The following is a 466,747-nucleotide window of genomic DNA, read 5'->3' on the forward strand; positions in this document are numbered from 1 at the left end:
GTCATATATGCAAATTTCAAATTCATGGCAAACCAGATAAAAAAAAAATAAGAACACTGCAAAAGACACCGAACTGGAAATATAAATATCGATTAGTTAATATCAAACAAGCTGACAGGATGACAAGGACCTTAAGGCGGCATTGAACTTGTCTAGCCATAAAGGAAGTGGGAAGGGGAACTTCCGGTCCTGCCTCACTAGAACACACACACTAACACGGCTGCAATAACCTTTGCATGATTTAATTATTTGTAGCATACTTTTGTGCGCCGACCAAAAACTTCACACCTCAATGCACACAAGAGTGCGGGGTGCTGTGCGAGTGGGTGAGGGGCTGAGTTGTTCAGTGGTTCTCTGGCTGAGTGGTGCAAAAACTTTTGCCACTTCTGCATTCAGTGCGGTGCAGAGCCGTAAAGTTGCCGCCGTGGAAGGACCGACCTCTGCGGTTTTCGAAGGCAGAGTCCTGAGAATCCGGCTTTCTATGCGAACTCTGAATGTCTCAATTCATTTTACGCCACACTGCGCCTCAAGTGGAGCGCGCCATGCAAAAAAGGGCTGCCAATGCGGGTTTTGGGCAATGGGTTTGTGTCCTTTTACCCATTCTTAGGAAGATATAAAGTTGTACTGACATGGGAAGTGTCTAAAGAATTTATAGACTATTTTCTAGGTAAGAAAAAATATATTTGAAGCCTTAAGCCGCAGTATTTTTACACAGAAATTATAAGTTAAGAACTATTTTACTTTCCGAGGTAATCCGAAGTCTAAACATAATCACTGTCTCCATGTTTTCAGCTTGGGTTTTGGGTCGGCCATTTGGGATAAAAAATAAAACAAAACAACAATTTTTTATTGGGTAATGTGGGGGCGGCGGGTGGCCAAAAGTGCAAGCAGCGCAGAAAAGGGCTTTGGCATCATTACAATTTGTTGATTTGCTTCGTTAAACAGCAAACAACAGAAGCGAAAAAACCTCAAGGTTCAGAACGAAAGACGCGAACTGAAATTGAAACAACGGCGACAGTTGAATGAATCAAGCCAACATAAAGACCCAAGAAATGAACGCTAAGTCAGCCCAGGGCGCAATCCTCTCATCTCGCCAGAACCGCAGTCAGGACACCAGCGTCCTTTTGCTTATTTTTGCTATTCAAATGACGGCTGCATTGTTGCTTTCGCTTTTGCTTATTTGCTAAAAAAAAAGAAACACAAGCGCAAAAAATGAGCAAAATAAGAAAATGTGAAAATGCGAAAACACCAACGCTGGCAAATAAACACTGTGGCTGCGAGAATATGAAAGCCGACGGGGAAAGCTGGCAAGGCGATGAAGCCTTCAAAGGCGCCTCTCCTGGGCGCCAAAATTGTATCTCATCTTCAAAAAGCAGTAGGAGTTTGAATAGCCGCTGGCCCCACGACTTTTTTCTTTAATATTTGTTTATTTTTCAACAAGACTTTGGGGGCACATGAGATGTGGAAGGGGCAGACAACCTTGAAGCAGTTGAAAGGTGGATACAATCTGACGAAATTAAGTCTATTTGCCATGCATAGTCTCTAAAAAATTTGTAAGCATGTGGTAAGGTCTTTTAAAATGAAATTGAATTAAACTAAGCTTGTAAAAAAGTGTATACAATGGAAAAGCAACATTGAAAAATTTTTGTTAAAAAGGCTCCCTAAATTTCCATTCCAAATATATCTGCTTTTCTACGTCCCATATTCTCCATTTATGAATTTTTCCACAATTTTCTGAGAAAATCTGGTATCCCCTAGCAAATTTAAGAAAATATCTAAAAAATATTTTGTTCTCAGTTGTTGATGCATAATTATGGAGAATCGTTCTACAAATCGTTTAAGCTATTCCGCTCAAGAATTGGATGCAAATTGTCCAAGATATACTAATCGATGGAGCCATATCGGCCCTCCAGCTTTTTTAATGGGTATCCCCCATGAAATTTAAGAAAAAATCTAAAAAATATTGTGTTCTCAGATTTTGATGCAGAATCATGGAGAATCGGTCTACAAATCGTTTGAGGTATTCCGCTGGAAATTAGGATGGAAATTGGCAAAGTTATGTAGCTTTGTATGTTCTTCTTCTACAAATAGTTTTTATTTTTTCAGCTGGTATTAAAAGGTAATTAAGTGAAACCTGCCACTACAAGAGTTAACTCAAACATATTTGCACAGCTTTTGTTGACTTACCATGCATAATGCAAAAAAGCTAAGAGTCGTTGCAACATTTATTATTTCTTATTGTTTATGACCATAACTTTTTTAGCCAGTTTGTAAACTTTTTTCGTTCTTTGTTTTTTTCAGACAGTTTTCTGGTGTTGGTCGTTTCTCTTTATGCTGTTAGCCCCCGTTCTTTAATTGGCCTTATCACTTCTGATTCTGACCCTCTTCACACAATTACATTTATTTGCAAATTATAAGTTGAGCTGCAGGGCGAGCGGCTGCCATCGTAATTTTATTTTTATGAGCCACCGCCACAGTTTATGCCATAAAACCGCTTCAGCTTGACAGTTCGCATTTGAGCCATAATTTATTGCATAATTTTTGGGTTGAATAATTAGCATTTAATTTAGATGGAAACCGAAAAATGCGAAGAAAGACCAGATAGCAAAACCCCAGCCCCAAAAAAAGGTTCATTGGACCTCTCATTAAATTAGTGAACGGATGTGCCTTAGATTTACATTTTTTGATATTCCATCGCCGGAGGCCTCGTCTCCGATTTAAAGTCCGCACGGTATAATAATGTTTCTAATGAGTTTTAATTTGAATATCAAATTATATGGAAGCTCATATATTACTAGTTGGGGTTTTCCGTTTTTGATATTAAAATAATCGCATTTAATTTTTAAAAAAATTTTTTATCTCCTGGGGGGAGTGAAAATTAATTCTTGATTGATGCGTCATTCGAAACTACAATGAATGATAGTCTCTGTGGGAGTATTTGCTATTCTAGGCATACTAAATTATCCAACGGTTGGACGTATTAATTGGCTTCTCCTGCGGCATCCATAAGTTCTGAGTTTTCCGATAAACGGATGGCATTACTTTGTACAAATTGGCTTTTAGCGTGAGTGCTATTGAGTGGGCTATGAAAATTGGGTGGGTCAGGAAGACCGGAAGACAGGATTGTAATTTTCGCAATTGCACAGTGGTTTGAAAAGGGACTATCCTCTTTCTATATTCTATTACTTTTCTACGTCTGGATTTTACTATATTTTATTTTAATAAAGTATAGTTAAAATAATAATAGGCGTCCAGATTCCAGATTATGGGTCATTTGTTTTATAACTTTATTTAACAAACTGCTTTGATGACAATTTACAATTTTGTTTACCATCGTCTTGAGGGGACAAGCCCACCTGTCTGTTTGTCACTCCAGTTGGCCAAAGCAAACGCTTTTGATCGGCAAATAGCCGTGCAACTTCCGCAATAGCCAAGTGGCATGAAAAACTTTTCCCCTCAGAAAAAGCCAAAGCAAAAGCGGGGCTTGAAATCGACAAATGACGATTAGCACATCGGGCCAGCTATTGTTGTTGCTGGCAGCCGTTGCTACTGCTGCTGTTTTGGCCAACACTAATACAAAAACGATGAAAAAAAAGGCAACACGTATAGAGGTGTAGAGGTGCCATATAGCCCGTGGTCTGAGATGGGCGCATTCATGTTCGTGATCAGCATGGGCAGCGCAATATTTTGAGTTTCATTTTCAGTTGTTGAACGGAGCGCGAGCGGGCTAGACACACGCGGCAAGAAATATCACAAAAAATTTGCCAAAAGTGAAAAAAATAGTCAAGAGAGAAAATTAAGAGGCAGGTGAAATTAAAAGAGTGCGAGTGTACAAACAAAAATAAAAAAATAGTACGAAAACCTGCTAAATAAAAGTGCAAAAATTAAACACAAAATATTCAAGCAATCGTTGTGCAACGCCTTCTTTTTTATTGTCTATTGATTCCCCGCCTTTAGTAGTCGGAACTTTGACATCGTTCGTGATCGTTTGTCCCTTTGGCATTATACATTTTGTGTTTACCCATAAAATATATGCACAATCTATCAGTTGTAGTGCAAACTTTTCACTTACTGATGCCCCACGCCAAGCAATCAAAATAAATTAAAGACAAGCTGATATTCATGTGAATTTAATTGAAATGCAACGAGACTATTCAATAAATGTGCAATGTCAATGTAACGGGGGGAAATCGAGTGACAAAGTTGGCGGTCAAGGTTTCAGGGATTAAAGTTAATAGGAAATGATTTTAGCTAAGTGGATAGGAAGAAGATTCAGGCCATAAATATAGCTAGATTCAATATCAAAATAATTTAAAAAAAAAGGGAAATGCCAATGAATTTGTATTGAAAAAAAGTCAAGGTAGGCTACAACCAAAAATAGATAGACTTCCAAACAAGGCTTAATATATAAAAATCTTCAAGATCCAAACTCCTGATATCATTCATTGTTATATGAGCAAAATAAATCTAAAAAAACCCACTTTTTCGCAAGCATGACTCTCCATAACTTAATGTTTACCAAAAGTCTGAACAATTACAAATATTTAATGTTTCCGTCACTTAAACTATCCAAGCCAAGCGACATGTTCATTAAGATCAGATAGTAAATTAACTCAACTCGATTGACTTTTGAACCCGAAGTATGTAAGCACTTCAGTCAACAGGTTCTGCGTATTTACAAAATTTTTGTGCTGCAATTAATATCAACTCGAAAATATGCGATAATTGAGCGATGAAATAAATGCTGCTTGTACAAAATAATTAAACTTTTATCTAGATAGGTGTCAGTTCTAGACTCTGTGCTTTGTTTTTCTGTCTTGACACATTGTCAAATGAATTGCTATCTCAAGGAAGTAAAGACAGGAAAATTCTTTGAATTAAGAACTTAATTTGCAAAATTTCTACTTGCTTGAACCACAGACTACAAATTGCATGTTGCGGTTCGAGTTCTGATTTTGATTATATCCCATGAAATGGACTTGATTTCTTGGTTTTTATTTCATTTTATTATGGTTTGGCAAGCATTTTCCGCTTTGTTCAATTTGTTAGAATTGCGTAAGGTCGGGTCTTTGCCATTTTGTAGTCTGCCGTTTAGTATCTTGTCGAGATACATATTTGAATTTGTCTTTGAATTTTGCGAACCGCAAAAGCTCGGAAATAACTTGGCAGACGCATTTCGTTTGAAGAGTCAGGGTCGGCCATACGATGACGAGGCAACTGGTCTTGTCAGTGACACAGTCGGCTAAAAGTTTTAACCAAAAATATATGAATGGAAGAAAACTGAATGTAAATCCTGCATTTAATGCGGTTTGCACACCAACAGCATAAATGCAAAAACCTTGTACACTTTTTTCTTTGGTGAATGTTTACATTTCATTTCAACAAGTTTCTGTAGAAATTTCAGTTGCCAGAAGGTAGTTTATTTTTTGAAAACATTGTATATCTTGTGAAAGAAGATGTTGAAAAATTGTTAACGATAAATGCTATTTATTTCGCAAGTTATAAGCGTTTTTCTTCCTGAAAATGTTGCGCTTTTAATAGCGTGTTCAACCCATTTGCAAACTGTTAAAAAATCTCTAACAAAACATATATATTTAGGCTTTATGACGCTTATTTTCGCGGTTTGTTTTACGCACCTTAGAATGTGCTAAACATAAAATGAATTCGCAAATTTTGTGCTAATTGCCGAAAGCTAAAATGATTTATGTCCGAAAATTGGGAATTAATTGTTCGATTTTTACGCCGGCTGATGAAATTGAATCACCAGATGGATGATGGAGTTGTGATCTCTGACTTTGAGGTGATAAGACATGCTTCCGATTCGGTTTCAGTTCCAATTCTCCGGAATACGTTCAAGACTGAGACTTTAATTGAGGTCACTCGACTTCGGGGACTTTGACACGTTTCCAGAGCACCGAGATGGGGCGCCTCCGAAGGTCGTTGTGGAATCATGTTTATAGTACGTTTACAGGTACTTTCAACACACATCATTACTGTGCAAAAAGACAAAAAAACACTAAAGAAATATAGCCATTGTAAAACCAGTTTGGAAATTGACAATAACAAAGAGGTTACATAATGCGGCGCAATGAGGCAAGCTAAAAAATGATTTTAGTATGCCCGGTCTGTTACCTCTCGGGGCTTTCGAAAACCAGTTTTTCAATTTCGGCGCCCAAATCGAAAGAAAAAATATACAAATCTGGCGGAACTCTCTTATTAATTTGACTTTGGTCACGTGATTCGCCATCTGAGCTATTTCGAGTTTTGGTTTTGGTAACCGATTTTGTTACACTCTTTAAAGATTTCAGTCAACTGGGTAGGCGTTGGGAAATTGTTAACACATTAATTATAATTTGTGGCACAAATGGTGTGCCTAAAAAGGAGGCTTCGTGATGTGTGAGCTAAAAAAAGTCATAAATTAGTGGGTTAAGTAATTGGTGGTAATAATGGAGTGCAAAAAACATACAACATATTTTAGCTAACTTGGAGCAAAGAGAGCATTAAAATGTCACTGTGCTTTTTCTGTCAATTTCTTGACTATTCAAAGTGTATTTTAAAGAATTAATCGCCAAAACCTGGTGACTGGTGCGTTTTTCAAAGATTCTTGCTTATATCAGAGGGTCTATGAATTTTTGATGATTTTCTTCGCTACACCCTCACGTGATATAAGCAATTAGTATTCTGATATTCATATAAAAACCAAGCGAGATGTTGGGTGACTTTTCATTGAGCTTACCTGGGTCTTATTAAAGTACCATTAACTTGACCTGGGTCTTCTAAAAGGATACTCTTTGTCTCCAAGTGCTGCTTTTTTTAATTAAGTCCCCTTAATCAGATCGTGTTGAGGACATTAACACTTGGTCTAGACATTTGTTTAGCATCTATTAGGTATTAAATTTTTTTCATTACTTTTGCCGCATTTCTTTGAGATAGTAAAGTGCAATGCCCCAGATATGTCTTTTAAAGTTGCCAAAAAAATATAAAACTAAACACTTCTCACACTTTTACCCAATTCGGTAAATAACTCCCCCTTTCTTATTTCAACAGCAACTACTTGAAGTAAACTATACGAGTGCTAATAAAGTGTGAAGTCGCCCTAAAAATGATAAAGATGTGAAGTAATGCCTGAGAGCCAGTGAACGCCAGGAAGTATTGCACCATCTTGCCCCAGTTTTGGTTATTTAATTAAGGTATAAATAAATCCCCACAATGAATGCAAGTGAGGATAATCAATTGATGGAGCCTTCAGAGCTCTCATCACAGGATTCCAATTCGGAGAACAATCTCACAATAAGCCTACGAGCTATTCCCTCGGTGGCCGAGTATTATGAAAGTAAGTAGTCATCGTCTATGTCTAATTATAATTATTTTATTAATTCCATCATCAGACATGACTGCCTTTGTCAGCTTGGCCATTTTTGTGGCCAGTTTGCTGACCATCCTGAACATCTGCATCTTCTCCACCACCGTCTCGAGGATGTGCCGCCACTTGAGCAAACCTCTCCTGCAGCCCTCGATCATGATGGTCGCCCTGTATCCCATTATCTCGGTGGCAGCCCTGGTGACCATCCTGGTGCCCTACTCCTGGTTCATGTGCCACACGGTGATGCATTTGATGTTCATGGTCGGCGGACCCGTGTTCCGTACACTCCTCTTCCGCTACGTGGTCTCCGAGCAGAATTACGTTAAGGAGACGGGCGGAGAGGCGGTCCAGCTGAACACGCCCCCTTGTTGCTGCTGCTGCTTCTGTCTGCCGATGGTAGTGCCCACGAAGGCGAAGCTTTGCATCTCCCGATACATGGTCTGGCAGATGCCCTTCTGGCAGGGCTCCATTATGCTGGTGATGAACATCCTCTACTACCGGGACATCAATTTGTACCACCAGGTGATGTACTTCTTCATACCCTTCATCGTCTGTTCGATTGTGATGGGGGCGTGGTCGCTTCAAATCACGGTTCGGATGATCACCAAGCTCAGGGGAGACTACCAGCTGCGGAAGAAGATGTTCTGCCTCCAGTTGGTGGTGATGCTGTGCAAGCTGCAGTACTTGCTCCTTTATGATCAGTTGGATGGAATCCCCATGGGCGGGGAGTATCCCATCAACCACACAGTCTACAAACAGAGTGAGTGTTCATCTAAAAGTCTTATATGATTTAACTTAAATGCCAACTATTTTTTAGCCATCATTAATATCCTTATTTTGGTGGAAATGGTATTGGTGTCCATGATGGTCCAAAGCGCCTACCGCACACCCATTCAGGTCCAGGTCGACGAGGTCAACAAGGAGAAGGAGATAACTCGTATCTGAGTTGATTTTTTGGCTATTGGATTGTTAGTAGCAAAGAAATGTGATAAATTTAATAAAGAAATGTTAGTTCAATTTATGTGAAAAACTTTAAAGTGTTGAAGGTAAGAGAGTCCACATTAAGTCACCCATTAGTATGTAAATCAAACTAGGAGGTTAAAGAATATCACGCCCGCTGTTGCAACAAAAGTGGCCACAAATCAAGTCCTTCCACCACAACTTGGTCAGTACTGTTCTGGGAAACCCCCCCCCAGTTCCATCTCCCTTTGGGAAATGCGTGTCGCGTTTAGCTCATAATTCTCCCAGAGGCATTCAGAGGGTCGGGATCCGTTTTACATTTTTTTTTTTTTTGAGAAAAGGAACAAACAAAACGCTGTGCGGCTTAGGCCAAATGCCCAAGTGCCCAAGTGCCATAATATAATACAATAAATATAATATGAAATATCTATACGCTTATATATCTTCTTTTCTGTTTGGATAGCCTTTTCTGGATAACTCAATTGCTGTCGCAAAGCGGCCATAGGCCAAGCTGGCTGGAAATTTTTGCGAAAAAAACAGGAAATTGTAGGAAGCGGCCTGGAATTAAAGGGCGTGAGTGGGGGAGTTGCTGAAAAAAATCTGACAAAATCAACAACAACAACATAGATGGCTCAGTGCAAGGCAGTGCGTTGAAATTTATGATTTATTTGAAAAGAAAGTACATTGTGCTTTGCCAAAATAAATCACACTAAAGATGCTGGCAGGCAGCTCAGAAACCAAACGAAGCAGGAGGAGCCATGGTCGGAGGGCTCAAGGGGGGCCCAGAGGAAGTGGCAGCAGGGGCGTAGCCAGTCGCTTTGTTGGTGGGAGTCAGACCAAGGCCATGGGGCAATGAAAATCAAATAAAATGCCAAAACAAAGGCTGGTTACTTGGGTATACCCTTGATAATTGTTTTTTGTTTTATTTAAATAATAATTTGTTAATTTATTTAGTTAGTTGAGAAATTAAAATAAATTAATTTTAAACAATTTTTTAATAATTCTAAATATATAAACGTACTTGTAAGTAAGTCATTACAAGTGAAGACTACCAGGCTTTAAATCAAACACGTTTTTCTACAGTTAACCTTCTGAAAAGATATTTTTCAAAAACTTAATCCTATTGTATAGTTTTAAAATGTGTCACCCTGAAAATAATGATATAATTTCCTAAGAATGGATCCTTGAAATAGTTTCAAACTCTTCTACACACCACAAATAAAATAGTCCACCAAATATCCGGAAAATGTCTCGTAACAAAGACCCCGACGATAGAGTATTCTCCGGTTGTTTTAGGATGGCAAGGAGATTTAGGGAGAACCAGAACACAGAACCTAGGATCCAGGACTTGGAGCAGTCAAGTGCCACGGACCGACGTCGGCGGCGGCGGCGGGCATGGTTATCTTATCGCTCTTTTATGATGTACACAACGCCGCAGAGCGCCAGCTATGAGTAGCCTGTGGCAGCCAAGGTCCTGCCAGCATTTCGAGTTCTGCACCCATGCCCCTACATCGTCTCTGCTTTGGCTCCTCCTCCATCTCTTTTTGGCCTGGTGGAGATGTCGCTTTTTATGAAGACGCTTGTTTGCTCGGTTTGCCGGGGAGTCGTTGGCCAGACTTGGAGCTTGTGACTCGACGGAGGCAAGTAAATCAGATTAAGCATCCGCTGCTCATTTTGATGAGTTGTGGAGACGAACAGCTCGCCAACCAGCCAGCCAACCATGACGCCATTCCGTGCGGGCTCTTGAATCCAAATGATGTCCTCTTGTCGTGCATATGAGAAGTGAAAATCAGCAATTAAAATTTAAAGGGAAAATAAACCCAGAAACCATTTCGCTTTCCATATGAGGAGGAGTTTCTTGTCTATGAAGCTTGAAGGATATAAATTATTAGATTAAGATGTTTCAAGATTTATGAGTGAAGAGCTAAGGATATATTTCAAGTAAATTAAATAAAATTCACTAGATCTCTTAAATATTAATATTTCTTTAAATCTATTAAGCGAATGAATATTCCAACTCTATTTTCACTTTAAAGATATATCCCAAGATCGTAAAATCCGAAAACTCTTAAAAAAGTTTGTTGTCTTCATCAAGGATAGTTTACTCAAGGATAACACTTAAAAATGTTCCCCCATAACTCATAATATTTTAGTATCAATTTAGCTTTCTACAATCTGATGGAAAATCAATTCCTTATAAAGCTTTAGCCTAGAGGTCGGCAATAATTTTGAATCATCTGCTAACTTTCATACCTAGACTTGGCCGGGGAGAGATTTGTGTTGTAAACTTCTCGGCTTTATATAAAATTCATAAGGCTTTTCGGCGGGGAAATATCGGCGTGGCTTGGTGTTGTTACCAAATTAAAGAAACCGTTTTCATGTTTGCCACCCACTTGACGTCGCTTTGTGCCAGCCATTGTCTACGCTTCTTGGCCATGTCCAAACACGTTAGGCCATCAACTCGGGGCCCTGCGAACAGGGATTGGGCTGAAAGCTGTCTGAGCCAGGCTGTCACTGTCTGTGTCTTATGTCACTGTCCATTAGACGCCATCCGAAGTCTTTAAGTGTTGCGCCTTTAAAGTGTGTCGCAAAGCCAGTGAACAGAATGAATTTCATGGGCATTATGTTGCGACAAACACTTAGATAAATTAGATATTGCGCATACGCAATGTGGTGCGGCTGCTTAATTTTCTTAATAGGAATTATAACACAATATTTGTCATTCACAGGCAATTTAACAAATTCCTAATACCATCTCATCGCCCGGCATCTAATTTCTCTTCCATTTCTCTATACGTATTATTCCTCTTGCCATTTCTTTTTGGTCAGGAATTTTATGATTATTGACAGCACCATTCGCGTTGACTTGACTTTGCTTTTGGCCGGGTCTCTTGTTTTGGCCCGGCCCGGTCTCAGTCTTTTTATGCAGCACTCTCTCTCTCTCTTTATATCCGCCTTTTGTTTAAGAAAGTTCTGACTTCTGCGAGGACCATTTGGCTGGTGCTAAGTAAATAAGTTTTATGACATTTTCTTTCCTTATTTCTGCTTTTTTGTCGTTGTCGTTTCTGATGCCGTTGCTGCCTCGTAAAATCGCAAACGTCTGCGCCTTATACTTGATTGATTTCAATGGCTGGGAGTTGACGCCTGATTTACGCCACTCACTGATGGAGGACATAAGGATCAAGGACATACGGAATAATTCATAGGCTGGCTGGCGATAATCCTTAACTCTTACGAGGTTTTACTAGCCATCAAGTTCAGGCATCTGGATTATGAAGAAGGTGAACCATTTTCGATTCCTGTACGTTTTCCGCTAAGTGCCCCTCGTCATATCTGATTCTTATAAAATTAGGCAAATATACTTTGTATAATTTAATTAAAAACTTTGGCGGAACGTTGACTTTTCCGGTGCCCAAGTCATCAGGCCAAATACACACACTCACTTGAGAATAACTCCCTGAACCAAGAATTAATTAATGTTAAGCAGCCATAAGGAAAATATTTGCGCATGTTCTGGCATAATTAAAAGGGTTGGCCAACTGTTCTGTTTGGCTTTGTCAGTATTTTTTTGAGGTCCAAAAGGATCCACAAGAAAAAGGAAAAGAAATATGCCCAAGCACTTTTGGCCGAATTTTGATTTTTTTTTATTGTGTTTTGTGTCAAATTAGAAATTGTTCGATAAAGATTGATCGACTAGGAGGATTCTCCTTAAATAATAGTAAAAAATAATGGTATACACTTGAAGGAATAGTAGCTTTAAAGCTTATATATTAGAGCTGCAAGCCACACTAATTATTTGACATTTTTTGGAAGGATATAAAATATTCATTACATCCATATCCATAATCTTTTCAGTCACCTGCCTTTAAACAAACATCCCCAAAGGCCCCAAAAAAAGGAAGGGATCCATCTGGAAATCAGCAAGGACCTGCTCAACTACAATGGTATCCTGCTGGTCCTGCGCCCATCTGGGATTCACAGCCTTATGCTGAGCACTCGGTTTAACAATGGCAAACAAGTAGAACGCTGCGAAATCCGCTTAAAGAGCATTTGTATGTAATGGCCAGAACAGAGGCAACAAAAAATGAAGCAACGAGTAAAAAAGCAACAGCATCCAGGCTGCAATGCTATGCTGCCTTTCTTCCTTCGTCCTTTTTTTTCTTTTTGTTGTTTTTCTTACACCTCGGCATGCCTCCATTAGGGGATTTTGCATAAGTGACAAGGCTCTGGCAGAGGTGGCCGACTCTCCAGTCTCCTCCTCCCGGATACTCTTAGCAGGATATGTGCCTCTGCATGTGTGAGTCTGTGTGTGTGTGAGTGGCTTGAATAAAGCCTGGCTAATGCAGCACACAAAGACAGACATAAGGCGCTGCTAACACGACACGCTTGTCAAATGCTCCCCAGTCGAGGTCGATGGACACATGGTCAGTTCAACGGATGCACTGAGAGAATTAATTAAGTGGTTTCCTAATGGTTTGTGTGGAGGTTTCAAGAATAGAATTCAACTTAGAATTTATAAGACAAGCAATATTAAATAGTAAACAATTTGGTTCTTATATTTGTTTTAATTGCCCTAAAGAATCCTTTTATTATCCATTTAGTTTGTAATGATTTTTTTAAGTGTAGAAATTCATGGACTTAGCTCCAACGACGCTTAGTTGCATTAAGACTCTGATCAAAGTCGCAGCATCAGCAAAAACTACTTTAATTGAAAGGGGACGACTTTGGGGCAAATCAACTGCTTTCCCAGCAACAATGACTTGGAGTGCGGACTGTGATTGGATATGCGATTAAGTAGTTTGCAATTAGGACGGAAGGAAACTTTTCTGCTTGCTGTGGTTAATAAGTTTCCCGATTTTATCGTCTAGCTAGAGGAAGTGGCTGTAACATTTGTTTGCTTTTTTACAGCCTCGCCAATAAAAATATTTCTTTTTGCTGGCTTGATAAATAATTGTATTGAGATGATGTTCGACCACAGTTTCCTTAATCACCAAGGGTGCTATAGCTTTCCGCTTATGTGATTACTTTTGCTATTAGCGAAATGAGACCACGGAACAGAACCTGGACTGGCAGGACAATCCATTGGGGGCCGTAGGGAGAGGACGAGTATAATAAACCATCAGTCAACGGCCGAGAGAGGCGACCGAGCAAACATGGGAATGAATAAATAGATTGGCGGCCGAGCTCGAGGCCAGTGGCACTCTTGAGGTGTTGGCCGATTCCTCCCACTTGTCCTTGTTTTAGTTTATTTTTTGCCCCATCGGTGTCCTGGAGCGCAGCTGATCAGAGCTAATCAATTAAGTTCCACAAAAGCAATTTATTACAAATACCATAGTGAGCGAGAAGGAGGCGCTGTAATCGATGGAAGAGGTTGTTGGCCAACCAAACATATGGTCAGAATAGGATCTAGTCTAGGATAGCAAGTAGTCCTTTAAAATAAGTTATCCTCTCTGGAAATATACACAAACTTGAATTGTTTTCTTTACTTTTCAGCCATTATATATTTGAAACTAAACAACCCAACCAGTAACCATTATAAGCTTAACTTTCTTCCAGAGATTTTATGTAAAAGCTGGCCAATTTGGCCAGCTCCTAACCCTTTTGGCCGTAAAAACCATTCCAGCTAGCCGCAGTCTGATGGAGACTATTGAATTTCATGTGACCACAGGACAGGACGAGACACAATTGCCAGTTGAAGTGCGCAACATGGCCATAAAAATTTAAAACTACACAGAGAAGGAGAGGATGCTTCGGGTTTGTGGCCAGGAGGAGGAGGCTATACCATTAAAGCAGTCGAGAATTTGGCGCGTGTGCTCCGAGATCAGCATCATTAACACTATTTTCCCTAGGCGGTGCTTCAAAATGACAACACCAAGTAGGGGCTGAAATGGCTGGGACGATGGAGCAGGAGAAGGAGCAAAGGAGTTGGTCGCCTGGAGCCTGAAGGAGGAATCAAGCGAATGATGACACTGACAACTGACTCGCAGTCAAGTCGAGTTTAGTTTAGTTTAGCTCGCCACAATCATTACGAACACTTAAGCACCCGCCCCAGGACGTTCCTGACACAGCTCCTGTTCCTGACACGGACATGGTGGGATTTTGGTGACTGGGGTAGATGGGAAGGGGGTCTTGTGCCTCAGGGCAGACACTCCAAAAAATAGAAAAGCGAATCCACAGTGGCATACACTATGTGTCACCACACTTTAACGCACTTCCATACACTTGCCAGTGGGGAGTGGCTGTGCAAGTGCCTGGAAAGTGGTTGAGTGTTCGCCCAGAGAGGCAAACATCAAGTTAGTTGACTCTACCAAATAGAAACCCATTTAATTTTCAAATAGTGAAATGTTTGCCCACGCACACGCATCCATCCGAATGCCCTGAATGTCCTTTCCACCTCGTACCGCTATAACCCCCATGTACCATTCAAACCGCATTCCCGGCACTAATGTTAAATTCAACACTTGCCCCTTATTAATGCAAAGGTGAGCTGTGCCGTCGCTCCTTTGTCCCATTGTTCGCATTGTTTTCCGGACATAACTTGCATTCCCCAGGTGTTCCTGGTAACCCAAACCCAAAATGATGGTAGGTGGGTGGTTTTAAGAGGCGGTTTTAGGAGGAAGAGGTTGGAGGTAAATCATTGTATTCGGTTTTCTGTGAGATAAATAAAAGAGACCTGGAAAAATAGGTGGGTTTGTCAGAGATTCATATCGAAAATTTTTTTATATAGTTTTAAAAATAAAAGGATAGGTTTTTCATTCATAGCTAAGCCCTTTTTATTTTAACTTTAAAAACACGAAATAAAGTTCATGATTGACATTTTTGATTGACGTTTCAGTTTTTGCATGCTATTTTATTAAAATTGAAACATTTTTCCCAAAATCCACCTAAATTTTACTAAAATTTAATTGTTAAATCTTTAAAACTTTAAGAAGCCAGTAAGTCCCTCTGCTAATCGATTTCCATATCTTGCTCATTAATTATGGGCGTTAATTCGAATAGGAAACCCCATTGAGGCAATGCCTGTTGGCCAACATCCAATTGCATTATAGACAAGCCTATCCAGGCTAAGAGAAAGAGAGACAGTAGAGGGTGAGATAGGAAAACAAGGAGAAGATTCACTCACACATTTGCGGTCAGAACTCAGTAGTTCAGATAGTTTGTTTATGCGTCGATGTCTGTGTTTGTGCGTGTATTGATGTGCTTATTTTGCATAATTGACTGTAAATGTGGGATCCCCAGGGGGCGACCCAAGGGGGGTTGCGTTGCGGTCGTATAATTTCCATACGGCATATCAGGGCGGCCACACGGCATATGCGTAATGTTTTCGGGGTACGAGGTTTAAACATCGCTAATTGCACAGCGAAATGGGAAAAGCAATGAACGCAAATGGGACGACGGAGATGGGGCGAAGAAGTGACTTTTTAAGGGCCTGTCATATCCACACAATACCGATCCCATTTGCCAACCACTTTGGTATAAAGTACACAACAGCAACAACAACAAAATGGATGCATAAAAATTGTATTAATGGCCTCAGAGAAAAAGGCGTCAGGCACCAAATTCTATGATGCACTGAACATCTTGGCATGGAGTTTTGATATTCAAGGGGATTGGAAATGACTTAATCTTATATGTAAAAGTCTTGTCTTAATTTTATGTTTATTTTTTATTTTTGAAAGTATTACTGACGGAAATATATATACCGTAATTAGTACAGCATTACCCTCTTTATTCCTTAACACTATTTCTTGGGCATTATTATCTTAATAAATTACCCCTTTTAGATAATAGAAAGGTTAGAGGTTTAGTTTATAGATTTTTGTTCATCTAAAATCCACATTAATTCAAGCAATTTAGATTTCATTTCTATTCTGATTTGAAGTTCAATCGAAAGCATATCTGCTGTCCAGTGTAATGGACGCTTGCCAAAATAAACACAAACACATGACAAATGGAATGGTGTGCTTGTATGCCTAACAATTTCAGTTTCTCGCACTCCCACTCACAATCACACACACACGCACTCGTAAACACCCAGGACACGCCCCTCTTGACACCCCCTTCCACGCCCACCATCTTAGTCCGAAAGGTCAGTGTGTTGGGTGTTGTTGGTCTTGGCCCGTCGCTGGGTTTTTTGGTTTTAGTGGCATTTGCTGTTGGCCGTTTCTTTGCGGGTGTCAATGTCGAACAGGACATGGATGGTGGGTGGTGTGTGGTGGGCGATGGGTGATGGGTGGTGGGCGTGGCACGTAGCACATACGTGTCAGTCTGATTGCACATAAATTTTTGGGATATATGTGTGTATATGCTTTGTGTGTGTTGAGTTCCCCTTCGATTTGGCGAGTGGGTGTAAGGATGGAGTTTCCGTTAATACAACGCATTTTGTTTACAACTTTTCACTTTCTGATTTCAGCTTTCAGCTTTCTGTTTTTATTTGCCTTTCAGCTTGACGCCCAACATTCCTTTGGCCAAGAAAATCTTCTATTTTACGTTTGTTTGTTTGTTTATTTGTTTCTTTATTTGCAGTTGCTGGAATTTATTTGTTAAGCTGTTTGGTTATTCATTTGACATTTTCCGTCAATGGATATTTCTTTTATTTTTTCGTCAAGTGCCAACTGAGTCCCAAAAAAGGGCAACTGATGAAATGGTGGTAATGTAACATTATTGGTTTATATAAAAAGCATACTACAAAAATTTTCGTATTTAATAGGGAGTAATTTTTAATTTAAAGTTCAAAACCTTATCCTTTTTTCCATCATAATCCTTGCGATGAAATCAATCTTAAATGCCAGCCATTAATGTCAGGGAAATTGCCATTCGCACTTTCACACACAGCCCATATATATACAAGCCCATACCCACTCTCAGATAGTCAGCCATCAGTTTCATTTACTATTGCAGAATTTTAATTACGTGGCAACGAGGCCTTAATATGTCGCATACATCAAGTGGGCACCGTATTGCAATTAATTTATGCCAAACGGCAGCCCAAGTAATTGCACCAAATTGACACGACCACAAAATCGGTAAGGAGTGTCCCGAAGGCTGGTATATACTAAGGCGTATAGTATCCAGCTGGGCGACAGGGATCGAGAGGCATTATGCATGACTTCAGGTGGTCGCATGCTAAGCGTACTGCCTGGCAAGGCATCAATATTGAAACAGACCCAGCTGTGGCACAGAGAGCCATTAGGCAACTGCGGCACGACAAGCTTGCCACTCCGTTGCACGTGCTGGCCAACAGCAAGTAGGATTGCAGGACTGCTAAAGGATGCCAGAGGGATGCCTGGGATGGGGCATGCAACACTCAGATGCCAAGTGCAAGGCTGCCACTCACACATCAATGTCCCGGCCGAGTTGAATTACAAATGAGCCTCTGTCGAGACTCTGCCAATGTGCTCTTCACATCACGACTGAGGGCTCCTGAGGTTTATCATTGTTTGGCTATTGCCATGAACCGAGACATAGCACTGCAAGAAAAATTATATAGAATTGGTTATTAGAATATTATTGAAAGACAATATTGTAAGCAGATGCTCAATGTCTCCGAAAGAAATTTCGGAAATAAGAACTATTTAAACTTTTATCTTATAATTGTCCACAATAGTTAGTAGTCTTCGTTTTCCTGTGTACAACATCCAAAGTTTCCAAAGCGACTTATTTGAAATATCTTCTTGATGGCAAAGATCTCGACACTGACAGGGCAACATAAATATCAAGTATACGTAGCACTAGCAGTCGAAGGCTGAAGTTCGAAAGTCTTTCTGAGCTTTACTCAGAACTCAGAGCTCAGAGACAGCGACTTTTGAACTGCATTCTTGTTTGTCTTTTTATCTCGAACGGAACAGACACTGGAATTCCCATTTTCTCCCCCGTGTTGCCTGCATAATTAATATTTCGCTGAAATTTTAATCGCTGGCTGGGGAGACCTTCGTCTCCCTTGAATGCAATTCTTTTGTTGCGAAAATATGTCCTTTGTTGCGCCGTGGAAGTTGCAGCAATCAGTGAAAGTGCTCACTCAGCATATGATTAATATGCTTCTCGTATTTTAAATTCCTTAATTGTTTTAAAAGTTTTTTTTTCTTCGGAAGCCTCCGGAAAAGAACTTTCCTTATTCCTTGAAATGACCTTCATATTTTCCCAGAAATGAACAAAAAGTTTCCCCCAATTTAAATGCAATAAATAAAGTCTAAAAGGTAAGCTACCACAAAATCGATTTCAAGCAATTTGCTTTTAAAATATTTCCAGAAAATGGAGGGAGCTCCATATGGGGAGCATTTATGTAACCATTTTCCAATAAATAAAACTCTTCAAAAAACAGGATGAAGCAAATTTGCATATTTATTTGACTTGTTTTTGTTGCCATTCATCGCCGTTTTGGCCGCGTAACTCAAGACGGAAAAACCAAATTAAAAAGTAATTTGAAAACCTTTAAACGCAAACGAAAGTAAATTATGCAAACATTATGGTTGAGGGTTCTCTTGAGGTAACAAAAACAAAAGTCCAAGGAAGAAAAAATACCAAAAAAAAAAAAGATCACGTCCAGGAAGGACAGCTGAGACCCAGGGGGCAAATGCCTCGGAGAAAAGATGGGCGCCAAACAGGGAGAACTTAGCCAAGGTCACATGCGACATGGTTGCCATGGTTCATTTTCTCCAGCAATTTTCCTCCCTTGGCCTAAATGCCATTTTATGAGAAATTCTGAATTTTCATTTCACTTTCGGTTTTTTCCAGGGGGGTGCTTGTTCGCCAGCTACAAATGACACTAATAATTTCCATTTAAATGAAGTCATGAATAAAAATCAAGTGCAAGTATTTGTTTTTCTTTTGCTGGCTCCACTTGTAAAGAATGAAAAATGATTATTATATTGGGTTCTTTGAAGGGTGAATATAGAAGAATATGGAAAATAAGTGGAAGTTATAAAGTAGTCTTTGAGAGGAAAATTCATTAGCAATTGTAGAAATACTAAAAAGAAAATTAGGCACTTCTGATAAAGTTCAATCAATACCATTTGAAGTGAGACATCTAGTATTACTAAGTACCATACTCAAAGCCACTTTAAAAATAACAAAATAGTAAACAGTGGCCAACATAATAGCCAACAAAGTGAACATCACTTTCTAGAATATACACCACATTTATGACCAAGAGGAGCTATACACCTGACTCCTTCCAAATCACCAACTGAACGCTTCGGGCGAGAAAAGAAATTAGAAATGCAAATGAAATGCATATTAAAAGGCGTCTCCGACGATAACTAACATTTCCCACAAGGCATTTTCTCAACCTGCTGCTCTAAATGAAAGCAAAGCATACGCTGCCGATTTTCCACCTAAATCCTTGCAGGATACACCTACATATGCATATGTATGCGTGCGTATACCTATGCAATCAAGAGAAACAGGAGCAGTTAGTAAACCGTAGGAAGAAGTGTCCTGGGAAAAGCCAAGGCGTCCGACCTGTGCGGCAAGATACATCAAGAACCACAGTTTCGAAGGCAAGGCAGCCCAAAATGTGTCAACATGCAGGTGGCACAGCAAACGTCCCCCATTGCGGCATGTGGCAAGATGCTGTCATTGGGGAGCATGTACCGGAGGCTAAATCTCAGATCTAAATTTAAATATGCAACTAAATATTTCGGCAAAGTTGTCAACGTTGGAAATCTATTAACACGTCTTGACACTTGCAGCCAGAAATTGCCTCGGTAAATTCTGTTGAAAGCCAGGACGATGGTATGTGCATGTAGGTACACTGTACATCGACAACTAAATGTCAATTTATTTTACATCAAGCCAGAGACAGAGGACACAACATCCTAGGCGAGCGGCAGGAGACACATCCTTCTCGCCCAGCATCCTTGCCAACTTTACGTACAAGTTTTGGCTTTCAATTTTGCAAATGAGGTGACAGGAGACATGTGCAAAAGTTTTTTGGTGATAACAACACCGAGCCAAGACTTCCAGGTGGCAGTGAGTGTGTGTCGCTCTGTGTGTTGTTTACAAGTTAACTGATTTACGTTTGGTTGTGGCAAACTTTTCATTTTACACGTATCTGGCCAAAACAAAGAGAGACTTAAGCCAACTTTGTTTTGGCCCGAACAATGAGCTATTTGAAGAGGAGATTCTTAACTCAAATAGTGCAAAAACAAATTGTGGCTTTCTGCGTGGCTTTTCAAAGGCATTAGGCCAATTTTGGCTTTTCAGTTTCAATTCAGATTCAAAAAGATTAAATATTGAGAAGATTTTGGTAATCTGGTTGCGGTTTGAAAAGACAAGTCTGTATTATCCTGATTGACAGTTATTTGTGGCAGCTCTTTTAAACTTTATTATTTTTGTGGTGAATTCCAGTCCTTATCATTTTATCATAAATATTTTGTTTAAAATTAGATTGAATTCCCTTGCTCCCATTCCATACTTAAATTGTTGAAATAGTTTCTACGTTATATAAAATAAACTTGGCAACAATTCTGTAAACTAATCTCTCTGGCATTCTCGTAAATTAATATTTCCTTCATCGTCGTTAACGAGTTTCTATTCATGAGCTTAACTAGCTTTTGCTCAATTTCCCACATGACGTCCGTGGCCCGGATTATTTCAGGTCCTTGCCGCCTTAGAAATCCGCTTGATTACTCGTCCTGCTTGCCGACCCGGCTCACAGGTTAATCCAATTAAGGCGAATCCAATTAGCATCGCAGACAGCTTGCATCCTGCGTCCCTCATATTCGAGAGAGTGTTTTCCAATTCCATTATGCCAGTGAAGGGAAAAAGTGCAATCTGTTTTGGTAACAACAACCCACAGGGTTTTTGTTTCCAGGTGGGCGAGAACACCTGCCCGGACTCAAGGAGGCCAACTACTTTGGCCTAATAACCATCAACGGCCTAATGTGCAGGTGCTTAGCATAAAAAGCAAAGGCGAAGCAAAGGCGGAGCATTGGCATTCCTGGCATCAAAGTGTTACTGGCGCACTTAGCATAATGGACAAAGTTGAAATCGAGACTTCACTGGCAACAACCAAAAAATGGTCGAAAACAAGGCTCTCTCTTTGGGCCAACAAAGGGAGCGGGCAAAGAGAAAAAGCTCTGTCTCCGGGTCTCTTTCGGTTTTTTGTTTTTGTGCCTCCATGTGCAACAGGCCGTCGTTGACAAATGTGTTTTGATTTGGGCCAAAAGGGAAAACTTGGCCAAGTTCTAATTCTGAAATAGTGGCAAGCAGGCAAGCAAGGAAACAAAAGAACAACTGAAATTAACTTTAATGCGACAACAATTCAGAACAAAAATTTACGATAATTGCGGCAATTACATTTCACAAATGATGCTGCAAACACAGCCCCGATTCCTGGCTAACATTCCCCTAACAACAGGGACAACAACAAGGACACTTTGTCCTGTCCCTGGTAAATAGTTTATTCCCTTGGTACACGCCTCGTAAAAGCAAATTGAAGCCATTGAGAGTTGAGAAAATCTCACAAAGTCCCTGCCAGCGACTTGCCGCCATTTTATAAATTTCAATTTCTCAAATGCTTAGCATACTTCTGGGGGCTGGCAAGCGCATAGTTCACACAGCCCAGGAACGCGATAATTCCGACACAGTAATCGCAATCATTGACATTACCTTGGCTGCGATATATTCCAGGAATTGCTGGGGCGTTTGGTGTTGGTTCCTGGGTGGGAATTGTAGCGAAAGATGAGCAACTTAATAAGATTGAAGTGGGTGGGTCTCCTTTTCGCTAATTAGATGCAGGGTAGTTGGGAGTATAAGGCGATAAAAGACGGATTAGAGATAAAGATAGAATTATTAATTTAGTTTAGATTTTTTAAGCTTAAAAATACATTAAATAAATAATTAACTATACACTTTGAAGAAGCATTCTTTAATGTAAACAATTGCTTCATAGTTACACAATACATAGCTTCTATATTTTTGGCAACCAAACTCTTCTTATCTGCTAACTCTAGAGCCATTAATATTTTTGCATAATTCATTTTTGCAGATTTGTCATTTGCAGGATATTTATGGCTTTCATTTAACTTTTGTCAATAGTCTCCCATTTAGACAAGACTTCGTGCCCATCATAATCAACATTAAATGCTGGCAAATTCAATTAACATTTTCAACTGCCTATCTCTTTTGGCATAATTTGTATTGTATGGATATCTCCTCTATATTGTATATTTCTCCTTGCCGCACCCACTGACGGATTATAATTCAGCTCGTGCGTGACATTTTTATTGCTCATACGCCGTGTTGTGCATGCAGATATTTTCACCAGTATGAATATTCAATTTGGCACATTGACTTACGCTAATTGCTTAGAATGGGCGGCGGGTAGCGGGCGGCAAGGAGTGAGCTGGCCACGCCCCTTTTTAGTGGCTCATAATACATTCAGCATCATTTTTATCTGTCGATCAATTATAATTGATGTTATGTGTTTGGAATTACGTATACGTCACGTGGAACCGCCAATTACCAAAATTGGAAATGGCATTCATTTGTCTCGACTGGAAATCAAAAACAAAAATTAATTTAAATAAAATAATAAACTGTTTACAGTCGCAGGGTGGATTCCTATAATTTCATTTCGTTTTGAAAAACAAATAAAGCTGTCAAAGCATTTTCTACCTCTTGTTTATTTTATTTTTCTGTTCCCAGGGATTTTATTTCCTTTTTTGCCAATTTTTTTCCATTGCGGTTTGCCTGTGCAAATTGTCAAACCACAGCAATTTATCAGCAATCCCGACAATTGCATTATTATTGGCAGGCGCTTAGAGACCACACATGCTGTGGACATCGGTCTACCTTCCACCTTCCACCTAGGACCTCCGGCAGCCCTGCGTATCCTTCGGGTCCTTCGTGTTTTCAGTGTGTAGTTTGGTGCTTTAGGGGCTTAGCAGTTGGTCTCCCCTTTCCTCGTCCAGCGTCCAACCATCAATGGGGTCCAGTCCAACGCCACAACAATAAACCAATTTAAAGAAACCTTATGTAAACAGTTTTATAATGGATTATATATGTATACGTGTGAGTCTGCTTACTGAGTGTGTGTGATGGCGTACTCAGGGGTGCTTGGCCTTCAGCAGGACAGGAAGCAAATGAAACAGTGGGAGCTACTTTTATTCGAGGATTCGACCATCGGCCAAAGTCATCTTTTGATAACAATCGGACACGGGAATGAAAGCCATCTATATTTCCTTTATATTTTTGTAATATTTATTATTTGTTGAATATGCACTTTTAAATAGGTGACAAATACTATTATATCAATCAAAACCTCTTCTACCTCATCCTGTTGCCAGTTATTAACTCTGTCATGACGAATTGTAATTAAATTTTGCTTGCTTTGAAGCTGCAAGCTAGGAATGGCTTACCACTTTCTATGCTATTCATACATCCTTTCTCAATCTCTAATTTAGCCATACATCGTCTATAAGCCCCTTACAATTCCAGCTTATTTAAAAGTGGCTGGCATTGAGTTTTCGGTTGCAAGACTTTGTGGCCAAAACATTTTATTAACCACAAAATCTAATCTGCTACCATGGTAGGTAATATCAGGATGTGGCTAAAGCAACGGAGTGGGGGATGGGACTTTTCGAGGAGCAAACGTTAGATGTGCGACATGGGAAAATGTTTGCAATGCCATTTGTTTGTCATGCACAATGGCAGCAGAAATGAGCTGGGCTCCACTGAACTGAACCACATCGCATTGCACCGTACTGAAGTGAGGGCGAGATTTCGTGAGGGGGCCAGAATCAAACACATCATCCTGCAAATGGAACCACACACACACATGCATTCGACCCGCATATAGTAGCCTGCATACAGAATCCTCCATCCTGCATTCAGTATCCTCCGTGCCTCATCCAGTTTTCAGCATCAAGATGCTACTTGGGCATCTCCGATGGAATAAACTGCAGCACAATTTGCTCTGTGGTCAGTGGCAGGCACAAGCGAGCCGTTGCACACAGTTTTGTGTCCTGCCAAAAGGTACTTGGAGAAAAAATATATTTTTTATTCAAAATATAAACCAAGACTCGGAATCTCAGACATTCTTTATATGTTTGCCCTACTTTCAAGTTTTAAAACTTCTTTTTTTAAAGAAAATAAATCAATTTTAATCATTAATTTATATATTTTCTGCAAGTGTAGAAACTGCAATTGGCTGGCATTGTCAACGAGACGCCACAGACCACAGTAACTCCCATTCACATACAGGACCTCTTTAGGAGAAGCCGGCGTGGCTCGGGATTTTCATGCGCCGAGAATGCTGAAGGATGCATAAGGATTAAGTTTGCAACGAGACAAATGGCCAGGTACTAGTTAGACTTTGTTTCGGTGCCACATAAATACGATCTCAAATAAATTAATACCCATGCCACCCCCTCTCCAGATTGTGCAACTTGCCGTAGCAAGCACTGCAGTCACTGTCTGGAGAATTGCAGCACTTAAGTTGCTGCAGAAAAGTATCCCCATTCTATTTGGAATTGTTATTTCAATTTAAAAGATTTCCCCCAAGTGGCCAATGCGGACCAGCAATTTTCATAGATGAGTTTTGAGTTTAAACTTTAAAACATATGAAAACTTTTGAATTTGTTTATCTAGTTATTTGCATTAAATATGCAACGAAATTGTTATTTATTTACAGATCTTTTGACAATAATGAAATGGAATAATAATGGGAAATAAAATAAATTTAATATGGTACAACTGTTGAACTTATATAGCTGGTTTAATATTAAAATTATGTCTAGCATTGGCAAGGACATTGACTGTCAGGATCACGCGTTCGAGCGAATTCAAATCAGGCATCCGCCGCGTGTGCATTCCATATTAGGGGAGCTGTCAACGCGCTGTCATTCCCGTCTATCTTATTCAAGCCCGTTGTGTTTTTTTTTGCGTCTGTATTTCTTGGAATACTCACATAATTATGCAGTCGCTGCAGGCAAATCAATTAAGAGCAATGCCACGGGCTCTCGTGAAAATTGATGACAAATTGGATAAAAAACAGTCATCCCCTTTCCATTTTCCATTTTTTAAATTCATTGACTGATAAGTCGCCTAGAGGCATCTATTTTTACACGCACTCTTTGTTTGTATACTCTGCCTTTTGTGGAATGGCTTAGTTCTTGTTAAAGAAATCTATTTTTTTGTTTGTAGCATATGCATTGTGTAGCGCCACAATGCCTTCACTGTCAGGTAGCAACTGCTGCAGCCATTTCCAGTGATTTCCGCTCCCAAATCCGTCGCATGTGGCGCTTTTCCACATACCAATGAGGCTGAAGGCGCCAGATTGTGTTCCGAATTGTTTGGCTGCTCACTAGGCCAGTGGGTTCTGGATACTGGGTCCTGGGTGGGTCCTGTCACTTCGACTTTCACGCAATGCGCATTTTAAGCAGATTTCCTGGGAAGGAACACAAGACTGCTGCTGCGTAGCGTAAAAAAGATTATGAAAAGCCGCTGAGTGGTTGTCAGGAGAAAGTAGAGGGGAGTGTCTCATTGGTTTTAAATAAAATGTGTATGGTTTTAAAAGTGCCTTACTTTAAGCACAAATTCCTTTAACGATAACTCACAAGGCTAATTGTTTTTAAATCCACTATAAAATACCCCTTAGACTTACATTATTTGCACAATTACAGAAATAAGGCTTACATTTGTTCTTTCAAGTTGATATGTGGCCAGGACACATCCGACCGCTTTTCCGACCCTTTGCCCAGCCATCCAGTTAACCAAGCAGCCGACATAATGCCAAGAAACCGGCAAAGGCAGGCACAGATTTCCACCGAAAGAGGAAAGCAACAATTTTCCAATGCTGATGCTGCCGCTCGACTTTGCCTCAATTAATTTGCGCTTTATGTTTTATATATATGTGGGTAACTTTTTGCCTTTTTCGCTGGCGGCCCTTTTAAATTTCCATAAAATTTCTTACCCCCTTCCCCATCCCACTGGCATAAAGGACAGGCTCATGTGTGTGTGTGGGGGTATATCCTTGGCATAAGCAATAAATCATGACTGGAAGCAAAAACGTGGCAAGATGGCTAAGATGGTGATCAGAGAAGAAGACAGGGATAGAGGCCCGGTGCGACATACAATATTTTCACTAATGAAGTCATTTCACAGTTCAATGCCATGGAAGGATGATGGCCGGCAATGTATTTTGTATCTTCATCTTTGCTGGCCACGCGCTCCATCTTTTCTTGGCTTCGTGTCTTATTGGCAAATCTGATTTAGTCACGTTTCCGATGCCTTTATCGTGATTACTTTTTGCCCTCTTCTTGGAACCTCCTTCCACCTATCTCTTCATCCCTTTTCCGGCAAATATTTTTCTATTTGAGGGTTCAGTTCTAGTGGGGATGTATCCACCGAGCTCCCAGCCCGGACCTCTCCTTTATTAATTAAAGCCAGTCAGTTGCAGTTCTGTAGACCAGGTGTGTAACCCAGGGCGTATGCGTAATGTAGACTGAATTTTTGCAACATTCTCCGCAGACACCCACAAAACTCTTTATGCATAGAGGAGGTATAATCGTAAAACGTGAATGAAAATTGTATAAAAGAAAAAAATGCTGACAACCATTTTTTTACCCCCTCTTTTTTTTGGGGTGGATGGGTGCTGAAAAGGTGCTCGGGGGATAGGGATTTTTTTTATGCACATGCAGATGATGAGCACATGATGCTATCACCCACACATCTGGGGACAGATGACGATGCTGTGGCATATTTTAGTTGCCTTGTTGGCTGAACTGGAAGAACCAGGCCCGCATCCCCGGCACCCTCTTGCCACTGTGCCCTCTGGATGAACCATAAAAGCATGGAGCATATTTTTATAGCACATAAAATGATACATGTCATCATGGCATGCGGTATTTCCGTTCTCCTTTCTCCTCCATTGTAGGATTTTTTTTCGTTTACATATATTTTTTATTCGTACCGCATTGCCGCTCAACACTTTCTTTGTTGTAGAATTTGTCGGGGATCAAATGAAATATTTACAATATATTAATGAAATAGATGGACAATAAAAATAGGAATTGGATTAGAAATAATAAAATGAAACAAGAGTCCCCGTAGAGCTATGATTTTTATGAAATTTTTCCCAGACAAACACCAACTATTTTTCACGCATTATTTAACAAGTTTTAACAGTAAATATTAACAAGAAAGGAAAGCTTACTTCGGGCGGAGCCGAAGTTGATATACCCTTGCAGTTCAGTCGCAGTCCGCTAGGTGGCGCCACGCATCTTATATTATTAGATATATAGCGGATCGTATATAGTCAGCCGATCCTTATGAAATTTGGCATATCGAATTATTTTGCCAAAAGAATAATCTGTACCAAATCCCATCTTTCTAACTTAAAAAACACCAAAGTTATGCCAATTTCGATCGTTCTATGACAGCTATAGGATATAGTCGGCCGATCCTTATGAAATTTTGCACACAAGATATTTTGGTCAAATATAACATGTGTGGAAAGTCCCAACCCTCTAACTTAAAAAACACCAAAGTTATGGCATTTCCGATCAATCAGTTATATGGCAGCTATAGGATATAGTCGACCGATCCCGGCCGTTCCGACTTATATACTGCCTGCAAAGGAAAGAAGGGTGTGTGCAAAGTTTCAACTCGATAGCTTTAAAACTGAGAGACTAGTTTGCGTAGAAACGGACAGACGGACAGACGGACAGACGGACATGCTCATATCGACTCAGGAGGTGATCCTGATCAAGAATATATTTACTTTATAGGGTCGGAGATGTCTCCTTCACTGCGTTGCACACTTTTGACCAAAATTATAATACCCTCTGCAAGGGTATAATGAGAAAAAACTGCAGAAAGTTGAACCATTTTAGCAGTCATTTGCAACTCCAACCGACCACTAGTTTTCAATAAACTTTGTTACCCCAACTTTAATGAACCCCACTAATGAAAAAGTGAAAAAAGTGAGAAATATGTGAGTCTGGTCAGGGGCAGGAAGGGTGAGTGCAATGGGCGCATGAAAATCGAAACCTAATCAAGCAAATTGGCCATAAAAATAAATCGCATTAGCCGGAGGATATGTGCGGGCATGTGTGTGTTTGGCACACCTCTCTAAGCCTTTAAGTTTCCAACTCATGTGTGCTTTAGCCTCCCAGGAGCACACACAAACGCACACACCCACACACACGTGTTTCCGGTTGTTCGAAGGCACTGGAAAAAATAAATATCACAAGTGTCATGTATCTTACAAGTTGAGTTACGCTTTCTTATATTAAAGTATCTCAATTTCTCTCAGTATACGAGCATATGCGGAAAAATGCAAGAGGTTTAAGTCCGTGGGGAGGTCATTGGGAGTATAGGGAACGCACATGCTTGGTTCTCTTGATAAAATGGCATTTAACTTTGTTTGCCTAGTGTAGCGTAGTGTGTAGTGGGCGTGGTCGAGGGTCAGTGAAGTGCATATCAAAGCGAACTAATGAATAAATTCATTGAATCCATAGTTCGGTTCAATGTTTGCAAAGCATTCGAAACGAATTCCGGCTTTGGAGTTCGCTTATTTAAGCTAAAAGTCCGAGGAAGGGGGGCATTGCTGGCAAAATTCGGTCGAAGAATTTCAGACCTTCAAGGATATGGACAGCTGTTTGTAAAAAGGATCTGGCGGCTCAAAATTTATGCACCTGCTCTGCCAACCAGCCAGTCAGCCAGCCAGCCAACTCTCGACCCTTTGGCTTATTTATGGGCATTACTCAGGCATAACATGAAAGTGAAAGTGTTTTTAATGCTCTTAACCTGCTCCCAGAACGAGCTGCTAATTTGAGAAAGGTTCCATAAAATAAGAAACCAGGGGAGTATAAAAGCCAGAGGCAGGGGCATGTGACTTGGAAAGGGTTTGCCGCACCTGTGGCTGCCATTAAAACGTTCTTCATTTGTCAATTAATCAAGTCCCGCTCGAGTTCAATTAAAATTTTATATGGCAATAGGCTTTGGGGCACGGCCAACTGCCAGGAGCCTATCAAATTTTAATTGGTTTCAGGTATACTAAAGGGTAACAGGTAACAGGTGATTTGAAGAACAAACAAAAATTAAATATGCATGAAACCAATATCTTTAACTTTTCTTGACTTTTTAAAATCTCAGCGGCTTTATCGGGAGTCAAGTGACTTCTAATGACACCCCAAGGAGTAAAGATATTTAAATACATATCAGGCTGACCCATATCACGTTGTAAATACGAGTAGCATATTCCTTGGAACATATTTTGGAACATAAATCTTTTCTATTTGATTACATTAACCCTTTATGGTTGTCCGCCGACCCGTCTTTTAGTGCCAAATACCCAAATCAAAAGTGCTAAACAAAAAGTAACAAACAAGTCAAATTCAATTTGGTAAAAAGTCCGTTTTTATTTTGTTGAGGAAGGCTATTGGAGTGATTTTTCTTGACTAGAAAGAGAAGGCTTTGGGAAGAAAAATCTGGTTTCGATTTGGTAACAAAAACTTTTCAAATAAATGAATTCATACATATGTAGTTTGTTTTTAACCACGGCTTGATGTTAGTTAGCCATGATATTGACTGTGGATGTGCTCGTGAATTTTAATTATTTTTACCTTTCTATTTCCCTAGAATTTTGTAAGGTTTTTTCTTATATCTTTTTTACCAAGATATTCCTAAAATTCCTTATTAATCAAGACGTCAATAAAATACTTTTTTTGTCTTCTAAAATAAATGCATATAATCCTATATTTGTTGTTATTTATAATAATATAAATATTGAGGAGTCTATTGGATAGATCCTCTTAGATAGTATAATCATGTAACCTAAGGTAAGAGTATAAAAATATCCACTTGAACAGAAGCTAACATTCCTTTGTATTTTCCTATTGCCTCCCATTTTTTCTATTTTGCATTTGTTTTGACTTCAACGAGAATTTTCATGGTGCATTGCTGCTGGCCTTGTCTCACTTTAGCTGGCAATTTGTTCTGTTGGCTTTTTTTGTTTTGGCTTGTTTTTTGTTGCAAGGATTGCGTGGACCACAGGGCACTGACTCTTTATGGGCAGGTCCTTCGCCCTCACTTCTGGCAGAATCTCGTTGATTGTTTTCGCTGGCGTTGACGCTGCCCATCATCGCTCCGCTCTGCCGCATTTTTTTGTGGCACCACGTCCAAGAGGTTGCATAGATTGGCGACGTTCTTCATGCCCCGAGGGACGGATAGAGTCCAGTAAAAAGTTGAATATTTCGTTATGGTATTACTTTTCCGTTCGCTTTTCCATGCTGCTCGTTTCATTTATTAAATCACCCTCGTCAATCAAGTTCGTTGACATGGTTCTTTCAGTTTCAGCTTTGCTTATTTTTCGGGGTTATATTTTTTGCTACTTTCCTCTTCTATATATTTTTTTTTCTCTACTGACATGAGATTATTGTGTTTAATAAAAAATTAAGTGCCGGGTTCAAAGTTGAAACATGCACCATAAGCTTTAAGTGAAAGCGAGGCAACATAAAATCACTCATACGCAGCGTTGTCCCCCGGCCATTTGCCAATGCGTGTCACGTTTCAATTGTTTCAATAGGGTGTGTGTGTGGGTATGTGGGCGTAGGTGTGTATGTGTGTGCCTGCCTCTTGTATTTCATGTCGCGTGTGTGCAAGCAAACATGTAGAAAAATAAATATTAAGATATACACATGGCAAAAAGACAGCAATATATATTCTTACATAGATAGATCTCTACAAGTATCTGTGTATCGAGAATGGATTAGAGGGCGTTCCAAGCCATCGAGGGTCCAGAGCTCGACGGTCACGGCAAGGACAAATGCCAACAAGTGTGCGGACATAAATGTCGTTATCATTATGTTCGCAAACACAGGCAAGGGCAAAGGGCGGCAAGCTCAAAGTGGGGCAAGATCTGCATTGAGTAATTAAAGGTTAAACCCTTCAGAGTTGCTATTTAAGAGACAGAATGTTCAGGAACATAAAACTGTATTTAAATCCATATTCTTTTAAAGGAAAAATTCTAAAACCAGCAGGCACTTAACATCTACTTACAACATGAGGAGCTGCCATGAAGCTGGCGAATAAAAACCCATGGCTGATCCATCTATCAAATGGGGAGCAGATACAACTTACCGCCCCCTCGAAGTGAACTTACAACTACTCATGGCGGCAACAAAAAATGAGTAACTTTCAAGAGCAAAGTTGAGGTAGCACACGAAAAAGTTCAAGTGTTAAGCAAATAGAAAAACATGCTGGGCTGGCCAGGCAGCCAGTAAAATGAATAATGTTTTCCAGCTTCCCCAACGTGGGAGCTGGCCAGGAGCCATTCTCCCTATTCTGCAGTATCAGGTTTCAAATTATTAAAACCCACAAATTTACAAAGTTGAGGCCCCCAAGAACCAAGAAGGAATAAAGTTTTATGCCTGCCGTCAACTTAATTATTGAATGCCCGTCGCCTTGCCTTTTTTCATTTTTTTGTGTTGCCTTTTTACCCGCATCGGTGGGATCTGGGAACAGGTGTGCCGAGCATTTTGTATATTAAATATCAGGGACTAAGTCGGCAAATGTTTGAGAAATTTTAAATTGAAAAACTTTTGACCAGCACACAAATTAAAAAATAAACCGAGTATAAACTTCTTTGCCAGCCAGCAGGAAATGAACACGCAGTGGATGGTTGTGGGCCGAGTGGCATGCCGAGAAATCATTAAAAAATAAATCCCTCCATCGGGTTTAAGAGGCTTGAAGTTCAATTGGCAATATCTATGGCCTGCCACATGCAGCTGCCACAAGAGCATCGTTGCAAGTCCAGAAGTCACGTGCTGCACAAATTGATTGCACAGCAAATGCAATCCGTGAAATAAAAAAAAACGGAATAAACGGAAACAAAAAATACGAAATGAAAACAAATATTTATGAATTACTTTGTCCAGTTGCGCATTTCAATTGTGGTCCATTATTCACTCATGGTCAGGGCCTGACTTATCACGACTCCCCCAACCTCCAATTAAAGGTAGTTGCTGTAAAATTAAGCTGATTGTAAATCGCTTGACATATATGCAAATTAATTTTAATTTATGCCACTCGATGAAAGGCAAACAAATGAGCTGAATTAATTGGCGGTAAATGTGTCTACTGAACGGATTTCACAACAAATTGAAGAAAAATAATTAAAACTACATATTTGTAATGCGAGGAATTCTATTGTTAAATTTTTTTCTCCTTGGGTAATATTTCATTAAATTTTGATATGAAGGTCATAGTCCTACCTTTTAAACTATTTAGCCCAACCCAATTTTAGGCAAACCATTTTGTTGCTTGTTTAGGATGTCAAAAAATTACCATTTTTGCTGTACAAGCCAAGCCAAAAAATTCAATTTGGCAACCAAAAATTTAAGCTCCTTAAAGTCGAGGTCGAGACTTTAAGGACGCATTTTCGTTTGCGGTTTTTCCAGGAATTGGATATGCCACATGTGCCTTCGGGTTACCAAAGGGTTCCACCAGACATCAATTCACAATCCTTAGCCTTGCAATTCCCACCACTTTATTGCTTCTCCTGGTCTTTACTACAGATCTGACAGATATTCAAGTTTTTAAAGCCGATTGAACGAGATACATTTCCTAAATATAAATAGGGATAATTGCAACAACCTTTTAGAATTTTTCTAGGCCCAAAATCGAAGCTTTCGATATAGCTTTTTTTAATATCTTTACTAATTCACATCCGATCGAAAAACTGAATACCATTCATGAGTCATAAAAATTTTCCTCTCCAATCTGCATCAAAAGATTGGAAAAACCAAACAAAAAAATTGGACCCATTTTTTGGCCGAAATCATGATGGTACCCCCTAGAAAAATTTCGAAAATTAGGTCAAATTTTAGTTTGCGAGGTCTTGATCAAAAATGATGCTACTAGAAGTTCTATACTCGGGAATATATAACAGTTCTGGATCTGCCAAGTGTTAGCCGAGTTATGCACATTTTTTATTTTAGAAACTGAAAAAGTTGAAAAATCGGTTATGATTAATTTTTTATGTTATGGTTTAAGTTGAAAATTACGCCATTTGAAGTACTAAGATCAGAAAGATAAAATATTTCTGGATGTGCCAAGTACTAGCCAAGCTTACACATTTTTCCAATCCAAAAACAGAAACGGAAGCAATTTTTTTTTAATTTCTAAGAAACCTGAGATAAAGATAGGCTAGATAATGTAGTTAGACACTAAAGTTTCAGAGAACTCCTTGATTCCTTTGGCTCGTTCAGTCACTTAGTTTGATGTCCGGTGCTTGTCCATTTTACTGCCCGGCATCCACCTGTCTGCTCGGTTTTATGGACTCCGAATAAAATTTTCATGGCTACAACTCAATTTGGTGTTTAACAAGGGAAAGTGTGAAGCACTTAATGGTAGGCAACATTGATGCAATCAAGTAGCTGAACCCGAGCCCACGACACTAGTATTCCGGTCTGGTAGCGGTCCTTTACGTATTATGCTAAATTTGGAGCCTGAAATCGTTTTAGCGGTCGGTGCATACAAATTCGTTTTACTTTTCTGCGGAGAGCACTCGAAAAAATGAGTATTCTCGACCAGAAAAAGAGAATATTACAAACCACTAAAATTATCCCTAAGGGAAACGTTAGCCCTTAACATTATCATTGGAAAATGCGCATACATTTTCTTCAAGTGCAGGCAGACAACTTCATCCTCATCATCGCAGTCGCGTCTGGAATAAGGCCAAGTTTATGGCGCCCGGCTTTCGGCGTGCACTCTTCGTTTTTGGCCAAAAGTATTAAAAAGTTTTATTCTTCGTTTTCTTTTATTTCTGGCTGCCTTTGATCAGAGAAGCGGCCCACAAGCTGTAAACTGCAAAGGGATATAGAGAGGGACTCGAGCTTATGGCAATGCAATGGCTTCAGTTTTTCATTCCCATTTTCCATTTTCCGACACCCTATCTACCCTCACACTCCACAGTCTCACTCACTTTTGCTTAACTGGCGCGAAAATGGTGGATTTCAGTTGTATTAATTTTTAAATAGTCTTGTGGCATGGCAATCCACATTGAACATGGACACAAGTGGCCAGAACCGCCGGCATGTCCGTGCAGCATGTGGCGTACTAGTGTGTGCTGTGTGGCATGTGGCAGTTGGCCCCTGCCCTCGGCTTACGCTTTGGGCGAAACTCGCACAAATTAAAAGCTTTTTGCAAGTGCATCTCCCCGTTGAAATAACAGCAGTCAACGGTCTGAAGGATAGTTGGAAAGCTACACAGATGAGAAAACAGTCTGATGCCTCTTAAATTAAAGTTTTAGGATAAACAGTAACTAAACGAAAAACTAAAATCATATCTTTAAAGTAATGCCAAATAAAGAGCATGCACTCGTTATTTCCTGTGCAGGAAATTACCTCAAGTTGCTGCAACTTCTGATGCAGGCTTTCAGGCATCAAAGTTGTCCCTCCACCGAATCGGTATTAGCATAAATCATTCAACCGATCGGCCATACTTCATGCCGTCTAAGCCCCATCCAGCAATTTATGATTCCCGCTGGGAAGCAGAAACGGCCCACAAGCTAAGCCGACAACTTGTTGGGCCCTTAGGCTCCTTGGTCCTCCCAGGACTCCACTTTGATTTGTGGCCAAAAGCGGGCATTATTAAAGCCTTAAGGTTGGATTGGACAAGCACGGCGTGGTTGAGATGGTTGGGACGTTGGCAAAATCCTTGGGGCTGCTCCTGTCGATTTCGAGACCCATTTGTATGCAAGCTCACGAAGCGCGAGAACGAAAAACTTATAACCCAAAACCGTGTTGTAAGTTTAGTTTAATAGTTGCTCGTCCGCGAGTTTTGGCAACTCCGGTCGCGTCGCGTTTTAATGCAAATTAAAACGTTGCCGGCGCCGAAAAAGTTGTCCGTGCTCCATCATTTTGGGGCGTCAAAGATTAAATTGAGCCAACACCAGACGCCAGGGACCAGTGCCAAGAACCCTCTCGAAAAAACCATAAAGGCCCAGAGCCCTTTTCTATTGCTGCATTAAGTCACAGTTGGACAAATGGCTGTTTGCAATTTAAGAAGCTTACTAGTTACTGGATGTTCTGCCAATTTTGTCACATGCTTTCGTGTACTTTGTAGTCAAAAAAGAGTCAAAGTTTAAGCCATAAACTCGGGCCAAGTCATTAAAGCAGGATTAATAGGAAGTCTTTAAAATAAAGGTTATTTTATGCTTTGATTTACCTCTAGTTTAAATCTATATTTTTTTGTCTCATTTAAATCAATTACTTATCTCGGCTTTTAAGTCCACTAATTAATTCAATATAAACAATAATAAACTATTCCAATCCTTATTGAAATGACATTAATTATCATCACTTTTTTGTTTAATGCAAATGTCTGTCTAAATAGGCTTCCATTTTTTGTTTACCTTTTTTATGCATTATTTCCTAGTACAAAGTTTATTTATTTTATGTTTTTTTCTCATGCAATTGCAATCAACTTGTGATTTACATGCAATAACACGCTGTACAAATTCAATTTCCTATTCAATTTCCTTTTGCATTTTTAACTCAAATCACATGTAATTTTATCCATCAATGTGTTTGAATTGTTGGAAATATTTTATCGTTAAGAGGATGTTGATGAAATTACCAGAGAAATTGGATTTTTGCAGATTAAATTGTGTTCAAATGTGCTTTGTTATTTGGTTTTACTTCGTAGCCAGCTATAATGGTATTTAAAAAACATAGTTTGCCTTTAACATCCTCTCATCAAACACTCAAAAAAAAACTTCGGCTTTGTCAATTCCAATTTGGCTTTCTGGCTGCTGCGGTTATTTTTCAAAATGCGTATTTGCATTAGCTTTGACTTTGGATTTGTCTAAGGATTTTGCTTTGGCTTTGGATCGACACGGCGGTTTTGTGGGAATGCCTCGGCTTTTGCGGTTTGTCTCGGTTCGGCTTCTAGTTGTTGTTGTTTCTGGCAGTCGGGGGAAGCAATTTAATTGAATAATTTGTACTGGGTTGGCCTGGCAGGCTCATAGCCTTTTAGGCAGGCCAGCATACTGGCATCGGGCGTCCTCATCTGTGACAGCTGCTCTAATTAGTTGGGCAAAGACACCGGCGCCGGCAAAGGCGTTTAATTAGCTCGCCTTCAGTTGGAAATTGAGGTGAACCGCGGTAGGGTTAGGCTGATTAACTACTCGACAGGACGAAGACATTGGGCCAGGACCTTCTATTCTAACCGAATTGAATTGCTAACAAGCTAGGCAGCTGGCAAACCGTCGACAACAACTGTCATTCATCCACAATCAAAGCATTTAAATTAATTTCACGTGCCGCTCTCGTCCTTCGAGGATACGATGCTACACAATTTAATGATTCAGCGAATCCTGTTGCCATTGTCTAGTCAGTGCTTCTTATCCTTAGCCATTCATCCTGCGTGCCAGCCGCCTAAGCTGTGTCGTCTCCTGCCTCCAAGGAATGTTTCTATTAGAGATGATCTCAACTGTGACTGGAATGGCGAAAAAGGACACTTTAAACGAATGAAAATGCCAGGGGAATTTATGATTCAATTTAAAACGTTTAATCATTATCATTTTAAGTGAGTAATCACAGCTGAGATTAATACTTAATGAATGGAATTACGCGATGATTTTTATGAAATCTGAACATTTCTGATTTAAAGAGTAACTGTGAGAAAATCACAGAAAATCACATAGCCTGCGCTAGTCTTTTTTTTTCTAGAAATTTTCCATCCTGGCAGCTTGTTATTGCGTTGACTAGGCATCCTACATAGCTGTCATGTCATTTATCCGAAAAATCTGCCATAAACACGTCGCACACGTATGCGCCATTTTAAAAATGGCGTCAGCTTCACTTCCGCTAAACGCTGTCATTGATTTTGTCTGCCCGGTTCGTTGGGCTTTCCTTCTCTTTAGCATGGCCCAGGGCAACTGCATTTGAATTCAATTGGTTTTAAGATGCTTATGAAGTCGTTAGGGAAAACGAACGCCTCCTTTGAATCCTGTGGATCCTGCCGACTGCCGTCTACCGACCGACGTCCGTCGACTGGCGGCAATATTGTCACATCGTCGAAAATAATTGCCGGAAATACAAAAGGAAGGCGGCATAGCACAAAACGAAACCAAATAGAATCGAGGAAGCAAAACGTTTCGGAATGGGGGAAATAGATTTCCAATTTTCTCCGGCTCTCTGTAAAGGAAGCACCACAGGGCGTCCTTGTCATTGCGGCTTACGTGGCGTATACTCAACTATAATTAATTACAATGTCCTTTTGTGTTTGGCGTGGGTGGGATTGCGGATTCTGGACTCTCGATACCGGATGCTTCCTCCTTGAGTGGCTTCTTTTCAATTTCGATTCCGGCTGGGTCATTGACTGTCCTCCTTCGGATGGGCTATAAAAGTCAACCGAGATTGCATTTCCAGCCACATTCATGCACGGCCAGTGCCCGGACGGAGTACACGCAGGATCCTCTCTGGCTGGACTCGGTTTTTGAGTAGAATGGCCTTACTGTTGCATTTGCTGCTCCACTGCACCACCACCCTGCTGATTGCCAACGCCCTCGTGCTCACCGGAGATGAGGCCAAGTCCAAGGGGGGATTCCCTATTCCACTGGGCGACGATGTAGATGGCGTGGAGTTGCCATTGGAGGTGGAGCAGGAGGTGGTTGCCAGCAGCCAGCACTCGATGCCACCGGCCTGGCTTTTTGATGCTCCACCGGCGCCCCCACCGCCACCACCCTCGTCCTCAAAGCACCGGAGTGGCAACCACAAGACCATCTTAAAGCATCCGGCCAGCACTAATGGATTCCACAAGCTTTCCTCCCACGGACACCGATCCTGCTCCGTGGAGATCGTCAACCAAGTGCCGGGCATCTGCCAATCAATGCCCATGGGCAGTGCCTGCGTCACCGACGACTACATGGTCATCTACACCGATGCCAACTGTTCTGCCCAGTAGAGGGTTCACTCCATTTCGGATTGATTGATTGACGGATTGATTGACAGATTGATTGTCTGTGGGGTATGTGTGTGTGTGAGAGCGTGGACCCTGGAGGAGCCCAAGTACGACTACCTGATGTCCTGTGCCGCCAAAACTGTATAAATAAAATAATTGCATACAATGTTACATAAACTACACGTTCTTTATTATGAGATCAGTCGTTGTACATCTAAATTAAAATTGTTTATCTAGGTTTATTCTTTTAACACTTTACATTAAATTAAAGAAATTTTTACATTATTTATTTAAGAAGTTTTTTAATCTAGAGGTTAGAGTTTAACACTCTACAATCAAAACATAAAGATTAGATGTTTTTGGTTTTCTAACAATTTGAAATATGTAAAATAAAACATGGAATTTTGAAGAACCTTTAATACACTTTTGAAAATTTAAATATTAATTAAAGATTTACATATAAAATCAAAATGGTTCTGGTTCTATTGTAGTTTTTGTGCCTATCTCTTAACCAACATGCCTCGAGATATTTTATCTTTTATTTAATATTTAAAATACTTACTAACAAAGTTAGTAACCATCTTACCAACTATCTCAACTTCGGCCAAATAGTAGGTTTAACTGGCTTCGCACCCGGAATACTCGTGGAATTCCCGCTAACCACGCACTGACCTCCAAATAACTCCAAGAGCTGGGGGGCTCTGAAAAAGACAGATCGCTTCCAACTGGCGGGCCCCACTTTATCCATGTGATCGTATATTAGGCCCGTGACATCCAAGACCCGAAACTCCTCCAAAAGTTGCTCATCCTGCAAATGGTTGCCCCACAAAAATACAGCCTGATGGAGATCCAATCCGAGGTTCACCAGCTGATGTTTGCTTTGAAAGTTCTCGATGTGCATGGCAGACCCCAAGATTTCTGCCGATTGAGCAAAGTTTACAGCCTCCTGGAAACTTTGGGCTCTCAGATCCATATAAGGATCCCAGATACGGGAATCGCCGATGCTCATCAGGATTACGGGAAAAACGTGTTGTTTGAGGCGCAACATGGTACATACATCCGCATCGAAGCTGGCGAAGATCAGGGGACGACCACAACCATACTGGATAGTAGTCTGTATGATCTTGTCCACGTAGACGTTTTTATTTAGGGTCTGGCTGGACTCCAGTACTCCAGAGGCCATTAGTTGGGGCCACTTAATTTCCACTATGAGACCCAAGGTTTTTGGGAGAGTCTCGTAAACCTCAGAGAGTTTGGGGAAGATTTTTCCGTTCTGACTTGGATCTTTGACATTAAGATGGGTGTACTCCTGCAGCGTCCAACGTTTCAGTATGAAAACCCTACTGGCTTTCAGCTCTGAATAGTTGAGCTCCCTTATCAAGACATACCTGAGATCAAAACGATCTCTTATCTGTTGGTCCTTGCCGGAGGTATAGAATCCGAAGCCGTGCCAAATCACTGGAACATAGTCCTTGGTCAGTTGAACATCCAATTGTACCATATCGCCTTTGGCTTTCTCCACTGCCAAGAAACTCTCGATCGTGTTTTCTGTGAGACTAGTTGAAGATTGGAAGTAACTGGCACCCATGCCGCGGTGGCCCACATCCAACGTGGGCCAATTATCCGGCCAATACTGATGGAAACTCGCTCTTAGGTTTCCAGCCTCTACCTTGGGCATGGGGTGCACCACCAAGTAGGGCAGGGTTAGCTCTCCAATGGAAATGGTTTGCAGGCTGGCCAGAATGGGGATCTGTAGAATGCCCCGACTTCCTTTAAATTGTTCGGGGAACATGTAGGCTTCTCCCACACTTAGCCTAAAGTCCTTGGATCCTTGGTAAATGGAGAGCCGGAAAGCATTGTAGGTTTCCAAAGGTTGATATATTCGAAAAACTACAATAGATCCTTGGGTGTATCTAACTCCTTGTTTACTCTGGGGACGGAACGCTGAGTGGTTGTACGAATATCTAGAAACCTCTATTCGAGTATCATCCATTAAATTCAGGGGCGTTAGGATCAGTCGGAACTTCGTTTTACTGGATAGACCGGATATTAAAAAGTGATCCTGCCAGATGAACTTCAACTCGATGACATACTCGTACTGAAGCCAGCCTCTCTCCAGGCTAAAACCTCCACCCACTGAAGTGGGATAGGCTTCTCCAAAGATGTCCAGCCCGGGAGACCGATACATCTCGTAGGCCTGCAGCATCCTGGCCACTTTCTGGCCCTCCCATCTGCGCAGGATACGCTTTCCCTGAGCGTTTCTGGAATAGATCAAGTACCGGTAGTAGAAACGCTGGGTGGCACATATCCAGATCCGAAGATACCATTTCGTGCGATCTTTGTCCTGCTCCTTGAGGGGCACCGCCTTGTCCAGATGCCAGGAGCCCAGAGCCGGATGATCGCCACTGACAGCCACATACTCATCCGGCGCCAGCCGAATTTGATGCCTCAGCTCCAGGTTGAAGATCCGAAACAAGGGAACACATATGAAACTGCGACCAGAGATCTGGTCCGGTTGTTCGTCGTCGAAGACTTTGAAGGCCTGCAGCTTCTCCGGGCCGAAAACAGACGATTCATTGAAAAAAGATCCACAAAGTGGCAGAAGCTGCAGCACCAGCAGCAACCACAGTATGCTAATTGATTTTAACACATTCGAGACAACGAGAGATCGATACATTTTTCCTCATTCCACAAAGCCCCGGAATCACCAGCAACATCTTTGCGCCACCGAAACAAGTTTTCTCTTTTTTAAACCGAAATAATACAGATCAGATCGGAGTATATGCATGCGGTGGCAACTTGACCCGACGATGACAAACAACGGAATGAAAGAATTTCTTGGAGCTCACCGTGGTTTTGTTTTTTGGCCGAAACTGGAGTCTTTTTTCAGGGGGGAATCAGCTGCTACCCGGAGAGGGAGATACTCTGACTAATAAGTCAGCAGCTCACTAATTGAGCTCAGTGGCCATTTGGCGATGACAGCGTGAGCAGATAAAGCCTTTCGGTTAATTAAAACACAATAAAACACGAGCGATACGATCGAAGGGGTTAAACATTTTAATTGGTCACCTGGGGACCGACCTTTCACTGCCAATGAATAAATTATTATGTCGCCTGTACATTCCCTTGAATCACAATTTCTCTCCCCTGCTAATGTCAGAGTATCTGAGCTTCGACTTGCTCATAAACTTATTCTTTGTTTTAAGATATTCGCATATTTGTACCAAATTTGGCGTATGTAAATTTCTGAACCAAAGAAAGTTGCCACAGAGAGAGAGAAGCTGCTGAATTCGGCAAGATACAAACGGTCTGATGTCAGATATTTTCGTTCACCACCAGGGGCTTGATGTAATGGGGATGGAAGTCCTGGGACATATACTTGGGGACATGCCAACGCTGCATTTGCCTAACCTGATCCTTTTCGCAGTCTTTTGGTTTTTTTCTGATGGTAAAGTTCCTGAACGTAAGTAGAACGGTTCTCAGGTAAGACTGGATAGCTGTCAGGGTCTCGTTGGTGGGTTCCTTCGCCCTGGTATAGATCATCATGCGTTGTCGCATCCAAGGCATAGAACAGTGCAGTTCCACGGCATGGCTTATGTAGTCTGTCATGGTGATTCGGGTCCAATAGAGATCTACTGTGGAAAAATATTATTTTTAGTCAAATTCTTTATACAAATTTCTTGAAATCTCACGTTCTTTGAAGTAACATTCCCTTGATCTCATCGGATTGCAAGCATAAACCCACCAGGCTCCCTTCATCTGAAAAAATGATACTGTAAGATTTTGAAGAGCACCTTCTATTAATCGCTCACCTTTTCAACATCCACTGGAAAATCCTTGTACAAGCACTTCCAAGTCGCAGGATATGTGTTGTCGCCATCAAGGGACAGGGCTAGCCCTAAAAGCCAGATGACGAGCAAATGACATTCGCACTTGGCCATGTTAAGACGCATGCAAATGAGCCTCTTTCTAATTGACCATAAACCGAACGGGCTATAGGCCTGGCTTCCAGCCCCGGGCCCAGAGCCAAACCTTTTTATGGCCCACTCTCCGTTTTCCGTTTATGGGTTTCAGCATTTTCATGGCTGGTTTTACATTCGTCACGGGGCCATCAAATGTAAGCGGATCGAATTTTACATACGACTTTGGCTTGCCGGGCCCAGAATTTCTATTTCTTTTACTTCTCTCAGAGATCTGAATAAAACACGTCATTCGATTGAGTTGTTGTTTAAAATATTATGAAAATATTTCTTGTGATTTTATTATAATAGTTTTCTTTTCAATCACTTTTGCTTTCTGTTGCGGTGCTTGACAATATGAATATTGAATATTGTTTAAAAAAATATGTGATTGTTATTTGGTTTTCTCTTGGAGTTGCTGTTTATAAAAGCTATTAATATTTGTTTTTAGAAGGTGGTTTGCTGTTCTTAAACAATAATAACAACATGTAATATTTTTACAAATTATTTTAGCCACAAGCATAAAAAACATTGATCTATTCTCTCATCCAACATTATTTCCAATACTTCCCCCTTAGTAATTAATTTCTCGTTAATTAAGATTGTATCAACAATAGCTTGTTAGAAATTTCTTTTTCATCGAGGTACAGAAATATTATTAGCAGGTAATGTAGGTGTATGTGTTTTTGTAATTCTCATCTCTTTGCTTCGCTTTCTTCCCATTGTCTTTTGTGGTGCTACTTAATTTTGTATTTGGGGGAATTCCTTAAAATTTCTTGCTTTTCTATTTAATTTAAATTTTTTTTTCCAGTTTTTTTTTCTGCATTTGTAATTATGCCAAATGATGGCTTAACGTGTTTACAGATGATTTATTTATGGCTTGGTTTCCGTTGAAACCACAAATTATTTGCGGCTCTCACATTTGTTTTCTTTTCCCGGTTTGTGTTTAAATAAATATACGAACTAACTTTACAAAATCTTAATGATTAAACCATGGCTTACATATACCCGCCCGTGTTTTCCCTCTGTGTAGTTTTTAGATCCGGCATTGGGCCGCAAACTCGGCCAACAGGGAAGGTGATTTGAAGAAGGCCTCCTTCTTGCCCTCCGGCATGTTGAGATCACTGCGGTCGTAGCAGGTGGCGGTGGCACCGATCCGGGTGAAGTACTGCACGCGCTCCTTGGTGTTGCAGTCGTCGCCCCAGATCACCGCAATCTGTCCCAGATCCTTGGCCTTCTGTAGCATCGCGGGGGCGTTCTCTCCCAGGAAGTCCTCGGCATGCGGCGCCGTTCCGGCCAACTCAAAGGCCTGGGCATTGTTGACGGCCGCCAGGAAGGTGCGTGTCCGGAGGTCCAGGAAGGGCTGCCACTTCTTGGTCTCACCCTGGGTGAGGAACATCACAGGGAAGATGTTCTGCTTGAACCTCAGCATCGTGCACATATCCGCATCGAAGCTGGAGAAGATCAAGGGTCGTCCGCAGCCATACTGGATCACCTGGTGAAGCACCTTGTCGGCAAAGAAGTTCTTATCGATTGTCTGCTCGGCTTCCGAGCCACCTCCTTGGCGCCGCTGGGGCCACTTAATCTCCACGTCGATGCCCAGGGACTTGGGCAACTGCTCCAGCACCTCCACCAGGGTAGGGAAGATCCTGTGCTCCGGCCGGGTCTCTGAGTTGTGCGAGGGATACTCCACCACTTTGCCGGCAATCACGGAGAAGATGCGCAGGCGCTTCAGCAGGCCATAGTTGATATCCTTGATCAGAACGTACTCCAGTTGCTCCGGCCGTCTGATTTGCTTGCCCGGAGGAGCAGTTCGCAGACCGAAATCGTGGTAAATAACCGGCACTCCGTCGGCGGTCATGTGGACGTCCAACTCGATCATGTCAGCGTGGTGTTCATGGGCACTAAGGAAGGAGGCGATGGTGTTCTCCCTCTCGGCTGGGGCATCGGCAATATAGCTCTTGCCGTTGCCGCGATGGCCCACGTCGAGATTGGGCCAGCTGCGGGGCCAGTAGTGGGCGTAGGTGGTCTTGAAGTCCAGGGGGGAGTAGCGGTAGGGCTGGACCACGACATAGGGCAGCCGGAGGCGGGCCAAAGTCTCACTGGCATCCTGGGCTGACTTGATGGGCAGGTGGAGCAGTCCCTCGCTGCCCTGGAACTCGGAGCTGACCAGGTTAGCGCTGCCCAGGAGCTCATTGGTCATGCTGTAGCAGTCCAGGCGGAAGTGCTGCTGCATAATCCTCTCCAGCGGCAAGGTGATGTGAAAGATGATGATGTCGTTCTTGGTGTAGGGCACCCCGAACACTGGCTGCTCCTCCAGCTGGCTCTTGCCGTACTCCTGCTTGGTGTACTCTACCAGGAGGCCGGCGGTCTTCTCCACGGGCACAATCTTCAGCTGGACATGCTGCGGGTCAAAGGTCTCGATGTCGTGCACTTGGAACATCTTCTCGCCATTAAACTTGAGCTGAAGGATGACCTCATGGTTCAGCCAGCCGCGATGCACTTGCGGCTTCAGATCTATGTTATCCGCTGTGATGCCAAATACGTCCAGTTGGCTGCACTGCAGCTCGGAGCAGGGCCCCAAGGAGCGGGGCTTGAAGTGGGTCTCCCAGCGACGGATTTGCTTGTAGCCGGACAGATCCTCCACGTAGACAAAGTAGCGGTAATCCAGACGGCGGCACGCCTGCAGGGGCACTGTGGCCTGCCAGTTGAGATCGTCCAGGGACTCCAGGGGCACGCACCGGGACAGCTGCCATTCGCCCAAGGCCTTCACATCGCCGGTGAGTCCAAGTCGCTCCTCCGGTGCCAGCGGCGTCTCCAATCGCACATTGAACTCCCGCAGGGTGGGCTTGCATTCGGACGAGGAGGATGCAGCCGGCTCCAGCTCATTGCCTGTGCCATAGGATATGGCGGATCCATCCACGTAGGCGGTACACTGCAAGAACAACCAGGCCATGGCCAGGATTAGTAAATTTGTCCGCAACATGGCCATCCCGATTGGAGGGCAGAAACCGACTGAGCGCCTCTGTGGCAACCTAGCCGGCTATTAAATAGACCCAGCCGAGATTAAGCGATGACCCCTTGCGGATTTGGTTACGCCCTGATAAAGTTTCTCCGGCACTGCCTGTGTTCCCCGTCCTCCTTTCCCCAGCCCCGTTTCCCAAATTAGAAACAAAAACAGGTTCGCGCGATAAGCACGCGTTTTTAGTCGCCCAAGTATCGCTCGTGACTCTCTAAGATCGCAAACAAGATCACGTGTTGTGCTGGGTCTCGACTAAAGATCACCTCGGAAGTTATCAGCTCTTGACTATTTATAAAAAAAATCCAGACTCAAACCTCTTTACGAGTTATCAGCTTATTTGACCGCAAATACAATTATTCGTTGTGATTTATTTCGCTGAGCCTGCTTTTAATTGTCTCGCTGTGAGGTATTGAGACAAGCTTTGTTGAGACCTGCCCCTAATCGACCTGGTATTTGCGTAATACACGTACTAAGTTGAGGAAAGCAAACACTTGACAGATAGAGAACCCCCGGAAAGACTTAGTACGTCAAACTATTTATTTATTTCCTAGATTTTATAGTTTCTATTAATTTAATCTATTAAAACTAAGTAAGAGCAGATTAATGGGAAATTGTATAACATTATATCAGACTCTACGAAAGCCCTTTTAAAAATGTAAATTGAAGCACGCGTTTAAAATCGCTCGATATTGAGCGGTTTACCTGTCCATGTAGGCCGCACGGAAGCAATTGCAATTTTCGCGACTTTTGTCGCTGATGCGGTTTCTGCGGCAGAGCTGTCTGATTCCGGTGGCATGGCAGTTCGCTGATGATGATGCAACGGCTGCCAAATGCCCTACACCTGCCGGGCCCCCCAAAACTGGGCGCTAAATAGGATCGCAATAGCCAGAGCTTGTGTAAGCGGAGTGAACCCATAAATTAACCGAAAATACTAATATTAAATTATCACGTGTTGTGCCAGCACAGCGATTGGGTCTATCGAAAACACTAGAGATTTATGCCGATGCTAAATTACGGAGAGCAAAATATATACATTTGGGGAGCACCACCCACCTAACCGACCGAGTGCTCGGATCGGTATACGGATAAATACTTCCTCCGCCTTGGCAACATTTCAAAAGGCAACTACCTAGCGGCAAAAGTCGCGTGTGCTGATGAAATTTGTTATTGCCGGACCTATAGGCGGGTCCAAAATCGGTGCTATTCGCACTTATTATAGTTTTCTAGGTTGTATATAGTTTTTCCGCATTTATGTATTTTCGTCGGACTTGCGTCAACCGGTGCGTTTTGGACGCGATTTGTTAGCGATTTCACGTTCTTGGCACAATTAGCATAGCCTTGTGGATTTTTGCGGGGGTGGCCGACCATTTGAGCCACTCTGATTCAGTTAAGCATTGAAAAGCTCCTAAACTAATGGAAATACTATTGAATAAAATCGAAAAATTGGTTTTTAAACTTGAGATTTCTCAACTTTATGCTAATTTCCGTATGCGATTCGAGAGCTTTGCTGCGATTTCTATCACTTATTCACGTGTTTTCGACGCAGGCGCTCTTTTTAATGTTTCACCTACACTTGTCTCTCCCACTCGGCCCCATATGTTTTTTGTTTTGGGAAATTTCAGACTCGAAAAAAGCTCCTAACTTGTTTGGGGCGTTTTATTTATAGTTGGAGCAGCAGAAAGCTCCACCATCTGTTTCATGGCTACAATTTCAGCTTATATTCTTATCAATTGAAGTGCTGTAATATCAGGTATCATATATTAGCCTCTTACTTTATGGCATGCTCTCGAACAATAAACGAGTTGAAATCTAATCAAACAAGAGCCACTTGAGCTGGGGTTGCTAACTGAGCGATTTTGAAAGCTCAGCCCCCAATAGTAATAAAAAACATGGATTCCAATCCAAACATGGTGATTCAATCACGTGAGATCTTTGCAACATGTGGCACTCAGCTCCAATAGCTTCTTTCAGACGTTGTAGTTTGAGGTTGGGTTCTTTAATAAATGGGTTTGGTGATTATTTCACGGAAATGACGTCTTAAGGGGGCTTGAGTTTCCGCCTAGCCTTATTGATAGTATTGAATTCCGTCTTATTTCAAGAAAAGTAATAGTTCACAGGAACACACACTTTATACACAATTTCCCCGAAACATTTCAGACGCCATATGTGCGGTCAGAAACATGTGCTTCATATTCCATTTGAATATTTCCCAAGCCGACAATTACCTCTCATCCTCGTGGGTCTCTCTCCAGGGCTTCCTCCCCTTTCTACGTGAAATTATTGATTTTCAAATACCTGGTACTCTACTACTCAGTCACGAAAATTGCATAAACAAAACGTGGAGACGGACAGACAACATGCAAATGTACGATGACAACAGCATCGACCTTCAGACAGCCCGAAAAAGTCAAAGCTCAACCGCTTCAGACACTTGCACTTCACTCGAACGTCACAGGACTCTTTGGACCCACCCTTTCCCAAAATATTTTCAAATAAAACGATGAGTAATTACATTTTGCATGTGGTCATCCGGACTCTGGGGTTCCATCGGTGTCAGCAACATTGGCACAGACATTTTGATTGTCTTACGGTATCTCTCGGCACAACAAATAATAAAAGGGTTTGGGTTTTAGGTTGCTTTGGTTTCTTGAGGAACCAAACGAAAATCAACAGAAATTCAACTTATATCACAGTAAATAGTTTGCACTATGCGGCGTATGCGCAATGTTGTTGCTGCTTCGGCTAGGCGAGCATTTTGTACTTGTTTATTTGTATGTTTGTTTAACAATGATGTTGTAAACTCTTTTGACGTATTTCCTTAGGCAGGCTCTTCTTTGTTTATATATCCTTTGTAAGGGGGCCTTTGTGTGTGGGGGAACTAGGACACTGTGGACGCTGTGGGTCCGTCGTCACAATTCGACGTTGCAGTCGCAACTGTTTCTGGCACTTTTGTTGTGCGCGCAATTTAAACGATTTCTTTTTATCGAAAATGAGGCGGAGAGCTTTTCGCCAGTGCCCGTTTTCTTTCTTTGTATGTGCCAACACAGAGACGTAGACGTATCCGTCGACGTTGGCGATTTGTTTTGGTTTTCAGCTCGGGGTACAGTTGCGGCTTGGGCTTTTTCAAAATGTTGTTGGCCTCTAGCAGCCGGGCAGCCCAGTTGAACAGCAACAGAAACACAATACAATACAAAAAAAAATACAGCAGATAATATAAAAACAAAATAAGATTAATCGAATTAGCAATGCCCTCGATCGAAAAGAATCAGAACAGGAGAACAAAGCAGAAAACCGATTAATCAGAAAATAATTATTACCTAAACAAAAAATTAATCATAGTTTTTGCAGGTAATAACTAAAGGTTAAAGGTTCAAACTGTAATAATAATCTACTAAGAACAGCCAACTAATAACTAGAAGAAAGAGGACTAGAAGACTTGATAAGATTTCAAAGTTTATAAGCATAGTTATACCTGTTATAAAGATTTCAGTCAAAGATTTCCACACCAATCTTTTTCCTGACAAAGTTTACGATAAGAGCTCTGAGGACTTTTATTAAAATTTACCATGACAACCATATAATTTACCTCAAAAACTTCAACTATTGAAATATAAAGATTAATATTAATAGGAACTAACTGTATACCAAATTTCAAAATCCTAACTCGAAGGCAGGCCAAGTTACATGAGGCTAGTCGAATCATATAACCTCTTCTTCAGGGTATCCAAACTAAAACTCTACGTATAAATTCATAATGTAGTGGCTCTGCTCAGTGAAACACGCAAGCCAAAGCTTTTCGAATCGAGCGCGGATGACAACACGAGAGATTCGTTTGAAACAGAGCAGCCCCAACATACGAGGAGCCCGCTTCGCCTCCTGACCCCCAACAACCGCCCATGTCCCCCATTGGGGGTGACATGCCACGAGGCTGATTGGCTCTGCCGAGAAACGTGTTGGTCGTGTGCAGCAGTCGGCACGTGAAGAGTTTGTTTTTGTTATTTGTCTCTCAGCTGGTTTTGTGGGGCGTCGTCGCCGTGTTAATGCCGGGCCCTCGTCAAATGGTGGTTCTCATCTGTGAAACTGAATGGCATCCGGTCGAAAAGCTCGCTCCGGTGTAGCATAGTATCTGCTCTCTGCGGAACCGGTTTGGGTCGGTTGGGGCTTTGTTGTTTTCCTTATTGTTTGTTTACATCGAAAATTTGTGCGTTTTGTTGATAAGACAAGAACTATTTTTAAGCTTTTTGGCTTCGAAAGTAAAGCTCTCCGGTCAAGGTCTTGGGTGGCACAACGCGATCGCAATTTCGGATGTGTTGCTATGCCCCATTGTTAAAAAAAAAATAGAATTATATCTCTCTTTGCTCGTGTCGCCTTGTTTTGATTTATAATAATTTTGCGTCACACTCTCACGACTTTATTCCTTATACCCATACTTTTCATATTTTATTCTGTTTTTATAGTGAATTAGCTGTGCACACAAACCGCCTCATCGGGTCCAAAGTTCAATAAATATTTTGTTTAGCATTTAACTTGAAGCTTTCTGCTTGTTTTTCACACGTAGATATGCTCTTTTGACGCGCCCCTTCTAGGAAACGACGTCCCATAAATATTCACAGCGATCCAGATATGTATTTTTCAGAACTATTTGTTGCGTTATCTTCAACATGATTTCGGTCACGTTTACTTGTTGATATCTTCTACAAAACAATAATATTTACTGTTGCCTATGGCATCATGTGTGGCTTGTTTACATCATTGGCATGCGCTACTCGTTCAGGCCATGTAACCGGAAAAACAAAATAAGCAATCGCTGGTGTTTGCCTTAGATAAGCTATGGGTAAACTAATTACAATAAGGAAAAATAATTTTACGAGTCCAATTACAATCGGGGAAACCTAAAAAGTCACCTCATGACGACAAAACTTAATTTAGCAGTCAATTCCACAAGTGTTCAATAAATGAATTCCCGATTATGTGATAAATATCACACAATAACACACACAACTTTTATCAAACTAGTTTTGATTCATTTAATAATCACACATTGATAAATCCATATATCAACTTTGTGTTATAAAAACTTATTTAAAATATTGTCACATTTGTTTTCAAGAGTCTATATAATAAACGCTGAGCATCTCGTACCTGGTCGGGCATGATCAATGATCGTTGTCAGGGTCGTTGTTCAGCAGTTTACCCTTGAGGGGGCGTTGGTCTTGAAGCACTTCTAGGCGATTTTATCAGCGGCTGGCTACACCTTTTCTACAACGATTCCTATCACACCAAACACTCGCTTATTGCGGAGGCCTCGAACCAAACTGTTGGGATGTCGAGTTTAAATGGGCACCAAACTTAGAGTCTACTACTAAATAGGAAGTCACACGGCCGCTTCCTCCCCGTCGCACAGCGTAAATACAATTAAATCAATTTAAAACAATAAACCTCAAAGCAACAGCCAGCACAAAGAGAAGAGGCAATGATAGATGACAGCATCGGACCAGATAAGCGGGAATCGAGGTGTTTGGGTGTTTGTAGACGCCTTAGCAAATCGCGAGCAGCCTGAAAGATTGAGAGATTATGTAGAAATGTGTGCAAGAAAGTGCAGTGGATGAGCTAACTGTACCTACCCGGCAACGAACCCGCGTCACACCGTAGATGCAATATTCTCTCCTGCGATTGCCTCAGGTTCTGGGGCCTTAGGTTGTGTGTTCGTTGTACTTTCATCTGAGGTTGTCGCTGCTGGTGATGGTGCCACTGTGTCATCCGGCTTTGTCTTCGTTTCACGCTCAAACAGAATGATCAGCTCAGTGTGGGTGGTGTGGGGAAACATGTCCACTGCCACGGCAGATTTGGGATAGAAGGGCTCTCCTTTGTAGTGTTTCGATTCCGGTCTAGCCAGATCGATGAAGTTCCGCTTGGCGCTGTGCGGATTGCAGGAGACGTAGATCAGACGCTTGATAGCACTTGCTGATCGGATTGCGGTTATTGAACGATTATCTGAAATTTAAATAAATGCAATTAGATTAGATTATAATTTTTTAATTAAAAAGACCCTGGCGGAGGTCAGCTATAGGCTCCTCCATTAACTTACGTAGCCCAGCTCTTGGAGGATCCACCAAAGCCACGAGATCAACTGGCTTTCCCGGTTCCTGCTCGTAGAGAGCATCTCTGACCATGCTCTTTATGAAATCATCAGAATTGCCCGTGTAGAACTTGCTGTTTGTGATGCCATTCACCATGGCATTGAACTCGGCATCTCTAATGGCATCTGGTACTATCTCAACGCCCATAACCTTCCGGCAGTGCTTGGCAAAGGACAGAGTGATGGTACCAGTTCCACAGCAAATATCCAAGAGGGTAGTGTCCTTTGTGGGACCCACCAAGTCAATGGCCTTCTGATAGAGCAGGTTGGCACTTTCGGTGTTGATTTGAAAGAAGGCCAGTGGGCTGATGCGGAACTTAAGGCCCTGGATTGTATCGGTGATGTGGGTGGTTCCTAGTATATGCTCCACTGGATTAACCATCTGCCCAGCTTCGCGATGCTTGACATCTTGGTAATACAAAGAAGTGCACTTAAAGGGCTCATTCTCACAGTTTTCATAGAAGGTTTTGAGTTCTTTTTTGAGCTCCCGCTGCTCGCTTAAATCTAAATTCGAGGAGTAGATGCCAGCCACCAGCATAAGTTCCCCTGTGGACCTTGAGCATCTGACCATCAGTTGCCGGAAATGTCCCAAATTTCCATCGGGGTTGAAGGGCAGGAACTTGGATTGCCTTACCAGTTTTTGGAAACTCTGAGCTGCCCACTTGGCTTGCTCTGGCAGATGCGGCAAGTCCTCCACCCCGGCCACTTCCACGGATCCATCGCTGTAGCAGCCCAAACGGAAGCCAACTACTATTTCTCCCTCGGAATTCTTGCCCACAGTGAATTCGTTCTTGTTGCGATAACCATTGACAGTGGGTGAGGGAACAACTCCGTGAAATTGTATTTTATCCACAGTTTTTTTAGCCTGTGGATTATGACGCCAGAGCTCTTGAGTATATTTCTTCAATAGATTAGTCATTTCCTCGGCTTTGTGCCTGACCTGATCCTCGTATGGAAGCTCAGCCAGTGGACAAGTGGCTTCTATAGCGGTTCGCTGCTTTTTTGGGTTTCCATTATTGGCCTGATCTTCGGCGGCCCGCTTTTTCTGGAGTGGATCGGCGGAGGCTTTGGCAGCGATGGCCTTAAGGACTTTTCCCTTCCACTTATAGCCATTTAAAGTCTCCAAGGCTCTTTGCTGATCCTCCAAAGTACGGAAGCAAACGAAAGCGAATTCTTTACGATTTGGGGACTTGATTTTGGTCATGTCCAGTTTGAGGGTGTTCTTTAGTAATTTCTTGAATTCCTGAAGGCAACGAAGAGTTAATACAATGTTAATTGTTTTTAAGAAGTTTATTACTTACACCAATGCCAAAATAGCCCAGGTTTTTAACTTCTATTTTATAAATCTCAGAGGTAAACTCGTTTCTGTCCAAGTAAGCATACGCCTCGCCGGCCTCTTTGTTTTCTTCTTTTAAATTTTGGACTTCTTCATTTTCCTTGAGTTCTGAGCCATTAGTTACTTCTTCTGATGGTATTTCCTTGCTTTCACATTCCATTTCGTACAAATTAATTTATATTTTGGGTAAAATAAAATTGTAAACACAAAAACACGTGAAATAAACAAGAGTCAATAATGAAAGAACGATTTTCCCCTCAAAGCAACCAAGGGTCACTCTAACAGCTGTTGGTAGAGGAAAGTTATCGATAAGCATTTTAGTATTGGAAAACGAAAGATACAAAGGCGCCATTTTAAAAAGTTTTCGAAAAACTAAGCTTAACTTTATTCTTTGATTTCATCGAAACGTTTAAGAGCAATATCTAGTATTTCTTTACGTTCAGACAGCAACTGTTGCATTTCAGGTTCATGCTTCATTATGTTTTGAATTTCCTTAAGCAAATCCGCAGATTGTTGCAGTTTTCCTTGGCACTCAGATGCATCCTCTGTCCTCATGGCTTGTGCTGCAATGGCGTCTTCCATATCAATGAGTAGATTTCCCCTGAAAATACTCCAACCGCAATCAAAAATGTCTGCAAGCTTAAGGAGCTCCTCGCAAAGTTGCACTTTTCTGTTGAGTGCTTCTTCAGTGAGTTCTAAAAAGGATTTTTGGCTTAACTTTAAAGAAAATAAAATAAGTTATAGATCATACCATCCATTCCAAATCCTGGAGCATTTCCATATAGCTGGGTCAGAGCATACTTGGCTTGCAGGATGTGGGTGTTGGTCTCATGGAGCTCCACACGATGGCGATATATAAAGTCCTCCAGAGCCACGGGTGTAGATTTGTCCAGTGTTTCCAATTCCTGCTGCAATTGAGCGTCCGAAGTCAAAACATCCTTGGCTGTTCTCTTCAAATTACAAATCTGACACTTCCAATTGGCAGAGTTTTGTAAAGGATTCATGGAGACGATCTAGAAGTAGAACTAAAAAATAAGAACATAAATAGTTAGATGAAAACTTCACCCACCTTTCCTGCCTTGCATTTCACGCAATTTTGAGCTCCCGCAAAGCTGCCCAGTTCCTCGGGATCCTGGCACCTGGCGCAGGAGCAATCAAAGCATTTGGCTTGCCTCAGGTGCAGCCTTCGCTGGATGGTGCTCCTTAAGGGTTGAGTATAGGAAATACTCAAGATCTCGCCTTTGGAAATTTTTCTTTTAGCCAAAAATATAATGTTCATGTCGTCGTCGAAACGATGTCTCATGTTAGGAACACAATCATGGGAAATCATAGCTGCTCCGGGGAATAAAGCTCGAATTTTTATCCTCTCCCTGGGCTGTCTAACTTCGAAGGTGTTGGTGTCTAATATGGCGGCTATACGAAGGATATCCAGTTCCGACCAATCTTTTAAGCCCAAGACTGTTTTTATAAAAGTGATGAGATTGGCCCGCAAAACTTGGTACAAAGGAGTATCCAGACGCTCTTTAAGATGATCCTCCAAGGTATAGAGTTTCGCAAAGGACTCGGGATCCTTGGTTTTAAGTTGCATGCAACGAAGCAACATTATTACACAATAGGCCGACTCCTTTCGCTCCGCTTCTCCAGGTACATAATTTATTTTCGATTGGAAGTTACTGCTGGACATGAGCTGGCATTCGGCCTTGTGATGCGGAGAATCCTCGCACTGCTTGCCGCAAAGTGGCCAACTGCAGGAACTGCATTTGTAGTAGTTACCCTTACGCTTTTCCGGAGCCAAGAGATTTCGGTGACACCCCAAACAAAGCGGGGCAGAGGCGACTTTTGGTCCTAAAATCAAAGGTGCCTCCTTGAGGATTTGCTCTCCGATTTTAATGTCTCTGGTGGCGCGTAAGTGCCTGCCTAGGGTCTCATTGGTAGCCACCTCGTAGCACTTGCACTCTGCTTTGTGACCCTTCTTCCAGTGCTCCTTCTGGTGCTCCCTGCTGCAATAGACCACGTTCCGGCAGGCGGCGCATAACTGGGAGGCTCTGGCCTGGCATAGGGCACAGGATGTCAGGGAAGCCACAGATGTCATTTTTTTTCGGAAACTCTCCTTTTTTTGTAGATATCTCCAAGTAATCTTCTCTGTGTTTGCGTAATGCCCAGCGGATGAAAATTCACTGAAAAACAATTTTCAATGTTCTGCCTTCGTACTCGGATTGCGAGAACATTTTCTTTTGTGTCTCCGTCTACGTCTCCGGCAGCTGCCAAAATAAACGCTTGAGCGGATTCTGATCCACATCTCTCTCCACATCTCTGTCACATGGCGGCGGCGCACGACGGTTTAAATTTAGAACCCAGAAAGCCAAGACAATGTCTAATTTGTTGGCCGGCAATATTAATACTTGTCTATCTGGCAGCCAAACGAATAGAAATGTAATTGCAGAAGGCAGAATTCGATGGAAATTTATTTTTTCAATGGGTTTATTTTCTTAGATTTTTGAAGCTAATACAAATATTTTTAAAATTATTGAAATATTTTTGAATTGGATCAAAATTAGCGAGGATATAAACATTTTCGGGGCCAGGAGAAATAATTCCTAATCCCATCAGGAAAAATGAAAAAAAAATTAAAAAATATTTTGTTTCAGGATTTGGATGCAGAACGATAGGGAATCAATCTAGAAATCGTTAAAGGTTCTGAGCTTGAGAATCGGATTAAAATTGGAGAAGATACAAAGATTTTTGTGGCCCATACGGGGAAAGTCCTAATTTTTAAGGGATCCCATCAGAAATAACGAAAAAAAATTTAAAAAATATTTTGTTTCAGGATTTTAATGCAGAACGATGGGGAATCAATCTAGAAATCGTTAAAGGTACTGAGCTTGAGAATCGGATTAAAATTGGAGAAGATACAAAGATTTTTGTGGCCCATACGGGGAAAGTCCTAATTTTTAAGGGATCCCATCAGGAAAAATGAAAAAAAATTTAAAAATATTTTGCTTCAGGATTTTGATGCAGAACGATGGGGAATCAATCTAGAAATCGTTAAAGGTACTGAGCTTGAGAATCGGATTAAAATTGGAGAAGATACAAAGATTTTTGTGGCCCATATGGGGAAAGTCCTCATTTTTAAGGGATCCTATCAGGAAAACCCAAAAAAAATTTTAAAAATATTTTGTTTTAGGATTTTGATGCAGAACGATGGGGAATCAATCTAGAAATCGTAAAAGGTACTCAGCTTGAGAATCGGATCAAAATTGGAGAAGATACAAACATTTTTGTGGGCCATATGGGCGTTACTTTATCCCAACATTCTTTTCAAACACACAAATATTTAAACACTTGAAAAATCCATTTTAGCAATTCAATAATTTATTTAGTATTTCTCATAAATTGTCTATATATATTTATATATATATATTTTTATTCATATGCAATTAATATATTGTTTAATTGGAAATCAGTCTTTTTTATTTAAATAAGAGTTAAATGCATTTTGTTTTTGTGCTTGTTTTGTTTTGATTTGATTGATTGGATTGATAACTCGATTGATTGAAAGATGACGAATTAAACACAAGTATAAAATAATAATTGAACTAAAATTTGTGCTTTAAGTGTAAGTTGCATTGTTGCTTGTCTTGTTTTTGTGGGGGGATTAGTGTTACAAACTAAAAATAGTATTTAAATTAATTGGCTTAGATAACATAAATATACACGATCGATATAGTTAACTTAAAACTGGCGGCCTTGATAGTCCATTTATTTATCATTCGATTCAGCATGTTGCAGCTTTGCAATCCGTCTGTCTTTACACTTAAAAGCGGCGCATAAAATTTTTTATATCATAGACAACAATTTCAGTTAATAATTTTTACTAAACAATATTTATTATTTATGTTTTTTTTAGTTTCCCCCATTAATAGTTTACAGAGTTACACACACAGCAACACAAAATGCTTGAGGCGACATGTTGCCAGCGGATTTTGTATGAATCTGATAGTGATATGTGTTGCTGCAACATGTTGCTAGGTTGAGTAGCATAGCGAAGCGGCGATTCCAATGTTTCTAAGGCAAAAGGCGCATTAATTTTTTGTTTTTAATTTAAATTATTTAGCGTAAGCTGCAGAGGCTACGGAAGAGTCTTCGAGTCTGGCAGACTCTGTGTTTTTGGTTCCGAAGAAATCCCCTTGACAAGCTAAGAGAAATGAGTTTGGAAAAAGGCTTTTGGAAAATATGGATTTTAAACAGTTTTTGACATTAGGTTAGGTTTTTCTTTCTGTTAATTTTTTATTTTTTTGATAGTATTATTTAGATATTTAAAAATTTAAATAGTATAACACAAATATTCAGACTCTAGTGTCTTTATCTTTAATTAGTTCCCTTGCCAAACTCATTTATCTTAGCTTCTGGCTCTAATATCATTTTCAATTAATAGTTTCTTCTGTTTTTAGTTTTTTCTGATTCTAGTTTCTCGGATTTAGTTGATAAATGCTAATTTTAAATTACAATTGGCGCTACCTTAATCAATAGACTGCAAAACACAAGCAACATTCAAATAGTTTATAGTTTTCAATCGATGTCTAGACATCCTGCTGCTCCTTGAAGTGGTGGTAGTGATGGTGGATGTGCTCGTGCACATAGCGATGGATCATTGAGCTGGAGGCACTGGTGTCCAGTTCCACCTCCGCGGCTTGGCCCTCCTCCACTCCCTCCAGCAACTGCTTGCCACTTTCGGTGACAGCCTCGGCCACAGCTTCGCCCACATCGTCGTTAAGGTCGATCAAGGTGTCAGTGCTGACCACTTTCCGGGGCGTGCTGGTCACCGGACTGGGGGGCAGATCCTCCTCCTCGCTGGCCAGCAGGTGAGCGCACTCCAGGGCATCCCCGTAGATCTTTGACGCGCCGGAACTGGAGTTCGAGGTGGGCGGACGCGGCTCCACGGACTGGGGCAGCTCCTTGAGCTGATTGTGCTGCTCCTGCAACTTCTGTTGCAGTTGGAACTTGTGCCTCTGACTGCGCCTCTGCTCCCTCTCCTTTTGCTGCAGCTGCTCGCTCAGCTTGGCATAGATGAGATTGCCGTAGTTCTTGTAGTCCTTGCTGCTCCTTTGGGGCTGCTGATCCTGCTGGCTCAGGTGCTGCTGGCCCAGTCGCTGGTATCCCTGCAATAGGTTCAGATTCTTGGCAGTCTTCTTGGGTATCGGTTGCACTGTGGCCACGTTGCTGGGCGTGGGTGGGGGCGAGTGGGCGGCTGCACCGCCGCCACAAATGGTGGCATGCAGAAAGGAATCGTAGCCGCATAGATTCAGTTTGTTGTGGGCCGTATTGTGAGTTTGTTGGGCGGCCAGAACGGCCGGATTAATGGCCAACTGTTGGTGGTAGATGGGTATGTGAGGTTGGGGATGCTCGTGGTGGTTGCTGTGATGGTTGCTGTGCTGGTTGGTGCCACCGTTGCCCTCGTTGGCTGCCGGTGTTGCTGCCGGAATGCAGGTGTTGCTGCTGGTGTTGTTGCTGTCCACCGTAACCAAGGGCGGACTGCAGCTGAGCGGCGATTGCAGGCCGGATTGAACCGGACCCGGACTGTGGTTGGCAATTAACGTTGGTATTTTCGAGCCCGTATTGCAGCGTTGGCGTTGTTGTTGTTGTGGTTGTTGTATGGGACTCACATTGGCTTGGGGTTTTCTGCAAAAAGCACAAAATAATTTGGCACCAATTAGTCTTTTACTTGAACCAGGATACTTTGGTTTTTGAGGTTTAAGGTTCGCCATAAAGTAGGAAAAGGAAACTTTAAAGGAATGAGTTGTGATGGTGAAGGTGTTTTGTGTGGTATGACATTTTTAAAATTATTTTCAAAAGAATAACATTAAGAAAAATGCAAATCTTAAAAGCAACTAATAATAAACGTATCTCATTTGAAATGTTAAAATAAATTTTATATAAATACTTGAGATTCAATAATTTAAATTTTAGTATTAAATTTAAGCTATAAGAATCCTTTTCAGTCTTCCATTTCAATTATGAATCACTTTTCAATTTGACATATTTTCAGTGAATATTCGTGTTGCTTTTATTTTCCAAAAAATGTCATACCCCGCTGGGATGGGATTGGCATTGATGACTTTGATTTTTGCTGATTCTCCAGCCTATAATCATTTTGGGCTCGGGGGTGAATTCATCGCGGGATTAGCTTACCCATTCAGCTGAAAACACAGGCGGTTCTTCTCCATGCTCTCCCTGATGATGCTAATCAAATCGTTTCGATTCAGAGCCGATTTCCAGCACTCGGCTGATTTCCGCTGATGTTGTTGTTGCTGCTGCTGCTGATGTTGCTGGTGGGTGAGGGATTGGGGGCGTGGCTGACGCAATTGCACACCATCGAGCATCACCTCACCACCCCCGCCAACAAGCGGTGGTGACACCGAGGCACTCTTGTGGTTCAGCGACTGGGTGGGCGTGGTGGCAGCCGCCTGCTGCACCACTTGTGGTTGCAGATGACGGTTCTGCCAGGAGGAATCATTGCCCACCGACAAGCTGCGCTGACGCGTTTCGAGGCAGTGATCCTGATACTGTTGGTTGCGTTCGAGTTTGATTGATGACGATGAGTTAACCAAAAAAATAATATAAAAGAAAATTTAATTAAATAATAATAAAGGAAAATAATAAATCATTGTAATTAATGCATGTGGTAAGCAACAAAAGTATAACAAAAACAAAAGGGCGATTCTTTTCCAAGGGAGGTGAAACTACTGCCAGACTTGAGGGATGTTTTTTAAATTTATACCTTTAACCTTAAATATTTAAAGTTTTATATTATTTTTTACTATTTATTGCAATTCCAAAAGGTACCTATCTTCCTTTAAAATCTTTTTAAAAATTATTTGCATTCTTTACAATTATTAAATGATGTTTTTTGTTAAAATAATAATTTTTTAATACAACATGCAACATTCTGGTTAAGCTGGCAGCAATCAAATTATTTGGGATTAGGTCTGGATTTGTTTTTGCCATGATTTCGCTTGTTACCTTGTGCCTACCTTTTGCTTGCGCGCCCTTCGCAGCATCTTGACCCGCTGGGTGGCCTGCTTCATGTAGATGTCCTGCTGCCGCAGTTGCTGGTGGTGCGAGTGGCGTTGCGAAGGACAGTCGACCAGATCGGTGCCCTGCTCCGGCTTGCAGCATTTGAGATTCAGCATATTCTCGTAGGTATTGTGGCCATTGTCCGGTGTGTGTTGCTCCCCGGAACAGCATTGCTCCGCTTTGGCATTGTTCTTCTGATGGTACCTGGACGCCTGATGGCTCTGGTGATGATGGCTCTTCCCCGACGACTTGCCACCACTGCCACTAGGCTGCTCGGACGTGGTGGTGGTGGTGGGGGCAGTGTCCTTCTCCTTGTCGCTGTTACTGTCATCGTCCTCGTCATCGGACTTAATCAGTTTGCGAGGTCGATAGCGATGCTGGCGGCGGTTGCCGGCGGATGTCGTTAGCGCTGCACCACCACCTGACCCACCCAGTCCCGCGACTCCTGCACCGCCCACGGTTTTTGACATGGCCGACAGACCCGTGGGCAATTTCTTCAGTTTTCCACTACTGAATCCGGTTGGCACACCGACCGGCTGCGATTTCGATTTACCCTCGGGACTGACGGTGAGCCGCACGTTGATTGTCTTGCTGCCGCAGTGGGGCACCACCACCGACTTGCCAATGGACTCGTATATGGTGTACACAATGCCCACAATGTCGTCCTTTGTTATCTTGCCGTGGTGGCCATCCAGGTCGTAGAACGTGAACGAGAACTGCAGCGGCTGTGATGATTTTCCGCCCTCCACGGACACGTCGCAGGTGAATTCCTGTTCGTACAAAATGAGAATGAAAAGGACCAAAATGAGTACTCGCAGTCACAATCAGATGAGCTTTAGGATTTGATTTAAATCAAGTGTGCAAAATAAACATTGTTTTGGTAATTTAATTTTCTCTCAAGCCATTTCTATTGTTTGCCAAAAAACAAGGAGAGCTTTTAACTAATCGTTTGGAAACTATTTATTTTGATTATTTCCCTCCAGAATAAACAAGCTTTTATTTTCGAATTTCAAATGCATTTTATTCAAATCAAATAGACATTCTTGGATAATTGCATTTTCCTTCGAGAGTGTAAACTAGTTTCCTTAATTAAAAGGTTTCTCTAGAAGTGACTGGTATTTGATTAAAACTCATGAGTTGATTTGCTATCCAAGAAGGGAATTAATTAAAATAAAACAATAAATGGGAATCACAGGAAAATATATTCAGCCTTTTGTGAGAAAATTATAACAAGAGTATTCTTATAACCTTTAATATTCCTGTTATGTTTTTTCAGAATTACAAATAAATACTAATCTAACTTATAATAATTTTTTAATGTTCTTATCATCTAGAGACAATCTAGAGTCCCAGTCCATCAAAGCACTTTGAATAAACAACAAAAATAGATACCCATAAAATACCCGCTCCCTCCCATAGGTTTTTCACAACTTCTGGCCACAAATTTAAAAAACAAACTATAAGCCTGTTTTACTGCCAAACTAACTCAGTAAAAAATTGTACTAATAAACTTCTGGAACATCAAAAAATTTCACAGCTAAATTTGAACGAAACATAGGATGCTCTCCCCGAAAGTATGCAACTTTTTTGGTGTTGCACTTGCAACATGCTTGGAATGAGAAGGACTGGGGCAAAAAACCAGAAGCCACAGCCAGATGCCACTAAAAACAACAATTAAGAGGAACTCCGAGCCACTAAAACCAGTCGAAAATTGTGGCCATAATTTGACTAAATATTTAATTTCCGCCCCTCACGTCCCTGGCAAGCCAAACTCCAGGGGGGGGCAGCCGCCGTTTGGGGAGGCGTGGCAAATCGGCGGGGTGCAGCGAGTGGGTCCAGTGAGGGGAGAAGACCATTACCATTGATAAAGTGCCGGCAAAAACACAGCAGCACTACGGGACTACGAGAATTTCAACTTCCACCAGTCGCATATAAATAAATATAATTTCCTTTGGTGCTGCTGCTGCTGTTGCTTGGCTTGTAGATTTTTTAATTGCCTTTGAGTGCTTTTCGTGTTTGTTGTTTTGCTTTTAATGGTTTTTATTGAATTTTAATGTTTTGATATTTTTGTTTTTTGTGTGTTTTTGTTTTTGGCAAAAACAGGGCACAAGTAGAACACCAAACAGAACGTAACATATCCCGACGTCCGAAACAGAGAATGTTCATCCGCAGTGGGTGGTAATGGAAAATTGGCGGCGCCCTTGTGTTAATGAAATATTTTTTCCCTCTTTCTCGATTTTATATTCTTTTTGGTGGGTATGTATAGGAGAGTGGGAACTGTGTAGGGGAAACCCATTGAAATTTTAATTAAAAGCACATTGAAATGTTGAGTTTATGGGCGATGTGCGTTCGGTGCCCAGTGGGTCATGAATTATGGCCGGGCTAACACGATAATAACAGCGCAGCTAGTTGATTAAACTTGACCAAACACCTGGCTGGGGGTCAGATCATGCCAGGGAGTGGAAAAATGGAAAAGCAAACATCATTTAATTTATCGTCATGTATTTATAAGCCAGCTATTGGTTGGATAATTGAAAACAAGTGTTCGAAGTAAGAAAACTTAATACCCTGGGTTTGTAAATGGTTTTATTTCTAATTCTTATATCCTCTACATATATCCTATACTCTAGTACTCTGAAATCTTTTCTCTCTGAAATTATAAATTTATTTATTTATTGAATTTTAAATTTAATCCAATTCATTAATCCTAACTCCAATCAACTTCAATGGGAATGGGACTGCCCATTAAGAGTTAACTGAAATTAATTGACCCATAAATATTTACGTTATGAAACGATGAGAGCAAGACAAATCCCATCCATAAATTCATTAACAAATGGATGAAAATTGAAATCGGAATGAACTATAAAAACAAATGTTTATTGAAATGAAATGTTGGCATTCGAAATTCAGATATAATTTACTCGGATACTTGGCGGGGAGCTGGGAGTAATGAGAGATGATTGGTGGTGGACTTACCTCCAAACGGATGCGCTCCTCTTTGTGGTGGTGCAGGTGTCGGGAGTGGGCGTGGCCGCCGTGTGATTGCTGCATGCCAGCTGCTGCGTCCACCGCATCCTCGTCCTGGTGCGGCAGCGTCTGCTGTTGATGCATATTTGAATATTTTCCGTGCTTGCCATTTGAACTGCTGCTGATGCGCAAATGTTTGCTGTGGCTGCCACCGCTACTCACATCCTGCGGATTGCCGGACTGATGCCGGGAGTGATGCTGGTGCTGGTGGGGTAGGGGCTGGTGATGGTGCTGCTGGGCCTGCTTGCCACTGCCGCCGACGGAGGCATTGCCCGGCGGCGTTGTGATTATGTTCACCACCGGCGATCGCAGTTGTATATTATTGTCACGTTCGCTGACCAGCAGCAGGTCCGGCGGGGCGCTGCAGGAGGAGGAGGCTCGCACCTGGTGGTACATCAACTCCTCGGAGTCTGTGGTGCATTCCTGGACTGCAAAGACACAAAGGGGTGGGAGACTTTTAATTAAAATGCAAAGTGGCATGAAATTGGCGGACATCAAAACAGTTCTGTCACCCCTCGCCCATTGGCTATCTATATCCCCTCGACTTTGTCGGTTTTTTTTACTATATATGCACTGAAAAAACTGTAAGATTATCTATTACTTATATTCCAAATACCTAATAAAGTCAAACAAACAAGAAAACTAACCATTTGAAGATTAGTAATAGAGGAAACAATCCTGACAAACAATTTCTGTCTCTTTAAATACTTTATATAATTTTGTATATCATAGTGACACATTTTTTTCACAGTGTGCCTTTTCTTTGGCGGCTTGCAATTTATTTGCAATTTGCACAAAGCACATTACAACAGCACAAAAGTTTATGCCTCAACGCCAACACAAAGCGTTGGCGACCAGGCGGCCAATGCCGACCCCTTTTCCCTACCGACCACCCCGCCACCATGCGGTCTTTAGCCCCTTTCTTCTGTACCCCCTCAGCTATATCGGATCTCTTTGAATCCCCTCGAGACACTTGAAAGGCGGCTGCTCGGAGAGCATTCCTAATTAATGACGTCGTCGACGGCAACGGCAGCGGCAACGGCGGCGCAGTCAAAAGTTTTTCTTTTATTTTTTGGGTCTTTTTGTTTCTTGGTTTGGTTTCTTTCATTTTTAATTGAAACGGCTACAGTATTATCTGAAAACTGAAAGCTGAGACCGGGAGATGAGCAGTCTACGGTCTGCGGTTGCTTTCGGCCCATTCATTACTCATACGACGCGTGAGCCCGCACCAAAGCGAAGTGAATCGGACTGCAACGCCCGCCAACGTTTGATGTTCAGTAACATAAAGAACAGTGGTTTTCTTTTTGTATTAAATATTTCAAGTATATAAAGTATTTTTTTAAGAATTTTTAAATCAAATTCTTTGCTAAAAATAATTTAAAAATGGCTAGAAATCATACAAATTTATAAAAATTCTCTTTTAATAACTCTTTCCCCTTCAAAAATGAGAAAAGGAATAAAAATAATAGGCAACTGCAGCGCAAATCCCACTTGACACACAAATCCCATTCCCACTCTGCAGTAATTCACTCCGTTTACTTCATTCTTAGCCATTCCTGGCTCCATTGTATCTGCTTCATTTTAATTAATTAGCGCGCTTGAATTAAAAAAAGAAGAAAAAATGAGAAGGAAAATTTCCACTTCTCGCCTGCTGACCCAAATTTGCGGTTTTAGCCCGGTTTTCTATGCCCCGTGCTTTTGAATTTCCCATTTTTCATTTCGCTTTCCATTTTTCATTTGTGCGAGTCGCGTCCTTGCCAAGGACCCCGCCCATTTTCAGTGTTTTCCAGCTCAGCCGAGGACATGGCTTTTAATTGCATGAACATTATGCAAGCAAAGCAGTCCCAAGTCTCCGTTTTGTATACTTTGTTGGTCGCCTTTGTAGGTAATGCCAGTTGCCTTTGTTGTCAATCCCCCCGACAGGAGACAGAAGACAGGAGGCAGTAGGGCCTGGTAGGGAGTGCGAAAGAGTTGCCGAGGTGGCGACAATTCAAGACAATTAGCCAAAGTGCCAGGGAAATGAGCCAGTCGTTGAGTCCTGCCAAGTGCTGGAATTGTTTACACAGTCAGGGGAGCTGACCCAGTTACTACTCTAGAAAATCTAGGGTGCTTGGCGGTGGAGGTACTTGTGTTATTATATAAATTGTAAATACAAAGAATGAAACTAAGCCATATCTACTAATTCAGCCTTAAATCTAAATAAGTCATCATCACTTTCCTATTAAAAAATAGCCTCTTTTCAAAATCACATGCCAAATGTTGTCAAATGCCACCTGCTTTCTATGCCTTGAAACATATTTCTTCGGAAATTCGTGTTTTATTACGGACAATTTATAACGTTTTCATCGAATTTATGCGCATTTTTGATTTGCACCATAAAGCCCAGTCACAAGCTCACTAATTAATTATGCAAATCTCGGCTGGTACGACTTTTATCTACAGCATCTCTCGGCTGGGACATGATAACACAAATATTACACAGCTGGAATTAAATCGTATATAGCATATGGTTATGCTAATGAAAAGTTTTATGAACTAGGCCTAAAATGCTCCCAAGCAGGGCCACTTTAATTGAGCCACGAAGGGAAACTGGGAATGAAAATGCTCTCTGCACACATTACTCATACGCCACGTAGGCTGCATTCAATTTGCTTGTATTTCTTTTGATAGATAAGCCGCAGGCCGTGACGTTCCATTTATCATAGAAAATTCATGAGGCTGTGGCCGAGCACATTTCGACACTGTGACCTCACCTCTCTCTCAGGTAGAGTTGAGCCCTTGGGCTTGGGCTTTGCCTTTGCCTCTGACTTGTTTGAGAGCCCATTGCGGTGCGTCTGAGGGATTGAAGTGGTCTAATCGTTTTGGCCCTCTACGCACACATTACGCAAATGCACAAATTCAATTCATTATGCCCGCCAGTCTTAAAGGGGCTACGTGTAGTAAGCTTGAGATGGAGTTTCAGAGGGCGGACCCATCACTTCCCCAAATCCAATCTTGAATTACTTGTTTGAAGATTTAAGTTGAAGACTTCAGGGCTTGTGAATGCATTTATAGAGAGTTGTTAGACTGGCCAAAACATAGGTTTCTCCTCAAAGACCTAGCCCTGCTGGATACTTTCATGTGATACTGCAAATTCTGTTTGTAGGTCATCGGCGAGTCACGTAAGCCTGGGCCCTCGGGCAGTCGCCATTCAATTTGCGCCTATATCTGTTTGGAGTGGCTTAGGCCAAAGTTAATTTGCAAGGCGGCATGTTTCATATCAGACGCCGAAATGCTTTCCTGATGACTCAACAACAAAAGCAACAATCGACAGAAGGCAGCAGCAACAAAAACCGAGTCGATTCCCATTGTGTCGGCCACTTGAGAGCAAAACATGTTCTTTTGGTTTATCTTGGCGCCACGATCGTCGGCATGGGCTGCGGTATTTGCTCAAAAAAAAATACAAAAAAACTAAGGGGGGAAAAAACGAAGCTGAAAAAAAAAAGCTAAAAGAAATACAAAGGCGATAATTAAACGCAAAACAAAGCGGCCGAGAACAGAGAATCGAGAATCAAGAATCGGAGTCGCCGAGATCTCAGGCACATCAAGTGGTCGACCTTTAATTAGAAAAGGTGTACACAAGCCAAGTAACGAAAAGCAAACACTCCACAAAGCCTAAGACCATCCGCGTCAGATAATCCACAAAGCCACAAAAGTTGACTGAAAAATGCCCACCAAGCCAAAAGGAAGAAAAAAAGACGTTAAGAGCTAATGAATGCCTGAAAACTGGAAAACTTTTGGTCAAACTCAGCCTGGCAACAAACAGTTTATTGGACAGATGATGGGCCGACACATACAAAAAAAGAGTGGTCTTCGTTGAAGAAAAGATATAAGCCAAAGATAAAACACTTCATAATTGCGTTTGTGTGGCCAAGATGGAAAAAGGCGGCCAAATAAACTGAAAAAGCTGCGTGCGAGTAGTTGCGGCCAGATATCTCGTATCTGGCATGTAAGTGTTAATGAAGTTAAGTGTTTTTGACGCTAACAACCGACTGGCAATAACAAAAGCGGCCGGCAATTAAGAAGAAGTCACATACCCTCGACGATAAAGATCAACAAATGCCAAAAAGCAGAGATATTTGGAAAGCAACACGAGGAAAATTATAGTATCTGGCTGTATATTAACCAGAAGCTATCCAATAGAATGTTTAATCCAAACAGACACGATCCAGAAATGATTTAGCTTGAGATATTGAAATATTTATAGAAACTTGAAAATTATTCCATTCATTTTTCATCTGAACTACTTCACAATCTCCTTAATCATCCGTCTGATCAGTGGATTAACTCAAGTGCTTTCTAATTTGTGACTTATTCGTCACCCTCTGTTTATATTTCCTTTTTTTATAATATTTTTCTGACACTCTACTATTTACAACCGCAATTTGGCAAGGTACTTATCGAAAGCGGGGCAATAGAACCGGCAAAATCAAACGGGTCCTAAAAAATTATTCACTATCAGGCCAAGAAATCTGCACCACAAATTTTTTGTTACCTATTTTGATGTTGTTATTGTATGCTTCTTAGCGTATATTTTGTTTTTTATTTTTACCGGCACCATTCACGAGGCAAAATCTTATCAGGGGAACGCTTGCTAAATACCAGTAGCAATTATTTTCGAGGGGAAGCCAAAGAGTGGGTCTGAAAGGCAGTCTGGGGCCTAGACTGTTGGAAGGGGGATCTACTCGTATAGGGGAGGAGAGTGTGGTAACGTTTAATTAAAAGCCGATAATCGATGCGCCAACCCAAACAGTTACACGACTCCCAGTGGCGACTCCCAATCTTCGGACTTATCAAAGTCTGAAGTTCATGGCAGAAAGCAAAAAATGTAACATTGACGAACGTCATCGAATCTATTTGCGAATGGATAATGCAGTTTTTTCTTGATCGCTGATCTTGATTTGTCGGCGTTTTTATAACTTTACTTTAATGTCACAAATCAAGTGAAACAAACGCCGACATCGACGTTCGCAGATCGAGCGTGCCTTTGTCCGATACTCGGCCGTCTTTGGAGCCCTCTTGGCCTGGCCCTTGTCCCCTCCTTTGCCTTTTGGCTTAAATCACGCTACCCCTGCCTCTTTTTGGCCCTGTTCCCCTGGTCTGTTTCAGCTCAGACCCAGCTCAGCGCGTGTCGGCTTGTTGGAGGCCTTCATCTCTGCCGCTCGCAACGTGTTCGGAAAACGGGTTTGCTGGGCATTTTTATCTGTTGGATTTTGTATCTCTATAAGCCTCAAATGGGCATACCAAATTACATATCAGCTTGGTAAATGTTTGAACGGAAAATAGTATTTTCAAAGGGAGAGAGAATTATAGATTTAGAATTTCTAAAATAGCAGGTTCTATTTATTGCCTATATTTGTGTTTTAGTTTCTGACTTTAACTAAAGACATTTAATATTATCTGAATTATATAAAATCCTCTGCCTATTAGTGTAATTTTTAGGAAAGACTTTGAAACTCACCATGACTTTACCAAAGCCCCCCAAAAATTAGGCAACACTTTTTTTCCTAGTCCTACTCCTTCAAAACCCTCCTCCCATTTTCAGACTAGAGCATTTATTAATCGTCATATCTTGGCCATATTTCCGTGGCATGAGTGTGTGTGTGTTAACTTGGCTTTGACGACTCTCCCGCTCACCGTCTACCTACCGTCTCCATCTCCTGCTGTGGTTTATTTAAGTTTTGCGCCCAAGTTTGCTGCGGCTACACACAAACGGAAATTAATTACAAACAGCGCGCTTAAACTCGCCGCAGCAACAAACAACAAAGCAACAAAACAACAACAACAAATAATAATGAATGAGCGGCATAATAAACGAAGGCTGTTTTGTTGTCGGCTTTTTAGCTTTTGGATTGCCTTATGGGCAGATGCCGGGTTGTTGTTGCTGCTCTTAGCCATTAACTTGAAGGCGTTAATTTCCAGCGTAAGCAAATTATTTGCCACTGTCTCTTATTTTTCTCATTTTTTTTGCAACCCATTCCCTATAGCTCTAAGTATCTAATATTTTTTTTTGCTGGCGCCAATTTTCTGGAATTTTATCAACAATTTTTTTCGAATGCCGCCGCCGCTGAAAGTTTCCCATTCCCATGGCGGTTAGTTTATGCGTGAGCTTGTGTTCTAGTTGCCATTGTTGCTGTTGTGTTCGTGACTGTTTTTGTCAATCAAATGTCAATCAAACAATGCTCCAGTTTTCACGCTGTCACGCCGTAGCAGCCGCAGTGCTCTTGTTGCCCAGTAATTTGATTGCTAAAGCGTAGAAGCTGCAGCGAATTGTGTAAATATGCATGTACTTTGTATCTCAACATGGCAGGCGAGCAAGGCTGGCGACACTCGGAAAACTCAGACAGATGATAAGATAGGGTAAGTGTCACTTTCTGGGGGCCTCCACAGCATGATGCTGCGAGGGTGGATACAGCACTTTCAAAGGGTTCAGCTGAGAGGAAGCTTCAAGTTGTCATTCACACACTTGTCTAATTAAAAATTCACTTTCTAGGATTTCTCCAACAATGAGATAGGAATTTGGAATTAATTAGAATTCTTAGACACACAAAATGTATCTCATATTCCTTGACTTTAATTTCCTTTCTTTAAAAAGCAAACCCTTGAAAATAAATCACCTAGGCCCTAGTTTTTTGTGTCTCTAATACCCAAAATACCTTGGACTCGACTTGGACATTCTGTAAAGTCAAAACTTCAAAGTTTTTCTGCCCAAATCCAAGTCCAAAGCTGTCACTCACTGCCCTCGTAGCCCCCCTACCAGAAAAAAGCCCTCGAGTATCACATATCACATATGCCTAGGCATTTACGTAAATTATTGTGCTGGTTTTTTGTTTTTAGAGTTGTTTTTTTTATGTTGTTTTTTGTTGGTTGGCTTTTTTTTATGTTGACTTTGGGCCCTTTTTATGGGCATGTGAAAAATTGCGAGAGAAATACTTGGGAGGACTGGGTGAGACAACATCTCAAGTTTTATGCGTTTTTATTATTACAAGTCGGCGTCTTTTATGACCACCTGCAATGCCAGCCAGATAAGAGATAAAATTTGTATAAATAATTTAGTAGGAGTGCGGGGGAGTGACAATAAAATTGTACAAATTATGAACTTGAGGCGTGTTTTCGAGTTTGGAACTCTCGTTTTCGTTTGCCAGTGACATATGCACTCGAAAATATACTTGAGACTTTCTGCGATGATTCACACTTGAGAACTCAAAAGACCAAATATGTATAGTACACTCCCAGCCCCGGGAGGAGAAGACTTCAAAAGCCTTCACAGTCTTGTAATAATAAAATATACACATAGAACTGAATTATTTGGCTTCTTTCAACTTTTGCGCCTAATTCACACTTTGTCCCTCTTCTCTTTTCCAGAATTCTGGTGTGATGTTTTTGTGTGTGAAAATTTTATGTATAGCCTTTAGCAGCATCATCAAAAAAAATAATACAACACAGCAGAAGGAGGCAGATATTCCCCTCCTGCCCAAAAAAAAGAAGACATCAATATGAAATTTTTGTCACGTTTTCTAATGTGCCAATGGCAGGGGGCTTAGGGGGATTCCGTAGGGAAGCCATGATGCGTAGCCGCAGGCAGGGGCGTAGAATTAAAGGGGGAACTCACCATTCATGCCCCGCATATGAGATGTGAAATTTCGGGGTGAAAATTGAAAATGAGCTTGCCAAAGGCAATATGTATTATGCATGCCTTTTGCCTGACAGGAAATTCAAATATTTCTATTAAAAAGGAGAGAGACAGATATCTAGGAATTTAAATAAAGGTATGTTGCAAATATTTAAAATAAGCAAAGGCCCTCAAATATTTCCTCAGTAGTTCATTTTATTTTCCTCGCCACTTACTCTGTCAACACTCCACAGGCACTTCATCTTCCATGCATTGTTCGCCTCCAGATAGATTATTATTTTCTATAATATTTCAATGGGAACATCAATCATCGCCACCTACCCCCCCATCGCCATTGGACGCCTCTGGCTCAGGGCTCTCTATCATTTGCAGCCATCAATGTTTTTATGTTATGTTATGCCATGTGCTATTACTTTAGCATTGGCGAACACACTCTATATAACATGCATGGTGTGGCATGGCTCCCCCGCCGCCTTGCCCTTCTGCCAGGCTATTAACAAGCCCTCACATTGATAGATAGACAGGCAGAAGCAGCAGCAGCAGCAGCAGATACATCTCACAGATACAAAGATACACTCTCATCCCAATCTCAGACAGCCACGCATGACTATAAAGTATATTTTAGCATGTCAAGCGTTGCGCATCCGCTTTGATGTTTATTTGACAGTTTTTATAGCGGCTTTTATCTGCCAACTACTTGGCTATGCCCCCCAATCTTTATCTTAAAGTTAGCCAAATCTAAGGAAAAAAAGTAAAGAAACAACTACAAATTTCGCTGCTGTTCCTCTGTTTCGCCAAACAAGAATGCCTTTGAAGATTTATACTTTGTTTTTGTTTTCGTTTCAGGTTGTTGTTGTTTCGGCTTTGACTTTGAGAGAAGTATCTCAAAGCGAATGCGTCACACGCATAAATTATTAATTCATTTTCGGCTCTTTTTGGAGAGCAGCAGATAAAACGAAAACAATCCGCCTGTAAAAATAACAATTTAAATACCCACGCAGCCAGCTAGCAGCCAGCCAAGCTCATTCAGTAATTTCTTGGTTCTACTCGTGTATCTTCACATCTCCACATCACACACAAAAATGCATCTCAAGTGCATGCGGCCTAGATATTCAGATATTCAACCTCACAGACACCGCACACACATTCTCTTTGTATCTCACAGATGCTCTTTGTAGAAATATCTCGCATTCTCTTTGACGAGATACTTCTCACGTGGGATATTCGGTTTTTGGGTAATTTTTGGTTAACTCACATCTGGTCCTAGTTTTTTTTTAGCATTTTTGTTTTATTTCTTTATCCAGAACATTAAATATTTATATTTTTTTATGATTTACAAAGTTTAAAGTTATGCTTTTCCTCTAAAAAGCTCTTAAATAATGGTCAAACTAAGATACATCTTAAAAACTTGCCAAAATTAACTATAAACTTAATTGCCATATACTCGACCAAGTTCATATTTTGTGGAAAATAGTTTCGTCATTATTTTTTGCACTCAAGTGAAGTATTTCACATATTTTTGTAGTGTTTATGGCTTTTTTATGGCTACTGTGCCAAGAACACAGTAAACGCCTCGGCTCCCAGTGACAAATTCAGACTTTCGGAGCCCCGCCTTTGGTTTTGATTCTGAAGTTGTTGGCATTTTCGTGGGCCAAGTGTGGGCGGTCCTCTGTGCCACAATTTGTTTGCACAATTACCTCAAACACAAACACCCAAGCATACTTACACTCACCAAATGCGAACAATTTTTGTGCAAACGGCGGCAAATTAAGTTTCTTCGCATAAAGTCGAGAATGGATATTGGATTCACCCACTCGGTGGGGGTAACCTCGGAGAAAAGCAAATATAAACAGGAGGGGAAAAACAGAAAAAATACAAATGAAACTGGCGACCATTTGGCTAAATATTTAATGAAAATATGCGCATTTCCCAGGCATACGACTTTGGCTTTGTCTTTCGATTGCAATTACATTACGCGCCGACCAGGACAACAATAAACGAAATTGCGTATACGCCGTGCTGTACCAGGGATATTTGCACAATTCAGCTGCTTGTGGATTATTCATGCAATGGCCAGGACGATTTCATTATTTTAAAATCAACAAGGATTTGCATAAGCTGATTGCATCCATTCTCTCGCCCCGCCATTCATTATTAATATTCTTAAAGCAAACAAAAAGAATTATATTAAATAAAGAGCAGAGTTCGTGCCGAGAGCAAAAGTTTTGGCCATAAAATAGTTTTATTGCCCTGAGTCGGTTAAGACTGTCGCCATTCTTTGTAAGCCACTTGTCACTATAATTAACTATTTTTCGTCAGTGCCGCAAACAATCTGGAGCCAAGGGGCTTAAGTGGATCCTTGGGGCTTGAGAAGTTCTGACGTGTGCGACTCTCGCGAGAGTTAATATGAAGTTTCCTCGAGAGCCGCCAACAATGTGACAAAGTTGAAATGAAAACAGAGGTGTCTGTGTTGGGGAATGAAAGGGGGTATACCGAAAAAAGTTTGAGGAAATGTTTAAGGCTAGTTTAAGAAGAGATATTATAGCTTACAGTTTCTTAGGAGATTTCTCTATTCTTCTGCTCAAAAATTCTACCAAAAATATCCCCTTTTCTTGGCCATAACCCATGTCCTTGTTCTTACACATTCTCCGCCATAATTTGCCTCTCATTCGACTCAGTTTGGAGTTCTTTGGGCCTGGTTAACTTGACTTGGTCCAGCTTGGCCTGTGTGGGCCTGTATTTTTTCTGCCTTTTGCCTGTCGTTTGTTTACTTTTCATATGACAAAGTCAACCGACATCGTTGTCGGCAACTTCTTGGCAACTTTTTGTTTTTTCTGTAGTTTCTTTCCAAACAACAAATACTCTGCACGCAGCACGTTCTCCAGTCGAGTTTGTCGGTTGTTGCTGCACGTAGCATATTTAAAAAAAAAATACAAAAAAAGAACAGAAAAAATAAAATCGAAAAACAAGGAAAAAAGCCTACAGATTTACGTACTGAAAAACTTGGAACTTGACAGTCGCACATGCGAAACACCGACTGAGTCTGAGATTCGGAGGCCTGGAACTTTGGATTCGGAGTAAGAATCATACATATGTGGGCTCTGACAAGGGGCTACCGTTTGGCCGCTGGAGTTTTTCTTTTTGTGTGTTCTTTTTTCCCCTTTTGTTTTTTTTTGTTTTTGTTCTTTTCAGTTTGTGGCTTGTCGGCAAAAACCAGTAGCCAAGAGGCAACAACGGCAGCAGCCCAAAAGTTGCAGGCAGCCAGGGCACAGGCTCCAGCTCCATGCCACGTTGCACTCGAGTGAATGCCAAAAAGTTGAGGTTTGTTACTCGTTATACTCTATCAATTATGGGTTGAAAGGTAGCTCTAACTATGTAGTTAAATATCTTAAAGTGGTAGTTAGAGATTCTAGAGATATTTTTATTAGAGAGATTTTACAAGATTTCTATAATTTTTCCTTTTAATATTTTAGTCAGCCACTATGATAACTAACGTTAAAGGCGTATATTCTTGCATGTTATGGAAAAAGTGTATTAAATAAAAATATTTTCTTTAGTGAACCCCTTAAGGGCATCTTGCCTTCGTTCTAAGACCCTGTCTACCCTTATTTGATTTTGTTATTCTTTTATAGAACACATGGAGGCTGCAGGGGCAGGTTTGTTATTGTGTGATGCTTTAAGCCCCACTCCCCGTTTGCGGCCAAAATTAAACTGGCTTTTGGCCTGGCCTGGCAAATATATGTGGTGTGGCTGGGCAAACCCCAACTCCGACTCTAACTCAAACTAAACTAAGAGTCCGATTCTGCGAGTCCGAGTTACAGGGCAGTATTCTTGGCAACAATTTGATTGCATTTTAACAAGGGTTTTCGTACGGTCCGGCCAATTTCTTGATCGTCTTGGCAGCGATGCTGGAAAAACAATAAGCAGCATTTGAAAATTCAATTGTTATTGCTGGCTTTTCTTTTTCCTTTCCTAGTTCCTCACTCTCTCTCCACTAGCATCCCAGTACAGAGTCTAAATTGTTTTCCATTATTGTTCTGACTCAGCACTAGCTGGAGTCGAAAGGAAGCTGGAGGATGGAATCGGTGGAAGGAGTGGCCTCTTCATCAGCTTTTGATTGCTGTCCAGCTGGCTCTTGAATTTTTTTCTGATTTGTCATTATATTTATGAGTTACAACTGCTGTTGCTGGCCATTCCAGCCCCAGAGAGCATTGGCCATAACATGATTTCCGTTTTAGGCTTCTATGCACTTGGAGAAAATATAAATAAAATATGTAAATTTTAGAGGCTTCTAGGGTCCAATCAAAGCTTTTAAATATAAGTATCAAAGATAATTTTTTAACTAACATTTATTATTAATTATATAATCTTTAAAGTACCCAATCTTTTCTCTAAAGGTAGTAGAAGTCTCTGGAGTTTTCTTGGCTCTGCGGGCAAGCAATTAAGCGAACCGAGAACGACGAGACCGACGACAACAACATCTTGAGCGGAAGTCATTTAGCTCTTCACCATTTTGAAGTGGAGTTTTGTAATTGATTTTCTTATTTCTGCCACTGCTGCCGTCTCTGTCGGATCTGACGTTTCTGCTTTCTTGGGCCATTTAATTGCCCATCGTAGGAAAGCCGCAAAAACGCGCCAAAGTTCTATGCAAATAGTCATTTCCTAGGCCCATATCCATGACCAATTCCAGAGCCTCCGCGTGCATGCCTTATTGGCATATTACTTGACCTACTTACTACTCTGCCTGGGGTCATTATGAAAAGTAAAAAACAAAACGAAAAAAACGAGTACAACTCGCTGGCCAAGTTTGTTCAAGGGAGAGGCTAGAGAATTGTTTTCCCAAGAGTTTTCCTCAAAAAGATACATACTCGACTGACCCCAAGGCCTTTTCAGTTTGCTGGCCAGCAGCTGTTGCAGTTTTCAAATATTTCAAATACTTGCGCTTAACTTGGTTCTTAGTTTACTTGCCAAAGATGATGATTCTTGAGTTTTTAAACTCTCTTCTCCTCTTTAAATTTCTTAAATGTTAAGCGACTTCCATTTACTTATCCGCTTTTCCTTATCGTGGCCAGAAACGTGACAAAAACTCGACAAAATTTGCACTCACTAAACCACATACTTACTCAAACATTCTGACCAAGGGCCAATCATCTTTGCCCCCGAAACTGAAGCTTAAAGGGTCCTTTGTCCCTGGCTTTAAGCTTGATTGAAAATCAAGAGGGACATATTCCGAGCTGGAGGCAAAAACCACATTTCCCAGATCCTGGCGATAAAGCACTACCAAAAAAAAGGAACCAAAAAAAAGGGAGAACTTTTTTTTAAATACACTTGAGCTAGCTGGCTAGGTTTTTCGTTATTTTTTTCGGGGGGAGGTGGTCCCGGACCAGTGTCCTGGTCAAATCGGCCACGACTTTCAGTCAAAAGTCCAGGACTGCTTTGAACTTTTCCCCACACCTCCCCTTAACTTTTCACTACCAGCCATGTCCCGCACACGGCTCCTTCGCTTTGGCAACAAAGTTAACTTGATTGAACTTTGTTTGGCTTTGCCTTTAGCCGCTTTTCTTGTTTTCGTATATTTTTTTCTTACCCACCAATGTTTTTCTTGTTCTCTACTTTTCTTATTTCTTGTTGTATGTTGTTTGCGCTTTATAAAACTAAATGGAAAATAAATTTTGTTTGCACTTTGTATGGCATACAAAAAATATAGGAACAAATTGTAAGGAGCCAGGAAATGGCAACTTGAGAGTGTGAAGTAAAAACTTTCTTTGAAAAAAAAAAAATCAGGGATGTTATCCCATGAGGGGTGACACTACCAACGGTGGTGCTACCCAAGGAGCGGAGTGTGTGGAAATCACTGGCTTAATTGTGGCGCATTTCCTGAAACCCTTTTTATAATTCAATGCATTGTATCATCAGGCAGACAATAAACTGCAAAAATCGAAAGGAAATCCTGCAGGATTCTGGAGGCAGTAAAATTCAGACTCACCGACCTATAAAGGAACTGCAGCATGCACTGGGATGTAAAGTTTATACTTATATTTAAATTTAATTAAATTTTATGTATTTTGGGGTAACTAAAACCAAAAAATATCTATAATCTGGAATTTGACATTTGAAAAAATCTTTAAATATTCTGTTGAGAATAAAACTACAAAATAAATTATAACCGTGTATTTTCAACGAAGTACCACCATTTCCATCGCCTTTTTTGGGGGTGGCTTCCGTTGCAGTAAAAGGACCTTCTGCAATCCTGGTGATACGATAGAAATCCCCGGCTCTTGTCATATTTCCTGACTGGGCTTGCTCGCCTGTCTCGACTGGTTTTGGGCTCTTCTAATTTGGGGGCGTTTAAGCCGGTTTTTATTTCACTAAAGTCAGCGACTGAAGTCTAGGGGTTGCTTTAAACCATATCGTACGTGACTCTGTTTTTGGTTTCTACATATATATATTTTTTGTTTCCCTTCTCGAAACTGTCAAAAGTCACCCTCGGTGATTTTTTCGCCTGGTGGCAACTGAAACTAAATAGCCAAAACTGCTGACTGCCTATCGATTTTGGTCACTTATCGCTCTAATGCGATTATAATGCTTAAAATATTCCTCAACAAAATTCCCGTCCAACTGAGGTTCCCTCAGTTTGTCAAAGCGTGAAATGTGCAAGACACCCCCAAATAAACCAAAAATTCGGAATAAGGATACGTCTGGAGTTTGAAATCCTTCTAAGGGTTGACTTCTTGGATTTGGTACACACCTGCAAGAAAAAAGAACAGAAAAAAGGGTTGCATTAGTCAAGGAAATTATAAAAATCCCAATCGTGTTTGGGGGGATGAAGGACCCGTTGAAGGCATCAATCAGGCGTGCTATCAATCAGTTTATTTAATCAACTAGAACGTGATGGAGTTGACATGTAAACATTGGCAAATCCTTTGGGCCGGAAGAATCCTCAAGGGAGAGAGATAGGGGGTGGGACTAGATTATAATTTGGACATAGATGGTTGAAGGAGGTTTTGTTATTTCAATGGATAGTACTCGTGGTGTGGTTCAATGAATTGGCTTCCTTTATAAAGGGCATTCATATAAGAAAACTATATGTATTAGCTTTCTTTTGATCTTTTTTAGGGATTTTTTTTAGGTTTGTAATTGATTTTATTTGTAGTTTTCTGATGAATGTTTATCTCTCTCTTTGAGGGGAGAATACTTTCCCTTATTCCATAGAATCTAGATGGTTAGGGGTGTAGTACTTGCATAACTCCTGATATCACTCAGTTGTTCGCAGAACGTTTATAACAATTTGGGATACACGCCCCTCTATAAACCCTATATAGTATACCCCCTACCCTTCTCCCATACCATCTCCTGCTCCTCCTCTTCCCCACGTCGTATGTTATGGCCATTAGGCCTAATATGCGTTAATGCTATAAATAAAGCCTCGTCGCCATACGATTATGGCATACTAACAAAGTTGGCATTGTTTCTTTTTTTTTTTTTGCACAAGACAGGAGAAAAGTCCGGGAGACTCCTCCACCCCCACACTTTCTCCCCCCTCCAGCTCCGCTAATATAAAATGTAATTTACAGTTGCGGAGGAGACAGGGCCAAGACAAGAGGAGCGTTGACAACAGGGCCAAGAGTCTTTAGCGGCTTTAATCCAATTTCCCAGAGACATGAGACAGCGCAGACCAAGAATGAATACAAATGGGAAGTACGTGTTAAATTTTCCCAATTAAATGGGTTGCCAGAGAGTTATTTTCCACAACGTCGACATCGTTGTCTTGGCCTAATCGATATTTATATTTTGTTTGGGCCATTGACTTAATTTCTTTGTCTCTGGAAGAGCAGAAACACAACACAAATTATGCAATTCAAATTAATGCTGCCATTACCCATCGAATGGGATGTGTTTTTGGGATGAAATCAGGGAGGCTTATCCCTCTCTAGTGTCTTTTGTGTATTTTCTTTTCTTTTTATATAACTCCTCTTTCATTTTTTTTTTGGGAAAATGAAATTAATCCAACTTGGCAAATGCCAGGCACGTATCAATGTGGCTACGGATGAGTCTCCATTTCTGCTGTGTTTGTCTTTTGTCTTTCGTTTCTTTTCTTCTCCGACTTTTCCGACCCAGTCTATATATGATTTTTCAATAGCTTTTCCCGCTGGCCAAAACCAATACATGGCATACAACAAAAGGCCTCCGGAGTTGCCTTAATTTTGTGTGCTTTGAAATCGAATTAGGTTACCTTACATACATATATGTATGGTATGAGATAGAGATGACCTCTATAGAACAGGGGAAAAAATACTATAAAGGTTTTAATTTTTTCTAATAGTTCTTCGACTCTAGATACTCTTATACTCTTATTAAAAATTTTCTAAAACTAAGAAAACCATTTAAATGTCATTTTTTCTAACTGTAGCCTTGTCATTTCGGTTTTTGGTGTTTTTCTGCTTTTCGCCATTTTAGTCAAGGGTGGAGAAGTGGCCAAATTTATGCCTATAACCCCGCACCACTCCTACTTTCACACACGTAACCTGGTTGACAGCTGTTGCCCAGAGCAAAATACGAGGGTTCTCTGGACTGGGAGTGGGGGCCGGAAAGGAAGATGCTGCCTCTGCTGCTGCTGCTGCTGCTGCCATGGCAAAGATAACAACAAAAGGGCCAAATAAGCAAAAATATATATACAGAATATATATATTTAGGGGAGTGGCATCATTTGTAGGCTTTGCAATGTTAGCAGTTGGCAGTTACCTTTCGGTTAAGCCAGTCGGTCGTTGGGGGGAAGAACACGGCATAATTGGGCCACATTGGCATTTCACTTTTAGGCCAACTGTTGTCGCAAAAGAACAAGTAAGCCGAATAGAATGAGAGGGCTAAATGTAAATGCCACACAAATGGCATTGAATTGACCCAGTCTCTGGGTTTTACAAAAATAAAGGTTAAGTCCGTAAAGGTGGCAAAAGTTTTTAAATTTTTTCCATTACATATATTATTTTAAAATATATGGAATCTCTTTATCAATTCCCATTTAATCACATCTTTATTGCCCTGTCTTAACAACGTATGTGTTTAGTAAATCAACTTCAATAAGACATTTGCACACCCCACTTCCTCGCATTTATTTTTCCGTTCATGTCTTATGGGTCCCCCTGTACCGACTCTGACATCTTTGTCACCTGAACACATCCTTCCACTTTCCGGTTGGGACTTCTATTCCTTGAAGGGATCTCCTTTTCCATTTCCCCTGGAAAACAGAAAACCTATCTCTATGGCTTTTTGTTTGTCCTGAAAATTGCTTTCGCCTCCCCTCAGAAAATTGGCCATGGCCCAGCCCTGTCTTAACGGAAATCTTCGCCGGCAATTTTCACACCAACAACCAAAGGGAATGGAAGGAAAAGACTTCCTACTACTTTAGACAATCCCAAATACCTTCATTATAGGGAGCCCCGGAATCGGCATCGGAATCACAAACGCCATCGAGACGTGTGGCATCAAAATGCCCTCCAGAGCATAAGCGTCTTTTATTTTATTGTTTTGTCAACGCTTAAAAGAAATGTTTTTCCATTTAGTTGAACACTTATGAGTATTGCCAGAGACCGTGCCTTTGTGCTCCGGATATGTTTTTTGGGATTTAAAAAAAAAAACCGAGAAAAGGGCCAGAAAAAAAAATATGAAGAAACTGCGTTTCAAGCTTGCGAGTTTGTGTGCCATTGACGACTTTTCACACCACATCAAAAAAAAGGCGACGAGGCGAGTGCACTCAAGTGTATAAACAATGGCGTTAAGTGTTTAAGTGCACGGAAGTATCAGAGCCATGGATTGGCCTCGAACTCGAACTCCTAAATCCCCACCCTCAGGCCCCACTCCATGAGCCAGCCATGACAGCTTTAATATTATTTCAGGGCATTAGAAATGCCACAAGAAAAACAGGAAAATAAATGTTTAAGAAGTTTTTAAAGTTAAAATAATGGAACTACATTGAAAACATTATTTTTAAAATATTTATAATACTTTTTTATTTCATTTCTTAAATCTAAAATCTTTAATATAATTTGGAGGCTAATATATACTTTTATGAAACGAAGAACCTATTCATAATTAAGAGCTATACTCACAAATTTGATTTATTTTCTATATGTGAGATATTTTTTTTTCCCCCTTTAAAACATAATATAAAACCACTATTTTTTCAAAGTGTATAGACAGAAACTCTACTAAAAACAGACACAAACTTTAATTGATGGCAACAGCTTGGAAATAGTTACAGATAGAAAGAGCCACATAAAAAACCGCATTGGGAATGGTCCATTCCAGCACGAAAAAAAGTTAAATAAAAAGGAGAAAAAAGTCCTAGCCACGTCCTAGGTAAGAGATACATATATAAAAATATATATAGCGGAGCAACGGAGATAGTCCAATAGAGACATTGGTGTATAATTTTATTGGTGCTCTGCGGATACCAGATGGCGCCTGGAGGTTCCTCTGCTCCTTTCCCGGGTTTCTCCAGGTGGCCAATAGCACGAGGAGAGCGAGAAGAGCGGGGGAGAAAGGAGCTCAGTGGGCTTAATTCAATGAAGCGGCTTAAACGACCAGCATCAGCTGTGGTCAGCTTAAGTTAACAGTTTAAGCCGCAGCGTAAGTAACTGGATCTGGACTCTGGCCTGATTAGTTTAATTAAGAGAACACGTATACGCAGTGGTGTATGTGTTCAGTGCGGTAGTGTGGGTGTTGGCCAATAGAATCCCCCTGGGAAAGTAACAGGTAATTAATAACGAGAAAAAACTGTTGATGGATTGGCCAGTTGATCGATCGTATCACTTTTTTTTTCTACTCAAAATGGCTTGAAATTTGATAGGAGTACCCCGCAGGAGGCAGAATGATAAATCACCCAACTCTGACTGAATAAAGTTAATGGAATTTTTGATTAAGTACTTTAATAATTTATGAAGTAATTTGCAATATAGTTAGAATAGAATACAAGGTAAAGTTATTCCCTGTACTTTTCAATATCCTGTCTAATCGCTTCGTAAAAATCAGGAAACTAATGGCCAACTCAAAACCCATCAACATTAATGGCTTTTTTGGTCCGACGACTTTTTGCGTTTTTAATTGGTTGGAAAATGCCAACGTAAGTATCAGTTAATTGCCTTTAAGCAGCCATACCAGGCTATATGTATAAGCCCCATGTACCCTCTAATTCTCAACCCAAAACCCCCTTCGAATGCAGTAAATAGCTTCAACGTTTATTTTTCTTTTCCAATCCGTTTTTTTTTCTCTGTTCATAATTAGATGCATGACTTGGCAGGGTCTTTTTATGTGCGGTTCCGAGCCACGATCCCTCCTCCTCCACTACGTCCCTGTTTTGGCCGTCTAGAGTTGCCGGTGCCGGCTACTCAATTAGCCAGAAAAGACATTAAACTTTCGCCCGAAGCAGCTCAACGTTCAGAAGTTCAAGACTCCGACGTCTCTCCATGCCTAATGAAGTTACTGCAACAGCAGCACCAGCAAAAAAAAACCAGAAAAAAACTGGGGAAAAAATAATAAAACATGAAAACTAAGGAAACTGAGTTGGAAAAACACAAACATTTCGGAGCGCCACTTTTTAAGGCAGCTGCTAAAATTGAAAATCAACATGAATTTGCCCCTCGCCGTGCTAAACGTCAGCCATAAATAAAATGCAAAAATTTCATCTCTTTCTTTTTTTGGCCAAAAAACCAAAACAAAATTGCTTGGAGGCCAAAAGGGGGAGGCAGTCGCCATGGGATTAGGGCGTGGCCTGTGGTGGGTGTGAAAATTGCTGGCTGCACTTTTTGCCGGTGGCTTCGGTACGTGACTGTTAACGCCATAGTTGCCACAGCCACTGCCACATCCACCTCCACATCCATGCTGGAGCCTTTCCTTTGCTGCCTCTGCTGCTGCAACATATTTTGCGTATCAAATTTTGTGCAAAATACTCACAGCTCGATGAAATTCTATTGGGAAATATTTTTCACCATGGGCGCCTGAAAGGGTATTGCCGGAGAACTTGAGAAATTTTAACTATTCGAGAGGGTCTGGAGGGTTAAAAATATATGTAGGAATATGGGATAAAATGCTTTGAAAAATGAAAAAAATAATCTTTATAATAAATACTATAAACGAGAAATCTTTTACCCCAACACTCTCTACATAAACCTCCTAATCTAAGCTCTTCTAATAAAATTTCCACTAATACCCCCAATTATTCCAAAGGCCATCCATCACATAGAGTATTCCTGGGTAACCCTGGGTAGCCCCCAAAAAAACTTTTCATCAATTTTTCAGCAGTTCTCGCCCTAAATCGCCCACACTCCGGGCGGATTTGGGACTGGATCCGGGGATCTAGGTGGTTAAATTGAGGATGCCCCTCTCGAGCGCTAAACTGCATGGCGAAACCATTAAAAATGAATTGCCCGGGCGCATATTTTATAAACGAAAATAATTTTCAGTTGAGTTTGCTGTTGAAATAACAACCAGAGGCGGCGGCAACTATTAATAACGAAAAGCTGCGAGGGGGTGAGGTGGTTGGTCGGTGGTGATGGTGAAGACCCCTTGTACTCTCCTAATACAATCATATAAATTACACTGTCGGAGCAATCAATCAATGTCAAAGTCAGACTAAGTTGCGCTTATAGGCCCAGGGTCGTCGTTTCGTTGGGGATGGGGTTGTAGGTCTTTTTTGTTTTTCACGGGAGGACAGGGGGCAGTGGCAAGGGGCAACGGGCCAGGGTTGGATTTAAGCTAAGCTGCCACGTACTTGGCCGCTCATCAATTTCAATAAGCCAAAGTCCGCTGTCCAAGACCACCGGCGAACCATTAGCACCTAGGCCAAGTGCCGGGGCAGGGGCATTTGTCAAAGTCTCCCCCAAAGTGGCAGCCCCATGTAGTCGCCTGTGTTTTGCATTTTAAATTTTGGCACAAATGAAATTGAAAATGGCTGCTAAAAGATGTGCAACTATGCGACAACATCGCTCAATTGTCTATGCTCTTTTTGCGTTTCTATTCTTTACTCTTCACTTGTATCTGTATCTCTGTATCTGTATCTGTATCTGTATCTGTATCTGTATCTGCGTGGCTGTATGGTGTCAACAATGGCACAGAGCGCTTTGGGTGGCATTTCATTGACAGAAAGTCATAAATTTTACAAATGACACCCGGCAAGTGGTAAATGACAGTTGGAGGAAGGAACAACAAAAAATGTGGCAGGAGCTGTGAACCCAAATCCATATGGGAATAGTTTTTCAAAAAGGACAAACAAAGAGTTTCAGGCATATGCAAATTTGGTTTCTGTTCTGTTCAGAGTTCAGATCAGGTCAAGGGATAACAAAACAAAGGGGCTAAGAAGGAGTTTCTTAAAGGATAAGTTTTAAACGTTCCTGCTGCAAATCACTATTCCTCATTTATGCCACTTAATAGAGGCCAGAAACCAACGGAAAGCCTTTCTTTTCTATCCACTTTTACAATAGATACGTGTATTCATTGTATCACTCGGAACAATAGCCACAGAACATGCCCCTTTGTGTCTTGTGTCTATGATCTCTTTCTTAATCACTCTCAACTCCACTTCCAGCCTGTTGCCCCATCAATCAATCAATCAATCACAATAAGGCCTTTTCAAGAAAAAAAAAATGAAAGACAATCACTTCGGAGAACCTTTTCCCGCTCCTCGAGCTCCGAGCCTCTAATGACAGAGGGGGAATCGGCTTAATCGGACCTCTCCACTTGGAATTGAAATTTTACTTCGTTTTTATCGGAGGAACCACACCTAAAGCGGTTCCTCGGAACCAAATGGATCTGATGGAACCGATGCAACCGCACTCGGAGACCACAAACTGACGGCATAACGGCAACACCTGCCCATCACTTTGTGTGTGTGTGTGAGTGTGCGTGGAACGGAAGTGCATAGAAGCAGAGCTAATGGCGGCCCATGAATGGAGAGGGTAGGGGCAGGGAAAGCGGAGAAGCAGGATCCGTTCAAAGGGGGGAGAGAGGAGTCGAACGAAATCGTCGGCGCCGCTTTTTGGAGCAGCTGTGGATGCGGTGGTTTGTTCTCCAACAGAGGCTGCAGCGGAAGTTTTAACAACCGCCACACACACTCATTTATACACTGGAAGAAAATGAGATTATTATTCTCAAAATATAATACTATATAGGGAGACAGAGGTCACTCTCATCTTCATTTAGATTTAAAAGACCAGCATGTCTGCATTTAATGTCTTGTAGGACTAGAGCTAAATATTTTACTTTCAGTGCACCATCTCCCTGGGGACACACACATATGGAAATTAAAATCAATTGGCACTGGAGTGGGATGCGAAGAAATCTCCAGAAGACACACACGTCGCTCCCATCATTAGCCTGCAATCGCAATCGTAGTTTTGTTTCTGTTTCTGTTGCTGTTGCTGTGTTTTTGCTGCTTGTGTGTCATCATGCTGTTCTGTTTGCCACGAAAAATCCCATTCCCAATCCCAATCCTCAGTCCTCAATCCTCAATCCCTATCCCTAAAAATATTGTGCTCGCCATGTGTCCTCGTGTATATCCTCTCCTGTCCTATCCAGCCCATGGATCTCCTTGACGTTTTTATAGCTGCTAACAATGTGTCAGGTTTTCCAGGAACTCCAGGGTTTGGCCTTGTCGGTCCGGACTCCGGAGTGTTGCTGCTCTGCTGGAACCTCTGAAGCGGATAATTAGGCAAAATGCTGCCCGAAACTCTCTGAATGAATGAGTAAGGGGCAAAATATTTGTGGCTCAAATACGCTAGATCTCAGATACAGACGCTTAATGTATGGATGTGGATTATCTCGAATATTTCACGAAGATCTCTTGGATTGAGGAAGTATTTGTTAGGTTTGCTTGGAATGCAAATGGTGGCATCTATATGAGACAAAAGAATGTCGGAACACTCAGATACATTTAAAAGATACCCGAAAAAAGGTTACAAATGTTTTCCATTAAAAAAAAACTAAAAAAGGAGATGACTTTATAAGAAAACTATTTGTGGTTGTCGCCAAAGAAACTCTCTTCACCTGTTTTCATTCATTATGCGTTCAGACTTTTTCCCGTTCATCTTTTTATAGCACATCTAGGAGCACTACTGCATTTCCACAGATCCCCCAGATACTTTTTTTCACTCTCCAATGTTTTTATGCATATTTTTGGCATCCTCGGGTAGCCTATTTTTATTATCGGAATGGGGGCCACACAAATTATGCGTAAATATGCGTACCACCTCGCTCCCCTCGGTTTCCCTTTTGGCTCCTCAGTCATATTTCTTGTTTATCGTTTTGCGAAAAGTCAATTTTTATAACACACACCACACAGCCCCACGATGGGGGCCAGATAAACCGATCCGTTCATACCCAGATGTGTATATAAGAGAGTCCATACGCCAACGAAAAAAAAATGAAATGATTTGTGGTTGGCTGAAATTGGCGCAACATTTCGCAGGCAGGAACCCCTAGTGGGTTAAACGAGGAGGAGGACAACAGGGGGAGGCTAAAGAATATGTAACAAATTTGTAATTCGAACGCTACAAATCATAATTTTGCATAATGATCAATTCATAAACGTCAAAACCTTGTTGTTGCCAGTCGCCTGCGTAAGTGAATTATGGTTGCTTTTTATTCGTGGAATATTTTTTTGCGACTATTACGACCGAATGTCGTAATTGCGTAGCCGGAAATGTCGGGTATACTTACTATATATATCCACAAAAACAGACACACAATACCCTCAACACCTCAATGAAAACAAAGCAACAGAAAAACTTTCAATGAAAACTAATTAAATAAATTTCATTAAAAGTGTAGGGCCACAACACGTATCCGATTACACACCAGACGACAGTAGAAAGTTGCACATTAAGGCTACTGAACCTTGATATAAATACACATATTTTTGTTTAAAATTGGAAAAGTTTTTTAAAATTAATTTTCTATGGCCCATTCATTAGGTTGCATGGCATCTAGTTGGCATTCGCAATAACTCCAACTGACAGATGGCTTCTTTTCGCTTCCTGTTCTGGTCTCTGGGCACTCCGTTACCTTCTTGGCCAGGCCCGCAGCATATCAAATTAACACAGACACGATGTTGAGGACCCAGGACTGTTTGCTGCCCATTAACTGTAGCACTTTTGGGGCATGGCTCTCCCCTTTAACCTAGCAGCTTCAATTTGTTGGTCAGGTTTTATGCCTGCACTGCGAGAAATATTAACTTCATAATTTCAAAATTTTATAAAAGATGCTTAACTTCTTTGAAGGTTTTTTTGAACTGCACATTTACGTGGCTTTTTAATGAGCATTCGTGGTCGCATCGAGGAAGTTTGAGGCCGAGACTCTCTGGATCTCCTCCGACTCCTCCGGGTGGTGACTTCAGCGATTCGGATTTCGCGACCAAGAGTCCGGGGCCATGGCAAATTGCAGGTTCCCTTTCTGTTTGGCTCTGTCCCTCTGGCCCCATCCTGCCATCTTTGCAGCGCCCCAGCCACAAAGTGTTGCACTGCACTCATATTTTGCCGTGTGCACCTTAATTATATGACCGCCGACACAAAATTCAAGTGAAAAACACTCCTCTGGCTCTCTGACTGAGTCGGATGATGGAAACGAGCCAGTAGGAGCAGCAGTGGCAGAAGCCACAGGAGCACCAGCAGAAAAATAAGAAGATGGTCAAGTTGCACGACTATATGATACCCGGTACCTCTCAAGAGGTTTCTCTAGCTTCCCTGACTCATAGACATTAACTAGACCATTGTTGCTAATCAAGAATATATATTTCGAGGAAAAGGTTTCTTTGGAAAACAATATACCCTCCTGATCTACAAGTAGCAGGTATAGTAAGAAGAACGAGGAGTTATAGTGGCCAAAACCAAAAACCAAAACCGAAACCTAAGCCTATTTCGTGCCGCTGTTTAAGGCATGAAAATTTAATGCCAGCTTACGTCGAACAATGCCCAGTGGAATGTAGGAAACGACGAGGGAGGAGAGAGGTTCAGGTCCGATTCTGGATGCTGGGCTGCTGGACTTTGGAATTTTCAAGGGAATTTTTAGGGCCGCATTTCCGCTTAGAGGCTCTGAAAAACGCCCGCACCAAGTATTAATTATGTACGCATAAAATATCTTTTGTAAGAGACCCTTTGAACTGCTCCCAACCCTTTCAGGGCCGGTTGTATACGCATTTCTTTATAGTCCCGTCCCGGGTCCGACATCAATGGGATGCAAATTAACTGTACAAACATAAATAACACTTAAAATTCTTGGGAAAAAAGCAACAACCAAATGAAACAAGATGTACAAATATATACTATAGTATATAACTCTTGGCATTTGTCAAAGCAATAAAAATTGTTGGGCTCCCGAGTTTGATAAGAGTTTTTTATCATCTTTGATGCGAGGGTCCTGGCGTCCCTTCATTAATTCACCGGCACGCAGTCCCTTTTTTTTATGAAATATTCCCTCGCTTTCTTCTTTTCGCTGCTCATTACCCTAGATACTTTTGTGCTGACTTTTTCGCATCCTGATATCCCGTATCTGTAGCTGTATGCCCGCACTGTATCTGTATCTCTCAACTTGTTGCTTGAATTTTTTCCCACACGGTTGACAGTTGCTTTAATAAATTGGAATTGACAGTTCGCTGGCATTTTATAGTATACATGTGGCTGATATACATATATCGTTATACATTATTCCGCTTTTCATATTTCTACATGCGCTCGTGTTTTAATGTATCTGCAAGATGCATCATCAATTATTCAATAGACTGTGCACTGCACTGCAATGCAGTCAATCGAGAACTTTGCCCTCGGATCCTCCGCTGACACGCTGTGGCAAAGTGATTAATTGGCGCTACAAATTTATGACGTTGTTCGAATGCCGATAGCGAGTTGAATGTATGATAAAGCCCCCAAAATGGATAGGAGTTTGCTTTCAGTTTTCCCTCCCGACCAGTCGAAGCGATTAAAACTTTTCGTCAGTCAGTTTTTCGTTTTTCGTTTATTTTTTTGTCGGAAAAACTTCAACTTTGTAAATACATTAAATTATGTGTGTATGTTGTTTGTTTGTTGTTTGTCCGACGGGTTGTCATTATGTTTATTGTTATGGTTTTTCTTTTGTGCAATAAATATTATATAAATCATAAAACATAATTTATAAAGCAACATTTACGGGCCTAACGAGGTTTCCATAGATATTCCTCGGTTATTTGCGGTAATGGATGGCTTTGATATATGATTGGCTTGGGGGCTGGAGGTTTCGGCTATAGAATTCGAGATCTTCAACCGATTTTATTAACTCCAAACTCTAGTAAAATAACAGGCATTGCTTGGTATTTCTTAAATTATGGGGACTTTCCCCATTTTCACCACTTTAAGGCGAGTTAATGAAAGCATTCCATAGTCTCTTTCTCTTGGCTTATGGCTTCATTTTTTTAACGGACTTTAAGTACTTGCTATGAGCATTTTTCATGCTGTAATTTAACGCTTTTTTATGCCACTCTGACCACACCCACAAAAGTACACCGGCAACAACAATAACAACGACGAGCTCTTCATTTTTTTCCCCCGCTTTTTCCATTTTCCCCAAAGTTGGTCAGCAGCAGAACTGGCTGAAACCGAAAATCTTTCCAGGCAATGAGGGTCCATTGTTATTATGATTATTTGTACTGTATGTGGTTGGAGGGAGTGTGCTGCTGGAGCAGAAGAAAGCTCAGTTCAATGCTTTTAGGCTCTATTTGGGTTGATTGCCACCGGGATTGTGTTAATCATGCTACATTGCAGCCATTCCACAATAATCATAATAATCGAGAATACCAACAACGGCAAACAACATCATTATTTTAGATATTTATGATATTTATGCCGGTCTAGGGGTCTAGGGGTGGAGCAGACACATAGCCTGCCACTATGTATGTATGTTGTTGCCACATAGCTCTTGATAAAAATTTAATGTAGCATGTTAACAAGCGACCCGTTATGAGACCCCATACCCCAATCCAATCCCGGACAATAAAGGAAATGGAGAGCTCCCCGTGCCACACCACAGAAACTACTACAATACAATCCCAACAATTCCAATACGAATATTCTGCAGTCCAATTTACCATTTCAATGATGATGACGATGATTACGATGATGTCGGCTCCACAGACGACTCAACTTAACCCACGAACCAAAAGAGGCGAGCCACCATGGGGCCGGAGTGGGTTAAGCAATCCCAAATCGAAGTGTAGGTGCGCCACAGCCCCGAGACCCGAGACCCGAGCCCCGAGAAGGAAATGAATAATCAATAATCACAATTGGAAATTTTTCTCTAAATTGGCAAATGCCGGCAACATAACAGTTTCAGTTTTTTTTTTCCTGCCATCTCTGTGATGATGGTTTTTCAAATTTTTCTTTTTTTTTTTCTTGTAATTTGGTGTGAGAAAGCTGGCAGATGAATTGTTGTATTTAAAGTTCAAAGGAGACTTCATTTCTTTGACAGGCTTTTGAAGTGAGAAATTTTATTATTGGGGGAGAATTAATAAGGTTATATAGGTGAGTTTTGAAGGACTTTTTATTTCAATTAGTAGTATAATAAATCCATTATTTTGAAAGGTAATAACTCCCCTTAAAGTGTGAAAGCTTAAAACTTTTTAACAGTTTTGCCACGCTTCTCCTGCATGACAGGAAATCCTTCACACTCCCGCTCAGAGCTGCAAGCCATCCATTATCTATTCTCATTCCGAAAAGCACTTAGCTTCTGTTGTTGCGGGGCTTTTGCATTTTAAAGTATCCAGCCCGCAACTCCCACAGTTCTCCCAACTCGCTCCCTCCCTCCTGTCGACTGCAACATGTTTTTATCATTTAACTAGGTGGACACCGGGGAGTGGAGCTGGGGAGTGGGCTGGGGCTTGGTATGTGGAATTCGGACCCCCAAAAAATAAATCCCTGCCATGGCGTAGAGCACTCTCCCATCAACAGCGTGGGAATTAATATCAATGTCGTTGCTGTTGTCGTTGTCGTTCTCGTTCCGCTTTTTCCGTTGCTATCAGCTCTCAATTTTCCGGCACAGCCACCATGGCGTATGTGTAATGCCGTTGTTGTTTTTGTTCTCTATGGTTTATTCTCTTCTATCCAACTTTTTTCACTTTTTTTTTTGCTTTTTATCAATTAAAAGCCACTTCAAAAGCGGAAAGTGTCTGGGTGGGTGTGGGTGTGTGTGTTTGTGACACGCACATACAAATAACACCACAGACACCCAAATAGCCACCCACACACACCACATATGAGCACCCAGTTTCACACTCAAACACAAACCCATCAGATATAAAGTACGGGTATGCCGTAGTTCGCTTTGTTGTCAGCTGGCTTGGTTTTGCCGGTTTTCCTATTTGTTGGCCGCCTTTTGTTTCATCATACCCCAAAAGCTTATAGTTCTCTTTGTTAAAGTTTTGGAAAATAAGGGATTTAAGGTTTGTAGGATATAGTATTTTAATATCATATCTCATCAAAGATATAAATCATAGAATAGATATTACCACCATCATTTATCAGATCAGAAACCATTTGAGAGATCACTTCCTTATCTGATATTAGCAGAAAAAATCCCCGTTTCCACTCTAGTTGGACTGTAGCCCCCACCCAACCCAAAAACAAAAGTTTCCCAGGCCGCTTTCCTCCAAAGCACACACACTCTCCCATGGCACACTCATGCGGGCCCATGGCCCACTGATGTTTGGCGGCTTTTTCGCTTTGACATAATCAAAACCAAACCGAACCCAAACCAAGCGAACAAATGACGCGACGATCCCCAAAAAAAAAAAAAAAATTAAATAATAATAAGCGGCAACGGAACGGAACGGAACGGCGGTGGCGGCGGCGGCGTCCACTCAAAGCTAATGACCGACAAAGCGTTTTGTATTATTTTCAATTTCATTTTCACTATACACAAACTATACACCCCCCGCACCACCACCACCACTCCCCACTCACTGACTGAAGAGACCCCTTGGGCCCCAGAAGTAACCCCTTTCCCCCTTGGTGACAACATTTTTCGCTTCGGCTTCGGCCTCGCCACGCTCGCCTTGCCGTGCATTAAATATTATTAAGATAAGGCGGGGGGTTCGCTTATCAATCAGACGTCAGAGGTACCGACACCCTCACACAAACACACACACACACACCATACACCTAGAGGGACACAGATACACACCCATACCCACATGCTGGGCCACAATTCGCAAAGAAGAAGAGCCAACACGGTTCTTCCATCAGGGTTATTGAAATAAACTGGCACCCAAGTGTCCATAAATATTTGCCAAAGAATTAGGTATCGTGTTTTATTTTTCATTTCAAAGTCTAAATTTTTTAAATAGCAAAAGAAGCTTAAAGAAATTACTTTTAAATGATATTTTTTAGAGCTTTAAATCGAAGGTGTTTGAAAGAATTACTTGACAGGATAGTTGACTAGAACCTCTTAGAACGTTGATAACTTTCATAAATCCCACTAGATAATATTGCAGGTAACATAATTCCCTTAAAAACTGTAGTAAACTCATTTTGTAACCTTTTCACTTGAATTCATAGTCATTATATTTAAGCTTAAAGTTTACATATAGGCTGGAAGTTATAGGCCTGGCTTGTTTGGGGAGAAAGGCAATGGCCAGTTGACGGACCGAATGGGTGAATATTTGCTCATTGAGCTTGGTGCGGCATAATTCCAAGAAGTGGCCCGAGAGCCAATTGCTAAATCAACACACACACACACAGCAGCCACAACAACAGGCCCCAACTGACCAAAACAAAACCTCAAAAGTCATTACATATATCTTGGAGTAGCCCCAACCCCCGGGAAGCCTGTAGAAATGCAGAAGCTACGAGCTAACAGCTTTTTATCTTTTAGCACAAGGCGGCAGCATTGTTTTGGTTTTTTTTTTTTCGGTTCGGTTTCTTACGCGGCACAGACTCCGAAAAAAAACCAGTCCACCAAGCTCACTTAAAAACCAAACAAAAAAAAAATGGTATACGAAAAAAATAAAATAAAAACCAATCCCATCCGCAACGATCTGAGCTGAACTGAACCTCGCCTTATAGGGTCGCCGCCGCGATGGCAGAGCGGCAACTTCCTGGCTAATATTACGAAAATTGCTTATACCGGGCTATTGCTCCCTCTTAGGCCCCCTTCTCTGGCCACCACTCTCTATTTAGCGTGTGGATCAGCCAAAAAAAAAGTTGGTAGTTGGGGCCCTCTTCAGAGCCTGGTGAGCCTGGGCTTTTGAGCCTCGCTTTTTTCGGCCTGTCATGAAGGCAATGGATGCAATGCGATTCGCCTTGTGCCTTCTACCGTAATTCAAAACAACAAAAGCAACAACAAACAACAATAATAACAACAACAACTACGGCTAAGGCCATAATAATAACAACAAAAACCACACGGAATCGAAGAAAAGCCAAGGCAAAAGTTGTGAAACCCGCAAAAGTCACTGTGGTTTAAAAAATATTTTAAAAAATATATAGTGTAGTTCCAGCTAACTAATAATTTAATATTATTAATCTACTATATAATTACTTTATTAAATATTTAATTACTATAAACTATACCTTTTAAAAGTAATTCATTTTTTAAACCAAAAACTAACTAATCTTGTTTGAAGTAAAATGATTATACAGACATATGTACATATATCTATAGTATATATCCTATCATATTTTTTAAACATATTCATAAAATTTTGATCCCTACTTTAAAAATATACATAAATACGTATCTATGATTTACAATCCAGAAAATCCTTTACCCAGAAAATCATTTATAATCCCTTTTATAATTCCGAACCCGAACCTCAACGACCTCTCAGTTACAAGACCCTACCTAGACCTAGTACAAGTATCTGAGCATAGGCTCACTTAAGTACCGCCGATAATCCCCATTCAAAGGCACATTTCCGAACCACTGTGGCAATACCGAAGGCCTCAGATGCCGCGCCTCAAAGCGAAAAGCGCATCTTTTGAACGAAGCGCAAAGCGCAGCTTGGCCGCAGCATCAACTGCGGTGCGGTGTGTATCTCAAAGATACAAACAACGTACGCTCGCTTGGTGGATCGCCGTTCGTTTGTCCGTCCGTCCGTCTGTCCGTCTGTCGGTCCGTTTGTCCGTCTGTCCGTCTGCCGATCGTCGTTTGGTCTCTAAAACCGCTTTTGTGTAGCCGCTGCTGAGATGTTTGGCATAGTTGGCCTGGCCGCGGAACTGGTTGCTGGTGGATGTATCTTCGAGATGGAGACGGTGGAGTTCGACTTGGAGTTGGGGGCAGCTGGAAATGTGGCTGTGACTGGGGATGGGCATGGAGATGTTGGTTGGGGTTGGGGGTTTTTGGAGTCGGAGTTGGAGTTGGAGTTGGAGAGGTTGCAACGACTCTGCCGCCTGCCGCTCAGTTATTATTATTTTTGCTTGCGGCGGCGGCTCGACGACTTGCTGCCGCTGTCGATTGTTGCTGTTGCTATTGTTGTTGTTGTTGTTTTATCAACGTGAGGGTTTTAAAAGGTTTTTGTGTATGAGTCGGTATCGGTCTTGGCCTCGTAGCAGCTGCTCCTCTCGACACATTAAAAAACAATGGAAAACAGCTAATGACCAAAGCCTTTAAGTACACTTTTGGAAAAATACACCTTTGTGACACACTCCCGACTAATTTGTTAAGTAATTTTACTTCAAATCCTCCAATTTTATTCATTAACTGTGTCATAATTATTTTCGGTGTACTTCCATCAGCAATGGGCAGCAAACTCCACCTCCGTCGTGGCATCGACTTCGGTTCGATTTTACCTGCAACAGGTAAGAAATGTTCGTACGTTGTTTTTAAACGGCGTCGGCATTTCAATTCGCTTTATTTTCCTTCTTATTTTTTTTTTATTTTTATTTTTTTGTTTCTTTTATTTTCTCTCGCTGTGTGTGCCCCGTTGCCGAAGCGGCAGTAGAGTGTAGTATTTTTGTGGCTGCTTTCTTTGAAGTTGCATACTTCGGTGTGCCTTTGGAGGTTTCCTTTGAATTCCCCCTGCATCTGCCAGCAATTAGTGTACGGGTCTTGTTGTCCTGGAAAGGGTTCAAAGTGTTGCCCTGGCATTTAATTGGCGCAGACCAATTGCCAGCCCGCAAGAAAATCTCTCTTTCTTTCTTGTCTTTTTTCTTGTTTTTTTTTTTTGAAATTATAATAATAATAAATAAAATCGAAAGGAAGGAGAACAATTCTGATGAATTTGTGGACAGAAACCCAGAGGAACATTGATTGATTGATGTTCCTTCAACGATTCGGACATCAATGTCGCTCGTTTGCCAGAAAAAAACGATCGAAAGATACTTTTTGGCTTCTTTGTATCTTTCAATTCCTAAGTTATGTATAATTTTGAAGAAATGCTTGGAAATCGGAAGAGGTTTTTATGATTTCTGAGGACCAGATATCATTTTTTTGTTACTCAAATATTTTGGAGAATCTGGAAACCTCACAAGGACTCGTCATTTCTTTCTGTGCATCATCAGCAGGAGGCGATCGCTCGTTCTATTGATCACGACTATATTTCGCTTCGATCTGTTTCCAAAAAATTCTATTTATTTTCCATGGGTCGTTTTTCTTTTGATGTTCTGTAGTTGTTATTTTTTTCTATTCTATGCCCGATTTTCTATCGGCCTGTTCTATTTTTGTGTGTCGTTTTCCCTGCCACTTCCCCACAAAACCGAACCGATTCGAACCTTCTCCTGCCGCTTCCTCCACAAAGACCACAAGCGACCGAAAGATACAAACGGCTGTGTGTATCTTCTAGATAAAAATGCAGCCGGGGGATTGCCTACATTTTATTTTATTTTTTTTTTAACTTCTTGTTCGGTGTAATTATTGGAAAAGGATGTGGGAGAAGCCCTTGACTGAATGAACTCCGAATAGATAGATCTGAGAGTACGAGCGTGTGTGCGAGTGGCTGAGCAATTGTTTAAAAAAAAAAAGGTAATATTTTAGATCCTCAATCCAGATAGTCGTATGGTAATGGGGCAAAGGTCTCTGATAAGCGGCAGCTCGAAAATGAAATAGGAAAACCTTTGGGGATTAACTTGGCATTCAATACGATTTACGGATAATGGGTAAATAATTATTGGTGATTATTTTTCTTTTGCTATTGTATTTCTAATTTATTTCAACCTTTGAGCTATAATATATACAACAGCAAAGTCTTCTTTAAGACAAACCCTCTTTCAACACAAATCCTTGCAAACTACGAACCATATCTCACCATCACCTTGCAATTAATACCTCATATTTAAGAGATTTTCCACTCTATTGTACAAAGTATTTAATTTAGTTGGGTATCTTTTGAAACAAATTGTTTCCTTGAATGCTATCATCTCTCCCTTGGCCACTCCATTCAAGCAACTTTGGCACTCCCAGGGAGCATTAACATCCATCTTTCCTATATCTGCTGCCAACTATCTGGAAATTCACTAAACAAGTTGAGAACGCTTGGCTTTCGCTTACCTGAGAATTGTTTGTAGCCGCCGAGAATTTTATGCTTCCACCATTTGACAATGTTGCCCGCCATCTCTGCCAGAATATATATATATGTATATATTTCTATATATATTTGTTGGTATGTCCGGGAGGACTGGCAGTGAATGCAGTTACTTGGTGATTTCTTGAATTTTTCGGCTGTTTCTTCCTTCTGTTGGTGTTTTTGGATTTTGGGTGGGTGGTTGGTTGGGTTGGAAATTTACGAGTCCTGCGAGGTGGCGGATGGAGGATGGAGGAGAGGACCTGCACCAAGCACAGTCCAAAATGTTTTACGGCCTTTGTGTGTTGGGTTGGGTGAGTGTGTGTTGGTTTGTGCGTCTCGCTTCCACACGTCCGTCCTTCCACACCACTGTCCTCACTCTTTCTCCGGCTGGATATCCTTTTGTGTAAAGATCTAAGGACCTGGAGACTAATATACTCTCAGGTAGAAAACTTCTACCGTGTTTATGCGCTGCCGCTGGGCGACCTTAATTTGTATCTGGTATTATTTTCGACTGTGCGGGTGGTGGTGGCGGCAGAGCTGAGCTGAGCAGAGCAGAGTTACCGACGACGACGTCGCAGGTTGGTGGTCGGGGGGAGGTCGTAAAAGTTTTTACAGCTCTGATGTGCTGCATTTTAGTTTAATTTGCGCATATTGCGCTGGTGTATTTGATCTATACGTATACGTATTATTCGAGGTGTGTGGATATGTATCTTGCAGATACTTTTGTGCCCGCTGCGCGCGTAATTTTAATTGTAAAACATTTTTGCCGACTCGATTTGTTTTTCGCTGATGTTATTGTTGTTTCTCTTATTGTTGTTGTTATTATTGTTGTTGCACGACACAGGGGCAAACGGCGACGTAAATAACTTGGCGTATAAACAACAAAATGTAACAACAACAACACACACACACTGGGTACTATACTCGCAGTACAAAAACAACAATTGCAAAAAGGCGAAACACGATTTATTTCCAAACGATTGCGAGACGCGACTGCGACGTCGACTGTGACTGCGACTGCGACTGCGACTGAGACTGAGACTAAGGCGGCGACGTCAATTTTTCGGAGGGTGGCGGCCGGCTGTTTTTGTTATTGTTGTGGGGGCGGTTTTGGCTTTTCACACTTGATTTTTTCACTTTTGCGTATCTTGCAGATTTTCATTTATTCAATTTGCTTGAAATAAATATTATTTGTTTTGTACGAAACTTCACTTGGTCACTTGGTCGGTCAAGTTGTTGTTTTGGGGGAAAACCAAAGTACGCGTATCTTCTAGATATCTTTCGATGTATCTCGAAACTCGAAGCACACGCGCGACTCACGTCCTTCTGCCAAGATGAACGAAAACAAACTGAAAGCCACGGAGTCGCCCAAACCTTACTCGCCTCACTCGAAAACACTCAAACAGAGAGCCACAACTGAAATCCACGAGATACGAAAACAAAAACAAACTGTTCGATAAACTACAGTGGGTGTTTTTGAGATACTTTGCTCTCTGGCCCTGTTAATGGTCTCTCGGTTGCTCTCTGCCACTGTTAATCTCGCGGATTCGCTGTTAGGTGGCTCTCTTTCGAACTTACACTGTTGTTCTCCAATTTCGAAAATGCAGTTAGTTGGTTTTTAAAAAACTACTTATTTAAAATTTTAAATTTTTTAAAAAATATATGCCTGCTCATGGTAGTACATTTTTTTTAAGTATTTAATTTTCAACGTTTTTTATTGTTTTGATTTATTTATCAATAACTTAAAATTAAATAAATTAAAATATATTTTATATTGCTTCAAAATGTTAACATATTTTGCTATATTTTTGAAGAATGAATTTATCCTTTATTTGGGATAAAATAACATTTGTTTACTTAAGAGAGAGTAAACAGCCCCTCTTTGGGGCTGTGGCAATTATTTCCCTGACCATATCCTTCAAAATTTCAATAAGCTATTAATAACTGTTGAAATTTTGAAAACTGTTTAACACATTTTAAATCATTCAAAATTTCTATAAAATAGTGGCCATCTATGATGAATAATTAGGGATTTTTTAAGAAATTTTTTAAACACACTTTCGAAGATATAAAATTTTAAATTGCTTTCGTCTAGGATAGTAAAATTTATACGTTTATTACTCTAAGTTTATTGACTAACATCAAAATAAGTCATATAATTTGATCCTACATGAAATAAAAACCATAAACTACGAATCTGATGGTATCGAACTTTTCAAAAATACAAAAGCAATTATTTGTGCAACATCTTCAATTGTTGCAACTGCCACGCCTCAAAATGGAATCGAAGCTTTCTTTTCTGCCCCGACACGTTACCTGTTTCTTTCGATTCGGTCGGTGCTCGGCTTCCATCCAACGATTTTTGATTATACACATGTATGGATAATACCTGGTTTTAATTTGGCTCTATGCATAGTGGCGGCTGAAAAAAATTTTGATTGTTTTTAAATTTGAGCTCGACTGCTGCCTCCTTCCACGACCTCTTTTTTTTTTTTTGCTTCGAAGAAGCCGCCTGCTGAGCTTGAACATCAGGGCAATTACCTACCAGCAACCAAAAAAAAAAAATAATAAAGTAACCCCAAACCCAAACTCAAAACCCGCCGATAATAACAGAGCAAGGAGAATCCTGAATTACGCTGCAGAGAGCAGGCAGGCAAAAGCGAAAAAAAAATTATAAAATAAAGACGAGAAACACAAAGCTCTTTCTTTCTGCGGCGATCACAAAGCAAGTGGAGGAAGCCCGCGGAGCAAGATCGGCTTGGCTTTAACCCATTGGGTTCTAAAGTGGCTAAGGTTTTTTATTATTTATTTCCACTAAGTCCTGGTATAATTTCAAGCTAATTTCTTACCAATTAAGACTTGTTTTAGGTTAATATTTTTATAATATAAGAAGATGACTAAAGATTTAAATACAAATTTATTATTATACTCTTTAGAAATTACCATTAAAAATATTTTTATAAATTAAAATATTTTAAAATCTTTGAAACCTACAGTATTAATAGCAATCGATCATTAATAATTTTCCCAATCATATGTTTATTAATTCCAGTAGAACCCAATGGGTTAAACATGCCCTCGGGGGTCCTCCGGCTTTCGCACCGTAAAACGTTTTCGGCTTTCGGTATAATGGCGCTGTAATTGAAGGAGAACACGCGATCAGAGGGGACCAAAGGAATCCGGGGGCATCCACAAAGGCGGCAAAGGGTACCTCCTTCTAAGAGAACCAGAAGGGTTTCGTCTCGATTCGTTTTGGGATTCTTCCCCGTAGTCTCTTCTTCGGGATATCTTTTGTTCTGCCTTCGTCATCCATTGATCCCGTCGTCTTAATTTCATGGGGTTGTGTGTCTCCTGTTCGGATTCTATAATATAGTATTCCCTTCCGATGCGGGCCCCTCTGATTGATGTCAGGGAACTGTCCGATATTGATTTATGTTTTCTCCGATTTCGCATCATCCAGTGCACTGTGTCCTGCCGAAATTCGTACACCATTTTGCAGCTTTATGTTTGACAAAAGTCAGTCTGTGTGTGTCAGCATTTTCACTCTGACTGCAAATGTAATTACCAAAAACGAGTGGGCCATGTCTGGCCTTTGGGTTTTTCGGTTTCGGCGGGCGTGGAAGGGAGGCTGTCGGTCATATGTGGCCACTGGCCGGGATATGGGAGGCTGGCTAGGGGTCTAAAGGGCCTCTCTGACATTTGCCCCTATAACGATGACTGAGTGATGGCCATGGCAACTGTCGCTGTAATTGACAGGGAAGCTGTATTCGATTCGCTCAGTGCCATTTTCCCCTTCGTTCGGCCCTCATCTCTCGAAAAAGCCCCATATTCGCACACATATTGGCAATGCTGATGAGTTTTTGAAGGGTTAGATGAGTTTATGTGTATTAGGGAGTTGATTAGGGTAAAGGCATTTTGGCTGCAGGAGATAAGCCTAATTGCCTTGTCTGGAATGAGATTAATGGGAAATATACAGCTTTAAGTCAAAATAATAATGGGAAAAACTTTGATGATATTTTCACATGAATTCCAGTATTTAGTTTTCCATTAAACACCTAAGAATTTTCATTGACTCCTCTAATTAAACTTCCTAAAATGTACATACATTTTATACGTATTTATTTTCAAAACAGACTCTAAAATAATCATTTCCCGCCCTTTACTTATTTAAATTCCTAGAAGAAGCCCCCAAATAATGGTAATATAATTTAGGAGCAATACACATCCACTGATTATTTTTCTTTTTCGGATTCCATTAAACCTTCAACAACATTCGGGGGCGCTGAGTCGATGTTCCCAATTTCCCAAATATTTTCTGAAAATTATGAGGCGAACATAAATTAGATACGTAGATACATTTCCAACTTGCGTCACACAAAAAAAAATCATCGCTGGATTGCTCGTAAAACTCATTAAAAAATATCTATATTTATTTTTCAGTGATCGACTGGGCGAAGAGTTTCCAAATAATATTTTTGGAAGTCGTAAAATTGTATGAAATCGAATAGAAATCATATATTTATGTATGGGGCGGGCCGGGCCATGTACATCGTGAAACTATTAAATAAATTAAGTTTGTTGTAAGTGCTGGCCATAAATATTTATACTTTATATGTTTGTCGTAAAATTCAAATGAAGTTGTCCCTCGATGACGGTAAATATGTATGTATGTATTATATGTGGGTTGATAATGAAAGAGAGATGATTGGGAGGAGTGCGACGCGTTTATAAACAAATTTCCAAAGCAATTATGAATTGTAGTTTTTGGCATTCCCCAACGACTGACAGGAAATTATATTGTAAGGCCGTAAAACTGACAGGCAGGCCCAGAGAGATCTTCGGGCCCTTCGTAACATGTGCACCAGGCCGTTTGAAGTCCCTCAAATGACTTTTACCCAGAAGTCGTTAAAAAAACGACGAAAATTTCCAATTAATTTTGATAAACGCGAGCCGGGGCCCACCATCCACCAACCATCAGAAAAAAGTGCATTCGAAATGAAGGAAAAATTTTGAATGTACGTTGCCCCAAAGCGGAAATTGAAACTGGGCATTGATTGGAAAAGCACCGGCAAGGGGGACGTACAACCAATTGTTGCTTATTAGGCCGAAATCATTAAAAGTCTATCCAAAAGGCAACAAATTTTTTGTCTACAAAATGAAGCCATTTCAATCAAGCATTTTTATGACCATTTTTTCGGCGCTTTTTGCCTGTCCGCCTTTTTTTTTACGATTTTACATTTACAAGACTCCGCCATCCATCGATGTCCATCAAATATAGAGACTGGGTCTGTTATATTACCAGATTAACCAGATTAATGATGCCAAAAACATGATGGGAAGCGATAGATTAAATGGAAGACTATAAAACCGAATTAAGTGTGGGGAGGCGGGAGTTTCGGGACTCTACGGAATCTATTCGAGGGAGAATGATCAAAGACTGCATCTTTGTAGCATCCAGAAACATCTCAAGTATCTGGAGTTTATAGTGCCATTTCCCAGAAGTTCATTTCGAAAATATTTGAAAAATTTAAAACTTTTTTGAGTTCCCATAACAGTCCTAAAAATGTAACTTTAAGAAGTGATTATACATATTTGTGTTTCTTATAATTTTTTTGAAAGTCAAGCCAATAAAACTCAATTATTACCACACAAGAAATCTTGATGGCACCACCTCTCAAGCACAGAAAAATTAATTTATGCATTTTCAATTATTTTTCCACACATTTTTGTTGAAAATACAATTTACCATTTATTTTTCGCTCCACTCGTAAATTACAGACGGCGGCTGCTATTGAGGGTGGGGAGTTCAGATTTTTTTTTTCATGTTTAGGGGGGCCAGGCGAAAAATAAAAATCATTTTTTAAAGTGCCCAGGCATCTAGTGTCGTCCCCCCGTGGGTCTACAAGTCTGAAACTTGTATCTTGCATTATCTACGCTGCCGTATCTGATAATGATCAACTGCTGGCCGACGCCTCAGTTGCCGCCTTTTTTCTTTATATATTTTTTCCTTTATTTCGGCATTTTTTTTCCTCTCCCTCTTTTTTTTTTTTTTGTTGCCTTTTAATTAAACGCTCAAGCCGCGAACGGAGCTCAACTCACTGGCTGTCTGGCAGGCTGACTGTCCGTCTGTCCGTGTGTCCGTCTGTCTGGGAGTCGTGCATCGGCGGCTGCCCCTTTGAGGGAGGTTGCCGCCTCATTCAGTCATTCATGCCGTCATTGCTTCATTATCCATGCGCACATCACTCAGCGAAAAATAACTCACACTCGGGTCCGGGACAAGAGCCCCGATTCCATTTCCAGACGTAGATCCATCCCGAGCTCCGTCCACCATCGCATCCATTTGTATCTTAGGGCCTTGAGTGCTCGAATCAATTTTCTGAAGCTTTTCAAATATATTGCTCTCAAGATTTCCATTTCAACATGTTTTTCATTTCAATAAAAAATAAATTGAGAACATGTTTATAATTGTGTATGGAAGTTTTAATTGATTTCAAGAGCCAAGGCATTATAGAATTTTGTTCTCCTTTGCATTCAGTTTATTAATCAAATTTATATAATAAAAATAAATAAATCTTTCTGAAATTCTCAAATAAACCGTAACATAATTTTCCAAAAATCTCATTTTAGTTAGTCTTAATCAAATGAAAATATGAAGCTCTCTCCCTGTTTAGTTTTAATTAAATTCCCATGTTGATTCGGCTGCTCCAAATGCAATTATGCACTTAGAGCTGTAAATCTTAGACACGCACCACCACACACTACCAACCAGCACCACAATCTACCCCAAAATTCATATGTTAATGGCTTTATGCGTCACTTGCATCCTGGCGCATTGCATTCCGGCTTCGGCGTGGGCGCCTTGTGCCTCACTCTGTGGCACAGTCTGTCTTTGGTCCGCAGACAGTCTGCAGATTGTCGGTTTCCCTCCTGGACAATATGGTGGGTGCCTTGCGGTTTTCTGATTTATAACATTGTTTACACGCCATGCCAAAAAGTTTGATTTACTGGCCACTGGGATGGCGGCCACACGTGTGCCCATTTGATTGCCATAACTCATACGCCACGTTGGTCGCACCAAGCTTGGAAAAAGGACTCACGCATGCGTAGTGGATACATAGGTGTTAATATTGAAAGAGATACATTTTTAAAAAAATCTAAATAAGATAAACGAAAGCTTTTAAAATTATATACTACCCAAAAACATTTTCCCATAATAATGTACATTTTCTTAAATTGTATAATTATATGGATCATCATACAGTAATCCCCCTCCCTCTGGGCATCCTTTGTCTAACCTCTAATTAACTTGGAAATTTCTATATTTATCTCGAATTTATCAAAGTCTTGCCGCCCGTTTCCCTGCGATTACACATGCATTTGCCATATAACTAACTGTTCACGCTGCATCCGCAAGCGCAACCATGAAGACGACGATGATGATGATGATGATGAAGTTGATGCTTGATTAGCTGGACAGACAGGCTGACCCGATCCTCCACCTACCCCCCAACCCTGCCACTCCCCCTTGGTATGAATGCTCATTTGAGCATGGCCCGCAGGCGGCAACCACACACACACAACCATACACACCCCAGCACTGGCACACCTTTTGAAGTTGCGCCGACATTTCAGCTCCAAGTCGAAGCTCTCCGGACAGCTCGGCCACATCCACATCCACGTCCATGTCGAAAGCCACCCGTGCGAAAAAAATGAGATAAAACCATGGCCAAAACTATTTAGGCCGATAGTGGGGAGTACTCTTTCTTTTCTGAATTAAAATTGTGAATTAGTATCGTATAGTGGATAGTGGATGGATATAAAGCTTGTGAGAAAATAGTTTGTGGTAATAAGTAAAAGAATAGTATAAGCTTAACAGAATTTTCTAAAATTCAAATCTTTAAGAATCATTATGTTATTATTATAAGTTTAATGAAAGTTTCTTAAAGATTATGTATTTTCAGCTATTTCTTATAAAAACTATGAAACGGCACCCCCTAAAGATATGCTACAAAAATTTTAAAAAGGATAATGAGATACTCATTTCCCCAAAGTAAGTTTTTCCTTAAACTGTATTATTCTCCAAATGTTCTGCCAAAAGAGCCAGTTTGTTGGTAATACCTCAACCCGTCAAGAGTATTGAAGATAAAACTCAACATTTACGGCAAATCGGTGGTGGCGGCTTGCCGCTCTTATCAACTTGTCCGAAAGCTCTTGCGCTCGTTCAAATCAATTTGAAGCGGTTGGCATCGGCGGCTTGAAAGCGGTATCGTCATCTTGGACACAGCACCGCCGCCACACAGCACCACACACATCGATTCGGTGGGTGGCGGCAGTAGTGACGCTGTGGTACGGTGGTACGGTGGTGCGCAATGCGCATGCGCGGCTGCACCAACCACCCCGCCGCGCAGAAATACCTCCCTTCTTGTTGAATGTTTTTATTGTTTTTTTGTGTGTGTTTCTGGGCCCAGCTGTTGTCGGCTTTTTGCCGGTCTGTTGCCTTTACTTTGTTCTTTGCCGTCAGCATTTAATGGTTGAATTTGCTCACTCGATTTTTTGCTTTTCGTTTGTCGATTTCGGTTTTGGTTTCGGCGCTGTTTTTTCCCCCCATTCTGTGTGTGGCTTTTTGTTTTGTAGTTGCGGTTGTTTTTGCTGCCTTTTTATTAAATTATTATTTACTTTTATTACAAAGCGCTACGGCGGCATGGCAAATTGATGCGATATTTCAATTTGTGACGCCCGCCGACTGCCGACCGCCGCCCGTCTCACGCCGCCTGCCACCTTCCGCTTGCCGCCCCGGAACAACAAAGGCAAATTATTGTGTGTAGAAAATAAATATATCAATGGGGCCGAGACGAGCCGCTGCTGCTGCGCCTACACTTGAACTTCAAAGCGCCTTCCCAACCCTTTTTGCCAATAAAATTTCTACGCTACCAAAAATAAAACACACACCCATACTTACACCCTGCAAATGCCTTGACTTCAAAGCAAATTAGTGGACGAGGAGTGGGTGGTGGCGGGCGGTCGGGTCTCAAATCTCTCGCATAAACAAAAGGCAATTGAAATGCTTCTAAAAGAGATTTTTGCTTTTTGTATATTTGCTGCTACTTAAGTTGGTAGACCTGCTGTCCCGATCCCGTCACCGACCCGGCACCCCGACACCCGGACACCGTAGCCCCATCATCGTCCCGGCGATTTGTTTTGCCCGTCACTTTTTAATTGTTGTCAACCCACACACAGAGAATAAAGGCATAAGAGCTGAGCCAGCACTGCGAGAAATAAAGTCAACAAAAAAAAAAATAATTATTGCCTGTTTATTTTATTTTTTATATAGAAAATCTGGCCATTTTTTTATGTATTCTAAAACTGTGTTTTATGAGAATTGGAATTTTAGGCTACTAAAATTAGTAGTAAAAGTAATAGTAAAAGTAGTATTAGTAGTAGTAGTAATAGTAGTAGTAGTAAAAATAGTAGTTGAATAACTAGTACCATATTCTGTGAAAAAAGTAATGATTCTATTTTTAATTTTATAATAATATTTTGAGATACTTAAGTTGATGATTATTTTTAAAAAGAATTATAATATTTGATGTTAAATTTATTAAAGCACAAACCTTAAGTAACGCTTAAAGAAATATTTTTGTGTCCTGAAATGAAGTGCCACAATAAATACCCATTCCTATTATAGACTTCATATCACAATATCTTTATTTTTTCCAGTGCATAGATGGAGCATTGGACATGGAGCCGGGCGCACCCAAGTCGGGCACATGAAAAAGACATCAAAGCAAATCTTGACAAGCGTATATGCCTCTTATCTGCATCTAGCAGTGGCAGTGCGAGGAGAAGAGGAAGTGGAAGAAGGACAGGGCCGGGGACAGAGCCAGGACAGTATGAGGACCGATGCAAAAGGCACACCCACACAGACAGAGACTCACTCCGACATACACAGGAAATGCCTTCCGCTGTACTCGGTTTCTGGTCCACTCCTTATGGGATACATTTCCTGTCCCGCCCAACGTCCTGCTTCCTACGTCCTTCGTCCTCTGTTCTATGTCCCTGGTGGCAAACACATGAACAACTTTTAGCCGTGTTCGAAATTCGAATGCATTTTAAAGTTGGCAACAAAAACAACAGCGACCGTCATAACTATGACAACCGCAATAAAGTTGTGCCCGAAAAATACTCAAGTGTTGGACCATGGAAAGGACTGTTTTTGGTCAACAGAATTGGACTTTTGCTAGTCAAATAAAGGACATAAGGAGACTTGTTGGGAAACTTTTCAAATCTACAAAACATGCAAGTTGCAAAAGGACGAGGGACTAATAAATATAAATAAAGCAACTTGCCTAGCAACTAGCACAAAGCTAAAGCATTAATTAAATAATTTATTCAAATTTAAACTTTTAGTTTAGTACTTAGAATGTTTTAAAGTTAAAGCAATAAAAAATAGGCATATATCCTGATAATCCTACCTTTAGATTTCTGTCTTTAATGGACATTGATTGAACTCATAAAGCCGTCAGCAGGATCTCTGAAATCCGAAATCAGGACCCTTAAAATTCCCCCTCCAATTTATACAGCCCACGGGCCCTGCTTACTTATTCTGCTGTTGTTTTTACTTGCCACTGCAACAGCTGCCACATTTTGTTTCCTTTTTCTGCCGCTCCTGTTGACGTTTATGCAAATTGTGTTGTTATTTTTTGTGTGTCATCCAAAAAGGACCAAAAATAAAGAATATATTTTCAAGCAGCAAAAACCAGAATTCTGAAAAACTCCCATCCTTCCTCCTCCAATCAATAAATGTAAATCTGTTCACAAACGAGTCAGTTTCGAGGAGTTGCCTCTTCGGTTTCGCATATCCTTTGAGATATCCATTGCCTCCTCACATATTCCTCACATTTAATTTAATTTGTAAATTATAAATCAGGGATTGAAGAGTGCATCGGTGGAATATGGGGACATCTAAATCATCGGGCTACTGCTCCATTTACATCCTGGAAACTTTGTCCTCTCCCGGTTGCGTAACTCCAAAGTAATTAAATTGAAACGGAGTGCAAAATGTACACAAAAGCCGGAAACTGCATGCGGGGAGAGGGAGTTCTGGGGGCGTGGCATATGTTCGTTTTTGTCAGAGCACTGGAAGAAAAATATTGAATGCATTTTGGCATATTAATTAGATTTTAATCAAGAATATTATAAATCATACAGTTCAGATCTGTACGTCAAGTTGAAAATATTAAACTTTTGGTTAAAAATATGAATACTCTTTTCCAAGTGTATTGCATGGGACTTTCCATGGCAAAAGTCAAGTGTGTTCACAACAAAAGTGTTGAAAATACTGAGGGGGCGGAAAATGCAGCGGGAAAAGCAACTGGCAACATGTTGACAGCACACACACTCGCACACCCCACGGGCTGCCCCCCCATCGTCCTGTCTGTTCGGCCTCCGTGTACAAAGTTATAGTTATGATGATTGTTGATTTAGAGTTTTTAGTTTTAGCTTGCCAGATGGGCCAAGGAGGGATTTGTGTAGCATGCAATTAATTTTGTAGCCCCAACTTCAAAGGAACTGAAAGGAGCCGCCCGTGGACAGATGATGACAACAACTCGGCAGCTCCGTCAATGGGGGCCTTTGATGCCACTGCCTCCCCATGGATCCCCCATAGCTCCCCCGAGACCCCTAACATCAGCGCTAATGGAGTCGATGTGGCGACGAGGGCGAGGAAGCCCCTGCCCAGGCCGAAACCAATCCAAACTCTTTCTGCTCTGTTCCCATGGCCGTAATTCGAGACCTTGGAATGTCACAAATTCTTAACGTGCACTGAGAGAAATCCAGAACCGATCAGAGTATTAAAGATAAAGAAAAGACTGTATCTTCCAGAATACCTTAAACAATCTAGGAACAAAATATTTTGTAGATATTTTGTGAAATTTTCTGAGGGATCCCTTTCAATAATCGTGACGAATGCCGAGAAGTGCAATATGGCCCCCAGAGATGGCTATAACTTGGCCAATTTCCATCCGATTCGTGAGCGGAATACCTTAAACGATTTGTAGATCGATTTCTCTTGATTCTGCATCAAAATCTGAGAACATAATATTTTTTCGATTTTTTCTCAAATTTCTCCCTTCAAAAATCTAAGAAACGCTTGGAGCCCCTATATGGTCCCCTTCGAAGACTATATCTTTGGCGATAAACATCCGATTCTTGAGCGGAATATCTTAAACAATTCGTAAATGGATTCGAATTTGTAGATCGGTTCTGCATTAATCTTCATCAAAATCTAAGAACATAATATTTTTTAGATTTTTTGTGAAATGCTCTGGTGGCCTCTTTCAAAAATTTAAGAAACGTTTGGAGCCAATATATGGCCCAATTCGAAGACTATATCTTTGGCAATAAATATCCGATTCTTGAGCGGAATACCTTAAACGATTCGTAGATCGATTCTACATGAGTCTGCATCAAAATTTATAAACTTAATTTTTTTTTAGATTTTTTGTTAAATTTTCTGGTTGATTGTTCTGAAGGGGGCCCTTCAAAAATCTAAAAAACGCTTGGAGCCATGACTATATCTTTGGCGATAACGATCCGATTCTTGAGCGGAATAGCTTAAACAATTCTTTCCTTGGCTTTTCTTGCAATATCTTAGATTACTGAATTGTTTTGATTTTTGATTGATTGATTTTTTTTTTTTACATTTTCGGATGATGCACCTTTGTATCCTTGCACATGTCCTTGTATCCTTCTACTTTGTGTATGACCACAAACCAATTCAAGATTACTTCCATCTTTCATCCAACTAAAAAAAACAGAATATTAAAAATAACAACTTTCTCCTCCTCGTTTCCCTAGAGAGGGGTGGGGAGGGGGACATCCCCAAACGAATACAAAATCAACAAAAACTCTGGATAAAAAATTCATAAAATTTACTCTTCATTAAACGCATAAAATATTAATTTAAAAAAAACGCCCTCCTCCTCGATTCTCATAAGTTGCACTTAAGCTATCAAAAAAAAGGAAATAATTTTATTTTTTAAAAAATATTTATAAATTTTATATTAAATAAATACTAAAAATACTAAATGAAAACATCGCCTTCCTCCTCGCTTCTCATAGGGGGCACTTAAGCAATCAAGAAAAATCAATATTTTTAGTTTAAATATTATATTTTAATTAAATATTAAAATTAATTAAATACTAAATAAAAACAGCGCCCTCCTCCTCGGTTCTCATACGGGGCACTTAAGGTCCGTCAAAATTCAGAAAAAATAAATAATTAAGTTAATTTAAGTTGTATATTTAGACCTGTGTCCTGATCCCTGATGGCCATAATCCAAGGTAAGGACGATTAGCTTATGATCTAGACTAAGTCCTTTAGACTTTTATTAACCCTCTTCCGGGTTTGCTTCCTCATTCCAGATACAGCTTGATCAAGATCGGCAAGAAGTTCAACTAGGAGGCCTACGACAAGGATTGCAGCCACTATTCCTGGGGGATTCCCTTAAAAAACGCCGGCAGGGCATAAGTGCCCCCAGCGATGCCCATGTCTTGGGCAATTTCTATCCAAATAGTCATCAGATGGATTGAATGGACTAAGTTTTATACAATAATAAATTCCTATTTTTTTTTTCCAGTGTAAGACTAACTCCTGTTGCGGTTGACTGCACTGGCCGCCTGTCAATTCGAGAAGTCGTCACTTGGCTCCACTGCTCTGCTTGCGGTTGACATTCGCGACGATGGTTGTCATGCCTATGGCCTCCAATCCGCTGGAATTAAGTCCATTCCCAGCTCCACTGCCACTGGCGACCTCCTGCTTCCTGTGACAAGTGTGGCTTTGATGGGTGGCCAATTCGGGACTATCTCTTTGAACCAGAACATCAGCCCACCTCCTTGGGGTTTAAAGTTTCCATGAGATGAGTGGGTTACAAGAGGTCGAATTTGATGGCCTTGAATGTTACAATAATAGAAGCTATTGTTTTATATTTAAATTGTAAGGAATATATAACAGATGCTGTAGATTTTAAAATTGGGAATTTTTAGTTATTATTTAAATCACTCTTAAAGAATAAACAGAAAATTACTTGTTAAAAGTATTAATCCCCTGAGATTGCGGTTTACCAAGGTCCATGGCTCCCTGATTTGGCTCTGATGAGGGTCTGGGGTTATGGAAGATGTCATGGGAATACCATCGCGCGTCATGTCACTTGTGGTTTCCATATCAAATATCCGATGCCCAACCAAAAATATGCGCATAAAATAAAAGGGGGCTGGGGCTGGGAGGGAGAGAAGCTAAGCGAATGCAGCCAACTATAGAATATAGTATCCATATCCTTTCAGGGTGCTCTTGTGCTGCTTTACCTTGGGCATACACATGTGCATAATTACGCTTTTATTAACGTTCAGCCGGCGGGGAAGCCAAGTGAAAAAGTGCCACCCACCCACTAGCCCCTTTTGTCTACGTGGGCGGACTGTTGAATGCAAACAGGTGAGCTTTCTGGTACGTTGCAGCAACAACTGGCGCGTCCTGGCACATCCGCACAATCCTTTGCGGAGCATCCGCTCTCCGAGCACATCCTCCTCAGAGACACTTGAACCGCACTCGGCTTAAATGAAGTGCACACGCCGTCATGCACATCAAAGCCTGCCGCCGCCTTTGGCTTGGCGCAGTCAACTAATTAGACACGCCCCCTGCCTAGCAGTCCTGGCAGCCATCTGAAACCATAATTACGGCTAACTGTTCTCCGGGTCTCTCCATCTCGATTAGAATGGGCACTAAAAGTTTTTCCACATTTGCCTTAAATCGAGGACTGTTTAAATGAAAATGTGGGCTCAATTATTTAATTAAGGTGGCAATTAAAAACTATCCTGAAGGAGTTTCTCAAAAGGGTCTTAGGCACTTAAAAAAATGATCAAATCCTCTGATTAAATTATTTTTTATTTAACAATCCATACAGCACTTTATGAAATATTCTTAACCTAAATTATCCAAAAACAAACTAACCCTGTCTCAGCTTAAGCCCCGTAAAGTAAAAAATTTCAGTACTTAAAAAAATCATTTAGATATAAAATCCTGATTTCTTTTTTAGCTGAACCTTTGCAGTTGAACCACAATTATTGTTTATTGTTTTAAGTTTCACTTTGTCTTTTAAACGGGTATACGGGTTTGTCTTTTATATGGGTGTTTCAGTCTTTGAATTTAAATATTTAAAAAAAAGGATATTTGCGACGCGGGCCCTGACCATAATATCAAAAAACATGCCAATATACTTTCAAAAAAAATATTTTAAACACAATTTGCAGAGTAACTTTCAAAAAAACAATCAAAAGAAAATATATATACATATAATAAACTTTGTAACTTAAACTAATCTAATCTAAACAACTAAAAAGGTCTGTTCACACAATTATCAACAACAAATTATTCTTAAAACTAGATACGCGGTATATATGCTACTATATACTCAAGGGGATTTAAGTATTCCATTGATAAATTCCATTATTCTCGCCTTTTTGTCATAAAGTTTGTAAAGTATTAGAAAGAATCAAAAGAACACTCTCATCGCCTATGTTACGATTTAAAAATAGTCGTCCTAGAGAGATATACAATTAGGAGAACCTTCGTTCTGGGTTATCCTCTGGTGATGTTTTGCCTTCGCTTGAGTATATCCGCTGCTGGTTCACGTACAGCTGCAATGGCGATACCTGGCCAAGCAGATGAACTGGCGGCGGTGGTGTCAGATCCAGTGGAGTGGTGGACGCTGTGGATAAGCTTGTGGGCGAGGTGGAACCCATGCTTGAGGAGCTGGACCTGTTAGATAGCGACTGAGCCGATCTGGTTCTGCGGAGAGGCTCCGCTGAAGCTGAAGACTTTCGGCTACCTTGCTCCCCATAGCTATGAACTCTACCCACCACTTTAAGGTTGGTTCTATACGGCGGCTGACTCTGCGCCGCTTGGCTGTGGTAGGACTTCCTTAGAATGCAACAAATGGCCAAAAATGGCACTATCAAAATGCCGCAGAAGCCGAGGGCAATAATTAGAAAAACATCAATGCCTTCGATTCTCCAAAAATTCAACGTATTGGCATGGGATTTAAGGTAATCAGCTCCCCCAGAGTCCAAAATGAGCTGAATCTTTCGAACTGCTTTGGCGGCTGGCGAGGAGTCGCGGCTTATCAGCCGCTCGTTAAGTTGGCCCATCTTTTCCACGTAGCTGCTGTTCAGGGTGAGCTGCCTGATCCCGTGAAGCAGAGCGTCGTAGGTTATGGCATCGTAGCCCACAGTTAGCGAGACTCCATGGTGTTGCAGTCTCTTGGCCATCACCTCCTGCTCGGCCAAAAGGGGAATGGCAAGTATTGGCTTTCGTCCCACGACTGATTCCCACACACTCAGCTGCCCACAGCTGCTGATGAACATCTTCACCTGTGGATGGACTAAAACCGCCTGCTGCGGAAACCAATCCGCAATAAGCACATTCTCCGGCAGCTGCAGATCCGGTATAAACTGCTCTGTTTCCCATTTCAATAGAAAGTGAAACTCCTTGAGATGCCCAAAAACATCCACAATAACTGAGAGCTTCTCCAGCGGCAACTGAGCTGTCTGGACATCGGCACCCAAACTAAAGTAGATCACCCCACTCGGTGAACTTTTCATGAATGATTCCAGGTGCTAAAAATGGAACAAAATTAAGGTAAAGAGGAGTTACTAAAGCACTTACTTACCTTTGGCAAGATGAGTTCATTGGCATTGGTCAAATGCAATCCGCCCACCTCCACCATGTTTGGCAAATAAGCTCGCGAATAGTGCAGACCTGGATGGGAATTGATTAGGGCCAGGCTCAAGTTCTTGGTGAGATCTCTATAGAGCGGTAGCTCCTTCACGAGTAGCTCAAAGTGGTTCGTGTAAACTGATTGCTGGGAAATCAAGTGGAAAAAACTGCAAAATAAAATGTAGCATTTAGAATAATTAGATAAAGATAAAATACAATTGGAGCTTTTAAAGCTTTTGAAACAAAATTAAATATACGTTCGCATTGGAAATTAGGTTTCGCTTTGTTGACTTTGATATTTCATTTAGAATTCTAATTGCAGGGTAATTAGATTCAAATTCCAGCTTTAAATAGATTTTTGTTCAAGTATTTGTTGTGTCAGAACAGACACTCATACTAAGATTGCAACAAACATTCATGAAATGAATATTAAAGATAAGACACTCCAAGTATGACAGAAACTTAAGATGACAATACTTAAAAGTTTAAACTCTATCTTGAGTCTAAATTCTAGACTTTACTGTGCGTACTTGTAGGTCAACCGTTCAAAGGTACTCATCAGCGAGTTTACAATCCTCTGCCTGGTATTCATCTTCTCCGTAAAGGGCAAAAAGTTGCTGGGATCCAGGGACGAAGATTGCGGATTGCCAAACATATTATTGAGCCAGGAGTTGGCGTCGGTGGGGCTGATTGCAACGGTGGGAATACCATAATAAAAGGCCAATCTAAAAGCATGAAGAAGTTAATGGAATGAAGCTTGTAGAGATTCTCTAAACACACCCTAACAAAGCATCACTTAGGAACAAGTCCACGATGAGCAAATCGAATCTCTCGCCGCTGGTGAGGAGCTTCCTCACTTGGGAATCGGACAGAAGGATGTCCACGTTGGTGGTGCCGGCGTAGATTAGCCTGGTGAACCGTTCCATCACACTCTGCGCGTGCATCTCCTCCGCCTCGAAACTCATGCCCATGTCCAGCCAGTTTTCCCTCAGCCCCTCGATCCGCAGCTCCCTGATCCGAGGGATTTCCCAGTCCACGCCATCCTGAGCAGCATGTGGACTAATGAGAGTCACCGAGTGGTTGCCGGGACTCTCTACCAGCTCCTGGAGCAGTTTTCGTCCAAAGAGATAGTGGGATTTCCAGACACTGGGCAGGACTGCCAGGATATTGGCTCCCGAAGCCAGGACAACGCAGAGCAACAGCGAAACTATCTGCAGGAGACGCATTCTGGATTTGCGATTAATAAACGCATAAGTATTCGAGTCCGCAGTCGCAACAGCAACAGCAGCAGCCGAATCCGCATCCGCGTTCGTGTTTCGCGGGGCCTTTGGTCTTCCGGTTTTTTGTGCAAAAAAACAACACAAATACAGAAACAAGAACAGAGAGCCACACGCAGACACACACACAGGGGTAAGCCAGAAGCCTCTTTTGAGGCGTCTATTATTATCTTCCACAGAGGCTCGATTCTCTGCTAGTTGACACCATTGTTGGATGGCCCAATATCCCCGGCGTTAATTAAACACACAAGTTGATATAAAAAGTAAATATTTTCTTAGCATCGAAGCTGTATTTGTTATCGGTTGTCTCACATCTCTTATAGCTATTGACACAGTGTTGCCACATTTTCCGACGAGGTAACGGCTAAATAAGTTTGAATTTTGCTTAATAGGATAAGAGTTTCTCATCTGAATTTTAGTTTATATTTAGAAGTATTGCTTAATTGCAGTTAAAGATTTAGATTTTTATTAAAAATTATGTTTTAACCAGGGCTGGCAATTAATAACCCCTGGTATTTTGAAACATTTTCAAACATGGTCACATTGATTGCATTTTTGCACCCCCTCTGCTTCTTGTTCGGCTTCTCGCTGTAAACAATTTGAAATTTGCATTTATTCGCCCCGCTTTATTCACTTCCTAATCATTCTAAATTGCTCAACAAAAGAATCACTTAATTAAGTAATAGCTGTTGCCGAAAACGGACTAGTTTTCGAGACAGACAAGCGCAAAAAACAGCAAGAAAACAAAACAATTTTGGCATTTTGGCAAAGTGCCAAAAAAAAAACCGACAAAAAAACGGGGGACAAAGAATCTGCATTGGGCATTAGATGGCAGAAAAGTAGAAAAAGTGAAAAGAACAGCTGGCAGACCAGGTGCGTGGCTAGGATTCGGATCATTTGGCTCTAATACTCGGCCCTAAGCAAACACGACCGTTGAGTGGCGAACGGACAGAAACAAGAACAAAAACAAGAGCCATAAACCGGCAACAACTGAAAGTGCAGATACAATTCATGCTTACGTAAGATACTCGTAATAACTGGCAGTTGGGCAATCAATCACCTCCAAAATGTCGCAGCTATCAAGTAAGAATTAAATACTTAAACTCTTTAAATAAAATAAAAATATTTTCCTTTTTAGACTTCATTGATGTGGACAAGCCCCTGTTCGATCTCAGCACCTTTTCGGGGCGATTCGAGTACTATGCCTGGATGACAGATCCCCGGACAGTAATCCTGTCCAGCGATCGGCTGCTCCAAGCCAAAGCCATGATCGAAAACTACCGACAGGGCAAACAGTCGCCGCAGGTGATGCCGGAGGAGGTCCATTACAACATGAAGCTGTATAGTTCGGCCTTTCATCCGGACACTGGCGAGCTGCAGAACTTTTGCGGCCGTATGAGTTTTCAGGCAAGTCTCGTGATGGTTATCGGCACGTGGATCCCTAAAATAGAAGCGTCTGGCGAAGCGTTTGTGAATGGGTTGCCAAAAATATAGAAGAGGCACGAAATTAACACAAGTTATCAGGGTTTTTTTTAGGCATTTGTTTATCTAATAGTGCTATAAGTCATTATAGATAGGAAGAGATTATGAGGTCTCCTTTTTTAATCTTAAAGCTTCTTAATATTAATGCATAGAACTACAATTTAAAATGTATATTTTGTTGGATAGTGTACATAATTGCTTCTTGTTTTAGGTCCCCGGTGGCATGTTGATCACAGGCGGAATGCTCGCCTTCTACCGCACCGTGCCCGCTGTGGTGCTCTGGCAGTTCATCAATCAGTCCTTCAACGCGGTGGTCAACTACACGAACCGCAATGCCAACTCTCCCACCAGCGTTACACAGCTGGGCGTGGCATATGTCTCCGCCACGACATCGGCCCTGATCGCGGCCATAGGATGCAAGAACTACTGGTCGAAGAAGGCGTCGCCACTGTTCCAGAGATTCGTGCCCTTCGCCGCCGTGGCTGCCGCCAATTTTGTCAACATTCCGCTGATGCGACAGAACGAGATACTCAACGGCATCGAAGTGAAGAACGAGGATGGGGAGGTAGTGGGCCAGAGTCGACTGGCGTCTGTTAAGGGAATTGGTCAGGTGGTGGTCTCACGGATCTTGATGGCAGCTCCAGGAATGCTGGTCCTGCCGCTGATCATGGAGAGGCTGGAGAAGCTGCCCGCCTACAGGCGCATCAAGTGGATAAATGCTCCCTTCCAGACCCTGATGGTTGGGTGCTTGTAAGTCGTTAAGATAACTACGTAATATTCCTCAATAATAATAAAATTTCTTATCAATTTCAGCCTCTGCTTCATGGTGCCCTCTGCCTGCGCTCTGTTCCCGCAACAATGCTCCTTGGACACGTCCACCATGCGCACCTTTGAGCCGGAACTCTACAAGGAGATGGAGAGCAAAACTGGAGGCCTGGTGCCCAAGAAGGTCTACTTCAACAAGGGTCTATAAGCTCTGCCCGATATCACCTAAGGATTGGAGAGGAAGGACAATAATTTTTAGGGGTTTCTATGTCGTGTATGTGTTTTATGTAGCATTTATTGTATCAGACGCGCAATTATTTGCCATTGTTCCTTGTTTCTGTTCAACTGTCCTAGTCGGTAAGCTAAAAGGAATCTCAAGCCTGTGCCCAGGTTAAAACTTACAAGTATGCGAAATAGGAAATTGGATATTTGAAATTAAAAACAAACAATAACTCACTTTGTACTTAATGGTTTTCTGTAAAGGTATTACTAGTCCTTGTTCCTATTGGTTCCACACTTGCTTATAGTTATAAAATAATAATTCCCCCAAGAACAAATCACTGTCGACAACTATTAGCTAACAAACTAATATAGAGAAATGGTTTATGGTTTTACGTTTAGAACTAATTTACTCACGTGTTTGAATAATAAATGTTAAATAATAACTCAAGTGGACTATGGGTTTTAAAAACGTTGTTTATTAGTTATGCTCTTTTATCCTGTATAGGTATATATATATATATATTTCAGTATATATAACGTTGCGGGCTTCGTTTATTTAGATATTCAAGTTTCATTCATCGTGTTGTAAAGTTTACAAAATGTGCAAAACACAACTAATTAGCGTAGAATATTCGTTTTCTGAAAAACATTGTCAGAAGGGGACACTTCTTTATTGTTCGACCGGGTTATTTAACGATCGGGCGTTTCCTCGAAGCTGTTGTGGCTTTTAAATTCTCTTGGAGTTTTTTCTCCGCAAGTTTTCCGCAAGGTACAAGTTCGATACAATATCGCTTAATGTGGTATTTCAGTTTCATCTAATTTTGGTTTGTTTTTGGATTGGTTTTTTGGCACTTTCGCTTCCAATTCGAATTATGAATGTATCTCGGGTGCTAAACATTGATGGAAAAATTCAACACTCAGATGCTCAATATTTTAAAATTGTTAATCTTAGGCTAAAAAATACTTTTCTTTTCGCCTTGTGCCGCTAAAAACTTGAATTTGTCACATGAATCAGCAAACATTTATATATTTTCATAATACATTTTTTCCATTTTCTTATTTATCAATTTATCAGATATCAGATAAGTGGCAAAAACATTCGACACACAATTATTCAAATATATTTTGGTAGTTTTTTGTGGCCATATATCATTTGGGTTTTTGGTTTATAAAATGTCTTCCGACGCCATTGAAAAGTTGGCTATTCTTTATTTATACTGACTGAGGCTTTCAATAATATTATGTTGGCAATTAAAATTTGTTTCCTGCTTAATTAATTCGCAGTGCCGCTGGGCACTTGACTGGAAAAGCTCATTCAGCATCGAAGGGGTTTCTAGCGATGCGATTTTCCTCTCAAACAGGAACTTCGATCCGTACTTAGCTGCCATTAAAAACATCGCATAATTACATATGTTTAAAAATAAGGTAACCCCTTCGAAGTGGACAAGATATATTCGTGCTATTATCCTTTATATCCTTTAGAGGCCACTTCTAATCGGATCTAAAACAAACACTCGTACAACCCATTGCCACAATTGGACTTTTTTTTCCTGAGCTTTAAAATGTAGAATATTCTGACCAAGTGCTTTCCCTCCAGCATTCCCTCCACCATCCTCCACAAATCGAATCAGTCAAGCTTTATTTAGAAGCAAATCCATAAAAGTTATATCCATCCTATGGCCTATCAAATGGTATTAATTTGTTTATCAAATTCTGTATCAACTCTCAGGCTTCTCTACATTTATATTTATATATTGTTTTTATATTGCGCACAGCCTTATTTTTCCAAACAATTTATGTTTTTCCATTTTATATTAGTTTTTTTAATTAAAACCATTATGTATTTTTTTGGTTTTTGGTTTATTTGTGTTCTTGAAACGTCACCTGATTGAATTTTGTACCAACATTGCCTGACATACCACTACATTTAGATATTCTTTACATAACAAATAAGTTGAAGCATCTATTTTGCAGATTGCTGTTCTAAAACTTTAACATCTCATCCATATAGAAAATGGTTCCATCTTTAAACGATCCTACGATACCGCCCCTAGATTATCGTTGTGTGGTCCTTGTAGATCTTTGATTCCAGAGACCACCCTCTACTAAAAACCATAAAAAATGTCTTGCTCTGATGGCAAAATGTATCAAGAGGGTTTCACTTTTTGTGTTTTTTGTTTTGTTTTTTTTTTGTGCAAATTCTTGTATTTTATTTTCTTCGTTTTAGTGTTTTTTGCTTTCGCATCAATTTTAAAAATTCTTCGATATTCGGGATTTTAGTTCACTTTTACACTTATATGACTTGGCATTCAGTAATTATATGGTAGGTATATATATATATATATTATATATATCTCCTTATATAACAAATTTTACATTTATAAACGATTTTCGAGTTTTTAGTAAAGTTTAAAATTAAAAATAAAACTTTATGCCTAGAAAAAACGTTTTAAAGTTTAAATTGTTTATTTTTTATATTTGTTTCTTGTTTTTTTTTTTTCTGGTTGACTTTCATGTATATACTCTTGACTTGGCTTAGGAGTTAAATACAAACATGTACACTGTTTATATATAAATATATTTCATATATTTTAGTTTCTCGTTTTTCAATCCATTTTCAATCTATTGTTGTCGGTGTTTTCTGTTTTTTTTTGTGTGTTTTGTGTGTGTGGATAACATTAAACTTCATTTGCATTAGACCTTAAAAATGTACTAAACATTATATTAATTATTTTTATTAATATTATATATATATAGACGTTGGGTACACCGCTTCAACTGTCGCACAATTTAAGATTTTGTCGGAAATTAAAGTTCCAGAGTTCGAAGGCATACCCTTATTATATACGCGGCTCATATGTATGTATTTAATATATTATTTTAACGGGCGTTTCAGCGACAACCAAGTTAGGAATAGCTCTGCCATCTAGACCGACTCCTCGTCATTGTTCTCCTCCACCTCCACCTCTGGCTCGTCTTCGACCATGTCCTGATCCCGATCCCGATCTCGATCTCGTACAACTTCTACGACAGAAACCGCCTCCGCTGTGGTCGTGGTCGAGGTGGATGAGCTGGTGGTGCTGGCCGGGGACATGTTGTCCGGATTCACGGCCAGGGCAATGGGTGGCGGCGATGTGGCGACGGCGGCTGCGATCTCCTGACTGGGCGGCAGCACGAAACTCTTCCCGCCCACCTGGTCTCATTTGAGACCCGTGTCCGAGGACGGTGTCCAGCGATCGAACTCGATGCCGGAGTCGGGCGACACTCCGGTGGCCTTGGCCAGGTGGGCCGCAATAAACCCGCCCGTCTGCATGCACTTGCAGTCCGGTGCGATGCAATTGCACGAGAACTTGGAGCCGCGGCCGCAACGCTGGGCCACCACACTGGGATTGGTGGCGAGCACATTGGCCATCGGATTGTTGGAGCCGGCCGATCCATGGCCCATATTCTGTCCCATCATCCCGGACTCATCCATGGCCTTCCCGTCGCCGGGACTGAGGCGCAGTTGGCTCTCGAAGGACTGCAGCTGCTGCATGAAGTGGAAGTTGGGCGACACGTCCGGCTTCCTGTCCCGCACCATCATGAAGGCGTCGTTGAGACTGAGGCCACGGGTGTGCATCAAGTAGGCCAGCGTCACGGTCACCGAGCGCGACACCCCGGCCAGGCAGTGGACCAGCACCGCCGAGTTCGCCGAGCGCGCTTCCTCTGTGGAACCACAAATCAGATCATTAGATAGGAGACTAATATATGATAGCAGTCAGTGCGAGTCTCACCTATAAACTGTATGGCATCTGGGAAGTGAACGGCCAAATCTTGGGAATAATGATCGGTAATTGGAATCTGCAGATACTTGATGATGCCCGACTTCTCAAACTCGTTCGGCAAGTCCGGTGTGACATTCAGCACATACTGGAATTAAAATTCAATTAAGGGAAGTCCAAACAGGCGATGAAACCGATGGGAAGACTCACCTTAATATTGTACTTTTGCAATGCATTCGAATCGCAGCTGTGCGATGCATTTCCCAGGAAGAGTAGTCCCGGGATTATCTCCACGGGCGCCTCGTTGAAGTTATGATGATGGTGGTGGTGGTGGTGATGGTGGGAGGTGCTCTCGCAGTCCGATGACTCGGCCGAACTGCTGCACGCGGAATCGGAATGCGGTGTGGAAATGCGTAGGGATCTGTAAGATACATTTACAGATTATGGATTAAAAACAATGCAAGATATTCGTATAGTTTAGTTAGGAAATTACCTAAGACCCATTAACTGATCGGTCTTTACTTTGCGACTAGATTCCATTTCTTTGTTGTGCGCCTGATTATCATCCTCGCACCACTCCGGAAATGCTTGGCGAAAACTGAAGAAGCCATCTGAAAGATACAAATGAAACGGTTGCTGGTGAGATGGAAACTTAAGAATGCTTTTTGAACTGTGAGTTCCAACCGCACATCCCCATCTCTCCATTCAATCCCCATCCCACAAGTACGACATATTACATCTCCCATATTTTCTTCTTTTGGCTGTGCTGGCCTGTCATTTGAGGCCTCTGGAATTTGACGTTCGTTATGCTTGGCCAAGTGTAGCTTTCGGTCTTTGGTAAGGCAACACCTACACGACATGTTGCTATTAACCCCGTCGTATCCCCCAGCCACCGCTCCAAGTATGCGTGAAATTCTTGCAAGCGAATCATTGACAAAAAAAAAAATAGAAATAAAATTAGTATAAAAGGGTTGAAGTTGAAGATTTTCTTCAACTCGAGTCGCCAGCAATTGGAAACGGAAGTGCGACTTGCCGTATCAACGGATCACCGGAAATGCCGTTTCTATATTTATAGGCCTGAGAGCGGTATGGGAACTTGTCATAAAAACTAAAAAGCAGACAACAGCGGCTCATCAGCATAACGCAAAACGGAAGCTTACAATTTTCTACTTGCCGCATATTAAATGCAAAAAAAAAAAAAAAAAGCAGAAATAAATAAAGAGAACTGCGAACTGCAGAGAACAAATTGAATAAAACGGAAAGCACTGCAGAGTTCAGTTATCATCAAGTTATTGGCTTGGGTCAACGGGTGGTATACTCAATCTGGCTCTGCACCAGAGGCAGGAACTTTAAAAATAGCCAGCGATATGGCCAGATAGGCCAGCTAAGAGGCGGGGCGGGGCGGGGCAGTGGCGGTATTACCATCGCAAAATGCATTTGATAGCAATTTCCGGTTCAAACAAACTCGATCAAGGTTTAAATTTCATCGAATGGAAGGGAAATATCACGAAAGTGGATGGATCGGGGGTTTCTAGGGTAGAGAGTGGGAGAAATCGATAGCCCAACGATATTTTAGATAGTTTTTGTTAAATCTTTATCGATTATATTGATAGTTTCATCTAAAAGATGGAAAATAGTAAGAAATTGTTTAAGTTTAGCATTAGAATCAAAGCCATATCGATATTTTCGATGATTATTTCATTGTTTCTATCGATAATTCATATATTCTATCGATAGTTTATTTGTTAAATGAATCTATTTTGTATTTACATTTAAATATTACCGATTCTGGTAACTTTCCCTACCATAAACCAACCCTTTAGACTATATTTTAAATAATCATAATCGATTTATCGATAATTCCATCAAAAAATTGTACAAAATAGAGCAACTTGCATTCATATTTAAAATTAACACTTAAAACACAGAGTAATACTTCTATTTTATATTTCCATTAAAAATTTTTCTATTCAAGTGACTTTTCCTACCAAAAACTAACCTTATAAGATCATATTTTTGATCGATTTGATCGATTATTTCGATAGTTTCATAAAAAAAAAGGTAGATAATTAGAGTAACCTGCATTCCTATTTAAAATTACCACAAAAAACAAAGAATTCGACGTCTAATTTGTAATTCCATTTAACAATTACCGGTTCGGGTAACTTTCCCTTCCATAAACCCACCCTATAGAGTCCATAGACCATATAGATATTCACAATTTGATCTGCCCATATGGCAATCGTTTTGTTCTACACCTCCACTAATATCTCCGTGTGTCTCTATATCTTTATAGTTTTTTTTGTCATTTTTTTCTTTTTATTTATTTGTCACGTTCTGTGTCATATTTGTGAGTGCTTTTGTGTTTAGATTGTTTCATTGATGAGTTCACACAAAACAAAGAAAAAACAAAACCACAACAGCTCGGTGGAAACGATCTTCAGGCTTTGAAAAGTGTAAACTTGAAAAAAAAGAGCGTCAAGAGGCGTTAGAGGAACCTGATTTTGGCAACTTCCAAGTGTCCCACCCACCACTAATTATGTATCTTTTGTTTAAAAAAAGAGCATCAATTTTTTATTATAACTACTATTTATTAAAACCTATTGTATTATTTTTTATTATGGCACTTGAGCCTTTTTGTTAATAATACATTTTATTAAAAACAAATCCCATTCATGCATAGTTATTTGTTTTGTTTGCCTTTAATTATAGTATATACTCGTTTTTTTTATTCTATTTTCTGTGCTTATCTGGCTCTGCTTCGGTTTGTTTATCTCTGTGAGTAAATAATAATAATAAAAAAATAACAAAAAAAAACGTCAAAGAGAAGACAAAACGTGAGTTAAATAACTTTTAGCTCACTTCACTGGGTTTCTACACTGCCGCAGCAGATACAAACAAACTCACAGATACACAGATACTCAGTCACAGCTACAGATACAGATACAGTGCTATTCATTCACAGGTACCACTTCAGATCCCCCTCCCCCTCTATACACCACCCCTTCTACATAAAAATTTTTTACTTTTTTTTTGCGCTCCCAACGGATATGACGTAGGCGAATTTTATTTATTTTTTTTTCTATTTTGCCGCATGAAAAACAGTTAGAAAAGTGGGGGAAGGGATGGGATGGGGTTTATGGGGCACCCTTATATGGTTCGCCATTCTGTGGGCGTATTACGAGAGTGTGCCTTGTTTAATTCATTCGAAATGCGGTTCGAAATGACGCAGATCCCTTAAGTGGAACACACACATCGGGCCACTGGACTTGGGACTGCCATCAGAGCCCATTGATGGATTCCGTGGCGGAATCAAACCGGAAGCTCAACACATGCATCCATCCAAACACGTCCTACTACTACATCTCACATCTATTTCCATCCAATTGTTTATAGTTGGGAGGTACATATTTATTTCGAAATTTCCAAAGAAATTCTCATCGAATTAGTTTCTATTTAAGGAATTTGAAAGCTCAAGACCAGAAATACTTGACTTTCCAATAATCCGTTTTTAAACAAAAACCATCAAATACCTTAGATGCACATAAATTCCTCATCCGCATTTCAAGAGAGAAGTTTTTGTTTTTTTTTTAAGTTTGAAAAATCGATATTACGCATACGCAACGTGGTCTGGGCAAATGCATTCAGCCGGTCGTTGCACAATGCCAGAGATACTCTGGGGCTACTATAAATATACATATATCTCCCCATATACACACCATACTTATGCGTGTGTGCATCTGTGAGGTGTTGGGGCCTGGGTGGGCATGAATGAAAAACCAGACCACGAGACAACGACATCGCCTGCAGTTCAATGCTATTTGTCAATGAGTCAGTTTGTCGATTTCAACTCAGACAGGGAATGGGAATGGGAATGGGACTGAGAACGAGGAAGAGTCGTAAAATACAGAACAACACAATGTGACTCGCATTTGGGGCCCATATCCATTAGCCACCATATGCATATAGAGTCCATGTGGGCTCCAAGCTACCTCCCTCCCACTCCCCAACCCAATGTGGCCCCAATTTTGTTTACATTTGTCTTAATGCCTTTCACTGAGAAAAAAAAAAACAGTATTATTAATCAAAAGGTTAAAAATTCCATAAAATAGTCAGTCAGTCAAGAATATGACTTTAATTTCTTTTTCTTAAATTATTAATTTCAGTGCATGGCTTTTTTGGGAAAAACACTTTTCCCAACACCCCCCAGGCATAAACAAAGTGCACTGGAAAATGGGGAGAAAATAGCCAAGAAATGCCTCCCACTTCCGCCCGTGCTGGTTTCGAAGAAGGAAGTCTTCGAAATAATTTCTTAATCAAGTGAGTAGCGTTGTGGCCCAACGTTGACATTTTAACTACCCGAAGAACTCGTGTTAAAGAACGGAAGTTGATTGATTACAACATGATTGATTGATTGATTGATGGAGGAGAAAGAGAGAGAGAGTTTGCGAAATATCAGAGGTGCAGTAGCACCTCATTGCACTTGGAATATGCCCTTCTCCCGGCGGAGTAGAACCGGAAATTACGGAAAGGCAGGAGCCTCTGGCATTTAGATTTCAGAATTTCACACAGAAAACGTTCAAAATTATTGATTCTCTGTAGAGAGTTTTCAAGGCAATCCATCAAAGAGTTCGACACTGGATTTTGATCGATAGATAACCGAAATTATTTGCTTTTTCGGTTTTTTTTTTAATTCCCAACTTAAAAACTTGAGCTCTTGGAATTAGTTAAGGGGGTGACTCATTGGAAGAATATTTTGCTACTCATGGTTAGGAATTAATTAGCTCTGATAGTGCTGTTTAATCCCTAAATTATCAATTTGTAATTATTGTTTTAATTTTTAATTGAAAATTAATAGAAAGTTGGTTAGAATTATTCTAATTACAAGCTTGTTTCACTGAAACTGGGCATTAAACTTGACGCAACTACCAAACGGGCTTTAACCTGAGCTCAGTTCAGTTTCAGTTTTTTATTATTTTATTTTTTTTTTTATTTTTTAGCTGCTGTAAGAGCTGCTGTCTCGCCCACACCGGGGCTACTCTCCGGTCGCCTCTAAAAATCCCCCGCCCACAGCCATAAAACCAAAAATGAACGTAACAACTGCAACAAACATCACAAAATTCTAAATAAATGACTCCGCCCACAAGAAAATATAAAAAAAAAAAACGAGAAGGCGAAGGCAGACCTCTTAAAAAATAAATATGTATGTTTAGTTGAGACACAAACCCAGGCCATCGATTCAGTTTCAGATTCAAATTCAACTTTTTATGCTGCTGCACCTGATACACAAAAAATACATATAGATATGTAGGTATACGTGGTATAGCCCCACCATATATGGTTTCAGACCCGCCACTGTGTGGGTGGAAAAGTGAAAGAGTTTTCCTTTACATAAGCCCCCCCCGACGCCGACTACGACTACGACGACGATGACGACGGCGACTGGGGAGCCGAAATTGCTTTTATGAATGAACTCAGCCATAGTCACAATGAAGAAAGCCAGCCCAGTACACCCTGGCGAAAAAAAAAATGTGAAGTGGCTGCTCGGCACGCAACTATTTGCTGAACAACCCACGGTATAATAATAACAGCCACAACAGAGCATACATATTTGCATGAAAAATGAGCTATACCCTCCCCCCTAAAAGTAGTTGAAGTCCATTTTCATTCCATTTCATTCATTCATGCATTCAATTAAGTTTTCCTTTTTGTATCTCGACTCAATTTAGTGCAATTGAAGTGGGGATACTCGAGTGGGATAGGTTGGGGCACTGGAAAAAATAAGGTAACTTTTCTTATCATTTTATAGTTAGTTGCTACTACTATATCTGGTACTGGTAGTTTATTGAATCTTTTATTTGGAAAACAAAACAGACAAATCGGACCATTTTTGAAGAAGTTATAGCTCTTAAGAGAAGTGGCTTGCTCCCAAGCGCCCAAAAGTAGGCAATAAAATGTTATCTTATTAATAATAAATACTTTTTATACCTGGTACTGGTAGCTTGTAGAAACTTTATTTAGAAAACAAAAATCAGACAAATCGGACGATTTTTAGAGAAGTTATAGCTTTTAAAAGAAGTGGCTTGGCTCCTGAGCACTCAAAAGTAGGCAATAAAATGTTGTTATTAAGAAATAATACATTTTATACCTAATACTAGTAGTTATAGATACTTTTATTTAGAAATCAAAATTCATCCAAATCGGACGTTTTCTAGAGAAGTTCCAGCTCCTAAGAGAAGTGGGTTGGCTCCTGAGCACCCAAAAGTATGCACTAAAATTTTATTTTTCAATTTTATTAATAAATAATATAACTATTTTCTCTCAGTATAGTATAGTTATACTTTGAGCTACTTTGCAGTCATTGTTGGCACTTCCGCATTGCCAGCAACAGGAGATGGAGGGCTTAGTCAGGGCATCAGTGGCTGGGCTAATCAGTTAGCGAGTCACTAGCGCCCATTCAGTGCGAATAGTTAACTAAGCTAGTTAGGCTACCGTTCTACATCGTTGTGCTAACTAATGGCTGGAAATGAGACATGTGGGAAGCTCCAAATCGAGTGACTAAAGTTAGCATGGCATGGGAGTACATGGTTTAGACTAAAGATACTATAATAATATTATTCTACCTCTACTTCGCTTAAAACCTTACTCTTTTGAAGCACCTTCTTGTAGTATCTTCAGTGTAACTCAATTATTTAGCCTTCTGTTTCTATTTGATGAGTTATTCAGCAATTAACTTCGCCGCTAAACTGTTTGTCTAAGAACGCCCGCCTCCGCCACTCATCCTCAAGTGCTCCCCAGATACACGCATACCTTTATTAACTTCCACTTACATAACTTCCCCTCCAGCTCCCAGCTCCCTAGTCCCCTCCATCGTTTAGTCAACAATCGAAGCGACTTGTAAGCCTCACCTTCTGTTTCAGTGTTTCAGTTTAGGCCCGGAGGTGGGCTGGGAGCCGGCGGATACCCATCTAATGACCTCCTAATGGAGGGGGATTACCTTTGGCATCTATGCTCGGGTCGCTCTCCGGCAAAATGTCAAATTGCGTAAGCCAATCAATCAAAATGTAAATAAGCAAAAACCTAATTTTGGTCTAGGCCTGGCCTGGCCTGGTCTGGTCTGTCCCGAACCCCAACTTCCTCCTCCCGTTGGGGAGCTGGAATCTAAAAATAACAGTCAGCCGCAGCTTTCGAGGCATTACATTGCAACCAAAAGGACCTACTTCGGAGCTTAATTTGTCAAAAAAAAAAGGAGATAATATTTGTCCAATTAAAATAGCTACTCGATTACCAAAATTGTACTTTTTATTGTTTCATTTTATTTATAATTTTGGGGTGTCTTTAATAGATTTCTTTCAGTGGAGTTGGCCCGACCCTGCCTCAGATCCTTTTCCCTTATTATTTTCGGGTCTGTGTAGGGCTTCTGTGGATGCCGCATTATTAATTAATTATATTCCGCTGTTTTGCTTCAAAATGCCAAATGCCAGAGTCAGTGGCAGTGGCAGTGTCAGTCGGATCGAAATTCGGCAACACTGCATAGGCCGGAGGAGGGAATACAAGACCGAGACCGATACCGAGACCGAGAGACCATTTTCGCATTCGAAAACCGAACCAATCCCGGATAATTGAAGTGAGCCACGAGCTTTGTAACCGAATATGTACATATTCCGAGAGCGTGGGCGTTGGGTTTTGAGGGTTTTGGGGCGAAGCTTTACAAAATGAGGTCAAGTTTAATGTGCAGCTTCCTGTTGCTGTTTCTGCCACTGCTTCCTTTCGTAATTGCTGGGGGGATAAGGGGGATATCCGCCAAGGGAAATGCAACAAGTGCAGGCGGCAAAGTGCAGATTGATATTGAAACTGGACATATTTTTCAACTCCAACTCTATTTTCTCCTATATAGTACTATATAGAGTGGATGGTACCCCCTCTGGGATGTCCGCTAGGCAGGCAAATAACAAAAGACTCGGCACAGTAGTAGTAGTAGCAGTAGTAGTGGCAACCAAAGAAACAACGTGCCTTGAATTTCATTCGTAATTGAAATGCTGGAAGCGCCAAAAAGAGGAAAAAGCGCAAGCCACGAGAGTGGAAAAGGGGCCAGAGTGGGGGCGGCAGGCGTTTTATAAATATTGCATATGCACCAGATGAAGAAATTGTGCTACAGTGGAGACTGCTTACAAGGGAGGCTAACTAGGATATAGAATATGTCTAAAAAATTACAATATCTATTTTTTAGGATGATTTTAAATTGAGTTTTCATTAGTACCTATTTTTAATCTATTTTTCTACATAGCTAGCCCGTAATTAGTGTAAAAAATATAATTCTTAATAATAATAAAAAATGTACAAAAAAATGTAATCTTAGTTTCTCTTGTCGGGTTTCCACTGTATTCCCAATTGGACGAGGCTGCCTCCCCAACACATCTGCAAATGAAAACGAAAGCTTCCCACTGGCGGAGGCAGAAATTTCAATTCAGCAAATAACAGTCGAATTTCGTACAAAGGACATCCATTCTTTATCTTGTTTCTGCAGCAAGGTCTCCCCACGAGAGGCCCCCTATTTCTTCTTATTGGAGTGGGTAGTTGGAGCTTCTTCAAGGTCTTCTAGCAAGAGAGATTGGCTTTCTCTTGCTAGAAGAAGAGAAAAAAAAGGATTTAAACGAGTTACTAATAGTGAGATAAAATTTTTTAAATTATATTATATTTTTTTCAGTGCAGTTATATTTTTTCCTCCCCCCTCTTGACTTATTGGTTCAGTGCATAAGCACAGACACGAACCACACATAAAGTCAACTCCCCAGCCTCCCAGTTCCCAGCTCCCAGCCTTTGATGAAATGCGTTCATGCTGTTGCTTCTGCTGCTTATTATTCTACTTCTTGTGCCCCCTGTTTGTTTTTGCCTTTTTCCCTTTTTTTTCTTTTTTTTTTTGTTGCTATTACTTTAGATTTATGCATGCAAGCGCATCGGCAACAACTTTTAGCTCCATTTCATGTTAAGCTTTTCTTTTTCTTCCTCCTTTTTTTCTTTTTTTGCGAGACAGACAAACGATTGGTAGTTGTTGTTGCTGCTACTTCTGCCGCTTCTGTTTGCTAATTCCAAGAATATAACAATTTACGCGTCGTCCCCCGCCAAGGCGAATACGTGAATGAAGGGGAAGCCAGCAAGTCTTCTCTTTATCCTCCTCCTCCTCCTACTCCTTCACACATACTCCATCCAAGTCTCCACCGCATTCTTTCATTTGCAATGCGCCGTTGATTTTGTGTTTCTCCACTGTTCCTCCTGTTTATGTTATATGCGCCCTGGAAACTTCCGCTGGACGTTGAGGTATGCAAGCCCCAACAAGAAGAAGAGGAGTGGGAGGTGTAGAGAGAGAACACGCCCGCACAAGTTCGACCGGAAGTCTTTGTTGTTGTGCATGTATGTATGTACATTGTTGCTTTGTCGCCGCTGTCATTGATTGTCGGAATTACAAGCCCAATCCCACTTTTCAGACTTTCCAGACCAACTATTAATTGAATTTTTAGCTGAAAACAGAGAGAGAGAGAGATTACTGTACTGTTATTGCAAATATTTGCACAACATCCGAGAGCAATTCTTTCATGTGGGTCTCGCCGTTAGTTGATGGTTGTCCGCCGCTCTCGGCGCTTAATTACAATTACTGCCCACACAACAGCTGACCCAAATCCCGTATCCATATCCACTAGAAGCCGTTAAAGCAACAACAACAATCAAAAGAGATCGGCCGACTCATGTCCAGTTCGTCAAAGTTTATTGCTGTCTTGCTTGCTCACTTGTCCCCCCCCATCTAGCTGTGTCTCCAAACTCCACGTGGCTTCCCTTTCACTCGCACTTGCAAATACAAGATGCTGAACGCCAACTCCAATTGGAGAGATGTCCGCCTGTCTTTCGATGCACTTTGCATGTGGGCATGCGACAAAGTACAGTGGGATGGGCAGATAAAATATAAACTTTAAAAAATAATTATATATTTTGTTAATCTATAACTTAAAGTTTATTCTTTTTCTTATCTTTTTTTTCAAAAATGTATAAATATTATTTTGATTATCCATGAACTATTGCTGCCCACTGTATTAGCAAACATTTTTAGACCAACGGCTTTTTGGCACGTAGGAGGGCCCCACCGAACCACCAACTGTCTCAGCCTCTCAGATGCTTTACGGTGTTCTTCTGTTATGGCTGATGTTTTTTTTGTTTTTTTTCGGTGAAGGCAGACCAGTTGGAGAGTTGGCTCCATGGGCGATTGGAAGGGGGGCTGGGCTGCAAATGGGGTCTGGTGGGAGCCAGCGACGTTGTGATGAATTATCATGAAATCGTAATGAGAGGCAGTTCATTTCGTTGGCCTTGGGATTTTGCCACGTGTTTTTTTTCTCTTCTTAATTTTCGGTCTTAAGACAGTGGAGCAGGGATAAAAAAAATCTTATAAAAATACATAATAAAAAAAATATTATAGATTGATTTGAGAGAGTTTAGAGTACTCCTTTCTTGTAAATATTTGAATTGTTGGGGAGAAATTGTTTGAAAAACCAAATCAAAGCAACCCGTATGAGGCTTAAATCCAAAACAAAAACCTCCAACAACAAACTCGTTAAAAAAAAAAACAGCAAAATGAGGTAAACCACTCTCCGATTCGAAATGGGGAGAGAGAGAAAAGCCAGTTGGGGAAAAGTCAGTGGAAATGCAGGCGGCTGGGACTTGAAGTTGTTTTTTATGGCGCATGCGCAGCAGCAGCTCGAGTTCAATTTCTATAAAAGGGTCGGCTGCCAACAGAGCGGAGCTTTGTATCCGCCTGGCCATAAAAATACGAAATATAGTAAAACAGAAAACAGAAAATAAAGCAGACGCGAGACACTCCCCGATCATCTTGCGCATCTCCCCGACATCTTTCGGGGGGAAAAGATGCTCCCTCTCTCCAAAGAGAGAAAGAGAGCAAGGTGGAGCTCAATGAGTCTGAGTGTGGTTCGAAACTCGGCTAATCTAATTGAATTAAATTCTTTCAACGGAAATGCTTAGTTTAGTAGTTTATTCTAAAAAAAAAAATAACTGCAGTTGTGGGAAGAGAATTGGAACTCAAATACACAGAACTATAGATTACTAAAGAAATAATAATAATATTTTGGATATTTAAGAGATTCTAAGTAAGTAAAAAGGTAATGGGTTCAGGATATAGTTCCTAATAGTTCCTAAATACACATAACTATAGATTACTAAAGATATAATTATAATATTTAAGATATTTAATATATTCTAAGTAAGTAGAAAGTAATGAGTTTAAGATATAGTTCCAAATAGTACCTAAGTACTAAGTACACAGAACTATAGATTACCAAAGAAGAATAATAGTTTTTAAAAATATTTAACATATTCTAAGTAATTAAGGAGGTAATTGGTTCAGGATATAGTGCCTAAATACACAGAACTATAGCTTTCCAAAGAAATAATAACAATATTTTAGATGCTTAATATATTCTAAGTATGTAAGAATGTAATGGGTTCAGGATATAGTTCCTAAAAACACAACTGTAGATTACTAAAGAAATAATAGTAGTTTTTGAAAATATTAGGAAGGAATAGTAAGTAGGAAGGTAATGGGTTCAGGATATAGTTCCTAAATATACATATTACCAAAGATTATAGATTACCAAAGAAAAAATAATAGTTTTTGAAAATATTAAACAGTAATTAGGAAGGTAATTGGTTCAGGATGTAGTTCCTAAATAGTTCCTAAGTTGAATTTTATTTATTTTATTTTTTATAAATGAAACTTTTAATTAGTGTCCCTACTGCACTTGTGAGTAATGCACTTTAGTGTCATTTCCTATATAGCTGCTGCCCCAATTGGCCCCATCTTAATTGTTTTAATTCCGAGAAATGCATACAAAGTGGAATTTAATTAAACTGAATTTTCCATCGACGGACGATGGTTGCAAGTAGCCAGAAGCCGCTGACTCTGAACCTGATGCATTATGCATTTTTTGTCCATGCCGCCCTGCTGGGACCTGTCAACGTCCTGCGAAGGAGATCCTGAACCTGATGGAGAGACAGCCTCTGACAAAGACCGCATAATTGCCCGGGACTTGATTGAATTTCAAGGTTAATTAGCGGCCGGCCAAGAGGGGGGAAAAGTTTGGAATGGATTGGTAAACAGTTGTTGGCCAAGTTGACCAAGTTGGCTGCTCGGGCAGCTTAAGCTGATTACTGGCAGTGGCTCTGAAAGGGATTAGGACAAAGTGGCCATTAGGAGGAGGCCCAACAGATACAAAGATACAAAGTAAGTGTTGAGATTGGAGAGAGAGTACTAGACCCACTATTACTTACATCCTCTTACCAACTTCCGTATTGCTTTTTTTCGCAAACCTGTCACACTTCCTACCAGAACTTCCTGCAAAAGTTCTAATCTCCTCCCCAACACAATTTCCTCTTTTTTATGCATTTTCTGCCTCTTGATGTCAGGAGTAGTCCCCCATATGATAAGATAACCCTGATAGCCCCAACAATTCCTCCAAAATTCTGGGAAATGCAATAATCGGTTCCATTCAAATTACTTTTACGATATCCGCTGAAATCGTTTTTGGAATTTTTGGCAAACCGATTTTATAGAGTCCTTGGAAACGACACAGACCATAAAGTTCCATTCCATTCAAAATATTTGCGAGAGCGGGAAAAATGGAAATTCATTTAACATTTCAAGATCATTAAGGAAAACGGTTTTCCAGAACAAAGGAGGCGGAAAAACAATAGAATCCTTTAAAAAGGTGACACTGGGTTTTCACGCTGACCCTCCTTTTCCTCCGTTCCTTCCTCGCTGGCAAATGTCAAGAGGTTCCCTTTATTTTTCGGGTGTTTCCCTGGTATTGCCCTGGTCGTAAAAATTTTCCGGGACCAATTCTCCTAATTACCTGAGCACAGGTAGGTTACAGGCTATCTCTTTCTAGAGTATTCTATCTCTTTCATCCGCTTCCTTGACGTCATCATTGTTGGAGAAGCCACCTTATGTTATGCTAATTTTTTGTCGGCATTCAAGTTCTATTATTCTCGGCAAATGAAATCAGTAAACAAAGGCAAAGTTTAAACTACACTGAGAGGAAAATAATGTAATTTTTTGCTCTAATTTTATATATAATATTATAATACAAAAATATAACAAGTTTCAGGTGGATTGGTCGAGGATTTGTGGATCAGAGTTCGTAAAAATGAGTCAATATTTATATTTCCGAGAGGAAACTATATAATTTTTTACTCTAATTTTATAAATAATATTATAGTATAAAAATATAATAAGTTTCAGGAAGATTGGTCGAGGATTTTTGGATCAGGGTTCGTAAAAACGAGTCAAGTATACCCATTTTTTGTCTCTCTGCAGTGGAAGCTCGGAAAGCCGGTCCATTTGTTGGCGTTCTATTGTCAATTTTCGATATTAGCACAAAACGCCCCAGAAGTTTGAATGAAAAGGGCGGTCTGGAAGGTCTTCCAGGGGGGGTGTCCATTAAAAAAAATAAACCAATACTGTTGCGAACGGAAATTGAAGTGATAAAAAAAAAAAAAATAGAAATGAAGGCAGATAATTATGTATATTGGGACTTTGAGTCATGGGAGTTGTCACATTTTCCTCAGAATGACACAGATCTATGGGAACAGCCAACAATAGTGGCCTCGAAACCGGCTCCGAGTTCGACTCTGGCTCGGATTTGGATTTATTTACGACTTCCTTAAGCCTCCCAAATGTGTTTGTAAAATTCCAAAAACGATAAATGGCCTTTTTTGATAGATATGTATTTTATTTAAAATAATTTATTTCAATAACTTCATTAAATAATTCTATTTTTGTTTCTTATAACCCACATGGATCATCTCTGTTTCAAAAATAAGATCACTTAGGTGAAAATGAGTTCAAATAGCCTCTATATATAATTCTATATATTTAAAAATAAAATCTAATCTGGCGCCTAGGCGCTATCAGGCACTACGGATTACATCCATCATTGCTAGACACATTTTTAGCATTTCTTATACAGAGCCCCTCCCTTCCCAGAGAGCGACATTCTGTTCCGCAAAAAAAAAAGAAAATACAAAAATAATAAATAAATAAATCCACGCAAATGTTTATTTATGGCCAGGCAGTGCTTTCTTGGCTCGCTAATAATATTCTTTCGGCTTTGTTTTGTTTTGTTTTGATTTGCTTCGAGGGGTTCTCTCATCGGCGGACTAAAAATGCCACCAACATTAGGGGGGGGGAGTATAAATAAATTATGATTTTCGTGTTAGGGCCTAGGATGTGGAATGTGCGGTGCTGATTTATGGGTAGTGTCAGGTGGTACTTGGAGAATCTGATACCAAATACCCGATACTTTGTAGGGGATTACTTCTATAAGGAATTTGTAGACAAAGTTGGTTAGATTTCTTACTGGAAACTACACAAATAGTTGACATTCCTGGGGAGGGGGAGGGGATGGACTCACCTTGCAGTGCCACAACGCGACATCCGTCCTGCTTGAGGCGGCGATGCAAGATACTGATGATGGAGTCCATGGCCACGGCGAATGCTCCGGCTCCTGCCACGTCCTGACCCTGCCCCTGACCCGGGGCCACGCCCTCGCCATTGTAGAGGATGAAGAGGCAGAGCTTGTAGCCCGTCTGGATGCGATCCTTCAGCTCCGGCGACTTGATCGTCGATGCCAGATCGATTTTTCCGGCCGCCAAACGCCGGAGCACAATGCTCGGGATGCACAGATTGACGGCGCCACGGATATGGGACTCACTGTACTCCTGGGAGCCGCGGCAATCCAACAGGATTAGCTCCTTGGCCTCCAAGGATCTCAGCTGCGATTGCAGCCACTCCTTGTTGCAGCTCTCCGGTTCGGTTTCGGGCATCATTTTTGGGGCGGGATTTTCCAAAAACTTTTCTTTTCAATTTTTTTTTTTTTTCAAATCAAAATTCCAGTTCTGTTTCTCTTTTTTTTTGTATTTTTTTTTTTGGTTACAACAAAGTTTACATCATCTGCTTTGGACTGCCGCACATTTTTTCAACTTCTCTCTGCTTTGCTTCTTCTTCTTCTTCGCCTTCTCTTGTATGTATGTGTGTGATGGTGTTTGTTGCTGCACGCACACACTCACACACACGGATACAAATAAAATCTTGAAATCTTTGAAATCAGAAAACGTTTTTCACTTTTTTTTTTTTCAATTAATGTGCACTATGTTTTGGTTTTTCGGTTTTCCGACTATTTTGTTTGCTGTTTTCTGTTTCTCTTTCTCTCCACTCCGAATTTCGTTTACTTTTTTGTTGTATGTACACACACGCATACAAGTGCCCGCCAAATCACAACCGTGTGTGTGTATCGCGCGAGTGTGTGTAGGTGTTTTTGTATTTTTTGTGGAGGTGTTCGTGTGTTTGTGTGGTGGGGGCCCCAACCGCTTCACTAAACCACCAAAAACAACAACAACCAATAACAGCAGCAAAAACAACAAGCCCGTTCGCGTTCGAATAGCATCCAAATCGTCCGCTCCCAACCGGGCAGCTCGACTAAAATTTTACGATTGAGAATCGGTGGTAAAGTGGTAGATATGGAACGAATATTGTACGATTCTGCGAATTTTCTTCGAGTGTTACGGTTCGCTTCAAACATGTTGGGCCAGTGGAGCGAGCGAGAGGTGCTTATGGAATCTCCTATTCACATCTCGCTCTGCACGACAAGTTGCACTTTGCAGGTTGGGCGAGAGCGAGAGGTCCGACATTCCATCACTGTCCGACCCAACATGTTTGATGGTTGCTCTCCAACTCTCCAAAAAGGTGAGAGATGGCAAGTGCACTCAACAAAAACTCGTTATGTTATTTGACTCGTATTGTTATTATTTTTACTTTAAAATGTATGTTTTTAAATTAAAAATACAATTTAAAGCAAAAACTGATACATATTCTTGTTTCTTGAAATCTGTATGGTTGTTTTGTGTTTTATAGATTTGAAGATATCGCGCCGTCTTCTCTCCATTCTCCAGTCGCCACTTCACTTTGGAGCTCTCCCGCTCGCGAGCCCCAAGCTGCACACGCTAACAAAAGTTTTGTGTAAAGTTCATTGATATTTTTGCGCCAGTGTGTGAGTGATTCATTGAATCCGCTAGATACACCAGCAGCTCTCTCCTCTCCACTTCCTCTCCATGTGCTGATTACTCTCTTCCAGTGGGAGCACTCGGTGGGGGTGGGGAGTAGTGCAAAAAGTTAATGGAGTTTTCGGCCAACTCCGAAAAACAAAAAAAAAAATGTGGTATGACGAACAAGAAGAAGAAGAATTATCAATGAAGTGCGCGGGCCCAGCCTCGAAAAGCTCTGGCTCTGGCTCAATCAATTCTCCCTTGAGCTCCCGTTATTTTGGAGACTCGAAGAAATGTTTAATTTTATAACCATGACCCTGATATTTACCCATACATACATACATACATACATACATACACACCCCTACTGGCGCACAGCCATACACAAGCCGAAATCGCATGGAAGGACAAATTCAAGGATGTGCGGCGCGTGCAAAAATTTCTCCACTGGCCAGAAAACAAACAACAAAGTTCAGCCCACAGCGCCTGCGTCGGCCGTGGCAGAGGCAGAGGCACCAGAAGTGGCTGAGCCAGCATTATAAATACATACATACATACATATGTAGAAATTCATATACAGTTAGGTAAAGCTCGTCCAACGTGCCGTTATATACAGGATACGTATACATACGCGAATCGACGAAAATTTTCATGAATGAAAGTCCCACGCAGTCAAGTCAGCAAAAATGAAAGAAGGAAGAAAGAAGAGAGAAGTGAGACAGCCAAACAGGGAGGTGTAGAAGGGGGACAAGTAACACGAAATCTATGCTTAACCCACGCACAGTCACTGAAAAAAATAATATATACAATATTTAAAAAATATATATTACATATTAGATACATATTAGATCTTAACTCTTAGAAATTAGTTTAAAACACTTTTGTAAATATTTATTTGTATAAATATATAAACTTTTCTCTCTGTGTAGGCATTGCCACTTTCAGCTTTGGCCAAGGTTACGACTGGCATTCCCCAGGACTCTGCTTCGCCTTCGACCCTGATGCGTGGGACGCCAATATTTTTCTACAGCTGAAAGGCAAGAATTTCACTGAAAAATATTTATTTTTAAGCTCTTCTTGGAAGGAATCATGGTTACTGATTGAATGTAAAAAAGCATTGGTTCTTTCAGTGTAAGTAGCCAAGGTCATTTCATTATTTTTTCGATGGCTCAAGTTCAAATTCGAAATCCAGAGAAAAAAGGGAATACCCAGAGGGAGGATTTTTTTTTTTTGTTTCTTACAGAAATAGCTTAATGAATCACTCGGAATTCTGGGTCTTATCAACCGCAGAACTGAAACTTTCATTAAAACTGAAAAAAAAATTATCAAAGAACTCGTCCAATCAATATGGCACGATGACGCCTTTCAAGTCTTCAGATATAACACATACTATGTATATAAACATTTATTTCCGATTTTAAACGGTTCTCGGAATGGCGAAAAGCACACAGATCATCATGAAAGGCAAATGTCCACCATATATTATCGATTCTCGTTTAATATCCATGAGTGTGAATGAGTTTTCTTCCCACTTTCCAACCTAAAATTTATATATTTTCATAAAGAATTGTTAAAATAATCTAGACTAGTTCTCGGATCGACTTTACTGACCTAAAACAACTTGAATGGGATTAAGAATTGGCATTTGTGATTATCTTGCTCTCGTATTTCCGTTGCGTCTGAGATCAGACATATATGTATGGTATCTGGAAGTGCTCAGCCCACAGTGCTCTGCTGTCCAGCCTCCAGAGTTCCGCTCTGAAAGATTTCTCTGAATCACCAGTCGACAGTTTGATCGGCAGCGGAAGTCGGTGGGCGCCACGGATCTCGAGATTCAAGAATCGACATGATTTCGACGTCCAGATAGATTCCCGGAGACCTCTCAATCTCATTCCGTACACTCGAAGGCACCTTGATGACGTTGGTTCCAGTGGTGCCACAAAATGATAGCCAACTCATGAATTTAAAAATAATAACATTTATCTTTTGGTTTTTTGCGGAGAATTTAAAAGATTGCTATTATTCCCGAATTTAGTTTGGCATTCATGGAGTATGATTAATGTGGACCACATACCAGGCGTATGATTAATTTAATGCTTAACTAACATTTAAATATCAAGGTCATTGGTTAAAACCGCAAAAAGGATAAATTTTTTGTTTAAAAATTTGTGATAAAAAAACATCTGATGGGCAAACAGGGCGGATGAGTAATATTCGAAAAAATATTACTCTAGAAACTGGGACATTTTATGTAATTTTAAAACATTTATTTCTATTAGTTATTAATAATTATCTGAAATGAAAAATAAATCCTTAAATGGCGATTTTTATGAGGCCCACTAGGCGTATGGGTAATATAGAGATGGTGTTATTGTATTATCGGTTATCGATTGTTTAGAACTGTTTCTTTTGAAAAGAAATTTTTAAGATCTAAAAGAAGATAAATATAGTAGGTGTAGTACTCATCACTGTTCCAGTCACCGCTTCAGTGGAAAAAGGGGACCTGGAGGCGACGGCAGATGCGAAACAATCATTTGGCTTTGGGCGCCCACGCGAGCAAAACTTGCGATTGAAATAAAACAAACTGCGACCTGGCCAAATGACTGACTGGCCCGGCCCGGCCTGGCGTGGCTATTCAGCGAATTGAAATTCGAATGACGTTGGTTGAAAACAGCCAGCCATTCGAGCCATTTGGGTACACCCGTTCCCTCTGACTCATTTCAGTTGGCCCATTCAGCTCACGGTGGCTTAAACAGCAGCCAGCTCCTCCACGTGCTCGGCCCGAGAGGGAAAATAAAATAAAACAGATTGCAGGACGATGGAAGGCAAGGAAGAAAACCTACGCCCAAATCACAAATCCTTTTGACGTCATCTGGAGGCTGTTTCGTGAATTACTCAGCATATGATATGTAAAATTCTCAAAAAAATATAGTATTTTAAGAGCAGAAGTTTTAGAAAATTCAAAACCACAATAAATGACACTAATTATTTAGTCATTTATGAATCAGAATTGTTTCTTTGGGAATTATTATTATTATCTTCAATAAAGAATCAATTAGTATTACATATTTTTTAAATATTTTTTAAGAAATTATTTCTTGAATAAATTTTTATGGAAATATTTAAAAGTTGTTCTTGCAACCCTCGTTAAATTTACCTTCTTTTTTATTTATTTATTTTTTTGGTGTTGACTTTACGGGATGGTATTTTTAAAATAGAGCACTCGAGCGAAGAAATTTCTGCCAGCCTCTTCCATCACTTTCCACCATCAATTGAATTGGCGGAGGGGCTAACGAAGGTTAATGCGACGCAGTGTTTGACCTCCGGGGTCAAGCTGGAGGCAGATTAATTGCGGGAATTGGGTGAGGCAGCTAGAGAAGAGGGCGCGAAGGAGTTCTTGTCTGTAATTGATACAAGAACTAAACTGAAAAGCCAAATTGCAGCCAATTGATTCAATCAAATGGCAAGTTAAAGGGGCGATGCTCTTCAAGTTGGCACTTCCGCTCTGATATATGGGCGCGATTTCCCCTCCGACCTCTGGCGTGAAGTCGTTAATTTCTAAATTTCTAAATCAAATATATTTAGTTAGTAATTGTATCGTTGAAATATAATCTCTTTAAGCTTTAACTTTATATATTATTTTGTTCCATGGCTGTAATTTGCCACAACATGGCGGGGCATTAGGGGCACGCCTTTCGAGGGTGTCGCAGCCCACGCAAAAAAGTTGCCAAAAAAGAAAAATTAATGGAAATAAAAGAAGAGTACTGCTGCTGCTGCTGCTGCTGTGGAAAAGTGTATATATAAAGACACCCACAAAAGTCTATATACAGTTATATTTTTGATAACGCTCGACGGCGGAAATACTGCACACCCACGTCCGAGCAGAGCGCCGGCAGAGCTGTTGGCGTTTTTCCAGACCAGCAGGCCGCCATTCATTTCCACCAGCTGCAAAAAGGGAAAGATACAGATACAGAGCTCGCAGATACACACGCTCTCACGGATACACACATACAGACACTCCTCGTGTACACCCTGGCAGCATTTTACGCATTCCAATCAGCCGTGTGGGCGTCCAGTAAGAGGCAAAAAAAGCAACAACTAAAGCTGAATAAATAAAATAACAACTTATGAATGAAAAGCTTTTTTTACGGGCACGCGTGGGCGGAGCGCCAAAAGCTTGGGCGGGCTAAAAGCTTACGTGTTAAATAATAAACTCTTTTTATTCAAAAATACAAATTGTGGCTTTTTGTTTATTTGTTTTTAAGGACATAACGGTTTTTATAGTGAAAAGCTTATTTATTTAAAAATCCAACGATATTGGTTATTCGATAAATTTCATTTATCAGGGTTGAAAACGTTATCGAGAAATGCCAGAGTTGATAAACACTGGATTTGGTGACAGTGTTGGGAATGTGGCGCCATTAAACAGCTGATAAGGTCAAAGACTTCCCAAAAATTAAATACAAAAGAAATTAAGTCTGCTTACTGTGCAAGAAATAGAAAGGACGTACTCAAAACTTCCCAGTGCTGTGCAGAAACATAAAACCCGAGGGCCCATGGAATCGGATGCGCTGGACAAGGAGAGTGCGGCGGCAGCTTTGAAAAAGTTAACGCAAGGTGAAAGTCCCGAAAGTGCGGCAAAGGTGGGTGGTGGGGTGGTTGGGTCGAAGGGGGAGACGGAGGTTGGGGCCCCGCCAACAAAGAGACAAAAGACTGTAGAGGCAGCCATTGAGCAGGAGGAAGAGGACGACAATGAGGAGGAGTATCTGGAGGATGAGGAGAGCGAAGAGGAGGACGATGACGATGATGACTCTGATGGTGTCGACGAGGATGGAGTTCCTCAATTAGTACCCATGGAACGGGTGCAGAGCACTCAAAATAGTCTGCGTGCCTTTAGGCGCATTCCCGTCTTCATTGTGGACTATCACAACGACGTCTTGGAGTTCATCTATCGCTGCCTGGGAACTCGTCACCTGCCACTGGAGGGCAACACCCTGGTGCACTTTGATTCTCATCCGGACATGGTCATACCCAGGCACATACCAGCCAGTTCGGCCTACGACAAGGACGCCATGCTCAACGAGCTGAGCATCGAGAACTGGATCATGCCGACCCTCTATGCAGGTTAGTGGGAGGCCCAGACTTTAAGAATCCATTTCTTTAACATTTTCAATTATTTTCTAGGCCACTTCAGTCGCGTGGTGTGGCTAAAGAACTCGTGGTGCCAGCAGCTGCCAACTGGACGCCACGACTTTAAGGTCGGCCACAAAGAGGACCGCATCGGCGTGGACTGTCCGCTGGACTACTTCATAGCTGATGGCAACTATTGCACCACCGAGGATCTCCAGGAGCCCAAGAGCGTCGAGCTGCAGGTTCACGATGCCGACAACGAAAATCTCGATCCCAAGCACTTTCTCACAGAAAAGGACGCCAAGGGCTTTGTCCTGGACATCGACTTGGATTTCTTCAGCACCTCCAACCCGTTCCTAGAGATCTACAAAGACGCCGATTGTTACAATCAGCTGAAGGAGATATTCCACTTCGAGAGCGTCGAGGTGGTCAAGAAAGCAGGCACTGCCTCCATAGAGGACTACTTGGCCACGGCGGATAGAAGGCAAACCCAATTGGATGCTTTGAAGCGAATTTTCTGGCACCTCGAAGATCAGCGTAATTTTGATGGACTGGAAAAACCCGATGAGTCGGTCATTACTCCTGAGATCTACGCCAAGATAGTCCGACTGGCTGAAACGCTTCAGGAGAAGTATCCGGACGACGAGATCGACTGGCATTTGATCTTCGATTCGGGCAGCACCACCGATAACAATGGCTTACCCCACCACATCAGCACTTCCGAGGAGCTGGAGGCGTACTTTGCGAATTTTAAACGATTTCTCGAGCGATTGCCAGTTCCTCCAGTGGCCATAACGATGGCACATTCGGCTCAGGATGATTATTGTCCCCAGGATCAGGTGGCCTTTATCGAGGATCGGGTGCTGCGACTGTTGCAAGAGGTATTCCGTGAGAAGCTGCACGAGAAGGCCATATTGCACTACATGGACGATCCCTGGGATGTGATGAAGCTATAAGCACACGGGGTTTTCCCCACCAACCATCTCGAATTGGTTCAATATAAATTTTATACAACTTTTTTGGTTTTTACATTTGTCTAGCCAACGTTTGGTTGGGAAGATCAAACTAAACAGATCCCCAAGTAGTGATTCCAAAACGAAAACTCAATGATGGATAATCCATTTACGATTATAATATTTTTTACTTTTAAATATACGAAACGTATTTATTATAAACAGACCATAAAAACAGGGGTGTTTATTTTATTAGGAGAACAATGGCATTAAAAATTATTACTCTCGTATATGGAAAACTCGTATATGGCTGCCCAAAAAATGCAATATAATCTCCAAGTTGTGTAAATACTAAGGCAACTATCTGAAAGGTTGGAGGTAATGTCCAACCACCTCATTTCGGGCAGTCAACTTTTAATTGTCGACCCCGATTCGGGCCAAATCAATAAGCCAACACAGCCAACACCAAAGTTTCAGTAACATTTCGAGGCTCAGCCGAGGTGGAAGGTTTACAAATAATCGGGAGACAGAGTGAGTATACTTAATCTAGTTGAAACTTTTAGCTTTTCCTAAAACAATGAGACCTAAAAATGAGTTTTGAAATGACTTTTGTTCATTTTAGACGCTTCACAGCTCCTCCTTGTCGCCTTTGAGCTTATCTTTCTTCGATTTCTTAGTCCCTGCAGGCGGCAGCTGCTCCTTGAGGCATTCCCTTTCCTCTTTTAGCCTGAGGACATGGTCCTCGCAGAGATGCTTCTGCAAGGACTTCTTATCCTGCAGCTTGAAGTACCAATCGCTGATGGTTTCCTCGTACTCCTCCAGCATATTCTCGCACTGGGTCTTCATCTGGGTGACCTCCACGGGAGGCTTGTCCCACAGCTCGTATGGGATGCCCAAGTCGACTTTCACGCCCTTGTCCACCAGGCCATGGAGAGTTTGGAAGGTCTGCGACATTCCTTTAGCGAATCTCGTGCTGTCTGTCCGTTCCTTGTGAAGATTGTACTCCAGAACCCGCTCGCACACGTTCTCCAGGGACTCCAACAGGCGTAGCTCACTCCTCCGGTACTCGGTGCGCTTCTTGGGTCGCACATCGTCCACGGAGTACCCTATTTCAATGACATCGTGCGACTTCCCGGTTTCCCCAAGACGAGCTTCCAGTTCGGCAGATAGAATTTTGCAGGCTTCGCAGCGGTTGGCATACCGAACGCCCTGCTCCTCTTCTGGGGAATCTCCAGCAACAAGCTGGAGAAGTGGTAGAAGTAGTATCACTACGCTCTTCAGATGCATCTTCAAGTTTCAAGAATCTTAATTCGAAAACAATAATAAACCTGACGTGGAAATGCCGGTCGAGAGGGTCAGTGTTGGCTAATATCTCTAAAAGAAGTGCTGCCTAATATTTATTTGGCGGTTAGTTTGAATCTTTTCATGATACTAATTTATAAAATGGTATCATTTATAAGTTTTTAGTTAAAAAAATTGTTAAATATTGTAAAATTAATAAATCTGTTTAAATGAGTTCAAAGGAGCCAGAAAGTTATGCACTTAAAGTGCCGCCATTATTATTGGCGCCACAAAATGTCGAATTTGAACGGCTGCCCAGGCAACCGTTGGCTCCAAAACAAAGAACAAAAAGCCCCCAACTTCCTTTCCAAGTTATTCCCGGGAGTCTAGAAAAAGTTCTCTTAAATAATGTCTCACAAAAGGTTCTATGTGAGGCTGGATCTGCAGCTCCATGCGGTTTGTAGGGAACTTTGTACAGCAACCTCTTCATAAAGATTCTCAATTTTCTGTCCCCAGCTTACCTGCCCGGGCGTTTGGCTTTGCTCCCACGGATATTTGGAGGCCACCATCAAAACGTTGGGATACTATTTCCGGACTGGAGCCATGGAGCCTCGCTTCCCAATGCTTTGTCACGATCAGTTCACCATGGAGGGATATTTCAAGAGTGTCGGCTGCCTGGAGGAGTTGCACGATTTGCTGAGGTCGGAGCAGCTCGAGATAACTCTGTGGCAGAACGGGAGACGACTGGCTTACTTTGTTGGCAATCTCTCGGATGTAATGCATCCAACTGTGCCTCGTCTAAGTTGCCCTCACAGCTCCAACGTCCAGCTGTTGATGAAGGCCACTCCGGCCTTTCCGGGAATCTTGGCTCCCAAGGTGGAGCTCTCCGCCAAACTTAGCACGCAGGATCGCAGGAAAGGATGCAGTTGCTCCAGTCTTCGGGATGAGTCTGTCGCTCCGCCAGTCCCAGTTGCCAATCGCCATGTGAATAGTCGCTGTTTGGGTCAAACGGAGCAGCCGCGAAAGCAACAGACCGTGTGCCATGGACGGAAATCCAACTGTTGTCCCAATTGGAAATATCCTTCTTATCCTGATCAGCCAAAGCCTCCACACCGACGGCTATCCACTTGTTCCGGAAGCACTCAAATGAGCAGTGTCAGTCAGAGCTCCTCGCTGACGCAGTGCAGCCACTTATCCAGCTGCAGTGATTTGGTTGACGAGCACCAGAGAAGCTGCGACATCTGCCAAACTTACAGACGCATGTTTCCAGCTTATTAACGGAATTATTTCTACAAAAAAGGAAGAATTCTCTTATGGGATAGCTTACTTTACGAAGTCCAAAAATACATGTTGTTAAATGTTATTGAAACGAATGTTTATTGATTGTTCTTATTCTTGATTCTTATTTTAAGTACCAATCCTTGCTTAAATAAACTTAAATGTTGTGCTCTTTTATTTATATTTAAAGTAGATGCTAAAAGAAAACTTATAATCTATGAGTTTAGGGCTACAATAGCGTCTAGGCTTATTCATTTAGCAACCATTGGTCAGTTTATTCTATTAGTAGTTTATTCATAAGACTCTCGCTGTTTTTGGGGATACCCCTCACTCAAACATATTCCTTAAAATCGTTTTGGCCAAAGACATAAACGATAAGGGTTAGCAGGAGGTTGTAGGGAGCAGCTCGCTGCAACTCTTCTTCCTTGAGTTGGTTGCGCAAATAGATGCAAGAGCGGGCTATGTAGCGGATAGTGCTGAACACATGCGGCTCTAATGGAAGGTGGAGGCACACCAGGGTGGCATACAGCCAGCGCGCTAGCCAAGCATCCTGCAGGAGATCCACGGACGGAGACTGCTCCTGCAGCCACTTGCTCAGCATTTCCAGCAAGTGCTCCAAATCACTTTGGCTCAGATGCAGCATTGTGCTCAACAGTGGTTCGAACTGCTGGCAAAACTCCTTCCACTTGTCGTTGTCTAAGGTGAGCGGGGGTTCGGCCGACTGGTCGTACTTCTGATTGGCCAGCTCCATGCGAATGACGAGCACCTTGGAGCGAGCTGCTTGGAAGGAATTAACCTGGACATCGCGCCACTCGGGTGTCGGCAGCAGACCCTTGATGGGTGGCAAGGCAGGCTGAAAACAAACACGATTAGTGTCTAATTATTTTATAGTCTTTCTCGCTTACGTTCTCCAGCACATCCATGTTACTGACGGATGCCGTCTCGCCCATGTTGGACGATCGCTTGGTGACCACCGCTGGACAGCGCTTCCTTTCGTACAACATGTGTGTCAAGTACTCCTCGCCGGTTTCCGGGGGCTTGCTGGGATCAAAGTTGGCTCCAGGCTCGCGTATTTCTAGGGCCTGGAGTTGGAAAGTTTGCTCTTCCGAATCGCTTTGCATGATTTTTGGCTAACGACAGGAATGCCGGTCGAAAATGTCAAGTGTTGGCCAATGTCATTAAAAGAAGTGCTGGGTAATGTTAATTTTGCGATTTTGAATTTTAGTGTGGATGTTTTGGCGCGCCTCCTATCGATAAATAATAAGAGCTATCGGCTTAAACTAACTATAATTTTTAAATTTATATTTAAAAATATACATAAACTATGCCAAACAAGACGTCAATAAACTCTATAATATAATTTTATATTTTGTTTAAAAATGTTTTATCAAACAAATGTGAAAAATTGATTCATTTGAAAGGGTTTTTAAAAGAAAACTTAGTATCTAGCGCGTTTTCCGTCAGAATTGTGATTGTTCACTGAATTTCCAGATTTCACAATATTCAGTAACTCAGTGTAGCTCTGGTTTGGCTTTTACTCAAAATGTGTGCTTCAATAAATATTACCGATTTGCCGTTGAATGTTTTGGATTCGATATATGAAAAATTATCAATAAAAGACAAAATCAATTTGGCTGATTCCGACAAATATCTCGAGCAAGTATTCCTTTACCACGGAAAAAAGAAATTCTCACGCGTATCTGATAAAGTCACCGATGTGGGATTATATTTGTTTCGGTTATTGCCAATGTTCGGTTCTACTATTAATGAAGTAACGCTTTATGAACCAACACTCGGATTAATGTCTCTTGTGGGTCAAAATTGTTCCAATCTAAATTCTTTTCAAATTGCCTTGGAAAATGAAATAAGTGTTAAGTGGTTCAATGACGTTCTAAAAAATTTAAAAAATCTTAAATCAATAAACATGTATTTAGACAGCGATCCGTGTGATATGTTAGAAGACCTTAAAAGTCTGAAACATCTACAAAAATTAAAAATATGTAAGTATTTTTAGTATAGTATATAAGAGAATAGAATAAAACACTGTATTTTTTTAAGGTTACGGAAAAAGCATAGAAAAATGTAAGTTATTAAAAAGGTTTTTTAAATATTTATTTAATAATTATATGTTCATCAAAGCTGAAATACATAAACTTGAGAATTTAAAAGAGCTGACTATTGAACCTGTTAATCGTATTACCATAGAAACGAACGAATTGTCCAACAATCTACAATTTTTAAAGTGCAAAAATTTAAACATTTTTTCAACCGTGCTTACTAACAAATCGGTATTTACATTTTTGGAGCGCCTAGAAATTGATTTCTGTGACATACGGCCTGGATTTCCGGATTGTCCTAACCTTAAATTTTTACGTTTATATAAAACACACATTACCGAAGACGGAATTTTAAAATGGATGAAGGACCAGATGCAACTATGGAGAAGTTATTTTAAAAGTGAAACTCTATTGCGTCAGCAATCCATACATAAAATTCTTCCCATTCCCGGATCGGTTGTGGAGCAATTCCGGGTCGAGGAGATATTTTTCCCATTTCCCAATTGTCCGCATTTAAAAATATTGTGTTTGGACTATAATTTACTTACAGAGCATTACGATTGGGTTACAGAGAACGCGAAATCGGTTGAGGAACTGAGACTTCATTTTGGAACACGTGAAATTACCGATTTGGAATTGCCCTTTTTTGAAAATATCCGTGAAATAAGCATTACGTCGGGTCCTTTGAGTCTCGTTTCGGACAGTGTTTACGATTGGATTTCCGATCATGCGTCGACTTTGACGACCCTGAGGCTTAATGGATTGCAGGAGGATCATTTTTCACTTTTTATGCTCAGGCATTGCAAAAAACTTCGTTCATTGTCCTTGGGTAATGGTATTCATACGTATGTGCCCGAATTCTGGATGGCCTTTTTCGATATTCTGCACGATAATGGTATGAGTTCCAAGGATCCGTTGAGATTGACCATCATAGACTGCCAGGATGTGCACAAAATGCGTCTAGTAAGTTATAAATATATTGTGTAAATAATAAATAAATTTATTTATTTTTTTATAGCTATCTAGATTGCGAAATTTTGACTGTGTGGATATGGTATTCGTTTGAATCTTTTAATAGTAACTTGGACATTCAAATAATGTGATTCATGTCGTAAATTCAATCTTGGTTAAATTAATAAATTTATATCTCCGCTGCTCCAAAAAGTAAAGTGTAGAATTCCCGTTGAATGTGTAATTTAATCATTACGGGTAAATCGGGTTTCCCTTGAAGCCAAAAGGACATCGTTATGCAAGCAGTATGCACGTATATTTTTAATCAACGGCAGGCCAAGACAAAGCGATCTTGGCCATATAACAAAGCCCGATTGTCCCTGCCTGGCTTCCGTCCTTTGTCGCCAGCGGCATCAAAGGACCTCGGCAATAATAGGACTATAAAAAACGCATTTCATAATTGTCTTACGAGAGTGGGCGGACATGGCCAGGACTTTGGACCCGATTTGAGTTTCAGTTTAGGGCTCAGGTGTACAGGTGTGTGTGTGTCTGTGCTTACGGCTTTTGTGCAAGTTCCTTGGGGCCGTAAAATAGCCCGTAAGGAGCAGGCTGAGCTCAATTAGCTGTCAGACGCAGGACGAGACCCAAGAAAATCTCTTCTCTTGTTTTTTGTTTTTCTTTGGGATTGAATTTGCAAATAGTTATGCCCGGCAAAATGATTATTTTATTTAATTTCCATTTGGAGTACAAGTATACGAATTTAAAATTCATTAAACGAAAGCTCAGAAAGGAAAACACATTAGCCCAAGGCAAAAAAAAAAGGAAAAAAAGAGACATACGTTGTCCAATCGAAATTTCAGAATTTTCTGCTGTCGGTGTTTGCGTTTCGTAATGTGTATGTGTACTTGTATCTGTTTGTATTTGTTTGCAGTGAAAAAAAAACTATTCAATTAAATTTAGAAGCTATAATCTACATAACAAGTCTTTATAAAATAAATGGCATATCTGACACCCTGTTTATAAAGAAAAAGATCTGTAAAAAGTAATATTTTCAAATATATTACAGATCCTTCATCTTGAACTATTTTTCACTGTGTTTTTATTAAGGAAATCATAAAAGAATCGTTGAAAGGCACCGAAAATGGCTAAAAGGATGTAAAGAGCAAATAGCATGCGTTGAAGAGCAGACACCGTGTCGCTTTTCCAACCAGAACCCCCCATCCTTAGTCCTGCCGCGCATTTTCCAATTGTGCTGCAGGAAAAGAAAACCCAATGCACTTGCATTTCCTTCGATTCCTTCCTTGTCCTTTAGCTGTCTGCTGCACTGAAGTTTCAAGTTTCCTCTTTTAGATTTTTTTTTTTGAAAATGTATCTTCTTTTCCGCAGAAATAAGTTCCTTTGTTGCAGGTCCCGCTTTTCACTGGAAAACTTTAACCTACGTTTGCATAAAATATGTTCCCATAAAAACTGACTAAGGAAAATATATAAAATCTTACCAATCATAAAACAGACTTCAACCGGAGCGAATCTTAACGAGTATTTGCTTGGTCGAGTGTGTGTATATGACAGTTTTCCCCCGGTTTTTCCGGGTTGTTTTTCTTTCCCCTTGAAAGTTATTTGGCCGCAACAAATTTTTTGCTGCATGCGCGCCTTTTAACCTTTTTCTTGTGTATCTTTAATCATTTTTAATTGAAATGCAAAAGGTCTTCGCCGGTCTTTGTCCGAAGGTCTCATCTTTGTTATACAACACCATTTTTCCCTCAACAGTCCCTCTCCCAACCTAAAACTGCTGTTTTCCCAAAATTACTGGGCCGCCCCTCTCATCCAATTTTCGGGTAACCATCATTTGCAAAAATTTTCGCCAAATTACTTTCATCGTGTGCGTAATTTAAAATTTAAATCAAATTATTTTGACCTTTGGCGAAGCTTAGGAAAATGCGATTTCGGTTACTAGACTCACATTGGCAAGAGTATTGAAAAGAATATTCTATAAAAAATACATAAACAGGTACACAATTTTCTCTTTTGGATTTTATATTTATAGATTTTAGTTACTTTAGTCCAAAGTCCTTTTGGCCATATATAGTTCTCTTGTGCTGCTTTTAGCAGGCCCACAAATTTTTCAATTTGTGCCCAAGGTCCTTAGCCAAGGATACACATTCAGAGTCAAGGCCTCGATGCAGGCTGTATTTGCAACAAGTTTAAACAAAAACCAAAACCAGAATCGTAAAACAGGAGCACACTCTCGCAAAGTCGAGGTGTATTTGTGGTGGCTTTCAAGGCGGCGGCGGTTGTAGATTTGGCTCGTGTGTGTCCATTGCACCGCCCACCCACCTTTGCACCACCCACCTGCTAACTGTTGCCTACCACTTTTCAAATCATCCACATCCGCATGAGCATCCGTTGCCTTGGCAACCTTGAGTGCTAAAAATATACCGTCCTGCCATATCAAAAGGCACAAAAACACATCCGGAGCAGCATTTATACATAAGTATTATGTGTAGAACCCGCTCCTACATTTTTCATTTATTTTTATAAATATTTGAGACCCTTGCTGATTGAGTAGAAATCAATAAAGAATCTGTAAAGAATCTGTACTGACGTCGAAAACGTGAATATCTAATGAACACAGTACTTCCGTCTAGTAGAATATTAAATATATTTCAAACAGAAACCATATTCAAGAATTTTAACTATATTTTTATTAAAATTTATTACATTACTTCCGTCCAGTAGAATATTAAATATGTTTTAAACAGACACCACATTAAAGAAATTTAACTATATTTTTATTAAAACTTATTATATTTTGGTCAAATATGAAAATATCAGAACCGTTCTACCAGATTCTTGTGAAGGAAAATGTGCATAACTCTGCTAATTCTTGGCAGATCATGAAATGAAATACCTTCCCGAGCTTGGAACTTCGAGTGGAACCATTTTCCACCAAAACCTGGCGACCAAGATTTTGAACCTATTTTCGAAAATTTTCAAAGGGGTAACATCATGATTTTGGCCAAAAATGGGATCAAATTTTTTTTGCTTGATTTATTCTATATTTTGAAGCAGTTTAAACGGGAAAAGTTTCCTTTTTCATAAATGGTATTCCGTTTTTCGATAGGATGTGAATTAGTACAGATATTCAAAAAAAGGTGTATAAAAAGCTTCGATTTTGGCCAAATAAAAAATTTCGCAAAAGATGTTCCAAATTTTTCACTTTCTGAAATGAAAAAAGTGCATAACTTGGATAATACTTGCCAGATCCTGGAATGTTATACATTCCCGATCTCAGAACTTCGAGAAGAATCATCTTCCGTCAAAACCTGGAAACTAAAATTTTGAACCCATTTTCGAAAATTTTTAAAGGGGTAACATCATGATTTTGGTCAAAAATCGAGACAAATTTTTTTTGTTCGATTTTCCCGATATTTTTACGCAGGTTGGAGGGAATAAGTTTTCTGATACATAAATGGTATTCCGTTTTTCGATCGGATATGAATAAGTTAAGATATTCAAAAAAAGGTGTATAAAAAGCTTCGATTTTGGCCAAATAAAAAATTTCGCAAACGATGTTCAAATTTTTCAGTTTCTGAAATGAAAAATGTGAATAACTTGGCTAATACTTGGCAGATCCTGGAATGTTATACATTCCTGATCTCAGAACTTCTAGCAGAATCATTTTTCATTAAAACCTGGCAACCAAAATTTTGAACCCATTTTCGAAAATTTTCAAATTTTCATCATGATTATGGCCAAAAATCAACTTAAATTTTTTTTATTCGATTTTTCCCATATTTTTACGTAGATTGGACAGGAAAGTTGCTTGATTCATAAACGGTATTCCGATTTTTATTAAATTGTGAAATAGCAAAAATATTCGCCAAGAAGTACATCAAAACTTTTGATTCAAAAGTTAAACATTTTTCCCGTAGAAAGCCCGTTTCCCGACGAAAGCATTTTGAACAGAAGTTGCATTATTTGCAGGGCCGTGTGTTCAGTAAATTCTTAACAATTTCATTTTAATTATTTGTAAAAATGTTACTGTTTCGATTCTCCAATGGTGCCACACTGCGTATACACAATACGGAATATTTCCGGCCAACAGCAATCGGAGGCCATGAAAAGTATATTTGCTTTTGTTATAGATTTCGGTCACATCCACTGATTCCGTTTTTTGGGCTTTTATTTTTGTTTCTCTGCGGTTTGCGTGCTTAATTATGCACCAGTCCCAGTTTCAGTTCAGTTCCAGTTTCTGCCCCCATTCCCTGACCAGACACACCACATGTCTACAATGTACAAACATATGTATATGTATATGGGTATGACATGGCATGGTGTTCTCTTCCTGGCCCCGACTTCTTTAATCCAGCAAGGATTTCGTCAAATGTTCTGGCCTAGTTGCCTCAATCTGTGCCAAATGTCCTTAGCTGCCGTTTTTGTCAGTATTTTCATTTCATTTCGCCTGGCGTGGCGAGTTTGTTTTGCCCTTTATGGAAAAATTAGTTGGCAACAAACCCACATGCGGGTCTTATTCGTACATTGAACATGTATACTATATACGCTTAAGCTGACATATATATTTTTTCCCAGGCGTATCTAATTGAGTTTGCTTAATTATTTAGATTAGCAAATCGCCCCAAAGACAGGCAACGACAGTGGCATTTATCACAGCCATCCGAAAAAACTAAGCCGAACTGTGATTTCTTGGCCAAATTGTTAGCCAGCTTGTGAAAATATTTATTTTTCACAATTTGTCATCAGTCTTCATTAAACCAATTACATACAACTGAAGAGAGTTCCACTTATTGACAATTCAATTATGAGTTGCCAGTCGTTTTAAAAAGGTTATGAATTTTTGATGATTAGTGAATTAAATATTTTGTCATGACTGCTGAAAAAATAATGAAAACTAATTGTTGACAATTTGATTTTAATTAAATTTCATTTACAGTTTGCGAATGATGGAATGATAGCCTTGTCACAAATACTGAATATTTTATAGGGAAATTAAATGTATATTCTTTGATTGAATGAATGAGTTTTTTTTCACTAACTATTGCTTTAAAGACCTCTGAAAAAACTTTTCCTGTAATGTCCATTGAAAAATACTTTAATAAATTTTTGAGAACAGTATGAGAAGGGAATCTTTCACAATTCCTTTCCATTAGCAGCATTGATGTTTCAAGTCGAAGCACTTCATAAATCATCATCATTTTCATTAGCATTGTTTCTTCATGCTCCGTTCCGACTCTGGCACGTCACTCTCAATTCGTTTGGTGAAAATCCCCGGAAGCTAGAGGAAAATCGAGACATAAATGGGATGCTGGGAATATTTCATTTTCAGTTAACTTACTTACTGTTCGTACCAAGATCGTAAAAGAAAGACACAAATGGCAAATGTTTATTTGAAAATTTCTTTCCTTTTGTATTGTTGCACGTTTCAACTTACTTCAGTTACGTTTTACAGTTGCTTTTTCATTTTCTTCTCGGTTTTATTTCAGTGACATTTCATATGCATTTTCTTGTATTTTTTTAATATTTTATTTAACCATAGTTGGCTGCACACCAATCGTAACAAAAAAGGAGAAATATGTACGTAAAACTATGCATAAATACTGATGAAATCCATCGACGAATGTACAAATTATTGATGCAAAAATGTATGGGAGGGAATAACTTAAAGTTGTGCAACAGAAATGTTTATTCATTAGCCAGCTTTTATATTAATATCAATTATTTAACATTATATTTAATACATATGCTTTACTCTACAAGTATATAAAATGTTTTGAATTTTTCAGATTTTTTTTTCATTTGCATAATGGGTAGGTTAAGCTCATAGAGGAAATAGGAAAAAAAAGCTCGAAGAGTTTAGATGTTTTTCATTTCAAAAGGTTTATATATTTGGTTTTTGTTCGTATATGTAGGAAAGTAAGGCAGCAATTTATGAAGAATTTTAGATAGGGACTTTGTTCGTCGCTCCTGTGGCTTCTGTCTAAATTGTTTCGACTATTTTCACTAGAGGAAAGTAAGGCAGCAAGTTAAGAGTAGAGAGTTTGTTTTGGTATTTCAGCAAGTGCTTTGTCACATTTAAGCCGCTTAAGTATACACTTATAAACATCCATATGCATATTTGTACATATATAATGCATGTATACATATACATATATATTTGCTTGTATAACTACATGTAGCTACCATAAATATGCTAATGTTTAAGATGCCTGGATTTCCACATATATCTGTATATATCTGTATATTTTTATTCCGTCTACTCAACTCATTGTCAGTACGAATTTGTCATTTAATTAGCTTCCTTAACCCCATCTGCCTCGTCCTTAAACCTAATGCCAATTATTCAACTCTAAAATGGTGTTTTGGGACCTTCGAGAAATTGGGATGTTTGGATTTCCGATATATTTAAAATATATTTAATTGACTTGGAAATTTAAAGACGAAAAATGAAAATGAAATGTATTATAGAATCAATTGTATCTGCTATTGCTTCTTTATTTAAATCTTAAATAAAAATATCATAAACTATATTCCATTACAATTCCTCTTAAATCCCTTCACCAAATATTTTAATATCCTTTTTATTTTAGAAAACTCCTTGGGGCTACTGCAGAATATAATCGGTTTCATCATCAAAGCGCCTGTCAATTTCTAAATTCGTTAATTTTATTTTAGAAGAGAACTAAAGAAGCTGAAAATTTCTATAACTTGTAATTTTTTGTTAAAAAAATAGTTAGGCACTTCAACTTTAAACAATGAAACTGGAGTCTGTGTTCTATCCAAATATCTTTGCTAAGTAGGAGCCTAGGAAATGCGAGCAGCGATTTGATTTATATTTATAAAAAAATATTATTATTCATAAGTATTTATATAAAATTGATGAAACTCTGGCAAGCCTTTTGAAGCTATTTTGTTTTTCTTCTAATTTTTTAAGCCTTAAGTTTTTTAATATATATTTACTTACATACGTTTGGTTTGCTTTTATTTTTCATATTTCAAGTTTGGAAATTTACTTTTCATTGATAGTTTATCACAAAAATTGCACTGGTCTGAAGACTTCCGAAAAATACTCAGGATTCTGATATGGCCTGATATAGATCCCGAGTGGTTTGTAATTTAAATTATGTGGTTTTCTTAAAATATTTCTTGAATTTAAAGTAATAATAATAACAACATAATTTCAGAATCACCATTATTTTTTCTGAAAAGAAATCTGCAGACCAGTGTGTTCAATGCCTTAGCCTTTTGTAACATTCGTGATCACTCAAAGTCGGCCTGGCGCTGGCCCAATTTGCTCCTGAACCCCGACATGTGCTTGCCCAGACTGCGGCCCGCCGAGGATATGATGGAAGATGTGGTCGAGGCGTCCTCCGATCCATAGTTGGCCTGATATGTGACTGGTAGCTCTGGCGACGGGGCCAGGAGCAATCCTCACGTCCTCACAAACTTGTAGACAATGAGGAATACCATGAAGGACAGGGCCACCAGGACGACGGCGGTGACCACCTTGGCGCAGGTATTTAGCCCAGATTCGTGTGGGTTCAGGGGCCGGGAGCTGGTGTGCGTGGCCGATCTCCGGCGTTTGGTGGCCAGACCCCGGGCCAGAGCCGGGAAAGCCAAGGACTGGGTGAATGTGAGCTTGTGTATCGACTCGCTGAGGCTGTACGGACCCACCGAGCCCCTGGCCGCTGCCCGGAGCAGGACATACTCCAGGTCCAATGCATCGAACAGGGAGTAGCGGGCGGTCATTGTGGAGGATCGCCTCCGTCCGTCGTGGCGGGAGTCTCTCTCCCGGTCGGATTGCGGCTGCAGCCAGGGATCGGAGACGCGCTGCTGGACGCCCGCCGCGCCCACAGCATAGGCGGAGCCGGAGGAGGAACCGCCACCGGTGCCCCCTCCACCGGAGCTACCTCCCGCACCACCGCAGCCACCAACGGCACCGCCTAGGCTGACCGCGGCCACGGATGTCAGCGACGACGTCGTCGACGACGAGGCCGAGCACAGGCGCAGATTGGTGGCCAGTCCATTGTCGTGGAACTCGTTGGCGTCCTCGATGGAAGTCTGGTCCGGGGAGGTCTGAGCCCGCTCCAAGGCGGCCGCATGCTTCATCCGCAGAGCAAACAGCCGGGCATGATCCGGATGCAGCAGAGCACTGGACTTTCTCCTTCCGGTGGCGCCACTTGGCACCACGCAGATGCTGTTCCGCATGCCCCGCCGGCCCAGGGACAAGTTCGGCGAGCCCTGGGTGGGGGTGCTCGTGGGTGAAACGTGGCAGGATCCGCCACCCGTCTGGCCCAGGGGCAGTCCGTGCACCCCCGGCGGGGCTATAAAGGCATTCGGCGATGGTGAGGCTTGTACGGAGTCGATCCCCGAGTCGCCGGCATGCAGGGTATCACAGTACAAGGAACTGCGACGATCCGTCGACAAACTCAAGTGGTTGTTGCTCCGCCGGGCGTTCAGGCTCAGGTTGGTACTCCCCAGGCTGCTACTCGGCTCTCCGGCCACCGGACTACAGACACTCGTCTCCACAATGGCGGGGAACACAAAGGATTGGCCATCGGCCTCGCCACGCGGCGAATCCTGCAAGAGTCCAGACGGCATTTAAAACAGGATAAAACTTGGAAAATTGAATTTCTATAATTTAAGGGGAGATAAATCCAAATAAAAGGATCTCGGGGGATATTCGTAAGCTGGTTCTCAAGTGCAGTGTGGGGATCGCTGCTTTGGGGTTTCAATTCACGGTGATATATCGGTTAATAAGGTGTTTGATTAAAAAAAACTTCTCTGGGGAGTGGGAGTTTCATAATATATACAGGGTGAATTCGTGTTTCGAGTGGTTTTACTTACACAAGGTGGTGTGGTGTTTCTTAGAGCCAGGGCTGATCAATAAAATGTTTACTAATACATACTACAGTTTAAAAAGGAAGTATCTATTTAGGTATTTACCAAACACAAGAAAAAGAGTCTTTTTTAAATGATTTCAGATTTTCAACGAAATTTTATGATGGTAATTATTTGATTTTATGAATAAAAATGTGAATTACTTTATTTTACGCACTTTTATTAGGCAGTTATTTTTTATAAAATATTTTCAATTAATTTTGAGGGTTTAACACTTTAATTTATTACTTAGATTCAACTTTTTCTCAAAAAGTATTAAACGCAAAAATGTATGCTACACAAAATTTCAGATCTTTAATCTCGAAAAACGATTTTCCAAAAATGGCGATCAACCCTTGCTGACAAGTGTGCGTGAAAGAATAAAACTATAGTAATACAATCCCAATGAGAATATATTATATATTTTATAAAACGAGATCTAGGTAAAAATTCAGGTGTAGAATACACAAAATAACCTCAACTAGATATGGGTACTGTGGTCAGATTTATACAGTTAGTAGTCAAAAAACTTTAAGAGCTCGTTGGAGGCTTTTGTTAAAGGATAATTATTTTTAATTGGCAAAAAACGTTAATCGAGGCATGCAAAAAGTCTAATTAGAATTGGCAAATTTTAAATAGAGACTAGAGAATAGTAGAGAAGACTAGAGAAAGTGAGAGAGAAAAGAGAGAGGCTGGAGAAAGAGGAACTGGAGATGGAACCATACCCGCTGGCCCTCGGGGCCGCTGTTTCGACGCAACTGTACGAAGCCCTCCTGGCGCAGGAGCGGCTACCATTAAAGAACCAGACCAGAACCAGGTGGGATCAGACCAGACCAGACCAGACCAGCAATCAAAACCAAACCAAACCGAACCAAACACGCAACGTACACACAAAAGGGGTTTGTATGTTTTTGAGACGGGTGGTGTTGGTGATGTGGCAGTGGCAGTGGCAGTGGCAGTAGTTGGTGGTGTTTGGTGGAGTTTGGTGGTGTTGTGGGGAAGAGAGAGAGTCGGAGAAACAAATTAACGCAAAAACTCACAAGGCAACTGGCCACAGCATCAACTCACATACGAGTATAGTTTCACAAAAAAAATAATGTATATATTTTTGAATGTATGAAACCAAAACTAAAAAGCCCCAAAATTTGAAACTGTTGCTTCTGTTTTTTCCCCAAAAAACAGATTGGTTGGTCTTCATTCGTTTGATCTTTTTTTTATATGGTTTTTGGTGCTGCCACCTTAATGCACTGAGAGAAAATGAGCGTTCCAAAATCAAATGTCCTTTTTTAATGTGTTTCTTAAGCTTAATTTAATTTAAAATAATTGTTTAATATTTGTGTTCCAATATCCCTAAATTATTAATATTTATTGACTTTGGAACGTAGTTTTTCGTTGAATGTATAGGTTTTTGGCAAAATAAAGTAAAGCCTACCTGGCTGGGCCACACCTGCAACAGTGGCAGCGAGCAGGAGGGCTTGCTGCTGCCGGACGCCACTGCCGCTCCCATCCCGGAGCCGGTGGCCCCACCGCCCGCCGAGGACGAGGTGCCCGATCCCTGGGAGAGGCTGGTGTAGTGCAGGTGGTTGAACCTCTGGGCATCGCTGCCCCCGCCGGCGCTGGCCGCCTTCGTTCGCGTCGGACTCTCATAGCCGGTGGAGTCGTCCGACGAGGTGGTCTTCGGGGAGCGCCAGAATCGCTTCAGGCGCAGCTCGCGCCTTTTTTCTTGTTTCTGCAATAGTTCGAGTGGTTATTGATTAGCTAGTTTTGGCCACAGAGTGCACTCTTGTGTACGTTTCTTTCATTTCATTAGCCATATTTGCAAGCGCACAACAAGTGCAATTTGCTGCGAGAAAGTCAAAGTTTATTTTAAAGTTCATTTGCCAGGGCACACGTGCACACAATTTGGTTAGATTTTCCCCCACATTAAGCTTAAATTGAATGTCCTAGTTGGCTCTCAACAGTAGGAACAGTATTTTAAATTAATTAAATAACTCATCTGACACCTGAAATTAAGCATTATTCATTAGTTGGAAATCCAAACTATTTAGAAACTCTGCAGGGACTTAAAGCCTAATTGACCGCAACAGAAACACGTTGAAAGAGTAATTAAATTCACGCACTTTCGAGCAAAAACCGATTGCTTTTGACATTTTCTGCACGACGGCAATAAATATTTACCTCCGTGTTGCAACGTCTCTTTATGCGCCTCAACATGGCCAACCTTGGCAGTTGGTTTCTGTCGAAATTCGATTCGGAATATTTTTCTTATATTTTTTTCAATTTAAAGCGTGGCACTTGCCACACTTGCCGCACTCGCTGCCTGATGTTTGTTTGAGTTCCTTTTTTCGCAATTTGTATGCACGTCAGTGGTGTGTGTCTGTATTATAAAAGGCTTGTGTGTGTTGTTTTTCGGTAACAAATGGGAACTACCGTGCTATAACAACAACTCAGCGCCGCGAGGGAGACGTGACTTGGCCAACGCCATGTTGCATTTGCCGATAAGCCGCAGTTGGTAAGAGCCTTTGTTTGGCGTGTTGTCCCTGTTCGCGGCTTCCTTCCAGCATATTGCCAACATGTTGGCGTATTATTCGAGTGAACCTTTCATTTTTTATTATATTTTACATTTTGTTCTTTATTTAACATTTAATGTTTAAGATTTAAACTAGTATGGCTAATGCTTTTATATTTAAATATCAAAGAAAATAGTATTTTAATAAAATATTTCACTTTTTTAACTTGTATTATTTTTCTAGAAAAGGTATTCCTATAAATTTCTTATCTGAAACTAAATAATAATCCCCGCTTGGAATACACGACGTATACGTAATCTGTCTCGTAAAAAAGTTACTCATACGCAACGTTGACATAACTTATCATGGTATTATATCCTCAACTTACTAAAAATAAACATAAAAGTAAATGCATAATGCAATAAAGACGAGACATTTTATATCATAAAATACTGTCCATTTTTTGTTGCATTTCATAACAATCTGTATTGAGATTGAACTTAAAAAAAAGTCCACCCTGTTCTGTTTATATTGGTATGTATTTTTACCTGCATATTTTTTTAATATCAAATCCGTTTTATGTGTTTGGTATTTCATCCCCAGTCCGTTGTGGCGCAAGACGAAAATCGATGGAAAACTGCAGAGGCATAAATTCTGAAAAATAAAGAGTCGAGAACGAGGGAAAGAGATAAATCAAGCAGTCTGGGCAAATGCAGTGTATGTTGACCCCCCCAGGAGACTTTATGCGAGCGAGAGCATACCAGATGTCCTGGCTTTCAATTTCATTTTCAGCGAAAGGACATGGATCGAATTTACGGCAAAGCCGGAAACATATTTCAATTGCTGCCGCCAAACAAGCACAACCAAAACAAAAAAAAATGAAAACAAAAACAAGCATGTGGGAAATTTAAAATGCTTCTTTTCAATTCGATTTTAGCCTTTGGAAGGAAACGTCATAGTAGCAGGAAACTGTCGCACATTAACACGCTGGCAAGGACAATGGCAATGGCGACGACGCCATTAGTGTTTGACAAGGACATCTCATACACACTCGCACACTCGCACACCCGACACACCAACACACCCGCAAACATGGTCATATAGAAACCGCAATATGAAGAACAGACCTTCCTTCTCCCACCAGCGTTCATGGTGGTCAAGTTGAAGGATATACTGTTTGTGTCAGAATGGATGAATGCTTTTGCGACGCCTGCAAGCATAAATCAGTCGTACGGACACGGAGAAGGACTTCCCCCGGCCGTCGCCTACCCTGCGCTCTCCTGATTTCAGTCCCAGCAGCGTTCTACGCTCCAATAATTAGTTTGAGCAATTCAATTCGTTACTTTGAATTAAGTTTGCCTTGCGGATCGCATGCTAATGGGTGTTGTTGACAGTGCTAAGTGCTGGTAAGTGTCCCCAATGACCCATAATTTTGTATTTATGGCTTAAATATAATGGTTTAACATTTAATTTATAATCTTTAGTTATTTATGGCTACCAAATGCTTGGCAACCTCTAAATAATTCCTAATTTTTTTAGGGCTTTAAATTATTTGCTTTAGAATGGAACTGTTCTTAAGATAGCAAGTTATAGTCCTTTGGAACTTATTATTTTGTAGGTCATTAGTAATTTTTTACTCATTCAAAGAACCTCAATTTTCTTGAAGATTTTCTTTGGTTTTTTGATAAAACTTCTTAACCCACAACCTTTTGAATATTTGATTTAAAACGCTCTCTTCAAATGTCATTTAACTTCGTTGATCAAAAGTTGTGAAAACTTGTTCCATTTCCCCAATAATTTTGTTGATTGCCCCCAAAAAAGCCACAAGTTGCGAGTAACCAGTCTCTCTTTTGGCAGCCACAACAAAGAACCCACTATGCCACCACTTGATAATGACACCTGGTTCGATTCCCAGTACCATACCTGAGACTGCTCGCTTGTTGCACATATATGTGGTACATATATGTGTATTTGTATTTTTATGTGCCCCATGCTTCGGCGAAGGACAACACGTGGTTGCCACAACTTAACGACATTCACGTTTCAGTTTTTTTGTTCTCAATACTTGAACTCGAACTTGGTTTGAAAAAAAAAGTTTACTCAACGTTGTGGTGTGATGTCCTTCGGCCCGTTCCTCCGCTCCCACTCTGCCACCTTGTCAATCGATGTCAACACACGAGTCCGGTGGACTCATTGCCATTGTCAAGGACCCGGATAGTCCACTTCTACGGGTGTATGTGTCTATATACGTAAAGCGAGGCACTTGCAGCCTTCGCCAGCCTGTCTGCGATTTCGAATCGGCAATGCATATCAACTAATTCCCAGACATAAATCGTCGACGACTGGCTGGCCGGCTGGCTCGCTTTCTTGCATAAATATTGAATCAGAAATGGCGTCGTGATGCGATACTTCAGAGAGGTTAAAAAACTGGTCTAACCAGGCTAAAAATATTTTTAAAAATTATTTAAAAAATGCCAACAATTTCTCTTTTACCAAATATCTATTTTCAGGTAAAGGATTACCACTTATCTTGGAGCAATAATTCAAGGCAGGACCTTCGACTTTAACCAGGCTCATCTCACATTTCAATAACATCCGTCGAGTAGCCTCCGGCTATCCTTGCATTGGCTAGTTTTCATAATGCCATTTTTTTGTGAGCCTCCCCTGCCCAGGGATGATAATGTCCCTATCCATTTGCCGTTGAGCTTTGTCCTTGGAGCGTGTCAAGGCATAAACTAGGAATCTTCGAGGGGTTGGACAAGACAGGGATGACAGACCGGAGCAGAGGTTACTCCTCTATCACGACAGCAATTATACAAATGGCACTTTCCCCAAGTTTTCTTCCATTTTCCATTTTTTTGTGTATTTTTTTTTGGGTTGAACTAAACCCAATGACACCCACTCGCTTAACTCGTTTTTTGTGTTGAGCGTGACCAAAATTTTTAAATTGAAATAAATTTGCCTGCTTGTGTTTTTGGTTGTGTCCTTGTTGTCCTTGCTCGTAGGGCCTCCCTACTCATATCTATATAGTATCGTTATCGTGTTTGCTTAACGTGTTTTCCTTGCCTCGTTTTTCTACAATTCCACAATTTTTGTTCGGATGTTTTTTTCTCTCTTTTCTGATATTTGAATTATAAACAAATTTTGTTGCCCGAGGCCAGCTGTAGTACTACTACTACACCGCACAAGGCTAATGTCAGGGGTCAGGGTCAGTTCTAGACAGGCCCTGGATGTGTGAGTGTAAGGACGTGGCCGCTTTATCGCTTGCTTCCTGACAAATATTGACAGCTCAGCCAAAGCCAGACACTTGCACTGGCCAGCCAGCTAAATCATATTTAATTAGTCGCAATTTGGCCAATTGTTATAAATGCCAAAGTGTTTTGGCCACAAGGGTGGCTTATACAAATCCTACAAATTATTTTAAGCTGACAAAAATGTATTAAAAAGAACTTTTCAAACGAAAATTAAAATAATTAATTTTCAACTTTTGTTTATTGTTTTGAAATTCATGTGAGTAGGTATTGTCAAAACTTTTTGATGATTTTTGCAGAAGGATTTTCCATTTGCCCAAGGCTAAAGGAGAAAAATTGTTTCTGTTTATAAATATTTAATTTTTAATATCATAAAAGGAGTTAGCATGGAGTAGAAGTCCTCGACTTACTTTTACTCAATTTTTTATTTAGTTTTCTTCAAAGAAACAATACTTTTGACTACAAAATAAACTGTAAAGCCCAGAAAAGAAATCTTTGATCACTTAAATCGAAATTTTAGTAGATTTTCCAAGTCCTTGCCACTAAAAATAGATCGACTCACCCTACTCTGTCCATCCTAGATCAGGAAATTGCTCTCGGGCAGAGTCAACTTTTATGGCTACACCATAAGAAAATCCAGACAAAAGCAATTTAAATTTTATTACACACCATTTAGTCAAAGTGCCAGGACTCGACGAGTGAGTAAGTGTGTGGTGGAAATTATTTATGTAGCCCGTGTGGCCAACAATGTGTTTTTTGTCCTGCCAACGAGTCCTTTCTTCGTTTTTTTTCGGCTACGGCTGCGGTACTAAACTTTCATGTGTAAAATATTGTGGCATACTTTCCCCGGGAAAGCAAAACCTTTTTACCTCAGGATGGTTTTTCTGGTTTTTTTTTTGGTGGGTCGGTGAGTCGTTCAACTCTCATTGAAGGCGGCTCATTGTTTTTGCCACATTAACCTCTTTGACTTAAAGCGGGCCGCTCCTAAAGGATGCCAGTTCCCTGGTCCTGTGTTTACAGACGTGTCCGTTGACCTAGCCGGAAAATGTGCTGGGTATGGGATTAAGAAACTTGTTTGAGGTACTTATTAGCTGTTAAAGTCCACCCTTACCCTCATTTGTTAGGCTTTTTTTATGGCCCCAGTTAACCCGAACCCCAAGCTTTTCGCTCGGTTTTTGACAAATGAAATGGGTTTAAGGTATAAACTGGTATTAACTCGATCAAGATTTGTCGGCATTTGTTGACAAAAGAAGATCGACTTGATTAGATTAATCATGATTTGGGTTTTGTTTTAAATTTACGAGTTTATAGCACCAGTGAAAAAAGTAATTGATTGATTTGAAAAAGTGTTAGGAATAATTAAGTTCTCTTAAAGGAAGTCTTCGATTGGTAGTTTATTTTTATTGCAAATTTGAAATAAATTGACTTGCACCCTTTTCATTGAATCTTCATTTGTGAAAATGGAATACTTACTTGTTCATTGAATCGTTACATTCACTGATTTCTTCGATTTCTTAGCTTTGCTTAAAAAATTCCAACAAATTCTCAAACTTAATCCCCCACACCAGAGCGAAAGACTGACTTGAAAGTTGTCGGAGTCCTGGTTCGGACCCTTCCCGTAAACCCCACAAAATGGAAGCCAATGGATGAAAAATATTTCCAGTCAATTGAGCAGCAATTCAACTGGCAGCTCGACTGAGTTTCATTTCATTTCCAGCCCCAGACCCAGGACTCAGACCCACCATTCAGCTTCCTTGGCATCTTTCGCTTCCGACTTTTTGCCTCTTGGCGTGTTTTTTCCGTCATCCTTCTTTTTTTTTTTGCTTTATGCAAAAGCAATTAACTTAACTTTTATTTTCCACCTTTTCAGGTGCTCTTTCATATTTATTTTTATGCCAAATTCAATATGAAATTTGCATGAAAACGGCATGGCGGTTAGCGAAATGAAAAAGTAGCCGTGTCCAATAGTTGGCCCATACTTTGTGGTACTTTCTGGTTGTTGGCGTTTGATTGCGGCCATAGTTTGTTTGCTGTATAAACGGTTTAGCACATTTTATGGCCAAAACGTGACATTTTGCTGCCTACAAAGAGTGCGGTGCCAGAGGATTGTATCTGCATCTGAAAAGCTTTTCTCTACTTTTCGTTTTTTGTTGTTCCCCGTCGAGGGTTTTCTTTTCTTTGTTTTCCGTCGCTTTTGTCGCTTTTCACAAACTACACTCGATAGGTAGTGACTTTGTCGCAGGATAACAGCTGTTCTATATCCTGGCTAGGGATACTTTCATATTCCAATGGAATTGGCAATGTGGTAAAAGGTAATTTTCTAACAGAGTGTCATTAAAAAGCGCTTAAAATTTCACGTAATTGTTATAATTTGAACATCAAATTTTAATATAATTTATTATTCTATTGATTTCAGATTCAACAAGTTGTACTAGTGGTTGATAAACTTCTGAAACTGTCCTCTAAAGTTTCGAAATTTGTAAGTTCTTAGTTCAGTTCAAGGAAGTCTGTGTAATTTACAAGAAAACTGTCAAGTAGACTTTGCCAGAGCATTGAAAGTTCGTCTTTTGGCTGCCAGGACCCCTTTCAATTGGGTTTCTTTTTTTTTTTTTTGATCCTGAGAACGAGTACGCGTGGCTGGCTGCCATTGTAGTTCAAGTTTTTGTATAGTGCTGGTACTGGTGTTATTGTCTACGTGGCAGAACTTCCGCTGCCACTGCCACTGTGGTTGGCTGCTGCGGTGGATTTGCCGGCTTTGGTGGCTTTGGCGGCTGCGGCAACCGGAAGTGCCAAACACTTTCCGGTCACGCAGTCACGAGGTTGCCCTCCTGGTCGTCCTTTATTCCAAGCACACACAAACACACACACACAGACCAAGTCAAAAGTCTCGAGTAGTCACTTAAACTTAAGTGTTGTTGTGCACCAACCATTTTGTGGCCACAACAATAACAGCGAGAAAACAATGAGGGCAACTCAATTTCTATGCGTGGCAGGACGCGACTTTTCGAGGGAGAACTTTTGCCAAAGAGTAGCCACAAATTGTCGAGAAAACAAAGTGCAAAGTGCGAGCAAACAAACTTTCGCATTTCAAATTTGCCAAATAAGTTTTTAATTGAAAATAACTGGCAGTCAAAGCCAATGGCCGTGAAATCGGAAATGGGAGACACAGGAAAAAAATATGTAGTTTGTATTATTTTTTTAATACTTTATGTACTGTATGGCTTACAGATTTTATAAAACAAAATAAATAAATTTGATTTTTTGTTTCTCAGAAAATTGGGGAAATTATGTAGTTTTTAGTACAGAAGAGATTTGAAACACAACTAAATTAATCGAAATAGGATCTATCGAACTTCACGACATAAAATGGAAACTGGAGCTTCTCATTTTTTAAATATTTATTTCATAAATAAACAATGAATTCCTCCAACAATAATTTGAAAACATTTTCCGCCAACAATTTTCCCAAGTGGAGTACCATGTGCATCAAGTATACGCCGCATGGTACTTTGGGGGAAACTTTCCCCTGATTTACGCACACAAATCATTATCGATTATTATCGAAGTCATGTGTATAACGAGCGTATTCGATTTAATGCCCGGTCCATTAGTTAAACAGCCTTGGTCGCACTCCGCCACGTGACCCTTCCTTTGTGTCCCGGTGTTAATAAGCCAAATGTCAATGTGTTAAATCAGCTGTGGGGTTGATCCTGCCGGCAGGACGATGGGGAAAGCGGTCTGTGAACTAGACGATGGTTCAGTCTCGTGTGAAAATTCAATAAAAAAAAGTGGTCGAAACAAAGAACAAGTTTCTGGGTTCAGGTGAAAGTCAACAGTTGGGCGAGGGTCTATCGATTAGTTGGGACGAGTTTAGTTGATTATGATTCAGATTTAATTAAAAATTTGATACAAAAAATGAAGAGGGTGAAATAGATAAAATTATATATAATTTTTTGATAGATTATATATATTTTTAATAGAAAGATTATTAATTTTTAGATGATTCTACCCCCGTAAAAATTGGCCATTTCTTTATGCGTTTGTCGGTTATCGTTTTTATGCCTTTTTGCTGCCATGTCTATACGGCAAACAAGGGGCTAAAATGTGATTTTTGTTTATGTCATTTTGACACGCTAATACAGTTCGTCCTTTAGCCCTGTTTTCTGTGCTTCTGGCCAAGTGCAATCGGGTCATAATCGAAGCCATTGTTAAGAGTCGAATCCATTTGCCATATTGCCGTCTTTCTGAATAAATTGCACTCGAGTGCACTTTGCCTCCATCATCATCTCTCATTGACGTCGCTCTTTGCCATTCAATTCAATTAAGTGAGTTTAACTTTTCCCCCTTTTTTGTCTTATTTGCAACAGAGGGATTCTAGAAAGCACAAGGATAAAGTTGAAGTACGAGAACAAAGCGAACAAGTTAGGATACCCTGTCTCTCCGATAATTGTTTCCATTTGTTCGAATGAAAGTTTGCCGATTCCTTGATTATTTGACTTTTGGCACGACTTTTTCTTAAAAGATTGTTAGTCTTTGTAAGTCATTTAAGGGAGATTGCTCATATCCTTAAGTTTTTGATTTTATTAAGGATATTCAGAGATTTGACCTTGTACAATAAAATAAATACAAGAAACACTGAATTTTTCCTTTTTTTTTATTTTACTCTCTCAAATCTATAGCTGAAGTGAGTGACCTTTGCCCTTGTTAAGCAATTTGGCTTTAATCCACCTTACTGCTCCTGCCATTCAGGATCTGGACTGGGCAATTTTCATTTGAAAATTCCGTGAATGCCGATGTCGCTGTCGCTGCCAATAAGAACGTCATTTGTCGACATGGCCGCTGCACTCTGTTGCATTTTATAAGCTCTACGTGGTTGCAATCAGCCCGGAAGCCCTCCGCCATCCGCTCAACTCCCACATCTCCCATTGCTGTCCAGGCCATGTGAAGCATGGGCGCCATCGGTTTTTATTTTAACCAATAAAAGTCCGAGCCCCGGGAACATGCAAGTTTGTTGTGATTGGGAGGCCAACGGAGCGTATGAGCAATACCATGTTGTTCTGGAGTTTACAAGGCCCGTAAAAGCATTGGCATTATATACGAGGTTAATTGCCCTCCACAGACATAGTTGGATAAAACATTTATATAACGTATGGATGCATTAGGTAGCTAAAAGTTGTTGTCACTCAATTATAAAGATTTTTCGAGTTTAATAAAAGATCGAAATACTGGATTAAAGTTCTAGTGATTTTTTCTGTCCTACATTTATCTAACCAATGTAAATAATTTATATAAATTACTTGTTTTTGGTTTCTGGTTAATTTTTGATGACCCTGCTCCGACCGAGTTTCGGATGGTTAACCAGGAAGTTGAATAATTTATGGCTGCACTTGGAGCCTGCATTTATTCTACCTTCAGATTTGTGGCAGCCAACACAAAATCAATGCCAGGAGACTGCCTGCTGACTTGCCACTTTGTCCCGTCCTGGCCCGCTTTCACGTCCTTTTTTGGTATACAGCGGAGGAAGTTGGTGCACTTAGAGGACGACGTCTTTGTGTCACCACCTCGGGGTTTTGTGGGAAATCAACGATGGTGCCTGCTGCTTGGTGGTGCTCGGTGCTCGGTGTTCGGTGGCCTGGCTTTATAATTTATGCAATTGCAGTTCGGCAAGAAGGGTCACCGCCACTCCTGGCTTGCCATGATGCAATTGTCAGCATTTGGCTTCGTTGCCGCCACAAATTGCGAGTAATTGCGGAATGTGCCGCAAGGCACACATACAGAGAAAGAAAAAAACAAATGGAAACAGAAAAGGGAAAACGAGCTTGAAAAGCAGCCTGATGTGGCTGCAGCCTGATGTTTTGTGTGGCTTAAATTTCCCTAATCAGGCAATTAATATGCGCGGCAACGTTGTAAACAATGCCATTGGGGAATTTGAGGGAAAACCCCGGTAATCAACTGCCAACCGCCAACCGCCCACACTAATGGCCGGGATAAACAACAACAAGACTTATTTCTGTGCTTAGCGCTTTACGTTTGCCTTAATTCAAGCTAATTTAATTTACAATTCCACCGACATTTAAACGACAAACATTTCTGCAACTAACCCCGTTTCAGGTCGTCGATGGAGTCCACACGCCCAGCCATGTAAATCGTTTTCTGATCCTTGATAAGGAACACAAATGGTCGGTTGACCTCGAAGGTTTTCTGGTCGCCATCGCTTGCATATTCAGATTCCACTAAAAGTGAACAGTTTTTTACAAAGTGATTTAGTGAGTTAAGATTTTAAACTAAAGTATGCATAGGTAAGCATATGCATACCTTAGTTTTTTTTAGGAATATAATAAAAAACTTACATAATAAACGATTTGGTTTCACAACTAATAAGCTCAATTGTTCAAAATGCATCGCAATAGAATCTTTTGTAACTTCACCACTATTTTTAGCAGCATCAGGATTATTTAAAGAACTAAAAAGATTCTTAATTCCCATAGCCTCCAGAACCCCATTAAGATCCATAGTTTCCTGGATGTTGAACATGGGAAGAAACAAGTGCGTTTCCTGTGCCTTTCTCATTTTCATCAAAAGATATTTATCCAATTGTTGCATCACATTTAAGGGTGTGATATGTGATTTGGGAATCAGTACCATCATACCAATATCGGAGTTAGAAAATGGAATAAATATACCTTGGGCTTCGTCATTATTGAATGACTCAAAATTGGCCAAAGTGTACATCATTGTAACTTTTTGCTGGAGCGGCTTCATCTCGCGCCTGTCGATGAGGAAGGACCTCTTGGACTGCGACAGGAAACGATGTTTCCACATACTAGTCACTGCTAATCCCTGCACGGCAACTATTTGTGTGACGTTATTGAAATGATCTTTGCCAAAGAGCTTGCTGCTTTTGTTTGCCATTTTCGAAAGCCACTTTTTGATGTCAGTACTAGCTTTCTTGGTGTCTGAAAAATTCATATTTTCTACTTCTACGCTGATATTGCCACTTACACTCTTCATATGGTCCGGTATCTTAAAATCTGATGAGAAATAAACTCGATTGGCCATCACAAAATTTTGACCGAGAGCTTCTTTCTGGGTTTCCCTGAAGTAGGATGTGATCTTGTCATGGCCGCGTCCTACAATTTGAAGTGCCTTGGCCAGAGTGTAGTCCTTTCGGCCCTCCTTTCCCAGATACAAAAAGGACAGGGACTGGACCACCTGGAAGGGGGACACCAGGCAGTTGGCGGACTTGTCCTTTCGACTGAGCTGCTTTATCAGCTCTACTTCAAATCGAAACGTCACTAGCTGCTCAGCCAACAGCAACAGGGTAACACAAAATAAAGCCCTCTTGGCCATTTTCAAAACAAAACTGTAACATTTTACTAATCGGCTTAGTTTGTTTTAGAAAAAATGTAAGGGAAATTATATTTTTTACACTTTAAAGTTCATGGCTTAATTGGTGAGATCTTGGTAGCGACTTTTGGATGCCTTTTCTTCTTTTCATATATTTTTAATTAACGAATTACATACAAATTGAAAATGAACTACCATAAAAATAACAATATCTATTATTTTATGTGGACTGTGGCTTTAAATTTATAATCCTAACTCCAATAACCCCAATAAATTAATGCTTTCAAACACTATAGCTTAGATAATGCTATTATTTAACAGTGTCATGGTTTAATTCCTATTTTATGGCTTATTTTTATAATTATTATGTCATATCTAGATAACATTTTAATTTGATCTCACGGTATGAAAGAATGCTCCTTTTTTCACAGCCGTAATAACTTTAATTAGTTTTATAATTATGCCAACCAAATATCCATGGAAATATGTTTGTAACTATTATTCCATTTCAAGTGAGTTAACCGGCGGCAGTTTTAAGTCAGAGCTCAGCTCGGTTCAGTTCGTGGCAAAAAACGTTTGTGCGCTCATTGCATTTTAATGGGTTTTTAAAACGGCGATGTTCCAGGACAACGAGCCGGCCAGGACGAGAGGAAAGGGGAATAAAGAAGGCGATTTAGATATGCTGCCATACAACGCCCACATGCAGCTTTGCACTCGACGCATTTTAACACTGAAGAAAATGAATTTAAAATATAAGCTTTGGTATTCAAAGTAAGGGGAGCACTCTTTTACCTTTAAAAACTCTAAGAATATAATGAGTAAGACCAGGCTTTTAAGAATTAATTTTCCAATTTGTAGTATTATTTTTATTATTATTTTTTTCAGTGTCAAGTCGTTTGCCTAAGCGTTTGCCACTTTATTCCGCCATCGTCTGTTTATCTCCGCTCCTACTATTGGCTTTGCGTTTTCCTTGGGCTGCTCACCTAGCTGGGAGCTATGTCCTGGGAAAGGCATCCAGGACTCGACAATCGACGGGGCGGGGTGAGAAGTCAGGACCCAGGAGCCAAGAGCTAAGAGCTCTAACCGAGACAGAAGCACTGGATTTAGCTATACCTTTGGCGTCCTGTGTACTATATGGCATGTCAGTGAGCACTTACACTAATTTCCAGTTATTTGCATGCAAAATTACCCGGCACCAGCTACGAAGCCACGGCAGTGGCAACGACACCACAGGAGCAACACCGAACCAGCACCACTAAGGCAAATAACTCGACCCACCAACGACCCACGAAAGGTGGCAGTAGCTTTTGGCTTTTCCTCTAAGCACTGAGAAAAATTCAAAGATCAAGGAATGACTAATAGTATCAGATATGCTATTAGATACTTATAGTATTTCGACTTTCTTAGAAGGGCTATACATTTCAATAGGCAGACTTTGTAAAAACTAAGAAGTGTGTGAAATTTTTCTCACTTTACACTCTGTCCGTCAGCCAATTAAAAGGAGAAAATTATGTTAATTTTGAGAGGCCTGGACTGCACTGTCATTTATCATTTTGGCCTCGCTTTCTGTTATGGCTCCGACTGCCGGCTCTCCAGCACTCTAATACTCTTTATGCCTCCCACTTATGACCGCCGCCCATCATCCAGCTCACGTGGCTCCCCATTTCCATTGACTTAATGCCCGTGATTGGCATTTGGCACAACGCCTACGCCTGACAACAATTTTTATTCCTCCGCCTCGGTGCAAGACCCAGTAAATAGTGTGTGGGCGTTAGCCCAGCACTTAAACAAACTCACACATGCACCCACTCACATGCTCACACACTCACACACACAAACTGGTACGCCGAAGAGTACAGTCCTTGTGTGAGGACATCAATAATTTATGTAGGAATTTGATAAATTATTTCGTATGACGGTCCGCTGCTGCCGCAACTAAATAAGTTAATTTGTCATAGGAAAGCTCTAACCAAAAAAAAAAAAATGGTAAGAAAAAACATTGTTCAGACATGTAAATGGTCTCAATGGGGTTTTGCCTTTAACATTTCGTTGAGCTCTGATAGGGAATACATAATAAATTGGATATTAATGGTCTAGACATGTGTACCGAGGATAAATAAACTACTTGCGTGCTTTCTTTATTTATGCCGAAGGGATGAACTCTAACATTGTGATTTTATTGCTAAAAGAAGTGAAAAATGGTTACCTTCTAAAAATTTAACAATTATTTTTAATTCAATTGGAAATACAATCCATTTTTGTTAAGAAGTCTAGCTATTACAAAGTAAAATCAATTTCTATTGGTATTACATTCTTTGAAACCAAAATCCCTTTAAATTTTATTAAGAAATACTTCGAAAAATGTGTTAAAATAGAATATACCTCCTCCTAACGGCCAATTAAAGTAGCGAAATTCAATCCGATTGCCTTCAGCTATCTACCTCCACTTGATCCTTTTGGCCCAGTTCAATTGCAAGTTAAACAACTCAATTTTCCCCGGAGAAGCTATCGGATATGGACAGGCAATTGCACAAGCACAAGAATATAACAACCCAATTCTAAACAAAGGATATAACCATCAAAACACACACTCACCGTCACACGTGTGAGGGGACAATCAATGCGTTTTCCTGTGACTAGATAAAACAGAAACAAAAACAATAGCAACGACAACAGCGGCGGCGGCGGCGGCGACGAACTACAAAACAACAATTTAATTAAAAATTTATAAGCGTGTCGTTGTCTTGGCAAACAAGAAGCCAAACAAAGCAACAAACTGTTGCTGCAACGCCCACTCGAACACAAACACTTACACATAAATACAAATACACCAACGCAGGCATACATGAAAAAGGATATTGGGCTTCTGGCGCCGGAAATACAAATACCCTTCAAAAGAACCCTTTAATATTTTAATTGTTTCCTAATATATACAAATTAATAATCCTTAAACTGAAGAAAAACATGTCTTTTTATACAGAATTAAATATAAACATAATCCTGACCTTTAGGACATCTTGAAAGTGACAAAAATAATTAAGAAATAAATAGAAGTTTCATTAAATTAAAAGTTTTTGAAGCTATACAAACTTTACTTTGAAAAATCCTTGCTAGGGTATCCGCATAGGAAGTGAGCACTCAAGCGCCCCCTGGCGCTGAGAACGACAGCACACATGAACACACCGGAAATGGCCTGCTGCCATTGTTCGCTGCTCTGTGGTAGGCACTCTGGCTGCTTCGGCTCTTCCTTTTCCTTTGGCTCATTTGTTTTCGAGTTTCAGGCTTTGTTTAGACTTTTGCCAGCTAATTACTGGAGCACCCAGCCCAGAGCACAGAGCTCAGAGCACCCATTGAGCTTAATTAGCACGAAAAAAAGTTTCAGGCAACCGCAGCGACATAATTGAAATGTTTACGTTTTGTTTGTTAGTTTGTTTGCCAGATAGCTTTACTGTTTCCCGGCTTTCTGTTGCCTGTTGGCTTTGCATTTACTGCAAAAAAGTTTTCTTGTATCCCCACTTGTACCCTCCATTCGTTTCAATTAATTTGTAATTTTGTAAGATCATAATTTTATGCATATTCTGTAAGAAGATGCCCCAACTTCCAGAACTCTGGCTTCCTGGGCTTTGTTGTGGTTATCCTTTATACTTATTATTATTATGAAAGCGTGGAATTACCCAAAGCCACTTGTTTTTTGTGGTGTGCGTGAGCGAGTGCAGGTGTATTGTCTGTGGTGCGTAATTTATGGCAAAAATCCTGGCTATATCCTCCACGAAGGGCACGCTTAGGAGTCGTCTATTTATAAATGAGACTACTTTGGTGTGGCCTTCGCAATAAAGATTATCTTTTATACCGTTTAGGTGAGGACTTGGCTGTGATTGATGGCCAAGTGCGTATTTAAAGCAACTACCAATATCCTGAACTATAGAGCAGCCTTTAATAGAACTTATAATCTATTCTCGTCAAAAGGCAATGATTTATTTGGTTAATGGACTTTTAATGACCATTTCTTAGTAATTGAAAGGGGTTATCAAGTTATCAAGTTATTGTGTTATGATTGTCATTAATAAATAAGGATTATTAATAAGGACTATTGTTTTGAAATGATTCATTTTCCCAAAAAAAGTTTATAAGTTTATTTTTGGTTAGTGTGTTTCCCTATAATAATAAAACCTAACAAGAAAAGGGATAAACTCATTTCTCAAACTTCTGGCTTGTTGGTTCAATTATAACTTTTATAATTTTCTAATTTGGACCCACATTTATCTTTTTCGTTCCCGCTGCCTTAAAGTATCCTTGGCTTAAAGTTTATGAAAACATTTTCATACACAGCCGCAATGTATATTTTTTCCTCCTTCATCTATAATTTGTTGTTCTTTTTATTCAACATGCACCACCTATTTATCTCCTTCCCATTTTATCACTTCCCCATCGTTTTCATTCTGCGGCGTTATGTGTAGCATATTTTTTGGCGCTCGTAAATGGCGGGGTGGCGGAAAATTGCGAGGTTTACATTTCAATATCAGGGGCGTCTTTCAGACTCTTAAAAGCTTTGCCAATTGTTGAATATTTTACAGTTTTTTATTAGCTTTGTGTGTTTACCGATTTTGTGTACCACATACCCGATATGTATATTTTTTGTACACACACTCGGATACTCGTATAACCAACTTGTTCACACGCTGCCACGTGGGTGGCATTAAGTGTGCCACAGTTTGTTCTCCTCTTTTTTTTTTAGCTGCCTCATTCTGGCGTATTTTTCTTTTTTTTTTTTTGATTATTTCTCATTAACAGGAATTCAGAGAGTTGTGCTGTTTTCCTTGGCCAGTGTTTTTCCTGCTGCCTTGCCTTGCCCCGTTTTAATGGACACGGACCGTTGATTTTAACGTCTCGTGCCAGTTGATTTTGTTGTTTTTGCTTGGCCGGGCTTTCTTCCTTTTCCATTCTTTTTTTTTGTGTTATTTTTTTCACAAATTAGTCGCACGAACATTTTGCCGCTTTGCCGTGTGCCACTAAATGGCAGCCAGTCCCGGCTGCTCTGGAAAATTGTTAGCAACATGCAAAGTGGCGGCCACAAAATAGGCCGACAGAAGTCCACAGCAGACCCCCGACAGACCCTGATCCTTTCGAGCGAAAGCAAATATGCAACCGTGTCGTACACTGGAGATGGCATGAAGGCCGCCAAGGAGCCGCCAATGCTTCCAGTTCCAACCTACACTTTTCTACACTTTTCGAAATTATAATTAAATTAGATGCTTACTAAGAGGTAGGCTCTAATTTCTAAGATTTGTTTAAGCATTCAGTGTACTATTTAATTTCCTCTTCAATGTTTTAACCTTTAATCGGAAAAATCTTGTTATCCTGATCTTAGAAAGACATTTTCTTACAGTGGGCCAAGATTATGTGGCTTTTGGAATCACGTTCGCATCTCTCCTGGCGGAAAAGTACGAGAAAGCAGGGACCAGGAATGCTCCTGTCAGCATTCTTCAGTGTCGTTTCGGGCAGACTGACAAATACACAAAGGGACATGCCACACTCGAGACCCCTTACGCCCCATTTTCCCGTTTCTCCACCATTTCCATCAACGTCCTTCGTCCTTCGCCGTGCATGCCACACTTTTTGCTGCGACTGCTTACACGAAATGAATATGGATTTCCTTTTAATTACAACTCCATGGCCCGCGCAAAGGCTTCCTTAAGCATTCATTCCTGTGGCTCTTGCTATTTAGGCCTGCAGCTATTTTTAGCCAAAAGAAAAAAGTAAGGCACTGAGACGGCTCTGTTGCATAAATTCGACATGTTTTGGCATCAGATTTCCCCGTGTCTCCAGCCTGTCACTTGCCGAACAATGAGAGTCCTTTCGGTTTGTTTACGTCTGCCTTATAGATTTAAATGCCACAATGGCAGCGGATTTATGGTTGAGGGAATTTGAATGTGTATTCAAATAAAATCTGTTGAATGCAAATATTTACTTGTTGTCTGTTATCAGGGCATTATATTGTTTTTGCTGAATGGCAATAGAAGAACAGGATGGAGGGCCCTCCACAAGCGTGGCATATTTATGTAAATCCTGGCTTATGAAAACGGTATTAAATTGTGGGAGCTACATATTTAAAATTTTTAATTTTGTTTAAATATAAGGAGTATAAAAAAAGATTTTTTCGCTTCTATTTAATTTTCTAAACTTCTGAGAACCTTTGTTAATTAGTTCTCGAGAAAAAACTCTTGCATTTTCAGCGAAATTGAAACCAGAAACCCCTGAGCACTTTCCAGAATTTTAATTAAAACAACATTGACATTCAGTTAAACAATGAAACACATTCTATTTGCCTTTTCAAAGGACAAACTTCAAATAGACTGCCCAGAGCCAGAATGGCTCACAAAATGTCAAATTCCCAACGTTAAGCGTCTATTCAAAATCACTTCAAAGCACTTAAGTGGCATATTTTCAGCTCATCATTTATCCCGCAACTCCATTAGGCTCATCAAAGCGTATTCTGGCCTAATCCGGCCATTTGGTTAATGGTTCTTTACCGGTGATACAGATTATTATTTCATTATCCTTGCCCGACCTGACTCAACCGAGAGCACTTTGCTCTCTGCTGCTTTTTGCATTGTCGAAATGGATTCTTTAGCTGAAGCATTATTTTATATAGAATACGGATACGGATACGGATACTCATACACACGCACACAACACTGTACTGTACTGTAGTCCACGTGTGTGTGAGGATAAAAAACAAAAGCAATGGCCGTCGGCTTCGACATGTTCATCTTTTGCTCGGCGGAGCTGGAGGTCTCCTCTTCCTGACTGTTCAAATATGTATTGCTTTGCATATTTTATAAACTCCACGTGCTTTTTCGGGCTCACCAACACTATCTCGCTCGGGCACTCACACAGATACGGATACTCCTCGCATTTCGCGTTTGCTAACTCGATAATATTGATTGGTTAAAAGGAGCCGAGTATGTTCGGCTTTTTGCTAAAGAAAGTTGAGCCATTTTTGGTTCAAAAATGAAACATTGGGGCTTTAATTAGTGGACCTTTAAAGCATTATCCTTAAAAAAAATTAAAAAATATCATATTGCATAACAATCATCCGGCAAAAATCTTTTCCTGAGGAATGTTACTAATGTGATCCATCAACTCACCATTTCGCAGGCTCCACCATCGCCAGCTTCGGGCCCAGGATTCTGGCCATGGCTATAATCCTTTGTTTGCTGCTCTCAGGCGTTTAAAAACTCTCGCGCTTTCTCCCACTCCTGGCTTATTTGATTTTTTTTCCACCTGTTTTGTGTTTGGGATGAGTGCATATGTGTTTGTTAGCCAGATAGGTGTAGGATGTGTACGTGTGTACTTGACAAATTGTTATTGCTGTTGTTTGCTTGTTAGTTGCTGGTTGTTTGTTTATTTTTACACTTTTCGCAGTACACTTCGGGGATGCTGATAAATTGCCCTTCGGTTGATCATTTCACATACACGGTCATGGCATGTGCATTAGAAGCTTCATTTTAATTTGGGTTGTTGTATATGACCGCGACACATTTCCATGGATTATGTGATTTCTTCCTTGCAGTTGAATAAATATTTAATACTTCAATTTCCCAGCAAAATGAGCAAAAATAATGAGAGTGGGTCCCCATCTTTTCTGGGTGGTATTTAGGGGGTCGGAAACCGCAGATCTATTCGCATTATCAGCATTTGGCCTAACCCTATCTTATGTTAACGCCCTCCTCCCACACTAGCCACGCCCCTGTGGCTGCGCAGTGTCTCAAGTGCGCCATTAGGCGTTTGTTAATGGCCTTTTACCGTTTTGCTGCTCATCTCTAAACGCCATGCAATTGGACACTTAGAGAAAAGAGGTATAGAAGATTTTAAGGACTAACTATGGGCAGTAATTTTCCCTCTCCCTTATTCATTGAAAAGGATACTCCTTTGTCTTAGTTTCTATGTTAAAACATTAAAAATGTAATTATATTTTTAGCTCTGCCCTTTTTTTTGCAAGTGCAATAACAAACGCGTTGTAAACTCATTTAATATTCTTAATGACGTCATGTGTGTGCTGTTTTTAAGTAGCCTGCTGGCCCCTGCCTCCCTTTCCTAGTTCTTTCGCGGGTGTGTGTGTGTGTGAAGGTATGAGTTTGGCCCCACCCTTGCATATGCGACAATTCTCAGTTGGCTCTTCTCTGTTATTGTCGCTGCTGATGTTTTGTTTTGTTTTTAGGGGCACTGGCACTCCTCTTTTGTTGATTTTCAGCCTTCATTGTTGCGTTGGTCATTTGAAATGCAGATAGCCTTGGACGATTTAGCCCTTGGCTCCACTTTGAGCGCTTCGCCCGAAAATGTTCGCGCTAAACTCTTAACAAAACTGCGAACAGCTATGTGAATGGCAGCCCGAGCCTTGGGGGGCATCTCACCAACTTTCCCATACAATTTCCACCGAGAGTCGCCCAGTCAAAAGGAGTCCAGAGTCACAGGGTCTTTGTTTTTGCTTCTATGGTTCTTTCTTTCATTCTTTTTTTAACTTTTTTTTTGGATTATGACCTCGAATCGATGCTGACTTGGCAGTTTTCCGTTCTCTGCTCATATGCTAATAAAATAAAACGATGCGGAACTCTTTAATCGCTCGGATTATTTCATAGCTGGTGGGTGATAAGTGAAAAAATAGCAACTAGATTATAGATAATAAAGCTGGTATAGAATTGAAAGCTTTTGTGTTATTAAATATTAATAGTTTTATAAGAAAATACAACTTATATTGAGTTCATTTATAATTCTGTTATCCAAGAAGTTCTTGCAAGGTTTGGTAGCTTTTTTTTTATGTTTCATATCATGATAAAATAAACTGAATATTCTATACCATAAAATGTATATTTTTTCTAAAAATGAGATATTTTACTTAATTAAAAAACTATAAACAAAAGAAGAAGTTCCGGTTATAAACATTTTTCAGGGCGGATCGGAAAATTAACTTTCAACTGCATCTGACAAATAAATGAATTATTCTTAAAATTATATGTGTGAATGTGATTATTTTATGTAGTTTAAAATTATATTTAACTCTCTTAATATTTAAATTTCCTTATTCCAATTAAACTTCTTGAAATATCTTGAAAAATGAAGTTATTTCTGTTTTGTTTGATAAAGTTGTTGCGAATTTTTGTCCAAATTAAACAGTTGCCAAGAATCTGCTTAAGAATTCCCTTTGATTTAGGCCCTGATCCAACTAATTCAGACTGCCTTTTGGCCTCTCGACTTGAACAAGTTAATGTGCTGTGTTAATTAAGTGGCCCGGACTTGAGTCCTTTGGGGGAAGTGCATGGGCCTGGAAAATGGTAACTCTGGTAACTGGTTGGGTAACTGACCTAAGACCTTTAAAGCCAGCTAATCTGCTGGTCATGTACCCGTCTTGGCCTGCCACTTAAAGTCAGTTTGGCTGACACAATCTAATGTTGGCTTTGCATGTTCCAACATGTCTTGCGTCTACTAACTGGCAACTAGCAGTTTGGCCGACTTGGCTTTAGCCTAGCCTAGCCCTAAGCTTGCCTGCTCCCTAAAAAGTAGACTACACTTTCTGGTTCACTCCCTTATCCTCGTTTTACTGGCGCTTTTATGGTGTTTGTTTGTTTAATTTTTTTCCCGTTGTGTTATTTAAATATTTAGACACTCACACACACACACACACATGAATATGCACAAGAACTTTAGTTTTACTCGAAAATCACCAAAGAAATTTCAACAAACTCCGCACCACTCCTTTATATTTACTTTTCGTTTAACGGGAGCACCTCCCCACCAATGTTTCTGTTATTTCTTTATTTTTTGGTAAATTTTTTTTATATATATATTTTTTGGTTAAAGAGGAACTTATGGCCGAATCCGAATCAATGTCCGAATATCTCTGTTGGGAACAAACAATTCTGGATGAGAGACGTCCGTTCGGTAACAGCTTGAGCAACAAACTGTTGGCCAAAATTCCTATTGGAGTCGACCAAAGCTTGTGGAGCTCGTGTTTGGGGCACGCTGTTGCTATTGGCAGTGAAAGCTTTTGCCAGTCCCTTTACCGCATGCCCCTTCTATTTGCCACGCTTGCCCCAAGACGTGTGCGGCAGGACACGTGCGGAGCTTTTTAGCACGTGAGGCGTGTGTGTTTTTTTGCCTGGACAATGGCCGTGTGGCATTTTCGAAAGAACCTTTCTCAACAAGTGGAAAGCTTTCAATTTGCTATTAATTAGCGCCTGGTCTACTAATTGAATTTTCATGGCCACGGCATAGGGTGGCAGTGGGTGGTTTTAGTGGACAGGGTTGGGCTATGAGCAGTCACTAGTTTTTGGTTTTCGCTAAAAAGTTTCAAAAAAGTTTCAAATGCGCTTATTTGCAACCTGTTGACCAGTTGGCATGAGGGGCAGCGAGCTTAGTGGGGGGATTGTGGCACACAACTGTTGTCCTTCTACAGACTGCGAATAGTTTTGCCACAGCAGTGGCAGCAGCAGCAGCAAGGACCTTGCCTTGCTCTTGAAAATGGCAACAAGGAAAGCTAAAGTCGGCTGAAATATTTATGCATGTAAGGTCATCAGAGCTATTTGGCTGCACTCCGCTCAGCTGGCACTAAAAATAAGTTTTGTAAGTAGATATAACTATAATTCGCATAAACACACAACCACACCATTATGTTCGTCTGGCAGGGCAGGCGAAATTTCGTGTTCTTAATACTTCGGCAAGGACATGAAAGGCTTGGCCCTCGTCGAGTGTCCGACAACAATGGAAGTCTATAATTGAAAAATAATTGCAATAATTGCATTTAGCTCATATTTTGCAAGTTTTTTCGTTTTCCAAGTTATGATGAATTGCAATTTCGCCACCTTTTTTGGCAACTAAGCCTGCAATATTATTTTGTTACGAAACGATGACTTATGCTGTTGCTTTTTATTAATTGAAGAAAATCCTTGAATTTATATTCAACATAAAATCGTTGAAGAAATTTTTAAATCATATCTGTATTTGTAACATTAAACAGTAAACACATAACAGTTTAATATTTAACCTAACATTTTGAAAATGCGAATATTCACAAAATACATTATCCCTTTAATCAATTTTTTCTTTCAAATTCTAACGTTTTAAACCATTTATCGAAGCTCTAAAAGCTTTGTTTGGTGTAGAAGTATGCTAAAGGATATGCATACAAACTTTGTTGAAAAGCTTTCCACACTAAAAAAAATCTCAGCATCTTAATTATAAGCCACAGCTTGTAATGTTTTATTATTCGGCCCAAACTCGATTTTTGGCCCAAATCATGATGTACCCCTTTAAAAATTTTCAAAAAGGGGTTGCCAGGTTTTGACGGAAAATGATTCTGCTCAAAGTTCTGAGATCGGGAATGTAGAATATTCCAGGATCTGACAAGTATTAGCCGACTTATGCACATTTTACATTTCAGAAACTAAAAAATGTGGAACATCGTTTGCGAAATTTTTTGTTTGGCCAAAACCTAGCTTTTGATACAAATTTTTTGGAATATATTAACTAATTCACATCCGATCGAAAAACGGAACACCATTAACGAATAATAAAACTCCGCTTTGATCTGCATCAAAAAATCAACCACATAAAATTTGACTCCATTTTTGGACAAAATCATGATGTTACCCCTTTGAAAATTTTCGAAAATGGGTTCAAAATTATGGTTGCCAGGTTTTGATGGAAAATGATTCTGCTGGAAGTTCTGAGATCGGGAATGTAGAATATTCTCTACATTTATGCACTCTTTTCATTTCAGAAACTGAAAAAGTTGGAACATCGTTTGCGAAATTTTTTATTTGGCCAAAATCGAAGCTTTTGATACACATTTTTTTGAATGTCTTAACTAATTTACATCCGATCGAAAAACGAAATACCATTTATGAATAATAAAACTATTCCCCTTTAATCTTCATCAAAAGATAGAAAAAAACAAGCACATAAAATTTGACCCCATTTTTGGACAAAATCATGATGTTACCCCTTTAAAAATTTTCCAAAATGGGTTCAAAATTATGGTTGCCAGGTTTTGATTGAAAATGATTCTGCTGGAAGTTCTAAGCTCGGGAAGCTATAAAATTCCAGGATCTGGTATTAGTATTAGCCAAGTTATGCACATTTTTCATTTCAGAAACTGAAAAGTTGAACATCGTTGTTTGTTTTCTGTGGTTTGTCTGCCAATCCTTCAGTCTTTAATCTGACCAAAACCCTGATTTTGGCTAAGTGATGACCATGGCAAGATGTTTTTGGCCAAAGCTTAATTGTAAAATAAAGTTTCAAGGTTTTGAACCCGTCTATGTATTGTTCTTCAACCATATTTTCTAGAGATGACACTTCATGGTGTATAAGAGTTTGCTTAACAGAGCTCTGTAAAGCTATACAATGTTAACACAACGGTAACAAGAACTTCAAAAAACTGAAAATAAGTCAAAGTGTTGCTCTGGATGAAATCGGAAAAAGTATTTTAATGGTTCCATTTTAAAGGGAAGCATTCCTTTCACCGCGGGTGGCCAGTCCAGCACCCAGGCGTTGACCAGGCGTTGATTGACCATTTAGGCAATCAACCGATGGCAGCGGCCATTCCCATTCCCATAAAAATAAAGTGGACGTTTTATGTTGTTAAATTTTATTTTAAATTGTTTTTCTTTTTCAATTACAAATGTATTTAATATTATTGTTGTTGCTGCTGTTTTTTGTTTTCGTATATTCTGCTGTTCTTGGTAACGAATTTTATTCTTGACTCGGGCTTGTGTGAGCTTAAAAATCGTTTCACAATCAACAACACTGTTTTGTTTCGATTTTTTGTTTTGATTTGGATTTTATATCTTTAAAATGCATTTCGTTTGTAAATAAAATAATGTCTGCATGAATTTTTATTAAAGTATTCTCTTGCCAGTTCATCTGCGCCTCTCTGATCCACATAAATATGCATTGTATATATAATTTGCTTTCGGTTTTCATTTATTTTATTTATTATTAAATTACATTTCACAAAATACAATTCACAACTACACTTGACGTCAAGTTTCTGGTTTCCGTGTAACTTCAACTAATCCATCAATCACCGTAAATCGTTCTATCCATCAATCCATCCTTCCTATCGATCTAAAATTCCACTCCGTTATGAAATATTTTCCATTCTCTTTCTTTTAAAATTAAAAAATCGTATACATTCGCAAATTGCAATCAATTTCTGTTCATCAATTTAGTAAATAAATTTTCAATCACAAAAAATCAACGGAAAATGTTTTCGAGTCGCTTAAACTGAAGTGCTTTTTCCTTTTTTTTTTGTTTAATAATTATTTTTACATTTTGCCATTTTCATTTGGTTTCTCATTTACGTATATTCGTTACACTCGTTAGCCTTTAATATTTTATTAAATATATAGATAAAAGCGTTTGCTATTTACGCCACGAACTAAGGTTGGAAAAGTGCATTGCCATTTTCCGTGGAGAACTAAACTAAACGCTACTAGCTAGCAATATTTTTTTAAGCTTATTAACAACATCAAATAGTACGCGTAAATGGTTGTATTGTATTGGATTTTCATTTTCTTTTATTTTTGTTGCGTTCAATATTTATAATATATATTTATTAAACATTGTACGTCGTGTAGAGAAATTTGCTAATAATTGTTTACTCGTTTTTTGGTTTTATTTTCTGCATTGTTTGCTTAACTTGGAGAGCTTCGTGTTAATGATACGTATAAGTGTTCGAGGGATTTTCACGTAAATGCTAAAAATAAATAATAAATCGCAGGAAATAAAAAATAAAGTCTGCTAAAGAAAAAATAGTACTTACTTGTCATGCAAAAAGAAAGTAAGAAAAAACCATAAGAAATAAAATAAAAATGAAAATATTTTGTATATTGTTTTTATTACAGCATTCGCATATTTTTCGTTTTGTTTATAGAAATAGTTATAGTTGCTAAAAACATTACACACATAGTTGTTGCTATATCATATAATTTATAATATAAAGTTCATCCTTTTTTTCGTTTTGTTTCGTATGTGAAATGGTTTGAAATGCTAACAGTTAAATTGTTGCTTTTACCATGTAATATAAATATTAAATTTAAATACAATAGTTTTTAATGCTTGATAGATATTTTGTTTTGCTTTCGTTTTCCGTTTTTGTTTGTTTGTTTTTTTTCTGGTTTTTGCGTTTGTTTAAAACTAAGATTACATTTAATTTAATACTCTTATATAAGTGTTTTAGCTTTATACAATTTTTCTTTTTGCTTCTTTTATAAATGCAAAAAAATGCCCTGCTTCGGCTGCTAAAGTTGGCAATTTTCATTTCTTCATTTTAACTTTATGGGGGAAAAGGGCAGGAAATTTTGGTAGTGTTTCTCGATTTTGGGATTTATTTATATAAAAAAATTAAATTCAATTTTTGAGCTTAAATGCAGAGTTGCCTTTGATTCTGAAATGCAAGTTACTATATTTAAATTTCTATTTTAGTTTCCAGGGTTCTTCATCTCATCTCTGAACAAATAAAGTCGTCGTTTACAAACTAGGCGCGTTTTGAAAATATTTACAAAAATTAGTGTTTTGATAATGCCTTAGGATAGATTAAATAATTTACAAATGGTATCTGGCAACACTGACCGCCTGTTCTTTGATAATGCGATAACCCTAAAATCGCAACTAACTTTCTACGGGCATTCGAAGTGTTTATTTGATTTTTCTTTTTGTTTATTTTGTAATATTTAATGTTTACGTTTAGGTTAAGGTTAATAGTGTAGTTAGTTTGATTAAAAGTTAGTTGTAATTTCGAAATATGGCTCGTGGCTCTGACTTGGCAGTGTGGGCAGATTCCGCTCTATACTTTGATTTTTTCGTATTTTTTTTGTTTTTTGAGTGGTTTACGTGGCGGCTACTTAATTGGTTTTTGCATTTCTCAGTCTATTTCGTGGAGGAAAGTATTTGTGGAAGGATAAAGTAGTAACAACAAAAAAAAATATGTGCTTTATAAATATAAGTAGATAGTAAAGCAGTTAATGGCGGGTGGAACAAACGCACTTCAACTGGATTCGATCGCGTATCTATATCTGGGACTTGGAATTTAAACCCATTTTTGGCCACGACCTTATGCTCGTTGGCTCATCTGCTTTTTGAAGGCAAAGGTTTGTTTTTCGACTAGAATCTTGTATGCAGAATGGTTCTTTACCACAATCTCTAATGCTGTTCAGGTCCTGTTTTTACTCACACTATTATATAGAATTCTTCAGAAGAGTCTAATGTTTAAAATCTTGAGAATTATTTCTTGAAAATTTAAATGTAGGCAAACAGAAACAGGACCTTTTTCCACTCAATGAAAAAACTACGGCTACATGAATTAATATGGCATGGCTTCAAACCTTTGCTAGAGATAGAGTGGGTGTACAAATAGGTGTGCGAGTGAGAGCCTAAGAGTGCGAGTGAGAGTGCAGAGGCCGGGCGTGGGATTCTAGCGATTCTTCGTCTGATTCTTCTTTGGCGAGGAAGGAGAGCGGCTACAGCTGACTGAAGCTGCTCGTCGAGACCCAGTGCGCGGTGTCCGGGCGTACCATTAACTATATGGGACCGTAGTCGCTCAGCGCCTGCCCCGGATGCTGGGCACCCGGTCCGCCCGGTAGGGTAACCACTACGGAGACAGCTCGCTGATCGATAACCGAACCTGGGGCGGTGTTCTGACCACCGCCGCCACCTACACCCACACCGCCATTGCCATTGCCGTAGACATTGCCACCGGGATTTCCGCCGTTGGCTCCGTGCATCAGGGTGCCGGGAGGAGCGCCCATGCCGACCGTGCTGCCGCTCATCGCTGTGCCGGCGTGGCCGCCTAAAATGCTGCCACCGCCCAGGGTGCCGCCGCCGATGGTACTGCCGCCGCCCCCGCCGCCGCCGCCCATGGTGGATGCTCCCCCCGACTCTCCATGTCATACATGGCTGGCCGCTGGCTGCTTGAGAACATGGTGGTGCAGGTGGTGGTGGCTGGTGGAGGCCACCGAGGCACCACCCGCCTGGGTATAGGGAGTGGCTAATAGAGATCCTGCCGCCGATCCAACCGGCATTCCCATTCCAGAGCCGGCATATGGATGCGGGATGGGTGGACGTTGCTTAATCAACGCCTGATTGGCACCGGTGCGATCGGGCGCCCCGAAAAGTCTCCTCCAGAAGCGCCGCCAGCTCTCCAGGGTCTTACCCGACCAGATCCACACGCCGGAGGTGATGCCCACCGCCAGAGCCATGAAGTATTTGAGCATCAGCACGGAGTAGAGGGGCTTCTTGCCGGGTCCTTTCACCTGGGCACATGGACAGGCCAGGGCCTTGATCCAGTCCTCGAAGTAGGCAGCCTCGTACAGATAGCAACCGATCACGATGGTGGCTGGGACCGTGTAGAGCACCGAGAAGATTCCAATGCGGATCATTAGCTTCTCCAGTTTGTCCGCCTTGACGCCGGCTCCCACGCCGCCCTGCTGCTTGATCACCGAGCGTATCCTGAACAGGGACACGAAGCCGGCCATCAGGAAGGTGGTGCCAATTACGAGGTAAACAAAGAGCGGTGCCAGCACGAAGGTCTTCAGGTGGTCCGGGTTGAGGTTGCCCACGTAGCAGATGCCCAGAATGGGATCTCCATCAACGGCGGATAAGAGGAGCACAGCCACCGACTGGACAGTGGGAATGAGCCAGGCAGCCAAGTGGAAGTACTGGGAGTGCTTGGTAATGGCCTCGTTGCCCCACTTCAGGCCGGCGGCCAGGAACCAGGTGAAGCTCAGGATCACCCACCAGATGGAGGAGGCCATGCCGAAGAAGTAGGTCAGCAGGAAGACCAGAGTACACGAGTGCGGCCCGGTGGAGCTCTCCCTGAGCAGTAGGCCATCGCAGGCAATCTCCTCGTTCTGCAGGAAGTTCCTCGAGAGATAACCCACTGCCACCATGAAGTAGCAGGCCGAGAGGAAGACAATGGGCCGTTCCGGGTACTTAAACCTTTCGGTGTCGATGATGAATGTGGTTAGGGTCATGAGGGTGCTGCAGAAGCATAGACCCGACCACAGAGCTATCCAGAGGCCGGCGAAGTCCTTTTCGTCGTTGCTGAAGAACGGTCCCTTGCACGGTATGCCGCAGTTTGGAACGCCGGCGATCCTTTGGACAGTGAGGTTCATGTACCAGTGGTGGGGATGATGCATCATTGGGGACTGCGACTGCTGCTGCATGAGCTGCTCCTTCCCCAGGAAGATGAGTGGGGAGCGGCACGAGCAACTGCACTCTTTTCCGCTTGCCTTTTCTCCTTGGGGATTTTGGCAGTTTTTTGAATTGCGTCCGCGGCACTTGTTGCTCGTTCCAGAGCCCGATCCGCCGGATCCGGAGCCTCCAGAGCTACCGCCCTGCTTGCCCTTGCCCTTGGAGCTTCCGCTGCCACCACTGCCACTTCCACCCGATCCGCCCGAGCCGCTGCCACTTCCCGCCTCCGTGTAGGACGGCTGTTCCATGCAAAGGTTGTCCGGATCACCGTGGATGGGCAGGTGCTCGCAGGCCATCCTCTCCGGCCACTCGAAGCTGTACTGCTGCATGATGGGCGCGCATCCGGAACGGGCTCGTTCGCAGACACTCCGGCAGACGGGCAGGGGCTTGTGGTACTCCTCCAGGCAAATGGGAGTGTACATGCTGCACAGGAAGAACTTGAGATCCGGGGAGCACTTGATCTCCACCAGGGGCCAGAACTGGTGCACCTCCAGGCCAGCCTCGTCCTGCGTCTCGTGGTTCATTTCATTCGGAAAGGATGTCATGTTGTAGCCGATGCCGCGGCACATCGGTATGGTGATCTCCTCGCATCGGGATGTCGGATCCTTGGGAATGGCTGGTACTCCGTATCCTGGCGCTGGACTCGCATCCAATCCATGCCCCCCCATTCCCATGCCCATGCCATGGTCCGAACTGTGCTGCGGCCCATCGGCTCGGCAGGATGCCAGGATGAGGATGAACTGGAACGCCAGTCCCAGATCCTTCAGACGATTGTGTCTCATTTTGTGCGTTTGTGGGGATTTTGCTGCAATTCGCTGCTTGGCTAAATTAGTGCCCACTTGGGGGCCTGCTTGGGCAGATGGCCTTCCTTCTCCCTCCTTCTCTGCAGTTGCACCTTGCCACTCCACGTGGAGGCGCCTCGAGAGCCGGAGAAGTGTGTTCTTCCAGACACAGCTCAGCGTCAAATTGTCAACGCTCGATAAACGGCATGGCCTAGCTGGAAGTAGAAAGAAAAGGATAACAGAGTTAGTTTTGGGTTTAAAAGGGTCTTGGTTATATATTCTTAAGATAAGACCCACTAAAAATATTTTATGGCCTTTAGTCTCTGTTTTAGCAGCTATCAGAACTTAATATGTTTCTACGAATTCCATGATAATCAATAATATCAATCAGTATTCCTACTTTTTATTTACAAGCCCATCAAGGAACCTTTCCTATTTTTAGCTTTCGACTGTCCGAGTTCCAAAAATCAACTGATTTAAAAACCTCGATTGGATGAGGAATGGAATCTAGATCGCTGATGAGGCGGCGACAAGTCGCAACTGCTCTTTCCTGTTTCTGGCTATTTGGTCTCTCCTCTCCGGCGATACTTTCGCGCTTCATTTGTTTCAATTGAACGGAGCGACACTTGGACGACATGTCCATGTCACATGTCAAGTACTTCGCACCCCGATAGCCCCCAGTTTCGTACTGGTTTGGTGTTTTTTCCCGTCCGCCCGTCGAGTGTCAACCCTTCCGCCAATATTTGCTGACGTCGTCGCTGCAGGGCTGTCCCTGCTGATGATGATGATGATTCCGATTCGGACGCTGATTCTGATTCCCCGACTGGAAAGTGGAACTGCTGACCAAGAGGCGCATCAATCAAAATCACTGATTTTTATTAAATTTGACGGCGTCTGCTGGCGGCCAAACGCATCGCTCTAATGCAGAGAGAAAAATAACAACTGGGATGGAATGAAGTGGGTTCTACTTTAGTTACTTTTGAGTTATTGTTTCTTTAGGTGTTTGCTTGATGAAAGTGTTTGCTTTGGCTTTCTAGCCCATGAAGGGTGTGAATCGCTGATGGATTGGATGTGATGGGGCAGGAATTAATTCAAGACAATTGCTCACTTGAAACGAAAGTCAAAATGGTGGTTGCTGAGAGCCACCCATCAAGTGTCCTGCCCATCTCCCACTTAATAACCCAGTATCTTATGGATGACACCTTTTTTCTTTAGCTTCATCTTTCTGGTGGAGCCACAGGAGCCACTTGGCAGCTGCTGATATCGATGGCAGCGGTTTGTGGTCAAGTTAACCAACCGGCAGCTGCTCCGCCCCAAAAAATTGACAGCTGGTAGGAATAAAGTGAAGGGCAATTTAGCTCCGCCAGCTTCTTTAGCTTCTGTGCTCCCGAAGTCACGAATTTTATCTACGAGATACACGAGTTTTTAGCAAGTGTCAAGTGACATACATATTTGCGGCTTTGTGGCCAGCTTCATGTTTCGAGTTTCAAGTTTTTAGTTTTCAGTTTTCGGGATACCCAGCTGCGTGTGGTCCACTAGAAGTCCCCAAGAAAGAAAAGTAACAGCTTTAAAGCTTCAGTTGGTCACAAGAGCTCCTACTATTTTGGTGAAACTGTCAACAACAGCTGCAAATACAAAATAGTTTACACTTCCAGTGACCCTCCTCTTTTGTTCAGCTCAGAAAAGTCCTTTCGTTTCATTGTTTCTCTGAATGAATGACATTTTAATTAATAACATTTGTGTGCGTTAGTTGTCGTCCATCACAATCCTCCTACCTCCTCCATCACAACCTCCATCCCATGCTCCATTCCATTTTCAGATACAACCCCGAAAATAAGTTGCTGGTCCGGACGGAGTTCTCTGGCTCTCTGAAACATTTTTCGTGTTAAAATGTTTGCCGAGCACTTTAAAATAATTAAGTAAATACGCCACGGAAAATGTTTCTAGGACAGGAATTGTGGGTGGGGCCGAACAGAGCCCGAAAAGCCCAAGTGTTGTGATTACAACTCGAGGGTAGCGCCAAAAATAAACGTTGAGCTGAAATCCAATATCGAAATGTGGGCAGCAATCGGATGGCAGCAGCAGTACCAGGCAATCGGATCGTGAGAAACAATGCCAGGCGTGAGCTGGCTATCGATTTCAGAGCAAAAAGCATCTATATAGACTCTTGTTCCGACTATGTATATAAGGTTGAGGAATCTATCGGTTGCGGTCTATAATGATTACGCAACGTTCTCGAAACCTACTCGAATGACAGCCAGCTGGCTATGAATATGAGCCTCTATCTTGCTAGAAATCAAGGTTAAGTGCCATCGGATTATGTTTAGACTTTTAATACAAGTTTGTACAGAGTTTGAGTTTCTTTCTTAAAGCTTTTCCCCTTAAAAGAAAGACAGGAAATTCCGTTCAAGTTCCTCGATTTCCCAACCCAACAAATTAACATTTTGTCTCCGTTTTCCATTCGAGAGTGAAAATTAGCCGAAAGCCAAAAGCAATGCGACAAATACTACTCGTGGCAGTGGACGGTACGGAAGGGAAGAGTCTAATTGGTTTGTCCACCGACGCAGGAAAATCATATTGAAATGCAAGAAACGTGACCAAAATGGTAGTCCGGCGGGCGAGAAAAGGAAAATGTGTACTCGTGTTTTGTTTTTTTTTCTATTTGGAAAAAGCCTCGTTCGCAACGTGGCTACCACACTTGGCCATGGCAGAGTGGTCAACTACTTGCTCTGGTTATTAAAGCCTCAAGTGGAATCTTGGGCACTTTTTAGGTCGGGCCCTGTTCTGATTGCCGGTCTAGTATAGGTAGAGGAGATGCGTGTTCATGGGAAATGGCCTGGAAATAATAGCAAACGTGCTTCTTGCCACAAAAAACCCAGAATGCATAAATATTGTTTTTAATATAGAAAAATGTCTCAAGTGGCGGTGACGAATGGATCGCTTCTCCCCGAATCCCCGAATCCCAGACTCTCAAACTCTTGTCCATTATTTCCACGGTTTCTACGAGTGGAAGCTAAATGTTTGTATTTCGACGATCGACGACTGGGGACTGTGTTTGTTTAATGATTTGTTGTTTCCCTGACTCGCTTTTAGTGCAGACTCATATTGTTTATTTAATTGTTAACAAGCGTGGAGCTCAGACGCTACAAGCTTGTTACGAGTAACAAATTATTACTCGCCCTGGAAACGCATGCATTTTTGCCAATCATCCATGGCCCGATGCTAGAATTTATACAAAATCACGCTGCCAGCCAGTCAGTCTCAACGATGTTTGTCTAAGCTCTCCAACATCCCATCTCCCCCTCAAAGACTTGTCCTGAAGATCATGGCTGGTCATGGCTTTCTTGGCCATGTTTGCCAAAGACTTGAGAATGCAGAGAAACTGAGAAATCAGACGAGAGACAAGAGAGATCCGAACGATCGGTGAATGGCTGCGCTTCAATGCACTAAAGAGGTCGTTGGGGCGGAAGCTGTGACCAAAGTTGGTAGCTGCCACACATGAGACATAAGACATGAGACACCAACAAGCAGCAGCAACATCAGCAACATCAGCAACCTGCCAGCAGCAACGGCGACAACTACAAGTCGAGTGTTTTAATTAAACAAACAAGAAAAGGCAGAGACTGCCGAGACAGAGACACCAACGAGCAAATAAGTAGCAAGTGTTGCCGGCTACTGGAAGTACAGTCGGCACCCATCATCGGCAAACAAACCGCACAAGGTGTGGGTTTCCGAGAAGGTGAGAAAAACAAATCAAGACGCTCAGGAATGCTAAAAAAAAATGCAAATAATGGGATCAGATTCAAGTCTCTGAAGCTCAAACTCTGTTTCCTTTTTATTGAATTATAAACTTTTTAATTGCCAATTCCGTTAACAAGTACAGGCCATGGCGAGACACAAAAGCCAGAAAGAGGAAGTGAGTCCGGCTTTCCCCTCAAGATAATGATGATGAGCCATTAACCAAACAATGACCCACCAGCATCGTTCTGCCTTTGAAGCTAAAGAGATTGCTAATCGATAACTTATCGCCCTGATGGCGGCCAATCAATCAATCAAAGGTACAACAAAAAAAATAAATAAAAAATAGCTCCAAAAAGAGGAGTCTTGCAAAACGCTCGCGTGCAAAAAAAAACTAAGAAGCGGAACCAAAAAGAAAAACTTGCCAACCACAAAGCACTTAACTTTCTATGGAACCAATCCCTTTTTCCCCCATTTCCTTCTATTTTTGTTTTTTGTTTTTTTTGGGGAAATCCCCATTTTTCCCCTCGCAGGTGCGCAGCACACAAAGAAGCGTTGAAGCAGCAGCAACAAACTCGAAGGGCCCACAGGTGCAACTGCTCTCCCAACCACCCATCGGGCTGGCTGCTGCATCCTGTGGCCTTGGCAAAAGCAAACCGCGAAAATCAATTGAAAAACTCGCCGTGAAAAGCGGAAAAAGCGAGAGGGAAAAAGAGGAGGAGCAGGTAAGGGACCAGGAGCAGGAGCAGGAGCAGGAGCCAGAAGCAGGAGCAACTGTTTGCCTTGTTGGCGGCGGCATCAAAAAGCGCGTAGCGGCGCAAAATGAAAACAGTTTGTCGACACGGCAATCTACACTGGAAGAAAAAGCTGGAAGCTATTTTTTAAAACTGAAAATTGCATAGAAAAGTGGCTGAAACTGCGGGGCTATTAGGGAATTCAATACAGGCCTTAAAATAAAATACAATTTTTTTCAAAGTGTACTGGAAAGAGAGAAATGTATCCCTACCGAAAGAGATGGCAAATGAAAAAGTTTTTATTTGCAACCAAGCGGGAATCCCTCCCCTTGGAGTTGCAACCACTCACCACTCCCCTCAAAGTCAATGCAGACAAGTTCCATGACCTTACAAACGCAACGGGTTCAAATGCGAAAATGACGACAAAGGGGGCGGCTAAGGCAGGCGCAGGGGGGCGTGGCTGACGAGCTAGGTCTCCTGTGAGACTGTTCCCCAGGAGCTTTGGCTTGCCTGGCTCGTACCTAGCCCCCGTGCTCTCGTGTCCTTTGTCAACGTAATCAACACAAAACTGGCTCAAGATTTTTGCGCGTCCGCCCATTAAAATCATTGACATTTAAACGTGGGCGGTGGGAGGTGGGCGTTGGGCTCTGGTTCACTGTTTTTTGCTGTCACACTTTTGAAACATATTTTTTTTGATATTATTTTTGTTCAAGGGGATGAAGTTGGCAAGTTGGGGTCTTGGAGCACCCTCTGCATCCTTTGATGTTTGGCTGCTTTTGTTGCTTTGTGGGAAGTTTTCAGCAAAACGCAAATTGTTTGTGCATGTGGCCCATCATTAAATGCTATTTTTTTTTCTATAAAAAACTATGTTTTTTAGGACCTGCTTATCCACTGTGAGTTGGCTCCGACTGTACAATTAAGTTTTAATTAAGTGGACCTGCAAGAGCTGACTCGGCTGATTGTGATTATCTGCCTCTAACCCTGAGCCTTTCTTTTTGTAGCCCCCGGGGGGCATGGAATTCTGTGGCATTCCTCGGAGATCCTCGGAGATCGACCGGAAATCCGGAGAGCACTTAACGCAAAACGATTTGCAAATGTCAAATTTGTGTTTAGTGGCAACTGTTGTTGCGTTGTCTAGAACCACCCTGCACCACCGCCACCACCACCATGCTGCACCACCAACAGAATGACACAAAAGGGTTCGCTTAGAGGGGTTGGTTTTTCGGGGTATGGTTCTCTATTATTGAATATTTCTTGCCCCTGGTTGCTCCTGTGTTTTTTTTTTTTTGCTAAAAACTCTTACTGCGGACTAAATGACACCGCAGAAAACAACTGGAACAGCCAAAAGGACATACAGCCCGAGGGGTGGCATTGCACAGGAAGATAAAAGTGATATTTTATGCAAAAGGTTTTTAATTCAAAGAAAGAATACAATGAAGAGGGAAGGATCTACAAGGATTTCCATTGAAAACTAAGCTACCAAAACAAAGCCTTAAATAAATCCAATCTTATAAAAATAAACTTGCACCCTTTGTTTCTCTCTGTGTACAAATAAGAGGTGGCCAGGGGTCGGGGCACAACAAAAACATGAAAATAAAATTAAATTTCCTTTCCTTGCTAAATTCTGCTAATAACAAGGCGAGAGTGCAGCTGCACTGAAAGAAATTGTTATAGAGGAGGTGAGGTGAGGTGGGTGGGTGGGTGGAAGGGCGTGTCCTGGTTGGAGGGGTACAGGCTGTCGGCTGGCTGACTAAACACAAAAGAGTGTCAAGTGTCTTCCCTGCAAAAAGGCACAAAAACCAAAAAATGTCCTGCATGTACTGCATATGAGGGGAGTGGGTGTCCTGTTGGCAGATTTTATTTTTCTTTTCAAATTTTGCAGGATGAGCAAGCATTTTTATTTTGACAGTTGTTGCTCTTGTTGCTGTTGTTGTTGCTGCTGCCACTCCCCTGCTGCCATGTAGCACACTTTCGGGGGCGAAGGAAAACAATTAAAAACGAATTGCCTTGCATTCCCCGTTCCCATTTTCCATTTTCCACTCTGGAGTGACAGTGCAGCGCAGTGACACCCCTCCATGGGGCACAAATTAAATCCGAAATTATATATAATCTATGTTGCTTCAGGATATGGCACATTTATAAAAAATACACACTCCTTATTTTTTGGAAGGAGAATGCCAGGAAAAGAGGTTTTATGATGGACTTTAAACGCCTCGTAAACCAGAGGTGCGCAGGGATCTATAAAAATGCCACAAAGATATACTGAGTGTCGAGTTATGAAAAGCGGAAATTATCTTTAGACAGCTTAAACTCTCTCCCAGTTTCCTCAATATATTTTTTAAAATCTAACATTAACTTTTTCCAATTAGTTTGTTTGGTTTTATGTCTTATTGTTATTGTTATGAGTGGCATAAAAATGTTGATAGTCAACATTTCCCATACAATTGAACTTGAATATTTTCCATTTAATGATCCTCATTCTCCATTCCCGGGAAAATTTATTTTATTGTAATTTTTTTTTGTGGTTTTCAACTTTCAAATTTTCTAATAAAAATACTGTTATTGCCATTTATCAGCGATTTACGTTTATGATCGTATTTGATAATCGAACATTTTATGGCTAATTCTGATGACGGCATTTTTTACACCCCGATTTGGTAATAAAAGTAATTGAATCATAAATGCAGTGCCGGGGCTCTAAAGAAATAAAATATGCTGATATTTGTCGATGAAAAACTAATTGGAATTGCATGACGATACATAGAACCAGGATGGATGGATGGCTGGTCTGTCGCCGGTTGGTCTCCGGTGGCTCTTTCATTTTTATGGCAATTAAAGGGAACCGCAGTAAAAAATAACCAACTGCCGGCGACATTGACATACAAATGTGTATGAAAAAAACTATTAGAGTAAGAGTTTTCCCGGCTGTTGTCACACATGCAATAAAAACGATTTTTATGGTCATTTGAAGGCAGTCCAGCACCCCAGAAAGAGGGCCCCCCAAAACACATCCATGTACATGATATGATGCATGTTATGTCTGAAGTTCTAGGTTGACAATTTAGCATGAGTTTCCAGCTGGCTGTCTCTTTCCATCTGCTTAGTCCCGTCTCTTTTTTTAGTATGTCTGATGTGGTGCCTGGCCTGAGGTGAAGCCACCTCCCCATTTAGCGACAACGGAATACAAACATTTTTAGTGCCCTTTGTTGTCAACTAACAACCTCCTTGCACACACGTGCCTCCTCCCTCTAGTATACACACGTATTAATTAATGTCAGTGTGGAAATTAAGTGAAATATATCTGCAACATGCTCCCGAGAAATGCGAGGATGTGCCCCTTTGTAGCTGTGTGACAAAATGCCGCTGACATGGATAATTAATGGTGAGCTACGAGGTGGAGAGTTGAGTCGTCTGCGGGTTTGGGTGACCTCTACTAGCGGAAGGTGCTTAATTGCCGGGGTCAGACCGACTTCAGTGGCAGCAAGTCCATGCCAACACTTTTAATGAGGAACTAACCTGGCACTAGAACACTAGAATAGAGAGTATTTGATATTTTGCCTTTTGAAAAGTCAATTTTACGATTTGGCCGTCATTTTGGTAATTAATTCGCTGGCATTTATTTTATTTATTTATTTATGAGCGGTCGCCAACGCTTTTGGCAACATTCTCCACCGCCGGCAATTAGTTTATGCAATTTAATGCAATGCAAACAACGACTCACACGGCTCACACTCATTTTTAGTAAGGAGGAGCTGCCTGCTGGATGGCCGCTTTTAGGATTTTTATTTATTTGTTTTAGCCAGTGTATAGTTTTTGACTTTGAAATTTTCGCCTTTTTGTGTTTGTTTGAATGGTTTGTGTTGGCCATGTGACGTCTCGATGTCTGGTTTCTGTTTCAATGCAATAAATTTGTCGCCACAGTGCCTGCCGACTCGGCACTCGGCACTCGCCTGCTCTCACAATATTACGCATACGCCTCGGGGGCCTCAGTGCTATCCTGGTGGGTGGCTCTTCCTTCGCCTGGCATTGATTTTTATGTTTGTTCGTCGCTGCTCATACCCTTCCCCCCTTTCTTTTTGGCTTTCTTTTGTATTTGTATTATACATATGTGTTTGGTATATGTTTTTCCTCGTTTTTTCCTCAATTTTTTCTTGCTTTTTCCTCTCATGTATTTAATGGCATTTCTAGCTCGGTTTATTTTGTTGGCATGCGTGCGCGACCCGACGCCGAGCGATAAACACGCGGCAGCCACCGTCGCCGGTTTCCCTGCCGACTGGAGCCCCAATCCCCTGTTCAACCCTTCCCATTCCAATCCCCCCCTACCCCCCAGATATGTGTCTCTGGCATGCGTTTAAGTTTTCAGTTAATGGCTTTTAATGGCATTCCCCCTTTCTGCATTTCTGTTTCTTGGTCTTCTTGTAAAAATCTTAAATAAATATCAAAATCAATTAGTTGCGTAAATTTCGGTTCAGCTTTCAAATGGTTCGAAAAACAGAGAAAAATTCCATTGAAAATAGATGAAATCAATTCAATATATCTTCTTGATTATTAATAAATGTGACAAGCAGATTCCCCTCAGTAGCTAAGCCCTCCAAATAAATAATATTAACCGCATCCATTTATCTTCCAAACGCACACGTTTGTTGAACAAACGAATATCGTTTTGGAATCTGATTAATTTGCCACCTCAAACCCCGGGCCAGAGACATTCTATAAATACCAATTTGTGGTCGGTTTTCACTTTTCACACACACTATATATGTGTGTAGATATTTCCAAATATTTTCCAACTAATTTAGCAGCCTCTTGAAGTCATAAAGTTGCAGCCCAATGCATAAACCAATCCGAGAGACCACAAATTACCAAATTCAATCTATATCTTCTGGCTTATATATGTATATATGTTCGAATGTAAATCTGAAATGCGTAGCACATGTCTGGCCCTTGGGCTCCGGCTAGAGGGGAATTTCAATGAGGCATCTCGCATCTCGGCGACTCTGCCAAGGGGTCTTGTTTATAATTTATGGCGCTGTGGCTAATGGCCAAATTGCCCATAACAATAATTTGCATGCAAGAGCTTCCAACTTTGACTAATTTCTTTCCTTATATATATTTATTTTTTTCAGTCAGTCTACAGAAATCTTATCGATACACAAGAGCTGCTGCTGCTGCTGCTGCCATATATCACTCAAAATCAATATCAATATCAGAGAAATACGAAAAATACGAGTCGAAGAAGAAAAAATCGAAAAACAATTTACAACAATTGCTTAATTGAAACGCCAGGGCCACTGTAGAATTTAAATTTATGAAAGCATCAGGCCCCAAATCGAACCGAAATCATAAATAAATCGCGGGCTTATCAGTATTTTTTCGTTTGTGGCACTTTGGTGGCATTTCAAAGGGAAACCGCCGCGTTCTCCCCCTAAAAAGTGGAAAGTGGACAGCACATGACTCTTGATACCGATCCCGTATCCCTCGCTGACAGATGAACTTTGTACGCCACAATATCATGCTTTTAGGCTTTTCATTTTTTGCTTTTTTGGAAGTGACTTTTGAAGAGTCAGACAGGTTAAGCTGTACCCGATAAGCATGATTTTTTTTTAGGTCATGCAGCGGTTATTTAAATAAATATTTTTGCATAAATGACAGCGAGCTGATTGACAAGCAAAGGTAAACGGAATTATATATAAATTCTAGTACAATTTTTGGTAGAACTTTTAGGAAGGAAAAAACCTACAGCCATGAAGTTTCCCCATTAGCATTTCCATGCCACATATGGCTGGCAAATGGAGGCACAACATCGGCTCAAAGGCAGACAATGGGCCTGCGGGACATGCGACAGGGCATGTGTGCCTGTCTGTGTGTATTTTTCGTACTTCCCCCGATGTTTTATACGATTTTTTCGTAGGCGTAACATGTGGCATAAACAAAGATACAAAATGGACAGAAAATATCAACCGATATATGGGAGTACGGGAGTATGGCTGAGGAAGGCGTGAAACTGTTGATAGTCTATTGCACTTTTTTCCTTCGTGCTGGTTCTGTTTGTTGTATGTTGTTTCCTATTCTTTTTTTTATGGCTCTGCAATAAAAATATTTACGATGCCAAAGCGCCAAATATGTAGGATAGGATAGAAGAATGGTTCAAACTAGTGCTAGGGCTAGTGGGACTGAAGTGGAGTTCCTACGACCCGAGGGTTAATAAAATGTTGCACTTGCAACAAGAAATTGAAGTCCAGGGGGGCAAGAGGAATTTTTTTCGTTTTTTTATTTAAAAAGTTGATGGAAAACCAATTTGGTTGAAAGATAAAATCTAGAAACTAATTTAAAATTTAGCTATAAAAGAGGGAGCTATTTTTGACTTTAATTTTCATAAAAAGTAAAGACTCTTCTCTTTAAATTGCAAGTTCTGTAAAAAATCAAGTACATTCTTTTCTTTAGATTGTAGATTTCCGATTTGCTCCCTCTGCAGTTGTAGTTACAACTAGAAACTATTAAATGAGCTGAAACATAAAATGACCAGAAGAAAAAAGCATTTCCAGGGCATTTGAAGTGAGAACCAATGAACTCTTGGTATGCTGCAGATGCAACTGCATTCCCCATTCTCCATTCTCCATTCCGAGTTCTGAATTCGCTTTCAAAATAGCTCGACCCACACACCCCAGGTCCATGGTCCATACAGTATCTGGATGCCCCAGCTCCTCTTGCAGCCACCACCCACCCACCTACCACCTCTGTAAAGTGCAGTCGGCTGCCTGCAATCAACGCACTTGTTCCTGTTTTTCTTTCCTTCTCCGGGAGCTGGTTGGCTGGCTGGTGATTTCTTGTTATTGTTGTAAACTATTTATGCATTTCGAAGTTTATTTGAAACACGAACAGCAACACAGGAATTCCCTGCATGGCATTTCAAATGTTGTTCAAGATTCTCATTCTTGCTGTTGGCTGTTGGTTGCTGCTTTAGCTGTTTGTTGATTTTATGAACTGTTTTTCTTGCTTCACTTGCTCTCAGTCGGGTGCCCTCCGGCCACATATGGTCACCTTAATTTCCGCAGGAGGGTCAGAGTAGGGGGGGGGGTGTTGCATCAAATAATTTATGCCTTTTTCCCTCGGCTCTTGGTTTATTTTTTCAAGCGCATTTCAACAGCCAAAGCAATCAGCGCGTGTTGTTTTTCCTTCGCATTTTTCGGGGCAGGAAACAGCACGAAGGGATGTCGGATGATGTACCACTCCAGAATGCTGCCTCCGCCCTCCTCCCCCACCAGCCACTCGACGGGTGGTTCAAATGTTCTGTATCTTGAAGATACTTTTTCGCCTTGAGGTGCGTTCGGTGCGTGATTCGCCTTACGTTGTTTACACACTGACGCCATTATGCCGACGTGCCAGAAAGTTGAGTTCAATTGAATCGAATCAGGGGCAATTGGAGGTGCAAACTGATTTGGCCAGTTAGCCCTTGGTCTTGGGCCTGTTTCTGGTTCTGGCCTATCTATTGCTGGTGGAAGCAATTCAGTTAGCTCCATTGTCTGGCCATGCACCATAAATTGTTATCTACCCCTTTTGTGTCGTAAACGGGCACTGAGATTTCTGATATTATTACTGCCATATAGTAGCTAGTTCCCTGGAATACATCATAACATATTTCAGTTGTAGCTTCGCCTGCTCGCCTGAAACTAATATCTAAACAAATCATTTTCTCCTCTGGAATTCCTAATGAACGCGTGGATCTATTTCCATAAACAGACGGCTTGAATATGAAAATATATCTTTAGAAAATTGATTGACTGCTCGACATAATCGACAAGGGAGTGCCTGCCTGCCTTCTACAATTATAATTCAATTAACAAAATAATTCCATCCTTCTGCGGTCTAAAGAAGAGCGCCACATGCTGCGAAGGGAGACGTTGCCTGCCTGGCATATTAATTTTTTTGTGTTTTGTGTTATTTGTTATTTGTAATTTTAAACAAAGGCCCCTAGGAGTCGTGTTAACAAAATTAAAGAAAGAAAAATAAGGAGAATGTTATGTGACGGAGAAGAAGATCGAGTGAACGGATCGGGAATGTTGATGACGATGACGATGTGTCGTTGCAGTGTGTCTGCCCATCTGGCTGAATCAATGTTCGTATTTATGGAAATATTCTCATGTTTTAATTACGAGAACATTTCGAAATGTCTCGCATAACAAATGAGCCTCGAACACAACACACAACACACAGTCGCAGTGCACACAACAAAAATAATACACAACAGCGTTGGAGTCGTGGAAAAAGTCGTTGTTCCCCGCCAGAAGCAACAAAAAGCTTCGACAGTTGGCCAGACAAGTCAAGGCGGCTTGTGGAAAGAGACGGGTATGTGGGCTGTCGAAAGAGACAGACACTAACTAGAAAGGCTTGGCCCAGGATATTTTGCATTGAAGACTGTATAGTGTATACCCTGGAATATGAGAGAATGATGGATAGGCTGGAGCGGAGAGAACTTGGCAACTCAACTGCCGGCAAAAGCAGAAAGAAGTCAACAGCTCGTTAACGTTAAAGTGGCAAGAGATATGCCCCAAGATTCAGTCTTCTCTTCCCCAGACTCTCTTTCTCTCTGGGATTTTCCTCCTCCTCCGCTCAAAAGGGTAAGCCAACAATGGGGCAACAAGTCGCGTCTGAAGATGCATCGCCCACGGCAACCGAAACGAGAAAACCAGGCTCGAACCGAAACCCTAAAGTGGAGTTGATACACAAGGAGAAAAAGTTCGAGGCAAGATAGTCAGGATTAAATATAAAATATACCCCCTTGTTGAATATTTTTCTGTGCATCCAGGAGATGGCTCGTTTTGAAGAGCAAAATTGGCGTTGAAAAGTAACTGCCAAGAAGCGCAGAGGAAGGCGATTTTAATGCAGACTCCTAGGGACTGCTGCTCCTGGTCCTTGGTCAACTGACTCCAAGGAAGCACTAGGGTCACATGAAAGGGCTTTGGCATTTTTCTCTCGATTGTGCGGCAAACTAGGCGCAATGAAGTAGCCAAGGGGCCAGAGTGTTTGGTGGTAAGGTCAAGTTATCTGGCCTCTTATTTATATTTAAGTCTGTCTGGTGGCTCGTTCTTAACTCCAAACTTACCATTTTTTCCATTCCGTTGGCTTAGCTTCTTTCTGGTTGAATATCTGTTTCATACAAATCCGCTCACTGTAATGAAATGCAAAAAAAAGAGGAAAAACACCTGATAAGTTATCTGATAAATGGCAATTTTGGATTCCCCCATAAAGCTTAAGCTAAGCAAGGCCCATAAAACGAAATCCCCCTTTCGAGAGATCTCGCTGGATCTGGTTTATCGTCGAGGCGGTAAAGGTCGTAAAAAAATGTTTATAAATCTCGTATAATTAGAAAATATTAAAAGCTAAATAACTTAATTATGCAATAAGCATAAACCCGGATTTATGCCTTTGGCGTAAAAAACTTTTGGGGGACAATGCCGCAGGACAGGCGACATAATTTACTGGCAAGTCTGTTCGAAAAGGAATGCTGCGTGGCACCCAAAAAAAAAAAAATGTAAAAAAAAGAGTTGCCACAATTTGCGGCTTAAGTTATGTTCTTGGGGGCTGGGATCTGGGGGTAAATATGTTAATATTTGGACAATAAATTTGTGGGCGGCTAAAGAACAATTGCAGTTGTCTCTGCGGCAGCACTTCAAAAGCCGGGAAAATGGGAAAGCGAAAGAAAAACAGAGGGAAAAAGTAGCGGCCCCCGAAAGCAAACAGGAAAAAGGGGGTCTGGGATGGGGATGGTCCGCCTTTGGACTCTGCCGGGAGTTATCCCTCGAAAGTGGACTACTTTAATCACGCCACGGGATTAAGGGGCCAGACACTCGCCGGATGATGAAGAAGTTGCGTGTGTGCTCTGCTCACTTACAATTTAATTAACTTTTTACTCGATTTTTTTTGTTGTTTTCCTCCGATTCTTATTAAAGAAGAGCGCGCCTCGTTGTTGTTTGCTTTAACGGCACTCTTTGTACATATATTCATGGGCATTTGTGTATATAATGCAAGTTTAATCAGCCAGCGACAAATAAAAAGCCGCCGGAGTCGTAGAAGAGGTTGCCCTTCTGTCAGTATCTGTATCTGTTCGTGTGGGTGCCGGCAAAAGATTTGCCTAACCAAACGGAGTCTATTTCTAGACTCTATAGAGATAAGTCCGAAGCGAAACAATACAGAGTACTTGTCTGGCCACAATTTTCCGCCTTTGGGCCACAATTTGCAGAGCCCACCAGGTGTAATCTCCGGTGTAACCAATTCCAGATAAAGTTAAGCAAACCGACAACAAAATGACAATTTTTTAATTACGAACGCCTTCCCAACGCTAATTGAGATAGGACTCTGGAGATTATGGAGAGAGATGCTCTTGGGTAATTGAATTCTTGCGTATCACCCCGTTTGGGGAACTTCCCAAAACAAGAAAGGGTTTCATAACTCATCTGGCTAGAGATATTTATGACTTCTTTTGCAATTCTTTTGAAATCAGTCTCAGAAATTATGGTTTATTCGGTTTCAAAGCCAAGAAGAAGTCCGATTCTAAGAAGAATCTGAATCTTGTGCCATAAATCTGCGACACTCTAAGAGATTTCCATAAAAATCTAAGAAATTCAAACACTAAAAACAAGATTGAGAATCTGTGAGCTTTTCAGACCCGTTTGGCTAATTAACTGGGAAAGATTCTGCGCGGAGGAATGGGAATTGGAATTTGTAGGCCAATTAATTAAGCGCATAATTTATGACAAAATATTCCCCAACTGTCTCTGGCTCTGCCTTTCTGTCGATTGTCAACTTGATGATCAATAAAAGCCAGTCGAAGGGGGAGGACTGAGGCGTATCAGTTTCGAAAAATGTTTAATTTATGACATTGCAAAAAAAAATATACAAAAAAAAAAAAAAAAGAAATAAAAACAGAAAACTGAAATCAAATTTTATGAGTGAGCATTTAAATGCCCAACACGACGAGAGACGACAATGAATATGTATTGTGCCGGGAGGAGTATCTTTTTTTTTTTTGAAAATTGAAATTCCAATGAATCTCAAGGAGCAGAACCCCCAACCCCCCTACTCTACCAACTACCAACTCGAAAAAACAAATATCGCCAGCGTCATCGGTGCAGGAAGCAGCAGTCAGTCGCAGGCGCAGACCTTAAACAAACAGAAATTAATTATGTTTCGATGCGAGAGCCCAAAAAAGATACTCCGTGAAAGGAAGATACTCGTATGCACAGACACAGATAAAGATACAAATACAGCTACAGATACAGATACAAAGTGAACCTGATGCTGTAGCTGCCTTCTGGCTGAAAATAAAATTATTTTGTTCAGAGTTATTCTGTTTATAAGAAAAATATGTTTTTGTTTGTTTTAACACGAGCCTCGACGAGGAGCGTTTCCTTTTCATTTGAAGAGAGATGGAGCGAGCGAGCGGAACATGTGCGCTTGTAGATGCATCCCAGAGATGCGTATCTGTTGGATACATGCAAGAGCTACTTCGGTGCGCGGCGGTTGCTTCTATTTTTGGTATTATTTCAATTAATTTGCTTTACAGACCTCTAAACAAAGTTGCATCCGTGAGATGCACAGCCGCCAGCGAAAAGAGACGACAAAATTTATGACTAATATTGCATGCTCGATTGCAGTCTCAGATTCGTTTTTTTTTCCCCCTCCTCCTCTGCGGAGATGCTTTTTAATTAGCTTGACATTTATTTGGTCGTGCTGCCTTTCGGGCCTGGCCCTCGCTCTGTCTGCGGTTTTTTAGGGTTAACAGCGCGTAGATTGATATCTTCAAGTTCATTAGAGTTGCAAGTTGCTTTAATTGGAAATATGCACAGCGGGCTGAGACTGGGCCTCAAGTCGTCGTCGTGCAACACTTGGGTGAGAATTAATGATGCCTGCCCAACTGCCCTTCTCCTGCCTCGGATCTCGATCTGAATTCTGTATAAACTTGGGCATCTTTATACTCTCCACTCCACTTCACTCTGCCTGGCCTCTTGCCCCAACTCTTCTCGTTTCCTTTTCATTATTCGTGTCTTTTTAAGATTTTTTTGTGCGGTCGCCGCTGCCTGCCCCTTTATTTTGCATCCTCGTCCTTCTCTGTTTATCTTTGGGCTTTGTTAACTGATTTCAAGGGAAGCTCCAGGAATCAGTCGCCCTCCTACAGGGTCGTTTTAATTAACTGCTTTCTACACAGGCCTTATAAGGCATATTAAATAAGTTTTCTTTTGGGCCACTTTTTTCTGTAGTCTCATGGAGAATGAGCGATCAAAAGGATACTTTCTAAGAAGGCAACTCTTCCAACAAATATTATAAAAAATCATCAACTTTGTGCCATCTTTTATTTGATTTTTGAACTTTTATGCACTTTAAATAGCTGATAGCCCTGATATAGTTTGTGGTGCCCCCTTGTTAGCCTCAAAATTTCCATTGAAATGTTCCTCCACTTGTTGCAAGTCCCCTATAAACACCTACATCCACCCGCATGGCTTGTTAATTTCCATTTTAGATGGGAATTTTCATTTCAGAATTGTGTTTTTTTGATGACTTGTGAACTATTTGTTCCTTGGGCTCGTATAACAAACAAAATTAACACCTAGTCGCAACATTTCCAGCTAAAACCCACACACTCTGGGGCAGCTGAAAAATATCCCCTCTCTCGTAGAAGTGAGAGCTCTAACAAGGTGTCGTCTTGCTAAATGAATTAGACTCGAAGCGAAAAAAAAATGTCGTAAATATCATACTCCACCACACTCTTGGATCTGTGTGGCTCCCACACGTGCGGGCATCCATGAGATTTATAACTGACACTTTTAGTTTTGTTGGCCTGTTCTCGAATAAAATGCAAATTGCTTCAACCAGGCGTATGCTCGATATTTGCATTGGCAATTAGCATTCTTACTTCTAACTGGAAATGAATTCTATTCTTAAAATTGCCCAATGCCGAAGGTAGTTTTTGGAAATCTAGGTAGAAGGCAGAGGCAAGGTGTATCTTGTATCTGTATCTGTTAGTGTGTCAGGGTGTGTAGACTGCCTTGTGTCTTCTTCTATTACCGTAATTTTCTACTTGATTTCTGACGCTCATAAATCATCATCAGTTCTCCCTCAGATAGCAGAGTCGTCGTCGTCGTCGTCTTGGTCGTAGTTTGCCTTTGTCATTTCTCATTGTTATTGTTCCTCTTGCTGGTTAGGTAGTCGTCGATTTTAGTATGTTTTTTGTTGTATTATTTTTGTTGATTTTTATGGAATTTATCTCTACAAGAACAACACGACGGCAAGCACATTTAGCGACACAGTTAGCAAGCAACCAGCCACTGCCAGAAAGCCAAGCACCTCCAGCACCTCCAGCAGCAACAAGTTTCAACTTTTTTCTGTTTGATGTATCTGCCAGATACGAAAGGTGAAAAATTGATAGCTTGCTCGCCTGTCTAACCAAACTATGCATAATAAATGTTTTTCGTAAACAATCGAATCGGAAGAAAAAAATAGAAACCAAGAAACAATAAATTTATTGAAAAATTATAAAAGATAAATCGGTTTTTGGGGAGTCTCTGGGTTTCGGATTTTTTTTGTTCAACCTTTTCAAAGATGGTTTTTAAGCTTTTTTTTGAAAACAAAAGAGAAAAATATGCAAAGATAAACAAATAAATAAATAAGTAAACTGCCATTAAAAGGCAATTTCAATCTTGATTGTTGGCCAAAGACAAATAGTTTGGAGGCATGCTAAAATAATAATAAAAGCTGGAGATCTAAGGAGGCCGAAGACTGGCCAGTTATTCTGTGAGTTTTGGTGATTTTTTGGTGATTTTTCATTTAAAAACAAATAATAGTCAGACAGAGTGGAAGAGGCGTTTGTCTTGGCTAATTGCAGAGCCAATTCCAACGAGCCATGAGCGCCGGAGAGGTGCCCCATGGGTCCAGCTCATAAATAATCAAAGCCTAATAGCCGGCAAACAAAATATTCAAAACAAACACACATTCCTCCGGGTTGAGGGGCCCAAAGAAAGCGTCGTCTGCCAGAGAAATCAACCGGAGAATTATGATCCATGGCAATCATGTCAAATTGATTTCGGTTTTCTTTCGCTTTTTTGTTCAGAGGCTAACCACAATCATAGATGGTAGTTGGTAGATGGAAGTCAGGGGGCAGGGCAGGAAAAACCATATAGACCCAAAAACAAAAGCAACATAGCCCCAAGCCTAATGATATGACTGACTGAACCGGGGAAAACTGAAGGAGCTGCAAAATAAATCAAACAAAACGAGCAGAAAAAACCAAGAAAGGAGGCTAACACACACACTGATGGGATGACTGGCTCTGACTGGCTGGCTGGCCCGCGGTTTGATGAATTGCAGCACGGGGTTCGAGTTGACTTGGCCAGTTTGATGGACGACTTCGGGACGACGACGGGACCTGCTTGCTCTTGGCCCGTCCTCAGTCCTGGCTCGAAAATTAATCAATACGTTGTTGTTATTTAAACAAGCCATATGTGTACACAGGGTCCAGTCCACAAGTATCCCAAGAAAAAGGGGAAATGTTTTTATAATTGCGAGGGTCGTTGCTCAGGTTGTTCGTAAATTATTGGTTGGCCATCGGAGGGTGTGGCCTCCTGGGCAGAGAGAGGATACTGACAAGCAATTGTGGGTTTTATAATTATAACAAGATCGGTAATGGATCATGGGAACAGCAGACCTAATGCCACAGACCGGCAATTGAAAGCCACATGTGGCAGATGATGATTGCGGTCACCCTAATTTCCAAATGATATGACAACCTTGTGGTACTGTCATCGGGAGTGATGATGGTTTAAAAATAGGTCTCGGATAGTGAGCCATAAAGTGATATTTAACTACCTCCAGGCCCGAAAACCTTCCCGAATAGTTGCCATCTGAAGCATGCCACATTAGTATGCACATTAGCGCCTAAGCTGACAGCTCCATCACGGATGATTGGCGAAAAAAAGGCGCTTAACAGGATACTCGACTGACAAACTTGCCGCGAGTGACAAGTTAACTGACATCTCTGACTGACTCCCAAGCGAGTGTCAAAGCGATTGTCAATAAATTTTTCGCATCGGCCAATTGCTGCGAATAAAAACGAGATAATCCCCTCCCAATCACAATTAAGATGGACCAGACACCCAAAAAAAGAAAGAGACACTAACAAGGCTGGAAGAAAATGAAAAAGACTCTGACAAGTGGAAAAAGTCAACGAGGAGGGACGGGACGAGAGCCGCCGAGGGCACAATTTATAGCCAGGCCCAGTGGAGAAGACAAAAAAGCAGGGCTCGACAGAAACCAAACAAAACATAATTTATGGCCGACTTTTGGGATTCTTGGACGGCCGGGTAGGAGGGGCAGGGGAACGCCAGGTAGCCCAGAAACGTTTGTAAAATGATCACCTGTTCTGAGGGTAGAGGCAGGAGATGGCCCGAAAGCTGCGGGAGGTCACTAGGCACAGTGGTGAAGGATCACCAAGGATCTCTGATCATGAATATATTTTATAAAATATTATTTTATTAAAAAAATACCAAACTAAATGCCTCAAGACATCTTCACTCTTTCTCTTTATTAAAAAGGATTTATATATTTTTTGTTGTAAGCTGTATCCACTGTGCAAGACAGGCAACACTCGGAAATTGCAACCAGCAGAGAAGGCATTTGAGTGTCGCTCCCAGCAGGCGGTCGAAAGTCGTTTGCTTTGTGTGACAAAGCGCAATTTTTCGAAATTTTCGAATTGCGAAAGTGCGGGCCCGAGAGACCCGTAGGAGAAACCAAGCAGCCAAGAATCGAGAAACGAGAAACGAGAATTGGTAACTGCGAGGGCACCGCATGATGTGCCTGTCCCTGTATGTAAATTGATATTTTTTTTTTCTCCTCTCCGAGCCAGGCTCGGCTGGACGACAGTCCAGAGGCAACACCTTTGGCGAGGCCCTAACCTTGAGAGCGTCTGTCGCGGCTAAACTGAACAGGAAAAAAAAAATATAAAAATTAATGAAATCATTTTTCGTCTGAGCGATCCAGAGCCAGAGCCAGAGTATCCTTCTCCTTTGGCAATAAAAATGAAATAAAATATTTAACGACACATTTTTCGTGGCAATCGATGGGGAAACCTGTAGATGGGGAAGGTGTCACGTTACGCATAATTTATGACCGCAGAGAAACATAATTTTCCACACATACACACGCAAAAGATACAGATACAACAGATACAGATACAGATACAAGAAGAGAAAAAAAGAAAAACTATCTTGTGGGATCTCGGACACGAAACGATCGACATGCAATGGCTTATCTTGATTACAGATTAAGTCGAAGACCGGAGACAAACTCCAGCACTTTTCCAGGTAGGCCAGGCCAGGCCAGTCCAGGCCAGCACCTGCAATCTCCGATCCGGCTAGAGCTGGAGGTGGTGTGGCACTCTATCGATTGGTAGTATATTTCTGGTAGTCGCTGCCTCGGCAGCCAAACTCTGACAACAAATAATGAAATAATGTAGACACACACACGCATTCCAGACCCCACTTTTCCCCGCCAGTGAGAGAGATAAGATTTCGGTTGGTGGCTCCCCCCATTCATTTGACGGCAATATCGATTCGAATAGAAATGAACGAAAAAATTGTCGAAAAAAAACGAACGAAAGAGCCGCAATTTTTGTTGTTGAGTAAACAAAAGCCAGTCGGACAGAAACCCAACTCCGATAAGATTCAGACTGAACGAATAAAACGCTAAAAATAACGAGTGAAAAGCGGTAGGTGTGTGGGGGTTACATGGGGCTACTATGAGTTCTAGACCCTCTGGATTTGTGATATTATCGAAAGGATCAACTCAACAGTTCCCACACTGATTAGTCTTCAATCAATTTCAATTTCAATTTGTATTTAATATTTTATTATTTTTCGATATTCTATGGTTCTCTGTTTCTTAAAACTAAAAATACATTTCATTTGCTGCCATTTTCCCCTCGACTCTAGACTGATTGACGTATTCCATTAAATAGATCTCTGGCAGCTGATCTCTGGGCCCCCTGGGTAATGGAAATCTGCACCACCTTGGGTTGCCTCGTAGATGATATTTACCTGCAGAGCTGGTCCAAACTTCTCGCTGTTAATCCCAAAAAAAAAAGTCTTTGGTGGTAATTAAAAACCGGCGTGCGTCTGTCAAAGTTAATCCAATTTCACGTCTGCTTACATCAAACACTCTGACACACACACACACTCAGGGGGAGCACCTGGAGATGCAAGCGGCACACAGATACTCTGGATGGGAGTATCTGGTGGATACAACACAGATACTTGCACCCGGTGTCTCGTCGGAAACTTTGGCGGCTTGCAAGTAATTTTTACTTTATTTTTGTACAGATTTTTTAATTAAAATTTCGTGTAGCGCCAAATGTAGCTATCTCAGGTGCTGAGAGGTGTAGGATGAGGTTGTTTTCGGATTTATTTTTGTTTTAATTTTTTTTTGGTCAAAAATCCAATTTCTGTTGACGCTTGTCGTCAGCCACATCGATCACAGATCGGCGGAGAATAGCTAACAACAAATCGTGTTTCTTTATAGCAATTTTCAACACACATTCTCACATGGCACGGCCACAATTTGTATTTTCATAACTCGTTTTGTATTTCTTGTCGTTTTTCGTTCGACGCCACTTTACGGCAATGGCAATATTATTAAACTTCTTTCAATCCCAACTATATTGTTATTTCGGTTAGGATCTGTGCACAAAAGTATCTGCACTGGCGAGATACTTTTTATTTGTAATTTCTTTATTGATTAATTGGCGTTGGAAAGGTGTAATTGGGGGGTTCGCGAGCGAGACTGGCCTATTGTGTTGTGGCTGCGCGGAGCGAGAAAATCATCCGCCACCGAACCGAACGCTGCGATCGTCGAGACTCATTTGAAAGAGCGCTCGCCAGAACCGAAGAGCGACGGCCCGAGCACGGGGTTATAGTGGGTGGGGGTGCCGGGCGGTGAGAGAGGTCGACTGGGAGAGCACGAGAGTATCTATACACTGTAGAAAAATCTTACAGATACTTTGATAGTATGAGATACTTTGACAATCTGAGATACTTTGACAATAAATAATGAAATAAAGAAACTTTATTAATATCATACAATTTTATTTTAAAATTTTATTTATATTGGTTATAAATTAATGTCTATCTATTTGATAAAATATTATTTTGTTACAGATACTCTAGTGTAGCATTCCATAAATGCAGCTAAATAAATGTTTTGTTTACGGTTTTGTTTTCTTATAGCATTGTTTTTGCCCTGCCTTGCATTTCGTTACTTTTTGCATAAAAAAAATAAACAAGTCAGGGAGTTTTCTTTCTATTTGTATTATCTAAGGTGAGTTAAAGGCTTTCCATCACGAAATAAATGGATTTTTATGATGGCAATTTCCGGTTGGGAAATTTTTGGATTAAATCACTATTTAGCCAGGCTATTATTTATTATTTTTTTAAGATTTAGAAACTATCATTTAAGTGAAATATATTTTTTTAATATATCCCTAACCCAATTGCACTTTCCCAACCCCCGAAAAAAAAAAATTGTCAACTCTCTCTGGGTGACAAATCCCTGACTAGATTGACGGCTACTGTTTCCCTCCCACTTCCCACTCCCAGACACCCTGCTCATTTCCTCTCCCTGTTCCTGTGGCTGATTGCTCTTCCTCTTCCTCCCGGCGGTCGCCTGCACATGTGCTGCGTTTCGCATGCCAAGTCGCCACCCCCTTCTGGATCCCGTCACCCCCTTTTCCGACGCCCTTTTCCAGAGGCATCTGTTGTTGTCTGGCAGATTTTCTGGTTCCAACGCACTCTTTCCGGCTCTCTCTCCCTGATTTTTCCAGTGCACCCTGCTGACATTTCTGCAAGTTCTTTTACTTTCCTCGGTGGTAGCAATAGTACAGGGTGTCGATTGTGGTCTAGCTTACTTTCTCCCCTCCACGTCGCTCCGAAAAATCACAGGAACTAAATGAGCCAGGCCGGGCCAGGACAGGACAGGCTTTAATTGCAATTCCTTCCTGTTTATATGCTCACCTCGCTAATGAGCGCACGTTCCAAGCGTGAGCTCTTCGGCTCACTGCCTCTGCCTCTCTTCGATGTCCTCTCATTTTTCTGATAATGACTCTCCGGGTAAGGTTCGGTCTCTCGCAACTGGTTTTCTGGTTTTTATCTGCTAAGGGTCTTGTTAAAAGTAATTCGTAACACGTTGTTACCAGATAACGCCGTCCTCTCTCCCTCTCTCTCTCTCACTGCCTCACTGCCTACCTCTATCACCTCTCCAGGTATTCTTGACACACCCCCCCATCCCCCATAGCCCCTTCTACGGACTCTTCTGCTTAGTCTTCTCCTGTGTTGTTGTTTTTGCCTTGTTAGCGTCATCGTTGGCTTGCTAAAAGAGCGATAAAAAGGTAGAACACAACAAAAAAAAAAACAAAATAAAAATAAAAACTTCCAGATCCCCGTCAGGTTTTCTACTGGAGAGTAAGAGCGAGAGGGGGAGCGATCGCTTGCAATCCAGGCTCACGTTTTGACTTTTGGCTTTGACTTTGCTTTTGTTGTTGCTGCGGTTCAATACACCCTGTTCTTTTAGCTGCAGGGTGCCGGCTAAAGATTTCTCCATCCCATCTCTGGCCATGCTCCTTCCGCCGCCCATTTCCCCACCTCCCCCTTTTTTTAGCTCCTGGCAAGCCGGTTCTTTGGCAAGCTCCTCTCTCTCTCAGCAGACCACATGTGGTGCACTGTGGTTGCAAGTATGAGTGATTTCGCCTAGTTAGTTAGGCGGAGCTGCCAGGTATGCTGAAGCATCGAAAAAATAAACAAGGAATTATATGTGGTTTTGGAGAACGAAGAATTGATACCCTAAGATTATCAAAGGGGGATCTGGGTTCAACTGAAATAGAAGGTTCAATCTTTAGAAGAATGTAGGACTATTGGATTTCCATTTGAGAGAATCCTGCATCATTAAATATTCTATGATCCCTTAGTAAGTCCTCCAGCCCAATATTTTCCTTTAAAATATACCCAAGAACCCTTTAATTATTATCAAAAACCTTTATAGAGATGAACCCAGAATACTAATTTTTTCAAAACTGTTACGAATATTTTTTAAAAATTTTTTTAACATTTATAGCTTATCCCCCTTTTTCAAGAGTATCTTAAACTCAAAGTCTGACCAGGAGGTGCAGAAAAATCTCATGTTTATATGCATTTCTGGGGGTAGAGGAAGCACTAAAGTCAGATCCACCATCCGCCATCCGCCGTCCAACATCGAGCATAAACAACAACAGCAACAAGCGAATCGTGCACTTGGGCCGCTAATGAACTTACAATGCATGGCTTGTTGTTCGAAAACGAAAACCGGAGGAAAATGCAGGATCGTTGAAAAGGGGGGCACAGGAGAGTGGAGGAAGGAGGGGCCCTGGGATAAGCACCCACACCCACACACACACAAATGCCGCAACCCCCCTCGATTAGAGTTATTTGCAAACTGTGAAACATGAACTCGACTCTAGATGGCCAACAGAAACTTCAGGCTGGATCCCAAAACCCGATGATTGACCCACGAGGAGGTTCCCGCGTTCGTGCCTCAATCAGTTTGGCCATTGGGCAGGGCTCACAACAAGATGCAGTTAGAGAAAATAAGAGGATTATAAGATTTAAATGAAAAATAGAGGTATTAATATTTTCCAAAAATTAAGTTCAGCCTAGTTGTATGCTACACTTTTTGCAAGGACCAGGAGAGATGCTAAGATTAGCTTAGCTTTCTGTAGTTATTATTGTAATATTTCTAGGATAAATAATTTGGTATACATTTAATAATTATTTATCTTTTTAAGACCTATCCTTTTTTTAGAGTGTAAGCCCTAACTCACTCCCCGCCGTCATGATCATGATCAGCTAAACTAACAAGAGGTGTTGCCTCTGTCGTTGTTGCCTTTTGGAGTCCCATGTATCTGTATCTGCTCAGGCATCAGTTCGTCATCGTGATTTTCCTGGGTGGTACCAGATCCCCCTTTTCTCCAGTGATATACCCTGCCTCCCCTCACTCCTGCCGCCTGACATGCCCTTTGTTTGTACTTTGTCGATCGATCGTCTGCGCTTTTGTTTGTTTCTCAGGGGGAATTTCGCATTAACTTTAACTAGACAACCAGTGGCGTTGTTGTCTTTGTCGCTTGTGTTGTTGGGGACTCTGCTGGTTGCTGGCTGTTGTTGTTGTTGTCTGGACTGCACCCGGCGCTCCGTCAATGGGCATTAAAGACATCCCATAACAGCTCACTTCCCTGGAATTGCTCCAAGCCTCGCATAGCATCCATTTCCAAGACAATTTTCAGTTTTTGGCCCGGACCAGCCTGCCATTGCAAAGTCCACCAACTGACAAATCAATTCGGTCCCAAGGACTTTAGGAATTAAGCAGCAAGCCAGACACCAATTTACAAATGAGTTGGCTCACTTTAAAGCTCATAAATCTTGGGGATTAATTGAACGATCATTAATCAGAATGTAAGATGGAAATAAATGGTAAGAACTCATTAAAAACTTTCAAAAACGTTCTTCCAATTTTTTAACATTTATGATGAAAAAATGTGCATAGCTCGACTAATACTGGACAGATCTTAAAATTTTATACCTTCCTGATCTTAGAATTTCGAGGACCTTCATTTTCCATCAAAACCTGACAACTTAAATTTTGAACCCATTTTCGAAATTTTTCTAAGGGGTACCATCAGGATTTTGGGCAAAAATTGGGAGGCATTTTTTTGTGTGATTTTTGCGATCTTTTGCAGCAGATCGACGGGGAATAGTTCTCCAATTCATAGTTTGTCGTTGGTTTTTAAATCGGTTACCATATAGTTAAAATATTCACTAAAATGTGAGTCAAAAATCCGGATATTGGATTTTTTTGTAACTTTTTGATAGAAAAATGTGCATAACTCGGCTAATACTTGCCAGATCCTGCAATGTTATACCTTCCCGATCTCAGAACTTCAAGCATAATGATTTTCTATCAAAATCTGACAAACAAAATTTTAACCAATTTTTTGACATTTTTTAAAGAGGTATGATTTGGACCAAAAATCAAGCCAAATTTTTTTGTTCGACTTTCCCGATATTTTTACGCAGATTGGAGGGGAAAAGTCTTCTGATTCATAAATGGTCTTCGGTTTTCCGATAGTTTACGAAATAGTTAAGATATGCATTAATAAGGGTATCAAATTGAGATTTTCAACGAAGAAAAAAGGACCAGTATCAGTATTTTACAAATCTAGTAACAAAAAATGTTTAAAACATTATAAGCTTATATTGATAGTTTCGTCAAACCTCCCAATTCTCTGAATAGAAATAAAACTAATATAAATAAACATCCTTGACACCATTTGAGATCGGCGAAATCAAGTAAACAATTTAATTAAGAACATTAATCCCTCATTAGCAGCAGTAGTAGCTCGTAGAACGCAATTGCAAGTGATAGCCATTATCAATGTCATCGCCACAGAAATGAGTTCAGTCCCCGGCATCGGAGCTACGAATTCCGATCGTGCCAACGTTGTTGATAGAGTAGGAAATACTGAGTAATAAGGCGGACGGACGGATACTTAATGCGCCTCTACAAATCTCATTTTCCATAAATAAGCACGATTTATGACACACAGACGGCGGGGCATCAAAATATATACTATTACATATAATTATCATTATCGCAAATGAACAAAAAACGCTGATGGGGAAAAGGAGAAAAACAATTGTCAATCACACGAAATTATCAGTATCGAAATATGGGAGGAGAGGTGCCAGAGGGTTTGGCACGCATAGCAAACATTGATCCGACTGCAGTCCGGATCATAATAAACCATTAAAGAAAATTAAGATATAACAATTCAGGCCATAAAAACTCCACATGAGAATGTGAAAGGGAGACCGAACGGGGCAGAAGCAGCCCCGACATCAGAAACGAACAAATAATTCACACCATTCTGAAGCAAATTATGGCATAGTTGGGATAGTATTCCATTCTTCCGATAACCGCACGTCACACCGAAGATAACCCGCATAGATATCGCTCCCCAGAGTTCTACGACTTCAAGCCATCCAAAAAAAAAAAACCAGCCGAGTACCATATTGAAATTTATGAGGCAGCTAAATTGACAGGAGGGCCACAGGGGTGACTTTGCCCAAAAATATATTGATATATAAGGCCAGAGTTCCATAAACAGAGCACAAAACATATATAATTTCAGCTACCGCATAATAGAGCTTGTAAATTACCAGAACTGTGCACATACGAAAGTATTGCTTTAGCTTTTGCCTCCAAAATTACTTGGCCCAGATGTCGCCAGCTCCGGAAATCGCTTCCAATTCATTAAGCCAGAGCGGAGAAAACCTTAACCGACATGAAGGAAATTCCCTTTACTTTGAGACAAATGAAAAAACTTGTGCTGGGATAAAAATTGAACATTTAAGGATGGAGGGGGCGGCGATGGGGAAGATTAAAGGGGTCCTCCGATCAACTAAGCGGAACAATTGCAGTACGCCAAACAATGTGCAACATGCCAAAGCATCGGGGGCAAGGAAAAATGTGGCAAGGAGGGAAAAGGAATCATAGCACTGGAAAAAGTAAGCAATTTCATGCGATAAAAATCTATAGAAAAATGTTAAAATTAAGCCAAATAATAATGAAACAATATTCTTTTGAGGATAAATATTTTATTAAATTTATTAAAATTATGTAATCTTTCTTTTTCAGTGAAATATAATTTTTTTGGGTTAGTTCATTGCTTTGACTGTTGCTCCACTAAACAAAAGTTTAAAGCCAAAAACTTTGGCCAAAAACTAGTGACAAAAGGGGGTGGACCTAGTGCTTAGTTGGCGAGCTGGAGGGGATTATATTGGGTGAGGTCAGGTCGTGGGGCCAACTGCAGTTGCTGAAATCAGATACCAAAAAAACCAGAAGACCAAAGACCAAACGAACCGGAGTTTCACAGAATTCTCCAATGGCAGAATAGTAGGGACAGTTTATCGACACATATCGAGCTATATGACTGTCAATATCTATACAGAACTCGGGGAAAACAACAAACTTTGACTTTTACACTAAGTTTCCATGCTTGTGCTTTTCTGCTCTTCTCCCAACATTAACTCAACTTGTTTGGAGTTTCGCATTTGGCACTGGCACTTGCCTGGCTCCCTGACTCCCCCTGGCTGGAAAAATATGCGCAAAATTTTTGTCATTTGTTCCTCTCATCTTGCATTTTCTTTTTATGGCAAACTTTTACTACAAAGTTTCCAATTTGCCTGGGCGCTCGTGTATGTGGTTAAGTTTAGCATAGCATACTTTGGAAAAAAAGGGGAACACGATTTGATTGCTTTTTCATTGTTTTCGAATGGATTTTTGAATGTTGTCGGGAACAAATGTGAGTGTGGCGAAATCGATTAAAATCATATTTATGAGCTGACTAGGAGGAAAGTTTCGGAAGTGCGTGTCATTTGACAAAGTTCTTGTTGCAGGAAAGGTAAAGTTTTCACCAGGAAGCTTAGGAGTTTTCTTTGAGACAGTAGCATTAGATTGCTATTAAATTTTATATAAAAAGTATTATTTTTTTCCAATAAAATAAAATTAAATTATTCAGAAGAATGTCTAGGTTTAAGGGAACATTTCAACATTTCCTTTGTTTAATAGTTACCTTGGCCAGCTGTCTCCATTGGAAGTTACTTAACACCTCCCGGCCCCTTGACGAAATATTCACATTTGACCTTTAGACCCGGACAGACAGCCATAAAATGTCCGTTAGCCATAAAAAGGAAACCCGAAAATAAACAAAGAAGTTCCGGGTAATTTCGAAAGCATTTAGGAAACTCAGTTACAAGAGCAGAATAACTGGTCAAGGTCAAGTCAAACGGAAACCCAAAATCCAAGCCAAAGGGTTAACTAGTCAAGTGACCTTTTCGTTTCTCTAAAAACTGTTTAAAAAAAAAAGAAGAAATGGAAAACTAAATGAAACGAAAATATATTTCGCCTTGGCTGCACTTGAGCTCAATTTGAAAAGTGATTGGGTCGGATTTGAGAGCTGCGATTTCGATTCTGATTTTCGGTTTCTGGCTTCTGGTTTCTGGTTTCTGGCACAGCGAAGCCTTCAATTTATTAACCTCAATATCAATTGTGGCGCATAAATCTCGATAAAAGTAAATACGAGTGCTGCATATTTCACACAAAAAATATAAAAAAAAAGAAACGAACAGAAAACTGTGAAAAAAGTCAAGCGAAACGGAACGAATTCATTTGAGGCAAAGGATGTAAAAAGGATTGCGCTCTGGCAGTGATTTTCAATTTAAAAAATTGCACGCAAAAGCGCCACAAATCAAAGGAATTGACTTTGCCAGCAGAGGCGGAAAGGGGGCCTCATCCCCCCACAATAAATATCAATCTAAAAACTTAACTAAAGGCACTGAGAGTCGAGCTTCTGTTTTGAGCTGAGTGAAAAAAAACAAGCTGAATTGAGAAAGTAAGCCGATTTTTTAATACACTATTATTACAATATTACTTATCTAATTCTACGAATAATATTTAGTCAAAATAAATGGATAGAGAGGAGACTATATCCTTTTAAAATTCTTAACGGACATGTGGCCTAGTCTTTTACAACTATATCCCTTGGATAGAGCATTTCGAACAAAAAAAAAAGCAAATCAACTCCTTTGGTAAAGTAGTGAGCTGCAAAATGCAAAGCGAGTGTAGCTGCCACGCCCCCTAAACCAATACACGCCACAATAAATCTCAATTGAAAATGCTTTTTACAGCAACCGGAAAAAGAGAGGGCTATACTAGCTGGGAAAGAGAAGGGGCGAGAAGAGCCTGAATTCACTTGAGCTTCGAAAGAAATCAATGGATCGTACGGTTGAGTGGCGCCCCCTGTCGCTATTGCCTTTGAGCAATCGGAGGGAATTTATAATTAATAAATGCCCCCAAGTGAGGCAGTGAGAACAAGTGCTGATTAGTGCAATGACAAAGCAATCAAAACACTTTAACAAACGTGGCAATTAAAATTCACAAAAGCCCAGAGCCTCCCTCCAACAGCCTACCCACTCATTCACACCCATCCTTCCCTCGTATCCTTTTGGAAGGATGTTGGGGGTGGAGTCCTCTGTTGACCGCAAACGGCAACTGCTGTTTGATTGCTGCCAAAGGGAAATCATCAACGCATATGTGTGTGTGTGAAGGCAATCACACCAAATAAATCATTCAATGCACTTGCCATTTTGGACACAAGGAGGCTCCTAGAGGGAGAAAAGAGGGAGAGATAGTGGGAAAAGAAAGAGATGGCCAGACAGAAGGTTCCGGAGAAGTTGCGAATTATTCATGGGGCTGCGGTTCAAGAGAAGTGCACCCTGGACTCACTGGACTCTCCAGCTTATCCGTCATCAACCGCACAGTTTAGTGGCGGAGGAAATTACTTTGGATCTCCGACTCCGACAAAATGGCCGACGGAAGTTGGTCGAGCTGAATGGATTTGGCTCGGATTGTTGGTTAGATGGATGGCTGTCTAATGGAGTCCTTCGGATTAATGTGGAGCAAGGTGTTTGGGAAATAGAAGCAATTCTGGATAGCTGACAGAACTCTGAAGAAGACAAAGAAAGAAGGCATGGCTCTAAGGCTTCAAAAAACATAAATAAAGTCCTTCTCACAGTCCTTCCACATTTCAATCCAATTTAAATGCCCGAATACTCAATCCAAATGAGTTCTCGCCAATGTAATTAGTTGGAATTGGTTTTGGTTTATTGTTTGCGCAGCCATTGCTAATAATGAGGCTTGAAATTGCCCAAAAAGGAATAATAATGAATGACTGAGAGTATCGGGGAACTCCTAAGGCCCTGAGACGAATCAACTGGACAGCGAGCTATGCGAAATTCCCATGGATCTAGATTCCAGAGCGTGTTAAATCTCAGGGTCCCTCAATGGCCTTCGTTCGCTTCCAGTCGTCTAGCCGTTCGGCCATTGAATGCGGCCGGCTCTGTCTCTGTCTGGCAGCTGTGAAAATCCAATTTCCAGCACGCCTAAGCGGATGTAGTCCTGGCATTTTCTCGAAAAAAGGACACAAAAGAAACCAAAGGACACACATGCACCGGCGTGCAAAAGAAGGAGACGGAATGCGAGCTGTGATAGACATGCCACTGGCATTTAAGTGACATTAGCAGTTGACATGTCTCGTCTGCGACTGCGGTTGGTCCCAAGGTACACTCGAAGAAAAGGTGATATTGTTGGGAGAGACTTGACCTGGTAGAAATAGACCAGAACCATATGTAGCTACCTACTTTGTCTCAGTGCCAGTGCCTTGCCAGGACACAGGAAGGATTTCTAAACAGCTGAAGGTTGAGCGCTTTAGAAATTACTTTCTGTTTAGACAATATTATGGATCGTTTAATGCCATCCACTGTTGACAAATTGTTTACCCATTTTCCTCAAATCAATTGAAGCTACCGACTCTGTCGCCGAGGTTCAATCAACTCGCGACCTCTGACCTCCTGTCTCCCATCACCCCCATATCGTGTGTCACTCGTCAAAAGTAAAACAAAAGCGGAGTTAACAAACGGAATAAAAAGGAAACTTTTTCTATTTCGAAAATTGGCCAGAAACGTTGAAATAATTCCGAATGGTAAATATGCCACAACACGCCACGTCAAAAATGAAAAGCAAACTCCGAAGGGTTGGCCTGCAGCTTTTGATCAACTTTCCTATTTCCATCTATGCATTTTTCACTGCAAATCATGCATAACGATGGCAGGTGGGATGGGGCATGCCCCAACCGCACTGTCAGCCATCAGAACTCGTCAATTTTCCATATAGTTAAGCAATTTCCTGCACAACTCATGATATGCACTATTGCCAGCTAAAATTGTGGCAGGATAACCTTTCGAGTAGCCCCAGACAGGGAGATGATTTGGCATTTGATTTATGAGAAATTGATTAAATATTTCAGACTTCTTAAAGTTTGTATCAGAGTAAGGAAATTATACTTTTTATTCCATCATTTTTTGAATAAATACTCAAGTACTTTAATGCCATTATATAACTTCTTTTCAACCCAGCCCTCTTATTCACTTTTGACAAAGCTACTGATTTATGATATCCATATTCATATTTTGACAGGCCCAAGAAGAAAAGGGTAAGAATGAAACTGAATGCCGACAATTGACGCCCTTAATCTTAATCTAAGCGTCAGTTCAGAGGGGGTAACCTCGATCCGGGCTGCCAACTGTGTGATACAAATCTCCCGATAGCACTGCCTGGTGACAACTGAAATTACTACGACAATTCAGAGTGCAACCGTGCAAACATAAGGCAGTAGTAAGGGGCAGCAGGGGCAGCGGTCTTAAAATAAATCGCTGGAAATCGAAAGAAATGCGCCATAAAACACAGGATGTGGAGAGGGTGAGACTCGAACTCAAACTCATACCGAAATCGAAACAGAAACTGAAACAGAAATAAAGAAAAGCGTTGACAGTTTTAGGCAAGCTGTCGATCAAAAAAGCAAAGAGACCCAGACCCAGACAGAGTTCCAATTCCATAGTGCAGTTTCTTCAGTTCCTCGGCACAATTCACACCTTGCCCTGAAAAATTATAGGGGATATGGTTACGGGTATGGAGGTACGGTTGTAAAATGCGCACAATCAGTGCTTCAAATCTAGAAAAACCAACAAAAGACTCGAACTGAACTGAAATGAGTGGGGTTTGGGTGAGTGGCAGCCCGTTTTATCAACAGGCTGTGGGCGAGGGGTATCCAAGACCTCATATAACATGTAATAATAAATAGAAAAAAAAGTATAGGTATATATATAAATATATATATAAAATATGACAGAGCGAACTGTTTGGTTTGATAAGACCCGGAATAGGTGAAATGTTTATGACTGCGGCATGGCTACACTATTTGCCAAGGATAAACTGACGGCCAAGGATATTATCAGTTAACCTATCCAGGTAGATAGGATGGAATATCAGAGATTATAATTCTAATAATTATGTAGCAATCAATACATGATTCCCTTTTAAATCAAAGACTAACGTTTACATTTAAATTCGATTTGGCAAGCAAAGAAATCCCTGAGGTAGCTGTAGAACTGTTGAACGGCAATAAAATCCAGCTCAGATATTTATGACAAACAATCAACACACCACTCGTAGCACAGCAAACACACATGGCTTGTACCGGTAGCTGAAAGCTATATATATTCTATATATGTGCGGACTACAATATCTATCTTTATATTTATCTATATTTTATTTGTGGACACACTCGCAAGGCATTCGAATGAGAAATGCATTGATATGTAATTCAATAGCAAAACTAATAGACTGCCAATGCTATTGGAAATTGCAGTTGCGAGTGCGAATGCAACTTCTATTGAGGCGACCGACCACCCCAGGTGTGTGGCGGCGATGCCATGCGATTCCTGCGCTGTTTACCTTCGATACAATCTTGGCCAGGTGAGTGCAACCGGCACGGGCATAAATCAAAGCACAACTCGAGACTTATCAAGATATGGCAGAGCCAGCAGGAAAGTTGCAGTTGAAACAACAGTTATCAGCACTCGAAGAAATCGGCTATGAAGTTACAAGTCACATTATGAACCATCATAGCTAGTTTTCTCCCAAAAACTTTATCATTATGGGGCTGAGAATTTCCCAAAGTGTCTATAACTGCAGTGGCATGAGTAATCGACGAGGCAGATGAGTAGTAGAGCGGGCTAAAATGTTAGAAATGAATTTTAAATATTTTATCGATGCACGTTCGTGACTCACTTGAGTCGCAGTCTAAGTCTGGTCGCCTTTTTCCCGGCGGACGCTCGCATTTTGATCGAATATGTGGCCCAAGCCACAGAAATCCCCAAAGAAATATCTCAAAAGGGGAGTCCGGACTCCGGACAAACTACATATGTATTTGAGTCACGTAGCCAGGCGGAGCATGTAAATGACTTGGGTGACAAACAGACTATAGACTGATATTTGGGGGCGGCAGTGGGATGGCTGGCATTAGGCTGGAAGTCAGACCTTGTCACATTGTCTCGAAAGCCCAGGAAAAATTAGAGAGAAGGAGTTTGCTTTGCCGCTTTGCTTTCAGTTTTCCCTTTTGGCTTTCTGGGGGCTGGGGTTGAGGTTTTTTCGGGTCTTTTAACTTGTTTTGCTCATTCGTGACACGCGCCAAAACACAAATTTCAGTTCGATTTATGCAATTGAGGAAATAAGTCCGTCGACTGAGGAAGATTGCTTTCGGGCTGTGGCTTGTCTTTGGCTTGGATTGCCAATAGAGTCCGATGGGGGATGGGGCCATGGCGAGCACACGAACTCCAATAAACGTTTTGCGGCAAATGCGAAATTAATAATTAAGCGGAAAGTAGGAAGTTGAGGAATATTTATTGCCAATGTCAATTGGTTTCTATACGAAGTGTGATTACATTTTGGTTTAGAAGGAGTTTTCTGAGCCACTACTGGTAGAGGGAAATATATGATCTCATAATACAATCTTTATCTCAAGCTACGCAGTTCTTATAAAACACTTCTAAAGAAATCGAATTGATATTTCATATTTCCAATGAAATTAAATACACAATACCATTTGATACCCTCGCATATCTCATTAAATAAATCATTCTAATAAACTTGTTCGCCCAATCCCCAAAAAAATGAAACCCTAACAAGATTCCAGCATGATTACTCTTTTCTGAAGCTCGAAAACGAAACACTCCTCAGCACTTTGTATTGGATCCCACACACATTGAGGAATTTATGGGCCATGGCTGTCTCATAATTTCAGTATGCATTTCTGTTCAGTATCGTATTTTTGTGTTCTCCTTAGGATTTTATTTTATTTTACTTTACTTTTTTTTGTATTTTATCAGCCGCAAACGCTTACCATATGTGGGCAATGCCACAGATTGCTCATGTTCGTGTTCGAATGCAGCGGGTAACTTGAGAACTTATTCGAAAACGACTCGGCTATCCGGGCATTTATTTCATTAACACGCAGATCGGGGGACAGGATAAAAAAAGTAAAAACGCAAAGGGAAAAAGGAGAAAAAGAAGGAGACCCAGTCAGACCAAAGAAATTCATTAATGTAAAAAAATTCGAATAAGAAAAATCAAGACGATGCCCGGCGAACGATAAAGCCAACGACATGCGACTCTCGAAACTCCTCCTTCCCGGCTCGACCGCTGGGTGACAAAGCGTTTGTAATTTATTTAACTGCATTTTTGTGGATTCGATTTCCGAGGATAAACCAAGGGGCGCTGAATTTGTATACGCACGACAGATTAATGCGCCAGTGTGATGTCAAAGATACAAAGGTGCACTGGGAAAATCAAGGGATTCAAGAAGTTTTAATAAAAGGAAAGGTTTTCAAAAAAGAGTTTCAGGACTATAAGATACCTTGTACCACTTCCCTTATTTAGTTCTCATTTCAATTGATTTAAATACTATTCTATAATATATTTCTCCTTGTGTACCAATACGGGAAAAAGATGCTGGTCGAAAGCATGAGGCTCATGTTTTTGGAGTCTGCGGCAGGTAAAGATGCTTCGATAAGATACACTGCATGTATCCTTTCGGTTGCCTGCATTTCTCTCTCTCTTTCTATATGTGTGTCTGGCAGGCAGGGCAAATATAAATATTTATGTGGAAAACAGCAGGCGTTTTGTCAAAATATTTGTGTAAGTCGCTGGAAAGGAGACCTCAGTCGGAGCAATCCACATTTTGAGCTAAACAGATTTCTGATTCTGGTTCTGAACTCTGGCTTGTGGTTATGAGGGTGATTTGTACCCGAAATATTGTTTACACACCCGATTCTGTTTGTCTTTATCGATGCCTGCAGTCAGATAGTATTAAGTCATTCCGTCTGGAAGAAAAGAGTTTTCCCTTGGATTTTGTGGGTTAACTTTATATATCCAGGTGCTGGATGCTGGCTGTTGGTTGTTGGTGGTTGCCGGTTACGCCTCTGCTTCCTGTCTTTATCTTTGCCATGAAAAATAGCTGGCTCAGAAAGGTCTGTCCTGGCCTGGTCTGGGCCGGAGGGGTATGAGCTAAGAGCACATAATCCTTTAGCCCTGTCATAGCAAAGAATTTCGCAAAGTCCCGAGTCTCCTGCATTGCAGCATCTGTCCCATTGCGATACTCTTCTGGGGCAATAAATCGTTTCAACTGGGCTAATTCAATTCTAAAAGGCTTTTGCTGTTACATCTAATCCAGGCTTAATTTCCATGTGTATCATGATAAATATTGGTGTATTTTTTTTAGAAAACAAATTTAATTAATGGGTGTTTTATGTGGGAGTTGTCTAATTAATTAGAGTTACTCAGTGGGCTTATGTTTAATAAATTCCAGCTGAAAAATAAATACTTCAAGTAGATACTATATTTGTCGGCTATACCTTCTCAAAATGTCTTCCCAAATAGCTTCTAGTCTACAGGATAACCCCTATTTTTTGGCTGGCTTTAATTTTTGCCAAGGGTAGCTAGTCAGCTTCTGCTTGCGGTCGACTTGCCGCATTATCCTATTTTATTTACTGCTAATGTTGCGCTTTTGACGTCTAAATCGCATTTGCTGTGATTTTTTCTCTACTTTTTTCTTATTTACTTAGTTTTTTTTGGCCCTGGCCATGGCATAAAACACATCATTAATTTAAGACGATGGTACGGGCCAAACACAGCACAAGCACACACTCTGCCGTTCACACACATAAATACGGTATTATAAGAAAGGACTAACGGGCAGAGCTTCATCATCAAACGAGCCAAAAGTCAAAGGACTTAAGTAGCATTGGCAACAACAGCGGCAAAGAACAAAAATTAATTTAGCTTAATTCGTCCACGAAACTTCGGTTGAGCGTGTCCTCAAGTTGGAGGCCAGAAACCAGGATTCAGGATTCTGGATTCAGATACTCCAGCCAGTAGTTGAGTGTGTGTGTGTGTGAATGTGTGTGCTTGTTGGACTCCTTCGGGGCTCTGCTGCTACTGCTACTGAATCCTTTAATCCCATTGCCTGCCAGTTTAATTATGTAGTTTATTAGGCGGAAATGAAAAAGCGAAAGCCAAAAGCGGAAACGGAAACCAAGCGACGACCGAAAGAAGTCGGCGGAGAGTAGAGCCCCAGGACTCACACTATTTATATGTGAACGTTGGAGGACGAGAGGGTGGTAGAGGCCGTTTCACCCACTTTCTTCACGGCTGGAACTCTCTGATTCTCTGAATCATTTAACTCTACTTTGCATATAAAAAGTCTACCAAGGAAAAAAGGTTAACTCTTTTTTTCGCTTACCGTCTTTTGAGGGAGCACTCTATAAACTAGACAGAAGACAACATGGGCCTGAAAAATAGAAACAAAGGATAGGAAAATTAGTTAATAAGTCAAAGGAAACTTGAAGTTTTTATTTTAGAATGGGAGGTCGAAGCTAACATATATATTTTAATAGAAAGTTATACAATAGATTAATAGAAAGTTTCAACAAAGAAAGGTTTAGTAAATAAGAAGTCTTAAATAACAAGTCAAGACTGTTAATATTCTTTCAAAATTCAAAAATATATATTCCATAAAATATTATATTTCAATGCTAGATCAATCCTTTTAAAATGCCCAACCTAGTTAACAAATGTTGAAAAAGAAAAGGTCAAAAGTCTCCATTGTTTCAAGGCTGAGTGGCCTGTACTTGTTATGGAAAACATTTTTGGGGAAAAAGGCTCCAGCATTCATGGCTGGCAGGCAAGCGGCCAATTTTCCAACTGTATTCTGAAGGAATTTTCGTAAATTGCCCCACAATCAGCATAAATTTTGTCAGCTAGCCCAAATTAGCCTGAGTAGAGGCTGAGTAGGGGGAGAGATTGCCACAGAAATGCTTAGGTCCAGACCCCCTTAGACACTCCATCGCCTTGCGCACTCCGCAGCACTCCTCGTATTGAAAGGCACAAATTTGTGCTAATGAGTTTTGAAATAGGGATTTGTAGGTGGCCCGAGTCGACCTGCTTAATGCTTGGCCAGTTTCTCGCCCCGGCGACTAAGCGGGTCATCCATTCCATCCAATCTCGAATAACCCCACCTAACCTTACCTTACCATGAACCACCTCATCCGATACAGAATCCCAGTTAGTCACGTGTGTCGAGTCGAGTTGGCCGGGGTCGTAATTGAGTTAAACTTTTCTAGGCCAGGCCCAAAGGCTTCGACGACGTGTTTTTCGTTTCGTTTCGAAGTGGAGTGAGCCAAGCGATTGCATCAGTCGATGGTAGGAGGTTGAAACTCTTTTGGCCCCGGCAGTGGAAAGTTTTTAAAGCCGGCACAAAATTGAAAGTGTTTGCCATCTGTGTGTGCATATCCGAACTATATATCGAACGTGCCATAGAATTCATCTAGCCAACCGACAAATGCTAACACAAGCCAAAAACCCATTGAAATATGGTCAGGAGTTGCGTTTATGCGGTGGAGGAAATCATGAAGATGGTTATCAAAAGATCATCAGACTTTATATTTAGTTTTTAATGGGAAAGCTTAGGTATTAACAGGTTACTATAAGTTGTATTAAAGACTAATTCTAGCACTTCTAGCACTACAATGTCGCATAAACCTCCAACACCTCCCATTTCCATTTGATATTTTTTGATTTTTGGATTGGTTATCCAAATATGGCATGGCTATAGCCTGGCCGCTTTACTCCGATCCGATCTGGAGTGCCAAAAAGCACTAGACACCCGCACACAATGGAAAGTGCATTTACATTTCTGCTCGAATGGCGGGAATGGGGGGCCGACTGGGCAGGCGTTCCAATTGAACCAGCAGGCAGCCTGCACTCCAAATGTTATTGAAATATTTATAAGTTAGACACCCACATGCACACACATGCGCCAGTGAGACCTCAACACTTACAGCAATCAAATGCACACAATAAAACATTTTCAATAACTCTTTCGACGCTGCGACTGGAACCGGGACCGGGACCGGGTCCGGGACCATTAAGGATTGAATAAACCCCTTCAAATCACCCAGAACCACCCAGAGCCGAAAAACCCAACAAATATTTTCAACAGCACACACTGGGAGCCCCCAATAGTAGTTCTACGTAGTTGGTAAGTGAGTGCATTTGGGATAGTGTCCCACTGGGCCAAAAGCCCGCCCAATGAGCCCCTAGTTGCAAATGGAGTTGGGCAATGTCAGTGCAGGCACTGGAAAAAATACTTTAAAAATTTTTTAAAAAATCGTCAAATTTTTAAAACAAGATCTAGACTATTTCTAATGATTTTAGTTTAGAAATATATCAAATTATTGGCTTGGATTAAGAATATGAGTTGGTTCTATACATATTCTTCCAGTGCAACTGAGAGTGGAGGCAAAACAGAGACCGCTCTTCAAGTGGCTATCAATCGTTGCCCTTGCCGGTTTCTGTTTCTATTTAATACCAAAAACCAAAAAAAAAATTCCCAGCTCCTCTCAACTGATGATGGAATTATTTGCAGTTAAAATCTTCTGACCGAAAAACTATAGAACCGTGGGCTCTTGAACAGGTTTTAGATATATTTTTAGTTGGCTGCTCTCCGGGCTACTATTCCCGTATGAATATAAACGAGTATTTGATTGCTTTGAAAACATACAGTTGAATCTCTGGGTTTTTCCGCATTTCTATCTTCTGGTTGAATCTTTCTTTCCTTTTGGTAAATTACTAACGAGTTGCCTCGGTTTGCTGTGGGTGGGCTTGGGCTTGGGCTTGGGCCTGGGCTGGGCCTGGGCTTGGGCCTCGGGTTCTATTTTAGCGAGGGTGAGAAAAAATAAAATGCAAGTCACGTACATGGGTGGGCCGGAGCGGGGAGTGTGGGCCAAAACGCGACATCAGCAAGGACATTGTCAAACACAAAGCTCGCCGCTCCTCCAGTTCAGCATATCCTAGGTCCTTCGCTCCGCCTGTCTTCGGCGTCACTCAACGGCGCTGTTTGTTTGTCAACAACCCGAACCCATCAGCACCCTCACTTCTCTGCTGGAGAAAAAAAAAAGGGAACCCCCCTCATGCCCAAAACCCCTCAAAAACGCAAATTGCGCAAATCCTTTTAAAGGCAACGGCAAAGCGAGTGCCGCCATCCTTGCTCTATGCGTATCTCCCATACTCCTTGACACCATCGCCACCCCCCTCGATAAAAACAGGGCACCCCCTTAGGTCCATGTTGGCCATGTTTAAATACGCAAACAGCCGACAGAAGCTACGTGCTTGGAAAATAATTTAAAAGCTCAAAAGGTGAGCAAAAGCAATGCACATAGGCACGTCCTGGCAACAACACCACCGCCAACAAAGGCACCAACAAAGCCCGGCAAAATTTGTATTTATTATGGCGGAGATTGATGAATAATAGGATACCCTTTTTGGTGGTCAAGAGGGTCAACAAGGACCACAAAATATTAATGATAATCAATATACTGACCACTAACTTTCTGACTAATAAGATTGTAATCTATATTAGATAAAATAGAGAATAAAATACCTCCAACCACCAACCATCTTCTGGCATTACAGGGTACCCACAAAATGGCGTTTAAAAGCCACCAAACCCAACTCTATTCAAGGTTTAGCTTTTGCTTTCTTTTCCTTCCTTTGCTTCTTTTTGTGCTTTCAACTCGTGTGTTTGTTTTAAAAATTTATGAAAATTTGTTTTTCCCCAAAGCAGGAGCCAGGAGCTAAGAAGGAAGCCCCAGCCGGCAAACATCAAAAGACACGACAACAACGCAACTGCAATCGTGAGTGAAAAAGGCCAAAAAGAAAGCAAAGCAAAGCATCCGGATTCCGGAGAAAGGAGCGGAGATCGCAGAAGCAATCATCTGGGCAATTTGCATTTTCAATTTGTGGCAACAAACACGGGGCCAGAGATAGGGGGATAGGGAGAGTGTGGGAACCGCAGAATGCCGCCTAAAACGCGACCTAACGAAGCAATAATCAATTATCAATAAATTTAACCGATGGCACGCCCCAACGCCCACCCGGAAAGCTCTGGGCGCTGATTAAGGATGTGTTTGCAAAACAGTTTCCCCTCCACTCCAGCTCCAGCCAGCTGCCTGTCTTTGGCTTTTATCGCCGATGTCGAAGACATCTCGATGGTCTTTATGAGCTGCCGAGTGGGGAATATTTGCCAACCGAGTGGCAGGTCTGGTCTGCAGTCTCCAGTCTGGATCTGTTTCTGCCTCTGGTTTCTGGTTTCATCCTGAAAGTGTGTCCTGTATCCCTACCCCACCTCTCAGTCACGCCCTCGCCGTGCTTTAATGACATTTTAAGCGCACAAACACGCACGTATGGAAAGCCCGGCAAGAAGAAATATAACGCAGTCTCTGTGTAAAGGAGGTTTATGGAATGCCTTTTAGATATTTAGAATTTAAAAAAAAAATATATTAAAAAATATAATTCTTAAAGAGAAAATAACTAGAAACAAAAAAATTAATAAAAGAAAAGCATAACCCCTTTATATCCTTTTTCGAAACCGCTATTTTTCAAACACCATCACGCATAAACGGAAATTGAGAGCACAGATGACAGTTAACGACATCGAGACACCTTAACACCTTTTCTGCCCAACATAATGGTACCATACCAGGACCAGAAGCAGCCTTGATCCTTGAGAATGCCGTCGTCTCCTGTTATTGGTATTCCGGCATCCTGTGCCTTTGCTGTCTTATCCTTGACTGCATTTTGGCGGCACTTGCTTTCTGGTTTTCCACCCTTCGCCGCTTTGCAAATTACTTTGCAAAAATGAAGAGACAGTCGCCACAGTTACCACTCTCACCTGCCACATTTGCCGCCCTTGCCACACAGGAAACTAATTATTTTTGAAAATTTTAAACTATTTATAAAACCCACCCGGAATTGTTGGAAATTTTTCATTCGAAATTGTTCGAAACTGTGCTCGAAACTTATTTAATTAATATCTACCAAGTTCCTAAGCACTATTTAAATTTTTCGAGTGTACAGATGCAAGGCCACTCGAGAGGGTGGGGAGATAAGATAGAATCCTGTAGCCAGGACCAAGGACTTGCATATCTATTCCAGCTTCGTTGCCTGTCGTCGAGTGTTTGCCATTGCCCGCTGGCATTAGAGAAATGGCGACATTTGCCCGGTCGCAGGTCCTTGCTTCCTTGTGCAGCTTCTTGATATCCTGCGTGGGCCCAGGATAGAGGCAGAGGGGATCCTGGCTCCATTTCTCAGCTGTCTGCTCGGTGTCTGTTTGCTGCCAGGCAGAAGCTGCCGCACTCCACAGGCAAAACAGCAACGTAATCACCTTTTGCAATTAATTTAAGTGGATTTAGTGTGCGCCGGGTTTTTGCGTATTTGCCTCGCTCCATCTCTCTCTCCTTCCCTGTGGCTGTCCTTTTCTACACTGGGTCTGTGTGGCCATATTATGGCCATGTTGAAAAATGGCTGACTAAAGGTGTTGATGAGCTGTTGTTGTTGCTCAGCTTTTGGCAAATGACTTTGACTCGAAGCGGGGATTCCCCTGGCTGGCTTTCCTTTTTTGCTCCTCCTGACTGGGAGACTCGAGATTAGGCCCCAAGTCCAGGGGTGTGTGTGTGGCAGGCTAAAGTTTTGGCAGGTTGCAAGCGTAACGCTTCTAGTAGATTACACCCAAGGAATTTTAATGCCCAACAAAAACTATTCCCCAGCGGTTTTTGCTCTAAGCGGATAGGAATTTCGACCATGGACTGGAGATTAATGCAAGTTGCAATTTATATTAAAAGTATTTCTCAGTCAAAGTATCTCAACAAAAAATGTTAAAAGTAAATAACTCTTGACATTCCTTTATTTATTGTTGGGTGGCTATGGAATCTAGTAACAGCAACTAAAAATAAAAGCCATAAATCACAAGTTAAGCCCACATATTTGTAGATTCATCAGAAACCAAGGTATAATATTACTAACCTACCTTTTAAATGCAAATCAGAAAACTCCATTTTTATCTTCACAAAAACGACAATCAATCGTTTAACTTTTGAAATCTAATCAATGGAGAAATCTCGATGAATAGAGAGATTACCAACTCCGGCTATAAAATTTATTTCAGAGTTGATCAGTTTTGTTTATTTACAAAACCCTTGCCCCCACCAGATTGCTTTGCATTTCCACTGAAATGCTCTATAGACTAGATAGAAGAATAAAAAAAAAATAAAACTAAACTCAAGACGATGCGACTGAAGTCATCTCGACTATTTGGATCGCGTGTTGTTGCTTTTGATTTATTTACTTGGCCCCGTCTGTGAGACTGCTTCTATATTTCCTTTTTATGTACAGTAAAAATTCACATAGTTTATATTGACTGGAAAATAAATACAAATAAATCAACACAAATGGCTCGGTGCTGCATGCTGCTAGCTGGTGGCTGGCGGGTTGCTCATACGACGCGTTGTCTCCTCGCGACCGACTGCTGCAGTTAATTTGTTGAACTCACGTCGGCGTCGAGATATTTTGTTTACTCGAAATGTTTACACTGCATTTTCACAAAACGGCATCATTCATAGGAATTCTCAATTGTTCCATGAAGTTTTCGTAGAAGATGAAATAGTGAAGAGGGATGATTCTCGCCGTTGTAGGTGGATTTTGAGATTGGGAGTCGGAAGTCGGGAGTCTCTCCATTGAGAGCTGACTGGCGTTAATCATTATTTAAATTTTTGATTTGTTCGTGATGTTTTAATGAGCTGTGTTTGGTGGGGAGATGTTGTTGTTTCTTTTTGTTTACTTAGCTTGGCCCACAGCTCATTACGCATGCAGTCACAGATTGCAGCCAGGGCTCTAAATGAAATTAACATAAATTTTTATGAGTGCGACCATGACTGTTTAACTTTGCCTTATGCTTAACTTCAATAACACAAGAGGAATGCAGTGGAGTGGAGTTCAGGGGAAGAGTTCAACTAATGAGTTGATTCTCTACTCGACAGAGCCAAATGGCTTTGGCCAAGCTCCAAGACCTATGCTCTTAGCTCCCAGCTCCATTATCGATCTCTGGTCTAAACTGTTGCCACTTGGGCCCGGGCAATTCATCAATTTGCCGTATCAAACGTTCGTTTGCTTAGCCAATTCAATGATGCAGACGATGGTTGAAAAAATACATTTTCGCCACCCGCCCCAAACTTCTAACTTCTTCCTCCTTTTTTTTACTTTTTGCAAATCATCATCATCATCGGAAGGAGCCTTTGTATCGTCATGGAGTCGTTCTGTATCTATCAGTATGTTTTGGTCGCATAGCGAATGGAAGTTGCAGTAAAGTCCATGACATGTGAGTTCGTACGAGTGTCTCCTCCGACTTCCCAGCTTTCACCTCCTCTCTCCTTTCTTTTTTTTGCGACTTGTGGGAGTTGCATTTTTATTGGAGAGTGTCCTAATGGCTAGACTAGTTTTTCCATGTGGCAGCAGCTGCTAAGTTGAGAAATTGAGATGAGAGATTTATGGGGCTTGGCTACTGCAGAAATGTCTGAAATGATTTCGTTTTTGGAGTAGCTGTTGCAGGCGATAGAAGTTGGCCGGCAGTTCATTTTCTTTGATTCATCGGAGCTCTTTTATCTTTCCCCCTAAAAGAAAGCAAGTGGCATTTTATTTGCATTTTACTTTAGCTTTCTTCCAGAGTGGGGTTTGGTTTAGATTCGCCTCTCTCCTCCCTTCTCAAAAATCAAGTTGGTGTCGCAAAGAACTGCGCCCTTCTCCACGCTTCTCATAAAACTTAACTGGCATATGTCCTTCTCTAATGTAGGATCTAACTGCGTTCATCATTCGACCCTTGAGCATATTTTCAGGGCAACGTCGTCGCAACTAAATCCCTTATTGGCCATTGCACAAACGTTGTCTAATTTGCTCATTTCAATTTCATTAAGTTGGCAGCTCTGTTTGCATATTAGCAGCCCAAACAGCCTGCCACCAGCCCGGGTGGGTGGGTGAGTCAAACATTCAAACAGCTCTCCACTGGGCCATAGGATCCGCTGCTGCAAACTTCTCTGAGGATGATACAGATGACTCTGCCGGTCCGATGTTAGCCAATAACAACAGCAACACAAAAGGGGTAAACGAGCTGGCAGAAGGTAAGCTGCTGGCAATATCAGATACGAGCCAACGTCCAGTACACACGAAAGGCTGACTGCATAGTTAACTAAGCAAAAGGACGTGGATGCTGATGTGGATGTGGATGTGGATGTGGCTGTGGATGGGTACAAGTAGCAAGTCTGCTAGCCAAGGGTCTCCAGCTCCCCGCTTGTCCACACATATTTACCAAAAGTGAGGCCCGAGCCCAAACGCAAACACAAACACGGACGCAAACCAAACGGAACGATACCCGACCACAACCTGGAGTAACAGAAGCAAAGTGGACAGAGCCAGGAGAATCTGGAGGAGAAGGACCAACGGCAACAACAGCAGCCGCAGCCTAAATGCTGTTGATACATTGGTAAAGTTGGCAACCAAATATTGTTGCAGCCAGATACAAAACAAGTCGCAGGATAGCACAGTGGTTCGTTACCTTCTAAAATAATAAAAATCATATATTAAAAATAGGAAGTTTTGTATATTTCTTTTAATATTTTCAAGCAAAATCCCTTCATATTTTTTATTAAAATATATCCAGACAATATCTACCAGATATATACATTTATAAGACCCAAGAACCACTGTTCTTGAACAGCCTCCTGTTCGAAATGAAAACGAGCAACCGACGGAGCGCGGGGCTCTGGGTAATTGGTCAAGGTGCCCGGGTCCCAGTCTCGGCCAGGGTCCGCCCCTCCGTTCCCACTCGATCCCCTCTTGACAATCCAATTCCACTGCAGTTGCCACCTGGAGCTGAATCATGAGACAGAAGAGTCCGTCTCTCTATCGCTGCCTTTGCATCTCGAGACGAGTTTGCCAAGCAATAATTTTATTTTTAGTCATCGCATCTTCCGCGCTCCTTTCGCCCCAGCCCCTGGAATCCCCCTGGCCCGCCGGCCATTCCGGCCGATTTTGCCCCAGCATAGGTATATATACTCTGTACTTATAACGACTTGCCGCTTGTGTTATTATCTCTGGGCATAAATTTAATGGCCAATATTCACAGCTCCACCCACTGTTGAAAATGTTTTCCTTTCTGCCGGGAGAGCTTCGAAAAAAATGAAATTATTTGTGGGCAATGGAAAGGAAGGAATCCGGGATCCAACTGGGGTTAGAGCCCTATAAATTATGATTTAGTTATGGCTTTTGTGTGCTGCTGTGGGATAGCAAGGAAAGGAAGGATCCATGGTCCTCTTTCATGTAAATTGATTTGAAGAGGCTACCCCAAAGGTGGCAAAACGGACATTTGTCACAGTCGGCTGATGGATGGCCAGCATCATTTGGCGCCTTTTACCGCGCACATTTGTATCTGCTGGATGCGAGATACAAATCTTGCAGATTTCTCGCTACGCTTCGGTTTTGCGAAATCAGCAAATGGGTTTGCCAATACCAGGCATACCATATTGGTTTGAAATGGAAGTGGGAGACTCAACAGCTTGCGGCAAGAAACAAGTTTCCATTGCTAGCTCGGCTATTTCTTATTGTTTCTTCGATGTATTTGTTGTATTATTTGCTTTTTTGAGCTATTAGACCCGCTGGGGTGTCAACCCAAGCAGTTTTTGTTTCGCTCATTTGTTTATGTTCGTTCGTATTCAGATTTCAGTGCGGCAACAAACACAATTTGTTGCTATTGACAGTTCGAATTGCTTACAAGTGGCACACACAAACTTTTTTGTGGCAGCCTCTTCTTCCGCGGATTTCCTCTGCCCATTGTACATGGAGTTGTTAAAATCCGCGACAAGTGCCACTTGAACTTGACGTTTTTGAGAAAGAGATGGGGGGCTACGGCGGAGAAAAGAGGCCGCGATTCGGGGGGACAGTCTCAAGAGACAGCGATACATTGTTGAAGTTGATGCCTCGAAGATTTATGCCACTTGAGAGCGCCAGCCACAACTTAAAAAAGTTACAACTTAATGGGGAAGCACCTAGGCAGTGAAGACCTGACACCAAAAGTTGTGGGAGACTACGGCATAAAAAAATAACAAGTCATTGTAAAGACTACCAAGTACCTTTTCCACTTAAAATAATCTAAAATAAATAATAAATGTAAAGTTTACAAATAATAATACTCATAATAGCTTAAAGTTCAACTCCATTTAAGACCTATGACCTCTCCTTCATAACCAATCTTTACTGTATCTTAATAATTATGACAACTTTTTGCTGGAGGCTCGCCTTGAGCTCGAAAAAATTGCCAACTGGCTATAAAAATTTTCCATACTCGACTTCGAGCACAAAAGAGCCAAGACAGAGGCGGAAAATCTGGCCAAGAGAGCCGAGGCCAGAAGGACACCAACACGTGGCCATAAACTGGCGACAGGCAAAAACAATTTAGCTTATAGACTGGCGGGCAGCCTGAAGGAATGAAGGAGGCGGCTGGCTCCCCAGAAAAGCGAAGGATCGGGGAATCGTTGTCATATTTTATGCCCAAATAGTTAAACGAATGCACAAACACACATAAAAACCAGCTGGAAAATTGCTTGTAAAACATTTTTGTGTGTGACATTGAGAAAGTGGCGGCGAAGAGGGGCCGGCACGCATTTACAGCAAATCTCCGGGGCTCCTCTACACATTCCCATAAATCACAAAAAAGTATTTCCCATTTTTCCTCCTCTCTCCACATATATATATAGATTTTTTTGCCGGCTACATTAATGCGCCTACACACATCTGCCATGGGCTGGTGTGTAAGGGAGGTGTGTGTTTGGGGGGGTATTTGGTATGTGGCTGACAGCCTATTTTCGCCTCGTTCCTGCCAGGAAAATCCAGAGGACCTACAAAGCCGGAACGACTCCTGGCTTGGCTCCTGCCAGGCGCTGACTTCGTTTTCTGGCTATTTATGATTTTCGCGCGACAATTTTTTTGCTAAGTCTAATACCCTGGAAGACTGAAGATATGATGGGCAGAAAACTCTTATAAGTTCAGATTTTAAATATAAAATATATAATACAATAAATATTTTATATTCATAATTAATTAAAGACTTTTAACACTTGTTCCGCCCTTGTATCACTTAGTTTTGCTTTGTTAATGTGCTTTTAATGACCTTTTTAATAAAATATGATAGAGACATATATCTTATAGATACTAGCATCTGAAAAAGAGTTAAAAGCTTCTGTAGACTCCTATAACAAGTTGAATATTTTGTATATTCAATGGGTAATGCCAAGTCTTCTACACCACTTTCCTTACCATTTATTTGATTGTTTTTTCTTATTTGCTTATTTTATTTTATTTTATTTGCATGCTGATTTTCCCGTCCGCAGTTTGGCAGTGCAATGTTGTTTACTTAGCTGACAAGCTGAATTTTTTTGGTGGAAATGAGTGGGGCGGGGAATGAGGGGTGTTGCCTCAACCCGTTGCAGACTCACGAATGTTTAACAAATGTGTGACATTTTTGTGCGGTGGCATGGAAGCAATTGGGGAGAGGAGATTGGCGAATGGGTGGGGGGCCTGCTATGCTATGGGGCATGAGGAGATGCCATGTGTGCGTATCCCCCAGGAAGACCCCTACCACCCATCCCCCTTTTTCGTCCGGAACGACTCTGGTCCGCTTCGACTGTTTGCTCTCTGCACACGCGTTTGGAATTGATTTTTATGCTGTGATTATATTTTCGAAAAGGTTGGTCGCCGATCCGAGATCCGAGGAGCGGGAGGCTGCATGAGGATATATGTATTTATGTATGAGGTTTATATGGGGCAGCCTGCTAGAACCCACTCTGCCACTGCCCCGGCCACTCCCCCATCACCCTGTTTGTTCAGCAACAATGAAGTGTCGCCCCAGAGTCGAGAACACGCTTGAAAAAATATAAATTAAATTATGCGTTCATGTTGTTTTAATGGGCCTTCCTATAAAAGTCCAGGGGTGATGGGGATACGTATTTTTTTTAAAGGGGTCTCTATGAGGGTAGACAGATGCTCTGATAGTCGGTTGTTGGGCTGCTCTCGCAGTTTTTTATCCGCCTTGTTTAACGATCGGAAGTTATATTCATAAAAATATGTCAATGAATTGTGAATTATTTATGGGGGATAGCCCGGGAAAAACTGTCAACCAGATAAATAAATAACATGGATATAAGTAAATAGATTAAAATTGAAGAGCCAGCAATCTGGGTAGGTTCGAAAATCACAAAAAATTCTTTTTATAATAATTAAAAACAATGATTCAACTATCCGCCGGTCAGAAAATATTACACATATCTTTATGAAAAAAACCATAAGTGTAGAGAGCTCTGCACAAATTGGATTTTCTTGTTTGGCCCAAAGGCCTTGTGCTCAATTTAGTTTTGAAAAAAGGAAAAATAAAAAAAAGTTAAATTGAAACTGAAACTTAATTGCAATTAAAGTTGAGTGCTGAAGGAAAAGCGCAAAGCCGGCGAACGCAACGCGAGCGAAATGAACACCTTCAATTAAATTGAGTTTTGCGTTAGTCAACGACCTACTTTGGACCCCGAACACACCCAGGCTGAAAACCGGAGACGCGAAGAACCGGGGAAACCAGAGACCCGGACTGCTGAAGAGCCGGTTCCGGGCTGGGCCCGGCTGGGCCCGGCCGGGGCCGGACGTCCACTGCCAACAAAGTGTTGGCCAAAGGCTTGAATTTCAAACGACAATTAGAAAATTTGCAAATTACATAGAGATATAGTAGACATGGGGACATGGAAACTAACCAGGCTAATCTCTGGAAAAAAAAATACAACAAAAAAAGGTGGAGAGCGGATATTTTAATGAAAGGAAAATGCAAAACGCCGGGGTGGAGCCCCAAAACCAACAACAAGTTGACCAGGCAACCGACTGGAAATGGCCTAGTCAGGTGGGTTTCTGGCTCGAACGAGCGATGGGCCCCTCCTCTCATTTTGGCGGGTGTTAAGTTGGTAATTTTATGCCAGAGTTAACTTTTAATTTGTGTAAATGATTTTGTGGATTTTATGCGCATCATTAAAATGAGTAGAAAATGCAGCCGCCGCGAAGAAAGGGGGAGTGGGAATCGCCTCGACTCCGACTCCGGATATATATTTTGATGTAAATGTGCCGTCTTAGCGATGCCCATAGATAAAGGCCCATAGATGGTTGAATGCTTTTCGGAGGGGGATTGACAGATAGACAGTTTAATGCTTCTTGATTTGTGGGTCAGTCTGGCCACGGGAATCCCACAGCCAGATGGAAAGATTGCTTTAGTCAAATTGGGCAAATACCTCAATAAAGCTCACCGAATCTTTGGCATTTGGCAGATGAGATTTTGAGAAAACAAATTATGGTTTAATTCGATTTTATGGTAAATTTCTGATAAAGATATTTTCACTTTAAAGATGCCTTTATTCTGGTTTTGTTTTCAGTTCTTTAATGAATTTATTTAAATTTACTTACTCTGCAAAGTTGTTTTGAAGACTTGCCTGTAAAAAAAAAACAGAAATAAATATTATATTATTTATCAAGCCATTAATTTTGAAGATAATTAAACTTATATGAGGTTAGTTATGTCTCACAGCTCTGAGGCTAACCAGAAATTATTATATAATAAAATTTCCAAATGCTTTATTGATTGCTCGCCACAACACGCATACGCCCTGTTGGCCCCAGCTGGAAAAGCCATTTGTCCGGCGCTTTGCTTCTTTTTCCTCGCTTTTGGCCCATTCTGAACTCATTTGAATTTAACACTTTTATATGAAACGTCCCAAAACGTCGCCGGCTCGTAAAAACAACAACAAGAAACTTTTTTGGCGCCGCACATTATTAAAATTTCTTTATGACAAGCGAGTCGAGTCGAGTCGAGTCGAGTTCGGGCCAAAAGCAAGTCAAGTTCCGAGTGGATGGAGTGAAGTGGAGGAGCTCTAAAGAGCCGGTCCAAAGAGTCATCAACAGCCACAGCAAACGACGACAAAAGGCATAAAAACTGGTAACAAAATATTTGTATTTATATGGGTGGATCTTCGTGTGCGTACCATACCATACACCCATATATATACAGATATATATATGTATTTGTGGTAACAACAGAAATTTGTTTTGGTCTTTAGTTTTAGCATAAATTAACATAAGATTTATGGCCGGTCCACTTGAAAATGAGACGAAACTAGAGAAGCACTAAAGTTGTTCAGGGCTTAACAAGTGAATGAAAAAGTTTTCAGGGTTTTTAGGATATTTTATTTCTATGTTTGCTGATTTTTTTTTTTATTCTGTTTATTCTCTCCTTTTTTTGGCTTTGCTTTTCTATGGAATTTAAGCCAGAATTTTCCTTATAGCACGTGTTTGGCATCGGGAACACTAAGCCGGAAATATAAAGCGAAAGGAAAAACTTCCAGATCGTCGACTGGCACTTCTTTTTATTTCTGGCAGTCTGCCTCTTATTTAACTTGACAACTTTGCAGCCGTCTGGCCACCTTTCCTTATTCCCTCCCCCTCCTCGGGGTAATGAGACTTTTTCCATCTTGACCATAAATACGAAACAGCTACAGTAAACGCCAATCAAGGAGACATCATAACCGTAACGAAAAACCCGTTTATAATTAAAGGCATTTTGATATCACCTTGTTTCTGTTTGAATTCGTTCCGTTTAACATCAACATCATCTGTGTGTGTTGCGGATCTTTTACTTGCCATTTAAATATAAATACAATTCGATTTGAATGCTTAAAATGCTATAAATAATTGACAGATAAGTGCTCTGATCATCGGGGTGATGCTTATCAAAAATGATTTGTGCCCGATTTAATTGACGATGGGGGCGGAATGGGAGCGAGTTTGGAAATTATGAAATGCAATTAACCCATGTCCGATGGTTAAATTTGATATAAGAAATTTATGGATTTTATTTGGGGGAAGGGAGAGTAAGAATAAATGATTAAATTCAGAATCCAATGTAGAAAAATCATAAATAATAAAGTGGCTTTTAGAGAACTATAGTTTTATTTCAGTGCCTTGTATAAATTAACTCAAGAACTCTAAAAATGTGTAGACTCTTTTAACCATTTTCCTTATTAGTGGCAATGCTCTACCCCATCCATCTCCTTGGCCAACTCGACTAGAACTTTCATTACACTTCTGACCATCAAAGGTTCCTCCTCATCCCACACACTCCAGATTATTTTCGCGGAAGTCACGTAGTCGTCGAACAATTTGAAAATGAGTTTTGTCGGTTTTACACTCACATATTTCTTGTTCTGTGCTGTTCTGGGTTGTTCTGGGCTGTTCGGATCGGTTCGGTTGCGGTCAATGAAAAGCCGCCGCACCAAGATTTTCAAGCGTGGCAAGACGCTGCCGAGGAATTGAGCAATTCGCACGTTTGGCTCACTCGAGACAAAGTAAAACAAAGAGATTGAACCATACGGCATACGGAATACGGAATACAGAAAATAATTCGAGTAGCGTTTCATATTGATGGCAGTCTGGCCCGGCAGTCCAGCAGTCCAGCAGGGGCCTGACTTCGGGCTCGTTGCGTTTCATTTCCGAGAAATGCCATAAATTCATCAATTATGACGGCTGGCTATGTGGACAACATTGGACATTTCATGTAGTAGGGATTGGCCAGGCCAATGGGTTGGAGGAGTCATGGCTTGGGCCTCTCCTGTTCGGAGACTGACAGCTGTCAGGCGGGGTATTCGATGGTGTAGCCAGAAATGTTCGGCCAACGTTCAAATTAAAACGAATACTTTTTCAATTAAGAGGAGGAGGGCAAAAAAAGTGTAAGAAATTAAATTAAAAATCTAGGATGCAGTGGCCTTTTGAAGTCAAGCTTACATCTCAGCCAGGGAGCTGCCAATAAATCAAGTTCTAATCATTAAGTCTGCTAACACGTACCAATAAAATCCAACAAAAATCAAAGAAAATAGCACGAAAAAAATATAAAACCTACAACGAGCAGCTTGTAATGAATTATAAGCTTTTGAAAACCATAAAAATCAACGCCGGCCCCACTTCACAAGTCCGCCAATCCAAAAAGAGATATCCCAAGATAAATTCTCAACCATAAAATAGTTTTACTAATCCATTTACGAGACTTTTTCTAATTCAATGTGAGCCATTACATGGGCCATCAGTGGAGCAACTAAACCGGGGAAAATGTGGAAAACGCCAAGGGGGAGAAAATGCATTTTCCAGTGCACTCTCTAGCCCGCAATTGCCAACACGTGTGCGGCGTGTGCAGTCGTTGAAAACTAAACTGGCGGCGTCATTTAATTAACCCGCCAGTGCACCGAAAAGGGGTGCCCTGTCATAGCGCCCACCCTTTCCTGATCCGAAATGCTCACCACACGATGATTATGACGATGATGAGGGTATCATTGTCTCCCTCGCCCTCCAGGGGTTACACTCTAGTAGGCCCCGGGGCTTAGTAGACCTCGTAAAATCGGGAAGTTATTTTTATGCGCTTTTAATAGACTCACGCTTAGAACATCGCATTGCGATGGGACTCCTGCACTCGCCCCAGCCACACATCGTATTTCATGTTTATGAATGCATTTTTATTATGATTTCAGTTTTTTTGTTGTTTTGTTTCTTTGTTCCTTTGTAATCCCCCGTTTCATTCGATATAATTTTGATGGCTCTACTTTATGATCGTTAATTTTTACTGGGTAAAAGTTTACGACAATTACACCGAGTGTGGGTGGGTGTGGGCAATTAAACGGGAGAAAGGCAAGCAAATCTTGAACAAGCTCGTAAATATTGATTTGACCCAACAAGGGCACTAACAGCAGCAGCAACAGCCAATGACTCAATTCGAGGTCGAATTAGTTTTGACTTTCATCGATGCTATTGAGTCATTCGCCAACTAATATTAAACTTAAGCAGCAGCAAGGGGTTAAAGGGCGAAAAACACAAACACACAACACACAGAGAGGAACATAAGCCCACACAACCGAGGACAAACTCATAAATCTTAGCAAGGGACTCCCAGCTCCAGCTCCCATCTCCATCTTACAGAACCCCTCGCAAAATCCAAAAGAACATGCCATAAAACACATGAAGAAGTGTGTAAATAACAGAGCGAGCCGGCCCAGGACGGTTGTCATTCGATGGAGTGGAGGGAAAAAACAACCAGGCAACCACTGAACAGGAAGTAGTTGAAATCTAGTGGGCCAAAACCTTTGGACACCTTTAAGAATCTGTTTTTGCCTCGCGTTTCTCCAACGTCAGCCCCCAACTGCCGGCAATCTCGTAAAATTTATGGTCGAGCATTTTTTGTTCGGAATGAAATCAAAAACAGACCTCCACCCAGGGGGTGGGTCATTAATTTATGTAAAGCACAAATTATGATAGGCTGGTGTGGGCAAAAAATATTAGCTGGTCAGGGGCGATACTGAGAATAAATCTTGGGGAAACTAAATAGTTTCAGAATAGTTTTAGGACTAAAATAAAATAGTCTAGATGTCTTAGATTCCTAAGAAACTTGAGTATTTTAAGTTATATTTTTATGAATTATAAATTATGGTATAATAATATTTCTTTCAATGTATCTATTCACCCAATGGCATCCTTCCAACTAGGCCTACAACACCAAACCGTAGCAGCAGCTGTAACACGTTGATTATGCAAGCTTCATGATGAAATCCCTGGAATGTGGACGATGATGATGATAATGGTGCTTGGGGTCTCTGCGGTTTCTTTTGGGGGTTTTCGGGCACTCTGTTCACTGGGTTAAGGGTAAGTGAAAAGTACCGCAACCGGAGGAAACCGTTGCTGCTTAATGGCGCAAAATGTTCGCAGTTGGCGAAGAAGAACCAAAATGATTTATGACACAAGGAAGTTAATTTATTAATTTCGCCAGGACCCGAGAACCCGAGAATGGAGTATGGAGGGACGACCCAGCCCAGACCAGAGGCCCGAGGAGGCCCAAAATGTTTACAGGGTTTCATTTTATTTTTCTACTTCAGGGATTCCAAACAAGACAGCAGAAAATTAGGAAAAACGATGTAATCAAAAAAGGGAAGGCCACAAAACAAGGCTCCACAGATTGGGGAAATCATGGGAAAAGAAATATGTATAGAATAAATATTAAATATACTTCCTATAAGAAAAGAAGACCTTGAAGAATAAACTTATAACTTAACCTTAACCGACTATCTATTAGCATCTCCCCTGGATGTCTTGACGTCACTCTACCATTAACCAGGCCAAAAACCAAAACAGTTCCCCAGCACCTCCTCCGGCCAAATCGAACAACTCAATTAAATCAAATTTACCTCATTAGCAGCCGAACGCAGAAATTGATTGCAATACGTTCTCCTTCACTTTGATCTAAAAGCACTCAACGATACCGACCCCGACCATTCCCCCATAAATCGGGGGGCCCAGCCAACTCTATATCTAGATTCTATAGGTGGAGAATATTTTTTAGGCGCTGATGGATGGAAAAATTTGAAATATTTTTGAAAATTTGTGGCTTTTGATTAATTGCACAATCAATTGAAAGAATTTTTGGATACGTTTCAATCGCCAAATGACTGCATAAATTAATCGAACCAGTTCCTGGCTGAAGAATTAATGCGTTGACAAACCATTTCATTGGCAGATTGCGAAAAAAAAGCGCCACAAAAGTGAGTGGGACGAGATGCGTATAAAAAGATGATGAAGGCGAGACGTTGGCGGTCTGTAAATCAAATGATTACAAAGAATATTTTTCCTCATTTCATTCAAATGAAAAAGAGATTTTCCTCTCGGTCTCATGGTCTCTGGGGCTCTTGGGCTCTTGATCGTGCATTTCGTTTTCATTTTTAAATGTTTGAGCAGGCGGCCATTAAGCTGTCAGCAACTGTTCAGACGGAAATGAGCCAAAGGGAGGAAGATGGCCTAGGTCAGAAAAAAACATTGTGGATATAACTGAAACTGAAAAAGCCTGAAACAGAGACAGGAAGTGGTTGCTGAGTGCGTCGCGCGAAAAACATCTCAACGCTGTCTCTGCCAGAGGAAAATTCGCAGTCGGGGCGAGTTAATTTTGATGGATTTTCCATGCCAGCTTTAAAGGAAGCCGCCCTGTAATCATCCAATGGCGTGAAACAGTTGTTGACTGAGGGAGAGTGAAAAAAAAAATGGCATCCCGAGTTGTGGCATTCACTTAGTATGCATTATTAAGCAATTTTCCTTTTGCTTTCCGCATTTATTTTTGCAAATAATTTAAGGCAGGGCTTGGGAATCAATCAAGGGTTGGTGAAAGAAAGTAAAAACCAGGATGACTTTAAGAAAATGAAAATAAAATTGATACCATCATAAATAAAGTTAAATTATTACAGGAACCTCTTCATAAAACCCTCATATAATACCATAAATATCCCCATCCTATCCCACTTAAGTGAAACAAAAAGCTCGGCCAACATCTGTTTTTTCCGCCACTTGGAGAACGAAGCAAACACGATCTAATAAATTCTTTCGTAATAAAAATACATCATCAAATAAATAGTTATACCCCGGACTGCTGCCGTGCTCCATATAACTATTTGGCAAATAAAATAAATTGCTCCGGGTTTTTCCGCACTTTCCGTCCTTTTCGCTCGCCTTAGTCCCCTCTCTTTCTAGGCTTATCTCTGGCCACACCAGCAACCTAAAAATGGGGAAAATGACTGTAAGGTGGGCTGGCTGGCAGACTGGCTGGGTGAGGGCCCAAGCAACCCTTAAATCACATTTTGCCTAATTTTTCGCTGTCAAAAAAACTCATTAATCTTTCCCAGCCTGGCAATGGCATGAAAATGGAGCAGGATAAAAAAAAAACATACGAGGAAATTGCTTAATGGGGGGACACCCCTCCAAAAACACACCCAAAGCTGCCCTATTCCATACACTTGGAATTAAATATTAAATGGTCTGGCCATAGAGTTAATTTTTAAAGAGTAAACAATCATAAGAAATATATTATTTATTAATAAAAAATCAAGACAAATATTTACTGAACTGCTACAAATTTTCTCTCAGTGTCTCTAACACTGGCTCCCCTTTGTTTTACCTTTTGGAGTTCGACTGAAGTTGCCCTTGAAAAATTGCTCGCTCGTATGTCAACCCCTAAAAATAAGCACAAGGTCCTTGGGAAGGAGGTACTAGAGGAAAGTATTCGGATGTTAGATGCCGAAAGTTAGTCAAATCGAAAAAAAGTCGAACGTGTGTAATTTATTTAAATTTAAGGGCCCGAAACTCCGGATCAGGAGTCAAGGGCCTTTGGAGTATGCGACACTTCGTTTCTCTCTTAGCCCTTCCAGGGGCACTTCAACCCCGTTTTTTGGGCCCACTTGAATATTGATTTCTTGCGTAATCTTTGTGGCACGCCCACACCTTCCTCCTCGGCTGCCACCCTCACCCCCACCCCCACCGCTGATAGTGTCGCTCGGCCCCGCCCCCATTGACGTTTCATATTTATTAATGAGGCGCATTTGTGTTTGGAATTTATAATTGGGGGCTGGGGAGATGGTGGCTGCTGCTGTTGCTGCTGCTCCTTGTACTTCTGGGGGGCTCAAATGTAATTGAGTAATTAACATAAATTATAATACATAATTTGTGCTTGCCTTTTTTGGTAATTGTTGTTAGGTAAATTGGATTACAGGCACAAACTGGCGAAAACTTTTCCGCCTAGTCCTCCGCCACTCTCTATTGGCATAAATGAAAATTATTGTTTAGGCCCCATAGTATTTTGCAAAAACATATTATATTCGCCAAGAGGGCCAGGAATGGGGAATGCGATAAGCAATTTATGTTCAAAGTTTCGGTCGCTGAAAAGTTTGCCAAGCATTTTGTTTGCGCCTCTCGCTCAAAGCGAAATCAAACTCAATCGGAATCAGCACAAATTCTCAAAACGATGCTTACAATAAAATGCTTGATGGTGACACGAGAGGAGTTCAAAGGGCCAGGGAGGGCCTCATCAAAAGTGGATTGACGTTTTGTTTGGCCAGAGGGAGGAGATGGAAAGCTAATAAAGAAAGTGGAGGAAAATTTGATGAACTGGGGAAGCTGTCTAGGAAACATCCAAAGAAAATGCAAGGAGCTTTGGTTATAATTTTAAATCATAACTATTAAGATAAACATTTAAACTTTCCCTTTGAAAAATGATATATTTCATTATAGTATATATTATTAAATCCAAATCCTATTGTTTTTAAACCGATTTTGTAGAGTATTATCCAGTTACCAGACTCTCAAAAGTCTTAGCAAATAATCTACGCACATGATGCCACAAACCAGCTGCGACTTGATTGCTGTTGGGCTGGTTGGATTGGGTTTTCCTAGCCCTACTTTGTGGGCAGAGTCACGGGGGCAGTCATCCGTCAGAAGTTGGCAGCAGAAACCCTGCCGCCATATTGAATTTTCCTGTGTGGCACCCAGGACCCCCCGTCTCAGCCCATCCCCCAAATGTGCGTGTGCTTGTGGTGTGGGAGGGAGTATCTGTGTCTGGTTTCATCCCACCTTGTTGCTGCCTGTCGCACACACATCAACAGCAAACACAACAAACAGCAACAACATCGCTGACATCGCTAACGCTTCTGGGATTTTCATCGTTTTGGCCCCAAAAGCTGCCTAGCTGTACGTACTTCTGGGAAGGAGTGGAGGAGACGCAAAATAGCAACTCTGTGCATAATTTTGCGCCTTGTTGTCATGTTACCAGGACTCCACGACTTCTTTCCAAGTGTGTGTTTGCGTGTGTACTTTTGTTGTGCCTTGTAAAATGTAAATAAATACTCAGATACACAACCGAAAGGAAGCAGGAATTGTTTGGTTAGTTAACAGAAAATAAAAGGTTTACGAGATGGAATTTCTAGAAATTATGATGTTTTATAATATTATATTATATATCATTTTTGGGGCTTCTATTTTTATACAAAATATATAGTCTATTTTGAGAACAATATATTCTTGTATGTTTCGTTCCGCATGAACAGTTTTTAAATATAAAGTGCCAGCTCCAGTTTCAACGCCCCTCTCAACCTGCCCCCAAAAGGGGTGTTGGCTTGGATCCCTGCCCACCAAATATTTACCTATTCCAGAGTCCCACTTTTCCGAGTGTTGTGTGCTGCTTACGCAGCTATCATCAGGCCAGAAAACAACAGGGCCAAGACAAAAGCCAGCCCCCTGGTCTCTGAGACCAGGAGACTCCCGGTGCTACCCAGTTAGGCGTCAAAAGTTTTGATAGCCTGTGAGCTGCCTACTCAAGTGACTTGGCTCCCCTTGCTCTTAGCCATCAGTTTACAGCTCTCGGCTTCAGTTGTCCCTTAAAGGAAGCCAGCAAGCATTTTTCATTTTTAGTTGGGGCAAATTTTTAACACAAAACTTTTATGTAAAATGTCTTCCCAGATAAAAGTTTAAATTGTCAATTGAAAATGTTGTTTGGCAAAAGTTTTTTTGATTAATTTTCACAATGCTGCGTTGACAATACTGCGAAAGAGTAGGGAGATCCTGCGACTTCAGCCCAAGAAAAACAAACAATTGAGCACATTAACGCTTAGACAGAGATACCCAATGAAAAGAGATGGAAAATGGACGAAGAAAGAGACGGGGCTGAGAAAGACATTTTCCATTTGCATGTGAATGTCTTGGAATAGCATTTGATGATGGAAGTGAGCAGCAAATAAATTAAAATAAATAAAAAAAGGCACTTTAAGAGGGGAAAGTACATAAAAAGAAATTAACTATACAAATAAAAAATCATTGTAAAATAGATAATAAAGGGAAATTGTTAAGGTGCTATAGGGAAGTGTTTGATCTCTAAGCTCTTTTATTCTCCTGTTTCATATCTAATTTTTGTGTACCCCTCTTTTGTGTGTCATCTGGCAGAGAACCTTTGTCAAGCTTATTGCCACTTGCCCTGACTTCTCCTTCCCATTGATTTAGTGTTCGGAAAGCCATTTTGTACAATTTCCACACGATTGATTTCGCAAATTTTCGCCGCAACAGAGTCTGCAGGCCGTAGCATCCCCCGGAAACCGGAAAAACTCCCTCCACCTACCAGAAAATAACCAAACAGTAGCCGAGGCAGGTTCTACACTTGTAATGCCTTTTGCCCTGTAGCCACAATTACCCAAAAAGCCGAACCGATTCCCATTTTCCCCCAAGTCCCCAAAAATTTCCACCCACAACCACCCCTTCATACTCGCACACACACATTCACACTCTTGCCACCCTCAGTGCCCAAATGCTACTTAGGAAGGAAGGGTGAGAGCCAGTGGACGGGGGGGCTATATCCCTAGGACTTATCGACTGGGAGATATCTCGGGTAATGCAATTAAATCGCTCCCCAAAAATGTTCGGTTCGTCGTTGGCTGGGCAATTCATAAATATTTTATTTGGTCATCACACCCTTTGACCCGATCCATAAGTCTTGACCAGAAAAAAATGCCACAGCCCTTAAATAATGATAGACAGAAGAGGGAAAAGTCATAAGGGTATGGTGTTTACTTGGTTTACGAGGCCAACAAAATATTTATTCATCAAATAAACTACAATTTCTATACTATTATTTTAACAGCTACTGTATACACCATTTTCCAGAAGGAAAAAAAATATAACTCATGGATATTGCGTATACGCCACAGTGGCTATCTAATATGGCTTTCGTTACGTTTCGGGGGCTTCATTATTACTTAACGCCCGGCAATGGCAGGCAAATTGCTTTCGGCCCAGCACTCTCTGTGTGGCCATCACATTTGAGCTGCATAAAGTTTCCGGTTCGATGTCGTCCGTTTCTCTTTTCCCTTTTGGCCAAACAGCCAGGGAGACAAGGGGTTAAAAAGGTGCGGTTAGCCAAGAGTCGCGGTGGCAGGGAAAATGGGGAGGAACCGACAACCCCCAGAAGGGTTGAAAAGTAAAACAACAAAAGGCGGACACCAGCTGCATTTGCTCTGCTCTGTCTTCCTCTGTTTGCTCGTCCTGCCAGTTAAGCTTCCCTTCCGTGGCTTTGATGTGCCAGGAATTAATTGCCTACAATTAGGCGCTCTGGCAAATGTCACTCACTCACTCACTCAAAAGAGGGGAAATTAAATGCGGGGCTCTGCAGAATTTTTGACACTTACCGCTTATTCCTGTTCTTAGGTGGCTTAAAGGCTTCGCTCTTCCTTAATTTTTTTGTTTTTTTTCCAAATAACAAATGCCTGCAATGAGGAAAAAATAAACGAAAATGTTTGTTAGTCCAAAGTTCGAGAGGACGACGTCGACGACGACGAAGTGACTCCTGAGAGCCGGCAAAACACATGCCATTACATGGTCGTACCGGACAGTAGACTTGTGGAATGTCTGCCCTTGTCACATGCCGCTGGACTTGGCCAGGACCAGGAAGACTGGAACCAGCTATAACAAGGGAAAACTTTCCGTCCACCAACTTTCCGTCGAGTGCCTTCTGCCTAATGAAAAGAGTCTGTCATTGACTAGAGGAAATGGAAAAGTTTTTCAGGGACCAGCCCCAAAAGTGGTAAGAATCTTAAGCAAAAAGCCTTGTTCAGTTATGGCCTGTGACAGGCAGTTACTTTGGTATGCTTTCTATTAAACTAAATAAAAGTAAATGATCGGGAAATTCCTAAAAAATACATACACCATTCTTGAGAGTACTTTTAATGTGATTTTGATAGGCATAGGAATGGTGCTTAAAAAACTCCCATCACACACTATCTTTCGGGACAACTTCCAAACTGAAATGGCCATTAGATTGCGCAAAAAAATAGACATGTTTCGTGCCAAACAGAAATTACATTTATACGCCCAGAATTCCTTTTTTGTTGGTTTCATCTTATTTGGCGCTATTGTCGGCCACGTCCCTTGACATTTCTAATGGCGCATAGTACTCTCATACACATAGAGACTGACCAAGAGATTTATTATCGACTGTCGTTGTTGGAGGAACTCGCCAGCACACACACACACCCCAGATATGTCTAGTACTTTTTTTCGCTACCAGCAATCATCTCCCACTCTCCCAGGACCCGCAAAACATTTGTTATAATCAAAAGTTCTTGACTACGATGCTTTGATTTCTCTCGGCCAACGAAAAAGAAATCACAACTTTTGCCAAAATAGTTTCTCTGATTCTCCATCCGGGGGCGAACGCAATTTGTTTGGCTTAAGGTTGACAGTTCAATAAGGCGGAGTTCCTCTTTAATATCCATAAATAACCCCGGAAAACAAAAAACTTCCTACCTGGGGGCGCAGGGTTACTAATTACGCATACGCAACGTTGTCTCTGACGAGGGGGCGGTAGAAGTTTTAGTCGGAAAAGTTCCTTAACCTGCCTTTGGCCCTCAGCCCTCTGTTTTCGTGGCCTATTCTGGCCCTAATGCCATTTCCAATAACTTCTGCTGCAGTTCCCACGAAAACGATGGCAAAAAGCGGAGACATTTGCCAAAAATCCTTGCCTCGCCATATATCGTTTTAACATAATTTCTGTGGTAAAATTAACTTTATGAACTGTTGAATGAAACGAGGACGAAAAGGACGAGAAACGTGAACGTGAACGAGAACAACCAACCCTCGGAGGCAGTCTGCGAGTAGCTAGCGTGCGTCTCACAACCTGCCACTTAAAACAAATAACAAAGTTTTGCTTAACTTTGCGGCAAGTCGCTAGCTCTAGCTCCTGGTCTTCACCCTCGTCCTCGTCCTTGTCCTGGCCTCTCGTCTTTTTTTTCCCTTTCCTTGATTTTATTCAGGCAGCTCTTGGGGGAAATTATGGCCAGACACAAAGCGAAAAGCGTCGTCAACGACGTCGAGCGGCTTTTGTCTTGGGCGGCAGGAATAGCAACAGCACCAGCACCGGCACCGGCAACAGCGGCATCTAGCCAGGAAAATCATCCACGACAAGGACTCCGGGCTGTCTGGCAAGGAAGCGGTGCTATATAGACAGCCTGGCTAACAGAAAAGCTCCTTCTGATGACAAAATTACATATGAAAGTGTATTTCATTAAAATATGGCAAGTAAAAGACATTTATCCAGAGAACTTGTTCACGGTTCAGCAGTGATGTCTAGGCTTTGGCTAGATTTTATTTGAATGTAGGAGGAATTTTAGGAAATATATTAAAGAATAATAAATAAAGTAGCTAAATTTTTAAATACTTTATCACAAAAATATTATAGAAACTGGACTTAAAATACAAAGCTTAAAATAATAAGTCCTAAGTTTATAAAAATTATTAAATCCCCTCTTCTATATCATTATTTTAGCCCTAAGCCCGTCAGTCTGACATCTTCAGTCCTAAGTAGCTACAAAAGAAGATTTCATTCCGTCGGCAAGTCCTTGGACAGGTGACGATGCCATGGCGACAGGCAATAAGTTAATGCAAAATAGTTTTGCGTTTATCAGGACTCTGGCCGGAGAAATTGGATATGAGACAAAGGGAAATGCCATCAAGGCAAGACGATTGCGAGACGCGCTAATTGGCTTCTCCGAGATGGAGCAAATAACTCCACTAAACAGTTCATGAAACATCATCAGCCGTAAAGGTGTAAGAAAAAATCCAATGAGACGTTTGAGACAAACACACAATTGGCTGCATTTCGTGTTTACGGCAATATCGTTAGGCAATATCGCGTAATGTTTGTGTGTATTTTTCCGGAAAGCTTTCAACGTGTGGAAGGAACCGCTTTTGGTTACAAAGGGATTGCCACCGCCTCTGCCCCATTCTTGGCATATAAAAACGGCGCCAAGTTGAAGTCAACTTCATGAATTTTGAATGAACATAGAGGGTAGAAACTAATGCCAGTCTTCAGCCTTTCTGCAGGAAAAGCTGAAGGCGTATCCAGTTCTGTGGCTTCAAGACAAGCCAAGGAATCGTAAAAGAATAAGCCGAAGTTTAAATACACTTTTAGGGATATAATGGGTGACATGGGAGGTGGAAGTGATTACGCACCTATAGAGTCAGGGACTGCCTTGCATACTTTATGATAAAATGAGAACAACCTCTGAAAGAGTATTAGGAGAAGAAAAACTACAGGCAAGGGCATTTTCCCGCTGACACAAGACATGGAGGAGCCATCGTTGCCGACTTCCGACGACTACTTAGAGACGCCTAAACAGCTTCATTACTTTTATGGGACTGACGGCTCGCTTCGTTGGCTCGCCATTGTCTGTTAGCCAGTTTCCCTTAGCTTGGCTCTTTGGATGTTTGGCCGTTTGGCTGGTTGGCTGTTTGGCTGTTTGGTTGTCGGGCTGTTTGTCTGGCCAGGCGCAAATTTGTTTGTGTAAATTAAATGAAACGACTGTAAAAATGCCAAATAAGCTAATTTGCGGTTGGCTTTTTTCGGGTCGTGTTGTATACATAAAGTGAGATGCAAAATGACAAGGAAATTAGGTCTCAGTTTTGAGTTATTGGATCATTAATTAAGGAGTCGTAGGAAGCCTAAGAAATTTATTTTTATAATGATTGTCTTTAATGTTTTTCTTAAAAGCAAACAAATGTTTAAAGTGCAATAGTATACTGGATATTAAAAGGCCCAGTTTCAGGCAACTTTTGAGTTATGAGATCATTAGTACTCGGGATGAAGACATTTCTTCATGGCTCACTCTTACCCTAAACGATCAATCAGTTGCAGAAAACCGACTGGCAGTCATTGCTCACTTTCCTTATGAAATGTTAATAAGCCTCCAACCAAGTCACTCCAATTTGAGTTTAGTTCGTGCTGAGCTTTTTGCGCTCCCCGATGGCTTTGGTGTTTTGTTGCCGTTGTTGTGGTCACCATTGGATGTGTCTGGATGGTCATTTTCTGGACCCAGCTCCGGACTCCACTCTGGTTGCATATTAAATGCAGAAAAGTCTTCTGCGCGCCACGCAGCTCTGGCTATTTTTCTGCCTGGCCATGAATTTTGCATTAGAGTTTAGTTAAAGTGCAGCTGGTGCGAATCCCAGAGAGGGCTGTGCGGCGGTCTGGGGTGAGATATGGTAAGCGGTGCATAAGTCCTTTTTTTATGCGGACTATACACCGAATAGATACGGAGAGAATGCAAATCCAGCGCGCCACTGTCATGGCCATTAACAATGTAGAATGGCGGAGCTATTTTAAAGTTTTTAAAGGTTTTGATTAAAGCTCAGTAAAAAAGATAGTTTACAGGGAAAAGTATCAAAATAGGCTTGAAAGAGAAGTCTCTAGCATCATCGTAATCCCCCATAATGATGATATCATTTTAGTCTCTTCTACTCTGTTGATAGTAAACACATAACAATTTAGTTGTCAAAAAGTTATATTCGAATCATCAACTTTTGTGACAGCTGGCGCTGCTGTGATGAGCCCATAAGGAACTCGCTTGCCAACCCCGTTAATCTTAATACAAAACTAATCCCCAACTCGGCTTAGCCTCCAAATGAACCCAACTATTTTCCCTCAAATCGCTCATTAGTTTTCCCCCGATTGGCTGGATGGATGGAGAAAGTTGAGCCGCATTCTCCTGAATTGATAATGGGGAAATGAATTCCCCCCCTTTGCATCCATACATAAGTAAGTATTACTGAACTCTAACTGAGCGACAACAGCTGCGACTGTCGAGGACAGAGTCCTGTTGGCTCCTTCAAATGAATTATAGCAGGAGCCAGCCAGGACAACAACAAACTTTTGCATTATTTTATGAAAATTTTTGTTAAACAAATTTGTTGCCCGCTTGCCAGGCATGGTGTTTCACAGAAAATGTAAAACAGAATTGGAGGGGCGACGGCGACGGCACATAGCACCCCAAAAGTAACTCCACGCCTGAGCTAGAAAGTTGTTCAGTTTGTGTCACCCGGACACACCTGAGAGTCCTGGAAAAGGATGGGCCAAGGGATATTCAACGAGTATCTGGCGCACAACGCGTCTTCGTCGTCCTCGCCCAGTAAGTATGGTATTATAACTTTTTTCACGGCATAATTTATGCGCACTTTATGCAAATTTTTTCTATAAACCAACCAAGCAAAATGCACTGCGAGAAATTCTATTTTTAAAATAAATTGTATAATATATTTTAGCGAAAAGCAGCGCAGTTACCAGAATCCTCTTTACTCAAACCCTTAATTACTTTTATTTATGTTTAAATTATAATATTTTTTATAAGACCTTCTATCATAGTTTCTGTCCGTGTAAAAACATAAAGAGGAAGCATGCGTGCCGTGGATCTGTGGGTAGAATATTTTTGAAATGTAAACTGTAAACAGGCTTTGCTTTTAAAAAAACAGATATTCAACATGGTGTGGAGCTTGAGGGAATGGGGGCATTTTGTGGGCTAAACTAGAAGAGCGCCACGTAAACGCCAGTAATTATACATTTTTGCAAAAGTTCCTCCTGCCAGGTTCGACTCTTTGGGCCACCAATCCACCGACCAGGCGCTTATTTTTAATGAAAAAAGTTCCCCTCAACTGGGGCCTCCGTGGCCCGGGCAAGTTCTAATTGATTTTTAGATTGATATGCAAAGCAGCAGAACAGCACAGAGCAGAGCTTTCTCCTTTCTCCCATTTGCCATCTCTTTCCTTTCTGTCTCTCCCTCTCTTTCTGCTTTTTTTTGGGCTGATACGTTGACAGAAAGTTTTTGTGTCCTGACTCGCCAAACGCCACTCGGATCTGCCACGATAGGCATATGAAATTTCAATTAAAATGCCAAAAACGAAATGCTAATGGCCAGTTGATATGCAACTAATTTTCAATTTTATTCCATGTCCTCGCTTTTCCGAAAAGTTTTTATTCCCCTCGTGTATAATTTATCAATTTGCTTGTCTATTTTAGAGCTGATACGAGTTTTTGGGAGATAATTTACGTATTTAATAAATTAGATTGATAGGCAAAAGGATTTTGCGAAATTATAGTATTCGGGGAAGTAGTTAAATGAGGATTTTTGAAGAAACTAATATATCAGGATTAGTATAAATAAATAAGCTTTATAGGATCACAGGAATTCATTTAAATATTATACAGTTTGATTGAGATTCGAATACTATTCTAACGTATAGTGGCCAAGATATTGCCATCGCTGAGGGCCATTTTGTCCCTCCATGCACTTTTCAAGATTTTGAAGGGTACCCCCAGGCAATTTGATAAAAAATCTAAAAAATATTTTGTCCTTATATTTTAATGCCGAATGGTGGAGAATCGATCCACGACTCAGTTAAGGTATTCCGCTCAAGAATCGGATGCAAATTGGCCAAGATATAGCCATATCATATAGCCATCTTACAGCCATATCTTGCAGAAATTTAGTTTTATGAAAATAAATTTTGATTTCCAAGGCTATTATTGATTAAATATTTTATAGTTATACTCTTTCCATATCTTTTTACAATGAATGTACTTCTTAGCCTAAGGCTTTGTCCTACCAGACCTTTTGTTTACCCACTTTTATAATTGGACCATCGAATTTGACCCTCAACACCCCGCAAAGAGCCATACACGCTGGCCCATTTCTATTCATTGGATGAGCCTTCGCTTCTGACTGAATCCAAATCCTCACACCTTTCTCTTTCACTTTTCGAGGTCCTTAATTGAATTCGTGTAATTCGTCCGACGATTCTCCTTTCCACGCCGCCTCTCCTTGCTGCGCCCGCCCAGAGAAGCCTTGTCTCGCTTTTCGCTTAATGAGGACTGACAGGCGACAAGCGTAATTAAATTTTATTTTACTCTTACATGCAAATTCTAAGCGAGTTCTTTTTTAGTCACGGCGCTGGCAGTGAAGGTGCTTTGTCTTTCGTCCGGGCCTTGATTTGATTTTCCGCGCCCGGGCGGGTAGGCTGGTTGGGTTATCGCCGTGGAGATCTGTGTATATATGGGTTTCGGGGGTAGACTTTGGGTGTAATTTACGAGCTGACCAGCGGGTGGTGGCGAAAGTGTAGCCCACAATTGCCCAACTTAAAATTTCACCACCCAAATTACTTCAAATTGAATTTGGCGCACACACAAAAGGCCTATTGATTTCACCCTCGCGCCATATCAAGTATACGCCGTGTGTGCGTACGATGCCTGTGAAGCTTCTGTTGCTGATTATGATGGAAGATGCAAGTCTGTCGCTGACAATGACATATTAGATCCATTTACACGCTCCTCTATATACACATTCTATATATCTGGACTATAGTCCACTTATGTATAATTTTTTTCCTTCTCTACTAAAGCAATTTGTATGCAAATAAGTAGTCAACATTCTCCTCCACTGGATGCTGCAAGGAAAAATAAGTCAAGTGCATTGACTAGTGACTTTTGATGGCATCTGAGAGCTGAGAACTGATGATATGGGACGGAATTTTCCTCCCAGTTATCAGAGGGTCTCAATTGACATAGAAATCCATTTGCATGTCTCATTCAGTTTAGCAGTGTAATGGAAACTTTGCACAACTGATTCATCACGGTACAACATACTTAGTTAAGTTCTAGCTCTAGACAGAGACGGGAACAAGGCGAATAGAGAGAGAGAGGAAGACAGTTCTGGGTGAATGAGTTGAACAAGTCGGCAAATTCTTTTAATTAGCCCATTGCCTTTTATAGGCCAGAGCAAATGCATTTGCTTAGATGCCAAGTGGGCGGGACAGCAGTTTGAAAGGAAAACACAATTTATTTGAGTTGCTTTAATTAGTTAAGTCCGGGCTGCTTCAGGCCGTTTCAAAAGCATTTCTCTATAATGAAGCCCCTCGACCTGGGATGTCTGAAGAAGGGGCTGGGAGCCTAAATATTTCAATTCAAAATTTAAAGAAAAGGTCTGTAATCGGTTTAAATAAGAGAATTGTCCAGCAAAGAAGCATATAAACCAACCTAAATGTAAGTCTTATTATTCATTAAAGCGTCTTTAGACTTCGTATTAAATTTTATCTCATAAAACCCGTAAGCTGTAAACTAATTACTAGTCCCAGCTGCGGGTGCCAGTTAGTTAAAGCTGACGCCATCGACATGGGAGATTGATTTGCTTTCAGAGCGCCAATAAATGGTAATTAAGAAGGCGCTAGTTTTGAAAACTGTGCCGCGCTGCAGTTGCTCCACATACTAAGCCCAGTCCGCCCCCCAGGCCCAGTTTGAATCAAATGGCCCCCCCCTGGCAGCCGTCACTGACTTCATCTATCTGATGGCTGCTAGTCAGCAATAAATAGTCAAGTACATAATACTTATAATTTATTTTGCATATAAAAAAGCATAAAAACGATGGCAAACGCATATGAGTTGCCTTTCCAGCCCCATGCCCCTCCGCTCCCCCCTCCTCAGCCCATTACACAATAGCCAAATCCCCCGCCGACCCGCAATCGCACTTTGTTAGATTTATGGCAAAGTCAGTCGAGCAATTTGCGTGGGTAAACATGCACTAAAACTCAATTTAGAGGCGGATACAAGTACGAATTTATATATATATCTATGTTATACTATATATATATATATATATATGTATTTGTCGCGTATATCTATGTACAGTTCTTGCAAATTGTATGCTGACACAGCGTTGAGGCAGGCGCCCAATTTAATGCGATTTAAGCAAGAGCAGAGCAAATTGAGCGAGCCACTTGAATGAATGAATGAATGAATGATGGACCCAGTTGCATGGGTGTCTTTTTTGAGCAAAACAAGAATAAGTTTATAACATGGAGTACACTATTCAATACCCTAAAAGACTTTACTAAAGGTATGTAAAAGAATTATAATAAATTTTCATATTTAAAGATTAAATTCTTTATAAAGAATATGATTAACATATAATTATTCAAGATCTAGTATTCTTTTTTATGATTAGTCTGTCTAATATACCCTTTTAGCTCCGTATCAACCACAAGTTACTACCCCAATGACAATGATAACGATATCAGGGCCTTCAGAGTCTGGGCCTGCCTCACATTATTAAATTACAAACACTCACGAATCTAGCTATCTCTTTCTGTTAGCCTCTATCCGTCTCTCTCGGTAGCCCCCTCTTTCTGGCTCTTTCTTGCTCCACCAATTAATCCCAACTGGATTTGGCATAAAGATAAAATGACGACCAAAACAGTGAAGTACTCGACTGTCGCTTCTGCTGCTCGAGGGCAATATTCCAAAGTCCCCCAAGCCTCTCCCCAAAGCCCCCACTCTTATTATCCTTACCCCACACCCCTCCTACTCACTGACAATTTTCCAGCGCGTGGCAGAGCAGCTTTTCTCCCAACCCGCCACTTGATACAAGAAGATAAGTCATTTTTATGTGACACTTTGCCTTAAATATTTCACATTTTTTTTGGCCATTTTTTTCCAGCCGCCATTATATAACTAAGCAGAGGGAGAAGGCCTCTTGTCCTGTCCCTTTCTAGCTCTATCTCGCCCTCTCTGTCTCTTTTTGGCAATGACACTATTGTGTATTATAATGGATACTGCCGGCTTTAATGGCTGACGATTTTGAGGCACTGATATGCTCAAGACGTCGAATGGAAAGGCCCCCGATGACCTTCATTGCCCCACCATTGGGGGTGGGTGGGGCTTAGCCGCCCAGCAGCTGAATTTCCCTCAAAAAGAACCCATTAAATGGAAGTGAAATAATATCTTAGTTGGCCTGTGTCAATTTTAGTTTGCGATAATCTTGAGCCTTACTATTCGGAGACTAGGTCACTCAAAGCCTGACAGGTGAGGCAGCCGGAAAGTCACCTTAATCCTGGGCTTTCCAGGCTCCAGGATGAAGTTAAATGATGAAAATGGGTTAGGGCCTTGCCAGCTAGAGTGCCTGGGAAGTAAATTCTATGTTTTCCTAAGCTGCTTGGGATTTACAGGACAGACACTTTAGCTTTTCCAATGCGTAATGGTCTGTTCAAGACATCTTCATACCTTAGGATTTAAACCTCTCGTATGTGTAAACTTACTCCATCAATAACTATTAATTTCCCAGCGTCACCCCTTTTAATATGCGACTTAAACTCAATCATTTCCGTTGGCCACTTCTGATAACTCTTTTCACGCGGCCCACCCCAAAGGAAGTTTTAATTTCAAGTTAATAATATTGTGTTCCAGCCACGAGGTGGGGGAAAAAGCCTCTTAAGAAATTATCGACAGCGTATTGCCCACGCAAATGAGAATTCCGAACGAGCCATGACAAAATTGAGCCGCTGTCAATTGATCTGCCTCCGATACGGTAAAGTCCCCCCCAATTTTTCGAGCCATTGTAACCGGAGGAGGAGAGTGGAGCTGAGAAGGCGTTGAAATTGAAATTGTAGAACCACGAGGTCACCCTCTTACACCACTCGAAAACTGCTCCCACCTGGCGAAAAACGTGAGCGGGCAACGGAGCTGCGGCTTAAAAATAAAGCCTCCAGTCTCCAGCCAACAGCCAACAGCCTCCAGCCCAACATCATCATCATGGTAATGTAAACATGGCCAGAAAGGTGTGGGCAAATAATGCGTAAAAATAATAACCCAACAATAACAGAAAGGCATAATTTGTGTTGACTCTTTCAATTTCTATATTGTCCAATCAAAGTCTCCGAAGGAGAGATCTCGAGTGTCGTTGCTTTCGGGCTTATAATTAAGCCAAAGCTGTTGAAATGTGCCCACACCACATGGTGTGGCTTTCGGTTCAATTAAATTTTCCAGGCAACCGCCAAATAAATGACTCTATTTTCTCATTTTCGGTTTAGGTGTGACGAGTGCCGCCATAAAAACCAGTTGACCAACTTGGTCAGAACATGGTCGGGTATATTAAGCAAAAAATAAAAAGGAAATTAAAAAACGCCAAAAACCAACAAACTAGTTGCAGAAATTGCCCAAATATAAACACCGCACTGCAATCAAATGTGCAAACTGTGGCAAGTGGCAAACGATCCTAATGACAAATGAGATGAATGAGTCGAGTGGCCAACTATTTTGGCGCTGATGACCCACTTGCTCCGCGTTTGGTCACGCCACTTGCCGAAGGAAACACTTCAAGCTGTAAATGTGTCTCCCGCATCGTTGTTTCTGAGATGGATGGACGTGGACGTGGACATGGAGGCAATGGAGTGGGAAGTCCTTGAGATTAAGTGAGGACTGAGGATAAATGGGAAAAGTAAAGCCCAGCTGAAACTATTGAAGAACCTTAAGGCCGATAAAAATCTTTAAAATTAAACAAAAATATCAAGGACACTTGATATATTTTTCCCTCAATATCCTACAGTTTGGCAAACAAATTGAATAAAATCTTTCTTTCATAATTTATGGACATACTTCAAATACTCGATACATTTTTCCCACAATTTTCAAATTAATTTCTCTCCGAATTTCTGACACTTGTAAAAACTTTTTGACGTGTCTTTAATTACACATTGTTATTGTTTTTATTAAATTTGCATTTTGCCATCGCTGTCGCTGTATAAGCTCAAGTGCTTCAATGACAGGCCACTTGAAAATGGAGAAAACATATTTTTGCATATTAAGGGCCTGTTAATCAAACTAATTTAGGCGGCTGCTGTCGCTTCTATTGGCTGTTATGCTAATCACATTAGGAGCCGCACCAAATGATGCCAGACAGGGCTGTCATTTTCATAATTGGCCAAAAAACCAACAACCAACCGCACAACTATTTACCTGGTCGGTTGGTACCATCGCCCACGGCACTGACGGACGCACTAAATATTGGCCAAAATGATGGACAGACTGAAGCTTTGACATCCAGAAAAATGGTTTTTATGTTGACATTTTTTATGAATTCAATAAGTTGAATAAAACTTAATTTATTTTAATGTCTATTTACTAAAATATTTTTTAATCAGAAGTTTAGTAAACAATTATACCTTACAATAAATATATTATTTTGAAAGTAAAGTAATAGAACACCGAAATAAGCTTAATAGTACTTATTTTTTATAGTTTCTATGTACTATTTTTCAAGATCCCAAATATAATCTTGAAACACAAAACTTTTCAACTATAAACTCAAAATAAACTCAGCGTGTAAACCCCAGATAGTCATGGCCTGCAATTTCTGGTTCGTTACCAGAATTGCCCCGTTATTAAAATTTAACGCCGCAAAAGCGTAAAATTGCCACATTTATGTCCTGCAATATCATTTGCCCCAACCTTTCACCATTTTGTTGCCTGTTGTGCGTGCATTAAAAGTTTTTAAAATACACACAAATTGACTTTTGATGTTTCGCGGTTGATTTTCTCCATATATTTTTGTTGGCGTGCTGTTGCAATTTTATAAATGGTGCGTAAAAAAGTTTATTAAATTTTAAAGTTTCCAGTTTGTGAGTTTCGGTTTGTCTGTCTGTTTTTCACTGTGAGTGAAATTTCCATAAAAATAATTTTTCAATTATGCAGGCAGTAACGCAAGGAGACAATACGCTTTGGATTTCAACTGGTTTTTTTCTGGCAACTTGGCAACGGCTGCTAAAACACATACGGAAAAGTGGAAAATGTGTGAAAAAAGTGTCCAAAATGGAGGTACTCTAGAAGTAAAAACAAAGAAGGCTTGAAGATCTTGAGTTTATGAAATAATCAAACAAACTAGACTTGATCTCGGTTGGTTCAAAGTATTTCTAATGAATGTTTTTATAGAAATATAACTTTGTAGTTTCAATGATAAATTTAATATAAAATTTTAAGCAGGCTTTTATCCATGATTTTATGATAGTAAAATTGTATATTTTTCTTTTAATATTCTTAGGACCATCACAAAAATTGTCATACCCCATTGAAAGTGTACAAATACAAAGCGATGATGGTGGCGTCATGTAATGAAGTTTTAAATGAAGTGCGACAACTAACGTAGCAGCACCAAAGGAGTAGCAACACTCTCTCCATGAAGAAACAACTGCGGCGCGACATTTTGTGGCAATAACGTTGATGATGGTGCCCCGCCGAAAAAGGGGGAATTGGCCCCCCACAAACACAGGCACAGTGCCACACACATGGTGGGGCGACATGGCAACCTCTGACTATTGCAATAATTCGGCAGCAAGTGTCGCCCCCAGAACGAACGTAACATACAAACTCCGGACTCCAACTGCATTTTCCCTCTGCGATTTTCCCCTTTTATGCTTTCTCTTAAATTTTTATTTTTTTTTTTTGGAAAATGAAATAGCAAAAGCCTGCTACTTGGCCTGGCCAAAAAGAGTTGGCGTTAGTGAGTGCCTTCTGTGCCGAGTTCGGTGTTCAACGGGCTGTCAACGTTGCTACTTCATATTGTTGGCCCTTCTGCTTTTTGGCCAGGCCCTCTGCCAAAAGGGAAATTGTATTACGGTTGCGGACAGACGACCAGACGGTTTCTATGTATGAAAACTTGGTAGGGATGGGTTTTGAAATGTCAGCTTTCGAAAAAAGAAGGTCTTAAAGTGAGACATCACATGAGATTTATTTGTGACTGAAATCTGTGCAAAATAGCTTATATTTTGCCATTTAATGTCTACAGCTTTTTTGCTTTAATTATATAATATTGTTTTATCATTTTATGCTCTCTTTACAATGGCTTTTCTCTTCACATTTACATAATTCTGTCATTTATATTATTGTCTTTTTTATAAAGCTAATTGCACATATCAGATATAACTAATGTTGTTTTTATAAACAACATTTTTTCACTATATTATTGTTTTATTTTAAAGCCGACTTCCTGCCCACATTTTTGGCTGAAATATTTGAGAGAAAAAATTGGAATTATTTAAGAATTTTTCTTTGAGAAACTGCCTTACATTCCTCATGAAAATGGAGTATTTTATGTTTTCCCTAATTAAACTTTCTTTCCGGGGGCTCGAAACCGGCAGCTGTTGGCGTTAATTATGAATATCAATCTGAAACGGAGACAAATAGTGGGCCATAAAACAAATTCCCAACACCCGTTGCACATTTGCTACAAAAGCGAATTTTGTCACACAATTTTTGAATAATTCGCTTCACGCTTCTTGATTAACTTTTTTTTATTTACTTTTTTTGTTTGGTGTTTGGGGGGAATATTTTAATGACCAGAGCTGGCTGCTGATGATGATGATGATAAAGAGCGATCAAAACAGTTTAAAGAGCTATCAAATCGGGGAGGGTTATGCAAGAAAAAACATCTGCATAAATAATAAGGGGAGCCCTCACGATTGCCGTCTATTTGTCGTCTAACACTCACCGGCGGCACCTTTTTGATCTTCAAGCGCCAATTTGGTTTTTTATTTCAGCTTTTTGTCTTTGGTTTTGGTTTTGATACTGTTTTTGTATTTGTTTTCTGTCTGCTGCTGGTGGCAGCGAAATTCCAATCAAGTTTCCAGCTATCAAAGGGAAAAATGCCGACGACTACCTCGGTGACGCTGTAAAAATTGTTGTGTCTATATTGTTTCCATGAAAACTTTTTTGCCAAACGGTAACAAATAGATAAGCAAAATAGTTGGCAGCCCCAAAAAGTTCTTCTCACCTGGCACCCACCTGCCAGGGAATGGAAACAAAAACAAATATAAATAATAATTACCCAACTGCAGTTACACTGATTTGTTACACGGGCTTTATATCACAAAAAGGTTATCAAAATTTATGCGGCAAAGTTTTTCGGTTTTCTAGGACTGATACGAAGACTGCCAGTGCTACTGCTATACTGCCACTGCCGCTGCCACTGCCACCAGAAATTTCATAACTCAAATTAATGCTTATTAATTTTTATTGCCATTATTTGTGGGCCATTATTAATTATCTATTTGGTATTTTTATTGCCTCCGAATCTGAAAAGGTGCCAACGAAATGAATTCGTTTCATTATAGCATTTTCTGTTGTGGTTTCTTGGCTTTTTGGCTTAGTTTTCTACAGGTTTTTGGGTATGCAAATGGGATGCTATTCAGAAATTATGGGGCATTCGTTTGGTATTTTGCATTTAATTATTTCGCTTTGATTATTGACAACAAAAAAAGGCTTAAGTCCACTTCTCAACACAAATAAGGAATGCTTAACATTAAGAATTTATTAAACAGAAGCTTTTCTCGGCTTTCATTATCAGACGTTTAACGGATTTTACGCAAAAACCGAGACTACTTAATATATTTCACATAGTTAGTGTCATTAAAAGAATATTAATTTCATGCAAATATAGGCAGAGATCCGGATATCCCATCCAAAAAGTCCATATAATTTATTTGCTTTTCCTGGAATCGCAAATCTCAACTATTTATTTTTCATAGATTATCCGATCCATCATTCCAGCTTGATAAGCTTCCACCATTGATTGCTGAAATCCCCTCATCCATCAGCGGAGGAAAAAAAACACTAAAATTAATTAAACTAAAAGCGAGGCAATGCTAATCACTTAATTACTTCTTCAATCGCCAGATGTTTTTGCCCATCTCGTCCTATTTTATTCCGCCCAGCTCTCCGGGGCTTCCTACATATTTATAATTTGAAAATTAAACTTGGGCGAGAAGTGCACGCGTGATCCATTGAGCCGGGCCAGAACCAATCAATCAAAGACAGCTACAGCTCCCTAGAGCTGCCCGTGGGATCCCTGGTCCTTGGTCTTTGGACCATCCCCTACTTTAGTTTAAGCTGCCCGCTTGATTACCGTTCAAAATTGATTGATTAAATGCCGTTGTCAACCGAACTCCTCTGACGGAACTGTCAGCGCTTTTGTCAACCGTCTGCGGGTAAATCCCCCGGGGATTCCAGCTGGATCCAGGATGCTGAATACTGAATGCTGGAAGCCCCCAGTCTCAGACTCAAGCCTTCAGACTCGAGGAAGACAAAAACCGAAAACTGAAACCGATCGAAACCGAAAAAAACACATGCTAGCATTTTAATTTAATTACTTACAGCATCCGAGCTGAGAAAGGAGCCAACGCGAAGACACTTTTACTCCTACATCCGCTTAATTAATTAATAAAGACTGTCAACTCTGAAATTGTTTCGGTTTTTCGAAGGGGAAGGAAGGGTATGGGGTTCACACGTCGGCTTGACGAGGGTTTCTTAACGCCCAGATGGGTGTCAGATGTAGGACTATGCAATTATGGGGATACTTTTTTTAGGGGTGCATAATGAGGGGATCAGCGTCAAATAATTGTGCTGTTCAAGGAGGTCCTACTCCTAAGGGGGATGTTTATCTTTGTTTTGGAGCCACAAATCCATAAAGATTGGTGTTTCCTAAAAAAATATATGACTTGTTGGGGAAAAGTGTGGGAGGTAATTACAGGGATATTGCTGATTAATTATGGTAATCTATAAAACTTATATTCTCAAGAAATTGCCTGGTTCTATTTTAGGTTTTTTGAGATCAATAAAAGATATTAACCAAGTAAAACTGTTCTTATGAAATTGAAATATATAATTCTCACTTTTTAACCATTATTAACCCCTTAAATTACTGGCAATAAATATACGTTTGAACAGTTTTCACGTTCGGCGAGGATTGCCACACTATCGCTGGGGATTGAGCTATTCTCGGGAAGCCACTCTCTTTCCCATTTCACATCCCGAGCGGCCATCGCCGTCATCGTAAATCTCAACCAACTGTCAACCGAGTGAGTTCTATGGCACAATTCAACGAGTGCCTCTTCATAAATCTCGACCACCGATTCCGATGCCGATGCCTTTCTTGCCCAACTCGTACTTTTCTGTGCTAGTTATCAGAACCTGCAGTCAAGTCGCGTTATGTCGCCCTTAATTGTCTTTAATTTAGTGTACATCTGAAATTACAAAATCACCAAAAAACTAAATTCCTATTGTACACAAAAACGAATCAGATTACCTCAGTCTCGGGTAGGGAACGAAAAGCTAAAGCTCGAGATAAGCGGGTCCCACAAATTGAATCTAATCGTGCGACTATCTACGTGTAATTACAATTAACTTTGGATAGGGGGTGGGGGGCTGGAGAAAATCGAGGGAAAAGCCAACGGACAAAAAGATAATGAAATCATTTTTTTTTCCAAGTGGGCGGGGATGTGTGATAAGCGAAATAAGCGAACGAGGAGGCAGGTTCAGTGCGTAGAATTGTGTGTGCGTGTGTTCCTGTGTGTGGCTGGGCAGGTGGAGGGCAGTGGGTGGTTGGTTGGTGGCAACACTAACTGTTGGTTAGCCCTAAAAACAGTTTCCACTTTCGGCTAGGTAATCAATCATTGTCAATGCCCTGTCAATTCTGTGGTCTGCCAGCCAACGGGGCCCGGCAGGGGTTGGATGAGCGAATGGCTAGATGGATGACTGGATAGGTGGAAGGCTGGACGCCAGGACAGATTGAGGGATGGAGGCCTGAAACTTAAATTACATCTAATGGTACTGGGGGAAAATAATATAATTTAATGATAAAATAAGTAATTCCTTACGAAGGTCCTTTAGAAGTTATTGAGAAGACTATAGAGAAACCCTCAATACCTTACAATATTTATATTCAAAACCCTCTATTTCATATGGATATTTTTCCTCAGTGAAAATAGTAAATATTGCCAGCAAGTGTGTTAACTTTTCCTCAAATATTTGTCCCTTCTGGGCAGACAAAAGGAAATGTCGCCAATGCCGCCGCCACGGAAATAAATCCCTCCAAAAATAGACAAAAAATACCAGAACTAGGCCAACGCATGAAACTAATAAAAATCAAAATGAAATCAAATTAAATAAACAGCTAAACAGACAGAAAAAAACGGAAATATAGTGGAAGAAACAGGAAAATAGAATGCGAATGGCCACAATAAAGCAGGGCATTTACAACAACAACAACAACAATGGCGGGAAAGGAACGATAAAGGCAGTGAAAGGACCTCGAGATGAGGCGAAAATTTAAGGCAACCAGGGACCAGGAGCAAGGACTAAGATAAATTTCTAAAGCAGACACAATGAAAATTACAGCAACACGAGGAAAAGTCAAAGGAGACCCGAGCGGGGACCCAAAAGGGAAAAAGTAGCGGAAGGAAATGCCATTATGACGTAAATGTGCTAAAATAAAACAACATGGCGGACAACCCAAGCAACAACAACAACAACACCCAAGCGTGTCGAAAGCTATGCGTGTGTGTGTGCTGGTGTGCGTGTGTTTGTAAAATGCGTTTGTGTGCGTATTTTGTGGGGCTAATGTCAAAGTCAATCTTAGGAAAAACGCGTAGCGCATAAACATACAACAAAAGTGGAGAGTACAACGGCAAAAAGCAGTAGCACCAACAACAGTTAAGAAATACGGTTTATAAAAGAGACTACAAGATACCCAGTACTGAAAATATTTTGTTGCATACCTCAAGGCTTATTTATGACTCTCAATAAAGATTTCGGAAGCTTATGGATAGTTCTTTTGTTTCTTATTAAAATCTTCTTAATTTTCCTTATAAAATAATACTTTTAAAACATATCGTAGAATACAATATACCCCAACACTCCACTACCAGCTAGTACAAAAAGGAAAACCCAAAAAGAAAGCAGGAAAAGCAACCCCCAATTTTCAATGCGGGGGGTTTTTTTTTTGGCCGGAAAACCCAACGCAAGCCGGAACCCCTCAAACGACAACTCGATTTTTCTTCTGGCACAAGAAAAATTGCCGAAATTAAAGCAAAAAAGAAAAACAATTTTCTCTTTTTTCCTTTTCAAACTTCTTTCGCCGCTCACCGCTCCACAGCCCCCCGCCATATTCGTATACCAATTGTAAGGGTTAGAAAATCTTCGGAGACCCAAGTTGAGGAAAAGAAAAATTGTTTAAAATGCGAAATGAAGATGAAAATGTTAAACACGTTTTGGAATTGTTTTCTTCTTTTCTTTATGTGGCTCGTGTCAGGTTGTGTGATTTGTCTAGGTGCAAAAATGAGGAAAAATCAAGAAACATCCCAACAGGAAAAAGAAAAACTAACAAACAAAAGTTGAGTTCAGGAAAAAAAGTTGAAAAGTTTGTTGGCCAAAAAAAAACAAAATAAGTTGAAATGCTTCAGGTGAGCAGGCTCTGTGATCCTTTGGGTAAATTTTAATCAAATGCGGCTTGGGATGATTTTTAAGAGGATTGTTTTTGTTAGTTTTTCATCAAAATGATAAAAGACATATTTTTATTTTATTTCCAATCAAATATAAATGATATGTGACATGATATTTCGTTTAAAAATGCATAGTTTGAAGAAATTTGAAAATGCAATCTTTTATAGTCTACTTTTTGGAGAAATATGATGGTAAAAATGGCGTTTCATGTTTTTAAAAGAAGAAAAATGTATTTTTGATAAGAACTTTTTTGGAATATCATAACAATGTTGCTTTACCCCTTTTACCAAGGTTATGGTAAATAACAACAATAACAACAACTAGAGCAAAGTCCTGCAGACTAGACGCTCTTTTTCCTTTCTCTCTTTCTCTCTCTGTCTCTTTGTCTACCAGATCCCCGCTTTCCCCCCCGTTTCTGTTTTGGATTCTCTAGGACTCGCTCTTTACCGCGCGACGCTCTCTGTTGTTGGTTCTCCCCCGCAGGATTTTCCCTTTTTTTATCCATACACACGTATATATTCTACAGTCGACACTTTGGGGGTGGTTAGATAAAATGTGGAAATTGTTGAAAATGCCGCCTGCCTCTCAGCCAGCAGCAGCCTGGTTCCTATGCTATGGTTCTATGCTGCATCGTTATGTGGGAATTCAGGAGCGAAGAAACGCAGGGACCCATGGAACCCATGGAACCCAGGAGTCCGGGTCGACGGACTTGGATGGATGCCGCCTTGCTTTTTGGGGGTGGTTCGAATGCCAGGATGGCGGGTGTGGGCCAAGAAGGTGCGACTGCGACAGAACGACAAAAGGAAGGACGAAGGACGAAAAACGACAGACAATGGCAGCAGTGGCGGCAACTGTTTTCACTCCATGTCCTTGCCTCTGTATTTTGTTTCTTCATCTTCTGGCAGGCATTTTCAAAAATTTTCTTTCTTTATTTTCCGCTTACACTGGTCGAATGATTAGTTTTAAAATCAAATACCTTTTTAATTAAATTTTTATAAAAATGAAACTGAACACCAAAGATTCCTGCAACATTTTTGGAAAAAATGGTTCTAAAGTTTAAGAATAGAAGAATTTATAGAAAATATTTTTAAAAATAAAAATATAGCTTTATTTTTAATTTTAAATATTCTTCAGATATAATTTGTTTAGTGCCTGATGTTAAGGATTCTCACTTTTTTCCTGCATTACCTTTTTTTTTTTGGTAGGTTTTCCCCCATTTTGGATTTTTTGGAAGGAAAACTCGGCAAAAATAACAACAATTTTTCCACTCATAAAAAAGGCACAGGACGAAGGTCCATGCAGGATCAGGAGCCAAAAGCAGAAGAGGGTGTGAGGTGGCACAGAGGAAGTAGGAAATTTGAACTTGGGCTTGTGATGTATGTCCGATGTCTGTGGAGACCCGAAACTGCCAATGCGGCCGACCACTGCGGCAGAGTTTTCCTTTTCCCAACTGATGGTCGAAATGAAAATGGCAGACGAAAATGTTAAGCGATGGATGGGCAGTTGCCACCGGGTGGTTGGGTGGTTTGACCTCTCACCTCCCCACCCCCCTTCTAGGCCGTCTCCCCTCCGGCATCCATCCATCTCTCCATCCAGGCAAGCTGGTGAAAGTTGCCCTTGAATGGTGTTTTCTGGATTATGCTCTGCTTCTACCGATTCCCTGCCCTCAATCGTCTAGGCTTCTCTCTTCCTGCCCCTCTGTCTCTCTAGGTTGAGTCCATTTCCCTGTTTTCCCCGGCTTCCAATTGAGTTTTGGGGCCCGGTGTTTGAGAGCAAATTGAAGTCGATAAACAGAAGTCCGGGAAGAGCTAAAGGCAATCAACATATGAAAATAATAACATGGAGCTGTGAAGCAAAGTTGGGCGAAGGGCATTTGCCGGCAAGCTCCAGGATTCCACATGTGTGCAAAAATATGATCCTTAATAAGATTTTGAATCATTTTCCAATATAGGTTCATTTAACAGACTGTTCTTTTCTTCACAAATGTGATTATAAAAAATATAATTAACGCCACATACCTGTAGAAAATGTCCTTAGATTCTCTCCACTTTAAGACTCTTATTATCAAGATTAGATATTTGTAAAATTGTTACTCCACTTTCAGTTAAATATTTAAATATTTATCGCTTTGGAATCGTATACTTTTTGCATTAGCACGGCACGGAACGGAATGGTTGCATTTTCGTATATTTTTATTACTTCGGACTGGCTACATCGGATCGCTGAATGGGAATTCTTCAAATTACATTCACATTTGACTCGACGAACCTAGAGAACATATTTGAAATTAGTTATTGGCGATCAAGTGGCGTAAATAGCAATTAAAAACAACTACCAAACAAAGGGACGGTCTAGGAGCAATAAAAATTCAGATGAACACCGAAAAAATAGCTTCGTCAGGTGTGAGGATGGGGGAGAAAGGTGTAACCCGTCCGGCAGGAACAACAACAACTAAATCAAATCGCAGACAAATGCCAGGATTTCACCTTCCAGCCTCCCCCGACTGGCACTTCCGCTTCCTTGTGGCCCTCGGTTGGCTGACTTTCAATGGGCTCTGGGGCAAATATTTTAAATGCGCAGATTTTTGGCATGTTTTAGTGGCAGTTCACGTTTTGAATTGTTGCCATGCCCCACGGAATGGTCCGACGCTCGTTTCACTGACAATTTAATACAAAAAATGCCAAACATTTTCCCAGAAATAAAAGGACCAAACGTGGAAAAAGTTTGGCACTCGTAAACCGTGTGTTAACCCTTTAAAATGGCCGACAAAAAATGTCCGTACGTGGCTGGGGTAAAAACGTTGATAAAAACTTGTTTTAAGTGTTATTGTATTGTAGATTCCCGAAAAAATATGAGTATGAATGCAAATACCAGTTGGAATTTGGAATAGTTTAAAAATAATTTGCATTTATTTTTTTAAAAAGACAAAATAAATGTTTCGTTTAATTAAATTTCCTGTTAAATGGATACTAAATCCTTTCATATTTGATGGAAAATTGAATTAATTGGACTGATTTTTTAATAGGGATTTACTTCGTTCTGATGAGTTGACTTTTAAGAATTCATGTGATATATACACGTTTATTTTGAAACAACCAGAGATATAAATATTTTGTTGCTTGACAAAGAATTCAAACATTTCCGCACTTATTCCAGAGGAATTCCCTGAACATTTTGCATAATTTAACACACGGGTTGAGCTCTACCCCCCTGGACACCGCCTCGGGTTTTCCACCCGCCTTATATAGCGTATCCCCCCCTGCATTTTCCTGCTAATGCGATTCCGCCCCCTGGGCCAGAACGATGCGTGTATTTTGCTTCTCCCATTCAAACGCCAGACTAACTCAATTAGAGAGCGCAGACAGAAGTTGCAAGTTGAGTGTTACTTTGACTACCGGCCAACATGCGACGAGTGGCAAGAAATAAATAAATATATATTTTGAAGCGGCTGAAATGCTTTTAGTTTTTAAATTTGTGGCATTAAAGCTGGGAGCGTTTCGGTTCAACTTCAAGGGGGCGACTCAATGAACAGTCAGCCGGCAAAAAACCGGCAGAGAAGTACTGGCAAAAAGTATCTAGATACTTTTTGCAGCTAGCTATCTAAGAGATACTCGCACATCAGAAACACAACAGTAAAAGCAACAGCGATGTCTGGGCTTGTAAACTCGTCTACTAAATATGCACTCGGAAAATAAATGTTACTTAGTGAAATATATATAATTTTTAAATAATAATGAAAGGAGATAAAACATTATTTTTTACAGTTTAGAACAAGTTACTGTAAAGCTTAAAAATTAAGGCTACAACTTTAAACAACTTCTATACAATACTTTTTTGAAGGTCTAGGAAATGGCTAGTTTTAAGAAATCTTAGTTCTTTGAAAGGATTAAACCATTAAGTTAAATGAACATACAGTTTATGTTTAATTTAAATGAAAATATTAGCAAATTTTATTAGAACCTACTTCCAAAAAAACCTTTGTTGAAATATGTATCTTTAAAATGTGTACTTTTTAGATCCCTTTTCGGGAAGACAAATATAATGAACTAAAGCTTATTTTTATGAAAAATTTATAAGAAATTCAAATTATACTATAAAGAGCTTTTTAAGTGAAAAACCTAAGCAATAAGCAATTTTCTTTCTGTGTAAAAAATAAAAACAAAACACTAAAGAAAATAAAAAGCAAACAACAAAAAAAACTTGACGTCGTCTGAGTTTTCAGCTCTCTGTGCTCTCTTTTGTGTTGCAGCTGTGTGTGTGAGTGTGTTGTGCGAGTGTATTTTGCTGTTGTTATTTTTCGCATTTTCCCCCAGAAAATGTGAATGATTTTCCTTCACTTTCATCAACAGCTGCGCTCACACAAATGGAAGTTTTATTCTTTTTCTACTATTTTATGGTTTTATTTTTTTGTGGGGATTTTTGTGTTTTTTTTTTTTGTTTGGGGATACACACATGGGGGAAGCTTTTTGTCGCTTTACCGTTTTGGCTATTTTGTTGTTTTTTTCTTTTATTTTGTTGCTGTTGATTTCGTTGTTAGTGTGTTGTTGTTGCTTTTTTTTGTTGATGTTTTTTATATTCAGCTTTTTGTTTTGTTATTGATTTCTTGGTTTTGTGTTCTTCGCCGGCTTGCCGACTTGCAAATGCCGCCGAAATTGCAATCAATTGCAGTTTTATATCCGCCGCACACAGACACAGGCACAGGCACACACACTGTCACTGTCACACATAAACACCCACACACCCAAGCACCCGCCACGCGATGGCGATGGCGACTTCGACGTCGACTGCGCTGCCAACGTCGTTGTTCGTTAATTAAACGCGCGATTTTGTTTGTTTTTAGTTTTTGTTTTTTTCGCTTATTTTTTGTGTTTTTATATTATGTGTTTGCGGGATGAGCTTTTGTTATTGTTATTATTATCAGCATTCCGCTCTTGGTAATAGCCTGTTTGCGGTATATTAGCGCTTTTCTGCCGCCCTATCTGCCGCGATGTGTAGTTTTTCCGGTGATTTCCACTTACTAACTGACATTTCTTCCGACTTTTCCAAGCGGCCAGCAGCGTTTTGTTTTGCAAAATCGCAGGCAGAGAAAAGCAGAGAAAGCCCCAGCGAAATGGAGAGAGCAGTCAGCTGTGCGCCGGTCTGGAATATCCTATTTCACAACCAGTTCCAGTTTCCCAACCATTCCGATTCGAATTAAAATTCAAACATTTTAAAGGTTTTCTTAAAATAAATACAATATTAAAGGCGAACCTCAGCCAATATTTCATTAAATATATGAATCAACTACATATTAATAAATTATTTCATAAATATAATTTTTATTGAAGGTTAAACTTCAATACGAAAACACTTTTGAATTCAAAAACTCACAACATTCCTGTAGGCTAAAACCTAGAAGAACAATCTGAAAATGAAACACCTAGTGCGCAGGTCCTCTTCCCACATTTCTCTCAATCTCTCAGAAGGACTCTCGCAAGTACACAAAAACAAAAGCCTGGCTAACTGCCCAAAGGGGGTAAGTCTGCGAGAGGGCCAAGAGATGGGTGGCAGGGGGCAACCACCCACCGTGCGGGTGTATATTGCTAATGGCAGCAGCAGGAGCCAGAAGCCAGGAGCCAGGACCAAGAACTGCCGGCCGGCCTGTTTTGAGCCTCCAACTGCCAACAACCAACTGAATGCGGTCAGCCCCAAGCCCAAGTGGCCGAGTGGCTACCTGAAGGATCGAATTATTGTAGCCATAGCCTTGCTGATGCAGTTGACAAATGTTGAGCTTCAGTTTGGTTTTAGGTCCTTTAGGGGTAGGGGTTGACCGCCATGAAACTGGGAATGGATTCAGGAAATGTTTGGTTTTATAAACCCTTCTAGTGACATTTTAGTGTCTATCAGAATTAAATGAAATTAAAAAAAAGATAATAAAGAGATGGATTTAATAATTTCTCCCCAAGTTAGTTTATACATCTAAGATATATATATTTCCTTGTTTTGTTTGCAATTATAGATCCTCCCACTCAATGAGTCCCAGTCATACCCAAAATATTTCAATTCAGAAAAGAAGTGGGGTATTCTTTTTAACCGAAGCCCCCGCAACATCTATCAATCGACACCGCCGCAATATTTTCTCAACAATTAATTCCATTGATACACATTTCGGGGCTCACCTGCAGTGCATTTGAAATCCGAAAATTTGTTTTCGTTGCAATTAGAAATTTTATTATGGCTGGTGGGTGGCGGATTTTTGGGAACTCGTTGTTTAAAAGGTCCCCGAGGAGCCACTTGGCCGAGGAATGTCTGGTCTGGTCTGGTCTAGTTGTTGTTCCAAGCGATACTTTATGGCCAAAACAGAAGATGGTCGAGAGCAGTTGTTTACCTGCCACAACGCCCAAAAAGAAAAAAAACAAGAACGCCCAGAAATTATGGCACGCGTGCTGAGCAATTAGTTAAAAAGCACTGGTCGAGGGGGCGGATTAGGGAGGGCGGGGCTGGGGGCATACTATATCTGTCCGATTCACAACGGGGGCGGCACTCAATTTGCCATTTTTATGAGGCGCTTGGAAGCGAATTGAAAACAGCCCACGAGATATTTCATTTGTATTCTTATTCTGTTCTTATTTTTATGTCGAGGGGTAAACAATCGTCGAAAAGATTGGACTGGGGATTGAGGATTGGGGAAGACCAGCATGAAGTTCTAGGGGAATTACGTTAACCATCATGCCTCTCAGAGGGAAGTAGGCCCTCAGATCCGAAAGCTGTTGCCTCCTACTTGGAGATAATTTACTCGCAATTTTCAGGGAACTCGCCCTCATTTGTTAATCTTAATGATTTGTGCAAATGCCGTTAAATGCCATTTGACATTTGTCAAGCTGAAGTGACCTCAATGCAGAAGTGGGTGGACCATCAACCCAACCTTAATGCAGTACAAAAAATAAAGAAAACTATAAAAAAAAAGGTAGTAGGGGACATTTTAAACCTCCATTTTAAGCTTTTTTTCATTCGAATACATTACATTCAACCCCTGAAATAATTGTTTTATAAAAAAATTATTAAATTATAGTTAGTAGATAACATTTTCCAACAGTGTAAAAAGGAAATGGTCGACTATCCCGAGACCAAATTGAAACTGATGAGCCAACACTTACTCAGTCACTCAGCCACTTCCTCATCCTCTCGGGCCCTCGACTGGCAAGTGAGCCGTCACTTTCATTCCCTCATTGTAATCAAAATCTATGATGTGTTATTTAATTAAAATTATAAATATTATAAACAATAACTGCAGTTGTGTGTGCTTGTTTGCTTGCCTCGGTTATCTGTCAACGCCAGTTGAATAAAGTGTTTACTTTTGGGCTTTCAATGTCGCCACCGGCAATTGAAAGCATTTTTTCACATCAAGAGAAATTTAATTTAAAATGCAATCGTATGAGTTATGCTGACAGTTAAGTAACAAAGACCAGAACTAATGAATATATTAAAAACTATACTATAGAAGTATAGACTAAATTATTGCAAACAAATTATCGACAAATTCTGGCATGATTTAAGATTAAATGTAAAATAAATTTGTCGGAATTTTTTAATAGATTCAGATAGAGCTCCTGGATAAACCATAATTTATGGCCATAGTCCTGCCACATCTACAGTGCATGTCCTTACAGCATTTGGCTTACCAAAAAAAACGTCCTTTACACTTTTATTTTTGTTATTTGCTGCAATTTCCACTGATTAATTAATAACAATAAAAATGGATTGAGAGTGAGCGGAAAATGGGAAAATCGAATGGAAAAAAGCGTTAATGATTAAACACAGTAGCTGGCCAACAAAAGCGTCGTCACACTGCGACTGCAACAACAACGCCAATTTGTTTGTTGCTTTTGATTTATAGTGGGAATGCAGAAAGGCGTAGCACACTTTCGGGGGCAGTCCCGCCTGCTACTGCCACTGCTGCTGCTGCTGCTGCTGGTGCAGTTTCAGGAAAAGCTATAAATCAGTAAATGGTAAAAGTGGGCGACAACGCGTTTTGTTGCATTCACCATGGATGCAGTTTTTTTATTGTTATTCCCGCTTGTTTTTTAACAATTTTACGGGATGTGCAAAATTCAATGAAGCGACCAGCAAGCGACAAAACGACGAAGCGGTACCGCCAACAACAAACCTGACAGCAGGCACACGAAAAATTTGCATCACACAAACAGGCAACTACACACAAACACATACACACTGATGCCAACAGGAAACATAAGGCCCAAAGACACTGCAAAAAATTATATGTTGTTTTAGAAATCAGAAATTCAAACAAAGCACTTTATGCAAAGGATATTAATAAGCATCTAAATAGGCACTTTTGGGAATATTTTAACTATAAACTTAGTAATAAAAAAAGCCTATAAACATATAATTTTAGGCCTAGAAATACTATTCTCTCTGTTTAGATGAACACTGGCAGAGACACACAAAATGTTAATGCAAATAAATTGCCTGCTGACTTTATTTAAATTTCCCATAAGACACACATGAACGAAGACTACACATTAGAGGGAGACGGAGCTGTAGAGGCAGAAAGAGAGGGCCAGAGAAATGGACCAGAAAGTGGGCGGCAAGGAGGCAAGGACACCCCTGAAAGCTTCGCCTCCAAAGGAGCCTCTAAGCAAAGTGTTAGGCCGGAGTTTTCACATCCGCTCCCTAACAGACATGTGTTGCCTGTGGCAGCTTTTTGTAATTTTAATTTTGATTTTAATTTGTGTTGAAATATTTACATAATCACTGACTGACAACAGTGCAAAAGATGGCTCACAAGTCTTGCCATGCCTCTTGGCGGGGGAGGAGGGTGGAGTTCAGTGGGAACATCTGCTGGGAAGGAGCAGATTTTTGGTATCAAACTTTAATGAAAATTTATAAGGTCTGCATAAATGATTAAGTGAGCATGTGGCGGGCTTCCACCTCACTTTTCCTTGTGTTTTAAAGAAGCAATACCGACGTTTTATTGCCTAAGCCGCAGGCGTTGGTTTTAAATAAGCCAAAAAATTGTAGCACAACCAAAAGGCAAAATAATATTTATTTTTCAAAAGATAGGATAGCCCTCTGGCTTCGATTAAAAATTGATGAGTTTTAGAGAAAATTTTTGAATCAATTTTTACTTTATTTTTGTCTTCTTTCTAATCAAATATTTGTTTAAAAAATATTTAAAATGCCAGAGCAACCTTAGAAACTCTACAGAAGCTGGCCTTCAATTTGAATTCTCGCCTGGTTAGCTCCAAATTCTAATTAGTCCTGAAAATGCGAGTGCATCCGTATACGCCTTAGCCCTCAAAAACTTGATGTCTGTTTTAATTGCACTTGCAGAACCAAAATAAAAAATGCCAACGCACAAACATATATATTTTTAATTAGAAGCCAAACGTAGGTCTATGTTATCCTTAGCCTGTTTTCTACATTTTTGTTTTTTTTTGCAATTAACTTTGGCAAAGACCGCTTGAAGTGGGAACTCGACTATTCGCTCAAAAAGCAGCAAGATGCAATCGCTTTCACTTTGGCAAGAGATCAAAGGCAGCGACAAACATATGCCCCATTGTTGAGCCCCATAGATACTTCCTCGAACTTTCAAACGCACTGGCAGTTAGGACGCTTAAAATGCAACTCCGAGCGAGTCGCGCGGCATCACAACAATAACAAATGCAACTTCAGGCGAAAGCTAAACGCAAAAAAATTGTTTCCAGGGGGTGGAGCAAGGTATGGAGAAAGGGTTGAGCCACAAATAAGTGAATGAAAAAATATTTATGAATGGAATGCAACTACCTCTGGCAGATAAAAGCCGAGGCACAGGCACAGGAGGCTACAGGCCATAAATACAGGTAGTCGCACACTGAATGGCTTCGTAAACGATGCCAAGTGGGGGAGTCCCACTTGCACTGAGAGAAAATTTTAATCCTTACAGATATACTATCAGATAAAGCTAGTTTAAAGGTAGTGTTTATTTTTCCTCAGTGTAGAAATAGAGTTGAAGTCCTAAGTGAATTGCCGTACACATACGACTTCATGACAATGGGCCTCTCTCTACCGCAATTGCATTGTGCATAGTTTTGCCAAAGTCCTGGTATCCTGGGCTCCTGCGTTTCCCCTAGTTGCTAAGCCTCTTTGATTTATGACATGTGCGTTTTAAGTTTGATTATTTTTCCTTTTTTGTTTTGCAAGTTTGCTAGTCGTCGGTACAGTCGCCCCTTCTATTAATTGGCTAAAGCGAAATTGTTGCGCACGTCCTGCGGTTTGGCAATGTCCTGAAAATAGCAAAGCGTTTGCAGTTCGGTGGAAACACAATAAAAAATAAGCAAATGTTTAAATTTGTTTAGCAATAAAAATTCTTGATGAATTTAGTTAAGAGGTGCTCTAAAAAAAAAAAAAGGTAACTTAGTCGAACTTTTGAATAATTTTAAATTAGAAAATACATTTTCTAACTTTTCCAAATATTTTAATTAAAGAAAGCAGACACTCTTCATTGTCTACCAGTTCCTAAAACAGTTTCCTCCTAAAATCTGCATGTTAATTTTTGTGTGAAACGCAAAGACAGAGATGCAGCATAAAAGGATAACACAGGAGGCAGCAACTAAGTGAAGATGCAACTGCAGAAGAGTCGAGGACTCGGCTAGGCTCAAAAAACCAGAGGGGTTGAAATGTTAGGCCAAACGAGCGCCACAAATTGCGGCAGAATGCATTCGCATTTTTCAAAGGCGAAACAGGGTAGAAGGGGGGAGAGGAGATAGAAGGCGGCTCCAGGACACGCAGGAGGATGCAATCTCAAGTGGTTATCTGCGAGGCCCTCTGGACCTGAGGGACATGGGGACCAAAGTCAACATCAAAGTTCACGCCGACAAAGCGTCGAGAGTAAATGTTTAATGAGCGAGGCGAACGGGGAATGTAGTTTTCAGCTGAGAAAGGAGTTAAGGATCAGGACACAACGACTCCTTCAAGCCCGGGCGCAAGCCAATTAAAACAAAAGCCAAAAAACAAATGCACTCCAAGCTGCAAAAGTAGGGAGTTTCTCCTCCCTGCCTTTCGAGGGGTGGAGGCCCAAACGCGTTTGACAGTGTCAAAGGACGAAAAGGACGAAAGCCCGAGAGAGAGAAAGAAAGCCTACCACGTGAAGTGTTTGGCAACATTGTTGGACCTTCCATGTCCCCCCAGCCCTCCGTCTCAGGCCCCCAGAACGCACTCCAAGCAACAGTTCTTCTTTGAAGTCAAAAGGATTTTTCCCAGGCTGCAGCAGCAAAAATCGCAGGCACAGTAAATTAGCTACACTTCACTCCGGGCCAAAGGACTTTCCCCGGAGTGGGCGGGTGCTGGAAAAGCTCCATCTGGCTAATCAAGGTGGAATATTAATCGGGGTATGAGATTAGCTTCCGAGGAAGGTGCCATAAGACAGTAAGAACTAGAATTTATTTAATAAATAAATAATTGACGAGCTAATTGTAAGTTTAATTAGAATTAGATTTGAAAGAGAGACTTTACTTTAAAACTCATAATTGTAAATTTAATTTATGATCATGGATTACACTGTGCGACAAAAAAAAAAAAACGAAATACACTTGGGAAAGGATATAGTGTAGGTTGTTAATCTGGTCGAAGAGAACTCAAAAATATTTTTTTTATATTTTTGGAACCCTCCAATTTTTATTTATTTAAAAAAAACCGTTTTTCGGTACTTTTTTGCGCTTAAAAATTCCTGAACGCGTTTTTTTCAACCGATTTCAAAATTGTCGGTGTTTTTCAATAGTTAAATGTTGTAGCTTTTGAAAAAAAAATATATCTTCGATTTTGTTGAACAAAAAGGACAAAATTTTTACACCTGAAACTGAAGTTTTCGACTTTTATTCGAGTTTTTCGGATTTTGATGCCAGTTTTTCGGTACATCTTACAAAAATTCTGTCATTTTTGTCACATATCAATGTTGTCCCATTAATTCTGAATAAAACGAGACAAATTTCATCAATAAAACATGAAAACTGGTGAAGTTATAAAGCTTTTCCCAAAAAAAGTCAATTTAACCTTGCTTTCGCTCCGGAGTACCTGTGTGTATAAGACAGGAATATGCTCTTCTTCTTATAGTGCTCCCATGGTTTTATTGACTTTTTTTGGGAAAAGCGTTATAACTTCAACAATTTTTATTATTTTTTAATGAAATTTGTCTCGTTTTATTCAGAATGAATGAGACAACATTGATATGTATCAAAAATGGCCAAATTTTTGTAAGTTGTACCGAAAAACTGGCATCAAAATCCGAAAAACACGAATAAAAGTCGAAAACTTCAGTTTCAGGTGTAAAAATTTTGTCCTTTTTGTTCAACAAAATCGAAGATATATTTTTTTTTCAAAAGCTACAACATTTAACTATTGAAAAACACCGAAAATTTTGAAATCGGTTGAAAAAAACGCGTTCAGGAATTTTTAAGCGCAAAAAAGTACCGAAAAACGGTTTTTTTTTAAATAAATAAAAATTGGAGGGTTCCAAAAATATAAAAAAAATATTTTTTATATATGAGTTCTCTTCGACCAGATTAACAACCTACACTATCTCTTTTCACAAGTGTTTTTTCACTGTCGCACCGTGTTATTGGAGAGATAGTATTCCTTTCTTGGTTTACTCACCTTTCTACAGATAGCTGACATTTAATCTTTTTAAAAATGTGTCGCAAGCTGATACAAATCACCGGCTGATAAGTTAACAAAAGTCAGATACCAAGTTTCCTATAAAAGCCAAAAATTTGGCTACTGAATTTATAAAGAAATACCATTCCCAATAAGACAGAAACATGTTCAGAATTTGCAACGTTGTCGTGGCTCTGCTTGCCCTTTTTTCAGATGTCCTGGCAGGACCTACTGAACTCGGTAAAATTAATCTAATGATCCTAAGAGAATTCTCTAATACTTCTCTACACCCACAGATCAAGTGCACATTTAGATCCCCAAGGATTCTTGGAGCTGGCCGCCTTCTTCGAAAAATACAGTCTTTGGTGGCAAGGACCTCGTGTCCGAGTTGGTGGTGGGTCGGAGGAAGGTAAACGCCGAGATTGTGCCAGCCCGAATCCGAACTGAAGGAACTGCAGGTATTGCCCGATACAATGGCCAAAATCATGCCGGAACCATACGCAGTGGCTACGATTTTTTGGTAGCGACCGAGGGTGTAACTTTCGAGTGGATCAAAAGTGAAAATGGACGCCTTGAACCCGGAGCCGTGGCTGCGGGCACCAACGAACACGGAGAATCTGTAATTGTGTGCCGAGGACCAACTACATCGGGAGTGATCATAGGCTCTCTCTATCCCAGTAAAGAATTGTGCTACATTTGGCCCGAACATAAGCCGATGGTCAGACTCAGCGAGTATGAGGTCCTAGTGTCCAATAAGGAAACTGCATAAATAAGTTTATTCTTCTTAAAAATGTAAATATTAATAGAAACTAATAATTATTCATGAATTTGTAATTAAAACCTATTAAATTGTGTGTAAATATTCCAAGCAATATAACCCTAACTTTGAATCCAACTCAAAACATAATCCTTTAAATTATAGCCCATTGTTGTTTGTTTAAGCCTAATCAGTGGCAGTACTTTCGCCACAAAAAATGCTTACATCATGGCCAAGAATATGGCGATTCTAAGCCCGTATTTTCCTCACAATTTTCCTCGCTTTTAATTATGCTTAGCTGACAGGAGGGGCAACTACAATAACAATGTAATGGCACAAAGAGGATCAGGATGGGGAAACAGATGGGCAGCGGGGGGATCTGGGGGAGGGGAGGGGCAGCAGGACAAAGAGGAGGATTAGGCTGAGGAGGGGCTTTAGGCCCAGTGGCGCCCCGGCGATATGTGACAGCCATTTAATTTGATTTATGGCAAGTGAATAGCCTTGTTTAGGACGCGCTCGCTACAATGCGAACCGACAGCCGACACACAAGCCTGCGGGCTTCGCAGGATATGTGTGCATGTGTGTGTGTGTGTGTGTGTGTGGATGAATTTAACTCAATTTCACATAAATCAAAAATGTATCCAACCCAGCTCCGAATAACCAACCTCCTCCAACTCACCCACTTCCGCCTCATCCGCAGTTATTCATTCGTTCATTTCCCCGGTGTGCACCTTGGCGCTAATCGCATTTCAATTGTTGAAACGAATTGCGAATTGAATGAAGTGTTGAAATTTCACCAGATACACCTAGAGACACTGTTCAAAAAATAGTTGTTATATTTTTCAAAAAAAATATTAAATATAAGAAGCTAGAAAAGTTTAGGAAAAACTTGTAACAAAATTGAATCGAAGGGAATGGAAACCATATTTTTCAAAGGCTTCTGGTTTAGTAAAGAATAAAATTCTTAATATAATAGTAATAGAATTCTTAATAGATCTTCACAAAACAATTATTGTTTCTAAAATAATAATTCTTAGTTATTGAATAAAATAGATTCCCCTTTTAAAATAAAATGATCCCTAAAAAGAGACGATTTTCTCTAAATTCCTTGATCAGTAAGATACTTTTTAATGTGTCTAGATGTAATGATCTAGACCAAGTATTAAACTTTAAACCTTTTTTCAGAGTATATCAAGGAATAGATATGGATTTCCCCTACAAAAGAACAAGTTCATAAAAGTAAATCCAAAGCAGGCAACAATAAGCGAATTTAGGTGTCAAACAGCAGGTGGCAGTGGCAGGCAACGGAAGTGCCTGTCGTCCTTCGATTGCGGGTTGGGGTCGTATTCCGATTCGGGTTTTGGGTTTGGGGTTTTTAGGGTCTATGGGGACTGCTTGGGTATCGTCAGAGACAGATGATATCTTAAATATCCACACACTTTCAGACAATCACACATGGCTACCCAGCCGAATGTTATCAGAAAACCAGCAACAGGGGGGGGGGGCCACACAACACACAAAAAAAGAAAACTGTTGTACAATTTTTGACATGGGTTAGCCAAACAAAGGGCACCAGGCTGCGGTGGGGGAGTCAGATACATATAGTGTATATATAGGACCTTCTTTCGATATCGTTTGGCCGCTGCATGTATATTGGCAAACCGCAAGAACATCAACTGATGGCAGATAAATTAAATTTTGCGGTTCTAAATGGGCAATCAATGAGGCGTTTTCGCACAACAGGAGGGTTGTGGCGGAACTCCACCGAAAAACTATCTTGAAATAAAATTTAAAAATTGAACAAACACGAGCCAATAACTTGACCTCCGACAAAGGCGACAGAAGACTCCGCCCCTCGCAGACTCTGACTCGAAATGAGGAAAAAACGAACCGAAAAAGTTGTTTGGGAAAAGTTTCTGCGACGACATCAAATATTGACTCAAGCCGGGGCAAGTCTGAAGTGGGTGTGAGTGCGTGTACGGATGACACCTTCCAGGGGAGGTGGACTCCTTCCACCAGGACTCTCTTTATTGGTATTTATTCGACTGCCGGAATGCCTAATCAAACAGTCGACGGGTACTTGAAGAGCTCCTCAAGCCCGCAACACACAGAATACAACTAATATTGTGCGAAAAGGAAAGCCTTTAAGCCGGAAGGTGTCTCTGAATAAACTTGGTGGGACACAAAAGGATAGCAGATGCCATCCGATGCGTGTGGATTGAATTTGCGCAGAAAAGAGCCTCTGATTCTGTTGATTTGTCTATATTTAAATTGATTTTCAGTTGGAGGACAAAATAACCTAAATTGGAGATTGGGGAGCTCTTTGTTTTTATTTAAATGGGATTAATTAAATGAGACTCGGCCATAATCCCACTCCAGTCTAGACTCAACAGTTGACCAGTTGACACGAGTGGGTCAATGGCTCTATAAATGAACGCCGAATAAAACGAGTCACTGCCAGGACCTAGCCCAACTGCCCGATAGGTTCCATACAAATCCTATATCAAAAGGATTCCCTCGACTTTTTGCACTTATTCGTGAGGGAAATATTTATTAATTAACCATTATCGCTGGCCGGACTCGTTTTGAATGGCGATTCTGGCGCTGATGCTGATGCTGACTCCTGGCCACTAGCACCGATGATAAATTGATGTCTGAAGTGCAATTTGCATCCGAGAAGAACAAAAAACCAGGGAGGAATCAAAGGGTTGGCCGAAGGGATCGGAGTGACGGGAAATCAGCGGCTGCCATTGATGCCATTGAGATGTCGGACACAAAACAGCCAACAGAGAAGGGACTTCCGGCCGTGGCGGCAACCTGTCCGTTGATGAGCATCATTATGCTAAAGCGAGGACCTGCTGTCCTGCTGCAGCTTGTCCTGCGGATCAGGACACGGATCCAAAGAGTTGACAATTATGACAGACGCAGGCGGACAATCGACATTCGTTGTCAGGCGCCACTGTCACTGGTGGTGGTAGTGCTGCTGCTGCTGCTGCTGGAATTAACGCCATTTTAATTGAATTTTAATATTTCACACACGACTCAACAGCCGGAAGTGGAAGTCCGGATACAGAGCCGGAGTTAGGGGCGGGGAGTGGGGCCTGGAAAGTCACCCGTAACCGCAAGTAAAACGTGAAGAGTAGCCGGAATGGTTTATGGCCATAGCAGGAAAATGAGGTGGTGGGTCCGTTTCGGCCCTGGCTGACCAATGAAATAGCCATTATGGAAATCTGTTGCCAACTTTGGTCACATAACGGATAATGATGCATTAAATTCGGGACAGCTTGAAAAGCCCCAAAGCCCCAAAAGTGGGACTTAAATACGAATTTGCAGAAAAAGCAATAAATGAAGCAGATAGTTTAAACATTTTTAATTAGATTCATGATGACTTTTTGATAATAGTAGTATAAAAACCACTTTTACGTTAAAATGTTATTGAAATTCTCATGAATATCGGTAAAAAAGCTCAATCGGCTAGTAAGCACAAAATGCAACTCTGAAAAAGTGCTGGAAAACTCCAAAGCTCAGAAACAGTGTTGCGGAGCTGCATATTTTCAGCATGTTTCAATTTCTGCGATTAATTTGTGGAAATTGACGAAAGGAATGTCTGCAAGAGTCAATTATAACAAGAAGATGGTAAGCTTAAAAGATATCACCTCGAACACATACACTCAGAGTAATAATAGATCTTTATGCGCCGCAAGCGAATCAATCAGGCCAAAATTCGACGCCTCCAAACGCCATTCGATCGAAGACTTCTTCAATTGGAGCGCTCCATCAATAAGCTGCAGAGAGAAGTCAACCTCTACAAGAAGAAGTACTCGCCCCGAGTCAGAGCTCCACGGAAGCCAAGGACAATGGTCCGGGGATTCGACGAATTCAACTTCCAGCGCCTTCGTACTCTCGAGGCTATGGCCGTCAAACTTTTGTTTTCCTCTCATCATCCCATAAAATAAGTGGAACACTTCTCATACCATAATTGAGTTTGTATTTTTAATAATTTTTTTAAAATCTTACATCATAAAATATGATTTATAATATTCAAATACTTTCAGGCTTTAAAATTCATACCTCATCTGCAAAAATAAGGACATTTCCATTCAAAATGGTACTATATTTATGAAGCTGGTTATTTATTTGTAAAGCAAAGTTGTTAATTAATATTTTAACTATCTTAAAATAAAACAAATATTGACAATTACCAGTAGGTTTATTATACTTTTTTTCTAAAAAGGCTAAGAAAATTCAATACGCTATGCTTTTAAATGAAACATAATAGTTCTACTCGTACAAAATGAAGACTGTAGAAGATGAATTCCAAAAAATTTAAAAATATAAGAATATTATGAAACTTTAAACTAAAAATTTACAAACATTTGCGTTTATTTGAAAAAAAAAAATGCAATTGGTAAGCACAACTGCACTGATTCCCATTTGCAATTGTAGAATCCACAAGTTCAACACCGAAGCGGCGTATAAATATAGCCACTAGGATATACACAGGACGAGGAAAACCTGATCAAATATTTTGTCACGACCAACAATTTCCTGATGACGGCACCAACCGGGCCACCAATGGGGTGTGCCAGAGTCCAAATATTAAATGCCATTGTGACAAACGCCGCCAACTGGCTATGAAACTGTCAACTATTGATGATGATGATGACGGGGACAGCGAGGACCAAAGGAGCTCCTCCTCCACCAATCGAATAGATGCCGCTTGCAATCAGCGAGAGAATCGAACAGGACTAAAAAGGGGTTTTTCGGTGCGAGTAGTGCGAGGACACAAACGCAGTTGGCAATTTCTTCGTGTAAAATGCAAATTTCAACGATTTTCAATCACAACTTGGCACTCAGAGCAGCTCTTTGTTCCACTTGGTCAGTGCTGGCGGTTCAGATTATGGCCAGGATTGCCAGGACACTATTTAAGGATAATAAAGGATATTTTATAGTCAGTGTTAGGAAGTTAAGAAGTTAAAAATATGATGAAAGACTAGAGAACTGATAGGATCCTATAAAAGTGTCTCTATTTCACTGTAAAAACTTGTTAGTTTTAAAACCTTTTTCTAAATGGATACATTAATTAAGTTAATAGATAGACTGTAGTATGGATCATAGGAAATAGGACTCTATATGTAGAATTATATCGATCTTCCTGCTGAAAACCAGACATCTCTATATCCACTACTTTGAGCGGGCACACAGTGCGTATGAGCAATGGAAAAGTAATTAAATTTAACAGACAGCGATGGGAACTGCACGGACTACTGTGTCCTGCGTCCTGCATCCAGCATCCTGCATCCTGTGTCCTCTTCTCGGCACTCTGTCAATGCCCGGCTAGTTAGACTAGCAAAATAAAAGAAATATTGGGAAAACTGTCATTATTAACGCATTGAACGCGGGCCCTGACAGCTGTTGCCGCCCCAAACACACACGCACACACCCTCTTGCTAAAAAAAAAGGGGGTGGAAAAGTGGGAGGGGCTGTAGGTGGCGGGTAGGTGCCATGTTGACACTTTGCCGAGACCAAATGACATTTATTGAAATTTCATCATTAAGAGCTGGGAAATGGGGGCGCCTCCCGGATAAAGCCGCCTGCCACCCGAAACTTTGATGCTCGTCGAACTTATTTAAATTCGAATTGTGACACGTGCTGGGTGGAGAGAGAAAGAGTTGGAGTAGATTGTCATATCAACATCAGGTTATCAAAGTAGTACAAAAAAGAAAATATTAAGGGAAAATCGTTGAGAACCCTTGCCAGTGACTTCATGGGGAAATCACGTTTTTTTTTGGCATCGCAAACAACAATTCAGTGAACTGAAAAATATCCCCAAGGAGTGCAGTGTGGAGCGGGCATTTTCCACATTTTTGCATAATTCTTAAGAAAAACTTTTCAAGTTATGCGTAAGGTGACAGAAATCGTCATCATCCCCTTATCGTGGGCTGTATGATATGTGAGTTTATAATTCGAATGTAATATGCTTTTGGCAAATTGATGGAGACGAGGGTTCTCTCTGGGAATCGATATAATGCGAAAATAATACATCCATGGACGGTGAAGTTCTTATGAAAAAGAGGGCATCTGATGGATATGCAAAGCACGCTGGAAATAAATGGGATGTTCAGGCCAGAAAACCGATTTTAAATTGAAATCGATTGCGTTTGAAAGGATCAAGGGTGGAGGTTTCACATTATATTCTTTTGAAAACTTGGATAATAGTTTTTATAATAAATTTGCATTGATATTAATAATTTTTTTGTACATATTAGGTCTTTAAAATCATATTATTTTATTTCAATTTTTTTACGGGGTTTAGGAAACTTTAAAATATGGTTTTTAGATTAAAAAAAAACAAGGTTTTTCAAGTGTCAATGTATTTAATATTTTCCTTTTTTTTTTAATAATCTTTCAGATTAAAAAAACCTCAGAAATCATTTAATATGAAAAAAAAAAGTGTATAAGCCTTCAATAAAAGTGGAATTACAATCAATTGCCCGAGCTACCGCCACCGCCCTTTTAAATCCTAGAACCACATCAAAAAGCCACCCCTGCAAACTGGCTGTGAGTCCTGGAAGGCCATGCCACATCCTCGGTCTTGGGACAGGATTTGACCAGCCTGGGGGCTCGACGGGCCCGGTGTCTAATCAAAAATGCAATGTTTGGCTTGGTTAAGCGGAAATCGGTAGATTGCGTTCGCACAGTTTTCGCTTGTTGATATTAACACATTCCGCCCACACTCCCCTGCCCACTTCTCCTCTGAGCATCCTGGGAAGGATCCTGGGGGTTAGGACGCGGGTGCGGGACGGAGGTGGGTTAATGAAACGTCACAGATGATGACGACGTTGGCATAAGATTTCAATGATATGTCAAAACTGAGTGATGCTGATGATGGATGGGCGGTCATAATACAGTATCCTTCGTCCTGCTTAGCACTGTGAAAAATAAATTATATTTTAGAGATATTTGCTCAAGATTTCTCCAAGAAAATATAACAATTTTACTACCTTAATATTAGTAGTTTATTAAAGAAGTACAATAATGTTTGAGGAATTTTATGGCATATCACTGATAAAAGTTTAAAAACAATTCTTATCTTACATCTTAGAAATTAATATTTTCAGAGTTTGAATTTTATTTAATTTCTTTCTGTGTAGACTGCCCCTTTCTCTTACTTTCTCCCTTTTTCGCCTCATACATCACACGCTTCTACGCATAAATTTACGAAATTTGGCCCAACTTGAGCCGCATTTACATGGGATTTCCAAGCAGGGAGCAGGGTGGTCCAGAGTGGTGGCTTAGATGGCCGCTTCTCGGTGGGTGGTGGGCGGAATTCGGAGTGCCACCCGCCATAGGAAGACAAACAAACCCGACTTCCGCTTGGCGGCAATTTCCGTTTTGTCACTTAACGCACATCAAATGCAATTTTCCTGGGCAAATAACATAATCAAGCGAAATAGTGGACGGGTGGGGGATGAGTGGAGTGGAGAACCAACCCCCAGACTTTTTCATCAAAACTTCATCCTAAACAAGCAGTTTTCCAGGTGACATTCTATCACACACCAAAATGCTTTCAATTTGTATTCCTACTCTTTTTATTTGGCGCAACCCATATTGAAATTTGATTTTCGCCGGCAAAGTGAAGTGCAGCTGGAATATATCACATTTTTGTGATGGATATTTGAGCAAAACTTGCCCCGAAGTGTCGACAATTGAATTTGTGCTGCTTGTGCAATTTGCAAAATTTGATGTGCCACCCATTAGAGGCATCCACGTCGGCTCCTATTTGCTGAAGAAATAAAGAGGGGTCCTGGAGAGAGGCAGAGGCTGGTATGTTAGGTGAAGCCATAATTTTTAATGGCATTTTTATATGGAGCGAAAGTGATTTTATTTAGAAGATGTCGAGATTGTCGAAAGGGATTTTGTGGGGAAGTGGTCTCCCTAGGAATCTGTTAAAATATAAACACTTGTAGCCATAAATCGTTCTTTTGATTTAAACCCAATCAAATTTAAACCCTCGTTCAACCTCAGAGGCATTTACTTTTTTTAGCTTTCGAGCCACCAACTATTTCCAAGCCACAAAGAAAAACTGAAACCGGAAAGGCCAAACGGAAAATGGGGCCAGGGAAAAGCCAAAAGGAAAAGCGAAGCAATGACTGAAAAAGTAAACGCCTTTGGTTAGTGAAAAGTGAAAGAGCAGCGTAAACAAATACGACAGCCGGCGACTCGGGAGCAACTTACATCTGCTGATAAAGAAACCAGCAGGCATCCTATATGTGGCATGTGGCATGGTCGACCGGGTGGTAGGGCCAGAGCGCCGCCTTTTAATGAAAGATGGCAACAACAACATCAACGATAAAAGGTTGTCATTAAAATTGCAGCGCTCTTCTCCGGTTGCTTCATTAGAGATGGCGCCTCATCTTTGTTGTGGTGCTGGGTGGGTGTCGCCGGGTGGCTGGCTGTCCAAACTAGGTTGCGTTTTAGGTAAATACCACCGAGTCGAGATGAACACGTCGAAGTCATTGAATCAAGATGAAAGTGGAATTTCAAATGAGAATAAAACGAAAGCAGAAGGGCAATCCCTTCAACAAAATACGTCAGAAGTGGAAGGAAAAGTGCTTCTTAGAACTAAAATTAGCCACTAAATCAGAAAAGATTATTCAAACTATAGTTTTTAGGCCCTTTAGAAATATCTCCTGCAATTGTGTTTTTGAAATGAGTCCACTTTTAAGTTCCTTAATTACCTTTACAAGATTTTATTTTCAATTTTTTCTTGAATAACAACTTGTAACTAAAACAAACGCTTCGAGGGCTCCGATTCCGGCTCAGTTTTCGCATCTACGGGTCGAGCCAACTCGATCGAGTTGATTCTGATCATGGTGTTGGGCGAGCGCTGAAAGTTGATCCGCATGTACTGCTTCCTGCGCTTCTTCCGGAAATGTGTCTTGGTGTGAGTCAGAGTCTTCTCCACCACGGTGGCTTTTACAGACACCAGTCCGGGCTCGAGAATGGGACGTCCCACCAAGGTGAAGTCCCTGGCTCCCGCCAGGAGGACCTTGTCCAGACTGATCTCGTCGCCTATCGTTGGGGGCCAGTAGCCCTCCACCAGAATAATGTCGCCCGGGGTGATTTTGAATTGTTTTCCACAGAGGTGGACCACAGCGAAGAGGCGCCCCTGCTCGGATTTGGCCACCTGCTTGTTGATTCGCTCGCAAATGCTCTGGCACTCCTTCAGCTGGTCCTTGGCTATGGCAGAGGCATCCACCGAACTGGGGGCTGGTTTGTTTTGCTGGTGAAAAGCCGGCGAAATGCTCAAGGAACGCATGGCACCTTCACAGAAAGAAGTTGTTATGTCACATTGTTTATAGTCAGTATTTGAGATCTCTACTTACTTGTTAGAGCCAATGAGCGATTGGGCACCTGGCGCAGCACTTGGCGCACAGTCTGCGCAAGAAAAGACATCGTTTTGTGCTGATTTTAACTCAAAATATACATAAATAATTCCCAATAAAATCGGTGTAGCCCAAAACAATGGGAAGTGTTCACAATAGACACGGTAACATTCCCTAACGCCTCCAAAAAACAGATGATTTAACATAATGTTAACTAACATAGAGCAACACTGTTAAAACCAGCATCACTGACAGCATGCTGCCGGCACCAGTGTTATAAAATCCAAGTATCTCATCGACTTACCACACTTCCCTACCAAAAGCAGGCCCGGCGTTCTGTTTCACATTTTGCTTAGCAACTTATTTTAGCTCCATAAACAACTGTAAGTCCATAAAACATTAGTATCGAGAAAATCCAGCAATTCGTGAAATATTCTAGAAGCACAGACAATGGCCGAGACGGAGAAAATCGAAGTGCGCGACATAACGCGCATCGAACGCATTGGCGCCCATTCGCACATTCGGGGATTGGGCCTGGACGATGTTCTGGAGGCTCGAGCCGTGTCCCAGGGAATGGTGGGCCAGAAGGACGCCCGCCGAGCCGCAGGTGTCGTGGTACAGATGGTGCGCGAGGGCAAGATCGCCGGCAGATGCATCCTGCTGGCCGGAGAGCCAAGTACCGGCAAAACGGCCATTGCTGTGGGAATGGCCCAGGCCCTGGGCACAGAGACACCCTTTACCAGCATGTCTGGATCTGAGATCTATTCGTTGGAGATGAGCAAGACAGAGGCCTTGTCGCAGGCCCTGCGCAAGAGTATTGGAGTTCGCATCAAGGAGGAAACCGAGATCATCGAGGGCGAGGTGGTGGAGATACAAATTGAACGTCCCGCCAGCGGCACGGGCCAGAAGGTGGGAAAAGTCACACTGAAGACCACCGAAATGGAGACCAACTACGACCTGGGCAACAAGATCATCGAGTGCTTCATGAAGGAGAAGATCCAGGCCGGTGATGTAATCACCATCGACAAGGCGTCGGGAAAGGTCAACAAATTGGGCAGAAGCTTCACCAGGGCTCGCGACTACGATGCCACCGGCGCCCAAACCAGATTCGTCCAGTGCCCGGAGGGCGAGCTCCAGAAGCGCAAGGAGGTGGTGCACACTGTGACCCTTCACGAGATCGATGTGATCAACAGCCGCACTCACGGTTTTCTGGCCCTGTTCTCCGGGGACACCGGCGAGATCAAGCAGGAGGTGCGCGACCAAATCAACAACAAGGTGCTGGAGTGGCGCGAGGAGGGCAAGGCGGAAATCAACCCGGGAGTGCTCTTCATCGACGAGGTTCATATGCTGGACATTGAATGCTTCTCTTTCCTGAATCGCGCCTTGGAGTCGGACATGGCGCCCGTCGTGGTGATGGCCACCAATCGCGGCATCACCCGCATCAGGGGCACCAACTACCGCAGCCCCCACGGCATTCCAATCGATCTGCTCGACCGCATGATCATCATCCGCACCGTTCCGTACTCCGAGAAGGAAGTCAAGGAGATCCTGAAGATCCGCTGCGAGGAGGAGGACTGCATCATGCACCCGGATGCTCTGTCCATCCTGACGCGCATCGCCACCGATACGAGCCTGCGCTATGCCATCCAACTCATCACCACCGCCAATCTGGTCTGTCGCCGTCGCAAGGCCACTGAAGTCAACACAGAAGATGTCAAGAAGGTATATTCGCTGTTCTTGGACGAGAACCGTTCCAGCAAGATCCTGAAGGAGTACCAGGACGACTACATGTTCAGCGAGATAACCGAGCAGGAGGAGCAGGACCCGGCTACCGGCGGGGGAGCCAAGCGCCGTGTGGAGTCTGGCGGCGGAGATGCCCAGCCGATGGAGCACTAGGGGGTAGTGCATCCTCCTCGTACATTCTCATGACCATTTTATGATCAATAAATAAGTTTCCTTGTATCTAAATGAAGCAATGCTTTTAATTTATCATTTTTATGAGTTTCATTAACATTTAGATTTTAAATTAATTTCACATTTAATTTTCTTGAATTATTTCTCTTACAAACAATACTTTTTATAGATTTTTTACATTTTTAGAATCACAATTAAAGAATTCCAGCGTTGGAACAACCATTTCAAAAGTACACTATAGAGATATTTGATATTTTTGACGAATATTTCCATTTTCTGGTCCCTGGCCACGAATAAACACATTTATGTACAAGTTTTGAATATTATTTCGTGCTCTCAAGACCCCAATCCGATACAATCCAATAAATAACGAAAACTTTGTACCTAAAAATAATTGCATTTATTCCGTTTTTCAATTATTGAAATTTGCACTTTGCGTGAGCATATCAAAATATACATATCTTTGCATCATCCTCGCGTTGTATAAAACTTTATATTTTATGGCTTAGGTAAGTCTCCTCTTTGAAGTTCAAGTACATTAATTCTGTAGCAGAGTTTGTTTGATTCTCAAGGACTCAGGTCTTAGTTAAGTCTCACATTTGATCTGTTTAGTTGCTAGTTTTCATCAACACTTATTCAATTTACAATTCCATAACATATACACTGATATTTTTCGCTATCTTATCGCCGTGAAGTACACTACTTTTTGGGGATAACTCTCCACCTTGACTAGGCCGACGATCTATATATGTATGAATGTAGAAAACTGCTCCTCAACGGCTAGGCTATTTAACAAATTTCTAGTTACAGTGGCGCACTATTTGGTAAAACTTATTTGGTTAGTCAACTAATTCCAATTTAATTTAATTCTCGAATTCCAAATAATTGTCAAGGCAAAACTAAAATTTCGAAATGTCTTTCGAACGCATTCTCGTTCCTCGCTAATCAGCCTTTTTTTCTTCCGGTTTCTTTTCCTCCGACTTTGATATTTCTTCGCTCTTCTTCTCCTGCAGCTTTCTATCTTCGCCAGCCTCTCGGCGCGACCCTCCTCGGGTGAGCTGCCGGTAAGAATGATAGAAGGCAGCCCATCCGATCAGGACAACAAAACCATAGTAGTTTACTGCCCCGTACACAATGATCCAGCGCTCGTACTTCAGGAACACGAAGGCCACCAAGCACCAGCCCATGTAGACAATGTTGTAGGACTTCAATACCACGAAATACAAAAGCTTATAGATGTCCGAATTCTCGAGAATGTGGCCCCACTTGGGCAGCACCACTTTGGTGTAGAAGCGTGTGATCTAAAAGTGGAATTGAAAATGTTATTTGAAGGCTTTAAATAGAATTCTAAAGGTCATGGGAAGTGCAGCAACACTCACTTGCTTTTCGGTGCTCACGACCATGTATTCCATAAGGAAGGTCATGTAGTAGCCGCTGTGATAGCCGTGCCAGACGGCCAGGAAACCCAATGCTGCTCCGTAGCTGATCGTGCGGTTGTTGAGGAACTTCAGCCGCTTGTAGATGTACTGGCCCACCCACTGATTGGTGTTTACGTTAAAACTCTGCACGTAGTGCTCCATGGTGTTGCCCGTTTCCAGCAGCTTCAACTTGACGTTGCTGCAGCCCGACCAGTCGGGATTCCCCTCGCTATCCACGCCCCTGTATGTCAGTCCGATGCAGATCAAGGCTCCCTCGGTGAGCAGCCAACAGGATATGTATTTGTATAGGCTGAACTTGGCCCAGAATCCCAGCATGTAGATCCTGTTCAGGAACGGCTCTCCGGCGAACTCCGGCGTGAGGAAGTACGAATCGGGGAGATAGCTCAGTCCAACCTGACACACGATCAGATAGAAGGCTCCTGCTCCAAAACGCCGTATGCCCGCGTCGTAGCTTCCTTCGTACTCCCGGTACTTGCCGTCGATGAAGTTCTGATAGCGGCGGTAGGGGAACTGCGGTCCCACCAGAAACCCACTGGGAAAGTATGCGAAGGCCAGCAGTTCCAGCGGCGATGGGAGCTCCTTCAGGGCCGTTTCCTTTTGGTCCTTGGACAGGGCATCTTCGCTCTTCAATCCGTCGGTTAAGTCGAAGCCAAAGCCAATCATCCGGAGCACCAAAATGCAGTGGGGCATCGTCCACAATATGTCGTACTCGTTGCTGGCCGTGTAGTAGTAGCCCAGCAGCAAGTATGTCATGTGGAATAAAAAGTTTATCGTCAGAAAGATGGTCGTTGCATTGCGCAGAAACAGGGCCAGGAAGTAAGTGGTCATGATGCCCAGCAGGGAGTGATATGTGTCGTTGCCGTAGTTGAAGTAGCAGAGTCCAGCGCCGCAAGAGGCGAAGAACATGTGATGCACAACCTTATCATTTATGCTGGCCAGGAATTTGAGATAGATCGCAGCTATTGGGTAACCTACAAGAGAAAGTGTATGTTAATCTACATATTCTTTATAAATATAGAACCATATCGTAGTGAGTCACACTCCTGAGGTGATACAACAGAATTGATAGTGAAGCGAACAATTTTGTTATATCTTTCCCATGAACTTATCAATTGGAGATTATAATGGTAGGCGTATTTCTTCCAATAGTGCTTGGTAGATAGTAACTTATAGTCCAGTTAACCAGTGCTTTAGTTGAGATTATCTTCCTCCAAGTTAAAAAGCTTTATGCATGACAGTTGTGCAAACATTCAGGCTGCAGATAACCATTATTTCCTTGAATGTGTGCAACACAATCTTCTAGAGAAACAGCTGCCTTCTCCATGTGACTCACTACCAGCACCTCTAGAGGATTGGAGGAACTCCCAAGTCACCTGCCAGAATGGTGAGCAGCAGTCGCAGCGCCTCCACGGGAACGCCCGCCGTCTCGGCTATTCCATCCATCAGGGAGCGGTGGGGCAAGACCTCCATGTATTCCGGCATGCTAAATCTGGAATAAAGAGTTGGGCATCTTATCAGTGGTTCGGCTCGCGTGGTGGTTCAATGTTCTCGTGGCTCTTATCAGTGCAATTTGTTGTTATTATTTATGTTAATTTCGCTTATTACGCAAATTTGTTTCTGATCATTGATAGAAGAGGGAAGGGGAGCAGGGGGATGCTATCAAACAACAACAATAACAACAACAAACGAGTGCACTTGGTCAGGGTCACTGAAAACGCCAATGACGTAGTTAGTGCCTCCGCCGAAAAAACAGATGATTTCCTTGACGCACTTGTCACCCGCGTCGATTTAAATAATTTATGCTTATTGATTTAATGGCCAAGAGTCGAAAAAAATGAATGGGGCGAAACAATCGAGCGGCTTAAGCTAAATCTAAAAGTTGGCCGAAATTACCTAAAGCCAAATGAGCCAGTGTGGCCAGCTAGGGCAGTAATAGAAAAGAGGATTAACCCATGTCGTTTATATGCACCTTAAAAAAATTAAATTAATTAACTAAAAACTGTAGCTATTTGAATAATATTTGATTTAATTACACTCGAAATTAGCAGCACTCTAATTTTATTACGATAGAGGGTCAAGGGTTAATAAACAATCTAATGGCATTGCGACAAGTTTTTATTACTGCTCTCTGGGCACACTGCAGGCCAACCAACAATTGCATTAGATTTTAAAAAGTTACTCTTATGAAATTTATTAACACAGACTAATTTCGAAATTCACACCAAGGGTCAAGGGTCTATGACCAGTCAGCGAAAGGGGTTACCCGAACAAAACAGCACTCAAACCATAAGCTTGCCACTGGGTGAGACATTGTGATAACGTTTACGTGTCACTGGCATGAAATTGTTGAACTTTGTAAATTTTATGACTAATAAACCTAATTGAATTGCAGCAATCCTGATGCCAAACTGGCACACACGGGGAACAGCATGCGACGCAATAACTATCCCTACCAGCCCCTGAACCAGCAGCCATCTGGATCAGGTCCCGCCAATCATGATTCCTTGGAGGCGGAAAATGAACTGGCGGCCGAGGAGCTGAAACAGAAGATCGGTGCCCTCAAATCCCTGACCATAGATATAGGAAATGAAGTCCGTTACCAGGATAAGTTGTTGCGCGGCATCGACGATGATATGGATAGGACAAGTGGCTTCCTGGGGAATACAATGACGCGGGTAGTACGGCTGGCCAAGCAGGGCGGCGGACCCCGCCAGATGTGCTACATGTTCCTTTTCATTCTGCTTGTTTTCTTCATCCTTTGGATTACCCTCAAGTTTAAATAGTTTTTTTTGTTTCCTAAAATATATACTAACGTATTTTTAATGAGTCATTTGCATTTTCGAAAAATCTGCAATGTTTTTAAAGGGAAAACAAGTATTGTGTCTTTAAGTTTTTATTTTATATGTAGGGCAAATACCCAGTAGATCTAGATCACTTTAAAGAGCGCTCTCATTTTTATTAAAATATATTCTTACAAAGTTTTATTTTTTTTGCCGTAAAGAGAGAATAATTTTCAGCTTAAAGTACAAAAGACACGTATATAATTAAGGTAGAAAGGGTGGGTAAACATTGCACTTAAGACTAACGATGATTATGGTTATAGGACGTGATACAGTTTTCGCTTTCACTGATTCTAATCGCTCATATGTATTGACTTAATTTGGAATACCATTTGTCGGGGTAAGCCTTTCTTAGACAGGGAGTTTGGGACTCTATAAAAAGGGATTTTATATCACCATGAATTATTCACATTTGTGCGAATTCGATTCGAGAGAAATGAGTGAAAATGAAAACCGCAACTGCCATGCACAGGCTGCGTTCTGATCTGTGGCAGCAGCTATGCGTGGAAGGTTTTCATTTTTTTGTTCCGCCTGCTATAGTCGGGCTGCTCCAAATCATCGTCGTCAGCGTCTTCGCTCCCGACTTCATCCTCGCTGAGGAATTCGGCAAAGGCATCGTCGCCATTTGCACATTCTAATGCTCGAACTGAAGTATAAAAATTAGATTATAGATTATCGTATAATGCAATGAAATAGTTATTACTTTGCTGATCCAGTATGATATTTTGTTTTTTGATCTCTTCGATGTCTTTTTGGTTCTCACTGATCTTCCGCCTCATGGTTTGTATGCATTCAGTGGTCTTTTTCAGGATCTGTGCGCGACTAGCCTGTTTATTTTAAAGATATAATTAAATAAAGCAATAAAATATCTTTCTACAAACTGTTGCTCTTACCTTTTCGCCCTTTAGCGTGGGTACCGCCTCCCTGAGGTTCGTGAAGCTCTCCTTGATGTGGTCCCTTCGCCGTCGTTCCAACGCATTGTGATGTGCTCGCTTTTCGGCCTTCAAAATTTATAAAAATACAAACTCATAAATATGTAAACAATTTATCGAAAAACAATAACAACAACAATCACATGTGCGTCTTGTTTATCAACAAAGTCAACGTGCGCAGCCACCTCTTGCTTTTGGGATACTCACCTGGGTGAAGTTTGCAGTGCTTGTGTGCCGGGAGGAGCCAAGGCCATTGTCCGAGTCTCCATCATCCTGAAAATTAGGTTTATTTCGAGATATTATCCATGTACATAAATAATTTTATTATTTTAATCATTTGCTTACGTCACTCTCGATATCAATGTCCCTGTCGTCGTCGCTCATGCTCATGGTTTTGCTGCAACTTCTTGTCCTTTTACTGTAATTTACAAGATTTCCTAGCGGACTCGGAGCTTCGAAAAACTCTGAGAAATGTTTATTTTTTTTATTTTTGTAAATACGTAAATAAAACTCTTATTTTGTTGTTGGTTTGCACGTTCTTCCTCGGACTCAATGTGACCGTATTGCAGGTGACGCAACTCACCGCTCAGATTTTAAAAAATACCAAAAACATTACCCATAAAAATATTCTGGAATCTTATTTTTAAAAAAATGTCAAAATATTTAAACTTGTTTAAAAAAAGTGTTTGATTTTAAAAGTATCAAATTCACATTTCAGGTTTTAGCATAAAATTTATAAAATTAACATTATCAATAACATATTATGTTATAGTGAGACCGTTTCTTGATATGTGGGCAATGTCACGCCGAAAAAACTGAAATAATCAGCATATCCGAAAGTCAACACCAGAAAGTTTTATTTATTTCTTTTTTCACAATAAATCTTTGATTATTTCATGGCTTTTCCCACAACAAGTGCTCAGCAAGCAGACACAACCCGCAAGATCCTCGAGGAGATCCAAACCAAGAAGCAGCTGCTTGCCGGGGGGATCATAAATCTGGGAATCAACACTCAGGTACTCGTTGTTTTTAAACTGATAAGAATTTGGCACTTATTGCATTGTATATATGCTTTTCAGATGTCCACTCCTCAGTTACTTGGCCAGCCGACGACAGTGACACCCGACTTTCAGCTTGGCGTGGGTGGCGTAGCCGCCAATGCCACGCCTACGGCCCGCGCTGCTTTTAATCCAACGAGCTCTACAACTCTGGGCTTCTTTGTACCTCAGGATTCGTATTTTGGAAACAGTTTCCTACCCGTGCTGCCTCGCCTTGAACCGCTGCCGTCGTCAATTGCCACGCCCCCCGCCACACCCATTAACAACAAATAATCTCATTACATAAATCCACAATGGCGCGTTTGAAGCTAAAGAAGCTGGAGGAGTATCTGCAGGGTGTCGATGGTTTTGAGCAGCCTAAGATCCTTTTGGAGCAGTATCCAACGCCCCCTCACATCGCTGCCTGCATGATACATCATATGCAGTCTCAGCATAAGGATATAGAGGGAAAATTGGTGGGAGACCTAGGTTGTGGTTGTGGAATGCTCAGCATTGGGGCTACTTTCATGGGCGCCCAACTCACAGTGGGTTTTGAGTTGGATGGCGACGCGGTAGACACGTTTCGGGGTAATGTCCAGGACATGGAGCTACCCAATGTGGACTGCGTGCGGTCGGATGTCTTGCAGTTGGCTGGCAGCAAGTGGGAAAAAACTTTCGATACTGTGGTCATGAACCCGCCATTTGGAACTAAACACAACGCCGGTATGGATATGCGGTTTTTGGAGATAGCTTTAAAATTAGCCACTGGCGCAGTTTATTCCCTGCACAAGACCTCTACACGGTAGGGCTTCTGATACACGAGGCTTCAAATTAATTTTTTAAATTGCCTTTATTTTTGTTGCAGTGCCTACATTGAAAAAAAGGCCCTAGAGTGGGGTGCCCGAGCCTCGGTGGTCGCGGAACTTCGCTATAACATCGACGCTAGCTATAAATTTCACAAGCAGAAATCTAAAGATATTGAGGTGGATTTTTGGCGATTCGAGATCAGTAAGAATTAAACGTACGCATTGGCAATTTTCAAATTATTTTTGTATTTAAAAATATTGTGTTACTGAAAATAGAACGATTATACAAAGTCTAATTTAATAAAGTTTACTCTACATTGAAGACGACACCCTGGGCACAGGCCAACTCTCCTGAGTGATTGACTGTGATAGTGGCCCTCTTGCAGTACTGTTTCCAGGCATCCGATCCGGACTCCCGGCCACCGCCAGTGGCCTTTTCACCACCAAACGCTCCACCAATCTCAGCACCGTTGGTAGTGGTATTGATGTTCACGATGCCGCAATCGGAGCCACTAGCTCCAATCCACTTGAAGGCCTGACCGATGTTCTCGGTGAAAATAGCTGAGGAGAGACCCTGCTCCACCTCGTTGTTCCATTCAATGGCCTGTTCCACATTCTTCGCCTTCAAGATATAGACGATTGGCGCAAAAGTTTCGCGATGGACAACGGTGGCATCATGTGGCAATCCCGTGACTACAGTGGGCTCAACATAAAAACCATCTCGCTGTATGACCTTACCGCCGAAGGCAACAGTTCCACCCAAGGACTTGGCTTCCTCGATGGCTTTCTTGTAGTTCTCCACATTCTGTTGCGTGTGAACGGGACCCACGAGAGTTTGTGCCTCCAATTGGTGTCCAATCTTGGGTATCAGTTGCTTGTATTTGCTGACCAGAGCCTGTACAAATTGGTCGTGGAGCTTCTCGTGGACAATGATTCTCCTGGTGGTGGTGCATCTCTGGCCACTAGTTCCGATACAGCCGAAAAGAGCCGCATCCAGGGCCATCTTAACGTTCGCAGATTCATCTATAATCAGGGCATTGTTGCCGCCCAGTTCGAGGATCACCTTTCCGAAGCGTTTCTGAACTTCTACGCCGACATCCCGACCAGTTTGGCAGCTACCAGTGAAGGAGACCAGGTTTACTCGCTTATCGGAAACCAAAGACTGTCCTACATCGGTGCCTCCTTGGCAGAGTGTAACCACCGGCGGCAGGTTGTTCCTCTGCAACACATCGGCTACTATCTTGGTGGTGGCCACGGAAACCAAGGGAGTGCTGGGTGCTCCCTTCCACAGAACACTGTTGCCAGTGGTTAGAGCAATAGCTGCATTCCATCCGAATACGGCGTTGGGGAAATTGTAAGCCGAAATTACACCCACCAATCCCAGAGGACGCCAAGCCTCCAGAATCGAGTGATCAGCACGCTCCGAGTTGATCAACTGACCGGAATAGATCCTGGAGAGACCCACCGCATAGTCGCAGATATCGATGAACTCCTGCACCTCACCCTGACCCTCACTGTAGATTTTTCCCACCTCCAGGGAAACAAGTTTACCCAAAGGTTCCTTGTACTTGCGCAGCTCATCTCCGATCTGGCGAACTATTTCGCCTCGAACTGGAGCGGGTACTTTCCGCCACTGCTTGTAGGCGTCCACAGCCAATCCGATGGTCTGCTCCAGTTCCTGGACCGTGCCCTGGCGCACTGTGGCGATTGCTTGGCCAGTACCAGGATCGTAGCTGGTGACACTTGGACCTCGTCCCTGCCAATGACCAGAGTACACTCCAGGATTCTCTCGTTCCAATCCCAGTTCCTTCAGGAAACTATATTCCGGTTGGTCGATCAGGAATGAGGAGGAGGAATAGGATTGGGAGGCCAGTCGACGGGGCAAGGCCAGTCGGGAAAGGTTTCTCAAATTCGCGATCATGCTGTAAGAAAATAAGAAAAATATATTACCCTTCTTCAAGACCTCAATTCTTGTGGGTACATAACAATCCTCATACAAACATGGAGCAGAGCAAGAGGAGATTTATGGATTACTGATTATGAGCTGATACCGTCGCTATCGAGCGATAACTGCTCGCTTCGCCTGTTTTCTGGTTGCTGGCTGGAAAGTTTTTTTTAGATCCCCAGCAGAGCGGATCTACTGATAGCATCTTAATTGACACCCTACTCACATTGTGTATACGCCTCCGGATCTCTTGTCCTCGACTGTTCAAGTCGCAAGTCAATTGTCAACTGAGAGAAGATTAAATGCTGAAAGAGCCGGGCAGTCGGCAATTGTGGCGGCTTATCACCAGCGTAGCTTAAATTAATTCCAAAGAGAGGGAGTAAAGAGGAGGTCTTATCAGTTGCTATATGTATAGTACATATAGTGTCCGGAATAAGTATGCACACGGTTCATATTGTTCCCAGTTGGCTAAATGTAAATGAAGCAGCAATTTCAAAATATTTTAAGGTATTCCGCTCCAGAATCGGATGGAAATTGGCCAAGATATAGCCATCCCAGGAGGGGCCATATTTTTCTTCCAAGATTTTGAAGTGGATCCCCTTCAAAATGAGGGAAAAAATCGAAAAAATATTTCGTTGTTAGATTTTGATGCAGAATGATGGAAAATCAATCCACAAATCGTTTAAGGCATTTCGCTCAAGAATCGGATGGAAATTGGCCAAGATATAGCCATCGCTGGGGGTCAGATTGTCTTCCATGCTTCTTTCAGTGGTCGTCATATCGATATTCCCATTTTGTTACCGTTGACAACCTGTGAACTCAATAGATTGTTTGTTCGTTAGCAAAAAGTTCGCATTTATTTCTTGAAAAGTACTGAAATTAAAGGAAACTTAAAAATGGAGGTGTTGGAAGAGGGAAATTTAATGGATAGAGTTCCTATATTACTCCAGAGAGATCTAGATTTTTATCAGGTATAATCAAAACGGTTTTTTGTTATTGTTTATATTAGAATACTTACTGTTTTATGCAGACACATCAGCGGGTCCTTCAGGAACCAATTTGTTCTGGAGTTGTGGGTGGAAAATTGGATTTTCCACGCTATGCGTCTTTTGCAGCCATTAAATTAATTCGGTGGTGAGTGATATAAATTATATTCATATTTCATTTCATTCATAAGACCATTTCATTTAAATTCCTCTCCAGGTGGGAAGATGAGTACTTTGCCTCTTATCGAAAGCCCTCGGGACTCTTGCATACCGAAAAAGAAATGAATGAGGGAGATTTTGTAAGGGTTTTCAAAATAAAAAGCAATATTAATACTTTTTGTATTCCAGACCAGTGTCACGATTAAAACTTCCGATCCGGATAAATTTGTGCAGTTGGTTACGAAATCCGCAGATTTATTACTCGAGCACATCCATCGCCTTTCCCAGGAGTCCCTGGATCATGCCGATCTTTCTGTCTTAACAGCCACAATTGGAGCTGCTTCCTTGGTCAAGAACTCCCTGAGTGTCTACATGCAGGCGGCTACCACAACGATTTGTCCCCCAAAAGGAGATGAAAAGGGTGGAGCCCTGAAGCTTAGTTTCAAGCAATACTCCCAAATGTCCGAGGCCTTGGCGGAACGCCTCCTGGATCTGCACTGCCGTTTGTTACTGCTTTACATTATCCAAGATGCCGACTGTTTGCATTGGGAGGATACCCAACCCTTTTTTGAGTCCGAAAGGGGCTCCTACACTATCCAGATGTGGTGGCACTACATGAGGGGCTCCAAGAACGACCTGTGGAATTCAGTGCCCCCGAAAATGGCCCAGAAAATATTCGCTGGAATGCTAAATGAAACACTCAGTGTCTTGACTGTACGATATACCCAGATAGTGACAAGTGTGGCACGATCTCAGTTGCATCTGGTGGATATATGCAACATGCTGCTCTGCATAGCGGAATTGTTGCCACATATCAGCGAGAGTGGTGAGGCCTATGTGGGACTGCAGCTTAGCAACCAGAGTGTTATTATTAGAGACATTCATGCCAAGTGCCGGGAACTTTTCTACTGTCTCTTGTTGAGAGGAGCTCCTCTCGGAGTGCTTTCCAAAGTAAGTATTCTCTGGATTGAATTTGATGATTATTCTGAAGATATTGTTATCAGGTCTTTCGCAAAGGACTCGACAACATGGAAATGTTTAGTTCCCGCCACGGACTTCCTAATGCTTGGATTATATTCGCTTTGCCACGATACTTTCCAAAAGAACAATCCTGCCAGTGGGTTACGGAATTCGCCGATCTTTCAACCAATACTGCCATATCCTTGGACTTGAGAGTCTTACTGGCTTTTCCCGAAGCTGACTGGTCTTATTTGCTAAAGATCCTCCTAATGAGAGATGCTTATTTGACGGGAATTATAATAAGACATTTGATGCAGCACTTGCCGTCTTCGGAAAACTTCAAGAATGTGGCCAAGCATTCCTTTACAAGCGCCGAAGGAGCTCCCCAGAAATGTGAGGCTTTTCTGTGCCGAGGAGAGTGTTTCAATGTGACGGAGTCTATAATTGGAGATATAGGTCAGATTTTCATTAAATTAATTGAATCAAATTATATTTATGCTCGTCTAAACAGATCCTGTGGGACAGTCAAACTACCAAATAGTCCTTTCCCTCACTTACCTGGTGGTGGCTGTTGGCAAAGCCGTTGACATCAAGTCCTGTCTGATCAAAACCCTGGAGGAAAATGCGGTTGCCGGATGGAGCGACTGCCTGGACAAGCGTCAGGTGTGGAACCAGAAAAGGACTCCCTGGCTGGAGGCCATAATGCATTTCGTATACCCCGTACTCGATTGCGCTGTGGAAATGCTGATCAACGCCGTGGAAAATGGTGCAAGCATGTACCAGGCCATGTCCTTGGCCCTAACTTGTGTTTCGGAGATTTGGGATTGCATACCCGAGGGTCTCTACAAGATCGCCTCTCTGCTGCAGGACATAATTCCGGTCTCTACAAGGCCTCTCGGTGATTCGGTGCTCTTGCAAGTCGTGTTCGCAGCTCTGTATACGGAGCTCATAAAAACGGCAGAGGTCCACGAACAAAGTGAGTTATGATAAGGATGTGGTTAGAAAATTAATTATTTTTCTGTACAGGCAAAAACGAGGAGAAGGCCTCCATCTGCTATTCCATATCCGAAGCCATTTGCTCGATTGACGAGGACGACAAGCACACGGACCAGATCGAACTGTTCCTCAAGCAGGCCAAGGAGAGCATTAATTTGGACACCGACTTCGGGGGCACAGTAGGGGGCAACAATCGAGGGGCCGGGGGCATGAGTGCTGTGAGCACCATTAAAATGGATGACCTGGCCCTCACGAATGCCGAGTCGGATCGCCTCAGTCACAGTCCCCCGAACAACTACGCCATGGAAATGGACGTGGGAATCGCTGACTATATAGCCGAAGTCTTAGTCAGCGATGTCCTTACCACAAATATTGGTAAACAGGCCCTGAAAGTGGTATACAACTATCTGAAATTCAACAAGGATTGGCTTCTGGAGCAACTGGGCACGGGCGACAACGATCCCAGTCCCTTTCAGGGAGTTCAGGGCCAAAATATCAAGGAGGCGAAAACGTCGGTGCTCCGGTCCATGTTCTTTATTGGCAATAATACGCCTTTTGACCAGCTCTTAACGGGCTCCATGAAAATAGACTATGTCAGCTGGCTGCAGATGCCGTTGTCTCTAAATCCGGAGAGGACATGGCTGCATTTAACCAGACGCTGCGACTTCCAGGAGGATGCCAAGCTGGCCCTCCCCGAGGTAGCCATGGTGGCTGGTATTACCAAGATAATGAAGCGGCGCAAGGAGTTCCCCAAGTGAGGGCCCATTAGCATTGAAGTGCACCGAAAACAATTCGAAGTGGAAATATTATAATAAAGAAAGTATCGCTTAGAGCTCAGTTTTTAGACTTTATATTTTTATTTTCCTCAATATTGCAAAAGGAAATGAAATGTTTTGAGTGTGAGGTCTGTGTGAATTATGTCGTAGATGCTGGAGAGGCATTGGAGCTTCTCCTCGGGGGTGCCGGGAAGGCATTCCACTTTGGATGTCATTAACGCCGCATAATGCAAACAAGACTGACGATAGGCACCTTGGCAAATGCACAGCACAATAAGCGAGGGAAGCTAAAAAAAATATTTACTCGAGCTGCTCCCTGAACCGCCGTGGCCTCCCACTCCTGGACATGAGATGGAGGGGTTTGGGGGTGCCGCAGCCGAAAATGTTTTTGTCCACATTCTGCGTAGCCGCCTGGCACTTGGCAATTGCTCAGCTTTGCTCCTGGTCGTCTTTTCAGCTTCCATTCGCCCCTGACACTCGTCGCTCCCCATCTAGCCGGTTATGAAAATTACTGAAACGTAGCCAAACGGAGGGGAGCAGGTTGAGACGGGTGGCGGAAAGACCAGCAGGACGAAAGCACGCACACACAAGGACACTCTAGCAAAGGCAACACATACAGGACAACGTGACAAATAAAATCCAGCTAGAAATGGTAGGAAGAGCTTCAGGGTAATAATGACTTTAGCCATGCGCTCCACTTTAAAGCGAGAGGATATTAAACTTTGTTAAGTAAAAGATTAATCTAAAGTGTTGTAGTCAATTTCTACAATTTAAATTTAAAATTTTAAACAAAGAAGTCTTTGCCCTAGTCCAGTAATGAATGATACTATGTAAAAAAGACTCCTTGGGTCTTCATCCATCCAGTGCTAGCTACGGATAGCTGCTCTTAGGATCCTTGCAATTTAGCAGATTCAAGATAAAAAATATTGTTAAAAAAAAAAGAAAGGAAGAATCATTACTTTTCAAAAAGTACAATTGGTGAGGCTGCTCTAAGCTACTCGGAGAACCATTGCAATTAAGCAGATTAAGAAAAAAAATGTTTTGAATTTAAAGAATACCAAAATATTCTTGTATCTTACGTCCATATATCTGTCAAGTTCTTATTCTTTAAATTCAAACGGAAATAAATCCAGAGTGACATTTCATAACAAATCAACTCGATGGTTTCGCATGCAGCGCCGTCCTATTGGCTAGCTACTGTTTTTCCCTGCTTTTACTTTTGCTTTGCTTTGCTTTCTGGCTGCTACAAAGTTGGCTTCTACTGTGGTGGCAGTGGCAGTGGCAGCAGCAGCCTCAACGGCGACTTTGGCTTTGACTCCACTACGAATGTGGGCAATGTGCTTGGTCCTTTCATTCAGTTGGCGGTGTTGGAAGCGCACGGACGTTCGTTGTTTAGAGCACGGTCATAAAGTCAAGTGGCAAAGTGGCAACTGGCTTCTCACGAAAAATATAAAAAAAAAAAATATATAGAAAAAAAAACTGAAAAAAAAATTAAATTAAAATAAGAATAAAAAAAATTGAAACCTAGAACACCGACGAAAAGGGAACAAAAGTGTGGCAAGTAACGTGCGGGGGCAAAAGTGTAAATGCTAACGGTAATTTGCAGACATTAGTTCTCACCGACACCGACACCCACACTCACGAACACACACACACATACACGCACACAGAAAGACCGGTGATTAAATGGTATGGAAGGAAAAGTGTGAAAAGTGTCACATTACGCATACGCAGCGTATGCCCGAGTTAAATACTTAAATTTAAAAGCTTAACGACCTGCCCGCTTTGAAATTGAAAATGTTTGTCGTATTTTGGCCACTTAGCATGCCAAGCACGTAGCAAAGTTTTGTGATGTGGATACGGCTCTTTGATTGTTTTATTAGCCCGTTTTTTGTGGGGTCATACATATAACAAAAAAACAGTTAAAGGAATAACTAGAATACCAAACCATGAGCCAAATGCAACTGCAAGAACAGCAACAGCAGTGTCGACGCCAACGACGTCGTCATAATCACCAGTCAGAGCCTTGCGAGTGTTTACGTCCTGTGATAAGAGTTTTTGGTCTGCTGACTTCATTCGGTAAGCTCAAGTGCCTGGAAATCCAAGCGAAATAAAATAACTCACAGTCCAGGTGGACCCCCCATGCCTCTAGATAATGCCAATCACGATGGGGTTATAGGATGCATGTGCATGCGAATATACAGATGCATATACTCACATATATACATCATAGCTGGATGATAGCTGGTCCTTTTTTCGGAATTTTTACCCTTGACAAATTGTAAGAAATGCTTGTGAGTGGATATCCTGCCTGAGGATATGTTGAGTGCTATGGCTTATTACATTTGTTGGCATTCAATGGAAATTCTAAGACCCAGCTGGGGAAAAGGGACATTTTTATATTGGATTCTTTTTTTGTTATTCAGCATCAATATTGTTTATGCTCCAAAGCCATTTTCTGGTTTGAAATAAGTCAGTATTTCTTTAGGTAACCCATACTAGGAATCTAATACGTATTTATTGAACAAATGCATTGATATCCGATAGCTTAAAATATCGAAACATAATCGACTTTCTTCTCTTTTAATCAAATCATAGTAGGCTTCTTTGCATTTTCATTCAAAATTTTAATTTCAAATGCTTTATAAAGTAGGCCATGGTTTTCGATGTTCCAACAGGACTCTCCAAATAATTTCATTCTTGTGCTGGCTTTCCAACGGAGCACTTCTTATTTTCTTATATTTTTTATTCTATTTAAACAATTTTATAAATCCTTTAGTTTTCACAACTGTATTGAAAGTTCTATATTTTTTTTCAATTTTTCGCTCGTCCCCTTCCGACATTTTAATTTTAAAATGTTTTCAATTCAGTTTTTTAATGAATCGCTTGAGTTCCATTGATTCTTGGATTCTCGAGCTCTGCGGAGTCTTTCAAAAAAGTCGTAACGGTCTTATATTTGCAATCTTTCAATGTACTCTTATTCTTACATTAATTTGTATTTTTTTTTACTTTTGGCTTAATCGGAAGCCCAGAGTCAGAAACCTTATCGTTCAATTATTTTCTTTTCATTTTTTTCATTTGTAGTAAATTTTTTATTGAATCGCTTGAGTTGCATGATTCTTGGATTCTCGAGCTCTGCGAAGTCTGCCAGTAACACCATATCTGTATATCTGCATATCCGGGTATTATATTTGCAATCTTCTTTCAATTTACTGTTTTTTATTTGCATATGAATATTAATTATTTTTTCCCTGGGTTTAATCGAAGGGTATAGGTATCAGTTCCAGTGATTCATCATCAGAATCGTAATCCTCATCGTGCACTTATTTTCTTATATATATTTTTTCTTTTATTTTAAATCGAGCAATGATTCTTGAGCTCTATGAAGTCTGTTGATTCGCCATTGTCGTTTTAATTTTTATTTACCTTGTTCTTAAAACATCTTTAATATCAGTTTGGAGTGAGAAATCTATTTAATGGTATATAAATGGAATATAACATTTTGATTGAACCTATTAGACCGTCATATTTTATATTCAGATTTTACTGCCTCGCAGTCGAAAGAAAAACAAATTTTTTCCCCACTTTGATGGCCATCAGTTATCAGTTATCAGCCATCTGGTGCAGTTATCAAACTTGGCTTAAACGCTTATCACGGCCAATCATAACGGGCACTCGGCCTCCGGCCCAAGTTTTCCTTAATGTGCTTAAAATATTGCGGCTACCATTTTTTCCATCCTACTGGCCATTTGATAAATTGCTGGGGGATAGTATAACAAAAACTTTCGGGTCAAGTTCAGACTAATTTCCTTACAAATTTGTTGTGGGGTCTATTATGAATGCAGTGCAGCCCAGAAAAACAAAGTATAAAGCTTGACATAGTCCATAAACCCCACTGAATAGAGGACACAAAAAACAGGAGTCGAGGTAAGGTTATTCTGTCAGAGCCATTAACAAGGCATTGGCCTCTATGCAGCTTGCAGTTCGCATCCTGTGCCAAGAGTTTATTTTCCTCGTTCTCGGCCAACTTTGCCATACGTTCGACAATGAGCTTTGTTGTTAGCCTTTTGGCGCCAGCCATCCGCCAAGTTTCCTCTTGGAAAATGTCCTGACCAAATCTATTTTCCCCCCATCGCTTTCAATTATCCAGATAATTTTTGCATGTTTTTTCGATTTCCGGTTTTTCCAATTTTTTTTGCCCCTTCCGTTGGCAGTATTTAATGTAATTGCTTTGGTTTTGGTTCTGAAACTCCATTTAAATATATGGCTCATATATATATCTGACGGCTTTAATCTGATTTGCTTTTCGCGGCTTGGCATAATAAAAACAACTTAATTAGATTGAGTTTTTATGAGCAGAGACTGGGGCGTGGTGGCTTTTCTCGGCCATATCTTATACATTGGAAGTGGATTTGGGACAAAACCAGGGGGTCCATAATGTGGTTGGAATATGAATATTTTAGGGGGCTGTTTAAGAAAAAATTCAAGGGTTAACAAGTAGGTTAAAGGAGGTCTGTGAAAAATTTTAGAAGTGGTTTAGAAATTAAATTGTCGATTAATTTATTAAAATGTAACTCCAAAAAATTAAATCTTATTGTTATAATGTTTATAATACCTTCATAAACATCTTAAGAAACCCTCGCTTCCCTTTGCTGGTTTTGTATTACATTTTATGGCCCTTGCTTGGTAAACAAAAAAGCCCCAACTCAATAAATATGCTTATAAATATATTTGCCCAGACGAAATCACATTATTTTATAGGCTCATTCAAGGATAACACTTCATTGTCCTCCTTTCCACCCCCCAGACAAGAACCCCCCGCACCCGAACAAATTTCCTAAGCCATTTTTCATTTCAGTTATCTGCGGCGTAGGCGTTGATGTCTACATGCATGGCTATCAGGCCGGGCTCTACATAGTGTAAGTCAGATATCCGATGCCCCCAAGAATTATGTTAATTTCTGGTTAGTTTTTCAGCCGTGCTGGTAATGTTTATTGAGATCAAGTGGCTGGTAACCATATTTTTGCAGCTTCAGTGCGCAGAGTGAGTTAAATTGCACAGAAAGAAATATGTTACATAGTTTATAATACGTATTTTAAACTATTTTACATAGACCTTAACGTCGAAGTACCAAATATAATGTATTACTTCTTCCAGGGACAATTACCAGCGGAGGTCCTGCAGCTGCCTGGCCTGCTGGCGTTTGTCAGCGATTTGCGGAGGTTGGCGCCCCACGCCCGTTTACGCGGTCATCGGAATCTGCCTGATACTCTATCCCCACAATTTGTGGCTCAGTTATGTGGCCGGAATGTTCCTAATACTCCTCGGCCTTCTGAGACTCAGCACGCTGTTCAGATTTAGTCCATCGAAGGACGAAGGTCTCTTGCCGCAGTGCGACTTTGAAAAGTGATGCCAGACAATGATGAACTTTCGCCGGTATTTGTTTTTAATGTCTGTTTGTTTTGTCTTGACAGGGTCTCCAGTTTTGTGGATAATATGGAGGATGACTTCGCGGGGATTAGCGCCTCGCAGACGGCCTTGGATGATGATGATGAGGCGGAGGAGGAGGCCGACGACCACCCCGCCATAGATGATGATGTTTGCTAATAGTCTAGATATATATCTCATTGTGTTCTTATTTAAACTTTTGTTGGCTGATGAGATCTTGGATTGGATTGATGTGCTTCATTTAGGAAGTATCTGATTATTATATGAGCGTTGTATAAAGGTTTCAAATGAACTGTCTCGTATTTCATTATGCCTTTTATTGTGTGCAGCTCCCAGGATTCAAAAACCAAAATTATTTTCTTTTAAATATGTTTTTTATTTGATTTCTTTGTAAATGGGTTGTTACGGTGGCTGAAAGTCAGGATGATGGGCTGAGGTCCAATAGGTTCCTCTTCTATAAGGCTAAAAGCACGGCCATAGTCATCGTCCCCCTCGTAATACCGATCATCGTAGTAGTGTTTGGGACCACCATGTGGAGGAGGTGGTGGTGGGGGCGGAGGATAGGGGAAAGGAGGATAGGATCCCCCTGGATATCCGGGCGGTCCCTGGGGTCCTGGCAAACCTGGCATGCCGGGGTAGCCCTTCTCTCCCTTCTCACCCTTTTCGCCGGGATCTCCCTTGGAGCCTTTCTGTCCGGGATAGCCCTTCTGGCCCGGTATTCCCGGAGGTCCTGGTGGCCCGGGGGGTCCGGGAGGACAGTGGCAGTGCTGTGGCGCAGCCGGTGGCTGGGGATACGGATAGCTAGGAGGGTACGGATACGGCTGGTGGTGGTGATGGTGATCGTAGTCCCCTTCGATAATCACTTCCTGCGGCGGGGGAGCCGGGGCGGGGCTTCCGGCTTGCAGGGTAATTAGACGCGGCGCAGAGGCATTATCCTTGGCCTGGACTGCCGCCAGAAGTGGGAGCAGAAGCACTCCGAATAAAATCCAATTCGTCAGCGGAACTTTCAAACGCCACTCCATGTCGAGAACTAACCAAAATCAGATCATTGTCACATCTTTTTATAAGGAAACAAAGAATGGACTTCAAAGAATGGTCTTCAAAGAATGGTCATCGAGAAGAATCGCTCAAACTACCGTTAAAATAGCTCATTTTTAGATTTATATACAAGGCATAACGATTGTCTTAAATGTGTATTTTATGCAAATGTCCCTTGTTTAATAAACTAAGCCAACTATTTATAAAGTTTGCAAAATTTGCATTAAAATCAATGAACGAGAAATTCCGAGTGTGTTGAAAGAACTTTCACACCAAATCAGACTCTAGACTTGGGGATTGAGCCATGAAAAGTGAATTAGCCCAATAAATAACAATAGATAAGTGATAAAAGATAAACTAAATACTGCCAGAACAGCAATAAAGCTTAGAGAAGGAAACGAGAGCAACTATAACTTACCTGCAGGCAAATTTTGTACCATTTTGCATGAAATTAAGTTTAATAATGCTGAAGAAAAGAGCGACTGCCTTTCACAAAAGACATTTTGGTGTTGGCTTTATTATTTTATTGTGGTTTCTTTATTATTGGTATTGGTGTGACATGAAACTCTCATGCTGACAAGAGACCCGCCCACTCAAACCTTAACACAAATCTGGTTTTCGGGCGGAACTCGTAACAAATTAGTTCTCTCCTCGAAATACTCACGTCTCAGTCTAAAATCATTGTTTTGGAGAGGGGACTTCTGTAATATAGTATTTATCGGGTGTCTCATCTATTTTAACATATAATATGTAAATAGTTGTAACTTTTAAAGTTCGTTTTTATTTGTTTTGGTTTTGCTTTTTTGGTTTTTACATGTTTGCTATGCAATAAACATATTTAATATTATTTTTACGTTTTATTTTTATTTTAATCATATATTTTGTTTAACTATTATTCATTATTTTTCGCGTTTTTGGTTGAAAAACCTTGAGGTAGCTGCGTTTGTAATTGTTATAAGTAGTTCTTTGCTTATCAATCCCTGATATAGGCTATTGGCTTTATATTTAAATATGTTTTTGGGATAAGAAGAGCTCGCATTGTTTTCGCTGGGAATCTTGGGGTTAGCTCTCTCGAAATAATAGTTTCTCGATAAAATCAACTCAATAAGGCAACCAAGGTGAAAAAAACTAAATTTTATGTTTATTTTATTTTGTATATATAGTATATAATATTAAGATATATATTACGCATCAACATATACATAAAAATATTGAATTCGTTTAAAGTAAAATTAAAGAATAGGTTAAAAAATCAAACATAAGGAAAAACAAAAATTGAGGTTTGCCTGCCATGTTGGATAGAAAGAGTTCCTTTGATCGGGGATCGTAATTAAGGTTGGACTATTGCTTCCCATATGACTAAATGGTGGACCCATTAAGCCCACAAATCTCTCAAAAGTAAACGCGACTTGACTAGATAATAGATGTTGGTTAGTTATAGTTAACTTTTGATCTGGGCACCATGATTGGCTACTTGTAGAATTTCTAAGCTCTGTAAACATACTTCTCGTAACTATTGCTGAACTTTGATTAATCGCCATTAATCTTCTCACAAAAATTGGTGTCTTAAAAAAGTACATTAGCTGGCAGCGATCTGAAAACCCTTTCCAATAACACACAAACCTAGGAACAAACTAAACTTTAATTTAAGGAAAACTGAAAATTCGAAACTTAAAACTGAAAACAGAAGAAATCATTAAAGAAACTGATCAGATTTTTTTAGTTTGTTATCACTTGCTCTTCTTAAAACGTACGACTAACAACTATCTTTGGGATTCATTCGAACTTTTCTGGATCTCATTCTCATGTTCGCACTACTCTGGTTTGTTTAGTTTTATTTCTTGCTTTCTTTGTGGCGCTCTTTAAGTTTCAACAGCTCCTCTAGCTCCTGCTACTCCTTTTTATCCTTCATTCTTGCCTGTATCGTAAAAATATAAACCATTATCATTCTTTTTATTAGATGGAGGTGGGTTTTGGATAGATTAGTTTGGATATTTCAGGACTGACATATTTTTTTGGGTTTTTTAAACTTTTGTTGCATTAAAATATTACGAAACTTTTATTTTTCAATTAGCTAAATCTTCCAATAATTGTTTGTATTTATTTCTTTGAAATTATACAAGTTAATCGTTGTTTATAACAAATGAAATAAATACAATTTCGTAAAGGTATTTAAAAACAAGAATTTAAAAAACGAACATTATAAAAATTCCAAATAAACTTGATTGCTTTTAAGACTTTTTAGAAAAGAAACCCAACTGTGATATCCAAAAGTTAATATGATTTTCCAAAGTAATTCATTCACCCTGATAATGGGGCTGCCCAATGAGGTAAACAAAACTGATCTGGATCAGTGATCTCTAGCACTCATCTCATCTTGCCATGACTTGGGATAATTTGATTTTAAGGAGCCTTTAGCATGAACTCAAGGCTGGAAAGGCTTCCAGGCGTTGATCTCATGCCAAATGGGATGGGGATGGAGTTTGGATGCGGATGCGGATGCAGATACGGATACGGATATGCCCATCTCAACCAGATTTTAGTAGAAGGAGCTGCACCAGGCATCGCCCGCCGTGGGGCTTAGCAATCCGACCAGTCCGGCACCGTGTCCGGAGGTAACGGCGCCAGTCGCCACGGACGCAGGCGATGCCGTCGAGCTGCCGGATGAGGGATGGGTCGAGCTGGGCAGACACTGGAAGCAGTAGTTGGCGCCATAGTTATTATCCCAAAACTGTTGGCCCTTGCACTGGAATCGCACAGCAAACTCCAGGCGCTGTCCCACATGGAGGGAATTCCCGAAGAGCACGAAAGTGAACTTGTCCGAGAATCCGTCGCAGGAGTTCTCCACGTAGTTGGCCTGAAGATCGGCATAGCTGCGCCAACCATCGAGGGAGTACCGAATATGAACAGATTTGTGGAAATCTAGATTTCTAACTCGCACCGATCCGGATATCGTCTGGTTGATATTATCCGATACGGCGGCATTCTCCAGCGACACCTGCTTCTCCCTGACCGCATCGAGGAATGTGGCAAGGCCGCCGGGTTGCTGGAAGAGTGGCATCAGCAGCTTGTCGGACTTGGGACCCAGTTGCAAAGGCGGTTCCGATTCCAGGATTTCCAGATCCTCAAACGCTGACTTGGGTATGGTTGGTATTTCGTCCAGGAAGGTCTTAACATCCGCCAGATCCAATCCGAGGACATCGGCAAAACGTACTATCTTTTTGCGGCCTGGAGTGCCGGGAGGGGTCTTTCCGGTTTTTAGGGATGAGCAACGCCTGATCCTCTGAGGCCGACAATCGTCTTCATCGTCGGTGGTGTCTATGCCGTGACTGTGGCCTCCCCTCTTCTCCACCGCCTCGGCTGCATCCTGTTTGGCCTGTTCGATATGGGCCAGTTCCACATTCACGGTGAGATTGCTGGCTGATTTGTCTGTTTCGTCCACCCCGCTGTCGGGAGAGAGTTCGATGTCCTTGGTGGTGTCTTCAGGGATGACTGTCTCGACTGTGTCAGTGGGCGATGCGACATCCTCAGTAGGTGTCTTTTCCTCGTCTGTGGGAATCCTATCTTGGATTGATTCTGTGATTTCCTGAGGAGCTTCCTCCACGGAGTTTGTTTCCTTTATTGGTTTTTCTTCTTGCGTCCTGACAGGTGCATTTTCCTCTATGTTTGCGACTTCCGTTTGGGATTTGGCTTCCGCTTCTACGACGACCAGTTCATGAACTTCATCTTCGAGATGACCGTTGGTCAGTTTCTCCTCCTCGCTCCTCAAACTATTGCTCTGTTGCTGCAGTTCACTGAGGATTTGGGCCTGCAGGAAGGTCTCGTCTTCATCCAGGACCTCAATTTTCTTGGATGGCAGCTCCTCGACCCCATTTTCCAACTCATGACTGCCATTAAGCTGCAAACGGTTGACATACTCCTTCACATCCGAGGCTGGCAGCATTTGGTCCTGGGCAGCCTGGGTAGCTGTTACTGTGACTGTGGCAGATCCCGAAGTCGAGGCATCAAAGTAAGGGCCATCGGTGCTGCTGCTGTGACTGCTGGCCACTGAGGCGCAGGCGTAGCCAGACTCCGCCGTGGAGTTGTGCGGCGTATTCGAGGCGGTTTCGATCAGGCGCAGGTACTCGCACTCGTCCACGGGACTGCCGGGCGACTCCAGCTCGCAGTCAAAGTCGAAAAAGGAGTCCGACTCGTGCCGCAGGGGCTGCAGGTCTGTGACTGTCTGCTCAGAGTCGTGCGAGTTCACCCAGGTGTTGGTGTTTGTGCCATTGATGATGGGCTCATCCTCGGCATTACCCTCGCCCTCTTCGTTTGTCTAAAAATTAAAAAAAAAAACAAAGCCATTGAATTAATTTGGTGAATAATTTAATCAGCAAAGTCTCTCACTGTAGACTTCATTAAAATAATAAATATATAGACTTATATTGATTGAATATTACTATGCTCAGCAGTTTTCTCAAAAAATAATTTAAAAACAATTCAAAAGTAAAGAACTCTCATTTCACATATTTTTTTATATCCAAAAGTAAAGAAAAATTATATTAAATAAATTATGAAACAAAATAATTAAAATAAGGAAATCAGTTTTCTGCATTTTAAGAAGAATACAAAAAATTTCTTTAATGATATTTGATTAAATAACTCTTCCGTCACTAAAATATATATTTTCAATATTTATAAGCTAGTAAATGTATATAAAGAAATGAAAAAATAAAAATACTTAAAGCAATAAAGTAATTGTGTAACATGTCCCAATTCAACGCCTCATATAGAACTTTTCTTGGAAAACGAGTGGTAAAAACAAGATAAACAAAAAATAAAGTTGAAAAAATTTTAAAGACCCGCATCACACCCTTTTCTCACATCCCATTTTTTGTATAAATTATGAAACTAAATAATTAAAATCAGCTAATCAGACCCCTTACTTCGGTGAAGTATATTTTAAATATTTTTAGACTATTGAGCGAATGCACGAAAATAATTAAATAAAAAATTAGTAAAATAAATAAATAATAATAATAAATTTGACCTCGAAGCGCAAAACAAATATTTAATTATCTGTATTAAATAATAATGAAATAATGAAAATAAACTATTAAAATAAGGAAATCAGACTTCACTTCACTAAAATATATTTTAAATATTTTTAGACTATTGAACGATTGCAAGCAAAAAAAAATTAGAATCGGTAAAATAATTTTATATTGAATTTGAAGTCAAATAAAAATTAAATTAACAAATAAGTAAATCAGTTATACCATGAATAATAACAATAACAATAATAATAATTCTATTGCTATATCATAAGAATGAAAGAGCCCATCATGCATATATACCTATATATATATATATAGGTTATAATTACAAGCATAAATCAGTGAGTGGTTAAAAAAAATTGTTTATAGGTCACATATTTGTTTACGATTAAATTAAAAATCAGTAAATAAGAACCAAAATGGTGCTAACAGCCTTGAGCCCTTTAGTACGAGGCACCACCGAACTTTGAAATATTAAATTATTATAAAATAAAAAAATAATTAGAATAAGAAAAATGTTAATAAAATGAGAACTGCTCCGTTGGTTGGTTGGAGCTGATCTAAATTCTTAAAGAAAATTCTTCCTTATATACCCCAGAATCATACCAAAGCCTACTATGTGATTACGAGTTTAAAATGAAGTGGCCAGATTATTTGACCAAAGTAGTCTTTGAAATATTGTTCATTTGGGCACTTTATAACTTTGTGCGCTTAATAAAGTATCACTTCAAGTCGTCGCCTTCAGTAATATATATAAAAATATAACTAAAAAAAAAACCATAATAAATCGAAGTGAAGTAACAAAAATAACCTATAAAGATGCGTATGCTAAACTTGAATCAAGTTGCTCCGGACTTCAATACTCAGGCGGTGATTGCCGGAGGTTACCGGAACTTGTCACTCCTGGACTTGCGTGGAAGATACGTGCTTATGGTTTTCTATCCGGCGGACTTTTCTTATGTTTGCCCGACGGAGCTGCAGGCATTCAGTGATCGGGCCCAGGAATTCCGGAACATCGGCTGCGAGGTACTGGCCTGTTCGACGGATAGTCACTTTGTCCATTGCGCTTGGATGAATACTCCACGGAAGATAGGGGGTCTGGGGGAAATGGACATTCCACTCCTGGCCGACAAGAGCATGAAGATTGCCCGGGATTATGGAGTATTGGACGAAAGCACGGGACTGGCATTGCGTGCTCTATTCATTATTGATCGGGAGGGACGTATTCGTCAGATCACCATTAATGACATGGGCGTGGGTCGCAGTGTTGACGAGGCACTGCGTCTGGTCCAGGCCTTCCAGTTCGCAGATGAGTTCGGGGAACTGTGCCCCGTCAACTGGCGCCCGGGGGGGCGTGGCATCAAGCCCGACAGCGCCGGCAAGGAGGATTACTTCAAACATGCAACCTGATTACAATAATACACGATTTCTTTACACAAGAGTGCAAGCAGCTAAATATAATACTAATTCATATACTATAAGTAGTTTTGGTTTTAATTTTTACTTATTTCAGAAGTAAATGTACCCCTTAAGATAGGCAACATAAAATTATATTCTAGTTTAACCATATATTTGATTTCATCCCATTAGTAGGAGTCCTCACCTGTGATCCCAAGGTGCGCAACTTGGAGGACAGACTCCTTGCGAATGCCTCGGCCCTTCCGCGGCATGAGGACATGCCTATGGTTGGTATAATGGATATAATGCTGCAGGGCGGCCTGCTGTCCGGGGTACTTGTATGGGTCAGTGGAATATCTCCGGGATCGTTCATTTACGTCACGTCACCACACCACGTCGGGGCTGCTGCAACGGATCGGCGGAATATCTGCAAATAAAGTACCATTCGAATATATGACGTGAGTGATATATTGAAATGCGATGAGCAAATTTTAAGTAAACAAATAAATTCACTCGAAATGTTTCTTTTTTCATCACTTTAGCTTTCTCTTTCACTGGGCATTTGGAAACAGCTGGGAAAATATCCGATCGTGAGCTTATATACTTTTAAATATATCCATTTTTTATTATCTTCGGGCATATCTCATTTTTCTTAAAATATTCATTGCGTCGTCTTTCGATTTGATATAGTTAACTGCCATTAGAATTTTAATAATTCTTTGAAGGAACTTCCTTCAAACCCGACAACAAAGAATTAATGTAAGAATAAATCAGTTTTGTTTTTAGTCAAGTGACGAAAATCGGGTGACAAAAACAAAATGTTAACACCTCTGTATTTTGCTTTTGGCAAATGATTTTATTTTTGTTTTCATTCCGAGATCATTGCACGTGCATTACCATTGATTTTCTGATCAGGTGCAAAGCCGAGCCACGCCACGCCCCTTAATAGAGCGAGAGATAACGATTAAAGAGGGAGAGGGTAGTGTGAGGAAGTTCCGCCCAATTAAGACATCAGAGTTTTTATTTTCGAAATTAGATGCGCCAATCGAGACGAGACACAAAGTCAATTGGCCTTGAACTTTCAGCGGCATTTCTTTTTTGTCTATTTTGAATTGGTGTCTCTCTTGGTTGTTATGTATTTTACTTTTTATATTTGGCAGCATGCATAGGAAATTTAATTAAGCAGTAAAATGAGTAAAAAAATGATTCGAATTTTATTCTTTCATGCCTGGCTAAATGGCGTCGACAATGTCTTAAATAAATAAACGATCGTCCGACAATCGATCGATTAAGGAGGTCAAAATGCCGATCTCTTTGAAATTTCCTCAAAAATTCAACGAATGCATGTTTATAGCAATATATTTAGGTAATATAGACATCCCACTGCATATGAGGTGATGCCACTTATGGCAGATATTTCATGATTCATAGACATCCCTTGTGGCTTGGTACCTTTCATTTTTTTCAGTTTTTTTTCTCTTCCCTATATACAAATTAAAATTTCCTTGGCTTTTGGCCAAGTGGCTAAATGCGTTTTGGTGGACGATGACGTTTGGTCAAGAGGGAGATTACAAACTGAAAAATGCACATGTGGGAAAAGGTCTTAAAAAAAAACATGTATTTATGAATTAAATTTAAATGGCCTTTATCGTAATTAATTGCCAAATTAGGGATCAGATCATCGACAAATATTAAGGCGTCTAGAAAGTCTAAATAAAATCGCATATGTATTCTTAAATATAATAAATTTATAAATAATATTTACTAATGCATTCGCTGAAGCTCTCACATTTTATAAATAAAATATATACACAGAAAATTCTAAATGAAAATAAATAAAACGCGAAAAAATCTATAAATAAATGTTAGAGAACATATGTCTTTGACTTCTATTTTACGGGCAAAGTAACATTTCCGTTTTTTAGATTTTCTATCCGCCCACTTATTTCATTGTTTTGACGGTAACTGCGTATCTTGAAGATACACTTTCCTGAAGAATGCGCTTACCGTATGTAAGCCACACGCATTCTGTGACAAGACGACACCCATAAAGTCGCTTAATTGAATTAAATTGGGGGAAATGTGCAGAATTGATATTAAAGTGGACACTCTAACGACATACGCAATAAAAAAGAACTCTGAATTATGCTTGATTGGTTCACTTTTCTAAGTTCTGGGCTCTTTGGAATGAAGTCAAGGTGTGTTTTGTGGGAAAATTTGGAAAAAATAGATAGTAAATAACATTGTTTATTAGGCGCTTCACTTCTTAGATTTAAGTCACTTAAAAAAAATGTACTTCGTATAAAGTAGTTGATATTTTCAGTTTACAAAATTGCAAGACTTTCCCAGATTACATGTTTTACACCTTTTGCCAGCTTTGCAAATGATTGTTTAGACAGACAGCCCGAGTATCTTATCAGCAGCATCTCATAGTTACACTTCTCAAGCCAATTAGTTAGTCACTGGTCTAGTTATAGATGCGCCATTAGTTTTTCACACAGTTTAAAGCGTTCGATTAGTTGTTTCTAGGCCTACGAATCGGACGCCGGTCGCCGGCTTATCACCTGAACCACACATGATATTCGCCGGTGGGCGATGGGTGGTGGGTGGTGAGTGGTGGGTGGGTTGTTGGATGGTCGGGTGGTTCAGCGGGTGAAGTACTTAATCATGCTGCGGCGGCGTCTCGATTATGAATTCTGATAACGAATTTGCAATTTTATTTATAGAAATCTGAATTGACCCGCGAACCGCAAAACGTTTCTCGTCCCGCAATTGCACATTCCGTGAAATATTTCACTTACACTCTGTGGATGATATAACCGATTGACTACTTTGAGAGCCGCCTTTTTTTTGCGATTTATTAAATATATATTTATATTTAAATCGAATCTAGATATCACCAGCTAGAGCACTGCGTCGAACATCGGGAGAACACACACCGGAGTCTGACTCCGGAAAACCACGCCGAAAAACTCGAACTGCACCACGTCTGCAGCGTCACGGTGTCGGGCATGCACTGACTACCAAACGATCTTTTTGTTGTGTTTTTGGCATTCAGCAAAGCGAATCCACTCTGATTGATAAGGCAAAATCGGATCCGATGGGCTGGGATGCGATGAGGATGGGAATGGGAATGGGATCGAATCGAAAGCGGAGCGAAATCGCAAATCGCAGCCAAACACTGCCCTCACGCTGATTGCACTCACCCCGCATCCGCATCCGCCTCCTCTTACATTTGTATCTGTATCCGTATCTGTATCTGTTAATGCATCTGTATTAGGTATCTGTGTCTTGGTATCTGCAGCCGCAGTGCATCCCAAAAGGTAACTGATTCTGGCAGGCAGTCGCCGCTATAGAAAGATTCTCGTGATCAGTGACGTTGCAGCCTCGGATGTCTGTCTGATTTTTAATCTTAGCTAACTGCACTACTAAATGCCCTTAGGTATTGCCGACTAAATGATCGGTTCAAATGAATTTTTTTAAAATTACATTAAAATATTAATATCCTTATAAATATCTCATTTTATTGCAAATATTTCGCACCTTTATGGTTTAAGTTTTTTAATTTAACCTTCAAGTTTTTCAGACAATATCAATTTTGAAGACATTTATATCCTATATGTATCTAAAATATATTATACAATTTATTAAATTGTAATAGCTTTCTTCCAAAAATTGCTAAATACTCAGTACTAGAAATACCAATATCACCTTTATGAACCGGCAGATAAACTATCAGCTCAGATATAGACATATTTACTGACATTTAAGCCCGATGTGCTTTATCCGGGATCGCCCGCTGTGATTGTGGTCTTTATGACAACTTGGCCTAATCAGCTAACGGTTTTTTTCCCCGATTAGGTAACAATTTGTTGGTGTTTTGGATTTAGCGCCGGAACAGTTTGTAATTGTGATTTAGAAGTACATCACTGATGGGTGTCAGTGGGTGATAAGATTACTAAGCGGATCATTGAACTGCTCTACGAAGCAGATAGAAAATATTAGGAATTATAAATATTTGAAGAAGCAATTAATTAAGAAATTATTTATGTGAAGAGGTGCGATAAGATAGGGGCCTTGTTAAACAAAAATGTACTACAATAATTTCACAAATTATACCTAAAACTACTAATACCCCCTAGAAGTATGTACCTATTTTTAATAAACTATGAAACTTGAATTTCCCAGCGTATGGATGACCAAATAAATATAATTTTTGGCTGTCATTCTGTGTCGCATATATCATTAGCATAAATTATATTCCGAATATATTTCCTTTAGACCGGCAAGTGCCGCCCACGATCCAACAAACCACAACAGCTGACTGACTGACTGGTATTTGGTTTTAAAAATATCCCGAAATTAATAATATATATTCTTTATGGTAAATTAGCTCGAATTCCCAGGCTTCCGAATTGGATTTGGAGTCCTTTGGCCCCCAAAAACAATCGATTTGAATAGGCGACCCACCGCAATCAATAACAATTCAAGTGGCTTACACGAGACTCGATTGAAGCGCTAATTTGCTTTCAGTAATTCTACGTATCTAACAGATACTTTGCGTGAGTGTGGGTGCGTGTGCTTAGATGTGGGTGGTTTCCATATTCTTTTTTTTGTGTTTTTTTTTGGACAGCGCGTGGTTTTTTTATTTATATTTGTATGACATTGCTACCCAACGAAATGTCAAAAGCAAACAAAGCCAAGCACCGTGAACAACAAAAACAACTGGAAAAACGCTTGCGCTGTTCTGAAAACTAAGTTACAGATACACAGATACTCGAGTGGAATGATACTCTCACTTTCAACTGGCTTTCGCTTTCCATTTCCCTTTTTTATGGTTATTGTTTTGGGCAAAGGCTATTCTAGGTTTCTTGGTTTGTTTTGATTGTGGTGATAACGGTATTTGGATTGTTTTGTTTTGATTGTGGTTCCAAAAAAAAAAAGGAGATGAGCAGGATGTGATGAGTCCTGGATATTGATTTCAGAGCCAGAGGACATTTCAAGATCTTATTCTTACTTTCATGTAATTGATTTAATTATCTTTATATTATTTCTTTATTAACACATATATGCTTCATTTAAAAATACTTTTTTAGAACCGGAAACTATCAGTTTTATTTATTTTTTTAATAAAAATTTATTTTATGTTTACTTCTCCATTAAAAGTATGTGTATTTGCCATTATTTCATCGTTTTTGTTATATAAATTATGAGTATACCCGAATTGTTTAATATTTGTATAAATAAACATTTCATAACCAGCTCTGTACAAAGTAAATATATAAAAGATAAAAATATATAGGATATATTATCTAAAATATATATGTTTGTAGCTTCCCTAGGTAAGTTCCTTTTTGCTGAATAATTGCTGCCGTTTGACTTTAAATGGCAAAATCAATGTCAAACGTATCTGCCGGATACGCGCACATGCTAATTGCAGCATCAGTTGAAAGTATGTAATTGGTAGGTAAAATAAAACACGCAATGTCTATATGAAACACGCACTTAATTATGCTTCCACCTTATGTATAGGACATGTTGCAACAATTATGATTACCAACCTGATGTTTTATTATTATTCCAAGGCTTTCCCAATTCGGCCCTTGCCAGCGTATTCCTCCGCGTGGCGATAAAAAGAATTAGTTGTCAGAACCTGTCGCATAAATATCGCCTACATATACCGATTCGTTGTATATATAGTCCGGATATATGCTTTTGGCCTTATTGCCTTTTGCGTGCCCCGATGTCGTTTATGTAGCAGTCGCTCTCAAGGAAGTGACCCAATGTGGGGTAAAGGTTACCGCAGGATTCGCAGTCGAGAACTTTCACTTTCTAGTCGGCCACACACACATATACACGCCCGCACGCATACACTCGCCGCCAGAGGGCGCCAGTTAGATAACACTTTCTTTTTGCTTGAATTTCAAATAGGTTTTATTTGAAAATGTATAAATATTTATCAAATTTACAAAATAAAAGTGAATTTCTCACACACGATTTTTGATTTGGGTTAAGGCTTAAGATAGGGAGATGTCAAGGAAATTCCGTCGGGGGGTTCTTCGGCTGTTCTATATTATTATTTTGTGTGTTCGGTTCCCTCACTTTTTCTCACTCTCGCGATAACTACTCTGACTCCAATAGTATTTTCACTTTTCTTTAAAGCCGTTTATTTTTTTGGCATTATTTATATATTTTTTATGTGTATATTTTATTTTAGAAATATTTTTAAATATTATTATATTCCTTTATTCTGCCAGCGCTGAGTGGCAGCCGTGGCCCGTTTCAGCGCCCGTTGTAGTGGCAACGTTGGCGACTTGGTCGCAATAAGAGTGTCATTCAAGGGCATTCCAAGGTCGCAGCAGTTGCGTCTTTCGCCCACTGCCGGCTGAGATACATTTGCGAGAGCGCGCGGCCTCTTTTTCAGTTCTCTGATACACAGATACAAAGATTTCGACTCGATTCGAGAATTATTTCGTTTCGTATATTATTATTTTTATTTGATTTCTTATATTATTTTCACCAAATCAGAGCCAGGAGGTGAGAGTGAGAAAGGGGAGGGCCAGGGGGGAGAGAGAGACCTGTCACGCAGAGCTTTAATTATTGTTAATTTGCCTAGCCGTGTATCTTGTGGATACATTCGCCACTGTAGGCCGTGTATCTCGTCTGCTTTAGCTCGCCCGTTTGGCCGTCCTGTCGTGTGGCAACTGAGACCGATTTCGCTAAAAGTTGCAACTTGTCTGCCAGCCCGACGCTTCTCACTTTCGCTCTCATTCCCAGCGACTCCCGTATCTCACGGGTGGCACGCTTTGTGGGTTGCTTTTGGGTGGTTGGGCTTCCAAATGTCACGATGAGAGAGCCAAACAAGTATAAATTGCTCAAGTGGAGAACAGTGGGTTTATTATTTAGTTTTTTTTTTGTTTTTAATTTTTTATACATATATCCAAATTTTGATATTAATAATAAATTGTTTAATGACTATAACTATTCCAAATAGTTATTGTAATTATAATATTGAAAAACATGTAATATAATTTGAATCTTTAAACCACTGTACCTAAATTGTTTGCTTTTTAAATTTCTCTCCCATTTTTCTCTCATTTCTAAATAGTTCTCTTTATCGCTCCACTCAGGTGTGGAGCCGGCATTTTTTTTAATTTCTGTTTTTTGTTTATATTTGCATTCTTAAATTGTTTGCTCCGATGTTTGTTTGTTTTTCTTTCATTATTCAATTAATCCTCTTTTTGCAAAGTTTCGTCTGTGTATCTGAATCTACATTTACATCTCGAGATATACGAGACACAGATACAATTTTATCTTGTAGTACTGATTGTATTGTAGTCTGTGTTGTATTTAAAGTGCGTTGACTTTGCAGAGCAGATGCAAAAATTGCAGTTGCACTCTAATGGAACTAGCGCTCCGGAGAGAAGAGATACAGATTCACTCTCTGTGCCCGAGATACTCTCTCTTCTCAGCTGTGGGTCAGCGGGAAAACTTTCGCTTTCGTTTCCATGCGTCGGCGCGCTCGCAAAAACAATTTCCACGTGCCAACCTTCTCCACGCCCCCACCTGCCCCGAAAATGACGCTGGAACCCCCCGACCCATATGCTATTTGTTTTAAATCGGCTTTGTCTATCACATGACATTAAATTAGATGTAATTTTGAGTTTCGGGTGTCTAATTAGTCACTTGATCAATGAAGTCATCTTCCTGCAATTTGACAACTTTTATTACTCGTGTTTGCCATTTTCCGGCTGATTCAAGAGTTTAAACGACTCGTAGATCAATTCTCTATAACTCTGCATGTAATATTACAAATTATTTTTTATTCAGATTTAATGTAAAATTTTCTAGAGGATCCCTCTGAAAATCGATAGATTTTTACTATATGGCCAAAAACTGAAGACTATATCTTGGCCAATTCATGGCCGATTCTTGAGCGGAATACCTTAATTGACTCGTGGATTGATTCTCCATCATTCTGCATCAAAATCTAGAAACAAAATATTTTTTAGTTTTTTTATCAAATTTCCTGGGGGTCCCCCTCAAAATCTGGAAAAGAGCATGGGGGGACAATACGGCCCCCGTGATGACTATATCTTGGCCAATTTCCATCCGATTCTTGAGCGGAATACCTTTAACGATTTGTAGATCGATTTTCCACCATTCTGCATCAAAATCTAGAAACAAAATATTTTCTAGATTTTTCATCAAATTTCCTGGGGGTCCCCTTCAAAATCTGGAAAAGTGCATGGGGGGACAATATGGCCCCCCGTGATGGCTATATATTGGCCAATTTTCATCCGATTCTTGAGCGGAATACCTTAAACGATTTGTAGATCGATTCTCCACCATTCTGCATCAAAATCTAGAAACAAAATATTTTCTAGATTTTTTTTCAAATTTCCTGGGGGTTCCCTTCAAAATCTGGAAAAGTGCATGGGGGGACAATACGGCCCCCCATGATGGCTATATCTTGGCCAATTTTCATCCGATTCTTGAGCGGAATACCTTAAGCGATTTGTAGATCGATTCTCCACCATTCTGTATCAAAATCTAGAAACAAAATATTATTTAGATTTTTTATCAAATTTCCTGGGGGGTCCCCTTCAAAATCTGGAAAAGTGCATGGGGGGATAATATGGCCCCCCGTGATGGCTATATCTTGGCCAATTTCCATCCGATTATTGAGCGGAATACCTTAAATGACTCGTGGATTGATTCTCCACCATTCTGCATCAAAATCTAGAAACAAAATATTTTTTAGATTTTTTTTCCAATTTCCTGGGGGGTCCCCTTCAAAATCTGGAAAAGTGCATGGAGGGACAATTCGGCCCCCCGTGATGGCTATCTTGGCCAATTTCTATCCGATTCTTGAGCGGAATACCTTAAACGATTTGGAGATCGATTCTCCACCATTCTGTATCAAAATCTAGAAACAAAATATTTTTAAGATTTTTTATCAAATTTCCTGGGGGGTCCCCTTCAAAATCTGGAAAAGTTCATGGGGGGACAATATGGCCCCCCGTGATGGCTATATCTTGGCCAATTTTCATCCGATTCTTGAGCGGAATACCTTAAACGATTTGTAGATCGATTCTCCACCATTCTGCATCAAAATCTAGAAACAAAATATTTTCTAGATTTTTTTTCAAATTTCCTGGGGGTCCCCTTCAAAATCTGGAAAAGTGCATGGGGGTACAATACGGCCCCCCGTGATGGCTATATCTTGGCCAATTTCCTTCCGATTCTTGAGCGGAATACCTTAAACGATTTGTACAGTGCCGCTCAACTGAATAGGTTTGAAAATTATTTCTTCTATTTTTATTTCTCTCTTTGTTCCTATGGCATTTGTGCATTCTTTCTTTTTTGTTTTGAACATTCATTTGTTTTCTCATAATATGAAAACAAAAATTTAACGGGTTGTATGCAACGGTAAATCAGAATTTTGCTTTCATCGTGAAATTCGCTAAATGTGTGTTCTATTTTTGGCTCATCTGATTAGGTTGGACAACTTTGACTTCACTTTGTGACTGACTGCGTGATTGAAAACATATAATTTCTTTTGTTTACTTAAATCTAAAGTAATTGCTACAATTTTTTTTTAATATGGGTCGCGGAAAATCTTTAACCGATTTTGAAAAAGGTCAAATTAAAGGCTATATTGAATCTGGCCTAAAACATAATGAAATAGCAAAGAAGATTGGTCGAAGTCAAAACGTGGTAAGCAATTTTCTTCGTAATGAAGCCGATTACGGGAAAAAAATGATAGGAGGAAAAAAATATGCTACGACGGCATCAGAGAGGCGATTAATCCTTCGAACTGCTTCGAATTCCCACCTGTCTGCCAGTAAAATCAGGGATGAATGCGGTGTAAATGCTAGTTTGGCAACGGTAAAACGAGTTATTCGGAGTGCTAAACACTTAAAGAGATTAAAAATAAAAAAAAAACCTCCTCTCAATGATGCACGGAAGGAAGCGCGACTTCGATTTGCGCGGGATCACATGACATGGAACAAGGAGTGGAAGGCTGTGGTCTTCTCCGATGAAAAAAAGTTCAATCTCGACGGACCGGATGGCTACAACTATTATTTTCACGATATGCGAAAAGAGGAATGCTTTTTGAGTCGTCATCACTCCTGTACAGGAGGCGTAATGGTTTGGGGAGCCATATCGTTTTATGGAACTTGCGAGCTGCAGTTTGTTTCATCAAAGATGAATGCAAATGTCTACAAGACTGTGCTCCAAAAGGCTTTTCCCCAGTTTTCCGAAATTTTTGGACCTATTCAATGGACGTACCAACAAGACAACGCCCCCATCCATACAGCCCGGGTTACAAAACAGTGGATTAAGGACCAGAATGTGAACTTGCTCGAGTGGCCGCCATACTCCCCAGACATAAATATTATCGAGAACATTTGGGGACTTTTATCCAGGAGAGTGTATGAAGGGGGAAGACAATTTCAAGACTCGGCAACCCTGGTTGAAGCGATTAAAAAAGCCTGGGCAACTATTTCACTGAGTGAAATTGAAAAATATTACGATTCCTTATCAAATCGAATGTTTGGAATAATTAAGAATAGGGGGGGTCATACCAAATATTAAATAATTCAGAAATAATGTCTTTTATTCTTTAAGTTACCAAGTACCATGAAATATTGCTGTGAATAATTTTTTTTAATAGTTTTGTTGGTCAAACCTATTCACTTGAGCCAAAAATAATGTAGGTTTTCAGCTATGTTTTTGAAAAAAAAATAAAAAAAATATAAAAACCAAACCAAAAAAAAAAAAACTTTTGTATTTTATAAAGAATTGATCGTTTTACTTAAAAAAAATTATTTGGTTTAAATCCGAGTGCTCGTTATGAAGATATTATGTTCTAAGTCTAAAAAAGAAGTCAAACCTATTCAGTTGAGCGGCAGTGTAGATCGATTTTCCACCATTCTGCATCAAAATCTAGAAACAAAATATTTTTTAGATTTTTTATCTAATTTCCTGGGGAGTCTCTTTCAAAATCTCGAAAAGTGCATGGAGGGACAATATGGCCTCCCTTGATGGAAGGACAATATGGCCCCCAGCGATGGCCCGCCATTTTGCGTTAAATTCAAAAGAAAACAAAACTTACTTATGTTTATCAACCATAGATGGCGCTGTGGTTTCTTTAAGATTACCGCATACTTTTTGGGTTAAAATAATGACAAGTTAAAAAAATAATTAAATTTAAAACAATAAAATATTCATTTTTGTCGGTTTTTTAATAAGTATTAGTAAAATTTTAAGTTATACAGATTGTGATAAGCAACAGATAGTTGTTTCCGATAACCGATTGGTTGCTACTGCTATTATATTCATAAAATAAACAAGATGAAAATAAATGAAATAACTGTATAAAATAAATCCTTTTGGTTTTGTTTTTTCTTTCATCCGTAAAACTATAAAATATTGTTGCTTTTACAATATTGCATAAAAATTCCCGTTATTCAAAAATAAATAAAAATACTGAAGTATATTTATTTGGCAAAATTTTCTTAGCTGTGTTGGCCACACTCTTTGAATCAGCTGTCCTCCTTCCAATTTGTGATTGTGTGCTAATTTTGATTATCAACAAATTTCCTGATGTAATAAATAAATTCGCAATTGATTGGAGTAACGCATTCACGACGTCGAGTTCGCGCATTCGTTGGTATTTTGGTTGCGTGTTGTTGAGAGCCAGGAACAGGAATCAAAATACGAAATTAGTCAGAATGTTGGTGAGCGCATTGGTTCAACAGCCCCCTCGGCCGCCATCCAAACCAACGAACTCGAGGCTCCCGCTGCTCCACCACCAACAACCGGAGAAGCCATCGGAAAATGGGCGCGAAGCTGTAAGTTTGCTGTTCTTGTTGTTGGTTGCCATGCGAACAGCTCCAACTATCGAAGCCGAACAGCTGATTCAAAAACTTGAAATATAGATATTGTAACGGTCGCCCCAATTCCAAGGGGGCAATGAGAATTATAAAAAATACTTGCTGAGACTTAGTTATTCAAGTAAAGAGAGTTCCACTCTAAAATAAATATCTTGTTTTTTTAAAAATTAATATCCTTAAAAATAATGTAAACGAAAACAAATTCTGCCAAATCATCCTTTATATGACGAATTAAAAATAGAACATATTAAGATCAAAATAAACGCAGGGATGGCTTTCCTTAAATCATAAAACTACATTGAAGAATAATATAAATATTTCTTAAGCTTCAAATTCTTCTAGATCTGTATAAGAAGTTGTACTGTGTCTCAGAAAGAGGTCTACTTTATATGCAGAGGCAGGGAAAATAAAAAACGAGACCTCAGTTCTACTCTGACCGTCGCTGAAAGCGCATTAAAAGATTTGAGATTGTGGTTCTGTGGCTGCTAGTGGTTTTATTTATTACAAATGCACTTTAGAATCAATTTTTCCTAATGGCCAACACCCCAAACAATAGAAATTGAATGTAATCTTTGATATAAGGAGACTTGTTCTTTGTTCTTCATTAATACATACAAGTTTTACTAATCTAGTAAGGTATATGTTTTAAACCAATACGACAGTTAAAGAAAATAATACATAGAAGCCTAAAAAATCGAGTCATGAAATACAATATATTATAAATCATATTTAATATTTGTACAATCCTTTCAGATGCTCATCGAGGATGAAGTGCACGGTGTAATAGAACTTCCTAGTCGTATACAGGAAATAGTGGAGCATCCACTGTTTCAGCGATTGAAGAAGGTTAACCAATTGGGCCTCATACCTTTGTCCCTCGACAAAAATGCCAATCACAAGCGCTACGACCACTGCCTTGGGTAGGAATACAGCTTTTTTATATCTTCCATCCAATAATATTAATATTTTTTTTTTTTTAGAACGTACAAAAGTGCCCAGGACCACCTGAGAGCCATCGAGCGAAACTCGCACTATGAGCCAAAACTACCGGATTGGTGTCGCCAAGCGGTGGAAATAGCCGCTCTACTTCACGATATTGGCCATGGGCCAATGTCACATGCTTGGGAACGTCTTGGTGAACATGAATTTGATGTAAGTTTCATTTGGAGTTCTATAAAAACTGATCCTATACAATCTTATCTTACAATGTAATCCTTTAAAAAAGGTCCTTTTCGTAGAAGTCTAAATTTAATGTCTTTTTGTTAAAAATACTAATCTAATATAATGAAAATACCAATTATAACCATGTTATTAGTAATAATTGGTGTTATCTGGGCTTACGCTTTTAATGGCCTTACTTATAAATTTTATTATAGGTTGTTTCCGTAACAAAATATCTGCAAAACCTCTATGACTAACTTTATAATACATTTTTTCCGACCTTGCAGCACGAGGAGAATGCGCTTGTTTGTGTGGATCGAATTTTCGAGGATGCTCGTAACGAGGAGCTGGTCTCCTTAAGGGACGATGGAAGTGGTCGAGGAGTTCAGCTAATAAAGGCTTTAATTCTGGGCAGCAGCGATTCGTTATCGTTTCCCATGATGGGCCACAACTATATCTTCGATATCGTTCATAATAGTCGCTGTGGTTTGGATGTGGATAAGTGGGACTACCTAAGACGGGATAACATGCGTCTGAAGTTACTCAACCCCGAAGAAATGGATTTTGATGACGTGTTTCTCAAGGCCCGCATTTCAGCAGACGGTCAACGTATTGAGTATCGCTATCAAGACTACCATCGAATTTATCGTTTGTTTGAGTCCAGATGGCGACTGCATGTTGCAGTTTATCAGCATCCTTTAATATGTGCTCTGGATTGTATTTTTGCCGAATTGGTTACCCGAGTGACTCCAGAAAAACTAAATATTCGATCGGAATCCCCGGAATGGCTGGAATTGCACGACGAAAACATATTGAAACTCATTGAATGTGATCCAAAGGCGGTCTATTTGCTGGAACCCAAAAGAGTTGTAGAAGTGCCATCCACCGATATTGAGGGGCCAAATATCTTGAAAGTTGAAAGGAAGATTCCAGGGCCTGGTTTTTATATGCAATCTAATGATGATTTTGCATTCTTTGGAAACAAACGGTAGGCTAGAAACTATTTTTCCTTCAATTTATATTAATAATTTATTTTTTTCATTAAAGAAACAAGCGGACAGTCGACCCATGCCTGAAAACCACAATCATCAGCAAGATCTATAAGTTACTTTAAGAAACATCACCCAGACCCAGTGCATAGGATAGTTTTTGTTACAAAAATAGAAGGAAGATGCTAACACATGGCTATGATTTTTTTCGTTGGTTATATATTTTTTAATAAAAAATACTTTGTGACATCATGCTAGTTAAGTTGCGATTCGTTTTAAGCTAGCATCGTCTCAGTGTTATCCCGTATTATGTTGAAAATCGTTGATTTGATCAGTTGTTCAGAATAAGTTTCTGTTTCGTTTTGCCTTAATTGCCAAAGTACAAATGCAATGTGTTCTTAAAAATATTCATTTATTAGTTTATACAATGTATTATCGCAATCTTACAACTAAAATACTAAAACAAAAATTTCAACAGTTCACTTGAAGACATCACAATTCAAATTCAGGTCATTCTAACATTAAGTACTTACTAATCAATATAAATATAAGATGGATTTGTCATATTTTTTGATAACCACTTTGAAAATATACACAAGAGAAAACAATTAATTCGCTACAACGTATTGGGGAACTTAGCTGACTACAGTTTCAAGTAAGATTTTGTATGTCTTGTTTGTTTTTTTACAATTTGTTCGTGAGTTTTTCAATATTGTTTGCTCAATTTACATTTTAATTGCCCAAGAGGGCTGGAAAATGTTGTGCCGAATCTGTAATAATGCGCTGTGGCAAATGGGCGGCCAAATATTGTTTGTGGAGTCTCTGGCGACAGAACTGGTAGAACTCGATCTCGTTTGTGAAGTTGCGACGCACTATATCCTTTACATGCTCACTGACTGGCGGCTTGAAGTTGTTTTTATTGATCTTCGTCAAGTATTCGGCACTGGCTGGAGGGGGAAAAAATATATAAAAAATTTTAGAGATTTTTATGGGTGATTGGGAATGTTGTTATAACCTAGTGGGGTTTCAAGTTCTCAACTCTTTCAATTGCTTTTGTTACTACATTGTATTACACTCAAGTGGCTGTTGTGGATTTGATTGAAATAAATTCTACTTTTACTTTTTCAATTGAATTTATCTTGACGATAATCAACTTACTTGCATATATATCCCTAACACCCTCAAAGAATCGGGGCACATATTTTTCCAGCACTGAGAGTGTAGTATTCAGATCTTCCAGAACACCGACAACGGCATATTGCTGCTCCACAGCGAACTTGGCTTTTTCCAAGGCACCCACAGTGTTAAAGGGTCTGAAATTTAATAAATAATGACTATATAGTTTGTAAAACATTATTTTTCATTTATAAACTTACGTGCACTCGTAGTCGTGGCCACAGAAAAACAAGCTCTGCCTTCTATGATCGCCAATGCCCTCGACTGTAACTCCTTGGGTGTAAGTGCACTCCTGGTCGCCGCTCAAGACACAAGTCTCAAAGTCCTTTTTCAACCAGGCAGGATGAGGGAGCGGAAGGTCCGGAAAGGCAGCTTTACGCTCCACAAAGTACCAAGGAGCCCTGACGTAGTAGAACCAACTGATCACTCGCTCCACGGGATCACGAACCACATTCAGGTAAATCGGTTTGGGTAGATTGAACTTTGTGAAGTTGGTGAAGCAAACGTGCTTTATAAACACCGATGGCTCCGGCAGCTCGCTGATCACCTCAGCCATTTCCTGCTGCTGATCCTCTGCCAATCGAATGGTCTCCACTTTCTGGACAGCATCCCGATGGAACTGGAAATTGTTACGCTCTGAAAGCCGGCGAAGGAGCTCCATAAAGGTTTGGCTTCCCACCTTGGGAACTCGATTGAAGAACACCAGTTCCATTTGAGCCTTACGAGTGTTGTTCAAGTCCCTGACATTAAGAGAAGCCATCTGTGATGGAGTTGGAAAATAAATTATTAAAAATACAAGTTACGTTTGGTTAATAATTGTTTCAGAATTTATTTACCTTTAGATCCTTGGTGTTTGATATTTGCATTGCATTTGGGGAAAAGAAGGGGCTTGAGAGGGATTTTCTTATAATTAAATATATACCTTTTTAAACCTTAAAAACCCTATTTAAAATACACTTGTTTTCTAGATAATTTTATTAGGAACCATCTGTAAAAATCCTTTGGTCAAAAATACATATGACATATATATCCTTATTTAAGATTATTTTCTAGCTGCAGGGCTATATATTGTTTATATAGACGCTGTTTGCAGAAATAGTAGAATTCATATTCGTTGGTAAAGTTCCGTCTCACCATTTCCCTAACATCGCGATCTATGTGGGGCTTGCGATTATTGCGATTCCTATTTCGAATACTTTGGCTGTGCACTGAAAGAATGTATTTCAATTAAATTAAAATATATTAAAATAAAAACACTTGAACACTTTCGGGTTCTACCTACACTTGTATAAAAATCGAGCATGATTAAAGTACTTGGGTATATATTTCTCAAAGACAGTGAGTGTTATGTTTCTCTCCTCCCAAGTGCCGACTACAGAGTACTCTTTTTCCACTCGTTGTTTGGCCATTTGAATGGCATGGGGAGAATTGAAGGGTCTAGAGAAGGGATATATGATTTCTAAAATCTTTTAAAGACCTAGCTACTTACAAGCAATCAGGGTTATTGCCACAGAAGTAAAGGGATTGCCTTTTGAAATCATCAATGTAGTCTTTTATTGAATATTGGATGTAGCGGCATTCGGGATCGCCACTTCTCACGCATTGGTTGAAGCTCTGTTTGTACCACTTTTCGGGTTTTTCAATCCGTCCCGGATACATTTTCCTGTAGATCATCCTCTTCGTCCAGGACCGTCGTTTGTAGTAGTCCGCCACCATACGATCTACCGGGTCTCTAACAAGAGATGCGTAGATGGGTTTCTTGTAGCCAAAGCCATTGAAGTCTAGCCAGTTGGAGTGGGCCATGTAGATGGATCCTTTCTCCATTTCACTGGTCCAATCTATTTCAACTAATTGCTCGTGTTCGGTCCGGGTTCTGTTCATCGTTCGGATGGGTCCATTCAGCACCACGTTGATGTCATTCATGGCGGCCAGGTGGCGAAAAAGTGGCAACATTTCCTCACTCTCGACCCGCGTCGGTCGGTTGAATACCATCACTTCCAATCGGGCAAATCGGGTATTATTTAAGTTCATTACGGTAATCCGTCCTAGCTGAGAAGTGAGGGGTTTTGTGGGTTTATATTCCAAAGATCCAAAAAAGTTCACAAAAGCACAAGATGGTAAAACACTTAATGTTTGTGGTGTAGATAGAGTCGGCTTAGACTAAGCCACCCGAAAGTGTTCAAGTTTGGCTAAAAACTAAACCAATTGCTACCTACTTTCAAAGATTTGCCTGGCTCCCTTGAAAAATCGAGGAATATAGGCCTCAAGAACAGCCAGGGTTATGTTGGTTTCCTCCCAAGTTCCTACGACTGCATAATCGCGTTCCACATTTATTTTGGCCAACTGGATGGCACGATGGGAATCAAAGGGTCTGAAAAGCACTCTTCTCTAGAGGTTTTGATTCTAAAATTTCATTGCAAACACTACTTACAAGCATTCCCTATTGTGGCCACAGAAAAATAGACTTTGCCTTTTATAATTACCCTCAGTTTCTTTAACACTTCCCGGCAAATACTGACACTCTGGATCGCCGCTGCGAACACAGTCATTATAGTTCTTCTTGTACCAACTCTCCGCTTTGATTGTGGCATTGGGGTTTTTGCGGAAAAATATGGCATTTCGGTAGCTACTCCGGACATAGTAGTACCAACTGACCATCCGTTCCACAGGATCCCGAACTAGGTTGATATAAATCGGCATTTTCAGTTGGTATCTCCGGAAATTCAGCCAGTTACAGTGCTCAATGTAAAGGGTGCCAGGATCCAGATCGTTTACCCAAATCGCCTGGATCATTTGCTCCCGAGGAGCTCTGGTGCGGGAATTTATCTCGAGGGGTCCTTTGGTCACCACCGTCATGTTGTTGAAAGGAGCCATGGTTTGGGTCAGTTGCATCAAGGCCTCGCTTCCCACCTTGGCGCCACGATTGAAGAAAACCACCTCCAGTTTGGAATGGCGGGTATTATTCAACGCACGACTGCTCAACGAGGCGAGCTGCTTTCAAAAATTCATACATTTAGCTAATGTCTTCCCTTCTCTACAGTCTCTACAGGTTAGTTACTATTTATACGGAGTACTTTATTAATCAACTACTAAACAACTTTAACAGGATCGAAAGAAGGTCAGTCTTAAGGGGTTAAGGGTTAAAAAAATGTTCCAATTCGTTTCGCTTAAGGGCTATGTACTGCTTGTACAGACGCTGTTTGCAGAAATAGTAAAATTCATATTCATGGGTTAAGTTACGTCTGACCATGGCCCTGACATCGTCGTCCACTTGGGGCTTCCGGTTGTTTCGGTTTCGATTCGTTAAGCTCTTTTGGTACACTACAAACAGGATAACAGGTGAGTGATCTTTAAAGAGGGGCTTTAACCCAGTATCTTACTGTGAAAAATGATCTGGGCACGTGAAAAATATCGCGGTATATAGTGCTCTAAGACGGTGAGAGTGATATTGGTTTCCTCCCAAGTTCCTACCACTGCATATTCCTTCTCAACCCTACGTTTGGCCATTTGCAAGGCCAGCGGGGAATCAAAGGGTCTGAAAAGGGTTAAAGGTAATGGGTTCTGTCTACGATATCACATCGCACCCCAAAACTCACAAACAGTCCGGATCGTGTCCGCAGAAGAAAATAGTTTGCCTTTTGAAGTTGGGAACTGCATCGCGAACTGACATCGGAATGTACTGACATTCGGGATCACCGCTTCTGACGCATTCATTGTAACTCTTTTTGAACCAGGCGGTGGGCTTGAGCGGAGCCAGGGGATTACGACGATAGTATATGGCATTCCTGTAGGAGTTCCGGACATAGTAATACCAGCTGATCATCCGCTCGACGGGATCTCGCACCAAGTTGATGAAGATCGGCTTTGGCAGGTTGTATGCGTTGAAGTCGATCCAGGGAACGTGCTCTACGTAAACCGATCCTTCATCAGAATTATATATATAGCCAGCCAAGTCGGCTTGTCCCTGGGGCTCTAGTTGTCTCTTCGACTTCTTGTGAGTTCCGACTTTGTCCACTCGATAGTTGTTGATGATCTCGAGATGCTCCATAAGTTCCATGAAGGATTCACTGCCGACTTTGGCGCATCTCGTGAAGACCAGACGATCCATTTCCGACTTGGCTGTGTTGTTCAGCTGGCGAGGAGTCAGGGAACCTAACTATTTTGGGATGAGGAGAGGGTTTTAGAAAGAGCAACCACATGCCGACACAACAAACGATGAGACACAAGAATGGGGTACGACGTGTACAAAGAGTGTGGGGTCTACTCTACTACTGGTTTACTCACTACTATTTATTCGAATAAGAAATTTTGTTCGCAAAGTGTACATATATCACTGACTAATATCTAGATTTCGGACAATAAGCCGACTAATTTAAAAGACCATGCTTCTCCAGCTCCTTCACATTGAGGGCCAGGTACTGCTTGTAGAGACGCTGCTTGCAAAAGTAATAGAAATCATATTCGTTCGTGAAATTCTTGCGAATCATCTCCTTGACTTCAGGTTCAATATACGGTTTACGTTTGTTCTTGTTGCGATTGGTGATCTTGTTATTGTGCACTACAGACAAAAGGTAACAAAATGTTAAAGCCACTTTGAGGGATGTGTGATATTATTCAGAACCTACTTTCGTACATCAGCTTGGCACCGCGAAAGAATCGCGGAATATAGCGCTCTAAGACGGTGAGGGTTACGTTAGTGTCTTCCCAACTGCCCACCACTGCGTAATCCCTCTCCACGTGCTCCTTGGCCATTTGCACGGCAGTTGGCGAATTAAAGGGTCTAAAATATTGCTTTTTGTTCAAAATAATCCCTAATAGCCTTGACTACCTTCTACTTACATGCAATCATCGTGATGACCACAATAGAACAAGGACTGCCTCTTGAAATTGGCCACCGGATCCCTAAAGGTATGTGGCACATATTGGCACTCAGGATCGCCACTCCGAACACACTCGTTGAAGTTTTTCTTGTACCACGATTCGGGCTTTATCTTCTGGTCGGGGTTCTTTCTATATTCGATGGCGTTTTTGTAGGAACTCCGGGCGTAGAAGAACCAGCTGATGACCCTCTCGACTGGATCGCGGACCAGATTAATGTAAATGGGCTTGGGCAAGTCGAACTCGTCGAAATCCAGCCAGTTGATATGCTCGATGTACATGGTCCCCTCTTCCAGTTCCGCCACATACTCCGCAGACTCGCGTCTTTGTTTCTTGTTCATTTGGCGGAAAGTTTTTGTTCGAAGACCCGACTTTTCCAGGGTCAGGTCATCGTTGAATGTCTCCAGGGCCATGAAAAGCTCCAGCATTGATTCGCTGCCCACTTTGGCGGCCCGATTGAAGAAAAGAACCTCGATATCGGCGTTTTTTGTGTTGTTCAGACGGTTGGCGTTCAGGTTTTTCAGCTAGAGATGCAGAACCTCTTTTAGAATTTAATCTTAACTGGCCAAGGTTAAAAAGCAACCCATTTTCAATATCCTTTGGAAGTTTTAAGCGATAGAATAGTTTTGCGAAAATTAATCGAAGATACTTGAGGAAGTCAAGAAGGTACAGATGAAGAAACATCCTTTTATTTCAGGTATTTCAATTTAAGAGCATTTATGTTTTAAGTCTTAAATCTTAAGCTTGATTTTGGTTAATAGGAAGTAGTAGTAGAAATATCCATCATAGTTTGCGTAAAATTGATTTATTAACTTTTTCTAACTTATTAAACTAGTCCCTAATGGCCATTTCATTGGCCTCTTCCATCATGGCCAACGACTTGTCCACTTTCTTGAGTTCGTTCAACTTAATGGCTATATACTGTTTATGCAAATGCTGGCGACAAAATTGATAGAATTCGATTTCGCGAGTGAAGTTCCGGCGAACCATATCGATTATATTCTGAGGAATGTGCGGCTTCATGGGGTTGGAATTCTGGACATCCGAATGCAGACCCGCTGTAAGTTATTGTGATAATAAACTATAAGTATTCGACACCTCAGACTCCCAAAGAGACAACTTACAGTAGTACATTTTAGAGGCATCTGCAAAAAATCGGGGGACATAGGCCTCGAGAACGGCCAGAGTTTCGTTAGTGTGCTCCCAAGTGCCCACCACGGAGTACTCCCGCTCCACGTTCATTTTGGCTATTTGCAGGGGCAAACGGCCATTAAAGGGTCTATAGGATAAGGTCAAGAGGTGACTAAGACGGAAAAGGATGAATTTCTAGCTGGCCAACTCACGTGCACTTGGCCTCGTTGTGGCCACAAAAGAACAGGGTCTGACGCCGATGATCACCCACGTGCTCCAGCATCGAGTTCTCGATGTAGGTACACACTTTTTCGCCACTCAAGACGCACTGATCGAACTCGGTGTTAACCCACTTGGGATTGGGCATTTCCCGGTTGTTACGCCTTCTTCCCGGCACAAAGACCCACGGCGCCCGAATGTAGTAGTACCAACTGATCACCCTCTCGACGGGATCCCTCACCATGTTGATGTAAATGGGTCTGGGCTGATCGGCTTTGGTGAAGTTGAGGAAGTTCACGTGACTGGCGAATGCCGAGCCATCCTCCAGGCTGGCAATGTTCTCAATCATGTCACTTTCCTCGGCGGGTTCAAGGATGGGCAGGACTCCTCCATTCTGAGGATCCTTCTCCACATCGTAGTTGTGAACTTTTCCCAGTTGCCTCATCAGTTCAATGAGTTGCATGCTTCCAGTTTTGGGCACTCGATTGAAAAACAAAACGTCGATCTCCGCCTTGGGTGTGTTGTTCAGTTTTTCGGGACTTAAGTGAAGGATCTGCAAAGGATCGGTACGTCCTTGAAACGAGTTCTAAATTGGCAGTGCAGTGGAGAGTGATTTCAAGCAAGATACTATATATCCCAATGATTAGTAGCGAAAAGAGGGGAAAAAGTTGAAACTCTGGTTGAAATTTATAGTGTAAGATCAGTTGTTGTATTTCCTGTATATTTTTGGTACAATTTTAATTAGAACATTAGGGTGAAAATTCGTCCTTGTGGACGGCAATATACTGCTTGTAGAGTCGCTGCTTGATGAACTGATACAGCTCTATCTCGAAGCTGAAACTGGCCCGCAGATATGCTTCCACATCCTCGTCCAGATGTGTGTCATGCGACACATTGTTTATAGTGAACTTTTCGGTTTTATCTAAAGGAAATAGGATTCAGTTTTAGCCTAAATGTGAACGCTTTAGAATATGAGACACCTACTATAGTAGACCTGTCGGGCTTTGGTAAAAAATCGAGGTATATATGCTTCCAGAACAGCCAATGTCACGTTTGTGTCCTCCCAACTGCCAACCACCGAGTACTCCCGCTCGATATTCATCTTGGCTAGTTGCGTGGTGGTCTCCGAGTTGAAATGTCTAATTGGAAATGTTGATGAACCTTTAGTCTTGAAACCTATAGTATCTACTTGTGTCAGAACCTACGTGCAAATCTCTTTATTGCCGCAAAGATGAAGTGAAAACCTCCGCCAATCGCCGTTGAAGGGATTGTGGGAGTCAAAAACGCAATAAGGGGGAATCCTTTGCCTGACGCAGTCGTTGAAACTGGTATCGAAGAACTGTTTGCTTTGCATTCTCTTCTTGGGATTTCGCATCAGGCTCTGGGCGAAGATTAGAGGGTGCCGCTGGTAGTAATAGGCACTTATCACCTTCTGGATGGGATCGCGCACCATGTTGATGTAGATGGGCCGGGGCATGTCGTGTTCCGTGAAGTTAACATAGTTGGCGTGCTCCACGTACGCTCCTGGCTCTGGGAGCTCACTCATCTGTTCTACCAGATCCAGTTCCTCGTCCTTGTCATCCGTAATCGGTCGCCAGGGTCGTATTACATTTCGGAAAGTCTCGAATCCATTACGTTTGCCCAGATTGTTAATAAGACGCGTCATCGACTGACTTCCCGTCTTCTCCAATCTATTGTAGAATATAAAATCTCTCTCGGCCTTGGGTGTATTATTCAATTGGGCGGCGTCCAAGTATTCCAGCTTGAAAGTGAGGATAATAATAAGTCGACTTCCTTAGACCAGACAAACAAAAAATCAACCCATACAAAAATGAAATCTAAATGCGGGCAATTAAATCGAAATACTTGGTTACGGGACTAAAGTTAATGGAAGCAGAAGTTCAATAAAATCGTCGTTGTTTACAGTTCCATGTCTTTTTTTATTGCAAAGTATTGTCTGTACAAACGCTGCTTGACAAAGTGATAGAAGTCGTACTCCTGGGTGAAGTTCGCCCGCATAATCCTTTTGATGCGTTCGCTAATTTTCGGTTTCCAATGGTTCGTGTTCATTTTCTTGAAGGCCAGACCTACTTCGGGCTCTGCAGATAAATGGTTCAACTTTAGGTAACCCCAATTACAATTTTGTGGCGATATTACCATAGTACAAGTCAGTAACACCCTTGAAGAAACGAGGTATGTAGTGCTCGAGTACTGTCAGAGTCACGTTCACATCTTCCCAGCTCCCAACCACCGAGTAGTCACGTTCCACGTTCTGTTTCGCCTTGGCAATGGCTGCTGGGGTGTTGAAAGGTCTTGAAAGGATAACCCGATCGATTGAGACATTAAACCGGCAAAGGACAGAAAACTACCTACTCGCAAAGTGGAGAATGGCCACAGAAGAACAAGGACTGACGCTTATGATCGGCGGTGTCGTCCTTGAAGTGAAGCCCGTAATCATATCGGCACTCGAAGTCGTGTGTCAGCACACACTGTTCAAAGTTCTTAACGTAATGGGATCGGTTCTGAAACTTTCCCGTGATCTCGAACATTTTGACCGAGTTCCAGGGTGTGCGTTTGTAGTAGAACCAACTGATCACTCTTTCGACGGGATCACGAACCTGATAAAGTAAAGGGTTATTCAGTAGTCCTTCGTCGCGGTCTCCCCTCTCATACCAAGTTGATGTAGATGGGCTGGGGATGATGAAACGGCCGGAAGTTCATGAAGTTCATGTGCTCCACATAGGCGAAGGCTGGTTGCTCCTGAAGGTCAAAAATTCGCTTGGCTTCTTGTTTTTGGCGTTCCGCTGTCCAAAAAACTCCAACGGGCTTCGAGAAAGGTGCCCTTTCCACCTGGAAGTCATTTTTTTCACCCAGGCGGTACATTAAAGCAATAAGGCTCTCGCTTCCAACTTTGGGAACTCGATTGAAGAATAGTAGGTCGCGGGTGTGAAATCTGGTATTGTTGAGAAACTTGGGATTCAACCTCCATAGCTGGAAAAGGTCAGGGGACAGTTGTAGAAAAGATATCGAGCCACAGATACTACAACACGGATGAAGATACACAGAAAGCTCCAGGCGAGATACGAGGTACACAGAAAGCATTCGAATACTGGGGATTTGGGGAAAGGTAATCACACAAAAAGCAAATCGACTTAAAGTTTTATGGGTATTATGGTTTATCATTTTTAAGAATATAATCCGTTTATTTCTGTTGAGGGATAAACAGTCCTGAGTACATTTGTTGCTAGCTTAACTCTAGATTTGTTAGTTGTTTTTGAAACTATTTCCTATTAATACTCCTCGTCAGAGTTGTTGTGCTGTTCGGGTACCAGCAGGTAGTCATCCTCCCCGAACTTCTTCCCATGACTTAGGGCAGCATATTGCAGGTATAAGCGCTGTTTGCAGAAATCATAAAACTCGATTTCATTGGTCAGATTCTTTCTGAGAATGGTTCGGGTTTCGTCACTAACAATACGTGTGACATTATTGCGATTAACCCGCGAAAGACGATCCTTTCCCACTGAAAATATTATTCATTTGTAGTTTAGATTACTCCTCGAGCTAGGATGGAGTCTTACGGTAGTAGGCCACTTTGGCGTTGCGGAAAAATCGAGGAATATAGGCCTCCAAGACGGAAAGTGTGATATTGGTGTCCTCCCAGGTGCCCACCACAGCGTATTCAGTCTCCACGGTTCTTTTAGCTTTCTGCATGGCCACCTTTGAGTTGAAAGGCCTATCGAAGAGTTCTCCGATCAAGAAATCTATCTCATCACAGACCCTATTTATTGCCTACTTACATGCACACTTTTTGATTCATTCCACAGAAAAATAGCGTCTGTCGGCGATGATCTCCCACTGCGTTCTTGATCTCCCCCTGGTTGAATGTGCAGTGGGGATCGTGGTTGCGTACACAGGTGTCCAGATCCAGGTTCAGGAACTCATCCGAGGGCATTGGCGGCGCCTGATCACCCAGCTTGGCCTTCATATCCCGGTAATACCACCGAGCTCGGATGTAGTAATGCCAGCTGATAATCCTGTCGATGGGATCGCGGATCAAGTTTATGTAGATGGGCTTCGGCAGATGGAATCGAGTAAAGTTGATGTAGGCTATATGCTGGCTGTAGATGTGTGGCTTTTGGCGGGTCAAGAGATCCCCAACAAGGTCGTTCTGCCGCTGCTTGTTCATCACAATGGTTTCGTGGGCACTGCCCTTGTTCCGGGCATGGGTAAATCCATTGATTTTTCCCAATCGGGCCATCAGTTCCATCAGCGACTGACTTCCCACCTTGGGGACGCGATTGAAGAACACAAAGTCCGCCTCGGCGAACTTGGTGTTATTCAGCAAGTCGGCCTCAAAGTTGAAGCCGTCCTCTTCCTCGTGGTTTCCGCCACCCAACTCATCGTCATCGTCCTCATCTTCGTCATCGTCCTCATAGTCCATATCCTTAATCTTTGACTTGTTTTCTGGTATAGCCAGCTGCTTGTCATGTGAGGCCTTGTGATCAGACTCCGGATGACGATTGCCCTGGTGATGGACATGATGGTGGTGATTGTGGTGATCGTGATGATGTCCGTCTGCAGGATCTCCACGAATTTCCTCCTCGCTGCTCCGGCGATCATGGACGTTGTATCCGATTCGCTGCATGGACAATAGGCTGTATATGGGGCTTAACTGAGCATAATATACCGAAGTTCCTACGACCAATCGAAAGTTTACCAAAGAAGTGTTAGATTGAAACCAGAAAAGATCAGGCCAGGTTATAAGTTAGCATAGTTTATTACTCTTCAAAGAAAACTCTTAATGGCTAGTTATTTTGAGTCTAATTATTCTCTCAGCCTGGGATCTAAGTCCAGTTGGAGCGCTATATACTGTTTGTATAGTCGGTGTTTGATAAACTGATACAATTCGATTTCCTGGGTGAGATTCCGACTGAGCACTGCTCTCACCCGATCGCTTACAGTGGGCCTATATTGGTTTCTGTTAAAGTTTCCCAGGAATTTTCTCATCTTATAATACTCCTCCTTAGCTCCGGCAAAGAACCGAGGAATATAGGCCTCCAGCACCGTCAGAGTAGTGTTGGTATCCTCCCAGGTTCCAACCACTGCGTAGCGCTCTTCAATGTTCTTCTTGGCCCGTTGCATGGCTTCGTGGGAGTTAAAGGGTCTGAGGAAGGGGTTTTTTTTATGAGTGTCAATGGAATCACATGCGCTAAAAGTCTGTATAACTGTCTGTAGACTATAGAGCTATCTAGTCATCCTAATCCACTTCGCATCCGTCTCTTCTACTCACATGCAGTCCTTCTTCCATTGGCCACAAAAAAAGAGCGACTGTCGCCGGTGGTCGCCCACGTTCCATAATTCCATCTGCTCGTAGACACACTCCGGATCGTGTTCGTCAATGCAGTGATTGAAGTCCTTCTTGAGCCACTGGATGCTGGGCATTTTGATGGCGTCGCCGAATACCTCGTACCTTTCAGCCCAGTGCCAGGGAGCGCGCCTGTAGTAGAACCAACTGACCAGCCTCTCGAGCGGGTCCCTCACCAGGTTTATGTAAATGGGCCAGGGCTCGTCCAGGGCGCTGAAATCTATAAACGCGATGTGCTTCGAGTAACTATTGGCTGTCGTAGCATTTAGTATATCGGCGTGGAGAAATTCTTTGGTGAAACTGGGATTCATGAGGACCGTTTCGAAGAATCCCTCAACATCCCGGCGGGCTATGAAGTTGTTGCGCTTTGCCAGAATCTTCAACAATTCCATCATCTTTTCAGTGCCGGCTTTGGGTACCCGATTGAAGAATAAGGTATCCAATTGCGCCCGGGCTGTGTTATTCAGATCGGCGGCCTTCAGGTATTTAAGCTGCCGGATTGAAAAAGTTGTTTCTTTTTGACAGGCGGAGTGGAGTGTTAGATTTCAGGGTGCAGGTTCGTTGTGCTACATTACTGTGATACTTTGGCGTGCAATTGGTGGCACAAACACAGAGATACAGGAACATAAACGATTCAAAACACAACTAATACAACACACAGACTTTAATAGAAGAACAACTTAAGGATAAGAGTTAAAGCGGTTTAACTTAAAAATTGTTCGCGAAGCAACAAACAAGACATCCTCAACAGAAATTTAGTAAAGTTGTTCACGGCATAAATATTAATCCTCCTCATGACGCAAATCACCTTACCTGTGATGCATCAAAAAAAGTTAAGAAATCTTTGCTGATTAGTCTCAGAAAGAGTTTGTAGAGTTTCAAAAAAATCTTGGAAAGTCCCGAGAGATAAGGGTTTTATTTTTAGCCTTTAATGAGCCCATGAAGAGCTGTCCCTATCTACTGTAAGTAGGCTAGGCCTACTTGCATATCTTATTACTTATTTTTAATTAACCCTCAGCTTGGGATCTAAGTCCAGTTGGAGCGCTATATACTGCTTGTACAGCCGGTGTCTGATAAACTGATACAGTTCTATTTCACGGGTGAGATTCTTGCTCAGAACAGCTCTCGCCCTGTCGCTTAGAGTGGGCCGGAACTGGTTTTTGTTAAAGTTTCCCAGCACATCCCGCATCTTGTAATACTCCTCCTTGGCACCCTCAAAGAACCGGGGTATGTAACCCTCCAGCACCGTCAGAGTAGTGTTGGTATCCTCCCAGGTTCCAACCACCGCGTAGCGCTTCTCCACATTCTTTTTGGCCCGTTGCATGGCCTCGTGGGAGTTGAAGGGCCTGCAGATGGTGTGTTTGGTGGGTGTCACTTGGATTGTCGGCTACTCACATGCAGATGTCCGTCCGCATCCCACAGAAGAAGAGGGACTGTCGTCGATGGTCGCCCAGGTTGCCCATTTCCATCTGCTCGTAGACACACTCCGGATCGTGTTCCTCGATGCACTGGTTGAAGTCCTTCTTGAGCCAGTTGATGTCGGGCATTTGGATGGCATCGCCGAAGGTCTCCCTCCGCTCGGCCCAGTACCAAGGCGCCCGGGCGTAGTAGAACCAACTGACCAGCCTCTCGATCGGGTCCCGCACCATGTTTATGTAGATCGGCCAGGGCTCGTCCAGGGCAGTAAAGTCAATGAATGCCACATGCTTCGTATAGGTGTTCGCTTTCGTCTCGTTCAATATGTCGGAGTGGATGAAGTTTTTGGCGTAGACCGGGTCCATGATGACTACTTCGTATAATCCCTCGGCATCCCGACGGGCGACAAAGTCATTGCGTTTCCCCAGAATCTTAAGCAATTCCATCATCTTTTCGCTGCCAGTCTTCGTGACCCGATTGAAGAATATGGTATCCAGTTGGGCTCGTCCCGTGTTGTTCAGATCGGCGGTGGTCAGGTGTGTAAGCTGCCGGATTGCAAAAGTTGGGAGTGCTAGTTGGAGTAGTTTTCAGTTTTCAGGCTGCAGGTTCGTTTAGTTTTTTAGTTACTTTTTTTCCTGCGTAGAGTTGGGAGCACAAACACAGAGGCACACGAACATAAACGAGTCAAAACACAAGTAGGACAACACACAGAGTTTGATAAAAATAGACTTTAAGCGGTTTTACTTGAACATTTTTCGTTTTTCTGAAGCAACAGACAAGGCACCTGGAGCCATCCCATCATCTAAAAGATATTTCGCAAATGTTTCGCAGCTGGGTATGTGGGGGCATAAATAATAATCCTCCCCATAGCGACCACTTACCTTTACTATTTAATCTTTATAAATCGATTTTCTATCGCTTCTATGTCGCAACTAGCTAACTGGTCAAAAAAACTGCGCTGACTAAGTTTCAGGACAGAGTCGAAGTGTAATTTTCGTAGTTTGGTTAGTGTTATAGGATAGTTTCAGAAAGAGGACTGATCACAGCCAGAGTCGGCAAAGGGATAGATATAGAACAGGAATAGGAATAGCTAGTAGGCTACCAGATGGCTGGTTAACTTAACTGCATAATTCTAGTGTAGTTGGTGGTTTGGTGTGGTGTTGTTCGTGTTGTATGTGTATGAGATACTCAGGTGGGGCAGATGCTACAGATATTGATGACAGTTCATGCCACGACACAATGGATGCGACAGAGAGGTAGGGCGCAAGTAGAGAGCGAGGCGGCGAATGGGTGATCGTAATATTTGGGGGCAGGCAGTATGCAATATCAAACACCAAGGAGCTAAAGCCACCTTTCCACATGTTGGCTGCTTTGATGGGCTTCGTCGATGCTTTTTTACTTTTTCAGCTACATGAGCCACCATTAATGTATGCAACAATGTTTACGGCGAGATGGCAAAATGCAAAATGCAAATAAGAGACATTCAAAAAAAAACGAACTCACCTGGCCAGTGCTCTTCAGGTACTGATAGGTGCCATGCAGGGTATTGATATCGTCGTGTTCTGAAAAATGATTGCCAAATGTTTTATTATTTTTTCAGAAATGCCAAATGTTTTATTATTTTTTCAGAAACCTTAGTGTAAAAATCCTCATGATTAGTGAGATAATATCAGCAATCATCTCGACCCCAATTACAGTTAAATATTTGATGACCTCAAAAACTGATGCCAAAAAAGGAAGCTGGCCGAATACTTTTACTTTCCACTTGAGCCCAAAAAGCGTTTATGCAATATTTGAATGGGAAGACCTGAACGAGGAGGCCTAAGCCAAAGTCGAATTTTGGGCTTCAGCCTGTGTCGGAGCCATTTATACAGCTATGATAAATAAATAAAGACGAGTGCAATAAATATGCAAGCTCATGATGACTCCTTTCACTTTTCCGGCTCACTTCGGATGCGATAGGGATCATCCTCGGCGGATTTTGAAAGGTTTCCCTCCATTTCTTTCCTCCGAGAAGTAAACGCAATCGCAAACGCATGCAAATGGCGATTTTCGCATGTCCATTTCGTTGGCAATTAAAATGCTGATGTCGGACATTTGTCCTCCTCACGCGGACGAGGAGTCTGCATAGAGTCCGTACAATTTAAGACACAATATAGTAAATGACTGCAATTGATCACCTGGACAGAGAGATGCGGAAAACATCTTGATTTTCAGGTGCGGTGTGGGTCGGTCGATTTGGTTTCTGGCCAAGTATTTCATAATTCGCACCAAACCGAGCTAACCCGAACAAGGAAGTCTGAGACGCAAGTCCATATATCCAGTCCAATTGCCTTTAAACCAGATCCGTTGTATTTGGTCAATTGGGCAGTTTCGCTGGAAAATGTGAATGAAAGTGTTGGACCAACTGGTTTCAGCCAGTTTTGGCCTAAAACCGCCGGCAACAAAGTCACTGAACCGAGAGTGAAATACATTTTGCGGTTGAGACCTTAAAATAGATGCCTGCCAGTCCGGCTCTCCTTTTATTTGACACTTTTTACAGCCTGAATCTTTCTCGGAGTTCGAATTTCGGTTTTTTTTGTACCTTTTTTCCTTTGGTTTGTGTGGTTTCAGAAATTGGGTCACATCCCAATGCAGTTGTCGCCTGCAGCTCTTTTGCACTTGTTTGCCCTGTTTTGGATTTGGCCCCAAAAGCGATTTTCTCTACTGTTCTAATGCAACCTTCAATCTTGGCCTAGCTCCGGTTATTGGCCACTTCAATTGCCGGCGAAGGTGAACCACATACCAGGTGTCGCAGTTTATTGAATATGAGGTATGGTATACCTGGGAGAGTTCATTCAGTGGCGGGTCGGTGTTCACATTTCATCAAAGGAGATCAAAGGAGGCTTTAAAACAAAGTGTTTTGAATGAAGTTTGAGGGTTAGTTTTCGGTCCAAACTTTTATTTTTAGTTTTCTAACCATGTTGGGACTTAATCAATACTATAACATCTAGAAAGGGATCTAGATTTCTATGATTTGGTCTAACAGACAAATAAAAGTCGTGCCATTGCGATTATTTCCTTATTACCCAACCAGTTCCGCTCTGCCAACTACAATTGTTCTATCCAAAGTCTTAATTCTATTGGCCAGACCCACCCATAAGCCAGGTAATTGTGTTAATTTAATGTTTTGATTAGCAATCTCTCTATCACTCCGTATCTCAAGATCCGACTCCAAAATTATCCGCCTTTGCTAACACAAATTGCTTGCTTGCCTGCATTTTCCAGCTCTGGCCGAAAAACACTTATTTTGGCCAACTTCGTAGGTGGTGGTGGGGCTGCTGGTGCTTTTTTATGGGTTAGTTCGTGTCTGGGCGAGTGTCTAATTGAAAATAAAGCTGCCTGCTATGTTAGTGAGCTCAAAGAACTGGTTTGCAATGCATTTTAGCCAGGGACAAAGTTGCCATTACTACATTTTTTTCCAAGATTTCTGTAGTAGTTTCAGTTAAAGGTGCAGACAATTGTGGGTTTCAGTTTAACTTTAAAAACAATGACATGCGAAGGAAGGGTTCTTTAGGGCTTGTCACTTTTTGTACCTTATATATTCAAAAAAGTCTTTATTAACTTTATTAATTAAACCCCATTTTCTCTACCTTTCCTATAAAGAATCTCCGCCTTAAAGCTTTTACCATCATTTTTCCATTTGCTCATTAGACCACGAAATTAAGCAACCGCCAAGCAACCAACTTGGCTTGCATCGTTCAGCACCGTTAATTAACTTAAGTCAAGTTCAATGTTGCCGGCTGTATGAGCAAGTACATGTATATATATGTATATAAAAAAAATATACAAAAAAAGCCAGACAAAACCGACAAACGGTGCCATCATCATCATGATGGCTTAAACGAGCATGTTGAGTACGTCGTCATATTCGTATCTTTATCTCGCACTCGACCCCCAAGTCGTGTGAGTCAATTAAATGAAATATTTATGAATGGATGAACGAGTGTCTGAAGGTAAACCTTTTTCTGCATCTCACACTGTTTATTTCGTTTTGTCTTCTGGCCCAAAAGAAAAACTCCATCAACGTCACGAGGTGTTCGTTTTCTTTTTGTCTTCTGGCTTTCCTAAAATATTTTTGTTATTTTTTTGGCCATTAGCCCGGTTTGCCTTGGAGAGGGGCTAACCGGGGACAATTTGTAACTGTCGGCAATTGACGCGTGCGCAGACGCAAATGCAACAAAAGCAACAATGAAGATGCCACCAGCTGTGCAACAAACATGGCCCACAAGTGCACTTGGCTGCTATGTTGCATCTGCCCCGACTTTATCCATTTCCCCAGCAACATCATCATCATTATTATCGTCACTAACAGTACAGTGGAAGATCGACTTGAACTATGGAATTTACGCCTTTCTATACTCTCACCAAAGGACTTTTAATTATGGAGAATAATAGAAAAAATAAAATGGCTAATTTAAATAGACTCTAAGATAAAAAGAAGTTATGAAAAAGGAAAACTAAATTGTTGTAAAATATTTAAACATTTTCTGAATTTTATAAGATATGTTTTGAAAAGGCTCGCTAACTACATCTGTTTATTAAAATATTATTAAATTTAACACAATCTTTGCTTATTTTTTAGGGTATTAAATTTAAGTTTTAACCCGTAAATAGCAATTTTTAACTATTTTCACCGTCAGCTGACTGCCGTTGGTGTTTGGCAATCACCGCAGTTAGGCGTGAAGTCTTCTGTTTTCCTTCTTCAGTTGCCCCCCAAAAACTCACATTTTCCCCCGTCCATTTGTCTTGCCACCCATTGTGGAGATCAGTTGGTGCAGCTGGCGGTGCTGTTGGGGCAACTTTTGCCTAATTTGCAAGTGGAATTGCACGGACCGAGAGCAACCCGCAAAACTTCCGGCATGGAAATTAGGGTCTTGCATTTCCAGAGAGTTTTGATTTGATTTTGTATTTTTTTCCGTACCTGCCTAGTTGCCTAATAATAGCGTTATTAGTTAGTTAGTTAGTTGGCGGAGTGCGGCCTAATTAGGGGGCTGTGGCATGACGCCGATCGAGTGGCAGGCAGAACCTCAAGTGACGCTCTAAAAGCGCTCTTTATTCGTTTGCCAGCAATTATGCTCTTTTCAGCGAAAACCTCATTGTTTGTGCACTTGAAGTGCGGTTCGGTTTTTCGGTTTGGTTTGGTTTCCATCGGAATCCGGAGTATATTCGACAAATATTTTTATGGAGCGAAAGGTGTCAAGTGATGGCTGTTGTGGTCTATGGTAATGTGATCTTAATGGAAGTATTTCGAAAAGTTTGACGGGAAAAGCCACAAAGGGAAATCGGAACAATAAAAGTCTCAAAATAAGCAATAAGTAAGGATAAATCTTACTGGAAATATTCATTGAACATATGTTTAAATATTTATTTAAATATTCTTTTTGCCAGATTTTTCAGAACCACAGAAAAGATTTTATAAATTTCAACGGTTTCAACTGCCATGCCAATTAATCCCAGATTTCCTTTTCTGGCTTTTTATCGTTATCTATATTTGCTAATTGAATTAATAATTTTACAATAAATATGCTGAATTATTTAGCTCGGCCACAAAAACAAAATTCCGCTTAAAGCAATGTCAAAAGGTTAAATTCCCAGTCACGCGGCGAAGGCCCTCTAACCTTTGCCCCGCGGACCTGTCGCCTCTAAATAATTTATTAATGCACTAAAATATTGCTAAAAAAAAGCGCAACTCTCTCTATCTATTTATGCGTTTAATATGTAAACACATGCATATTGTAATTAAAAAGTTTACTGCACATATTTGTTGCAAGTTGCAGCTACAATCTATGGATGCATCGACCATATATTATGTTGATTTTAATTTGCCAGTTTATTAGTGCTATTCCAAATGCACACAAAAATGAAAGCCCATATATATTTACTTGTTGGACTCCTTCTCTGCATTATTCCATAATTTATTCATGCGAAAAGCAATGTGCACTAATTTAGCTTAAAACGATCAACTAATTTATGGCGAACGCCCCCGGAAAATTTTAACAAAGGTCTCTCTGGCTGTTCTTTTTACCATTTTTTTTTGTTGGTTAGAGGCTGGTTAGTGGCTTGAGGTACGGGTCAATGTGGTAATTAAAAATCAATTGGGCGGAACCAGCTTTCAAACACGGTAGGTACCACTTCAGTTTGGGTAGAGTGAGTTAAACTGAATTTTGTGGAATATATCTTTTGTAAATACTTGCAAAATTAGTAAACATGAAGGTTTAAAAAGCATTTAGAAGATTTTGACTTTCTCTAAGGTGTATGATACCAAGTTTATTCGACAGTTTTTACTAGAAAATCCCCAAGTTTTTTGTTCTTTGCCAAACTTCCTGTACCAACTGATGTATTTTCCGATACGCAACGCACTGCAAATGCAATCGAGCGCAAATTCTGGCCCACAATCCGACCTTGTGGCCATTGTTCTGAGATGGAAATGAGGTGAGATGCAATGCGTTAGATATGCACTTAAGATGAGATACATCCGAGGGAGTTACTTACTGCCCGCATCGTGTCCACTGATGTGATTGCCGGTAATACCCAGGGCCGAGAACTCCGAGGGCTGCAGCTTCACCTCCATCTCCTTGAGGCGACTGTTCAGCTTATTCGTGTGCATGAATAGGAAAAAGGTGCACGAAATAGCCAGCAGGGCTATCAGCTCCACCGAACTGAAAAAGGGAAACAAAAATGAACAAATTGTTAGTCAAAGGTTCCATGACAGCTCAATAAAAATGGGCGGGGGATATATCCACACTACATATATATTCGGACCATTCATAATGGTCATTAAGCTTTTATAATTTACGCCAAATTGGTTTTTAGCAGCTATTATTTCATTTACACTTCGAATCGCTGTCACAAACAGCAGAGGGAGGCGCCTTTCTCTTCAAAGGATAAAAAGTATTTCCCGTGGCCAAAGGACCTGCGACTTGCGACTACATGGTGTGCGTTGTGACAGAATTTAATTGAGTTCTGCCAAGCCGGAGCGGAAACAAAGTGGAGCAACAAAGGCAAAAAATCAGCAGATTCAAAGAAATTATAAAAAAAATTGAGCACAATGGGATGGGCTCTGGCTTGGAAGCTACAAGTTCTATCTGTTAGGTGTACTATTCAGGGATGGAGGTATTTTATTTTAAAAATATTGATTGCTTTTATGTAACATATTGGCATAAAAAAAAAAAACTGAAAATCTCTTAAGTACATTCAACTTTCTTCCAATTTTAATCACTTTGAAGTACACATAAGTTACAGTTTATATTCTATTTTGGTTTTGTGTTATTTTATCCTGAGCCAATAGGACTTTCGATTGTTTTCCTTTCTACAGTTTTGTATAAAATTGAATTTGAGGCAGTCAGATTTGGCATTACTTCTGCTCAAGTCGGCAAGCCAGGGCGGACAACAATGACCCAGTTGGATGTTGCAAGTCGGGTGGACTTAACCGAGTTGCAACAGAGCGGACAACCTTTTGTGGGTCCAGCAGTCCTAATATACATACAAACAATATATACAACTAATTTTTTTATTTTGTTTTCAAATTATTTGTTTTTTATTTTTATCCAACGATGATAACAAAAAAAAGTAAAGAAATAGAAAGAAAGAGAGATGAAAAATAAAATCAAGTAAAAATTGCAATGCAAACTGTTTTCTTTGGCAACTTTTTTAATGCAGCTGTAGCTGTCCGCTGCTTGCAACTGGACAGCACAAGAAAGAAACAAAATTAAAAGCAGCAAATAAAAAATAAAAAGGGCGAATATATATTTTTTATTGTTTGTTTTTGTTGGCATAAATCTAGGGTCTGATAGCAGGAAAACTGTGCAGACAACAACAGAAAACTTGCAGCAAAAAAGGCGGTATCAAAATAATAATGACAATAAATGCGGCCGTGGTAGGGAATACAAATAGATTCAGAAATAGTAACTGAATACTTAAATACACTTTTTAAAAAAATATTAGTATTAATATATATTTGAAAAATCTTAAAGGCTCTCATACAACTAAGTATTGCTCGTAGAAACTACTTTTTCCAAAACATTCTTTTCAAATCTACCTTCTTGAGTTGCAACTTAATTTTTAAGGCAAAAAATATAAGTTTTACCCAGTTTCTTAATTTTATAATATTTTTTAAACTCGCAAGCCTTATAAGAAACTCTCCGGAAAGTGCATAATGACAGCGAGGAGTCTCCCCTTTAGCTCCGTTTTGACCAGAGTTTAGACGGTGGGGTCTTGTTTAGTTTGTCATCAGGTGCACAGAGTAATTTATTTCAAACGACTGCACCGGAGCTGCTCAGCTGGGCAGAATTTCAAAGAGACCCGAGGGAGTCTTGGAAAAATCCAGCCAGTGTCCAAGCCGGCTTGACTTTAGTGAAATGTATCTGCCGGATAGACAGATGCAATTGATAGCTAAAAACTGTGTGGTATCCTTGGAATCCTTCGAGCGGTCACCTGCTGTGTGAAATCAGCTCAAGTTCCTAAGTATATGGTATATGTTTCTACCTTTTTTTTTGCTTGATTTGGGGGCGTAAGAGGCTTCATTTCATTAGCCCACAGTGGCCGCCAAAAGTTTGGGTCTCTGGCTAGAATTTTTGTGTTCTGCCTCACTCAACTTATTGTTAAAGTTGACACTAAAGTGCCCCGCAAATCCCACTTAAGCGCTCTGTCCGCCAAAACTTCTACTTTTTCTTCTGCATATCCAAACTTTGTTATATATATGTATGTATATCGTATATACATTGTTTTTGGACTTTTGTTGTTGTTGGTCAGCTCAAACAAAAAGTACGAAATTTATTGACATTTTGTTTGGTGGGAATGCTACTCCCATTGGAACGCCTGGCGTGTAAATGCCGAAAGTTATGTGATTATTAAAATAATTTTACGTGACTGCGTCGATTTCTTTTGGAAATTTTTTGTTGGTCGGAACGAGGGCGTGTTTCTGGGGATTTGAGGGTTAAGGGGTAATATTTGAGATCCAACTGCAGTTCGTTTGCTGCCACGTAGCACATGTGCAGGCCATTAGGGACCCAAAGCCCAGAACCTCGGCCACACTTGGTTCGTTAGCGTTTTTTTTTTTTGGGGCTCCGGGTCCGGGTCTGTTACTCTATGTATGCGATACGAATTCTATTTCCCCTGGCCCCCTGTGGGGGCGTTGTTGGGCGGGGCGTGGCAGGCCAAGAGTAATGGCTAGAAGCTCGCTTTCCACAGTGGCACAGTTGGCTGCAACTTCATCAAGATGATTGAAATATGTGCGTGCATGTTGGTAATGAGTCAAATGGCGTGGAGAGTTATAGATCTTTATGCGATAAAGTTTATTTTTGGCTAACAAGAATTTTTAAAGAACTGTTTTGCATAAGAGCATAGTCACCACAAAAGAAATTCAAGATAAATTTCTTCCAAGCAGTATATCTTTAAAGTTTCTATGGGAAAACTCCCTTAGTCACACTGAAAGATACGATAGATGATTAAACTCTAGATTATTCATACGACTCATGCATATCAAGAAATTCTTCAGTGAATTCAATTACCATCTCGGTGAGGAGAAATTGCAGAATCACCAAGAAGTTACCTTAGAACGGAAAGTTCATTGGCCAAGATGCTTTCCGTTTATCCGTCAGCTTTTGTTGGCCAAGAGAGACCGCACCTTTCACTTCATGGCAAGAGCCAGAGGGTGGCGGAAAGAGATGGAAACGGAATAAGTCAGCTGCCGTTGCATGCAAATTGCTCGCCATTTCCGTTCATTGTCATTTGGCTGCCCATACACGTAAGCACCCATAAGCCAACAACCATCAAGCAACTACCAACTGCAAACATAATTTAATTAAACGATGGCAAATTTTCCAGCTAATCAAACTGTAAAACGTCGAGCAGCCAACAAAATTGCAAATAGTTTCCAAGGCATTAGAAATGAAGATTGCAAAAGCGCAATCAGACAGTCCAACTTTATGAAGTCAATGTATCTTAAAAAAGGAAATAAGTATCGATTTGAAATAAAAACTATGAACTATGAATTGTAGATATTTTAAAGATAACCCCTAGTTATAGATACTTTTCTAACCACCTACTAAAAAACGCTAGGTTTTTGTGTATCTTATTTGATAAAGAGCTTGTGGTTTGGGTTAGGGAAGTTGGACTGTAGGTAACCATTTGAAAATATTCCTCAGTGATATACAATGAGGCAACTCCAGCTCCAGCTTGACTTGCAGAGCAGGCGCAACAAATTGTTCGAGACATGAAGATTTCTTTCGCAATGAGTCCGTTTTTCGTTTTGGGGGGATTCGCTGCGAAAAGATGAAAAAACCGAATCGCGTTTTGGAAGCCACAGATACACACTCCGATCCAATCAATACTACACACGCATTAGGCAAGTTTTCGAAAGGTGTTTGAACCCTGATTGCCCCCGGAGCTAAATATTGGTATTAGAAGTGGCCAAACGGGTTGAAAGAATTATGAATTCATAGATGGGCCCACAAGAACATGGCTGGAAATGTTGGCCCTGACTTTGTACGAATATTCTTTGAGGCACATTAGCATTTGGAAGGAAACGCCTGGCACAGCCATGACATAACCCATCGGCTTGGCGGTAGATCTTTTTATAACTAGTTTGCCCCCGGGTCACGATGATTTGGCTGATTTAATATGCAAAGAAATTGAATTTTTTCCGCAGCACATTTTTTGCTTCTTTGGCGTAACAGAAGTTCAACAAACTTTTTGCCGCTTATTTTCTGTCCGCCATTATGGACATTTTTTTGCTTCGGAGGGAACCTTTCGCTTGACTTTTGGCTGGCATTCGCAATCCATGAGCACTTCATTAGGCAATTTTCGTGGGTCCGGCTCCAAGACCCATTAAAATTGTCAACTAAGGTCATGAGGCCTCCCGAAATGGTGTTGTGTAAGGTCGGAGGAAAAGTGTGTGAGAAGCGCATAGAGAGGTGCAATGAGGTCGCTTGGGTCATACTTTTGACCTCAAAGTGAGCGGTTCCGTTAGGCCTTTTCGAGGTTTTGCCAGAAAACAATTAAAGATGTTTTCCTGGGATTACATCTGTAAGAGGAAACAGTGTGTTTTTTCGGGAGGTTTATCTCTATTTGTGGTCAGAACTAATTAGGTTGGCGTGTTTTGAGTTCAAAGGTTGATTTTTTTTTGCCCAAGATGGGAAGATAAGTATGAGAACTATTTTTTAAGACTTTGATTTAAAGGTTTCTAAATAAGGTAGGGCCTAGAAAGTGGATAAGTTATTTGTGGTCATTTATTTTGATGGAATTGATGGTTCTTGGCGACTATAAATAATTCTTTATCAATAAAAACTGATTTCTGGCTTAATTGTTGTAGCTTTACTTGAATTTAGTTCCGAGCTCTTATTTCAAAATTTAAGGACTGAATTTCCACCCTAAACAAGTGATTTATCTCTGAACATTTCATCACATTTCCCTCGGGGCTTGGCCCAGAAGCCCGTGAGCAATTCCCCAGGCTCACTCCCAATTAAACTATTAACTCCGATCTGATAGCTGGTTTCCATGACAAGGGCCAGCATATAGCTCGTAGATACAAATCAGGTAGGAGCCGGCCCAAAAGAGTCAAAATCTCGGCTCGGAGCCAAACTAGGCCACTTGTAATTAAAACGTTCTACGTGCCCCACTCGATGGATTTCGGTTTACTCGGCAGCAGCCTGATGGAGGCAAAGTGACCCACATCTTGGGCTTATTCGGACAGACGAAAAGTGCGTACCGGAAACGGTACTGGTGTATCCAAAATGTAACCGAAGAAAATGGAAGAAACAACCTTTTTAGTTTCGGCTGATTGGAGCAATTGGGCAATTGAATTTAGTGACGAAGCCTCCGACGAATAAAAGTGAAGCGAAGAGTCGAAACAAAGTCAGACCATGAGTAATAATAATAATAAAATAATGTTTTGATTAGAAAGTTGTATAATCTTCGGCGAGACGGGCTGGCGTACGATTCGAGGCATGTGAATTTTTTATGCAATTGTTTTTCTTTTCAGTTTTTAGTTTTCAGTTTTTTTTTTCTTTTTTTGGGTTTTAGTTTTCGGTTTTTGGTTTTGTTTTTGCACGTCCCTCCAAGCAGGGGGAGGCGCCACAATATTGTATAAGTAGCAACAACAACAGCCACAATTTTCTGTTGCATGAAAAAGCCACCAAAGCTTGCCATATGATTTAATTGAAGCCACAGCAACAACAATGGATAAACAACAAAAAATAAAAATAATAAAAAAAAAAAACCATCCCTAGATTGGAATTGTGTTTATTTTAATTTCACAAATGTTATGCCATTTTTGAACTATGTATATTTTACCATTATTCTTCATCTTTTATTTTGCATTTTCCGCTGCTCTTTTATTGCGTTATTTTTTGTGGTTTGTTTACTCTAATAACAAGACTCTGTCAGCATTTAAAAACTCATCAAAAAAAGCAGTTTTTGTCGTTTTTCATTGCGTTTTATGTGGTAAAGTAATTGTGATAAATTTTAAGTAAACAAGCGAGAGCTCCCCTCGCAAAAATCACACAAAAAAAAACAAAGTTGGGTCAACAAAATTGCTTTTAGACCATGTTTAAACAGGCAGCAGAGGGTCCAGTAGTCTGGACTTTAATGGATTTTTGAAGCTCATTTTGGTGAAAGTTTGATTTATGCATTTAAATTTAGTGAGTTATGCATTCTTCACATAAATACATTCAAGTATTTTGTTCTTAAACCTAGGAGGAGACCCAAAGTTTTCTCCAATTTCCATGTTAGACAGTCATTAGTTTAGTGCAGCCTCAAAATCCACATACAATTAGGCCCAAACGTCGACTTGCTGGAAATTATTGTAATCTTCTTCAGCACGCTCAAGAGTAATATAATATAACGTGGTGTGGGCCAAAATAAAAGTTAATGACTTTGCCAGCCAAAGTGTTCATCAGCCGCAAAATAATAATCAGCAACAAACTAACAAAACGATTAAACAACCGCCTAGAGATGCTGGCAGGAAAAAAAATGTACAAGCATTTTCGGAGGCATTTCACGCCTTGAATATCGAATATCTTATGGCCAAAAGTGGCGCTTAACACGCACTTGAAAATGGAGTTGAATGTGCGGTAGCCCCGACTCTTTCTTGGCCTGGAACTCCCGCTCTTTCTTGGCCTGGAACAAGCCCCATCAGCTGGCTTGTTGCAAATAATTCACGTCTCAAATAGAACGTGATCCCATAAAAAGTGTAAAAAAACTGAAAATGTAAAACATCAACTTCAATCCAAACCGGACACAACATTCTGCGCTGGGAAAGTCTTCTTTTCGATCAAATGGCTAACTGTGGTTACTGTGTAAAAAAAAAAGAGTGAAAAAAAACTCAACTTTCAATTGCAAATTGTGCGGCGTTTTCAAGGAACGTGCAACTGCAACGCTTCGTTGCAAATCTACAAACCTGCCACTCCCCGCGCCCAACACGACAAATCGTTTTTGCGTTTCTCGATACAGATGCAGATACTAATAGATATGTAGATACATAGATACAGTCAGACATCCATAAGAGCAACTGTCATAAGTCTAATCGTGAAGAAGTTGTGGGATTTATGGTTCACAGATTTGGCTATAAGATGGCTAAAAAAAGTATACTTATTTGATAAAAATAAATAATATTTTTGGAAAGTATTCCTACTATAGATAGATAGCTAGATGTCTAGATACATCCGTGCCAATCCATCTGAAGCTTAAAGTCTTAGTCACAGTCATGGTCGTTGAATAAAAGTGTCAATCTTGGCCAACATCATCGTCATCATCATTATCGCCTTCATCATTATCAGGGGCAAGACAATTTGCTCTTTTGTTTTCAAAAATTTCTTGGCCAAAAAAATGAACTAAACGTGATGGCAAAAATTGAATGGAAAGTAACTCACAAAAGTGACAGCTAATTTTGGAGAAGTTGAAGTAATATTTGCGAAACGTTTTATCGAATAGTTTTGAATTGTGGGAGTTACAAAAAGAAATTCTTTGTTTAAGAATTTCTGTAAAGTCACCTAAAGTTTTGGTTATAAAATACTCTAATGAAAAGCCTAAATAATGCATCAAAGACTTAAAGCCATAGCCCAGGTTTTTTGAAGTCTCTTTTGGTATGCATTCAAATGAAAACTACATAGCCCTTTTATAAACCGTCCAATTAAAATGTCATCCAACCCACTTTGCGTAGGAAGTTCCATTTTTTACTTTTATGCTCCCATTTAAATTCCCTTTTCCATTTCTGTGCTACTGGTACTGCTCTATGTGTGCAAATGTCAAATGCAAAGTGAACGAGTGAGGTGAAGCTTCATTTGGCTTAGATTAACGCGGCTTGTAATTAAGTTGTAAAACCTACGTGCGGGCTTTTCAAGTATCTGGCCCCCCACCTTGCCACCATCCATCCTAGCCACCATTCTGTAACCCTAAATTTCAGCTAGTACACCCATAAAAGTCCTAAGTACACAACACATATGTGTGTCGGGTGCCTTGGATGTGCCAGGGTAGCGGTGGAAAAGTTGTGGTAAAAATGTAACTGGAAATTCATTAAGCGTTGCCTTAGTTTTTCTCCTTCAAATCTTTGTTTCTATTTTGTTTTTTTTTGCACTATTTTCCATTTAAATTGCAGGTGTTGCTACCTGGTAGCTTCCAGCTGCCACCTGCAACATGTGTTGCCAGCTTCATGTTGACAAAGTCCATTAACACACTCCAATTGTCATTTGTTTTGGCTGCCGGGCTAGAATTTGTCCAATGAGAGGGATGGATGGGATGGGATGTGTGTGTTTGCTGACAATTAACGAATTTCATATCATGGCCATAAATCAGTCGGAGTTGCTGAAGTGTAGAATAGCCCTGGGTAGTGAGCAAGAGTACTCTGCTTTGTGCCAAATTGCTTTTGTGGGTCAAATTGTAAACAATTAACTGTTATGGCAACTGATTTCGCTGCGAAGTTTTGGCCTAAATGCGATAATGGATCAAGTCGGAGTGTGTGGCAGCCATTTAAGTGGCAGCCAAGGAAAGAGGCAGCAACTTCGCTTAATGACTGATAATCTCAAAGGTACTCGGAAAACAGTACACTTTAATTACTTATATTTTATTAAAATTAAGGCAAGAAATGCTCTTTCATAACTTCATATTTCAGTGGCAAAGACAAAAGTTCTCACTGGAAGCCAAGAAACTGTGGCAAGAGACCTGCTTTAAGCCTCTTTCTTCCCTTTCATTTCTCACTTATTTGACTTGCAACGAATGTTAATAACATTTTGTATCAACAACACCAGCAACAAACAAAATTTACGCACTCGACAACAGAAGCGAAACAACTTGGCGTTGTTTTGTTGCTCCTGTTGTCGCCGCCGTTATCGTTTCCTTTAACGAGCTCATCCTTGTTGCAACCAGCGCACGTGGCACGCCCCAACCGCCCACCACCCACTCATGCCTACGTGCCACGCCCTCCTCCTTCTCTCCCGGCCCAAATTCAGCCTCGAACTTTCTGGTTCTTGGTCGGCGACGTCTTCGCCTTCTTGGGTGCTTACTTTTACTACTTGACGCTGTCATTTGCGGCATTGCAATTAATTTTTGCCTGCTCTCCGTGTGTGCGTGGCAATGGAGGCGCCACAAATGGGGTTACACTGGGGAAAAAATGTGGCTAATTGTGAAGTTCTTTATAGCCAAAACAAAGAATGAATGAATGATTAGTACCGGGTATCATATAGGCAGGAAAATGCCTTCCTTGAAAAATATACCTTCCAAGAAAAAGAAGTCCTTTTTCCGTGCATAAGACCAAGAATATGTGGGCGGTATCGGGGCCAAATAACTTGGCACACTAATTTCTGATCTCTGGCTTGTTGCAAGCAACAAACAACAAAAACAAGCATGCAGCATGGAGGCAAGATGTGGGCGGGAAGGTGGCTTCCTAGTTGTCAAACGCTTCTCATTTAACGCCTGCATGGGCTCCAAAGTGCAATTGGAGGCGGGGCATAATATTGTGTCTTGGCTTGGAAATTCGAGCCGGCTTTTCCAAGCTGCCATTTCCATGATAACCATTCGCCTTGGTGTCTTTAGTTTACCTGCTCCGATTTGGAACGGGGGAATTGATACTGACAAAGTGGGCTTTAAGATAATTTCCAAAAGACATGGCAAATGGGCACCAGTTGTTGGAGATAGATGGCGAAAATAAAACTGCTCTTTGGATAATTAGTCTACATAAGGGGCCATTAATATAGAGAAGTATTTCATTTGAGGAAAATAATTTAGAGACTGAAGTAGAGAAGCTTAAATTTCGCAATTAAAGTCATTATAAAGTACAAAACTATCACTGCCCAAAGATAGTGAATAGGATAAATTTACTTTTCCCTACCAGAAGACATGACCCAAGGAGGGAATCCTTTCTCCCAGGCATCTGGCCAGTACCCATGGGCCACATTCACCAATTTGCGTTAACCGTAGCCGACTTTTCTGTCGACGTGCCCACCTCAAGGGGTGGCATTAAGTATTTGTATCACTCCCTGACTTTCACATGGCGAACCCGATCCGATTTGCTCATTTGTGATGTAAAAAGAGTGCCCCGTCTGACAGAAACTTGCCATTCAAATTGGTGTCAACCAGTCAACTGGACGCCAAAGAAAGTGGCGCCACAGCCGAGGCTGCTGTTTTCTGTTTCTTCTGTATTTTTGCCTTTTTTGCAGATTTTTATTTTGTTATACACCGCCCAGGCAGTTTCTCAGTTCGAGTCCGAGTCGGAGTCCAAGACCAAGTTGCAGTCCCAGTCACAGGCGATGCCAAAAGTAGGTCGCCACTGTCTCAGCGGGCAACTCGTTTAACCGACGAAGGAAAAACTCGCTTTGCACATGAAAATCTCAAAGAGAACGAACCGAAGGATATAAACCCAGTCAACAGAAAAAAAATAAAGGGATATGCATCATGTGGGACATCTTTGACTAAACGAGTCTAAGCTGCATTAGGATAAAATTTTATTTGCAATTTTATTTGTCTCCCCGACTGCCTCGGATCCAATGTTTTGCAAAAAGGAGGAAGTCAGGCGGGAAATTAATTAAGCAATTCAATTTCCCTTGCAGGTATTTGTCTGTCGTATGTTTGCAATTGCATTTATGTTAATTGGATGCCATCACCATGGAGAAAGGATACTGGATAAAACGGAAGGGGAACTTTTCCAGCAAGTGGCTATAAGAAGATCATATTATCGTTCTACTTATTAACAAGTTTACTGCAAAAGTGTCTTTGTTTTGTTGTCTTTCCAATTGGTATTGCAATTTTCTTGTATTTTGAATGGGTTTCGTAATCAAAATCCCCGCTTAACATTCATTTAAGCCACTTGTGGCCCGGCTAATTAAAGAGATCTACAACGTCCGGGAGGGATTAGGCATGAGCCGCCATTATCAAAATCATCAAAATGCAGCAGCCGGACCAAAGCCAAACAAAAGATGTAAGCTAAGTAAGCGCTAAACTAAACTCAGCATCAGCCGGCATCATGGCCTTTGTTTGGTGAAAGGCGATCCACCGGCTGCACCTGCCACCAAAAACAAAAAACATTAGGCTCCACCTAATATCCAAACATATTTGTTTAAGACTCTAAAACAGTTACCGTCGAAAGTACACGCACAGCATGTGACTACTGACCCCTCCGGAGAGCACATCTTTCAACAATCATTCCTCCAGCGAACCAAAAATGTGGCCCTAATATCTTTTCCCTCCTTCGGGGGGAGAAAAAAATGAAATGAAACAGCACGTGGGGTATAAACTTCCCTAAAACGAAGTAAAAAAAAAATTACTAATATAGGGTCTACCTTAGGTGGTAACAAAACGAAATGATAGCAAGATTTATGATTTACGAACATGATGCTGGAACATGTCCGATAATCCAATGTTGAGGGGAAGGCATCATTAAAATCAATTTTGATTTGCCAACCTCCTTTCACCGAGCTGTTCCGAGTAACAGCTGTCGCCTCTGCTCTGAGGAGCTGTAACTCTTATTGGGGGTGTTCCGTGGCAGGTTGCAACTTGCAACATCCGACATTCATTAGGGATCAATTTTGACTTTCTTCCATGGAAGCATGGACCAATTCCAAATGGTTTACCTCTTGGTGGGGTCAGCAATTTGAAGCAATCAAATCAATGCTTAAATGGGGCATGAAGCTTGGAATTTATTCATGGGATCTTTATTTCTTTTAAATCGAAAACTCCAAAGAGCCTCTACAAAGTTTCTTTATTTATATTTTTGACAGTCTGCCACCTTTTCGAGTTACTTAAGCTTCTTCCCCTTCTCCAAGTACCAATAAACTTTAATTTTTTGTGGGTCATAATAACTCTAATCGGTCGTCCATTTAAATCTGGAATGACCACTCTAAGAAAATACAGGCAAGATTTTTATTTTTCTTTTATATTTTTGCCAGCTTCACATACTTGTCATGCCTAGGCCAATCCCCCTGGCAATTAAAAGACCGCAGAGAGTGCAATTAAAAAATATTTAATTATAGTAAGGCTTGAGTTTGGGTCCGGACTCGGGATCCTCCTCGAGCTGTGGACCGATTTTCCGTTGCGGTTTAGCTTCCAGCCAGCGAGAGGCACATGACTTGGCCGGGCTGGTTCATGTGGTCATTACGTCATGATGCAGCTTTTGGAGTGGCCTGGCCAAAAGGCAAAATGGCAAAACGGTGGCGGGCGGGGTGGCCAGAGGAGGCGGAAAAACTTGGGGGAAAACTTGCAACTTGGGACAGACAGAAAAAACCGCATATTTGTCGTGAGCATTTTGTTACAATTTCAATTTTGGCCTGGTCCATTGTTGGGGGTCGGTTTCTAGGCTTCAGTCTCCGAAATGCTCACGGAATCTTGTAGTATTATTTATATTTTGTTTTTGTTTCTGAGGCGTTGTCTCGGCATTGGCTTCGCCATTTGCTCTGACTACTCGGCTACTTGGCGTTTGCTCGCATTTGAAAGTGCATTTGTTTCGGTCTTGGCCAATATTTGCCAACTATCAAACTGGTTTATTGCAGTTTTTTCTAGTTTTTCTCAAAAAAGTTGATGAAATGCTCTTTTATGGTGTGCCTCACAAAGCCTGAGCTAGTTTTGACTTCTCAAGTGCAAGGGACTTGGGTTTCACAGAAGGCCTGTACATATTTTCAATTATCATCCCACTGCCAAAAGTAGTGTTTTTTAAGCTTGACTGCCAGAAAAGTGAAAAGAACTTTAAAATGTGATATTCGCTAATTGCAGTTCAATGTTTTCACCTAACAAAGTGCCTTTTTCCGAATGTCTTGAGATGCCACCCACCTGGGAATCCGTCTCTTGGGAACCCAGACATGTCCCAACATCTCCGAGGGAGAAAAAAAACTGGCATAAAATATTCTGCTCGCCTAAATAGCCGGCGCCCATAAATCTCCAGCAGTTTGTTGGCTGTAAAAAGGTGATTTACATACTGAAGGAAGCCCCAAGTTTTCGGATCTTAACTCACTTTCGCTATGTGAGAGTAGAGTAGCGCGCAAGAAATTAAATTGAAATTTGCTCCGTCTGCAGTGGGCCAACTGAAACTGAACAAAAGCAACAAAACGCGGCAAACAAGTAAACACAATTTTAGCTCGCCTTCTTTTAATTTTTGTTGCTGCTTATTTATAGCATTTTACATGCATATTTGATCAAAAACAATCAAATTTTATGAGAAAGTACGAGATACGCACGAGACAAACATCTTTATATGTTTTTTGGGAAAACGAAAATTGAGGTTGCATTGCATAAAGATCATTTTTATGAAAGTGATGTTTGGGGCTTTTCTTCCATTGTTTGGCAAGGAAGTGCACAAACAAATTAAGGAGACTGATTTGCCGAAATGTGTTATTAATGAGTGGTATTCATATTTTTGGACAGGGCAGTGAAAGGTACATTAGATAATGAGAATATGCTCCCTTCGCTTCATGATTTGTAGTTATTAAATGAAAACACTTTGAAAACCTTAACCCCTCATCTTGATTTATTTCTTGATTGTCTCTCTGACTTTGAACCAGTTACACCTTTCAACTAATCCCACCTTCCTCTCGACTTCACCTTTTGCCAAGCAATTTACACTTTTTGCTCCGGCGACTTCAAACTTGAAACTCGTCGAGAAGAGACAAAAAATTCATCATTGTCATCATCCCTTGACTGTTACGCATTGCTGGCGACGCCCCTTTGCCCCCAGAGCCCATATTTGTATATCAAGTGAAAGCTATACACATAATTTCCACTTGTCTCCATAAATACATACAGGTATATACGACTTTTTTTTAGCCAAAAAGCGTTGCACATTTTTCACATGATTGTGTTAATCAGCTTTTGCTTTTCTTCTTACGGTCTACATACTTGGCTAAAAATAAAGCAATTTTGTTATAATCCAGACTCTTGAATAACGTAGAAAAGTAATAGATTCAGTCATGGGAGAAGACTACTTAAAATGTAGGTCTTTGTTTTTATGAGTCATTGAGCTCTAGATCATAGCTGCATGTGGGCGTTTGGGCCACTTATATTTTTGTTGGCCATCTCTGTTAGGTGCTAAACAGCTGCGGTCATAAATTGTTATAATAATATACAAAACATTTTGTGGGCTTTCACTTGCCAAAAGTTGCGTGCAAAATTATCAGTGAAAAAGGGTGAGATTTTGGCGGAGGGCTCTCATAGTTTCACCTGATCATGCGGGTTAGGTGTGAAGTTATCGGGAAAATTGTGTGAACTGCGGGCTCGAATGTTTGTAAAGTTTTCCATTTTAGTTCTGAAATATTTTTCGAAGTATTTCCAGGGCATTTTACTGCCAGCATGTATTTGAATCTAGGTTTAAATCATAGTATTTCAGTAAAAATATATGTGCTTTCGGGAAAAGTGAAATTTTTGGTTTGTTAATAAAAAGCTTTAATTTTATTTGCCTATTTTTTTCTGTATGGCTGTAATTTGCCACCCGCCAGTAGCCACTAGACGGTAATAATTAGCTTTCGCAGCGTGTAAACCCCACAAGTACACATCATTTCCATTGCAGTAACTCAGAGCAAATAAAACAAAACTGAAGACAAAATAAGAAACAAAACAAATCACAACACATCACTGAATGTAATTACACGAATGTGACTGACTGCAGATCTTGGCAGGGACTGATCGCAAAAAACCTGAAGAAAGAAAGAAAGAAAGACAGACAGAAAAGAAAGAGCCAAGTTAGTCTCTTCAAGCCCGGCTTAAAAATCTTTACTCACTCACTTGGTAGCCCCACATCTCTCTCCAACTTGACCTGCTTGGGGAGTGTTCTAAATAATTTCTGTCACGCTTCGGCTTGCATTGAAAGTAAAATTATTGTTAGGTAAGCCCTAATGGGTAGTCCATATGGAAAACAAATTAGAAAATGTAATTAATGCTAATTCATGCGCAAGTAAGCCTCATTGCATAACCGAATTTGATTCTATCCATGGCACTGGGGTGTTTATTACTGACTTTATAAATCGTTTTTGGCAGCTTTTTGTCGAGCGAGTGCATTGAACTCTGCATTATCGCGTGCCTGGTTAATGAAGCTGCCAAACATCTGTCGGGGAGTTGTTTAAGCCAAACCAATTAATTGATTTAATTAATATCAGTTTGGAAATGCACAAAAGAGTTGTGCAAATAACGACAAGTACACGCATCCATCCATACGGTTGGGGAATTATTGTTCCCGTGCCTCTCCCGTGGCATACATATTGATTTCTCTCATGCGATAAATCATATCCATACAGAAATATTTGCATAATTTTGTTGTCCAAACATTAAGATTGTCTTTTCGCTAAATTGCAGTGGCAATTGAAAACTGATATGAAAAAATAAAATAAATAAATGTTTACTGACGGACTGATTGAGTGACCAACTGATTGACTGAAATCAGCAGCTGCATAAAATTGTCAAAATGAGCGTAAAATTTGTGCAACGCCAGGACTTGTATCTATGTATATTTTAAAGAATGTGTTTAATTAATGCCAGTAATTCATATATTAAAAGTAATAATTTGTTGGGCAAATATGCAGAAAATGAGGATGGGGCTTAAGTGTTCAATGGAATTTGTTGGGAATGTATGCTGATTTAAATATAAATTCTCCTAATTCCAATTATGGTAATATCTACTAACCATGACTGGAGCTCATTTGGCCTTAATGAAAAGCTAATTTTCAAGAAACCAACAAAAGCTTGAAACGATCTTTTCCCAAAAGCCAATTAGTCCATAACATGTATAGTTAGTTTATCATTAGTTTACATCTCGACGCACTCGTTGCAACAGTTTTGGCCACAAAAATGAGAAAAAAAGGAGCGAACATTGCACAATGGCGGAATGGCGGACGCAGTGGCTCGGATCTCTGGCCTAAACACCTTTGAATGGCCAAAATTGTTATGGGCGACCGCCGAAACCACCGTCCGCCGACCATCAACCATCGACTAATGAGCGGGCAGTCAAGTCAACGGGGTTGGCTCTTAACTGAACTGAACTAAGCCGGGCTGAGTTCTGTAAAAGGCCAGAACAAACACTGAAAATGTTGGCCAAGACAATGCAACGCGGGTAGGTGGAAAGATACAGCATAGCTCAGCTCGGCTCTTTTGGCCACTTGAAATAGTTGAAGTTGAGTTTGGGTTTCTGTGGTTTTCCGTCTTTTCATCTTTGTAAACTGGCCCCAAGGTGCTACACCAAATGAATTATGAGAAGAATTGAATAAAAAAACGTCAGTAAAAAATAAAAGCATATAAACTGGAGCAACAAACTCAAATAAAAAACGGTAGCTTCAAAAATGTACAGTGAAAAAAGGGGCTATTAAGAAAAGATTATTTAAATTTTATTAGGGATGATGAAAGAGATATGATTCTCTTTTTATCAAAATGGAAGAAGTATAAAATAAGAACTACAAGTCTAAGGTCTCTATACTTTTTAGTGACTCTTTCTTATCATTAATTCTCATAAAGTTTTTGAGAAATGAAAACTTTTCTTTTGGTGTAGAACCAGATGCAATTAATTTGCTGACTGGCAGTACTTAAAGTCCAACATAAATGTTTGAACAACGTTTGCCAGCAATTTGAGATTTGATTTAATTATATTTATCAAATGCGTCGGCCCTGAAATGTCTTTCACTTTTAGCCAGCTGCAAAAACGGAAAGTTAATCGCTTTTTATGGAGAATCGAGAGCAGACTCTTTTTATTTTTTCTTCTTTATAATCTTCAGCCGGTCAGCCGGTGGACCAATCCAATCTAAACTACCAGCTACCAACTCAATTCCCAGGCCATTCAATAACCAATTATGACCGGTTTTCAATTAAACTGAAACTGGGAACCCAATTGCATTTCCTCTTCGAATTGAACTTCATTCTCGTAAAGTGAAAGAAATCTTTCTTTCTTTCGAACTCTGGTTTCTTAGCGTTTTCGAATGGACTCGCATCGCACTTACCGCTTGGGGTACGGTATACGCCGATATTTAAAGGCATTTTCCACATCGCGCAGCTTCATTTTGTACGAACGTTCGGCGTTCAGAGACATTCAATGAGAATTACACAAAAATAAGCACAAAAAATGCGCCGGGAGATCGCTTGAGATCTTTGGCAGACCTTTCTTGGCCAATAAGAATTTTCCGGTCAGTACACAATAAATAGTTCACTTCGATTCCCGGTACGAGAACGGGTTTCAAGATAGACGTCCGTTGAGCTCGACGATCGCGGCTTGACTGAATGTTCCTCGGGGCTCTTGGCCGCCTTTTTGGCCAACTTTAAGACGTCGATCGAGCGTTGGCTTACGCTTTTTACCGTTCATTGTTGTTGGCAGCTGGCTATGTTTGCTTTTACCATTTTCTTCGCTGCTTGCGATCACTCTTCTCTTACCTGTGTTTGCTCTCTTTCGGCCAGGTAGATCTCTTTTACCGCCCGGTGGTGGAATATTTTCGGACGTGACTGTAGCCCATTTGTCTGTGGTAACATTTTTATTATTACCCGACATCTGACATTAATCTACTTGAGCGTATTTATTTAGGTCGTCCAAACAACAGTTGGTCTTTATTCTTTACTCTTTTCGGAAGGAATCTAATTTTCAACACTTGTCCAAATATCCTTTATTGGAACAGTTGGCCAAAACCCTAAAATGAAACAAGTTTCGTGGCAAAAAAAATAAAGAACGAACTAATACATAGCTTAAAGACTATTTTAGCCAATTTTCGGTTTCTTAGAGGAAGAGAAAATTAGAATTAGAAACTGGTTTACCTTTGAACTTATCGCCCCTTAATGGGCAGTCGAAAAGTTGACCTTCCCGCTTTTGTAATTTCCATCGATTAATTTTTGCCAGCCGGAGCATAAATAAAGATTCTTCTCCATTCTTTGGGCTTCTCGGATGGTTCGTTTCCTAAATCCAGATTTCTATATACACATATTTTTCGCCAAAGTAGTTTTTTTAAATTTCTATAGAAGTTTCGTTGCCTCAAACTCCGCACTTGCTGTCCGCCGAGCACATTGACCTTTATTGGATTATAGACACTTCAGGTACAGTGGGTTTCAAAAGTTTGAGGTTGGTACTTGAGGGGTTTGGTGTTAATAATGGAGAGATTACAATGTAATCAATATTAAACATTTTGTATAGATTTTTTGGAAGTAGACTTTCTCTGATTAAAATCTGAACATAGCTCTACCAATAAGAAAAATTAAATAAAAAGTAAGATATCCCCACTTGAGGCTCTTCTTGAAAAAGATTCTATCAATTAATTACAGCAATATTTTTTAACTTAAAGTTTATGATTTTAGACAAATATTTGTTAAAATCACTGTGGCTTTCTTACCCACCGGCTGGCGTCTGACGGCTGTGTTTAAGCCAAGCATTTACTCACAAAAATCTGCCTAGGTCTACATTTTTCAGAACGACAAAAAAACTGATTGTTTATACTTACTAATTTTTTTATTCAGCAACAAGTTGAAAATTCGTGTAAATTTCTCGATAACAATGGCAAAAAACTGAAAAAACGCCAACGTCAACATGCAAAATACCTAAAAGAATGTAATAATAAAAACTAAAGGAAATTATGTTGGCGGCACATGCCGAAAGTGTGGATAATGGAAAGCATTTCTGTAATTAGCACCTGATAGATGAAAGGTGAGTTGCAGAAACCAGAAGGGTTTCTGAATTCAGAAAATTGGCAAAGCGCTTGCGAGTTGCAGGCGATGATGATGATTGTCTCCATCGATTGAGATAGATGATCGGACTCTTTCCTCGATTTCGAAACATTTGAGTCTGTCTTTAGTTTTCACATTTTCAACGTTTATCAGCTGTCCAAGTTGGTTTACTCACCACAAACTTGGCTGTTTCATTGGCCTTTTTGCTACCAATTTGTGCTGAGTTTGCTACTCAATTGTAAACAATTGCAGTTTGGCTCTGAGAGTAAATATGCATAGCTATGTGCTTGTGGCAGGTGGCATTTATATTAAGTTTCGTGGGTGGCTTTTAGAGTTAAGCAATAAATTACAATTAACAGCTATGTATTTAAGGTTTCTGATATTTTTTCTTTCTCCCAAATTACATTATAAAGTAAAATTCAAATACATTACCGTTCCTTACCCTTTAAAATACCAAATTGCCTCAATAATCCAGTGCATTTGCTGAGCACACATAGAGGAAAATTAAACCCTTTGCTATCAAAACCATTTCGGCCAAGTCCTGGGGCCATAGTTGCCAGGGTCAGCCACAGAGCTGGCGGACATGAACACAGAGTCACCGAAACTCGGCAAGGGTGTTTCAGGTTCCAGCCAAACACACACAACACGACATTCGGTGGCTTATGTTTTATGCGGGTTAACAGTTCGGGGGTTGGGTGGCATTCAAGCCCCATAGCCCCATCCAGTCCGGGCCAAAAACCAAAGCCTGAAGCATTTAACCTGGCTTTAACACCATCTCGTTCTATTTTCCAGGAGTAGGAGGAGGCCGACGACGACGTCCAATGGCGGTTGCCCGGATGCGGGCAATCAAAATCTGTGGCCTACTTGACTGCAAGCTATTTGGACTCGATTTTGAGTTTCGGCCAAGTTTGGCTAACGGTTTTCCCCCAGGCGTCACACCCAAGCCCCTCCCAAATTGATCTAAATTTTAAACAGGTGTTCTATTTTAAATTTCAGTTTTTTTTTTGTTTTATTTTTGTTTGGTTTTGCTTAAAGTTCTTTTATGGTTTTTAATTGTCTTGGTTTTTAAATACTCGTTTCTTCTATTTGATTCAGTGCGTCATTATTTTAAGGTTTCCTTTTCCATATACGTATAATATCTCTATATAAATATTTGGTTTAGTTTTATTTATCATACAAGTGAAACTTATGCTATCGAACTGCCAGACCAAATAAAGACCAAAACTTATGGGGAATTCAAAAAGTGATGGAAAGTGGCAACAAAAGACTTCATCTCCCATTATATCTCTTTAAGATTCTACTTCTCATGGGTCTGTTTTTTTTTTGGGTTTATTAATTAAGTATGCGTAGAATGTACGCAGTTTGACTATTTACACAGATGTCTGTATTTTAATATTATTTATCATAGAGCACAGGGTTCGCCCCAGTCGCCATTGCGTTACTCGTTTTTTGTCTACTTTATTTTCGAACATTTCAAATAAATTACATGCAGTGTTTTATGAGCGGTCATAATTCAATTTCTCCGTTCATATCGTTTATTCGTACTTTATCTTTGAGTTCTACTTTAAACACAGTTGGCACAGAATTTTCATAGTTTGGTTTTTGGTTTGAGAGAAGGAACTGAACCGAACTCATGATGGTGATGGAGAGGTCTTTTTTGAGGCGACAGTGCTGGCCACTGAAGTAGCAACTTCTGGCCTTAAATTTGGCAATTTAAACGCACTGCCTATCTGCCAATATTTACTCGTTATACCTCGTGTTTGTTTTTTTTCTTCGCCCTCAATGGCTGGCAGACAAAATGCATTTCTCTGGCCTATTTGCCAATTTTAATTAATTTAATTTCGTTTCATTTTTATATAGTTCTCTTTATTATTTTATCTCTTATATGGATGCGTGTAAAATATCCTATACTGCCTGTGTGTGACTGGAAATAATAATTTTTTGTTTTCCATAAAATTGTACAAAGTGCGCATCATTTGATTTTTTTTTCGGCTATAAATATTTAGGTTATTTGCTATCAAAAAATGCCAACAGAAAATATTTGATTTTATTTATGCATATATTTCCCTTTTATTTTTTTATGGTGACTAAATCATTTGTATATAGTTACTTATTTTTTTATACACATGCATTTTGGTAAGGTTCCATTGAAGTTGAAATTTTAATGGGTTTTTATGGATGTGAGTTCCGTCTGCATATGGCGGAGGTTTTTAAATTTTTAAAATTCTCATTGCAGCCAGTTGGATTTCGTATGTACCGTTTTTATAATTCTTTCCTAGCTTTAGTGTCTATAAAATAAAGTACTTATGTCTTGTTTTTTGCTCTTGTTTGGTGTTTGCTTAATTCTAACAACTGCCAAAAGTTTGATTGTTTATTTGGATTCTGGTGTCTGGATTATAAGCCATGGCTTAAATGAGAGTTTCGGGATACATTTTTACGACTCTTCTTTACTTGTTTGAATAACATTAGGAATACGATCCATGGTAGCTACTTATGTTGAACCATTCTGTGTGTCGAATTAGGAAATAAAATGCTGACAAAATTATTTACATCTGATTTATATTTTAAAGTTTAGAATTGTTTTGGCAGTTCCCTTGATTTATATGAAAGAGTGAACATATCTGTGGTTTGGAGCTCTACTTAATCCGTTAATAACAATTTACTTTATCCATTTGTTTGATCGATTTGCATATAATGAACCACTAAGTGATGCTCTCCGCTTACGTGTTTTCGGTGCAGTACGATACAAAAACCCAAGAGTGCCTCAATATTAATAGACTACATACTAGCTATTGCCTATACATACATATGTGTGTATATCGTATCATGACCTCATTTTTAATTAATTAATTGTTAATCATGTAAATGCTTCGATTTGCTTGTGTTTAAACATAGTTCAGTATGTGCATGCCTTAGATCACAACACTGTAGAGATTTTCCTCCTCATATACTCCTCCCCAAACTCACATTCATGAATGCTGCCAACAGTTGCCTCTAGACTTATCCTACTGCCTTAAAACCTAGTGTCAGAGGGGGTCTGATCTATACAATTTCATTGTAGTTACTTCGCTCGTCCATTTAGTTGCTAAATGTAATTTGTTTACTTCCTTTAATGGGTGCTATGTGCTATACGTTAAACATGCCAATGGCATCTACGAACTGCCCACAAATTGTTTGCTCTCTAGCGGATCTAAATGTATTAAAGGTACCTAATTTACAATAGTTATTTCTGATTTATTTACCTTTTTATTATGCTTTTGCTTTTGTTTATTTTTCTTTTAGTCTTGATAAAAAACATTAGTTCGATTTGTAATTAAAAAGAATAAATGCAAATGGAAGTCAAAAGTGGTTTCAAGACAGAAAAATGTATTCTGTAAAAAGGTGTTTCAATGGATGCTTTTTGGTGAAGTTTTCAAGATTCTCATTACTTTATTTTATCAACAACTGCGATAAAAACTATTTGATTAATAAAATCATAGCTTTGACTTCTATTTCAAAACCAAACTCTGAGAACGAAAGTATGTACAGACTTGCAGACTGACTAGCTAGTAGAAGAACCTAAAATAACACAAATATGAAGATCTACTTTTCCTCTAGGCGGCTGATCAACTTTTCCCTATGACTAACCACACACATTCGCGCTCAATTTGTTACTCCCAGAAGCATTTAGAAAAGTTATCGACTTAAGTATAGTTTCATATAGTGTTCATACCATCAGGCGTTGCCTCTGTATCTTTAAAATCTCCAGGCCAGATTTTGAACGGGTTCAGGATCAGCCGTTGTCCGGTGATCCTCCGGTCAGGCCGTCTCCATGCAAAGCTCCACATGATCATAGGTAAAGCCACAGCCGGCGGCAACATATCACACGGTGGTCTCCCGATCCACGTGGATATATTCGACCGGCTGGAGCCCATGTCAGGAGGCAGGGTCGATGTAGAGCGCCTCCTTCTTGAAGTCCTTCTTCAAAGTGCCGATGCTGCCCGCCGACAAATTGCCATTGCTAGCTCCGTTCATGAAGCCAATGCCCCCTACTCCCACGCCACCCATGCCGCCCATGCCACCCACGCCCACACCCACACCCACACCACCCATGCCGCCGCCCTTCTGCACCACCGACTTTTTCCGTTTGCGCATCAGGCCGAACATGCAGAATATGAGGCAGGCGGTCAGGGCGGCAGCAATGCAGCCAAGAGCGGCGAATACACCGCCGGGCAACTCCAGGAGCTTCCGGGCGGTACCGCACTCCTCCTCAGACTCGTCGAAGCCGCTGGGGCAGTTGTGATGACCTGTAAATGGATCCACAAGAGATGCAGTTAGAAAAATGTTTGATTTTGTATCATACAGGAACTTATTTTACCTTAAAATAATGAACATCATTAAATTAAGACCCACTCTTATGAAAGTAAATGCCAAAGCCTTTAAATTCCTTTAACATTTTTTGTCAGTGTGTACAAGCCCTGGAGCACCAAGAGATAGAACCTGAGGAGTCTCGCATTGATTGAAAAATGGAAAGTGGATCTGGCACTCGGGTGGGGTGCGGTGGCGTGGACTCCTCTAAGGTTACAAATTGAATGCAGTGTCACTTGAGTGGCCCTTGGGGTCCGAAAGCTTGTTTAATGCCCTGGCTTTTGTGGTTAACCAGACCCAGATGCAGGCGCGCCTGGCTGCCCATAAATAATTGAAGCTAAAAAGGCAAAGTCCAGGCCAGCCTTTGCTATTTTTTTGCATTCTAGGAAAGCATTCAAAGAGTTGGTTGGGCTTCAAAATAGTTTTATTGGCAAAGTTTTAAAGATAAAGGTATTTTTTTGAAGAAAATAGTAAGTTTTCTAGCTTGGTTTTAGGTCAATTGATGCTTGAATCATAAAATATTTAATATTTCGTGTTGCAGTACATTTAAAATGGAAGATAGTTTCTTTACAGGGTATAAAATAGACCACTGTATGAGTATTTTATAATTTTTGCAGCAATTTTTTGCTCAACTCTTCATCTCTCAAGTGCATTGCAAATAAGTTTGGCACAGCTGTTGCGGCCATTTGGGTTGCCGCCGGACTGGGACAAACTTTTTGTGCAAGACATTTGGGGTTTTGCTGCTGCGGGTTTGTCCAACAACCAACAACGTACAACCACCGGCTACCACCAGCTCCAACCAGCTTCCACCAGCCGGCTGCAACAACAACATCATCAGTCCAAAGCAGCGACTTGCTGCAACCAGCAGAAGTGGTGCAGTTGTCAGGAAACTTTGCCTGATTACAAAAACGTGGACAGCTTGCATTGAAATTAACAGACAAGCCGGCCACAAGTAAAATTTTTGGTTGCCTGCTTTCCGGGCGCAAGTCCTGCAAATGGAAAGCCAAAGCCCGAGCGCCAAATCACGTACAAATAATGCAAAGCATCCGGCGAAGAGGGTTGCCCGTAGACTTTAATACAAACTCTACTATATATTCTGGATCTCTCCAGCTGTCTTTAAAGAATAAATACAACCATTTGGAGAAAGTATTCAGTCAATATTATAGTAGATTGTTTAGACAAATGTTTATTAGACTGGAATGGAAAATTTGGGCTAATTTTTGAATATTTTTTGACGTCAAAACAGCTTAAATTTATGGGCTTTCTTTATAAAAATAAATTGTTCTTCTTAAAAACTTCAACTGATGGAGGGAGGGAACTTTATTCCTTATTGAAATCCTTACAGAAAATAAATAAAGCTAACCCTAATTATTGTATCGAAACCCTTCTGCCAACCCTCTGGAAAAGGACTGTGGCCACAATTTGCAATCTGTACTTACCATCACACCACAGGCTGGCCGCTATGCATGCATCAATTTCAGGACATTTGTATTCGCAATCCGACTCCTTGGGAAAGAAGCCGAACTCGTTCAGCGTTTCATTGGCCGTCGCCCCGCCTGCAGAGCCTCCGGCGTTGCTTCCCGATCCGGCACCACCAGTGCCCGCCCCACCCAGGCCCCCAACCCCACCGCCGCCCGAATGGGAGGTGGGCGAGGAGGACTGAGTGCCCAGGCCCGTGGTTACGCTTGCATTCACATGCAGGTCCAATTGCTGCAGGAGAGCGTTCTTGGTGCGATGGATCTCCAGCCACGTGAAGCCAATGTCGCCGGGCTCCTTGAGAATGGGTTCCAGTACCAGGCTGACGGGTCTGCAAAATAAGGGATAAATTAAGAAAGATGTTTAGAGCACTGCGATAAAATAGGTCCTTAATTTAAATCTTATGGCTATTTTATCTATTAATCTTAAGCCTTTGACAGGCTAACTTGTAAGCATTGCAATTTTACATATTAAGAATATTCTCTCAGTGGTAGGTACGCAAAAATAGCCGACAGAAGTTGTAAACATTTTAGCAGGAGGCTGGCGCTATCCCCCACCGCTTCTGTCATGCTCTACATAACTTTTGTGGCAATTTCTTTGGCCAGGCCAGAATGAAATGGGCGGATGGAGGGATATGCCATCCTGGGTATCCTTTAGCCAGCTCCTGGCACCTCCACTGCCTAGTAGTTGCTCAAGTGCAACTAATTACGCGCAACTTTCTAGTTTCCATAGACAAAATATCTTATTCAGAGTTGGCTTAAGTCGCGCATTAAGCGAGTTAGCCATCAAAGTTTGGTGGAAAGAACCTCCCGAGAATTGGATTCATCCAGTACTCGTCTAAAACCAAAAATTGGTCCAGTAATTGCATTTTGGTGTAAAATTTTGTGCCTTTAAAGTATTCTTTATCACATTAGCCATTTTTCAGCCATAAACTGGTAATCGGATTGCCCAGCTTGTGAGCTTGGCTATTTTAATTCACAGATGAGTTGAAAAGCTGACAATTAATTATCTAAAAAGGCTCGACACACTCATTAGCCGGCACGGATATCCAGTGCACGGTCCAATTACCCTTCGGGGTCCCATAAAAATATGTTTTCACATGTCGTCCACAATGCAATATTTTCTTCCCTCCTTTTTTTTGCTCGGCACTCGGTATTCTTTTCCCCACTTTTTTATGTTCTGCGGCGACAAAATTGAGCAAAATGCAAACATGGGCGAAAGCACAGGAAAAAAGAATAAGGCTGACCATAAAATTTAATGGCAACACGTTAAAAGCAGGCGGGGCAAAGAGGTTGGTCAACTGGCCAGAGTTTTCCCCTAAGAAACGAGTCCAACGAGTCCAGGTTCAACGGTTCATTTCGGTGGCACGCACCTTGGACATAAATTGCCAGAGCACATACGGCCAAGTTCCAGGAGGTAAAATATCCTTTTACCTGTATTCATGCCACACCTCCAGCTCCTTCCCTTGCATTTTCAACCTGTCTTTGCCTTATGGCCGTTTTGCATGTCCCATTTGTACAGTAGATGGTAAAGAGTTGGGACTCTCATTTAAAGGAATTCTTTAAAAAGCGGTTTAAGATCGTTCAAATATTATTATCACAGTTATAAACTGTTCTATGTGAATTGTGGATTAATTATTTTATTTTTAAAATGCTATAGTAATTAATATGGCTCCACTCTATTTTCTTGACCGCCATTGTCTACATGTGTTCCTGTCTGACGGCCATTTTTGTTTGCCTGGACTTCGTCTCGTTTACGTTTCCATTTTTTCTCCCTGCTCCTACTCTATAGCATATTTCTTTGCGCTCAATTTCCTGTATTTTGTTGCCGTCGTAGCCATTTCCTGTTATTGCATTTTTAAGCAGGACTCTTTGATGGAGCTCTGAGGAACTCCGAGGCGAGTGTTGAGTTTGGAATAACTGGTGGTTGGGCAAGAAATGCAAAAGTTCTTACTCCTGAAATATTAGCAACTATTAAAATGCAATTAATTTTGAGCGAAAAATTCCCAAATACACTCAAACTAAGAGGCTTTTTGTGTAGTGCTCAGTTGTTCGAGTAGTCCTAGCTCATATGCCATTAGGCTTGAATGTTTTCAAGTCCATTTCGGTTTCTTCTTTGGAATTTTGTATTTTTCCATTTTTATTTCGCTTGAAGAGATGCTGGGCGCTTTCAAGGGGAATGGGTAATTGGTCAGGCAGGATGTGTGGGCGAAATCATAGCGTGAAATTGTATAAAATACGGCTTTATTTTAGGACATCGCAATTCTAAGGAATTGGACTTGAATGCATTGTTGAATTGCTTAAATTTAGGGCAAATATTTTATAAATTATATAGGATTTAGACTTACTTATTCAGGAACAAGGGCTGTCCATTGGTCCAGTCTTCAGAGAAAATGTGAAGGGACGTCGGCCTGGGTCCACTTTGGGCTGGGCACACGACCCTCATGGGCCGCAAAGGTCGTCCCGAGTAAACCATCAATCGATTCTTGGTGTGACACCTCATGGCGTCCTCGGAGGTGGGATCCACCGGCAGATAAGCACCCCAAGTCTGGACGAACAGCGATCTCTCGGCGGACTGGGCTTCGATGTACCAGGCCAGACCCTCGCAGCTGGCATCCTGGGTCTTCAGAGGATATTTTAAATCATCCTCTCCGCCGGCGCCCTTCAGCTTCAGCTGCTTCCTGCAGTCCGGCTGCCGCTTAAACTCATATGAAGCTGAGAAGAAAACATCTGCGAAATCCTCGGATATATTCAGTCTCGTGACTGTAAACGTAAGCTCCATAATCCGCGAATGGGACACGAAGGTGAGCGGTGCATTGGAGTAAAGGGCACTCGAATTGTCACAGAAGCAGCCCAGCTGGATTTTCACGTCCCTGAAGGGGACATCGAATAATCTCAGCTCCGTGATGCGACCCTCGGGATCCAGTTGATTGCAGCGAGGTCTGCCCGTATGCAGGTCCGAGTCCGTGGTGCAGGCTGTACCATCGCCGAAGGACACGTTGTGCAGGACCAGCTTAACCCGCTCCGAAGGACCAGCCTCAAAGCGGTACAGGCAGGTTATGTTCTTGGCTCCTCCTCGCCCGTAAAGGAATACGTTTCTTGGCACCTGGATGTTACCCTTCCTCTTGCGGAAGACCCTGGAACATAGTGGCGGTACGGGATCCTCGCCGCGTCGTCCTGCCCAGGTTTCTCCGCCCTGTTCCGTGTCCACAAACTCGTAATTCAGGGCAAACTGGGCCGGGAACAAGGCGGTGCCCGTATGCGTGTGGAACTCCAGTTTCTGCAATAAAAATTTTGGTATTTTAGTGATTGGTTGCACTGCAAGGTTTTCTTGTTTGTATTTCAACAGCTAGACTGCTATAATTCTACCGTTTCTAAGCAATTTTTCGTACAGTGTAGCAGTTGCACAATGCGCAAAGGCTTCAATTTGGCATCACAATATTTGCAGTTCATATTTGTTAACGCCGAGCGACGTCAAAAAGGCTAAGCAAGCTTATTGCGGTTGTCTGTTTGTCCGTGCATGCCACCACCCCCAAATCGGGATCCACCGCCACCCACTCCCTACCCACTCACCAACAGCCCGCCCCATCGTATTTGCGCACAAAGCGCTGTGGTGCTTTGGCGAATTTGAATTTCCCGCCTGTGGGACACGCCTCCCAGGGATGCTCCTTCGTTATTTGTGCACGTCTGGCGATGCAGTCGAGTGTTTAATTTGATTAATTTTGTCAAGTTTAAAGCAAACACGAAGCGTTCTGCACTCTGCCAAAAAAAAAAAAGAAGAAGGAAAGGTGGCCCACGCTCTTGATAACTGCCAACGTTCAGTTGTATTTTGGCATTTTTGTATTTGTTGTGAGAGCCCTTGGGCGTGGCAAATTGGGCACTCGGCACTCAGAGTTCCAGCACTCAGGCACCCCAGCCTTTTGGCATTCGTTACTCGGCAAGTCGACAAGTCAAAAAGCCGAATTTTCTTATTTTTTCATTTATATTTTTTTAAGCCATGGCACACGGCGAACAAACAAAAACAGCGGGCACTGGCAAATGAGAAAAGTCCTTTGGTTTAGTCCTTATTTTCCTTTATTTCGTTGTGATAGCAAACGAAGCCTAAAGGTAGGCAACTGTTTTCGTTGGCAAAGCTACAGGAATTGCATATTTTCCGGCTGGCGACTAACTTAGAGACTTTAATTACTGCAGACTGCCAAATCGAAATCAAGGATCAAGAATAGTCAACTTACCAAATCCCTTCCGGTGCTGACGTAACTCTCCAGGGGACTGCAGGGCCTCTGCTTGTTTCCGCCCATAATGGCGCTACTTCCGCTCACGCCACTCCCGATGGCCGTATGATCGCAGAGCTTGGGCGTCTCGTAGTCGTAGATCTCCAGCATGAGGCGCCTCTTGCCTTTGGAGCTCATCAGGGCGATGGCACTGTTCCGGTCCGAGCTGACCACAGCGGCGGCGGAGACCTCCTTCGAGGACTTGCCGCTCGAGATGAAATTAAGGCTGTCCTTGACGCCACCCACCTGTTTACCGGCTCCCCCGGCCGATCCTCCGGGTCCACCGCCCTGGTAGCCACTGTACTTATTCTCCTGGTTGAAGACACTGGACTGAGTGGGGCCGTAGATGTAGGTGTCCACCGGATTCCAGGCATTGTCGATGTTCACCCTCAGATTTCGGTTCAGCTTCGGATTGCTGGCACTGTAGTAGTAGCTGCCGTAATTGCTCTGATTTAGAAGCGTGGGCTTGCCCCCGTCGGCGGACGAGGCCACGGGGGGAGGTGGGGGTGGTTGCCCGGTGGTTGAACTTGTCGATTTCATGGGCACATATGTTCCATAGCTGTCCCACATCCTCAGGCGGGTTATCCAAGGCGGCAGATCGCTCTAGAAACAGAGATGGGATGTAACGATATAAAGGAGAACACATGTTATTGTTTAATTCTCTTGTTGACATTATTTTTATGTACACTGGGAAAAAATATTTCATAGCTCTTAAAAAAGTAATGGTTTATAGGAAAATATATCTATTGAACTTGTTAAATATTTATTAAAGTTTTATTTTAATGTAACATACAATTTGTAGTCCTTAAGTCCCTAAGCTGTTTTCCAGTCTATGAAACCTCTGCCCTCTGCCTGCCTGCTTTTCCTTTGACGAGGATGTGTTTCCCTTTGTTAGTTTCCCCTCAGCCCTCACCACTCTTTTTTTGTCACATGTCATATTCAAACAGTTGCAAGTGTGAGTTATTTGTCGTCTGTCACTGTGCCCCCACGACACAACACCCCTGACCCGGCACTACCCGGCACTACCCGGCACTATGTGTTGTCAGAGTCTTTGCATTCTTCAGAGTCTCCTTGTTGCCGCTGCTGTTGTTGTTGTTGTTTGCAGGCATTAAATATTTTTCCTAGACGCCTCCTTGGCTGACAATGTTTATGTTTTCCCTTCGCATTCCGTTCCATTCCAGTTCCTAGGCCCTGATTATTGTTGACTGTGTTAATAATGGAAAAGACAGTTGCAAACAGCTGTGGCTTGACTGAAGTAACAGACTCCGGACGCGGACAAGCCGGCTGCTCCGAGAAGTGTCGGCCCAGAAACTAACTGACAGCCATTTAAGGCCCTTGGCCCTGTTCATTTCATTTCGTTGATTTCCGAGAACTTTGCCGGGCTTATTTTTGAGTTTTTTAATGGAATGGTAGACCGAAATCTTAAAGAAAACTATTAAATTTGAAGATACTTCTTATCTCTTTCTAGACAATTCCTGTAAATTGCATAAATATTTCATAAATTATTACTTTCATTTCTTTCAAGGCCTACAAATTCCAAAGACTAAGACACACAAGTAAAGGACACACAAGGTCCTTGACTCTCCTGGATGGAGAATCGTTTGCTGCATAAGCTTTTCACCTGTCGTCTAATCAGATAAGTTCAGGACATCTTTTCACACACATTCTGAAGGTCGTTCTCTGTCTAGACGCATTCCAGAATAACACGATGACATCTTAATTTATTTTTGGCAGACAGGTGCGTGAAAACGCTTATAAAATTTCTGTTCCAATTAATTTGGCAGCCCCATGCCAGATGAATTGGTACTGAACTCTCGGCACAACACCCACACAATTGCCTTTTCCGTTTTTGGGCCACTCCCACTGCTCCGCGCCGCCCCAAGGATGCTCCTCTCTGTCCGTGTCAATTGCAGTTGCCTCACCTACACTTTAAATTGCGAAAAATGAAAAGCTGCCAGGAGCATACAAATAAACAAACAAAAAAAAGCGAAAAAATGGGAAATCGTAGAGTGGGGGGAGTGTCGAGTAAAATAAAGCAAGACAACTTGGCAGTAACACCTACAATCCATACACTGAAAAAGAATCCTTGCACGGTTTTCTTTTAAAACAAAGCTATAGAGAATGAATACAAAAGGACCTTAACCAATCTTTGTGATTTATTCTGTTGTAATTCCTATTTTTTTGTCAGAAATAATTTTTTCCAAGAGGTAACAATTTTTTTCTGTGCCTTCACCTACCGCCCACCACCCACCGAACAGTTTACCGCCCACCCAGCCCCTCCTTTTTAGCGACAACAAACGGGAGTACAATAAAAAGTGACAGAACAAAAATATGTGAAAAATAAAACACAAAGCGGGCGACTCCGGTGGGCGGGTGGACAACGAGAGTGGAAACGGCAAAAAACAGTTCATGAATTTTTTAACAGAAGCAACAACAAAAAATAAGTGACAAAAACAACAACGTAGAGGAGCAGGTGGGGAGGAGAGGGGGAAACTGAAGTCATTGGTGGGAACGTGGGCGAAACATTATATATATACTCGTCCAGTTTTTTTTTTGTTTCTACCGGTGTGGGGTTCAACAACAAGCTCACAAACAAGTGAATGGGACTTTTCTAAAAAGGAATAAACGTATAAAAAATTAAAAAAAAGAACCAAACAAAAAGCGGGCCAAAACAAACTTTTTAAATTAAGAAGCAAAGTTAAAACTCCTACAGAAAACACAAAACAAGAATAAAAAACAAAAATGACGGCATGGGAATGATTGGAGTATGGCTGCAGTGAAATGTTGAAAATACTTGTAATGCGACGACATTTATGAGACCGCACAAAGCGCTGACACGTACCCCCTATCATTCCACCTGCCATTTGTTTCCTGTGATCAAGAACCAAGTGGATTGGAGTAGGGGCAATGTGGCATAAAGTAACAAACACCTGGATCAGGAGCTGGCAAAATTGACAAGAGTTTCAACTTACAGATACAATTATTCTACAATTTCAGAAATGCTAGTGTCTTTGGTCGGATGATATTAAAAGTTGTATTACAAATGCTTTTTAAAAAATGTATTTTATCAAATATACAAGACTATTCAACTTGTATTTTAATTTTTATAAAATTTTCCACCTTTGGAATGTTTCAATTTCATTTTCTATTTACTTTGGAATTTTCAATTCCTCAATGACTCGAGCTTAAGCATAAAGGAGCTTCCCACATAAATCAGACCACGAGCACCTGTCGCTGGGATGCCATCCAGTTCAAATGAACTTACGCCTGGCCTAGCCTAAATGACCATTCAGGTATCTCTGGGGATCTGGGGATCTGGGGAACTGGGCGGGGAAAGGCTCTCCAGCCCCATCAGCCTTTGAGGCACTCACTGACCCGACATTACGCGCTATCGTAGTTCGTCCAGGTGAACTCAAAATTCTACCTTGACACAATTCACGGACCGTTAGGCAGGCGACAACGAACATTTAAAATGCACACGCCACTATGATGAGAACACGGCAAGAAAATAGGGGCATTTATTAAAAAATGTGTGCTGGTATTCAAGTGACTTTATTCAGGGACATTGCTCAGATGTGCTATAATGAGATTTTAATTTTAAAGCTCCTCATTTTTCCCAGTCCCCTGACGAACCTCAGGTGGAATAGGAGACAGCAGGACATTATTATGCACCCTTGTGTTTGTCGGCAGTGTCGCATTTCGACGCAGTAGCTTTTGCCAACGGGCAGACTTCAGACTCAAAAATGTCTCGTTAGGAGTTGCGTAAGCTTTCACTTAATTATACATTTCATACGATGTATTTCTATAGCTGCATTTTTAATTGGCCAGCAGAGACAAAGTGTCGACCGACTGGCACTAATAGCAAACATGTATAAAAGGATATGCCAGGGAGCTAGGGAAGGGAGACCGAAGACAATGGCCTTACGGAGGAGACGCCGCTGGCGAGACGCAATGCATTTAAGAGACAATGTGCCACGGCAAACTTGTGGCAGCCACCTCTCCGCCCACTATGACTGCTTGCCGCCCACCCTTGGGCGAAAATTTTATGCATTTATGTAAACGGTTAACTATAACAGGCATTGCAAACTTAAGCACTGATAAAAATAATTAAATCTTTATAGGGGTTTCTTAAACATGTTTAAGATTAAAAAGCAAAAGAAGGATGCTCTTTCAGACTCTATGCCTCAATATTTAAATCATAATTTAAGAAATCCCTATAAAATCTAACCCATCAACTAATATTATTTATTGATCCTTTTAATCAAAAATTGATTTTTCCGGGTGTTCCATCATCCGCTCTCCCCCATCCACTGAACAGCCGCTCCGCAAAACGCTTTATGATGCAAACACCGGCGCCCCGCCCGACTCACCCGTCCCAGCGTATTGTTGTCGTGTATCGCCTGCTGCAGTATCTGCAGATTGTAGCTGGTGAACGATAACCAAATCAGGTCACCAGGATATCCGTGAAAGTGGTACGTGCATGTCGTATTCGGCGGAAGCGTGTGACGCGGACTCACAATGCGCCCCATGCGGCCGCGGCGCGAGAAGAGCACATCATCTGCAAAGGATAAAAAAAGGACGAGAGCGAGTGAGATGGGAGTCAGGGATTATAATATTCATATAAGCATATATATAGATATGTATTTGTATATACAATGTGGTACGCAATCGCTCGGCTTCTCGACGTTTTTTAATATGTCCTAAGAACGTTGTGTGACAAGCGGCTTACAAGTGATTTGGGTTAATTTACACAATGTGTCTGGCTGAGGGACCAACAGTTTTATTTTTATCACAAGAATATCAAAAAATTAAATAACTCGAAGATTACATAATAATTAAGTTTATAAATCTAAGATAAAGAAATTCCTTAACTTCGCAAACTCCTTTGGCATTTCCATTCCCCACCAGAGACACCCTGGAACTCGTCATGTCAACTTTGTAACGCACTCGTAGTGCCGTAGCTACAATGTTAAAGCTTCTAATATTGCAATTCCGTCACTTCGCTTTAATTAAAGTTGCCAAAAGGCAACAAAGATGCGGCGAAACGAACCGGGCTAACAACGCAGAGCAAACCGAAGCCCGGAGTTCCTCCAGCGCTGTTGCAACTCGGTCGGGACAACTTTGGCAACTTTTGATTCAAGTGACAAATTAAAAAAGGCAACGAAAGCAAAACAACGCCACAAAAAAACAGAGTCGAAAGCAGAGAAGCGAATCGAAAGCAAAGGAAAAAAGCAAGGCAACATCTACTCGGCGTTTCAATTGGCAAAAGTCGCCACGTTTTGTAGCAATGCGGCAGCAGGAATCGTGGCTAAAAGGAGGGACGGCGGTGGGGGTGGGGAGCAGGACCCAGGTGGGGGTGGTGAAGTGCCAGGCGCTATAAAGGAAACAATCGTCAACGGTATCGATGATAACACCTGCGTCGATTCTAGCCGCTGCTACAGCTTTTCCAACTTGCCTACTCGCCGCGCCGGAGTGGCGGGAGAGCCGAAGTCTTTTGATGTGAGCCGTGGCGCATCGAGTGGCAGACAGCTGGGAAAAGTTGGTGCAGCTGCCACAGGCAAAAGTTGTCGCCCGAACGAGCTTGATTTTTCTTTTTTTGGGGGAGACCCCGGTTGAAGTATGAAGTCTGTTTGAGCTCTCTAACCTTACTTCGACGTCTAACACTTCAATGCACTGAAAGGAAAGAATTTTTTTCAACAAAATCAAAGGCATTTTATTTCGGTTTAAAGGATTAAGTGGTACTCCCTTGGGAGTGTATAGAGCAGGGTCATTTTTTACCGTGTAATGTTAGCTTATTGTGTCCTTTCCATCGCGATATACCATGGATGTGTGTGTAAGTGTGCCAGCTAAGTAATACGTTTTTATGAGATTTTTATTGTCACATTTCGCTGGTTGTGGCATATAAAAGTAAAGTGGCCTTTAAACATGAGCGTAGCTTCTGCTCCTTCGAGGAAGCTCAATGGGAGTTTAAAAAGTGTTGCCTACATTTGAGGGCGCATATGAGAAATTCTTCGAATAATAAATACATTGCTTCCGAAACCTCAAATCCATTGTTTATTCCATTCTGTGCCATTTGGAATATACAAATCAAATTGAAGTCGCATTTCGAATGCATGAGAGGGTGTAGGATTCGGTTCGGGCCCTTTTGTGGATCAACCAAAGTGAACATTCATTAAATTTGCAGTCAAAACTGTCAACAGAAATGTCAATAACATTTTTCAACTCGCTGGGGAATTGTGATTTCACATGGCAACTAAAATGCTCAAAATAATCGCCAGCTCTCCGCAGTGAAAGGATATACCTTATGTACAAATACGTACATGTATGGCTACATATATGTATGGATATGGATATGAGAGTATATGAAAGTACGCCAATGCATATGGCACATGAAATGTAATCATTGGACATTCCTGCCATGGCATGTGAATTAGTTAACAGATGGCCGAGAGCACTTTTGGCTAGGGATGTAAGCGTGTTGGGGCATTTATGGGGAATATTATAGTTTTATAAGTTTTCAACTCAAGAAGTAAAAGTTTCTTAATGAAACCTTTCATTTTATAAAAGATTAGAATAGAATGAGGTATATTTTCATGAAATCTTAAATCTGAACTGCTGCCAGAGCTTCACTGTAACTCACGCACTCACCTCTAATTGTGACTGGTGCTCAGCTGGATTTAGCAGGCACGAGTCGGTGGTAATAAATTTAGCTTCGACACATTTGCGCTGACTGCGGGGGCCATTCAACAATGGGAGTACCTCCATATATACCACCCACCCTACCCCACATACGAGCCTCGTATACCTACAGGGCTGGAATAAATTCAAGGCATTGCGATTCGAAAGCCAAGCTGTGTGGGTGCGTAATAGTAGCAATAATAATAATATGCTTATCAGCCGGCCATAAAGTGTGACTATCGAGTGGCAGTCAGGTACCTTTCCATATAATTTTTCGGATGGGGAAACCCACGACCAGGTAGTACGCTAGTAGCAGAAACCGCAAGGGCTGGCAATAAAATTGTTATTTTTGCGATTTATTATTAGAGTGCATTTGGGCCGTTGGCATTTGGCGAATGATGTTGGCTTTTGCGAATTTTTTTCTCCCTTTTTTATTTTTGGTTTGGGTTTGGGTTTGGGTGTGGCAGTCGAAGCCGAAAACCACAAAATGTAGTCGCAACACATTTGGGGCATTAAATTATGGGGTGTTACTTTTATTGATTGCCCGAGAGGCGGGAATAGTTGGACTCGGATTCTGTTTCGGCATCGAAATCGGAGGAAAAAAGAGAGAATCCTGGCTAACTACTGCTGATTGAGTAAAATTTCTATTACCATTTCAATTCATCCCCTCGGTATGTTGATTGTTTATTGGATTGCTGCTGATGAAGCTGTTGTTGTTTTTCAATTTTCGGGTAAAAGCCCCCGCCGTGTAAATTAAATAGAACGCTATACCCTCCGGCTATTATGCACATCAGTTTGTGGCGCGAGGGAGCTCCCGTTTTGGCCTGTTTATTTTTGTTTTATGCTGCATTACATTTAACACATTCAAACAATTAGCCAGAGGCAGGCCCACTTCCCAGCTGCCGCCATTTAAAATGCAAGAGGGTTGGAGAGTGAATATATATCACTTAATGGATTGTCACACATATTTGATGGTGCCGATTCGGCTCGGTTTTTGTTGAATTGCCGGTAAATCGCCATAAGCCTAATGGTCATTCAACATTAAATTGATAAATTCGCCAGGGAATTTGGGCTGATTTTCATTTATTTTCTATCTGAACATTGGTTTTTATGCTGTACTAATTTAAATTAAAATATAAAATATACCCGAAAATATATTATGAATATATTTATTATTGTATTGGTATTTATTTGAGATGTGCCTAGTGATATCCAAAATAAATTTAATAATATCCACGACAAATTTGATTTGTTATATTTCATACTATAAATTGCCGAATAATATTTGTCTTGAATTAATTGATTTAATTTAATATTAATCTAGTTTATAGTGTGAAAATTTTAGCAGAAATCAGAAATGCAAAGCCAAATTATGATTGGGACGGCAAAGCCAAGCAAATTAAACGTAATAAATAATAACATACAAGAGAAACAAACAACCACATTAATTTTTTGTTCCACCATTCGACCCTATTTTAGCCACATTTTTCGACCATATGTAAGTGTATATATAGCATCGAGGAAGTTAATTATTTGTCGGCAGAGAGAGCCCCAAAACCAAAAATTACAAAATTTGCTGCTCGGGGCCACCGAAAGTAGCTTAATAAATATATTCAGAGGCATGCCCCGTGTGTCCCCAAACGCCAAATTCCGTATTTTGTGTGTTTGCTCTAATAATTAATTTCCATGGAAAATTAAGTTGCCAAAGCTTTCAGCCAATTAATTGTGCGGAGATGTGGAACATTATTTCGGCTCGATAATATTGAACGATGGAAATATGGCCAACTGTTGCCACATATATTTTATTTAAAAGCACTTTAAAATAAACTAACAAGGCAGCTCTGTTAAGCAGAATAAGTTTTTAAATAAACAAGTTGCCATATTTTCAATATTTGACTTAAAATCAAATCCCGCAAATAATAAAAATGAAAAATCTCACATAGTTAATATTTTAGAAAGTCAGGCGAAAGCAACAACGATTTCATTGACAAATTCTCGTTCAAATATTGATATTCAAATATTACATAAAAGTGCATACACTCACGCAGAACCTCATACACATCCAGATGGCACAAATACAATCGTAGAGACACACATTTGAATGCAAATAAAATGTTGCCGTTATGTGCAAATATGCTAATTTGCTATTTGCCCTGCCCCGCCCACTACTGGCGCCCTCGATCTCCACTCCGATTTGTTGTTTTCCACTGCTGCCCCGTTCCATCCGCTGATTGCAAACAAAATTGCAACTCAATAAGCAAGCTAAACAGCAAATACTCGCCAGCTTCCCAGTTCAATTTCCATATCCTTGGCGTTTCACATCCTTGTGAGTCAGAAGTCAAAAGTCTTCCAAATCGAACTGATATGGGACTTGGATTGTTGGGAAAATTTATTTAAAAATGTATTCTTATAATTTATATGTTATTTCATAATGTAAAACTAAAATTAGACCTTTTCATTTAACTTTCCTTTACAAAAATCACTTTAAATATAACTTTCCTTTGTCCTTCGGCCGCCGCTCCACGCTTCATTGTTTGCTTTCTCTTTCTTTGTTTTCGTCTGTTGACTTTGGGAAATTAAAAAGGAAAATTTTCACAAATGTTTGGCAAGAAAATGAAAAAGAAGGCAACAAAATTGAAAGGTTTTGTTTAAAGTTTGCCCAAAAACTTTACAAAACTTTAGGTGTAATAACAGCTGAGAGCGGAGCGGCATTGTAAGAATTATTTGGTAAAGAAGCAGGAAGCAGAGCCTGGCGGGAGTAGATGGGGGTTTTTCCTCAACTATGCCATAAGGAGTAATCCGTAAATCAATGAAACGAAAAATGCCAAAACAACAATCGTAGACAGCTAACTGGAGATGATTTGGAGGCTTGTGATATTAGTAAAAACTGAAGTTAAAGCCTCTCTCTGGATTATTTTTTCCATCCTAGACAGGGTCAGATTCGAGGTCATAAAGCGGAACTGTTTCGCAGTTTGTAAAGCAATAAATTTCCAACATCTGTGATCTCCAAGGCCTGTCCGAACATCAATTTCCCTTTCCCCGTCATCGGTGTTTGTGTATTCCGAGTGTGCCTGCTTAGTTGGCATAAATGATTCGAGGCAAATCTTACAGCGATTTCATATTCGGTAATTTATTGCCTTGGTCCTGGGCCTGGTCCTGATTGGCGTCACTGGATGTGAGAATATAAGTTGCCATGACGACGGGCAGGGCATGTGGAAACTTTTTTTCCGGCTTGTGTGAACGGTTATTGCATGCGGAATGTTTGGCTGAAGTTGATTAGCACTAATTAGGGAAGCTAGACTGAATACTGGGGTACGGAATCGGATATTGATTGGGTCAGATAACGCTTGACTGACGGAAAAATCCTTTTTGGGATATAATTGGTTCCTAGCCCGGCAACTATGACAATCATTTTCGGCCCATAAAAGTGGCATGGAGCTATCGTTTGGAGGAATGGTAACGCAATTGAATTTAGCATGCTTTAAGCGAACTTTACAAGGGCTGTCAGCGGGAAATACAAGCAAACAAAATTTAATTAAAATCGACACACCACAAAACCCAGAGGGTTTTCTTCATCGTTCGCTCTTTCGTTCGTTAGGGGGCTTTGGTTGGGTGAAAAGTTACACATTTAATTAAACGTAATTGAAAAAGTTATGGCCAAATCAAACCGAATTAAATATGCAACAGATTTTGTTACGTAATCAACGAAATGAGTGAAACTCATGAAAGGCTTCACTACATATACCCACTCTGCCAGAGAAGCAACAAAAGCCAATGGCATCTGCGTCTGTAGTTTATTAATCATACGCCACGTTGGCCGAGCGCATTATTTGCATTGAATATTCTACGGAAATTCTATTGAAAATCACACACACATGTGTGTGAGTTTGTACACATATCATGATGATTATAAATAAAACTGAATTGACCTTTGTTGCTCATAATAAATTGTCCTTGTTTCCCCGTGGTTCTTATGCTAAAATTTTCAAATATTCAAATACAAATGCATATTGAATTTTTGCATTCTGCTGTGCGGGTTCACATGCTTAATGATGTTGTTGTTTGAATTGAACACAAAAAAAAATGTGAGAGGTTAGGACGGAGAGGCAAATAAAACCGCACACAGCCAACAAATGAAAGCAAAATGAAACGATAAATATTTGGTTTTCGTTAAAACTTTAATTAAAATCATGTTGCACCCCCCATAATAATTTATTTGTATCGCGCGCCATGTTCCTGCTCCTTCCGCAAAAATGTTAGCATTGTGGGCGGTTCAATGGGGTGTGATTGCGATTGTGTGAGTGTGTGCGCCAGTGTATGGGTGTGTCGATAACAAAACAATTATACCGCTTTGTTTGCACGAATTGTTGGCCGCCTCCTTCCGCTCCACGCATACCACCCGCCTCCAACAAATTTCGCCTTGTATGCTCCTTGGCCATTATAAATAAATGTTTCCAACGACTGCCGGTTTCTACTAATTGAACACGCCGCAAAATGTTACCAAACAGAAGGCATTTGCAGATATTTTCTATTTTGGTCACCATATTCTCTAAAAGCTTTCAATTTTAATTAATTTTCTTTGCGAATAGCGTTGATTTTATTTAAGTATTAAAGTCTGACTCAAAAGATTATTATTGTTAAATTTTTAGCTATTTTATAGGCTTGAAATATAGTTTTTTTAGAAGTTGTATCTGACAAGAAGTCAAAGTTCCTACTTCCATTAATTCCAATCCAAAAGTTTGAAGCACAAACGGATTATAACTATGATGAATATAGCTAACGGGGTGGTCGTTGAAAATGCCATCCTCCCACTTAATTTGGCCTAATGATGGCAGACACATCTGCTCGATTTCCCAGCCAACGCATTAAGCCAAAACCAAAGTGAGAAAGCCAGGCGAAAGGCATTTCACAAAAGTTAAACGGTCAAAAATTAAGCACCAACCGAAACAACAACAAACCGTTTATATATGTATATATTTTGGTATATATATAAGCTGGAAAGTTAATGAGCACAAAAAAAAAAGAAGAATACAACCAAAACAACATCAGTAAGGCATAGAAAAGCTGTTATGTAAACCATAAGGGAAGAAACTGGCTGAAAGAAGCTAGGAATGAGTTGATTTGCCTCGTACTTTTCTCCTTCCAAGAACGAGGCAAAAATTGCTTGCTCAACCAAAAAACTAATTTCGAATGAGAATTCCTCTCAATTTTCTTGTTTTTTATTATTTTTTTGGCCAGAAATGTGTGTGGGAAATATAATGAATGGCCAGCATTTTGGACTTGGCCGGCCGACCGGCAAAATAAAATCTACTCAAAAGTTATTAAGTGCAAATTAATGAACATTAGCGGCTGCCATGGCGTTGCCTACTTTTGGCCACCGCTGCGGCTGCTGCACTAAATTGATTGAGCCAAGTACGGAGATGGAGGAGTTGGAGCTGCCAAAGCGGCGAAGAAGGGCAGTCTGAAATTTCATTTAATAATTTTTCAATTAAATGCAGCTGACTGCTGACCAGGGAGCCCCAGATTCCTGCCAGGCACTGAAAGTTAAGCCACAAGAGGAGAGCTTAGGTGGTGGCGAAGCCAGGGAGGTTCATGGAAAAATCATCTTAGAAATGAGTACAGTTTCAAGGGGAGTGGAAATACTAATTAATAGAAAGTGAGGAGTTGGAAGTTATTCGAGGAAATAATTTCATTTAATCGAGCACTGAACTTAAAAGTTTTTTGATGAAGAAACTGAAAAAAATATTTTATTTTCATGATTATTTTCTTACGATACAGTTGTGGCTTTTTTTTTTGTGGCATAAACATATTATAATATTGACATTTCTTTCATTTTATTTTTTCTAACCTAAAAATAGAGTAAACATGCCTATTCCTTTTTTAGTACCGCTCATGGAACATTATTCCCCATGGAAACTAACTTTCCTAACCTCCAATCTATGTCGAAATAATCTGCCGCCCAAGCAATTACTCATACTTTCCCTGTGGACGGCCAAAAAAAAAAGGCATTGGGCCAGCTTTAGTCTTGGATTTCCATGGGGGCTTCGTCTGGCCTTGAATTTAATTAAAATCTCATTTAGGCTGCTTAGATTGGAGCCAAAGGCTAATGGGGGCTATATAGTTGCGGCCACGCCCATTAAATTACAGCACCTCGGCAACTACTCCGATTACACGGGCGAAATTGGCTTACGACATCTGACTGACTGGCAATTAAACAGGAAATGGAGTGAGCGCTCTTCACTCCGGCCCGACACTCATCAGCAGGCAATATAAATAATAATTTGAAGAGAAGTGCAAAGAATAAAGTGCAATTTAATGGAGAAACCGATAAAAACAGAAACAGGAGTCACTCGGAGAGAACTGCGAAAAAGTCAGAGGAAAAAGTGGAAATGTTCGGGAAAGTTTGCCTGTGCGGCACCTGGGCCTCGCATTAATTGCCAATAATTATGATTATTGATACTCTGCGGGGGACTCGTCGCGTTTCGCTTACCTGGATTCGATGCATTGATGTGGAACTCGCACAGGTTCTTGGTGCCCTGGGCAAAGTCAAACGAGTCGGAGTCGGTGAAGAGTATGTCCACGTCCAGTTCAAAGCCACGATTCGGGATTCCCTGCTGCAGAGGCGCCGAAAAAGGACTGGAATGAAAGGCCACCAGCATTTCGGGGCCACTGAAAGTAAAATTAATAATTTTGAAATCAATTATTTATATTTTATGGAACAAATAGAATATTTTCCATTATCCTGGTTATTTCGTATAAAATTAAGAGCTCTTTAAAAGTAAAGCTTTAACTCAATATAACTAAATTTGTTTCTATTAAATTCTAAGAAACTTTTCAATAAGTGGCTTGCCTCCTCCCTGCACACCCACTTGAAACTTTTTGGGAAGAAATCTGAAAACTTTTGGCCAATATCGCTCATACGCCCCATAGGCAGCTGGCTGTATCTTCTGGTTTTTGGCGCTGCTGATGATGTTTGTCCATAACCGGGCCACTGGCACTCCAATTAGAGGCGTGAAAAAACTTCGGCTCACATAAATTTAATTTGCACAATTCGGCAAACAAGAAAAGTCGTAAACTTTTTGCCCACGAAAGAGGCAACAAACCGACAACCCAACATCCCAACAATCCAACAACCAAAAAGCCCAACAACCTAACAACGCAGCAAGCCCCATGAAATGGTAAAAACAACAAGTACAAAGTGGGCGTTTTGCCAAAAAAATATTTCGACGGACCACGCCCTAAAGTATGACGCAGTGGTACTCTGCTTTGTTTTGGGCTATTTAAAGTGTCCGCTCCGTCTGGTTGTTTGCATTTTTGCTGCCAAATTAACTTTTTTCGCCATTGTCTAGCTGCTCACAGGATGGGCCGGGGGGTGGTGGGCGTTGAAAAAGTTTTAGGCAAATTTTTTGGCATAACAAAGTAACTGAGTCGAGTTGGGCCAAAAATTTGGCCGTTTGTCTTTTGATTTTTTCTGGCCAAAAAAATTATGAAATGTCAGTTCGCTCGTGGGTGTTGCACCAAAGCTGCTGCCACGAGTTCCACACCCCTTTCCGGTATTTCTCTGTATTTGTAGACGGCGCGACGCCAGATTTTATGGTAAATGGAAATGGTGGAGTCCCCAGCCGTGGCAATGACATCAAGTGTTCATAAAACTCTGACTCCTAACAGATATCCAGAAATTATGGAAAGCTTCAAGAACTATTGCCTCAGATGCTTAACAAAAATGGAAGATCCTTGCTATCCTTCACATTTTCCATCTCGTTAGCATGCCGCATTCATGACCATATAAATTATGTTCAAAGTTTTCAATTTAAACATCAAATTGAATTTTTATTGCTCAAGCAAGAGGTGCGCACACACGGCGTATGCGTAATATGGCTGGGGTATAAAATAAAACAGGAACTGCTCTGGAAGCTCTGGAACCACACTCGCCCTCACCATCAGACACCCACCTAAGCCAGGACCTTGAACACTTAAAAAGAAACGCAAACGCTCACGCAGACGATGTCAAAAGCCATCAAACATGGCCAATAAAATGGCTTTTTAATACATGTAAGTGTGGCCAAGTGTGAGCGGAAAGCTCCTTATTATTTAAGCGAAACGTGTCCCCGGTATGGGGCATTGGATTAGACGTGGAGAAGGGCAGTACCCAGGACAGGACCTCGTATCCTGGTGGAGGTGTGGAGCAGCTGCAATGGTTTTGTCATTGCAATAAACTGCAAATGAAAAGTAAATTAATTTTTAATAAAGCGACACAGCCGGTGGGTGGGTCTCATGCTCTTTCCCGGAGGGCAGGTTGTTGGTTTCTTGCGAGTGTCCTTTGGGCATGCAGTTAAAAAATATTTTCCATTTTAGTATCGGAAGACTGTTAGGTTCTTAAGTTCTTTTTCATCATCCTTTGGAAATAATACTATTAGAACAAAAATTTTAATACCGGAAAGAATATAAATATTTCGTAAATTTTTAATGTAAACTTAAATAGGAGACCTTTTGGTGGTAATTGTTTTTCCAAGTGATCTACTCCTGTTAGTCCCTGCATTTGCGTACTTGCGTGGCATTTGGTTACTTTATGGCCTGCGGCACACTTGTGGGTGTCGTAAAATCAACACGAATCCATGGCCATGGCACATTCCAACCACTCCTCTGCCCGGATTCCCCTAAAACGTTGTCCCTTTGTCGGTTATCAATACACGTAAACTTCTCCAAAGCGTCAGAGTGTCCTGACCGCAAATGGCAGCGAGGACCTGGCTCTACGGAATTGCGGTTGCCCCCTGGGGGTTTTGGAGGACCTGACATTTGGGGGATATCGGGGGCGACACACTTAACTCAGCACACGAGAATTTCAAGTGATTAAAGGACCCGAGCCTAAGTGAATTATGCGAAATTTCGGATACCGCGCCAGCGTTTTCCATTGCAGACCAAAAAGCTCAGCGAGCTCATTAAACAGTTGATTGAACCAGCTGCAAATGTAGTTTCTGTTTCGGGGATTTCTGGTAATTCCGGCATAAATACTTCAGTTTGGTTGAATGGCTCTAAGAATCAGACTCAAGTGCAAGCTCTTGAAACCATTCAAGGCTTAATAAATAATAGCAATATATATTTAGTAAAAAACTCTGCCTTGTCAGACTTAAAGTTATGCAAACAAAATCTCTTATCCGAAAATTAGCAAACATCCCCTTCGACAGCTCCTCTCGATTTTATGGAAACCTAATCCGCAAAGTGCAACCACAAAAAAAAGCTCAAGAAAGATGAAAGGCAAAAAAGTAAACGGAGGGGGGAGAGAAAATTTACGCCATAAAAAATTAATATGCAATTTAAAAGTTATCGCTTTGAGTTTTTCTTTTCTTGGGTAACAAAAATTAACATTTACTTAGAGGAAAAGCAACAGCTGCTGCAGCAACTTTTCCAAGTTTTGGCTTTCCACAGCTTCAAAAAAATAAAAGGAACAGGGAACGAATAAAATACCCACGACTCGGGGCACCTTTAGCTTGTTGCAATTTTAAGTTGCACTGGGAAATTAATAATTTTCATGTAGCATTTCCTCCCACCCCATGTCCTTTCGCCCCAGCCCCGCTATAATTTTCTTTCGTCCTTGTATGCATATGCGATTTTCGTACAAAGTCAGAGAACCATGTCTGAGGTGAGAAGTAAAGCACGAGCTTGCAGACGGAAAAGAAACGACTTTGAATATGTATATGCACTGGGAAAACTCTCTATTAAATTATTATTACATTATTTAGATCGAGGAAAAGACAAGCATCTGTTTAACAAATAATATGCATAGTAAAAAACAAAATAATTGTTATTTTACTATGAATATTTTTATTATAGCCATTTTATTTCGAGTGTAGATGTATGTGTGCATTTATAATTCGTATGCTCATGTCGCGTATGACGTTGGCATGGTTGTGGATTTCCAAGGAGAGGGGTGCTGCCTCGGAAAATGAGATGTGGAACGAAGGAAAAGCGTTGCTTGAGCTACGTTCCTGGCTTCTTAATGCCGTTTTTCTTGGGCACCCACTTTTCCATCAAGCTCTTGGAGCGTCTTGTGCTTCGTTCGCTTTTCTCCTTCTTGTGCATATTACGCTCTATGCATATTTGATGCACCCACCCATCCTACCTATCCCTCCTCGATGGCACCTGTGCAGGCTTATGGGATTTTGTCAAGGATACGAAAAGGATGTCAATAAATGCGAGAGTGCAACTCATTAAGAGATTAAGGGCCACAAGCCGGAGCGATCATTATTATTAAATAATATTTTTTAAATGACGAGAGTCTCTAACAGTGGAATGAAGACCTAGTACCTTCTCTTATTAGGCCAATTTATATATGTTTTTTGCAGCTGCATGAGCCCTTTCCCAAATCTAAGTTTATGTGCATCTCTCAAGAGGTCACCAAGTGGGCTGAGGAGACACTGAAAAAGAGCACACTTTTGGCCCTGACCGAAGACCGAAAGACAACAAAAACACATTCTCAAGTACTAGATAAATGGCCAGAGGCGGGGAAAATAAAGTAAATAGGTAGGAAGGGGGCACTGCTAACCACTTGACTGCCATATAAAGGCGTGGGTGTGGCTGAGGGCTGCATTCGAGCATTTTTGGGCATGTCCTGGAAGTGTTTTTAAGTGCCTGGAGAGTCGAACCGCAAGAATTTATGACAATCCAAAGCAAATGAGCCGGTGGTTCCATATTTGTAGTGATATATGTGCTTCTTGTTTAAGGTAAAATGAAATATTAAAAGCAAATAAATTAAACATGAAATGTAATAAAGTAGTAATATAATATTTGATTTTAATTAATAAGGAAAAATATAAATAATTGGTAAATGTTTCAAATTTCATCATTAGAGAAGTAATATTTTCAAGGAGTTCTTTCTATATACATATTTAAAAACTATTTTCTATCTAACTATGCAAAATGGCAGAAAACTTCAGCAAAACACAAAAATTAGTACACTAATGCGAAAACTAGTTGCAAAAACTGAAACTACACCGATTAGCAGTTGCATTTTAATTGCTAAATCCAAACTTCAGGCCACAGCAGGTGGGCGTGGTTGAGGTGTGTGTGTCTCAATGCGCGGAAGCATTTGGGAGTTTGGAAACTTGAAATTGCTTTTGAAAGGCTGGGGTGTCTTTAAGAATTTATGGCTGATGATCTAAATGCTGGCAACTTGGCAACTAATGAGCAAAATTTTGCCATTGCATAAATCACATGCATCAAAATGTTTTCAATAGACGGCTCCCAAGCCAAAGTTTCAAGCGGCAACATAAATCTATTTATTTCTCTGCTCATGTATGTGGGCCAGGATGTTTTTCCTGCGACTGTGTGTATCTGTATCTCGAATTTCGTATCTCTTTTTCACTTTTCGCTCCGCCTGTCGTTTTGTCCTTCTGTCGCCCGATCTCTATGCCCGTCCGCTGGCTTCTGTCTGCAGAGCAACCCAATTTCCGGTTTTGCTTAAGCATTGCGCACAATTGTAAGGCGCACAGAGGCCCACCCAGATCCACCAGCCATCCAGCCAGTCTGTCTTTGTATCTATGTGTAACTGAATTGGAACACATGCGCCCCAGGCCAAAACTGCAGTGCAGTGCACTAGGCTGCGGTCTCCACATAACCTCACAGACTCACACTGAAATACACTCACACAGCAGTGATGCGGAAAAAAGGATATCCCATCACCGTGATTGGGAAATCACTTTGGGTAGAGATATGTCGGAGATTTATTAGGTATTTAAGGAAAGAGGTAAACTATCCTTCATGGGGTGGTAGTCCTTTTTCTTACAAAGTAAATAAAATCTTTAAGCCTGAAATGTAATTCTTACACTCGAATATAATAATATCTATAAATCAGTTATCATGAAATAAAATTACTCATATGCCCCGTATCACTCGTTTTATTTAGCTTGTAGTTTTCATACTTTTCTAACCACTTGACTTTGTTTTTTCTTCAGTAGCACTGCACCTCATACACTTTAAATTTGTTTTCATTTTTGAAAAGCACTTTGTACCATCTCTGTGGGCAAAACTAACACCCTGACACAGTGGCATACACCCACGCACACATGCTCATGAAAAATGTCTGTCTATCCTTTCTTGTAAATGTATTATGAGCTTTGCTGTGCTCATATTTAACTTTTTCATAAAAGGGAGAAGTGGCGTTAAATAAATGTCCTCCGTCTCTCTGTCATTCTGCCGTCTCTGTGTCCCCCATCTCCCCTTCTCTTTCATCGGGCATATAATCGTGATTTTCTGTGATATGTGAGAACTTTTGTGTGGGCATTTCCTTTGGACTTACCGTGACACTACGCGTGGCAGCCAGTCGCCTCCGCAGTATTTGGCCAAGACGGGATCGTTGGTGGAGCTGCCGTCGTAGAATATCAGGTGATCCCTCTCACCTGTACAGTCGGACCAGGCTCGAATTGAACGTGAGGTCTTGTTAAAGCTGGCAATCGAGCTGTAAGCGAAAATCATATAGTAGGGTTAACCAGGTTAGCTGCACAACACAATAGTGTAGAATAGCAATCAATTTGGAATTTAATGAAAACATTTTCGTTTAAGAGAGCAGTGGTAGGAAATACAAGGATATCAGCAGCTGACACATGGCCGGATATTGATTTTATGGCTTGTACGAGTTAATAACTCTACTCCTGTATAGTTGTTCTTTTCGAAAATCGAAAATAAATGGTAGCTAATATTAAAAATACATTTCACCTAATCCCATCAATCCAATTACATACTTCGCATGCCGGCCTCTAATACAGTTTTGCATACAAATTGCATTTGATGTGCATGTTGTTGAGTTTACTGCATTTAATTGGAATATACACAAAACTTTTTGGCGACGAATGCTTAACATTCTCGGACACGAAACTGTTTCATTTTGCCGTCAGTTAACAAACTGCAAACTGGAACTTCGCTTAGCAATTTGCTAAATTGAAATTTGTCATACAAATGCAGATGCACTTTCCTGGCAACACACCCCCATATATACTACTTGTTCGGGTGGTTGTATTCCATTCAATTCATACAGTTTGGATTGAGGGGACAGAATGGTAATGCTTATTTAATGCTTTCCACTGCAGGTTGCATAGAATTTTTAGATGCACAGTGAGAAAATGTTTAGAGATTTGATGGCATGACTAGTTGGGATACAAAGAGGGACATAAAAATTGTTTCTTGTGATTGTATTTGACTTGGCTCAATTGGAAGTTTAGTGCCTTCAATGGATTCCATGGATTTCATTTCTGGGTAGTCATTTCCGTACTTACCGCTTCACCAAGGCCTTATGCTGGTTTTCCTGGCTAACTGCAATCATGGCATGTTTGCTGGTCGGCACTTCTTTCTGCCGGATCGTCCAATAGCAAGTTACATTCCTTGGATACATACCGGGATAATTTGGACTTTGCAGGCGACACTTGTTACGATAGCATTCATCGAATTGCCTGGTACAATAGGTGCCAGGTGTCACCCGGCCAAGTTCGAGCGGCTTATCGGGCAGTCCGTATCTGAAAAAGAGGGCCAAAAGGGTGTTACTGACCAGGTTCTCGAGCCAAATTCCAGTAAGTGTTGGGTGAGTTTTGTCATTTCCATTCGCATTTGCGTTCCGGTTCGTTTTCGGGTCGTGCGAGTACATTTTGAATGGTATTTAAGGCTGGTAGCAATAGTAGCAACAACCAAAAGACCTGAAATTTGCATAAAATGTGCTCCTGCTTTTTCCCACGCACACCCACACCTAGACTCGGTTCATATATTCATATACCTGTTTTCAGACAAGTGTACCTGGGGCTCCGATCATTGTTTAGTTTGCTAATGGTGTGCACACGATTCATGGACGTCGGACAACGTAACTGGCACTGGCAAAAACTTGAATGAATGGCAAAAGCTCCTAAGAAGTGCAAAGCCATTTATACCTATTGAAATGTTTCGAGTGTATTAGGAAAAATGAGTCCCAGTTTGGTTGAAAATCCCTAATTCTCTGGTAAATTGTGTGTAATTTATTCAGGCGTAAAAATACATTTCAATTTATATTTTCCTCGCTCTCTCTAATTTGGCCCTCTTGCAAAAAGCGCGGCCCATTGAAAAGCTTCTAAAAAGGCAGTGGGATGAATAGACAAATTTGACACATGCCTAGGCACCAGGCACAAATAGATTGCACTACGGATTCTGAGGTGAGGATTGAATTCAATTGAACTCCTAGACAGTTAGTACATGGAACTCATGTTTTATGCAGGATGCCTCCGTTTACCCGCCCCTCAAATTCCAAGAAAAGCCACTCCCAGGGCAACCAAGTGGCATTGTTCTTTCAGGTAGAAAGATTTTAGTTCTAAGCAGGAAACTCGAAATAGAAACATCCATGCTGAAGCAGCCGAAGCTGACGGATACAGATGACATTAGGGAGAATCGGAGCAGGGAAAAGAAATGCTTTGAACCATTGGCAATTGAATAGTTCTCGGTGAAATTCAGTTCTACTTACCTCACAACGGCATCCGATTGGCTTATAAACTTATATCGTATGCTGAACTCAAAGGGCTTCTCATCTCGGATATTGCGTGGCGGATGAAATACCTGCAATGAATTGTTAGATATTGGATGCAATTTGAAATGCTGATTTGCCAAAAAGTGCAATCAATGTGAAAATGCAACAACAAAGTCTTCTGTCACTTTCTGACAGAAAACAATTGAAGAGGCTTGGTAATGAGTAAAAAATCGCCATTGCCGCACGCAATGGCATTTTAATTATGCAATTTGCGATTGCTTCTTTGCTTTTGCTCTCTCCATTGCCATGTCAACTCCTCATCAACACTTTTGCTGGAGGAAAGTGTCTGAAGTAGTTCTCCCTTACATTCCGAATGAATTTTTATTAATTTTCATAATTTATGCGTGCCATCTCGACGACGGCAGCGGCAACCAGAATCTCGTCCTGCCGCTTTTCAGGACGTGTCCTTTGTGCTACCATGTCCATTTGGCCATTTTTATGGCAAGGCGTTTATTTAAAAATTAATCAAAAAGTGGCAATGGAACAACGTCGTCGGCTGACTGCCTCAAGTAAACATTACGTATACGCCGTGTGCTGCGTGTGCGGAAAAACTCGTTTAATTTTAAATGAAAACGAAGAGGTGAACTTTATATCTCGGAATGTTCGAAAGATTTTATGTTCTGGCCAAGTAATTGGACATGATGCAGATAATGCAGGATTTCTGATGGAACAGGAGACAGTAGAGCTGGCATTTTTTCTCTTTTTGATGAGACTTAAGCCGATATTAATTAAATTAAATGACATAAGTAATAAAAAACTCAAAATAAATCATTGCTAAAGATTGAAATGAAGGGTGTACCAATTTTAAAGCAATCCAAACAATTTAAATGAAGGTTGCACATCTGCCGCTCGCTTCTGAGCCCAATCCCAAAGGATATTCCTGTCCCTTTGGCAAATCTTTGCTCTCACTTGCACTCTCGTACTCACCTTCACCGACGCTGTCACCGTGGATGTCTCGCTAAAGTATAATTGCGGTCCAGTGGCCTTGCCGCACCAGGAGCCGCCGGTGAATGGGCGTCCCAATTCGCTGAGCTGCCAAGTAAATAAATAAAAATTTAATTAATTAAAAATCAAGTTTGTTTCGCTGCGTTTCCCCCTGCTGGTGACACGCCTTCCATACCACCATACCACCATACACCGAAGGGCTAAAAGCAATTTCGCCCGCCAAGCCCGACCAAATGCTGTTGCGCAACATTTAAAGCCCAGATATTCGCACTGGCACTGTGTGCACTGCCATATTAAAAAATTGGGTTAAGTTATAGCCGGGCGCTCTCTCTCGTATTGATTTTATTGCCATCAGAGGGTAAGTGAAAAACGCATACAAAATTAATAAACGCACGTATCGGTTGGCCATCTGGCGTTGGGCTAATGGATTATGAGTTCGAGTTGTTCAGTATCCTGTTTTTTTCTTTTATTTCTTATTTGTTCGGCCACCTACTGCACTCAATATTTGATTGTTTTCCTTTCCGTTCTTCTCCAACGCGACATTTTCGACATTCGAGTGCACTTGGCAGCCGCGTAGCCGGGCAGCCAAAACAGAAAAAAATAAACACTTTTATACATTCGGGCCAGCATTTTATGCAAGCGAAAAACTGTTGGCAATCGTCGAAGGTGGACACGTTTGCAGCTGAAACAACAAATGGCCACTGCCCTCCGACTGCAAGTGCTGTTCCATAAATGTATTTACATTTTGACCAAAAAAGGGGCGCCCGGAGCTAGCAGTAGTGTGTTTAAATTATCGACACTGTCAAAGTTGCAAAAACGGTCATGAACTTTCACCGGTAGAAGCAAAATGGTTTCCAAAATACTCTACTTAAAAGCTTATGGGAGTTTTGAAAAGTTTTGTCACTCTCCAATGCTTTTAAACCCTAAATTAAGCCCCAATTCGTTATTTAATTTATGGTTTTGAATTTATGGCTTAAAGTTCATTTTGTAGAATTTTCACGGCCTCCATACGGCCCAAAACAAAGCCTATATCTTTGTCAATTCCTAACCGAATTCCTCTTGAAGAATTCCTCTTTAAAATGTTGAAAACCATAGGGATCCTATTTTGGATCATGTCGAAGCCTATATCTTTGCCAATACCCATCCGATTTCAAAGCGGAATACCTTAAACGATTTGTAGATCGATTCTCCGTAAATAAGCGAAACAAATTCTAGAACCATATTTTTGTTCAAGTATTTTTCAAATTTTTCAAGTATCCCCCAAGGCGGAGGCTATATATTTGTTAATAAATAAGTATATATAACATAGAGGATATGTGTATAAGTAAACTTTTTTTTACAACATTATTACCACCGCTCTACTCATTTGAAGTCTAGACAATTTCCTGATTGCCACATATCCAGGCTACCCTGCTGAATAAAGAATATCACTGCCCCATTATGCGACACAAACGTTTGGCTTCGCCCCGGGACAACTGACATTTATTGAGGCTGCTCCCATCCATAGGCGGCATTAATATTGCTAATACCAGTAGGGAGAGAGGACATAGGCGTTTGGAGGGGGAAGAATTTTCCGCTTTTCATCCTTATTTTTTTTTACCAGCCTGCGGCCTGGGTCAGTGGCCAGAAGTCGATAAATGGAGGATTGGAAAATGGAAAAGGCAACAGCCATGGCAGCTCATTTACACTGGGGTTCCAATTGATTAAGTTTTTAGTTAATGGGTTATTTGAACTGAACCGACCACCGATGCCGATGCCGATGCCGCTGCTGAGGCCGACTCTCAGTCCTTAGCCGGCGGCAGTTATTTCTGGCCAGTGTGTCCTTTCTGGGCCTGGCCGGACATGTCCTGCGGCTGCCTCAAACCCAAACAACAATTTTTGCTGTAATTGCAAAGTCGCCAATCGAGGTCTGGCCAATATTTGTAACTGGTTAGAGTTGCAGTTGCACTGGAGTCGTGTCGGTCCATTGCTGCTGTCATATTGGATGACCATGGCAAGTCCATTGGCCATCCCGTTCTATCCCTGGGCAGGATGAATGGGTCACCGATTGGAGTGGAGGGTGTAGCCGGAGGGGCAGGATTGGGGTAGGTGTGGCAGGGGCAAGGGGTAGGAAGATCCACAAGAAGGCTTGACTGCCCGGCATAATGGTAATTTTCTGATTTCGATTTTGTGTAAATTCATTGCAGACTCACTGGTCGATTCCAGGACCCAGGCCTCTTCTTCTTACACAGCAAAAAAAAGTTTGTTCAAAATAAAAATTAAAAATTTCCATAACTTAGTTTTTAATAGAAGCTATAAGGGTCATAAAATGTTTAAGGGTGATCTCAAAGCTTGGAAGAATATTACGTATACGCCCCGTGTCGGATTTCTAGGCTCTAATGTTTTGATTGTAATTTGCCTCTTATAAGTACATGTAACTTTTTTGTGAGTGCATCTATCCTTTTACTCTAGCCCCCCTTCACTCTCCCGCCTATCCCTTTGGTCGCTCCCCTTCATCATCGTCATCATGTCCATTGTGTGCATTGGAGCGTTATTAGCATCGACTTCATAACGAATTATTGGACTTTCGTCGTTGTGTGTGAGGTCCTTGTGTGTGTGTGTGTTGTGTGTGTGGTCCTTTTGAGCCTTTTTTTGCTCGTCTTTGGCCTATCTGCACTTGCTTTTTCTGGTTCGTTTTGTGTTGGTTTTAAATTGATTGAATTATTATTGTAGAAACATTTTTTTCGGCCTGCTTCTGCCTACGGGTTACATTTTAAAGCAATTTGACTTGATTATGCCAGGGATAATAAAATGAACTATCTTCTTGGCCAAACATTTTCACACGTGCCATGATGGCCTACTAAAAACTTGAAAGTTAATTGAAACTTGAAGCTATTTTCCGTCAATGGTCGAAGGAATGGAAGTGTAAGGGGCACTAAAACTCCTTCAAGCTATCAGCTGCTCTTATATTTAATTTCAATTGAATTAAAAAATTAAAATGTTATATGAATACCTTAAAAAGTGAAAAGAATGCATTGTTTGGGGGCCCAGGGATGTCAGTGAGTGCGATAAAAGTTGTATCTGCACTGCCGATGTCCTGGCATCCTCTGAATCCTTTCCCCCTCGCATAATCTGAAAACAATAAACAAAAGCTGCCGCTTGTCAGTGTTCATTCTATCAAGTTAATTGTGATACAATTTAAGAGTATAATACCAGCCATGTCGCAATGTCCCCGCTGGCCGTTTGATTTATTGCAATTTAAGGCATTTGCCATATTAAAAATAAATTATTTAACCGTGAAGGCTTTTAATTTGCAATACAAATGCTCCAGAGACAAGCCAATAAATAAGTAAAACAAAAAATTCCAGACCTTGGAGCCTTTTCCTCTCAAAAACTCGTAAATTTTCCCTAACTTTCCGCGGTCAGTCCTCGGCCACGTTGAGTTATGAGCTTAACCATGGCAAAGTTGTTTCATAATCCATATACATATTACTTATATATATTTTTATATATACAGAGCCCCATAAAAACTATTGACAAACTGGTAGATGTCCAAGCTGCTTTTGCTCCTTCGGCTGTCCTGTTTTGCTTGGCTGGAGCACAAGGATGGGGATGTTATGATTGTCAAATATTGAGTCATTTGCTCAAGCTGCTCTCACAAGGACACTCGGGTCCAAGGATAACAGAAGGCTCCTCGTTTCCCCTGTTGTTGCTGTTGATTTAGGTTAATACGTTTATGCATAAACTTTATTATTTATGATTAGCAATATTAGCAAATAGACAAAAGGTCCTGGCAGGAGTTTTAAGCAGATAAACAAGGATGTGACACTGGGATTTGGTAAAGCCAACTTAAAATACAGTTGAGCCCCACTTAAACTGACTAACGTAGTTAGGATAAAAGAATCACAGTCGCTCCATATCGTTTTTGAATATATTTAAAAATGGAAAGCCACCCAAAAAAATATTTAAGTTACGGAATTTCAGCCGTATCTGTATTTAAGGCCCACTGACAGCCAAAGATTGTTTGCTGAATTATTAAAAATAATTCCGAAAAGGTCAAGATAAGGACAGCCCGGCATCGCTCCCCTTTCGGCCTTTTACAAAATGCATGAGACAGAATGTCCAACTAAATTGAATAAATGATTAAACTGAAACTTCAGACCCGACACGGGGTGATGGCCCTGGTGCTGGACCTGGGTAAATCATATATAAGCGTATACTATGTGGGAAAGGCAGCGGATATAAATTTTCCGTTTCGGTCAAGAATTTATGTGGCCAGGCCATGACACGCATTATTTATACAGGTTCAAGGGGCCGAGAGCCAAGAGCCGGGGGGTTTACAAAACCGCGTCAGCAGTTAAAATTGCCTTCAATGGGGGCTACAGAAACACGAAAAAAAACGAAAACAGAAAATAAATACGCCCAGCTCCGATGGAAATGGAGGGTTTTTGAACGGCGGGGGAAAAAAACAGAACACAAACCTGCGGTTAGTTACGAGTCTATATAGAACTGCCACGAAAACAATGAACAATGGAGGAGCAACGAAAAAAATTGAAAATATTTAACTGCATTTTAAAACCCGAACGGAAGGCAAAAAAAAGTGTTTCAAAAGTTGAAAAATTTAGACACCGGTCTGGGAAATACTCTGGATTAAGCTTAGAGGGTTATGGGGATTAAGGACTTTTAGTTTCTTACCATGAGCATTTCTGAAATGGCAAATAAGTCGAATAAAAAACGGTTATGTTTTTTTTTAACAAACCCTCATTATTTTTTCTAGAAAATTAGGTCACAATAGCGCCAAGTGCATTTTCCTCCTTCAAGGGTATACAGCTGATGTTGCTCGGAAAAGTGCAATGTCAGGAAAAACTAGAGGGATCCCGGATCGGCTCACCCCACATCCCATTTGCGGAAATCCCTCAACTCCGTACACATGTCAAGCGCCAAATGAAACCTCAACAGGACATCGCAGGATGCATACGACTGCACGGCATCGCAGGCCCATAGTCCTGCAATTTTGCAGCGCCCCCTTTTTTCGGGAGCCTCAGCACCACAGAATGTCAGTGCACGCCCCACGCTTGTTAAAATTTATTGTTGCACAAAGGGCCAAAAAGATACAGGATGCTGGAGGGGCTGGACCGAGGGTAAAATGGGGCACATCTGAAACAAAGCCTATAGAGCTAAACTAATAGAGGTTTATGGTTTTCCATCAGTCCAAAGATGAAAGCGTTCTCCGTAGTTAAGAGAAATTTAGGGAGTATCTATTATTGATACTCTGCCTTTAATAAAAGAAAACATATGCACATATCAGGGAACTAAATTAAAGAAGAGTTTACTTTGAATAGAAGATTAAGAGACCTATCTATTCACCATTGGAACTCAAGCTCTTCAGTGCAAACACTACATTTAAGCTACAAATTAAAACAGCTTATAACCAGTGAAGGGGGAATAAAGCTGGTAGCTGAACGAAAATACTATAAGTTTATCAAAAGCGATTCAAGCGATGCCACTCAACCTGAAAGATACGAATGCAGATGCGAGAGTTTGGACAAAAACTGAAACAAATACGGATGGAAGCGAAGGGAGCCATTTGAACATATTGCACAAGTCAATTACAGGGATTTAGTGTGCTTTTTTGTACATTTCATTTAGCCGGGATTTGGGTGTTAGCAGTGGCGTTACGAGGGCGACGACAGAGAACTACATAGCTCACTAAATGTGTCCGCAAAATTTGCGATAAAAATATACACCACACAGACAGAGTCAGACAGAGAGACGGACTGTGCTTCGTACATGTTAAATAGTTTTCCTTTTTATCCCAGAGCTTCCAGAGACGGGGCTAAATGGATATGACCCAATGACAACACTAACAGCACTCAAGCTTCAGACCCAGGGATCGACATGGCCGACACAGATGCAGAGGGGCACGCACACAGGCGCACCATTCAATTCAATTTGCCAGGCTAATGTGGTATTTGTCAACACAGAGCCAAACAGAAAATTACAGAATTACTCGGACATTGATTGAATCGAACGACGGAAAGGACGAAAGGAAAGGACATCGGCAACGGCAATGGCAACGCCTGGCGACGAAACCTACCAATGATGACAAGCCAAAGTCGTGGCCAGGATTTCCAGAACAACCCACCCACCCATTCGCAGATCCATCCATCCACCGCCCCCTGGCTTGGGCATAAAATTATAGCCACGACAACGCAGGCAAATGGAGTGCAAACTCCCGGACAAAATTTATCCGCCCACTCCGAGTAAAAAACTATTTTTATTATCACGTAACATGAATTTTAATAAATGAAATTCCAGCACTCTCACCTGCATGAAGCCCTCGGGGCAGCCGGGCAGTTCGCCGGTGGGACTAAGGCTCGTTTCGTAACCATCCACGTCCGTGTCGACCATGCCCTCGTCGAAGCGGCCCACCGTGAAGCCATCAAAGATGATCTGCAAAGGTAAATAAAAAAGGGTTGGTCAAATAAACTCTTTATATACTTATTGTGAGATTTAAACTATTATTTTTCCAGCCATTTCGACATACAGAAATATGTATTTTTGAGCCAGAAAATTTTGATTTTTGGGCAACAGGGGGACAGAAAAGTTTTAATAAATCAATTCTTTTTATTCTCTTATTTAAAAATAATTATTTTTTAAGCTTAACCCAAAAGACTTATGAATCTTTCGTTTATACTTCTTAGTACTTCACTCCTTCACTCCAGAACCAAAACGATATTTTATTTTTGCTAAAAGTTATGCAAATGAAATTCCATTTGCGAAAAACTGTAAGGGACCATGACACGCCTCTTGGCGCCCGCCCACTGTTTGCATATTTGATTGGCCATACAAAAAAATTACACACACACACTGAAAAGCTACGTCAAGTCAAGGTCAAAGTGAGGAAGTTCTGAGGCAGAAAGTCAAGTATCTAATCTGGTATGCAATATGTACATTATGTACTTATGTGTACACATGTATTTTTCTTAATAAAATATGCAAATAAATGCCAGAGTCTGAGGGTGTGTGTGCTGTGCTGTGCCCGAGTGAGGAAGCTCCGAAAATTGGAAAGAAAACTCAAATGAAAAGGGTTCTGCCTCGTGTTTCACTTGCCACTTGCTTTTCATTTAGTCAAGTATGCAAACACCTACGCATTCGAGAGATTTTCACTTCCAATTTGAAATATTAAACAAAGGCAAGCGTGACAGCGACCAAAAAAGAGGAGTTCGGATGGAAAATCCACATCGTACACGGCATTTGTGGCTTCATTAGAGGCGACAACTGGATGTCGGGTGGGAGAATTCGAGAAAAACTTTTGAATTTGCAAGTTTTCCTGGGCCAGGACGGGAGGAAACTCTCCTGGGCAAATCGAGGACATAATTTATGTGCTTTTTGCATTTTGGCTGTGAACTTTTTGGCTCTTCAACGTGGCAAAGTGTGAAACTTAAATCAGACTGCCTTTTATTGTTTACGGAAAAAATACCATTTATTCAATAGAGATTAAACATTAAAAAAATTATCACAAGATGATGAAAAAATTGCAAACTATTATTCGATGGCACAAAAAAAAATAAGCTCATGTTATTGATATTTAAAAATATGCTAATTTATGCAGAGTTTGTTATGCGCGGTATGCACACTTTTTCCTGTCTATTTAAGTGTTTTAAACTACTCGAAAAAAGTACACTTTTGGCCATTTGATTTAACCAAACTCACGGCCGAGTATGGGTTAAGGTATTTCCAATAAAAATTAGCCCATGGGTAAATGGCAAACTCCCAGGCAATTTAAACTTCTGCGTGGGTCTGGTATTCCGGCTGACAATCATCAATCAATATGTACAAACAGACAGGGCAACAACAACCCGACTCCCTGGCTCTCCGGCTCTGCGGCTCTCGTCCTCGCGGATGTCTAACATTATTATTTCAAGCAATTTCCCACACAGACGCGCCAGTGTGAGGCAAAAAAAAGCATGCAGACCTTTGGGAAAGCGGGAAACCCGGGAAGCCAGAGAAAAGCCAACCGCATGATTTATATGCTACGATGAAGAGTTAAAGGGAAAAAATGTACAGAGAACCGAAATGAATATTTAAAAAGGTCCAAAGTATCTTACAAATTGGCTTTTAATTTCTATTTAGAGTATTTTATATAATTTCAGGAATTGTAGCCAGAAAACCAAAACCTCAATATACAATTTTGTAATTAATTTTTCCTTTTTTTTCTGTGTATAATTTATCAAAAAATGTGGTCTACAAATGCGGAAACACAAAATAAAAAGTTATAACTTATGCATGACAGATTTGTGCAAGGTGCAAAGCCCACGAAGGAACATTTTGCATATATCATTCTATATGGATGTACCTACTTATTCAAATGTGTGTGCAAGACTCCCCAGAGTATTGGACGGAAATTCGAGACGCAAACTTTTCAGGGAGGATGTGGCAGAAACAAGGGGGCGGCAAGGGAACAGATTTGCTGACTACCACTTCCTGGGACTCAACTGCTCATTGCGATGTTTACGCAAATTGCAAGGGAAATCAATTATTTTCGAAATTGAAATTGACGTTTCTCTGACAGCTCGCCAAAAATGTTTTGAAGCGTGTCTAATTTCATTGTCAATGTGGGTGGGATCCACTTTCCGTTTGCTGCTCGTCGCTTGCCGCTCGATTTGTTTGCCTATTTCCTCTCCAGCTATCTTTCTTACTCTATCTGTGTGTCCTTTTTCAGAGACTCCTTCACTGTCTATCGTACCATCTCTGTCAGTGTCCCCCAAAGGCTTTTTAAAGAGCTAGGCCCCACTTAAAGCGCGGACTGAAATCGCCAGGAGTCCTAATTAAGCACGCACCGAATGCTAGAGCCTCCGAAAATGTCAGGAGAATGCCACTGAGGCGAGAAATGGAGACATTCTGCGTGGCAAGCATGAATGGAGATAGAGATAGAGCTTAAAATAAAGGGAGAAAATGGGGTAGTATGGATTCAAAAATACCCTAGACAATCAAGTTCGCCCATAAATCATAACTATACGATAACATGGGTGTATTTGGTATCATTTTTAATCATGAATGAATAGATAGATGTTTTATTAAAACATTTTACAATTTAAAAAGTACACAGTTTAAGTCTTAATTTTTTTAAGATAATCCTTAGAAAGCATATATCCAGTTTATTCACCCATTAGAACCACAAACCCGTATCTTCATCCAGACCAGAATCTATTGTTGTGGCAGGGGAATAATTCTGTCTCGGAATATTTCACGGCGGTGCATTTGTGCATGTCGCTGTCGTCTGACATTGTGTGGGAGTTGTGTGTCAGTTCCTGTTAGAGAAGGCTCCCCACCTGCCCCGCATACCACACACACCCGTACACCCTGGACTCTCTCTGGCCATCGGATGTGTGTGCATTGCACTTTTATGTCGCTGACGCACGGCTAATCTTTGGCCTACGGCTCACTAAAGCCAACAATCGGACAGCGGACTACGGACACACAGACAGAGGACAGCGGACAACAACACGAACCGAGCAAACACTGCACGGACTTGGCAGTTCTTCCCCTCCCAAAAAAAAACACCCCTTAGGTAAACCCCTTACTCACCTGGACAATGTCGCCTTGATCATGACCGGATGCTGTGAATGTCAAGTGACAGAGGAACGGCAATTTATTCCACTGTGGCGTTGGCACTTTTATGGCATAGGTGCGTCCAATATCGCCATAATAAGTCCGATTGCAGACTGTCGACAGAGTGAAAAAGTAGAATGTGAGTTGAGTATTCGGTAAACTACAGTAAGTCCACGAGAGAGCGTTCATCTTTTGATTCACTTTTGATTTTTTCAGTTACTTAATGAATCCAAAGAGGCGTATGAGCTATTTTGAAAAGTCTCATCTTGCGTATGAGTAATAAAATATAACTCATACGCACCGTTGGATATTTTATACCAAATGCATTTACTAAAAGTTGAATTTTTAGGTTAACTCTGTCCAGGCCTTACTGTTCCTTGTATATTTTAACTCCTTTTGTCAGGAAAAAGCAGACATGGCCATCTGCTGGCATTTACTCACCGGAGCAATGTTTGGGCTCATCGGTGCCATCGGCACAGTCGCTGCGTCCGTCGCAGTATTTGTCCAGTGGAACGCAAATGTTGCCGCTGTTCCCGCTGCCCTTGCAGGAAAACTCAGAGACGCGGCAGGCGAATCCGAGGGTGGTGGCCAGCAGGAGGACCAACACCGCGGGCAGCAGCAGTTGCAGCTCCACCAGACGCAGCACCGACGAAGATGAGCTCCACAACCGGTGATGGCAGTGTTTGTGGCGTCTGGGCATCCTCGGCATCTGAAAATGGGAATGGTGACGAAGGGATTAGTTGAGTCAACAAATTGTCAGGTGATGTGCTGGAATCAAAGCGTTCCTGTCAACCGGAAAATGAGCTGGCGGTGAGTCGTAGAAAATGCCCTCTAGCTGACCTAAAGGGAGTGTGTTTTAAACTGATATTTTTAAAGTCCTGTGTTCAGGATTGAAACCAACGTTCTTTATACAATACTTTACCAACGTTCCAAACCAACGTTCTTTATACAATACTTTAGTTGCTTTATAAGAGGTGGCCGTTAAATGGCCGTTTTTCAATTCCTATTTCTTAGCTCTTTTCTGCTAAATGAAGTTGTAATCCGTTTTCTAAAGTACCTTTAAGTAATTCCCTTTTTTCCTTCCAGCCCGCTTTCTGTATTTATCTTTGTTAGCTTTGCCCCCTGTGGCCTTCTCATTTTTCTGCAATTTCTGCTTAGTCTCCCAAGCTAATTATTTTAGCTTCAGTTGGGATACTTTTCGTTGCCCACTTGTAAGTTTCTAAAATCAACAGGAAGGGCAAAGGGGCGGACAACTCTCAGATCCATCGTGGGTCCCCAAGCAACGGACGCTCTTCAAGTCGAGCTAAGTAACTGAAAGTGTCCCGGTTGGCATTATCTTCATTCTTTAACCCTCGTTGATACAAACCCATACACATACACGGAGAATGTCCTGGAGGGGAGGACACAATTATAGCACAAGTCGAGCGGGAAACATATTGACAGGAGAAAGTCACGAGGGGACGCCTCTGAAATAATGGGAGCGGGAAAAAAGGGGAGACCCAAGCGTTATGAGTGCTTTCCTGTTTGGCACGCGCCGCTTTTCCCAATCCACTTTCCCCCTCTTGTTGTTCCCCCCTTCCCGGCAACTGTCATGCCACATTATTATGCTTTATTTCCGTGTGTCCTCTTTTTGTTTTATTTAAAAAATGTCCTGGAATTTGAATAGACTGCAAAAATAAATTATGCTTTTTTGACGTATAATAAGTAGTTATATTATAATAATTATTAGTGAATGTATTTTAAGAATAATACAGCTTTTGAATTTTAAAAATTGTTAATAAAAACACCGCAAGATATCTATTTCTTTGACAATTTTTTTTCCGTGTCTCAAGAAGTTTGCAGAGATCTTGGCGACGCCTTTTGAGACGCTTTTCCTTGCCCTTTGGCACTTCTTGGGTTATTATTTGTGCTTTGGCTGTGGCTGCCCTGCGCCAAAGTGTTTACAACACTTCCGGCGCATAATGGAAAACAAAAGGCTTAAAAGGGGATACACAATGGATTTGAGCAATCAAGTGCGCTTTCGAGCACCCCGACCGATAACAGTTTTCTTTTTCCCTTTTCACTGCTGACGTTGTGCTGTGTTTTCGCTTTTTTTCTTGCACCTGCCATTAAGTTGAGGGCTAAGGAGAAAAGATGCTTGCGCCTCAGCCCCTCCGACCAGTTTGTTTCAAAGTCATAACAATGCCGGGTTTTCAATATACGCCGAAAGCAACCCACACGTATGAGCCATAAAGTCCTCCCATGTGGCAGGAGGAAAAAAGAAACGGGGCATAAAACTTCAAGTAGTTACGTCCAAATGTCTGCACGGCTTTAGCCCTGCCACAACAATAAAGCCCGAAAGGGTGGACATGGAAAAAAAAAGGTTTCAAGGGGTCTGGCTTTTATGTCTAAAGTTTCACTTGAATGTCGAGCACACATACACCCACGACGGCTTTTTCCTGGAAAAAACGACATTTAAATTCTGGGGGAGAATGCAAGGCAAGCACCTATGCGCCCAGGATTCCGGGTCAGAGGAATTTTAATTATAAACTCAACTGGATTTTCGGTCTGGCATCCACAAAAATACGTTTATACTTCAGTTAATTCAATGCAGATCCGCCCGACTCCTATGTGATTGAGCTTAGGAATGCAGTTACGAGCAAGTGGAGGCTATGAATAAGGCTGCAGGCCAGCTGAAAGGATAATGGCCAGGAATAAGGAAGGAGGCAGAGTCGGAAGATAATCGGTTGCAGCACAAGCCAGCTCCCGGCTCAAAAGGTCCCAGGAAAAAACAAGGAAACAGCTTGTAAGCCATCTCTAAGCCACATGCCGGCAAACAGGCCAGTCAAGGCTATAAAGAACGGCATGGTGGTCAAGAAAGAAAGACCAGAAAACAACAATAGCAAGAAGTTCTTTGGAAGAAACATCGAATGAAAGGCTTCTCAGGGAATGGCAGGCAAATAAATTTGTGTACACACAAAAAATGCACATCACCACTTTTAAATAATGTTAAACCATTAAAGAGGAAAGTGAATCCCCTTGTAAATACAATCCTTAATAATCACTAACCGATTGCCACAAGCTAGTTGATACACCAAAAAAATATTCCTCTTATCCCTTAAACTTCATTCGACTTCTCAAAGGTCTTTCATTGAATTTATGACCACATGACTGGAATGACACTCGACTGTGCTCAGGACTAGCTAATCCAATCAATGCACTCCCATTCCCCGGCACAATCAAATTCTAGTTACATATTGAGTCCTTCGGATGCAATCACATGGCCACAATTAGAAGGCAGAAAGCAAAGGGATAGGGAAGCAAAAATTTGCCACACTTGACAAAGAATTTATGCGACGCTTATGAAGGGCTTAGGAGCTAAGACCTCTTCACCAAATGACAGAGTTTCACTTTTTTGCTGGCACACAACGAAAGGGAAAATGGAAAAGCCCATGATGTCTATTGGTCTATCTCACTTCACTAAATAAACGCATCTGGGCCATGGAAAGCCACAAGCTGTGAGAGATGGAAAGAAAGTAGAAAGCAACGGAATAATATTTGAATTTCTCTCTCAGAAATCAAGTCGCAAATGTGGGCATTTCATTTTCCGGAAAATGAAATAATTTCCACAAAAAATAAGAAAAAACAACAAGCTGACAAAAAATAATAATATTTATAATTAAATTAATAAGAAGCAGCATCAAAAGCCGACCGGAGCAGAGGGCCAAGAGGCGACTCGCGGATGGCCAGAAGGCGTCGGGAAATTAGCATAACAAAGCCATTAGGGGACTCGCAGGGGAGCGCCAGTGGATTGTGATTTCAAAGCCAGAATACAGCCAGCGGTGGCAATGACAGAGGCGCCTCGTCCAAGGGAAGTTCGGCGTGGAGGTGGGGGAGGGTGGTGCTGGCCAAAAGGCGCAAAACGGCAACACAAACACAAACAGACTTCGAATGTCACCCGCACAGCAAGCTGCACGAAAATAAAATGGAGAGGTCTTCATATTATGGCCAAAAGGAGAGATAATTCTTCACTTCAAATAAACAATTTTGACAACTTAATTAGTAGATCGAAATATATATTATTTAAATTAAAAATATGTTAAGTAAATTAAGAATTTTTCATTTTTAATTTAAAGTTCCGCATTACACTATTTTCTTGAATATCTTTCTTATATTTTTTTATGTGTACTCTTCCACTGGATAGTATTTTTCTGCGTTCTCTTTTTTCCAGCCGTAGTCTACGTGCGAAGCTACTTTTTGAGTAATGGCTAAGATTACGCTGCAATGTTGGGGAAAAGCGGGAAATGGTCGAGAAGAGCGCCAGGATGCAGGGGATGGGGCAGAGGTCCTGTCGCTTGTCTTTGCACAATTTAAAGTTGGTGTCACGCATCACGCTTCGGTCTAATGAGTCTCGTTTCTCCTCTCGTTTGCGCCCAAGCGTCGTCTGTGGCAATTGCAACGTGATTTGGCCAACACAGCGGATCAGAAGGAACGAGGAGCAGAAGGACGTTGGCAGGAGTTATACTCTGGTTACACGCTCTGGGAGACAATGCGGCGTATGAGTAATGTATAATTGAGAACACCCGCAATCAAATTAATCAGGAAAAAATGATAGAGTGGAATAATAAATAATTTTACAATTGAATTCATTTATCAAATCCAAAATAAATCTAGTGATAATTTTATTGGCTTATTAATCAGGCAAATAAGTTTAATTTATTAAAGTTGTGCTTTAAAATTATTTAAATAAAGTTTTTGGAAGAAATAAATGATAATTATGGAATAAAGTGGCAATAATTGTTTGGTTTAACTCATTTATAGTCAAATTTACTTTCATAGTTCAGACTAAGAAACTCCATTTCAACTTTTACAATTAAAACACTCAACTGTAATCCCTTCCATACACTCTAATGTCATAATTGTAAATCTGTCTTATTTTCCACACCCATGGACAGGAGTTTAATCAAATTGTCGTTTACTTTTGGCATTTTCCTGACATGTTGTACCCCCTGGCCTTATGGCAAATGACTGGCCTTATGATATGACTTATTCGCCACATACTCCCCGAATTTTATCTCCCATTCATTTAACTATTCCTCATGCTGTCTATCAGCCAGCGCCCAGAAATACCAAGAGTCATTAGCATTAAAGCCGGCAATCATAAAACTGACGCAACGCCATCCGAAGAGGATTGCGAGTCCTTTTTGCCACATTAAAAATGTAAACTTAATTTTAAAGCCAAGGCGGAGAGAGCGGGCAAAGATTGCGTGTGGAATGGCGGGAATTTGTAGCTAAAGTTGGAATTGGTACGGAACGAAAAAAAAATAATGGAGGAGCGGTGGTCTGGAGGTCTGGCCTGGGATCTCATACAACTATAATGCCGAATCCCGACGGTTCTTTCTCTGAGAAAACATTTCGCATAAAATGCCAAATGCTTTTGGTCCTGCCGGCATGTGTGTGTAGATGTGTGTGCTGTGGGGGCTGTGTGGGGGTGAGCTCGTAAAGCAAACGATTGTAGCCAAAGCTACAAACTGACAACAATGTAGACCGTCGTGGATTTTTATGCCCGGCAAACTGTAAAAAAGGCCCCCCAGCCCCGCAGACCCATTCATACCCGGGCAGCCTTTCCAGTCTCCAGTCTTGCCAAACAAATTGCATATGAGCATTTTGCATTTTCAATTTAAATTTTTCGCGCTCACTTCGCCCGGCATTCAAAATAGAAGCAAAAGCAAACCGAAACCCGGCGAAAATTGAAATTCACGCCATCTCGGCAAGTAATTTCTTGAATAACTAAAAAATAAAACCCCCACCAAAGGGCAACGAACTTTCCGGCTGGCGGGAAGGAAGGTGAAATAAAGCTAATGCGGAAAATGCATTGGCCTAGGCCAAGATACTCCTGGAGGTTAGTTCAAGGACTGGCCAGACATTGTCGGTAGCCTTCGGCATCGGGACTAGACTTTAGTATTTCTTTACATTCGCTTTGCTTCCTTTTCTTCGAGACTCGGGCCGGGCGTAATGAGTTTCAGCTCCTTGGGCTTCAGTGCATACATCACGCATACGCCATGTTAGACATGAGAAATGTTAGACGACAATCTGTCTTAAATATTAAAAAATAATATTATTTCTAGAGTTTATTTTTAAATCTGTTCGCCAGTTGGGTAAAAATGTATTGCCTGGAGTCTAGGTCGTAGACACTGTCTAAGAATCACCTCAAAAGCAAACACAGACACCAACAGAAGTGGCGGTTTTGGGCGAAGGAGATACGGTGGCATAGGCTTTTGCATTTAATCTTATGAATCTTTGAACATACTTTAGCACTTTGACACTTTTGCCCATCGCCGAAGGCAGCGGCAGTGTCGGGCCTTGGCAAACAGTTTTCGGCCGGCTTTTTAGACTTTGTTACCAGGAATAAAGTGCCATTAGTGTGTGGGTGTCCTCGGAGGGAGCGTGGGCTCCCATCTACGTGGGTATCTTAGATTAATGGCAGTTGGCTGGGGAAATTCAGCTCTTAGGTGTTGTGCGAATATAGGAGAGACGTGCCTGAGTGCCCAGTTTTATGTTCTAATTCGACTGCATTTTCCAGTCCTAAGAAAATAGTTTTTGTGTTCTTCACGTTTTAATAAAGACATCAAATAATAAATATACCCATTAAATTGGAATATTCTATATATAGAATTTAAGACTTAACTAAAACTAGAAACTTAAAGCCCACAGAGAGATATTTAATTTATTTAAATAGCTGCAAACACTATGTGATATTGATTCGTTTCGAATTCATTGGGAAACACTGTCCAATACGGCAACATTTCAAATTAAAGAAAAATATCCGTAAACACGTCGGAGGAATTTTAGGGGATTTGGGGTCTTGTGTGTGTGGCTGACCGAATGTTGCTTTTTATTTTGTGGTATGGCGCTGCAACTAAATGGAAAATGAAAAATTTATACAAATTCAAATGCAATTCAAGGCCCCAAAAGTAAAGCTGGCTTAAAGACCCGGCCCGAGCCAGCAGATAGGACAGCTGCGGGGAGACCGAGAGCTATCAATGGCAGCAGTTGCTACAAAATGCCAAATTTGCATATAAAGTAAAATTGAAAATGCCAATGGGAGTGGGAAGAGGGCGGAAAAGCGGAGGAAAACCAAGAAATAGAAGAAGATACCACTCGAAAGCCGACAAATGCATTCCTTGACTTGGCCTGCATTGCCATTTTCCACGCGGCAATTGCTTAAACCTCTTCGGTTTCCACTTACTTTTTTTTCTGTTTGTTTGTGTGTTTTGGCTTTGGCGTGTTCCTTAAAAATATTTACATTGATTTGGCCGGCTTTGAATGCCAGCCAGTATTCCGGCCGCCTTCCTCTTTCGTCAGCGTTGAAATATAAATTGCTGGCACTTTGTATTTGATAGGCAGAGTTGCGGAAATGCGCGTCACGTATATTGTGGAGGGTGGGAGGTGGCTAGGAGTGGGTAGAGGAGGATGGTTCAGGATGAGCCTGAATCAAAAACCAACAGAGGCCACAAATCACAAGCCACACTTCGGTTTAAGCCTCTTTCCTAAACTTGGGGAATGGGACCGTGAGTTTCAAAGTTTATGCCTTAAATTTACATATATTTAAAGGTATATAAAATGGTGTAAAAATTTATATTTAATAATCTTGGATTGCTTAGAAGTATTTATATTCTATAGTCCATAAAATACAGAAAACTATACAACCATAAATAGAACTCTTATAGTTTATGGGCCACCTCACGCACCCATCGCTATCCATTTCTCACGTACAATTCCGTGAACTATTTTCGTGTACTTCCTTTTTTTCATTTTGGGGTGGACCAGTTTTTCGCTTTGCTTACGTTTGGTTACTGTGGGCCAGGTAAACGCCGCCGGGGAGCGCATCCTCTTGGCCACGGCCTAACTGATACAAATTTGCTACACGTACAGCTGCGGGGGACGAGGGCTGTGGCAGTAGCAGTGTGGGAGTGTACGGCCGGAGAAAGATACGGCCGCCGTGGAGTACGTGTGTTCGTTAGGCTAAAATCCGCGCGGACTAAGCACCCGGACCCCACGTCCTTGCCGCCAAGCAGTGTCCTGCGCATTGTTGCCAGGCTAAAAACTAATTCGAAATTCATGGGCTCGATTTGCATTTTTGATTACTTGGAATACACTACACTACACTATACGCATAGCTAAACTATGGGATCCTAGTTGCTTTCATTGTCTTGGAGGAGAAACTAGGATACACACAAACACACACCTGTAAAGGTGTGATGTTTATATTTACGAAAGGAAAACTGTACGGCTTTGGGGACTCGGGGAGTTTGGTGTGGGCATTTTTCGTTAGTTTTAAGTAATTGGGCGCCATTTTATGGCACACTAACACACACGCACCGGGCTACACAGATACCGTTATCCACCAGGGACGCATAGCAAAAAACACATAAATATTAAAATAAAAATAAAATTATAATGTATGCGTTATGGTTTAATTGGTTGCAGTAAAACGTGTCTCCCAGCCTCCTATGGCCCCACCTCACTCTCTGTTAGCCTCTTACCCCGGTTAGCTGCATTTTTGTGGCTTTAATTAAAAGACCAGGTAGGCAGATGGGCATCAGGCAGGTGAGAGAGGAGTGATGGAGTGTAGGCAGAATGTAAAAACTAGGGGAATCTGGGGAATGTGTCTGCCATAAAGCAGAAACAGTAAAATATGCTCAACTAGCTGGGGGGAGCACTTTTTCTTAGTTTAATGGCTGGCGGAAATTAACGTTGATTACATTTTTGTGTGATTTTTGCATAAGGAATTTTAAATTTAATTTGAATAGAGCTGTCTGTTGTTAACTATTTCAATATTATTTTATAGTTACATAAGGTAACCAAAAAAAAATTTTATCAGGATACTAAATTAATTACTTCCATTAATATCCGTTGCCAAATAAATTCCATTTAGGCCCATTAAAAATACCAGAAACCAACACACCATCAACAGATCTAAGCAATTTTTTTTTTAAATATGTGTATGCAGAAAATTAAGCAATTTCCTGTGCGACTCGGATAATCCTGGTCCAATTTTCACAGATTTGGGAACCAACCCCAAATTGGGAATCCCCACTAATTAAGAGGACCGTAAAGCCACCCTGCCCCAATCCAACTAATGGCAACAACACATTTGTTTCCGCTTTCCTCGTACCTTCATTAGGACACTTTACCTGACTGTCACCGGCAAAGGCAGGAGCAGCAATTCCATTGCATAACAACATGAAAGTGTGCTAATTTGTTTAGCCAGCGCCACTTTCCAACTGCACTAATGCTGACAAATAACTATAATAATAGCTGGAGCAGTAACACAGTCGTTTCGAGTGTTGCGACAAAACTTTCAAATATGCCAAGCCTGCCACTGACTCTAGAAATTATTCTGTTTCAGCCTCTATACCTGTTTTTGGGCCACAGCCCGAAGTTGGGGATCCCATTGTCATTGCCTTTGATGGTGTTGATTGTCTACGTGTTTGCGTGTCACCCGGGCATTACGGCCAGAATGTCAGACAACCACGAATGGCTGGCTGGCAGTTCCCTCGCCTGCCAGAGGAATGACTTAATTAGTCAAAAATTTTGGCAATGTCTTGCACCTGAGCAGGAGTGTCACAGGGATAAATAGGGAGCTAAAAATAGGATTGTCAGGTTACAATTAAATTTTTAAGGCAAAGAAGGTCAACACATACTTCTCTTTAAAATTAAAGGTGTATACTTATTTCTATTGAATTTATTTCTATGATATGTATTCTATTATTAAATTCTATTTTTACAATTTCCATTAAACGAACCGAAACGGATGCTTCTAAAATTGTCATCGCATCGTCGGCCACCATAAATTACGTTAGCTACATTAGCTTTTTCCCTGTTGATTTTTGATTATGTCCCCCGGACCGGTGAGTGTGGGTTTTTCATGGCAGTCGGATGTGTGTACCTCCATCTACGTGCCCCAGGTGCCTGCCAACTGTTTGGCCATGTCTCCTAATCAATGACCCTTATCACCCTGTCGCTGGTGGCTTTAATTAAAGTTCAAACTGTCAGGCAGCAGCACCAGAATCGAACGGACGAAAATTGAATTTTAATGTACGTATACGTAATATTCGCCAGCTCTTCCCGCCCGAGTTTTCCCGCCTTTAATGCAATCAATAGACGACGAGAACAGCTCAACTTAGCCCACATTACTCAGAGCAGTAAGCTCCGAAGCAGCCACTTGACAAGCTGCCGCAGCATAAGGGGACCGGAATAGAAGAAGGAGTGAAAAAAGGACATAGAAACGGAGAGGCAGAGAGCGAGCAGAGACGTCCTCAATTTTTGTCTTCTGGTTTTGTTGTATTCTGTGGCCTACTTTTCGGGGAGCGAGCAATCAAAGCGGTATTGGCGCATATTAGAAAATGAAATTTCCCACCAGAGAAAGGCAGGCGGAGAAAGTAAAGAGTGAGAATTGGTAATTGGGCTAGGGTATTCAAGAGGCCCAAACTAGTTCTCCATGGGGTATTTAGGGGAATTGTAAATGAGGGGAATGGCTTTAAAGCAAAAAGTTACTTTTCAATCACTGACTTTAAATAGAAGTTATTCTATTCACTAGCCACTTCAAACATTGGCAAGTTTTTATTTAGTTTTTAGTATCGCTTTTTCTGTTGTCATTCAGTTGATATTTTATATCCACTTGTTTCGATTTCTAACATGGTCTGCACTTTTGAACTGGCGCGTGTTTATTTGAAATTTTTGGTATTTATTGGCACTTGATGTTTTGTGGCCTGTAACCGAGTGTCACGTCTCGTTCTCTTTTCATTTGTGTGCTGTCAGAGCTTTGCTGACTTTTATCTTGGCAATTTATTTACTTTTTATGCAAATCAAATTACGCCTGGCCAAAAATTCATAAAAAAAACAGTTTCATATTTGCTCCAGGACTTTCCAGCGATTCAAATGAAGGATTTTTTTTATATTTTTTCTGATTGTGCATAAACGCGTTTATAGTATAGTTTTTACTATTCATAAGTCTACGTTTTAAATTAATAGATCGCATTTTTGTGACAGCCACAAATTGAGGGCGATAGATAACAATTGCTGTCAGTTGCCAAGGATGTGTAATCGAACAAAGCCCTGATGGAAATTGATGGCAAACAAATAAATACATGTTCATGTTTTAAATTTCAATCAGTTTGAGCAAATTTGTTCTTGATAAAAATCGGAGAGATTGTGGCCCTCCAACGATTAAGTCATTCATATTTATTTGACTCTTGCCATTTGTCCAACAGGAAGAAATAAATATTGTGGCTAAATCTTTTGATTCCTTATTTTTCATATATAATATTTTACTCAAAAACTTTCAAATTAGCTGTTCAACAAGAATCAAGCAATAATAGTAGAGACTTTCTAAAGGCAATTTCTATGGCCAAGAAAAGTCTTTTTCCGACCAACTTTGTCTGTCATTTTTGAGGAAGTATTGCAGTCTGCAGGAACATTTTTAAGCGCTGTAGAAATATTTTCTCATTTCACATTTGTTGTGGCTCCGACAAACATTTTCCATTTTTATTTTATTTTTTTTTTTTTGGCTTCTTCGCATGAATATGCATATGCAGAGTGAAACTAAATGGCGTGTAACAGGCTCCGAGCAAGGAAAACAATAAACTTGTGCTTGAGGTTTTCCTCGACATTTGAAGATGCTGGGCGAGTTTGGGGTAGAGCGGAGGAAGAATTTGAAAACATATTAAAGACTGGCGCCAAGACCTGATCAAACTGATGGTTGGCTTTTGGGACATTGGCCAAAACCGATGCCATACCAAAAAAAAATGCTGCGAAACTTATAAACTTTGACAACAAAAGTCGGAATGGGCCACGGATCTGAGAATAAAATGAAAGAGAAAAGCCAGAAAATGAAATGGCATGTGTGCGGAAAATGTGGGGATAGGACTCGGAGGTCCTTGCATTTTTCCAGTTCACGCAAACAGAGCGCAACGGACACGTAAAAAGCCGGAGAAGTTACATCTCTCTCTGGAGCGGGCGGGGATAAGGTGGCTGGGGTGGGGCGTGCCAGGAGTTCAGGCCAAAAACAAACAACAGCACTCTTGGGCCTGCCAATGGCACAGTTCAATTTCATTTTAGATCAACAACAAAAATAAAACAAGCCAAATCCGAATAGAAAATCGAAATTTGCTGGAGCAGGTTGTCATCGATTTAATCACGACAAAGTTGTATAGATTCTTTTACAAATTGGACTGAGAATATCATGATTGAGTGTTTATTTTATGAAATTTTGGACATGTATATCCATATATATAGTATAAAACTCTAATCATAATTTACAAGATTGAATAAGCACATAGTTGCAAGAAATTTGAATTTCTCCCGTCTGAAAAGTAACATAAATTAGCCCTTGGGCTGGCAATTGGACACAAATACCCCGAACAGTGAAAAAGCCAAACACAATATTGAGTTTGTCAATAGCCAAGTCAAGTTGCACCCAAAAACTTTGTATAATTGGCAACAGAAATTTGACACGAAACAACTTGGCAGAGGGACCCAACATTTGCTCTTGTCCACCCGCCCATTTCCCTGGAAATTTAATGCATCCGTCCAGTGAACGAAGTCTGAATGAAATACGCTTCTAATTAGTGGCGACCCTGTGCCCATTTCAACAATTTCCTCCTTTTTTTCACTCTTGCACTCCGCACACAAAGCCCAACAGAACGAACGAGAAATTTAATTATTTATGAAAACATGAAAAGCAGCCTGAACATTTTTCATTAGGGCCGAGAGTTGTTCTCCGCCCGCACGAAGAACCCCTCACCGAACAAAAAAGTACAATATAATTGCAAAACGTCCAAGTCCATAGCTAAACCCAAACAGAAACCAACTTTGACCGACTAAGGCCTGACCGCTATTGTGGCCTTGAATCGGCTGCGGAAAAAGGCTAAAAAGGGCTGGAGCAGGGACTGGGGAGCGAGCCAGCTAACTCATATGTAATTTGGTTTTAGCCGCAGAGTTCCGAGTTCCATTTTCAGCATGCGAGGCAAAGAGCAAACATCAGTACGTGTATTATATGGCCGCGATATATTAAGCCCGTACACGCGAGAGGCCAAGAGCAGAGGCCCAAACAACGAACAAAATTGGGCCAAGGAAGAGTTCACTCAAAAAGGGGAAAAGGATAACAGGAACCGTTAAAATAGGCACAGACCCAGGCCCAGGCCCAGGCCAAAAGTCAAAGTGAAAGTATCACGGAAGTCCCGAATAAAATGTCGGTCACATTATGGTAATTTATATTTGATATGTTGGCCAGAAAGTGGAATCCGTTTCCGCATTTGGCCAACGGTGTGCTACATATGTCTGGTACTTAAATTTGATTGATGTTAGAATGGGAATTTGTGTCTATTATGGTATTGCGGCATGACACGAATCGATTCTAGGTAAAGTGGCTTCAAAAATGTCAATTTTCGTACTGAAATTTAATCATGACATTATTTTCATAAAACTTTCAATAAGTATTACACTTCTCGCTATGAAATATAAAAGAAATATTTACACTTAAAAACCATTTATTTGAGGTTGATGGAAAAATCAACTTGAAATGTAATCCCGACTTTACAACTTAGAACAATTGATGAAAAAACTGTGTGTTGATTTTGCAATTTACATTACAATATCGTGTTATATATTGTGTTCTCAAACAAGTTGAAGCTAAAATGGCAATAAAACAAGCTTTTTAAAAAGTTTCTTTGTTTTCAGTTTTTTTCTCCTGTTTTGGTTTTTTTTCGGCCTTTTTTTTCTAGCCAGCTCGTGTGTATCCTTTTTCATCATGTGTGGCTATCCTTGCCCGTTCTCATGTATCTATGCATGCAAAATGCCCATTTTGGTTGTTGGCTAAATGGTTTTTTTTATTTCTGTATTTTTGTTTGCTCTGGTTCGCTTTTATTTTTGTAGGGGCCACGTTTAGCCTTCAACTCTGGCCGCTGCTTGTTATTGATTTTTTTTTCGCTCGAATCCTAGTAGTTTCGGTACAAGGTTTTTTAATATTTAATCGCCGGACGGTCGCCGTCCTTTTCAGCTCTGTCTCTGTCCCTGTCCCTGTTGCGCAAACACAATTCGGAAATGACCCAAAAATGCTTAAATCTCAATAAAAGGGCATTTTGACTTGAACTGTCAGTCAGTCAGTCGGTGAGTCGGCGAAGGGTTTTTCTGGGTCGATGTGTCGGGTCGTTGGGCTGAGTTGGATCAGATGGAATCGGATGAAATGGAATAGGATAGAATGGGGGTATCGTCTGTTGTTTTTAGTCGTCAACATTTTCTATGCCAAGTACCGTTCAAGCACACACATAGAACACTCACACTCATAGTCAGTCTGTTGTTCGCTTGGCAAAGTGAAATTGTGTTAAAAATCGCATTCCTTTCCGTATTTCTGTGCAGCGGAAATTGAAAATAGCGTCGCGGTGTGTGCCACTCTCGTCCTTATTGTTGTTGCTATTGCTGTTGGTGGGGCTGCCGTTGTGCAAAATGCTCATATGGCATGAAAATTTAATTGGAGTAAAATGCTGCTGCACAACTCTCAAAAACTAGTTAGAAAACGCAAAACGAAACGGGAAAGGAGAACGCGCAGCAAAAAACGAGAAATCACTAGCAAAACTAGCACATAAATCAGCGAGAGTTTCCTTTTTTTCCCGCCACCTTTCACCCCTTGATGGCAACTTTCTACTGTTTCCTTTTTTTTACCCAGTTTCGAGATTGAAATGTGCATACGGCATTAGCTTTAAATATGGAAGAAGCTTATATAAATAACATGAATCTTGTGTGTGCGGCAGAGCGGCAACAGAAATGTTTATTAGTCATATTAATAGACTGGTTGGATCTAAAAAAGGACTCTTTAGGAGGTAATGAATTATTTTTAAATTTTATACACTAATTCACGCATAATTTAATTCTCTCATTGACTGAAAAATAAATAATAATACTCATTTATATCAATTGCATCAAACTTAAAAAATAAACATATTTTTTAAAAGTGTATAGTAAGAAATAGAGAAACTATCTGATTTATTCATTCCATACATTCAAAAAGCGATTACTAGAACAATAAATTTAAATGAATCTCAGGCAAATAAAATTGATTCGAGTACTCCAACCCCCCTAATGGAGTTCATTCCTAATATTTCCTTACGATTGTGGCCAACTTTCTCCGCCCAGGCCGTCAGAACTCAAGAAAGGCGGCAACAAATTTATGATGGCCAGCAGAGGGGAGCTTGGCATGCATAAAATGTTACGATATCCCAGCTGAAGCCAGAATAAACACTTAATTTATGCCAGAGGAGTGTGCAATGGTGTGGCCTGCGGGGTGCATTGCTGATAAATCAAAGCCCGCAAAAAGTCTTTGACACTGCTCTCGGCCATGGTCGAGTGGCTGTTGGGACACTACCTCCATGGCCACGCCCACATTTCGGTCACTTGTATGTCTGCGACTGCACTTAGCAAAACAAATGCCCATTTAAAATATTTTTAGTATCCCTATAAGTTACTTGAGGATGATTATCAAGCTATTATTATTCTCACCATCAATTTTATCATTGATTCAACAATTTTATTTCGATTAAATTTTTACCGTGTTGTTTTTTAGGTGAATGTGTTAGAAAAAACACGTAACGTGCACACAATTTCTGCTGACATCAGCTGTTTTGTCTAGAGCTTACGGCTTAGATTTCAGCTCTGACCTCGTTCTCCATCACAGCCCCCAAGCCAAAGTAATAAACAAGGAGGAAAAAAAGCCCAAAAACAAAAACCAAGACCGAATAAACCAAAAAAAAAAACCCAGAAGACAACACAAGAATATGTTGTCCGATGGGCAAATATTTGTCGTAATGCGTAAAGCAAACAGAGTGCCGGAGATGATGGGAATATATTTGGGAAAAGTCTCCGAGAGCCGGGCCATAATGCATAACTCATACGCCGTGTGGGCGGGGCAGTCACAATCAGCCCCATGTGAGCTGATGTCGGCCCCCTGCTCCGAGAACTTGTACAATGACAATGTTAAAAAGTACGAGTGTAGATAAAGCATAATGGGGCATCATCAAGAATATTTAAAGCGAAATTAACTTGAATTACATTGTGGGTTTGGCAAAGAATCAGGCAAGCTTTTTGAAATAAAATACCAGAACTTTCAAAAGAATTTTAGCATAATCATGACATTAAGTTCTTAGAATTTAAGAAAACGGATATTCCCTCTCTCATAAAAATATATATGATATGAGATAAGAGTCATCTTACTTCTAAACTTTATTGTGTCTGGTTACTTTTCAGTCCTAAAGGATAAGCACGGAAATTAACCTAATGTTCTTGCAACCAGTTTGCTCATTCAATTCCATTATGGCAGCTAGACATTCAAAAACAAAGTACAAAAGCCACATTCTCATTACTCAAGCGCTACGGAGAGGAAATCTGTGCCCTGACCTGTCGCAAAATCCTCATCAGAGGCCTACCTGTAATGCAGTCAGAGGACACGAATAATAGACAAAGGCCAAAAACTATGTCAGCCGCCCCACAAAAATAACCAATACAAAAATAATCCAACAGTTGATACTCGGTTCGTTGTCCTACAAACAAGAAAAGGATACAAGCAAAAAAAATAAAAATGCCAACGACGTGGCAGACTTGTCTTTGCAGCCGGCTTAAGGATTGCTCTCCAGCTATATTTATATACTTATTTATATATACTTGTATATATAACCACCTTGCCGTACATTTCTATATAATGTCAAGCAGTGTGTGCCTAAGACCAGGAGATAAACCTGCGGTTCACACACGCACACCAAAAAAAGAATGCCTTCCTCGGTTGGATTACCTCCTTTCTTCACAAAATCCTTTGGAAATATTCAATTTTTTTCCAAGCAAAAAAATAAATGGTAACTTGACACTTTGCTTACTTTAATTTCGCTTTCCTGATGAGCTGATGATGATTTTAAACTGCCTGCGGAAAATGCTTCGTTTGTTTTTATTTGTATTGTTTGTTGTTTTACTTTTTTGTTGTGCTGGAATCCTTATGTTTTTGTGGGCGACATGTTTGCGGTCAAAAGCGTCGGCGACCTTGACTGTCAGCTGCAAACATTTCACTGCTGAGGCCTCCGAAACGAGGCGTCGCTATGGAAAACTCACTGGGCCAGCATCATTCTGCGATTTTTCGTTATTCGAATGGTTTTTATTTTTTGTTTTCACCTTGTAACAATCAATAAAGGATCTCCGCACTCCGCACACGTTGCGTATACGTAACGGCAATCTGCTGATTTGGCACAAATTACGAAACTTTCCTTTTTGGCCGAAAAACACAACTGCACTCACGCACCACACTTGAGCACCTGATACTCTGACATCTTGGTGTGAAATTGACAGCAGGATATATATTTTTTTCAATTTACTTTATTTTTGTAATTATTATTTATTTACTTTATATTATTTTATTGCTTTTCCCGTAGCGATTTTCGATTTTCAGCGATTCTCGTGCGGCTCGTGCTCTGAGGCTTCTGCACATAACGCGTCCTTGTTCCAACTACTGACGTTCGAACGTAATGACATGGCCACAGACTCGGAATCCTGGCCAGGCCAGAAGCTTGAGCTTTCACTCCGTGGCAAGAGCGTGAGCGAGTCTGTGTGTTTTGCTTCTCATCTGGCTTCCATTCAGCGCCATTGTTGGCGCCGGCGCCTTCGGGACTCTCTCTCTCTGAGCCCAGGTTCTTTTTTTCCCTGCACGTGTTCTCCTTTTTCCGCCTCTCGTTTTGGCCTCTTCACGGTTTTGTTTTGTTTTCGTCATTCGTCGTTAGGCAAGGTTAACAAAAACAAAGCTCTCGCTGCTATCTGCCGTCCGTGTGTGGCTGCGAGTGTGTGCGAGTCTGGGCGCCAACATTCCAAAACATCTGACTGCTGTCAAAAAGTGTTGCATGTGTCAGGACTCGGCAGGACATGCGCATTTTTCGCCCACTGTTCGTCCGATGTGCTGCTGGTGCTGGTCAATGTGGGTTAATTCCTTTTCTCATTATAATCCTTATTACCCTTACCTTTAAAATTAAAATGGATGTTTTTGGACAATTTATTTAAAAATTATATCAAAATACAAATTTAATCAAGAAATTTGTTATGGAAATTATTTAATATTTACGATTGGTATTATTATAGATTTACAAAAAAATTGAACTGAATTATAAGCAGAATAGATACCATTTTAAATTAATTTAATAAAGTGCAAGTAACACATTTATGACAATGAAAAACGTTGTTAAAAATCATAAAATTAGTAGCTGCCTAGCCTTAAGTAGTTTTCCACAAGCTCGAATTTAATATTAAATTGCCAACACCCACTCACTGGCCAGGTGACATCTGCCTTCTGCTAAGGCCAAACCAAAAACTAACCGCAAACACCAATTACGCGTATGCTCCTCTACCGAAAAAAGGAAGGATGCCACGAATCCGTTTGCCCGGCGAAATTATGGCCAGGAACCGCAAAATAAAATGGGACAGGTCCAGGACCTGGAGCCGCACCTGATCCCACAGTTAACCCGGACTGCAGCTAGTTAGTTAGTTAGTTTCGGGAAGGATGAAAATGCAAAGGCAAAAATTGCGAAGGCACCTGCAAGCATGCATACATATTTTGGGAAAAGTTGCGACATTTTCGCCGGGGCCCATGGAGCGTCGACGGCGGTGGCTTTTTATTTTTAGCCGGCGCGTGAAAATCCGAGAGGTGACACTTGTCCAAATTATCTTGCTGGATAAACAAGCGCACTTAACGTGTTATCAGAGGCAAACGATGCCAGCCAGCGAGCCAGGCAGCCAGGCAGCCAGCCATCCACCAAGGCAGCCAACAGGATGAGGACATACTCGTCCTCGCACTCACACTTTCAGCGGGTGAGAACATAACCAGCATTGTAATCAAAACCAGGCGAAAGCTGGAGGAGCGAACAAAACAGACATGCAGTTGACTCCAAAAGAGTCGTAGCCTGGCAGGACACGAGGACACTACGAGGACGAGGTGGTGCAGAAGGTGGTGGAGATGGTGGAGTTGGAGGCCTGCCTGCCATGCAATGGACGCTCGAGAGTTGAGAGTGTGACCGAGGATGTCAGAAATGCGTGGCTACACTAAAAAGAATATAAATCATGATATTTGAGTTTAAATAGGAAATGAAATAGATTACTGCCACTGGCTTTAGCTTTAGCTATTCAAAAGCTATTCGAAAAACTTCTGGTTTAACTAATAGTATATATTTTAGTTAAGAACCTATACCCTAAAAACAAATAAACAATTTACATATCAAATGAACTTTAAAGTGCATACAAGTGCGAGTGCAGGACCTTATTTGTGTTCGTTCACCGAGGCGACAGCTGCTGCATAACCCATAGAACTTTCGCACTCCCCGCGTACTCCATACGCCCCCAAGCACTCAAGGCGAGCTGAAAATGTTTAACACGAAAAGGAGTTATCACGCTGACAGCCTAGCCAAAAACCCGGGGGCCAGACGTCACAGGACTCGGAGGGGAAGCAGGACTCTGAAGTCCGCAGTCCGGAGAAGTCGACGTGCCTCGCTGCAAAATTATGACAAAGTTCTGCGGAAGAAAAATGCCGCAGAAGGCGTGGAAAAAATTAAATGCTCTGAAATGAAACCCGGAAAACATATTTTCTTTCAAAGCTGTGGTCTTTAAAATGGTTTAGTCTCTAAAAATAGCAAAATGCTCCTACGAAATGTCCTAAAATAGATACTCATAGTCTTGCGTGCTCTAAATGGCTTTAATACAGAAGCCTTCTATTCTTTTGTTTTGCTTATTAGCCAAAAGCGAAAGCCTTCAAATTTAATGACTTTGTCAGGGAAAAATGCGAAAAAAATGGAGGAACCCAAACCGCAGCCGGGGCGACAGCCCGCAGACAGAAACGAGGCTAGGCAGATAGGCAAATCGACTGCGGGAAGTCGGGAAAATATCCTAGACAAAACATCGCGCCTACATCGACGGGGAGCCGTCAGGTCCTGTCACTCAGGATCCTTTTTTCTCAACCGGCCTGCAAGTGAGAGATGAATGCGCGGTCGAAGATTTGAAGTGGTCGCAGTTGGTGCTAGCAGGAAAATTAAGTTCCTGAAGTTGCAAAATTTCGCCGAGACTCTCCCCTCGACCATCTGGACTGGATTTTGTTGGTTAGCCACCGCGGTGGCTATTTTAGCCACCTCGGAATTGACTTTAAAATGTGGCCACAAAGACGTTAAGCTGTGCGGTAACACAGATTATGAGAAAGTCGGCGCGACTAATTACACATGGTTTTCGAGACCCTCTGCACTGTGGAAAATATGAACCGGAGTCTTATTATATATTAAGATTTTATATTGTGCATATTTACTATATAAGTCGTATTTGGTATTAGTAGAACAGTACTATGCAAACTATGTGAAATAATCTCTATTTTTCATATCTCATCCGGGTCGTTTACTCTAGGCTCTTAAAGCCAAGACCTACACTTGGATGAGAAAAATCTGAGAGCATTAGAAAGCCTTAGATTCTATTGGAAATATAACTCTTTGAAATCATATAGATATCAATAATGAACATCCGAGGTTTCTTCAAAGAGATATTTGTTGAAAAGAATAGCTGATATTGGTTAAATTTATCGTTTATTTTCTAACCGAAGTTTGGGGGAAGCTGCAGACAATTTTTACGATGATTCCTCCTGTAACATCCATTGACCATGACGCTAGGTACCCTTTAGGGCTCAAGCCTGTGAATTTCAGTCCATATTGCAAAACGAGCGTTCAGTCGTCATTTTCATCTAATAGTCTTTTCCCGGAGCAGCACTCATAGAATCCATAGTTCTCAGGTCATTAGCTGAATAAAATCATCCGCAGAAGCCAGAATGAAAGCATTTAAAACGGACAGCAAGTAGAATCACAACTGATTAGAATGCTCTATTTCTTAAAAAAAAAAATAAAATTATAATTGAAATAATCTCTGAAAGATTAACAAATTTATTTTGTTAAGTTTTTTTTGTTGTGTAACCTTGTTGTTTTAGGCTTGGCTGAAAACAAAAACATCGTCACAAAAGGCAACTTAACCCGTTAAGGCGTTAAAGAGCCTGGCCGAGTGGTTAAAAGCTATGACTGCCGTGATGATAATGATTATGGCGATGATGACGACGGCGACTGGTTAACTTTGCCTGACTGGCTGCTGCTGCTGCCTTGGTTTACTGGTTGGTTGCCTCAGTTTTTTGCATCCGTCCAAGTTGCTCCCAGGAAGGGGTGGCATAGTGGTTGGAAAGGAAAGTCAAAGACTTTTTGAGTGGACTGCAGTACTCTGCAGAGGTTAAACACTAACCTGCTGATGCCAAGCACAGCGGCACAACGGCTAGGAATTTGGAGAGGTCTTTGAGGATATTTTTTAGAAGCCGAAGGACGAAGCTAAAATGCTCTACTATTCTTTCTTCATTAAATCAAATATATTGAAATTCAGAATAAAACCTAGCTAGAATCAAGCCAAGATGGAATTTATAATTTATTAAAAATTCACACGTACGACAATTAAATTCAAAATGCAAAAATTCAAAGTTATCCCCAGAGAAAACTCATTTCAAACTAGAATTCATATTTTTGTATTTCATCAAAAGTTATATCTATTGTACGGCAGTGAATACACCTACGATGAGCTCACATCCCGCAAAACCATCAAAGTGGGGCTCTGTTTATGCAAATATGTTGGGTCTGAGGTTTTTCTTTGGCTGTTGCCGGCGGAGTTCTGTTCCTGCACATTTGTAACTGTGTTAGGCGTTTGCCTGAAAAGCAAAAGAAGCCAGGCACAACACCTGAAAAACAGGTGAAAATGAAGACATTTTTTGAGTGTGAGTGTCGGTGTGTGCTTGTTGTTAAAGTTAAAGTTTGTTTGCCAGGAATTTTTGCGAGAGTTTGTTTACATTTTGCCGTCCATTGCTTTGGCCAAAAACTTTTTGTCCAGCTATTCTGTTTATTTCCTTTTCTTTGGACCATCTACCACACTTTAAGAACATGAGCAAACAGCAAATGTGGTCTCAGTCCTCAAATATGAAAACATGATCACTTTATGAACACGAAATGTGTTTTGCCGTATGCTTTTTATGTACTATTTTTTATTTTTGGCTGATATATCTTGTGCTGGTTGCGGCTTCTGTCGACAGTCACATGTGGCATCAACAACCAAGCCGTGACGTTGACGAATAACTTTCAACACTTTTTTGTGAATGCCGCAGAGTTGTTGGCTCGTTCGCCTGGCTAAGAAAAAAATGGAAGAGCCAATGCAATAAGTTTACATTATGATGAAGATGTGGTATTTATGACAAGGACGTTGATTTATGGGAACTATGTAAATATGACAAGATATAACCAAAATAGGGAAAATGCCCGGAAGCTCCTACCCATAATACCACGAGCCTTTTCCTTTAAACAACTTTAAGTCTTGATTACGGGCAACAAATTGATGGTGTATCCATTTAGAATCAACTACTCGACCTCTCATTTTTCTTTCGCCCCCCTCCATTCAATCCCCTCTCCACCGCTGTATGACCACTTTTCTTTGCCTTTCCAACCCAGATGGCTGGTTTGGCCCAAAAGCACAAAGAGTCTAGGGGCTGGGTGCATAAAACTAAACCAAAACTACACTCAGCTCAACCTCAAAACTAGCTAACCAACAAACCTTATTAAAATGCGAGCTGCCCCCTTAACCCATTACTCCCTGACTCCGATTCTGAACCCGTCCGTTCTCAACCCGGCCCCTCCCCTCATCCACTCCGAGCTCTTCTTGCCCTGCACCACGCACGTAAGGAAGCGTATAATTTAATTAAATTATCTGGGGCAGCTGCTGATGCTGGCGCTGGTGCTACTGGTGATACTGCCACTGCTGCTTCTGTTGCAAGTAGCAACGAAAAATGTGCATCAAAGTGCACTTAAATCATCAGCGAGGCACGGCGACATACAGAGAGATAGAGGGCCAGAAAGAGAGGGTCTATGAGAATTGGACAGAGACAGAGGGTCGCAGATAGAGATGGCCGCTCCAAAATGGCGTTGGCTAAGTGCCGTGGCAGGGAGTTAGGACCAAAGCATACACGTAGAGAAAATCAACTTATATAGTTTATTAAAGTTTCAACTGCTATCTATTAAACATCAAACAAAGTATATTTAACTTACGCTATCCCTTTAATTTATAATTTCTTAAATTTATTTAATATTAAATATTTTTATGAAAGTTTCTTTTTGTGCAGAAAGATAAGTGGGCTGGTGTGGGAAGTCAGGCAGCCAAGCAACTTTGTACTTTGACTTGTATTAGTGACCGGAAATGCAGCTTTCAACAAGGAACAGGATCAGCTCAGGAGCCGCCTCAATGACTTGCCAAAGGCAAGGGCGGTGCAGGGGGAGGAGGCGTGCCATGGTGGGATAGTAAACGAATGGCCGGCGGAGCGGGAAGTTGAGCGGAACCGTTGACAAATGCTTTTGTATATACAGACTTCTTTGAATATTTTTATTTGCAGCTTGCACAATTTTATGAGCAAAGCGTTTGCATTTGAATGGCAAATAGATTTATGAAGCAAGTAGAGGTCGCCTGTCGACTATGGGCTGGGGACTGGGGCGTGGGGACAGACGATTGAGAAAGAGAAATATTTTCACAAAAAGCGCAAAAAACTCTTTAATGGAATGGGAAATCTTTAACAAGCTACAAAAAAAATGTTCTGGAATATCATCTTTGGAGAGAAAATCAAGAGAACGCATTGTCTTAGCTATTTTGTTTAACTCTCAGATATGTTTATAACAATGTCAATTTAATCTAACATTTTTTGAATTTTACTACAATTTTTGAAATTTCTTGATGGAAAATGTGTATATCTCGGATAATACTTGGCCGATCCTGGAATGTTATACATTCCCGATCAAAGAACTTCGAGTAGAATCATTTTTATTCAAAATCAGGCACCCAAAATTTTGAACCCATTTTCGAAAATTTTCAAAGGGGTTGTAACATCATGATTTTGGCCAAAAATGGGGTCAAATTTTATGTGGTTGATTTTTTGTATCTTTTGATGCAGATTGAAGAGGAATAGTATTCTCTAGTAGAATAGTATCTTCAATGGTATTCCGTTTTCCGATCGGCTGCAAAATAGTTAAGATATGCGTTAAAAAGTGCATCAAAAAGTTGGATTTTGGCCAATTAAAAAATATTATAGACGTTGTTACAATTTTTGAATTTTTTTTTTTTGGAAAAATGTGTATAAGTCGGCTAATACTTGGAAGATCCTGATATGGTATACCTTCCTATCTAACATCGAGAAGCATCATTCTCAATCAAAAGCTGAAAACAAAAATTTTGACTTATTTTATCGAAATTTTGTAACCATAATTTCGGCCAGTAATGTTTATATTTTATGGATTTGGTTTATATTTAATATATTTTATTTAATTTTCTTTTAACTACTTTGATAATGTCTTAAGTTAGAATTTCAAACCACCTGCAATAGTTAGTCAGTGTAAGCTAATGCCATGAAGTGGAATCTTCTGGGACGCGTTCCATCATTATCAACCCCCAGCAGGACTCATTCAGCGATACCTTGACATAGTTTTCCGCAGAATTTTCTTTTAAATTATGCACGACAGTCGCCTTCATTGTTTCGATGCGCTCCGACTTGCTTTCCATATTTTTTTAGTGTCAAGTCTCAGGAGGGAGGAAATCGCGGCGCTGGAGACAGTCAACCTAATGCATCGGCGTTTGTGACGAACGTTTTACTTTTTGCGAGCTCAGCTGACATGCAAAATGAGTTAATGGCATTGGGCTATGGCTATGGCTGGGGGAAAGTGAAAGCAAAAAGCTTCTACCCGGCCGGGATGGCTGGGGAATAGCTTGTATCTCAGGCGATTTGCATTTGATGAATGAATTTCAGCTGCATTAAGAGCGAGACAAATGGCTCTAATCGACACTCGTTTAAGGCCTCAAATTTAGTCTGTCTAAAGTTTGGGTTATTTAATTTTCACAGAGATTATCCGAGAATATGTATTCCAAAAATTTAATGAGGAATTTGTGAAGCGTTTCCTTGTGCAAATATTTGAAATTAAATCCGTGCAACACCCGATAAGGTCCGGCTACCAATTTTGGCCTCTGGTAACCATCCCGCTGCGAAACATTGTTATGCCAGCAATCATGAAAACTTAATTAGAAGCTTATTTGGTGTTTTACAAAAACGTCACAATTTGCATACCGCATTTCATTTGCCGCCTCGCATCAGGCGATAAACGGACCGCAAAACATTCCAGCCTAGCATGGCTGGCAGGCCCACTGTAAAATACTAAAATTAAATGGGCTAAAATTAACATAAACAATGAAACGATAAGCACGAAATTGGCCTACACCCAACGCACTAGCCCCCAAAATCTCACACCCTCACAATCAAGCGAATAGAAAATTGAACAACTAATTTGGTTGAACGGGTTTTGGCAATTTGCACAGAGGCGGATTTTGTGCAACTTAAAACTTTATGCTAATTGAAAATTTATAAACGGATTGTTATGAATCGAATAGACAAGTGAGTCCTTCCAAGCCAGTGGGAATCTTGAGCCCAAGACTGAAATGAAAGTAATTATTCAGGTACATTAATTGATGTTGATTTGGCGTGGCAGTTCATTGAGGTAAACGCGTTTGAAAAGACTTTAGTTTCTGTACATACTTGGAAACTGAATTATAGAATAAATTGTATTTTTTGCGAACTATTTTCAATAATTATTTTCCATATAAAGAAAAGAGAAGCGAAATTATTATAAGCAAATCTTAGAACAATATCTTAAACCCCATTCCCTATTAAAGATGTACTCAACTTGTGTCTCTCGCACAAATTCTCACCATCTATGAAATCGCTAAGCCCGTCATAATGTCTATGTAAATAAGTTGTTAATTAATTCTGAAACGTTTCTGTGCCAGGAATAGCGTTCGTCCTCTATAGTTCTGGGTCCTTGCGACACAGCTTGCCTGGTGGTTTGCTGATGTGTTTTTGGGGCTTGCTTGTTAAATTTAATAAACTTATGGGAACTTAATTAAAATGAAATTAATTCAGATTCCGCGAAGCAACTTAAAGATACCCGCAATGTGCACACACTCGTTCACTCGTACATGGGGGCGTATGCGTAATTTCGCCAAGAATTGCAGAGCTCATTGCGCATACGCCGCATTGTCTGCTGTAAGAGGGCTTTGCATTAATTCTGATTCTCATCTGGTTTTATTTCATTCCATTTTTTGGCAAGAATGTAGCTTGTTTTTCACGCTTTTCACGCCTTTTTGTTTTTGTTCCTGTAATTTATATGCGCACAAAAAAAATGTTTGCAAAGTTACTCGCAAGTTCCGTGCCTTCTTTTGTTTCTCGAAACAGCGCTTCTTCTAATTAAAAACAAAAGTTTTTTAATCTTCTTTATGGCATAAAGTAAAATAATTATGCAGTTTTCAATGTGCACACAGAGAAAAGGCTTCTTCTATTATAATATTTTTAATTTCTTATAAATTCTTAAGTATAGGAAAAGAACCAGAAACATGATATCCTCTTGGGTCTACTCGAAACCTTAAGTCAGCTACCGAATTTTTAGGGATTAGGGGTCTGGAAAGGTGGCCAAAAGTGGCTGCCTTGCACTTCTCACAATCAGCCGAGTCGGCCTGCTTAGGTATGTAAACAATCCATTAACCAGAAACTTAATCAATTGGAACCAGTTTGGAATGGCAAATGCATTTTGGCCAGCACAGCAAATGCCAGGAATCGAACTTGCTAGATGCTAAGGCAGTTGCAGCTTCATTTTCAAAGTGCCCTCCCCTACAAGTTTTCCACCAAAGTTTGTGTGCCTGGCTGTCTGCCGAACCATCTGACTCTCCATCTGTCCGACTGTCTGCCTGTATCTATAATTGAGTGTGTTTGTCGAAAGGTGCGTGTGTTGGAAGTTTGGAGCGTATCTTTTGACCAAGGATCCAGCTGAAAACTTACAGTTGCCGGGCAAAGTTTACATGCGGCCATTGCTATTGCTACTGTTGCTGCTGGCCGAAAAGGTAACTGATAACTTTTGTGATTTAAAATTTGAGTTTAGATTGGGTTTTAATTGTATTTCGGCTCTGGCCTGGCCCTGGCCTCCTCTACCCTGCCATTTATACACATCTCGGTGCTTGTGTAAATTTGCCAAGTGCCTGGCGATGATGATGAATGAAGAATGATGCTGAAAAGGGTTTTGACTTTCCGTGAGCCGAGCTGAGCTCTTCTCAATGTTGATTCAGGGCGGGCTTTGACACCCAACAGGGTATTGATAATGTAATTTAATTGAATGTTTTGACCCTTGAGGATGTTAAGGTTGGGAGCTATCAGCAGAGTTAATTATGAAACATCAAAAGGTAAATTTAGAGGAACAGCTAAGCGCAATAGCTCTTTAGTTTGTAAAGTAAATTTTAGAGAAGAAAGCATCCTGGAAAAGACTAATCTTTCCTAAAGACACATTTAAGCGTTTATGGCTTTTTAATTCAGGAATGTAAAACCAATAATTTCCATGCCATTTAAAGTCATATACTTTGGATAATGTGGCAAGGAAAGACTATCTCTTCAAACTGCTCTGAATCTGATCTTGGCCAGCATATTGGAATGATATAGGGCCCTGAGAAAGCGTTAAATTAATGCTATCAGAATGTTTGATTTATTCCTAATTCTGTGTCGGGGCGTTCTTGGGTGGGGTGGCCCCCGTTCATCCCCTTTGGAGCTGATTCCCTTTGAAAACGACATCGGCAGCAGTTGTCGCTTCACACATTAAAATATTACAACATGAACTGGAAACATGAACACGATGAGACACTCACACAACCGCACACACTCCCACACCCACACCCACACCATCGCATGCAAAAGCCGCTTTACACGCATACACTGACAGAAATTATGATGTGTCAGCGTAGCATGTTGATGCTGCCCTCTCGCTCCCTCCCTCGCACCCTAAGCAAGCATAAGCTCGAACATGAGCTCATATTTTGTGGAGCTATAAATAAACTAAATTGCCAAAAGTCGAGACGGTAGGGCCCGAGGCGGAGCATTTTGGCTTAACGGCAGATTAAACAGGATGTGCGTGAGTCCAGGGCTGGGATCGTGATTGTGGAGGCCGTGTCACGAAAAAGGCTTAATTGGTTGATGTACAGATCGTGTATCGAGCGATAGATTTAAGAAATGGAGCTTTTAAAAGAGTTAGAGTGCCATAAACCTTGCTAATCTCATTTAACTTGAGATACTACATATTAGTTAAAACAAATATTCTTATCATCTCTGCTAAATAGTTTACCACTTTTAATTAGTGTCTAGATATCCATTTTTAACATAAAATGTATCCCCTAGTAAGCTCTAAAAAGTTACAAGTTATAGCCCCTTTAAACTCATCTCTAGACCCAAATGGCTCTCCCCGCCCCGATTTCCATTTGCCCGTTAGCATTTATTAACTATGCATGCGTGTTCTGGTTGTTCTTACTGCTTTTGATGTTGTTGCCGGCGATTACAAGTCTAAAGTGCATGACTTGCGAGACAAGCTAGTCCACACCTGGGGAATCTGCTCGCCGAAAACTTTGTAGCCACCGGAGGTGGAGATTGTTGGCTAATTGACGTGTCGAAAACCTTCTAACCTCACAACAAAATAAAAGCATTACCACTCTGGCCCTAACTCCCCCACTGCACTCAAGACAATTGCTGATAAAACAAGAGGGGAAAAACGGAGAAAAATATGGATAAAAAAAAATATATATAAAATAAAAGATAAAAGCCGCTGGCCCTCATCGCGAAAATTTACTTTGTGCGGCGACTGTGAAAAGCAAATGAGCAAAGAGAGTTGAAAGCAGGAACCGCACCCACACAGCCGCCCAAAACATCCAAACACCCATATACCCATACTCCAAGCCACCCACTTTCCACACCACCCAAGGGACCTACCATATGCAAATAATTGCTGTGAACTTTTGGCACAGAAAGCAGGCAGGCAGCAGGCGGCAGGCACCAGCAAATGCAATAGAGCTCAGTTAGCAATCAAATTACGAGTATCAAAAGAAAACCGAGAAGGAGGCACAAAAAAAAAAAAAAGAGGAAACGAGAAAATGTTGACAAGCCAGAAAATGTTGGTCCGCTGGACAGGACCAAAATGTTAATTGGGCTCATGACACTGCCGGCCAAGGCATAAATCATAAAAATGTACCAGCAGCGACACAAGGTGGCCCAGAAAGACGAGAAGGCAGCCGAGAGAATTGCAGCCGGGGACCCCGAAAAAGCGAACCAATATCCTGGAAGTGCGGGTGGAGGGCTCAGGCAGGATCAGGACAAATATCAGGCGCTGGCAATGGCGCTGGGCAATCGGGGAAAAGGAACTGGCCAGACGAGGCTAACGAAACGTAACGACCAAGCGAAAACTTAACAAGTGTGAAGGCAACGGTGATGGATGATGGCCAAAAGGAATTCCCTAGAAGATATAGGACTCTAATGGGGAGTATACTGACAATCATTATCTAAAGATAGTCTCACAGATTAAACGTAAGATAGTTTACCATTTAAAGATATTTTTAAAAATAAATCTACAAAAAAAACTCGAACTAGTTATAGTTGGTTTTATGTTTCAGTGTTTAGTTTATACATTAAATTTTTTCAATATATCAATGTTCTATTTTATAAGCTATAACATTTTAACTATCTATTAGATTTAGAAACCTTTTTTCCAAAGGATCCTTAGTCCTATATACCCACAGTATCCTTGACCCATTAGTGGGCATAAAAATGAGTTTATGCTTGCCTGACTTTTGGCTTTTTAGACAAGCCCACATACCCCAACAAAAAAAATAGGGAAATATAGAAAAAATATAGTCAGAGATGCTTGAGAATGAAAAGCTAGAGAGGACTCCGTTTTGGAGGGTAGAGAAGGAGCTAGGGGTATGGGAAACTTTTGGAGCAGTGGAAGTCCGTGAAGTGAAATGTAAGTACAACGTAACTTAAGCAGTTTTACATCTTCAAGCAGCATGAAATTGATTGATGGCCAGAATTCTCTCTGCTCTGCTCCCGTTGCCGTTCCGAGAACTAGTGAAAAAATGAAAAATGATTTGCGCGGATTATGAATTTTCCTCGTTTTCACTGCCCCTTTCCCTCCCCCCACCATCCATCTATCTTACTTTTCAAAGCGGAAAACGCCGCGGCAGCAGAGGTTAAAGGGGCTAGGGTCAAGGGGCATAGAGTATGGGGCATGGGGCAGTGGGTAGGATGACCAGGGCGAACTTTTCAACCTTGTGCTGGTGGCAGGGACGTGGCATTGATTAAAGCCGTCGCCTGTCACCAAAGTCAAAGTTAAGTAGGTATTAGCCAGAGATAAGAGATAGGGCCTCTGGCAGGCGTCGCATTGATGGCCACATTTCCTGCCAGGCATCGTGGAAACGGAGAAAAGCCAGCTGATTGGCTTCTCAGAACGAGCCTCTCAAATATCGTGAGCTTAACCCTAGGTTTGTCATTCAAACTGACTCATGTCTTAGTGCAGTAAACAAAAATTAAACCACTACCATATTAGAGCTGTAGAGTCTCCACTGGATTCTTAATATTAAGCTATATTTTGTTTTGCCACATTTTAGGGTTAAATATCCTTTTAATGCACCCTCACCTTCAACTATTTTCAAGTGTTTACCAAGCGTGTATGGTAATGGAAATGTGTGCGGCAGATTTCCCTCAAAAGCGTCAACTAAATGGCGCTGCTAAGTTCAAGGTTAGCGCCTTTTTTTGCCTGACGGGCTTCCTTTCTACCGAGGTAGCATAATTAATTTTCGTTTAATTGCCAGGCGCTAGTTAAACTAACAAGCAGAACACACTCATGCACCACTGCCCCTCCAACCATCATCCTTCGCACTCCACCTACCCCAGCCGTGGTCCCTCTTTGACGTTCCCAGAATGGCCGGCAGCATTTCAATTAATTAATGTGCCAACATTGTGGGCGTAGTAGGACGTACAGTTCATGGAGAAGGCAGTGAAATGGGAAGGCCGAAGGGTGGAAGGAGACTCGCCAGTTGACAGCGGCAAACACAAGTTAGCCTACATATAAAGCAAGAAATCAAACATGGCAGTCCCTGACCAGGAAGTTGAAAGATTTGGCATAGTGTGGGCCCGGTCCACATGGATCGAAAGATGGGGTTGCAGCTGCTCCCATTAACTGGGAGATTATGGGCGGTGGGTGGATGGGTCGGATGGTTGGCTATCCCAGAGCTCCATCCACAGCTGTTTGTGCGAAAGCGTTAACGACTTCCGATAGTTGCAAAAGTTGAGGCTCCCCGCTCCACTCTCGCCACATTCGCACTATGACTCGAAAGGAATCACAAAAAGCGCCGCAGGAAATGTCTGATAAACTAAAAAAGAACCAAAGCAAACACACATGGCCCAGAGAGGGAGGACTAGCAAGTTATGGAAAGTTAAATTGCAAAAACAAATAAACAAGAATATTATCTTCAAGCGCAGTATATAGGGGAGAGTGTATATTTTGGGAGGATATAGATTTCCAATAATAGATAGTAATTATAAGAGTCGGAAACTCTTTAAAATCGGAGTCAGGATACATCCAAAATATAAGATAATCCTAAGCCCCATTATCAAATAGTTTTCTGTCCAAGTTCTTAATAAATTTAAGGTTTTGGATAAGCTGATAACTTTTTAATCAAACCCCTTTAGGGAAAAGCATACAAAGACCAGGCAACGGTCGACATATGCTGGATAACTCTCAGCGCCAACTTGGTGCCTCATTATATAATTGCAACTGTTTTGAAGTTATGACGCCACCCTCCGACTCCCATCTGCTTTCAGGCCATGGCCCCACACACAGCCCCCTCTTGGCCATGGCCAGGGCTTGTGTTTTGTGTCGTAATTTGTAATCTCAGCGCTGGCATGTGGAAATTTGTTATCGTTTTAATGTTTGCTGCTTAAATTGCCACAGCAACGCAGCCACGTAAAGGCAAAGACGAGGACTAGAAAGGCTGAGCTGCCAAAGCAAAAAGTATAAAATAAAGTGAATAGGGGTTTTAACGCGTCTATCATATTAGGATGGTATTTGTGCCGGAGTGTGTGCCGGAGAGGGAAGCGCGTGTGAGTGTGTGAGTTCGACTCTCGTCTAGACTTTGCCCAGGTAACCGACCAGGCCAAAGTAAAAGTTGAGTGAACTGCAAAAGCTTACAAATAAGCAGAAAAAGAAAACCTCGACGATGGTTGGATCTGGACGGTCTAGCAGGGTCGGGGCAGGGTGGCAGAAAATCAAGCCCGCATGCCATTGCAATTCGTGCCTTCGGGGGGCTGCGCAGCTAAGTATGCTACAAAATATTATATTAGCAAACAAAAGCAGCTGCAGCAAATACTCGCACACACACACATCCTTGCGCCTTGCCACAAGCGCATTGCGTCACCCGGTCGTATACTTAACGTGAGCGTGCCTGTGTCTGTGTGCATCAAAGAAAATTATATTGAAATTACAAAATCCTTATGTCGAGTGGTGGGACGAGGTGTGAAAATTGTCGAGTGTGGTTACAGCAAAATAGGAAGGCAACAAGGTTGAGGCAGGTCATGGCTGGAGTATTTTTCTTAAGACGTCTAGTCATTAAACGGTTGGGTGGAGCAGCTAAAATAAACACGAATGAATGGGAAACCTTTACTTAGCTAATTGTATGCGCCTCCCATCCTTGTTCATAGCCACGGATTTTAATTCATAAGGAGAGCACTTCAGCTAAGAGATGTTACTCTGCTTTAACTACAAAATCTAGTCCATGAGTGCCTTTAAAGATTGGCGTATTATTGTAATCCCCATCCTAGAAAAAACAATGTCATTAAAATACCATTTAACCTTGAAAATGCTGCCACATAAACACCTTCGTAGGAAAGCCACACACATTAAAAACAAATTACAAATAGATCATTACGGGAAACACTCTCCGAGGCTCAAATAGAATTGAAACCACTTCTATCAGATGCTTCTGTGTAAATATTTACACTTCGTTAGCCGTCAAAGATACCCAGAGCGAGGACAACAAAGGAAAAATTAAATCCCCGGCAATTGGAGGCCAGATTCCTCCATATACACACGATGGGCATTTAGAAGCCGCCATCCGAGATCCGCCTGCTCCACATTTCCCGGGAAAACATTTTATGCAAATGCCTAGGACCAAAAATAACCTCGCTGGAAAAAAATGATAATAATAAAAAAGTACATTTTCTGGGCCAGCGACCGACAAAAGAATGAGGAAGCCGGAGAATAAAGCGATTGTTAAGTGCCGCTAAACAACAAATGGGGCCGGGGCCTGGGCCGGGTCGGATAATTCAACCTAACAAATTGACGAACAAAGATATCTAATACGGTTCCGGGGCGATGCCACAAATTAAGTCATTTCTAATCAATTCTAATAATAATTCTAGCAATTTTTTAGCCAGGCATTAGCAGTGGCAGTGGCTAAAATGCAGCGAGTTAACCATTTTCAGTTCGCCCGAATGTCCTCCATCGTTTTTCCTTTCCGTCTTTGTCCAGGACAAACCACAAACACCTGCTGGAAATTCTTTTAATTAGCGTAGAACAAAGGCGGGCCAAACGGTGCTGATGATGATGGGGTTGGTTAGTGGCGGAGCAGCAGCAGCAGCAAAAAAAAAACCTCCAGCCAGGAGGAGAGCGAAGCGGAACAGCCAAACAATGAGCGTTAAATTCTATTCAATGGCAAAAATGAAAGCAAAGCAAATAATTGAAGTAGTTTGGCCAGCCGAGAAAGGCGAGGAATAAAAGTGAGTGGGGTGGGGGGGATAAAAAACAACATTAATGAGCTTGCTCCATGCCTCTCTTTTTCGCTTTTCCGCTTTTCTTGGCCTTTGTCTCGGCCAGTGGAAAATGTCATTATTGAAGGGCCGCCCGAGCACTGGACATTGTCGGCCCGTTGTTGTTTTCATCCTCCATTATGATTTGTATTTTGTTCTTTGTCGATTGCTCCAAATTGGCAGCTTATGCATTTGACAGGTATTGATTATGATTATGTTCTTATTTATTGAGCACTGGGCGTGGACTTTAAGCTGCAAACTGTGATTGAAAAATGGTTCAAAGTGCTTCCTTTACACGGGTGATGCTAGGGGTCGATAGAAAAGTTATTAAATATCCTTCAACACTTTGACTTTCCGTTTCAGCAGCTCAAAAATATTATTATATTATTTAAAAAAATAAAATCCTCTAAACTCGAATATAAAGTACAAAAGCACTCCATCTATGAATAAAGGACCTTTTTATGTGTGCCTATATATTATTTTTTTTCTACGGCCTTCAACTATATATTTCATCAATGGGTCTCGGGAGAATCATACTTTATTGGACCAAATGGAGAAATATACAGGTGTTTGCGTCATAAAGCCCAGGCTGTGCAAATATTTTATGCTCGGCCGAATGAAATCCTTATTTCCTCAGAAAATGCTAAGCAGTCCTTCCCCAACTGAAAAGTGAGCTCTACGCGCTGCCAGAGACAGCGGGCGAATGTGGAGCAGCAATAAAAAAAAGTGTCAGGCTGAGGAAATGTTAAAAAATAAGGGAAAAGTGAGAGAAGGAAGAACTTTCCGAGCTCAGTTGATGTTTAATTCAAACATTAAGCCCGTATTCCAGTCAGCTGGTGGCACAAACAGAGAGAGAAAGAGAGCTGCGAAAATGAAAGCTTTCTCCACCACTTTGTCAGCGAAAGAGAGGCACATAGGGAGTGTGAAAGAGAGCCCCCCCAAAGCACGTGCCAATGAATGAGAAGCACAAAGAGAAAGACACAAAACAAGAAGGCAACACAGAGAGACAAAGGATTGTAAAAATACAGAAAAATGTGCTATGAAATGTTCTATATATACAAAGGATATCTCCACACATGCATGTATGAGTGTGTGAGTGCAGGAATGGCAACATATGACAGCTGTCATGTTACAGTCTTTAGCAGCAACAGCAATGAAAGTTGGGTTAGGTTGTGGAATCGTGAGATTAGAAAGGAGCAGTCGGAAGAGGATGATGCCAGGATGATGGCAGAAAAAAGGGAAACAGGATTAACAGTTGCAGGCAGGGATTATCAAGTTGTCAATGAATAAATGAAATGGATGAGAGGATAAATCAGACAGGAAGCGCCTTAAATGGATTATTAAAACAGTTTCCCGCTCCCAGATGATGAATTGGGATTTTGGAGAGGAGTAGAAAGTATTTTAAATAAATTTATGGAGGGAAAGGATAATGCACTCTACGCTTGAAGATAAAAAAGGACATTAGAATACGTAATTTTGATTTCCTTAAAATACTTAATACCGTAAAAGGATAGATTATTTTTATATGACCTCTTAATTTCATCAAATTTATAATTTATGTGGTAACCATCAGCTTGTCAGCATTTCAAATTGCCTTTACCCTTTAACTGTCAAATAAAAATATTCAGTGGGTATCAATTAAAAAGAGTATTCTGTCGTAAAGTGGGTTAATCTAGCATTAACCCCATTTCCCCACAATGCAACTGCGAAAGTATAAAAGTTTATGAAACCTTAAAGTGGAAAATGCCAATTCCCCAACTTAAATCAAATCAGGAGCAGACAAACTCAGTCAGGACGTTCAGCTCTATAGAAATCCAATACGCAGCCAACTACTGCGTTGCAAATTATAGTCACAAGCAGCCTCTGTTTGAGGAGTCCTAGAGCCTGGATTCCGGATCCCGGATCCGGGCAACAGTTGTCAACGCTCTTCGCCTTGGAAGTCTGGTAGATTTTTTCCATATGATGGAAGAAGGCAGCAAATCGAAGCTGGTTAAATGACGCGTAAAATGCTAAAAGGCAACCTCTGACAGTCGATGCAGGATGGAAAGTGCACTGCAAAAAAATGGTATTAAAAAAAACTAGAAATTAAATTTGAAGGGCAAAAATCTAATAAATTTAAGCTTACATTGATACTTTCTTTTATTAACGCTATGAGAAAAAATAAATATATATTTTTTTTATAATATCCCGCGTAAAATATGAATAAAGTGTGGTGCCTGGCCTTCGGTCTATATAACTATAGGCGTAATAAAATTGGCCGAAACTGGCTGAAACTTCGCTAGCAGCATCACAGGAGGATGCCATGGATGGGTTTACGGATTGGGACTGCAACCACAAAATGCATGTCAACCGCAGAAACGGCAACGGCAACAGCAACGACAACGACAACGCGGACAAACAACCATAAAAACACGGCAAATTAATATTTTATAACTTAATTAAAAACAAGAAAGGAAAGCTAACTTCGGGCGGAGCCGAAGTTTATATACCCTTGCAGTTGAGTCGCAGTCCGCTAGGTGGCGCCACGCATCTTATATTATTAGATATATAGCGGATCGTATATAGTTGGCCGATCCTTATGAAACTTGGAAAATCGAATTATTTTGCCAAAAGAGGAATCCATTGAAACTCCCATCCTTCTAACTTGAAAAACAACGAAGTTATAGCATTTCCGATCAATCAGTTATATGACAGCTATAGGATATAGACGGCCGATCCTGATGACATTTAGCAGATCATATAAGTTGGCCCAAATTAGAATGCACAGAAAGTCCCATCCTTCTAACTTGAAAAACAACGAAGTTATAGCATTTCCGATCAATCAGTTATATGGCAGCTATAGGATATAGTTGGCCGATCCTTATGAAATTCGACAAATCAGATTGTTTTTCCCAAAATAGAATCTCTACCAAATCCCATCTTTCTAACTTAAAAAACACCAAAGTTATGCCAATTTCGATCGTTCTATGACAGCTATAGGATATAGTCGGCCGATCCTTACGAAATTTTGTACATAAGATATTTTGGTCAAATATAACATGTGTAGAAACTTCCAACCCTCTAACTTAAAAAACACCAAAGTTATGGCATTTCCGATCAATCAGTTATATGGCAGCTATAGGATATAGTCGACCGATCCCGGCCGTTCCGACTTATATACTGCCTGCAAAGGAAAGAAGGGTGTGTGCAAAGTTTCAACTCGATAGCTTTAAAACTGAGAGACTAGTTTGCGTAGAAACAGACAGACGGACAGACGGACAGACGGACATGCTCATATCGACTCAGGAGGTGATCCTGATCAAGAATATATATACTTTATAGGGTCGGAGATGTCTCCTTCACTGCGTTGCACACTTTTGACCAAAATTATAATACCCTCTGCAAGGGTATAACAACAACAGCTCCAGCGGAGGCCGTGACAGCGCAGCGGTAAAAATAACGAAACAAGAACCCACCATATATAAATATAAAAATGAATGGGGGAAAAAGCATTCCTGAGGTCGCCGGAAACTTTAAGTTCTGCGCTATGATCGTTTTTTATTATTCATACGCAGTGTCCAGTGTCCTGCAGGCGAAAGCTTTTCTAACGTAAAACACTGGACACCGCACAGTCAATTTAATTTTAATTTACACTTCATGCATAAAAAATTAAATGCACGCTGCCGTGTCAATTGATGAGCAACTCGGCGGACACACGGCGAACGAAAAAAAACCATCGAACACCCATTCAGGACCTTTGGGGGCATCCATTGGGGGGAGATGGAGCGATGGAGATCCTGCTCATTGTGCGAGTGCAAAATATTTATAAAAATGATTTCCCCCCTTGTCCGCGCGCTCAATTCCACCGAAATAGCCCAGGCCATTAAGCACGAGGACGAAAAGGATGCCGCCATTGCTGCGGTCGATTCAGCAATTGTTTGTGGAAATGTGCAGCGGAAGCCGGAATGGAAGTATTTTACGGCCAACTGCCAATGCAGCAGGGCAAGTTGGGCGAGGATTTCACCGCCATTGCCGTTTACCGTCGTCGCCGTGTTCCCATGTGCCCCTGGGATACGGCAGAAAGGATGTGCGTCCGGAGGTGGGTCGGGAATGTAAATTTGATTGAGATCTTAAGCAGCTGAGCTCAAGAAAAAGTTGCCATGTAATCCGGTTCCAGCAGGCGAACGGGAAAATTGTAAATGTGCAACGGTAAGCGAAAATTATATATGCGCGGTAATGCTTTCCTTTTAATAAAAGGATGCGTTCAGCTGATTACTAAGAAGATCCAGGACAAGGAAGTTTCGTAATGAAATTAAATGTGACTTGGCTCGTCGGAGACTGAAGCGGTATATGATTTAATGTTATAATGATGGTTAATCAATTGATTGAAGGCATTGAGCTGCACCTTGTTAAAGTTGATTTGCAAAAGTTTGCGATGCCATATTTTTGCCTTTTCTCGAGTCCTTAAATTTCACAAAATAAATACATCTCAGAATATATTCTTTTGTGTTTATTTTCTCATATGAAATACGACTATGATCAATCAGTTGTGTCAAGCGTTTGTCAATTTGATATATGTATGCCCGAAGGCCCGCCCACTGATGGCCGACACCCGAAATTTATATACGCACTATACGCCTACGATTTTGTTTGGTTTATGGCCAAAAACACATACGCCAGACGATGGAGCGGTGGAGCACATATATGGGGAATAGTGAAAACAACAACATTGAACTCAAAACAAGTTCAATGTTTTTACTGTACGGCATGGCGGTTGTTTTCGTATCTTCATGACTTGAATGCTTCAGCTCTGGGCTTGAAAATTCAGCCAAAGTCTAAATATTTGAGTTGAAGGAAATCTAACGCAACATGGCAATTAATTAAAGCGATTAATATCTTAGGAACTTAAAGCCGGCACTCATTTTCAGGACCCATTTCCGATAAAGCATAATTACTTCGAATGGAGAAGTCGGCAAGCCGGAAACAAACAGCCAACAAAGGCCCTCCAAAAACAGGCAGACAAACAGAGATCGATAAACTTTGGTAGGAGCAAACGATTTGTAAGCCATAAGACCTATCTTCTCCCTCTCACCTCCCATTCCCCTGCCCGTAAAAACATAGACAATAAATTTGAACAAAAGGCAAAACACATTCGACGAGTGGCAACAGCAGCCGAAACAGTATGGAGAAAAAATTGTGGGAAAATCGAAAAAGAAAATTGTCAGAGACAGAATGAAGACCTAAAAAGGCGGGGGAGTTCACAGGAATTGAGACAGAGAACAAGGAAAACCAAAAACCCCAAACAAAATGGCAGCTCTTTTAGACTCGGCTTCGATTTATACACTTATATATATATTTTTTATTGGAAGGGGTAGAGAAGTGCCTTTGGATGCCCATTGGAGCGGCAAATTCTTTTGCGGCTTCTGTTGGTAAAACGTTGCATCAAATATTTATTGACAAAAACACAGGGAGAAAGTTTATAGATTTAATGATATAAACACCTACATTATTAGGTGCATCTACTACTTACACTTTGTACATTTTTTTTACTTTACTATTATTAAACATTTGTATCCTTGCTGCAAATAAAAGCCAATTGGAAAATATACATTTTATCTTAAAGAAGTACCATATTTACCTTTTGAAGATTATTGAAACCCTTTTTAATATTAATAATTTGATGTTATAATTTTCCCCACTGCAGTGGGAGAGCTCTATTCAGATGCATAAACTTATTTTTTATGCCCTGTTAATTGTCCCCTGGCCCATCTTTTAAACACTTTTCGCCACTTTGCATACGCAACTGTCAACTTTTGCCATTTTCGCCAAACTTCACACCAGTTTTTGGGGGAGTTTGGGAGAAGCCAACACACCCACTCCCTGACTCTCCGTCTCTGTGTGTATGTGGGGGCATCATAAATATTTTCCAGCCCATTGATTTTTGGTCGTTTGGGCTGCCAGCCGTTGCTGATGAAGTCGCCATGGACATGTGTGTGTGCGGGTGTGTGAGTGTATTTGTGGGTGTTCCGGAAGTTAAATTCTCCAAAGTCTAAACGAGCCAACAAAGTTCCAGAAATTTAGCATGATTGGGCTTAGGGAAAGCTCCTAATAATTGTCATCTGAGGATTTTCAGGACCCAATCGTCTGACCCCTTTCCCTCAACATCCTGTCCGAAAAAAAGGACACTTTAAAGACTGACAGAACTGATTGACGAATTGAATGGGAAAAAGGGATTTCGGAGGGCAGAGAAGCGGAACATTAAAGATATTCCGCTGATGCTTTTGTTGCTTGTCACGCATAAGCTACCCCAGACCCCCAGATCCCTAGACCGCCAGACCCCTAGACCTCTCCAACCCCTTTTATATTTTTCGTGTGTTTTGTTTTCAACGACACTTGATTGCCTGTGCGAGTGTGAGTGGGTCTGTCTGTGGGGCTTCTCTACCTTGATTAGGGTATCCTAATTTTTTGAAAAGTTCGTGACTATTTAAATATTCATGATCTGCCTGAGTATTTCGAAAACGTTAGCCTTTTTCTTTTTGTTTATGACAGGCTAGAATCATTTATTTTGTAAGTTACAGTTTATTTGTTGCGGAGAAGGTAAGGGAAGTACTCTTCTACGAGTTTTTAAAATTTTAAATTTATTTAAAGACCTACATCTATAATCCAAAATGAAACATAAATTGTATACACACTTTCATCCTTTTTATTTTTTTTAAGAGTATAAAAATAATCGGTATTTCCATAATTTGATTCCCATAGCCTCGGCTGCCGTTATTATTGTTTTTTCAGGCACTGTGGGTTCAGCGGCAAAAAGTATGCTACGCTTCAAATAGACGCAAATTATGTTGTCGGTTGATGCGAGCAAAGAGAAATGATTGGCGGGGGAAAATTGAGAAAGTAGGGAAAGCGCCAGCCACTCATATTTGTGTGTGAGTGTGTCTGGGTACGTGGTATGCGTTTTTATGCCCAACAAATTTTATGTGGCAGGCTCATAAATATTTTTGCTCAAGTTAATTGAAACATTACCAAAAAATGCTTGTTGGCAAATATTGAACATTTCTTGCTGTTTGCGGGATTTTTCCCATGCACCAACACACTCGCAAGACTAATGGGTGCCCGTATATGTGTAGGGATGTGTACTGTGGACACATGTACATGGTACACATATATTTTTTAGCATAAAACGATTTTTTGTAATGATTTATCGGCAGTTGATGGATATAAATGGGGAGGGAAATGTTTGCCAGTTGTTATATGGCAAACAGTTTCGGCGTAAATTTAATGGGAACAACTGCGAGCCAAGAAAAAAATCGAGAATATCAAATACCAAGCGACTGTCAAGCCGAGTGAATGAAGATTTTTATGCAATTAATTGATCTGTCAGTGGACAGTTGGCGGTGAAAAGGATATTTGGGTAGAAAAAAATTAAGCGACTTTATGCTGTCCAATTATCAGGAAAAATATTTTAAAAATAATTTTAGACATCAGATATGTTCAATAGATGGATACAACTTTTTTAAAAAATATTATACAAATTTTATGATTAACCATATTCATTTCAATTGAATTTTTACACACTCGCTGCCAAAGGGTAGCCTCAATTTCAGGTTCATATTTCAAAGTTTTTGAAAAAAATTGCAACCACATAATTTGGCAACATTTTGTGGCTGAACTTTCTCACATTTCGGCACTTTTTCTCTAGTTAATTTTGCGGTTTTAATTAAAATTTGTTTCCTCAACACAAAGCCCGTCGTTTTTTGTTTTTGGCTGCTTTCGTCTGGGCTGCTGGTCTTTTCTAATTAGGGTTGATTTCCCAACCCGAAAACACAAACGCAAGCTGCGCCCAGACCTTTTAATAATGCCGCCAAAAAAAAATAAACACGCATATTTTTTGACAGACAACCGAAGGAACGCCCGCGTCGCCAGCTAATTGAAAAAAATTCCCTTTAATAGCATAATTTTTGGCGCTTGCGGTCTGCCAGAAAGCACACGGAGTTGGCAGTGGAAAATGAGGGTAAACTTTTGCCAGAGACCCCAGATCCTTGGGTGGGGAAAAAAGTATTCATTTCATTATTGGTTATCACCTGACAGAAATCTTCGGGGCTGGATAGCCTGCGAAAGTCACGTCTCAACATCAAACACTATTCAAATGAAATTTGTTTTTGATTAGACAATTTCTATGCAAAAATCAACGCCAGGAGTTTAATAAAACAAATTGGCTTTTCTTCGCGGTCTCACCAAGCCAATTTCTTTGCGTATTTCTTTTGGCTGTGCGATGGTTGCTTACAGCTAAATTAAATTAAAAATTCAATGCGAAGCCATTAGGCGAGGCGACAAGATTGAATTCCTCATCTTCAGCTCGAAATAGTCTCTTATATCGATAATGCAAATGAGCCGTGGAATGAGGCCATTGGTCACTCAGAGATCTGGCTTATATATATATTTCTATATAAATGTATATAAGTATCTGTTGCTGACAGATTCGCACAACACACCGCAAGCTGTTGAATACTGTGACCTCGTCTTGGCTCTTTGGGGGAGGAAGTCATTCTTCAAGTTTGGGGTTTGATTGCGGTTTTGATTAATTTGAATACATTGACTTTAAGCGGAAGTTTTTCCAAGCCACTGGATATGACAACATGTTAGTTGGCTTATTTATTGAGGTTAAAGCTTAAACCCCAAAGTGTTTTGGCGGTTTGTGGTATCTTTAGTGTTTTGGAGGATCCTTTAACATTCTGAAATTATTCTTCAATATGTTTTAGTAAAATATTTTAGAGATTCAGATAAAGCACACCATTTTAATGAGTTTTAAGCTTTAATGATGTTGATTTCCAGCAGCCGAAAATGAATGTAAACAAAAATGAGGTCACCGCATGAACTTCACCAGCCAGCAAAGGTAATTACATAAACTGCTTAATCTTGGCACCTCCACAGCCACAAACTCCCCATTTCAGGCCCTTTGGCCCTACTTGCCATTCAGTTTATTTGGGGCTAAAAGTTGCACAAATGCCAAAAAGCTAAGTGCAGGTTGCTAAATTTTAAAGCATCGCCCTAAAAGCCTGCAGAAGGTAAAATGTAAATATGCAGACAGGAGTCTCCTGTCTTGGCCTTTGTCCTGGTGCAAGTTTTATTGGACTGCATATGTGAGGAGGACCCGGAGCCGGAGTTTCTGGTTGCAGGTCCCATCCAGAAGCCAGAACTTCATTAGGGCAAGTGGACCTCCTTCTGCTGACCATCCCTCTCAAAAAGTTGACCATCTAATAAATTGAAATATAAGTAACACCTTGAGAGTGAGTCCAAAAATGTGTAGTTGTGGTCAAAGTGAAAATATTTATGTCCCAAAAAATGATTAAAGTATATAAGACTTTTTTCTAGTTTAATTTTTTTAAGATTTCAGAAAAGCTATGACATTTTGGTTAAATGCTACAGTCTAAAAAATAATTATATTTTCTTATGGTTGAACATATTATTCTCAATGTTTAACGGGTGTATCATGTATCCCCTTTATTCTAAAATAATATTTATTCTTAAAAATATTTTTTTGTAATATTTTTTTTTAACGTGTATGGGTAGAATTTATGTTTGTGTTAATAACGCCAACGGTCAGCTTTGATTGTACATTTTGTGAGTGAAATAGAAGTGGTGCCGGCAGCTGAAGAAGATGTTGTAGTTCTGCTGAATTGGGGAAAAGTTTCGGTCTCCTTTCTCCATTACGTGGCGACGCTCGACTCGAAAGCCACTTGGGCAATTAGAGCCCTGGAAAAGTTCGTCCAGTGGCGTCCTATGGCCATCGCCATCATCATCATCAGGACAACTGTGAAACTTTCGTCAGACATTTGGGAGCTAAAGTTTTCGCCTTTTTCGGCATTTCGGCTGCTCGTCCTGCGGTAATTGCGTGCGTATTGTTAGACGAAAGCATTCGAGATGCCTTTTCCCCGAGCCTCGAGCCTCAGGGCAGGAGGAAATTGCAGTCGAAACGTGAGCCCTCAAATCCTGTGAATTACAGGTGCAACCAAAGTAAATAAATAATTTTGCATTACACTTATTGCTGTTGAAGTTTCTATTGCTTTGATTTCAATAGTCCTTACTATATACATGCACATTAGAATTTATCAATATAGTTATTGTCGTTTAGTAAGCATTACTAAATATTTCACTTTATAGTTGAGCATACTAGCCATTTATCTGAAGCAAACACATTCAATGCATAAGTACATAATGCTCAGTCCTATTGAATTCGATTCCGATTCCCTTAGCCCCTTCCATGAGTATGATTGCTTTGATTTTCAATATCCTTGTTGAGCCTTTGACTTGGGAATCTAGTTTAGAGCCGCACCCCCTTCGCTTGGCATCGGGATAAAATGCATATCAAGTTCAAATTGAATATCCTCATTTGACGCACCGGAGAAGCAACTACAAGAGCCCGTCGAGAAGAAACAATGTATGCAATCCTTGTTTATAGCAAGTAAAATACACCTTTGTGTGTTGCCTATAAAAAATGCTGCAAAGGAGTGCCAGGGTGGAAGTCCTGCAGGCAGCTAAAAAAGAAAGCATAAATTGTTGGGGCAAAACCTGCAGGGCGGAGGTGTGGGCAAGGACTCAGCAATATATGCTTGTGCTCTGTGTCCATGTCCTGGCATTAAGTAGTAAAAAATGCAGAAATGAACGAAGGGTGAGTGCGGAAAAAGGAAGGCAGTCAATAGTGGCAATAGTTCTAAAGTAGTACAAGAAACACGGAGAAAATCGAGGGCAGGCGGGCAGCAACAAGCCACCACATTATGACAACAATAAAGCGGAGCACAGGCAATGAGAAATGCGGAAAATAAAGGATATGGAGGGACGCAAGTGGGGAGATTGAAGTTTTTATTGGATAAAAAATAATATTTAAATAGAACAAACTAAATTTAATATTTTTCATTTAAAAAGAGGTCTAGAAAAGATGTAATAAAAATTAAAATAAAATTGCCAGTCTTAGCTATTTTTATTATCCTTTCTACCAGAAAGGGTTGTCCTTTTCCCACCATTAGTAATTTCTTCAATAAATATTTGGTAGCGAATCTCGCTCATAACCGATGCTTATGTGCTTACTCCACCAACTCGGCATTTCTGACACTACCGGCAAACAAAGGATGTACCGCCAACACATCCTTCCCCACCCCCACCACTCGGCTACAACCATCTTTAGAGTTGCCTTAGCTTTTTACCGATTTTCTGGTTGGCCAACAACGGCAACAACAATGACTCATGCACCGAACGAAGCAGCCACAGGGAGATGAAAAGATAAGCAAAGATTGCGAAAATTGTATTTTCCATTGTGAGACGGGGAGAGGGGAGAAGGGTTGGGCGGTGGGGTGGTGTTCTGGGAAAAGGGTCCATGTCTTGGCCAAAAGGATGCAGGCGGAAAACAAAAAGAAAATACCGAAAACGTTTGCTCCGCCAGCTTTCAATAGGTTTCGGGGGACGGAGCAGTAAGGGTGAACCTTTTTGGACAACCCTTTCATAAGAGGGGTGGGGGAAAGATGCACTGAAAGAAATAGTTTTCTTATTGGTTTCTGAATTATTATATTGTTTGTGATAGGATATTCATTGTAATACATATGTATATCAAAAAAGCTTGAGGTCTAACGGGAGAAAAGGATATAAGATGAAAACTTCCTACATCTTAGTCTAATTTTTTTTCAATGCCAGAATTCTACTCAATTTCCGTTACACGCCAATGCGCGTGTAAGGAGCATGTAAATATGAAAGGCAAACGACGATAGATGCCAAAGTTATGAGCCTGCAATTGTAGTTGAGATAACAGGTCCTGGGAAAGGGGCAAGTCGAGAGCAGCAAGTCCGAAAGGGGAAAGTGGAAAAGTGTGGAAATTGCGGAGAGTGTGGGGAGAGGTGGCAGTCTCGTGCGGACTGTTGGGCAGCATAAATCAAAATCAAATTTGAGTGCTGTTTAGTCAAGTGGTTGACTTTGGGGGGGAGAATGGTTCGGTTGGGCGGTTGGAGGTGGGAGGCTGCTTGGACTCCAGCGGAAACACAGACCCAGAAGTGACCAATAAGTGGGTCAGTAGTCAGCACTAAGTGGAATTGCCAACTATTCTGCTGACAACAGAAGACTTTACCCCTTTGCCATCCCAGCAGCCCCTCATCCTCATCCCATTAATTTATCCGGGCAGGTCCATCATCCATCATTCCCCATCAAAAGGAGCCCTGATTGGGTTTTTGCTCAACCGGTCTTAAGACAATTAAAAGCCATCAAAATTCAACAGCTTACAATTAAATCAATGGCTGCGAGTCGAGTGGCCCAACTCAAGTCGAGTCCAGTGCTGATGGAAATGAGCTTTGGTTTTCGGGTTTTCTACTTTTGGGTTTCAAATTCAATTTGGGATGAGACCGTGAGCCCTAGGGCTGCGTCGGGGAAGTCTAAGAAGTCAGATATTGGATTAATTTGTAAAATAATCACCTTAAGACAGTTAATAATGCATTAATTTTAGAATATTATAGTAGTGGGTACTTCTCAGAGTCTAAGAAATCCATCCCCAAAGCTCTACATCTCTAAATATCCTAAATTAAAGTCGTCTCTGGCCAGGATTTGTTTTTCGCGATGAAAAAAATTTGCATTTTATTGGATTTCGAATCGTTCAAGGGGCTGTAACCCAGGCCTCCTGTAATAAAAGGCCCAAAGAAGTCTGCCAATTGCTAAAAGAGACGGCAAACAATACTGGGGAACGATAAAGGGCGAAGAAACATAGACATGCAATTTGCATTACAAAGTCAAAGCAAAGCGCTCAATGAAAAATCACTTAGTGTTCGAATCGCAGTTGAGGTAGAAGCGTCCAAACGAAAGCCCCGATAAACAAAATCAGAGAAACGATTTAGATTAAAATTTCCGACTGGCATGGCTTATGTAGTACCCCCATAGACTAAGTAACCGAATGCATTATATTGGATCATAAATATATGGGCTTGAATGGCAAAATAAAAGCGAAAGTTTTGCTCTAGTATTCTCGATTTTAGGACTGGACTCGTGCTATCCGGATGTGATTGCGAGGGACATGGCAAACCTATTTGAATTTCATTTTCGTATGCAAATTTTCAATGGGTTTTTATGCCGTTCGTTTCATTTCGTTTCGTTTGTGAAACGGAAACTAAGCCACACAAATATGCAGGCGAATTGCCTTGGCCTCCGCAACACAAGCAACTCGGAGCTCTGAGCTCAGCTTTTTGCCTTGACTTTCATGGCGGGAAACCGACCGCCAAACGGCTACCCATCCCCTACAATCAGGCCATCCGGCCTCCCATTTGGCCACCCCACTTGGGACCCCGTCCAGGGCTCTTCTCGGGACTCTTCCCTTTGGTTTGGTTTACGAAACAATTGAAACAAGTTTGCAATCAGTGCGCAAACTTTTTGCTGGCCAACGCTCCCCATACAAACAGGGCCAACGGAGGACGCTTTGCAGCAGACAAACAAGCACCGAGAGATACAAAAACGCAGCAGCAAATTGTGCGGCTGTCAAGGATGCCGAATGGCAGAGAAGCTGGGCCAATGTCCAGGGTCCTTGGTCCGAGGGCCAGTCGTTTGTCTGTAAACAAGTTCGGCCGCGCGCCTAAAAGTATGCAACAAAGGAACTAGTAAGAAACGCTAAAATGCCGATTTTGAGTCACAACGAAAAGGGATTTCTCTTCAAGAGGGATTATAATAGCAATGATAAGCTTATACATTAAATATATTATAAGACACACTCAAATTACATCTAGTACCTCTTAATTTAATTTTTTAAAAATCCTCTCTATCAGCATTATTTTATCGCGATCCTTGCCAAACAACTTTCCCTATAAAGCTAATTCACCCCCCAAAACTCCTCATCTTCCGGTTTACAGTTCCACAAAAGACAGCCAACAGTCGTTGGAAAGGAGCGGTTGAGTGGGCCAGAGGCGGATGTGGCTTGATCCAATATCTATAAATCAAAAGGCGCACAAAAACCTCTTTTCAATAAAGCTTAATCACAAACAAGTGGGCCGAGAGAAAGAAAGTTTAAGCAGCAATCAGGAACAACAAACAGATGGGAGTGGGGGTGTATTGGGGAAAGTGGATAAAAAGTGGGGGGGAAAGCATTAGGAGGATTACCAATAATGCGCTAGAAAATTGAAACCCGAGTTAGTTAAAGTTCTGCCTTTTGAAAATAGACAACAAAACGGGCTGATAAAAAACGGGATTGATTGATGCGACCGAAATGTAATTGAATGTTTTCTAATTACGCCTCATTAGGATTACAAATCGAAAATTTGGACAAAGTGTGGGTCTCATAAATATTTAGCGAAGTGAAATCGAATACGAAAACGAAAATAGAAGCTCCGACAATTGATTTCGGTGCGCATGTGATTGATTGTCTGCCGGCCGAAATGGGAATCCTTCGCGACGACACCATAACTGTCGTCTGTTGTGTCACAGTCACACCTACACATGACTGCTCCTCGGATTGGTAAAAAGATTGGGGACTGGGGAGTAGGGATTGGCATTGGCAGTAGCATTGGAGTTGGGGCAGACAGTGGGTGGATGAAGGGGCATCTACTGGCATGCAAAAGCGTTGGCTCCGAGGCATGAACATGACGTATGAAAGTCGTAACAAAACACTTTGATTGATGATTGAAATGGCCTGGTCCTGGCTCAGAGATGATAACGTGAGATGTGCCTTTTCAAGGACCTTCTTTTTTAAATATAACAGTAGTAAGATTTTATTAAATTACTGAAGCTATAAGGAGTAACATTTTCCCTATTCCTTAATCCGCATTTTACTTTTAAAATATTAAAACATTTTTACACCTTAAAGTAAAAATATACTTTAGTTAGAATAACTTAAATATTTGGTTTAAAGATATACAAATTTCACGAACTTTTATTAAGAAAAAAGAACTGTAGCCATGATTGATTGCAACCAAGTCACGCAACCATCTCCAAACGAACCACAAATCGCAGCTCTCCCAACCACAAGGGTCTAACCAAAATGGAGTCCACCGTCCAGCCACCCTGTCTGTACCACACGGACGCACACACAGGTGCACATAAGTTCATGATTCCATAATGTCTGTGACATGTGGCCATCGACTGGCCCACACTTCCTTGCCCGCCAATCCAGAGTCCTGAATGCCGAATCCTCGTCAAACCGCCCGCTCTTTCTGTGTCCTGCGGTCAGGCAGTTACAGGGTTTGAGTTAATCCATTGTCGTCATCCTCACCGCTGCTGGTGTTGTTGTTTTGGTCGTGTTGTTATATTTGGTGTTGTGGATGTTGACGGTGTTTCTGCTGTTGGTGGCTTGTCTTTGAAATGTTTCGATGGTCGACGGCCGCCGGTTGCCGGTTGCCGGTCCGTTGCTCTGTGGCTGGTTTTTGGTTTTGGGATAAACGCAAGCTTCGATTCCCAGCCGGAGAACTTTACTGTCAGCTTAAGTTTAATTAAAGTTTCAATTTACTGGTGTTTTCAGTTCATGAAATTGTTGCGGAAAAAGCTACTCAACATTAAAGTATTCCAATACTGCGATCTAAATCACACAAAACATCCAAATTAAGAAATATTGGCCATTAATCTCACTCCACAAGGACTCGGCAATCGCATTACCATTCCTAATGAATTAAATACTTAATAGGTTTGTTGAAAATTAAGTAATTTGTCAAAGTAGGGGAAGACGAAGCCGGGGAAGATACCGGGGAGTGTTTATTTAGACAGGCATATTGGCTCTATCAGAGCCCAATCAGAGGCGCCAGTGACAAATGAAATACGAAGAAGCAGGAACTGAAGCGAAAGGACTCCGGCAGAGTCTGGTGAAATAATTAAATATAATTCAATTAAAGGCAATTTATGCATACAATTTTATTAAAGCCCTGCTGGCCGAAGCAGAAAAGTCCCAATGCCAGACAAACAGGAAGATGAATATATGAATCGGTTGGACATATAGGACGCAAATGTATCTACATATTCAGCAAGTAAGGGAAAGAACATCCTTTTATATGCATATACATTTGCAATCAATTTATCATACGCCTGATTTGACTGCCAGAGTCCCGGAGCTGGCCATCAAAAGGCTCCGAGCAATGTAAAATTTAAATGCAATGTAATTAAAATGAAATAAAGACGGAGCACAGAGGGCACACCAGGTGATGAATGCCAGGTGAACGAGTCCATCCGGAGATCCGAGACTGAGAAGTCTGGACGAGAGATTATTTAGATGCATTCGCCGGTGAGCTTAAGGACTTAATACTGCATATTTAATTATCGCACACATTCTGAAAATGGCTCAGCTATTTTCCAGATGGCTTCATACTGATTACGTTTTCTCATAATTGTGATTTTTGGACTCGAATGGGTCTTCTGTTTGTTTCACTTCTTCAGTCGACAAAATCAAATTTGTATCGTCAATATTGTCCGATTGCAACTTTGCAAGCTCTGCCTATAAACAAAATAAATAATTTTATTATATAAATATTGTATTACAATTTAGCCGAATATTGTTCTGCAACTCCAGTCGCATTAAATCCAACTAATTAATTGCCTATGTTGCTGGCTAATTAGGACGTTACATCTGGGCCAAAACAATGGACTGACAATTATATAAACATTAGGTAAACGCCCCCGCCGCTGCGTGTCGCCATAGTTTCCACGTACACGGGGACGTCTGCAATCGACACTTTTGCCTCTCTCTCTGAGGGCCCCACAAAGGTCCGAAGACAATTGGACTGATTGGATGGAGTGGTCGGAGTGGATTCCACCCTTAATGAAGTAAATCTATCTATCAAACGGACCCCACTCCCTTTGTGCTAAGCGCATGTGTTAGCCGGATTATGCAGTCATCGCATAACTCATACGCAGTGTGGCGCACAAATTATTCGTTACGTAAAGCATCCGCACGAGGAGCCAGGCAAAAAAGGGACTCGTACAAATTGAACAAAATTGCCGGCAACCTTTATACAATTACCAGAAAAAAACCTAAAGCGACCCAGGAAAAAATAAGAGGCGGAAACATGCCATGAGTCCCGGAATAAAAAGGATGCTGACCAAAGGCAGTGGTGGCATTAAAAGGATTCAAAAAGGGTTAGGAATAAGAAGGGAGTAGTTGTGATAATTTTTATGATGAACAATTTTCAATCGAAGAATAGATTCTAGACAAGTTATTCACCAAACATTAAACTTTTTTTAAATATCATTCCAACAACCGCCTATCCTCTAATAATGCCACCACTGTCTTAAAAAAACACCAACCACTTAATGATAATTGCGCAGCTTAAAAATGAACCTACCATTCGAAGGTGGGAGACGGAAATGGGCGACCCTAAACACGGTCAGCCCAAAAATGAAAAAGGGGTCACGATGCTTTTGTTGATATACCGTTTCGTACCTTCATTTTCTCCCACGCCCCTTGAAGTTTATACTTTTGGCCATACGCTGAATGTTTTGGGCCAACCAGGAAAAATATTTGCAGCTATTCGCCGCTTAACAACTTAGAGCAGAACAAAAAATAAAAAATAATACAAAACCTCCGCTCAAAAACCGGCAAGGAGAAGGAAAATGCCGGACAAAAGGCAAACCCAACGCACATTTTTCACATAATTTCCTCGGGGATTAAGTTTCCACTTGGTTTTATTCGGATCGAAGTCGGGAGAGCTACAGGGAAATGGGAAAACGAGGTGGAACCTGTTCGGTGGCCTTTATTAATTTCGTGCCACAAAAGTAAATAGAAAACGGAGCGACCCGAGTAAATTTCATTAAAGGACAACGACCATGGCAAGACGGTGTCCTGGAGGAGGAGGGACTGGGGTCAAGAGGTCGGAGTGGAGCTACCAAGAAAATGTAACTAATAGATAAAGTGCGATTACGATTTCTCGGGTCACAAATCACAAGGCGACAGGAAATGACATTTGTTGTCGCCTCCAAAATGAAATAACCAAAATCGGTAATGGGCGGAGCGAAATGGGGCGAAAGCCAAATCAAATTACAATCAGTCTGGCTTTAAACTGAATTTAGTCCCCAAGGATCTTTCTTTCTTTTCCCCGATTTTTTCCACTTCTCCATATTTTTTTTTGCGCCATTTTTTGTTCGAAGCTGCTGCAGAATATTCTGCATAAAGAATTCGCCTGCAGGGCACCAAAAAATTTATGCGCACACCTCTTTCGGAATTTAAAAAAACAAAAAAAGAAAGTCCAAAATATCTGTGAAAAAGTATGAAACATGACTGCAAGCAAGACGCATAGAGAGAGACAGAGACAGGTGGAGGAGAGAGACAGAAGACCCGGGAGACAGGAACTTCTTCTTGTTATTCTTCTTGTTCTTGGGGCGCGGAAAATGGCGACAAAAATGGCGGTAGCCTTACAACTTTTTAAAGCGTCAAAAATGTGTTGTTGCGGCTTTGTCCTTTCGCAGTCATGAAAAAAGGAGGGAAAGGATCAAATAAAAAATATTTTCACAAGCGTGCAAAGGGAGGAAGTTATAACAAAATACATTACACTATTATAAGAAGCCATTACAAGCAATCGCCTACAGCTCCCACAAGATAACTTACTTCCAACAGAAAACCTACTTATTATTAAAAAAAAGGGAATCATTGCTGGAGATCTGCCTGGGGATGGGGCTTAAAATAAATTATAGACAAAATCAAGGCAATTAAATCAAAGCCACGTCAGTAACTCAAACAAGGCGGCTGGCAAATGGCTCATGAATATGCATCGACCGAATGAGTGTGGCAAGGAGTATTGTATGTGGGTGGGCGATTGAGTGTGTCAGGCCGGGTGTGTGTGGCTGTGTGTCTGTGTATGAGTGGGTAACAGAGAAAGGGACTTGGCCAAATGGGGCAGCATTTTCGTGATTGAATTCATTGATGAACAACAACAGACAAACGGAAGAGTCAGAAACTGGGGGCACACGATGGCAATCAGAAATCATGAATTGGATTCTGAAAATAATC

At 40.9% G+C, this 466,747-nt stretch overlaps 44 protein-coding genes and 4 long non-coding RNA genes across 65 annotated transcripts; 18 read left to right on the forward strand and 30 right to left on the reverse strand.

Moving 5' to 3' along the window:
• The first annotated feature begins 7,047 nt into the window (after positions 1-7,047).
• Positions 7,048-8,380, forward strand: LOC6506296 (organic solute transporter alpha-like protein). The gene is made up of 3 exons (XM_032454303.1): positions 7,048-7,333; positions 7,389-8,123; positions 8,181-8,380. The coding sequence occupies exons 1-3, from the start codon at positions 7,210-7,212 to the stop codon at positions 8,306-8,308; spliced, it is 987 nt and encodes a 328-aa protein (XP_032310194.1). The 5' UTR covers positions 7,048-7,209; the 3' UTR covers positions 8,309-8,380.
• A 29,310-nt stretch (positions 8,381-37,690) lies between these two features.
• LOC6506297 lies at positions 37,691-38,410 on the forward strand. The gene has a single exon (XM_001958140.4). The coding sequence runs from the start codon at positions 37,784-37,786 to the stop codon at positions 38,240-38,242; it is 459 nt and encodes a 152-aa protein (XP_001958176.1). The 5' UTR covers positions 37,691-37,783; the 3' UTR covers positions 38,243-38,410.
• A 138-nt stretch (positions 38,411-38,548) lies between these two features.
• LOC6493660 (glycerophosphocholine phosphodiesterase GPCPD1) lies at positions 38,549-41,137 on the reverse strand. Its single transcript, XM_001958139.3, has one exon. It carries the CDS (start codon positions 40,914-40,916, stop codon positions 38,829-38,831), a length of 2,088 nt encoding a protein of 695 aa, XP_001958175.1. The 5' UTR covers positions 40,917-41,137; the 3' UTR covers positions 38,549-38,828.
• A 136-nt stretch (positions 41,138-41,273) lies between these two features.
• On the reverse strand, positions 41,274-42,347 carry LOC6493659. 2 transcript variants are annotated; one of them, XM_014909002.3, is made up of 3 exons: positions 42,052-42,347; positions 41,932-41,998; positions 41,274-41,871 (listed from the first exon to the last, which is right to left on the reverse strand). In XM_014909002.3, exons 1-3 carry the CDS (start codon positions 42,190-42,192, stop codon positions 41,555-41,557), a joined length of 525 nt encoding a protein of 174 aa, XP_014764488.1. In that variant the 5' UTR covers positions 42,193-42,347; the 3' UTR covers positions 41,274-41,554. The 2 variants fall into 2 exon arrangements, with proteins under 2 accessions (XP_014764488.1, XP_001958174.2); XM_001958138.4 differs by having other exon boundaries at positions 41,274-41,874.
• Positions 42,348-42,794: 447 nt separating this feature from the next.
• LOC6493658 (putative glycerophosphocholine phosphodiesterase GPCPD1 homolog 2) lies at positions 42,795-50,496 on the reverse strand. 3 transcript variants are annotated; one of them, XM_014909001.3, is made up of 2 exons: positions 50,363-50,496; positions 42,795-45,133 (listed from the first exon to the last, which is right to left on the reverse strand). In XM_014909001.3, exons 1-2 carry the CDS (start codon positions 50,372-50,374, stop codon positions 43,235-43,237), a joined length of 1,911 nt encoding a protein of 636 aa, XP_014764487.1. In that variant the 5' UTR covers positions 50,375-50,496; the 3' UTR covers positions 42,795-43,234. The 3 variants fall into 3 exon arrangements, with proteins under 3 accessions (XP_014764487.1, XP_001958173.1, XP_014764486.1); XM_001958137.4 differs by lacking the exon at positions 50,363-50,496 and adding an exon at positions 47,733-48,182; XM_014909000.3 differs by lacking the exon at positions 50,363-50,496 and adding an exon at positions 45,923-46,733.
• LOC6493657 (tRNA (uracil-5-)-methyltransferase homolog A) lies at positions 50,223-52,872 on the reverse strand. 2 transcript variants are annotated; one of them, XM_001958136.4, is made up of 4 exons: positions 52,661-52,872; positions 51,309-52,602; positions 50,845-51,214; positions 50,223-50,776 (listed from the first exon to the last, which is right to left on the reverse strand). In XM_001958136.4, exons 1-3 carry the CDS (start codon positions 52,853-52,855, stop codon positions 50,862-50,864), a joined length of 1,842 nt encoding a protein of 613 aa, XP_001958172.1. In that variant the 5' UTR covers positions 52,856-52,872; the 3' UTR covers positions 50,223-50,776; positions 50,845-50,861. The 2 variants fall into 2 exon arrangements, with proteins under 2 accessions (XP_001958172.1, XP_014764485.1); XM_014908999.3 differs by having other exon boundaries at positions 50,841-51,214.
• On the reverse strand, positions 52,834-54,945 carry LOC6493656 (SET domain-containing protein SmydA-8). Its single transcript, XM_001958135.4, has 3 exons — positions 53,765-54,945; positions 53,447-53,708; positions 52,834-53,390 (listed from the first exon to the last, which is right to left on the reverse strand). The coding sequence occupies exons 1-3, from the start codon at positions 54,785-54,787 to the stop codon at positions 53,080-53,082; spliced, it is 1,596 nt and encodes a 531-aa protein (XP_001958171.2). The 5' UTR covers positions 54,788-54,945; the 3' UTR covers positions 52,834-53,079.
• A 2,095-nt stretch (positions 54,946-57,040) lies between these two features.
• Positions 57,041-97,427, reverse strand: LOC6493655 (protein naked cuticle). Of its 2 annotated transcripts, XM_001958134.4 has the most exons (5): positions 95,966-97,426; positions 62,749-63,227; positions 59,727-60,539; positions 58,885-59,258; positions 57,041-58,374 (listed from the first exon to the last, which is right to left on the reverse strand). In XM_001958134.4, the coding sequence occupies exons 1-5, from the start codon at positions 96,027-96,029 to the stop codon at positions 57,276-57,278; spliced, it is 2,829 nt and encodes a 942-aa protein (XP_001958170.1). In that variant the 5' UTR covers positions 96,030-97,426; the 3' UTR covers positions 57,041-57,275. The 2 variants fall into 2 exon arrangements, with proteins under 2 accessions (XP_001958170.1, XP_014764481.1); XM_014908995.3 differs by lacking the exon at positions 58,885-59,258 and having other exon boundaries at positions 95,966-97,427.
• Positions 97,428-109,060: 11,633 nt separating this feature from the next.
• LOC123257175 lies at positions 109,061-110,069 on the forward strand. Its single transcript, XR_006507163.1, has 3 exons — positions 109,061-109,231; positions 109,288-109,322; positions 109,404-110,069. It is a non-coding gene; the product is annotated as an uncharacterized LOC123257175 (long non-coding RNA).
• Positions 110,070-110,898: 829 nt separating this feature from the next.
• LOC6493653 (UDP-glycosyltransferase UGT4) lies at positions 110,899-114,350 on the reverse strand. The gene is made up of 4 exons (XM_001958132.4): positions 113,530-114,350; positions 113,280-113,474; positions 112,703-112,916; positions 110,899-112,649 (listed from the first exon to the last, which is right to left on the reverse strand). The coding sequence occupies exons 1-4, from the start codon at positions 113,973-113,975 to the stop codon at positions 111,591-111,593; spliced, it is 1,914 nt and encodes a 637-aa protein (XP_001958168.1). The 5' UTR covers positions 113,976-114,350; the 3' UTR covers positions 110,899-111,590.
• Positions 114,351-114,559: 209 nt separating this feature from the next.
• LOC6506299 (sideroflexin-2) lies at positions 114,560-116,943 on the forward strand. Its single transcript, XM_001958131.4, has 4 exons — positions 114,560-115,109; positions 115,165-115,433; positions 115,720-116,258; positions 116,322-116,943. Exons 1-4 carry the CDS (start codon positions 115,094-115,096, stop codon positions 116,479-116,481), a joined length of 984 nt encoding a protein of 327 aa, XP_001958167.1. The 5' UTR covers positions 114,560-115,093; the 3' UTR covers positions 116,482-116,943.
• Positions 116,944-118,657: 1,714 nt separating this feature from the next.
• On the reverse strand, positions 118,658-135,841 carry LOC6493651 (dual specificity protein phosphatase Mpk3). 2 transcript variants are annotated; one of them, XM_044715137.1, is made up of 5 exons: positions 134,674-135,841; positions 120,750-120,867; positions 120,467-120,677; positions 120,269-120,404; positions 118,658-120,200 (listed from the first exon to the last, which is right to left on the reverse strand). In XM_044715137.1, the coding sequence occupies exons 1-5, from the start codon at positions 135,140-135,142 to the stop codon at positions 119,695-119,697; spliced, it is 1,440 nt and encodes a 479-aa protein (XP_044571072.1). In that variant the 5' UTR covers positions 135,143-135,841; the 3' UTR covers positions 118,658-119,694. The 2 variants fall into 2 exon arrangements, with proteins under 2 accessions (XP_044571072.1, XP_001958165.3); XM_001958129.4 differs by having other exon boundaries at positions 134,728-135,840.
• A 4,892-nt stretch (positions 135,842-140,733) lies between these two features.
• On the forward strand, positions 140,734-142,675 carry LOC6506300 (UPF0489 protein C5orf22 homolog). The gene is made up of 2 exons (XM_001958128.4): positions 140,734-141,481; positions 141,542-142,675. Exons 1-2 carry the CDS (start codon positions 140,914-140,916, stop codon positions 142,441-142,443), a joined length of 1,470 nt encoding a protein of 489 aa, XP_001958164.1. The 5' UTR covers positions 140,734-140,913; the 3' UTR covers positions 142,444-142,675.
• Positions 142,600-144,381, reverse strand: LOC6493650 (protein canopy 4). Its single transcript, XM_014908994.3, has 2 exons — positions 144,243-144,381; positions 142,600-143,682 (listed from the first exon to the last, which is right to left on the reverse strand). The coding sequence occupies exons 1-2, from the start codon at positions 144,288-144,290 to the stop codon at positions 143,068-143,070; spliced, it is 663 nt and encodes a 220-aa protein (XP_014764480.1). The 5' UTR covers positions 144,291-144,381; the 3' UTR covers positions 142,600-143,067.
• LOC6506301 lies at positions 143,943-145,094 on the forward strand. Its single transcript, XM_001958126.4, has 2 exons — positions 143,943-144,177; positions 144,238-145,094. The coding sequence occupies exons 1-2, from the start codon at positions 144,130-144,132 to the stop codon at positions 144,997-144,999; spliced, it is 810 nt and encodes a 269-aa protein (XP_001958162.1). The 5' UTR covers positions 143,943-144,129; the 3' UTR covers positions 145,000-145,094.
• LOC6493649 (protein Gemin2) lies at positions 145,075-146,260 on the reverse strand. Its single transcript, XM_001958125.4, has 2 exons — positions 145,905-146,260; positions 145,075-145,852 (listed from the first exon to the last, which is right to left on the reverse strand). The coding sequence occupies exons 1-2, from the start codon at positions 146,118-146,120 to the stop codon at positions 145,331-145,333; spliced, it is 738 nt and encodes a 245-aa protein (XP_001958161.1). The 5' UTR covers positions 146,121-146,260; the 3' UTR covers positions 145,075-145,330.
• Positions 146,261-146,457: 197 nt separating this feature from the next.
• Positions 146,458-148,244, forward strand: LOC26514425. The gene is made up of 4 exons (XM_014910134.3): positions 146,458-146,999; positions 147,058-147,081; positions 147,139-148,019; positions 148,075-148,244. Exons 1-4 carry the CDS (start codon positions 146,543-146,545, stop codon positions 148,120-148,122), a joined length of 1,410 nt encoding a protein of 469 aa, XP_014765620.1. The 5' UTR covers positions 146,458-146,542; the 3' UTR covers positions 148,123-148,244.
• An 806-nt stretch (positions 148,245-149,050) lies between these two features.
• Positions 149,051-149,616, reverse strand: LOC123257176. The gene is made up of 2 exons (XR_006507164.1): positions 149,504-149,616; positions 149,051-149,442 (listed from the first exon to the last, which is right to left on the reverse strand). It is a non-coding gene; the product is annotated as an uncharacterized LOC123257176 (long non-coding RNA).
• Positions 149,617-153,351: 3,735 nt separating this feature from the next.
• LOC6493648 (secreted protein C) lies at positions 153,352-179,973 on the reverse strand. 2 transcript variants are annotated; one of them, XM_044715138.1, is made up of 6 exons: positions 179,776-179,973; positions 177,159-177,576; positions 159,961-160,066; positions 158,335-158,631; positions 157,628-157,690; positions 153,352-156,602 (listed from the first exon to the last, which is right to left on the reverse strand). In XM_044715138.1, the coding sequence occupies exons 3-6, from the start codon at positions 159,964-159,966 to the stop codon at positions 155,454-155,456; spliced, it is 1,515 nt and encodes a 504-aa protein (XP_044571073.1). In that variant the 5' UTR covers positions 159,967-160,066; positions 177,159-177,576; positions 179,776-179,973; the 3' UTR covers positions 153,352-155,453. The 2 variants fall into 2 exon arrangements, with proteins under 2 accessions (XP_044571073.1, XP_032310027.1); XM_032454136.2 differs by lacking the exon at positions 157,628-157,690 and having other exon boundaries at positions 153,354-156,602.
• Positions 168,668-170,038, reverse strand: LOC6493647 (accessory gland protein Acp76A). The gene is made up of 2 exons (XM_001958123.4): positions 169,014-170,038; positions 168,668-168,896 (listed from the first exon to the last, which is right to left on the reverse strand). The coding sequence occupies exons 1-2, from the start codon at positions 170,011-170,013 to the stop codon at positions 168,760-168,762; spliced, it is 1,137 nt and encodes a 378-aa protein (XP_001958159.2). The 5' UTR covers positions 170,014-170,038; the 3' UTR covers positions 168,668-168,759.
• LOC116655797 lies at positions 170,497-172,462 on the forward strand. The gene is made up of 2 exons (XM_032454137.2): positions 170,497-170,828; positions 170,896-172,462. The coding sequence occupies exons 1-2, from the start codon at positions 170,825-170,827 to the stop codon at positions 171,267-171,269; spliced, it is 378 nt and encodes a 125-aa protein (XP_032310028.1). The 5' UTR covers positions 170,497-170,824; the 3' UTR covers positions 171,270-172,462.
• A 3,912-nt stretch (positions 179,974-183,885) lies between the features above and the next one.
• Positions 183,886-185,924, reverse strand: LOC116655913 (glycine-rich protein 23). The gene has a single exon (XM_032454883.2). The coding sequence runs from the start codon at positions 185,922-185,924 to the stop codon at positions 185,586-185,588; it is 339 nt and encodes a 112-aa protein (XP_032310774.1). The 3' UTR covers positions 183,886-185,585.
• On the reverse strand, positions 183,886-273,355 carry LOC6493644 (frizzled-2). Its single transcript, XM_044715139.1, has 7 exons — positions 272,786-273,355; positions 270,326-270,575; positions 249,574-249,651; positions 238,961-238,986; positions 225,831-225,878; positions 201,615-201,680; positions 183,886-188,254 (listed from the first exon to the last, which is right to left on the reverse strand). Exon 7 carries the CDS (start codon positions 188,037-188,039, stop codon positions 185,952-185,954), a length of 2,088 nt encoding a protein of 695 aa, XP_044571074.1. The 5' UTR covers positions 188,040-188,254; positions 201,615-201,680; positions 225,831-225,878; positions 238,961-238,986; positions 249,574-249,651; positions 270,326-270,575; positions 272,786-273,355; the 3' UTR covers positions 183,886-185,951.
• LOC116655914 lies at positions 215,293-243,465 on the forward strand. Of its 3 annotated transcripts, none has more exons than XR_006507165.1 (3): positions 215,293-216,141; positions 243,076-243,232; positions 243,357-243,465. It is a non-coding gene; the product is annotated as an uncharacterized LOC116655914 (long non-coding RNA). The 3 variants fall into 3 exon arrangements; XR_004311012.2 differs by lacking the exon at positions 215,293-216,141 and adding an exon at positions 239,342-239,489; XR_006507166.1 differs by lacking the exon at positions 215,293-216,141 and adding an exon at positions 240,788-241,275.
• Positions 273,356-285,219: 11,864 nt separating the features above from the next.
• LOC6506303 lies at positions 285,220-285,878 on the forward strand. 2 transcript variants are annotated; one of them, XR_001408930.3, is made up of 3 exons: positions 285,220-285,330; positions 285,381-285,677; positions 285,750-285,878. It is a non-coding gene; the product is annotated as an uncharacterized LOC6506303 (long non-coding RNA). The 2 variants fall into 2 exon arrangements; XR_001408929.3 differs by having other exon boundaries at positions 285,399-285,677.
• Positions 285,879-290,423: 4,545 nt separating this feature from the next.
• Positions 290,424-291,275, reverse strand: LOC6493643 (39S ribosomal protein L21, mitochondrial). The gene is made up of 2 exons (XM_001958117.4): positions 291,084-291,275; positions 290,424-291,021 (listed from the first exon to the last, which is right to left on the reverse strand). The coding sequence occupies exons 1-2, from the start codon at positions 291,151-291,153 to the stop codon at positions 290,483-290,485; spliced, it is 609 nt and encodes a 202-aa protein (XP_001958153.1). The 5' UTR covers positions 291,154-291,275; the 3' UTR covers positions 290,424-290,482.
• Positions 291,276-291,342: 67 nt separating this feature from the next.
• Positions 291,343-293,055, forward strand: LOC6506304 (ruvB-like helicase 2). Of its 2 annotated transcripts, none has more exons than XM_001958116.4 (2): positions 291,343-291,466; positions 291,523-293,055. In XM_001958116.4, the coding sequence occupies exon 2, from the start codon at positions 291,534-291,536 to the stop codon at positions 292,977-292,979; it is 1,446 nt and encodes a 481-aa protein (XP_001958152.1). In that variant the 5' UTR covers positions 291,343-291,466; positions 291,523-291,533; the 3' UTR covers positions 292,980-293,055. The 2 variants fall into 2 exon arrangements, with proteins under 2 accessions (XP_001958152.1, XP_032310610.1); XM_032454719.2 differs by having other exon boundaries at positions 291,355-291,466; positions 291,526-293,055.
• Positions 293,056-293,378: 323 nt separating this feature from the next.
• Positions 293,379-296,350, reverse strand: LOC6493642 (lysophospholipid acyltransferase 5). 2 transcript variants are annotated; one of them, XM_014908993.3, is made up of 4 exons: positions 296,208-296,350; positions 295,810-295,925; positions 294,377-295,407; positions 293,379-294,298 (listed from the first exon to the last, which is right to left on the reverse strand). In XM_014908993.3, the coding sequence occupies exons 2-4, from the start codon at positions 295,916-295,918 to the stop codon at positions 293,939-293,941; spliced, it is 1,500 nt and encodes a 499-aa protein (XP_014764479.1). In that variant the 5' UTR covers positions 295,919-295,925; positions 296,208-296,350; the 3' UTR covers positions 293,379-293,938. The 2 variants fall into 2 exon arrangements, with proteins under 2 accessions (XP_014764479.1, XP_032310609.1); XM_032454718.2 differs by lacking the exon at positions 296,208-296,350 and having other exon boundaries at positions 295,810-296,196.
• A 190-nt stretch (positions 296,351-296,540) lies between these two features.
• On the forward strand, positions 296,541-297,262 carry LOC6506305 (BET1 homolog). Its single transcript, XM_001958114.4, has 2 exons — positions 296,541-296,738; positions 296,829-297,262. The coding sequence occupies exon 2, from the start codon at positions 296,866-296,868 to the stop codon at positions 297,217-297,219; it is 354 nt and encodes a 117-aa protein (XP_001958150.1). The 5' UTR covers positions 296,541-296,738; positions 296,829-296,865; the 3' UTR covers positions 297,220-297,262.
• A 56-nt stretch (positions 297,263-297,318) lies between these two features.
• On the reverse strand, positions 297,319-298,795 carry LOC6493641 (protein max). The gene is made up of 5 exons (XM_001958113.4): positions 298,554-298,795; positions 298,416-298,481; positions 298,170-298,277; positions 297,980-298,103; positions 297,319-297,922 (listed from the first exon to the last, which is right to left on the reverse strand). Exons 1-5 carry the CDS (start codon positions 298,596-298,598, stop codon positions 297,774-297,776), a joined length of 492 nt encoding a protein of 163 aa, XP_001958149.1. The 5' UTR covers positions 298,599-298,795; the 3' UTR covers positions 297,319-297,773.
• A 96-nt stretch (positions 298,796-298,891) lies between these two features.
• On the forward strand, positions 298,892-300,378 carry LOC6506307 (rRNA N6-adenosine-methyltransferase METTL5). The gene is made up of 3 exons (XM_001958111.4): positions 298,892-299,224; positions 299,288-300,047; positions 300,111-300,378. Exons 2-3 carry the CDS (start codon positions 299,560-299,562, stop codon positions 300,262-300,264), a joined length of 642 nt encoding a protein of 213 aa, XP_001958147.1. The 5' UTR covers positions 298,892-299,224; positions 299,288-299,559; the 3' UTR covers positions 300,265-300,378.
• On the forward strand, positions 299,105-299,539 carry LOC6506306 (SOSS complex subunit C homolog). Its single transcript, XM_001958112.3, has 2 exons — positions 299,105-299,224; positions 299,288-299,539. Exons 1-2 carry the CDS (start codon positions 299,105-299,107, stop codon positions 299,537-299,539), a joined length of 372 nt encoding a protein of 123 aa, XP_001958148.1.
• On the reverse strand, positions 300,279-302,309 carry LOC6493640 (putative aldehyde dehydrogenase family 7 member A1 homolog). The gene is made up of 2 exons (XM_001958110.4): positions 302,223-302,309; positions 300,279-301,973 (listed from the first exon to the last, which is right to left on the reverse strand). The coding sequence occupies exon 2, from the start codon at positions 301,970-301,972 to the stop codon at positions 300,359-300,361; it is 1,614 nt and encodes a 537-aa protein (XP_001958146.1). The 5' UTR covers position 301,973; positions 302,223-302,309; the 3' UTR covers positions 300,279-300,358.
• A 361-nt stretch (positions 302,310-302,670) lies between these two features.
• Positions 302,671-306,026, forward strand: LOC6506308. Its single transcript, XM_001958109.3, has 7 exons — positions 302,671-302,967; positions 303,027-303,130; positions 303,200-303,281; positions 303,331-304,092; positions 304,146-304,557; positions 304,613-305,077; positions 305,128-306,026. The coding sequence occupies exons 1-7, from the start codon at positions 302,893-302,895 to the stop codon at positions 305,853-305,855; spliced, it is 2,628 nt and encodes an 875-aa protein (XP_001958145.1). The 5' UTR covers positions 302,671-302,892; the 3' UTR covers positions 305,856-306,026.
• A 1,141-nt stretch (positions 306,027-307,167) lies between these two features.
• Positions 307,168-311,515, forward strand: LOC26514663. 2 transcript variants are annotated; one of them, XM_044715140.1, is made up of 5 exons: positions 307,168-307,468; positions 310,732-310,792; positions 310,842-310,916; positions 311,031-311,279; positions 311,348-311,515. In XM_044715140.1, exons 2-5 carry the CDS (start codon positions 310,761-310,763, stop codon positions 311,478-311,480), a joined length of 489 nt encoding a protein of 162 aa, XP_044571075.1. In that variant the 5' UTR covers positions 307,168-307,468; positions 310,732-310,760; the 3' UTR covers positions 311,481-311,515. The 2 variants fall into 2 exon arrangements, with proteins under 2 accessions (XP_044571075.1, XP_032309753.1); XM_032453862.2 differs by having other exon boundaries at positions 307,174-307,952.
• A 133-nt stretch (positions 311,516-311,648) lies between these two features.
• Positions 311,649-312,878, reverse strand: LOC116655739 (collagen alpha-2(IX) chain). The gene has a single exon (XM_032453592.2). The coding sequence runs from the start codon at positions 312,341-312,343 to the stop codon at positions 311,684-311,686; it is 660 nt and encodes a 219-aa protein (XP_032309483.1). The 5' UTR covers positions 312,344-312,878; the 3' UTR covers positions 311,649-311,683.
• A 1,105-nt stretch (positions 312,879-313,983) lies between these two features.
• On the reverse strand, positions 313,984-325,510 carry LOC6493639 (glycogen-binding subunit 76A). 2 transcript variants are annotated; one of them, XM_014908991.3, is made up of 3 exons: positions 324,355-325,510; positions 318,999-319,220; positions 313,984-316,674 (listed from the first exon to the last, which is right to left on the reverse strand). In XM_014908991.3, exons 2-3 carry the CDS (start codon positions 319,164-319,166, stop codon positions 314,899-314,901), a joined length of 1,944 nt encoding a protein of 647 aa, XP_014764477.1. In that variant the 5' UTR covers positions 319,167-319,220; positions 324,355-325,510; the 3' UTR covers positions 313,984-314,898. The 2 variants fall into 2 exon arrangements, with proteins under 2 accessions (XP_014764477.1, XP_014764478.1); XM_014908992.3 differs by lacking the exon at positions 324,355-325,510 and adding an exon at positions 321,595-321,837.
• On the forward strand, positions 318,079-318,876 carry LOC6506310 (peroxiredoxin-2). The gene has a single exon (XM_001958108.4). The coding sequence runs from the start codon at positions 318,215-318,217 to the stop codon at positions 318,803-318,805; it is 591 nt and encodes a 196-aa protein (XP_001958144.1). The 5' UTR covers positions 318,079-318,214; the 3' UTR covers positions 318,806-318,876.
• Positions 325,511-330,220: 4,710 nt separating the features above from the next.
• LOC6506311 (deoxynucleoside triphosphate triphosphohydrolase SAMHD1 homolog) lies at positions 330,221-333,472 on the forward strand. Its single transcript, XM_001958106.4, has 5 exons — positions 330,221-330,654; positions 331,450-331,616; positions 331,677-331,848; positions 332,145-332,845; positions 332,905-333,472. The coding sequence occupies exons 1-5, from the start codon at positions 330,535-330,537 to the stop codon at positions 332,969-332,971; spliced, it is 1,227 nt and encodes a 408-aa protein (XP_001958142.2). The 5' UTR covers positions 330,221-330,534; the 3' UTR covers positions 332,972-333,472.
• Positions 333,240-370,809, reverse strand: LOC123256956 (heparan sulfate 2-O-sulfotransferase pipe-like). 4 transcript variants are annotated; one of them, XM_014908990.3, is made up of 6 exons: positions 370,467-370,805; positions 353,566-353,732; positions 348,535-348,593; positions 334,223-334,782; positions 334,005-334,159; positions 333,240-333,793 (listed from the first exon to the last, which is right to left on the reverse strand). In XM_014908990.3, the coding sequence occupies exons 1-6, from the start codon at positions 370,553-370,555 to the stop codon at positions 333,579-333,581; spliced, it is 1,245 nt and encodes a 414-aa protein (XP_014764476.1). In that variant the 5' UTR covers positions 370,556-370,805; the 3' UTR covers positions 333,240-333,578. The 4 variants fall into 4 exon arrangements, with proteins under 4 accessions (XP_014764476.1, XP_032309641.1, XP_032309644.1 ...); XM_032453750.2 differs by lacking the exons at positions 333,240-333,793; positions 334,005-334,159; positions 334,223-334,782 and adding exons at positions 338,259-338,580; positions 338,648-338,802; positions 338,862-339,424 and having other exon boundaries at positions 370,467-370,809; XM_001958098.4 differs by lacking the exons at positions 333,240-333,793; positions 334,005-334,159; positions 334,223-334,782 and adding exons at positions 346,265-346,961; positions 347,011-347,576 and having other exon boundaries at positions 370,467-370,809.
• On the reverse strand, positions 334,793-337,013 carry LOC6493637 (heparan sulfate 2-O-sulfotransferase pipe-like; the record flags this gene model as incomplete). The annotated part of the gene is made up of 3 exons (XM_032454875.2): positions 334,793-335,230; positions 336,239-336,393; positions 336,454-337,013. Coding segments are annotated over 3 exons (891 nt in total), but the record flags the coding sequence as incomplete, so codon positions are not given.
• Positions 336,898-337,595, reverse strand: LOC116655752 (heparan sulfate 2-O-sulfotransferase pipe-like). Its single transcript, XM_032453755.2, has 2 exons — positions 337,403-337,595; positions 336,898-337,343 (listed from the first exon to the last, which is right to left on the reverse strand). Exons 1-2 carry the CDS (start codon positions 337,527-337,529, stop codon positions 337,156-337,158), a joined length of 315 nt encoding a protein of 104 aa, XP_032309646.1. The 5' UTR covers positions 337,530-337,595; the 3' UTR covers positions 336,898-337,155.
• LOC123257177 (heparan sulfate 2-O-sulfotransferase pipe-like) lies at positions 339,403-340,209 on the reverse strand. Its single transcript, XM_044715141.1, has 2 exons — positions 340,025-340,209; positions 339,403-339,958 (listed from the first exon to the last, which is right to left on the reverse strand). Exons 1-2 carry the CDS (start codon positions 340,140-340,142, stop codon positions 339,732-339,734), a joined length of 345 nt encoding a protein of 114 aa, XP_044571076.1. The 5' UTR covers positions 340,143-340,209; the 3' UTR covers positions 339,403-339,731.
• LOC123257178 (heparan sulfate 2-O-sulfotransferase pipe-like) lies at positions 340,937-341,398 on the reverse strand. The gene is made up of 2 exons (XM_044715142.1): positions 341,235-341,398; positions 340,937-341,172 (listed from the first exon to the last, which is right to left on the reverse strand). The coding sequence occupies exons 1-2, from the start codon at positions 341,350-341,352 to the stop codon at positions 341,000-341,002; spliced, it is 291 nt and encodes a 96-aa protein (XP_044571077.1). The 5' UTR covers positions 341,353-341,398; the 3' UTR covers positions 340,937-340,999.
• Positions 342,027-343,133, reverse strand: LOC6493631 (heparan sulfate 2-O-sulfotransferase pipe). Its single transcript, XM_044714477.1, has 4 exons — positions 342,924-343,133; positions 342,758-342,868; positions 342,408-342,615; positions 342,027-342,349 (listed from the first exon to the last, which is right to left on the reverse strand). The coding sequence occupies exons 1-4, from the start codon at positions 343,131-343,133 to the stop codon at positions 342,171-342,173; spliced, it is 708 nt and encodes a 235-aa protein (XP_044570412.1). The 3' UTR covers positions 342,027-342,170.
• On the reverse strand, positions 343,257-344,895 carry LOC6493632 (heparan sulfate 2-O-sulfotransferase pipe). Its single transcript, XM_001958099.4, has 3 exons — positions 344,048-344,895; positions 343,829-343,983; positions 343,257-343,770 (listed from the first exon to the last, which is right to left on the reverse strand). The coding sequence occupies exons 1-3, from the start codon at positions 344,893-344,895 to the stop codon at positions 343,541-343,543; spliced, it is 1,233 nt and encodes a 410-aa protein (XP_001958135.2). The 3' UTR covers positions 343,257-343,540.
• Positions 344,897-345,392, reverse strand: LOC116655751 (heparan sulfate 2-O-sulfotransferase pipe-like). Its single transcript, XM_032453754.2, has one exon. It carries the CDS (start codon positions 345,390-345,392, stop codon positions 345,075-345,077), a length of 318 nt encoding a protein of 105 aa, XP_032309645.1. The 3' UTR covers positions 344,897-345,074.
• A 2,345-nt stretch (positions 370,810-373,154) lies between the features above and the next one.
• LOC6493630 lies at positions 373,155-431,578 on the reverse strand. Its single transcript, XM_032453748.2, has 14 exons — positions 430,919-431,578; positions 414,456-414,723; positions 413,991-414,127; positions 410,727-410,852; positions 404,403-404,507; positions 403,413-403,504; positions 402,208-402,444; positions 401,235-401,393; positions 395,430-395,608; positions 386,632-386,819; positions 382,223-382,864; positions 380,339-381,270; positions 377,955-378,322; positions 373,155-376,454 (listed from the first exon to the last, which is right to left on the reverse strand). The coding sequence occupies exons 2-14, from the start codon at positions 414,721-414,723 to the stop codon at positions 376,084-376,086; spliced, it is 3,804 nt and encodes a 1,267-aa protein (XP_032309639.1). The 5' UTR covers positions 430,919-431,578; the 3' UTR covers positions 373,155-376,083.
• Positions 431,579-466,747: the final 35,169 nt, after the last annotated feature.

This window comes from Drosophila ananassae, chromosome 2R (genome assembly GCF_017639315.1).
Source record: "Drosophila ananassae strain 14024-0371.13 chromosome 2R, ASM1763931v2, whole genome shotgun sequence".
NCBI classification, from domain to species: Eukaryota; Metazoa; Arthropoda; class Insecta; order Diptera; family Drosophilidae; genus Drosophila; species Drosophila ananassae.

Coding starts and splice junctions, on each gene's coding strand:
- LOC6506296 (XM_032454303.1), top strand. CDS start 7,210: ATGAATGCAAGTGAGGATAATCAATTGATGGAGCCTTCAGAGCTCTCA. Junction 7,334..7,388: donor GGTGGCCGAGTATTATGAAA/GTAAGTAGTCAT, acceptor TTCCATCATCAG/ACATGACTGCCTTTGTCAGC. Junction 8,124..8,180: donor CCACACAGTCTACAAACAGA/GTGAGTGTTCAT, acceptor ACTATTTTTTAG/CCATCATTAATATCCTTATT.
- LOC26514425 (XM_014910134.3), top strand. CDS start 146,543: ATGTGTGCTTCAATAAATATTACCGATTTGCCGTTGAATGTTTTGGAT. Junction 147,000..147,057: donor TCTACAAAAATTAAAAATAT/GTAAGTATTTTT, acceptor TATTTTTTTAAG/GTTACGGAAAAAGCATAGAA. Junction 147,082..147,138: donor CGGAAAAAGCATAGAAAAAT/GTAAGTTATTAA, acceptor TGTTCATCAAAG/CTGAAATACATAAACTTGAG.
- LOC123257177 (XM_044715141.1), bottom strand. CDS start 340,142: ATGAACGTGGAGCGGGAGTACTCCGTGGTGGGCACTTGGGAGCACACT. Junction 339,959..340,024: donor TGCCTCTAAAATGTACTACT/GTAAGTTGTCTC, acceptor AATAACTTACAG/CGGGTCTGCATTCGGATGTC.
- LOC6506304 (XM_001958116.4), top strand. CDS start 291,534: ATGGCCGAGACGGAGAAAATCGAAGTGCGCGACATAACGCGCATCGAA.
- LOC6493640 (XM_001958110.4), bottom strand. CDS start 301,972: ATGATCGCGAATTTGAGAAACCTTTCCCGACTGGCCTTGCCCCGTCGA.
- LOC123256956 (XM_014908990.3), bottom strand. CDS start 370,555: ATGTCTCTGAACGCCGAACGTTCGTACAAAATGAAGCTGCGCGATGTG. Junction 348,594..353,565: donor CAGTGGACACGATGCGGGCA/GTAAGTAACTCC, acceptor ATCATTTTTCAG/AACACGACGATATCAATACC. Junction 334,783..348,534: donor ACCTGAAGAGCACTGGCCAG/GTGAGTTCGTTT, acceptor ACTCCATCACAG/ATGGCTTCTCTTAATGTCAG.
- LOC6493648 (XM_044715138.1), bottom strand. Junction 157,691..158,334: donor TGCAGGTGTGGCCCAGCCAG/GTAGGCTTTACT, acceptor CTTTAATGGTAG/CCGCTCCTGCGCCAGGAGGG. Junction 156,603..157,627: donor GCGGCCCCGAGGGCCAGCGG/GTATGGTTCCAT, acceptor GGACTCTTGCAG/GATTCGCCGCGTGGCGAGGC.
- LOC6506299 (XM_001958131.4), top strand. Junction 115,434..115,719: donor GCGGCCGTATGAGTTTTCAG/GCAAGTCTCGTG, acceptor TTCTTGTTTTAG/GTCCCCGGTGGCATGTTGAT. Junction 116,259..116,321: donor ACCCTGATGGTTGGGTGCTT/GTAAGTCGTTAA, acceptor TATCAATTTCAG/CCTCTGCTTCATGGTGCCCT.
- LOC116655913 (XM_032454883.2), bottom strand. CDS start 185,924: ATGGGCGGCGGCGGCGGGGGCGGCGGCAGTACCATCGGCGGCGGCACC.
- LOC6493644 (XM_044715139.1), bottom strand. CDS start 188,039: ATGAGACACAATCGTCTGAAGGATCTGGGACTGGCGTTCCAGTTCATC.
- LOC6506308 (XM_001958109.3), top strand. CDS start 302,893: ATGGAGGTGTTGGAAGAGGGAAATTTAATGGATAGAGTTCCTATATTA. Junction 303,282..303,330: donor AAATGAATGAGGGAGATTTT/GTAAGGGTTTTC, acceptor TTTGTATTCCAG/ACCAGTGTCACGATTAAAAC. Junction 304,558..304,612: donor GTCTATAATTGGAGATATAG/GTCAGATTTTCA, acceptor TCGTCTAAACAG/ATCCTGTGGGACAGTCAAAC.
- LOC6493632 (XM_001958099.4), bottom strand. CDS start 344,895: ATGCAGCGAATCGGATACAACGTCCATGATCGCCGGAGCAGCGAGGAG. Junction 343,984..344,047: donor ATGAATCAAAAAGTGTGCAT/GTAAGTAGGCAA, acceptor ACTCTTCGATAG/GCCTTTCAACTCAAAGGTGG. Junction 343,771..343,828: donor CGCCAAAGTGGCCTACTACC/GTAAGACTCCAT, acceptor TAATATTTTCAG/TGGGAAAGGATCGTCTTTCG.
- LOC6493641 (XM_001958113.4), bottom strand. CDS start 298,598: ATGAGCATGAGCGACGACGACAGGGACATTGATATCGAGAGTGAC. Junction 298,278..298,415: donor GCACTGCAAACTTCACCCAG/GTGAGTATCCCA, acceptor TAAATTTTGAAG/GCCGAAAAGCGAGCACATCA. Junction 297,923..297,979: donor TATCATACTGGATCAGCAAA/GTAATAACTATT, acceptor TTTATACTTCAG/TTCGAGCATTAGAATGTGCA.
- LOC6506305 (XM_001958114.4), top strand. CDS start 296,866: ATGCGACGCAATAACTATCCCTACCAGCCCCTGAACCAGCAGCCATCT.
- LOC6506307 (XM_001958111.4), top strand. CDS start 299,560: ATGGCGCGTTTGAAGCTAAAGAAGCTGGAGGAGTATCTGCAGGGTGTC. Junction 300,048..300,110: donor CTGCACAAGACCTCTACACG/GTAGGGCTTCTG, acceptor TTTTTGTTGCAG/TGCCTACATTGAAAAAAAGG.
- LOC6493639 (XM_014908991.3), bottom strand. CDS start 319,166: ATGAACGATCCCGGAGATATTCCACTGACCCATACAAGTACCCCGGAC. Junction 316,675..318,998: donor TGCGCACCTTGGGATCACAG/GTGAGGACTCCT, acceptor TTTAATTTTTAG/ACAAACGAAGAGGGCGAGGG.
- LOC6493658 (XM_014909000.3), bottom strand. CDS start 46,135: ATGGGTTCACTCCGCTTACACAAGCTCTGGCTATTGCGATCCTATTTA. Junction 45,134..45,922: donor CGTGCGGCCTACATGGACAG/GTAAACCGCTCA, acceptor TTGTTCTTGCAG/TGTACCGCCTACGTGGATGG.
- LOC6493656 (XM_001958135.4), bottom strand. CDS start 54,787: ATGACATCTGTGGCTTCCCTGACATCCTGTGCCCTATGCCAGGCCAGA. Junction 53,709..53,764: donor TGAAATGCAAGGCAGGAAAG/GTGGGTGAAGTT, acceptor TTCTACTTCTAG/ATCGTCTCCATGAATCCTTT. Junction 53,391..53,446: donor TCCAGGATTTGGAATGGATG/GTATGATCTATA, acceptor AATCCTTTTTAG/AACTCACTGAAGAAGCACTC.
- LOC6493643 (XM_001958117.4), bottom strand. CDS start 291,153: ATGTCTTTTCTTGCGCAGACTGTGCGCCAAGTGCTGCGCCAGGTGCCC. Junction 291,022..291,083: donor TCGCTCATTGGCTCTAACAA/GTAAGTAGAGAT, acceptor CTTTCTGTGAAG/GTGCCATGCGTTCCTTGAGC.
- LOC6506301 (XM_001958126.4), top strand. CDS start 144,130: ATGTCTCACAAAAGGTTCTATGTGAGGCTGGATCTGCAGCTCCATGCG. Junction 144,178..144,237: donor TGGATCTGCAGCTCCATGCG/GTTTGTAGGGAA, acceptor TTCTGTCCCCAG/CTTACCTGCCCGGGCGTTTG.
- LOC6506310 (XM_001958108.4), top strand. CDS start 318,215: ATGCGTATGCTAAACTTGAATCAAGTTGCTCCGGACTTCAATACTCAG.
- LOC6506300 (XM_001958128.4), top strand. CDS start 140,914: ATGGAATCGGATGCGCTGGACAAGGAGAGTGCGGCGGCAGCTTTGAAA. Junction 141,482..141,541: donor CATGCCGACCCTCTATGCAG/GTTAGTGGGAGG, acceptor ATTATTTTCTAG/GCCACTTCAGTCGCGTGGTG.
- LOC6493655 (XM_001958134.4), bottom strand. CDS start 96,029: ATGGCGGGCAACATTGTCAAATGGTGGAAGCATAAAATTCTCGGCGGC. Junction 59,259..59,726: donor GAAGGGCGCGCAAGCAAAAG/GTAGGCACAAGG, acceptor CGCAACCAACAG/TATCAGGATCACTGCCTCGA. Junction 58,375..58,884: donor CTGTGTTTTCAGCTGAATGG/GTAAGCTAATCC, acceptor TGCTTTTTGCAG/AAAACCCCAAGCCAATGTGA.
- LOC6506306 (XM_001958112.3), top strand. CDS start 299,105: ATGGCTTTTCCCACAACAAGTGCTCAGCAAGCAGACACAACCCGCAAG. Junction 299,225..299,287: donor ATCTGGGAATCAACACTCAG/GTACTCGTTGTT, acceptor TATGCTTTTCAG/ATGTCCACTCCTCAGTTACT.
- LOC6506297 (XM_001958140.4), top strand. CDS start 37,784: ATGGCCTTACTGTTGCATTTGCTGCTCCACTGCACCACCACCCTGCTG.
- LOC6493647 (XM_001958123.4), bottom strand. CDS start 170,013: ATGGCCAAGAGGGCTTTATTTTGTGTTACCCTGTTGCTGTTGGCTGAG. Junction 168,897..169,013: donor GAAACCAAATCGTTTATTAT/GTAAGTTTTTTA, acceptor GTTCACTTTTAG/TGGAATCTGAATATGCAAGC.
- LOC116655739 (XM_032453592.2), bottom strand. CDS start 312,343: ATGGAGTGGCGTTTGAAAGTTCCGCTGACGAATTGGATTTTATTCGGA.
- LOC6493630 (XM_032453748.2), bottom strand. CDS start 414,723: ATGCCGAGGATGCCCAGACGCCACAAACACTGCCATCACCGGTTGTGG. Junction 410,853..413,990: donor ATCAAGGCGACATTGTCCAG/GTGAGTAAGGGG, acceptor TTACCTTTGCAG/ATCATCTTTGATGGCTTCAC. Junction 376,455..377,954: donor GGCCAGCCTGTGGTGTGATG/GTAAGTACAGAT, acceptor ATCCATTTACAG/GTCATCACAACTGCCCCAGC.
- LOC123257178 (XM_044715142.1), bottom strand. CDS start 341,352: ATGAATATCGAGCGGGAGTACTCGGTGGTTGGCAGTTGGGAGGACACA. Junction 341,173..341,234: donor AGCCCGACAGGTCTACTATA/GTAGGTGTCTCA, acceptor TATTTCCTTTAG/ATAAAACCGAAAAGTTCACT.
- LOC6493660 (XM_001958139.3), bottom strand. CDS start 40,916: ATGTATCGATCTCTCGTTGTCTCGAATGTGTTAAAATCAATTAGCATA.
- LOC6493651 (XM_044715137.1), bottom strand. CDS start 135,142: ATGATGCCCGAAACCGAACCGGAGAGCTGCAACAAGGAGTGGCTGCAA. Junction 120,678..120,749: donor GATCAGTTAATGGGTCTTAG/GTAATTTCCTAA, acceptor TGTATCTTACAG/ATCCCTACGCATTTCCACAC. Junction 120,405..120,466: donor TGCAAAAGTACAATATTAAG/GTGAGTCTTCCC, acceptor TTTTAATTCCAG/TATGTGCTGAATGTCACACC.
- LOC116655751 (XM_032453754.2), bottom strand. CDS start 345,392: ATGCAACGGGCCAAGAAGAACATTGAAGAGCGCTACGCAGTGGTTGGA.
- LOC6506311 (XM_001958106.4), top strand. CDS start 330,535: ATGTTGGTGAGCGCATTGGTTCAACAGCCCCCTCGGCCGCCATCCAAA. Junction 331,617..331,676: donor CGCTACGACCACTGCCTTGG/GTAGGAATACAG, acceptor TTTTTTTTTTAG/AACGTACAAAAGTGCCCAGG. Junction 332,846..332,904: donor GCATTCTTTGGAAACAAACG/GTAGGCTAGAAA, acceptor TTTTCATTAAAG/AAACAAGCGGACAGTCGACC.
- LOC6493650 (XM_014908994.3), bottom strand. CDS start 144,290: ATGGTGGCCTCCAAATATCCGTGGGAGCAAAGCCAAACGCCCGGGCAG. Junction 143,683..144,242: donor AAAGCCAAACGCCCGGGCAG/GTAAGCTGGGGA, acceptor CCACTTCTCCAG/CTTGTTGCTGGAGATTCCCC.
- LOC6493642 (XM_014908993.3), bottom strand. CDS start 295,918: ATGCCGGAATACATGGAGGTCTTGCCCCACCGCTCCCTGATGGATGGA. Junction 295,408..295,809: donor GCTGCTCACCATTCTGGCAG/GTGACTTGGGAG, acceptor TTTCTCTTGTAG/GTTACCCAATAGCTGCGATC. Junction 294,299..294,376: donor TCGTGAGCACCGAAAAGCAA/GTGAGTGTTGCT, acceptor TTCCACTTTTAG/ATCACACGCTTCTACACCAA.
- LOC26514663 (XM_032453862.2), top strand. CDS start 307,823: ATGAGCCAAATGCAACTGCAAGAACAGCAACAGCAGTGTCGACGCCAA. Junction 310,917..311,030: donor TTGCAGCTTCAGTGCGCAGA/GTGAGTTAAATT, acceptor TACTTCTTCCAG/GGACAATTACCAGCGGAGGT. Junction 311,280..311,347: donor CCGCAGTGCGACTTTGAAAA/GTGATGCCAGAC, acceptor TTGTCTTGACAG/GGTCTCCAGTTTTGTGGATA.
- LOC6493659 (XM_001958138.4), bottom strand. CDS start 42,192: ATGCGTCTTAACATGGCCAAGTGCGAATGTCATTTGCTCGTCATCTGG. Junction 41,999..42,051: donor TTCCAGTGGATGTTGAAAAG/GTGAGCGATTAA, acceptor TCATTTTTTCAG/ATGAAGGGAGCCTGGTGGGT. Junction 41,875..41,931: donor GGAATGTTACTTCAAAGAAC/GTGAGATTTCAA, acceptor ATTTTTCCACAG/TAGATCTCTATTGGACCCGA.
- LOC116655752 (XM_032453755.2), bottom strand. CDS start 337,529: ATGGCCAAACGTAGGGTTGAGAAGGAATATGCAGTGGTAGGAACTTGG. Junction 337,344..337,402: donor TGCCCAGATCATTTTTCACA/GTAAGATACTGG, acceptor TCCTGTTTGTAG/TGTACCAAAAGAGCTTAACG.
- LOC6493631 (XM_044714477.1), bottom strand. CDS start 343,133: ATGTACCGCCTGGGTGAAAAAAATGACTTCCAGGTGGAAAGGGCACCT. Junction 342,869..342,923: donor AGCCCATCTACATCAACTTG/GTATGAGAGGGG, acceptor TTACTTTATCAG/GTTCGTGATCCCGTCGAAAG. Junction 342,616..342,757: donor TTCAGAACCGATCCCATTAC/GTTAAGAACTTT, acceptor GCGAGTAGGTAG/TTTTCTGTCCTTTGCCGGTT.
- LOC6493649 (XM_001958125.4), bottom strand. CDS start 146,120: ATGCAAAGCGATTCGGAAGAGCAAACTTTCCAACTCCAGGCCCTAGAA. Junction 145,853..145,904: donor ACATGGATGTGCTGGAGAAC/GTAAGCGAGAAA, acceptor GTTTGTTTTCAG/CCTGCCTTGCCACCCATCAA.
- LOC6493653 (XM_001958132.4), bottom strand. CDS start 113,975: ATGCGTCTCCTGCAGATAGTTTCGCTGTTGCTCTGCGTTGTCCTGGCT. Junction 113,475..113,529: donor CTAAGTGATGCTTTGTTAGG/GTGTGTTTAGAG, acceptor TCATGCTTTTAG/ATTGGCCTTTTATTATGGTA. Junction 112,650..112,702: donor ATGAACTCATCTTGCCAAAG/GTAAGTAAGTGC, acceptor TTCCATTTTTAG/CACCTGGAATCATTCATGAA.
- LOC6493657 (XM_001958136.4), bottom strand. CDS start 52,855: ATGGAATGTGAAAGCAAGGAAATACCATCAGAAGAAGTAACTAATGGC. Junction 52,603..52,660: donor TGGGCTATTTTGGCATTGGT/GTAAGTAATAAA, acceptor CGTTGCCTTCAG/GAATTCAAGAAATTACTAAA. Junction 51,215..51,308: donor TCCTCCAAGAGCTGGGCTAC/GTAAGTTAATGG, acceptor TTTAAATTTCAG/ATAATCGTTCAATAACCGCA.